Source organism: Schistocerca gregaria, chromosome 2, assembly GCF_023897955.1.
Source record: "Schistocerca gregaria isolate iqSchGreg1 chromosome 2, iqSchGreg1.2, whole genome shotgun sequence".
NCBI lineage: Eukaryota > Metazoa > Arthropoda > Insecta > Orthoptera > Acrididae > Schistocerca > Schistocerca gregaria.
This window is the reverse complement of record NC_064921.1, coordinates 561275069-561851784: the sequence shown is the minus strand read 5'-3', so window position 1 is coordinate 561851784 and position 576716 is coordinate 561275069. Positions and strand designations below refer to the sequence as shown.

General features: G+C 40.7%; 1 protein-coding gene and 1 pseudogene across 5 annotated transcripts; one reads left to right on the top strand and one right to left on the bottom strand.

Annotated features, from left to right (window-relative positions):
- Positions 1-120058: 120058 nt before the first annotated feature.
- On the top strand, positions 120059-120176 carry LOC126337354 (5S ribosomal RNA; annotated as a pseudogene).
- A 128601-nt stretch (positions 120177-248777) lies between these two features.
- LOC126332472 (sterol regulatory element-binding protein cleavage-activating protein) lies at positions 248778-547019 on the bottom strand. Of its 5 annotated transcripts, none has more exons than XM_049996613.1 (23): positions 546807-547019; positions 507554-507763; positions 489726-489888; positions 486137-486261; positions 467810-467990; positions 462746-462891; positions 458682-458934; positions 438472-438606; positions 402983-403177; positions 378568-378840; positions 373484-373717; positions 364332-364514; positions 358603-358837; positions 348332-348552; positions 346943-347106; positions 345419-345670; positions 343025-343346; positions 342167-342341; positions 340829-341055; positions 322967-323114; positions 301087-301232; positions 268799-268861; positions 248778-253849 (listed from the first exon to the last, which is right to left on the bottom strand). In XM_049996613.1, the coding sequence occupies exons 2-23, from the start codon at positions 507736-507738 to the stop codon at positions 253670-253672; spliced, it is 4206 nt and encodes a 1401-aa protein (XP_049852570.1). In that variant the 5' UTR covers positions 507739-507763; positions 546807-547019; the 3' UTR covers positions 248778-253669. The 5 variants fall into 5 exon arrangements, with proteins under 5 accessions (XP_049852570.1, XP_049852566.1, XP_049852569.1 ...); XM_049996609.1 differs by lacking the exon at positions 546807-547019 and adding an exon at positions 509535-510200; XM_049996612.1 differs by lacking the exon at positions 546807-547019 and adding an exon at positions 508906-510170.
- Positions 547020-576716: the final 29697 nt, after the last annotated feature.

Below are 576716 nucleotides of genomic sequence, written 5' to 3'. Positions count from 1 at the left end.
TTTGATCACAATAGCCATACATCAACACGATATCGACCTTTTCTGCAATTGATAAACGGTCCATTTTAACACGGGTTATGTATCACGAAGCAAATACCGTCCGCACTGGCGGAATGTTACGTGATACCACGTACTTATACGTTTGTGACTATTACAGCACCATCTATCACAAAGTGTAAAAAGTGGTCCAACTTAAACATTCATATTTCTTTACGTACGACACGAATATGTAATAAAAATGGGGTTCCTATTTAAAAAAAAAAAACCCAGTTCATATCCGTTTGACCTATGGCAGCGCCATCTAGCGGGCCAACCATAGTGCCATCTGGTTTCCCCTCCCAAGGTAGACGAGTTTCGTTCTTTGTAGGTTTTTCGTTTGATGCTTATTTCGTGAGATATTTGGCTCGTTCACTATCAATGGACCACCCTGTTTACTGCTCGATGAGGTTCGATCATTCCAGTGTACACACACACACACACACACACACACACACACACTCCCCTGCACTAGTGCGAGAATCCAACGTGTTGCGGAGAGCAATGAGTATGGTATGGTGGAGAGGGGCGCATAAATGTAGAATGCTATTAGTTAGGTATTTGATTCAGGCGGAAAGTGTGCCTGGATAGCCGCAGAGAGTAAGGCAATCGCTTTCCTAAAGAACGAACTCGGGGTTCCAGTCGCGATCCGGCATAAATTTCACTCGTCATCATTGAATTCATTTCAGTGCCCAATTGCGGTCCGGCCGCGGTGGTCTCGCGGTGAAGGCGCTCAGTCCGGAACCGCGTGACTGCTACTGTCGCAGGTTCGAATCCTGCCTCGGGCATGGCTGTGTGTGTTGTCCTTAGGTTAGTTAGGTTTAAGTAGTTCTAAGTTCTAGGGGACTGATGACCGTAGATGTTAAGTCCCATAGTGCTCAGAGCCATTTGAACCATTTTTGAACCCAATTGCGGCCGATGTTAGAATTTGTTTCATTTCATCGTGTATATATACGGCTCTGGAGTCAAGAATTGTGTCGCCACACATCTATAAAGTAATACACTTTCTCAGTGAAAAATATAGTAATGAGATGGCCATTTACGCGATTGTCGTAAGCTACCAGTTATTCTGTTATCAGCGATTAACGTACATGCAATCTGGTGGGCCAGCGGCGCCATACAGCACATGAGGAATTTAGCTCAGTCATTCGTTTGGGGCAGCTGTACAAAACGCAATACTTGCATTCAGTGTCGATACTAATGACTAGGAAACCACTGGACTGACAGTTCTTGACGTATGTTACAGAAAATAAAGTACAACGTCGTATTTTCTTCTGGTATATTATATTCGAAAGCTGAAATGCAGTGGGCATAATTCACACTTTGAAGCACCAAAGAAAGTTTCATGTCAGACATCAACTAATAGCTCTTTCTCTTCTTCGTAGGTTACCAGTGCAAGCATAACTAATATAACTACACTATGTTCCGATTTTCCAGGCATGAAAGATTTTTAAATATAAGTTGGGGATAAAAACACGGTATGTATTCAATATGATTTTTCTTGTAGCAACTTTTTGTAGTTATTGCCTTACTGACCTACCACTGCATGATCTTCATGTAAAAGGATATTTTGTCTTTGGTGGTTGTTTATGAGACGAATGACGGTGTTAGCAAGAAAGTGCACCTTTCATTGTAAATACTGGAGTATTTACTTTGCAAATGACGTACGCAAAACAATAAACATTGAAACATTGTATAAAATAAAATAAAACTTTAAAATCTCGTCTATTATTTCGACACTTTTAGTTTATTTGCTTCTTTAAATGTTTCCTCTGACAAAATTTGATTACTGAAATAAATTGACCGTGTCCGCGAACTAAAAAAAAAAGAAAAAAAAAGTGCTCTGGACTGTCGTTGAATGTTGAGAAAGGATGAAATTTTGCCGCTGAATATTCAGAGAGTAACTTATTAACAAATACGAAAACCTAACAATAAGAATGATCCAGACACTGAGCACACATTTTGTCATATAAAATGCTATCATAAACTGATATCGCCGGCCAGAGTGGCCGTGCGGTTCTAGGCGCTACAGTCCGGAACCGCGTGACCGCTACGGTCGCAGGTTCGAATCTTGCCTCGGACATGGATGTGTGTGATGTTCTTAGGTTTAAGTAGTTCTAAGTTCTAGGGGACTGATGAGCACAGAAGTTAAGTCACATAGTGCTCATAGCCATTTGAACCATAAACTGATATCTTCTTTCTTTCTCGGCAGTGCTCTCTGGAAGCATTTTTCGACTGACTATCCGTTTCGATGACTTCACTATTGATATTTTGCTACCACGCTTCTGGAAGTGACGTCGTAACAACTCTTCTACTTTCAAATCACATTTAGTTTAGTGCAGGGTTCTAAGACGTTCTACAAACGTTTAAAACGTATTAATGAAGGACCTTCTGTGTCCTCAGCTTTTTTGAAGTGTTGTACAGGAAGAACATTATGGTATCTGTCATAATATACTCAGTACCTTCGTCTTGATGAAAGATAAAATTGTTTTCATCTATAACTGCATTAATAAACTACCTTATGGTACATGGTGAAGAGTACTTCACGGCGGAGAAAATTCTAGGTCCACAGACGTCTAAAGTATCAGCAATACAGTCACAAGGACAACAAGGTGTCAAAAGATCTGAGGAAAGGTTTTATATCTCTTCTCAAGAAATGCAGTCATTGATAGTGTTCTAACTATCGAGCAATAACACGTCTTTCACATGACGGGAACATTCTCGAGAAGATCATGGAGCAATATGTTTGTTTTTGGATAGGGTCCGTCTTGAGCAAAACACAAACAAATCTATTTGTAAGAAAACACGGACAGAGAAGCTTCAGCCTCAAGGTGATTATTACGAACAATGCTAGAGTCACAGTTAGAAGAGAAGCAACGCAAATTCGGGCTATTGAGGTCAACAGTAGGCTCAATTTACATACGAATAGCTATGTTGATTTAGAAATATTGGGAGAAAGGTAAAGATCTGATCCTAGTGTTACTTGATAACCAGGAGACATAATGCAGTGTGAAAATGGGACTGCCTGAGAAAGAGAAGCGTGCCTAAGGGTTTAGTGATGGATACTGAAACACTTTATGAGCAATTCCGGATATACAGTCTCAAAATAAGTGAAACCAAAGCGGTAATAACGGCAGTGAATAGGGAAAGGCGACCAGCAAACATCAAGCTAGGTAAATTACTCCTAGAAAATATGGAAAATTTGGGCTACGTTAAAGTGAATTTCTCGGGAAAATCTAGTCACGAAAGAGGCTGAAAATAGTCTGTAAAAGAGTTCATGCTTCTAGTAATATGTTAGACCGTTTCTATGGGATCACAAGGTCCCAAGAAAGGCAAAATCTGTGACGTGCAACAGATACTTCAAACCTATCGTAACACATGCCACAGAAAAAACACATCCTCGAAAAGTAACTCTTCACAATCTCATTGCGAATTCTTGGACAAATTAAGAAATGAAGAGATGAGAGAGATGATTAGGAATAAAGTAGCACTTTTAGAGCAAGTCAGAATATCTGGACTCTATTATTTTCGATACGTAATAATAATAGAACCAACGAGGATAGCTTAAGTAAATCTCGAAAGGAATGTTTAAATACTCTGGGGATAGGAGGACAAAGGACACGCTGTATAGGTTTTGTAAAGAGGAGGAAGTACGAAAGATGTGATAAACAGCAGGAAGTAAGTTAAGAAAATAAGGAGTATATTCAAGCTAATAAATAATGATTGTGATGACAGTTATAGTAATCTAGATAGAATCAAAAAGTGTCTTAGCTGATTAGAGTCTACTAAAGAAGAACTACAGATCAAAAATGATAAAGTTACTAGAAATTTGTGCCATCGTTATTTTCATAGGTCAAGCGAAGCGCAATTTTCACAGATCAAGTGAAGCATTATTGCGGTTATGGCACTGAACTCATATCCGAGAAAAGCTGGATCAAAATTGCAGTCCAGCCATACTGATTACCTTTTTATATTGTTTGGGAGTGCAGTAAACTAAAATATGTCCTCCATATTAAAGTGAGACCTAAATTTTAACAACACTGCGAAGGGCCGTGTCGGAGAAATACAATTCGCGGAAAACGAAGATCATCCGCACCAGCCTTATATGGTGACATCATCACTGGGATTGAAATATTTAATATACATGAAACTGCCTCGATTGCAAAATATTTTTATTAATATTGCTTGTTTCAATCCCTCATATAGTATCATATAATAGGAGTATGCACCTGAAGCATTACCTCAGTTGTGCCTAGTATCAGGATTGAAGTGTGCGGTCGCGTGCCTCACGTGAGGATCCCTGTTGCAATTTGAAGTGGTTCGAGTTGAAGTGGTTTGCGTAATACAAAACACAGCTGGAACGGCACGGCCGCAGAGTGTGTCATTTCCTCTCATCCGACGGCTGCTTGTTTTCCATTCGCGGCGTCCTGCTTCACTGTGTAACTTGATCTGTCCTCATGCCCCAACTCCAAGTTCACTGGCATGTGTTGGTCAGCGGTTTACATGTCGGCTATCCACGATGCAAATTCACGATTAACTTTCGCCAGAGCAGCACACGATCAGTTCACAACTGCACCTTTTTATGAATATAGCAAACCTCGGCCACAAACTTGGTAATCAGTCATTAATGCCATAAAGGACGACAGAGGGCGGATGTGTGAAGGTGGACTGTTGTACTTCTCATATGTGTGGCACTTATTTAGGACAGTAGAAGTGTAGCACACATGGATTATACAGGCTGGTCCATTTATAGTGACTGGGCCAAATATCTCACGAAATAAGCATCAAACGAAAAAACTACAAAGAACGAAACTCGTCTAGCTTGAAGGAGCAAACCAGATGGCGCTATGGTTGGCCCGCTTGATGGCGGTACAATAGGTCAAACGGGTATCAACTGCGTTTTTTTAAATAGGAACCCCATATTTTATTACATATTCTTATAGTATGTAAAGAAATATGAATATTCTAGTTGGACCACTTTTTTCGTTTTGTGATAGATGGTGCTGAAATAGTCACAAACGTGTAAGTACGTGGTATCACGTAACATACCGCCAGTGCGGACGGTAGCCTATTTGCTTGGTGATACATTACCCGTGTTAAAATGGGCCGTTTACCAATTGCGGGAAAGGTCGATATCGTGTTGATGTATGGTTATTGTGATGAAAATTCCCAACGGGTGTGTGGTATGTATGCTACTCACTATCCTGGACGATATCATTCAAGTGGCCGGACCGTTCGCCGGATAGTTACGTTAGTTAAGGAAACAGCAAGTGTTCAGCCATATGTCAAACGTCAGCCACGACCTGCAACAAATGATGATGCCTAAGTAGGTGTTTTAGCTGCTGTCGCGGCTAATCCGCACATCAGTAGCAGACAAATTGCGCGAGAATCGGGAATCTCAAAAACGTCAAAAACATCGATTGCACCCGTACCATATTTCTATGCTACGGTCGCAGGTTCAAATCCTGCCTCGTGCATGGATGTGTGTGATGTCTTTAGGTTAGTTAGGTTTAAGTAGTTCTAAGTTGTAGGGGACTGATGACCTCAGAAGTTAAGTCCCATAGTGCTCAGAGCCATTTTTTTTAAAGTGCTGAACGATTACTATTTTGAGGTATAGACTGACTATGAAAGTGAGGTATTTAATCAGTTAATGAATGCAAAAATATCTGTAATAACTTTCTGCAGTAGCTGAATTAACATTTATACTAATTAGGCCTCAGAGAAAATCTACATACTATATGGAAACGCTCATCGAGGCAAATTGAATGAGCTACTCGTATTTGATGCCGTTCATTAGTAGACGAGAAGTGGCTGAATTAAGTAATTAATTTAAGTCGGAATAACTAATTGTACAAAACATACACACAAATAGCATACCAGCGTGTGCTGGAAAACTGAGCTACACATTAGGAACAATATTTATATTGTAAGCTTTCAGTGTTTAACTTTTTAATTAATTACTTAGATTTTTCATAGTTTTGCCCATATGAAGAGTCCATCAGAGATACATAAATTCACGTGACAGCAGTGGAAAGATCAGCTCATTTCCTATAAGACTGATGTGCCACTTATATGCATGCTGTAAATATTCATGGTACAGCTCACCAGGTCAACCGTAATTCTAATGATGTGAAAATTGCTGTCAGTTTGATTTCGACTGCAGGGGAATTGGAATTGGAATTTTTGGTATGGTCTTATGGGACCAAACTGATCAGATGATCGGTCCCTAAGCCTACACACTGCTTAACCTAACTTAAACTAACTTACGCTATGGACAACACACACACCCATGCCCGAGGTAGGACTCGAACCTCCGACGGGGGAAGCCGCAGGAGAATTATTCAACCAAAAATGTATTACAACAAATCATTTAAATCAGTGTCTCAGTGTGATGGATTTAGTTTTAAGGTAGCGCATGAAGATAAAAGATTGTAATTCCAACTTTTCAGGATCCTACTATTCTCCTGTCGCAGTTGACAACAGGTCCATATATCATCCATGAAAGATACGATATTGCAGTGCTTGTGTTATTCAGAATTACGATAAAACGTTCCTTCGGACAGGACTGACGACGTATGGAAGTTTGGGAGCGGCCGTGGAGCCTACTCGGATAGCCTCCTGGTAAGGCAACTGCTCACGGTAAGCCAGAAATGCATGTTCGAGTTCCAGGCCGCAATAAATTTTCAATGTCCTCATTCCATTATACAGCTGATGGTTATCCTTATTCGCAGCTGCAAATACATTTCATGTATTCGTATAAAAGATGGCAGTCATATTGTCTCAGTGTAAGTGCCCTGGAAGCGCTTGAAGAGGTAAGATCTGTGTCACTCTGGGCGGTAATTTAGCCACTTGAGTTTCGGACTTTTTGACCGTGTGGATAGTCTCGATTTTGTGTGAGCACTGTGTGTCGAGACTTACCTCTAGCGGGGCTGTGCTTACCAGGCAGAAGGGTTGGACTCTGTTTTTCGCTTGTAGAACTGTCTGCACTTAGAATTATTTCGTAGTTCATGTCCATGGAACTTGGCCTGAGCTAAAAGCAATTTCTTACATTTTTTGACCTTCTAGTTCAGTGAACTTAAGCGAGGGTCAACGGTGCTTTGAATTTCAATAGCACATACAAAAAGCATTTACTCAAATTTAGAGTGGAACTCGAGCCGTAGTTAGGTCGAAATTACGAAAATCCACTCCTGAATTTATGACATTGATTAACAAATATTGGAAATTTTAATTATTAATCAAGCTGTTGGGTGACGTTATTTCTGCGTCATATCTGTATATTTATATCCGAGCTAACAAACTTAATTTCCTGATGTTATATATCAGTGGAGCATAATTTAAATAAGTATTGAGAGGGACAGACAGCAACCAGTGCGAACACGACCCTTACGGCGCTGGTGAGCTATTAGTACTTCAGTGGTCCCATAAATAATTATGCCGTAAATTATATTCAAACTGAGCAACATCGTCTAGAGGTCAATATTATTTATTTTGGATAATCTGCTTCAGCTAGTATAGGCCATCTCTAGATCTACTTACCATGGACAAATGGAAGATATGCTATAAAGAGAAGGAGAATTCTTCGTAGGAACTATATTTATTGCAGGAGTAAAGTATCAGAAAATTATTCTAACACAGGTTACAGCAGTATGTATTAAGCACTTCAAAAGCTGATGATATACAGGCTGTGTGAAACACTGTTAAAGATTGCATACAAAAAGCAACACTAGAAGTAAACGCAAGAAGAAGAAAATAAGAAGAAAAATGCGTTTGAGGATATGAATCTCAGAAATATAGGAATCCGTGAAACGAAAACCAAGTACATTTGAAGTTCTGCCACAAAACGGGACTCAAGAAACAGAGCAGCAGTACACAAGTAATAAAAAACAAGTTAAACAAGTAATAATAAAAGTACGTGAAGATCCATGGGATAAATTGATTAGAAGCATTGAATATATCATACACTCAAGGCAGAATTCTGCGTGTAAAATACTGAACAACCTAATCAGAAGGAGACAACGCTAGAATTAATATAATCTATAAGGAACATTCAATAAAACATTACAATAAACTATGTTATAATGAAACTGTTGCAACAAAGAAGCAACACATGTCACCCTAAAACAACGAGACGATTGACCCAGTGACACCAGATTAGCTTCAACAGGTATTGAAATTCTGAAAAAATGGTAAATCCTGATGTCCAGACGGAATAAGTATCGAACTTACTAAGTATGAAAGGATTCTATGTTAGTTAAGCCTTTGTATTTATTCGATGAACGTATTCCAGAGAGAAGAACAAAGTGGAATCGGGAAGCAACGCTCCCGTACGATATTATTTTCAACATTAGAATTCTAGAATAACGGCGCGAACTCAATCTCGAAACACATGTTACTTTTGTTGACTTCGAGAAACATTTTGAAGGTCATTAGAAACAGATTATGGACAATAATGGAAGAAAGAAGGTATGCCATTCGTCTTACACAGACCATCGAAAACTTATACGAAGATTCCAAAATAATTATACACATAGCCAGCTCAAAAACGGAAGCGAAAATGATAAACAAAAGCGTCAGGCAGGTATATAGTTTTCAGCGACACTATTTCCCATCTGTCTCATTAAAAAACGAAAGAATGACGTGTGTCGACGTATAGAACTGGAAAGAAACTACTGTCTAAACGCTATGTTATATGCGGAATAAGTAGTCTCAATACAGAGTAATGAGGCAATTTTACGACATGATTATATGAACCAGAAAGACAATGCTACATAAAAAATGCATCACTAAAACTAAATTTATGGTTCACTACAGAAAACGCATAGTTCAATAAAAAATTGTTATTGAAGACAAGGTACTGGCACAGGTCTTCAGTTTGAGATATTTATGATGCGATTTCAACTTCGATAACAATAATAATGTAAATAATAGTATCAACAAATTTAATCACGTATTTGGAACTATAAATAAAACAAAAGAGGCTTATTTTGTGTCTGTCGATCGTCAATTTTATTTCAAAATGACCGGTTTCCAGCACTGTCGCCCATCTTCAGACCTGATCTCGCGGATACAGAATAACCTGTCCTAAAAGGACAATTCTTCAATTAGAACAGATCGGTCTATAAGTACGAGATAAGATATAAAAATGTGCGACGATGCCGAAAACAGGTCGTTTCGGAATACATTGAAGCGCCAAAGAAACTGGTATAGGCATGGGTATTCATATACAGGGATATGTACACAGGCAGAGTACGGCGCTGCGGTCGGCAACGCCTGTATAAGACAAGTGTCTGGCGCAGTTGTCAGATCGGTTACTGCTGCTACAGTGGCAGGTTCTCAAGATTTATGTGAGTTCGAACGTGATGTTGTAGTCGGATGATGATGATGTTTGGTTTGTGTGGTTCTCACAAGGGAACCTCCCCATCGAACCGCCCTCAGATTTAGTTATAAGTTGGCACAGTGGATAGGCCTTGAAAAGCTGAACAGAGATCAATCGAGAAAACAGGAAGACGTAGTGTGGAACTATGAAAAAATAAGCAAAATATACAAACAGTGTAGTCCATCCGCAAGATAGGCAACACCAGGGATAACGTGAGCATAGGAGCGCCGTGGTCCCGTGGTTACCATGAGCAGCTGCGGACCGAGACGTCCTTGGTTCACGTCTTCCCTCGAGTGAAAAGTTTAATTTTTTTATTTTCGGACAATTATCAAATTTCAGGCACTCACACATAATCAACTTCGCTCTCCAAAATTCCAGGACACGTTCAGATTTGCTTGGACATATGCAGGATTTGACGGTCTGCACACGGAAAAAATTGAAAACGTTAAAAACATATGTTTTGACAGAGCACAGGGAAAACTGTGCTACTATGAAACTGTTGCATTCATTTGTTGCTGTCTATGTGACAAACTCTTATGTTTTCATCGCTTTTTGGGAGTGATTATCACATCCACAAGAAAACCTAAATCGGGCAAGGTAGAAGAATCTTTTTACCCATTCGCCAAGTGTACAAGTTAGGTGGGTCGACAACATATTCCTATCATGTGACGCACATGCCGTCACCAGTGACGTGTAGAATATATCAGACGTGTTTTCCTGTGGAGGAATCGGTTGACCTATGACCTTGCGATCAAATGTTTTCGGTTCCCATTGGAGCGGCACGTCCTTTCGTCTACTAATCTACTAATAGCATGGTTTTGCAGTGCGGTCGCAAAACACGGACACTAAACTTATTACAGTGAACAGAGACGTCAATGAACGAACGGACGGATCATAACTTTGCGAAAATGAAGAAAGTAAACTTTTTATCCGAAGGAAGACTTGAACCAAGCACCTCTCGTTCCGCAGCTGCTCACGCTAACCACGGAACCAGGGCGTTGCTGAGCTCATACTTTTCTTGATGTTGCCTATGTTGCACACGGACTACTCAGTTTGAATATTTTGCTTATTTTTTTCATAGTTCCACACAACTTCCTCCTGTTTTCTCGATTGATCTGTATTCAGTTTTCCATGGCCTGTCCACTGTGTCAACTTATATCTAAATCTAAGGGGTGTGCGATGGGGAGGTTCCCTTGTCAGCTGGGAGGTTATCAGCGCCGGTACAAATGCCCAACCTTTGCTCAGTCCAATCTCGCCACTTTCACGAATGATGATGAAATGATGAGGACAACACAAACACCCAGTCATCTCGAGGCAGGTAAAAATCCCTGATCCCGCCTGGAATCGAACCTGGGACCCCGTGCTCGGGAAGCGAGAACGCGACTGCGAGACCAGTGAGCTCTTGACTGTTATAGTCGGCGCCCGAGGGATAGGACAAAGCATCTCTTAGGTGGCGATAACGTGGGGATTCTCCCATATGACCATTTCGCGAGTGTACCGTGAATATCAGGAATCCGGCAAAACATCAAATCTCCGCAACGCTGCGGGCGGAAAAAGATCCTGCAAGAGCAGGAGCAACGACGACTGAAGAGAATCGTTCAACGTGACAGAAATAGAACCCATCCGCAAACTGCTGCACATTTTAATGCTGCGCAGTCAGCAAGTGTCAGCGTGGGAACCATCCAAATAAACATCATCGATAACGGGCTTAAGAGCCGAAGGACCGCTCGTCTACCCTTGATGACTGCACGACACAAAGCTTTACGCCTCCCTGGGCCCGTCAACACCGATATTGGACCGTAGATGACTGGAAACATCTTGCCTGGTCGGACGAGTCTCATTTGAAATTGTATCCAGCGGATGGACGTGTATGGGTATGGAGACAACCTCACGAGTCCAAGTACCCTGCATGTCAGCGGCGTGTTGTTCAAGCTGTCGGAGGCTCTGTAATGGTGTGGGGCGTTTGCAACTAGAGTGATATGGGACCCCTGATACGTTTAAATACGAATCTGACAGGTGACACGTACATAATCATCCTGCCTGATTATGCAGGGCATAATTCATGTCCATTGTGCATCCCGACGGACTTTGCCAATTACAGCAGGACAATGCGACACCCCATACGTCCAGAATTGCCATAGAATGTCTCCAGGAACATTCGTCTGAGTTTCAACACTTCCGCTGGCCAACAAACTCCCAAGAAATGAACGTTATTAAGCATTTTTGGGATGTCTTGCAACGTGTTGTTCAGAAGAGACCTCGACTCCTCGTACTGTTACGGATTTATGGACATCCATGCAGAATTCATGGAATCAGTTCAAACATTAGTCGAGTCCATGTTACGTCGTGTTGCTGCACTTCTGCGTGCTCGTGGGGACCGTAAAGGGTATTAGTCACGTGTACCATTTTCTTTGGCTCTTCAGTGTAAAAATAGCTATCCACACAGAGAAAATAAGCATATTTTGTATAAATAAGTATTGGGAATACGTTCCTGTGACAAACGTATTCAACACTGATATAAACAAAACCTTAAAGAACAAGGTGAGGAAAGACAAAGAAAACTTAAAGAACAAGTGAGGAAGGACACCAAATTAAAATTATATAAAACAAAGACTGTGCCTCGTTTGCTCTGTGGCAGTGAATCTCGGATTGTAAAAACGGAAACGAAAGCAAAATCCAACTGTGGACATGTGATTTTTGTCAAAGGTTCCTCAAGAAAGGAGATCGTATAAGAAAGGAGAATATACGAGAAGAATTGGAAATATTTAACTTAAAAAGAGAAATTGGAAGAATATATGAGAAAAGGAGGCCATATTGTAACGTATGGACGATGGCAGAATTCCATTTACTGTCAACAGGTATAGACTCTGAGGAAAAATGGACTTTGCAAGACTGAGAAGAAGATGGTCTTAAAAATGTGAATTCGGAAGAGGCATACTGCCTACACTTTGAGGAGAAGAATAAGAATATGTTCATGTCACGAGATATACCTAGAAACGTACGTTCTCCGAACTACAACAGTAAATCACACAGTGATTCAGAACTCCTCTCTCGCAGTATCTGTCACAGAATTCGGATGAGGATATCCTTGATGCTTTCATGCTTACTAAACGAAGATGGCGAAACGCGCTGCTCTTCTTTGGATCTCTTTCTTCTGTTAATCGTTTCTGTTAAAGAACCTTCACTGACGAACATACTCAAGTATCCGTCTAACTATTGGTTGGACTAAATTTTCTGAGGATTTTTTCAATGAATCTGTCTGAAATCCAACTTTGCTAAGATCAGTTTCCTTTGGTCATTCCACTTTAAATCTCTTCGTACACCTACTCCCAGATATTTAACGAATGTAACTGCTTCCAGAGCTTGTTCGCCAATCGCGTAGTCATGCATCAACACTTTACTCTCAAACGTGCATTTTGGGAAGCCCTATTCCATTCGAAACTCAGATACTGCAAATTATTTTTTAGATACTGGTGGTTTGCCATACTACGCATGTTGTAAGTACATTTAAGAGTCACCACCAAACAAAGCAGAGCTTCACTCTTCGTGTTGTAATATTCACTGTATCCTCAGTAAGCATACACTCCAAGCTTCTCTGTAAAATTGAATATAGACACTCACAAACGCAACACTTTTTTTTAATACAAGGTTACCGGTTTCGATTTGTTTTAGACCATCTTCAGACCCACTGAGTGATGGTAGATGCTGGCTGTGAACGGAGCAGGCACTACACCTCCAAGAACGCTAGATGCTCGTGGAGGTGTAGCGCCTTCTCCGTTCACAGTCACCATCTACCATCACAGTGTGGGTCTGAAGATGGTCTAACAAACCGAAACCGGTAGCGTTATATAAAAGTAAATTTTATTGCCGTTGTGACTGTTTCTTTTCAATTTTAAATAATAAATAAACCGTTATACTCCAGAGAGGCATCTTCTCAATAATTACATTTTGTTTAGAAGTTCTCTGAACGTTTTCTTCATGCACGTGATCTGGGCGGTGCATTGATCCTCTTTCGGTACATTGTCAGTCATCAGCACAGAGTAAAATGTTTAGTAGCTTTCCTTCCTGATACAGCCGTACAGATATTTGCCAGTAGCGCGTCGTTGATGCAAAGATTTTAGCCTCCTGCTGGTTAGTAAGCGCGTGCTCTCCTGTGGAAACTTCTTAAGGCGTCGCCGATCAAGCAAGAGGTCGGTCGCAGGACACAGCGGGCGTTGATCCTAAGCTGGGAAACAAGCGTTTTGCTGTCCCTGAGACCAAGCGGTGGATCGCTGGGCCTGTGTTGTCAAGCAGGCAGCAGTTCTTTATCGGGCCGACGGTGTGTCGAGTCGCATGTGGATGGGCAAGTCGTTGCGTCGCTGTCTGCTCGGAAGTAAAGCGACAAAATGTTTCCGGGGACTTGTACAGTGGACTTCGTTCTGATTTCGATGAACCTATTCGTTCCGTTTGTTTGGGCTGAGTCTCCTTGGGTTTCTCACTGTCAGACTACATTTGTTTGGGTATTCCTTATGATACTGCAATATTGCATGCGCTCGCTCTTTTTTTTTTTTTTTTTTTTTTTTTTTTTTAACGGGAGCGCGAGTGCCGTGTTCGCATGGTGGAATTATTAAAGGCAGTTATTTGTTTGCCTAAAGTAGATGGGGTGCTCTCAATAAACGTAAGTTGCATAGTTTTTAACTGTGAAAATTGATTGGCATTGGTGAGGTTTAAGTCTTGCGGTTGTGCTTGCCTGTGGTTCCCTGCAGACCGTTGGTGCTGTGGATATTTACCTTAAGGGTGTTTTAAGCCGTTGCCCAGCTTCAGGACAGCTCCTATCGACTTACGTGTGTATGTACTCAGTGACCAATTGGAAAATACCATTCTGTAACTTGAACTGATTTCCCTCAGTTTCCTCCCATTGTGCTGGATGACACTTATGGCAACTCATTACCTACTTGCCTGTTAATTATCGAGAGAGGTGGTGCAGTGGTTAGCACACTGGACTCGCATACAGGACGACGACGGTTCAATTTCGCGTCCGGCCATCCTGATTTAGTTTTCCTTGGACTCCCTAAATCGCTTCAGGCAAATGCCGGGATGGTTTCTTTGAAAGGACACGGCCGACTTCCTTCCCCATCCTTCCATAATCCGATGAGACCAATGACCTCGCTATCTTGTCTTTTCTACCAAATCAACCGAACCCAACCTGTTAATTACTTGTTCAACGTGAACCATAGCAACTCGACCTATTGCTGTGGATATTTTTCTTAAAATAGGGTAGTGCCCGATACCTAGCTAGGCATGGCCTCTTGTTTGCTTATTATATAGCAGATTCAGAAGTTTTAATAATTAGAGGGTTATATGTTTTGCTAAGGTTCATTCATTCTGTGCGTTTCTCTGTATTGGAATATTTAGCTCTATAAACCGTTTCACAAAGGGGCAGTGCCCGAGATCTGGATAAAGTTCAACTGGTAGCTGCACTCTCTCCGCCGACTAACTTCAATGCTAATACTATTTTTTGCTAAAAGGGCTTCTGCCCGTGACTGAACGTTAATTTCGCTTTTCGTTGTCTGTTTTGATATTCTTAATCGTGTAAATAATTTCGCAAAAGGTGCAGTGCCTTAGGTCTTAGCTAAATTTAGTCGGGAGGTACACTCGTTCCTTGGACCAATTTCATATCTAATAGTATTTGCTAAAATTTTTAAGTTTTAGTAATGTTCATTCTTTAGTTGTAACGGTGTTGATAAATGTTTGTAAATGCTTTGAATTAATTAAATGCTTCAATTATTAGACATTGTGAAGATTGTATTGATGCGGTTGATCCGTATGACCTCGTAACAGGGAACTGGAGCACCTTCTTTGCGCATCTGCGGAGCGAACGCTCTCTGGCGGAGGGACGGTGGAGGAGGGAGTCGAGCGGAGGATGGTGTGGGGTCGTGGAGAGGACCACGCACAAGGCAGAGCGTGCTCGTCTTAGAGTTAGGGTGGCCACCACTCCCGGTGCGAAGGTCGAGGAGGTAGTCGGGCGGAGGCTGGTGTGAGTCTTCGAGAGGACCGCGAACGAGGCAGAGAATGCTCGTTTTAGGGTTAGGGTGACCACCTTTCCCAATGCGACAGTGAGCATGCTCGTCTTAGAGTTAGGGTGGCGACCTTTCCTGGAGCGACAGTGGAGGCACCAGTTCGGCGGAGGCTGGTTTCGAGAGAACTGCGCACGAGGCAGAGCATGCTGATCTTAGGGTTAGCGTGGCCACCTTTCCTGGTGCAACGCTGGAGGCGGCAGTCGGGCGAGGGCTCGTGTGGTGTCTTGGAGACGTCTGCGCACGAGGCAGAGCATGCTCAACTTAGGGGTAGGGTGTGCCACCTTTCCCGTTTCAACGGTGATGGCGGCAGTCAGACATAGGCTGGTGTGGAGGCTTAGAGAAGACCACTCATGAGGCAGAGAGTGCTTGTCTTAGAATTAGGGTGGCCATCTTTCCCGGTGCGTCGTTGGAGGCGGAAGTCGGGCGGAGGCTGGGATGGAGTCTGGAGGAAGGACCGCGTACGAGGCAGAGAATGCTCGACTTATGGTTAGGGTGGCCGCCTTTCCCAATGCGACAGTGGAGGCGGCAGTCGGGCAAAGATTGGTGTGGAGCCTCGGGGAGGACCGAGCACAAGACAGAGTGTACTCGTCTTAGGGTTAGGGTTGCCACCAATCCTGGTGCATGGTGGAGGTGGCAGTCGTCTGGAGGCTTATGTGGAGTCTTTGAGAGGATCACGCATGAGGCAAGGATTGTCCATCATAGGGTTAGGGTGGCCACCTTTCCCGTTGCAGTAGTGGAGGCGGCACTCTTTCGGAGGCTGGTGTGGAGTCTTGGAGAGGACCGCACACGAGGCAGAGCGTGCTCATCTTAGGGTTAGGATGACCAACTTTCCTGGTGCGACGGCAGTCGGACAGAGGCTGGTGTGGAGTGTGGAGTGGACAGCGAACGATGCAGAGTATGCTCATCCTAGGGTTAGGGTGGCCACCTTTCCCAGTGCGATGGTGGAGGCGGCAGTAAAATGGAGGCTGGTGTTGAGTCTTGCAGAGGACCGAACACGAGGCAACGCATGGTCGTCTTAGGGTTAGGGTCGTCACCTTTCCTGGTGCGACTGTGGAAGTGGCAGTTGGAGGGAGTTTGATGTGGAGTCTTGGAGATTACAGCACACGATGCAGAGCAAGCTCACCTTTGAGTTAGGGTGGCCACCATTCCCAGTGTAACGATGGAGGCAGCAGTCTGGCGGAGGCTCGTGTGGATTCTTGGAGTGGACCGCACACGAGGCAGAGTGTGCTCATCTTAGGGTTAGGATGGCCACCTTTCCCAGTGCGAATGTGGAGGTGACATTCGGGCAGAGGCTCTTGTGGATTCTTGGGGAGGACTGCACACGAGACAGAGCATGCTAGTCATAGGGATAGTTTGGCCACCTTCCCGGTGCGACGGAAGGGGCGGCAGACGAGCGAAGGCTGGTGTCTAGTCTTGGAGAGAACTGCATCGAGACGAAGCATGCTCGTCTTATAATTAGGGTGGCCACCTTTCCAGGTGCGACGGTGGAGGCTGCTATCAGCGGAGGCTGGTGTGGAATCATGGAGAGGACCACGCTCAAGTCAGAGCATGCTTGTCTTAGGGTTAGGGCCGCCACCATTTCCAGTGCAAAGTTGGAGGCTGCAGTCAGGCAGAGGCTGGTGTGGAGTCTTGGAGAGGACCGCTCAAAAGGGGGAACATAAACGAGACAGAGCGACCTTTCCCAGTGCGACAGTGGGGGTGGCAGTCGAGCGGAGGCTGGTGTGTAGTCTTCGAGAGGACTGCGCACGTGGCAGAGAGTGCTCGTCTTAGAATTAGGGTTGCCATCTTTCCCGGTGCGACGGTGGTGCGGCAATGGGGTGGAGGCTGGTGTGGGGCCTCGGAGCGAACCATGCACAATGCAGAGCGTGCTCGTCTTAGGTTTATTGTAGCCACCTTTCCCGGTGCGACAGTGTTGGTTGCAGTCGGGTGGAGGCTGGTGTGGAGTCTTGGAGAGGACCGCGCACGAGGCACAGCGTGCTCATCTTAGGGTTAAGGAGGCTCCCTTTCCCGGTGCGATGGTGGAGGCGGCAGTCGGGCGGAGGGTGGTGTGGCAGAGGCAGAGGCATGAGGCAGAGAATGTGTGTATTAGGGTTAGGGTGGCCACCTTTATCGGTGTGATGGTGGACGCTGCAGTCAGGCGGAGATTGGAGTGGAGTCTTGGAGAGGACCACGCACGATGCAGAGAGTGCTCGTCTTAGGGTTACTGTGGCCACCTGCTACAGTGCGACGGTGGTGGTGGCAGTCAGGCGGAGGCTGGTGTGAAGTCTTGGAGATGACCGCGCACAATTCAGAGCGTGCTCGTCTTAGGGTTAGGGTGGCGACCTTTCACAGTGCGACTGTGGAAGCGGCATTCAGGCGGAGGCTGGTGTTTAGTCTTGGAGAATACCGCTCATGAGGTAGAGCGTGCTTGTCTTAGGATTAGGGTGGCCTCCTTTCCCGGTGCGACGGTGGAGGCGGCAGTCGGGCGGAGGCTGGTGTGGAGTCTTGGAGAGGACCCCGCAAGAGGCAGAGAGTGGTCGTCTTAGGCTTAGGGTGGCCAATTTTCCCGGATCGCACATGTCCCAGCAGGGGGCCCCATGTGCTGGCTATGTTGGTAGAGAGCTCTGTAACACTTATTGCGGCATGCGAGCCGTTTAATGAGTAGTTTGCGAGGCCATTTGCCCCGTTTGCTTACCAATCTTGGCCAAAAGCAGAGCCTCAGGTCTGTCGATACTCGTTTTAATGGTGATCTTTCTTCGACATTTCTGTGATATACGTTTAGAGCAGTTTAGTAAATACTGTCTGCTTGTTGCTCAAGTCTCCTCAGACTGTTCTGCAGCCCTTCTTTGGTGATCTTTGTTTTTGCACTTTCGTCACGTGTGCAAACTACTGGACCTATTATGGCTATGTTGTCTCACACTGAAAAGGCAAATACCGCAAGAAGAGCAGTTTGGGTAAAGTCTTTTGAGTGTTATTGGTAGTTGCGAGCCGTATGTGTTGTTTTATTTCAACTGTTCACCTTTTGCTTATCAAGAAGGGGTTCAACAAATGGTTCACATGGCTCTGAGCACTATGAGATTCAACGTCTGAGGTCATCAGTCCCCTAGACTTAGAACCACTTAAACCTAATTAACCGAGGGACATCATACACATCCACGCCCGAGGCAGGATTCGAACCTGTGACCGTAGCAGCATCGCACGGTTCAGGACTGAAACGCCTAGAACCTCTCTGCCGCAGCGGCCGGCTATCAAGAAGGATGCTCCCCTTCGTATTAGTAACAACCGTTGTGTGGAAACATGAGTGACCTCTAATTCTTGTCAAGCTCTAGTTAATATTTACATGAGTAATCCTTCGGAAGTACTATTATTGATGTTACTTGTTGGCGTGCTGAACTTAAATTTTCTGCCATGCTGGATTAGCTGAGCGGTCATGGACTGTGCGGCTAGTCCTGGCGGAGGTTCGAGTTCACCCGCGGGCATGGGTGTGTGTGTTTGTCCTTAGGATAATTTAGGTTAAGTAGTGTGTAAGCTTAGGGACTGACGACCTTAGTAGTTTAGTCCCATAAGATTCACATACATTTGAACACTTTGTTAAATTCTCTAGCCGAGCATTTGTTCACGGTTGAGGTAACCAGTAGGAGGTGCAATGCTCTCTGATAAGGGATCTTGCATCGTTTGGTTGTTTGTCACTCTTAATTAACTTTAATATGATTTTTTTTAGATTAATGTTTGTATTATGATGCTGTTAAATTTCATGTGCCGGCTTCTGCTGTGGCCTTGAGTACTATGTTTTTTGGACTTGGGCCAATGAACTGTTGTTTTCTCCTTATATGTGTTGTAGTTGTGCCAGCGTTAACTTCACGCCCTGGCACCGCGGATCCAGTGCCCGATATATACGTTGTAGTGAAATGTGCCATCCGCGATCTTGCACCCTGTTCTCGAATCGGTCCGGTTCCTCATAATTTAGTTTGGTCTAAGGAATGTCTTGAGTAATTTTCTTTGCTTGGAATTTGGGAATCATAAAGACACCGTGTATAATGGACTTATCTGCGGAAATGCAGTGTTTCCATGCCAGAGACCGTTTATGTAATCATACTTTGTTACAGAGACTGCGGTCTAAAACGCTCTATATTATGCAGTCACGGTTACAATATGTGTGGTTTCCTCTTAGAGGGTGGCACTGTTCCTCATACTTCTTACCCTAGCGCCCTCTCCTGCCATAGTAATTGGTAACATTGTGTCCGATTCACTTGTCTTGCTGACTCACCTTGTAGTAATTGTTATACAGCGTTGTACACACTGGTTCCGTATTCGATTTGATAGCTTGTCGACATGGTGTTTACTTACGGTAAGACAAATGGCAACGGGCGGTGGGCAGCAAGGTTGCATCAGGAGACCTATCCCTGGCGACAACAAACACAGCGCTCAATGTCTGCAACAGTGTTTCGCCGTTTGTCGGAGATAGGGTCGTTTCAGGAAGAAGAAGGGCGTACCCGATATGTTCGGACAGAAGACTTGGAGGGAAATGTGATTAACACTGTGGAAAACGAGCGCCCTGTCACTAGCAGACAGCACAGGGTACGCCAGACGACCGTGTGGAACATTCTTCATAACAATGGTTACTGCCCTTATCACTCATAACATGTGCAGGGCTTACTAGCCACAGATTTTCCGCGTAAGGAGCAGTATTCTCACTGGTTTCTTCATCAGGCAACCACTATTCCAGGATTTCTGTCATACATCCTGTTCACAAATGAGGCCACCTTTATGCGGAGAGGTATCTTCAACTCCCGTAACAGTCATATGTGGGATAGTATGCAGAACTCACATGATATGGCGACAGCCAATCATCAGGATCTGTGCAGCCGGAATGTGTGGGCCGGGAGAAGAGGTGACCGTAATTCTTCCACGTCGCTTATGAAGCCGGAACTATCGGTATTTGTTGAGGATGACTCCTGCTAGAAGAAGCGCCATTGGCGATTTGAAGTGTTATGTGGCTGCTGCACGATGCTGCTCCAACCTCCTTCGCCGTTAACGTCCAGACGCGTCTCAGTCTTGTCTTCCCCAGCCAATGGATCGGACGAGGGGGTCCAGTTGCGCGGCCTGCTCGTTCACCGGATCTCAACCCGTGGGACTCCAGGTTATGGGGTCATTTCAGAATTATCGTGTATTTAGAGCCCATTCCAGATGTGTAGACACTGGAGCAGTATATTCATGCTCCCTTTGACACTGTTCGGATACAGCGTGGCCGATGTGAGTGAGTGAGACAGAAAATGCTTCGGTACGTACACGCATGCGTTGAGGCAGACACACAGAAACCATTTTCAACACATACTGTGGCTGTGGCGGCATGGTACAGCGTGTATTAGAACACAGTGTATATATAATATTGCACTCTTAACAAGAAAAGACTCAATGCCTGAAACGAGTACACTGCTTTTGTAGTGCTTTGGAACATAACGCAAATTTGGTTTCGTGATGTAAGTGAACTTTGTTGTAAAGTTGCACTGTTTTAGTAAGAAACGACTTAATGCCTGAAATTAGTGAACTGTTTCTTGTAAAAATTTTGGAATACAACGCAAATTTGTTTCTTAGTGTAAAAAAGCCTTGTTATAATGTTGCAGTGTTTTAGTAAGAAAGGATTTGATGTCTGAAATTAGTAAACTGCTGTTTATAATACTTTCGGAACACTGTGCAAAATTTTGATTCTCACTGTCGGTTAACCTTTCCTAATGTTGCATTGCTTTAATAGGAAAATTTAATTTTTGCAATTAGTAAGTGTTTATTGCCAAAAAACAGCAACTTATGCAAATCTGTAATACATTGGTTAGCGGTATTCTAGTAGTAAATTTATGAAAATAATGTTTTAAAGAAACAAACTATGTTGAATTTGTTATCTCGTGCTTCCATTAGCACCTTTTGATTATGTTTCCCCATTAATTAATGAGAAGCAGTTCAGCAGGAAATACAAATTTGCCAAATATTTTGCTGCATAATTGTGAGCTGCCAACAGTGTACCAAAGGGGCTTAAGCCCGGTGTCTAAGAGTATCTCACTGGATTTTGTTGGGTTCCTATGTAAGAAAAAAGAGTTGTTAAACAAATATTGTATCAAGGTGGTCAGAGGCTGTCCACTTCCTTATATTTGTGTTCAAGTCTGACATGCTTCAAAGGTTGCCTTCGGCTCTCTAACTGGTCGTAAAAGTTTCGCTTCAATTATCTACAGATAGTTACTTTAATCAGCTATACCGCAACCACCGATGAAGCAACCTACTTTCAACGAGACCCGGCACAGCGCGGCTACAAAAATGGTTCAAATGGCTCCGAGCACTATGGGACCTTACATCTGAGGTCATCAGTCCCCTAGAACTTAGAGCTACATAAACCTAACCAACCTAAGGACATCACACACATCCATGCCCGAGGCAGGATTCGAACATGCGACCGTAGCGGTCGCGCGGTTCCAGACTGAAGCGCCTAGAACCCCTCGGCCACGCCGGCCGGGAGCACGGCTACAGTACGAGCCCTCCACAATTGTAGAATTTGACATTGTGGCAGCTTTGCTGGTTTGCCGTCCCCACGAGGCCCACTGGACGAGACCCAGTGGAGGAGAGCAGTGCGGACTCCCAGCCGCAGCCACGGCCGCTGGCGCTGCCGCCAGGTCGATGTGGGCGGCCGCTGAGCGCCGCATGGCGTGACGCGTCGGCCGCCAGTGTGCTCTGCGCTAATACTCCAGCCAGCGCCGGCCGGGCCGCTGCCCCGCTGAAAGCTTTCCAGCTTTGCATGTCGCGCCTAAAAGGCTCGATAAATCAATCTCTTCCGCCGCATCGACGTTGCCCTTAATGGAACGATGAATATAACCCGGAATAGGACGGGACGTCTCGGTCCCTGAAGACCTCTCCAAATTACTGGCGGGAGAGCCGCCACGACTCATCAGGCGTAGCCAGCACTGTATGGCGATCCTCTGGTCTGTATTGACACACTGCCAGTAGTCGCGACAATGCTAATGCTACCCCGGGCACCGGCCGTCATGATGTGGACCTCATAATCCCTCTACACAGATTTTTCCACTAACTCGACAGTAGCTATACCGACAAACGTGCCTCCACAGATGGCCAGGGTGAAAATTTTCAGTCTTTGGAAATATTAGGTGTTAAAAAAATTATATAATATCCTTTAATAGACCAGACCGAAATATTTTAACAATAATTGATTACTCGTTTCGGATGAGCAATCAGCCAACTTCTGATCAGGAATAGCAAAAAAAAATTCTTATAAAGGGGAAAATAGTGTAAAGCACACTGCATGTTGAAGAAGAAGCAAATGAATGCAGATACGTACCAGTCAACAAAGTGAGTGCAGTGTCTAATTACAAGTTGGGGTGATACACATTATCATCAATATAGTATATGAATAAAACGTTCTCGCTTTTCAAGCCGCGTCAGTACGAATAAAATCCTGGAGCTCTCGATGACCATCCCCGCCATCGTCTTCAGGAGTTCCGGATTTTATTCTAACTGACGCAACTTGAAAACCGAGAACGTTTTATTCTGCATGCCGCCACGAAAGACTCCGAGGACACAAAACAATATATGCTTGCGCGTGAAAATGATGTCTGATGAAGTTTAGCTTGTTACAAGCATATGAAACATCACGTAAGCACTAGCTAGGGTCCGCAGCTCGTGGTCGTGCGGTAGCGTTCTCGCTTCCCGGGTTCCCGGGTTTGATTCCCGGCGGGGTCAGGGATTTTCTCTCCCTCGTGATGACTCGTTGTTGTGTGATGTCCTTAGGTTAGTTAGGCTTAAGTAGTTCTAAGTTCTAGGGGACTGATGACCATAGATGTTAAGTCCCACAGTGCTCAGAGCCATTTGAACCACTAGCTACAAAATGTAAATAAACCAGTTAGTAACAAACAGGAAATATTGCATCATTATACTGTGTAAGTATAAGAAGACAAATCTTTCTTATTCAGACACGTAATATCGTCATAGACACTGTATAGTAACACGGCACTATTTAATAACAACATGTGTTACGTGCCCATTACACAGGGTGCGTCAAACCTTTTGGGTCAAACTGAAACAGTTGACTGTGGGTCCACAACTGATTACATTGAAATAGGGAGGAAATTGTGTTACGAACATACACAGCGTAAGCTACACCGCATAACAACAGTGTAGCTTATAGTAATTGTTCAGATCCTCCTTCGGCTATGGGTGTGTGTGCTGTTTTTAGCGTAAGATAGTTTAAGTTATTTTAAGTAGTGTGTAAGTCTATGGACCGTTGACCTTAGCAGTTTAGTCCCTTAGAATTTCACACACATTTGAAGATTTTAATTGTTCAGGGCGACGACTGCCAGTCTCAGTACATGTATTGCAATGGCGTTCGCACTTCTATGGCACTCTCGCAAAGATCCGCGTGTCAATTCTACATAGGAACAAGCTGCGGGTGATAAACAGTGGGAACCCCTGACCACGAAACAGACATACGATATACAACTTAATTCATAGCACATGTGTGACATGACGTCACAAAGAGCGCGTGCAAGCACTGGGACCAACGGATTTTGATCCCCACGTTCACTCCTGTGAACGGATTTTATTCCTCTGTGCCGTAATGCCAAACTGCTTGCAATTTGTATTGTTCGCGGATGAGGTCTTATTCACCCACGATGCTGTTTTCAAGAGCCACAAAACCCATGTCCGGAGTGACAACAATCCCCAGGCCACCCAAGTCGGTGGCCACAAGCAACGATTCTCAGTCAACGTATGGCCGGGCACTGTCCAAGATCACCTAACAGCATCTAGCTTGACTGTCCTTCTCACCTGTTGTTCCTGCGAGATGTGCTGCCACAGTTCTTGAAGCCTGTGTCCCTATTGTATGCAAAAGGATGTGATCTCGACACGACAGTGCACCAGCCCACTTCGATGTTAATATCTGACAGCACCTGAAGAACATGTACCCTCATGACTGCATTGGATGGGGAGGTCCTGTCCCATGGTCAACGCGATCGCCAGATCTCACACCTCTGGAATTTTTTCTCCGGGGGTTATGTCAAGACGTTTGTTTATAAAACCCCCGAAGGGCGAAGACCTGTTTACTAGGGTCCAAGCTTCCTGTCTCCTGGTACAACGGACACCAGGGACGTTAGTGTAGCAGAACTTCAAGTGCCTTTGCCATGCATGTATCGAGGCTAATAATCGTCACTTCGAATAATTACTGCGAGCTACGCTGTTGTTACGCTGTATACGCTGTGAGTGTCTGTAACGCAATAGATATGCATTCCCTACCATTGGTTCCCTGTCTCAGTTAATCACTTGTGGGCACGTTATCGCCTGTTTCTGTTTGACCCAAAAGGCTTGAAATGCCATGTAGAGCAGAAAACAGATCTGCATATGTGGCTTAGTGTTAATCAACAACAGTGATGTGTGTCCAGTTCAGAGCAACGAGCAAGCTCGGGCTCACAGGAAAACTCCATGCCAATAGCACTGCAGTAAACCTATTTAAATGAATCATATATGTCTGTAATACAAATAATAAGTGAAATAATGTAGAATAAGACAATAGCAGATAAACTAAGAAGCAGATCAATTTTAAATGTAACAATGAACAAATTTAAGGGCAATGAACATTCATATTGTATACGGACCAAGATGGCAGTATATGGCACACAGAATACATAACTGAGAGTGTGTATGATTTTTATGGCAATAAGATTACTCGGAGAAAACTTCTCAGAACCATAAAAGCTATGCAGTAAAATTCTCGCTTAGTACCTTGAAACACAAAACAAGAGTGATCTTACTCAACGCTTTTAATTGTATAAACCATGGTATCTTTGTACAAAAGGTAAATGCAATGTAATAATCGACATGGTGATTCAGTATCTTTCGTTTTACTTGTGGGACGGAAAGTAATTTGTATATCTCCTAGCCAATACCCAGTGACATCCGTCCTGATACGTAGCAGATGACAGGGTTCTGCATATCGTCCTTTGTTTTCATCACCAGTATTAGTCTAAGAATGTCATAATGTGTATTTTTCGTCCATATTCCGAAGATGGAATGTAGAAGTTTAAACAGACTGTTATAAAACCACTAACTATTAAAATAATTCCAACAAGTAGAGAGTGCCCACTTTGTGAGACTATAAGCATATCAGAAACTTTGAAAGGAACCTTTTTCACCCCTGTTTCACATAAATGTCATTTATTACACTTTGTTCGCTAGAATCAGCGTAGTACCTTAGTTTTTTGCTCTTTTATCCTACTCCTGTCCTATTCTTGAGGAAAGGTTTCGAAGTGACCAGTTTGTTTTATTTGTGTCTCGCACCAGCAGTCTCTTTCCTTTTCTTAATCCGCATCACAAATACGTTCTGTAATGTGCGAATGTGTGGATACATAAGTATGAACATGTACCGCTAGAAATCGGAGCAGTTGCCTTCTCTTCTGTGTAAAGTCGTGGAAATTTTCTATTGAGCCCTGTTCTCACATGTCATCTAACACGGCTGGTGCAGAGCAACGGCCATCCAGCCTTTTTTAGTGTCTTTCGACTGTCAGGCGTTTGACAGGCTATTTTTGCAGTCTTTAGATTGATCCAGCACTCCCACACCCGGTAAAAGACAGCAGACCTCTGCAGCTAATGGCCGGCGTTCATAAAGTCGTTTTGGATGCCCTCAAGTGGACACCGTCGTGGGCACGTCGAGCTCCTCGTAGAGCGTTAACACTAAGTCTCAGTTCGTTCGGAATTACTTAGATTTTTGTTTTGAAATGTACCTAATTACAGATTACGCTTCAATTAACAGTCAAAAGATTTGTCACGGAAAGGCAGCATTTTTATTAGACAAACTTTCTCAGTTGGATGTGAACTTCAGTATTCACGCTTTGTACTGGGCCCGATGCTTAACCCTTGCCTTGAGCAAGATCGTTAGTTGAATTCAGAACTTGCTTCCGTGCTTACTGGATGATTCATGCATACTTGCATTGTGCCAAATGAATATTTTAATTTATTTTCTCTTGTTTTCGCAAGCTATGAGTGCTACCTTTGTACCGAGTTACCATTGTATAAAGTTCTCAAGTCATCCACTTTGTTGATCGCCTTCAGCCTATTATCTGTAACTTATGTTTTCTATTTTGGTCATTCTAATCATGATTCTGTTTAGTGTGCAACTATTCACGTTGAACTTGAACAGCTGGGTGTTTTTAGTACGGTTGCTCCCATTAGGAGACTGACAAATCAAATAATATTCATCTCACTTAGCTCAACAAATAACTATTAGTGTATCCAGATTTGTGAAAGTCGAACTTAACGGATTCTATGATACTTGTAGTGGCTTTGGTCAGAAACTTCTGTCCATCCACAATACGACGATATAGCTGCATCATGCTTCACTATTTGTAACGTTTCGACAAGTTGGAATTTACTGAAGTTATCGAGCTTTCATTATAAATAGTTGACTTAAATTTCCGCCCTTTAGAACCTTTCTGAGACAGTGACGCCACCCCATCTGAATACAACTTAACGGCTGTGTGACGGTGGATCACCAGTTCACATCAAATCACTGATGCTGAAAGCACCGTAAGGTGTGGCTAGCACTTCGATGGGTGACCGTCCGGATCTGCCGTTCGATGTTGGCAAGCGGGATTCACTCAGGCCACGTGGCGCCAGTAGAGGAGCTACTTAATTGAGAAGCAGTGACGTGCTGACCCCACGCCCCCAAATTCACATTCGATGGCTCCAGTCCGCTGAGGACGACACAGAAGTCCGTTGGTATCACCGGGCCTTCCGACACCTATTCGGATGGAGTTTAGATATTTAATATGAATACATTTTGTAAATTCTCCCATAGTTCTCTACATCGCCAGACTGAAGAGGCATTCGCTTCCTGTACACCAACGCTAATGATATCTTCATATACTGATGTTAAACGTTTGTTTGTATTAATATCGCACACATGTTAAAGAATCATTACGATTACGTGTGTTTTTTTTTTTTTATTCGTGATGTATGATGTGAGCGTGAAAGGATGTCCTTTGTAGTAAATGTCCATTTTATAAATTAAGAAACATTGTAGCTCTCAACACCACTCATGATTCCACCATTTTTCTATACTCCGTTTCTATACTCTGTCCAAAACCGCAAATAAGAATGAAAACGCCGTTGGGAAATGCTCAGCAAAAATGACATCTGATGCGCTTTATAATTGATCTACAGAGTCACAAAATCAATTGTAGTGGGTCTTCACATGACATTGGACGTACAATAGGACTTAACAATAAAATTCTATTTCCCTCCAAATTCTAAGAGCTGTAAATCACTTAAAAAGTTCATGGTATCTGGCGCAAGAGCTTTCCAGAAGAATAATTATTGAATGAACAGAATATATACATAAACTTAAATTCAAAAAATTGCGAAGTGATTTGTGAAAGGTATAGGTTAATGTTAGTCAGCTCCATTCTTTTTTAGGGATTTTTGAAAGTCAGATTGCGTTGCGCTAAAAATATTGTGTGTTAGTTTAAGCACAGTCGTGTATAATTTTTCTAAGGGGACGTTTCATATGGCGACCCTGCCAGGATACCACACTGGAATCTTCAGATTTTTTTCTTGTAGTTTGTGTAATTAGTGTAGATTTTGTTTATTGCTAGCGTGTAATTATTGAGAGAATCTCCTTTGTAGTTGTAGTCTTTCATTGTTGTACAGTAAAACAGTTGTTGCATGCATGTAGAGTTGCACCAAGTATTTCGCAGTTGCACTTGCAATTAACTAGATATTATTTTCAGTGTTATGTTAATGTGTTCTCTTATTTTTGCTCTTCAAATTATGTTTTTCTGTGTTGTCGTGTGAAATATTGTGACAATAATGGCGTGTGAAAAACGTAATACTAGGCTCCAAAGTAAACTGAAAAATGACAGTGAAGACGAAAGCAGTGTGTTAGCGCCACCATGCAATGAATTAACTAATGTTCAAAGTAGTAATTTGGTAATAGTGCATAGGGAAATGGAGCGGGCTGCAAATAATGGTGTAGGCAGTGAAGCAATTAGTGAACAGGGAAGCATTGTCGATCGATCGGTCGGCAACAGCTCGTGTCAGGAATCCGAAATGACAGGACACAATCTTGCAAATACTGTACATTCAGGTTTTGCATCCTCACCGTTTTCTCAAATAAGTCAAGACACATTTTCTGCTTGTCAAAATGTGAATGTTGCCGGTGCAAATGCACTACCGAAAAGCATAGAGGAACAGATTCCAGACACTAATACATTATTATTATTGCAATTAATGCAACAAATGAAACAAAATCAGAGACAAACACAGCAACAGTTAGACACAATGGAACAAAATCTTCAAACTTTAGACGCAATGGAACAAAATCAGAGACAAAGCTCCAAAAGTTAGACAAAATGGAACAAAATCTTCGGAAGCTAGACACCACACTTGAACAAACACGTGAAGACGTAACTACCGACTTACATAACATTGAATCGAAATGTAAAAAAAATCTATAATGATGTAAAAACACAAATTTGTGAGCATTTTCAACCTATTTTTTCGTGGCATGAAAATGCATTACAGAATCACGACGCAGCCATAAAAGAACTGCAAACTGCTGTTCGTGAAAATCACGACACCTTGCAAGCTAAAATGGACTCAGTTGCATCCACCGACTCGGTTACGCAACTTGCAAGAACTCAGGAAAACTTAAAAGACACAGTAGATTCAAATTCAACACAAATGGACACGCTGAAACTTGGTTCAGAAAAACACACTGAGGAAATGTGTTCATTAGCGGAGAAAGTAGCTGAACTTTTGGATCAGTTCACTAACTTATCTACAAAGGTAGATGATGATCTGAATGACACAAGACCTGTAGCCTTCACTGACACTTAAGAGTATGAACAAATTAGGAAATTCAAACAGAATCAAAATCAAATCAACACACAGTACAAAAGAGAAATGCGGGAAGTACAAGATCAGTTGGCTCAAGTAATACAAGAATTACATATTTCAGAGGACACTCGCGCCCCAGTATGGGAAGAGGGACATAGCAATACAGAACAACCACAAAATAATAACACAGGGCATTTCGGAAATCATGAAAGTAATTGGCAAAGTACACCGAATTTTGAGATGGAACCGCCGACACGACGTAACAATGACCGATACGCGACTCGCCGACACCATTTTGACTATAAGCTGTTCATTACTGCACGTAAATTCAAAACATTTAAGAATTCTGGCAACGACATGCATCCACAAGCGTGGCTCCATCAATTCTCTCATTGTTTTCCTCCCAACTGGTCATTGGAGCACAGGTTAGAATTTATGTGTGGCTACTTGGAGAATGAACCAGGAATGCGATCGGTCATTCACGATTGTCACAGTGAAGGAGAATTTTATCATGCCTTCCTCTCAGCATATTGGTCTCAAGTTCCACAAGACCGAGTAAAACATAGCATCATAATGATGAAACATTTCGAACAATCTGAATTTTCCAGTCTTGTGAAATATTTTGAAGACATGTTGCACAAGAATCAGTACCTGTCAAACCCATATAGCCCCTCTGAACTCATCCGCATTTGCTTAACTAAATTACCTGAACATTTACGACATATTATTTTGGCAGGACGTTGCAAAGACGACATTGAAGCTTTTCAGGGACTGTTAAAAGAACTGGAAATTGACATTGACAATCGCGGAACGCGAAAACAGAAGCACAACAATGACAGGTCACATCCGTCACAATTCCGCAATGACAGAAATAACACCTGGACACGACAAGGCTATTCTTACAACGTAAATCCTGAGCAAAACAGACACCACCCATATGACAACCATTGGCAGAGTAATAATTACAGAGAAAGATCGCATCTCCGTAATAATGAATATGACATAGATAACCACAGAAACCTACAATATGGTAACCAAAACAATTATTATCGTGGGAGGCAGAATAACTTCAGACGCAACAGTTCAGCGCGCAGTTACGATTCAGAGAGAAATTCTACACCACGTGACCGACAAGAAAGAAATTATGGAATCTACCGACATGACGACAGACGATATAATCATAACAACAGACCTGAATTTTATCAGAACTGGTGGGATTCAAACAGAGCAGGGCACACTCGACAAGGTGAATTTGTTGCAGTTAGATCTCCAAATCCCAATAACGACGAGCGCTAACAAAGAGACAGACAATGACCCGCACCGCTGGCAGCCGCGTGCGCCGACTGGCTCAGAGAAAAATAACATAGACGCTAACCTTGAGAAAAATTCCAGTATTCTTTACCGACGTATACAGCATGATAATTGCGTTCAAGTTGAAACTCTGCTTACTAGGAAGAGTAAAGGATTGCACCACATTTCACATGTAAAACCGTTTATTGAAAGATAATCTGCCTTATAACTTAGTCTTTGCCATAAAATTTTTCACTTCACATTTCTAGTATGCTTTGTCAGACTTAAGAAATTGTTAACATGCAACAATGTTTGAAGTTAAATATCCAGTCTAGAACCTAGGGAACATTTTTAGACAGAAATTACGGATGCGTTGTTGTAGTGAACAGACGACACAGTGTTGTATTTGTACATTCTTGATTGTTAGTTGCACGATTACGTAAGGACTATCAGGCTTACATACTTAGAACATATACTGCTAATGAGATTTTAATGCAAAATTTTGGTTTACTTGAAAAGACATTCTTTATTTGAATTACTTTCTGTGAGATTAAAGATGACTTAGTATTTGGTTTCTTTGACAGCTACACAATTATATCACGACGCTACTAATGTGTGACAATTTACATTGTTGCTTTTGCGGTGTATCTGTTTTATATCTGAACAGTTTTTCTGAATTCTTCTGGAAAGTAAAACATGTTTTAGTAGTAATTTTTGTGGTATAGCTACAAGGAGACAGCCTTTTCCGTAGCACAACAATACGTTACAGCACAGTACTTTCTTCATCACGGCAATAAGCGCAATAACTAAGATATCTATGCGCAAAACATTTCACTTTTGTTTATCATGAGGTTAGCTTTCGGAGGACGCTAACTACGACACTTCCACAGAGATTATCTTACAAGGCGCACAGTTTAGCGCTACAGTACACGTATTTGAGTGATTAACTTTGTACTTAAAACATTTATTTTTAAAGATATTTGAAGTACAATGATACAAAGGTTTTCCGTGATAGATTTCATTCCATTGCTGTAATCTGTAACACCTGAGGATATAATTACATTAATCCTCAGGGGGGTACACGTTTACTTTGTGTACCATGTGTGTGGCAAGCACAAGAAGCTCTAGCTAATATGGTATTTGTTTACACAACTACACACATCGGTACCATATTTCTCTAACACCGAATTACACAGCTATCTGATCATTTAACTGAGAGAGACAAATATTTATTTTACTACATCAGTGACAGATGTTTACGTAATTACACAGTTGGATAACTTCACACTTATGAAATTGTATTTTGTCTGTACTTTGTGAAAAGTTCATATTTTTTCGGAACCATTGTGATACTATGAGAGCTTTGAATGATGTATTTGGTATGGGATCATGATTTTTGAAGTACGTTTGAGGCAGATGACACTTTTGACATGAGCAGAGAATTTTTTTTAGGTTTTTAAATTATCGGAGGAAAATACGACGATTTTGTGAGTTGACTGAGGTGTTATGATGTTATTATTACGATGACTATGTGTATTATGCTGTTGCGGTATGTTTATGATCAATAAGCTGATGCTATATGAGTTATTTGATTATGCTGCGTATCTGTTATGATGAAATATTGAAGAAGTGTCGAGGAATAAGGTAAGGAATAATGAGCAGTGGTTAGGGAGTCTGGTTTGTGAAAAACGTTGTTGGAAACCAATAATCGTACTTTAAGAGTTATGAAATGTATGTACATGCGTGAATGTATTATAATGACGACGAAAATTTTTTGGACACTGTTATATCAATAGGATTTTGTTTCTACAGATGTGTAACGCAAATTCTTGACCTGTGAAATTTTTTATATGAGACTGCCACTGTAGCGGAAACTGATGTCGTAAATATTTCGGTAAGACAGTTAAGTGACCACCTGCACGTAATGCGTCGTGGGCACCCAGCTGCGAAACAGCCACCTGACAAAAGAAAGCCATTAGGTGAAAAAAAAGAGGCCATTATCCTCGCTATTGACATTCCTTTGTAGAAAGTATCGCAAAAACGACACGCTCATTACTTGGAAAGATACTTACTTACATCTGCACACCTGATAATGACAAGCGTCTTTTTATGAGAGTTGAGAGAATTTGTACTAACTTGTGAAATGTCACATGACTATTGAATGATATTTTTATTGCTTTGCCTTTCACAGTTGCTTATTTCATTTGATATCTGGTTTAAGTTAGCTTAAGAGGGGGTGGACTATATAAGAAACTAACTACGATGAATTGGAAGAAAAGCATTGAGAAGCTATAAGAAAATGGTTTGGCCAAAAAAGTAGTGTACAGTGGAGAAAAACTATTTTTGAAAGAGGATGTGAACAGAATACAGAAAGCATGCTTGGATAGGAGTTTTTTTTTTTTTTTTTTTTTTTTTTTTTTTTTTTTTTTACCCTGAAAACAAACCCTGTCCTTTCCTTTTGTGTTATCCCACTTTGTGTTTGTGTACCCTTGTGTATTTATTTTCTTCCTGTCTCTGTGTACTGTTTCATAGAATTTCTTCTCTTCTAATACTAAGCTACATTCACTATGATGAGGAATACTGTTATCCTCAAATATAATTTGCATTAATAACATGTTATTTACTTCGTAAAAATGTTTAGGCATTATTTATTCTGTTTTGTTCTAATGCTCATGTGTAAAGTTGATGTTTCAAAAGTTATTCTGATCTTTTATGTATGTACCTATGTCATAACTTTTGTAACACTGATGTACATGTTTATTTCTATTCTTTTGTAAAGTCTGTTTTACTACAAATGTTATCTGTATTTTTATTTTCTTTAATGATGTATTTTGTACCTTTGTTATTGTAGTCTTATGTTATAAAATTGTAATTGACACCAGTTGATCAAATTAAGTAATTTGTAAGCTAGATTTCACTGCACAAGTTTCTGTTGGTCATGGACAATATGTGAGAAGTAGGGACTGTTAGTGTTTGCACGTGTGTTGACAACTCAGCAAGGGACTGGATAACAGCATTGCTGGTTCTAAGGACGTTTCAAACAAATTTTTTGTGAGTGGACAAGTGGTGGTTGATGGACTTGCTATATTGTCTGCAAGACTCTTTGATGGTGATGGTGCACCTGCACAGTCGTAACAGATGGCTGCTGGCCATCTCTAGAAGGATTACAGTGGGTCAGCGCCTTTGATGACCCACCAATACCATTGCTTCTGCAGTGGGTCTGCACCTTTGATGACCAACCAATACAATTATTTCTACAAGGACTGCAGTGGGTCTGCACCTGTGATGACCCATCGCTAACCATACTCTCTACCAGGACTACAGTGGGTCTACTCTGTGGCGACTTACCGCCCAATATTCTTCAAAACTTCGACTGACTCTGCTGTGGGTTTGCTCTGTTGTGGCCCATTACCTGTCAGCATGTCAAGAGTCAGCACTGTCTTTCCGTTGGAAGGACAACACTACTTCTTCAAAACTGCATGGAAATCCACTACTTCCATGTGCTTTTCCTTTTACTGCTCAGACATTGAGCAAAAACACTGCTATTTTACTGCGATGAACGATCAGGACTGTCTTTATAGACTGTGGGAAATTTTAGCTTTTGACCAACATTGTATCGATAAGTGTGTGCATTTCATTTCTTTGTTATTGTAATTATGAAAAAAATTTCAAATCTGTATTGGCCACTGCCCAAAACAACTTGTAAATTTTTTTGTGCGGAGCATGGGGGCTATGTAAGTAGGCTCTTTAGGTTTTTTTATTGGTAACGCCACATAGCGCTCTGTATGAAAAATCACTGGCTGTGCTGTGTGCAGTCAGTGGCTGGTTGGCATTGTTGTAATACTCGCCATTGTAGTGTTGGGCAGCTGGATGTTAACAGCGCATAGCGTTGCGCAGTTGGAGGTGAGACGCCAGCAGTGGTGTATGTGGGGAGAGAGATGGCGGAGTTTTGAAATTTGTAAGAATGGATGTCATGAACTGATATATATATTATGACTATTAAGGTAAATACATTGTTTGTTCTCTATTAAAATCTTTCATTCGCTAACTATGCCTATCAGTGTTAGTGCCTTCCATAGTTTGAATCTTTTATTTAGCTGGCACTAGTGGCGCTCGCTGTATTGTAGTAGTTCGAGTAACGAAGATTTTTGGTGAGGTAAGTGATTTGTGAAAGGTATAGGTTAATGTTAGTCAGGGCCATTCTTTTGTAGGGATTTTTGAAAGTCAGATTGCGTTGCGCTAAAAATATTATGTGTCAGTTTAAGCACAGTCTTGTATATTTTTTCTAAGGAGACGTTTCAAAGCTAGCAAGTGCTGGAGTAAACGCGTAGGTCACACGTAATCAAGCACCTACCAAGCTCTGTTAAATATCTTGTAGGTAATAAGCGGGATAAGAGTGAATTAAAAACCTCTGTTACCTATCTTATTCAGTTATTGTATTCAAATATGCGAATGACATATTTGGCTGTCAGCCCCCTTTCGGGTAGTTCGGCCACATTGTGCAAATCTTTTTATTTGACGCTACTTCGGCATGTCAGTACTGATGAAATGATGCTGATGACAGCACAGCATGATAACAGAACAACACCCAGTCCCCGAGCAGAGAAAATCTTCTACCAGGCCGGCAATCGAAACCGAACTCATCGAGTACAAAAGTATTTTTAAAATTTTAGTTTTCATCCACTGTTTAAGTTAGCACACAGTTCAAAGGAGTATTTCAAATAGAATTTCAATATTTAAAATATTACATTTGAATAAAACAAACATATTTGACATTTATGCATGCCTCAGAGACTCACTTGTACGGGATATAATCCTTGTAATGTAATCAATCTATCACATTATATTACGCATACATATACCAATCTGAATTTTAATCTGTCTCCTAACTAAAACAACAAACGAATTACGCTGGGGAAATAATCTGATAGGAAGACCATATTTCTTCGACCAAAGTTCGCAAGCAATTGCATTTCACTCAAATGAACCAATGAAACTAAAAATTGTGGTTCATAGTTAACTCATTTCTGGAAGACACACGATGACGACAGTTGCGCTAGTATCCTTTATCTCGTGTGTTCCAAATAATTATTTAGGAGGGCGTGCCGAAAAAAATGCATCAGAGTTTTTCATGTGAAGACTCTTGAACCTTTTTAAATAAAGCAAATGTTATCAACATTATACATCTTTATTTTTGACGTCTACATATCTGTTGCTCTCTGCCGCTAGAGGTCCTCGAATTCTAGCGTGTTAGACGGCAGCGTGTACCGTAACTACGTCCGTGTGTGAAAAACAGAGTGCTGTAATCGAGGTTAGAGTTCGAATAGTTCGTCTACACATGGAGCATCCTTTCTTTCAGCATGACAGTAGCAGACCACACACAGGCATTGCAAACTCTGCACCAATCCGACGTCTTGGGTTCACTGTCATCGATCATCCTCCGTACAGACCCATATTGGCCCCATCCGACTTCCAGCTGTTTCCAAAACGTAAAAAAGAGGTGCAAGCGGAGATGAGGTTGTGGCTTCTTCAACGAAGTCACATATCCTACTGTAACCGTATCAACAAACTCTTTCAAAATGAGTCATTTAGTTCTGAGCACTATGGTACTTAACATCTGAGGTCATCAGTCCCCTAGAGCTTAGAATTACTTAAACCTAACTAACCTAAGAACTTCACACACACTCATACCCGAGGCAGGATTGGAACGTGCGACCGTAGCGGTCGCGTGGTTCCACACTGACAAACTGGTCTCTCGTTGGGTGAAACGTCCAGCGTAACTATGTTGAGAAGCATATAAATAGACATGAAGAATAGAGACCAGTGGAAAAATGTGCCTATTGAAACTCCTGTTTAAAGTGGAGTGACTGCTACCTCATTCCACCTTCTTCGGCACCTTTATTTAGTTATGCGAACATGTTCGCTTCTATTTATCACACAACTCACATGCCACTCCCACAAGCTGCCTTAACTGCAACTGGCTTGCGCCCACTAGTCCACGCTGGAAATCTGTCATACCCATATACTCCCACTTGCCCATTACTTGTTCAGCCTAACCAACTCATTGTCATTATCTCTTTGTGTCTCTCTCTCTCGCAGCAGGAGTCCTTCGTTATCACCTACTAACTATCCCCTCTGAGTATCATATTTTCCTCTGTTGCCCTCTCTTGTTCGTTGTAATTGTCACAGACCCGTTACCCAGGCTCATCCATTTCCATTTACACCATCTCTCTATTAAGCACCCACTGACGCCGTCTCCTTGACCTTAACCCTTTTTCTAGCACTGTTCTGTTACTGTCAGCTGTGTTGCACAACAGTTGTCTCTTCTAGCATTTGTTATATTCCCGTCTCTGTGCCACTGCCACTTTCTCAGGATAAAAAAACGCGAATATGTTCGTATGTCAGAATTTTTACAGGTGCTCAGGAACGTAGAATGAAACTGCTGGTACCTCACTTTTCAGTCAGAGTCTGCATTTTTCCGCTGGTTCCCTTCTTTTCTTTGCTGCAACAGGGTATCTCACTAATATGAAAAGAACTTTATGGGCCAGTAAAATTTTGATAGTTTACCTATGAAAGAGCGGAAAATAATTTTTAAACTTCAGGCCGAATTTTATATGCACAAAAATTTGCATATGCTTCAGTTCTACAACATGGGGTTTCCAGAATGGAGACACTTTGCAGCACATTTCTACATGCTACATCACTTTACAAACTACGTTTCAGCCTCACACGGGATTTTTCGTGTACAATAGCCTTCAACCTCTGTATCTCGGAAACAGTTAAAGGTACCAAAAAAATTTTCAAAGTTATTCGAGATCAGAGTTAGGAATATATCGTAAAAATTACATTCATTTGCTGTACATAGCCATCTTGCAACCTGGGGCTCAAAAATATGAGTTTTGGGTGCAAAAACCCTTGTTTTGAGTTTTTTCTCGGCAACACATAAATATTTTTGAAAACGGGTAGATGCCACTTCTCTAGAGAACACAAGTTAAAATTTGAGCAATTTGCTTTTTACTATTTACTACTTGCATTTCTCCTCACAGCGAAGTTTTCGTCCGTAGTTTACGTGTACATGTAACTTTGAATCTCGGGACGACGGATAAAGACATCAATAAAATTTTCAAGGTTGTTGGATATCGATATCTGAGGACTACATCGTAAACATTTTAGCCATTTTCTGTGCATAGCACTTTTGGAATCAGCGGCTCTGTCTTGGTACGAAAAGGTGAGAAAAGTAACTTTTTGAGGGGTTTTCTAAGCAACCACCCATGAACAAATCGTGCCTCGACAAGCCCCTTAAGGCCCACTGTAGACCATATCAAATGCAAAAAGAACCACCTATTTCCTCCATTTGTCCAAGCAGGGGGAAGAGTGTAATATTCATACTTTGATCCTGAAGTGTAGGATCAGCACTAAGATTATCCTTCTGTTGGGTATAAAAATGGTCCCCAAAACAATCCGAGGTATAAGACCAGCAAGAATCGCGTTTTTATGCGAGGCGTTTTGGAACATATTAATTAGCGCATGCTGTAGAATGGATACCGATGTAGCATTTTAATAAAGTTTGTTTTATTTAGAAAGCTTTAAGCGTTTTCACATAAAAAATTCGGAAGGATTGATTTTCAGCACGCCCTCCTGCACACACATGTGTTCCAACAGCAGTACGGTACATTTTTAAAACAGGTGCCAGTGTCCGAAACTCACATGCATTATGTAAAAATGAGAAACCTGAGCACTGACGAGTTATTAAGTGTCTTTGCGTCTAAACAGTAGATTCCCATTCTTCACTGAATATTATGCAAATTAATTCATTTACCTGTTGATTTCTTCACTTAGGTATTGCCCATGTGACCTTTTTCTGACTGTCTTTCTCCGGATGAACGTGGTCATTCACAGACTCTCTCATTTGTCATCAGCCGATATATCTTTCAAGCGGTCTACACTATTTCCATTTTCCTCTGCACTGTGAAATCTCGTTACGAATACAAACAGTTTTCTATGTATCGATACATTTTGTATTCTGTTGTCTAGTGAGCGCTGTTATTGGCAATAAAATTTCCTCTGACTGGAGTTTGTGCTTCCGTTTTACTCTAATTACCTACGTTTTGCTTCCACTCGGCTTATTGCATAATTACTTTCCAGCAGACCGGGGAGGATTGCCGGGGCTCCGTAAAATTTCGGATGTATCTCTTTATTCACGTTGTTTGATTCGACTTTATGCTAGCAGTATATATAGGGTGCTCAAAAACAGCATGAAAAGCTTGTAACGGCGTTGCAACGTAGGTTGTGCTGCGAAATAACGGTTAACACTAGGAGGACCGTACAGGCCAATCTCACCGGTGAACGTTGTTTGATAGCTAATAAATACCGTAAGCTTTAATTAAGAGGGCTTGAATTTCATGACTTTTAATATACTGTCATGGTTTATGATTTCTGTAAAAGACAAACCTTTGTTACAAAAGCTGAACGAATTACAATAATTTTTACATTAAAGGACGGTGTCGGTCAATAGACCGGTGTGATATTTTTTTAGGTTTCTTGTCTTTTAAATGTATAAAAACGCATTTTTTCGTCTGCTTAGCTTACTTCATTTCACTGTTGTGATCTCATTCCCTCTTTTTCTTTAAATTTTACTTTATTTTGTGTGATAGTCGACATACTTTAGTTGCTGTGCTCTGTCAGTGTGTTGTTATGGTGTTTGGTGACTCATTATTATGGTGCATCTGTGTTTTCAATCAGTGTAGCATCTACAGTTCCTTCATATTTGGAATTAATATTCTGGACCAGATTCCTCTTCTGAACTTTATCAGCGTGGCTGCCACAGATCACCCCTGGACATATCTTTCAACGAGCTAGAGATTAGTGCACGATCCTTTACAGAGAGACAAGAGGACAAAAAGTTACCTTGCGAATGTTTCTTTCCAGATTAGCAGAGGAATTTTTCTCTCTGTATGTGTAATGAAGCATAGGGCCTGTTCATACACTGACTGCGACTACTAATATGGGTAAGGTAACACGGAGAACCTATATTTATCCTTTCCGAGACGAATGGAAGCTACTTTGAATGTCAACCGATTTCCTACACCGTTTTGGGCACGGTAATGCGTTATGTTTGTGGTGTTGCCATATGTTTGTCCACCCTTGTAATAAGTTTCGAGGGGAAAAACTTCCACGAAGTATTCCAACCAAGACTGACCTCATTCTCGAAAACCTTATGCATTTGTGTTAAATATGCATTTCTTTGTTCATTAGGATTTATTCGTTTCTTTAAACTTGAATTCTGTTTCAGACAAATGACTTTTAACTGGTAGGGTTTGATGCCTGCATTTTTGATACTCTCGACTGATTTACAGTGACCGTGGTGGTGTAGTGGATAGAGGACCAGCCTTCAGCCCTCGAGGCTCCTAGTTCAGTCTTGTATCGAGACGGCGATTTTTCCTGAATCGAGACCTTTCACAACGGCCCCACATCCATTTATCCTGTTATCAAATGAGTACCAAGCATAAAATGTAACCGAGTCACCCCTCCTAACTGCAGTGAGGCCAATAGCACGTGCACTTGCTTGCGCCACAGACATTATCTTTTTACCCTGACGTAGACCCATTTATAAGCTAACTTATTCAAATTTTCTTACATTAAAATTTACGTCACAAATTCCGTTGAGTTGGTGCATAAGTACGTAGCGTTTTTCCATGTGTTTAATAAACGCAACAGACACATATAACAAAAGGCTTTAGTCATCAGTAATACAGCATATTCTCCTTCACTGTCTGCGGTAACCTACCGACTACACGATTGTAGAAATCACGTAGTTTTAAGACGAAGAACTCGTCGTTCCATATTCGGAGGGAATTTTCATCCGGAAATGGAGTTCCTTCAAGGTTGTCGACAGAGCGAGAGGAAAAGGTGAAAATCTGAGGGCGCAAGTTTAGGTGAACAAGGTGGATGTATAATGACTTCCAAACCCAAGTCATGTATAATGCTTTTCCTCAGTCTAGCAAAATGTGGGCGGGCGTTATCGTGGAGTAGCATCCCTTTGCGCAGTCTTTCTCGCTGTTGTTCTTGGATCACGACCGCAAGACGTCTCAGTTGTTGACAATAAACGTCAGCGGTGTTGGTTACACCTCGGGGAAGCAATTCGTAGTACACCACACCGTCACTGTTCCACCTAATACATAACATTATCTTTTGTGGATGCGCGCAGATCTTTGTACGGGGAGTTGCTGCCTTTTTTGGGATCATTCCTTTCTTTTCCTTATATTGGCATAAAAACACCATTTCTCTTCACTTGTAATGATACACGATACAGGATAGGTATGGTCGGTGCTGTTTACGAGCCAATTGATGACAAGCAAGTAGAGTTGCACATATGATTATCCACGGACTTCTGTAATTTTGGCTTAGAGCATGCAATACTTATATATTCGCTTTCCGAACCTTCCCCATTGCATGAAAATGTCGTACGATGGTGGAATGATGGCAGGTCGTCATATCTGCCGGTTCTCGTCTACATTAACGTGGATCATGGTGGATTAATTCGATTAAATGATCTTCATCAATCCCTAAAGGTCTTCCTGAACGTGGAGAGTCAGTAATGTCAAAACGATCCTACTTACAACGAAAAAAATATTTTCTTGCCATGCTCTGTCCAGTGACCTTATCCCTATAAACGGCGCAAATGTTTCTGGCTGCTTACACTGCTGTTACCGCTCTACTGAATTCAAACGGAAGAAAATGTCGACAATGTTCTGATTTCTCCACTCGACACTCCAGTTTCTAGCGTATGCAGCTCCACTTACTATCCCTAAATGATGAAATGACAATAAGTAAACTCAAATAACAACAGTGAACTACAAATAAAAAATTACAGTCGGAAATAAATCCATACCAACCGGAATACCTATAAGCAGATCATAAACGTTACGGACATATGCAGCAACGCAATAATAATAGCTTCGCGCTTCATCTGAACTCGTTTATGGCGACCTGCTCTGTCTTAACAGGTCCCGGAAGGCCCAACGGTACTGACCGAGACCCATGTCGCCGTCAGCCTAAGCGCGTCACTGGATGCGGATGTGGAGTGGCATGTTATCAGGACACTGGTCTCTGGGCCGTTGTCAGTTTTAGTGACCGGATCCTCTATTCCTCTGTCATGTAGCTCTATAATTGGCCTCACGAGAGTTGAGTCCAACCCGCTTGTCAACAGCGCTCGGTAGACCCCGACGGTCACTCATCCAAGTGTCAGCCACCTCCGACAGTATTTTAACTTTGATGACCTGATGGGAACTGGTGTTACCACTGCTGCAAGGCAGTTGGTTCTTTATTGTTAAAATGGTTAAAATATCCTTTCCGTTGCGCTAGACATCATTTATGTTGGTAGTAACAAAACAATATGGAACTTTTTTACTCTTTTCAGGTATTTTAAATTCATCCTACTTTTGTCTTTTTGAATCAGGTGTATAAGCCCTAGTCCATTAATTATTAAATTTTTTTTTTTAGTTTTCTGGCGAAAACCAGGAGTAGAGCTTTTCCTTGATATAAAGCAACATTACTTCCTCATTTTCAGCTTCAGAATGTGACTATTTTGACGTGATTTGCTTTCTGATGTTCACTATCGATGTATACTTTTCTAATTTTATTGTTATTCAAAATTATTACATGTAGAAACTGTGATTATCAGAAAACATGTTTGAACAATCGGCTCAGGCTCTTTAATTATTTAGTAGATCCGAAAGTAGGAGTTATTGAAAATGTTCTACCGCACCCTTTGTGACAGAACATGTTTACGAAAAAACTAGCGTTTCCGCGCGGGGTCTTTATTTAACTACCCTACTGTCGTCAAGTAGTGACCCGATGATACGAAGCGCTTGTAGCTCTTCCATTTGCTCCGTGGAATTCTTGAGGTTAGATACGTAGACGTCATAGTGTTGGAAAGTGTGAACATCGAATTCTAAAATTTCTTAACTAGCGCATGTAAAATGTAGGACTCTTGATTAGTGCTAAGCTGCTGATTATGCCGACATTCGTTATGTCTAATCCTGACCCTAATCAAACTGTCCAATCAGAGTGAAGCACTAACGGCAAATTAACCCACCATGTTTCAATCTGCATGCCAACTACGTTGCCACCTCCGCGACAGGAGCTACAATAGAATTTAGCACAGCAAGGGAACTTGTCAGTAGCATAATCCTTCTAGTTATCCGGAACGCTTATTTAGTTATATACTATTGTTCCCTTGTTCCAGGTGATATAAGAAACTATAACTAAATAAAACATATTTCTACGAAAAGACCCTATTATTCAAAACATAAGGACGAACTTAACTTTCTCATAATGTGTCATTGCCGAGTGACATTGTTCGATGAAACTTGGATCATACACAGAAAGAACTGCTACAACATGGTGCAAAAAGTACTGAAATAAATACGTAGTGAGACGAACAGAAATGACACTTTTATTAAAGACAAAAATTACGCTGACGTTTCGGCGATTTTAGACGGTCCCCAGATATTCACAAAAGGCGAATCATGGTTCTTCTAGAGCACTTGCCTGCGAAAGGCAAAGGTTCCGAGTTCGAGTCTCGGTCCGGCACACAGTTTTAATCTGGCAGGAAGTTTCATATCAGCGCACATTCCTCTGCAGAGTGAAAATGTCATCCTGGAAACATCCCCGAGGCTGTGGCTAAGCCATGTCTCTGCAATATCCTTTCTTTCAGGAGTGCTAGTTCTGAAAGGTTCGCAGGAGAGCTTCTGTAAAGTTTGGAAGGTAGGAGGTGAGGTACTGGCGGAAGTAAAGCTGTGAAAAGGGGGGGGGGGGGGGGTGAGTCTTGCTCGGGTAGCTCAGTTGGTAGCCGGCACGGTAGCTCAGCGTGTTCGGTCAGAGGGTTAGCTCTCCCCTGTAATAAATAAAAGCTGAGTTAATAGATCAACAACGAACTTAAACGGATGTCTTACGACGTCCGGCCCGAGCAGATGTAACGAACAAAATGAGATTAAAAAAAAAAAGTTGGTAGAGCACTTGCCCGCGAAAGGCAAAGGTCCCGAGTTCAAGTCTCGGTCCGGCACACAGTTTTAATCTGGCAGGAAGTTTCATATTAGCGCACACTCCACTCCAGACAGAAAATCTCATTCTCTAATGTACAATATTTTTAAAAAATGTTAATAAAGTAGATAACATATATTAGTTTGAACTTTCTCATTTTAATTAATTGCTAAACCAGGAATATTTTATTGCTGAATGCAATGTTTCTATAAATTGACTTTTTGACTTATTACAAATACATTGCTATTTATAAAGCACAACGTCTCAGTTTTTAAGAGAAAAACTTTCAAGGTTGCACCACTTCATCAACTAGTTCATTCGTTTTCCAAATCCTAAAACTAAAGCTTTTTCCTTATTTATTTCCACTGGAATAAGTCATTAGCAGTCTTCTTATTGCATTGCACAATATAAAGAGAGCTTTCGAGTTTATTATAAACAATGTTTTCATGACGACAGTGTCGCCTCTTTACATTATCATTATATAATTAATCTCATTAATAATCTATTTTTCGCAAAATTCCATATTTAAACAGGTGATTAAACAATATCTCGTCAGCACGGTGTTTTCCTCTTAACGTTACCTGATTTTTTTGTCGTTTGACGTTCGAATTTTATCTCAAACACCACAAACAGATTATTAAAAGTTTTGCACCCTTTCCTTTATCCTCACTCTGCAGTGAACTTTTTTGCACACAATGACGTTTTACTGACGTGAAGATGAAGGATTTTTAACTCACGCAGCTACTGAGGACTGACTTGTACAGACCGGAGACAGCGGCGACTGGATATAATCCCGTCATCTACAGCGTAACGTAGTACTGATTGACGTCCGTTTCCTCCAGGCTGCATTCAGATTGATCATTCTGACTCATTCCTCTCACCTCGAAGGTCAGCACAGAGTACTCGTAAATAGTTACATGGAAAATATAGTTGAGTAGTATTTAGTTAATTAGTTTATATAAAACATTATAAACCTGAAGTAAATTACGATAACAAGTTTTAATACACTTTTCCACTGATATCTCCATTATTCAGTGAAATAAACCATTATAATAATGTCTTTCAATTATAGTTTTAAGCTTGCAATCTAAATTAGGAGCGTAAATGTCTGCTTCATTCTCGCGTTTACAGCACATAGCTTCGTCCGAATCGGTGTTTCAGCTGACAGCTGATTCCAGTGGCACCGGCATCTCATAACTCATGCGAGTTCATTGCCATGCTTTCCCGTTATGACTACGATATTGCCTATTATCTTCATCAGTTTCTGTTACCGCCGGTAATTTACAGTCGTTATCTTAATATGTTAATTTACCTTGTTTTGCTTAATTCATTTCTTCTGCAGGCAGCGGCTGCCTCGAACATACCTTTTTGTAGGAAAGCCGCTTAGTGTGGCTGTAGAAAATACTGCCTACCATGACATGTTGGCACTGAGTTTTTAAAGCAGGACCCACCAGGGTCACTCAGCCCCACTGTTGTCGGTGTCCGTAGGCACTCAACGTGTGTCCAGTGTCGATCACAGATGCCATGTTGGCAAAAGTCTGCCTCTGAAACCTTATGCAATTACAGCAGTAGTGAGAGCCTTTGAAAATTAAATAGGCCGCGTGGTTTAGGGCGCCATGTCACGGATCGATCAGCCCCTCCCGCTGGAGGTTCGAGTCCTCCTTCGGGCACGGGTGTATGTGTTGTTCTTAGCTTAAGTTAGTTTAAGCAGTGTGTAAGTCTAGGGACCGATGACCTCAGCAGTTTGGTCCCTTAGGAATTCACACACATTTAAACATTTTAAAAATTAAGTATGACGTTTAACATTCGCGAGATGTAATGATCTAAGCGATACACTCTATCGAAAGATAATCTCCGGCCGTCATTTGCATAATATATCGAAATTCTACAGCCCGCAGTCTATGTAACAAGCCTCTCTCGTTCGTCTGAATCCTACAGCGGCTCCCTTGATATCATTTTGCAACTTTTATTATAAGTGATGCTTGATCGTACGTGAAACCTGATTGAAGTGCCAATTGACGTCCCAGGATAAAGTAAAAACTAAACGGGCATGGTAAAGATGTAGGCAATTTATCACAAGTCATTTGTTACTTCACAAGACCCCTATAATCTGTTATTGCACAGATACAAAAAACTCTAATAAAATACAATTTTCAACAGCTGCTTGCACGGAACGTAATAAAGAAGGCGCAACTAATGAGTGACAATAATTAGCACCAACAACAGATTTAAAATGTTAACAGCAGTTCAAATTTCAGGAGAAAATTAGATAAAATAATTAAGGACAGACATTCAAGAAGGTACTCCAAAATTTCTTCTGTTAACACAATTGATGGTTAATTAGTTAATTCAAACGAATGAGATTTAGGAAGTATTACAATCAATTGGAACTCAAACACGCGCTTGGAGCTGGGAAAAATAACAGTAACTAAAGACTACAATTCCAATATCTGGTTGGTCAAAGCGGGTGCTTGACACTAGTAAATATAACTTACAAGAAGTATAGTAACGTGTAATTTCACAAGTGTGGTGTCTAACGAGCTGGGTCGTTAAGTGCTCAACGTAAATATCCAATATTTGATCAGTCAGAGAAGCCCCTTGGTCATAATCGAGATACCGACCTGGAAAAACAATAAAATACAATTTAACAAATTGACCATTACACCAGTATTAAAATTATTACATTAAAACCAAACAGGGAAAACGTGGAAGGGACAGATGTGGCTGGCCAAGTCTGAGTAAGAGAAGTTCAGAATACCGGGCAGTTCACTACGGTGAAGCGGGGAGCGGCGTGCCACCCGCGCGAACCTACACAGCCGACGCCGACAGGCTCCTTCCGATGAACCGGTGGATAACACACCACACCTCGGGGCAGCGCCACCAAACGCTACGAACAACTCGGAAAGCCGAGAGCAAACAATCAGATATATAATTTATGCATAATAATCATCGAGTATATGAAAATGCTCGAAGCAAGACAGGAAACTTAATGTGAGGTTGACCCCAAGCCCCAACCAAACGCCCACATCTCGTGGTCGTGCGGTAGCGTTCTCGCTTCCCATGCCCGGGTTCCCGGGTTCGATTCCCGGCGGGGTCAGGGATTTTCTCTGCCTCGTGATGGCTGGGTGTTGTGCGACGTCCATAGGTTAGTTAGAATTAAGTAGTTCTAAGTTCTAGGGGACTGATGACCAGAGATGTTAAGTCCCATAGTGTTCAGAGCCATTTTCCATTCCCAACCAAACCTTAGGTATTACAACAAGAATATTACGATAAAAATTACTAAGAGGATTAACAGCTTCATCCTATAATAAACATGACAATAACTTAATGTAATAACCAAGAAATCATAGGAATACTCAAACACATTAACTGAACTGACTTAGAAGGTAACAGGTAAACTTTGAGGGCCAACACTCAAACAACTACAGTAATTGCATTTAGAATAAATATTATTATTAATATTATTATTTTGATAGGGACACAATCTCGCCAGAGTTATGGAACTTAATTACCCATTTGAGCCAAGATTCACTGGGCCGTTAGCCATTGCTTAAACCGGCCGCAGACAATTTTATCGTCGAAGAAACAACAACTTCCAATACAAATGAGATTCAATTTCGACCTCAGTGGTCGCTAATATCCGTGGCGTCCTAGAACATACGACAGAATTAATTTCAGGTCCGAATGACAAGATAAGCAGACGCTGAACAAGTTGCAATTAAAAGAAATTTTAAAATACATGAAATATGGCACTCACATAATTTCAAACAGAGGCACAAGAAGGTAAATTTAATGCTTGAGAGATAGTAACAGAGAACCACAGGCAATTAAGTGTAACGGGGAGCAACTCCAACACGGCAGCACGAATGTCAATCCAATAATATTACCTTATCCTCAAAGGGCAGAACAGGTGCCAGAAAATGAGCAACACATCAATACCCACATTCGCAACTATGCTTAGACAATTGCGCGACCTTAAGCTCTGTGAACAGTTCACCGTACGCCACAAGTGCCTCTTGTCTGCCTCTCACTGACAGCGGCTGACGGCCTCCCCATGTGATAAACAACCCGCTCGCAAGAAACTAACCCGGTGACTAGACAGAAACGGATCGCGCCAATAGGCAAAGATATAAGAACATAGATCGAGCCGACACGGCTCACTGGTATCTAATACAAATGCACTCTTTTGTCCCGATTTGTGCACTTAATACTTAATACGCTGAGCAAGCAGTATCCAGAACAACCAACTCTGGCCATAATAGCGGCCTTGATACGCCTGGGCATTGAGTCAAACAGAGCTTGGATGGCGTGTACAGGTACAGCTGCCCATGCAGCTTCAACACGATACCACAGTTCATCAAGAGTAGTGACTGGCGTATTGTGATGAGCCATTTGCTAAGCCACCATTGACCAGACGTTTTCAATTGGTGAGAGATCTGGAGAATGTGCTGGTCAGGGCAGCAGTCGAACATTTTCTGTATCCAGAAAGGTCGGTACATGACCTGCAACATGCGGTCGTGCATTATCCTGCTGAAATGTAGGGTTTCGCAGGGATCAAATTAAGGGTAGAGCCACGGATCGTAACACATCTGAAATGTAACGTCCACTGTTCGAAGGGCGGTCAATGTGAACAAGAGGTGACCGAGACGTGTAACCAATGGCAACCCCTACCATCACGCCGGGTGATGCGCCAGTATGGCGATGACGAATACACGCTTCCAATGTGCGTTCACCGCGATGTCGCCAAACACGGATGCAACCATCATGATGCTGTAAACAGAACCTGGATTCATCCGAAAAAATGATGTTTTGCCATTCGTGAACCGAGGTTCGTCGTTGAGTACACCATCGCAGGCGCTCCTGTCTGTCATGCAGCGTCAAGGGTAACCACAGACATGGTCTCCGAGCTGATAGTCCATGCTGCTGCAAACGTCGTCCAACTGTTCGTGCAGATGGTTGTCGTCTTGCAAACGTCCCCATCTGTTAACTCAGGGATCGAGACGTGGCTGCATGATCCGTTACAGCCATGCGGATAATATGCCTGTCATCTCGACTGCTAGTGATACGAGGCCGTTGGGATCCAGCACGGCGTTCCTTGTTACCCTCCTGAACCCACCGATTCCATATTCTGCGAACAGTCATTAGATCTCGACCAACGCGGGCAGCAATGTCGCGATACCATAAACCGCCATCGCGATAGGCTACAATGCGACCTTTATCAAAGTCGGCAACGTGATGGTACGCATTTCTCCTCCTCACACGAGGCATCACAACAATGTTTCACCAGGCAACGCCGGTCAACTGCTGGTTGTGTACGAGAAATCGGTTGGAAACTTTCCTCATGTCAGCACGTTGTAGGCGTCGCCACCGGCGCCAACCTTGTGTGAATGCTCTTAAAAGCTAATCATTTGCATATCACAACATCTTCTTCCTGTTGATTAAATTTCGCGTCTGTAGTACGTCATCTTCGTGGTCTAGAAATCGTAATGGCCAGTAGTGTAAAATCGAGTGATGTGCTTGGAAGGCCACAGGGTACTGTATCGCCTACTTTGGGTTCCACATATTAGAAGAAGAGAAGGTCAGGCGAGATGTAGCAACACACGTTCGGTAATGACAAATAATGGTTCAAATTGCTCTAAGCACTATGGGACTTAACATTGTAGGTCATCATCCCCTAGATTTAGAACTAAGTAAACCTAAGTAATCTAAGTACATCACACATATCCATGCCCGAGGCAGGATTCGAACCTGCGACCGTAGCAGCCGCGTGGTTCCGGACTGAAGCGCTTAGAACCGCTCGGCCACAACAGCCGGCAGCTAATGACACAGAGGCCTTTTCAGAAAATGACACGCTATTGAGTCGGGTGAAATGGAGCGAGTCCAGCTGATGGCTGTAATATGCACACAAATACAGGGTGTCCATAATTAAAGTTTCAAAACGCGGAAGGAAGAGAGCCACTGCTCACAGTGACGTCAAATCTGATCAGCATGTTATTGACGCAGCGGGAGACGTCATGAGATAAAAAAATAAGACGCCCAACACGACTGTCTCCAGAAAGGATTGCGCGCTGCTGGTAAAGCTCTTTTACAATAACGATGACAGTGGGCCAATAGCCCTGCAGAAGTTCCGTATACTCAAGGATATGAAAACAAGGCATTGTTCTGATGTCTGCTAAGGGTCTGAAGATGGTGGTTACAAATATCGAAAAGACAGGTTCTTTTGAAGGGCAGTGTGGCAGAGGAAGGAAAGCAGTTGATCCGACGTCTGTCGACGACGTGGCTACAGCATTGCTGGACGGGTCAAGCCGTGGTGTGGCAAACATGCATTGCATGGGGAGTTGCCCGAACGTTGGTCATTCGTTCGAGCATGGTGCGTAAAATCCTACGATGCATCCTGCATTGCTATCCATATAAAATCGCCCATATTCAGGAGTTGCTAACCTGCCAGAAAGACAAACGTTCGCGCTGGCATTTCTTGTTCACTTGGAAGTGGACAATGAATGGCCATGGAACATTATGTGGATAGACGAAGGGCATTTCTATCTCAAATGACACATTAATACGCAGAATTGCAGAACATGGGCAACAGAAAATCCCCATGCACATGAACCGGTATCACTTCATTCTGAAAAGATGGCTATGATGTGGGTTGACGGCATCGTTTAGTGTAGGGCCGTATTTTTTCGAGGGGATGAGTTGTGCGAGTTCTGTTATCCATAACGTCACTGGTAAACGCTGGGAGAGTCGTTCACGCCCCAACGTCATTCCAACCCTTCAACAGTGTGGATATGTGGGTACTATCATTTTTATGCAAGCTAGCGTTCCTATGCACATTACACAGCCAGTGAAGCGGCACCTGCAGAGGCATTACCGAAATTCTAGAATTATCGGTCGTCGTTCTCCTACAGTCTGGCCGTCCAGATCACGTGATTTCGATCCGTGTGCCTTCTGGATACGTGCGTATCTGAAAGAGGTTGCGTTCAGTGTGCCAATTACGAATGTAGCTCAATCGGAGGCACGCATTGCGCGGCGCGTTCTGAACGTGACCCCCCAAACACTCCGATCTGCTGTGGAACATCCTCTTTCTCGACCTAAGCTTGTAGCTGCAAACGGTGGACAGCATATTCAACATGTCTTGAACCAGTCTCCCGACAATTATAAATTGATCTCATTTTGCATTTTCAAGCGTTTTTTTGCGGTTTTTGGCATAATAACCAAAATCATTTTGCTTTTCATAGGGTGTTTGCATCAGGACAATTAACGACCGATTTTTGCCATCCGACGTGGTGCAATATTTGCCTTGGTGGATGGGCTCACCTAACTAAGAGTACCGAAACTATTGACTGCTGAGTTTGTCCGGTCATGCATATTAAACAGTACGAATGGTGTATGTGCAACTCAAAACATAGTCGGCGTATTGCGATTCATGTGTCATCTGCAGCCAACTCCATCTACGTTAAAATGCTTATAGCGACGTCTATTAATAAAATTTTCTAATTTTTTTTCTTTTCTTCATGAGGTTTCCCCTTGCGTCAATAATATGCTGTTCTAATTCGACGTCGTTCTTAGCAATGGTTCTCTTTCCACAGCTTTTTTAAACTGGATCTTTAATCACGGACAACCCTGTATAAAGAAACCAGACAAAACTTGTGAATACAATCCCGCAAGAGAGTTTGAAATGACGAGTAAAGGAGTAAAAGAGAAAAACTAAGAGACCTAATCGTTCAAAAGACTTTACTTTTACAATCAGTTACTTCAGTTTAAAAATGGTGCTATAGAGCACTTCAAAGGCAATATGGTCCGAGAGAAGTAGTCAGTAAAGGAAAGTATTCAGTACCAACATAACATCTAATTATGTTTAAATTAGAATAAGAATAAATAAAAATTATAAAAATAAAACTAGTCTTCTATCAGCATTACATAATAGTTCGTAACCCGATTTTGGTGTCAAATCGTGTACACAAAAAGCACGGGAATATGGTGACTTGGCGCTATTTTTCCTATCTTAGGAGGAAAAGGAGAGAAAGAGCGCTAGCTAGATAGAAATTCATCACACACTGGATATTTTCCACTTCTGCATGTGTACTTCGCAAGCCATGTCAAGAAGCGTAGCAAAGGCTTCCAGTATTTTTCGCCCCTGTCCCTGTCGTATCCGTGACTGGTGCTTGTGAAGTACGGCTGTCAGTAAACAACCGTACGTGGCCTAATTTTTTGGATTTTTGCCTTCGTGGCCGTTTCAGGAGACGTATGCGGGGTAAAGTAACACACTGCAGGACACTTCTCCGTGTTCCCACGGAGTTTGCAACAGTAAACCTCTCCACAATGCACAATGCCTCAACATTTGGAGTAGTAAAGTTTACGATTGTTTAGTAGCAATATAACATTAACCACCCGCCCCACTCTTTCACATTCTTGGGTTAATAACACCGCGATGAATCGTGCCGCTCTTCGTCGGATATTCTCTGTCTCTTCTATAAATGAAATTATAAGGATCCAGACTAACGACTACTGCTCAATAATCGATCGTACAAGTGTTTTATAAGCCACCTCTTTTGTGGATTAATTACATTTCCTTTAGTGTGATTTAAGGCTTTTCTGTCGTACGATAATTCCGTAATGTCATTGTCTGTTCAGCCGGGTGGCGTCCTACAAAAGTTGCGATATTCTGCCAGCATTTCCTTTTCTGACAATAAATCTCAGCCTTGCATCTGTTATTCCTATCATTTGTTTTGTGTGGTGTTTCCTTTTTGGGTTCCCGCTGTGTCTCTTCCAGTGGTTTGCTTCAAGTAGTGTGATAAAGCAGTTCTCTCTTTCACAGAGGAAGACTGCACTGTAGTTTCTTCTCTAGATTGTCGCACAGATGACAAAATAGTTGATATCGAAATAGACGAAAGAGGGATAGAGAAACAATTAACATCGCTCAAAAAAGGAAAGGCCGCTGGACCTGATGGGATACCAGCTCGATTTCACACAGAGTACGCGAAGGACCTTGCCCCCCTTCTTGCAGCGGTGTACTGTAGGTCTCTAGAAGAGCGTAGCGTTTCAAAGGATTGGAAAAGGGCACAGGTCATTCCCGTTTTCAAGAAGGGACGTCGAACAGATGTGCAGAACTATAGACCTATATCTCTAACGTCGATCAGTTGTAGAATTTTGGAACACGTATTATGTTCGAGTATAATGACTTTTCTGGAGACTAGAAATCTACTCTGTTGGAATCAGCATGGGTTTCGAAAAAGACGGTCGTGTGAAACCCAGTTAGCGCTATTCGTCCACGAGACTCAGAGGGCCGTAGACACGGGTTCACAGGTAGATGCCGCGTTTCTTGACTTCCGCAAGGCGTTTGATACAGTTCCCCATAGTCGTTTAATGAACAAAGTATGAGCATATTGACTATCAGACCCATTGTGTGATTGGATTGAAGAGTTCCTAGATAACAGAACGCAGCATGTCATTCTCAATGGAGAGAAGTCTTCCGAAGTAAGAGTGATTTCAGGTGTGCCGCAGGGGAGTGTCATAGGACCATTGCTATTCACAATATACATAAATGACCTGGTGGATGACATCGGAAGTTCACTGAGGCTTTTTGCAGGTGATGCTGTGGTGTATCGAGAGGTTGTAACAATGGTAAATTGTACTGAAATGCAGGAGGATCTGCAGCGAGTTGACGCATGGTGCAGGGAATGGCAATTGAATCTCAATGTAGACAAGTGTAACGTGCTGCAAATTCATAGAAAGATAGATACCTTATCATTTAGCTACAAAACAGCAGGTCAGCAACTGGAAGCAGTTAATTCCATAAATTATCTGGAAGTACGCATTAGGAGTGATTTAAAATGGAATTATCATATAAAGTTGATCGTCGGTAAAGCAGAAGCCATACTGAGATTCAATGGGAGAATCCTAAGGAAATGCAATCTGAAAACAAAGGAAGTAGGTTACAGTACGCTTGTTTGCCCACTGCTTGAATACAGCTCAGCAGTGTGGGATCCGTACCAGATAGGTTTGATGGAGGAGATAGAGAAGATCCAACGGAGAGCAGCTCGCTTCGTTACAGGATAATTTAGTAATCGCGAAAGCGTTACGGAGATGATAGATGAACTCCAGTGGATGACTCTGCAGGAGAGACGCTCAGTAGCTCGGTACGAGCTTTTGTCAAAGTTTCGAGAACATACCTTCACCGAAGAGTCAAGCAGTATATGGCCCCTCCTACGTATTTCTCGCGAAGAGACCATGAGGATAAAATCAGAGAGATTAAAGCTCACACAAAAGCATACCGACAATCCTTCCGACGAACAATACGAGACTGGAATAGAAGGGAGAACCGATAGAGGTACATAGGGTACCCTCCGCCACACACCGTCAGGTGGCTTGCGGAGTATGGATGTAGATGTAGATGTAGATGTACTGGATCTCTTCGCCTACGTATTAGCAGTATGTGCCATTTATTTCCATTTGAGAGTTAACAGTATGTCCCAGCACCCATCGTCGATACTCTGTGGTCTTTCTGCATTCCGCTGCATCCTTCTGCTGCTGTAACATTCGTGTTGACAACAGGATCGTATGCTTCAGGTTTTATCCACTAGATCGTTTATATTCACCTTATATTGGCAGTATAACAGTCCCTATGCGTGCTGCCGAAATTACCTACACGATTCCTGACAGCGGACACTTTAAAACTCACGCACAATCCATTTAAAGAAGTCGTTCTCGACCGGATTAAATGTCCTGTGACTATGTCACATTTTGCTGGTCTCGAAAGGTCTAGGGCGCGATTCGCTCAGCTCCCATTGACACATACCTGAATAAAGTACCGGGTGATCAAAAAGTCAGTAAAAATTTGAAAACTTAATAAACCACGGAGTAATGTAGATAGAGAGGTAAAAATTGACACACATGCTTGGAATGACATGGGGTTTTATTAGAACCAAACGAAAAAAAATTGCTAGACGCGTGAAAGATGTCTTGCGCGCGTCGTTTGGTGATGATCGTGTGCTCAGCCGCCACTTTCGTCATGCTTGGCCTTCCAGGTCCCCAGTCCATGCGATTATTGCCTTTGGGGTTACCTGAAGTCGCAAGTGTATCGTGATTGATCGACATCTCTAGGGATGCTGAAAGACAACATCCGACGCCAATGCCTCACCATAACTCCGGACACGCTTTGCAGTGATGTTCACAACATTATTCCTCGACTACAGCTATTGTTGAGGAATGATGGTGGGCATATTGAGCATTTCCTGTAAAGAACACCGTCTTTGCTTTGTCTTACTTTGTTATGCTAATTATTGCTATTCTGATCAGATGAAGCGCCATCTGTCGGACATTTTGTGAACTTTTGTATTTTTTGGTTCTAATAAAACCCCTCTCTATCTATATTATTCCGTGATTTATTCAGTTTTCAAATTTCTACTGCCTTTTTGATCACCTAGTATTTGGTTCAAATTGCTCTGAGCACTATGGGACTTAACATCTGAGGTCATTAGTCCCCTAGAACTTAGAACCACTTAAAACTAACTAACGTAAGGACATCACACACATCCATGCCCGAGGCAGGATTCGAACCTGCGACCGTAGCGGTCGTGCGGTTTCAGACGGAAGCGCCTAGAACCGCTCGGCCACAACGACCGGCAATAAAGTATTTAACACGACGCAGAAGTCAACGAAGCTATCTCAGATTGCAAGCCAGACACCAAGTCGTGAGTCACAAGATATGATGCAGATGACGAACGCGGTACTGAGGATATACAGACATCATTCGGTTGTGAGTGATGTGATTTAGGTGGAAGTTTATAGAGACTGGGGTTTGCTGTATTTAAAGCGTCGATCGCGTCCGCAACGTGATCAGGAAATTTCCTATCTCGACTCGGCGCCCCGGGGCGACCAAGCATCAGCGGAAACACACCTCCGGTCGGCTGGATTCGGCTGCAGTGCCCGCTCGTACTGCAGCACCGACGGCGCCGTAACTCGATTGCCGACCTCAGGCGGAGCGAAATTGCGAGATGTGGAGTTATTTTAGCGGCCCCTCTAGATCATCCGCAGATCAGCCGGAGGGCGAGAGGAAGAGCCCGGTCGCCGCCGCCCGCTCTCCCTCGCCTTTTCTTCCGCGGTGGCGGAGGAGGCGGCCGCGTGTAAATCTCGGGCCGCCGGCGAAATTACACATTCGTTAGACGGCACCGCACGCAATTCCGAGGCGCGAGTAACGCACTGCAATATCCCGGTACGTCGTTACCCGCCCGGCTGCCGTTTCGGGACGTGACTCACTGCCGGTTCACGGTCGAATGTTCGACGTATCGAGAACAGCTCGCGTGCTGCTCGCTCAGATGGAAGACCCGTACTTTACGCTCTGGGTGTGACGTTACGACGCACGTGAAAAGTTCCCACCGACCGACTGCTGGCATAATGGTCATAATTTCCTCATTTTACGGCCCTACTAGCAGGCACATCACTTGACGACTGGGTGGCAATAAAGCACCATAGTTCATTTCCTCGCTCATCATTCATTTTTATTTTGAGGAGGCGATGATTAGGAGCTTTCACGAAATCCTGCAAAATCTTTATTGCTCGCGGCTGCATTACCCTAGAAATTTGGTAGACAACCGGTTATTTCTGGTGTCTGCATGCATCAGAAGATCAAAATTAGGAACAATGCGTCATCAGAAAAGAAGCTGAAAAAACTGTAATCAACATATACAACCTAATAAGAACTTAAACTTTGAAATCATAATCAGATTTGATATAATTCAAAATCATTACAAATTATCATGGCACAAGTGAGCATCTCCATTTAGCTCTAAAGCAATTGTACTACGACAAATGGTTTCAAGGAAAATATTGTTAACATTTTGGCAATATGATACGTTCAAGGCCTTCTTGACACAAATACGTTCATGTTTCCACTTATTCTGATGATGTTAAATAACATTCTACGTTATTTTATGCAATGTTTCAATTTGCTATGGCCAGAGATTATATCTAAAAAATTTATTTCTTGTGTTTTTCACTCATTGTTCTTCGTTCTGTTATTGAGTCGATAATATTGAGGTCAAGAGTTCCTTGTGTTTGAAAATTTGTGACTGCTCTTTGGTACGGTGTGGGCTCTCTTCCTGTGGAACATCGTTGACGATGTGTTCAGTACTAAGGAGAGCGTGTAATGCTGTTTAGTCAATTATTTCGTTACTCACTTAAGAGAGGCGTAATAAGTTTTAGAGTAATACAGTCATGTGAAATAAAGAGTTTGCAACCCTTTAAACCACCTACCATTTCGCGATACACGCTCTGCCACTGCCGGCCATTAAAAGCGCAATACAAACAATGATACTAGCTAATGAAAATGTACTCGTATTTATTGTGCGTATACTGTACAGGAAAAGAAAACTTGGTTACATCTGTAGATGATTAGGGGATATAGAAAAGGCCAACTTTAGTAAACAGAAATACCATCTCCTGAGGCAACAATGACTGCAGACTAGCCCAGCATCGAGTGGAACTGATATAGTTACGTCATTTCACGCCAGAGTTCATCAATCGTACTGGCTGCCTATTGGTGGCATGCTAGTCTCTCGGAAAGCCATAAGCTATCTTTTCCTTCGGTGAAAGATCTAGAGAAGTTGCTGGCTACGGCTCGGTCGATGTGGGGCAGGACACTGCGGACAACATCTGGTCTTGTGTTATCTTGTTGAAAAACAACGTCACAGAGGCGATCTTGAAGCCGTAAGTGGCAACGCAACCAAGGACGTTCAACAGAACCAGAGTCGATATCAGGGATCGAGCACGACACCCTCCTAAGAAATCTCCCTGCTGAGCTTTCTAGTTGATTTGTTACACTCAAATAGAAATCAGCGCTCACACTGATACTATTCTTCCTTCCGCGGTCATATTTTCTGTATTTGGCATTTTTGGTGATAGAGGGTGGTGGGACATCCTTCCTGTCGGCACAGCTCTAATCTTGCTGCGGACACTTTCAATGAGGAATCTAAATGTCTGTGAAGGAAGGACAGTTGATTCTTTCCCAACGGCCGAAACCAGTTGTTGGACACAGGGTCTGGACAGAAGTTTACGTTCTCACTCATCCCAAAGGTCGGGACTCTAGGCAAAATGTTCCTTTTGTTGTCAAATGAATCTTATGGTCGCCGGCCGTTGTGACCGAGCGGTTCTAGGCGCTTCAGTCTGGAAGCGTGCGACCGCTACGGTCGCAGGTTCGAATCCTGCCTCGGGCATGAAAGTATGTGATGTCCTTAGCATAGTTAGGTTCAAGTAGTACTAAGTTCTAGGGGACTGATGACCTCAGATGTTAAGTCCGATAGTGCTCAGAGCCATTTGAATCATTTGAATGTTATTGTCAACAAACCATTGCCTCACAGACGCTGCTTTATGACAGGGTGCATTCCCATGGCGATACGTCGTCTCCGAATTCTTCCTCCACCGTACGCAGAATACAGTACTGTAAAATGTATTCACATCCTTCGGCCTTTAGCGTTTTCTTAAGCGTGGGATCAGTACCTTAACAACATGTCCCCCATACTTCACGGTTGGCACTACACGTGAAGGCACGTAACTTTCTCCTGTCATTCAGTAAATCCATAGGATACACTGTGATTCGTCACTCCAAATCACTCGCGTCCAATCATCCACTGACCGTCTCAAGCGTCGCTTACAGTTAATATTGACTTGAGAAATATATAACTTATTAGGGGCTGCATGAACATTGTATTTCAAGTTTTTTTTAGTCCATTCTTTCGATCGATGGCCCCTGTGACTTTGGCAGTTCGCCTACTTAATATAATAAAATACCTGCAGTCGTCGTTTTGATGTTATTTTATGATGTTTCAATCTGTTTCGGTGTACTGAGTCACTAACACTGGTTTGCAATGTGAAAAAAATAACATCAAAACGACGGATGCAGGTGTTTCATTTAGTTACATTGTCTTTCATTCGTATCTAACTTCCTACGATCAGTCATCGTGCAAGCTAGACTGCTGACAGAGCTGTGGAACTCACGAGTGATTCCTCCAGCTGACTTCATGCATTTTTTACGGCAACCCTCCTCAATTATCGACCGTCCCTGTCCGCCAGTACATGAGGTCTGCCTGGTCTTAATTTAGCCGTGCCTATTTCTTCACGGCCGGCCGCTCTCACCGAACGGTTCTAGGCGCTTCACATGGCTATGAGCACTGTTGGTGTTGTTGTGGTCTTCAGTCCTGAAACTGGTTTGATGCAGCTTTCCATGCTACTCTATCCTGTGCAAGCTTCTTCATCTCCCAGTACCTACTGCAACCTACATCCTTCTGAATCTGCTTAGTGTAGTCATCTCTTGGTCTCCCTCTACGATTTTTACCCTCCACGCTGCCCTCCAATGCTAAATTTGTGATCCCTTGATGCCTCAGAACATGTCCTACCAACCGATCCCTTCTTCTGGTCAAGTTGTGCCACAAACTTCTCTTCTCCCCAATCCGATTCAAAACTTCCTCATTAGTTATGTGATCTACCCATCTAATCTTCAGCATTCTTCTGTAGCACCACATTTCGAAAGCTTCTATTCTCTTCTTGTCCAAACTATTTATCGTCCATGATTCACTTCCATACATGGCTACACTCCAAACAAATACTTTCAGAAATGACTTCCTGACACTTAAATCTATACTCGATGTTAACAAACTTCTCTTCTTCAGAAACACTTTTCTTGCCATTGCCAGTCTACATTTTATATCCTCTCTACTTCGACCATCATCAGTTATTTTGCTCCCCAAATAGCAAAACTCCTTTACTACTTTAAGTGTCTCACTTCCTAATCTAATTCCCTCAGCATCACCCGACTTAATTCGACTACATTCCATTATCCTCGTTTTGCTTTTGTTGATGGTCATCTTATATCCTCATTTCAAGACACTGTCCATTCCATTCAACTGCTCTTCCAAGTCCTTTGCTGTCTCTGACAGAACTACGATGTCATCGGCGAACCTCAAAGTTTTTATTTCTTCTCCATGGACTTTAATATCTACTCCAAATTTTTCTTTTGTTTCCTTCACTGCTTGCTCAATATACAGATTGAATAACATCGGGGATAGACTACAGCCCTGTCTCACTCCCTTCCCCACCATTGCTACCCTTTCATGTCCCTCGACTCTTATAACTGCCATCTGGTTTCTGTACAAATTGTAAATAGCCTTTCCCTCCCTGTATTTTACCCCTGCCACCTGCAGAATTTTAAAGAGAGTATTCCAGTCAACATTGTCAAAAGCTTTCTCTAAGTCTACAAATGCTAGAAACGTAGGTTTGCCCTTCCTTAATCTAGCTTCTAAGATAAGTCGTAGGGTCAGTATTGCCTCACGTGTTCCAACATTTCTACGGAATCCAAACTGATCTTCACCGAGGTCGGCTTCTACTAGTTTTTCCATTCGTCTGTAAAGAACTCGCGTTAGTATTTTGCAGCTGTGACTTATTAAACTGATAGTTCGGTAATTTTCACATCTGTCAACACCTGCTTTCTTTGGGATTGGAATTATTATATTCTTCTTCACGTCTGAGGGTATTTCGCCTGCCTCATACATTTTGCTCACCAGATGGTAGAGTTTTGTCAGGACTGGCTCTCCCAAGGCCGTCAGTAGTTCCAATGGAATGTTGTCTACTCCAGGGGCCTTGTTTCGACTCAGGTCTTTCAGTGCTCTGTCAAACTCTTCAGGCAGTATCGTATCTCCCATTTCATCTTCATCTACCTCCTCTTCCATTTCCGTAGTATTGTCCTCAAGTACATCGCCCTTGTATAAACCCTCTATATACTCCTTCCACCTTTCTGCTTTCCCTTCTTTGGTCAGAACTGGGTTTCCATCTGAGCTCTTAATATTCATACAAGTGGTCCTCTTTTCTCCAAAGGTCTCTTTAATTTTCCTGTAGGCAGTATCTATCTACTGCCTCTACATCCTTACATTTGTCCTCTAGCCGTCCCTGCTTAGCCATTTTGCACTTCCTGTCGATGTCATTTTTGAGACGTTTGTATTCCTTTTTGCCTGCTTCATTTGCTGCATTTTTATATTTTCTCCTTTCATCAATTAAATTAAATATTTCTTCTGTTACCCAAGGATTTCTACTAGCCCTCGTCTTTTTACCTACTTGATCCTCTGCTGCCTTCACTACTTCATCCCTCAAAGCTACCCATTCTTCTTCTGTTGTATTTCTTTCCCCCATTCCTGTCAATTGCTCCCTTATGCTCTCCTTGAAACTCCGTACAACCTCTGGTTCTTTTAGTTTATCCAGGTCCCATCTCCTTAAATTCCTACCTTTTTGCAGTTTCTTCAGTTTTAATCTACAGGTCATAACCAACAGATTGTGGTCAGAGTCCACATGTGCCCCTGGAAATGTCTTACAATTTAAAACCTGGTTCCTAAATCTCTGTCCTACCATTATATAATATATCTGATACCTTTTAGTATCTCCAGGGTTCTTCCATGTACACAGCCTTCTTTTATGATTCTTGAACCAAGTGTTACCTATGATTAAGTTGTGCTCTGTGCAAAATTCTACCAGTCAGCTTCCTCTTTCATTCCTTTGCCCCAGTCCATATTCACCTACTACGTTTCCTTCTCTCCCTTTTCCTACTACCGAATTCCAGTCACCCATTACTATTAAATTTTCGTCACCCTTCACTATCTGAATAATTTCTTTTATTTGATCATATATTTCTTCAATTTCTTCGTCATCTGTAGAGCTAGTTGGCATATAAACTTGTACTACTGTAGTAGGTGTGGGCTTCGTATCTATCTTGGCCACAATAATGCGTTCACTATGTTGTTTGTAGTAGCTTACCCGCATTCCTATTTTCCTATTCATTATTAAACCTACTCCTGCATTACCCCTATTTGATTTTGTGTTTATAACCCTGTAGTCACCTGACCAGAAGTCTTGTTCCTCCTGCCACCGAACTTCACTATTGCCCACTATATCTAACTTTAACCTATCCATTTCGCTTTTTAAATTTTCGAACCTACCTGCCCGATTAAGGGATCTGACATTCCACGCTCCGACCCGTAGAACGCCAGTTTTCCTTCTCCTGATAACGACATCCTCTTGAGTAGTCCCCGCCCGGAGATCCGAATGGGGGACTATTTTACCTCCGGAATATTTTACCCAAGAGGATGCCATCATCATTTAATCATACAGTAAAGCTGCATGCCCTCGGGAAAAATTACGGCTGTAGTTTCCCCTTGCTTTCAGCCGTTCGCAGTTCCAGCACAGCAAGGCTGTTTTGGTTATTGTTACAAGGCCAGATCAGTCAATCATCCAGACTGTTGCCCCTGCAACTACTGAAAAGGCCGCTGCCCCTCTTCAGGAACCACACGTTTGTCTGGCCTCTCAACAGATACCCCTCCGTTGTGGTTGAACCTACGGTACGGCCATCTGTATCGCTGAGGTACGCAAGCCTCCCCACCAGCGGCAAGGTCCATGGTTCATATGAGCACTATGGGCCTTAATTTCTAAGGTCATCAGTCCCCTAGAAATTAGAACTACTTAAACCTAACTAACCTAAGGACATCACACAAATCCATGCCCGAGGCAGGATTCGACCCTGCGACCGTAGCGGCCGCGCGGATCCAGATTGTAGCGCCTAGAACCACTCTGCCACCCCGGACGGCTAGGCGCTTCAGTCTGGAACCGCGTGACCGCTACGGTCGCAGGTTCGAATCCTGCCTCGGGCATGGGTGTGTTTGTGATGTCCTCAGGTTAGTTAGGTTTAAGTAGTTCTAAGTTATAGGGGACTGATGACCTGAGATGTTAAGTCCCATAGTGCTCAGCGCCATCTGAACCATATTTCTTCGTGTTTCGAAACCATAATCACATTACCAACAATTGATTTGGGCTACTTTAAAAGGGGATCAAATATCCCTGATGGAAATGTTACTTTGGTGGCATCCAATGACTAGTTCACGTTCGAAGTCACTGAGCCCTCTTGACCAAGCCATTCTGCTGTCGTAAGGAAATGAAACGCCAACAGCCGTCCTTATGATGTCATTTACTGTATGGCTACTAGTTTCGGCGCTTCAGTGAACCATCTTCAGGCCATAGTTGATGCTGAAGGGGGTTACCATGATCCATATACCGGGTGATCAAAAAGTCAGTAGAAATTTGAAAACTTAATAAACCAGGAATAATGTAGATAGAGAGGTAAAAATTGACACACATGCTTGAAATGACATGGGGTTTTATTAGAACCAAATAAAAAAATGTATTGCTAGATGCGTGAAAGGTCTCTTGCGTGCGTCGTTTGTTGATGATCGTGTGCTCAGCCGCCACTTTCGTCATGCTCGGCCTCCCAGGTCCCCAGACCTCAGTCCGTGCGAGTATTGGCTTTGGGGTTACCTGAAGTCGCAAGTGTATCGTGATCGACCGACATCTCTAGGGATGCTGAAGACAACATCCGACGCCAATGCCTCACTATAACTCCGGACATGCTTTACAGTGCTGTTCACTACATTATTCATGACTACACCTATTGCTGAGGACTGATGGTGGACATATTGAGCATTTCCTGTAAAGAATATCATCTTTGTTTTGTCTTACTTTGTTATTGCTAATTATTGCTATTCTGTTCAGATGAAGCGCCAACTGTCGGACATGTTTTGAATGTTTGTATTTTTTGGTTCTAATAAAACCCCATATCATTCCAAGCATTTGTGTCAATTTTGACCTCTCTATCTACATTATTCCGTGATTTATTCAGTTTTCAAATTTCTACTGACTTTTTGATCACCCAGTATATGTGACGCATCACGGGCCAACATAACTGGTTTACGCAGACTGTAACTGTGATGTCGTCTTTCCAACCATCAACTGCCAACTCAAGGACAGCTGTTGGTGTTTCGTTTTCTTGCAATGGATAGCGGCCGCGCTCCCCCCACCCCCCCCCCCCCCCCACCCCCCCAGACCTCCAGTCAAGAGGACGGACATAGAAAAACCATTCTGATATTGGCGTTTCTTTACTTCCGGATTTTATATTGGCGGATCCGCATCTCTTGAAATCTGGTGATCAACTACAAACTGCATAGTGGTGTCCGGATATTTTTGATCAGAGAGTGTAAGAAAGTCCTTCTATATCGCGAAAAACCTTAATCTTTTTAAGAGTCCACATTACAAACAGAATGAAGAAGCATACCACTCCTGCATCATACATGTGACGTAATGACCACGACGGTAAAATTAGCGAAAATCCGATACACTAACATAGTGTAATCCACGATGATTTTCTCACGCGACATGCGCGAACGGAAGACGGGAAAGGGGGTAGGCAAGAGAGAGGATGAATCTGGCGCACTATGCAACATCTGCCACACACCGTACAGTGGCTTACGAATTAAAAATGGAGTTTTAGTAATAACGAGTACAAAGACCGCTATTTGAAACCGATAGATCACGTATCTAAGGATGGATGGCGTGCGTTGCACCAGAGGCCCAGTCGTTTTTTTTTTTTTTTTGTCATGATTGTACTGACTGGTCTGACGCGGCCCGCCACGAATTCCTTTCCTGTGCTAACCTCTTCATCTCAGAGTAGCACTTGCAACCTACGTCCTCAATTATTTGCTTGACGTATTCCAATCTCTGTCTTCCTCTACAGTTTTTGCACTCTACAGCTCCCTCTAGTACCATGGAAGTCATTCCCTCATGCCTTAGCAGATGTCCTATCATCCTGTCCCTTCTCCTTATCAGTGTTTTCCACATATTTCTTTCCTCTCCGATTCTGCGTAGAACCTCCTCATTCCTTACCTTATCAGTCCACCTAATTTTCAACATTCGTCTATAGCACCACATCTCAAATGCTTCGATTCTCTTCTGTTCCGGTTTTCCCACAGTCCATGTTTCACTACCATACAATGCTGTACTCCAGACGTACATCCTCAGAAATTTCTTCCTCAAATTAAGGCCGGTATTTGATATTAGTAGACTTCTCTTGGCCAGAAATGCCTTTTTTGCCATAGCGAGTCTGCTTTTGATGTTTTCCTTGCTCCGTCCGTCATTGGTTATTTTTCTGCCTAGATAGCAGAATTCCTTAACTTCATTGACTTCGTGACCATCAATCCTGATGTTAAGTTTCTCGCTGTTCTCATTTCTAATACTTTTTTTGTGACTTTTTTAGACTCTTCATTCCGTTCAGCAGATCATTTAATTCTTCTTCACTTTCACTCAGGATAGCAATGTCATCAGCGAATCGTATCATTGATATCCTTTCACCTTGTATTTTAATTCCACTCCTGAACCTTTCTTTTATTTCCATCATTGCTTCCTCGATGTACAGATTGAAGAGTAGGGGCGAAAGGCTACAGCCTTGTCTTACACCCTTCTTAATACGAGCACTTCGTTCTTGATCGTCCACTCTCATTATTCCCTCTTGGTTGTTGTACATATTGTATATGACCCGTTCTCCCTATAGCTTACCCCTACTTTTTTCAGTATCTCGAACAGCTTGCACCAATTTATATAGTCGAACGCTTTTTCCAGGTCGACAAATCCTATGAACGTGTCTTGATTTTTCTTTAGCCTTGCTTCCATTATTAGCCGTAATGTCAGAATTGCCTCTCTCGTGCCTTTACTTTTCCTAAAGCCAAACTGATCGTCACCTAGCGCATTCTCAGTTTTCTTTTCCATTCTTCTGTATATTATTCTTGTAAGCAGCTTCGATGCATGAGCTGTTAGGCTAATTGTGCGATAATTCTCGCACTTGTCAGCTCTTGCCACCTTCGGAATTGTGTGGATGATGCTTTTCCGAAAGTCAGATCGTATGTCGCCAGACTCATATACTCTACACACCAACGTGAAAAGTCGTTTTGTTGCCACTTCCCTTAATGATTTTAGAAATTCTGATGGAATGTTATCTATCCCTTCTGCCTTATTTGACCGTAAGTCCTCCAAAGCTCTTTTAAATTCCAATACCGGGTCCCCTATCTCTTCCAAATCTACTCCTGTTTCTTCTTCTATCACATCAGACAAATCTTCACCCTCATAGAGGCTTTCAATGTATTCTTTCCACCTATCTGCTCTCTCCTCTGCATTTAACAGTGGAATTCCCGTTGCACTCTTAATGTTACCACCGTTGCTTTTAATGTCACCAAAGGTTTTTTGACTTTCCTGTATGCTGATTCTGTCCTTCAGACAATCATATCTTTTTCGATGTCTTCACATTTTTCCTGCAGCCATTTCGTCTTAGCTTCCCTGCACTTCCTATTTATTTCATTCCTCAGCGACTTGTATTTCTGTATTCCTGATTTTCCCGGAACATGTTTGTACTTCCTCCTTTCATCAATCAACTGAAGTATTTCTTCTGTTACCCATGGTTTCTTCGCAGCTACCTTCTTTGTACCAATGTTTTCCTTCCCAACTTCTGTGATGGCCCTTTTTAGAGATGTCCATACCTCTTCAAATGTACTGCCTACTGCGCTATTTCTTATTGCTGTATCTATAGCGTTAGAGAACTTCAAACGTATCTCGTCATTCCTTAGAACTTCCATATCTCACTTCTTTGCGTATTGATTTTTCCTGACTAATGTCTTGAACTTCAGCCTACTCTTCATCACTACTATACTGTGATCTGAGTCTATATCTGCTCCTGGGTACGCCTTACAATCCAGTAACTGATTTCGGAATCTCTGTCTGACCATGACGTAATCTAATTGAAATCTTCCCGTATCTCACGGCCTTTTCCAAGTATACCTCTTCTTCTTGTGATTCTTGAACAGAGTATTCGCTATTACTAGCTGAAACTTGTTACAGAACTCAATTAGTCTTTCTCCTCTTTCATTCCTTGACCCAAGCCCATATTCTCCTGTAACCTTTTCTTCTACTCCTTCCCCTACAACTGCATTCCAGTCGCCCATGACTATTAGATTTTCGTCCCCCTTTACATACTGCATTACCCTTTCAATATCCTCATACACTTTCTCTATCTGTTCATCTTCAGCTTGCGACGTCGGCATGTATACCTGAACTATCGTTGTCGGTGTTGGTCTGCTGTTGATTCTGATTAGAACAACCCGGTCACTGAACTGTTCACAGTAACACACCCTCTGCCCTACCTTCCTATTCATAACGAATCCTACACCTGTTGATATTACCCAACACTCATCTGACCAGAAATCCTTGTCTTCCTTCCACTTCACTTCACTGACCCCTACTATATCTAGATTGAGCCCTTGCATTTCCCTTTTCAGATTTTCTAGTTTCCCTACCACGTTCAAGCTTCTGACATTCCACGCCCCGACTCGTAGAACATTATCCTTTCGTTGATTATTCAATCTGTTTCTCATGGTAACTTCCCCCTTGGCTGTCCCCTCCCGCAGATCCTAATGGGGGACTATTCCGGAATCTTTTGCCAAAGGAGAGATCATCATGACACTTCTTCAACTACAGGCCACATGTCCTGTGGATACGCGTTACGTGTCTTTAATGCAGTGGTTTCCATTGCCTTCTGCATCCTCATGTCGTTGATCATTGCTGATTCTTCCGTCTTTAGGGGCAATTTCCCACCCCTAGGACAAGAGAGTGCCCTGAACCTCTGTGCGCTCCTCCGCCCTCTTTGACAAGGCCGTTGGCAGAATGAGGCTGACTTCTTATGCCGGAAGTCTTCGGCCGCCAGTGCTGATTATTTATCAAAATTTAGGCAGTGGCGGGGATCGTACCTGAGGGTAAAAATTAGATTTCGTTTGGTTGTCGTGAACGAGGCGGAAGACGCAATGATTGAAACTTTGGACTCTTATTGAGGGGGTCCACTCAGTACTAAGTCAGACCACTGTGAATTAAAATTCACATTGTTTTCTCTCATCCCTTCTACCCTCCGATACAAGAAGAAGTGAGCAGCGCTCATTTAAACTACTTCAAAATTTCGAAGAATTTGAATTCTGCACCCAGACAAGCTGTGGTACAAACGTCCAACGTTACACGCCTTTACTTGTGTTTCTCAACTGCCAGTGTGTCACGCGTCTTGGTAGTGAGTACATGGCTGAGAACGTTGTTGCTGATTTCTTTGCACCGTACTGTAATATGTCTACGAATCTCAAAAAGGCTAAGGTGAAAGAACAAAGCATCTTCATTAAGTTTTGTTTTAAGATTCCTAAAACTGCACCTAGAACGCACCGAATGCTAAGGAATACTAGTGGTGAGCAAGCTTTGAGCCAATCAGGACCAGTCGAGTGCTTTAAGCGATTTAAAAACCGGAAGGTTGTGAAGTCTGACAAACACTCAGACCGGCTGTCATTATGCGAAAACGATCGCGAAAATGCGCCCCCAAGAACAGAAGACATACAATCTACGATGTTTTTGAATTCGTTTATATTTTATAGGGTGTATCCTAACCCATTCTAGCTGATGAACGTGATACGAATTGCAGCGAAGTTCGTTCCTCGTCTTTTGAATGCCGACCACCTAGACCCAGAGGGTTTAGATGTGTACTTACAAACAAGCAACAGTTCGAGATGATCAAAGCTACCTATTCAGGGTCATAATTGCCGATGAATCACCGGTTACATTTACAATTATGAAACGAAACAGCAACGTTCGTAGACAAAGACCCCAATCTTGAAGACGCCATTCTCTGCGAGGCCCAAAAAGAAGCGCCAAGTTCGCAGCAACATCAAGTCATTGCTCTTTTCTTTCGTTCGTGTAACCGTCCAGAAGGAATTTTTTTCCATGTGGTCAGACACTCTCAAGGAAGTTCTACTGCGATGTTTTGAGGAGACTGAGGGAAACGGCGTGAGATGGGAGATCAAAGACTGGTGACTATATTACAACAATTCACCTGCACAAATCAGTCTCCTTATGAGGGAATTCCTGGCAAAAAACATGGCGACTGTCCCCCACCCACACTACTCGCCCGATCTATCCCCTTAGAATGATTGCAAATTAAGTTGAAAGGGCGGCGTTTTGAGTCCATAGAAGAGATTCAAGCGGAATCGTAACTAATTTTAAAAAACGATTAATTTAACAGGAAAGAGGAGGGAATATAACTTAGCGATAAATGTACAGTAGCTCTGCAGAATCGCTGGACAGTGTTATCCCTGACAAAGACTCTTTGTGCTCATCAGGTGTTACTTTGACCACGGCCCCTTTCCTACAGTATTTATGTCGCTCTCGAACGTCCGACCGGTCAGTCAGACACAACGGAGGAGCGCCTCTGAGGATATCCAGCGCAGTCCTGGACGAAACGTCAGGAACAGAATTCTTGGACCACGACCTCACATCCCGAAAGGTTTACCAGCAGCTAAACACAGCAAACTTCCAGCACTTCTTCCAACAATCAAAACATTACTGGAAGCGTTTCATACAAGGTCGGGCAAACTATTTTGAAGGTGACAAAGGTAAGTTTGCTGATTTTTACTTCAGCTGGTCATGGTCTTGAGGATAGCGTTGCTAACTCTCGATCACGGGGTCACAGGTTCAATTCCCGGACGAGTCGGAGGTTTTCTCTTTTCGGGACTTGGTGTGTGTCTGCTGTCATCATCATCATCATCACCATTCATGCCAAGCTGCCAAAGTGGCGTAAAATAAAGACTTGCTCTAGAGGGACAAACTGCATCGAAGGGGAGACCTGGTTAAATATGCCACATGCACGTTTCATCCTGATTTTTACGGGAATATTCTCGGAAATGTTGAGTAACACCTCGTGTCAATGCCCCTGCTCAACCATAATGACAAGAAGTACTAGAATAAAACAATCAACCTTTTACATGACATGTAAAGCAGAGGGCCAGAATTTTGCAGCGTCAGCGCCAAATACCACCTCTACACACCAAGAGTCAACGGTGTTACAAAACATACACAGGCTAAATGTTCCTAAAGTTGGGGTTCTCAGTTTCTCCGTGTGTATTCCGTGACAAAATGATCGATCGCTCATCTGCCGTATGCTACTGTCCGAAGTAATCGATACCGTCACGATCATCATTTGCTGATACTGGGGTTAATCTCCTCCCCGTAGAGGTGTATGGTGTGGTTCTGCAGTTTCTCACGATGTAACTGATGACGAAAAAAAATGCCCCCGACTGCTGAAGACAGATTCAGTCACGTGATGATGGTGACAGGATCGTTCGACAAAGTATTTTGCCCTTTCAACAGCAAAGGCCGACTATAGCTCGTTGATTAGTTTCTCGCATTATTTTCAAAAAATCAGGTCAGCCAAAACCCCTTGTAAATCTTTTTATGGATTAGCAGTTTCGACAGATCTGTTCTGTTATCATCGGATCTCAAAGTTTAATGAACATTTATTCTAAGTCAAGGCAGTTAATACATACAAGATTTCGTATAATTACTATAATCTATTAAAGCATTAAAACGTACTTGTAACATATTAACGGGAATTCATGATTTTTTACAAACTTACAAGCCGCATAGTGATATTGCGCCATTTCACAAAAAAAAGTAGCAAGGAGCTTCAGCATGTCAAACATAAAATACCACAAATATAAAACACAAATCATACTCTGCTGATGTTCCAGCGCACTCGTTCACCTTACACAACAATGACGGCTGTACCAGTACGATACTTGCACAGATGAGTCAGTATACAGTTGTTTACCTTGGTGTACTCGACAATCGCAGTGCACGCGCATAAATTTCAAGCTATATGCGTCAAAATACAAATTTTCTTCACTCCAATTTCATTAAAATTAATTTTGGCAGAATTAGGTAAATTATTAAATTACAAATTCACCTTGGTAATTGTACATAAATTAAAAGTCATTAAATTTAGACAATTGGCTTGAGATTTAAGTACACCCGCACAGTGGGTTGAATACAATATACCGTGGACCTCGAGGTATAAATTCGATATGGTGCCTGATGTCTGTTCTACATTTCATCCGGAACCAAAGTCATTCAAATATGTATACAGTATGGCGATCTTTCTTAGATAATCATCCTAAAACAAACTGTTAAGTTTACATAAAAGTAATTATCACATCCCACAAAATAAACTACAAAGAAAATTATATACGCAAATGATGAGGTGCTCGAAGTCTACGTACGAGCTTGTCCATTTAATAAATATTGGTAAAGTGACAATAATGCGGTGCTAGAACAACGTAGTCAGAATAATGCAATTATAGTACATTCGTGTATAGTACATGGTCCCATTCAACATAGGATTAACAAAGCAGACCTCAAAGTTTGTTACAGTATTCGAGGTTTAGTTAATAACAGGCCCAACAGTAGATATATTATGAAGTCAGGTTTAAAACAGTATTGAAATACAAATATTCCTTAACAATATACAAACAAATTAAGATTATCCTATATGGGAATAATGTGGCGACACAGTGTCAAACATACTTTACCACTTCTGAAGTTTTTTGGGTGTATCCACTTCCTGAAGGTGAGCTAACTGAGTTTGAAATAATCAGCTGTTATATATATATAAAATAAATCTCACTGATCTTAGATTTTACTGGCTAAGAAAGATGCGTAAGTGATATTTTTATTAAACATTTAGCTTGTCATTCATGTGTGTGTTCCAATTAAAACTTTTTTCAAACAAAAAAATAAGAGAGTACTCGCTCGGTGCAATTACCTCTGACGTTACCTAAAATTATATGCGAGATCCCCGGTGTGCTATAGGAACAGACATTAATCAAACGCGGTCATTCCACAGATAGTAATGACAGCACTCCCTCACGCAATATAGCTCATAGGCAGTATACTCCACAAGCCATTATGCAGTGCATGGCAGAGGGTGCTTCACACCGTTATTGGTCATTCCGGTCCAATTCGTGAATGAAGAGAAATGAAAATGGCTTTAGGCCTATGAATAACCCTACTCATTCTTGTTTGAATGGTCATTATGCGAAATCTAGCATGAAGGTATTACTTAACATATTGTTTCATGTATTGGTTGTCCAAACTAACCATCTATTCTTTCACGGTTAAATCAGCATATTTCTTTCGGCAATACAAAATTAAGTTCTCTGATCAATAGATGATTTATCCCATTCACTTAGCACACTTCCAAAGGAATTTTTTGTGATCATTCGCCTGCAGGTCTAAAGTAATGAGTTTGTTAACAGCGATAGAGCGGTAGCGTTTCGATCCTGGTTTGGAAATCTATCTTCTTTCATTCATAATCCTCAACTCGTGTATAAAATAGCGCGAGTATCTGTTGACGTATATAATATTTCCCATACTCGTCAAGTTTTTTAGAGTCTTCATCTCTGCAAGAGCGTCACTATATTCCAGTGTTAAATATGTCCAGCTATAGCACAAAAGACATATTGCAGTTTCGTTGGATTATCTGCTTTTTACCCTTCTTATAATCAGCAGCAGGCTCCGTGTTGTCCCCAGTCTATCGAAAATGTTAACTGCGAGTCAAACTGAGATAAGAAAGCGGCCAATTCAGCACTGTAATCAGTGTGACACAAAACAGGAACCACTACAAAAATTCCATTCCATTTCCCAGACAGCGTATGCTTATTTGAAAGTCGGCAGACGGTGGTAGTGGGATTTCCTGCATAAAATAATTAACACGGCAACGGATTTCCATCTTTCATTTCGAAATCACACTGTTCGCCTGGATTAATATAGGGCTTTAGCTCACAAAGATATCATCCAATAAATCCGCCGCTAAAGTGTTTTTGTGGCAGTTTTATGCATTTGTACGTTAAATGTATTCGCAGTTGCGAATGCGGACAACCATCCGCTTTATAATGGAACGACCAGAACGAAAATTTGTGCGTGTCCGGGATTCGAACCCGGATTTCCGGCTTTAAGCCGACGGTCGCCTTAACCTCTTCGGATTTCCGTCACAACGTCGGGCCAGACCCATACCTCCATCTGTCGTCCTTCACGCCTCACAACCTGCCCTCGTACACGTTATTGTAATTCCCGGACGGGGTTGGAGGGGAAGGGGGGGGCGTTTTAATTGAAAGTCGCTGCCTGGTATCGGCAGATAAATACGACATTGCAGTGCCTGTTTGTTAAGTTGTACGATGCAATGTTCCTTCGGACATGCATACGTTTCTGGAGGAACATTGCATCGTACAACTTAACAAACAGGCACTGCAATGTCGTATTATGTATTTGTCTTCTTGCATTTGACCACATTGCTCTTAACATTTATTCATTGGTGTACCTACTTTTTGCAATAATAACGTTTTAGCGTAATGAGTAGATGACTCATTTATTTTTAATGTTGTCTAAGTCCCACAACAGAAAAATTTGTCAGCGTGAACCATAATTCCACAGATAATCTTTCAGAGGTTCTTCAGTGTTACCTTCTGAATATCTAAGTATAAGGGATACACGGTCCGCTGCGGCAACAAAGTAATAACGTAATAATGATTTATTCTGTTTATTTACAACACTCACGATTGGTTCTGTGAAAATACCCTCATATCAATGAAAATTACTGTAATACGCAATCATTCTAACACGACAGGATCGGGTTTCTAGTAAGCGCCTATGTACAGACACAGAGGTACTTCTGTGAGGTTGTCGACTCTGTCGATCAACTCACCACAGTGTCCTTGTGCGTACTCTGTGAACTCACACACGATGCCTATACTTCATCACTAAATATATTCTTACCGTTTGAATCACTGTCAACGTACAACTAACAATACCTGAAAAACAAATCCGACACACAACCGGACAGTACTGAGTGCAAGCTTGAGAGTGTACACTAACGTTGGCGTTACCGTTGTCAACATCAGCTCAAGTGAGTTAATGGAACAACTTCGTTTCCAAATAAGACAGCATATATTAGTCGACCACAATATTATTGCACCTGCGGGTGAGTGCTGCTCGGTCGGCTTACCTCGAGTTTTTAAATCCATATTTCTCGAGGAAACGCTGAGTCACTTGATTGTATACTCGCAAATGTCTTGAAATTATTCACAGACCGGTGTGCTTTCCTTAGTCGGCACTGTACCTGTTGACTGTAAATCACTGCGTGACTTCGATAACGGCCATGTTAGCCCAAATGCAATAAAAGCGTGATTGAGTTGTACGTTCGACATCTGCAGTGTTATGCACTATTTTCAGCGTAATACACAAACAAAGCTAGAATAAGCAACAAAACAAACACAATGTAAAATCTCTGCAACGAGCTGCCGGCGACAATTGGTGCACTGTAACTAAATACTCAAAACATGTCTGTTAACATCTGCCGGCCGCGGTGGTGTCGCGGTTCTAGACGCGCAGTCCGCAACCGTGCGACTACTACGGTCGCAGGTTCCAATCCTGCCTCGGGCATGGATGTGTGTGATGTCCTTAGGTTAGTTAGGTTTAAGTAGTTCTAGGTTCTAGAGGACTAATGACCACAGCAGTTGAGTCCCATAGTGCTCAGAGCCATTTGAACCATTCTTTGGTTAACAACTTTTAATCATTGGTTGGTTGAGTTATGGATCACCCTGCATGTCAAACCGAACGTCACAGGCCAAAAAAAAATCAGACTTTTTTTTAAAAAGTGAACGAAGAACTAAGAATAACATTATGTTTCACTTTAGGGTATGTGTGTTATGTATTGTGTGGTGAACTGGGAATTCACAACGCCGCCGCACACTGAATCCAGAGTTATTGTACGGTTCGACCCCCAGTGGACCCCCCCCCCTCCCCTCTCCCTCGGGGAACGTCTCATACCACGCGAGTGTAGCCCCAAATATTTGTGTGGTGTGGAAATTATGGTGTACGCGTACGTGGAGACAGTGTTTGTGCAGCAATCGCCGACGTAGTATAACTGAGGCGCAATAAGGGGAACCAGCAATCATTCGCCGAGGCAGATGTAAAACCGCCTTAAAAACCGTCCACAGGCTGGCCGGAACACCGCACCTCGACACTAATCCGCCGGGAGGATGGGAGGATTCGTATCTTGGACCAGCACGCCTTCCTGCTCTGGAAGCAGCACGTTGGAAAAAAATGGTTCAAATGGCTCTGAGTACTATGGGACCTAACATCTGTGGTCATCAGTGCCCTAGAACTTAGAGCTACTTAAACCTGACTAACCTAAGGACATCACACATATCCATGCCCGAGGCAGGATTCGAACCTGCGACCGTAGCGGTCACGCGGTTCCAAACTGAAGCGCCTAGAACCGCACGGCCACACCGGCCGGCGCAACGCGTTGGACCGCGCGGCTAGCCAGGCGGGTCACTTAAGGGTAGCAACAGCGAATCTGCTTCATTCGCAGTCCTCTACGTTCCCTGTTTTTAGCTTGTGGGAATTAAAAACTTCAGAAGTTTCAATTTCCTTTCTGTATTTGCTATTCTACCGTTTAGTTTTCTCCCAGTTAAATGACAATTGAGCTTCTTGCGCTAACCAAGGCAGCCCACCGCACAGAGGAAACTCATTAAGATATATTCATATTTATTTCTTCATGTTATTTGTTGAGAGAATTAGTGACCACATTACTTTTCACTGTAAAGTTTAACTGGCTCAATGATCACGAAAGTATTTCACGGATATGTCGGTTTCTACTTCGCCTTTATCAATAGCGCTACAAAAATAAAAAGCAGTACACAAATATAGTGTGAAAATAGGCCTTATTACATTAACAAGTTAAAAAATACCTCACCGCAATACATAAAATTTCACAGTGATACCATAAACATTGCTTAGGCTGAAAGGTGGATCAAAACATGTTAGTAATCATCATTTCATTCAGGCTCCTGCAAGAGAGCTGACTGTCTCTAGTTACTGTAAATCTACATCAAAACGACTACTCTGCAGTTCACGCTTCGGAAGGGGATTCAAATCACAATTTTTAGACTATTTCTCGATTGAAATTAATACCTAAATCTTTCTACCCGTTCCTTGATTCCTTTTGTTTTATCACGGTAGTCATCTCGATCTATGTAAGTGAGTCTCAGCAAAATGTCCTGGCAATCGGAGTTGGTGACGGAAATTTCGAGAACAGATGTAGTCGCAACGACAAACGCCTTTCTTTTAATGACTGCACCCCCTCCCCCCCCCCCCCCCCCCCCCGTTCGCTTATCATATCCGAGACTCGTTGCCCTCTGTTTCGTGATAACGCAAAACAAGCTCACCACCTCTCATCTTTTTCGATGTCTTCCGTCAACCCTATTTGGTACGCATCCCACACTTAGCAGCAAGAATACAAGCGTAGTGTAGGCAGTCTCTTTAGCAAATTTGTAGCATCTACTATTATTCTACCATCAAGACGCTATCTTGACCACAACATTTTCTGTTTTATAGTTCTCATTTAAGTCGTTCGTAATTGTAATCCTTAGGTACCTAGCTGAATCTACAAACTTCAAATTCTTGTGATTTAGCGCGTAACCGAAATTTAACGGATTCCTTCTAGTACTCACGTGGCGAACGTCAACCTTCTTATTGTTAAGACTCCGCTCAATGCAGACTCTTGTCTTGCTGTTCGTTTCATTTTCATCTTCTGATGACTGTACTGGACGGTACACGAAAGTATCATCGGGGAAATCGGTTTAAGAGGGCTGCTCACAATGTCTCCTAAATCTTTTATATGGATATGGAGGGCGCATGAAACGTTCCTGGGGAACACCAATAGCACTTCGGTTTCACTAGATGATTACCGCCAATTTCTACTCGCTGTGGCCTTTCTGACAGAAATTCGAATCCAGTTGCACAACTGAGACGATACTCTATAGGCACCCAAATTGACGGTAATTGTTTACAAGAAACGATGTAAAAAACATCTAGAAATTTGCAAGTATTTGTGTATTAATGTGACCTGCGTGACTTCCCAGTCTTGAGGTTTGTACCTTTCGTTGAGCGAGAAGTTGTGTGTTGTTGTTGGGGTCTTCAGTCCTGAGACTGGTTTGATGCAGCTCTCCATGCTACTCTATCCTGTGCAAGCTTCTTCATCTCCCAGTACCTACTGCAGCCCACATCCTTCTGAATCTGCTAAGTGTATTCATCTCTTGGTCTCCCTCTACGATTTTTACCCTCCACGCTGCCCTCCAATACTAAATTGGTGATCCCTCGATGTCTCAGAACATGTTCTACCCCTTCTTCTAGTCAAGTTGTGCCACAAACTTCTGTTCTCCCCAATTCTATTCAATACCTTCTCATTAGTTATGTGATCTACCAATCTAATCTTCAGCATTCTTCTGTAGCACCACATTTCGAAAGCTTCTATTCTCTTCTTGTCTCAACTACTTATTGTCCTTGTTTTACTTCCATACATGGCTACATCCCATACAAATACTTCCAGAAACGACTTCCTGACATTTAAATCTATACTCGGTGTTAACAAATTTTTCTTCTTCAGAAACGTTTTCCTTGCTATTGCCATTCTACTTCGGCCCTCATCAATTATTTTGCTCCCCAAATAGCAAAACTTCTTTACTACTTTAAGTGTCTCATTTCCTAATCTAATTCTCTCAGCATCGCCCAACTTAATTCGACTACATTCCATTATCCGCGTTTTGCTTTTGTTGATGTTCATCTTATACCCTCGTTTCAAGACACTGTCCATTCCGTTTAGCGTCTATTCCAAGTCCTTTGCTGTCTCTGACAGAATTACAATGTCATCTGCGAACCTCGAAATTTTTAATTCTTCTTCATGGATATTAATACCTACTCCGAACTTTTCTTTTGTTTCCTTTATTGCTTGCTCAATATACAGATTGAATAACATCGGGGACAGACTAAAACCCATTTCGTCAACGTACTCCAAAAAAGGCAATCCTGGTGAAGAGAAGTCTACTTGTATCAAATATCGCCCTTAATTTGAGGACGAAATTTATGAGAATGTACGTCTGGGGTACAGCCGTGTATGGTAGTGTTGAGATGTGGTGTTACAGACGAAAACTGAAAATTAGGTGGACTGATAAGGTGAGGAATGAGGAGTTTCTGCACAGAATCGGAGAGGAAAGGAATATGTGGAAGACACTGATAAGGAGAAGGGACAGGATGATAGGACATCTGTTAAGACATGAGGGAATGGCTTCCATGGTGCTAGGGGGAGCTGTAGAGGACAAAAACCCTAGAGGAAGACAGATACTGGAATACATTAAGCAAATAATTGAGGATGTAGGTTGCATGTGCTACTCTGACCGAAGAGGTTAGCACAGGGAAGGAATTAGTGACGGGCCATATCAAACCAGTAAGACGACTAGTTTTCAGACTATGCTCCAGTGCACTGCAGTCTCCGCAGACTGTTGACCCGGGTCAGGAAAGAGCGGCGTATTTATCAGCAGCGTGCTTTTCTTTTGTGGTGTGGATACCTTTTCTCGGCGTCATCAGAGTGATTGCGTACCACCTGACGGGAATGCATTTCGGTACAGTTCAGCCAAACATGCTCGTAGACAAAGAGCCAGCTGTACACCTTTGTGTTCCGCAATACGATAATGGTAGTCGTGGTTTTCCCACAATCAGCCCTCCACTTTTGTCGCTGCTGTTTCAGCAGCGTAAGCGAATCTTACATTCCTTTATAATTCAAGTTACAGAGTGAAGGAAACAATCTGCTAACACGTTGTGTTTCTCACTCTACAGCCCTTTAAAGAAGCATTAGGCGAGCAGCTCTTTCATTTTATTGAAACGGACAGACGAGTCCAGTTCTGCCTGCGGAAGTGATGAGTTTCCACTGAAACTGCAGGTATAGCGACTCATGTGACCGACATATTTATTGGTACAGCACTCTTCAGTGGCTCATAAAACTCATTTCTCGAACTCCAGAGGACGTTTACTGACAATATCTGCACTATTCACTATGAATACAACCGTTACACGAATATCGTTTCGCAGTACGTGTCAAACGATTCTTAGCTGACGCAAGCATTTGCCTGCATGGGAATATCAACAGTTAGAAATTAAAATTTTAGAGCCAGCACAAGTTGCACGTAACTTTTTACTTATTTTACATGTTTCACTCGACTAACGCGACGATTTTCATAACGTTAATTGTACACAATCAGCTTACTTCATTTTATGTACAACAGCGACGCTATACACATCCCCGATACTTATATATCGCGTGACTCACGAGTGTTGCAAGTTGGATTTGTTAACACAATAGGCTACCGCAGATCTTTGTGAATAAACGTTGATAAAATCAGTGAGGACGAAGCACCCTCAACGACTTCTACGAAGAGCGCCCAAAAACTGAGAGGTTAGAAAAAAAGACTGTCTGCATTGAAGTAGTATTCTCAGGTAAAGAAAATCGGAGAGTTTGACGTGTGGTGCTGCAGAGGGATGATGAAAACTATGTGGACTGATAACATAGGAAATGAGCATCCCCTGAAACGTCGAGGACGCAACATGTGGAAAACAATGCGATTATGAGGCAGGATGATAGGACGTGTTAAGACATCAAAGAATAACGTTTTAGGGTAGTTGAGGAGCTCTAGAAGGTAAAAACAACAGGCGAAGAGGAAGATTTGAGTACTTCCAACAAATTATTGGAGATTCCGGATGTAAATGCTACTCAGAGACGAAATAGTTGGCTCAGGAGAGGAATTCTTGGCGTGCATTATCGAAACAATAAAAAGACTGAAGACCCCAAAAATAGTACTCTCAGACCATCCGTGAGCAAATAACTAATATTTCTGTGTAAGACAGAGATAAAACGTCTCACAACGTAATCTAGACTATACGTTCATTTAGGCCACTGATTCAAAATTTCAAAGCAAAGTGGCACGACGTGACTGCTGAGTAACTCTCTCGTAATTACATGTACGCATGGCTGGAATGTTTTGGAAATAAAAGAAATGCTGTTAACGAAACGTCTTAACAAAACCTTAGCCGGAACTTTGATTCAAAGGATAGAAATATGGAACTGTACACATCTCGCTCCTATTGCCTTTCTTCCTGATTTCAACCAATGAAATTTTTCCCCCTGAAATCAGGCGAACTCACACCTAGCCTACACTAGAAACCCAATTTCAATTCATATTTGATGACAGTGAAGCTACTGACTGATTTAACTATCAGATCGGATTTGTACTCAAGTTATTTGCAGAAGATTCCTTGCTAAATTGTAATGGTATGGACACAAACAAATATTATAATTAAATTGTTAAGCTCATGTTTTCAATTAAAGCGAAAGGCACTGAAATGTTTCTTTCTGTAACATTGTATATGACGTCAACGTCTTACATATAGTACATTAGTTACAACGTCATCCAAAGTTACACAGAATAATTATTATTTCGACCAATCGTGTTTCATTTCATTTCAAAACATCATCAGTGCTCAGCTTGTAGACCCTCTATATTATTTTCGTCGTCCCTCTTTATCGATCAGGTTTGATACTATCCCCGTCTTGGCACACAAGGCCACACTACACGGCATTTAAATGTACGACATCTCTGTTTAGATGTATAAAATTTGAGTCCATTTCGATGGAATATCAGAAGTAATCAGTTGCTATGAAAAAATTTTATACATTTCCTTCGTTCAATCCAACCACAGTTTAACCAAAAATTAAAAAAGCAGATAACATTCATTGTCCTGCCATCATATACAATGGTAGTTCTAAAATTTGTATACTTCTGTATTGTTGCAAGTTTGTACTTGTTTGTGTTTGCAAGTATTATCAGCTGCGTTGATGCATTATCATCCTTTTCTGTGTCGTTGTGATTTGTTTATAGGTGTTATGTCCCTCCTTATAGAATATTTGTATCGTTTGAGAGTCTTATTTTGAGACAATGTACGATTCAATAAAATAATTAAAAACATAGGTACAGGAAAACAAATCAGTGGTATAGAACTGAACGTCTACAGAGTAATTCGAGCAACGTTTCAAAACTAACGTTCAGTTATAATCACAGCTGGGTTGCCGGTGCCTGAAACCTCGGAGCTTAACTGCGGGCAAAATACGACTCCATCTAGATGCTAATTTTAAAGCCTGTTTCTTGTCGCACAGTACGTAATTCACCTTCTACATTCATTCATTAAAGTCGACGCAAGCACGCTCACGAAGACACGAAGCAACGTGGAGGCAGTCCATATTGTTCACGCCGGCCCTCATTATAATACGAGTCCTCGTGAATTATTTTCTATTTCCTGAAGTTGTAAATAATTCATTGCGCATATGAAACTTCCCAGCAGACCAGTTCTTCCTGGATAATTCGCATCTCTCTCTTTTAAAACAAATACATACTGAGAGCTGCGAATTCATGTTGCCCATCAGAACACACTACACATCTAAAGCTATCACTTTAACACCTAAACGTTTAAGTTCGTTGCACTTTCCCAGACTACCGTGTATTCGTGACTTTTACCCATTTATCTGCTACCGGGGAAAATAATCCGTGCTCTCGAGACCATTAATCACACGTGTCAAGTAACGAGCTGCTAGTGCTAAATCGCACCACAATTCTCACCTTCTCGGCAAATTATTTTCATAAGTGTTTGGTAGGCACTTCGAAACTTACGGAAATGTTGCCCAGAAAAATTAATAAAAACCGCTTTCCTTTTTCGCACATACAGAAATGCTTTTAAAAACATGCTACACTGCTCAGTCACCCTTTAATAAAGATCCTACGCTTTCAGATGTTCATATCAGTGAAAGAAAGACAAAAGTTTTTATTGTCGCCAGTTTTAAAAAAAACTCTTGCATTTTTGTAGCCGGAGACTTCGAACATATTGTTCAACGATAAACTGGAAACAGTTTCCGGTTACGGAACGACTATGTTCATACGGAAACTAACTGATGTGGTGTATACCAGCTACCGTTTGGCATTGGTGTCTGGCTTGGTGACAGAAGCCTCCAGTGATTAAAATCCACAATATTTGAATGGAAGAACTGTAGATGCGATGATTTAAAGGAGGAATGCCATGATGGTTTCGAAAAATTGATAGAATGCGTTACACCACACACCTGTGTTATTATGTCATACGGACAACATTTGACATAATTACAGGAAGCTTTGTGTAAATTTTCTTTATCAAGATGTGACGTTTTTATTTGTTTTTCAACATCTTTTTGTTACAATGTTTTCTTTTTTTACTTATCTTCAAGATGGCACTTCCTTCCGAAACCATTCGTCAGTAAAGCATAATTCATTAATAGCAGCGTGTGGTGGTAGCATGAATTCCTTCACCTTATACAGTACAATACGTTCGCTAACTTTCTAACAGCATCAGTTCCGTGTAAACACGAAAAGGCTATTAAGATATATGCCTCTTGTATTAAACAGTTGTGCAGACCTGTCGGACCACATGGTCTTTTGTCCTGATGATTGAAGCATTGTTCAAGTTGAAAAATTTTTAACTGGACGGTAGCAGTATCAATGTCTTTGTTCATGAGGATTTAAATATGCGTAATCTGCTCCTCATCCTTCTTCCTCCTCCTTTGAAAGAATCCTTGAAAATGTTTTAACAACCGCATAATTGTGAAGTCAGACAGCGAAATTTGAAAACATGAATAATGGAGAAATGTTGACTGAAGTTTATTTGAGAAGGGAAATTGTGCGGCTCACGTAACACGATGTGAAATCGCGAGTAACCGGTCTATCAAACAATACAGCTGCGAGAAAGAAATTTGTTCTCAATAAAATTTACGTACGCTATCTGACTCTGTGACAAAATGACTTTGTGTTAAAAGTTGGCCATGAGTGTTGTGGATCTTAGTTTAGAAAAGAATTGCCGTACCAGAAGTATTACAGTAATTACACAAAAATGATCACTGAATAAAATGCATCTGAATTTATCTGTTAAATCTGTTTGAAATCACATACTAGCCCTTCCATAAAATATTACACTCTCATTAAACCTCTGAACTTGTACTGACATTATTCTCGTAAATGCACTCTGCCTGACTGAATATCAACTACAGTGATAATGAAATTTGTTGCTTACCTGTGCGCAGTGGACGGCTCGTCTGCTGTGCTACCCTCTTTTTTATAAATAATGATCTGACTGTCAAAGTTTCACTCACCGTAATCGCGATGTGCAATGCGAGACGGGATTTCATCAATATTCAAAACTGTTACTCAGCACACAACTAGCGATGTGCAGTCAAATTAACCCATGAATGCTAATGAATAATCATGTTCTAATCTCACCAACAAAGAAATAACTGAATCGACACTGGAAGCTTTAACTGAGTTCCATTAACTCCTAGCAACAACACAAGGTGGCACACTTTTCACACATAAAGTAATTCGCAAAATGTCTCTTCAGCATCTACCACTGCAGTGAAACACAGAACCATATAACTTCATTAGAAAAACCTTACAGAAAATCTAAACCATAAGCACTGTTATAACAATCACCATACTAAGTAATTACAAATATTACAAACCACATTACCTATAAATGTTACCTTTTCTCATTCATATATATATATACACTCCTGGAAATTGAAATAAGAACACCGTGAATTCATTGTCCCAGGACGGAGAAACTTTATTGACACATTCCTGGGATCAGATACATCACATGATCACACTGACAGAACCACAGGCACATAGACACAGGCAACAGAGCATGCACAATGTCGGCACTAGTACAGTGTATATCCACCTTTCGCAGCAATGCAGGCTGCTATTCTCCCATGGAGACGATCGTAGAGATGCTGGATGTAGTCCTGTGGAACGGCTTGCCATGCCATTTCCACCTGGCGCCTCAGTTGGACCAGCGTTCGTGCTGGACGTGCAGACCGCGTGAGACGACGCTTCATCCAGTCCCAAACATGCTCAATGGGGGACAGATCCGGGGATCTTGCTGGCCAGGGTAGTTGACTTACACCTTCTAGAGCACGTTGGGTGGCACGGGATACATGCGGACGTGCATTGTCCTGTTGGAACAGCAAGTTCCCTTGCCGGTCTAGGAATGGTAGAACGATGGGTTCGATGACGGTTTGGTTGTACCATGCACTATTCAGTGTCCCCTCGACGATCACCAGAGGTGTACGGCCAGTGTAGGAGATCGCTCCCCACACCATGATGCCGGGTTTTGGCCCTGTGTGCCTCGGTCGTATGCAGTCCTGATTGTGGCGCTCACCTGCACGGCGCCAAACACACATCCGACCATCATTGGCACCAAGGCAGAAGCAACTCTCATCGCTGAAGACGACACGTCTCCATTCGTCCCTCCATTCACGCCTGTCGCGGCACCACTGGAGGCGGGCTGCACGATGTTGGGGCGTGAGCGGAAGACGGCCTAACGGTGTGCGGGACCGTAGCCCAGCTTCATGGAGACGGTTGCGAATGGTCCTCGCCGATACCCCAGGAGCAACAGTGTCCCTAATTTGCTGGGAAGTGGCGGTGCGGTCCCCTACGGCACTGCGTAGGATCCTACGGTCTTGGCGTGCATCCGTGCGTCGCTGCGGTCCGGTCCCAGGTCGACGAGCACGTGCACCTTTCGCCGACCACTGGCGACAACATCGATGTACTGTGGAGACCTCACGCCCCAGGTGTTGAGCAATTCGGCGGTTCGTCCACCCAGCCTCCCGCATGCCCACTATACGCCCTCGCTCAAAGTCCGTCAACTGCACATACGGTTCACGTCCACGCTGTCGCGGCATGCTACCAGTGTTGAAGACTGCGATGGAGCTCCGTATGCCACGGCAAACTGGCTGACACTGACGGCGGCGGTGCACAAATGCTGCGCAGCTAGCGCCATTCGACGGCCAACACCGCGGTTCCTCGTGTGTCCGCTGTGCCGTGCGTGTGATCATTGCTTGTACAGCCCTCTCGCAGTGTCCGGAGCAAGTATGGTGGGTCTGACACACCGGTGTCAATGTGTTCTTTTTTCCATTTCCAGGAGTGTATATTAATTCTTCAAACTACTTGTTTTGTAAATAAAAGTGCCTTTTCCTGCTGCTTAATATCTCCCATTAAATACCATATTACAAGAACTGCTCAAATATTGCTGCCTCCGCCGGCCGGTGTGTCAGAGCGGTTCTAGGCGCTTCAGTCTGGAACCACGCGACCGCTACGGTCGCAGTTTCGAATCCTGCCTCGGGCATGGATGTGTGTGATGTTCGATTTAAGTAGTTCTAAGTTCTAGTAAACTGATGACCTCAGATTTTAAGTCCCAAAGTGCTCAGAGCCATTTAAACCATTTTGAAGTGCTGTCTCCGCTCCAGGACTGGCCAATTTCTGTCCATTTTACACGAAGTACACATCACACAGCTGCTACTAACACACACTGATGCTACTCGGACAAAGTAAAGCTGACCTCTCTGACCAACATCTCTGGTCTCGAACGTAGTTCCAAAGAGTACAATTATAAAACAATATTACAAGGCTTGAGAACATCCATCATATTTCCAAATTAACTCGTATTTGTAGCCCATGACATTATCATAGCAAAGAGAACAGCGACTTCCCACGTTTCTTCCTAGGTTAAGGCCCGTTTTCCCAGTATGCATCAGTAAATCTTGACGATGACACCTCATCTTTTCTGCGAATGGCCTACCTTTTGTTTACCAGTTGGTGATTTACAGTCCCTTGTTCCTCCATCATGCCTGTTGGTTCATTCCATTTATGCTTTCTCTTATCCACTCAGTCATTATTAGAAGCCGATTTACATAATTTTCTAACGTTATCAATACTCTCTCCGTCTCTCAATGTGTCCCTCGCAGTCCTTCGCTGCATTTTCATTTCTGTTGTTTCCAGAAGTCTTCTATTTCGTGGCTTTGCAGGTCTTGTTTCAGCTGTGTATATCGTAACTGGTCTCACTACAATATCGTAAATTCTTGCCTTTGCATGTTTCCCTAGATTTTTATTTTTGTCCCAATTGTATCGTTTAAAAACGTTATCACTTTGTTATTTTGCTTCTTGATCTCTAACCTTCTATTCGAGATTTCCATTGCTGGACAATTCAATGCCAAGGTATTTAAACGACATCACGTGTTCAATAATTTTTCAATTTACTTAGCTTGTATGTAATTGGTTCCACACGTTTAGTCATAAGTGTGGTTTTTTTGAATGGATACGACCATATTTACGTTTTCGACTGCCACGTTAAATACGTATATATAAAAAATTTTGCACGTTATCTAGACTTTTTTCTTGGCCAACTGCATCAGCATGACAAATAAATGATTTTTATTTCTTCGCCACCCATTTTATATCCCGCCCGTCTCCACAGCTGTGTGATCAGTGCGGCTGATTTCTGTATGGGGGACCAAGGTTCGACTCCTGATAGTGCCAGAGTTTTTCCTTGGTGGGAAGACTGTTGCGGGTTGCACTCAGCCTTGTCAAGTCAACAGAAGAGATACTCGAGTGATCAGTAGCGGTTCCAAGGCCAAGAAACGAGATGGCGACCTGCAGAGCGGTGCGATCACATATCCCAACAACGACGCCATTTGCAAATGATGACACAGCAGTTAGCTGGGACGGAATGACCCGTCTACGGCCACAGTACGGAACTATACAGGGTGGTCCATTGATAGTGACCGGGCCAAATATCTCACGAAATAAGCATCAAACGAAAAAACTACTAAGAACGAAACTCGTCTAGCTTGAAGGGGGAAACCAGATGGCGCTATGGTAGGCCCGCTAGATGGCGCTGCCATAGTTCAATCGGATATCAACTGCGTTTTTTTTAAATAGGAACCCCCATTTGTTTTTACATATTCGGGTAGTACGTAAAGAAATATGAATTTTTTGGTTGGATCACTTTTTTCGCTTCCAATTTTCACCTGGATGTATTTGTTGGAATAACTGACTTCAGTTATTTTTATTAAATTGGGTGAAATGCCCCTATTGAAGAGCAGATTTATCACATGTGTCAGCTGAATCCTATAGTAAACCTTCTCTTTTTATAAAACAAAGGCAAGCTGGTCTGTTGTATTCAGTGGACTTCTATACAATCTGTACCGCACGTGCGTGTGACCTACCGTATCTAAAGCCACTCTGCTCCATGAGAGGATAGTAATATTATTTATTACATTTCCTAGGCACAAACTCAGTAGTTAATTAGTTACATGCTCCATAGATCATTTGAACGACTCTTTTACCGAAATGATGTAGAACTAGTCAGTTTACAAGATATGTATTCATGATTGATGTTAACATAAATGATCACATATTATCTTTGGACCTACTCATGCAACTACACTTCTTTTTTTTTTTTTTTTTTTACTGGCTAACAGTTTTTACGTAGAAATTAGTCAATCGAACAGAAGGATTTGTCCAGTAGAAATGATTTTAAATTAGATTTAAAACTTGCCTCGCTACCAGTCAGACATTTTAAGCTACTGGGCAAAGGATCAAAAAATTTTATTGCTGCATACTGAATTCCTCTCTATGCCCCTGACAGCTTTAACGTTACGTAATAAAGTCATTTTTATCTCTAGTGCTGTAGGTATGAGCGCCACAGTTCCCAAATTCTGATGGATTATTTATGTTGAATTTCATTAGTGAATACACGTATCGTGTCGGCGCAGTTAAAATTCTTGGGTCCCGCGCCCGGGTTCCCGGGTTCGATTCCCGGCGGGGTCAGGGATTTTCTCTGCCTCGTGATGACTGGGTGTTGTGTGATGTCCTTAGGTTGGTTAGGTTTAAGTAGTTCTAAGTTCTAGGAGACTGATGACCATAGATGTTAAGTCCCATAGTGCTCAGAGCCATTTGAACCACAATTCTTGGTTCCGAGCCATGACTTCCGGGAGTGAACGCCACATATTACTCTTACCGCTAGCTTCTGTGCAATCAATACTTTCTTTCTAAGTCATGAGTTACCTCAAAAAAAAATTCCGTAATTACAGAGAATCACTTAGTAATTCATTGAAAAATATCAATTACCAACTCTTTCTCTCTCACGGGTTTTATTTAACACTAGTATAGTCTCTAAATGTACCAACTTTACTTGTTGAACGTTAAATGGAAGGTCAATCACATATATAAGAATGGGAATGGACCCCAATTGAACCCTGTGGGACTCCCTTTGTAATTTTTTTCCCAGTCCCAAAAAAATTTCTTCCTTTCCGACACTGAATTATTCAGCACATCCTTTTGCATTGTGTGCGATGCACTTGACTGAGAAAGAGACGTAAGTTTTCTGTCATACAGCTGGAATAAAATTAGCGAGTATCAACCCTGTTGTGCATAAAGCCATCAGGTCCATAAAACTTGAGTTTTTCTGAGAAAGTAACATGATCTACACAATCAAATGATCTACACAATCAAATGCCTTAGGAAGATCACAAAAAATATCTACTGATAATATATTTATTATTTTGTGATATGCTACGTGAAGTGTTTCCACATAAGTTTGCGAGTACTCTTGAGCACATTACCTTTTCTAATATTTTCTGGAAAGATATCATTAAGGAAACTGGGCAACAGTTGTTTAAGTCTATGTTGTCACCTTCCTGTCTGTGTAGAGATCCATATAGACAGAATGGATAATTTGCAGGCAGGAGTATTTTCAGGGTAATCTGCACTAGACCCGAATCATTTTCTAGAATCTTTTACGATGCACTTAGCTGAGGAAGACACGCAAGTTTTCTGTCATACAGCGGAAATAAAATTATCACGTGTCTTCACTCTATAACGAAGTACTATGTATACACAATCAGTAACACGCTTTGTTGTAGGTTTAAATACTTGGGATAAGCAACTTTGGCAACAGAAAGGAATGATCGCGTTGCTGACATTGGGAGAGAGCCCTGAACAGCTGTCGGTGTGAATAGAAGTTGCTAATGAGATTCAAGTACGCAGTATACAGCGTCTGTTCCTGCGCTACATTAATCGACACAGCAGTTTAGATGGTCTCCGGCATATGTGCGCGTTCAAACCGCAGTAGAAAGCGTCTGAGCAGTAACTGTGCCGTAAATAAGCGATTCCTCTGCATCGTATTCAAGTTATACATTTTGTTGAAGAAGCATCATTTTGAACCGGTTTAGTGGGGATATAACTATTCTGTATCAGATAAACCATCGCTGTCTCTCAAAACTGAGTACTCATCATTAGTTATTTGTTTTAGTCATCATACACACATGGCATGAAGAAACATACCATTGTCATAAATATGTTAAGCAGTGGTAACAGTTTCTTGCAATTCGTCACCGTCATCGTGATATCGATAAAAAGGCGCTTTTGACGGTCGCACATTTCGCTATTCAGTGTGATAACCCCCTTGTACATTCAGAGCTATCTTTGACTGATTCAGTCACTTCCTCATCTCCCTAAATACTAATTTAATGGTGACTGGGTACCAGTGTCATACATAGTGCCTTCATGAAAAATACCGCTATCACTCGAATCCACACTCTGTTAGAGATTTGAATCCAGATGGAAATCCCGCTTCCCGTCCCACAGTGGGTAAAGGTTGAGTTTCGCTTGAGAATCCTGCAGTGACCGTGGGATCGACTCCAAGCGATACACTAGTTATAAGTCACGCTGTGGTTGCAGATTTCTATCCCACTGGTGTCGTAGGTTCGATTTACCCTCAGGTTTGTGTACTATACTCCAATTTCTTACTGTTGTGATCCTTCGAAGACTGATTTGATGCAGCTCTCCATGCTACTCTATCCTAGGCAAACTTCTTCATCTCCGAATAACTGCATCGTTCTCAATCCGCATATTGTATTCATCTGCTGGTCAACGTCCACGATTTTTATCATCCACACTAAACTCCAATACTAAATTGGTCATCCATGTCTCAGAATGTGACATATCAACCTTCTAGTCCCGGGGGTTGTGAAACAAATTTCTTATCTCCCCCATTCCATTTAGTAATTCCTCATTAATTATGTGATCTACCCGCCTTATCTGCAGCTTTATTCCGTAACACCACATTTCAAATGCCTCTATTTTCTTCTTATTTAAGCTCTTTATAGTCCGTGTTTCACTTCCGTACGTGGTCACGTTTCAGACGAATGTCTTCTGAAAAACTTTCCAACTCTTAAATCTGTATTAGATGTTAACAAATTTGTCTTCTTCAGAAACGCTTTTCTTGCCTATGCCGATCTACGTTTTATATTCTCTCTACTTCAGCCACAATTAGTTATTTTGCTGCTCGAACAGCAAAACTTATCGACTCCTTTTATTCCTGATCTGATTCTCTTGGCATCAACTGATTTTATCCAGCAGCAGCCCGTTACCCTTGTTTTTCTTTTGTTGGTGTTAATTTTATATCCTCCTTTCAAGACAATGTCCATTCTGCCTTACATATTACTTTAAAGACGCTTTCCATTTTGTTCAATTGTTTTGTCGTAGCTGGTTCTCGCAAGGCTATCAATAGTTCTGACGGAACGTCGTCTACTCCGAGAACCTTGTTTAAACTTAAATCTTTCAGTGCTGAGCCAGATTCTTCTCGCGGTGTCATATCGCCCATCTTCACGTTCGTCCTCTTCCCTTTATGTATTATTATCTTTAATTTCATTTCCCTTTATATTCATTACACATTTCAGCTCTCACTTCTTTTCCAGCTCTTGATATTCATACAACTGCTTCCGTTTCCTCCAAAGGCCTCTTCAATTTTGTTGTAAGTTGTGTCTATGTTTCCCCTAATGAAACGTGCTTCTAAATACGTTTGTCCCCTAACCATTACTTCTTAACCATTTTGCACCTCCCGTCAATTTCATTTCTTAGACATTTGTATTCCCTTTCGACTGCTTCATTTGCTGTTTTTTATATATTTTTATATTTTCTCCTTTCATCAGTTAAAATCAGTATCTCCTGTGATATCGATGCACTTTTACTAGACATTGCCTTTTTACCTATCTGATCCTCTGCTGATTTCAGTATTTCATTTCTCGAACCTACACGCTCGTCATCTACTATATTCCTTCTGCCTGCTCTCGTCAATCGTTACCTAATGCTTCTTTTGAAACTCTCAACAACCTTTCGGTCTTTCAACTTATCCAGGTCCCATCCTCTTAATTTCCTAACTTCTTTCAGTTTCTTCAGTATTAATCTACAGTTCATAACCAACAAATTTTGGTCTGAGACAACATCTACCTAAGAAGATGTCTTATAACATAAACTCGGGTTCCTAAATTTTTGTTCTACGATTATATGTGAATCTGAAACATTGCAGTGTCTCCAGTTCTCTTCTACATACTCTACCGTCTTTACTGATTCTTTGCATAATTGTACCAGTCTGCTTTCCCTTTCATTTACTTAACCCACTAAGTACTCACCTACTGCTTTTGTTTCTCTTCCTTTTCCTACTGTCGAAATCCAGACCCCCATCACAATTAAATTTTCGATTCCTTAACTATTTGCATAATTTCTTTCAACTCACCGTACATATCTTCACCGTACGTATCATTTGCGGAGAAACCTTACGTATAAACTTTTAATTTGGGATAGGTGTGAGCTTCGTGTCTATCTTGGCTACCATAATGCTGTGCATACCAGCGTACCCGGATTCCTGTTTTCATATTCCTTATTAAACCTACTCCTGCATTACCCCTGTGTGATTTTGTATTTATAACCCTGTTTTCACCTGATCAGTAAACCTGTTCCTTCTCCCAAAGAACTTTACTAATTCCCACCATATTTACAGTGCCACAGTAGTTCTGAATTCGAAACTGCTCAAACTCCTGCAGAGTTCCTGGACTCAGCTCGCACAGGCATAGTTCTTACTATTACCTTGATTTCTAGTCTCTTTTTATCCCAGGTTTTACTTCCACTACGGTGGCACGTTAAATTTTCATTAATGACGCAGTACATGTCTTATAGGTGTCAGAGGATTGTGTCACACTACAGTTAGAGATTTCAGATATGCAGTCCAAGAGTCTCTTTCCAGTCAGGTCTCGCATTCAACTGGCTCTTTGATTCTGGATTCGAACCCACTGCAATTCCAGTGTCGAGTCTCACTGTCATAATTCTCGAAAACTGTGTAGTTGCCTGGTGTCGAGCCACTGTTGTGTAGACATCTAAACCTGTTGGTGTCCTAGTTCTGAGTAGAGTTGTGGGTCCTTCACAGATTTGTGTCCTATAGGCATCCCACCAAAGTCTAAGATTCGAGTTTGGTTCTTGTTGGTATCAATCAGATGTGTCCATCTTGGTTCCAAGTGCTCATCTCCTCCGTGCGATTCTTATTATGGTCCTCGACTCGTCTTCCACTCATGTCCTTTGAGTTCTACTGCGGTTCCAGGCACCAATTCAACTCTGCCGTTCTTTGAGTTCTACTGGTACTCCATATCCTGACACAATTCTGCTGCTGTCCTATATCGCTGCTGTATAAAAAGAGAATAGGTATCCCAATCTCACACGTGTTGATCATTTCAAAACCATTCGTTAACTACCTTTCAGCAATTACACACAACTAAAAATGAAATGTAAACGAAGTACAATGATGCGTTAATACACTATGACCGTTGCTCTCCGTGAGACTGGAGCGTATATGTTAGTTATACAATAGTAACCTTCAGTTTTGAAAAAGCTAAATAACTTACAGAAATGTTTGATACAGCACTGAATATAGTATATCTTCAAGTTTTATTTACAAATGTTCAATATGGCTACGATTTGTAACGTGATAAATATCCCAGCTGCAATCAGTTCCTTCCAAATCCTAAGAAATAAGTCTTGACGTATGATGACAACAGCTTGTTTATCCGTAGTCGCAGCTTGTCGACGTTTCCCAGAAGCGAAGGAAGAAACACACTGTCTTTTGCGTAGTTCCTTTCTCTGGAATCTGATGTAGTTAAATCAGCTGATCGTGGTGGCGGTAATAAAACTTGAAGAGTTCAGTTCTGTATGAAACTTTTCAGTAGGTTACTTACCTTTTTCACAGTTAAAGATTTCGTTTTATAAACAACGTGTATATAAGCGGAGCATAGGTGGAAGGGGATTCATTCTACCGATGATTCGAGCCGCAGATGGGAAAATTCACATACGCGACTTCGAAAAAGGGCAGATTGTTATTGGCGATGATCGACGGTTTTGCTACTGCTGCTGCAGTGACCATCTCTGAAAGTGGTTAAAGGAACAAAATGTCGGCTGCTCTTTGGACGTGGATGTTGGCCGCTCTTTAAAGCAGGATAGCCGGCAATCTGGGGCAGATTTGACGACAGAGTAAAGTTCTGAGGCGGGTCTAAATGTTCTAGAGAACACCATTCAACACACGTCATTGAACATAGGGCTCCATGGCAGACGACAAATACGTGTTATACTGACGACCACGTCCGTTACGATAGCAGTAGGCATTGGATCATTGAGATTCATCTGTGAGTCGATGTAAACGTGTCGCCTAGTAGGAAGAATCACGTTTCTTGTTACACCAAATCGAAGGTCGTATCCGGATATGCGGCGAATGGCTGCTCGAAACATGATCCGTACCACAGACGCAGGAAGGTGGTGGCAGTATTATCTTCTGGAAGACACACACTCCCTTCCACAGGACCTACAGCAGTAACAGATGGACTGCGGGGTACATGAAGTCACTGCGGATCACCTACTTCATATTTGATGTCCTTCCCGACGGCAATGGCATTTCCAGCAGGGTAAGTGTCCGAATCACAAAGTCAGAACCGAGCTACTGTGGTTTGGAGAAAAATAATATGAACTCATGTTGATGCCTTGCTTTCCGGATTCGCCTGGCTTCTAAGCGATGAAGAACACCTGGGAACCTAACGAGCGGCAGCTCCGCGTTAACAAATCACCGGCCCGTAATGCATGGGAAATGTGTGATCTATTCGTAGACATCTGGCGCAACATATCTCCGAGAACGTATCAAGTATTCTTCGAATCGATGCCACGAAGAATCGCCGCTACGTTTTGTTCCATTGATGGACCATCACGCTATACTCCCAGGCTACAGAAGAAACAAATCATAGTGCACATGAAGAACGTTAGTTTGATGCAGTACTTCTCGGATTCATGAACTGACTTACTTTCTCGATGACATACTGCAGTTTACAATCAGTCCAATGGTTATTCCCAGTGCCGCGCGGGATTAGCCGAGCGGTCTAGACGCTGCAGTCATGGACTGTGCGGCTGGTCCCAGCGGAGGTTCGAGTCCTCCCTCCGCCAATAACAGTCTGCCCTTAGTCGAAGTCGCGTATGTGAATTTTCCCATCTGCAGCCAGTATCATCGCTAGAATGATACATACACGTTGTTTATAAACGCCGGCCGCGGTGGTCTAGCGGTTAAGGCGCTCAGTCCGGAACGGCGCGACTGCTACGGTCGCAGGTTCGAATTCTGCCTCGGGCATGGATGTGTGTGATGTCATTATGTTAGTTAGGTTTAAGTAGTTCTAATTCTAGGGGACTGATGACCACAGATGTTAAGTCCCATAGTGCTCAGAGTCATTTGAACCATTTTTTGTTTATAAACAGAAACCTTTAATTGTGATGAAGGTAAGCAACCTACAAAAAAGTTTGATACAGAATTGAACTCTTCAAGTTTTATACCAGCCATCACGATCAGCTGATTTAACTACATCAGATTCCAGAGTCTGGAACTACACCAAAGACAGAGTGTTTGTTCCTCCGCTTCTGGGAAACGTCGATAAGCTACCACTACGGATAAACAAGCTGTTGCCATCATACGTCAAAACATATTTCTTAGGGTTTGGCAGGAACTGACCGCAGATGGGATATCTGTCACGTTACAAAATGTAGCTATATTGAACATTTGTAAATAAAACTTGAAGATACTACATTCAGTGCTGTATCAAACATTTCTGTAAGTTATTTATCTTTTTCACAACTGAAGGTTACTATTGTATAACTAGCACACACGCCCCAGTCTCACGGAGAGCAACGATCATAGTGTTTTGACTCATCATTATACTTCGTTTAACAGCGCGGGATTAGCCGAGCGGTCAGAGGCGCTGCAGTCAGGGACTGTGCGGCTGGTCCCGGCGGAGGTTCGAGTACTCCCTCGGGCATGGGTGTGTGTGTTTGTCCATAGGATAGTTTAGGTTAGGTAGTGTGTAAGCTTAGGGACTGATGACCTTAGCAGTTAAGTCCCATAAGATTTCACACACATTAGAACATTTTCCAGTTATTCCCAGTACTCAGAATACCTAGTCCACTTCTGCCAGACAGAAGCTGATACACCACACAAGCCCATTAACTACGGAAATCGACTTGATATTCGTCTGATTTGTCGATCCCCACTCGTCCTCCACTTGGCACCGCACTACCGTCTCCTTGGTGATTGATAGCGCTGTCGGTACGAGGAGGACCAACGAGTGAGACGCGGAATGTGATTTCCATTAGAATAAATTTCCGCGCGGCTATCATAAATTACTCGCCTCGCATAAGTAGCGGCGGGACATAAAGATAGAGGGAGGATGCAAGGCGCCGGAGGTGTTATTATTATCGCACGCATGAATTATGCATAGCCACGGCGCCGCCGTGATTGAGCATATCAGATCGCTAAGAACTGCCCGCCACCGTTCGCGTCTTTCTTCCTTTTGTACGAGAGGGACAACGACGGAATGGTATGCTGTCGCATGAGAAATAGAGCTAAGTACGTCTAGGTTTCAGAAATTATCTGGGCAATGTGGAGGCACGGGCGCCGACCAGTTATTAACCCACACTCAATTTCGACCGTAATAAAAATGATAGATCCATGTTCTGATCTTATTCGCGTTCTGTGTCAGGTGTCCAGTTACTTGAAAATGATTCATTTCCCTATGACGAATGTTAAGTTTTCCCCGAACCAGAAAGTAGGTGGTAGAGTGACTGGTTATGGATACCATATCGCGGTCATCTGAGCCTACCGATTATGTGCTGGTTTTCTTTTTCTTCACTAGTTATGAGGCAACGGAGATGCTCCTTTACATTCTTTCCCGCTTAGCACACTCGAGGATATTCACTCCTCAGCGCCAACTTAGCAGACGATTTTTCCTGTGACAGTGAATAACAAAATAGAAAGGGAAAGGCAAAACCCAGTAGGCAAAAATTAGAAGTCTCTTAGAGGTATCACAAGAAGGGACTGAACGAGGAACACGGACAATACAGCAGCAGTTGAATATATTTGGCTTGTTGGCGTTGTGTCATTCAGTTAGATGCAGCACTCCACGCGAGACTATTTTCGATAAAACGTTTCATATATGTATAACTACTGCAACATACATCCATATGAATCTGCTTCTTCTTTCTTTCTAGGCGCTACAGTCTGGAACCACGCGACCGCTACGGTCGCAGGTTCGAATCCTGCCTCGGGCATGGATATGTGTGATGTCCTTAAGTTAGTTATGTTTAAGTAGTTCTAAGTTCTAGGGGACTGATGACCTCAGTAGTTAAGTCCCATAGTGCTCAGAGCCATTTGAACCATCTTCTTTCTTCCGTTTCTTTTTACTACTCCCTTGCACGTTGTATAAGATGGTCCGTTGTGACTTCTTTATCAGTACCAATGCTATTTTAGGCATATACTGTAGCCGTTGTTTTGGAATACGTTTTTCGCCTCTTCTTCCTGCTTGTTCTTTCTATACTTTTTAGTATTCTTTAATCTTTTTAGGCTGTAAATACATACATTCTTCTAGATGCCCTCATATTTTAATCTGTCTCTTCTCGTTTCTCCCTGGACTGTTCTAAAATGTCTCATCTTGGCTACTTGGAGTCTATAATGTGTTTTAGAGTTCATAGTTCAGTTTTCACTTCCATATAGTCCACAGAAAATTGCCATAACTTTATAAAGTTTTGGCATTATGTCCTTTCGTACTACTCCCCTGGGGTTTCTTTTGATGGCGCTACACTTAATTCTGAATCTCTCTTCTTTTTCAGTATCACCTTCGAGATGTATTATGTCACAGCTCAGGAACCGGAAGATGTTAACTTTTTCAATAGTTTTGTTATCTGATACTGATTTACGTATTAAAACTTCTGAACTTTGGAAATCCAGTGACTTTTATTTGTCGATGAGCTTTAAGTTGCTTTGCTATTTTACAGAGTTCCGTATCAGCTATCTTCGTTATCTGCAGCCATAATCTGATCGTCAGCTAACTAAGAGTATTTATAAAAATTTCTTATTTTCTTTTTTTTTAAAAAATCTTCTCAATATTATATTTTATAATCAATTGTTTCCTTTTCTTCAAAAGGACCCCTAAATATAAATTAAAAAGTATCAGCATCCTCGTCTGACTCCTTTAGTAATATTTTCTTGGGTGGCATTTCCATATATTAGCAAGGGAGCAGGTATCTCACACCAAAACAAGAAAAAAATGTCTGTTAAACATGGGTGCTATGAGCACTTCTTCACTTTCGCTACTATGGCACACATCTCTTCTATTGAACAAGCGCTCATAGCTCTGAAGGTGCGTATTTTAGTGCCCATATTTACCAGATTTTTTTCTTGTTTTGGTATAAATAACTTGTCCCCAAAATTCGTAGAAGTATTTTTGAAAGACACAGTATACAAAGTGTACCAGGAGGAACGGTCAGTGTTTAATAAAAGTTTAGTAAACTGGGGCTCTAAAACAAATTTCCTGTACTTCAAGACCTTTGCCTTTCATATTTTTGGAGAAGGTAGCATCGATAAGGACAAGAAAAATTTGTCTCTTAAACATCTTCTGCACCTTGTACCTTAAGAGTTATGGATACTTCTTTAGTAGCAGAGACGAGTTTCACAGTAACGACGATGAACAAGTGCTCATAGCTCTTAAGCTATGCGTTTTGGAGCGCATATTTACTAGAATTCGAACGGTCTTTCCTGAAATATCCCTGAATATTGACCCTTACTCCTGGAAAAATCCTGTGTACTTCGGATAGGCGTAGTGGTATTCCTATTTTTCCCATAACACAACATTATCTCCATCTGTGGACATTATCAAAAGCTTTACTACATTCTGTTAATAACATGTAGGTATTTAAATTGTGTTTTCTTCTTTGTTACTTTGTTGTTTTAACGAGAAGGTGTTATCTGAGCAAACCTTTCTACACTGACATCGGCTGGCACCTACGGCCCAACTGCCATCCACACAGCAGTGTACCGCGAGTTGCCGCCCTTCCAGTACTCCAGCAACGTAACCGCAGAGATGTGACATCCAGCAGCCACTGTGGTACCAGGTCGGCCTACGACAACGGCATGCTGTGCTGCTGTTGTTGGCATTGTCTTACCTCCGTGAGCCACGTGCCTCCACCACGCTTTGTTGTATTCCACCGCCGGACGGGTTTATTAATTTAGTTTAGTCGCTATTAAGGACTCCATCCGGCCGCTCTTCGGCAGTCGACGTCTGCCAGTCGACTACGAGAGTTCACAGGTCGCGGTTTTCTGAGCCTACTGCCAACCACTATACCACAACATCAGAGTTTCATTCAGAGAGCACAGCACATTGTGGGGTTCAGAGCAGCGACGTTCACCGAGCGATTTTTTCTTTGGGGGCACATAAAAGCCAGAGTCTTTGCCCACCTACAGCAACTACTCTTCAAGAGCTCAGAAGGCGAATTGTTGAAGCTGTCGAATCAATAAATAGGGACTTGTTGATTCGCGCGTGGAATGAAATGGACTACCGTTTCGATATCTCTCGAATAAAACATAGTTTACTGTATGGCGTTGTGTATGAACGAACATAAAACTTTGAACCTTCATCTATCCAATGACATGCACATCGTGCTTCTATCTTTCATTGTTTGTCTGAAATAAACAATTTCTTTCCGAATCACCCTGTATTGTGTCACTATCCTCACAGGTCTGGACGATCTTTTAGTTGTGTTATTTCAGAATCTGCCTCATGTTGAACTTTACTTGATGTGTTGTTCGTGGCTACCTGGAAACGTCTAATCATCAGTTGCGTCCACGACCCACAACGGGGCCTGACACTTCCCGAAAGTCTGTCTGTTCATCAAGTAATATCCTGTCTACGATGTTTCTCAAACTATTTACTTTTATCTCCGCGTATTTCGTTTGTTCCTGGAAACAAACCGACGCTTTCTACCCACAGACGTCGATCAAAAGACGTGATAAGCAGTATTTGTGTGGACTGACTCGAGCTATACATTGAAAAAATGAAATTTGAAATATCTGCCGAAACACCGGAGAAAATACGCCTGACGACTACCCGGAGAGATACCCTGTATGTGCGATGTCCAGTGTGGATAGAAAGCGTCAGTTTGTTTACTGCAACAAACGAAATGATTTTTAACGTGGAATTTTAGATGCCCATTCGATAGAGCGGTCCCAAACTAGTCTAGCGCGATATTCGTTTCATCAAATGGTTCGAATGGCTCTAAGCACTATGGAACGTGGCATCTGAGGTCATCAGCCCCCTAGAACTTACAACTACTTAAAGTGAACTAACCTAAGGACATCACACACATCCATGTCCGAGGCAGGATTCAAACCTGCCACCGTAGCAGCAGCGCGGTTCCGGACTGAAGCGCCTAGAACTGCTCGGCCACAGCGGCTTCGTTTTATCTGCATGTATTAACAGGAACAATAAAATATGGAGAATAATCAGTACCCCAGCAGCGACGGCGCTGCCTCGGACCGCGCCGAGTGCTTCCGCCATGGAAAAGCGCTGCTTAGTCACTGCCGGAGTTCTGTTGATATGTCGTGTTTGCGGCCGCTCTATCGAATGGTCACATAAAACTACCCTATTCAGGCTGTTTTAGTTTTATTTCTAGACCATGATCTCTTAGACATATTATGTTGTTGTTGTGGTCTTCAGCCCTGAGTCTGGTTTGATGCAGCTCTCCATGCTACTCTATCCTGTGCAAGCTTCTTCATCTCCCAGTACCTACTGCAGCCTACATACTTCTGAATCCGCTTAGTGTATTCATCTCTTGGTCTCTCTCTACGATTTTTACCCTCCACACTGCCCTCCAATGCGAAATTTGTGATCCCTTGATGCCTCAGAACGTGTCCTACATGTCCTACCAACCGGTCTCTTCTTCTAGACATATTATATAATCAGGTTTATCTTCTGAAGAAGGCTCAATTACTTGGGCTTAGACCTAGTTAAAGGTTTGTTTCATTACCGCAATCGAGGCTGGTAGTTTCTTATATATTACATAAAACTCCGCTTTAAAAATCGTATTGTTTGTTACGGGAAACAAACCGACGCTTTCTATCCACACTGGATGTCGCATGAAAGACGCGCTAAGCAGTATTTGTTAGGACTGACTACAGCTACACAATTAAAAAATGAAATTCGAAATACCTGCGTAAACACCAGGGATAAAGTGCCTGTCGGCTTTCAGGAGAGACACCCTTTATATCTTTCCCAGTTTTCTTTATAAGAGCTTTTACTAATGTCTTTATTAGTTTTCTTTGTGTTTTATAGTCGTCCAAAGCCTTCAGCGTTTTCGTCATGAAACAGCTTAAATTGAGCTTCTTTTCCGTTGATCAGGACGTTTTAATTCTTCATTTTAAAAAGTAAGTCCCTTTTTTCCTTTGCATTTTTTTTTCTTGCCCCAGGATGCCGAAAGGCAGCCTTTCAATCAGTTTAGTTAGTTTTTCCATTTTAATTCCATGTTTACACCCATAGATTCCACTACCATTTATACGTGACTTATATAAATTTCCAAATGTAATTTTCCACAAAGTTTACATTGTGATTTTTGTTTTGTGCTGTCCTTGTTCATTTACTTTCATGTGTTACTTATCCTCTTACTAGGAAATGAGTAGAGTTTATATCCATTCCTCTCAGCACTCACATATACAATAATTTTCCCGACGTTTCATTTGATATTAAACAACCTATTATTGATCTACATCCGTGGGATGCCTGGGTAAAATGGTGAATCTCTCCACGTTTAAAAAAAGGACATTTTATTCACAACGAATTAAAGTTCACAAAGTGTCCTAACACTTTTTCATATTGATTCAATTTTGCTAATTTTTTCTTCATGTGGTCCAGTTAGGTACTCAATGAGACGTTGCCCTATTCTAGCATTATATTCTCATCCCACTACAATACATTCTTATTTATGTACCTAAGGGCACCTTGTAGGCTCTTATAAATCTATCACATTCATTCTCTCTTTTTTTAAGAGCATACAATGATAAAATGCTCATATATCCTCTAGCCGTTTCCAATCTACATATTATATCTTTCGTTTACCAAACTGTAAGACGTTATCTTGTACCGCTATTTTTCCTTTGCTAGAATATCTGCTCGTGTGTTACACCACTATAAATTAACGTACAGCTCCGCAATCACATGTTCCCTTCTGCTTCTTCATAGTCTCCGACAGCGTAACCAAGTCCAGCTGAGCAATCTTAGCTTCTCTGAGTAACTCATGTCCCTTATGGGTGAAGCCATGTACATTCCATGTACTTGCGTTTTATGTTCTGATATACTAAGCCCTTTGTCCTTCAGTGTTCCAGGTATCGTTACCATTATATCTGTCCGGCTTCCGCATTAATCTGAAGTTTGCTGGTAATATTAATTTTACCCGGACCTGCTGCACAGGGGTATCTGAGTAGGGGGGTTGCCACTTTACTGCTTCCGCACAAGAAGGATGTATTTTCAGAGTTTAGTCCGTGGGAGAATCTGGCTTCGTGAGTCCTCCGCAGCCCTCCCTGCCCATTTCTGTGCGACTCACTGCGTTTGGCTCCTCTGCTAGAGCCTGCCTGCCTGCCTGCCTGCGGTGGCCCAGCAGCGCTACTGCCGGAATGGCTCTAGACTTCATCGCAGCGCGCAAACCTTTCTGCCCAGCACACTGAAGGTGCTTTCGACAATGCAGTGTCCAATGGGAGAGTTGACTCTACCGAATGTAACTTCCTGCTCTCCTTCTACAATCTATATCCATTCCTCTCAGCACTCACATATACAATAATTTTCCCGACGTTTCATTTGATATTAAGTCCTTACGTTTCCTCCGTTACCAAACTGACGATACCGTAATGCTTCAGGATACGTCCTACCAGTCTAACCCTTCTTTCAGTCGATTTGTATCGATTCATTACGTCTTCATTAATCATTCTATCTATCCATCTAATCTTCAGTATTTTCCTGTAGCATCAGTTTTCTACTGTCTTGCTGTCTGAACCGTATATCGTCCATGTTTCACTTCCGCACGGCGTTACACTTCAGACAAATGCATTCGTAAGAAACTTTCTGACACTTAAATACACTAATGGCCATTAAAATTGCTACAGCACGAAGATGACGTGCTACAGACGCGAAATTTAACCGACAGGAAGACGATACTGTCATTGTTGTTTTTGTTGTTGTTGTTGTCTTCAGTCCTGAGACTGGTTTGATGCAGCTCTCCATGCTACTCTCCCAGTACCTACTGCAACCTACACCCTTCAGAATCTGCTTAGTGTATTCATCTCTTGGTCTCCCTCTACGATTTTTACCCTCCACGCTGCCCTCCAATGCTAAATTTGTGATCCCTTGATGCCTCAAAACATGTCCTACCAACCGATACCTTCTTCTAGTCAAGTTGTGAAACAAACTTCTCTTCTCCCCGATCCTATTCAATACCTCCTCATTAGTTACGTGATCTATCCACCTTATCTTCAGCATTCTTCTGTAGCACCACATTTCGAAAGCTTCTATTCTCTTCTTGTCCAAACTAGTTATCGTCCATGTTTCACTTCCATACATGGCTACACTCCAAACAAATACTTTCAGAAACGACTTCCTGATACATAAATCTATATTCGATGTTAACAAATTTCTCTTCTTCAGAAACGCTTTCCTTCCCATTGCCAGTCTACATTTTATATCCTCTCTACTTCGACCATCATCAGTTATTTTACTTCCTAAATAGCAAAACTCCTTTACTACTTTAAGAGTCTCATTACTTAATCTAATTCCCTCAGCATCACCCGATTTAATTTGACTATACTCCGTTATCATCGTTTTGCTTTTGTTGATGTTCATCTTATTTCCTCCTTTCAAGACACTGTCCATTCCGTTCAACTGCTCTTCCAAGTCCTATGCCGTCTCTGACAGAATTACAATGTCATCGGCGAACCTCAAAGTTTTTACTTCTTCTCCATGAATTTTAATACCTACTCCAATTTTTTCTTTTGTTTCCTTTACTGCTTGCTCAATATACAGATTGAATAACATCGGGGGGAGGCTACAACCCAGTCTCACTCCTTTCCCAACCACTGCTTCCCTTTCATGCCCCTCGACTCTTATGACTGCTATCTGGTTTCTGTACAAATTGTAAATAGCCTTTCGCTCCCTGTATTTTACCCCTGCCACCTTCAGAATTTGAAAGAGTGTATTCCAGTCAACATTGTCAAAAGCTTTCTCTACGTCTACAAATGCTAGAAACGTAGGTTTGCCTTTTCTTAATCTTTCTTCTAAGATAAGTCGTAAGGTCAGTATTGCCTCACGTGTTCCAACATTTCTATGAAATCCAAACTGATCCTCCCCGAGGTCCGCATCTACCAGTTTTTCCATTCGTCTGTAAAGAATTCGAGTTAGTATTTTGCAGCTGTGACTTATTAAACTGATAGTTCGGTAATTTTCACATCTGTCAGCACCTGCTTTCTTTGGGATTGGAATTATTATATTCTTCTTGAAGTCTGAGGGTATATCGCCTGTCTCATACATCTTGCTCACCAGCTGGTAGAGTTTTGTCATGACTGGTTCTCCCAAGGCCGTCAGTAGTTCTAATGGAATGTTGTCTACTCCGGGGGCCTTGTTTCGACTCAGGTCTTTCAGTGCTCTGTCAAACTCTTCACGCAGTATCGTATCTCCCATTTCGTCTTCATCTACATCCTCTTCCATTTCCATAATATTGTCCTCAAGTACATCGCCATTGTATAAACCTTCTATATACTCCTTCCACCTTTCTGCCTTCCCTTCTTTGCTTAGAACTGGGTTACCATCTGAGCTCTTGATATTCATACACATGGTTCTCTTCTCTCCAAAGGTCTCTTTAATTTTCCTGTAGGCAGTATCTATCTTACCCCTAGTGAGATAAGCCTCTACATCCTTACATTTGTCCTCTAGCCATCCCTGCTTAGCTATTTTGCACTTCCTGTCGATCTCATTTTTGAGACGTCTGTACTCCTTTTTGCCTGCTTCATTTACTACATTTTTATATTTTCTCCTTTCATCAATTAAATTCAATATTTCTTCTGTTACCCAAGGATTTCGAGCAGCCCTCGTCTTTTTACCTACTTGATCCTCTGCTGCCTTCACTACTTCATCCCTCAGAGCTACCCATTCTTCTTCTACTGTGTTTCGTTCCCCCATTCCTGTCAATTGTTCCCTTATACTCTCCTTGAAACTCTGTACAACCTCTGGTTCTTTCAGCTTATCCAGATCCCATGTCCTTAAATTCCCACCTTTTTGCAGTTTCTTCAGTTTTAACCTACAGGTCACAACCGATAGATTGTGGTCAGAGTCCACATCTGCCCCTGGAAATGTCCTACAATTTAAAACCTGATTCCTAAATCTCTGTCTTACCATTATATAATCTATCTGATACCTTTTAGTATCCCCAGGATTCTTCCATGTATACAACCTTCTTTTATGATTCTTGAACCAAGTGTTAGCTATGATTAAGCTATGCTCTGTGCAAAATTCTACCAGACGGCTTCCTCTTTCATTTCTTAGCCCCAATCCATAATCACCTACTATGTTTCCTTCTGTCCCTTTTCCTAATGACGAATTCCAGTCACCCACGACTATTAAATTTTCGTCTCCCTGCACTACTTGAATAATTTCTTTTATCTCATCATACATTTCATCAATTTCTTCATCATCTGCAGAGCTAGTTGGCATATAAACTTGTACTACTGTAGTAGGCATGGGCTTTGTGTCTATCTTGGCCACAATAATGCGTTCACTATGCTGTTTGTAGTAGCTTACCCGCACTCCTATTTTTTTATTCATTATTAAACCTACTCCTGCATTACCCCTATTTGATTTTGTATTTATAACCCTATATTCACCTGACCAAAAGTCTTGTTCGCACTGCCAGCACAGCAAGGCCGTTTTGGTTAATGTTGCAAGGCCAGATCAGTCAATCATCCAGACTGTTGCCCCTGCAACTACTGAAAAGGCTGCTGCCCCTCTTCAGGAACCACATGTTTGTCTGGACTCTCAACAGATACCCCTCCGTTGTGGTTGCACCCACGGTACGGCCATCTGTATCGCTGAGGCACGCAAGCCTCCCCACCAGCGGCAAGGTCCATGGTTCATGGGGGGAAGGATACTGTCATATGCAATTTTATTAGCTTTTCAGAGCATTCACACAAGATTGGCGCCAGTGGCGACACCTACAACGTGCTGACATGAAGAAAGTTTAAAAACCGATTTCTCATACACAAAAAGCACTTGACCGGCGTTGCCTGGTGAAACGCTGTTGTGATGCCTCGCGTAAGGAGGAGAAATGCGTACCATCACGTTTACGACTTTGAGAAAGGTCGTTTTATCGTATAGCGACGTTGTTGATCGCGTTGGTCGAGATCCAATGACTGTTAGCAGAATACGGAATCGGTGGGTTCTGGAGGGTAATACGGAATGCCGTGCTGGATCCCAACGGCCAAGTATCACTAGCAGTCAAGATGACAAGCATCTAATCCGCATGGCTGTAACGGATCGTGCAGCCACGTCTCGATCCCTGAGTCAACAGATGGGGACGTTTGCAAGACAACAACCATTTGCACGAACAGTTCGACGACGTTTGCACCAGCATGGAGTATTAGCTCGGATACCATGGCTGCGGTTATCCTTGACGCTCCTTCACCGACAGCTGCGCCTGCGATGGTGTACTCAACGACGAAGCTGGCTGCACGAATGACAAAACGTCATTTTTTAGGATGAATCTGTGCACAGCATCACGATAGTCTCATCCGTGTTTGGCGACATCGTGGAGAACGCACATTGGAAGCGTGTATTCGTCATCGCCATACTGGCGAATCACCCGGCGTGATGGTATGGGGTGCCATTGGTTACACGTCTCGGTCACCTCTTGTTCGCATTGACGGCACTTTCAACAGTGGACGTTACATTTCTGATCTGTTGCGACCCGTGGCTCTACCCTTCATTCGATCCCTGCCAAACCCTACATTTCAGCAGGTCCTGTACGGGCCTTTTTGAATACAGAAAATGTTCGACTGCTGCCCTGGCCAGCACATTCTCCAATTCTCTCACTAATTCAAAACGCCTGGTCAATGGTGGCCAAGCAACTGGCTCGTCACAATACGCCAGGTACTGCTCTTGATGAACTGCGGTGTCGTGTTGAAGCTGAATGGGCAGCTATACCTGTACACGCCATCCAAGCTCTGTTTGACTCAATGCCCAGGCGTATCAAGGCCGTTATTACGGCCAGAGGTGGTTGTTCTGGGTACTGATTTCTCATGATCTATGCACGTAAGTTGCGTGAAAATGTAATCAGATGTCAGTTCTAGTATAATATATTTGTCCAATGAATACCCGTTTATCATCTGCATTTTTTCTTGGTGGAGCAATAATAATGTTTAAAAAAGCGTACGACTGGCTATTCCACCAGTTGTAATGTTGGCAGGTAAAGAAAGTACTTCCACTCTCGCTTATGGAGCTGGAAGGCCAGATTACTTCACTTATACGGATCCTGGCAACAAAGCCGACTCTCACTTATTGTAGGTGTTACCTTCTCATTCTAGTCTTTTCAGCAGCAGTGATCACGTCTCGATGATGAAACTATGCGTCTTCCAGGATTCATTTTCTTACTGAAAACTATAGTACCAGGCAGCGGTGAGCTGTAAAAAAGAAGTGTGAAAACTAATGTGCGTAATATTACATCCCACAAAATCCAGAAATCATACAAACATAAAGAAAACTATGACATGGTGTCACGTAAAGTACATAACAACAGGCCAACCTGTCATCCTGTACAATCCTAGCTTCAAGTGATGCGCCTCCAGAAATAAAAAAAACAAGACTCACTGAAGATAATAAGTAGACAAGTAAATAAACACACCTGCAGCGGTCCTTATGATTTTAGCTACCAGTTTCACCCTTCAGTGCGTCATCTTTAGGCTGTTTTTGATGCGATACAGGTTGATATGATCCCCATGCGTTGAAAATGGTAGCGACAAAATAAAATAAAATCATAAGGACGGATGTAGATTTTTTATTTACTTGTCACGATAGTAAACGGCCGTCGTCCCAGAGACCTCCTGCTAAAAGAATGGACATACAACAGCATAGTAAGTAGATGTCGAAACATCTACAGGTAAATGGATAAACAATAAGAAAAAGGAAAATATTTTGTTTTGTAGAAGACATACATTTTTAATAACGGTATTTACAGCTCTCACTGTGGGCAATGTATTCTAACAACGCATCCTGACTGAAAGTGCCTTCTGTTTTGTACTTGAAATCAACGATTCATTTCAATATTCTCTTAAGGTAATACATTTCATTGCAATTAAAGTTAATACAACATCCTATTATAGTGGAGCGATATTTTCTACCTCCTGCAAACTATTTTATCAAATACTTATTACTGTCGATGATTAAGCATTTGATAAAGAGCAGAGAATTGGACTAAGGAGCAAGGTGTAAATCTTGTTAACGAAGTTTCTTATGCCTGAACGAAAGAATATCTGCTAATAACACGCCCGCAAAAAGAAAACATCTGAGACTTCTGAGTATCTCATTTTCCTACGGTCTGTCTCTTACAGGGCGAAAGAAATTTACATCTGCATAATTGAAGTGTCACTCAAAGAGGACTGTAATAAAAGAACTGCAGCTCATCTCCTTAATCTCACTTTTCAAGGCTCCAAAACTTACTTGACGTACAGAACACGAAGAAGGTACTCGTAAATCTTCAGTAAGTAATAATTCCTCCCAAATGTTCTATTGCCAAATTACACGATCGAGCGAGCACATTTCATGTAAGCGCTTATTGGCTAAAATCCTGTGAAGAAATGACTTCTCTCTAGCGGGATCCTGATGAAAGAAGGATCATAAAACTGTCTTGCCTCAAAAATATTGCAGAGTGACTTTCCGCTGAAATGAATACCGTTCATCTCACGCCGCTGCTCGAGTCTACACGCTGGAGAATGTTTTTTCTGGGATAGAACACGTCCGTAGACGTCGTAAGTCACACTTATCGCCCATTCTCTTGCACGAAGCTCCTAGCTGCGTTCTTGCTTCGAGGCCACTGCTAGTGCAACGAGAAGACAACTTTAATAATAGTAGAAGCCGTACCATAATAAAACTCGTAGGCACTGTAATGTATTTTTATCACAGTTACAGTCTTAAAACTACAATTAGGATTTTCAACGCTTACTTAGTAACATAGTAAGTTGCAATGGTTTTTTCATCCTTGTGTAACAACTAGAGTGAAATTAAGTAAAATAAATCATGACACTAATTTGGTACAAATTCACAGTTTAAAAAATTTTGCTCCGAAGTACTTAAAGGTTATTACAAACAATAGCCGCCTCTTGTCGAATTATGGAAAAAAATAGGGAAAGTATGGCTATAAGACAAAATTAAAATTATGGTACGCTACAAAGTTCTAAAATTAGGTCTCATTGGTATTACACATTACGTTATATTGGTGAATGATTTCCGTATTTCAGTACTTGTTTACAAAGTACTGTAAATAATCCAACTGCCTTTACTAAGTAATTTTTTAAATTTCAGACTGACTGAACAGTGACTTTCTTCATTCCTTCTACAACAGAGCAGAAGGATGTAACGCCCCATTTACCTGTTTGTCAGAATAGCCATTTCTTCGGAGGGCTGTTCTTAAATGATCGAGTCTTCCTCCAAGTAGTTTTGTTCACAGGTCTGCTAATGTTTTGATCATTGCTCCTTTCTGACTGGGCAAGATGGAGAAATGGGCAGTAGAAGATCAGGTACTAGGACCGGGAACCCACCAAATCCATTTCACTGACACTGTGGTTTTAGAAAAATTTAGTAATTATTGCTCAAGCATGTACAGAGGGACCATAGCAATTCAAAAACACAAAAACAATTTCAACAAATACCGGCTGTGAAAGCCTACACTGTATGAGTTTCGTAAAGGTTTGAAATTATGCTTAAAGTTTGTTGGAACTCGCTAAGTACTCTCGTTCTCGAATACTAGATGAACATATTCTGTGTAATTTGTGTGGTATACATTACATTGATTCAAGGCACATACAGTTCTTATCTGCGATACCTGTTTTACTGCGTTAAACCTTTAACATTAGATTATACCTCTTAATGAGTAGATTACGATAGCATTTTTAACTAAATGAAATGCTGAAAACCAAATTTTTTGCTGCCCCTGGAAGCCGCCAGTTAGTCAGTACGCAACTAGGACCCTACACCACGCAAAGTGTTAGCTGTTAAATACAGGTGCCCAGCCGCGTCAGTGCCGTTGTCGCTGACGGGGGTGGAGGAACTCTGTGTACCAAATTTCGCACCGTGCACACTTTATATCAGCTACAAATTTCATCCTCTATTCTTCCTACACTAATGTATACGCTCTACAAGTAAAATTCCTTTATTTGATACCCTTTCTGGCGATGAAATTTAGTTGCCAGGAGTATAGTTCCTAGGAACTTACGTTGTTGTAACCTTGGGAACATTTCAGGGTTTTGCACTGAAAATGACATATGGCGAAGAGGCCCACCAAAACGATGAGTGTAAAACACAGTACGAAGATGCTTTTGTGCGCCCAGTATTAAAGACTGATCAGCACTTGTAACAACACAAGTGACGAAGTCATAAACTACTGTTTAAGTGGATTACTGCTGGCACGGAAGTTGGCGCTATCGAGGAGGACGACACGTTGACGACAGTGTACAACGCTGTCAGAGGCTGCTGGTGTTTCAGTATCCTTCGTACATATACATAGTGACTTACCGATAGCATACTACTCACACGAAAAACATATGTGATTTAGATTACCTTGTTCTGGGTCGCACGAACACGTTGTGGAGTCTATATCGTACATCTTTGGTGGTGATGGAAGCGGGTCGCTACGCTAAAAATTAGGTGTCGTCTCTCATATGTCCATCTTTTTTTTATCATGGCTCGCTATAGGTCATCAACAGGACGAGTCACACACAAAACAATAAATTGACGGGCTACACAGTGACCATAGGGTTTAACACTCGGACAGAACAGCCACAGGTCGCCGCATCATTTGACTCCCTATTTAAGGCTTCGCTCGTCAGGCCCGTGCATCATTCCTGGTGGCTAATGATTAACATCCATGGACAAGAAATAAAAACTTTGAGGTTCGCCGATGACATTGTAATTCTGTCAGAGACAGCAAAAGAGCAGTGGAATGGAATGGATAGTGTCTTTAAACGAGGAGATAAGATGAACATCAACAAAAGCAAAACGAGGATAATGGAATGTAGTCGAATTAAGTCGGGCGGTACTGAGGGAATTAGATTAGGAAATGTAGGAAATGAGACACTTAAAGTAGTAAAGGAGTTCTGCTATTTGGGGAGTAAAATAACTGATGATGGTCGAAGTAGAGAGGATATAAAATGTAGACTGGCAATGGCAAGGAAAGCGATTCTGAAGAAGAGAAATTTGTTAACATGGAGTATAGATTTAAGTGTCAGGAAGTCGTTTCTGAAAGTATTTGTATGGAATGTAGCCTTGTATGGAAGTGAAACATGGACAATAACTAGTTTGGACAAGAAGAGAATAGAAGCTTTCGAAATGTGGTGCTACAGAAGAATGCTGAAGATTAGATGGGTAGATCATATAACTAATGAGGAGGTACTGAATAGGACTGGGGAGAAGAGAAGTTTGTGGCACAACTTGAATAGAAGAAGGTATCGGTTGGTAGGACATGTTCTGAGGCATCAAGGGATCACCAATTTAGCATTGGAGGGCGGCGTGGAGGGTAAAGATCGTAGAGGGAGACCAAGAGATGAATACACTAAACAGATACAGAAGGATGTAGGTTGCAGTAGGTACTGGGATATGAAGTAGCTTGCACAGGATAGAGTAGCATGGAGTGCTGCATCAAACCAGTCTCAGGACTGAAGACCACAACAACAGCAACAATGTGATGTTATCTGAATATTTTACTGAAATCTGGTGCCGTTATGTACCGTACCATTCTGCAGTGCCACCGCGAGGAACGCCTTTCTTAATGTTGCCGTCCGACAGACGGATCACAATTAACATTGAAACATGGGAACACTTGATGACCAACGACGGAGGTGTTTTGAGGGTTAACTCAGAATTCTGACACACAGGATTGAGATCAGGAACCGTGTGACACGAACTCTCTTTACCTTGCAGCACAGACACTATTTGAAACAAATTTACTTTGCCATTAGGTTCACAGTCGACTATTTGTGGGTCGCGGGCAATAACACCGGCTCGCGTAATATACCTTGTGAACTAAAGAAGCTCCGTCTACCACCGTACGACAGGACAAAAACGTGAATCCATAACTTTCCCGCTCAATGGATTCTTAAATTTTCCGTCCGCATGTAATTTTACGTCCTCAGTGTCTTAATTTTTGTGCTTTTAAACTTAAATAAGAACGTAAAATTTTGGCAATGGAAGCAAACCTCATATTGATAGCACAAGAGAAAACATAGTTGTGAAAATTAGAGGACACCATTGAACATTACATTGTTCTTGCGACATATAATCATTCTACAAGAGAGTATTTCTTTACTCATACGACTTTCCCTACAGGTCTAGAAGTCGTCGCTGGAAAGAAGTAAACTTGATGATCGAAAACCGTGTTATTGTTAATTGTTAAGTGCAAAGAAATAGCTTCTATAGTAATAAAAATTACAATCGCACTTCGCAGTAGAATACTAGATGTCACGACTTACGGCTAAAGCCTCGATTTATTTCTACGATCAGAGCCATATTTAAGTGAATGAAGAAAGAAAGTTCAAATCAGAGCAGAATATTTACTTAGAATCTGCAGAGTGCCAAATCAATGTAACCGTTCAAAGCTGACGTCAAACGACTTTGAACTGTATTAATACAAACTCAAAACTTTATCTGCGTATCATGGTAACATTTGTGTTACATATATACAAACGGTTAATACTGAAGGAACTTCCTTCATAGACCACCTTCTAACCACATTTAGTTCGGAGGAGTAAGAAAAGACAGACAAATAATTCTTACAGTTAAATACTTAATGCTATGGAAAGAAACAGAATAATTTATTTATACAGTAACGGTTCTAGCTTTATAAATCTTTTCATTCTTTTGAAATGTAAATACAGTAACTTTAAATAAGATAACATCACAGTAACTCTACTAAACTAACAAAAATAGGAGGAATTCCTTGTTCATATAACGATTCTGTACATAGGCCCTCTGAAATGCTATAGCATAATTTATAGTCCATAAAAGGTACACACTAAGACTGTCTCTTTGCTTTGTGTTTCACCTATTTGGTATTAACATATACGGATTTCAGTTAGGCACTATGAGACACCGCCAGGCCGTTGACTAGTACTTAATCCATGTGATGAGAGAAAATACTGTGCCAAAGATGGCTTAATCCGCACGCTAGTCATCTAAGTCATCCACAAGCAATAAGCGTCCAAATATTAACAACACTGCTCACATAGCCTCCTCCCAGTCTACGTGGACGCTGTGTGTAAGCACAATTTTAAAATTTTCTACAAGGATCACAAATTAATTTAGTTACTAACACACAACCAGTTATTCATGTACTTATGAACGTTAGTAAAAGAAAAACGAGGTTAATTATCAACGTAGATACTCTTTAAGAGTTATGTTGTTAGTTCTAGGATAGGCTAACAAGCAGCTCCCTTCGTGATAAATCCTGATTATTTTATAAGGCGTGAGAAGGAATAGCCCTGTACAGTTCTTATTGTGGATGGTTCAAAAGTATACAGTCTCTTCCTTTGCACATGACCTAATCTCAAATAATATTAAGTTTTCTCAAGTGTGCTTGATTTGTAAGCTCGGCTAAAATTCGTTATACTTTATCTTCTCAAGAATGTTCATGTCTTGGAAGTTGTGGGAGAGGCTCTATACACTCTTTCGTTTCCTTTGTCATACATACCATTTCAGCTGGTGTATATTATACAGGATAAAGTGGCAGACTGTTTACTATTTTCTAGAATAGTTAAAAATAATCTATCCAGTGAATGTGTTGGTTAGCTGCATAAGTGTTCGTCAAACTCACAAAGAATTCTCTCCACTGGGTTCATTTATGGATCAAATATAGATACTAAAATTTTCTTCATTCTGTGTTCATGTTAAAACCTTCTCCAGTTTCTACTGGTTAAATCTGATGGGTTATCAGAGGGGAAGGCAGTAGGATTCTGAACGGCTGGTATGTAGTCACCTAGGATTCTTGTTATAATCGGATCCGCTGTGGTGATTTTGTAGCACATTAACTGACATATTTTGAAAAATATCATAAAGCGCTGTTAGATATTTTATTCCATCCCTAATTTAAGACAGAGGTCTGGCGATATCAACAGATACGATTTGTATTGGTTTGGTTGATAGTATTTAGTGCAGCTCTGTGCAACAACATTTGTTTGATAGCTTCGCTTTCTGAAATATCACACAGAATAGCTTCTGCATTCACCTCCACATGCTGGGGAAGTAAAAGTAAAGATTTATCTCTCTGGGCCACATCGCTGCACCGAAATACCCCCACGCATGATGTGTGTATCAAACAAATCTTTTTCTTGATGTGCAGTGCCAATACAATTACACCAAACACGGTCTGTACACTTCACCTATAAAATAGTGCACAGTTAAGTATTTTATAGGGGTGGATTAGTTTTGTAGTGGTCATGTGAAATAAGTAATTTAACTATCTTCCACCAATGGTCAGCATCCTTTAAAGCTGCCACATTCCTACACAAGTCCAAGAAATGTTGTCTGTAATTTTTGTCTTTCATCAATAACACTCTATAATCTGAAGTTTGTTGTACAGGTTCTGAGAATTCTGATAAATCTTGTGGCAACTAAGACAAATAATCTCTACTAGATTATACTTCTCACGAACATGTACTCTTTAAAAATCGTATTCCTGTAAGGACAATGACCAACAGGCTAGATTTGCATTAAGCAATTTACAAAAATGGTTCAAATAGCTCTGAGCGACTTAACTTCTGGGGTCATCAGTCGCCTAGAACTTAGAACTTATTACACCTAACTAACCTAAGGACATCACACACATCCATGCCCGAGGCAGGATTCGAAACTGCGACCGTAGCGGTCGCTCTGATCCAGACTGTAGCGCCTAGAACCGCACGGCCACTCCGGCCGGCAGCAATTCACATATCACGAGAAACGTAAAGCATGATGGTCACAGAAAAGTTTAAAATGTTTACCACAAATAAGGTAATTAACTTCTTATAAGCCCAGACTATGGATAGACTTTCCAGTTTTGTTACGGAATGGCCTCTTCACATTCACAAAGTATATGGCTTGCAAAACATATTACATGAACATCACATTCACCATATTGCTCATGAAATTGACCCATATATGTCCCCCAATTTTCAGAAAGAGGTAACAATGACAGTACAGAAATCTTTTGACATGAGAGGGTGATATAAAATTTCAAAGTTTAGTACGGTATGTTGCATCAAAATTCTCCTGACAGCTCTTTGACCAACTCCCGGGTGCATTTTTCTTTAACAAGCTTAATAAAGAATAACTGTTTAAAGAATGATCAACTACAAAAGGTCTAAAAATCAATATAATCGTAAAAATGCCTTAAAATGTTTTCTAGTTCTTAAATTTGGAAGATTCTTTATTGAACTCATCTTAAGGTGTTACACCTACACATGTCCATGAAATATTGTCTGTAATTTCTGTCTTTCATCAGCTACTCCTACTATTAGGTATGCTGTACCTTTTCTAGCGTCTTCGGAGAGGCTCACCTGCAAGTATGAATGCCTCATATCAGTACTTGTAAGGAACGTAACATCACGTAATTTTTGTGGTTGTTCGTCTAGATTTATTGGTCTAGTATGTACAGTGCATTAAAGTACAAGGTGGAAATTATCACCGAGTTTAGCTCCTGCAAATAAAAGAGTGCAATAGTTGACAGTGATGGTTCTTTAATTTTGCACTTTAACATCTGTCACATTTCTTTGGTCATATTTCCTTGGTAACCAGCAAATGTCAAGCGTGCTAGTAGTGGAAGACAACGGGCTACCACAAGAACTCCTTATATTGTGCCCAGCATGCGGTCACTCTGCAGAGCATGCATTGCCATATAGTGATGGTTCGCACACTCTATCTTTTGTAATGTCCATGTAACTATCACAGGTGACGACGGCGTCAGTGTAATTGTTGCCTTTAACTAAAAGTTTAATTTCTATTCGTCTCATTGTGTATTTATTTCAGTTACTTCTGTACTATAATACGACAGTTCTTTCTATGTATGGTTCATGATTCATCGAGCTATGTTACTTGGCAGCGACACGTTATGCAGAAGTTACTTTCTTCTCTAAGTTTTGCATACCAGCATATCTGAAGTGCAGCTACTTTCGGCGTTACTATAGCGTTTAATTTTCCGAGATTGTTTTATTCAAATTTATGATGGATTGAAGGACGAAACTGGTTCTATCAGAGGCCCGGTGCAATGTATTATATAGGACGCGCTAGGAGATGCCTGGCTATCGCATACCTTGTCCTTAGCTCAGCTTTCATCCAATGTCCCTGCCGCACCGCATTAGCACTAATTTGCTCTAAGGTCGACGTGCTGCGTGTCTGATGTCGTAACCGAGGTGTGAGCCTGTTAGTCACAGCCGTTAGATTACGGTTTTCTTTAAAAAAAAATATAAGACCGGTAAAATACGGGTTACATTAAGGGCCGAAGTGTAGGAATTTCTTTAGGTGGACCGATCAGCCTCCCATAGACCTGCGATACAACATCTCTGAATTTAAATTAGTTCAGCCGATTTGTTCGTCGACGCCTTCGTGGCATATTTACAATGACTGACAGCCCAATACGAAGTTCCTCATCGGTGCGCGATGCAGATATGGCACTTTATGTACAGGCCTTAGGTGTTTCCGTTTGCCGGCCGCGGTGGTCTCGCGGTTCTAGGCGCGCAGTCCGGAACCGTGCGACTGCTACGGTCGCAGGTTCGAATCCTGCCTCGGGCATGGATGTGTGTGATGTCCTTAGGTTAGTTAGGTTTAAGTAGTTCTAAGTTCTAGGGGACTAATGACCATAGCAGTTGAGTCCCATAGTGCTCAGAGCCATTTTTGTTTCCGTTTTTCGTTTTGTACTAGTACAATTCAGCCTCTGTTCCTTGCAGAATGTTTTGCATTAAATTATGAAAATCTGAAATAAGAAACTGTTTCCATTTTTTTTAATTATGGTGGATAGTGGTGAAACGATTGACCTCAGTGTCGAGAGATGGTGCCACCCACCACCTGCCAGAATCCATGGATTTGTATAATGGATGTCTCAGGGAAGCTTTCCCACTTAAGTGCGTGGCTATATTGTTATGATGAGGACTGGGTATTCCAGTTTTAGCCTCTACCTGGTTGTCATCCATTATAGTCCCAAGAAACCTACCAAAGGGATATGCTTGGATTCTGATCAGGTTTGAATATGTTGTAGTGTAGACTAAATAAGAGTCTCTAAACTTCTTGACAGATTAAAACTGTGTGCCGGACCGAGACTCGAACTCGGCATCTTTGCCTTTCGCGGGCAAGTGCTCCACCGACTGAGCTACCCAAGCGCGACTCGCGACCCGTCCTCACAGCTTTACTTCTGCCAGTACCTCGTCTCCTACCTTCCAGACTTTACAGAAGCTCTCCTGCGTACCTTGGAGTTCCGAAGGTAATGGATCAGTGCTACTTGGGCAGACATGCAGGATGCCTCGCAGACATATCCGAGAATCGTATCGTCGAATCAGTGAGTTTGAAAAGAGGGCGCATTATTGGAATGAGATAATGTGATGCAACCATCTGAGAAATCACGGAAGTTCGTTGAACACAACTTGATGGGTCAAGTCGCCCCGCCCAGACTACCTCCCACCCCTCCCCCCTCCCCCTACCCCCCCCCCCTCCCCCGAGAAGATCGACACCTAATCCGAATGACATTGCAGGTCAGATCTGCGTCGTTCAAGAGCAACAGTGTGCAACACTTCGTACTGTATCAGAAGTGACAGTCCGCCGCCGTTTACTACGCATGGGTTACATGCACATCGTCCACTTCTCCGCCTACCTTTGACGAAAGTGTACAAACATGCTAGGCAGGAATGGTGTACGGAACGACGTCACTGGGGACAGGAATGACATAAGATAGTGTTTTCGGACGAATGCAGGTTCTGTTTGTTTGAAAATGATGACCACATTTTGGTCCGCCGCAGACAAGGGTTAGCAGCATCACAGTGACTGCATTCGCACATGGTATACAGTGCCAACTCAACGCTTATTGTGTGAGGTGTTATTGCGTAGACCCACAAATCACAGTTGATGCATGTCCAGGGCAATGTGACCAATGCGACCTACGTGAATGACATACTGCAACCCGTAGCCATATCGTTTCTGCTCAACATCCCAGACGCCACTTTTCAGCAAGACAATGCACGACCACATGTTGCTGCACGAACACGTACCTTCTTGGTGTCGCAGGATGTCAGCCTTTTGCCCTGGCCTGTTAGATCTCCACACTTGCCGTCAGTTGAAATGTGTGGGAAATGGTGAAACGACGGTGCAGCGCTATGACATAATGCCAAAATCCACAGATGTTACTTGGCAGCGACACGTCATGCGGAAGTTACTTTCTTCTCAAAGTTTTGCATACCAGCATATCTGAAGTGCAGCAGAAGAAGACCTACTTTCGGCATTATTATTGGATAACTATACCACAGGGCGCTGTTCGTGCCTTGTACTCGTCGAGCGCTGTCATGCATGGAACAAGTTATCAGGGCCCATGACGGACCATGCTGAACCGAGGTGACTGAAATGCTATTCATTTCTTTAGAACATATTAACGTACATTTGGTGTGGATATGAGCGTCCTGTCTCTAGTCGTTCAAGGTGTTCTGTTTCTTTGTGAATTTGAGTGTATTTTTTGTTGATCTGACCAAGATCTAGGTGATAATCCCTTAAAGGATGTTATGAACACGACAAGACGAACATTTTTCTTACGGAGTGTGCACATCTGGAACTGCCGGTGTTTCGACAGACTCATTTATCAAAAACGAATGATAAGGAAGAGGCTGCCAAGCCTACACGATAAGTACTATGGTGACAGACAACATGATCCATTTCATCTCTTACACTTTCTACCAAGCGGTGTGTGACTATTACAGTCACCACTTGCCCTAGTAACAAAGGATTGCTTGTTATATACTATTTGTTTGACAGAGGTCAATTCCTCCTGCATACTACTAATCTGAAGAATGACAAAAATCATGCTATTCAGACTAATCTTCCCTTAAAGTAGTTTTGATTTGACTTAATTCTATTTCAAAGCAAACTTCTGAGGTGCCTCTCTGAGACAACACTTCACTAACAATTGTATAACAAGTGATAATTCTGAATCTAATTTTTCATTAACCTAAGTGTCTTTATGCAAAATTCACTTTGAAATATCCTGTGATAAGCTTCCACTCTGTGCACCAAATTGTTCCCTTATCTTAAACTATTGTTTGGCAATAAAATTATCTACCTTTGTACTTGGCTTAAAACAGACTGTTTCATATGAGTTTGTTCGTTAGTTAATTTACGAATGGTATCAGGAATGCTCCGGTATACGATTTTCAGTTGTAAGCGGGAATCGTCAATGAAGACAATTCTACTCCAGTCAATGAGAGTCCAGGTGCTAGACCTGTCTAGAAACGCCCCAGACACCAGTGGCATACCAATCCGACTGTCGCCTGCCATATCATCCGACAAGCTAGAGGTGCCATTTCGTGTCCTAAAATGGCTCAAATGGCTCTGAGCGCTATGGGACTTAACATCTGAGGTCATCAGTCGCCTAAAACTCAGAACTACTTAAACCTAACTAACCTAAGGACACCACACACATCCATGCCCGGGGCAGGATTCGAACCTGCCACCGCAGTGGTTGCGCGGTTCCAGACTGAAGCACCTAGAACCGCTCGGCCACAAAACCCGGCTTCGTATCATAGGAAGACCCATTTGGGTCATCCGCGGAAGTATTACAGCGCAGTGGTACGTCGACCAAATTCTACGTCCTGTTTTGGAGCCCTTCATGGCAAACCATTCTGGCTTACATTTCAGTAAGATAATTCTCGCCCGCACACGACGAGAGTTTCAACTACTGGTATTCGTGCTTACCAAATCCTTTCTTGGCCAGTAAGACCCATGGATCTCTCCCCAATAAAGAACATTTGGAGCATTATGTGCAGGGCCCTCCAACAACCTCGGGAATTTGAAGATGTAGTATGCCAGTTGGATATTATTTGGGACGATATCCCTCAAGAGGACATGCAATAACCCTGTCAATCAATACCAACCCGAAAATTTGCTTGCAGGAGGGCCAGAGGTGGACTAAAGCTTTATTGCCTTGCTCACTTTGCGAAGCTCTTTCCCTTAATTAAATCATCCATTTTTTCTGGAATTATAACTGTTTGTTTGTCTGTACATGTACATCACATATAACGATTTCCATCCCTTTTGGGTGATTCCTTCTTAGTGCGCTGGTTTTTTTTCTCAGAGTGTAAGTAATAGTAAAAACACGATACATGCTGTATCTCGATGTTGTCGAAAAAGAACATCACAGTAGGATGTCTATAAATTTAAATGAAGGTGTACAGAGAACCTTTCTTCAACGCACCACTGTCGGTAACATGACCCATTTACTGCCTGATCCGTCACGTACACAATTCGTCGGCCCGCCCAGTTCCTAGTCGATAACTGATTAGACATTCAGTATATGCGCACCTGCAGGAGACGCTTCATTATACATTACAATCCAGATCTAATATAATCTACTAGAGGGAAGAACCAAGCGATCACTCCTGTTTATCTTGAATCAGTATGTCACGTGGAAGGTCAAATATAGACCATACGCTAGAAGATCAGGGGATTTGATCTTCAGAGTAGCACTGGTAACAATCAATCAAAAAGTAAGTTTCACAATTAAAGGTAGACACAAAGTATTACAATACACAAACAAATTAGTTTTTGGTGACTTCTTAAGCTAATAATATCAAGAAATGTGTTTTGCATCTTCTGGGTTGACAGTTAAACTGCAAAGATAACGGGAAGCAGCGATTTATTTCGAAACAAAATGGATATTAACGCAAATTTTTACCAAATTATTATAAATCACGGAATAATATTTGAAATTAAATAATTTAGATCGCACACGTGTACACAGAAGTGATGAATCCGAAACAGAATATTTCCTTTCCATTACGGCACAGTTAAGCCAATAAGAGATTCTAAGACTTGAATTGGGGACCAGTTGGCTTCAATAATAGCATCACAAGCAATAGTAGCAACAAATGCTAGGCCTACATACTATGAACAAGACTCAAGAGAATTGTAATTTTCATCAAACATCCTGTTTTATTTCCCATCAGACTAATGACCCTGCTCAAAACTAATTACACAAAAGATCGTGATATAGTTTCTTCTGTTTACGAGTGATATGAAGAAGTCTTATGGCGATCTGTCACAGGAATGTGCAATGCGATGAGTCATATCCTAAGGAGATTTCCAGATTTTAAGAGATGAGATGATACCATGTCATGTGTGTATCAATAGCAAATTTCATTTAATTAAAGGGTTTTACAGAAAGATGTGGACAACAGCCTTGCCACAGTGGATACACCGGTTCCCGTCAGATCACCGAAGTTAAGCACTATCGGGCGTGGCCGGCACTTGGATGGGTGACCATCCAGGTCGCCATGCGCTGTCGCCATTTTTCGGGGTGCACTCAGCCTCGTGATGCCAATTAACAAGCTACTCGACCGAACAGAAAACCGTCATAACGACCGGGAGAGTGGTGTGCTGACCACACGCCCCTCCTATCCGCATCCTCAACTGAAGATGACGTGGCAGTCGGATGGTCCCGATGGGCCACTTGTCGCCTGAAGACGTAGTGCTTACAAAAAGATTTAGACGAACTCGGAAGTGTTTTAGAGGGTGTCGTGAGGAATAAATTCAGTATAGGAACTTGTTTATGGAAATGTCAGCCACGGGCACTACAGAGTGTCAAATTTGTAGGTGCCAGCTCCCGTCGCTACGCCTTCAGCAGCAAACGTGACATGATACACTAAGAGACCATAGGCAGAACGTCTCACAATGTTCTTTGTTGTTCAGTGATCGCCACTGATTGCCACGGTCGGTAGTGGAGAAGATGGAGCTGGCTGCTGTGTAGACAGCCGTTGTCTCCTTTGAATGCTCTGTTATCTCAGTGGATGGAATCCCCTTGTCCAAGGCCGTCATCCGTCAAGGTAACAGAGCATCGCAGCAGCTAGCTCCACCTTCTACACTGATGATCGTAGCAATTGGTCGCGATCGCTGAATAATGAACAGCACTACGAGACACTGTCTATGGTCCGTCAGCGTAACAGGGCACGTTTGCTGCCGAAGGGGCGGCCTACCAGCAGGCGCCACCAACTATCAACTTCGTCCCTGTGTAGCGTCGTTAGCTGACATTTCCAGACACAGGTTCCTTTCCTCAATTTGTTCCCTGTGACACCCACCAAGTCCTCGAAGTTTTTTGTAACGTCCTGTGTGTACGCTACGATAGAAACCTGGGTCATTGAATATGTAATAAAGAGATCTCGATAAAAGTAGATGTAGTAAGCGTAAGTCTCATGGTTCTTAATGCAGCTGTAAAACATGAAAGTTTGACAAGCGCAAGCTACAAATTACAAATAGGAGGAGAAACAGTATCGAAATACTGAGAGAGAATGTTATGAAGAAGCGAAAAGTAAATCTTAAATGTCGAAGAAACGAGGTCAAAACTGGTACTTCATATTGACTAAAAGAACAAAAACTCTCTTCATTAATAGTTCGTCGATAAAAATATTTACATGATAATCTAATTTACTTCTACACAGGAGTTTCCCTTCACTGCTTTTGAAAGAGGAAAGAAATCCATAAATTAAATTAGATGTTTCCTGTCCCTATCAATTCTTAAACTGACGACAACGTCATTTCCAGAGATTTTCAAAAAATATTAACAGTGTACTTAATATGATAGATTAAAGTACTAACACAAATGATCCCCTCTATTATAAAATATGTAATGGTTTTATTGTGACATTAAGTAAAGAGCAATTCTAAAATACATTAAGAATAATCATGAAGAAAAACGTCAATAGATAAATTAAACAGGAAAAGAAATGTACTCTGCTCTGTGAATAACATCACTTTTTCAGACTTTGCATGCTAGGGAGCAGGGACAAGATAGGCCACGTTAAAAATGTTCACAACAATAGTATAATGCCACTATAAATTCTTAAGTTTCACAAAATTGCGACAACATTATCTTTTACTCCTTCCGTATCTGCCATTACGAACAACTTCAGAAAGTTAGCAGTATGCACAAAGTACTCTGAATGGATATGAAGCAATAATTACCAAATCATGAAATGGAGCGGAATGCTTGGAGAAGAGGTGGGGAATCACTTTTTTTATTTGTCCTTATACGGCCTTTCAAAATGCTCTGCAGCTCGAACGACAGCTGAAGCTGATCCCGTACGTGGAAGTAAGAAAATTATACATACGTCCAGGTCGCTTATCTCGTAAATACATTGTATTACAGTACAGCGTCAGTAATGCCTGTTTTATGTTTCCCTCTCTGAATATTTCGGGCATTTTCATTTACTGTGCTTTTGTGGAATCTATAATCGTGGCCAAGTTATTGTAGGCTCATATAATGAAAAGTTAAGAACTTTTTCCCCTTACTTTAGCAGGGCAGAAGTTGTCGGCATTCAGATCAGCCAAGAGAGTTGTTTGAGCCTTACTTATTGCGTCAAACAATGCCGAGTCAGCACCGTCCCTGCAGCAGATGTGAAGTAGTAAACGTGTGGTGTAAAGAGAGTATTCAAGACTTGGTTGTCGAAAGAAAAGTCTAATATTCTGTACTGTATATTTGAGCAACTTGAGAATATCGTGTAATTTCCTTGTTAGGGTGTTAAATGGAGTGCTTTATGGCATTTGACTGGTACATGTTGTGTCACGTATGTGTAAGGATGACTGTGATGTGCTTGCGCAATGTAATATTTGTTCTTACAGATGAGTGTGTAATGAAAATCAAAGAAATTGTTAGGCCTCCCCCTCCACCAGGAATTACTGAGGTATCACTGATGGAGATGCTCTGTACCAGTGAACCGAAAGATTAGCCCGGGAAGTCTGTGTCAGCTTGTATAGTATCTCTGTTTTTTTCTGCCCTCAAAGAAACAATAAATTATATCGATATCTAAGTATGAAACAATTTTACCACCTAAGATAAAGAAGGGCAGAGGTTCAAATTATTCTCTTTTTGGTCTGCCTGTTTTTGCAGATGGAGATGATGCCAGAGTATTTCATACTAGTTCATCATTGAAAGCGAGAAGACTTTTTTTCTTAACTGGTTCTCTATCATCAGATATCCACGGTTACAAGAATGCATATAAACCGGCTGTGTACACAAATGTAAGAGAAGAAATATGTTTAAATGCAAGTGCATATTGGGAATAACGTTATGAACCAAGGAAAATTAAAACACTAGTGTAATTTGAAAAGTTATTCTGTTTCTTCTGTGGTATTAACACCAAAGAAATATTTCATTATTATTATCTTTAAGCCTCAAGTGAGAGGAGCCCTTGTACACAATTATGTAATTTATATGGAATAATAATAAAAAATATTGCTAATTGTTCATATGAAAGTTATAAGGATGCAAAAGACAGACACAGAAAAAAACAAATAACATACATGCCAACCATTAAGAAGTGAAGGAAGCGAAATACAATCCATAATGGTGCAGAGTCGGTCCCATACCATGCGCCTGTCGAGGAAAGGAGCGTCTTTTTAGGCGGAATGAAGCCAACCGTCCTAGTGAGGTAAACCTCCATTACAAATCCTGAGCCTACAAACTAGGTTTTGATGACATGGACCTAAAGTTCAACCATCAAAAAAATGTTGGAATGCAGAAGCTCCGAAATGTGCCTCGGGTCTGGATTGATGTAACAGAAGACGGAATTTTTTTACAAAATGGACGATAATTACATATACATCATATTTACGTGGGATCGAAACTAAATAAGAGTTTTGAAGGAAGAGGAAAAGCAGGGATCAATATAATAGGTCTGATGCATGCATCTGTTCGTATGTACGAGTTAAGAGCGCGGCCAGAGACATAGTTACTTCGCCATTGGGTGAGGGATTTCGGGGCGACGCAACAGGGGGCAGATGAAGAGGCGGCGGAGTAAATTTAGGACTAGAGGCGCCTTCGCGAGTCTGTCTTGCTCGGTATGCTGCGTGGTGGATGACACCTGGGTTCTGAAGCGGTGACCCAATCGACGGACGGATCGTACCCATTATTGATAACCGCACATGGGATGGAATGTGATGGACCTTAAGGAAGCGCGGCATTTTATCAGCATCAGTCCCTGTGTGTGGTGCGTCACAATGGAAGGAAGATTATTCCCGGATGGCCCTATAACTCTTGGCAGCAGGTTACTTAAGCATATTGCACCGAATTCAGTCTACACAACGGTACTATGTTAAATCTGTTCAGCCTTCATTTGCTAAACCTGAATTAATGGTGATTCATTGGAGAGCTATTCTATTGCAGTATCTCTGGCCGCGCTTTGGCGAAATAACAGTAAAAGTTTTAAAGGTTACCAACGGTTTTTACAAGAGGTTTTTCATTTGGTGAGCCCACTTTGTATCTGGTTACTTCTCCGGAAACTCATTACTTTTATGGCCACGCCCCAGCTCTTCTCTGTGATGTTACCTCAACGTCTCCTTTGTACAGCTTATGATAATGCATGTATATTATGATTTTCATGCTTCAGGGTGTGTCGAGTATACTTACTCTGAAAATATTTTCGGCGCGGATCTCGTGTTTCATGCCTCTTTGGCTGGGGTATTTTCTTGTAAGTAATTACTTTTATGGACGTGTATGACATTGATTTCTTTATGTTCTAGTAAAGTGACTGAGAAGCACGAGTGGCATTCCTGACTCGTAAGCTACATCCTTACTTTTAAGAAGCCGACTTTGGTCCATGTATTTAATCAGCGACCTTATTGTTATTACTTTTAATCTTTGAAATTTTATTACAAGTGTTAACCGTGTAAATGGTAAAGCAGCTTCATCTTTCAACGGAAAAGCGTTTCCCTTTTTTAACTTTGTTAAAATTTCTTGAACACTGCTTTTGTAACATTAATAGGTGGATTTAACATTGTTTATTTTAATTGTGATACGTTTAACTGACTCTTGCTTGTTTTTAACCAGTGGTTAAGTTTATGTGAAGATTCTCTTTTTAAACTCTGCCAAATTTCCATTTTGGACATCTCTGCTAAATAAAATATGTTTTATTCTCTAATAACTTTACCTTCTAGAGCCCATTACCTTACCGTTCTCTGCTCCATGCACCTCTACTACCTTTAAAGGTCTAACAGAGGAGCTGCGCGGAGTGGCCGCGCGGTTTGAGGCGCCATGTCACGAATTGCGCGGCCCCTCCCACCGGAGGATTGATTCCTCCCTCGGACATGGGTGTGTGTGTGTGTGTTGTTCTCATCGTAAGTTAGAGTAAGTTAGTTTAAAAGTAGTGAGTATGTCTAGGGACCGATGATCTCAGCAGTTTGGTCCCTAAGGGAATTCACACGCATTTGAACATTCTAACAGGCAGAAGAAAAGAAGAAAAGGAACAGAGGAAAAAATCTGGTTCTTTCAAGATCAAATAGTACTGCAATTATAAAAGTATATGAGCTTACTGACGACTCCTCGAATGATAAGAAATTAAAGTTTTACGAAGAACAGACAAGTTATTATATGTAAAATGTACTCGTAAGTAACGGAAAGAAGATAATAGTAACAGTGTGTTACACTAGTTTCTTAGGTGATGGAGACTCAAAAGCATATAACAATGCAGTAGCCGCTCAGACACGGTGAGAAGACTATCACGAAACTGGGATGTACTGGTCATATCCAGAAGAGGTTGGGCACCAGGTTGAAGAAGTTGAAATAAATAAAACGTTCTCGGTTTTCCATCCGCGTCAATTCGAATAAAGTCCTCGAGCTTTCGACGGCCATCTGCGCCATTGTCATCAGGAGTTCACTGACTGCGTGCGTGCGTGCGTGACTCGCGTGCATTCTATGCACGTTTGGAGCAGGTTAAGCAGGGCCTCCTGTTCCTGCGTCGTAGTTCACAGTTGGTGTGTGGTCGTCTCTATTAGATTCCTCTTCTCGTTGTCACTTTAGCGTCTTTCTCTTCCCTTGCGCCTACGGGTTATCGCTTGTATAGGCATGATGACATCAGCAGCAGCCAATCAGATCGATCCAATGTATCGCGCGCGCTTAAGTCGACCCGGGCAGCAAGCGGAGCAATTGTCCGTGGCAGCAGCGGTGACGTCAGGTGGAACCAGGGTCAGGCGCCACGTTCGAACTGCCTGGCCCTCGTCGCGCATCTGTCCTTGCTTTCTTTCGATGAAATAAAGTTTGGGAGACAAGAAAATTTCTGATGGTAAAACCATAAGAGGCAGGCTGACAGACAAAATGACTGATTATCTACAGCAGCATTATGGGATGGCCATTAGAAATAATACCGAGGATTTGTTGAAAAAGACTTTCTACTGATAAGAAACCAGTACACCACCTTTGCCCTCCTGGACCTGATTCATGTTGCAATTACTGCAATGCCCGGTACTCAAACACTTCATACATTCATAAACATTCCATCCCAGGTGCAGTTATGGATATCATAAAACCTATTCACAGGGACCTGGCAAATCCTGAATTGCAGAAGAAGTGTCTGCATGGTCGGACTCAAAATGTCAACAATGAGTCATTCAATAATCTTATATGGACTCTTAATGGACCCACCGACAGATGATGTTTGAAGTGGCCACTGCAACAAAGAGATATCTACTAATACCAGTATTGCTGGCCTCTGCTTCGATCACAGATGAGGTAGATTCCTACGCGTCGGTCAGAGGCCTGAGAATGGCGTAATAAAGCGTCGAAACTGGTTGCCTGATAAAATAAGGTTAAAAATTGGTGGCTGAAAGGTGTTTAATTAGACATCCTCAATCGAACAGCCGAGTCCCGCAACCATCGCTAAAAAGATGGACATACAGAGTGCACAAATGGTTTAGTTCATATTTAACTGGAAGAATGTAGAAGTTTTAAATTAACAGCATGCTCTAACTGGGGAGGCGTCAAGAACGGTATTCCACGGGATTCACTTCTGGATTCCTTATAGTTCTTAATGTATGTTAATGACTTGCCACGTTATGTTCATTAACATGCAAAGCTGGTTCTTTTTTCGTTTGACACATGTAAAGGAATTGAAATGCCTGGGCTAGCACGCGAGAGCGGGTTATGTTGTGGAAAGGGGCTAAAATGAAGTAGCTGTCAGTTGCACTCAACATACAAACTTTATTTGTCCACAAACAATACTACACAAGAATCCAAAACACTCAAAGTTGTAATGGATCTCTTCTGATTAACTTTAGATCGGCTGAAGGCCACACTCAAAATCCAAGACGCAAGGCCTAAGTAAGAAACTGACATAGAGGGTTCTTCTGGAGGTGTCAGCCAAAAATATTTTCTAACTATTCAGTGTAAACAGGCTGAAGGCCTTAGCACTTTAATTTTAATGGAACTCGGCTGTAGACCGCATATTAAGCAATAATAAGTGTTTCAATCCAACGGCAGAAGGCCTAATCTTAAAACAATTGAAGCAAATTCGACTGAAGGCCCCATACAAAAACATCACAACCGTATGCCTTAAGGTCAAGACAAGAACCATTAATTCAGGAGATATTAAAATTCGGCTGAAGGCCACAAATCATCACAATAATTTAACAGCTTAGGCATTAAAAGACGTGATGTAAAATTCGGCTGAAGGCCCCTATAAGTACAACAATCTCATGCCTTAAGTGCAAGACAAGAACATTAATTCAGGATATATAAAACTCGGCTGAAGGCCACACATCAACCAAATAACTACAACTCAAACAGGGAAGTTACTATGTAACGGACACGGAACGGCGCTTAGAAGTTCCAAGGATCGGCCTGGAATTGTAACCCGTTTAGGAGAGACAGATAGCCTAACCAACAATCTCTTAATCGGAAGGCAACCCAACCAACAGACAGCCAACCGACCAATCAGCAAATCAGTTCCGCTCGACGCAACCAGCAAAACGCCCACAAGATGTCAATACAATGACGCACGGAATACTGGCGCCTACAACGACTAGCAGCACCTCAGCCATCTAATTATACGCCGCACTGGACAGCAACAACATGACGAGGAAAATACACCGCCGAAAATTGCGTCAACGATCAAGGCAGTTAACCAGAACGTCAATGGCCACAAGGCAGAAGATACCGCTGGTGAACTTCAATAACAGGGAATAATTAAATTAAGTTAAATTCCATAGGAAGACGACTGGAATCTCAGCCGACTTAAATACACACACGTTGTTGCCCGCGAGAATGTCCCAAAAGCGACAACCAGGATCAAACGAAGATATATAAACAGTTGAGGCTCGATAGTAAGTTAAGTGAGAACTCAACTTTCATGTCCTAGATCTGTGGGCGACAAACTTCGCAGCACTCGCAAGCAGCACCTCACACTTCAATCGTGCGTGCACGCTACCAACGGCTCCAGCCCAACTCCGCGCGACGGGGGCTTGCTTGCTGCTCCACGACAACCGACCGACTGGACTGCTGGTCCGTCCGCAACTGCTGCTCCGTCGCGACTACAACTGATTTTCTTCCTTCGGACGGACGACGCCTCGGAGACACTGGCTCTGACCCAACCGACGTCTCTGCACAGGAAGAAACTGACCCCCAAATACACGTCGAGGATGAGACGACCAACCAACCAACGGTCGTCCTCGCTGGTACTGGTTGTGCCGACCTCACTGGGTCTCTGTGCCCGACTGCACTGCTGGTCCGTCTGCAACTCCTGCTCCGTCGCGACTACAACTGATTTTCTTCCTTCGGACGGACGACGCCTCGGAGACACTGGCTCTGACCCAACCATGCAGAGGTAACACAACCGACGTCTCTGCACAGGAAGAAACTGACCCCCAAATACACGTCGAGGATGAGACGATCAACCAACCAACGGTCGTCCCCGCTGGTACTGGTTGTGCCGACCTAACTGGGTCTCTGTGCCCGACTGCACTGCTGGTCCGTCTCGAACTGATTTCCTTCCTGCAGGCGGTCGACGTCTCGGAGACACTGGCTCTGACCCAACCATGCAAAGGTAACACAACTGATGTCTCTGCACAGGAAGAAAACAGCCCAAATACATGTCGTCGATGAGTCGACCGACCGAACGACCAACCAACTGTCCTCCCCGCTGGTACTGGCTGTGCCGACCTCACTGGGGCTCCGTCCCCGACTGCACTGCTGGTCCATCTCGAACTGACTGCCAGACACACGACGACCCGGAAATACTATCGGTGGCTCCAGAGATGATACGACGGTGCACTTATCGATAAGCGCTGCTGCTGCCGCTCACGGGCAAGTAAGGCAGGAAGTTAGTGACGCCAGTAAATGGAATAAGAAAACGAGGCGGCAGTACCGTAATAGAAGGTGACAAACAATAAATGGCGTGAACACGAGCCGTGCACGGCTCAGTAATCACATCCAGCAAACAAGAATCAGCTGAGGAAATTGTAATTAATGTCCTTCAGAAAAATATTAAGTGGTTCTCTGCAAACGGACACTCACTAACTTTGGGGAAACACAATATATATAGTTCTGTACAGTAAACGGTATAACACCACTGACAAATGTAGACTTTGAACAGAAGTGTGTTGCTAAGGAAGAATATTCGAAATTTCTTGGTACATGCACTGATGAGATACTGAATTGGAAGAAACACATTGATGATCTGCTAAAATGTTTGAGTTCAGACACTTATGCTATTAGGGTTATCGCAAATTTTTGTGATAAATATATCAGTCAATTAGGCTACTATGCCAATTTTCATCCACTGCTGTCGTATGGCATCATATTTTGTGGTAATTCGTCATTAAGAGAGAAAGTATTCATTGCAGAAAAGCGAGCAACCTGAAAAATAGCTGGAGGCCACCCAAGATCACATTTATTTAAGAAACTAGTTATATTCACAGTACCTTCACGACACATATATTTGCTTATCAAATTTGTTGTTAATAACCCATTCCAATTCAAAAATAATAGCAAAGCGCATAACTACAACACTAGAAGAAAGTATGATCGTCACTCTTCTGGATTAAAGCTGACTTTGAAACAGAAAGAGGTAAATTATGCTGCCGCGAAAGTTTTTGGTCATATAACGATAGCATTAAAAGTGTGACAGGTAGCCAACCAGCATTTGAAAACAAAGGAATTTCTTAATGACAACTGCTTCAACTCAATAAATGAATTTTTAACTAGAAAGTGGTGCTTGTAAAAAAATTGCGTTTTGTTGGACCTTATAGAAACTACAAGAGATACAGTTATTAAGAAAACTGTAAAATAAAATTTGGTGACATCTGGAACGTCATTATTGTTCGTGTCACCTATGAAATATTTCATTTGCGAGATCCTATGCGCACGCTGCCATCGGGATTTTATTTCCCACGGTCGCCTTAATACGATCGAGAATGTTCCCTCCCTCAGCAAAATTTTTTATTTGCAGCTGTTACTGGCCCTTCGCTACTGCATCCATCACCGAAATCGCCGATGAAGGCTACACGCAAGTAATGTAGGTACTTCCAGGACAATATTTCCGTTTGAAGTCGAGAGAAATATATTTGTGGGTACGGTTCTACGAAACGCAAGTTTTATCGAAGCATACTACAAGACTTTTGTTTTCAGCTCGCAATAAGTGCACTGTACACAAAACTTCGTTCGTACTGCTGCAATGCCTCTGTATTCTCTTAAAAATTTCCGTCCATCATTACATTTCTGAATCAAGAACCAAGTGAACGGAGAATACATAGAACAGACGTCTCTCTGAAACAGAATACCTTTTTTCACGGAGATCAACCTGTATTTTTCTAGCTGTTGGATACTATCCTCTTCAGCAGTATAAAATGCAGTTCTACATAATATCTTTATGTCACAATCGTCCAGTTCCATAGATTTCCGTTTTCATTTACATCTCTTTCTTGGAGAATCGTAACACATACTTACATCTAGATACCATACCGATGTTAATGCACTGCTAATATGGAACACAGAAGACTCCGAAATACGACAATGTTTTGTTGTCATTTAACGAACTTGCACAAAATTTATCTTATTCCTGGTTTCTTCATTGATTGGCAGGTCAGTAAAAAACTTCAGTGCATTCGATACGCCAAGTTGAGATTGTTTTATCTTTTAGCCCTTCACACACAACCACTGGAGTAGCTGTACACGCAGGCCCTTGCTCCTACATTTCGCTCTCTACCAAACACACATCAATGCACTCTTCCTCGTAAGACTAAAACCACACGTGAACACAAGGTATCGCACATAAACACTGAACATTCAACTGGCATTGACCTACTTTACTGTTAACACTGTGTATGTGGCAACAAAACTATGAGGCAGGCGAATCACAGCGGTTAAGTCCCGTAGACTGCTGGCAATGGGAGTGACCATGTGGCGTCTAATTATGTGACGGCTACTGCTATCGGACTCGCGTGCATCTTGAATCTCTAAGGGGAAGTCTAACTTTCAGCTGAAGCAGCGACCATGCGGCTCGCTGTCACATCATCTTCACTATTGTGTAAATATTAAGGACGAGCATAACTTTCGCGCGATGTATTACTGTCACGTAACATAGCTCGATGAAACTTGGATAATACATAGAAAGAACTACTACAATAGACTACAGAAATAATTGACAGAAATACGCATTGTGTCGAATAAAAATGACACTTTTATTCCATGAAAATAGTTACACTGAAGTCACCGGAAATTATAATGGCCCAAAGTTCAACTGTATGTGAAATCCTATGGGACTTAACTGCTAAGGTCATCAGTCCCTAAGCGTACACACTACTTAACCTAAATTATCCTAAGGACAAATACACTTCTATGCCCGAGGGAGGACTCGAACCTCCGCCAGGAGCAGCCGCACAGTTCATGACTGCAGCCCCCTAGACCGCTCGGCTAATCCCGCGCGCGATGGTCCAAAGGTGTGATATGATTCTCAGTTGGGTGTGTGATCACTGCAGACTGCAATGGTTTGTCTGCAGCGTGCTTCCATCCTCATCACAAGATTGAAAAGAATTTCTTGAGGTAGGACGTTCCATTCCTCCACCATCACGGTTGACAACCGTTGGATGGTCGTTGAAGGACGTAGACGTGCTTCATTATTGCCCCCCCCCCCCCCCCCCCAATGCATCTCACACATACTCGATGGGATTTCAGTCGGGGGAAGGGGCAGGCTGATTCATTCGCCACGTACATCCTCTCGTCTGACTGCGGTGTTCAATGCGGTCACGAACTGTTAACCATGAAAATGACGTCAGGGTGGAATACATCCCTGAAAAGACGCATTCTGGGAAGGAGCGCAAAGTCACAATAACACAGACCGCTGAGTGCACCTTTTTCAGAGATTTGGGGGTCAATTCGCTAATGCAATATTATGTCTCTCCAAACCATAACAGATAGACCAGCAAAACAATCATGTTCGGCAGTGCTGGACATGCTCTCATATGCCGTGAGATGGAAACGCCGAATGCACCCAGTAACACTGTTTCACATAATGCTTTCGGTAGCCCAGGTTTTAGGTGGAGGGAGCCATAATGTTCCATGGACGTACTGACCTCCAAATCTCCGAACACAGTGGACTCTCAGGTGAATGTAGTTGTTACGCCGCATTCCATCCCCATTTGCGTCTATTATGCACTGATTTCATTTTTATGGATGACAATGCCCGTCACATCGAACAGCGCAAGTGGAGCAGCTCTTAGAACGAGGGGAGAAGTTTTGAAAATACCCCCTTATTTACAACTTCTGTGCAAAACACAACGCCATGTCGCATAAGAATCAAGGCGATAGAAAATGTAGAAAACTGCTTATGGCTGTCTCTAGGGCGCATCCCGGTGTGTGAGTCTAAAATCGGTCACTAGATTCAAACACCGATCAGCAAACATTATACATTCCTAGGTAAAACCCTTTCCTTTGCCCTACAACGGCCTCTTTGTTAAGCGGCGATAAATCAGAAGAGAGAGAGAAAATACAATTTATTTTGGGGCGTAGGGGACATCCGAAAGCCTGGATAAAAGAGGTAAAAAGTGAAAAGCCACATCTCTGTGATGAAATGAAGTATTTCTCATCGGACGAAGTTCACTTACCATAAACACTATTTAGTACGAATTTCCTTCAATAAAACTGTAGCATTTAACTTAAACACAGTATGAAAACATCTGCTTGTCCTTTCAGACCTGAATATGATCGCGTGAACAGTTAAAACTAGTTATCAAATTTAATGCTGCATATTGTTTGCGGTCTAGATAGTTAAAAGATTTTGTACGAAAGTTTTTACAAGTTTTCTGAACATCAGAAGAATTTACAAATTTCAATATCTAGCAGGAGTACCCAGCCTAATTAAAGGAAGAAATGCGACTCTGCGGGTTGTATGGGAATGTGCATATACAGTGGATGACGAAATAAAATATAATGCCTACCATCAACTAGCCGAAAATCAAAGTTCTAAACTGCCCACAAGTTATATATTGTACGGAGCCCCAATGTGCTACTGCATGAAACGATTTACCCACATGTTAAACAGCAGAAAAACTTCAATAGGCCCCGGTAAATGTGGCTGGACTTAAAATTTCGGCTACTTTTCGTCTATGGGGCGCCGATTCACATTCGTCGCAATGTACCCAATGTTCCACCAAACTATTTAATACAAATGCAGGCGGGATTTGCTATGAAAAATTTATGTACGTACTCACGTATTTTTTAAAGTTTCACAAATTCGAGTTTATTTCCAATAACAATAAAGGAAATCGGAAGTCACAGTTTTTAATAAATTAATTTCAGAACCTGACCGAGTTTCATAAGATCTTGGAGGCCACGATTTATTGAGTGAGTTATCTTCAAAAAAACCGTTAAAGTTACACTGTATATCAAACTATAAATTCCACAATGGCTACACAATGAAAACTTATAAGTGCGGATTGTAGCACATGCAACCCTAAAAGTAAAAAGTGAACAGATGATGAAAAATATCTATGTCCGAAAGTAGGAACTCTGAATAATTCACACACGCGAATTAGTGGCTGTTTCACCGCTCATCAGATAAAACTTTCTCCTAACACAAACTAACACAGCCTGATCGCCTGCAACGGCGTCCGAACTTAGTCTCAATTCCAAAGTGCCACCGTTCACCCATGAAATCTTGTTCAAGCACTATTGAAGGCAGTTAAACTACTGAAAGAGAAAATTGTTGAAGTTCTTAATTTTAACCTTTTATGCACACAAGATAAGTGACACCATACGAAAATACTGCGAGGAATATTATGCTGTTATCATTTTTCTTTTGTATAGCATAGTTGGTTTCTAAACGATGATTTCTAAAGTTTTCCCCCGTTTTCGGTTTTATAAGTGTAAATATTAACAACATTAAATAATTTTCTGTATATCTGAAGTTTACAGCAGTACCTCTACTTTTAATGTTTTAAGAAAAGCTGTTTTTAATTGTGCGAAATCCACTTTTCGGCCTTTTATTTAAATATGTGAATAATTTCAATGAATCGACTGTCACAGTGCTACGCAGTTTTACGAGATGTATCCGTAGACCTTTCGTTTGATGCAATCGCATAATGTACTGCCGAGGTACTCACGTTTGGAATCCAGGAATTATTTATAACATTTAATTTACAGTAACGTATAGAGTAACGCGCATATCCACATGCGTAATCGACCATCTTTTCCGCTTCATATGAGCATACTGGCTATTCAGTAACACATATGGTTCAATATTTAATAATTTTGGGGTAATTTTTAATTTTGTACTGGACATGAAAAGTGGTCATGAGAATCGTGCTCCCCAACGGAAGGGTTTTCCCGTTCACGCAGTTACTTAGCGATCGGATGAATACCAGACACAACACCTTCTATGGAGCATAGCGTGAAACCGGCCCTCCAGGTGCTCCTGTCAAGCTGATTTCAGCTGTCCGAATGAATACGACTCAATCTTAACCACCACCCGTGCGCCCTGAGTCTTATGTTTATGATTGGATGAACTGTATTTCCCCTTTACAACAGGTTGTCGTGTTACAGAAACAAACCATCAGAGAAAGATTATAAATTACTGCATTATTGGATTACAAATATGTACTCGGCATTTCACTTGGCAAAAGGACTTTATAGTGAAAAGCCATTCTCTAGAAAGGCAAATGTGCATATTAAAAGAAAGTATTTCGACCAGACAGCACATATGCATCAGAATCCCTAAGTTCAGGATCAGTAAAAATGAAGGAATCAGGGAAAGGGAAAGATTGTGCGGCAGTTATTAGGAAATGTTACAATGGTAGAAATATTTAAATTGAAGAAGGAACAGAGAAGTGTTCAATCACGCAGAAAAAAATACAGGCGTAATTAGGGATAGACGACTAATCTTCTTTGGGACTTTCAAAGAATGAGTCCTAGCAGTTGACGAAAATAACTGCACAGCACATTCAAAATACAAAAGGCAAACCATACTGGCTTAAGACATTACACTAAGACCTAGAAGAAACTGACATAAATAAACAATAAATTGAAGACAGCGTAAGATAGAGAACCAAAGTGCTGGAAAATTTCCCAAGGCAAAAAAAGCTCAAAAAACACATGGAAGAAAATGGACAGCAAAAAAAAAAGGGGGGGGAGAAAAAAGTGGAAGATGAAGTATTGGAGAATGCATGAATTCTGTAGAACATACACAATATCGCGGTTTCCATTTACTAACGCAGTAGGTTAAATGTGGTCCTGAGGCCTGGAACAGATAAACAAGAACAAATGGGATGATCTGCTTCGCTCAGAAATGGAGAAAAACAATGAACTGGTACGAGCCGTTCTACTGCCTGTAGCGGTACTGGTGCACAGCTTAATATTTCTAAGGCAGCTATGGTACACGTCTCGCGCAGAGTAATTGCTGTCCTCGGCCACGAGAGACGTGCGACTTTTTTCCACATCTGCGAAGTGGAATAAAATGGCGTTGCCCTGTCTCTGCAACGGAAAGCACATTAATCCTCAGTACTAGTAACTGTATAGAAGGAGAAAGGTCAGTACTCTGGCTAATGAAACGGGGTGCACTGCGGCCGACAGTAAGGCGACCCGCGACAGAAGAACCCCGCACTGCGCTAAATCCGCTTTGCGCCAGCGCTTACCTCCCTTCGGATGCAGCTGTCGCCTGCAGAGTACTTTAAACTACGTAACACGTCCGTCAGCTGACACCAGCTTTATTTAAGGACTGTCTTCCCTGAACAGTCGTAGGTGAAAGCGAAACGTTGCTACTGGTCTGCCATTTGGCGTACTTTGGTAAAGTATGTTACTGTTAACTATATTCGCTTGGAAGGATGCTCCGCTGTCTACGTGTAGTCCAATCCTCTTCACCGAGCTTGCCTATTTACACAACCCTGAACCATCTGTTTCTGGACAAGGAATTCGAATTTAAGTAGAAACAATTCATTTAGTACATCACAGTTTGGGTTCCAGAATGATAGCTCGATTGAAAATGCTATTTATGCAGCCAGTCACAGAATATAACAAGTCATAAATAATAAGATATCCACAAACGACATTTTTTTCTGCTTTTTCCAAGATGTTTGACTGAGTCGATCACGTCAATCATTTTCAAAAACTTAAGTTCATGGAACTGATAGTTTTACAAACAATTAGTTTGCATCATACTTGCGCGACTGCTACGGTCGCAGGTTCGAATCCTGCCTCGGGCATGGATCTGTGTGATGTTCCTAGGTTAGGTAGGTTTAATTAGTTCTACGTCTAGGGGACTGATGACCCCAGATGTTAAGTCCCATAGTGCTCAGAGCCATTTGAACCATTTTCTGAGCATCGTACTTAGCAAACAGAATTGTCCTGAGTAGTTCAAAAGATGTTCCACGGAGAGAAAATATTAGTGACAGGGGAGAAATCACGAAGGAAGTCCTTTAGGGTTCATTATTGGTCCACATCTATTTCTTATATACGTGAGTTACCTTCCACTTAACAGTCATCAAGCAGAATTTGTACTCCAGGTATACGATACGCCGTTACAATAAATCCCATTACAGAACAATCAGTAGAAGGTATTGTTATTCAAAGAACTATGAAGTGATTCTCTGAAAAATGATTGTCCCTTAATTTTGAGAAAACACAAAACATCCTGTTCCCCACAAAAACTAGATGCATACCAAAAATGGATGCACCACATAAGCAAGAGACAGTAAACAGAAGCCGGTAATAGAATGTTCCAAATTGTTGGGTATATGTACTGAAGCGTTAGAACCGCTCGGCCACTCCGGCCGGCTTACAACTGCAAGCACGTTTGTTGCTGACACCAACGTACAATCAGAACAGAACTGACCTTCCAACGGAGAGCGCAGTCATTTATAAAGAAATGAGCTACCGAGAAGCCGGGAGTGCTTCGATGCCAGATTCCAAAATAATTTGGACCGGAAAGACCATTTATTTACATCTTTAGTACCTCTGAGAAACTTCAATAAATTCAAGCAAATAAACAGCACAATTTTAGAATTAGAAGTAGAAAAGATTAACTGGAGATAGTAAACTACGAGGATTCAAGGAATGCAAAGCAATGAACAATAGAATTTTAGAATCAGAAATTTAACAGTTTAATGGAAGGCAGCGAAATATTTAGCTTGATCTCACCCACATGGTCTTGTTTCACCTCAGATTAACAAGCACAGAATTAATTAAAACATAGAGAAAATTATTTCTATTAGCAGATGTCGCGTACCTGTAAACTAACACGAATCAACATTTAAACATTTGCTTATTAGTTCGGAACGGGTAATAAAACACTATTAAAGAACACTATAAAATAAATTGACGATAAAACATTCACAAATAAATTTTAGAGACAACACCTAACTCATTATAAATAATAGTAACATATTTAACCTTGCGTACACAAACCAGCCGAAACAAGACTCCTAAACTTCAAATAGAGTTAGAATCCATTAACCGGAAATATTTTTAACAAAATCAGACAAACCCTCAGCACTGTGCATAGCTTGCCTTTTTTTTTAATATTCATCTAAAAGTGAAATGTAATTTGAACCAGAACGTTCACACGGTTTCAACCATGACAGGAAAACTGAACTTGTATTTATGCTGAATAGACATTACAAGCAGAAGTTATAATATTCGTGAGTTATTCACAGAGCATAAAGATAACAACCATAAACGTGAAGCAAAACAAACGAATATAACTACCGCTGTTCTAGGCAACACTAAGGATAACTGAAGCATAAAACGCACAATATGGTGACACCACGGCATAGCAGGTAACTCCAACTAGCTTCTAGTACAGTCTACACATTAAAATGCTCAGTAAACAAGTCTATATGGATCAGTCATTCAACACTGCCTGCAGTTTCCGTAGATATGAAACAACAGACGTAGTACCAAGCCCGTGTTGCACCAGATTCGAGCGACCTGTTTCTCAGGCATGTCAGCTGATACACTGGCAATGCGGGCCTGCACTCGAAGTGTTGTTCAGTTCCAGCAGTCGCTTGTAGCCTCCATGTCCCTCATAACCGCCAATCGCTGCTGGTGGTGGGCCAGTCTCCTGTTATCTGTCGACAACAACTTAAGCCGTACTGATCTGGGGTAGTGATATGTCGACGCAAACAGACCGCTTATGTACCCTCTCGTGGAACAATAAGCAGGCTGCTGCTTAGCCACAGGCAAAGAGGCTGAATTGGGTTTTCTGTTACATGCTGAAAGCTCTCACGGCCCAATTCCCAATCACCCTCCCCCGCCCCCCCCCCCCCAAAAAAAACCTTACCCTTTCTTGTTTCCTTTATTTTTTATCGAGCTCCAGTGACGTCACAGTCACCATTAGATGCACAAACCTTGACCTAAGATGAACTCTATGCAGTTTACCAGTAGATAAATTTTAAGCTGGGAGAGCAGCCAGCATGGGCATCTTTAGAATCTGACACAGTCTAACAAAACGCATCATGAGTTTAGTAGAAACTTTGACTACTCCCTTCATGTGGACCCATTTTTAGATAGGCAAGATCACTGATTCTTAACGAAATGAACTCATACGGTCGGTATACCTTCGGGCCTTCCGCACTTTGTGCAAAGCGAATATTATTAATTGCTTTGTTCCAATTTCTCTTAATAGTACCTAGATCAATTTTCTTGGGCAAGATGTCATCGATGGACCAAAGGCTGGACGTTGACAGATCGCCATGTAAGAAGTCCTTCATAATGGTCTGATACATCCCTAAATACACCACACACAAGGAATGACGAGAGTATTTCAATACTGTCTCCTTAGGCAGACAAATCTTTAACTCACAATCGCAGTAGGTACAATAAAATAGACCTTTATTAAGATGATACACAGCTACTTTCTTCCAAATTAGGCGCTGGTCCCTAATACCCTTCTACACTTGATCCTGTTCCTCATTCTTCTCTAAATTCCTAAAAAGAGATGGAGTCTTTTTTAGCATAGTTCCACTGCACTGACAACCATCATCTGATCTAAGGGGGCTTCAGATTCTCACTAAACATACGACTCACTGCATCAAAAAGCTGATTTTCAGAACCCTTTATGTGCTTTGCTACAAACCGGAAACTCGAAATTCGAACTGACCAATGTGTCATTTTCTCAGTTTCTTGGGGCCTAGCCAGTACCCGGCTTAACGCCTGATTGTCAGTTTCTAATACGAAATGTCAATGGTTCAAATAAAACTTAAATTTCTCAAACACAAATAAAACTGCCAGTTCCCCCAACTCCCGACACAGCGCTCGACACATATACGACTGGCCGACAGTTTTGGTCAAAATCATGTAATTCTACGGCAGCAGTCCTTGGCCTTAAATCGGAGGCATCGGTCTGGAGAACAAATGGACGCTGAAAATCTGGAACTGCTAGCAGGGGGCGTTACTGAGAGCCTGCTTCAACCAATGAAAAGCTGACCGCTTAAAGTTCTCTCCCTTACGGTGAAGTTGGTTTAAAACGGCGGGTAATTGAGCGAAGTGTATAATGAACTTTCTGAAAAGGTCTACCAATTCAACAAAGCATGCAACGTCCTTCTTACCCAAAGGGGACGGAAAATTACAAATAGAATTGGTGCGCTCATTATCAGTCTTAATGCTTTTCGCAAAAAGTAGGTGACCCAAGGAAGAAATCTCAAAACGAACTGAATTATCCTTTGTGGTTTGACTGTTAATTCCCCTTCCCTTAAATAGGATAACACCTGCATAAGATGCTAAAGGTGCTAACCAAAGGCCTCGCTATGTCGTAGAGGTAATTATATACACAATAAAAATTCACTTTGCTCAGTATGGAATCTAGCAAATGAGATACGACTGTTATACTGGTCGACAATCCAAACAGAACTCTGTTGAATTCAGACAAGTTGAACTTCGTACAAAACAGTTAGAAGTTCTGATTCTTTACCTAGACGTATTAGACGTATCAGAGGGCAGGCCTGATTCAGATATAACACGTGAAATAGTGTGTTCTCACAAACCAAGTAAAGCACATGTGAAGATCAGGCAAGGAGACCGACTCCAAACCGACCTCCAGATTACAGGCTTGACAGTCCATAACGGACCTATCACATTCGTCATTGCTTCTGGGAACCAAAATCAAGAAGGCTCTTACGTGAGCATCTTCTCAATAATCTTCCTTAACTCCTGCATTTTGGGTGATGATAACCAGTAAGGAGAGTGACAAACCGTAACTTGATAACTTGATCAGCAAGTTGGAACTGATATTCAGCATCACTGCTTACACCCAACAGTTCAGTTGGAACATCCAGAAAGTCACCTAAATAGACATAGCAATTGTTGAGCTACATCTACCGCCAAAAGCCAGACATCAAATTGTAATTCACCAAATCAGTAGTACTAATGGAAGGAAGCTGGCCATGACTCCATAACTTTTTTCTCACTTGATGAAACTTAAAAACAAACTTATTTCTGGAACAGTTTGATTTTATCCATGAAATTACAATCCAATAGTAAGTCAAAAGACAGATGTTCGTCAATAAAGACTTTTATAGCCCTGAAAATTGCTGCATTCATAAGTTAACTCTTATCTCGCTCAACAACGGTGAAGAGTGGCCATTAACTGTGTGAACCTGTTTATCGAGTAACCTTAAACTGGAACATTTAGAAATACTCCTATTCTGAAATAAAAGTAACAATATGGCATTTCAGTCTTTTGAAAATAAAAAATAGCGATCAAAAGACGGAAATGCCATATTTTTATTTAATGAACGATCGTGGAAATCCCATTAAGGCAATCATGTCTAGTTTTGATAAACTCCTATTCGTGATACTCCAAGCATAATTAAGAAAGCAATTACTATTACCAGAACCCAGAAACCCACAGACTGATTTGTGGTTTAGGGAGGCACTAACGTACTAACTCCATTTAACTGGTCACATGCCACAGGCCACCTAACTGTGTGCCTTCCCCAACCCACTCCCAAAAACGTTACATGTTATTACTCTTTGTAAGGCAGCAGCTTGAATGAATGTTAACTTCACATCTTACATGAGATTTTATACATCATAACAAGTAAATGGGTATGTCAACTGACATTCTTCAGAGAGCATATCTGCCTATCAAAAGGTACAAAATGGATGACATTCAATTCAACTGTATTAACAAAAATGGCTCTGAATACTATGGGACTTAACTTCTGAGGTCATTAGTCCCCTAAAACTTAGAACTATTTAAACCAAACTAACCTAAGGACGTCACACACAACAAAGCCGGAATCGAACCTGCGACCATAGCGGTCGCGCGGTTCCTGACTGTAGCGCCTAGAACCGCTCGGCCACTTTATTAACACACTGAACCCAAATCCTGCATGTCAATCAGCAATAGCTGCAAAAAGCTGCTGGACGAAAAGCTTGAGTTTGGTTACACGCGAATTGCGCCATGATGGCCTGCATACAACGAAAGCCTTCTAACAGGGGTCGGTGAACTGCAGCGAGAGAGACAACGAACGCGTCGGGCGATACATTGAGGGGAGCAGGTAGGGGCCCAGCCGCGCATTGCGATTGGTGGGAGTAGTTTCCATGAGATGAAAGGAACGCTCCCATTGGTCTGAAAAGGCCGCCATGTGAAGCACGAAAGGACACAGGTGGGGAAAGTTTTACTACGAAAGACAGAATACCAAAAACTTCGAGGACTCTTCTCTTAACCAGCGTCAAGTGTAGAACAGGGCGCATCACGCTCTGTACGACGCCAAAAGAGGAATTTTGTGTGAACACTGCATTCATTTTCGCTAACATTCAGCTAGAAATTAGCTGAAGAGTCATTAAGCTCCAACAGTGGAGAAACAAAACAGGCACAAAGTTAATTGTTCTTGCGAGAACTGAGAGGGCATTAAAGTATACATGCTGCTCCATCTATGCATGTGTATATCGCCATATTTTCGAGACTAGGGATGAGTGCATGTTTTCTCGCCTAATGAGAAACATAGGGCAGTTTCAGGTGATAAAATCAGTAAAGATTTTGATTAGCTTTTTTATAGGATTTTCAGAGGGCGAGAGCGGATATGCACCAAGCAACATTTCGCAGCTAAAGGTAAATGCCGCTGGCAGAGGCGTAAAATTATTAGATCATCAGCTTGCGTCCTCTGTGAACATGAGCAACCTTGAGTAATCTTTTGAACATCTTGTCACAAAAACTAATCATCCTCCGTAGACCAGATCGTCATACTAAGTAGTACTGAACTTAGAACCAGAATCGGATGATTTGACGTCTAGATGTAAGAAAAATCTTAGAGAGAACCTTGTATTTAAATTTCATATTGTTGTGTTCAGCGTTATACCTGCTAATCGGGACGTAATACGTTATTTTGACAATCGTCCTGAAATTGTCATGTCACCATCTATGTAAATCAGTGTGCTTCATTGATAACAATACATAAATTAAATTTTGTACAGCTAAACACCGATGTGCTCTGTCATAGAATAAGGGTTCACTCCTAACCCCAGTAACTTATTCTAATGGCGCTAACGCAGTAACAGGGTATTTTTGCTGATGTCTGACGAATGCGAAGAGGAGTGGAGTGTCAGATCTCCTTTTGCACTAATGGACACTGCCCATCAAAATGCCCCAGTTTTCTTCACCTAGACCAATCTCCATTGTCTCATCTCCATTAAGTATTCGCAGGATATTAAGAGATTCTGGTGAGTTATCCATTTGCTCAGCGATCCTCCTTTCCTGATCAGAAAAACTGAACAGTCTTCCAACCATTCTTTCAATTATATTATCAACTTCCTGACTTTCGCTGAAGTTAACACGCAAAGCTAATTGAGCACGTCTAACATTTTCAACGTAATTCATAAAGGTTGCTTGTTGACCTTGTACCCTGAAATATTGCTCATTAATTAAGTCATTTCTCAGTCTGTCTGACAAACATTTGTTAGCAATTCTGAACGCAAACCACTCAAAGTAACCCCATCTTTGAATAATATGATCGATAATGCTAGTGTACCTGCTGCTAGTTAATGGGTACATAATCTGAAAGACTAAAAGATAAGAAAATTGAAAGGCAATCTCCTGCTTTTGCAATTTAACTGAAAAATACAAAAATTCTACAACTTTTTCACTAGTCTCCATTGACAAATAAGTAATTCCTTGTATAGTAGCCATATGAGGATTACATAAACAATGAAAATGCTTCTGTATCTCCACACCATCATCATTCCGTGAAACACACATAGACTCATGGTCGACACAATTTTCTTTCCACTCCAACAGCTTAGCACGATGCTGAAGTTCCGTAACATTGCTTGTAACTCTTCGATTTCTTCTATAGGCATTATAATCATCTTGAGATATTCAGCAACTGATTAAATATTTACGATAATCCTCACTTATTTTTCCTCCTCAGTTGCAAATTTTTAATTAGATTACATGTTTCTATCACTCTGGACCACTTTCACATCCAAGTAGCTGCGTCAGCTACGCGTCTAGTCTACTAAGATGACGATGATGATGTTCGGTCTGTGGGGCGCTCTATTGCGCGGTTATCAGTGTGCGAACAAATTCCCAACCTATGCTCTGTCCAATCTCGCCACTTTCACGAATGAAGATGAAATGATGAGGACAACACAAACACCCAGTCATCTAGAGGCAGGTGAAAATGCCTGACCCCGCCGGTAATCGAACCCGGGACCACATTTGTCTACTAAGAACAACATATCAGATTACTCTGGTATGTGGTTCTCAGTAGACATGATGGGTTGCTAACGCAGCTACTTAGATGTGAAAATGGTCCAGAGTGATCGAAACATGTAATCTAATTGAAAATTTGCAACTAGGGAGGAAAAATAAGTGAGAATTATCTTCGGTAGCTGCTACCTGCTTAACGTAGGTATTACTTTTTTGTACATCATCTGCCGAATACCTAAGTGACCCAGATGAAATTGCACTCTAAATACCAGACGACGATGGACAGCTATCTTGAAGCAGGTCGAGATTGTCTCGCACTCTGGCAAGAGGGCTTGACCTACATCACCGGTGGGGTCGCGGGGCTCAGCTGCAGCGTGCAGTTCCCGCGCCGAAGAGACAGTGCCTGAAGTCGTTAATACTGCCTCCGACTGGCTGGTTCAAATGGCTCTAAGCACTATGGGACTTAACATCTGAGGTCATCAGTCCCCTAAACTTAGAACTACTTAAACCTAACTAACCTAAGGACAACACACACATCCATACCCGATGTGGATTTTAAACTGCGACGATACCAGCAGCGGAGTTCGGGACTGAAGCACCTAGAACCGCTCGGCCACAGCTTACGGCGACTGGCTATCTGCGGCATTTTAACTAACCAATTATTGTACCTTCTTAAGATGTCTGATACCCAGTATGTTTCCGGTATTCATGACTGAAACCTGGGTCTCCTTTAAACAGCAACCGTATAGTATACAGCAGCAAAGAAACTATAAAGAAAAACATGCTTTCATGTCTGACGGAACAGGCGCTGCAGCCATCAACAGCCATATGAAATCTGAGAATCAATTTCGCATTTACAAATGACTAAACTCTGGCTGCGTTATGCATCGGTGACATGCATACATGCCTGAAGAGCATTAGGAAAACGCAGGCATTGCAGTTATGTCTTAAGGACATTGCACAGTACATTACGAAAATACAGGCGCTGCAAACTAGTATTTCCTGCAAAATAACTGAGATTTGAGTTTAATAATTATGAGTCTCTTCCTATACGGGACTCACAGTATCTGTGCGAGTGCAGGATGTAGACGAAGTCGGTTACAAATTAACGTTTGGACCAGTTCGCGTACATGCCCCCTAGTGGGAAGCTAAGCAGGCAAAGAGACTTAATCGCGCTCTTATAACAACATCGAACATTCAGGATCCTGGTATATACACAAACATCGAATATTCCAGAAACAAACATTACAAACATATTACAAGGACATTCCAGAAATGATAACTACTGAATAATAAGTATCTGCCAGTGGGAGGGTCTGGTCACTCCCCGCATACTAGCAAGCTCCGGTTGTAACGTCCCCTTAGAAAAATTATACAAGACAGTGCTTAAACTGACACACAATATTTTTAGCGCAACGCAATCTGACTTTCAAAAATCCCTACAAAAGAATGGCCCTGACTAACATTAACCTATACGTTCCACAAATCACTTACCTCACAAAAATCTTGGTTACTCGAACTACTGCAATACAGCGAGCGCCACTACTGCCAGCTAACTAACAGATTCAAACTACGGGAGGCACTAATTACTGATAGGCATAGCAAATGAAAGATTTTGATAGAGAACAAACAACGTATTTACCTTAATAATCATTATATATATATATATATATATATATATATATATATATATCAGTTCATGACATCAATTCTTACAAATTTAAAAACTCCGCCATCTCTCTCCCCACGTCCACCACTGCTGGCGGCTCACCTCCAACTGCGCAACGCTACGCGCTGTTAGCATACAGCTGCCTCTGCCCAACACTACAATGGCAGACAACAATGCAAGCCAGCCACAGACTGCACACGGCACAGCCAGTGGTTTTCATACAGAGCGCTACGTGGCGCTACCAATATAAAAACCTAAACAGCCTACTTACACGGTAACCATTACGCTACACTGCATGCGCCACGACTCGAGGGATTGCTGACTCCCCTAGGTAACTGGTGACATGCTGTTTCAACGTCCTCATTGGAGCTGACAGCTGCACCCCGGATCTAGAACTTGTCTATGGCCCTCTGTTTGGTGTTGCTGGTATATCCTCTCGTTCTGGTCGTGTTGTCACATCCTTTCGATCGTTACGAGCATCGAAGGTAGCCTCTCAAGTAGAAGCTTTGCAGTCGTCGAGCAGCTGTAGTAGAACTTCATACAGACGATGTCTTGGCCATCTCCAGTGATCTTTGTGAAAAAGGAGGAGGGCACATGGTATTTCTGCGTCAAATACCGATAACTGAACAAAGTTACAAAGAAGTCTATCCATCGCCACACACTGAGGACACAAGACTGTTTAGAAGGAGCAAATTATTTCTCAACTATGGTCATGCACAAATCGAGGTTGACGAGGCTTACTGGGAAAAGACGTCCTTCACAACTCCTGATGGCCCCTATGAATTCAAAGTTAAACCGTTTGGACTTTGTGATGTTCTAGCCACTTTCTAGTGGATGATGGACAGACACATTCGTAAAGTGAGGAGTTATTTTGTAATGTACCCCTACTACCGGCCGTTCATGGAGGGCATCTGTGTCAAGGAAAACTCCCTTGCAAGAATTGCAACAGGGAAATGATAATTTTTCTTGAAACGAGGAGTAACAAAGATGTCCCCTTGCCCTTAAGGAGGCTCTATCGCTGTGTGACGTGGGCTTCACACTGACCCTAGCGGACGCAAATATGAGTGTACCAACTGCCTTTCAAGGAATCCTTTGGCAGAACGGCCAACGGCCTTGCCGCAGCGGTAATTCCAGTTCCCGTCAGGTCACCGAAGTTAGGCGCTGTCGGGCTGGGCGAGCACTTGAGTGGGTGACCATCCAACCTGCCGAGGGCTGTTGGCAAGCGGGATGCCTCACTCAGCCCTTGTGAGACAAACTGAGGGGCCACTTGATTACGAAGTATCGGCTCCGGTCTCGTAAACTGATATACGGCCGGGAGAACGGTGTTCTCACCACATGCACCTCCGCATCCGCATCCAGCGACGCCTGTGGTCTGAGGATGACACGGCGTCCGGTCGGTACCGTTGGGCCTTCATGGACTTTTCGTGTGGAGTTTAGGTTAGTTCTTTGGCATAACGCAGCAGTGTGGACTAAATGTCAGTCATCATTGCATTAAATTACATTATGCTAAAAGGAGGGTAGATCTATCATTGATAAAGACATAGAAGCCTTGAAGAAGTGAGCAAAGAAAGATTGCAATTAAAAAACGGAACATTGCTTAAGAGGAACTATGATCCAATGGGGCGGAAAAGCTGAAAGCAGAAAGTTCCAACGACCATCTCGCCAGTCGACCTGACGGATCCTTCAGATTAGTCTGCCGGCTTAGAGAATGATGATCCGCAACAGTGGGGGATGGTTTGCTGAAAAATACAGCCAGAACTTGTTGACAGCCCAAACAACTCCAAGGCACTCTTTTTCGCTTATAGAGAACTTTCTGGACATGGAGAGTACTATAGCATAATAAACTGTCACCTTTTTTTGCACCTTTGTGAATTTGTACTAGTATTGAATCCACCCCAAAACTGCTAGCGTCAGTGTGAAGTTTTGTCTCGGCATTCTCGTCATACCATGACAGACGTTAGCGCGTCCTTAAAGACAAGAAAGGATCTTTCTTACGCCTCGTTCGAGGAAAATTTGGTGTCCTTCTGCAGTAGTGTTTCTAAGGGTACAGAAGTCCTTCATCAATTCCCGATAGTACGAGCACTTTACCCTACGAGAAAACCTCCTAGCATCATGAATATGCCTAGTAGTCGGAAAACCTGTGACAGCTCTTTTCTGTGGATCGGATCGGACTCTGTCACCATTCGCTAGATGTCCCAAGATTTTTATTTCTTGGGTGACGAAGAGTCACTTTTTCTGATTCAGGCAGAGACGTGAAGTCTGAACACACTTCATTATATTTGTCAGGTGGCTTCTATTCTCTTCAAATGTCTTCGAAAACACGACAGTGTCATCCATATAACAAAGACACTCAGTACATTTAAAGTGTCAAAGCAGGTTGTCCACCATACGTAGATTGGCTACAGCGTTACACAGTCCAAACGGCTTAACTTTTAACTCATAGAGGCCGTCAGGAGTGAATGGCGCTGCTGCTACGGCGCAGGTTCGAATCCTGCCTCGGGCATGGATGTGTGTGATGTCCTTAGGTTAGTTAGGTTTAAGTAGTTCGAAGACTAGGAGATTGATGGCCACAGATGTTAAGTCCCATAGTGCTTAGAGCCATCTGTCCCATTTGAAGTTGTGAATGATGTCTTTTCCCGGTTAACCTCGCCAACCGCGCTTTGCCAGTACCGTATGTGCATGACCATAGTTGAGAAGTACTTTTCTCGTTCTAAACAGTCGTGTGTCCTCTGTGTGTGGGGACGGATAATTTTTTTCTTTGTGATTTTGTTCATTTATCGGTATCTGACACAGAAACACCATCTGTGCCCTCTTTGTTCTTGACAAAAACCACTGGAGATTGCCAAGGGCACTTTAAAGGTTCAGTGATGTCGTCTTGAAATATCTTATCCACTTCCTCCCGGCTGTTGTTCAGCGTCCGACAATCTGTGTCAGCGTTGACTAATGGATGGACCATCCCCAGTGGTCTGTCTTCTTTCGACTCCAGATCTGAAAGCATCCGAAAATGGACGCAGATTGACAATAACTCGTCGACATTGTTCCGCGGTCAGGTCAGTTTCTATGTCACTTCGATAGTAGCTTCCTCACCTGCGTTTGTATTCGTGGCGGACCACCATTCCTCGTCGATGATACTAAACCGCCCTTTCTCAACTGGTTCGGTCGTCCCTACCTGTCTACTGTGACTGGGAGCGGCTACAGGGTGTTAAGGGTGTGACCTCGTTCAGGGTAAGGCGATGAGCTTCAGCACAGGTCGACGATAATAGTCTGCATTTGACTGGCGTGAATACGATTGTTGTGATGTTTGGCGTCTTGCTGCGTAGTACTTGTCGAACAACAGTCTTATTTCTCTGCAGTAGCACGTAACGTGTCCACGGCGTGCTCCGCGTGCCTCTTCTTCTGCATGGCGTTTTATTTGGTCGAGGAAGAGTTCAGTACATTTCCTCAACGATTCCTCATCAAAAATTAGATTTTAATCAGCTCATGTCACTTTCGGATTCGCAAAGGTGCAAACTGTCAAAGCATTCTGTATGAGTGACTGGGCCGTCTAGACGTGACTCTGGGCCCTGTTCCTCCACTGTTCTTCTGCTAAGAGGACGTGCTGTTGTCACCAAATATTTTCTTCATTTCTGTCTGAATTTGTCCCACCTATTTACCCTCTCTTCGTTGTTCTCGAATTATTGCTGTTCTGTGCCGTCCATGTAAAAGTATAAGTTCACCAAATACGTTATGTCGTCCCATCAGTGATTTGGTGATTCGGTCGAACACTTCCTGTCATTTCGTCTGGCCCTGACCAGTATCTCCGGTCAGCACTAATGGAAGTGTGCGCCTAACTTACTGCTGTTATGGAATCCGTCTGTCTCCTGAGCATACGGACCATAGGAATAATGTACTGCTTGAGTTCCGGTTCCTTTCCTTGTAGACGACAGTTTTCATGTTGCCTGATTGAAGCCACCGTGATTTTTAAGTGTCCGTCGGCTCCACCAAACAATGTCGCGTCGAAACCACAATCAAGGCCAAACTCGAAAATAGGGTAGTCAATGACGTGTAACGCTTACCTTGTAGGACTGAAAGCACATTCATTAGGAAACAAACGTACAGTCAGAACAGCATTGTTATCTGGAAGGAGAGTTCAAATGGCTCTGAGCACTATGGGACATAACATCTGAGATCATCAGTCCCCTAGAACTTAGAACTACTTAAACCTAACTTAACCTAAGGACATCACACACATCCATGCCCGAGGCAGTATTCGAACCTGCGACCGTAGCGGTCGCGCGGTTAGAGACGGAAGCACCTAGAACCGCTCGGCCACATCGGCCGGCGGAAGGAGAATGTAGCTATTTATAGAGACATGAACTATTCCAGAATCTTTGTATTTATTCAAGAACCTTCCAGAAATGAGAAATACTAAATTACAACTAATTGCTGTTGGTCAAGTTCGACCTGGCAACAAGAAAAACATGAGCTATCGACGCTAATCACTGCGCTACACTGTACAACTCGCAACTGAGATGTTCAAATAGTTACTCTAGTTTTGCTCTTCGTATAACTCCTTGTCGTGGGAACAGACGAATGAATCCCCAACATGTTTTGCATATTTACGGTCAAACAGTATCTCATGGTATAATTTTCTGGGGTAATTCGTCATTTTGGAGGAAAATGTTAACAGAACGAAAGCTAGCACTAAAATTAATATATGGTGCTGTAACTGCACCTTCGCAATATGTGCATTTACTAATGAATTTCATTATCTATAATTGATCATAATTAATGGAGAATATTGATGTTCATATCTGCGACACTAAAATAAAAGAATTAACTTTATTTCCAGTATGTCAATGGCTCGGAAATGAGTTCAATACGCATCAACAAAAAATTTTATCATTTACCCAATAACATAAAATGTCTGACGGGAAGATTGAAATCAAACAGAAAATAATATCTTCTGGCAGGCTTCCATACACAAATTCTTGTTTAAAAACTGTTAGCCGTAAGAAAAATGGAGAGAGAGAGAGAAAGAGACTTATTTTTAAGTCTGTAGTTTCATGAGTAGGACGGAAAAAAATGTTCATTATTGTAAAGCTTCTCATGTAAAGCTAATCCCGTAAACTGACTCTTCCCCACATCATTTTGACTGAAAAAGAAAAAAAGTACAGGCAGTTTCTAGGACATGGAACTCATTACCTAACTAATAACTACCACTCTTTTATCATCACTGGACATTCTCAAGTGTCAACTTTATGTTAGTACTGTCCATCCTATATTTCTATATCGTTAGGTGACATACTTGAATTAATCTTCAAAGACAGTATAGTTACAAATACAAGGTAATGGGTTACTACTACTTTATTGTAGATACAACGATAATAGCCGCAGTTTTGGCTTTGTAGAAGTACATTTTGCCGCCAAACTCGAATTCGTAATTCACAAGTGCCATGTTAATGTTCAGCCTATTCATATCTTCAGCTAAGTTCGACGTAAACCCACGTGTAAGTCACTGAAATGATCTGAAATACCTTAATTCCATTCAGATTGTAATTCCAGAACACCGTGGCTGAATGTTAGCCTTAGTGTGAGCATCCAAAAGCTCAAAGTCCATACACGGTATCCCACAACTCAAGTCCGCAAACTATTGCCTGTCTCAGTTCTCTAGGTATTGAGCCTTTGCACGGAAATTAATTAAGTCTACTTTTATCGAAAAACGTCGAAATTTCAATACCCTTGCATTAAATGTAGCATTCTTCCCATTTACGAAGGGAGGTTCAGTAAGTAATGCAACACATTTTTTCTCTGCCAATTTCGGTTGACAAAGTGCAGAATTTGTTGTGGGATAGCGTAGAATATTCTCGCTTCAGTCCCTGTAGGACCTTTAGTTTCATGAAGTTCCGATTTGTGGCACCGCTATACGTAGCCTTCAAAATGGCGTCTGTAAAAGAAGTGTATTCCAAGCGGAGGGATGCCACTGGATTTCTTTTGACGCACACAGGTGTCACCCCTGCAGTGTTGGAACGTGAGGACACTCATTCTAGATGATTGACGGATCACAACCAGACACCTTGCTGCGCAACTGGACATCTCTGTTGGTAGTACTGACACACTCTTTCACCGTTTGGGGTACTCGTAGATGTGTGCACATTGGCTTCCTCGCCGCCTAACAGACGACCACAAAGAACGAAGGGCCATCTATGCGGAATTGCTTGCACGTTACGAGGCTGATCGTGGCAATTTTTTATCGAATATCATCACAGGCGACGAAAAATGGGTTCATCACTCCGAACCGCAAACAAAAGTTCGAAGCCGCACCCTCAGCCGGTAATGTCATGGCGACGGTCTTCAGAGACTCTGAAGGCGTCATTCTGTTTGATGTCCTTTCTCACTGTGCAACGATCACCTCTGCAGTGTATTATGCTACCCTCAGGAAATCGAAGAAACAACTTCAGCGTGTTCGTCGCCACAAAAATGCAAAACGAACTTCTTCTTCTCCATGACAACGACAGGCCTCACACAGATCTGCGCATCGAGAGGAGCTCACAAAAACTTCGTTGGACTGTTCTTCCTCCACACTCTACACTCCGGATCTCGCACCTTTCGAGCTCCATCTGTTTCGCCAAATGAAGGATACACTCCATGTGCAGCAGTACGTAGATGATGGAGAGGTTATTGATGCAGCAAGACGTTGGCTAGGGCGTCGACCAGTAGAGTGGTACCATGAATGCATACAGACCCTCCAAGTAAGATGCCGTAACGTCGTCGCTTTGAAAACGGATTATGTTGAAAAATAGGGTTTTGCAGCCAAGACAGTGTGGAATAATTTAGTGTAATGGAATCCTAGATAAAACCAACTTGCTTTTAGAAAAAAGGGGTTGTGGTACTTGTTGAAAGCTCCTAGTATAAAAGAAATATTTATGACAAAAGCACGTTACTACTGATTGCTTGCTGATTCCATTGATGCCAAACGATCCTTCCAAAATTGCGTTTTAGAATTCCTGTAATTAATCCACGTATTGTGTGCCACAACCATTTTAATACGTTTTTCCAGATTTTCTTACATGACTTGATTTATAGCAACTAAAGGCCATAATAGGGTATGAATTCCATAGAGAACCAACACGCTTATTTAATTCCAAAAATTGTACGTTATGTTAACAAATGAAGCTGTTTCACAGAGTTAAAATTAAATTGAGTGACTGTTTTGAAAAGTAAAGTTTGTTGATACTGGTGGATAAAACCTCACGTTTTACAATACAATTGCAATCCAAACGCATCAGCTGAATTAATATTACTAAAATATGTATAATAATATTAAATTTCCCATAACTTTGGAACTATTACAAACTCGCAAACTCTAAGACCAGTTTTGGAAACAACATGAAAATTCCTTTGAAATGAAACGCTTTCCACATACATCTTCAGTGGTTTTAAATTTAGTAAAGATTTCACTTATTTTATTTTGCTAAGATGGCAGACAGGTTTGCAGAAATGGTAGTGAACTCAGTTATAGATGCTACCACACTAATATACGTTCAAATAAATTTAATATGCAATAGAGTAACTCTTTTATGATAATAATAATATAAATTAACACTGTGGTATCCTTCGGGTAGCTTAGTTTTGCAACATCACATCCTTCGAACTGGTGGGCAGAGGGATGTCTTTAAATACATTTTTGAGAGACGTAGAGTGCCACCACGGAGTGAGTATATGACGTAGAACACGTTGACCCACAATACTTATAATTTTTGTAAGTGCCATCAAAATGTATGTTGGTAACAATACATAATCACTTTCTTTAACAGTCGTGAGCTTCTTTTGTCGATTGCTAACCAAATAATGGCTGGGTTATGAAGGTACGTTTTGATTTACCAGTATTTACATTGCCCATAGTTAAGAAATCCCGACAGCATAAGTGAACTTCGTCATCAGAGACCTGGCGTCGACTGCAGCCATTAAATTGATAGCATTGCGTTGATGAAACTCATAAGCTGAATTTGTGGCACGGTATTTCGAATATGGGTTCAGACTTTATTTTAATCGAACAGCATCATAGGTATCATAATTTTTGTTATGTTGTAGCACCATCTGGAAGGATTAGCCAGGAATTCGCTGTTACCGAGGGAAAGCACGAATGTGAGAAGACCATGTAAACTATACGAATACTAATAATAACAGGTAACCCCACAGTCATCACACAGTTTTAATTTGCAGTAAGTTTTTAAGCCATTCTGAATGTTCTTAAAATCATCCAGAACCGATCTTTATACATAGACAAACCTTCGTCAGCGCAATCATTATTGCCTACGTACATTTAGATAGCACTTACAAAAATAACTAGTATCACAGGTCTATGTGACCTACCTCATGTAGTCATCCGAAATGGCACTTAACGTCTTTCTAAAAGGTATTTAGAGAGAGAGAGAGCGCTTTTGCGGTCGTATTATACTTTCTTGGTACACACAACGTTAATTTCATTTCAGTCGAACATTAGCCACCCAGTATAGCGAAACAGTCACAAATTCTGAGAGTCAGTCACGTATTTGCAAATATACTCTTTATGGTATTTTCTTGGTTATCAGCTGACCTGCTTCTAGTGACTACAAAATATCATGAGCAAAATGTACAGTATCCTGTTTCAAGCGAATAGTTTTTTTTGTGCATCCGTGTAGATATTCCGAGAGCAGCTGCTTTTGTTCTATGTGCGTCATAGTGATCGAGCACAAAATCTGTTCTGAGATGCTGTAACAATCCACTGTTCATCCGTGTATACCCTTTTTATAAACTGCGGTTTTTTCCTGTGCTGAAAAAAACCATTCTGCAGCACTTTCAGTCTTAATTATAACATGACTTCTAAGAGGGCCTGCGTATTTCAGTTGTTTTCCTATGCTTGAAGTGCTTGTTTCAGTATCCCCCCTTAGTGAGTTTGCTTCTGTGAAAAGTCCGTATTATAACAGGATCCGCATGCATGATTATCTATTGAAATGTAAAATTTAATAATTTGTACTTCTGTCATACGTCTTCAGTCTCATGGAAGACTTGAAAGCATTTCCATGAAATTTATCGTTGTTATGTTACCGACGGATGCGCAGATCTCGTAGTCTTGCAACAGTGAAGTACCCTGGCTAAACAGATCCGGATACGTTTAGCCATGGTACTTCACAGCTGTAAGACTACGAGATTGGTGTCCATATAAGTTTTCCCGTATTACTTCACAGTTTCAAGACTACGAGATGCTGTATAGTATTGTGTCTTAGTTATTTACAAGATTTGATTAGCTTCAACAGTTCACATTTCATCTTTTTATCAGATATTATCGGGTTCCTTCTCTCTGGTATGACTCGATGTTAGTTTTGCACAGCTGTGGCGTTCCTTTGCCTTTATGGCAATCTGCAATGTCGCAGCCACAGTTCCTGTCAGATGAGGGAAACTTTAATGAAGAAAAACAGTTTGTTGTACAACGAGAAACAGAAAGGAAGTATCGTTGCGACTCTCTCGCTTTCGGTCGAGTGTCGGTATTCCGGAACAGTCTTCGAGTGTTCGGAATGCAAGCCACAATGTAATAAACAGAGTGTTAACAAATGGTTCAAATGGCTCTAAGCACAATGGGACTTAACAGCTGAGGTCATCAGTCCCCGAGACTTAGAAACTACTTAAACCTAACTAACCTAAGGACATCACACACATCCATGACCGAGGCAGGATTCGAACCTGCGACCGTAACAGCAGCACGGTTCCGGACTGAATCGCCTAGAACCACTCGGCCACAACGGCCGGCCTAAACAGAGTGTCTTTTGGTGTGCATGGCACCTGAAAATATCGTAAATGCCCTTCGAATGTAGGACGTAAGTAAGCGATCATAGTATCCTCGTAATATTCTTCTGCAATATTACGGAAACAGAATAATGTCTCCACTCCCTCTTAAGGATTAACTAAATCGCCAAGTAAATAACACAAATGAAAATTTCATTTCAGGCGCTGGGAGCGGTAGAGGCCTTTCTTAAGACGTTCTTTAAACAGACATAATTTCATCGCTCACCACATAGTACAGCTTGATAATAAAATGTCGTGCCTCCATACGTAGTTTGACAAGTTGTTTTCTCGGTCTTATGTCAATATTTGATAGTAGCAGACTTCTTTCGGCGCAAGCTTTTCACTCTGGCGACAAATTGGTTCCTCTGAGTTCATCGCATCGACCATTTTATGTGAGCCTACTTCCCGAAAAGAAATCTTTCGCTTCTGAAACTCTGGCGTCCCCAACGTTGATATTATTCTCTCTTCTGCGCTTGTTCATCAGTTTTACACATTTCTTTATTTGCTTGTTGTTTTTTATAGCTCTTAATGTAATAATAACTTATTTTTAACGAATTTTGAATAGCCCTTTATTGTCTCGGTTTTTATTTATTCATTTATTTTTTCAACACAAATTCTATGTTACGTAAACTGCCAATTCTGTTTGAAACTCTTTTTCGCTTTCTGGGAGATGGATACTGCTTCTGTGAACCATAGCACTTCTTCTCTTGGTCAGATATTTACTGTTATTGCCAATTTTTGCAGTTAAGTTACAATGGCATAAGTTGCAAACGCACTTTTAACGATTCTAAATATCAGTTTTTCTTCATCGAATTTTCAGTTTGAGTAGTTTGATTTTGGTCCACGCTCTACCGACATCTATCGACAAGCCGAAATAAATCTCGGGTGAACAGCATGGCGTGAGTGTACAAAGGACTCAATATTTCGGCAATCGTCCATGTTGCCGTCATCAGGTGTGCTGATTTATTTCGTCATGAAATACGCCTAGAGAAATTGAAGAATCACATCTATCGACAAGGTTTCATGGCAATATGATTGTACTTTGTGTGCCTGTGGACACACGGTTTGATCTGAGAGGAACAGCCGGCCGACAGGTAGATGCGTGGCTACATTACAGAGCAGCATGTGAAGCCGTTCTATACGGACGTCACAGATGACAGCGCCTCTGAAGCCCGCTGTCTGTTATTGCAGTGGGCTGAACAATGCTGGCTGCTGCCTCCCACCACCCCAGCGGACAATGCTGCTGCACCACTACACACAGACCGGATGCTCATCAACTTCCCTCATTGAGAAACCAGTTTGTCCTGTTACAGTTCGCAAGACAGGCTGTCGCTCTATGGCCAGACTGCCGAAGAAGAGAATTACGCTACTGTCCATTAAAATTGCTACACCACGAAGATAGCGTGCTACAGACGCGAAATTTAACTGACAGGAAGAAGATGCTGTGAAATGCAAATGATTGTCCTACACATGAAACTGCAGACTTAAAACTACACTACTGGCCATTAAAATTGCTACACCAAAAGAAATGCAGATGATAACAAGGTATTCATTGGACAAATATATTATACTAGAACTGACATGTGATTACATTTTTACGCAACTGAGGCGCATAGATCCTGAGAAATCAGTACGCAGAACAACCACCTCTGGCCGTAATAATGACCTTGATACGCCTGGGCATTGAGTGAAACAGAGCTTGGATGGCGTGTACAGGCACAGCTGCCTACGCAGCTTCAATACGATACCACAGTTAATCAAGAGTAGTGACTGGCGTATTGTGACGAGCCAGTTGCTCGGCCACCATTGAACAGACGTTTTCAGTTGCTGAGAGATGTGGAGAATGTGCTGACCAGGGCAGCAGTCGAACATTTTCTGTATCCAGAAAGGACCGTACAGGACCTGCAACATGCGCTAGTGCATTATCCTGCTGAAATGTAGCGTTTCGCAGGGATCGAATGAAGGGTAGAGCTACGTGTCGTAACATATCTGAAATGTAACGTCCACTGTTCAAAGTACCCTCAATGCGAACAAGAGGCGACCGAGACGTGTAACAAGTGGCACCCCATACCATCGCGCCGGCTGATACGCCAGTATGGCGATGACGAATACACGATTCCAAAGTGCGTTCACCGCGATGTCGCCAAACACGGATGCGACCATCATGATGCTGTAAAAAGAACCTGGATTCATCCGAAAAAATGACGTTTTGCCGTTCGTGCACTGAGTTTCGTCGTTGAGTACACCATCGCAGGCGCTCCTGTCTGTGATGCAGCGTCAAGGGTAACCGCAGCCATGGACTCCGAGCTGATAGTCCATGCTGCTGCAAACGTCGTCGAACTGTTTGTGCAGATGGTAGTTGTCTTGCAAATGTTACCATCTGTTGACTCAGAGACGTGGCTGCACGATCCGTTACAGCCATGCGGATAAGATGCCTGTGATACGAGGCCGTATGAGATCCAGCAAGGCGTTCCATATTACCCTCCTGAACCCACCGATTCCGTATTCGGCTAACAGTCCTTGGATCTCGACCAACGCGAGCAGCAATGTCACGATACGGTAAACCACAATCGCCATAAGCTACAATCCGGCCTTTTTCAAAGTCGGAAACGTGATGGTACGCATTTCTGCTCCTTACACGAGGCATCACAACAACGTTTCACCGGGCAACACCGGTCAACTGCTGTTTGTGTATGAGAAATCGGTTGAAAACTTTCCTCGTGTCAGCACGTTGTAGGTGTCGCCACCGGCGCCAACCTTGTGTGAATGCTCTGAAAAGCTAATCATTTGCATCTTCTCCCTGTCGGTTAAATTTCGAGTCTGTAGCACGTCATCTTCGTGGTGTAGCAATTTTAATGGCCGGTAGTGTAGAAATTTCAGAGAGATACACCGTGTAAACGAACACCACTACGTAATGCGGAATTGGCCACTAGACGTCGGGAGAGATAGACTTTATAGTATAAAAGGAGACGGGGAGCATTGCGCTGTTAGTATAGAAGCAGTAACGCCATAATGTTTCGGTTGGAAGTCATTGGATTAGTCGTTGGATGATACCTAAGTAAGTATTCCGTCAGAGACAGTTCAACCATTCTAAAGCCGCTCAAGTCTATCGTTGCGACTGTAAAGTGCAAACGCGAAGGAACGACATCAGGTATACAGAGACCACGCAGACTTCATGTACGAACGGACAGGGACCGTCTAGCATTGCGGAAAGATTCTCTCGTGAGTTCCAAGTTGCTACCAGTAGTTCAGCTAGCACAATCACCGTGCATAGGGACAATGGTCGAGCAGCTCCTCACAAGCCACACATTTATGAAGTCAGCGCTAAGCGACGCTTTAGTTGGCGTAAAGAGCTACGCCACTACACAATTTATGACTGGAACCAAGTGATTTGGATTGATGAATCATACTATATCCAGCGGATATCCGATCGGAGCATTTGCGTTTGGCAAATGCATAGACACCTGCCATCGTGTGTAATTCCAACAGTATAGTGTGTAGAAGGTGGTGTTACTGTATTGAGGTGTTTTTCGTAGTTAGCGTGTGGTCCCCTTATTGCTCTTATGAAAACAATAAACGCGGAATGATATCTATACATTTTACATAATTACGGTGGGGAAACTTTTCGGAGACGATGCACCTTGTCATAATGTAGCATTTGTGAAACAATGGTTTCCAAATATCAAAATTCCTGAACTGGACTGGCCTGTCCAGTGTACCTACATGAACACAATGTAACACCTGCGTTTTTCAAACGTGAGGTTAGGACAGGACCAGCAACTTTGGAAACAAATTCTTTGTTGTAACACCTAGGGCATGAGTTAGAGCTCCGACTTCGCTCCAGGTTTCAGCGTTCAACATCGCATCGCTGCCTTCTCTGTTTTCGGCATTTGACGATGAATAGCCTGTTATTCCTCCACAGAGTCACCGGAGACACCCACTGGAGATGGAGTGGAGTATCACAATAATACTGACCGCGTAGTGTGCCGTGTTCAAAGATTTGGAGGTTAGTACAAAAACATGGTTCAAATGGCTCTGAGCACTATGGGACTTAACATCTGAGTTCATCAGTCCCCTAGAACATAAAACTATTTAAACCTAACTAATCTAAGAACATCACACACATCCATGCCCGAGGCAGGATTCGAACTGCGACTGTAGCGGTTGCGCAGTTCCAGACTGAAGCACCTAGAACCGCTCGGCCACACTGGCCGGCGATGTTAGTACAACCATGCAACATTGTACCTCTGTAAACAATGTCACCTGTACCACCATGTTAGACAATGCTGGACGTACTCTCATATGCCGAGAGGAAGTAACACCTAATGTGCCAAATAACATTGTCGAAAATGATGGTTTTGGTGGTGCATGTGATAGGGTGTGGTTGACATAACGTGGCATGGCCATATTGACCTCCAGATTTTTGACCACGATACGCTCAGCGGTTAATGCTATTCTGACACTGCACACCTTCCCCATGTGCGTCTTTATAGGGGTGTATTCGGACCTGATTTCATTTTTATGGACGGTAGAGCGTGGCTGCATCTAACTACAAGGGACTCTCGAAATCGAATATTCATCGAACGGATTGAGCTGCTCGTCCCCCTGTCTTAAATCCTAACCATTACGCGTAGGATACGTTGAGGAGACATGGTGCGAGGCAACCGCGTGCACGTGACAACAGTACTGATGGATCAACGAGACGCCCTGCCACAAGAACTCCTCATCATCTTTGTCGCAAGCATAGGAGCATGTTGCTGGGCATGCATACCTCTTAGTGTTGATAACACGCCCCACTAAGAACCACGTCCCGCATTTTGTATTGCCCAGGGACCATCATTAACTGCGGTGACAGTGTAATCGTTTGAATAAAAGTGGCGTTTCTGTTCGTCTCGTTGCCTGTTCACTGTACCATACTGTAGCGGTTCTTTCGATGTACGGCCCAAGTTTCATCACGTTATGTTACTTGGCAGTCGCACATAGCGCGAAAGATACTTTGTCCTTAAATTCAGCACACCAGCGTATTTGATAGCAATACTTTCAGGTTAACATCGTATTCACATTATTTATAAGTAAATGTTGAAAAATGATTACTTATTTCGTTTTATGTATATCCATTAATCTTCTCTTAGCACTTCCAGGCTCAAGTTTGTATGTTGTTTAAATATAAAACATAAAATAATGACTATAATAAAATAATAATGTATACTTCTAATGTATATAGTAAGTTATGTGTAAGTGTGAATATTTTCCTTCCATTCTTTAAATCATCTTGGAACATTTTTTATTCCTTTTATCTCTATTCACATAGGTATAGTTGTTGATTTTTTTAATAATAATGTATACTTCTAATGTATATAGTAAGTTATGTGTAAGTGTGAATATTTTCCTTCCATTCTTTAAATCATCTTGGAACATTTTTTATTCCTTTTATCTCTATTCACATAGGTATAGTTGTTGATTTTTTTAAGATAAAGAAGCTGGGTTGGCGTTGGATTTTGTGACTTTGTAGTTGAGGTAATGTGTGGTTTCTGCTGCTTACATTTCCATAGTAAATTTTGTGTTTTGTACGCTATTAAAAGGCACAAATAAATTAATTATTTGTTCATCTCAGTCATCATTGAGTCGTAAAACATCTGTATTTATATCAGTAAAAGACTCCAAATTATTTTTGCTTCAGTTATTCCTGCAAAAATTTCATTTTCAATTTGATTAATGTAAATAGCGGTTGTCAGCACTTATATGAAATTGTGGTTCACATTCTTGCCACACTCTTTCAATGAATCGAACACAACCAAGCTTAATGTGCGCCACATATGTCACATTCTACCCTCCCCCCACCCTCTTTCTGTACTGATTTGCAGAGTATGGAAGTAGAAGTACAGCTGCAAGAGATGCCTAAAATATTGCACATTAGCGAGTTTTCCACCTCGTCGCTTCATTATTTACGTTGAAGCAGTGGCGGATACAGAAAAACCTAAAGGACTAGTCGCTAAACGTATCTTGAGCTACCTTTACTTTTACCGTAATAAAAAATAATCAAGTCACATGCAAAGTTTAAAAAAGTTTAATGTAAACTGATTATACACATATACAAGACAATTCCATCTAGCCGGCCGCTGTGGCCGAGCGGTTCTAGGCGCTTCCGTCTCTAACCGCGCGACCGCTACGGTCGCAGGTTCGAATCTTGCCTCGGGCATGGATGTGTGTAGTTAGGTTTAAGTAGTTCTAAGTTCTAGGCGACTGGTGACCTCAGATGTTAAGGTCCATAGTGCATAGAGCCATTTGAACCATTTGAACCAATGCCATCTTATGATATAAGAAACTTACAATTGTGGTTCTCTTCCTTAAATGATGAATTCTATGCGCCTGTTCTTCCTGGAAAATTGGTTAATTACATCGTCAATAGGACAATCAATGTTAGGGTGAGTGTTCAACAGAGCTCAGCCATTAAGTCGATCCCATTGTGGCAGACAGAAACATATAAAACATGATGATGCAGACGCGCGTGCTACATAGGTAAGTACAACTACTCGATAACTCGATTCAGTCGAGTCGACTGACGAAAGAAACGAACGAACAGCGTGCGGGTTGACTGGCGGGGGCGGCGCGGGTGGCAATGTGGGCGGCCCCAACCCCCCCCCCCCCCCCTTTATGCATCCACCACTGCGTAGGTAAAACGGTTTCACGTTTCATGCGGTCGTGTGGTTTTCTCACTGCTGTCATATACCCGATAAGATGCCAGTCTTTCTTAAATGCAACATTCCACCATTACTCTCACTGGAGATCTCCATGTTTCAAAGGACAGACTGTGCAAAGCAGTTCCGTGCTAGACAGCCCAACTGCAAGAGTCAGATACCGATTTCCTCTGTGTTTCTCGCGATTCAATAAGAACAGTTAACGCACGTTGAAACACAACTGAGCGGACAAAGTTGTAGGTACAAATGTTCGGCGTACCTGAAAGAGATCGAAGCAGTAAGAAATTATTTTAACCGGCACACAATTTTGTCGGTCTTCATGCACTATTTCTTGCTGGGCGCGCAACAGAGTTGGTGCCTAACGCTGAAATTTGGCGAAAAGTTCTGACTGCGCGAGCCTTTAGGTAATTACGAGGGGCGTTTGAAAAGTCCGAGATATGGCATCACTGGCGCGTATCGAAATGATGTTTAGTTAGTAGCTCCTTTGGAAAGAACGCATACCAAGTTTCAGACATATTGGTCTATTTCTTTGTGTTTGGCTTTCGGGTGAATCAAGGAAGTCGAGTGGTTGTCAAAAAATGGACGAAAAAGAATTTCGTGTGGTCATTAAACATTACTTTATGAAAGGCAGTACGCTCCAGGAGACTAAAGAGAAACTTGATAAACATTACGGTGACTCTGCTCCTTCGATTAGAACAGTTTATAAGCGGTTTCAAAATTTTTGGAGTGGCCATATGGGCACTACTGATGCTGAAAGTTCTGGACCCCTGTGGAGGTTACGACTCCAGAAATCAGTGATAAAATCCATGATATGGTGATGGATGACAGAAGAGTTGAGGTGCGTGAGGTTGCTAATGCTGTGGGCGTCTCGAATGAACGGGTACATAATATTTTGCATAAACATTTGGACATGAGAAAGCTATCCGCAAGATGGGTTCCGCGATTGCTTACGCTTGACCAAAAACGGAATCGTGTAAAATGTTGCAAGGATGGTTTGCATCTGTTCAGGAAGAATCCGCAAGACTTTAAGCGTCGTTTCCTCACTGTGGATGAAACATGGATACATTACTATACTCCTGAAACAAAACAACATTCTAAACAATGGGTTACCAAGGGAGGATCGGCACCAAGAAAGGCGAAGACCATTCCTTCGGCCGTAAAGGCTATGGCGACTGCCTTTTGGGATTCACAAGCGATAATCCTCATCGACTATCTGAAAAAGGGTGAAACTATTACAGGTTCATATCATTCATCGTTATTGGACCGTTTGAAACCCGAGCTGCAAGAAAAACGCCGACGATTGGACTGCAAAAAAATCCTTTTCCATCACGACAATGCACCATCACGTACCTGAGCAGCTGTGGTCGCAAAATTATTGGAAATAGGATTCTAATTCGTTTCACATTCCCCCCCCCCCCCCCCCCCCCCCCCCCCCCGATTCTCAAGACTTGGCTCTCTCGGACTACTATTTGTTCCCCAATTTGAAGAAATGGCTGTCGGGACAAAGATTTTATTCAAACGAGGAGGTATTGCAGCAACTAACTTGTGAACTTGGACAATTCCTATTATTCAGAAGGGATCAACAAATTAGAACAGCGTTGGACGAAGTGTATAAGTCTAAAAGGAGATTATGTCGAAAAATATAAAAGGTTTACCCCAAACACATAAGTAGTTTTTATTTTTGCATGGACTTTTCAAACGCCCCTCGTAGAATAAGAGTGAAATTCAGCGAAGGTTAAATTGTGCTTATGACAAAAGCTTTTGTACATCAAAGTTTGTGTATTTTTCACGCATCAAGAGGAAAATTCGTGGCTATGCAGTGAAAGAAGGAATGGTTAATGACGATGGCCAAGGACCTCACCCACTGAGGAAGACTGTACCGTTGTATATTCGACAATGGAAAATCACAGATGGAAGTCGGTAATGTCAAAGTTGTTCACTACCCACCCTACCTCCTTACTGGATTCCTAATTACTGACGGGAAAATCAGAAAAGGATGAATGACTAGGTCACTCTCCTTTGTTTGTAAAGCGTCGTTACAGTAAACATTATCCCATTCCATTGTGGGCAGGTACTACAAAAACCAGAATAAAAACAGTCTTGGTTTTGAAATTATTTAATATCAACGACGCTTTTCACCCTTGGGAGCATCATCAGATAGTTTTAAAGTAGCTGGATACGTAAGCCACAGGGTAGCTTTTATATCCAGCTACTTTGACATTATCTGATGATGCCCCAAAAGGCTGAAACGCGTCTCTGATATTAAATAACTTCGCAACCAAGACTGATTTTATTCTGAAAGCGTCGTCAAGTTCGAAGGTGTCAACAGAATTTGAATTTCAACCGCTCCATATAAAACAATGGTGACCTCATTCGGGCATTGTCAAAGACTTCTGCTGTGGGACTTTCTCTTTCGAGAAAGAATCATTAAAAGCGGCGCGGTATGCACGTATCTGGCAAATTGTGGGCAGCCATTAATCAGAGAGGACCACGGTGATGAAGCACTCGCGGAACTCCGTATAATGACCTCCCACAGCAAACGAGTAAAATCTCGCTGGGACCCACTGTTGGTATGTCGTGAAAAACCTGCTGGACTACCTGCAATCAGATTATATCGACGTCACTTCATTAAAGGATTTGTTTATCTTTAGAAACACTGGAAGACGAATTCGCAATTCAACTCACTTATGGCGGCTGGTAGAACCTGAAGCTGGGTATTGCACCAAAGTTTTCAGTGCCGCATTTTAGTATGAGAAACTCAGAAAGGAACTCTTTTGCAATTCGCTACCTCATTTTCCGATTACCATACACACAAAATATACTTCTGCATACACCTTTTCGAAAGCGTATGCAGATTATCACACACCGAACTCTTAAAATCAGACCAAAATATATTAAAACAAAATGTTTGAAATACGATGACGTCAGTTTAATCCAGTATACACCGATAGAAATAGCAGACATTTAGGTGCAGTTAGGAACTGAGCAAACTCACCGGCGACAAATGAAAATTTTTGCCGGATTAGGAGTCGAACCCGGATTTCCCATCTTACGTGAGTTGTCTCCTTAATCACCTCTTTTTCCTCGTTTTTATGGCATTATAGAATACATTTTTAGCAGAAAGTTGAAACCATACTTGAGAGAAGAAAAATTTGTTTTGTTCCTTGATTCAAGAGAAGGGCAAACGATAAAGATAAAAAAAATACTGTCAGCAAGACTCGATCAAGCTACCCTGCCCCCATGAAACGAGGCACTTACTCGTCTTTTTAACAAGATCAGCAGAGCTACAAAAATGAAATAAACTGCGAAACAGTTTACCCCAAAAGAGGCCATGACTAAAAAGACACAAGGACTGGCTAACTCAACTGATACCACGACGACGAAATAGACTGAAGCGCCAAAGAAACTCGTATAGGCATGCATATTCAAATATAGAGATATGTAAACAGTCAGAATAAAGCGCTGCACATCCTACATACGACAAGTGTCTGACGCAATTGTTAGATCGGTTATTGCTGCTGCAATGGCAGGTTATCAAGATTTAAGTGAGTTTGAACGTGGTGTTACAGTCGGTGCACCAGCGATCGGACACAGCATCCCCTAGGCAGCGATGGAGTGGGGATTTTCCCGTACGATCATTTCACGAGTGTACCGGTAAAACATCAAATCTCCATAATACGCTAAAACATCAAATCTCCGACATCGCTGCTGCCGGAAAAACATCCTGCAAGAACGTGACCAACGGCGACTGAAGAGAATCGCTCAACGTGACAGAAGTGCAACCCTTCCGCAAATTGCTACAGATTCCAGTGCTGGGCCATCAGTGAGTGCCAGCGTGCCAGCCATTCAACGAAACATAATCAATACGGGCATTCGGAGCCGAAGGCCCACTCTTTTACCCTTGATGACTGCACGACACAAAGCTTTACGTCTCGCCTGGGCCCGTCAGCACCGTCATTGGACTGTTGACGACTGGAAACATGTTGCCTAGTCGGACGAGTCTCGCTCCAAATTGTATCGAGCAGATGGAATGTACGGGTATGGCGACAACCTCATGAATCCATGGACCCTAAATGTCATTAGGGGGCTGTTCATGCTGGTGGAGGCTCTGTAACGGTGTCGTACGTGGACAGTTGGAGTGATATGGGATCCCTGGTACGTCTAGATACAACTGCAGCCATTAATGTCCATTGTGCATTCCGAGTGACTCGGGCAATTCCATCAGGACAATGTGAAACACCACACGTCCAAAATTGCTACAGGTTGGCTCCAGGAACACTCTTCTGATTTAAACACTTCCGCTGGCCACCAGACACCCCAGACATGAACATTATTGAGCATATCTGGGATGCCTTGCAACATACTGTTCAGAAGGGATCTCCACACCCTGGTATTCTTGTGGATTTGTGGACAACCCTGCAAGATTCATGGAGTCAATTTCCCCAACACTGCATCGTTGCTCGAGTCCATACCACGTCGTGTTGTAGCACTTCTGCTTGCTCGGAAGGGCCTACACGATTTTAGGCAGATGTACCGGCTTCTTTGGCTATTTAGTGTATAAGGTTCAACACATTGTTGCCGTAGCAGGCGCAGACACTTCCAGCATGCAATGGACAGATATTAGAGAAAGGTGAGTGGGCTCTCCATCTACAATGTAATGAGCGTGGTGACCCAGCAGCCATGCAGTTGTATTTGACTTTGCCCTGGTTATGTACTTCTACAGAAATGGACAGGATATGAGCCAAAAAGGCAGTCTCAACCGATCAAATTAGAAACTCTAATTGGAATGTCATAAACTTGAACGTGGTGGGGCAGATAGAAAATTTGGAAAGGGGAATGCAAAGGCGCAACTAGACATAGTAGGTGCCAGTGAATGAAATGGAAAGGAGACAAGAAATTCTGGTCAGGTGAGTATAGGGTAATATCAACAGCAGCAGAACATGGTGTAACGGGCGTCTGATTCGTTATGAATAGGAAGGTAAGAAAGAAAGAGTCTTGCCGTGAACAGTTCAGTTATAACGTTGTTCTTATAACTTATAAGAATCGACAGAAAAAACAACACGGAAAACGACAGTTCAGGTATAGATAGCGACGTTGCAAGCAGAAGATGAAGAGATGAGGGTATTGAAAGGGTAATACAGCACGTAAAGGGAGATGAAAACCTAACAGTCATGGGGGACTAGAATGCAGTTGTAGGGGAAGGAGAAGAAAAAAGGTCACAGGAGAATATGGGCTTGGAACAAGGAATGAGACAGGAGAAATATTGAGTACTGTAATATATTTCAGGTAGTAATAGCTAGTACTCTGTTCAAGAATCACAAGGTATACTTGGAACAAGCCGGGTGATACGGGAAGATTTCAGTTAGATTACATCATGGTCAGACAGAGATTCCGAAATTAGATACTGAATTGTAAGGCACACCCAGGAACAGATACACACTCAGATCACAATGTAGTTGTGATGAACAGTAGGCTGAAATTTAAGAGATTAGTTAGGAAGAATCAATATGCAAAGAGGTGGGACACGGAAGTACTAGGGAATGACGAGATACGCTTAAAGTTCTCTAAGGCTATAAATACAGCAATGAGAAATAGCTCAGTAGGTAGTACACTTGAAGATGAGCGGACATTTCTAAAAACGGCCATCACAGAAGTTAAAAAGAAAAACGTAGATACAAAAAAGGTAAATGCGACGAAACCATGGGTAACAGAAGAAATGATTCAGCTGATCGATGAAAGAAGGAAGTACAAAAATGTTCAGGGAAATTCAGGAATACAGAAATACAAGTCGCTGAGGAAGGAAAATATAGGAAGTGCAGAGAAGCTAAAACGAAGTGACTGAATGTAAAATGTGAAGAAAAAGAAAAAGAAATGATTGTCGGAAGGGCTGATTCAGCATACAGGAATGTCAAAACAACCTTCTGTGAATTAAAAGCAAAGGTGGTAACGTAGGAGTGAAACGGTAATTCCGCTGTAAAGTGCAAAGGAGGGATCGGATAGGTGAAAAATTTCGTTGAAGGTCTCTATGAGGTGGAAGATTTGTCTTATGTGAAACAGGAGTCGACTTAGAACACATACGGGATCCAGTAATAGAATCAAAATTTAAGAGAGATTTGGAGACCTTAAGATCAAATAAGCAGAAATGATGCAGAACATCCCATCAGAATTTCTATAATCACCGGTGGAAGCGGAACAAAACGGTTTTTCAATTTTGTGAGTAGAATGTATGAGTCTGGCGACATACCATCTGAAATTCGGAAAAATATCATCCACACAATTCCGAAGACTGCAAGAGCTGACAGTTGACAGAATTATCGTACAATCAGCTTTACATCTCATACAACCAAGTTGCTGACAAGAATCATATACAGAAAAATGGAAAAGAAAATTGAGGATGTATTAGATGATGATCAGTCTCCTTTAGGAAAGGTAAAGGCACCAGGGAACCAAATCTGCCGTTGCAGTTGATGATGGAAGCAAGACTAAAGAAAAATCAAGACACGTTCATAGGATTTGTCGATCTAGAAAAATCATTTGACAATGTAAACTGACGCAAGATGAGAAAAACAGGAATAAGCTATAGGGAGAGACGGTTAATATACAATATGTAAAGAGCCAAGAGGGAATAATAAGAGTGAGCGACAAGTAGGAAGTGCTCGGATTAAAAAGGCTGTAAGACAAGGATATTGTCTTTTGCTCCTGCTGTTCAATCTGCACATAGAAGAAGCAATGATGAAAACAAAAGAAAGGTTCACAAGTGGCATAAAAAATCAAGGTGAAAGGATATCAATGATACTAATCACTGATGATATTGGTATCCTGAGTGAAAGTGGAAAAGGATTACATAATCTGCTGAATGGAATGAACAATCTAATAAATACAGGATATGGAATGAGAGCAGATCGAAGAAAGTCAAAAGTAATGAGAAGTAGCAGAAATGAGAACGGTGAAAAAAACGTCAGGCTTGGTGGTCACAGAGTAGATGAAGCTAAGGAATTCTACTACCTAGGCAGAAAAATAACCATTGACGGGCGGAGCAAAGAGGACATCAAAATCAGAGTAGCACTGGCAAAAAGGGCATTCCTGGCCAAAAGAAGTCTGCTAGGATCAAAAGTAGGTCTTAATTTGGGGAATAAATTTGTGAGAATGTACGTTTGGAGTACAGCATTGTATGGTAGTGACTGTGGGAAAATCCGAACATACGAAAATGAAGCATTTAAGATCTTCATCTACATCTACATCCATACTCCGGAAGCCACCTGACAGTGTATGGCGGAGGGTACCTTGAATAATTCTATCGATTCTCCGTTCTATTTCTGTATCATATTGTTCGTGGAAAGAAAGATTGTCGGTATGCCTCTTTGGGGCTCTAATCTGATTTTATCCTCTTGGTCTCTTCGCTAGATATACGTAGGAGGGAGCAATATACTGCCTGACTCCTCGGTGAAGGTATGTTCTCGAAACTTCAACAAAAGCCCGTACCGAGCTACTGAGCGTCTCTCTTGCAGAGTCTTCCACTGGAGTTTATCTGTCATCTCCGCAACGCTTTCGCGGTTACAAAATGATCCTGTTAAGTAACGCTCTGCTCTCCGTTGCATCTTCTCTATCTCTTCTATCAATCCTATCTGGTACGGATCCCACACTGGTGAGCAATATTCAAGCAGTGGGTGAACAAGTGTACCGTACCTACTTCCTTTGTTTTCGGATTGCATTTCCTTTGGATTCTTCCAATGAATCTCAGTCTGGTATCTGCTTTACCGACGATTAATTTTATATGGTCATTCCATTTTAAATCACTCCTAATGCCTACTCCCAGACAATTCATGGAATTAACTGCTTCCAGCTGCTGACCTGCTATATTGTAGCTAAATGATAAACGAGTTTTCGTTCTACGTATTCGCGGCACCTTACACTTGTCTAAATTGAGATTCAATTGCCATTCCCTGAACCATGCGTCAATTCATTGCAGATCCTCCTGCATTTCGGCACAGTCTGTCATTGTTACAACCTCTCGTATACCACAGCATCATCCGCAAAAAGCCTCAGTGAACTAGATATGATGCTACAGATGAATGTTGAAAATTAGGTGCTCTGATAAGATACGGAATGAGGAGGTTCTGCGTAGAATAGGAGAGGAAAGGGATATGTGGAAAACACTGACAAGGGGAAGAGACAGGATGATAATACGTCTGTTAAGACGTCAGGGAATGACTTCCATGGTACTAGAGCGAGATGTAGAGGGCAAAAACTGTAGAGGAAGAGAGAGATAGGTATACATCCATGAAATAACTGAGGACGTAGGTTGTAAGTGTTAGTCTGAGATGAAGTGGTTGGCATAGGAGAGAAATTCGTGGCAAGCCGCATCAAACCAGTCAGAAGACTGATGACTCAAAAAAAATTGCCTTTTAAACCAGCGCCAGTTTGTTTCGTGACCATGACAGGTATATATATGTTGTAACGTGTCTCTGGCAGGACAGCGGGTGCATGGAAATGGAAATGAGCGTTTGGCGTCATTAGCCGAGAGACCCCTTGGTGGAGGTCTTACTACATTCGACGCCACAGTGGGCGACCTGCGCGCCGGATGGGGATGCAATGATGATGAAAATGACTCAACACCCAGTCACTGAGCGGAGAAAATCTCTGACCCAGGCGGGAATCGAACCCGGGCGCGTATGACGGCAATCCGTCACGCTGACCACTCAGCTATCTGGAAGGACAGCGGCTGCAGTGATACATGACACTAAGTCGAATACGAAATAGGCGCTCACTGTCATACAGCACATCGTGTACCACGTGATACCACGTGGACGCTATCACCAATTGTAGAACAGGAAGGCTAAGATGAAACGCTCCATTTTGCAAGACGTTTGCGTCAGCGTTTGCTCAACAGGCGCCGTACACTCAGTCCCTCCCCCCTGCAGTAATAAAATTTTTTTTGGATGATTACCAATTCATCTCCAAAACACAGTCAAAAGATTATCCCGGACAGCATATGTCAGTCTTCGTATGATAGGATAAAACCATCGTCAAAACTCGCTGGAAAAACAAGTAATTAAAGGACACACGGTCCATGGGAGTCGTCAACATACTAAAAGATATTGGTGTGCGTGCTAGGGTGTATATGATCTGTATACAATGACGTTCTGAACCATTTTCGTATGTATAGTATACATGTGAATGATTTCGACAGCGCTTCAGTTCATGTGTCCATGTAGAGCCAAAGTCAGCTACCCCCAATGCTTTAATAGATATGAAATCCATTCACGCTAAATTTACGAATGGAATACCTGAGTTTTGTGATTTTCCTATCAGCCTGAGGGAAATGAGAGCAGGATTTAGTACATACAAGAAACAGTTATTCGGGAAATACTGTATAGTTATGAAAAATGAATCAGTCGATTTTGACGTGAAATTTTTTTAAGAGCCAAATTGTATCACAAAGAACTGAAAACTATCCTTTGTACACACCTAGGTCTAAGAGAATTGAATAAATGAATTCGTTACCACCTTACGTCTTTGTTGCTGTTAGTTAAAAAAAAAACTACTCCCATTGCTTGTGTCTCACACACACACACACACACACGGCATTACTTTTGAACTTGAATGCGTAGGAGAAAAGGAGTAACAAAACGGTGCAGTTTCAGACGGAATATAACAGTGTAGAATTGTAGTATAACGGTTCAGCCTTAAGATATTGGGGTAGGTTCTATGAAGCGAGAATCCAAGTTCTGAAATACTAGCACTGTACAGGACAATGTGCTATAATAGTTCATATGCTGAGGGAATTAGATTAGGAAATGAGACACTTAAAGTAGTAAAGGAGTTTTGCTCTTTGGGGAGCGAAGTAACTGATGATGGTCGAAGTAGAGAGGCTATAAAATGTAGACTGGCAATGGCAAGGAAAGCGTTTCTGCAGAAGAGACATTTGTTAACATCGAGTATAGATTTAAATGTCAGGCAGTCGTTTCTGAAAGTATTTGTATGGCGTGTAGCCATGTATGTAAGTGAAACGTGGACGATAAATAGCTTAGACAAGAAGATAATAGAAGCTTTTGAAATGTGGTGCTACAGAAGAATGCTGAAGATTAGATGGGTAGATCACATAACTAATGAAGAGGTATTGAAGAGGATTGGGGAGAAGAAAAGTTTGTGGCACAACTTGACTAGAAGAAGGGATCGGTTGGTAGGACATTGGACTGCAAAAAAATCCTTTTCCATCACGACATTGCACCATCACGTACCTGAGCAGCTGTGGTCGCAAAATTATTGGAAATAGGATTCCAATTCGTTTCACATTCCCCCCCCTCCCCCCCCCCCCTCCCCCCATTCTCAAGACTTTGCTCTCTCGGACTACTATTTGTTCCCCAATTTGAAGAAATGGCTGTCGGGACAAAGATTTTATTCAAACGAGGAGGTATTGCAGCAACTAACTTGTGAACTTGGACAATTCCTATTACTCAGAAGGGATCAACAAATTAGAACAGCGTTGGACGAAGTGTATAAGTCTAAAAGGAGATTATGTCGAAAAATATAAAAGGTTTACCCCAAACACATAAGTAGTTTTTATTTTTGCATGGACTTTTCAAACGCCCCTCGTAGAATAAGAGTGAAATTCAGCGAAGGTTAAATTGTGCTTATAACAAAAGCTTTTGTACATCAAAGTTTGTGTATTTTTCACGCATCAAGAGGAAAATTCGTGGCTATGCAGTGAAAAAAGGAATGGTTAATGACGATGGCCAAGGACCTCACCCACTGAGGAAGACTGTACCGTTGTATATTCGACAATGGAAAATCACAGATGGAAGTCGGTAATGTCAACGTTGTTCACTACCCACCCTACCTCCTTACTGGATTCCTAATTACTGACGGGAAAATCAGAAAAGGATGAATGACTAGGTCACTCTCCTTTGTTTGTAAAGCGTCGTTACAGTAAACATTATCCCATTCCGTTGTGGCCAGGTACTACAAAAACCAGTTTAGAATTGTTCCAGGATAAAAACAGTCTTGGTTTTGAAATTATTTAATATCAACGACGCGTTTCACCCTTGGGAGCATCATCAGATAGTTTTAAAGTAGCTGGATACGTAAGCCACAGGGTAGCTTTTATATCCAGCTACTTTGACATTATCTGATGATGCCCCGAAAGGGTGAAACGCGTCTCTGATATTAAATAACTTCGCAACCAAGACTGATTTTATTCTGAAAGCGTCGTCAGGTTCGAAGGTGTCAACAGAATTTGAATTTCAACCGCTCCATATAAAACAATGGTGACCTCATTCGGGCATTGTCAAAGACTTCTGCTGTGGGACTTTCTCTTTCGAGAAAGAATCATTAAAAGCGGCGCGGTATGCACGTATCTGGCAAATTGTGGGCAGCCATTAATCAGAGAGGACCACGGTGATGAGGCACTTGCGGAACTCCGTATAATGACCTCCCACAGCAAACGAGTAAAATCTCGCTGGGAACCACTGTTGGTATGTCGTGAAAAACCTGCTGGACTACCTGCAATCAGAGTATATCGTCGTCACTTCATTAAAGGATTTGTTTATCTTTAGAAACACTGGAAGACGAATTCGCAATTCAACTCACTTATGGTGGCTGGTAGAACCTGAAGCTGGGTATTGCACCAAAGTTTTCAGTGCCGCATTTTAGTATGAGAAACTCAGAAAGGAACTCTTTTGCAATTCGCTACCTCATTTTCCGATTACCATACACACAAAATATACTTCTGCATACACCTTTTCGAAAGCGTATGCAGATTATCACACACCGAACTCTTAAAATCAGACCAAAATATATTAAAACAAAATGTTTGAAATACGATGACGTCAGTTTAATCCAGTATACACCGATAGAAATAGCAGACATTTAGGTGCAGTTAGGAACTGAGCAAACTCACCGGCGACAAATGAAAATTTTTGCCGGATTAGGAGTCGAACCCGGATTTCCCATCTTACGTGAGTTGTCTCCTTAATCACCTCTTTTTCCTCGTTTTTATGGCATTATAGAATACATTTTTAGCAGAAAGTTGAAACCATACTTGAGAGAAGAAAAATTTGTTTTGTTCCTTGATTCAAGAGAAGGGCAAACGATAAAGATAAAAAAAATACTGTCAGCAAGACTCGATCAAGCTACCCTGCCCCCATGAAACGAGGCACTTACTCGTCTTTTTAACAAGATCAGCAGAGCTACAAAAATGAAATAAACTGCGAAACAGTTTCCCCAAAAGAGGCCATGACTAAAAAGACACAAGGACTGGCTAACTCAACTGATACCACGACGACGAAATAGACTGAAGCGCCAAAGAAACTCGTATAGGCATGCATATTCAAATATAGAGATATGTAAACAGTCAGAATAAAGCGCTGCACATCCTACATACGACAAGTGTCTGACACAATTGTTAGATCGGTTATTGCTGCTGCAGTGGAAGGTTATAAAGATTTAAGTGAGTTTGAACGTGGTGTTACAGTCGGTGCACCAGCGATCGGACACAGCATCCCCTAGGTAGCGATGGAGTGGGGATTTTCCCGTACGATCATTTCACGAGTGTACCGGTAAAACATCAAATCTCCATAATACGCTAAAACATCAAATCTCCGACATCGCTGCTGCCGGAAAAACATCCTGCAAGAACGTGACCAACGGCGACTGAAGAGAATCGCTCAACGTGACAGAAGTGCAACCCTTCCGCAAATTGCTACAGATTCCAGTGCTGGGCCATCAGTGAGTGCCAGCGTGCCAGCCATTCAACGAAACATAATCAATACGGGCATTCGGAGCCGAAGGCCCACTCTTTTACCCTTGATGACTGCACGACACAAAGCTTTACGTCTCGCCTGGGCCCGTCAGCACCGTCATTGGACTGTTGACGACTGGAAACATGTTGCCTAGTCGGACGAGTCTCGCTCCAAATTGTATCGAGCAGATGGAATGTACGGGTATGGCGACAACCTCATGAATCCATGGACCCTAAATGTCATTAGGGGGCTGTTCATGCTGGTGGAGGCTCTGTAACGGTGTCGTACGTGGACAGTTGGAGTGATATGGGATCCCTGGTACGTCTAGATACAACTGCAGCCATTAATGTCCATTGTGCATTCCGAGTGACTCGGGCAATTCCAGCAGGACAATGTGAAACACCACACGTCCAAAATTGCTACAGGTTGGCTCCAGGAACACTCTTCTGATTTAAACACTTCCGCTGGCCACCAGACACCCCAGACATGAACATTATTGAGCATATCTGGGATGCCTTGCAACATACTGTTCAGAAGGGATCTCCACACCCTGGTATTCTTGTGGATTTGTGGACAACCCTGCAAGATTCATGGAGTCAATTTCCCCAACACTGGATCGTTGCTCGAGTCCATACCACGTCGTGTTGTAGCACTTCTGCTTGCTCGGAAGGGCCTACACGATTTTAGGCAGATGTACCGGCTTCTTTGGCTATTTAGTGTATAAGGTTCAACACATTGTTGCCGTAGCAGGCGCAGACACTTCCAGCATGCAATGGACAGATATTAGAGAAAGGTGAGTGGGCTCTCCATCTACAATGTAATGAGCGTGGTGACCCAGCAGCCATGCAGTTGTATTTGACTTTGCCCTGGTTATGTACTTCTACAGAAATGGACAGGATATGAGCCAAAAAGGCAGTCTCAACCGATCAAATTAGAAACTCTAATTGGAATGTCATAAACTTGAACGTGGTGGGGCAGATAGAAAATTTGGAAAGGGGAATGCAAAGGCGCAACTAGACATAGTAGGTGCCAGTGAATGAAATGGAAAGGAGACAAGAAATTCTGGTCAGGTGAGTATAGGGTAATATCAACAGCAGCAGAACATGGTGTAACGGGCGTCTGATTCGTTATGAATAGGAAGGTAAGAAAGAAAGAGTCTTGCCGTGAACAGTTCAGTGATAACGTTGTTCTTATAACTTATAAGAATCGACAGAAAAAACAACACGGAAAACGACAGTTCAGGTATAGATAGCGACGTTGCAAGCAGAAGATGAAGAGATGAGGGTATTGAAAGGGTAATACAGCACGTAAAGGGAGATGAAAACCTAACAGTCATGGGGGACTAGAATGCAGTTGTAGGGGAAGGAGAAGAAAAAAGGTCACAGGAGAATATGGGCTTGGAACAAGGAATGAGACAGGAGAAATATTGAGTACTGTAATATATTTCAGGTAGTAATAGCTAGTACTCTGTTCAAGAATCACAAGGTATACTTGGAACAAGCCGGGTGATACGGGAAGATTTCAGTTAGATTACATCATGGTCAGACAGAGATTCCGAAATTAGATACTGAATTGTAAGGCACACCCAGGAACAGATACACACTCAGATCACAATGTAGTTGTGATGAACAGTAGGCTGAAATTTAAGAGATTAGTTAGGAAGAATCAATATGCAAAGAGGTGGGACACGGAAGTACTAGGGAATGACGAGATACGCTTGAAGTTCTCTAAGGCTATAAATACAGCAATGAGAAATAGCTCAGTAGGTAGTACACTTGAAGATGAGCGGACATTTCTAAAAACGGCCATCACAGAAGTTAAAAAGAAAAACGTAGATACAAAAAAGGTAAATGCGACGAAACCATGGGTAACAGAAGAAATGATTCAGCTGATCGATGAAAGAAGGAAGTACAAAAATGTTCAGGGAAATTCAGGAATACAGAAATACAAGTCGCTGAGGAAGGAAAATATAGGAAGTGCAGAGAAGCTAAAACGAAGTGACTGAATGTAAAATGTGAAGAAAAAGAAAAAGAAATGATTGTCGGAAGGGCTGATTCAGCATACAGGAATGTCAAAACAACCTTCTGTGAATTAAAAGCAAAGGTGGTAACGTAGGAGTGAAACGGTAATTCCGCTGTAAAGTGCAAAGGAGGGATCGGATAGGTGAAAAATTTCGTTGAAGGTCTCTATGAGGTGGAAGATTTGTCTTATGTGAAACAGGAGTCGACTTAGAACACATACGGGATCCAGTAATAGAATCAAAATTTAAGAGAGATTTGGAGACCTTAAGATCAAATAAGCAGAAATGATGCAGAACATCCCATCAGAATTTCTATAATCACCGGTGGAAGCGGAACAAAACGGTTTTTCAATTTTGTGAGTAGAATGTATGAGTCTGGCGACATACCATCTGAAATTCGGAAAAATATCATCCACACAATTCCGAAGACTGCAAGAGCTGACAGTTGACAGAATTATCGTACAATCAGCTTTACATCTCATACAACCAAGTTGCTGACAAGAATCATATACAGAAAAATGGAAAAGAAAATTGAGGATGTATTAGATGATGATCAGTCTCCTTTAGGAAAGGTAAAGGCACCAGGGAACCAAATCTGCCGTTGCGGTTGATGATGGAAGCAAGACTAAAGAAAAATCAAGACACGTTCATAGGATTTGTCGATCTAGAAAAATCATTTGACAATGTAAACTGACGCAAGATGAGAAAAACAGGAATAAGCTATAGGGAGAGACGGTTAATATACAATATGTAAAGAGCCAAGAGGGAATAATAAGAGTGAGCGACAAGTAGGAAGTGCTCGGATTAAAAAGGCTGTAAGACAAGGATATTGTCTTTTGCTCCTGCTGTTCAATCTGCACATAGAAGAAGCAATGATGAAAACAAAAGAAAGGTTCACAAGTGGCATAAAAAATCAAGGTGAAAGGATATCAATGATACTAATCACTGATGATATTGGTATCCTGAGTGAAAGTGGAAAAGGATTACATAATCTGCTGAATGGAATGAACAATCTAATAAATACAGGATATGGAATGAGAGCAGATCGAAGAAAGTCAAAAGTAATGAGAAGTAGCAGAAATGAGAACGGTGAAAAAAACGTCAGGCTTGGTGGTCACAGAGTAGATGAAGCTAAGGAATTCTACTACCTAGGCAGAAAAATAACCATTGACGGGCGGAGCAAAGAGGACATCAAAATCAGAGTAGCACTGGCAAAAAGGGCATTCCTGGCCAAAAGAAGTCTGCTAGGATCAAAAGTAGGTCTTAATTTGGGGAATAAATTTGTGAGAATGTACGTTTGGAGTACAGCATTGTATGGTAGTGACTGTGGGAAAATCCGAACATACGAAAATGAAGCATTTAAGATCTTCATCTACATCTACATCCATACTCCGGAAGCCACCTGACAGTGTATGGCGGAGGGTACCTTGAATAATTCTATCGATTCTCCGTTCTATTTCTGTATCATATTGTTCGTGGAAAGAAAGATTGTCGGTATGCCTCTTTGGGGCTCTAATCTGATTTTATCCTCTTGGTCTCTTCGCTAGATATACGTAGGAGGGAGCAATATACTGCCTGACTCCTCGGTGAAGGTATGTTCTCGAAACTTCAACAAAAGCCCGTACCGAGCTACTGAGCGTCTCTCTTGCAGAGTCTTCCACTGGAGTTTATCTGTCATCTCCGCAACGCTTTCGCGGTTACAAAATGATCCTGTTAAGTAGCGCTCTGCTCTCCGTTGCATCTTCTCTATCTCTTCTATCAATCCTATCTGGTACGGATCCCACACTGGTGAGCAATATTCAAGCAGTGGGTGAACAAGTGTACCGTACCTACTTCCTTTGTTTTCGGATTGCATTTCCTTTGGATTCTTCCAATGAATCTCAGTCTGGTATCTGCTTTACCGACGATTAATTTTATATGGTCATTCCATTTTAAATCACTCCTAATGCCTACTCCCAGACAATTCATGGAATTAACTGCTTCCAGCTGCTGACCTGCTATATTGTAGCTAAATGATAAACGAGTTTTCGTTCTACGTATTCGCGGCACCTTACACTTGTCTAAATTGAGATTCAATTGCCATTCCCTGAACCATGCGTCAATTCATTGCAGATCCTCCTGCATTTCGGCACAGTCTGTCATTGTTACAACCTCTCGTATACCACAGCATCATCCGCAAAAAGCCTCAGTGAACTAGATATGATGCTACAGATGAATGTTGAAAATTAGGTGCTCTGATAAGATACGGAATGAGGAGGTTCTGCGTAGAATAGGAGAGGAAAGGGATATGTGGAAAACACTGACAAGGGGAAGAGACAGGATGATAATACGTCTGTTAAGACGTCAGGGAATGACTTCCATGGTACTAGAGCGAGATGTAGAGGGCAAAAACTGTAGAGGAAGAGAGAGATAGGTATACATCCATGAAATAACTGAGGACGTAGGTTGTAAGTGTTAGTCTGAGATGAAGTGGTTGGCATAGGAGAGAAATTCGTGGCAAGCCGCATCAAACCAGTCAGAAGACTGATGACTCAAAAAAAATTGCCTTTTAAACCAGCGCCAGTTTGTTTCGTGACCATGACAGGTATATATATGTTGTAACGTGTCTCTGGCAGGACAGCGGGTGCATGGAAATGGAAATGAGCGTTTGGCGTCATTAGCCGAGAGACCCCTTGGTGGAGGTCTTACTACATTCGACGCCACAGTGGGCGACCTGCGCGCCGGATGGGGATGCAATGATGATGAAAATGACTCAACACCCAGTCACTGAGCGGAGAAAATCTCTGACCCAGGCGGGAATCGAACCCGGGCGCGTATGACGGCAATCCGTCACGCTGACCACTCAGCTATCTGGAAGGACAGCGGCTGCAGTGATACATGACACTAAGTCGAATACGAAATAGGCGCTCACTGTCATACAGCACATCGTGTACCACGTGATACCACGTGGACGCTATCACCAATTGTAGAACAGGAAGGCTAAGATGAAACGCTCCATTTTGCAAGACGTTTGCGTCAGCGTTTGCTCAACAGGCGCCGTACACTCAGTCCCTCCCCCCTGCAGTAATAAAATTTTTTTTGGATGATTACCAATTCATCTCCAAAACACAGTCAAAAGATTATCCCGGACAGCATATGTCAGTCTTCGTATGATAGGATAAAACCATCGTCAAAACTCGCTGGAAAAACAAGTAATTAAAGGACACACGGTCCATGGGAGTCGTCAACATACTAAAAGATATTGGTGTGCGTGCTAGGGTGTATATGATCTGTATACAATGACGTTCTGAACCATTTTCGTATGTATAGTATACATGTGAATGATTTCGACAGCGCTTCAGTTCATGTGTCCATGTAGAGCCAAAGTCAGCTACCCCCAATGCTTTAATAGATATGAAATCCATTCACGCTAAATTTACGAATGGAATACCTGAGTTTTGTGATTTTCCTATCAGCCTGAGGGAAATGAGAGCAGGATTTAGTACATACAAGAAACAGTTATTCGGGAAATACTGTATAGTTATGAAAAATGAATCAGTCGATTTTGACGTGAAATTTTTTTAAGAGCCAAATTGTATCACAAAGAACTGAAAACTATCCTTTGTACACACCTAGGTCTAAGAGAATTGAATAAATGAATTCGTTACCACCTTACGTCTTTGTTGCTGTTAGTTAAAAAAAAAACTACTCCCATTGCTTGTGTCTCACACACACACACACACACACGGCATTACTTTTGAACTTGAATGCGTAGGAGAAAAGGAGTAACAAAACGGTGCAGTTTCAGACGGAATATAACAGTGTAGAATTCTAGTATAACGGTTCAGCCTTAAGATATTGGGGTAGGTTCTATGAAGCGAGAATCCAAGTTCTGAAATACTAGCACTGTACAGGACAATGTGCTATAATAGTTCATATGCTGAGGGAATTAGATTAGGAAATGAGACACTTAAAGTAGTAAAGGAGTTTTGCTCTTTGGGGAGCGAAGTAACTGATGATGGTCGAAGTAGAGAGGCTATAAAATGTAGACTGGCAATGGCAAGGAAAGCGTTTCTGCAGAAGAGACATTTGTTAACATCGAGTATAGATTTAAATGTCAGGCAGTCGTTTCTGAAAGTATTTGTATGGCGTGTAGCCATGTATGTAAGTGAAACGTGGACGATAAATAGCTTAGACAAGAAGATAATAGAAGCTTTTGAAATGTGGTGCTACAGAAGAATGCTGAAGATTAGATGGGTAGATCACATAACTAATGAAGAGGTATTGAAGAGGATTGGGGAGAAGAAAAGTTTGTGGCACAACTTGACTAGAAGAAGGGATCGGTTGGTAGGACATGTTTTGAGGCATCAAGGGATCACAAATTTAGCATTGGAGGGCAGCGTGGAGGGTAAAAATCGTAGAGGGAGGCCGAGAGATGAGTACACTAAGCAGATTCAGAAGGATGTAGGTTGCAGTAGGTACTGGGAGATGAAGCAGCTTGCACAGGATAGAGTAGCATGGAGAGCTGCATCAAACCAGTCTCAGGACTGAAGACAACAACAACAACATGGCAACATAATCGAAGAGCAGTTGGGATTTATCCACCATAGACAGTCTCTTCATGTTGATCCATATTGTAGAGCACAAGTCCCACATATTCACTGCAAATGAACGCCTAAAGTTATCTGTCAGAGGCACATATTCTTTCTCCCAGTGCTCCATACATTTGTTGAATAGAAGAAGGGACCGACTAGCAGCGATATAAGACATTTTTCACAGTATTACTACAACGAGAATATATTGGAGCAATACAGCATCAAAGTATTAAACATCACACACAACATAAACACCAGAAACCGCACGTTAAATCTCTAATTTCTAATTAATTGATCTGTGTTTGTACCGGAAAATGTACTATTATAGTTGTACATGACAGTCGCTTTGGCTCAGTTGGTATAGTACCATACTAGCATTTTTAATAGCAGATTCAATAGTTTCAAACAGAAATTTAACAAATTCATCCACAAAAATTTTCGTTGGTAACATTTGTCAGAAGAGAGACGCAAAAATTACAGCAAGGGTTACAGCTAATATCAAACGTCCATCAAATCTTCTGAAAGCAGCTTCAGAACACCATGTTACCGTGCTTCCGATAATGCTCACCTATGTTAAAATCTGCCTCTCAGAAGGAGTGAGGGCATTATTCTTTCCCTGCAAACATTTTGCTGCTTGCATTAAAAATGTGGACACACCCTTTCCTAGTGCCCTGTGCTTCAGAGGCCTGTTTTAACTGTAAGAGCATTTTTGACGAAGGTCATGATACAGTAAGACAAATTGTTATTTTATTCTGTATTTTTTACACTTTGTTAATACACATTGTGCAGCATGAAGCATTATCATTAAAATGCGTTCCTTTCTTGATTTTTCCTAAATAGATCACATATCTGCTCTTAAAATTATAGCTATGATAACTCTTTCATATTAATACACCCTAATCTACGTTGAAAAATCGTGAATTTTTAGTGTCGAGGCATGGAAATGACAACCAGTTCCAACGTTCTGTCAATGTATTCAATCTTCCATTGGGTGTGATGCCTCCCACACAGTGTAGCACCTACAAATAATATCACTTACCTGCTTGATTGGTCGCAGTCGCTTCTTTCACGGTGGAAGAGGTAGACTGAATAGTCATTTCTCACAAGGTCGGCAGTTCCAGCACCAGCAACCATCTATATCACTTGTGAAATGCATCTTCAAGCCATCCCACTGCATCATCATTATTTGCTGGAAAGTATTCTTTATACGCTAATCCATTCTCATTTCTTTCCGGTCCATACCTAGGAAGCTAAAGACACACCTCAGCTGCATGCTTACAGAGTAATGAAGTTAATTAAGTCCTCTCTTTCCGACACCAACATCTCATCTTCTGAACATATTGCGCAAACAACAACTGCTTCCACACCAATAGCACGGCACTATGAGAGCTTTCCCCGCCACCTTACAGGTGGGCGATGGAAGGGAGAGGGCATGGTGGTGGGGTGTGGATGGGAGGGGGGAGCGAGAGTTGTGGAGAGGTTTGTATTTCTCTGTTCTTGAGGTCAGTGACAAATTTAGCAGGAACCAATAGGAACGCTTCTCCAGAGATGTAGCCTTAAGAATCCATGTCTGCGAGCACAGACACATTTCGAATGTAGTAGTTCACAAGGCCATCATATCGAGCCATGTTTCGGTTAGCAGTAAGCATGTCTTACCCGACATGAAGGGAGGCAACGTGAAAGACGAATGTTTTGGCTGTTTTTGCTCAGCTGAAGGCGTGATATTATCGCTGTACACGAGGAAGAGAGGTGCCGTAATGTTTGAATATACCTGCTATTGCAACAACTCTGCAAGAAGGCTGTATTTCTTATTGCATTCCTTTCGTCTGTTGACATTCGCGCTAAATACTAAGCTGTTTGACGACATCAGCGAAACAGAGTTCGAGCGCTTTTCCTCATCCGGGTCTATGATACCCCTAAGAATTTCAAGTTCAGTTGTTCTATGTTCATTCTGAACATTTTTTTAGCGACCAAGTATCTAAGGACTGGATGTTTTTGAAGAATACACCCCAGGTCTGAGGGCTCTGACATGTTCTCGATGGGGTGCGTTTGTTCACAGGAAGCATTTCTGGTGCGGGTGTTCGGGGACTCACTTCATGCAGTTGTTGGTGTAAAAACCATACACCAGGAACTACTCACATAACAGACTAGAATCACATACACAGCACACACTAAAATACACAACACTTGACAAACACCTAAGCACACTTTTCATACAACACGCAATAAAAGATATCAAAAGTGGAGATGCGTTTGACTACCTTTGTGATGTTAAAAGTACAAGACTGCATCTTGAGAGTGAGTTAGATATAAAATGAACTGTCTTCAATGGTTTCAAGACGTACCCACAGCTCTCAGAGCATCTCTGTTATGGTCATAGGATCCTGTGTGAGGTGTCGCTTACACATGCGCTACCTTGGAGTCATAAGAAATGGTACAAAATCCTACAGTCGCTCATCACTGATCTCAGAAATTTTGTCTGCGACTTGGAATCTGACGTGATGAATTCAACCACACACTTACATTGGGTCCTATGGGTACGTCTGACCAGTGTGCGGTCACTACAGACGAGAAACTTCAAGAACGAAGATAGAGAATCACGAAACACACTACTGTCAACGGTTTCGCCAATAGCCGCTATAGCACACTGGCTTGCGCGATACAGCAGTTCACGCCAAGACCTCTAGGTGATCAAGCTGTCGTTCCGAATTAGCACATATAATTTTTCGTCGAGAAATCCGGATTTCTAGTCGCATACCACCTACTACTTTCATAAAAAATATCTTACGATGTATTTCCCGCGTTCCTGTTGGCTAGAATGCGACTTGCTTTTCATAAAATGCACAACTGTCTTTGATTCCCCAACGCTGATACTACATGACTTCTCTACATGGGACACAGAGATTTACAGCAGCTCTTCCCCCCTCCCCCCCCCCCCCTCCACCAGTATACCTCCTGACGTATGCCAATGATACCGCCTTCCTTGCCCACGCTCCTTCCCTTCAACGGTCCCAAAGCCTTTTCCAGAATCACCTTGATCTTTTTGCCGCATCTTGTAACCAGTGGCTCCTGAAAATCAATCCTCTATCCAATCCAAAGCCCACAACCGCCTCCGACTTCTCAAAGTTCTCTCTGGCCGAACATGACAGTTGAACCTCTCCACCATCCTCCACACCTACAAACTCTTAACCCGTGCCCACAAATTGCTGTCGTAACCCAACATGCTCTACAGAGCGTCGATAAGTTGCTTTGACCTGTGGAATCACCACATCTGTCTCAAATCGAGCGTATCTGTGACATCATCGGACGACAACTCCAGCAACATCCACAACCAGCATTAACCGTCCCTGTACTGACCGACATAGCGCAACAGGCAAAGAACTCCATCCCGCAAATTTACATTCAGAACCTGAACAACATAATGAATGCACCTTTGCATTCAACGTTCAGGCGGCTACACATGTTATTAACGCACCAGCATTTTACATTTGCAATGGCTTATCTCGCGCTTACATTAACCTGTGATCTTGCAATGTTAACCACTTGAATATGTTACTCGGTAAATTTATTCCCGAAATTGCATTACTATGAATTAATTATTTTTCAGTGATGCGATTTTTAATGTTTTTTTTATTTTTTAACGATGGTACTTACCCAACGTGTATATCAGTGTGATGGCTTAAGTTTAGCAACTAAAGTCTCAATGAAATCATTTCTTTATTTGCTTAAAGCAGCATCATATGAAGCGGAACCGTATGGCAAGCCAACATGGTGGCACAGAGAATGCAAGGTAAAATTCAGGTTTGAGGAAAAAGGTAAGTGAAACAGTAGGTAGGTGTACTTCTCACAGGATCTAGGAACATAAGAACTGGATGCAGAGAAAGACACTAAACAGACCACCTTCAGATATCTAGAGCATAGTCTGGGCTGTACTTCATCGTTACGTGAAGGACTCTTACAGTCGCATACTGTTCGTCATTATTTCATTTGTACGGCTTCGCAACAACACTAGTATCTTTTGCAGCGCAGCACAAAGGAGACATGCAACTTCACGCCAGGAGGAGCTCATTAGTAGAACCTATTCATTTTCCGACCTCGTTATAACTAAACAAGAGATTCTTATTACGAAATAAGATAATGCAACGTAGCCGCTGAGGAACATGAGACTTATGTTTCTTTCTCGACGTTGCCCTGATCTTGGACAGACTGTTTTAAGCAGGCTGCTTTCATCTGATATTTACAAAACAAAAAAAGATTGTAATTAGGTTTCCGGGCATTCGCATATTATACGGCAAGAGATCTATGACAAACAAGGAAAGTCCTCCAGGCTGAACATGAACTCGCCTACCTTACTTTTACTTATTAGTGTTAAACTCCATTAACAAGTCCTTATCTGCCGACGTGTCATGCTACTAAGGACACTGTATTCTTATTAGAACTAACGCCCAGTCACTCACATTTAAGGTTTTAATTTTTTTCAAACGAAATCCTTCTCTCTACGGAAGAATGGCGGGGCATGCTACCCTAGCTTCCCAAGCAGATTGTTGGCAAAACGGCGTGACATTATTAGCAACATGGGAAGCGACAGGAGAGAACACACTACACGTGAAATATGATGCATCTTCTTTATGCAAGCAAATTCCCAGATTCCTCTTCTAAAATAAATAGAATCCAGTCGCTTGTTAGCAATGCTTCTTGCTGGCCGTTTCATAGTACTGTGAAGAAAAGTAGAAATATTTGTGCTGTTGATGAATGCAAAAACACTTCGTATAAAACTATGGATTTCGTTTGTCATCGATTTCCGAAAGATAGAGAACGACAGTGCAAATTAATGTCACGCTGTAATAGAGCTGACCCTGTTAATGTGAATAATACAAGGATTTATTCGGATCGTTTCCGTGCCAAAGATTATGTACGCGACTTAAAAACGAGCTTCTGAGATGTTGAGGATGGAGAAGTTCTGGCGAATATCAGTGTTGAACAAGAAGCTTTCTGAAAATGTATTAGGAATGCGGAGTACAGATCTGAGCATAATACACAACATTACGGACACTCACTCAGAAGTAAGAGGACGAGATCGACAGAATGAACGAATAGCAGCACAGCTGCTTGTGCATTTTACAACAGCCCGACACCTTTCGGAGTGAGAAATAGAATGTGGCTTCTAATGTTGACTGGAAATTCAGGAGATATCCCCTTGCCGGCAAAAACATCCTTTATGGAGAGTATTAGTTACGTGCCGTCACATGTTTCTCCAACAGAAGAAACTGAACAGGACTTCACCAAGTTCACGACAAGCGAGTTCTGTATTAACGTTACTAGAAATACGAGAGTTGAATTGGAATGCACAAATTTCAGCGAACAAGAACTAGATCTGTTGCAGTAACCAGCAATCACAAATGACTATGACTTCCAGAATGCTCTCAAATATCTTCAGCGGTACACAGCATTTAAATGCAAGCACATTGACAGTTCCTTGGGTTCAGTCTCAGAAACATCAAAAATGGGTCTGAGCACTATGGGACGTAACTTCTGAGGTCATCAGTCCCCTAGAACTTAGACCTACTTAAACCTAACTAACCTAAGGACATCACACATATCCATGCCCGAGGCAGGATTCGAACCTGCTACCGTAGCGGTCGCTCGGTTCCAGACTGTAACTGTAGCGCCGAGAACCGCACAGCCACTTCGGCCGGCTCAGAAACTTCCTCTGGATTCTTGTTACATCACCGGTAATACTAGATCTCCTCAATCTCCAGATGTGGGTTCACTTCTCGTTCAACTGACTGTTCAAAAAATAATAATAAATAAAAAAATAAAGGAGTTTCAAGTGAAATTTTGTTTCCATAGGTGAGATGTAAGTGAGTGTCACGGAGCAGTACAAAACTTAATGTCTACAACATCCTCAGAGTTTCCTGAAATGCATTACAAAGCGGTTTCTCTCTACTTAAAGACAAGAAACTTCATTAGAATAAGGCACTTGAACACAAAAGCGGGGATTCAAATTCCGCGGCGCGCGGTACCAGAATAGGTACTTGCTGACACCTATATACTGCAGATGGTATTAGGGTGGGGACAAATTCTCTCTCAAAAGGAGACGGACCCTCCAGTAGGAGGAGCACACTTCGCCACTGCACCAAAGCTTGCGCTTGCAGCCAGTGCCCACTGGGAACCATCACGGAGGTGGTGTCATCTCGGTCCAGTCACACTTCTCAATTGCGTCCAACGTCGGTATCCGCAAAGCTAGCACCACGTCGAATTGTAGCTCGTAGAAGAACGCAGAACGTAATTGGTTAGGTCTACACAATGTCGAGTCCAGGTTCCCTTGGGCTCGCTAGGTCGTAGCTCAAAAACACACATTAACGAAAGTCTACATCATCCCTTTATTTCGAAATTTACTGCACAGAAAACAAAAACTGGCTCATATATTCATCTGTAGTGTGCTTCACTCACCAAACAAACAAAAAGTGTGTGACGAAATAATCATCTGCTTCCAATTTGGTGGATTTGGGGGAGGTGGGGGGGGGGGGGGGGGGGGGGTTTCACAGCACCCCTTAGCAATGTCAACACATTATAAAATGTTCCCTTGATCGGGTGAAGGCCTTTAGTGGCCGCTAAGATGATAGGCGTGGCATACCATCGCTATGATTGGCAAGACAGCCTTGGTCCAGATTGTCCCAGTAGTCAATAGTAATGATAAAAAGTTCAGTCTAGAGCGTGGCACGTTGAGGGAACGTGTTTGCGAAAACAGCGCGATAAGCATGCGAATTATCATCATTCATCGGGATAAAATTGTCATCAAAGTGTTGGTGATACGTTCCCACTATTGGTAGCACAGTCTCATCCCTATACCACAGAGCAGTGATAATGCGCTCAACAAGCACGAGGGGTGTACAGTGACCTCACGTAATGCCACCCCAGAACATCACTCCACCATTAACTTATTGCACATGTAAGACACAGTGTTGGAGGCATTCGATGTTTCTGCAAACAAGTTGTCTGCGCTTATCAGGTTTCAAACAGATCCAAGTTTCGTGCATAAGCAACATCTGGAGCATTCACCAAGCAAGATTTCTTTCCCATCTTAACGGAGTCCACGCTGTTGTAGTGTATGATGTGCTCATCATGGTCGTCCGGAACGGAGATTCGCATCGTGCAATCGTCTCCTTACTGTTTTATGCGATACATGACGTTCTATAACCTCTTCGAAGACCAAATTCAGGTCTTGGGCACACTGCCCACGGGTCCTTTCACTCAAAAGTCGTAGATATCGATCACTCTGTGCACCTGTGGGACGTGGACGATCGATGCGGTGTAAGTCCTCAATGTTACCTGTCAACTTGAAGCGATTCCATTCCCTCACCAAATCGCTTTGACACAGGTGCAGACAATGAGCAACTTCAATGGTTGACAAGCCTTTTGCACATAACATATTAATGCGGGCCTGATTATTGGTCCAGACTATCGTTCGTGGATGATCGAGGTCCACTTTAGCGTTCAACTGACGTTTCTAAAGCGTCCATGTTGTTGTTTTACTTTCAACTAAAATGCTGCAAACCATTCGGAAATAGTGTTATACAAGTAGCTAACGCTCGTGGTGACTGTACGTACTAGTAAGGAGTGACATTGCTATCAGTAGCCGCGCGGGATTAGCCGAGCGGTCCAAGGCGCTGCAGTCGTGAACTGTGCGGCTGATACCGGCGGAGGTTCGAGTCCTCCCTCGGGCATGGGTGTGTGTGTTTGTCCTTAGGATAATTTAGGTTAAATAGAGCGTAAGCTTAGAGACTGATGACCTCATCAGTTAAGTCCCATATGGTTTCACACACATTTGAACATTTCTTTGCTATCAGTACAGGAAAGTCACAATAGCAACCCATCTGCGGGACAAATCAGGGTGATGCAACACTTTTGTCAATGTATGTACGTCGAAATCCACCCGAGTTCCATACCTCGTTCCCAAGTGTCCGTATTCAGGAAGAACACTAGACTGTTCAGTTCACCTATTTATTTTTGCTGATAGTACCACATTGAATCGAAAACGGTAATTCCACCGCGAGCACGAACGCCTTATCCAATGCTCAGTATAAACGCCTGCTAGCTTGTATTTAGCACGACTTCGTGGCACGGGCAAAAGAACCATGATCCTGATCAGACTACAGTTTTGAAGAGTCCTTGGGAAGAGTATTCATCCACTGCGGAGATACCTTACTAAACACTTGCCCGACAGATACCTGAGTCTTGTTCCACAGTTCGGACATTTATCAGACAGGTTCACTTTGTAAGCACGGAAGCGTTACAGAGATTTCATTCAACTCGTGGCAGGTGCTACAAGAGTCGGGTTGGGCGTCACTGTGTGATTCACTATTCAGATTCAAAGAGTGTAACTTCTGAGAAGAGACAAGATAGATATTCCTTCCTTTCACATATTTCTAACCGTGAAAGTATTGTCAGGGAATAAAAGACTTTATAGCCTGGGCAACCACATCCACGATAAATCATTTTGAGAAATAAAATCGTTCCAGGAGTAAAATCCTTTTATTCTTAGGCACTACCGGTTTTATAACACTTACAGCTGCATCTCCAAGTGATAATATGTGTATAAGAGGAAAAATAATCATGTATAAAAAATAAATAATCCAAAACCTAAGATGAGCCAACGGCCCTGCCATCGGTTCCCACAAGATCACAGAAGTTAAACACTGTCAGGCGTGGCTACTACTTTAATAGGTGACCATTCGGGTATGCAGAGCGCTGTTGGCTAGTAGGGTGAGCTCAGCCCTTGTGAGGCCAATCGAGAAGATACTTGATAGAGAAGTAGCGCCTGCGGTCACGAAAGCCGACAATGGGTGGAAGAGCGGTGTGCTGACCACGTGCTCCTCCGTATCCGCAACCAGTGACCTCTCTGTCTGAGGATGACACGGTGGTCAGTCGGTACGAGAACTGTTCGGACGTAGAAACCTAAAATGAAACCGTGATGTAAAAATGGACTCACTGGAATCAAGTCACGAAATACATATTATGACAAACCTCAGAGTTCATAATCACTCCCTCGAAATACACCACCCGCAGAAAGGTGTATGTCATAAAAGTAAAGCGATATAGTGGAGAACGCTCCAGTGAAACCTATGGAGAAGGGTAAAAAATAATGAAGAGCACCCACTTTTTAGATCAGTGGTAGTCAAACTGTGGCCGCGGGGCGCATAAAGCACATATCAAGTATTCTTGTGGCCCGCGGTTCTCAGCCAAATTTTATAATAATATGTATCTCGAAACTAACAGCCGAATCCATAAACATCAACTAATGTTAAGAGCTTCTTTAGAGGCTAGTTCCAGTAACAAACGAAAATACTTACTGAGACAATAATATTTTAAGATGGGCTAAATTGTAATTGACGGTGGTTTATTCGGCTGTGAACTGAGTGAAGTTGGCCACTTAGTTCCGGGTACAGAGGTAATATGCTCAGCTCCCGCGGAGTTAGAGGGTGGAGAGTGAATGTTATGTCGTTTCTCTTCCAGTGCGGACAAGTCATAGACACGCACAATTGTACCAAGTAGCTACTATGATTAAAAATTTTGACATGGAGGTAACATGGATTCGTGAATGCGCATTACATAGACGATCATCTTCTAATGCGGTTTATAATTGTAGTAATGAATATGAAATTAAATTAAGACTGTTAGAGCACAGTGCAATAAGTAGAAGGAAAATGACATTCGAAACATTTGCGATAGTATCTCATGTTGCATAAGGCATTTAAATACAGTACAGTTATCGTCTGCTCACACGGACAGCACAGACACTTGGTCAGTGTCACAACATTAGGGCCGCTGAGGCATGAATCAGAGAACAGTCGACACGAAGTCTTCCGAATGGTGCCGAATTTTAACGATCGGTACTAAGGGGCTGACATCCACCTTATCTCGCCCTTTGAAGCAGCAAGTCCGTTGGAGGCTCATGAGATACTAATTTACGTATGTTACCAATTAATGACAAGATCGATACATATGTGCCCCAAGAGGTCGATATCAGTGGTTCCAGAGCAAGAAGGTTTGACGACCACTTTCTAGACGTTCCTGTCAGATGCAATAGTATACTTCTGTGCTCGTTGAAGAACCTTGCGCTCGCCCATTAGCTCCCAACAGTGACGTAGGTTGCTTTCTGATATGTTCTTATTAAACTTAGAAGCAGCTGAAAGCTCTTTCATTCAGGATCCTCATGCCTCTCTGACAAATTATTTCTACGTGTGCAAAAAGTTCTGATTTTCCTTGACATTTGTAGCGAAGTACCTATATACTCGTATTCTCTGCACGAGTGGAATTTGGTGTCATTCAAGCGACAGACCTGTAGATGACGTGGTTGGAACGTCGTCACTGGTTGCCTAATAAAACAATATCAATTGGTACTGCATTATTACATTTCATCGCCCAGCCGCTATTCCACCCTTCTGAACCCAAAATGGAGTTACATTTAATGAAACGGAATGATCACATAATCTCAGTCGTATGGGAGGTTGATAGCAGACTTCCGTTCATTGATATTGTACTGGGAAAATGCAGTCTACGATGGAATGGATACTATTTACTGAACACACGTGCGACCAATCCCAAAATAATATTCAAATGTATTGGTAATACACGAAATAGGACTAATAGAGAATATTGAACCTGTCAAAATAAAGACAGGTCCAAAGGTGATAGGTTTATTTGATCCACGCGAGAGCATCATGGAAACGCTGAAAAACCTCAACAGGTAGATACTTGGAAATAGAAGACAACTATTCTGCGAAAGCCTACTTGCAATATTTCAGGAATGAGGAACTTTGCAATTTATTACGACCCCTTCAGGATTGCTCCCATAGGGATCGTGAAGACAAAGGTAGACTAATTGCAATTCCCAGAGAGGCGTTTAAGAAATCATACTTCCCCGCTCCTTATGCGAATAGATCGGAAAGTGGTACGATGAAAAGTGCTCTTCGCCATGCGCTTCATAATAATACTTCGCTTCGTAATAATTACTGTGGCTGTGCACAGGTGTGCAAAATTTAAGGATGAAAGTAAGTTTCACGTGATGTGTCATTGCCAAGTATAATAGCTTTATGAAACTTGGACCACGCACAGAAAGAGCTGCTACATATTTTACAGATGGTAATTGAAAGACATACGCAGCGAGACAAACAGAAATGACTTTATTATCCATAGACAACAATTACACTGAAGTCAGAGTGATTCATGATGGCCCCATGGATATTACAAAAGGTGAGACTTGGTTCTTAATAGAGAGCATGATCAACACCGACGGCAATGCATGCTCCGCGTCACAGGTTTGGCAAGGCGTTCTTGTGGTAAGGTGTTCCAATCCTCCACAGCACGTTTGACAACTTCCTTTGAGTTTGGACCTGGTGAGTTGATGTTAGTCAAGAATGCCTTTAAACATTATAGACGTTTGAGCGAGGCCGTGTAAAAGGGCTACGAGAAAATGAATGCTGGTTCTGCGATATTGCAGAGAATGTAGCCACTGTACATGACTGCTGGCAGCGGTGGTCACGGGAATGTAAGGTCGATAGAAGACCGGTCTCCGGACGACGACCATGTGGCACTATCGTGAGGAAAGACCCTCGTGGTCGGCGTATGGCTCCGGCGTATCGTACTGCATATACAGAATGCCGGACATTTGCCACGCCGGACATTTGCCACACTTGCCCCTTCGCCAGGTAGCTTGAGTAGCGATCCCTCAGTTAAGGGACTCCCTTCCTCGTACTTCTTCTGTCCACTTTCAAAACGCCTTCTTCACATCTTACTCGATACAACCAGTACGTAAGGGACCTTCTTCTTCAACATCTTGGCCAAATACAGAGCTTCATCTCCGAAATCGAAATATTTATAACGTTTGGGAAACGAAAGCAATACCGACGATTATGTCAGTATGTAATTAGTCCTGCCAAGTATAAATATAGATCCTTCTGTCTGTACGGTAGCTTCCTTTCACGCTTACTTATTGCGATAGAAACAGTCCATCGCCATGGGAACAACTAGAAGGGAACGATGTAAAGAGAATGCGAATGTACGCTAATCATTTCTGTTTGGTCACTGCATCTGTGCCGACTTTAATTACTACAACTGCATGACCAAAAGACAATAAGGAAAGAAGAAATTGGTATGTGAACGTTTGAAAAGAAGAACGACATAATCCATATTAAATTATTCTCTAAAATCCGATATCCCTTGAGGCGAAACATTACTTAACAAAATGTAGTGGGACAATGTTCAAAACATGACTGAAAATAGCTCACTAAATACAGATAAGAACATCTATGGTTGACATGTCATCTAGAGTCGACATACATTTTTAAAATGTCAGAAATAAGGAAATGAAGTAATACAGAATGCTATGCTTGTAACGTACGTTGTTATTCTACATTGTTTAGCTCTGGTATTTACAGAGTCACAGAGAAAACATGCTAGCTTTTGGAGGGAAAAGCCGCAATTGTAATGATCTGAACTACAACAGAAACAAGAAGCACAACGTAAGGAAAAATAAAGTAATGTATGTTCCAGCTCACAAGCGACATTGAAGCAGATAGTTCCTGTAACTTAGTATGGGCAGAGGTTATATTCGACAACCGGAATAAATTAATAACTGGCTCCTTTTACTGAGCCCGGTCTCAGATGAAACAGTTGTTGAACAGTTCAAAGAAAACTTGAGTCTCATCACAAATAGGTACCCTACCCATACAATTATAGTTGGCAGTGACTTCAATCTACCTTCCGTATGTTGACAAAAATACATTTTCAGATCCTATTGTAGGTAGAAGACAACTTCCGTAATTGTTCTAAATGCTTTTTTTTAATTTTTTTGAACAATTAGTTCACGAGGCCGTTCAAATTTTAAATGGTTACGAAAACACACTTGACCCCTTAACCACAAACAATACCGAGCATCATCACGGATACAGGAATTAGTGAACACACAGTCGTAGCGAGGCTCAATTCCGTAAAAAAATGAAATTCATCTAAACTAAACGCGAAATATATCTACTTATAAAAGTTGCTAAACATTCGGTTGACGTCTTTCTAAGAGACAGTCTCCAATCCTTCCAAACTATGTAAGTGAAGACTATATGTGGCTTAAGTTCAAAGAAATAGTATCAACAGCATTCGAGAGATTCATACCAAATAAATCAATAAGAGACGGATCTGATCCCCCTATGGTACACAAAACACGACAGAAAGCTGCTGCAGGAGTATTATAATATAATAAAATAATGGAATAGATGATAATAAAAATGTTGAAATGCGTGGCTTTTTAAAATGTATTGAATTACTGAGATTAATTTTTCGACATGAATGACAAGCACAATAAGCTGAGCTATGCCTGGAAATAAGTTTGTATTAGTTCATATTATTTTGCAAGGCGAAGTAGTTTCCTTCTCCGCTGTAGATTTGTGCTTACCATTCTTTACAATGCTACGTTTGGTCGCCGTGTTCACCTTTGAAGTCTTGACCGTGTTCCCATTAAGCTTATCGGATCTTCGTAATTTTCCAAAGTACATAGGTGGGCTCCAGTTCTTGTAATTATTGTACTATTTGAAATAACAACTCACACGACCTTCTTGTTGATGAAACAATACTGTATTTTTCTGAACGGTGCACATATGAAACACACACTCCTCACTTATTCATAGCGACCCCAAAATGGCGGTCTACAATTACTCGCTAAAAATGGCGTGCTTCTCACTCGTTCACTAGCTGAGAGCGAAATCCTTCCTTCCTCCTACTGGTACCAGAAAAAATACTATGTTTTTAACAACTGAAAGTCAAAAAATACATGACGGTAGGCATAGGCTCTATGCTGGCCAACCGCTTCATATTCTCTCTTTGCCTTTAAAGAAGACGAAAACATAAAGCAAATGCAAAAGGTTCATCACAGTACCGAAAAAAGGCACGTATAATTTAGACCAACGCAAAATCTCCAAGATTGGCGAAGTTTTACTGAGGCTCGAAATCTGGTGCCGATTTCAACGCGAGAGGCATTTAATAGTTTCCACAACGAAACTCTCTCTAGAAATGTGGTGGTTAATCCAAAGTTATTATGGTCCTATGTTAAGTAAATCAGCGGAAAGGCTCAGTAAGTACCTTTACTACGCGGCGGGTGAGGCAGAGGAGGAGGAGAAGGAGGAGGAGGAGAGAGACATAAGGGACCCAACCCTTCGGAGCAGGTAAAATCGTGGCAAATGTCCGGCGTGGCAAATGTCCGGCGTCACAAAAGTCCGCACACCGCATACACATCAACAATCTGAGCAGGAGTTGGCACCACAACGTCGCAACGAACTGTTACAAATCGGTTACTTCAAAGACAGCTCCGAGCCAGACGCCCTGTAGCGTGCGTTCCACTGACCCCGAACCACCGCCATGTGCGACTTCAGTGACGTCAAGAGGGAGCTCGTTGGAGGGGAGGGTGGAGGTCGTGTTATCTTATGAAAGTCGCCTCTGCTTCGGTGTCAGTGATGGCCGTGTGTTTCTTACAAGGAGACCAGTTGAGGGCCTTCAGCCAACCTGACTGCATGCTAGACTGCCAGGACCTACACGTCGAGTTATAGTCCAGGGTGCGATTTCGTACGATAGCAGGAGCTCTCTCGTGGTTATTCCACGCACCCTGACTACAAATCGTCAATCTGGTGACTCGACCTATTGTCTTGCTATTCATGAACAGTATTCCAGGGGTGTTTTCCAACAGGATAACGCTCGCCCACATACCGCTGTTGTAACACAACATGTTCTACAGAGTTTCGACATATTGCCTTGGCCTGCTCGATCAGCAGATCTGTCTCCAATCGAGCACAAATGGGACATCATCACATTACAACGTCATCCACAGCCAGCACTGATCTTCCTTGTATTGACCGGCCAAGTGCAACAGGCACGGAGCTCCATGCCACAAATTGACTTCTGGTCTTTGCCATGCTTGCATTCAACATTCTGATGGTTACACTGGTTTTTAATGTACCAGCATTTCACGTTTGCCTTATTTCGTGCTTACATTAATCTATAATGGTAATTGTGGTACCGATAGCAACGATGCCACAGAATACACTCCTGGAAATTGAAATAAGAACACCGTGAATTCATTGTCCCAGGAAGGGGAAACTTTATTGACACATTCCTGGGGTCAGATACATCACATGATCACACTGACAGAACCACAGGCACATAGACACAGGCAACAGAGCATGCACAATGTCGACACTAGTACAGTGTATATCCACCTTTCGCAGCAATGCAGGCTGCTATTCTCCCATGGAGACGATCGTAGAGATGCTGGATGTAGTCCTGTGGAACGGCTTGCCATGCCATTTCCACCTGGCGCCTCAGTTGGACCAGCGTTCGTGCTGGACGTGCAGACCGCGTGAGACGACGCTTCATCCAGTCCCAAACATGCTCAATGGGGGACAGATCCGGAGATCTTGCTGGCCAGGGTAGTTGACTGACACCTTCTAGAGCACGTTGGGTGGCACGGGATACATGCGGACGTGCATTGTCCTGTTGGAACAGCAAGTTCCCTTGCCGGTATAGGAATGCTAGAACGATGGGTTCGATGACGGTTTGGATGTACCGTGCACTATTCAGTGTCCCCTCGACGATCACCAGAGGTGTACGGCCAGTGTAGGAGATCGCTCCCAACACCATGATGCCGGGTGTTGGCCCTGTGTGCCTCGGTCGTATGCAGTCCTAATTATGGCGCTCACCTGCACGGCGCCAAACACGCATACGACCATCATTGGCACCAAGGCAGAAGCGACTCTCATCGCTGAAGACGACACGTCTCCATTCGTCCCTCCATTCACGCTTGTCGCGACACCACTGGAGGCGGGCTGCACGATGTTGGGGCGTGAGCGGAAGACGGCCTAACGGTGTGCGGGACCGTAGCCCAGCTTCATGGAGACGGTTGCGAATGGTCCTCGCCGATACCCCAGGAGCAACAGTGTCCCTAATTTGCTGGGAAGTGGCGGTGCGGTCCCCTACGGCACTGCGTAGGATCCTACGGTCTTGGCGTGCATCCGTGCGTCGCTGCGGTCCGGTCCCAGGTCGACGGGCACGTGCACCTTCCGCCGACCACTGGCGACAACATCGCTGTACTGTGGAGACCTCACGCCCCACGTGTTGAGCAATTCGGGGGTACGTCCACCCGGCCTCCCGCATGCCCACTATTCGCCCTCGCTCAAAGTCCGTCAACTGCACATACGGTTCACGTCCACGCTGTCGCGGCGTGCTACCAGTGTTAAAGACTGCGATGGAGCTCCGTATGCCACGGCAAACTGGCTGACACTGACGGCGGCGGTGCACAAATGCTGCGCAGCTAGCGCCATTCGACGGCCAACACCGCGGTTCCTGGTGTGTCCGCTGTGCCGTGCGTGTGATCATTGCTTGTACAGCCCTCTCGCAGTGTCCGGAGCAAGTATGGTGGGTCTGACACACCGGTGTCAATGTGTTCTTTTTTCCATTTCCAGGAGTGTAGTTTCTCAAGTTGGCACTACGAGAGACACAGGCGACAGCGCCCTCTAGCCGGTGCTGTCGAAGTCTGCGAGCTCCGCGACTGCTTCAGCCCATTTGATCAGGTGCAGACAGCCAGGACACTTCGCTTCAACTTCGCACCAACTTGCAAGTTATGCAATATGTTTGCATATGGTATCCGCTAGTAGAGGTGCCTTAACTTTATCCACAGTACCTAGAGATTACTACCTTTTCCTGTACTTGTTCCTTACCCACGCGCCGCCTCCCAGCCGGGATACAACACTAATCACTTAAATATTTTATCTACACAAATGTATTCACGAAATTTCGTTACTCCACATTAACCACTTTTTGGTGTTGCGATTTTTTTGTCCGTCAGTGTATTTGACAGTTTACCGTGTAATTCGGGCCAGGATGGTATTTGACATTTCTTGGTACACGAATTATTGACAGACTTCAAAATTACGTTAAATGACTGCAGGAGGAAAATCCTGCAATGGAATGTCACCTGATATTGTGAAACTTGGATTGGTAACAGGGCACTTGCCTAGATACAATCAAGGTACAAGTTGCACAGAGTGAATAATAGGAACTCTACTCCGTTTGTAGCCGAAGCTGCTGAAGTGCGCTTCTGCGGTGGCGCTCGACTAACAGGTAGTCCTTTCAAATCCTGGAGGTGACAGAACTATTCACCAGCAGTGTTTGACAGACAAGGCGACGAGGAGTGGTTTCGTATTGTTCCCCATCACCAGAGTTTGCACCAGTGAACTGGGTTAAATTGCAAACCTTTCAGATGTCTCATTCGAACGTGGATGTCAAGCTCGACTTCCCCGTTATTGTTATTGACAACACAATCGTAAGCTAGAACTCCATACACATTCAGCACTGACATTTCCGTTGAACAGATATTTTAAGCACCTTTATCGCATGGAGAAAGAAAATGTTTATTATTATTGTCTTTCAAACAACAGTGTTCAAAAAATGGCTCTGAGCACTATGCGACTCAACTGCTGTGGTCATCAGTCCCCTAGAACTTAGAACTACTGAAGCCTAACTCACCTAAAGACATCACACATATGCATGCCCGAGGCAGGATTCGAACCTGCGACCGTAGCAGTCGCACAAACAACAGTGTCATAAGACGTTACTTTTAATAATTAAGACCGCTGAATCTCTGGGTTCGTTTCATAGTCCTTATCTTAAATAGATATAATAGGTACTCTCTGTATGTCTTAGACGGAACTCCTTTGCTCACTGGCAATTCCTGTTAATGAACAGCTCAGTACAAAATCAATCCTGAGCAGACAAGAAAATCACTCAGATTCATTGCCCGTAAAAGAATTGAAGCGCCTGGAAGACATAGCCGGATGTGAATGTAGCATCGCACTCGCACACACCACTAGCGGGTATGTAAATAATTCTCTGTGAATGGTAATAGACCACCAGAGTGAATTAGTGTTTTTCGTGTTTACTGTTGTTATCAGAACTGATAGTCTATGGGCGTGAACGGTATCATATGTTCAGTGATCACTCTGAAGGACAAGGAGACGCCACATACCCGTATGAGACAGCGTTATAAGAATATGAAAGAGTTTGAAACGGATCTCATTGTGGGTCTACACTTGATCGACAGGTTGACTCGTGCAGTATGCAGATTTGTGGGCATTCCGATGTGACCGTCACCCGATGTTGGCCTTCACAGGAATGCGAGGGCGTGAATACTCTTCGTCAACGCTTGTCTCGACCACGTCTGACCACCACAAGGAAGAACCTCCGTATTGTGCCCCAAGCACATCATAACCTCTACACATCTGCGTCTGCCATCCCTTAACAAGTAATAGACTCCCTGCAACATTCTGAGTGACCCTGCACCATTAGTGGAAGACTAGCTGCAGCTATACTGGAGAATTACTTTTCCATGACAGTGGTGCCGTTAACATCACAACGCAAGCTGCTGTTTGTCGAATGGTGTCGTGACCAGGACGCATGGAATACTGATAATGACGTCGCATTGTCTTCAGCGTTGAATCCGTTTTTGCAGTACTCCAAATGACCGTCCTCGGCGAGTATGACGGTGAGTATGGGTAGAGGCCCCGCTCTTCCATTGTGTTGGGTAGTGGTGGTACTCCTGGCGTTAAGATGTGGCGAACCATCGTGTATGGCGTCAGGGTCATGGCTGGTAGCGACGGACAGAACTCTGGCAGATGAATGGTACGTCACAGCATCCTGAATCCTTAGATGTTGTTTGTCATGCGACAATACCGTGGTGCCATTTTTCTTCTCAGGAAACTCTCTGCATGATACTGAAATACTCCCATGGCCATGGTCAAAAAGAGTCCCTCGTCTCTACCCAATAAAAAATGGGTGGTACCAACTCGGACGTCAACTCCATATTAGTACTAGTATTCAGGATACCAGGGGCCAATTACAACATTTGTGGTAAAAGTTAATTGGGAGGACACTAAGTTGGAACATTGCTTTAACACTAAATACCCTGGAGTCATCTTAGATAGATCTCTAACATACCGCAAACGATGTCGCAACACAAGTTAAACGAGTAAGCCCGAAATAACGTCATTTGGAAAACCACTGGCAGTGACAGTCACTCGGGAGCCTAGCCTCCGCCTTCACTCTCTGTTTCTCTTTAGGTGAGTACGCGTGCTGCATATGCTGCCCATACAAAGCAAGCGATCGTCGCACTGAATGAAACTGCAGCCGACACCTATAGACAAGGTTAATTTCTTGGCAGGTATTGCATACATTGACACACACCTTAAGTAGTTGCAGACGTTGAACGGCAAAATGTCGAACTAAGTCTTTTACACTCTTTCCAAGGCCATCAACCACCAAGAAGTAGACTGAAATCCAAAAATAGTGGTATGGCCCAGAACTACACTACCATCAAGCATCTATACTGTATTATTCCATAAAGAAAAATATGGTTCTAAAGAACAGGGTGCTGAGAAGCGTATTTTGGAGCCATACGCCATAGCATACTTTACCTTCCTGCTGGTCAGGGCGGCACACCATGATGCGCTCAGCAACTGTAGCCATGGACGGCAGCAATCTGCTATTAATGGCGCGCGCCCGAAAAATGCAAGTATGCGGTCTCGCGCTCAGCTGATTCGGAACGCTGGTACTTCCCTATGAGCCTCTGAAGCCCCGGTGGTGTCCAGTTTGCTGGTGGACCCGTTTGCTGGTCTGCAAAACCAGTTTGACTCCACGAAATGACTATGCACGAAGAAACATGTCAAATGTTTAGACGGCGACTTAAAACAAGTAAGTACACCCACACATCACTCGTTGTGTGTGTGTGATGCTAGAAGCAGTACCTCTGACGGCACAGGCTCTAAGTGGCACACTAGCAAAGGACACAAGTCTCACCGGTTAGACAAAGACCTGCGGTAATTTACTAGCGAAGGGCCAGTACAAGAGAGACTTCTTCTCTTTCTCTCAGCTTTCCTCGCCAGTTCGGTAGCAAAGCACATTTACATCTTACACTACTCCCATTTTAGCACAAGCCAATCACGAGCTGGAGCACGGCATTCGAAGCTGGGCGACTTCCCCTTGCTCTGCATACACGTATTTCACCAAACAGCGACTTTAAAAATTGCTAAAAACGTGACCTGGATGGAACCACAGCCCTCCATAAAATGATCGTTATCTTCTCTGTTGCGTCCATTTCGAACTTTCCAAAGAACGGCCATAAACTCACTAAGAGCTTCGTGCCTTCACAAATATACACTCCTGGAAACTGAAATAAGAACACCGTGAATTCATTGTCCCAGGAAGGGGAAACTTTATTGACACATTCCTGGGGTCAGATACATCACATGATCACACTGACAGAACCACAGGCACATAGACACAGGCAACAGAGCATGCACAATGTCGGCACTAGTACAGTGTATATCCACCTTTCGCAGCAATGCAGGCTGCTATTCTCCCATGGAGACGATCGTAGGGATGCTGGATGTAGTCCTGTGGAACGGCTTGCCATGCCATTTCCACCTGGCGCCTCAGTTGGATCAGCATTCGTGCTGGACGTTCAGACCGCGTGAGACGACGCTTCATCCAGTCCCAAACATGCTCAATGGGGGACAGATCCGGAGATCTTGCTGGCCAGGGTAGTTGACTTACACCTTCTAGAGCACTTTGGGTGGCACGGGATACAAGTGTACGTGCATTGTCCTGTTGGAACAGTAAGTTCCCTTGCCGGTCTAGGAATGGTAGAACGATGGGTTCGATGAAGGTTTGGATGTACCGTGCACTATTCAGTGTCCCCTCGACGATCACCAGAGGTGTACGGCCAATGTAGGAGATCGCTTCCCACACCATGATGCCGGGTGTTGGCCCTGTGTGCCTCGGTCGTATGCAGTCCTGATTGTGGCGCTCACCTGCACGGCGCCAAACACGCATACGACCATCATTGGCACCAAGGCAGAAGCGACTCTCATCGCTGAAGAGGACACGTCGCCATTCGTCCCTCCATTCACGCCTGTCGCGACACCACTGGAGGCGGGCTGCACGATGTTGGGGCGTGAGCGGAAGACGGCCTAACGGTGTGCGGGACCGTAGCCCAGCTTCATGGAGACGGTTGCGAATGGTCCTCGCCGATACCCCAGGAGCAACAGTGTCCCTAATTTGCTGGGAAGTGGGGGTGCGGTCCCCTATGGCACTGTGTAGGATCCTACGGTCTTGGCGTGCATCCGTGCGTCGCTGCGGTCCGGTCCCAGGTCGACGGGCACGTGCACCTTCCGCCGACCACTGGCGACAACATCGATGTACTGTGGAGACCTCACGCCCCACGTGTTGAGCAATTCGGGGGTACGTCCACCCGGCCTCCCGCATGCCCACTATACGCCCTCTCTCAAAGTCCGTCAACTGCACATACGGTTCACGTCCACGCTGTCGCGGCATGCTACCAGTGTTAAAGACTGCGATGGAGCTCCGTATGCCACGGCAAACTGGCTGACACTGACGGCGGCGGTGCACAAATGCTGCGCAGCTAGCGCCATTCGACGGCCAACACCGCGGTTCCTGGTGTGTCCGCTGTGCCGTGCGTGTGATCATTGCTTGTACAGCGCTCTCGCAGTGTCCGGAGCAAGTATGGTGGGTCTGACACACCGGTGTCAATGTGTTCTTTTTTCCATTTTCAGGAGTGTATTTTGTAGCAGAGTCTGAACGTCTGGGCATCACTGACCTCTCCCACGGAAATTCGCAGAAACACACAGTCGTCTCATCGGCTTCCTGCCTAATAAGGGACCATCCTCTGCTTTACTGCCAGTCACACGTTGCATACAGTTGCAGCAACTCCTCGGCGCTAGTCAGGCTACCTCGACGCGGCCGCTGACCGACCGGCGCCATCCAATGTGCCTGCATAATGAGACTGAGGAACCCGGCAGCCCAAAAATGTTTCCACCCAGGTTCCGCAGAAAAAGCGCTCCTCTCGGCTCTTGGCCGCCTTACCCTTTTACTGCAGTCGTTTAAATCAGCACTCTCTTCCTTTGAATGCAAGTAAAGCTTACTGCTATTCTTTCACTAGAGCACACAAGCAAGAGCGTTTACTACAGCCAACCATTTCATCATATGAATGAAATCAGATCGTATCCAGGTATCGCAACCAAGTAATGATGATCATCTTCCCTAAGAACATTAAGTGGCATGACACCGTATCAGAAGTGCGAGTGCCCTGCAATCGCTCAACGTCTCAATCTCGAGTATCGGAAAGCAAATGATCGACTTCGGTGTACTGGGAGAGTTTTAGGAAAGTTTAGCCCATCTACAAAAGGTACTTGAGGGACGAATTCTTGAGTATTGCCGAGTTTTGGGCTCCCCGCTATGTCGGATTAAAGGAAGACATCGAAGCAATGCAGAGGCGTTTTGCCAGAGTTGTTAGCGGTGGCTTCGATCAAGTCGCAAGTGTTACGGAGATGCTTAGTGAACTCAAATGCAAATTCCTGGAAGAAAAGTAATGCCCTTTTCGCGAAACACTATTTAGAGAACAGGCATTTACAGCTGACTATAGAACGCTTCTACCGTCGCCAAAGTATACGGAACGCAAAGAGGAAACAAGAGAAATCAGGGTTCGCGCGAAGGCACATAGACAGTCGTATTTCCCTCGCTCTGTTTGCGTTGGAAGAAGATAGGGAATGACGAGTACCATACGGTGGCTTGCAAGTTTGTATGTAGATGTAAATGTAGAGTAACACCGATGTGCCTCTCCAAAACCTTGGGAATAATGGGACCTCTCCCCTGGTCGCCGCCATACTTCTCGGCGATGGTCACCGAGGGCAGTACCGAATATTGATTCTGAACACAACGTGATGCCATTCATCAACAGTTCATTCTGCTCCGTCACAGCACACTCCATACGCATGTGTTTGTCTTGTCTTGCTAAGGGTAAGCTGTGCTTGGGGCGGTAATTCTCGAGTCTGACTGCTTCCTAGTCTCTGACAAATGGTGTGGGAAGACACAGAGAGTTGCTGGGAGCCCTTTACTTACTTTCGATGATTGGCACAGATATGAAGATATTACGATGTGGTTACTGAAAATACAGCGATCCTCCCTTGTGATCGTCACACATAACCGACCGGAACCTTGATGAAGAGTATTCCTGCTTTCATTTTCTCTGCAGTCAATCGTCGAGCCACTGTAACATACGATTCACCCACAAATCAGGATATTGCACAAGTCTACTAACCAGCCAACTGGAGAATCACAATGAGGTCACTTTCAAACTGTTACTGATAACACTGTTTCACACGAGTACACGGCATCTCCGTGTCCTTCACAGTAATCACGCAACTTCTTTAGCTGTGCACACCACGTGTATTTTACCCTAAACACACGAAGAGGACTAACGTACTTTGGTGCATGTTCTACCTGTCACAGAGAATTGCTACTCTAAATCATTTACATCCCCGCCGATGGTGTGCACGCGTACGCAGTTACACTGACATCCGGGCAGGTCTTCCAGGTGCTTTACTTTTTCTCTCAGACAGTGCGTCTCGTTAAAGGTGTTAGTAAGGCTATACACCGATTTCTTATCCCTCACAGTGGCATGCGGGCATGAAAATGCAGGCCTACAAAGCGATGCAGAAACTGACATCTTGATAAAGTGCAGTCTATAGCTGTAACGTCCAATAGGACACGTAAAGTGCCCTCCGCCACACACCGTTGGGTGGCTTGCGGAGTATAAATGTAGCTGTAGATGTAGGTATAGCGACTGTCTGCATTCTCATTTCTGCTTAAGCAGTCTGAATATGAGTACTGCAGGGACGTCACATAGCTCCGCAGCTGTCTTCCAACGTGCGTTAAAAGTTTCCCAGTAGCTAGGATCGAGCCAAAGTTGTCCGTTTAGTAGTCTCATACGTTGCCTACTGTTTTAAATGATGCAAATTACTTCATTTGGGGGGGAAGAGTCAACAGTTTCATGACTCGTTTTATGTGACCCGCCCTTTATAATAGGACACTTTTCTTGTAGATACACAGTACGCATCTTCAGTGCCATGGTCTCCATTACCTTCTGCTTCGCCATATCGGTGACTATTGCTAATTATTCTTCCTTTTAGGGACAATTTCCCAGGAGCAAGAGGGTTCCCCTGAGACTCTCATATTCTCCACTCCCTTTGACAAGGCTGTTGGCCGAATGTTGATGACTTCTTGTGCCGGAAGTCTAGCTTTGTAACATACAGAGAAACTTAAGAGAGAGGAAGCTTAGGATATAATGTATCTTTGTCAACAAAGTCACAGGAGGAGAGTGACAAGGCAGCAAAGAAAAGTATTCGTTTGTGTTAAGCTGCGAAAAAAAAAAAACGTGAAATAAGAAAATACAGACCACAATCCACAGAACTGAACCGAATATCGTCCGAATATCACTCTAATGCTTTAAAACTGTTCCACCTCTCTCACTAATATTTAAAATACATAATATTGTGTATGAAATTGGAGTAATCCTTTCCAAAAGCGAGGAACACATCGGTACAGCCTACACAGCATAAGGATATTAAAAACGGAGTACACTGGTTAGTGTCTGCCAGTTACGTAGAAACTATCTGGGGATCGCAATCACCAAGTTTTCAGTCATGATACCGAACATAGTAGCAGTGCGTTGGCCAGTGTATATTTCCTCGCTTTATCTTTCACGCATGTGCTGTGGTATCGATATATGCGTGTGCTATTATAATGGACAATGGGCGAAGAAATAGCGCCAGAGCACATTTCCACGGAAACCACGCTTAGCATTGTCATACTTCTATATAAGGAAAGACGCTGGAAAGTTTCGGCAGTGTTTCAGCGACAGGTCTCTACGAGTAGACAGCATGCTGCAGAAGAGAACGTATTTAGACGGGGCGACGACGCTGTCATCACAAGTCGCTGGAAGAGTAAATGCTGAAGAGGTGGGACGCTGAAGCTGTTTGCGAACGATACGAAGGTATGCCGTAGTGTCTGAGCACATGAAAGTTCCCATGACTCACAGTAAGCTCTTGCTCATCTGCTCTTGTCTTTTTCAGACCCTTTGATTTACTGAAGACGACGACGACGACGCCGTCATAACAGGTCGCTGCAAGTGCAAAAGCTGGGAAGGTGGTGGCGTGGAAGATGTTTGCGAACGATGCGAAGGTGTGTCTGTATGTCATGGAGTCTGAGCACATACAAGCTCCCACGAGTCACAGTAAGCTCTTGCTTCCCCCCCCCCCCCCCCCCCCCCCCAGAGCCTTTCATTTAATTGTGTACGATGAAGACGGAGCTGCTACCGTGTAAAAGTTTCTGAAATCGTAAAAGCTGAGGAGGTGACTGCGTCGAAGCCGTTTGCAAACGACGCGAAAGTACACTGTGGTGTCTGTCGGCTTAGTCTCTTACAGGACGGTGGAAGAGCGATCTAAACGAGGTGTCCCTGACGAGTGTAGAACATGCCACGCGCGCGCGCTGAATTTCTGGACTCAGTATTCATGCAGTTGTAAGTATTCATGCAGTTGTAAATGAAATAAAACTGAAATAAGTAAACTCATTTTGTTCTAATTTCTATTGCATTAGACATGTGGAAGATATACTGGTCTAAGACTCATAGTTGTCACTAGAGAAGGAAAAAGAATTTCTTCTCAGGGTTATAAATACAGTGCCGGCACAAAAAACATTTACGCTGAAAAATTTGTTGAATATTTCATTTGTTCCAACCGCAACAGCGGTAAACAAATACGAAATGAGCTCTCTGTTTCTACTAGATAATTAAAAATAATTACCGCAAGCTCCTACAGCCCGTACAGAGAAAAGGATTTTTAGAACATGTTAAGCAAGCTCCTGCAGCCCCTACAGAGAAAAGGATACGAGGTAATGCACAATTCTGCTTCATCGCAACTAACGATCGCTGACACACACTACTTACACTACTTTGAACTGACCTGCTAAACCTTTTACGTGAATGGGAACGCCAGTGCCGCTTCTATACTTAAAGAGAACGTAATTCAGATGGCACTGACAACGCATGCGACGACGAAAACGCACAGCACGACGGGCAATACCAACTTCCTCATGAAGTTTTTTTAGATGGAGTGGAGCTCACAGTTTCACTCGCAGCCAGCGTTGCTGCTGACACAGAATCATGCAGCCAGTAACACCAGCTAGCAGAATGTGATTTCAGAATTACAACGCCACGACAAGAGAGTTATCAAGTTATGGGTGATGGGACACTATGGTATCAGAAAAAAATGAAAATGTCAACTTTCTCACTAAGAGGTCTATTCACCATGCGAGAAAAACGTATGTCCACGATCGTTAAACAGACCTTCAGAAAGAAGTGTGACGGTAAATTAAACTTATGGAATAACTGGTGGCACCTGCATCCCTGCAGATCACTGGTACACCTTTGGGATGCATCACAGAAAACTGCTCATCATAGCCTCCGTTTCAATCACGGGATATCCATACAGCATCTCCGTCGTCTACAATGGACTGAAACACACCTGTGCGACTGTGCTGAGGAGGAGGAGGAGAGCACCGAACACTGCTACACCGCGCCACGTGCAATTTATTATCTGTATATAGCTTGACAGTAACCCAGAACCCTTCCCTTAAGTTTTAACCCAACTCAAAAGGAAGCCAGTATACAGACACTCGCGACTTTTAATGACGTCTCGTTGACGTATTAGCCTAACAGTTTGTAGATCATAAGAGCTTAAGTCATATGATAAGATCTGCACCTCGTATTAAGCCGAGAGTAACGAAATGACTAAACTTCATGATTATAAGTATCTAACAGTTTGTAGATCATAAGAGCTGATGTCATATGATAAGATCTGCACCTCGTATTAAGCCGAGAGTAACGAAATGACTAAACTTCATGATTATAAGTATCTAGTATCTGCACATACCAATATATTGTCCAAATGCTTCACCATCTACCTCTATTTACCGATAACTCTCCCCTCAAGATCTGTAAGTTAGACAGTGTTGCCTAAACACTAGTTTTTAGCCATCGTCATTTGTTAAATGGTGCTCCTCCACCACTTTGTACTCATGGCCCTTTTCCCTTGACGGTTCGCCATTTCCTGACGGAATGCCCTTTTTTTAATCACTTATTTTCTCATTTATGTTTGCCGTCGGAGTTATCGGCCGCTTTAGCGCACGACGCGTAGGGCTGCCGATTGCGTTTTAGTTTTTATCCGTAGTAGCAATATTGCGAGGGACAATTAATCTTTAGTTCAGGACCTCCGTTTCTCTGTGGGGTATTTTATGGACATTTCTCCAAGTCTCTAATTTTAATTTTCTTCCCTTCTTTCGATTGGCTCAACGTGTAGTCATTTGAAACTCCTTTTTTGTCTTAGTGTTCTACGGTTCTGACATATAACACTGTTTCTGTACCCTAAAACAAAACAATACACCTAAATCGTGCAGAGAACGTCGGCAACAGACGCATACTTCCCTCCCTCCCTCCATCCCTTGCCCCACTCCCCTCCCCCCCCCCCCCCCCATTTCACTCTAGGACGAAAGCTTCTGTCAGGGAGCCCAAATTTAAATCAGCGATTTTTGGAAACATCTTTAAATGCACCAATAATATTATTAAATTTCTTTATCGCATCAGCATTAGAATGAATCACGAGAGGCAGTAGTTTTACAGCATATGGACTGAAAGTTTATTTTAATATCTACACTCCTGGAAATTGAAATAAGAACACCGTGAATTCATTGTCCCAGGAAGGGGAAACTTAATTGACACATTCCTGGGGTCAGATACATCACATGATCACACTGACAGAACCACAGGCACATAGACACAGGCAACAGAGCATGCACAATGTCGGCACTAGTACAGTGTATATCCACCTTTCGCAGCAATGCAGGCTGCTATTCTCCCATGGAGACGATCGTAGAGATGCTGGATGTACTCCTGTGGAACGGCTTGCCATGCCATTTCCACCTGGCGCCTCAGTTGGACCAGCGTTCGTGCTGGACGTGCAGACCGCGTGAGACGACGCTTCATCCAGTCCCAAACATGCTCAATGGGGGACAGATCCGGAGATCTTGCTGGCCAGGGTAGTTGACTTACACCTTCTAGAGCACGTTGGGTGGCACGGGATACATGCGGACGTGCATTGTCCTGTTGGAACAGCAAGTTCCCTTGCCGGTCTAGGAATGGTAGAACGATGGGTTCGATGAAGGTTTGGATGTACCGTGCACTATTCAGTGTGCCCTCGACGATCACCAGAGGTGTACGGCCAGTGTAGGAGATCGCTCCCCACACCATGATGCCGGGTGTTGGCCCTGTGTGCCTCGGTCGTATGCAGTCCTGATTGTGGCGCTCACCTGCACGGCGCCAAACACGCATACGACCATCATTGGCACCAAGGCAGAAGCGACTCTCATCGCTGAAGACGACACGTCTCCATTCGTCCCTCCATTCACGCCTGTCGCGACACCACTGGAGGCGGGCTGCACGATGTTGGGGCGTGAGCGGAAGACGGCCTAACGGTGTGCGGGACCGTAGCCCAGCTTCATGGAGACGGTTGCGAATGGTCCTCGCCGATACCCCAGGAGCAACAGTGTCCCTAATTTGCAGGGAAGTGGCGGTGCGGTCCCCTATGGCACTGCGTAGGATCCTACGGTCTTGGCGTGCATCCGTGCGTCGCTGCGGTCCGGTCCCTGGTCGACGGGCACGTGCACCTTCCGCCGACCACTGGCGACAACATCGATGTACTGTGGAGACCTCACGCCCCACGTGTTGAGCAATTCGGCGGTACGTCCACCCGGCCTCCCGCATGCCCACTATACGCCCTCGCTCAAAGTCCGTCAACTGCACATACGGTTCACGTCCACGCTGTCGCGGCATGCTACCAGTGTTAAAGACTGCGATGGAGCTCCGTATGCCACGGGAAACTGGCTGACACTGACGGCGTTGGTGCCCAAATGCTGCTCAGGTAGCGCCATTCGACGGCCAACACCGCGGTTCCTGGTGTGTCCGCTGTGCCGTGCGTGTGATCATTGCTTGTACAGCGCTCTCGCAGTGTCCGGAGCAAGTATGGTGGGCCTGACACACCGGTGTCAATGTGTTCTTTTTTCAATTTCCAGGAGTGTATGTTTCGTTTACTTAAATCCTTAAAATAAGACTTCTTATTTTGTGAAGCATCCTGGCGTGATAAAACGAATTGAAAGTAATTTTCAGAATCTTTATTGATTGCTGAACATCTGTTTTTGGGAAAACATTTGTCAGCAAACTTCGAAATACAGACTTGCTTAATCTGTACTGCGCTACATTAAGTGCCACCTTTTCAAAATCCCATAATTTACTCCCTTTGCGACTTATAAGTGTAAAAATATACCTACAGCCTTCCTTTGCCGCGCGGGGTAGCCGCGTGGTCTGGGGCGTTTTGTCACGGTCCGCGAGGCTCTCCCCGTCGGAGGTTCGAGTCCTCCATCGGGCGTGGGTGTGTGTGTTGTCCATAGCGTAAGTTAGTTTAAGTAGTGTGTAAGCTTATGGACCGATGACCTAAGCAGTTTGGTCCCATAAGATCTTACCACAAATTAAAAAAAAAAAAAAATCACCTTCCTTTGTAACGGTGCAAGGGCGTGGTGCCCTGCGACGTCAGTCTCGGGCTTGACGACGCTTCAAACATCAAGGTGTCAATATATTCGAGAAAAAAAAGACCCGGACTCGGAAGTCCATGTGACACGTAAGGCGGGTTAATGATGTCTCATTGGCACGTTATCTCCTTCGTGACCATCAATCCTGATGTTAAGTTTCTTGATGATCTCATTTCTGCTACTTCTCGCTACTTTCAGCTTTCTTCGATTTACTCTCAATCCATAATCTATAGTCATTAGACAATGCATTCCATTCAGCAGATCATGTAGTCCTTTTTCACTTTCTCTCAGGATAGCCAAACCATCGGCGAATCTCATCACTTACATCCTTTCACCCTGATTTTTAATTCCTTTCATGAAACTTTCTTTTATTTTCATCATTACTCCTTCGATGTACAGATTGATCAGTAAGAGAGAAGGACTACAACCCTGTTTTACACCCATTTTAATGGAGAACATACTTATCATAAGTTCAGTCTGCAAGTCCACATTCCTTTTGTGCTCACACTCTATTTACTCAGCGGAATCAGGAAATGTGACGTAAATGAAAGTTTTAAGTTCTAGCTTATTCAGTTACATTCGATAAAAGTTAACACGCACAGGCATAATATTGTTCCTGTAAATAAAAATGATGTCCTTATCATAAACAGCACTATGAGCAGTTCAGAGGTGACCTCTTCAGTTAGTTCCAAATTGTCTTTCGCTTTGACTTCTGATCATGAAAGTTAATTGCTTGCCACAAAAGTGGAAAATAATCTCAACACTTGCCGTACGGTTTTGTCAACATTGCGGGCAGCACACAGACAGTTACTTCCATGAAATCTAAGTGATCCAGAATGGAGTATAGTCCTCGCGAGTTCACTTCCTACTCTTACGGAACACGCGTTTAGTAGCAGCCTAGCTGTCACGTCATCCGAAGCAGAGTGTAGGTCGGAGTTGAATGACGTGGACCGATTGATAGCAGGGTGCGAAATGTGTCTCTTGAAGAAATCTAAGAGATCAAGGACGGTGCACAGTCCTCGCGGGTTCACTTCCTGTTTGTACCGAAAACATGCGTTTGGTAGCTGCCTGGCCGTGACGTCATCCAAGACAGCATATGCCGATGTTCGACTAACGCCATCTGATGGATAGTTCGGTGTGAAGTGTCTCTCCACTGCCTGTCTGACTGTATATATGGGCGCAGCGGATAGCCGAACGGAACATCTGCTGCCAACCGCTCACTGCCCCGATAGTAGCATCTAAGAGGCCGAATTTCTCACATTATTCATTATTATCGATTTACAGTCCTCATAATTTGTATATAAATGAAGTTAAGTTGGTTTAGTTAGTGAAAAAGATTCAGCTCGTCTACATTTAAATTTGCCTGCTAGAATTTTTATAACGGAACCGACAGTAGAACATGATCTCTGAACTACCTCCTTAAGAGTCCTTGTATTGATTTTTATTTACACTGAAGTCCATAAACTTGTTACAGATGTATCATTTCCTTAATGTAATCAAGAGCTGTGATCAGAACTTTCTGTCATCAACACAAATGATACTCTATTACAAATAAGGATGTTTTTTGATCCAAATGTAGTATTTAGTAAATTACTTGAAACCTTTTAGAGACAGCTTAATGAAGTCACGTAGTTAATGTTTTTATTTTAACTGAAGCTTCATACGAACTGTCATCTTTCTGAGTCTAATATTTAGCTCCTTCAGCGTTTCATAAAAATGCCAATTTTGACCAAAATATTGCTCGGATCAAGTTGTGACTTGTAACAGTTGACTGTGACACACATTTTCACATTCTGAACAATTTTTAGGTCTCTATCTGCGTTATTTAGAGCCAATTATTTTTCTTAAAACAATGTACTTAGCGAAACAGATTCATCTGATCATTCTGATATTTAACAGTTTTGATATTAATATACTGAAGCACACAATAATAAAGTTTTAAAAAAATTATTTAAATTTTTAATTTCATTTTTTGATTTTGGCGCAATACGTTGTATTTTTCGCATAGACGGGTTATGAAAACGTGGCCCTAGTAGCCGTGATCTGGGTTAAGTCCCAGCTCGCTCGCTCGCCGCTGTATCTCTCAAATGATACAGCGCTTGTTTCGCAACATACAGTCTGTTCTCGATTATCCCGGGCCACTATAATCGTAATAGACGATGACACTGGGTCAGCATAGAAACACGTAGAAGAAGAGTCTCAACATTGTGATCTGAACGGAGGACTTTAAAATACTTGTGCCTACTTCAGTCTTTCCCCCCCCCCCCCCCCTTTCTTTACAGAGCGACTGAGCCTCCGACCTCCACGTGCTGTGACGTCTTGCGCCTCCGCCGCCTACTCGCAGTTTCACCATCCTTCAATCACCTCCACAGATCCTCGCAACTGTAGCAAGCGTACACCTGACCAGCTTCGCTATTTCCGAAATTCTCTTTCGCAAGCACTGCATTACAGCAGTCTGCAGTTTGTCAAAATCGCTTGTGTTAGTGGGTTTGTCCGTTTGCGGCCATCGACAGAAAGATTTTCGATTCGTTTCTGCTTCGCTTCTATGCAGGGTGACATCAGAGTCCGTCAACATTTGAAAACTCACCGCATACTGTAGGTAGAGGCCTAAATATTGACACTCATGCTTGAAATAACATGGGGTTTTACTAAAAACAGAAAAGTGCACAGAATGACCAACAAAAATAATAATTAGAATAACTTTTGATTTTTAGCAAAGACGACGCTCTTTATAACAAATGCTCGACATGTCGACCATCATTCATCAGCAATACCTGTAGTCGAGAGACGATGGTGTGAACAGCACTGTACAGCATATCAGTAAATAAGGTAAGAAATTGCCGTTGCATGTTGCCTTTTAGCATCCCTAATGACATCGGACGTTCGCAGTAGAATTGAGACTTCAGTTAACCCGACAAACACTAATCACACAGATTCAGGTCTGGGGACCTGGGAGGCCAGGCATGACGTAAGTGGCAGCTCAGCACACGATCCTCACCAAACGATGTCCGCAGGAGATCATTCACTCATATGGAGTGGAGGACCAACCTACATAAAAGTCGTACCTTCCAGCAGGTGTTTATCTGCCAGGCTAGAGATAACGCGATTCTGTAACATGCGGTGTACCTCGTACCCGTGACGCTGGCTGCTTTAAAAGCAGCAACCAAATATTTCCACGACGAAAAAGGGTCCGATCACGATTGATGTGGTAAATCCACACCACACCGTGACTTTCTCGTCATGCAGCGGGATTTTCACCACAGTCCTACGATTTTTGGTAGTCCAAATTCTGCATTTGTGGCTGTTGACAGACTCTCTGCGTGTGCAATAGGCTTCGTCGGTCCAGAACACGTTAGACAATCGGTCGTCGACGTCCCCCATTCTCAGGAGTGCTCAAGGCGCAACTGATCTCTGCGTCACAAAATCTGTGGCTAACAGTTCGTGATGACGCTGGATTTTGTACGGATGTCATTTGAGGGTACGCCTTCATGCTCTTCAAACGGTAGTGCGTGGAATGTCGGTTCGAATACCTCTCTTATGATGGTAGGCTCGTAAAGCTGCAGTAGCGGATTGTCCATTCTGATAGTAAATCTTCACTGACAGTGTCTTTTCTGATAATGCCAACAAACGCTGGCGCATCTCACTCCCTGTCTACAGCTAGTTTTATACGTGATTCTCATGTGGTGTCACTGACGTGTTGCTGTGCAGAGCCACCTGTCTTTTGATTTCGAAACACCCTATGTCATTTCTGGGGTGTTTATCAACTTTTACCTTTCTACTTAAGTTTTCTGTGAATTGGTGCCTTTTCAAATGTTAACGGACTTTCGGGGCATCCTATTCTTTCCTTACCGCTTCAAGAGTTCATAGTGTCACCAGGCTACATTCAATCTCACGGTGAGAAATGGTCATAATGTTTAGGCCCATCAGTGAGTAGAGAACAATTTGCAGTGTGTCAACATACCTGTAATTCATAATGTTTTGGCTCATCAGCGCATAGAGAACACTATACAATTTGTCAACGTACCCCATAATTAGCTTCGTTCTTAGATGTATGCCACTCAGTTTAGTAGTCATAGTGTGGCATTAGAAATCTGATCTGTGCCGAACATTTTTTAGTATCTCTCTGCATTTATAGCATATATTACATTTACACTGCGCAAAAGAATTAAAGGGTCACTTATTTTGAACCCTCGTCTTTTCACCCATCGCGACAGGAAAGCGTAAAATTTCGCTCAAAGTCGCCCCCCACCTTCCCCCGTCCGTCGTCTTCTATAGTGGTGCAAAGGTGTGAGGTGTGACGCCCTGCGACTTCTCCCTAGGGCTCGGCGATGCTTCAGACAGCATAATGTCGATTATGTCGACACATGGGAGAAAAAGGCCAGAGCTCGAAAGTTCATGTGATATGGGTCAGTGAGGTCACATTGGTATCAAATGGCCGAAATGAAGAGGTCTGTGGAGGAACCCTTGTCGTTTTATTCATGCACTTGAAAATGTCGCTCTCTTCCCCCTCCTCATCCCCCCCTCCCTCCATACAGGCCACGACCAGCATCTCGTGATCATGCCACAGGAGATCGCGAAATACGAGGGCTGGAAAAGCATAAAGACCCTTTTCTGCTTTGGGTCGCGTTCACATTTCATCGAAAGGTATTGAGTGGTTCTTGATGTTTCCTCGCTGTGTACCAGAGTAAAAATTATGGTCGCGCTGCCCTCCAAAGGGGTCATAACACATTCAGTGGGGTTGCAGCCTCACAGAGTCCTTACTGAAGCGTTGCCAGAAGTGCGACAGGTTACCAAGAACTTCGTTCCGTTGCACAATGCGTTGCAAACTGTCGCTTTCGACGGTGAAATGAGTGGAAACTAACGCCCCAAGGGAAGGGATGGTTTCATCGATGCCCTATACACCACCTCCAGAGGCCTTTTCGTGTCTTTTCTGAATGGCAATGTGTCTGAAATGTTTCCCTCAGCCACCCACAAACCACGTAAGACATCGTGGTTCTAACCTCCATCGCAGATGCGTCATTAGAAGGGGTGCGACGTTGTTAAAAAGGGCGGGGGAGTGGTGAGGTGGTGTGACGACCTATCCATCATATGAATCGTCGACAGTGGTGTCGGGCAGAATTGTGATGATATCTGGTGCCAATGTGGCCTCATTAATCCACCGTTAACACATGAACTCCTGAGCTCTGGTCTTTTTTTCTTCTTTTTTTCCATGTGTCGACAGCTTGCTGTTTGAAGTGTCGCTGAGCCCGAGAGTGACTTCACAGGGCGCCTGTTTTAACACCATTACAGGGAAATGTTGGACGCCTGCAACATTCCTCTTCAGTGGTGTAAAAGCGTAAAACCACATTGAGCCAAAGTTGAAACCTGCTTTGTCATGAGAAGAAATGACGGAATTTTCAAAAAATTACGCTTTAATTCTTTTGAGTAGTGTAGATTATATTTTTATACAGACTTATCTTCGCTAAAAATTAATAGAAGGAAAAATGCCTCCGAAGAATAGTGAGGAAGACCTAAACTTTAGTACACCAGATAGATAAAACATAAACTAAAACTGACAAGATACTCTGAACTGAAGATACTTCCGGAAGATATGGAAAGAAGAACTGATGACGACCAATGTATGGATCGAGAAGAAAAGAAGAAGATATATTTAAATTTTTGCTGATTTCGGTTAGTGATATTCCACGTAGAAACGATATCTGTTTAGTGCACTAATCACCATATACCAAATAAAATAAACAATGCAGTGATTCATGATACAGTTGGTATTGCATCGTAGCAACATTGTAAAGTGTATACGAGGCTTCCACTGTGCTGATCTAGAAATTCATCGGTTCCTTGTAATATGTTGTGAATGAGAAGAGACATAGTAAAACTCGAAAAGCATATTTCGCACGAAAAATTCGGACAGATTAACGATGCTTTCTAACCATAGCGAAAAGTCGTACCTTAACTATTACCAGGAACTGTTCTTTCCATTTGAGTCACATAATACAAGCTTCATAGCATAATCTAGGTAATCCTCTGACCTACTTTCCGAGTTCCACAGAGGTAACATTCGGCTTCGAGTCTTGCCACTAATTTCGTTTCAATGTACGTTCCGTTGATCAGAGGAAGAATAATTCTGCCGTATTTCATTCTGCGTCTACTTGATTACTCTGCAGTTCACAATTAATTGCCTGGCAGAGGGTTAATCGAACCACCTTCAAGCTATTTATCTACTGTTCCACTATCGAACAGCGCTCGGAAAACGAACACTTGTATCTTTCCATGCGAGCTCTGATCTTCCTTATTTTACAAACATGATCATTCCTCGCTCTGTGAGTTTGCGTTAGCAAAATATTTTTACACCCTGAGAAGAAAGTTGGTGATTGGAATTTCATGAGAAAGTCCTGCCGCAAAAAAAAAAAAACGCCTTTGTTTTAATGACTACCACTCCAATTCGCTCATCATATTCGTGGCACTCTCCTCCCTATTTGGCGACAGTACAAAACAAGCTGCCCTTCTTTGAACTTTTTCAGCATCCTGCATCGATCCTATCTGATGTAAACCCCACACCGCACAGCAATACGACAGAAGAGGGCGGAAAAGCATAGTGTAAGCAGTCTCTTTAGTAGACCTATTGCATTTTCTAAGCGTTCTGCCAATAAGTCGCAATCTGTTCTTAACTGTACCCACAGCGGTATCTATTGCTTTGTAGTTACCTTACCGAGCCGCTAATTAAACCCCAACTCGGAAATTTCAAACGTCATTGTAGTGTTGCAACGTCAGCAGTTTTGTCGTGTTCATGGTAACCATTTGGCGATCTTGATACTATTCACTCTCTGTAAATTTCACGCTCTAAATTCCTCTTATTCCATGTGGCGTAATTTTGCTCATAATATAGCACCATTATGAGCTTCTCTCATTTTCATAAGTAAATTTTAAATGTTATTTCACGAAGTTAATTATTTACTGAAGCATTTCCAGCGCGCTGGATGCACTCTACTGTGTCAGAGTGGTATACCGTTACAATGGCCACAATATTCAGCAGTGTTATTTACAGTTGTCTGTTTTCACTGGTCCTCTTGAGAGACTGCCTCCACTCATCGGTGCGTCTGTGTGTAAATGTGCGGTTCGCGACCTAACAAAGCAGAAGCACTTCAAAAGCCCGCACGCTCCACGCATGCCGGCACAGCCGCATGCACCGTATGTACGCGAAAAATTTAAAGGTCGCCAAAAATTCCCTTTCAATCTGAAAACGCAAATTTTATTTATCAGTGTTATTTTACATTTTACCCATCCTAGATGTTGGTGATCTCCTTGGTTGTTATCCAACTAACATTTCAAAGGTGTGCGATGTCCAAATTCGTTGCAAGTCATCATGTAACTATGTAATCCTCTGGCTTTTGCTTGAACGGAGATTGAGACGACGAATAACGCCGAAACGCGTAAAAATTGATTAATAAATGAAAGATACTGGTTTTCAGTTTTCTCGGCGTTACAGTTCCATCATCTGCAACCAGTTCTACTAACGTTTACTGTGGAAGAACATAGCCAGCGACAAAGACATTTAGGATGCTTGTTTATACTGTTATTGCCAGTTTCGCTAAAATTTATTTGATAGCATAAAAATTAATTTTAATGTTTATTTTTATAATATTTTCTGCTCATGCAGTGAACACAATTGATGGTTTCACATGTTGTATTTAAGTATCAGAATCGCTTAGTGGATGACACCCAAAAGATAGCAGCACCGTTGGCTGTAACACGTAAATAGTAATTAAAAGCCGGCCGCGGTGGTCTCGCGGTTCTAGGCGCGCAGTCCGGAACCGTGCGACTGCTACGGTCGCAGGTTCGAATCCTGCCTCGGGCATGGATGTGTGTGATGTCCTTAGGTTAGTTAGGTTTAAGTAGTTCTAAGTTCTAGAGGACTGATAACCACAGCAGTTGAGTCCCATAGTGCTCAGAGCCATTTGAACCAAGTAATTAAAATAGGAAACACGTTTGGACACTTTGCTATACTTAAATGGTACGTGAACTTTTTCAGTATCAAACGCTGCTGTGTGACTGCCTGTCTGGATTATCCTTTACGCCAAAAAAGGGACCATAAAGCCTAGCTAAATGACTATGCGTTGAATCTCAGGATAAAACGCAGATTTCTGAAGAAAACATATCTCCTTGGAGAGCTCACTGAATTTCCACTTCATAACATTTTAGAACTGCTTTATTATCATGAACAAATACCATCGTACAGCCTTTAGAAATTTTCTGCACTGCTGTCTTCTGTGAAACACAAATTATTAGATACCTGTTTCGCAGTGAAAATTTATTTCACATATATTTGAAAAATAAAAGGCAAAAAAACTGTCTCTCGTTATGATCAATATTACATGTACACTACCCGAAAATATTTTTAGTTGATCCACTTTGAACATCGGTGAAGTGGGACACATGCGCCCCATGAACTAATTGGGTCCATGTTTTCAGGTGAACCCAGGATTTTTAGTGTTATGTTTTTTTCTAGAATGATTTTATGAGGATGACAATCATTGAAAAAGTTAGAACGAATCAGTAGCAAACGACATTTAACCTCGTGACTGTTAAAAACACGAAGTATCGCACACAAATTTCTGGATGACTTTGACGTATCACATAACATTGTTTTCTGCGTGCTATGAAGTTTGCTGTGGCATATACGTACTACTAAATTACACATTATGTACAAATCGTTAGAATTACTGAAGACTAGTAATTTATCAAAACTGTGTCTCTGATGTCCAAGAAATCGCAGTTAGTTACTTCAGACATACTTTGAACGGAGAAGACGGTTATTTAATCCAGGGATGCCCATACGTTCTCACGTTTTCTCGTACATGTGATGTGGAAATTTTGAGGACATCGTTGTCTGCTCATCATTTTCTCCTATTAGTTCCCTCAGTGCACTTGAAGTATATGGTCAGTGTTATAAACATAAACAGGCTAACATGACAACTATAGTGAAACACGTTTTTACATTCACAGATTTTATGCTTTCCCACTCTCGATCCCGTCGTAAGCGCTACTTCTCCGTCATTTCTTTTCTTGCCATTAAAAATTTCGTATTGACAACATTTCCCACATTTTGCGCCTTTGAACATCTACAACAAGCTTCAACGTCTATTTTCAAATCGATTTATGTGGAAACTGACACACGACCTGTAGGATAGTGCATAACATACACTCCTGGAAATTGAAATAAGAACACCGTGAATTCATTGTCCCAGGAAGGGGAAACTTTATTGACACATTCCTGGGGTCAGATACATCACATGATCACACTGACAGAACCACAGGCACATAGACACAGCCAACAGAGCATGCACAATGTCGGCACTAGTACAGTGTATATCCACCTTTCGCAGCAATGCAGGCTGCTATTCTCCCATGGAGACGATCGTAGAGATGCTGGATGTAGTCCTGTGGAACGGCTTGCCATGCCATTTCCACCTGGCGCCTCAGTTGGACCAGCGTTCGTGCTGGACGTTCAGACCGCGTGAGACGACGCTTCATCCAGTCCCAAACATGCTCAATGGGGGACAGATCCGGAGATCTTGCTGGCCAGGGTAGTTGACTTACACCTTCTAGAGCACGTTGGGTGGCACGGGATACATGCGGACGTGCATTGTCCTGTTGGAACAGCAAGTTCCCTTGCCGGTCTAGGAATGGTAGAACGATGGGTTCGATGACGGTTTGGATGTACCGTGCACTATTCAGTGTCCCCTCGACGATCACCAGAGCTGTACGGGCAGTGTAGGAGATCGCTCCCCACACCATGATGCCGGGTGTTGGCCCTGTGTGCCTCGGTCGTATGCAGTCCTGATTGTGGCGCTCACCTGCACGGCACCAAACACGCATACGACCATCATTGGCACCAAGGCAGAAGCGACTCTCATCGCTGAAGACGACACGTCTCCATTCGTCCCTCCATTCACGCCTGTCGCGACACCACTGGAGGCGGGCTGCACGATGTTGGGGCGTGAGCGGAAGACGGCCTAACGGTGTGCGGGACCGTAGCTCAGCTTCATGGAGACGGTTGCGAATGGTCCTCGCCGATACCCCAGGAGCAACAGTGTCCCTAATTTGCTGGGAAGTGGCGGTGCGGTCCCCTACGGCACTGCGTAGGATCCTACGGTCTTGGCGTGCATCCGTGCGTCGCTGCGGTCCGGTCCCAGGTCGACGGGCACGTGCACCTTCCGCCGACCACTGGCGACAACATCGATGTACTGTGGAGACCTCACGCCTCACGTGTTGAGCAATTCGGCGGTACGTCCACCCGGCCTCCCGCATGCCCACTATACGCCCTCGCTCAAAGTCCGTCAACTGCACATACTGTTCACGTTCACGCTGTCGCGGCATGCTACCAGTGTTAAAGACTGCGATGGAGCTCCGTATGCCACGGGAAACTGGCTGACACTGACGGCGTTGGTGCCCAAATGCTGCTCAGGTAGCGCCATTCGACGGCCAACACCGCGGTTCCTGGTGTGTCCGCTGTGCCGTGCGTGTGATAATTGCTTGTACAGCCCTCTTGCAGTGTCCGGAGCAAGTATGGTGGGTCTGACACACCGGTGTCAACGTGTTCTTTTTTCCATTTCCAGGAGTATATACTGATGAGCCAAAACATTATGACCACCTGCTTAATACCTTGCCTCTCCGTCTTTGGAACGACATACACCATTGATTCTGCGTATCAGGTATCCGACAATTTGTTGGTAGGTTTGGGGTATGTGACATTAGATGTCTACACACAGGTCATGTACTTCGAGTAAATAACGGGCCGCTGATTTGCTTATTCGTTGATGGCGCTCAATAGTGATCCAGGTGCGTTCCGTAGGATTTACATCAGGCGAATTTGGTGGCCGAAACGTCAATTCCAGTTCATCATAATGCTGCTCAAACCACTGTAGCACGGTTCTGATTCCGAGACATGGACAATCATACTGCTGAAGATGACATCGCCGTCGGAGAAGACATCAGGTACGAAGGGATGAAGGTGTTTCGCAGCCGTCAGCATGTCTTACTACCACAGGTCCCGTGCAAGGGCAAGACAACGTCTCCCACAGCACAATACTGTTCCCACAAGCCTGTGTCCGTGGTGCGCTACACGTATAGAGCCACCGTTCACTTCGATGACGGTATTTGTGGAGACGACCATAGACCTAGTGTAGCAAAAATGTGTTCCACACAAAGAGACGGCACGTTTCCATTGATCGACGGTCGAATCCCGATGGTCCAGTACCCACTGCAGTCGTAACTGATAATGTCGTTGGGTCAACATGTGATCACTTTGGGGTTGTCTGCTCCGGAGCTCCATGTTCAATAGTGTACAATGAACGGTGTGCTCCGAATCACTTATGCGTGCACGTGCACCAGTATTGTGCTCTTTCAGCAGAGATGCCAAAGATCACCATCTATCCTTCTTTGCAGAGCAGCCAGGTCTCCAAACCCCACGTTCTGTGAAGAGTCGTGGACCTCCAACCACTTAGTGTCTGATGGTAGTTTCCTTGTCCTTCTACCTCCTTCCGTAGATTCAGTGGTTCCCAACAGGTGGTCCGCGGACCCTCAGGGGTCCGCCAGCTATGCCAGAGGGGTCCGCAAGATGCTATTAGCATAAAAAACATTTTAAATATATTTAGTATGATAGATTTTTTGTTTTGGCCGCTCAATATTTTTTCAATAATGAATATGTCAATGTTTTTTCTAAGTACCAAAAATAGAAAACGTATAAATAGACTCTTAATTTGGCTTTTCTTAGGTACTTAATACTGTGATATGGCAAGGTACCAATCATGCTCCATGAGGGGGTCCTCGAGAAAATTTTGTTCGGAACCCCTGCCGTAGATGCTTACGACAGTTGCACGTGAATATTCAACCAGCATCGTGGTTTTCGAAACACTCGCTCGCAGTTTCTCCGTGATAATAATCAGCCTTTTGTCAAAGTTGCTTATCTCAATGGATTTCCTAATTTGAAGCCGATATCGTATCTAGGATGATCCCCTGTCCGTGGCCATAGTGTTTCGGCTTATTAGTATAAAACGGTGTCTGTATAGATTAGTTAGCCGATGGAGTGCGGGGAGCGAAGGAAGACGCTGCAAGGTGGGAGACGAGAGAGGAGGAATGTTTTCTTGTCTGTCTTGCACCACTGACAACTCAGGCGTGTGCACGTTTCGTATCGACCAGCAGTTTTGGTATAGGTCATAGGAATTCGTGAAAGCGCATTGTAGCGACATCCGTATTCACATCGCATTCATGACGTTATTGTATTTCTCAAGAGACAAACATAACACAATAAGACCTCGCCACTCTGCTATGGTACCACAACTGTTATATCGGTGTTGTTGGCAGCATTCGTGCAGAGAACACCGTCGACATGAAATGTATTGACATGTGCCGAGAGGTAACGAAATTGGCCAACACATCAGAGACGAACTGTAAATATCGTTAGCGAAAACGTCTGTTGCCGTATCCCGTGTCTGTAGTGTAGCCCAGGAAACCGGTACTGTAATCGAGTGAAGGTTCGTGACAGCTACCAGCGCTGTTGGCGCCTACAGCTGCAGGCGAAAACAGTAATCATCTGTATATCTGTGACAGCGCTGAGGTGTTGCCACAGAGACGTTTGTAAAATCCTGTTAAGTGATTTGTTGTGGTAGGCGGTCGAAGCATCGTGCGCGGCATTCTGCAACTGTCATGGATCTTCTTACGCCGATTCGACTACAGATTGGGATATGTTTCGGTTTTAAAGAAAAAAGTAAGTGTTTTCATTTCTGTTTGACGTATGAACTAGGCAGTCATTATCATTTTATGAATAAAGCGCAAGTCAACAGCAGTTGTAACGTTTTATTTGAGTATATAAAAATAAATTTTAATGTTTATTTTACATAACACAATTGAATTGAAATTAATAATTTGGGAAAAAACACATCCTTAACGTCAATTCCGTATAGTTGGTCAAATTTACTTTGATTACAATGAAAGCTTCATTGAATCCACCTCAGAACAGTGTTCTACAATAACGTTATACAGGGACTAGGGGATGATTATTTCAAGTGATATGTTCCCATTTTAGAGTACACATGTCCCGAGTGTGTGTATGCTACTTCACGAAAGATACAGAAACTGCAGGTGCTACAGAACATAATCTTATAGCGAGATGTGCCATACCCCATATTTCACTAGAGTTGTACTGCGAAGCTGGAATCCCAACCTTCAACCTGGTAAGGAATTTTTCTCTTTCCTGTCGAATGTCTCGTAACCGCCACTCCTGGAATTTTGAGACATATGATAGGAATACAGCCTGGAAATACAGGTGAGTCTTCTGGCTGCTAAGCGATTGAGACTACTCATTTCCAAATCATTATCATTTCAAACTATTACACCAAAGGGATCATCATCTCACTAATTATCAGTCACTGATCAGTTACCACCTCTTTACCATCATGCCGTATCGATCAATGCATGCTTGGTTAATACATACTCTGACGTGCAATACTGAAATAAAATCCAACTGACAGAAACTTCTCACTTGGACCCAGTGCGGCAACAGCGCACAGTCACAGGCAGAAGGCAAATAAAACAAACCAGAAACGCATTTTCGTGAAATAAAATATGACAACTCTTCAAAGGGTGGATTCGTTTGAAATGCCGTATGTAAGACGTGTATATTTCTACTGTCTATTGTCAAACCACAATTTAAGAAAGATGCTTATATCTTATTAATAGGATTATGTAGGAATAATTAATATTTGTCATTTTGGAAATAATTGTGGTAGCAGGGAATGTCTGCACCAAAGTCGTGTTGGCGGGAGAGACCGCACATTGATGTAATTTTAAAAAGGGCGGGAGAGACCGCGTATGAATACATTTTAAGAAAAGAGCGGGAAAGACTGCGCATTGATACATTTTGTAACGGTAGCAGGGATTGTCTGCACCAGAAAGCATTGTTGGCAGCAGAGACCGAACTTTAGCGTTCGTAGAAGTCAGTTACAAGCGAGATGTGAAGCGAGTCGTTAGCAGGTCTGAAGGGAGAGGTTGAGAGAAGCGGTGTGCCTGCCAGCCACCAACTGTGATTTACAAGACATTATAAACGGATGTACAGAGACATCCGCTAACTATTGTTATAAGAGGAACTAATATTCTTAAATTAATGCTAGTTGTAAGATTATTGTAAAAAGTAAATCCCATTTGAACGTTTGTAAAATCATTTCATTACCAACAGTAAATATTTGAAGAATCGTTTGCAGAATATAATTATTTTTTGCCAACATATTGCATTACTGATTATAATCCATCCCAAAAACCATCAACGTGAAACTGCAAAATTTTATTGATGTCAAGAAAAAGTTTAACTATGAATTACGTAACTTCAGTCAAATTAATTAAAGAATAACATCAGCTTTGCTATTGAAGAATAACGTCAGCTTTGCTAATAATTACAGCCACTTATTATGATAGCTCGCCAGCAGCTGAAAATGAAATGTGTGACGAGGGCCTCCCATCGGGTAGACCGTTCGCCTGGTGCAAGTCTTTGGATTTGACGCCACTTCGGCGACTTGCGCGTCGATGGGGATGAAATGATGATGATTAGGACAACACAACACCCAGTCCCTGAGCGGAGAAAATCTCCAACCCAGCCGGGAATCGAACCCGGGCACTTTGGATTGACAGTCTGTCGCGCTGACCACTCAGCTGCCGGTGGCGAACCACCAGTAGCTAAAAGAGTATAGTAAAACAGAATAAGTACATTCATGTCGCAATTCGATGTAGCAGTCAGATGGCGATCCAGAAACAGTAAAAAAGGTAAGGAAAGGTTTGTGTTATTGCAGGTAACGACTGAGGGCCGTGACAACGACACATTCCATGTTTCGTCGAAATAATCAGCAAATCACTTTTAATAAGCATCATTTAAATTTGTATGCAAAGATTTCGCTTACAATTATTGAGAAAGAGAAGTAATTTCAAAGAGAAGATTTCATTTGTTGTCATTAAGCAAGAGATAGAAATCCTAAGGGAAGGTTTCACAGCTTATTGTAGAAGGGAAGGTTGCGTAGCAAAAGAGATATATAGGAGACGGTAAGGTTTCACGTATTCTTATTGGCAAACGCTCTAGTGTCTGCCACACCGGTTTTGAATGAATTTGCTCTATTCCACACATTTTGCTTTCCAATAATAGGGTGTTAATATTTGGAGTTTATATGGGGGAGTTTACGTGGGGCGAAATTCCACATGTGCTCTTGGAAAGGCACATTTTAAAGCACAGCGCGGTGTCAGCAAATACACCACTGTTGAGAGATAAGCAGAAATAATATCTGTTCAAAACAAGTAATAACAACTTCTGGCTTGTAATAAGTTTAAGTAAATTAATTTGTCTTTTTCAAAGATACAAAGAAAATGGCAGTGAGAATAATTCGTTCATTTCCGCTTGATTGTGTATTTTCCGTTTAACACTTTTCTCTAGAGGTCCCCTGAAAAGCGTAAAAACCGGTATTTGCTTTCTGTTCTCTACAGTAATAAACTAAATGCCTGCAAATAATTTCCATAAACCACGTCAAATTCATTAGAGAAGATGTCAGTCACAAATTTTGTGAATTTCGATTGTAAGGATAGTGCAACTCTTTTATTTTTATGAAAGTATAAATGTAGTTTCACACACAGATACTACTTTCCGGATTAGCCTCGTAATTCGTCTTGGCTGATACTTAAGAAACTGTGTGACGTGTTTCTCATTAAGTAATAACAATCAAAACAAAATATAAATATGATACACGTTGTTGTTGCTGCTGTTTTTGTTGTGGTCTTCAGTCCTGAGACTGGTTTGATGCAGCTCTCCATGCTACGCTATCCTGTGCAAACTTTTTCATCTCCCTAGTACTTACTGCAACCTACATCCTTCTGAATATGCTTAGTGTATTCATCTCTTGGTCTCCCTCTACGATATTTACCCTCCACGCTGCCCTCCAATTCTAAATTTGTGGTCCCTTGATGCCTCAGAACGTGTACTACCAACCGCTCCCTTCTGCTTGTCAAGTTGTGCCACAAGCTCCTCTTCTCCCCAATTCTATTCAAAACTTCATCATTAGTTATGTGATCTACCCATCTAATCTTCAGCATTCTTCGGTAGCACCACATTTCGAAAGCTTCTATTCTCTTCTTGTCCAAACTATTTGTCGTCCATGTTTCACTTCCATACATGGCTACACTCCATACAAATACTTCCAGAAACAACTTCATGATACTTAAATCTATACTCGATGTTAACAAATGTCTCTTCTTCAGGAACGCTTTCCTTGCCATTGCCAGTCTACATTTTATATCCTCCCTACTTCGACCATCATCAGTTATTTTTTCACCAAATAGCAAAACTCCTTTACTACTTTAACTGTCTCATTTCCTAGTCTAATTCCTTCAGCATCACCTGACTTAATTCGACTACATTCCAATATCCTCGTTTTGCTTTTGTTGATGTTCATCTTATATCCTCCTTTCAAGACGCCGTCCATTCCGTTCAACTGTTCTTCCAAGTCCTTTGTTGTCACTGACAGAACTACAATGACATCAGCGAACCTCAAAGTTTTTATTTCTTCTCCATGGATTTTAATACCTACTCTGAATTGTTTTCTCTTTCCTTTACTGCTTGCTCAATATACAGATTGAATAGCATAGGGGATATGCTACAACCCTGTCTCACTCCCTTCCCAACCACTGCTTCCCTTTCTTGTCCCTCGACTCTTATAACTGCCATCTCGTTTCTGTACAAATTGTAAACAGCCTTTCGCTCCATGTATTTTACCCCTGCCACCTTCAGAATTTGAAAGAGAGTATTCCAGTCTACATTGTCAAAAGCTTTCTCTAAGTCTACAAATACTAGAAACGTAGGTTTGCCTTTCCTTAATCTATTTTCTAAGGTAAGTCGTAGGGTCAGTATTGTCTCACGTGTGCCAACATTTCTACGGAATCCAAACTGATCTTCCCCGTGGTCGGCTTCTACCAGTTTTTCCGATATTAATTTTCCGATATTGAGAACTAATTCATTTTTACATGACAGCTTTCTCTTCTCCAAAGGAGAATTTCTGAAAAAGTAAAGCGTGCCAGTCGCTGCCAGCTGAAGAGATTCTTGAACTGCATAATGTATACCTGGCCGGAGATACGTCTCTTCTTACCTGTAGGACAAGCCAAAAAGCGTTTTCATAGTATCTTATTGTAAACGGAAACAGACAAATGTGTTCTTTTTGTTGGTTGGTTGATTTGGGGGTGTTCTTTTTGTAATAACTTTTAAACGTGACGACTACATACCCAGTAAAATGTTTCTGGGTAAGTGACCCTCTCTCCACTGTTCTGCGCATCTATGTTTTCAGCCGTCGCTGCAAGCGGCCCCCATCAGACAGCACAGCGCAGTAGTCGAAAGAGTTGGTAGGCTAAATAAAAAACATGAGGACGAGGTCATGTACTGGGAAATTTAAGATGACGAAGCCTTCGCTCATATGATGACTATTTGTGATTTAAAAACTGTCAACGTTTTCACTGTTATAGACACAAACGATTGAAATTCAATAGTTCAACTGTAACATTATGAGGAGTAAAAAACTAAGTAATAAGAAAAACTTCAAGAGGCGATATCCGGCAGAAAAAGGAACAAAAGAGGAATTACCGTGTTAGAATGTGGTGATGACCAAACCGTGAAAGAAATTGCTCAATTAGTTAGTGTGTCAACGCAGACTGTCCAACTTGTCTACAAGGAATGGTGCACCACTCGCAACCACATAACACGGCGCAAGAACAACGGTTGCAAACTGATCCTACCCGACAGGACCCAGAAAGAGTTTCACGATTTCCCAGCAACGACGGTTTCAATCACAACAGGGATGGCAGCTGTCAGAAAACGCAGGCGGTCCATCTCTACCAATTGCGGAGCAAACACTCTGAACGCCATACAATGTATGCATGCACGCAGTAGATGAAATGGATATATGGAACCGGTTCCTCGCAAAAGGCACCTGCTCACAATGGCACATAAAGTTGTACGTCTTCACTAAACTGGGCAATAGCAGCAGACTGCAGGTGTAAAGCGTCGTCCTACAAATCACAGTTATTCCTCAAATGATGCAAAGTATCGAGTTAGCCGACAGCCCAATCAGGTATTTAATCCGCAATGGTGGTTGGTTAGCTCGGGCTGGGGATGGTTCTGCGATGTTTTGACTTCACCACACTCATTTGGGTTATCGAGAAAGCCAAAATGTTTATTTTATTGTTATCGGTGACCAAGTGTTGTCCTATTTTCTGTGTCTCGCTTATGAGTATGCTGTGGATACTCCCGTCTCCCAAGATAACAATAATCACCTCAACAGGGCTCCTCACATGTGTTCCTGAATTGAAGAGCTCTGTGGCATCCTATCGCACCTCGACTGAATGGCTGAACTTCAAATGTCTGGGGCTACTTCAAACAGCAGTTGAAAGGTATGAATCAACATCCCCTATATTTGGTAGCTCTAAGAGATCTAATCATCAGTGAGTGCTCCAGCTGGGTATGACATACCTGAAGAAGCTTCTGGACTTTCTTCCTCGTCGAACTGAGGCAATTATGAAGCCTACAGGTGGTGTTACACGGTATTCCCTGGCGACGACTGGTTTTGTTTTTCCTCCGGTGTATTTATATACAGCATGAATATTATCATGTTATCTATGTCACAGAAAGCACTTATAAGGTTTTATTTGATTATTTATTACCAGTGGGACAACCAACTAATGTAAGATTCAATGGAAATTACAAATACATCCATCAGCTGTATAATTGTTGGTTTCATACTATGCCTCCACTGACTTCAGTATACATTTATTAATGTTCCAATGCACTTCGTTGCTACAACTCTACTTTTAAGGACTCCATTGAGGTTTGCAAGCGTTACGTATGTTTCAGTTCATCCCCTGGCAGAAATTGAACAACACAGTTGTTTCTTTTATGAGAAAATTGTCTCACATTCAAAGTCCATAAAGAAGGTACCCCATTACTCTTGTTATAAGTTCTAGCAAAAACTCAGTATGCCCGCTAAACAAGAGACTATTCAACTTTCTGATGAAAGTCTACACATTCGAAACCAAAAACATTGTACTCAATCCTGCAGTGGTACGAGAATTAAACTGAGGCAATACTTCTGGATTTTCCTTTGTAAAGTAACATTTGGAGACCAAGTTCAGCGTTTCTTCTATTGCTTTTCTACATTCATTTTCAGTTCCTGTGTCTTCGGCGAGTGTCTTCACACTAAGTTTGGCTCCACTGACAGCCTTTACATTGTTGATGTGGTCCTCAGTCCAGAGACTGGTTTGATGCAGCTCTCCATGATTCGGAATGATTGGCAACACTGCGCTGACGCGAACTCTTCGAGTATTTGCTGTACTAAATAATTATAAAAAGCGTTGTTATTAAGCTATTTTTAAACGTCTACAGGTGTTATAAATATAATATAAGTGTTGTTAAATTAGTGGAAGTCTTAGTGAAGTATAAAATAAGATTAAACGGTGTAAGAAGCGTATTTTTCTTCTCGCGCCTGTAGCACGAATCCTAGGCCTAATTTCACGCGCGCGAATCGTAAGCAAGCAGTGAATTAAACTAATAGGTAAACGTTTCCAGTTGGTATAAATATATTATAAGTGTTGTTACATTAGTGGAAGTGTTAGTGAAGTATAAAATAAGATTAAACGGGGTAAGAAGTATATTTTCCTTCTTGCGCCTATAGCACAGATTTTAGGCTTCATTTCACGCTCGCGTATCGTAAGTAAACAGTGACTTAAACTTATATGTAATGACCAGTTTTTTTATTCATTACTCTTTCATTTTATTTATATCTGCCTGAATAGTTTCTAGGGTCCTTTGTTTACGTATTAGTCAGTACTTAAATCAGTTTATACGATTTCTGTTTTTGCCATGAGTGAGAAGTGTGTGACATGCCGTAGGATCGTTAGTTCCGGGGTATGATGTGATGGGTGTTGTAGTTTCTTTCATTGAGGAGAATGTAGTGGCGTGGAAAATGGGGACATAAATGAGGGTTACCAGTGGTATTTTAGGATCTGCAGTAGAGATAGAAAAATACTGGAACAGTAAGGTAAAATTGCAGCTCTTCAAGCTGATCTAGACAAGGCAAGGGAGGATCTGAACAGGTTAAAGACGGAGAAGGGTGAACAGAGGTGGGAAGTGGCAACAGGTAATAGGGGGAACAGGCAAAGGAGAGCATCAGACAGTTTTGTGATAAATCTTGAAAATACATTTGACCTGTTGCCTCAGTCAGAATCGGATGAGCCTCATGTGGCTGAAGCTGTAGAAAGGGCACAACAAGCTTTCAAGGACTTGAAAAAGGTCGGGAAATTTGTAAACAGAAAGAAAGTTCTGTTGTTAGTTTGTTCCCATGGTAGAGGTGTTGGCCAACTACTGCAGGAAAATCTACTCCAGAGTACCAGGTCACAAACCTTTTCAAGCCTAGTGCAGATCTGGGTCAGGTAACAGAGGATATAGGTTCTTTATGCAAGGATTTCACGAAGGAGGGTGCCGTGGTTATAGTGGGTGGTCCGGGAAATAGCATTGACAGAGACTCTGAATATTCCATAGAGAGTGACCTGGTGAAGATAGCATCACCAACGAGGCATACGAGTGTGGGGTTTGTGTCTGTGTTGAGACGCCATGATAGGCCTCATTTGAACTCTTCTGTAGGGAGGGTGAACTTGGAGTTGGAGTGGCTACTTAGGACGGATGTAGGATCGCATATTGGATTGATTCCTGTGGATGCTATCGATAGGTGGGACTACACTAGGCATGGTCTTCACCTCAATAGAAAAGGGAAGGGAAAACTGTATGGGTTGATTCCAGAAAACTTAAGAGGGGACACTGTCACAAGTGGTAATATACCAGTGGTCACAGGTGTCAGAGGGATGCCTTTTTTAGGATAGGGAAGGGGGATAGAAAACGAGTTTTAAGAGAGATTGGCAGACACACTCTGAGAAAACAGATGAACAGGAGTCAGAGTTTAGCATACAGCCTCCATTTAAACAATGTTTAACAGAAAGTAATCAGAAACTGTCAGTTCATCTTCACCAAAGCAGTTATAATCCCATTAGTATGCAGTATCAGTTATCTTTATTACACCAGAACATTCCGGAACTCAGAAATAAAGTTGATGAGCTACTCATTTGTATCGATGAAATGAATTCATCTAACCAAATTGACATAATCTGCCTCTCTGAACATCAAGTGACCACTGGTATAGATATGTTAGACATTTCAGGTTTTAAGCTAGCTTCCTACTTCTGCAGAGTAGATATGGATGGAGGAGGAGTTGCCACATTCATTAAAACTGCCATAAATTCAAGAACATTGACATTAACAAATTCTGTTTAGAGTAGCGTCTAGAAACATGTGCAACAGAAGTAGAGTTCCATAACAGATCCTATATAATAGTAACTATTTAACGAGCACCTGCAGGAAATTATAATCTATTTATAAATCATCTAGAAGCTCTTTTGGGTAATTTAACAGGAAGAAACAAAGAAATTTTGATTGCTGGTGACTTTAATACAGATTTTCTAATGCAATCTTCCAGTAAACATTTACTGTAGTTAGTAATGTTGTCTTTAAATCTAACTCACAATGTATACTTTCCAACTAGGATCACTAAATCCTCAAGGACAGCCATTGATAACATTTTTATAGACAAATCAAAGGCACAAAATCATATCATAAAACCTGTAATAAATGGACTATCAGATCATGGCATGCAGCTCCTTGTTTTAGATGTAAATTCTAAGCAGATTATCAAGACTGCTAAATCTGAGTACAGGAGAGTATTCAGTCACCCAAACATTGAGTGGTTTAGAAAACTGCTCAAAGATATGAACTGGAAAAATGTTTATAGTGCTCATGACATGAATGAAAAATATAACACATTCATGAACAATGTCAGTACCATGTTTGAAAACTGTTTTCCTCTAAAAGTTACTCAAATTAAACAGAAGTCTATAATAAAACCATGGATCACACAAGGAATAAAGATTTCCTGTAAGACAAAAAGGAAAACGTATCTGTCGACCAAGAATAGCTCCAATGCTGATGATTCAGCTAAATACAAGGAATACTGTAAAATATTAAAAAAAGTAATTCAGACAGCTAAAAAAATGCACTACGAGAAAAAGATAGCAATGTCAGAGAACAAAATAAAAACAATATGGGATATAGTGAAAGAGGAGACTGGTAGAAACAGAAAGGAACAGGAGCAAATAGCACTAAGGGTAGATGACACATTAGTAACCGATGAGCATAGTGTGGAAAATCTATTTAACAAGTACTTTATATCCGTTACTGATCGAATGGGATTGTAAGGGTCAGTAAATAATGCCCTTGAATATCTGAAATTTGCCTTTACAAACAGCTTCTGGTACATGAATATATCACTCACTTCAGCAACAGAAATAACTTGCATAATAAAATCTTTAAAAACAAAGCATTTCAGTGGTTATGATGAAACATCAACAAAGTTAATTAAGGCATGTTCTTGTGAGTTTAGTACAATTCTAAGTTACTTGTGTAACGAGTCAATTATAACTGGGACGTTTCCTGACTGGCTGAAACATGCAGATGTTAAGCTTCTATTCAAGAAAGGGGATAAAGAGATACCATCAAACTACAGACCGATTTCACTTTTGCCAGCATTCTCAAAAAATTTAGAAAAGATAATGTACAGGCAGCTTCTCAACCATCTGACCACAAATAAAATATTATCAAGAACACAGTTTGGATTTCTGAAGGATTCTGATATCGAAAAGGCTATTTACACCTACAGTGAGAATGTACTTAATTCATTAAATAACAAGTTACAAGCAGCAGGTATTTTCTGTGATTTTTCAAAGGCATTCGATTGTGTAAATCACAACATCCTTTTAAATAAATTAGAATTCTATGGTGTCACGGGCACTGTTGCAAAATGGTTCAAGTCATACCTCGCTAATAGGAAACAAAGGGTGTCAGTGCAAGGGGCTAGTGAATTAAATCATCAGTCATCATCAGAATGGGAAGAAATTACATGTGGTGTCCCACAAGGATCCATTTTAGGGCCATTGCTTTTTCTTGTGTACATTAATGATCTCTCATCAGTTACACTGCCAGAAGCAAAGTTCGTTTTGTTTGCAGATGACACAAGTATTGCAATAAATAGTACGTCGAGTGTAGTTCTAGAAAGATCAGCTAATGATATTTTCATGGATATTAATAAATTGTTTAAAGCAAACTCACTGACATTAAACTTCGAAAAGACTCACTATATGTAATTCAGAACCTGGAAGAAGTTTCCACCCAGCATATGCATAAAGTACGAATATATCTCTTTTTCCAACAAACAGCTCCGTTCATACATACAATACCAGGAACAAAAATGATCTGCACAAGGACTTAAAAGCACATACTTTAGCTCAAAAAGGGGTCCACTACTCAGAAACACTCATCTTCAATAATTTGCCAGCAAACATAAAAAATTTAGTTACAAATAAAGATCAGTTTAAAAGGAACCTGAAAGACTTACTACTGGCCAACTCCTTCTACTCCATTGACGAATTTTTAAATAGAAACAAATGATGTATTGTAAATATTCATACTATTAGTATTGTTATTTCAGCTTTAAAAAAAGTGACATGTTCCATATCCACAAGGATCTCCTCAACACGGAACTATGGATCTATGGAACGAAAAACTTATATAATCTAATCTAATCCATCCTACTCCATGCTGTGAAATCTTCTTCATCTCCCAGTACCTACTGCAACCGACATCCTTTTGAATCTGTTTAGTGTATTCATTTCTTGGTCTCCCTCTACGATTTTTGCTGCACGCTGCCCTCCAATATTAAATTGGTGATCCCTTGATGCCTCAGAATATGTCCTACTAAGCGATTCCTTCTTCTAGTCAAGTTGTGCCACAAATTTCTCTTCTCCCCATTTCTATTCAACACCTCCTCACTACATATGTGATCTACCCATCTAATCTTCAGCATTCTGCTGTAGGACCACATTTCGAAAGCTTCTATTTTCTTCTTGTCCAGACTATCTATCGTCCTTGTTTCACTTCCGTACATGGTTACACTCCATACAACTACTTTCAGAAACGAATTACTGACACCTAAATCTATACTGGATGTTAACAAATGTCTCTTCTTCAGAAACGCTTTCCTTGCCATTGCCAGTCTACATTTTATTAGTTATTTTGTTCCCCAAATAGCAAAACTCCTTTACTACTTTAAGTGTCTCATTTCCTAATCTAATTCCCTCAGCATCACCCGATTAAATTCGACTACATTCCATTATCCTCGTCTTGCTTTTGTTGATGTTCATCTTACATCCCCCTTTCAGGACACTGTCCATTCCGTTCAACTGCTCTTGCAGCTCCTTTGCTGTCTCTGACAAAATTACAATGTCATCGGCGCACCTCAAAGTTTTTATTTCTTCTCCATGGATTTTAATTCTTACTTCGAATTTTTTTTGTTTCCTTTACTGCTTGCCTTTACATACGATCATAAATTCTTTTGATTTTGTGACAGATCTTTCGGTAGTATTCTGCTACGGTTGTCCTTGATGACATGACAGATAATCCTTTGAGAGCCAAACGCGTTTCATTTAGGTTTTTTCTGTCAATAGTCCCATATTTTATTCCAAATGTATAGTGCAGTACTCACTCTTTAGGTATTTCTTTACAGAGACCATGGAAGGTCATTCCCAACATAAGATGTTGTACTCTATCCTACCAAGTGCACGGTCAGCTATCCTTCTGAACTTGAGTCATAATTCCTGTAAATGCTCCAGCACATGGCTAAATATATCAAGTTTCTCAATTAAATGATGGAGAATTTCTGGAGAATAGCTACTACGTCTGTTCCATCAATTCTGGAGCCAAATGAAGTAATTCTGCAGACTTTTTTATTTTTTTATTTTTATTTACCTCTCTTTGCCTTTAGAAAATGGAGTGCCACTAAAAGTAGTTCCACACAGCTAAAAACATAGCAAGAACCTTTAGTGTCCTGTTTATCTCCAGAAGTTAGACCTTCTGCAGACTGAGTAAAAGATGCGCTATCGGGAACTCTTGAGTCCGCATCGCATTTATCAACTACAGCAATATTCCATTGAATATAAAGGTATATGCATTTCTGCGTTATTGTAAGAATCCAGAGAGCTTTGAAGCGTAAGTTTATCTCCGTAATTCCTTTATCTGCAGCGCTGGATTTCGCTTCTGACACAACGGAGTGAAAGCATTATAGCGTCGAGCAAAGTTATAAAGGGACTTTCAGAGACAGAAGAGTTTCCCGTCAAACTTCGGAGTTGTTGCAACATTTTACAAGGGCAAAACTTCCAAGAAAGCAGAATTAAGGACTTTAAAGGAGAAACAAATCTGTCAACGATCAAATCTCGACTTTTGCGCTCTGTCGAATATATTTTGTGCATTTAAAGTTTGGGCAAATATCAAAGAATCTTGAATTCCTAGTTGGGATTTAATCATCAAAGAATAAATCAATCTGTTACAGAACTGAACAACAGTGCCATAGCTTTATTTACATATACTGACTGTACTCTCAAATCCGCTCTTTTAACTAATTTTACAAGTAGCAATAAGGCGCTGGTTGAATACTTGACACTATCGCACCCCAAGGTTATAAAAATAATTGTGAAGTCATTATAAATGTACCACTGTATGTCAGACGTAATTCAAATTGTTTCACGTTAAAAATATGAAATTTTCCTTGTGAGATGGTAACCGCAATTTGCCTTAGAAGAAACCCTTACGTATAGTACCTAATATGAACTTCTGTGTTGATTACAGACACGCGAAATACTGTAAAAAACCCACCTTTCGTCTTCATTTCAAAGCAAACCGCCGGAAGTTGTGGGTAAGCGGTTCTAGGCGCATAAGTCCGGAACCGCGCTGCTGCTACGGTCGGAGGTTCGAATCCTGCCTCGGGCATGGATGTGTGTGATATCCTTAGGTTAGTTAGGTTTAAGTAGTTCTGAGTCTAGGAGACTGATGACCTCAGATGTTAAGTCCCATAGTGCTTAGAGCTAAAACAAACCATTTCCTAAAACACTACACCAACTTAACCTCCTCTTATATTTCTAATACATATCATCACTGCAACAGCGCAACCTCATCAAAATGCAAATCCAAACACTGATCCACGAAATCTTAACTTCCTTTCCCTCCTGTCAGCAGAACCATTATATTGGGGAAACACCATATGTGGTACTCCTACAGCAGAGGATGCAAGGTCGTTCAGTAAGCAATGCAACGCTTTTTCTCTCCCAATTTCGGTTGAAAAAATGCGAAACTTGCTTGTGGAATATTTCCGCATTAGTCCCTATAGTTTCATGAAGTTCCCATAGGTGGTGGCGCTGTACGTAGACTTCAAAACGGCGTTTGTAACGAAAGTGCCTCCCAAGCAGAGAGCTGTTATTGACTTTGACTTTCTTTTGACAGAAAACCAGAGTATCACAGATATTCACAGGCGCTTGCGGAATGTCTATGGAGACGTGGCAATTAACAAAAGCACGGTGAAGCGTTGGGCGAGACGTCTGTCATTATCGCAACAAGGTCGCGCAAACCTGTCCAGCCTCTCACGTGCCAGCCGGCCTATCACAACGATGACTCCTGCAATTTTGGAATATGCGGACACTCGAGGACATCGACTTACCACAATAAACCACTTCACTGCTCAGCTGGACATCTCTGTTGGTAGTGTTGACACAGTCGTCCACCAGTTAGGTACTCAAATGTGTGCGCCCACTCGGTTCCTCGCCACCTTGCAGAAGACCATGAAGAGAAATGAAGGGCCATGTGTACGGAATTGCTTGCGCATTACGAGGCTGATCATGAAAATTTTTTGTCTAACATGGTCACAGGCGACGAAACATGGGTACATCACTTCGAACTGTAAGCAACACGGTAAAATCGTGGTGACGGACTTCCGGTAACCTTACAGTGTTATTCTGCTTGGCGTCCTTCCTGATGGTGCAACGTTCAACTTTGAAGTGTATTGTGCTACCCTCAGGAAACTGAAAACTCGACCGTTTTAGACGCCACAAAAATGCAAATGAATTTCTCCTTCTCCATGACAACACAAGGCCTCGCAAGAGCGGAGCTCACAATACTTCATTGGACAGTTCTTCTTCACCCACCCCACAGCCCGGATCTCGTGTCTTCTGACTTCCATCTACTTGCCCAATGAAGGATGCACTCCATGGGTAACAGTAGATAGATGATATGGAGGTACTGATCAGCAAGATGTCTTTCACGTCGACCTGTAGAGTGGTACAATGTGGGCATACAGGCCTATTAAGATGGCGTAAGGCCGACGTATTGAACGGAGATTACATTTAAAAATAGCGTTTTGTAACCAAAAGATTGGGGAATAATATGGTGTACTGGAATCATGAATAGGATCAACCTGCTTTCAGAAAAAATGAGTTGGATTACTTACTGAAAGCCACTCGTATAATTCACGTCATGAACACGTCCTCAAAAATATACACCTATTCCGGCTCCGCCACATCCTTCAGCAAATGAGCCTAGCCACTGACCCCATGATTCGTCTTAATTTCCAAACCACAATTGGTTCTGTTTTCTATTCACCTAGACCCTCTCTTTGTATTCACATAGACTCTCTCTTTTAACAAAACCCTTTTCTCACATTTCCTTTCTTTCATGTCAAATTGGCTCTTTTGCTCCGTTTAACGGCACGACGTCAGTACAACGGTCCGAAACATTCGTTCCTTTCATTCCGACAGACATCTGCTCCTGCACGCTATTTCCCAGCACCAAGTCCATACCTGCAAGTTTGACGAAACCCTTCTGTCCCCCACCCCTCCTTGCATCACACATATACTAGTCCATAGATTTGTTTACGTTCCACATTCTACAGACTGCAAATTCACTATGACCATAAGCGTACTTCGTATTTGCTACTTAGGGAACATTCCCCTACAGTGCCGAGCTCTCTTAGAAACCTCACTGAGCAACCCAAACTCAGTCTCGTCTTTGAATGCCAGTGCCACCATACATAGCTGACCTTATCGTCACATTCATTATATCTTCCCCACCACGTAGCTCACGCAGTCTCCCTTCGTATTACTGCTCTCAACCACAACATCCCCTGCTCGCGTTCTAAATTGTAACATTGGCTTGTACAGCGTTAGCCGAATAAAACTGTCGAGGTAAATATTTACAACAAGACTGCCACGGGATTGATTCTCGTTAATTAGCATCTAGCATCACAAAGGATATTCTAAATGGGCGGCAATAACGTCAATGCTGCGCTCTGCTCGATTTATCAAACTGTGAGACAAGTGTGGTAGCTCTGCCTAAGATGTAGCAGCATTAGCATTTGTTCTGCTGCACCTCTTCCAGTGTATGAGGATTATTGGAGTGCAGCTGACCCTTCACTTTCTGACACAGATAAAAGTCACAGGTACAGAGGTTATGCAACCGATGGGGCTGCCTCAAAACAAGCCCTCGTGACAAGCTTGTTTCTGTGTCACTGAACCCATACAGTCGTTCGTCTTCTAGGAGCTGCTCTGCATATGGATTAAACAGTTTCTGGGCCTACTGGTTAGCATTAATAGTTTGGTTAGCATTAATAGTTTGCTGAAAGAATCATGTTACAACAGTCTTGAGATTTTATGCACCGGTTCTTCAGAGTACTGATGCGGATTTCCTGATGCATAATGGCGTTTGTTCTGTGAGTTCACGTATCCAGAGAGCCTGAACCGGACTTCTGAAGAAATTAAAAACCTAGGGTCCAAAAGTCCTCATTCCTCTTCACTCACAAACCGCTGGTAGCACTCAGCATATGAAAATTCATCTGGACGCTTTAACTCACGCACAACAGTAAAACGGCAAGGATACAACGCAGGAAATTTTTGATAATGTCTCGACACGACTTTCACTTCATTCCCACTTCCACAGATAAAAAGCACTGAGATTTCGTCAGACATTATTTCATGTTTTCATTCACTCGAAGAATTTTTTCTGGCGTTCGGTCTCTTTTCGGATAGTTACGGTTTTTATTCATTACAGAGCCCGTTTCGTGGCATTTTCACACCATGTTTTGGATTGTAGACTCTGCTAGAGATGTTGCCAAAATTTTAAACTTCGAGCAAAGAGTTCCGCACGTGTTCTCCATGATTTCTGCTTCGCAAAGAACTCAGTACAACTTTGTTTAGACTTCCGCTGATCACTAAACATATCTGCTCTTTTCACTCACTCAAACGGAATGACACAGCAAAGTACTTGGGACAGAGTATGAAGGAGATGCACATACACAGCCATGTAACAGAAAGCGACTGGAGCATCGAAATGACGGTTTCCAGCATTTTCTGTGACAGGCATTTCTCCCGTTCCGCGTCAGTCTCATTTCTCGAGCTTTTTTTCCGGTGCCGCTACTTTTCAGGCAAGTAGCTCCTCAACTGACCTCACAAGGGTCGAGTGCACCCTTCCTGCCAATAGCTCTCGGCAGATGCGGATAGCCATCCGTCCTAGTGTTACCCAAGTCCAACATGGGTTAATTTCGGTGGTCTGGCGGGAACCAGTGTTACCACGCGGCAAGGACGTTGGTTGCATCGTAAATAACACATCGCTTTACGTTGCTAGGAGACATTGTCACTATTCCACACCAATTGTATGTCCGAGACCAATGCCCTCTTAGATGGCACCATTATTGATAATCCCCTACACACCACTTTACATCCAAACTTCCAACAGTAATTATAAATGGGTGATACTCCCACATCAACTTGGATATCCACTGGCAATCCACAGCCACCCAAACTGGAAGCCGTCCTATGAAGCCCATCTTTCCTAACTACATCACACCCTCTCCACGAGTCCTAATTGCAGCCCTGATTTCTCGGCATAAATCCCATCGCCTTTACCGCTACTTTCTGCAGAATGATGCCTCAGACATACACTCCTGGAAATTGAAATAAGAACACCGTGAATTCATTGTCCCAGGAAGGGGAAACTTTATTGACACATTCCTGGGGTCAGATACACCACATGATCACACTGACAGAACCACAGGCACATGGACACAGGCAACAGAGCATGCACAATGTCGGCACTAGTACAGTGTATATCCACCTTTCGCAGCAATGCAGGCTGCTATTCTCCCATGGAGACGATCGTAGAGATGCTGGATGTAGTCCTGTGGAACGGCTTGCCATGCCATTTCCACCTGGCGCCTCAGTTGGACCAGCGTTCGTGCTGGACGTGCAGACTGCGTGAGACGACGCTCCATCCAGTCCCAAACATGCTCAATGGGGGACGGATCCGGAGATCCCTTGCCGGTCTGGGAATGGTAGAACGATGGGTTCGATGACGGTCTGGATGTACCGTGCACTATTCAGTGTCCCCTCGACGATCACCAGAGGTGTACGGCCAGTGTAGGAGATCGCTCCCCACACCATGATGCCGGGTGTTGGCCCTGTGTGCCTCGGTCGTATGCAGTCCTGATTGTGGCGCTCACCTGCACGGCGCCAAACACGCATACGGCCATCATTGGCACCAAGGCAGAAGCGACTCTCATCGCTGAAGACGACACGTCTCCATTCGTCCCTCCATTCACGCCTGTCGCGACACCACTGGAGGCGGGCTGCACGATGTTGGGGCGTGAGCAAAAGACGGCCTAATGGTGTGTGGGACCGTAGCCCAGCTTCATGGAGACGGTTGCGAATGGTCCTCGCCGATACCCCAGGAGCAACAGTGTCCCTAATTTGCTGGGAAGTGGCGGTGCGGTCCCCTACGGCACTGCATAGGATCCTACGGTCTTGGCGTGCATCCGTGCGTCGCTGCGGTCCGGTCCCAAGTCGACGGGCACGTGCACCTTCCGCCGACCACTGGCGACAACATCGACGTACTGTGGAGACCTCACGCCCCACGTGTTGAGCAATTCGGCGGTACGTCCACCCGGCCTCCCGCATGCCCACTATGCCCACCTCGCTCAAAGTCCGTCAACTGCACATACGGTTCACGTCCACGCTGTCGCGGCATGCTACCAGTGTTAAAGACTGCGATGGAGCTCCGTATGCCACGGCAAACTGACTGACACTGACGGCGGCGGTGCACAAATGCTGCGCAGCTAGCGCCATTCGACGGCCTACACCGCGGTTCCTGGTGTGTCCGCTGTGCCGTGCGTGTGATCATTGCTTGTACAGCCCTCTCGCAGTGTCCGGAGCAAGTATGGTGGGTCTGACACACCGGTGTCAATGTGTTCTTTTTTCCATTTCCAGGAGTGTATCTACTCATAGCCCACCATCGTGAACACACACACATTAGGAACCTACTGCAGTAGCGTCATTAATGATAACCCTCAATGGCAGGGCCACATACGTAACTTCTCATGCAGTTTATATGCCAATGTGTTCATTGTACATTCTCTACACAAGAATGGTAATATAACAGACTTCAGCGGCCATGTTACTAAGCGGATTCTGGAAGCTTTGTTATTTTGCTGTTCTTAGGTATCTAGGATCCATGTGGTTGTACAAGGCTTGTCTCATCAGCCACTCACCTGAGAGTGCGTACGATCAATGTTGCAAGCCTTACGAATACCTGAAAAATGCCTCGTACCTGTTGCTAAGGCATAGGGAGCCAAGTTCTTCTGTTTCCTGGACTGCTTGTTCAATGTACACATTAAATAACATCGGGGATAAGCTACAACCCTGTCTCACTCCCTTCTCAACCACTGTTTTCCTTTCGTGCTCCTCGACTCTTATTACTGCTGTCTGGTTTCTCTACAAGTTGGAAATAGCCTTTTGGTTCCTGTATTTTACTCCTGCTATCTTCAGAATTTCAAAGATTGTATTCCAGTCAACATTGTCAAAAGCTTGCTCTAAGTCTACAAATGCTATAAATGTAGGTTTGCCTCTCCTTAATCTATCTTCTAAGATTAAGTCATAGAGTCACTTTGCCTCGCGTGTTCCTACATTTCCCCGAATTTCAAAGATTGTATTCCAGTCAACATTGTCAAAAGCTTTCTCTAAGTCTACAAATTCTATACATGTAGGTTTGCCTCTCCTTAATCTATCTTCTAAGATTAAGTCATAGAGTCACTTTGCCTCGCGTGTTCTTACATTTCTCCGGAATCCAAACTCTCCCCCGAGGTCTGCTTATATGTTTTTCCATTCTTCTGTAAAGAATTCATGTTGGTATCTTGCAACCTTACAGTTTGATAATTTTCACATCTGTCTGCAACTGCTTTCTTCAGAATTACCACATTATTCTTTAAGTCTAAGGGTATTTTGCCTTCTCATACATCTTGCACACCACATGGAAGAGTTTTGTCATGGCTGACTCTCCCAAGCCTGTCAGTAGCTCTGACAATGTCATCTACTCCCGGGGCCTTGTTTAGACATTGATCTTTCAGAGCTTTGTCAACTTCTCCTCGCAGTATCATATCTCCCATCTCATATCATCACCTATGTTCATTTCCCTTGTATAGACCCCCTATATACTCCTTCCACCTTTCAGCCTTTCCTTCTTTACTTAGGACTTGTTTACCATTTGAGCTCTTGATATTCATACAGCTACTTCTCTTTTCACCCAAAGGCCTCTTTAATTTTCCTGTACATGGTATCTATCATTCCGCTAGTGAAATGTGCTTCTAAATCTTTACATTTGTAATTACAAGACATATCTAAGGCCACTTCGGTTGCACAAAATTTTGTCAATAGACTACAGTTTCGATTGCACTGGGGCAATCTTAATCAGAATAAGAAGTCATTTGGAATACATGTAATCCCAGCATCATTTAAAACGTCTGAAGATAACTGCTATTATCAAACAGAAATGTCACACTATTAAAACCTAAAATGTAAAAGTATAAAATAATTGTCAACCACATAAAATACTCCATGGAATATGACAGCTGCAAGGTCACTTGGGGCCAAGAGACCTTGCGGTTATCATATTCCGTGGAGTATTTTATCTGGTTGACAATTATGTTATACTTTTACATTTTAGTTTTTAGTCCTGTGACATTTGCTAGACAAGAGCACTTTTCCTCACACATTTTAAACCGTGCTGGGATTACGTGTATTCCATATGACTTTTTATTCCGATTAAGATTGCCCTAGAGCAATCGAAACTATGGTCTATTGACAAAATTTTGTGCAACCCAAGTGGCTGTATATACATCTTGTAATTAAATAGCCTGTAGTTGCTGGATCACAGCCAATAAAATGTTTAAGAATTCCTTGCAGTTGTCCTGTAGCCATTCCTTCTTAGAAAATTGAGACTTCCTTTCCATCTCATTTTTAGACATTTGTATTCCATTTTGCTGCTTAATTTGCTGCATTTTAAGTTTTCTCCTGTCATCAGTTAAATTCAATATCTCTCATCTTATCCCAGGATTCCTAATAGGTCTTTTCTTTTTTCCTATTTGATTCTCTGCTACCTTCAGTATTTCACCTCTTAAAGCTCCCCATTCATCTTCTACTGTATTCCTTTTCCCTGTTTTCGTCAACTGTTGCCTGATGCTCCCTCTGAAGCTCTCAACCACCTCTATTTCTTTCAACTTATCTAGATCCCATCTCCTAAATTTCATACCTTTTTCCAATTTCTTCAGTTTTAATCTACAGTTCATAACCAATAAATTGTGGTCATAGTCCACATCTGCCCCTGAAAATGTCCTACAATTACACCGGGTTCTTAAATCTCTGCCTAAACAGTATATAATCAATCTGAAACCTTCTGGTGTGTCCAGGCCTCTTCAAAATATGCAGCCTTCTTTTATGATTCTTAAACATAATGTTAGTGATGATTAAATTATGCACTTTGCGTGATTCTACCGGGTGGCTTCCTGTTTCATTCCTTTCTCCAGTCCATATTCACTTACTATTTTTCCTTCACTTCCTTTTTCTACTTTCAAATTCCAGATCGCCGTACCTGTGTCCCTTAACTATCTGAATAATTTCTTTTACCTCTTCATCAGCTGTGTAGCTAGTTGGCATATAAACTTGTACTGCTGTGGTAGGGGTGGGCTTTGTGTGTATCACAAGGCATTCACTATGCTATTCACAGTAGCTTACCTACATCCCTGTTTTCTTATTCGTTATTAAGCCAACTCCTGCATTGTTTAATGTTCTCCTTTCATCAGTTAAATTCAATGACTTGTGTTATCCAAGGATTCCTATTAGGCCTTATCTTTTACCTACTTGATCCTCAGCTGCTTTCACTATTTCATCTCTTAAAGCTTACCCACATATACCACTGAATGTACCTACACTATTACATCATTGGGCGACACACAGCTCAGGGTTAATGTCATCATAAACATTAGGCGCAAGACCAGACACTGAATGCTCACAGGTACAAATCAATACCTGAGCAACACTGGGTTTCTCCACTTGGGGATAAATACAGGTCCTGTATGCTTTCAAGGGAATGTTATACCATTCTTCTACATTTATATTCTGCAAAGCACCATGGGGTGCATGGCAGAGGGTACATTCCATTGTACCAGAGCATGGGAAGAGTGATTGATTGAATGCCTCTGTGCATGCACTAATAATTCTAATCTTATTCTCATGATCCTTATGTGAGCGATGCTTAGGGGTTTGTAGTATATACCTAGAGTCAACTTTTAAACCTGGTTCTTGAAACTGAGTTAACAGACTTTCTTGGCATAGTTTATACGTCTATCTTCAAGAGACTTCCAGTTCAGTTCCTTCGGGATCTCTGTAACACTTCACATCGCTTAAACAAATCTGTGACTGTTTGTGCTGCCCTTCTCTGTATACATTCAGTATCCCTGTTAGTCCTATTTGGTATGGGTCCCATCCAACTGAGCAATATTCTAGGATAGGTCACATGACTAACTTGTACGCAATGTCCTTTGTAGACTGATTGCATTCCCCACTTCCTGCAAAAGAGTGACAAGTTCAGGAACAATGATGGCAGTGGATGACGATCATGCTCTTCTCTCCAAAGAAAACTACAAAGGCTCAATAATATTGAGATCTACTGATTGTGGTGGCCAGGGCAGACATGACACTTCCTCCTAATGCTCACAAAAGCAGTCCATCACAATGCACGCTGTATAATCAGGGGCCTTATTGCCTTGGAATACAGACTCAGCATTGAGAAAACGAACACTGTACCATGGGATGGAACCCATCGTCCAAATGGGTCACACAAATCCTTGGCAATAATGCGACTTTGCTGAGTAATCATGGGGCCCTACAAATAGAATTATAAGTCTGTACAAATCATCACTGAAGCCCCACCACGTTTAATTCTTGGGGCGTAAACTATGCTAGAAGTTGGAAACAGTGTGACACATCTCATATGAACAAATGACATTCTTCCATAGTTCCATTGTTCAGGGTTGGATTGATTTGGTGTGGGGGGGGAGACCAAACTGCAAGGTCATTGGTCTCATTGGGTAGGGAAGGAAGTTGGCCTTGCCCTTCCAAAGGAACCATCCCAGCGTTTGCCTGAGGTGATTTAAGGAAATCACAGAAAACCTAAATCAGGATGGCCGGACGCGGGATTGAACCGTCATCCTCCAGAATGTGAGTCCAGTGTGCTAACCATTATGCCACCTCACTCGGTCCCATTGTTCAAGTTTTATGGCTTTGGCACCATATTTTCCTATTATGGGCATTTGCATCACAGCTGAGTGGTTCTGGAATTCAATCTCGCCCTGCAGTTCCCTGCTTATGGAGCTCCCCTCATGTTGTTTTGGTGCTGATGCGGTTTATGAGTGCAACAGTCAAGTCTGGAGCGACTTTTGCATGTCGTCCTTTGTTATTGTTTTGGCAGGATCATCTTCAATGACTGTCTTTCATGATCACTCAACACACATTTTCATCTGCGTTGTGACTTAGCAGATGATGTTTTTCAGCTTTCCCTTTATATGGTATAAAGCACCAAAGACTTCAGCTACCTTGGTTACAGAAGCACTCACCATATGACCACCAACAATTTGCTCATGTTCGAATCACTTAGCTCTATCATAATGCACTCACTACTACACAGAACACTGTTCTGGCCACTACTGCACTTGCAACATATTGAGGACATTGGATAGGTGCCATTCACTGTCAAATACAACAGTGCAACCTGCACACTTGGCAAGTATCTGTATTTATGTTCAAGCACGGATATGCATTTCCATGAAGTTTCATATTTTTGCCCAACACCTACATATACCTTTGGTTAATGGTGCACCAATGAAGATCAGAGCATGAGTACTGAAATGCACACAAGAGACAAAACAGCAGAGTGATAAGTATTGGAGATGTGAGCATCACTTCTCCAACAATCTTGTTATTTGTGCACCCCTCTAGGAACTTTTGTGTGTGAAAGTGTACGAGTTACAAATAAGATAGGATTAAATGTTTCAAAAGTATTTTTGCTGTGTTAATCTTTGTATTCTATCAGATGCTCTTCTGAATAAAATAGGCTCCAGATTTTTTTTTAACTTCTGTTAATTTTCCTAAATAACAACAACAATCTGAACTGTTCACCTGCCAACTTCTTGTGACACGGTAAGGGGATTCTTCCCACATTTTACATTTTTCTACTCCAATAAATAACAATTTTTTTTATGATTTTTATCTTTCAATACATTTATCTGTTGGTATGTAAAACGTGTATAAAAATATCAGTTTCTTATTTACAACCAACTTCACAGGAATTTATTATCCAGATTATTAGTTTTTTCTGTTCTGATTCTAATTGTGTGAATAGTTCTAATTAGCACTCTGTTAATTAAAAGTTAAGATGATTAAAGTTAGCACTACAGTTCACCATGTGCAAAAACCTATGAGCTAATACTTATATCTGAGACAGGTGTCCTACACCATTTGAAATTTAAGCAGACTCACTTTCCACTACAAATTTTGTAATAACCACTGTTAGCTTCCAAACTTCAACTACATACTTTTGTCCCCTTCATTTTTTGTCAGTATCACATGTAGCACTACTCAATTATTTCATATAGGTATCATAGTATGTAATATGGCATTCATTCATGAAAACAAGGGGATTCACACTGCGTAAGGAGAATAGTTTGATGCATTTTTCTAAATTTCTGAGTAATAACATTTTTTATAATTAGTTCTTGTAGTTCATCAAAAATTGTAAAATCCAACCTAACTGATAACAGTTTGTTCTTATGCCTGCCTATAAGTAGTCAGACATCACACCAAATTGTCAGTTCACAGTTTGGATGCTGAAAGTAAGACCCACATTGGAGGGCACTCTCAGTGTTGACTTACGCCATAAATACAATCTATGCATGAAAATATGTGCAATGATCGCCACATGATTCAAAAGCTCTAATGTTTAATAACTCTCATGCAATCTTTGTAACCTAAATAAATGAATGTTTGAAATGAATTTGTTATAATTAGCAAGAAAGTGAAACATAATTGTCATTGGAGTGATCTATTGTGGCACTGACTTAAATGGACTGATTTAAATGAATTACCGGAATGTAATTCTCTTTAACAGGAACTGTGATAACTGAGAACTGTGGTGATTTTGTATAAATGTGAACAATTTATTTTGTGCCACAAGAGCAATTAATTTTCCACTGTAATCATGGGTGCTGATTCTGGTGCACAATAATTTTTCATACTGCAAAAACTGATCACTATAATCAATAGCAAACTTTGAAAGGAATAAAATGTGTGTGTGAATGTCATCTAAAATTAGTGTTGTGTACACCTTTGCTCGAACACCATACCAACCTCATTTAAACTTCCAGCTCTTCAACATTTTCAAGATTAGTGCTACAGAGGACGAGATAACATTATCCAGATCAGTTCCATCACATACTAATTAGGATTTCTGAATAAGAACAAACATTTGTCTTTAAATAGAAACTTTACTATAAAATACAACCTTTCTTCTGCTTAAGTCATCAATTCAATTCATTTAAATGTTATAAATAAATTTAGTACTAAAACAGTAGCCTCCTATGCATCAGCAGTCCAACTTTAAAAATATATAATTTAATTTACAATATTTATCTTCCATCCGCTATCTGGGATGATTATCCAGTCTTAACAAGAATAACAATTCTTTAACACATTTAACAACATGCATATGCAGCACACATGGGTGAACACACACACACACACACACACACACACACACACACACACACACACACACAGAGGATATACAAAGGGCAGGGGGTGTAGCAAAGGTGTGCTGTGCTTAAATATTTGTATATGAAATAAATGCATTATATTCCATTTGAAATCAAATGTAGCAACCACTACAGAAAATTATTATAAACTGATACATGCATTCTGTGTATCAGCATCAGCCCACACCTTTCTGTAGCACAGCCAATAAAATTGCACACAATGACGTGCAGAACAGTCTTTCACTTGGATAGTTGATAAATGGAGAGTTTCATGCTCAGTAATGTTAATCTGACATCAGTTACCCAAGTTCTTTAATTATTTTAATGGGGTGCAAGATTCCTCCCAGAGAGTAAGAATTATTTTCTAAAAACGAAAGAAAGGAAGGAAGGAAGGAAGAAAGAAAGGAAACTAACTTAATGGTCTTGACAGATAGGAAGTCTTGAAGAAAGATACCTTATGTTACACATTTTGCAGGAATTCGAGGCAATGATGTTAGTTAGAAAGGAACTTCAGAATAGAGAAAACCAGCTGATGGATAAGACTATAACATATTGAAAGTTCCTGCCCACATCAAATAAATCATCTCGGATGTGTTTTACCTTGCAAAGAAGAAGCACACACACATTGTTTCCATACAGACTGCTACAAAAATGTTTAATATGAAAGTAATGATGATTTGACAGAAATAAATATTAAAGTAAAACCTGGATTTTACATTATCTCATTTTGATATTGCAGTATGTTAGCAGTTTGATTGTCAAGTATCATTCAGCCCACATTTGGTGTCTGTATCACAAAAATTTGTACTTTTTTTTTTTTACTACAAACAAACAGCACAGATTTTGTCTTGCCATGTCTGCAGTAAACAGTAACAGGTAATACAGAATCACATTCTTTCCTCCCTTAACAGTCTTTTATATTCTAAATGGGTGGTGTGCCAACCACATTGCAAGAATATGACTAGTCTACTGCAAAGATGCTAGATTTACCCTTTTTGCAAGAGATTCACACTTTAAATTTTTCAATATTGCACAGTTAACACCTTTTCTGTAACTGCCTCTGCTTTTACAGGATCTTAATTTTCTCAAACCAATGTATCTGAAGCTAGCTTACTAGCGTTGTGTAAGTCCCTTCAGTCTTTCAAAGTAAACATCGCAAGAAAATAAAATTACACATTCCTGTCTTCATAAGACTTAACACATGCTAAAAGTACTTATCTTACAAACTGGCTGCAATCTCCATCCATTATATACTGGAGATTGTTGTATAAAGCAAGAAACCAAACAACTCCTGATTTTTTCCTTCCATAAGTTGGCATCTCACAAAGTAAAATGTAAAATACAGGTTTTACCATGCACAGAAAGAATCTAAAAAGTAACAGATTCTGTGTTGACAACACTTAGTATATATAACAAGATCTACAGATACTTAATAACAAATTCGATTTATGATGCGAAGCACTGATTAAAATTTTGAATTTATCCAATTTACAGTTAACACTTTGTACTCCAAAGCTTTTCCATATTTGGTCCACTACCAGAGACAGTATCTGGCAAGTATTGCCTAGTACTTCTTTTTTTGTTTTTGAGGGGAAAAAACCTACATCAAGTCACATAAAACATATAACTGGCCACAAGTCAATATAAATTTCACAGGTTTGTGCATATATAAACACATACATTCTTGACATTAACAGAATATCATTACGGATTCATGAAAAAAAGTGAAATATTTGTGAATGTAGACTTTCCCAGTATATACAGCACATGAAAACTTCTCAAGCTTCCATCCGTGTGACTGTGTCTAAATTCCAGAATTTTGATGCAACCACCCGAATGGAAACTCACGATGATTTCATCAAGTGATATATTACCTTCCTTAATGCATTTTTAAAAATACTCTGAAAATAAGAAGCACAGCTTCCGACAAAAAGTCATACATTTAAAAACAAAAGGTGGAAAATAGCTAGACATTACACAAAGTAATCAGAATCTACAATATAAATGCTCAAAAACCACCATTATATACAGCACAGATGTGAATGTTTCTCCTACAGTTATCACCATTATAAAATTTTTAAATCACTAGATTTCATTATCATACAACATAAAAGGGAAGAAAACAAGAATAATAGAGAGAACAATGGATTATTACCATCTTTGGCTTTTTGGTATGATTCATATATGAATAAACACTTCATATGTCACCTTTAAATTTAACTTTATGCAACACATACATTCAGAAGTATGGACTTATGTGAAAAACTTTAAATATGTAGGTGACATCAATGTTTCAGCTTTCACATAAACAACTGCTCTTCTCTCTCTCTCTTACTTCAAATACAAAGTAAATAAAAGAAAATCTAAAACACCAATATACAGACAAGTAAAGGCACTTAAAACAGTTCTACAAAAAACAAAGGAAATATCAACAAACCAGTAACACCCAAGTTATTACTTCTTTCCTCTTTTGCTTCACTCACCACTGGATTCTGAGATGATAACCCTCCCCTTCATGCTCTTTCCACAGCTTTCCTGTTACAAATATGTGTAAAAGTATTTGAGTTCAGAGTGTCTGAGACATTGCAATTGTTTTCGGTAAATCTATAGATGTTATCAATGTCTTCATCTTTCCTGCACAAAACCCTCTAATATATTATATTTCTAATAATATTTAAATGATAATCACAAAAACATTTTCTAAGTATTCTAATTTCCACTGAACTGTAGAAGAAGCAGCGTAAGACTTCGAAATCACTGGGCCATAATCGTCACTGTAATTACTACTGGCCAAAATTTGATTTACTTTTGCTGTGAATCACAGAAAATCATACATTATAAAATGTAGTCTACGGATTTCACTTGGTTCCGACTCATTAAGATTTATAATTTTGCCAACACAAAAAAATTACTAACACCAACTGTTATGTGCTAAGAGAGGGAAGAAAAAAATAAATAAACTAACTACATACATATACCTAAAATCAAAATTACAATTTGTTTAGCAAAAGGAAAGTGGAAAACTCTGTAGACAACACACAAATTAAAGAACACTGAAAAACTGATGTGAGATAGTGACTCACACCCCAGTAGCAAAAAAGTGAAACTCATCACATTTAAAGTACTAAATAATGACCCCATTTGATATTTGGCACTACTTGCAGAATGTTAAAAATGAAGTCATTAGATAAGAAATTCTCTCTCTCTCTCTCTCTCTCTCTCTCTCTCTCTCAATAATGCATAAATGGAGACAGACAAAATGATATGCTATGGTAAGGTGTGGAATGAGTGTACTTCAGAACTTCAGCATTAATTAACACTGCACTAAAGAAAGATACACTACAACATATTATACAGGATATAATGCAAAATAAGGATAGTGATAACTGGTCAAAATCTAGCAACAGGTTGTACGTATATTCACTTTCTGGTAACTGCAAACAGTGAATTCTCAAATAGTGACACACTTTGGCCTTGATGACTTACTCAAACACTAAGACTATTAAAATAGGGAAGCAGCAATACCTAAAATGTGATCAGAAGAGAATCAAACCATGGGCAAGTGCCTCATGTTTAGTCTAGTGTATTTTTTTAATATGATAAAGAAAAAGGCAGAGGGATGCAATTATATGAACAAAATATATGGCATGGCCAATTTAATCTGGAAGTAACAATAAAATAAAATTAGTAAACTGAGGTTTCTGTAGAAATGAACAGATGAATGATGGGAGGAAAGTGGGATACAAGATTCTTCACATTTCAATGAAACATTCTTTCAGAAAAGCTACTCTAAAGAGAATCACAGGTTTCAACTTTTGTACTGCAATAATAAAGTTCCCTACATTATCTTAGGAATATAGTTAAGTAGAAGTCATGAAACCAAAGGTTTAACGAACAACACAATGATAACGTGTGTCCGACGTGAGATGAAATTCTCTAGTGTTCATATATTTTAATCCAAACCCTCCAAGTTATGGTGACCTAAAAATTTGCATGCCATCAAAACCACACAGTGAAATGGCACGAGTAAATAAACAAAGCTTTGTCAAAAGAGAATGCCGTATTTGACAATGGGCAATATGTTAATGCCTATCTTGACTTGAATCAACAACTTTTAAATCATCGTTGCTGATGCTTTAACCAACAGAAACATCATGTCGCTTTACCTTATCCTATAATATTCTAAACATATGATCATGTGCCCTGATTTTAGCTAACTGCAAATGAATATGAAAAATGTGCTGATACAAACATACTCACTCAAACAACTTCTTCACACAATTATAAATAGATTTAAGAAACACACATCCAAATTACAATAAAAACAAAAGACTAACTTGATCACAACACAAAACATTCCCATCCTAAACATGTATACGTGATATCACCCGCACGACAAGCATAATTCTGTCATGAATGTGTCAGAGGTTAACACACACTGGGAAAAATCTGTGTCACCCTTTGTGTCTTCTGAAATCTTGCTTTTCCACTCAGAACGTTCTGGAGCAACTTAGTGGGTGCAGATGAAAATTTTCCTGTAATACACTTCCAGCTGCCTAATTTACAATTTTTTTAAAGTTAAAGTTATGTGGCAGACCTCACGATTTAATCAGTCTTATCACAAGCGAGAGGGAACCGCACCACTCTGACTTGGCTTCCACAGTCACACGCTACTGAATCACCTGGGGCCAACAACACTAACTGTTTCACAAGAGCACCACCACCACTCAAGCGTACCACACGAACTGGTTCACCTGTCCGAACATCCCACACAATCAAGGAATCCTACAACACACACATAATTACTAATTAACTTTATATATAAACATTGTATTAGGAGAAATATTTATTTTTCATTATAATAAAACTAAAAGTATAACCAAAATATAGAAAAAAATTATAAATTAAAAATGAAGTCTTAAAACAAGTTGATGAGTTTCTAGGGCAATAGACAACCAAAACAAAGAAAAGGAAACTGTACGAATCAACAATCTATATTTACGAAAGGGAATGTCCTGACTGATTCACTGAATGATCATACCCCAGCCAGTAGAAACTTGATTTCTGTAGCGGGTGTTGATCCTACACTATAGGGGTCGTTTATGAAGCAATTTTTCAAAATTACACCCCTGAGGAGTTGAAAAAGAGGATGGAAGGTTTTTTTTTGAAACTATGTTGCTATTAAGGGGAAGTTTGAAGCCAGAACTATGAATATTGGTATTTCAGTTTTCAGTTGTGTGTGTGGGAGGGGGGGGGGGGGGGGGTTGAAGTTCCAGTGTTTTTGAAAATTCAACCACTAAAGGGGTGGAATGGCGGACGAAAATTTATGTGAAAATATTTTGTAATATTAAAATATTTTTAAACCAAAATCTATGAAAACAGGTATATGACTCCTTGGTTTGAATTAAAGAAATATGTTTTAGGGGATGAAAGTTTCTATGGAAATATCATCACAAGGGTGCAAAAGGCAGGATGAACAAAAACCACTCCCTCCAGCTACCAGAATCACTTTTTGGTCAGGGCTATGCCTCTAAATTTGTGAACTTGTAAAATCAATAGTTGCTGTCAGCTGATGTACACACACCAAGTGTCAAGGAGTCTGTGCATCATCCACCAGAAGCGTTGTGTTTTCACTGGCTTAGTGCTCCTTAATTAATATGACTTTCTGTGACTGTTGTTCTTACAGACCAGTTCTTTCTAGTTTTTTGGGACAGTTTGCATACTGCTGTTAACTTTTCAGTTGCTAGGAAATACTCATTTCCATACAAGACTAATTTTGTCCTTCCTTGTGCATTCAATACAGTGCTTTCCCTCCTGTGACGTCGGAATTTATGTTATGTACTTCAGCTAAATTTCAAGAACATGCCCAAATATTTATCGAGAGGGTAATCTTCCAGATGTTCCAAAACTGGTGGCCCTGACATGGTTTCGCTGCTTTATACATTGGAAGAAAAAGATTAAACACGGCCAAATCACTGATGGATTGTACCTTCGCTCTCTCAGTTCGCCACGCGCTTTCTATCCTACTGGCCGTACAATCCAGTGCAGTGGTTCACACAAGTGGAGACCAGCCCTTTCTACGCAGGAATTAATGAAGATTTGTACTACATTTGTAATCGTGATACGCCACCTAGACTACAAATTTGCCTCACAAGTAAAAGTTGTTATCATAGACCCATCTGTGACAGATGCTTATGAAAACTGATCCATAGGGTGTCACCCAACGAGAGAAACATATCTGGCAAGTTTCACATGAGGACATCAGTGACGGGAGGCCATCACAATACTTGAGGAAACTGAAGAGTACAGTTTATACTAGTACAGTGCCTGATAGTCTACTATATACCTTGAGGAGCAGCTGTCCATCACCTCAAGTGAAAGCCATTATTGCATTGCAACTGACAGGGCCTTGGATGAAGTGGCTCAATCAGTGGACATGATATTTGACGTGATAACACCTATCCTGATGAGTGCAGTGACAGTGTCATGTAACAGCTTGTAGTGACAAATGGTTTCATGTATGGATTACGATGTTCTGGCTGAAAAGTACGATTTGTTGACACATCAGGACCACAGCAAGGACAGAAACCGCTACCGTAGGCACTAAAGGAACCACTTGTCTACTACTTCCTCAAATTCTGATACTGGCCAACCTCCTATCTGCTGGTATCACAGAAAATTTGGGGACCTGGCACATAAATGTACATTGCCATGTGCAGACCCAAACACCAGTGGTAGTCAGGCTCTGGCGCATCAAGCGATTGCCTAAATAAGTCAGAACACCTACTTATCAGTGACAATAATTCAACAATAATGACTTAAGACACGTTGTATCAAGCTTGATCTGGACTGACATGAACAAGCAGGGGATTTCATTATCACCAATATGTTGGGACCCATAATAGGGAGATTTTCTGGCACATTACCTGCTGTTAGCAGGCATGGCAAACATGACTCTTGGGCAGTGTCACTGGCTTTCAAACAGGTTTGTGAAGGACTGTAGCCACACACACAGCTAAACTCGTGCAGACTTACTGCCAAGTTCCTGCCATGGCACAACCATCTGGAGCACTGAAAGAGGTAAGTCACTGCACATACATTAAAACTACAAACAGTCCACCCATATCTTGACTACCCAGACCATCTGGTTATAGCAAAAGCAGAATTCCATAGTATGCTGCATAGTTTTATGCAACAGTCGCGTACTCCTTGGTCACTCAATTTCATTTGGTACCTAAGACATGTGCTACATGGAGGCCATGAGGATATTATCAAGCTGTCAACACTAGAACCATGCCAGATCATTACCTTGTAACAAGTTTGTAACTATGTGCTGAGTGGTGTGACCTTGTTTAGTGCCCTAGACTGGGGAAAGGTTTACACCTAGATTCCTATAGCCAAGGAACACGTAATGCAGACAGCCATAATTACTCCATTTGGCCTATTTGATAATCATTTTATGGTGTTTGGCCTTCGTAACGCAGCACAAACATGGCAAAAGTTTATAGACTGTATTACAAAGACTCCCATATTGTTTTTCATACCTGGATGGCATTAACAGCATGTGACTGAGATGTTTCAATGATTACAGCAGTCTTGAACACCACTAAGTGCATTTTTGGTCATAAAGGGGCCAATTTTCTGAGCTGTGAAATCTAAATGTCAGGTTCACTACTGTTACCCAAGAAAGTTGAGGTTGTCTTATGGCTCCCATGACTAAACACTTTTGGAACAGTATCCTTAATTTTCTACCACTGACATACACAACACACAGCCAAATTGCAGGAACCATTAACGGCTGCACTCAATGGCTTGAAGAGCAAAGACAACTCAACCGTTTTGTGTTCTGACAGTATGATCTCTGCTTTCAAGGCAGTTAAACGAACAAGGACAACCAAGAGATCCCGGAAAAACCTGGAACTTTTTCATCCAGGAGAAAACTCTGAATTTTTTAGAATACTGGGAATTTTTCATTGTTTCACTTTTCAGTTAATTTTTGTAATTTAGACTGATAAGAAATGATTCTCTAATAAAGGATATTACTGTATTCCACTACTGCAGAATAATACTGCAGCAATAGAACATGAACAAGAGAAAAGAAAAGAAAATAAAACTTAAGTTGGAAAGCAAATGCAACACATACAATGACAAAATACAGTGCTCATACAAGTGTCTGCCAACAGCAAAATGTGTCAAACACTTTAGGAAGACTATACAATGCTTCATAACAACAAATTGCCTCCGATGAGTGTGACGTCACAACTGTCGACATTATATTCGTCCGCGTAGTTGTGAGCGGGCGCATGCGCAGTTGAGTCACATTTGAGTAGTACCTTCTCCTGCTTCTGACTACAGAAGTGTGGCTGTAAGCTGTGTAAACAGCCAGATGCTTCCTGGAAAAATTTTACTGGTGCATCCAAGCTGCCACATTCAATCATGCGCAGTAGGCCCAGATCTATTGGTTGGGAGGGGAGTTCAAATTCATATTCTTGAGAGGGGACTAAATTCATATTCTTGAGGGAAAATTCAGCATACGCTGGCCTATTGATTATTCACATGATTTTGAAATGCATCCCTTTTGGTTTTTGAACATTTTTGAACACATTCTTTAAGTTGATGGTTGGTTTGTGGGGGTTGATGGGACCAGACTACAAAGGCCATCAGTCCCTCATTCTAAGTTGACATCTGAATGAATCATAAACAGATTTTTTAATGCAGGCATAGTGTACATGATGTCACTGCCAGGGAAATCCAGGTCGCATCTAGAAATAAATATTCCTGCAGACAAAAGGGAGGGAGCTACATGAGCTGAGTGGAATAAAGCCAAACAGGTGAATGCCAATTGCAGTTTGTCTATGTGGTTGACTGGGTTTGCAAATGATCAACTTTGTTATAATTACTAGCGAAATCCATAGATCTAGACTACCCGAATGGAAATAAATGATAAAAGGAATAACAGGTAAGAAATATTACGTACTTATTTCTCGGTATATCCAAGAAAATTATATTCTGGCAGAAAATTTTTGGCCAGATCGCTACACCAGTAAGGGCCAGTTGTAGAGTTCCCAGTGCTTAAGTTCTATTGTGGGAGCAGAGCGGAAAACATGTTACACGAACACATAATAACGCCTAACTGGATAATAAATGCGGGTAGCTAGACCGGAGATTGTGGAAGGATTAATGAAGTTAACCAAAGAATAAGTTTTGACACTGGCAGGAACAGTTACAGAAGTAGTGATGACAAGACTGATTGTTAGAATGAGGAAGGAGAAGAAATGGGGACATCGCACAAAGTATGGAAGAATACGATGATTCCAAATTTATATCAAAATTTTGTATTACTACTTTTCGATCTCAAGCTTGAAAACCTGGAGCGTATGAATAAAATGTGAAACTATTTCCGGCCCTAAAGCTTATTGTTTGTGTGCCAAAACAGTCTTGTTTATTTGGTATGTGTTACAATTGCTACAATATTAGACAGGCCTATATCGTTTCATCTAGCAGACAGTGACAAAATATACTTAATCAGATCGAGAAATCATACCAATCTTGGGTACTATTTGTATTAACGGCTTTTTCAGTTTTATACAATGACATTTAGATTTTTCATGTAGCAAAAAGTTGGACAAACTTTGATACGGTAATGGGTTTTTTTGCAGAAAGGAAAGGACACCATGTAAAGCTGTAGCAACACTAGAGAGAAAATGTGCTATGACCTGAGGATTGAAGAAACGTGTACTGTCTTGCTGGTATTTTATCTTTACTGGGTTTTTAGTATCCTATATTTAATTTTATGCCACGCAAAGCAGCTAGTTCCTGTTCTCCTTGTTACAAATAATTCCATCCAGTATTAATTGCGAGTTTTCTTTAATTTCCGAGGTCCTGAATATAGTTTGATGGCATCCATTACAAAATATACACATTTGAATTCCATAGAGCAAAACATAGTGATGCGCGATGGGAGAATGCTGCATGAAGAGGCAGAGCGCTGCACTTTGGCACACTTACGACCAAATAATATGTCTTACATGTCCTCGAATATGTATGTTTTATATATCAGACTCTTCAGAAAAATGTGTGTTGCAAAATGAACAAATTTTTGAAAAGTTGATTTTCTATTTCTTTTTTAAAAAATTTTTGGAGTCCTATCTCAAATGCTCAAGGGAAGGGGGGTGCCACTATCTAGTATTGTCCAGTTCGGAAATACACCACTGGCCATTAAGATTGCTACACCAAGAAGAAATGCAGATATATTATACTAGAACTGACAAGTGGTTAAATTTTCACGCAGTTTGGGAGTATAAATACCGAGAAATCAGTATCAGAACACCAACTCTGGCCGTAATAACAGCCTTGATACGCCTGGGAATCGAGTCAAACACAGCTTGGATGGCGTGTACAGGTGCCCATGCAGCTTCAACACAATGCCACAGTTCATCAAGAGTAGTGACTGGCGTATTGTGACGAGCCAGTTGCTTGGCCACCGTTGACCAGATGTTTTCAATTGGTGAGAGATCTGGATAATGTGCTGGCCAGGGCAGCAGTCAAACATTTTCTGTATCCATAAAGGCCCACATAGGACCTGCAACATGCGGTCATGCAATATCCTGCTGAAATGTATGGTTTTGCAGGGATCGAATGAAGGGTAGAGCCACGGGTTGTAACACATCTGAAATGTAACGTCCACTGTTCAAAGTGCCATCAATGCGAACAAGAGGTGACTGAGACGTGTAACCATACCATCGCGTCGGGTGATACGCCAGTATAGCGATGACGAATACACGCTTCCAATGTGCGTTCACTGCGATGCGACCATCATGATTCTGTAAACAGAACCTGGATTCATCCGAAAAAAATACGTTTTACCATTTGTGCACCCAGGTTCGTCATTGAGTACACCATTGCAGGCACTCCTGACTGTGATGCAGCGTCAAGGGGAACCACAGCCATGGTCTCCGATCTGATAGTCCATGCTGCTGCAAACATCGTCAAACTGTTTGTGCACATGGTGGTTGTCTTGCAAACATCCCCATCTGTTGACTCAGGGATTGACACGTGGCTGTTCGATCCGTTACAGCCATGCGGATAAGTTGCCTGTCATCTCGACTGCTAGTGATACGAGGCCAGTGGTATCCAGCACGGCATTCCGTATTACCCTCCTGAACCCAACGATTACATATTCTGCTAACAGTTATTGGATGTCGACCAACGCGAGCAGCAGTTTCGTGATATGATAAATTGCAATCACGGTAGGCTACAATCCAATCTTTATCAAAGTCGGAAACGTGATGGTACGTATTTCTCCTCCTTACATGAGGCATCACAACAATGTTTCACCAGGCAACGCCAGTCAACCGCTGTTTGTGTATGAGAAATCAGTTGGAAACTTTCCTCATGTCAGCATGTTGTAGGTGTCACCACCGGTGCCAACCTTGTGTGAATGCTCTGAAAAGCTAATCATTTGCATATCACAGCATCTTCTTCCTGTCGGTTAAATTTCATGTCTGTAGCACATCATCTTCGTGGTGTAGCAATTTTAATGGCCAGTAGAGTATTATAGATCCGGGGCTGAAGCGCAGAGCAGTCTATTGTGAGTTGTAGTGGAGAGGTGGGTAGTCTCCTCATGATCCATGTTTCCATTTAGTGATTTTGCTGTTTCCTCTTCGTTTACTATTCCCACGTCCAATGAAAACAAAACTATTTCTGTGGCTGGGAGCTACAAAGTGAGTTAAAATACATTCACATAATTACTAAAGGCTAAAATACATTATTAGTTTCAGATCTTATTTTATTTCCACCTTTCTGACAGTCAAGGATTAATTGCCTTGCAGAACTATGAAGTTATTTTTGTCGGTTTGCTGAAGAAATTTGGCTTTTATTAATCTTCTCCACTGAGGAAGTGGCTAGTTTCAACTGTTCACTATGTATATTAATTTATGCCATTAAGTTTTCCTATTTGTGTGTTCACACTACTTAACAGTGATGTTGCTACTGGCTGACTACATCACGTGTCCTATACTCTGAATATCTGCTGTCATCACCTGGCAAGATCACGTGACTTGAGCTAAGACTGGCTTACAAAACCTCATTGCAATTTCGATTTCAATGCTTCAGAATGTAACATGCTGCGTTTGGTGAAATTCGCATTTATACTTTAGTGATATGAAAATATGCAGTGTAAATGTTGCTGCAGGTCAAAGATCTTTCCAAAATGTGTTTTCTTCCCCGAGTTTTGTTTTCTAAAGTGCTGGGAAATTCTACGCCGGTGTACAAAACCATAACCATTCAAAGAATTGATAAGTTCTACAGTTCTGAGGAAAAGTATACTGTCACATAACACTGTCTTCATATCCATATGGATAGCACATTTGGCTGACCTCTGTTTGTCACGATGGACCACGGATGTCAACCTGAATCCAACCCAATCGTACAGCTTAAATATTCTGTGGTACTGTACACCATAAAACCACAAGCTACCACCCAACCACTAACAGGATGATAGAATGCTGGCACTCTGCAGGCTGCACTAACATGTCATAATCCAAATTGGACAACAGTGTTACCACTGGTCTTACTTGGTCTGCGAAGCATGTACAAACCTGACCTGAAACTCTTCACCAGATTAGCTAGTTTATGGAGAAATATAGTGACTACCAGCAAATTTATTAATTCACAGGTAGTCCACACAGATGACGTCAACCACACAGACTTCATTTCTCACCTCAAGGAACGAATAATTCAAATCTGACCTCACTAAGCACCCATCAAGCTATGTACAGATGGAGTGAAACCAGGACTGACACCTCTGCATACAGGTCTTCATCATGTAATCGGATGAAGCGACAGAACCATTGATATTCTTGTCTACAAGCCCTAAAGCATCTCACTGGACTGAGGGATGCCTGCGTACATATTCCAACAAGGATCTACTGCTGTACCACAGCACCCATCTACTGCAACACCCCTATCAGCACCAGAAACAACACCAGCATCAGCACCAAAGATGGATATATCACCAGCCAGTGCAAGAAGCCATGCAACAAGATTCAAATGTTGGGTCCAGCATGCCACTCAAATAATGCTCCACTTATCAGGAGGGGTCTACTATAGCAAGAAAAACACTGTTTGCTGTCAACTGATGTACACACACTGTGTGTGATAGAGTTTATATGCAGTCTGTCAGAGGCCCACTTACCGTGACTGTTGTTCTTAGTGACCAATTTTTTCTAGGTTTTTGAGACAGTTCACACACTGCTGTGAAGTTCTCAGTTGCTAAGAAATACCAATTTTCATACAAGATTGACTGTGTTCTTTCTTGTGCATTAAATAAAGTTCTTTCCTTCATGTGCCGTTGGAATTTACGTTTGGTATTGTAACTAAATTTCAAGAAAGTGAAGGAGCATATGTTAGAAAGCTAATCTTGTTTAAATCCCAAAAAACTAAATCAGAGAAAGCTATTTAAGTCACCGCAATCTATTAGCTTTGTCACAATTGCATAGAAAAAGAAATGGATCTTTAATACTTCAATTTTTTCAGTAGGCCTAATATATCTTCAGACAATTACTTTTGTTGTAATTATTATGTAAACTAATGATTACTGATGACAAATAAATATCACTTTTAAATGTGATTCCATGTATAACAATATGTGTTTGAGATGGCCATGAAAACTATTTCTAGTTTATTGATTTGTACATACACAATTGCATAAGAATATATAAACTCATTGTCTTTTAAAAAGTGCAAAACTGATATGAAAAACTGCCTTTTTTTAATACCCTTTCTGCAGCTTAGTTTGCTTAGACTAAATACACTACTTGCACATGAGCAGTGGGTGTAACAATATACAAATTTGATTAAAGAAAAAAAAATCTTGCAGACCACACACATGTGGACAAGTGAAGCAGTTGGTGTAAAGCTAGTGAAGTCATAAAACAGAGCTCATGAATTTGTAGGGCGGTGGAAGAATATGACTGGATGAAGAAGAGAAGAAATAAATAAAGAAGTGAAAGTGGACTGGAGTGCTTTCTGCTTTTGTTGGTTAACTAAACAGTATTTAAAAAATTAATTAAAAAAAACCCTGTTGATTTGTGTCAAAGGAAAGTATCCTATCAGTGGTTGTTTGCTGTTTTGACTTAAAGGCAGTGAAGCAAGGACATTCAATGTGAAAACCATTCAAAATCTGAGAAGTTGGGCAAATGAGTGGACCGGGGAGCAATTTGGAATGGTAGATATAATTATGAGATAATGAAAAACTGGGGATTTAATTTAGTTCCAGTTTGTGTCTGATGCAGTTTGTGAATGGTGACAAGCTGTTCAATATTGTTTCGCACATCAGAAATGCCTTATTTAACATTGATGTACTTGGGTTTCCAAACATATCTGAGGATGGGACATGTTCCGAAATTGATAATGTAAAATAAAATATTAGAATAAAATAAATACGCCACAACTAAATCATACAAATTGTGTCTGTGCGTTACTCAAAACCATTGGGGACTATGGGATGGCTCTCAAATAATTGTTCAGATGCTTATTTTTACTTTGTTAAGCTTTTTTCCCCTCAGCAAGAATTTTGTTTCACTTGAACCGATTATGTCGTTCTCTCTGCTGTATTAATACTGGTTTAATTATGTCAGTGAACCGTACTCAAAGAATGAAAAACATCATGATTTTCCACAGCACAAGCTTGTCTAATACGTTACCAAAAATATTTTAATTTGATTCCAAGGTAGGTCACTCCCCTTCTCCCCTCTCCAAAGCTGAGTGTTTGTTCAGGTAGTTTTTAAGCCCCCCCCCCCCCCCCCCCCACCACCACCGATGCTAGTGCTGGAAGATTGCTAATTCGTTGGTACTTTGTTTACTTTCACTTAGCTTATAAAATTCACCTCTTGATGTAGTATTGTGCTCACTACTGATGCTCAATGTTTTGATTTGCGTGTACATCAACAGTTATCAATGAATGAGCACTGTTGCAGTCAAATATTGACAATCAATAACTCTGCTATTGTTTTGTTCATTTGTTGACATTGTGCTTCATAATATTTGTTTACATTTTGCTATTTCATCTGATGTTATTGTTTTTGTGCAATGTTGTTATTTAATTACTGAATTTTGTTTGTTCTATTTTTGTTTAAGATCATATTTTCTTTCAGTCGCTTCTGTAATTTATTTATTCAAAATGTGTCCAACAATGAAATTTGTGAGTTACTGGAAAATACTAGCGATATAGAATATTTTAGTGAAAGTAGCAGCAATCAGAAAGTGACAGAGATGTTCTTGTTGGTATGTTAACTGAAAGTGAAGACAGAATGGAAAATGCAGAGTACACTGAAGTGATTGCATCAGAAACACAACATCCATTTCAAGATGCCTGGACTACGACATATGCTACCAGGGGGATCTTCTGCAGTAGAATATTTCAATTTATTTTTCACTGCAGTATTACTTCAACCAATTGTCACCAATACAAATATCGCTCAGATAAGCAATTGGTATCTCAACATGTTGCTACTTTGTCCAGCCCCCCCCCCCCCCCACACACACACACTACTTTGTCCAGGCCACACACACACACACACACACACACACACACACACACACACACACACACACACACACACACACACGCGAAAGAATACCAAAAGAGGTAAGAGGTTTTATATTACACTTACTGAATATGGGACTCAACAAAAGACCTACAGTATTTTCATAATCCAAATGTTAGATGCCTACATCAGGCAGACTAAAATGTACCATCCAATTATTATAATTAGCATCTTTGTAAATAATATTAAATATTTCATTATTCTTGTGTCATTATAGTCAGAAATTGATACGGGTTTTGTGGACATGAGTGAGCTTTCTTTAAATCAAGTGTAATGCTAATTACATTGAAACAATTCAAATGTGCACTTAAAAAATACTTTGTATTTCATCATTTATGGGCAATTTACAGCAAAGAAGTACAATAATCTAGATGCACCATAATAAACTACATACATTTGTGAGTAAGTGATATTTTTTATGTTTCCACACTGAATGCAGCATGATATGTGGCAAATTAAATAGAATACTATATGCCAGTATAAAAATTTATTACTTTTTAGCATTCACCACTGAAAATGGCTGACTGCAAAAGGGTTAATCACTTTTCTAGTAACCTCCATTAATGAGAAACTTCTTCCTATATTTATTAATTTTTTATGGAATATGAGTCAAACAATATACTATAATCGCAAGGTTGCCACTGGCTCCTAGGTTGCCACTGACTCCTATCTCTACATTTACTAAACTACGAAGGTTGGTCATGTCAGTTGGTAATGTGTGGAAACAACTTTGGAAAAGTTGAAGAAGAAAATATGTGTAGCGGACAAGAGTTATTCTGTTACAAAAGTAGCATGTCAATGAAACAAAAGATAAGAAGTGAGACAGGTTGATTGTTCTTAAGTGCCTTTCCAAATTTCTACACAGAAAATGGACGTATAAAACATATAAATTCACTGCCACAACCATTCAATTTGTATTTTGATGCCAAAATCATTGCAACAATTATGTGTGAAACTATTTGTTACAATGATGTTCATATTCACTTGTGGAATGATGAAGGCATGCTGAAGGATTCATCATCAAATGGGTGTTGATGCTGAAGAATTTTTTTATTTTTGGAATTGTAAGTTCTAATGCAAACCATCCAAAAAAGTGATGCATAAGTTATCCGAGATAAGACCGATTTCCAAATATATCTTTTTTTTCTCAACCACATGATCCCAATCAATGTTCCTGTGCACAAAACACTTTCCTTTTTCCTACGGAACTAACAAGGAAGAAACTCTACTGAATTTCAGGTTGAAAATGTGGAACGACATAGTTTAACTATAGCAATGCATTTAACAGTGTTATGGTACATCTAAATAGGATGTGATTGTGCTGAAATTTCTGTGGCATTGCTGTATCCTTCAATTATGTAGATAATATACAAATTGGTTGAGTTATCTTACAATACTGGAAAATACAGAGTTAATTACGAAACAAGGAGCAAAAAAAGATTCACCAAGTATGGAACATGTCATCATGTCTACTCGTATTTTTCCACCTCTGTGAAAGTACTTGTCTCAAGTAAAATAAAATACTTATCGTGAAAAGAAAATTGCACTATACATTCAACGAATAGATAAACTGTTAATACATGAAGTTAATTTGTACCACAGACAAATTATCTTGTGTAAATGGAGGAGGCGCCTTCAGTAACAAGTGAAAATAATAAACAATGAGATAAGCTGGGAAAATAAATAAATAAATAAATACCTGATTTTTCCCGAATTTCCCACTTAAAAACACACTTTTTTCCAGTTAAAAATGCACTTTTCCCCTTGTGAAAATACACTGCTTCAAAGGTGGAAAATATACTTTTTTCCATGATAAGTGACAGTGACGCAGGTTGATTGTTCTTAAGTGCCTTTCCAAATTTCTACATAGAAAATGGACCTATAAAACATATAGATTCACCGCCACAAGCGGTAAAAATATCAATCTTTTGAATGGTGTAAAGGTTTTATACACCATCGTGGAATTTCAGGGAACGAAAAAACTTAGCAAAAAAAGTTTTGGAAAGACCTGTGTTGTGCAGCAACATGTACACTGCATATTTTTGTGTTCATATTATGAAAGTATAGATTCGAAGCAGCACATGTCACGTGATCTCACCAGCCAATGACAGCAATATTCAGTGCATAGGACATGTGATGTAGTCACCCTCTAGCAACATCATGTTAAGTAGTGTGAACACACAAATAGGAAAAGTTAATGGTTTGACTTAATGTACGTAAGACAGCTAAAAGAAAAGTTAAGCATTCACATATAATATTTGTCTCTTTTGCGCTTGCTATACTTTAAGATACATCACACAAACATGGAGTTAAATTTTAAATGATGATGATGATGATGAGTCCCATACTCCGTTTACCGAGCGTAGGGGAGCGACGCGGGAGACCCGCGCCGCCATACTAGGCAAGGTCCTAGTGGAGGTGGTTTGCCATTGCCTTCCTCCGACCGTAATGGGGATGATTGATGATGATGATGAAGACGACACAAACACCCAGTCATCACGAGGCAGGTGAAAAATCCCTGACCCCGCCGGGAATCGAACCCGGGACCCCGTGCTCGGGAAGCGAGAACGCTACCGCGAGACCACGAGCTGCGGAACATTAATGTCTGGTCGTCTAGCCTCAAAATTCTTCTAGGTGGCTAGTCCTCAATATGTTACACACACACACACACACACACACACACACACACACACACACACACACACACACTTATTTTGAGAATAAAAATTTACTTTGAAAATAACGCTTTTCCAAACAACATTCACAATATTTTACCGCGACCTGTTAGAAATTGCTTCGTTTCAGCAGTTGCCAGAGAGCATCAGAAAACAGGTGTTACTGTGTGAGAGTAGCTACGATGGCGTAGGAAACCCATATGTTTATACACATATAGTATAAAGAGATGTTACATGATGTCATAAAAGAAATAGGATACTACAACAGCATCGGAATTTTGTAAGCCACACTAAAATGTATTGGCTCAAAGTGCACATTCATGTGTTCAGATTCACAATGAAGTGGGTCCCAACCTGATATTAAGCTTTACACTATGGTTATGCCAGAAGATGAAAATTTGCACTTGAAATTCAGTGAACAGTTGAAACTAGCCAATAATGTGGAATGAACACTTTGTTTCAAATAAATTGACTGCCTCAGGGGAAAAGATTGATTAAAGTCACATTTATGTAGCAAACCAACAAAAATAACTTCATTTTCTGCTAGGCAACTGACTGCCAAAAATGTGGAAATAAAATAAAATTAGAAAACTGAAACTAACAACATATGTGAGTCTTCCATAGTTATGTGAATGTATTGTAATTCACTTGATAGCTCCCAACCACAGAAATCCGTTTTGTTTTCATCTGCCATGAGAAGTGTAAACAAAGAGGAAACAGAAATATCAGTAAACATAAACACTGCTTATGTGGAGACAGCCTCACCCCACTACAACTTGGACACTATGCGCATGCGTGAATCTGGCAGCTTGGGCGTGCCAGAAAAATTTTTCTGGGTAGTGTCTGGCTGCTTGTTGCTACTGCTGATACAGCTAACAGTCCCACTTCAAGTAGCTGGAACCGAGAGAAGGTGCTGCCCATAAGCAATTTAACTGTACATGTGCGTGAGCCAGCGGGCAACTGCTCAAACAAACATAATGTAAACGGTTGTGACGTCACGCTCGTTGGCAGCAGTTTATTGTTATGAAGTATCCCATAGTCTTTGTCCTAAAGCCTTTGACACAGTTTGCTGTTTATCAGTTCTTATCAGCAAAATTACAAAAATTTAACTGAAGACTAAAACAATGAAAAATTCCTAGAGTTCTAAAAAATTCCCAGTTTTCTCCCAGATGAAAAAATTCCTGGGTTTTCTCAGATGTCCCGGAGTGTGAACACCATGTATAAAAAGTCTTCTATTCGGATCTCCATGCATGGGCTACTCAGGAGGATGTCATCATAAGGAAAACCAAAACTGGAATTCTTTGGGTTGCAGTGTTGAATGTGAGCCTCCTTAACTGCATAGGTAGATTAGATAACTTTAAAAGATAAACAACTGACAAGCAAATTTTGTCTACTTATGTGATACAATAATAATGCTGTTATTTTACTGTTATCACCAGCATCACACTCACCTGTTTGCTTGTGACTAGCAAGTTATGAGTAAGCATAACAATACTTGGACAATAGGAGTTGCTCTGAAACAAGGGATAAAGAAAAGAATTAACAGGGTTTACACACATACAAAAAATAGCAATAAAGAAACTGATGTACCTTTGTTTAAGATCTGACCCACTGGTCTGGTGGGGATAAAAAGCAAGGTGGGAGCAATTGGCAGATTCTATCATTCTCAATACATCTAAATTTGCAATTCAATAATGTGTAGATGCAATGAATATCACACAAGAAAGTAAAAAATTAGTTCTTAGAATTTTTGAATAGCATAAACTGATTAAAAGTAAGAACAACCAACATACAACAGAATGAATGTTATGAAAAAAATTATACAATGCAATGGGCCTGTGCTAACTAAACAGAAAAGAATGTGGACAGACAACTGCCATTAGAGAACAGACATAAATGTTGCAACAATATTTGAAAATTTTTCAAACCAAAAAGGGGTAACTTTTTTTATGACATCTGTTGTTGTGGTCTTCAGTCCTGAGACTGGTTTGATGCAGCTCTCCATGCTACTCTATCCTGCGCAAGCTTCTTTATCTCCCAGTACCTACTGCAACCCACATCCTTCTGAATCTGCTGTAGTCATCTCTTGGTCTCCCCCTACGATTTTTACCCTCCACACTGCCCTCCAATACTAAATTGGTGATCCCTTGATGCCTCAGAACACGTCCTACCAACCGATCCCTTCTTCTGGTCAAGTTGTGCCACAAACTTCTCTTCTCCCCAATTCTATTCAATATTTCCTCATTAGTTATGTGATCAACCCATCTAATCTTCAGCATTCTTCTGTAGCACCACATTTTGAAAGCTTCTATTTTCTTCTTGTCCACACTATTTATCGTCCATGTTTCACTTCCATACATGGCTACACTCCGTACAAATACTTTCAGAAATGTCTTCCTGACACTTAAATCTATACTCGATGTTAACAAATTTCTCTTCTTCAGAAACGCTTTCCTTGCCATTGCCAGTCTACATTTTATATCCTCTCTACTTCGACCATCGTCAGTTATTTTGCTCCCCAAATAGCAAAACTCCTTTACTACTTTAAGTGTCTCATTTCCTAATCTAATTCCCTCAGCATCACCCGATTTAATTTGACTACATTCCATTATCCTCGTTTTGCTTTTGTTGATGTTCATCTTATATCCACCTTTCAAGACACTATCCATTCCGTTCAACTGCTCTTCCAAGTCCTTTGCCGTCTCTGACAGAATTACGATGTCATCGGCGAACCTTAAAGTTTTTATTTCTTCTCCATGGATTTTAATACCTACTCCAAATTTTTCTTTTGTTTCCTTTACTGCTTGCTCAATATACAGATTGAATAACATCGTGGAGAGGCTACAACCCTGTCTCACTCCCTTCCCAACCACTGCTTCCCTTTCGTGTCCCTCGACTCTTATAACTGCCATCTGGTTTCGGTACAAATTGTAAATAGCCTTTCGCTCCCTGTATTTTACCCCTGCCAACTTCAGAATTTGAAAGAGAGTATTCCAGTCAACATTGTCAGAAGCTTTCTCTAAGTCTAGAAATGCTAGAAACGTAGGTTTTCCCTTCCTTAATCTAGCTTCTAATATAAGTCTTAGGGTCAGTACTGCCTCACGTGTTCCAACATTTCTACGGAATCCAAACTGATCTTCCCCGAGGTCAGCTTCTACCAGTTTTTCCATTCGTCTGTAGAGAATTCTCGTTAGTATTTTGCAGCTGTGACTTATTAAACTGATAGTTCGGTAATTTTCACATCTGTCAACACCTGCTTTATTTGGGATTGGAATTATTATATGAAGTCTGAGGGTATTTCGCCTGTCTCATACATCTTTCTCACCAGATGGTAGAGTTTTGTCATGACTGGCTCTCCCAAGACTGTCAGTAGTTCCAATGGAATGTTGTCTACTCCGGGGGCCTTGTTTTGACTCAGGTCTTTCAGTGCTCTGTCAAACTCTTCACGCAGTATCGTATCTCCCATTTCATCTTCATCTACATCCTCTTCCATTTCTATAATATTGTCCTCAAGCACATCACCCTTGTATAGACCCTCTATATACTTTCCCTTCTTTGCTTAGAACTGGGTTTCCATCTGAGCTCTTGATGTTCATACAAGTGGTTCTCTTATCTCCAAAGGTCTCTTTAATTTTCCTGTAGGCAGTACCTATCTTACCCCTAGTGAGATAAGCCTCTACATCCTTACATTTGTTCTCTAGCCATCCCTGCTTAGCCATTTTGCACTTCCTGTCGATCTCATTTTTGAGACGTCTGTATTCCTTTTTGCCTGCTTCATTTACTCCATTTTTATATTTTCTCCTTTCATCAATTAAATTCAATATTTCTTCTGTTACCCAAGGATTTCTACTAGCCCACGTCTTTTTACCTACTTGATCCTCTGCTGCCTTCACTACTTCATCCCTCAAAGCTACCCGTTCTTCTTCTACTTTATTTCTTCCCCCATTCCTGTCAATTGCTCCCTTATGCTCTCCCTGAAACTCTGTACAACCTCTGGTTCTTTTAGTTTATCCATGTCTCATCTCCTTAAATTCCCACCTTTTTGCAGTTTCTTCAGTTTTAATCTACTTATCACATCTACATACAATAATAAATAGGAGATATAAGCAGACACGCACACTATAAATATTGAAAGTTTACAGGGAGAAACAATTTGGTGACATATGTATCCTTATTATTCAAGAAAGGAAATCTTAGGCCTCGACAACCCAAAGATCTCTCTTAAAGAAGTACAGCATTTCAAAGGCAGCAAAACAATGGTGAAAATATTAGTGCATGTATTATCAAGCATCAAAAATGGAAGTATAATCACAATGGAGAAGTAACACTGCAGTATGGTAATGAGAGACACAACACCAGATAAAATTTTTAGGAATACTGCTTGGTTACCAAAATAATGGTAAATTTGTGCCATGTTATGAATAATGAGTGTACAGATAAAACAGCAACTGGCATCTTGTTTGACACGTTTCGAAAAGGTGATGACTATTCTTCTTCATGCAGGTAAGTGATGTGCATCATAGAAAAGTGTGTGCTGTCTAACTGAGTAATGTGAGTACACTCTCATACTGTTCGTAGACAATGCCTTATATCACTTGACTATCACTGAGATGGCATTTAAGAAAGCAACCAGAAAAATAGGGTGAATTTCTGCATCTGAAGACGGAGAATTAATTGCACTTGCCTTTGTACAATGTAGGTAAGCACACTAAGAAATGCAGCACAGAGATACATTCTTGTAGTCAAGTTGTGCCAAACATTTCTTTGCTCCCCAATTCAATTCAGTATCTCTTCATTAGTTATTCAATCTACACATCTAGTCTTCAGCATTCTCCTGCAGCACCATATTTCAAAGGTAATTCACCACTTTTCTGAACCATGTATTACTTATGTTTCACATCTCTACAAGACTAATTTCCTGACAGCTGATCATGCAAACAACAATGGAAGCCATTCACAAGTGATAAAAGTGACAAGGATTCATTTGTGATATAAGAGTTTGTTTTTGTTATTATTTTAAAAAATGGGTTGTGGTTCATGTCTTACAAAAGCTGATAGCATTAATTTTATACAGTATAATTGTTCAGTCACATACAGTATCTGTCTTGAAGCAGCGTTCATCCTGTTACTGTTATTCATCTTTGAACTTGTAAATAAGATACTGAAATGAAACTTCCTGGCAGATTAAAAACGTGTGCCAGAACGGAAATTGAACCTGGGACCTTTGCAATACGAATGAACACGCACAACACTAGTGTAAAATTATAAATATTTATTGTTTATTTTACAAACTGGTGTTTGGTTTGTTAAACCATCATCAGGCACAAAGATAAATATATGTGGCAGTGAAATTCCTGTAGGATCAACAATTTTTAACGAGTGCGTCGACATCTTGGCAAAGACGACAGCATTGTGTGTTCAAATGTATAGTGATTCTTCAAAAAACAAAAATAATGGGGGTAAAAGTTAAGTGTATGCAAATTGTAGGAACTAAATTATGAAGTTAAATGAGTAATTTGTAGCCTTCATTAATCAGTAGTACAATGAATAGTGAGATGCCAAAATCTCAAAAATAAATGAGCTATTTGGCAAACAAAAGTCCACTTCTTTTCTGCCTAAACTCAAATATGTAGGGTAAAATATTGTAGTGTGAAAACATCACACCACTGGCAGTTAAAAAGAAATTTCACTTTCTTTATGCGAGATAAGGGACTGAACTAATACTGATAAGTAAAATTTGACATTCAAACCAAATGCATTGACCGAATTGTGAATCATGCTCTAAATTCAGATTTAGGAAAAACAATGGCAATGAGAAACTGCACATACCATCCACTGCATATAATATTGGAACTGATGTGAAAGACACTGTCAACAGAAATATACACCACCACAAATATGGAAGTATTTTTATGGACAGTCACGGAAAAAACATGACAAGACTTTTCAAAGAACAAGGAAATTCTACACAATGGCTATTGTTAAGCCACGAGCCAACAACAAAAAATATTGGTCTCAATCTATAAGAAAATGTTGACAAAAAAAAAAAAACGATTATGTGGTGTGCATAGTGGTGCAAATGATTTTGCAAACAAATGAAGCAAAGTGCAGCAGAACTAAAGAAGCTCTTAGAATGTAATAAATAACTTAATACTACTGTTACAACATTACCACATAGCTATAACTAAATGTAGCAGGCTCATGTGAACAGAAGACTACAAAAAACTAGCATTAAAACAAAACACCACCACTGCTTCCACAGGGCATCTGTAAAATTTTGTTAAAATTACACCAATCACCTTTGCAGTGTTGCCACTGGTGGCTGTTAACACACCACTGAGTGACTGATGCCCTCTCTTTTGCTAGGAAATGTCTAAGCCTATTGTATAGTCCCTTTTGTTGACACTGTCATTTACATTAGGGGCTTCAACTGCTTGCTGCGTAGCTTCCACCACAGACCCCAATGTTTTATTGTAACCACTAAATTTTGTGGAAGGCTTTTATAAGTTCATAAGACTTTACATCATTTGTACTGCACTTGCACTTTTTCCTATAGAGCTTAGGGCATAAACCAGTCTCAAATTAAATTTAACTAACTTTCCTGAGTCACTCTGAACAGAGTGATAATTAAAAAATATTACTTTGCAATCACACATATCACATGATAGCCGCCCCCCCCCCCCCCTCCCCCAAAATACAAGGCCAACATGTTGCTTGACTTGAAACTCAAGACATTCCTGATTACAATTCCTACGTCTGACATAATTTTTAAAAATATCTGACAGTACACTTACGTCAAATATTTCAGTTACATTGCCTGAGACATTTTATTGTAGTTGTCTTCACTAGTATTTATTTCCTATTGAATGTATTGCACTGGGAGGAAAATGCCTCACTATCTGCTTCAGACCTAACCTCTACATTTGCAGAAATGTTCTTCCCTTTGTCTTCCCACTTTTTAAATGTTCTATTATTCACTAGCGCCATTTTAGGTAAAAGAAGTGATATTCAAAGAAGAATGCATCCACTCTGTCTACCTATTCAACACACTTCAGAAGAATGCACTCAAGACTGCGTTCGAAAACCAAACAACAACAACAAACTTTGATGTACAACTGTCTCATTTTCTTCCAGAGCTGCTATCCTCTGCATACTATCCCTATCACTGAGGAAAATGGAGGGAAGTTCAAAATATGTACAAATCTTTCTCCAACAAACAAAAACAACATGTCAAATGGGTCAGCAAATGCCCAAGAGGAACACTGCAGAACCTTTTTATTTATTTATTTATATTAGAGTAATTAGAGTTAAGGTAAATGCATTATTCTTCAAGCAAATTAATCAGAAACTCAGAAAAATTTTAACATTAAAAAAACAAAAATTCCATATTTCTCAAATTTTTCACCTTTTGGGTTCCCTTCAGAAATAAACTGCACTTGTTGCAGGTTTTCATGGATGAATATAATCCAGATGTTTTGACAATAAAAGAACATGGCTGAAAGCAGGATGAAATAAGATGGCTATTCCCTGGTAAGATGTTACTGTAGCCAGCATCAGAAAGGGGATGGGGTAGTTTTTTATGTCAGTCAAAATACTGAAGTTGAAAACTTGTTTCTCAAACAGTGTTGCAGACTATGGCACTTGAATTAACTGGCACTGTGACGCATTATGAAGACTTCATGAACAGCGCAATGAAACACAAAATGGAGAAACACCAAATGGAGAGTTGGATCATTTTTTCAACAGCCTCAATAAAATAATTGGTCAGCTTGCACCCAATAACCTCACAATACCGGTCAATTTAAATATTGATACAAAGTCATGTAAAATTATCAGATTTACTGAATTCCTATAATCTTGTAAACATGATAACATATTTAACCTCTGGTAGGAGAGACTATGGAGTAATTAGATATTATTAAGGTATTATTGAGTTCAGAAACACAGAACTCCACTTCTCTGATCATCATTGCCAGAAAATGGATTACTTTAATGTGGATCCACCAGAAATTGCACAAATAATTCAGCGGAAACAAAGCCTAACCAGTACGAACATAAACCAGTTCAAAATATGCTAGCTAGAGAGAATTGGGACAGTGTCTACCAGTTAAATGGATCAACATAAGAAATGGGCTGAATTATATTCAATTCTGTTAAGACATTTTAAATCTTGTTGTCCAACTAAAATACAAACAATACTCAGTCAACGAGGGAAAAAAAAGAGCTAAATTAAAACTACCAGCTAGATCAATCAAGATTAGAATATCCATGACCTCTACACACTATACAAATCACCTAGGTGGCACATTTTCAAAGACAAATAAACCAGTACAAACAAAATTTTCAAATTAGAACTCCTAAAAAGTTTAGAAGACAAGTCCACAACAGACCAATAGCACAGTCAGCAAATGTAAGGTATGCCTGCTGGAACCTTATTATTAAATGTCGTGAAGCTTGTATGAACACAGAAGGAGAGCAATAAATATCAGAAATGAAAGTAAAGACTAAAAGCGTGTTTGTACCATTTTTAATAAACATTTTATCTCCCCAACTGGACCATAATTCGAGATACAGATCCACTCAAAACCCCAATACACTGTTACATGACAGATAAGGGCCTTGATTTTGAAAGAAAAAAATTCTGCAGCTTGGAAACAAACACTGAAGTGGTTTGGATGGTCTTTCCAGCATAAAAATTAAAAAAAAAGGGCAAATGTTGTGGTTAAACCAATTAATATCTCAACAGTTGTAGCAACAAAGAAGGTATGTTTCCTACTCCACTGAAAAGGAGCATTCTCAAGACCAATATAAAACAGGATCAAAGTGTGACATTACAGACCAATATCTTCGATTCTTACTTTTAGAAAGATTTTTGAATCCATGTTGTTGGCACAGCTAGTGCGTTTTTCGCAGAAACCCAACATGGATTTTTAAGAGATCACGACATTGTAACAGTTGTCACAGAATTTTTACACCAAGTCTATAGCTATCTACATGGAGTAACACTCACCTCACAAGACTTAATAACGATGATGTCACAGAAAGAGGTGTCTATTGGCTTTAATGATCATATATTCTTCACAACACATGAATGAACATTATGTTAAAAACAACATTTGTCTCAATTAAAGAGAATGGAAAGTTACACTTTTTCTTTATTGCAGGGTACATTAAAATTGAAATTATGTTGTTTATAAATGTGTAAAGCTCTACATTCATATAGACTGGGCTGTGGATAAGAGAGACATTAATGAATTTGCCAGAACTAAACACGATACTGAAAAACCCTGCACATGAGATGACTTGCTGATTTATAAGCAAAAAACAAGCAGAAGCCAACCAGCACTAAATCCATTTAATGCATATACTCAACATTTCTCATGAAGTGTTCTGACAATGTAAGTTTATTTTTAGGAACTCTGAAAACTAGTTTTAGGAGGAGATGTTCTGGAATTAACCCTTTTGCTGCTACAGGTGTACTCTCTACATTCCATGCTGAGCACTGCTTTGTTACAGCTACCCCCTGCTCAACAAGCACTGCGTCCTCTGAAGACAGATGGCATTGCGGCCACTATTAAGTACTTATCATCCAATTTGAAGAAAAGTTTTAGGTGAAGAAAAAAAATTATTTTTAGACATCTTCACTCAATAAAGGACTGAATTTCTTTTCATTATTCATCATAGTTAATGTGCTACAACAAATTAACCAAATGTTGCACAAAATTTTAAAGAGTTTGTAGAGTTAAAAACACCTTTGTAAACTCGGGTTACGGTTGAGTTTAGCTCATACATTGCACTGTAAGAAAAGTAGATAATACATTGAAATTTTATTTACAACTGAAACCAGACCATTATCTCATTTAGTTCTTGAGTTATTGATTTTCATATCAAATGGGTGTCAGATGCAACATGCACATTTCTGTCCTTCTATCACAACAGTCACAACAATCATCACATTTTATAAACTGTTCAAGATATCAAAACAAGGTTTCTTTGCAAATGACAACACGCAAAGATACAAATATGTTGTGCGAGTTATGACAAGGGCTCAAAATGTTTTTATTCACTGAGATACAGAAGTAACTTGTCTGCAGCAGTGAGAGGTCAGTGGAACAGGACACACAAATACTCAAACAGCACTTCAGGAAAACCCAGGTGTAGAAGTTTAAATACATCTTCAGCACCTGGGGAGCAGTGGGGCTGGTAAGTTAACTTGTCCACAGCTGTTAAATGGCTCTTGGCTCTGAGCACTATGGGACTTAACCCACAGCAGTTAAAGGATTAAAAAGGGTGTATAGCCATTCTAGCACATGAATTAAAGTGGCCAACACATTTAGCATACTTTCTACAAATATATGCTGTCTCAAAACACCAGCACCTCGCAGATTTCTTCAAAATGTTTGGGTATTGGTACAATCTGTTGTAATAATATGATGAAAATGTCATAATTATGGCTAAAGATGTACTTTAACTGAAGATAGTCTTGTTTGGCACAGAACTGTCCTAAAAGAATTAGCTTGTAAATTTTCTTTTATACTTTATATAAGACGGAGACTAAGTTATCTTTTAATTCTTTTTCAAATGTGTCAGTCTTTTCTATAGTTTTTATTCTGTGTGGTAGTTCGTTTTACCTGATCATCAACATGTTTTGAATAGAATAGGAGATGAGGTACTGGCAGAAGTAAAGCTGTGAGTACCAGGCGTGAGTCGTGCTTCGGTAGCTCAGATGGTAGGGCACTTGCCCGCGAAAGGCAAAGGTCCCGAGTTCGAGTCTCGGTCGGGCACACAGTTTTAATCTGCCAGGAAGTTTCATGTTTTGAATATTTTATAACATTTGTGTGTTTCATGCTTATTTTGTGAATTACTGACAATGGCAAGTCACTGTTGAGAGAGCACTCTTATATATGCCTAACTTCAAATATTACAGAACATATTTCTATTAAATTAACATAGAAATCACATAATCTTTTAGAAAGGGGGGAAAACTATTGGAGGTGGCAAGAGGGAACCAGCAATCAGCAATTTTCCACTTCACATTTCTACTCATAACCATTACACCATGATGGCGTTACACAACTTTACGCTCTATGCTGTAACTTAGGCCATATAAAGGCTTTAATCATGAATATATCATTGTGTGACATTTATTTATAATAAATCATATGAAAATTACATGTTTTTATAAATCTTTGATACTGTAAGTGCTGTCAAAATGACGTCACACGTTCACAGAGTTTTGTGAGCTATTACCCTTTCTTAGAGAGACCCGCACTGCATGCTAATGAAATCTGATAGCAGTTCCTGCAGTTGTTGATACTGAGTGTGATGTCATGTCCACAGAAGTCTTGTGACACGTTACACATCTAGATGAAGAAAAGCATACTGTGTGCTTTTTTTACATCTCCCAAAGGTTTCTTTCTCCTACAGAAACTGAAGACCTGCAATGGCATGCACACACCTCTTTAACTCCTATCTATTTATGCTGATAACCCATCCCTAGTGCTATATGGTGACACTGAGGAGGGTATAACATATTTTTCAATACACATGATGCCTGAGATGACTATTTTAGTAACCAAGGCCTAAAAGTAAAAATATCATAAAATCACAGTTACTAGAGTTCAAAGCAGATATTAGCCGAGTTATGTATACAGACAATTAAGACTGTAAATTCCTTGGTCTGCACTTGGATGGCAATCTTTGGTGGGAAAACCAGGAACCTGGGAAAATAAGCAGTGCATTGTATTTGCTTAACCAACAATTCAATATCACAGACAATAAAATACCACAGACAGTGTACTAAGGGAACATTTTCTCCGCTTATAAGTGATGAGAGAGCGCTATGGGAGTGTGGCGCTGATGTGCACTTGAACAGAATACTGGTGCTACAACACTGTATATGCATAGATTTGTCACATTTCTATAAGTCATCAGAGTGACACCCAGATGCTAGACTGCACATAATCACAACACAAGAAATAAGATAACTTATTACAGATAAAGAACAAAATTAAAAGTAACAGGCCATGTCTGTATACCAGTAGCTCAATGCAGTACAAAAAATTGACAGGAATTATAGGAGCATATGCTGGAGATCTATTTAAAACAAAATTAAAAACTGTTCTTGTAAGTAAATGTCCGTATTCACTGAAAGAATTCTAAGCTGTATCTATTATAAACTAAACCTTTGTACATAAATATGATATGTAATATGCCTTTGTAACAATACATTTGCAAAAGCCATCATTAGATGACCACACAGAAAAACATACATACAGGGTGTCTCTCCTAAGAGTTGTCAGGTGCATTTTCTCTGGTGTTTGTGTAGGTATTTGGGTTTTTGTATTGAGTACTTGGAGTCAGCCCAAACAAATGGTGCTCACCACTTCTTTCATGCAATGCTCCTTGTTGATGGGTATCGTCTGTTTGTTTTCTATTGCAAACAAAATTATTTTCAAAGATGAATTTTACATGTCAATTTGATAAAGCAGTCCCAGATTAGTCTAGTGTGATATTCGTTTTATCGGCATGTGTTAACAGGGACAGTACAACCCGAAGAATAACCAATGCTCCAGTAGCGACAGCACTGCCTTGGCTCGCATTGACTCTTATCACCAAGCATGCAGTGCTACTGAGTTACTACTGGACTGCTATGTATTCTTCATCTTTTACTCTCCCTTTTAAGACATATTGATAAAACAAGTATCACACTATACCAATCCAGAATTTCTCTATTGAATGCGCATGAAAAATTCCGTTTGAAAAAGAATTTTGTTTGTAATGGAAAACTAACTGGTGCTATCTGTTAACACTGGGAGTTGAATGAAAAATGGGACACTCAGTAACTGTAGGGGTGACTCCAGCTACACATTGCAAAAACAAAACTGCAGATATCTGCTGAAACACCAGTGAAAATGCGCCTAACAACTCTTTGTAAGATTATTTACCTTACATAAAATGTGTGAAAAATTATCTAATGAATTATATAAAAATTACAGTAATTGTTCTGAGAAGATAATAAACTGAACAATAAACTTTGGTGTCATGTTTCAAAGGAGTGGGTGAACAAAATTATCTTGTCTTTAACAGATTCTGTAATACAAACAAATATGATATACCAGTGAGATTAAGAAGGTAACTAAAGCAGCTGTGATCATACAAAGTAAAAATTTTAAAAGAGCAAGTGAAATTATACTAACTGAAATAAAGGGAGAAATGGGGCATGAGCTGAAAGGGCAATTAGCAAAATGGCCTACACGGGCAAATGGATACACATTTCTTACTGTCATTATTTCAAGGCAGTTCATCTCTCTCCCTTTAATGTACATGTTAATTTCAGTCCTTTTACATCCACTGGAGTTCAACATATTGGACAGTGAAGTAAGTCAGGAAGTTAATAGCATCGAGCAGAAAGCTAAAATTAGTAAACTATTCAGTGATAAATAATTTTCAAAACCAGTTAGAAAGCTAAGTTAGCAGACTGTGTAAGGGAGATTTCACCTCAAATCTTACAATTCATGTCAACTCATGGTCATGAATATCTCTGGAAAAAAATATACTAGACCTCTATATCAGAAGTGTTAAGAAACAATGTACTTTCGTTTTATCTTAATTTTTGTACATGGTACGATCATATGAAAAATGTATATTTAGTAAATAATTCTTAAAACGGTAGAGAACATTATGTACTGAAATTTAGGTGACACCTGCACCCTTATGGGCTTCCTTTAACTTACAAATGTAAGATGAAAATAGGAGATTTAATTAAATTTTTCCAATGAAATTTTCTTTTTGTTCCTAACCTGGAAAGTCACAGAATCACTGATGTCATTATAACCAATATCTTCTCTGCTCCTGCTATCGGTACTATGTAAATATTTATTACTAAAAAAGTAAAAAAAATGCATTTTTACGAGTTTTTACAAATTATTTATTCAAAAATGCCCATCCAAAAACTTTCGAGAATTACACAAAATATTATTTGGTTAATATGCAAATAGTCAGTGCAAACATAGTGGGCAATATTTTTCTGTGTAAAGTAATAAAAATTTTTCAACATTCTGCATATTTCGCATCAGTGAATTTCTGGTGTAAGATATGCATGTTGACAACACTGTTTCAGTGGTCTTCTGTTTATAACAAACGAGTGAGAACTTTCACATAAACCATTTTGCATCAAGTTTTGTGTTTGATTTGAACTTTTTGTTAGATACAATGTAAGTGAGGCAATATAGTAGCGCAAGAGTGAGATGTGTGAAAAAGAAAAACCAAACACACACAAGATGGTGGTGTTTAAGAATAGTGAAAGACACTTCACAGTTGTAGGAAATCGGTCAGAGGTACTGCAGAAATATTTTGGTCCTCGAGTAATGGTATTAGCATCACATCAACTGTGCAGGAATTTCTATATTCACTATTTTGTAAATCCTCGTCACCAGATTTATAAAGGCCTCATCACTACTGCTGTGCAGGCGGAGTTGCCACTGTTCTTATGGCAGACTGAATTTGCGAGTTCATGAAACAGCTTCTGGTGCAGTACACCTCTAAGACAATTTCTCCCTGTCATTATTACACAGCTATGCCCCATGGTCAGGTAACTGGATAGAATAGCGAATGTTCCACAACACTCCAACAAATTCGTCAAAGTCACACGTATGAGTTAAAAGGTTTGCTCATCTTTGTGACTAATTCAATATTGAAGTCTGCAACACTGCTTGTAATAGAGGGTGGAGCAGAGGAAATGCATGTTTTTCATTATTGAATGGCTGAGACACGGTTTGATGAAAATAATAAAAACAAGCATTAAGTGATAGATTTTGTAATGCAGTTTTGAAATATACATGCTTTAATTAGGTTTGATAATAATGTCTTGGAGATGACGTCCTTCCTGCTGGATACAAATTAGGATCCTGCCGAAAATTACGCATGGCTCTCTCCAACATTTCATTCAGCACAGCTTCAATTTCCTGACGAATGGAATTCTTCAGATCATTGAATGTGCGGAGCTTGTTCATATAGACTTTGAAGTACTGGATGAAGAAAGTTGTTTAACATTTTAATGTAGCGCACTGATGTCACAGTAACTGCAGTTCCTCCCCATCTTTGATATGCAGCACCACACTGTTACTTTTAAACTGTGGAGAGGTCTTCATGTGGGTTCCCCAGCGCCCAATACCAACATTTTGAACATTGACATAACTGTCTACATGAAAATGTAGATTCATCACTCATGAAGACTTTAGCATCTGCATCTTCCGTAAAAATTTCGTCCATTATGTGACAAAACTCTCTTGAGCTGCACAAAATCCCCTTCACTAAGCTCCTAGATGATCTTTATATTGTAAGATGTGGTGAAGTGAACAACATGACATACCAAGCGCTACAGCCTGTCATCTAGCCGATCGTTTTGGACTAGCAAGAATTGCCTTTCTCACTTGGTTTACATTTTCTGGAGTACAAACTGAATGGGAAAGACCAGGTAGTTTCTTTTCCATCACAGATCCAGTACTTCTAAACGCTTCAACCCATTCGAGTGCAGTACTTTGATAAGGCACTGCACTTTGACGTCCAACTCTAAAAAAATTTTGACGGAAAAGATGTTGCACTGTGACTATGGAATCATTGTTTCTAAAGTACTACTTGACAACAAACACATGATGCTCTATGTTCCAAAGCTCCATAGCGACTGAAACTGCATTTTATGGGCTGTCTGCCAACATTCATTCAAGGTCAATACCCCTCTCGTCGCCGTGTACTAGCGGTTCAAAAAACATGCGTTTCCTCTACTCCACCCTGTAAAACAAAAATAAGAGACCCTCAATGGCTAAGTGCAAATAATTGTAGGTAAACTTCACAGTATGCAGCAAATGCAATTACAAAAACTGTCTGTTCAATTTTAAGAGCTCACTAAACAAAGTTCCCTGTCTAACAAAGAAATGGTCCAATAAGACATGTTGAAACCTCTCCTGAAATTTTTTTCACTGTAAGAAGGCAACGGAAGAAATGTATTGCCAAAATTTTAGCTGCTAAGAGGCACTGCAAGTTTTTTGTAAGAAAAAGGATTACACATTTTTGCCATGTGTAGAACAGCTCATAACATTGGTTTGTACAGCCCTGCTCATCTAGCGCATGACCCAGCGTATCACACATGCAGCGGCATGTAGCAGAATTATCCATAGTTCCCAGATGCCAATTTTAAGAACCTAAAGCCTGGTTTACAATGGAGCAAATGGAAGTAAACATGTGCGAATGAGCATTTGCAGAAAATTCACTACCATTCACTTGTGTATTGGTAGAACCGTTTATACTACAAGAAATGGAAGAGACCACGAGGTAGTGAACATTGCCTATGAACAGTGTGTTATATTTTTGTTTGGAGCTAATATTTGGCATACAGGATACAACTCTATCTTGTTAGAGCCACAATGTGAAATTTTGCTATTCAGTGAGGATTATTCTGCATGTTGATATAATTTTGATTAATATTGTGTTTATACTGGTTGCTGGTGAGTAGGAAAGTAAGCTATTAGTATTTTATTCATGATCTCATTCATAAGCAGCCATATCACAGTCATCACAGTCGCTCAAGCAAGTTATAATTCAGCTTTATTTGTTTAATCAGAATTGGATGATGACACTCTGTGTCCGCAGCCTCGATGATTCGAAGCGATCTGCAATCCTGTGAAAATAAAATGTCTTGGTTTTGTTGCATAGTCAATCGGGAAACCTCAGATCAAGCGGAAAGTTTGCTTTGATAGAGTTTAATCGTCCGGTGAAATAATGGAGCTCTTAGATTGCAGGTTCATTTCCAATTCATCGGAAGTTCCCTTCTGATGACCAACAAAACGACACATCTGTGCAAATTGCCAATTAGAGTATAACAGTCTGTGATGTAAATGCTCAGTATATATTCTCTTGATTAGCATACAATATATTTTCAATCTCTTTCCTCCAGTAATTTCGATAGCAAAATTACAATTTGGCACGGAGAAGATCCTAGGAGTCCTCTCAACACACACCAGAGGGAATATTGCAAAGAGTAATTATGTGCTCATGGAATAGTAATAGTACTGCACTACTTTGGTCATCGATTCTGTGAGTATATAGATGCCCAAGTAGGAAACGTAATTCACTCATAGAATTGTACACGGATAATTAGTAGAATATAAAGAGATATTACATTGAACATGCTGTTCTTGACGGAGTATGCAAAATGGCACAGAAAAGGAAGAATTTAAATGTCTCAATTTGTATGGAAGTGCGACATGAATGGAGATCATGCACTCTGCACCGAACTGCATCTACCTCTCTCCTTAGCATTGGTCCAAAATTTTCCTGTGTATGTTGGCTGCCATTTTTCCATGGCTTCTCATTACCATAGAGGGAAAATTTATAAACAGAACACTAATTACCAACATCATGCACCATCTTATGAGGTGACACAGGTAGTGTTTCCACTATGCATGTAAGGTCTAACAGTCATATTCTTTTTCGATCCCCCCTCCCTAAAACAAAAATGGTCTAGTGGCAAAGAGTGCACTTCAGGATACAGGGAGCGTGGGATCAAATCCCTTTCAGACCACAACTTTTTCACTCCAATTTTTAACCGAGCATTGACTTCTATTGGAGTGGCCACAAAAGACATGTGGTTCAGATTCCACGTTAAACTGCAGGTCTCCATTTTCCAATTAGCTAACTGGGGAAGGTTAGGGACATGTAAGTAGCTGCAGTGGCATCCAGTTGAAAGACTTGCAAGAGACCTACCGAGTACACCAGACAGAATTCTCTTTTGCTCGTGCTTGTTAGCTTCTTTGCTCCGGTGAAAACCTGGCTTAAAGTACACAAACAATTTTTGAATAACTTTATATTGACAGTTAAAAGTGGCTAGCAGAGGAAATAAAATCATGGCAGTGTTTGATGTCACCAATTCCTTCCATTCAAATAAGCACTTGTAATTTGTTGAAATGAAATGTGTCTTGCAGTACTACATTTTATAACAATTCCTGTAGGCTATTCCTTATTATAATGTTTGAATGCTGTACAATTGACTATCAGTGAAACAGTTCTTTGTTTATTCCTTGTAGTCATCACAAAATGCCAAGTGTCTATTGAATGACAAAAACAAACATTTTTCTAGTACCAGGTTCAGTGGACAAAGGAAAAATTGATGCAGTCAGGCACTTTTCAGTAACCACTAGTTTTATTTAGACAGAATGGGGATGGAGCCAGAAATGGTCGTGGCCAGTGTTCTGCATACCAGGCATACTTAATCAAATTCGTAAAGTGTGGTGAAGAAAACTGGTAATGCACAAATGATTGGAACTTAAGAATACTGTTCTTCTGATAAACCTGAAATGAGAAAGAGTTATCAGAAATTACGTTGTCTGATAATTTCCCAAAATGCTTTCCACCACGAAAAAATTCTTTATCGAGAGGTTGAATCGCACTAGTAGTTCCAGGCAAATCCACACTACATCTACAGATTTTCCGTCATCCTCCACAAAAACAGTGGTGTTGTTATGTCCAGATCATGAATCCAACAAAAGCAATGAATTAGTTTCTGCAGCTAGTAGGATGATGTTTCGAACAAAATGCTGAAAATTATTCTTTCCCATTTTTACAGATTCTGATACTTCGATTACAAGTGTTTTTTTTTTTTTTTTTTTTTTTTTTTTTTTTTTTTTTTTTTTTTTTTTTTTTTTGGGAGGGGGAGAAGAGAGAGAGAGAGAGAGAGAGAGAGAGAGAGAGAGAGAGAGAGAGAGAGAGAGAGTGAGAGTCCATTTTATTTTTATTTTTTGTCCTAATTTGCTTGTGGTTCTTGAAGACAGATATACAGCTGCGATAACAGTAAACCACTCATACTTACCACTGGCATCATCACATATGAATGTGTCATTGCGTTCATTGATTGAGCAACTGACTCTGTCTCTTTTTTCACCACCAAATGCTTAAGTTCAGTGTGCATGCAGTTCTTTCACGAAACCTGACTGATCAACGTTATAAACAGCAGCTGAGGCGATAACGGCAAGTTTCGTCTTTAAGTCAGCTGTGAATTTCTCTATTGCACTGACTATCCCTGGCAGCTGCCATGCATGTTTACATGATGTAAACTTGGTAATTTTGCGACTTCCTATTCTGTATGATTTCCTGAACCTGTGCAGCCAGATCGATGAAGCCTGGAAATTTTCAATGTTCATGTCAGATGCAATTTGCAGGGCCCAGTCTTGTAGATCTCCATTGGTAATGGTGCATAGCCTCTCAAGAGAAGTTATAAATCTTTTGAACAGTTTTTCATTCAGACGGTTTCGGGTTTCCATTTGGCGCATATCATGTAATTCATTCTTCCATTTGTATAGTTCGCGCTCTGATTTTTATGAAACGATAATGCCTTTGCATATTGTGTAAATTCATGTGTTTTTCCCTCCTTCGTTTAAGCAATTTTTCACTGCCTTTTCTTTGTCACTGTGTAAGGTGGCGTGGTGTCCTAACCTTCATTTCTTACATATTCCAACCTCACCATCATATTCAGTGTATCAAGATGTTTCATTCGAGCCCAAACTCGATAGGGTAGAATCAATTTTACATATTTCCATTTAATCGATATGCAAATCAATTCAATAAACCGCAAGTGTGCACCGAGATTAAAAAGTTGAGGATGGTGTACACAAACATTCAAGACACAACGGCCTGCTCTTGTAGCAGGAACACGTAGCGGGAGCGAGTGCACTTGTGGGTGTACACAGAGAGCTAGGAACAAAGTCTCTACTCAGTACTGCACTGAGAGAGCACCTCTGTCACTAGCAAATCGGAGTGATACTCTATATTGAATCGCTCGCGATTAAGCATTTATTCACTGTGTTGGCCGCAACACTTAATGTACGGTGTGAACACAGCACCTGCGAGCGAACATTGAGTGGCATCGCGGTGGACTGGTTATCTGATCAGTGTACCACGCCAATAGTTAGACTAGGAGCAGATAGGAGTCCTTGACTTCATCAAGGCGTAGTGAGAGTTTGATTGGCGAAGGTCAATCCAGTTTTGTTATTTTTCAGTGGCGTGCGACGCAGGCAGCAGTTGTCGCAGCTCACGGTATTGTGTGCTAAAGTGTAGGCGAGCCCCATCTTTGCTCCATTAGAAATAACATACTTCATTCATGTCACTCCACTACATTTCTCACGCGACAGCTTCGACCGTCCTTAGAAAAATTCAATCGGATAATTATTCAAGTTGAGTAGGCGCGACTCTCAGCCATTCTGCCGAGTAAATAACATTCTTAAAGAAAAGGGATAAAAGAGCTTTCCCACACTTTGTATATAAATGTCATTAACAGGATTCCTATCCATAAGAGGTAACCTCCTAATCCGAAAAGAACCCGGAAATTTGTGTATCAGTTTACATATACAAGTTTCACTTGATTTTCTTAAATTTTGCAATAAATAATATTTTCCATTCGTTTAATGTTTTTCTTACAGTAACTAGCAATACCCCAGTACCCAGGTATCCCACTAGTTATGTAAGAAAGTAGAATATTTTTGTGTCTTCTTCTTACAGTGGATGACTCCAGAAAATATTTATTGCTGAAAATTTTTCAGGCATTTCTTTTTGGTACATTAGGAGCATCTGTCTGACTTTTGTAGTAGTATGGGGTGAAAATTGCTGCTTGAAGGAGCCAAAGGGTACTTGTCAGATCAATCCGTTGTGCAACTCATCAACATAAGACCCACAAACTGACAACTGAAAACTGTTGCAGTAAGTGTGTTTTTAGAAAGTATTCTTCTTCACGATTGTTAGTGGCACAACTGATGTCGGAAGCACAATTCACACAGTCGGCACAGTTATTTCCTATTTCTTCTAATGTATCCACAATTTTCAACAATATGTCAGGATCATTCGAATGAATGTAAACTAAATCTACTAACAAATTCCTCAGAAGATGTAGGTGATTTCCGCTGCAAACCACATTTTTCATATTTCATCATTGCTAAACTGAGAACATTAATTGGATTCCCCATTACCGTGAAACTGGAAGGGGGGGGGGGGGGGGGAGCAGGCATGCATTACGAAAAAACAATAAATATTAATTCAGCTTTATCTGAATCGTCAGTACTTACCAATACTGCAGAAAGCAGTATTTGTAATAGATGTTACTTGAGTGACTAATTTGAGAGAATAGTAACTGTGTACTGTAGTGTCATAGAAACTATCAACGAACGGTAACTTCCAATGTCCTTTACAAATTATGATCTGGTTGTTTCGTGGTTCCCGTTTACGAAGTACCGCCAACCTCGGCTGTGTGTGTGTCTAGTTGCGCACATACAGCTGCTACAGTGCCAGCAGGGTTGTACATTTTTACCGCCACCTGGCAATTTTCAATTCCTTTTTAAAAAACTCATAGTGCTTCTTAGCAGCTAATATTATGACAGTGCATTCCTGTGTAAAAAATTAACAGTGTAGTTTTCGATATCTCTTATCGGACCATTTCCTTACATGTCAGCCCAGACAATGATCTATAACCAAGTGGATAAGAGCTGCTCTTCTATCTTCCGAGTAGGCTTCCGTACGCTGTCGTCCGGTCACTGGAGGATTGTACTCGGCCAGCAATTTGCTGAAGGAAAGTTGATATCTTTGTCCTCAGTGCCCATGGTGCAGGTGGAACTCGCACAAGTGGCAGGTGTCTGTGGTACCGCCACCAGCTCGCATCTTTGTGCCTGTGGTGCTTTCGCCCTGGATGTGTCTTGTTTTGGACAACACAGTACACTACACAAAGAAATTTAACGACATCCCGCCTGAACGATCACCATCAACCGAATGTGAAACTAAAGAAGACAGAGCAGATGTTTATATTCCAGGGTGTGAAGTTGTTGATCCATTGAATGTTAGCATTTCTGCTGTAGCCCCTACTATATCCCCTCTTAAATGTCCAGGAAAGGTAAGAAGCACAAGAAGAAAACAGTATGTAAATAAGAAAGTGGATGAAATTGGAACAAGTTTTACACAAGCAACATCTTCAAAACTTTGTGAAGCATATAATGTAGATGCACTTGGTGCATAACCTGAAGATAGTGATATGTGCACGAAATGTGATGTGTGGTTTCAAAACTTAAATAGTGCTAACCCAGCAGTCACCTGTACTGAAAAGCTACAGTTACTGACGCTGTACCAGGTAGCTACTCTAAACAGCAGATACATAAATAAATATCAACATTCTAACAATTTTTCAGTATTAAAAATGATCAAACAAGAACTCAATGTATTGGGGAAAGCTTCATCACAAGAAGTTTCCAAAAAGCAACTGGGAATAACAATTTCAGGGAAAAAAAAAGTATTAGTAATCATATTCAGCAAATGAAATTATTTTTATCTAAATGAACAAATGTGATTATTTCAACAAAGTGGAAGATTACCTAAGTTCTGCCAACTTCCAACAGATGCTGAAAGATCCCACACAAATTTATCATTAAACGTGTTCTTAAACTGTCTAAAAGTATAAAGTGGACTGTGATACCTACTCGATCACTAACACGAATCCCACTACTTTCACAGAGAATGCCCTCCCTAATCTCCATAAATAGGAACATCCCAATCTGTCCTGTTGTGTCTTCTACGTTATGAATTAACCAGAGAAATAATTGACCTGATCAAAATCAAAACCAAGTTCAAATCTAGTCATGGTATTCTTAAATCAGCTTACTTAGTGAAAAAGTTAAAAGACATTCAAATTCCATCTAGTGCCAATCTAGTTTCTTCTGATGCCAGCAACTTATTCACTAATATATACGGTGGGGTAGATAAAAGTGGCCAGGATAAGTGTACATGACTGGATGCATTAAGAGAGGAGGAAGAGATCTAGTTATTTCGAACAGGATGGAGCAACTGCCCATACAGCCGGTCAAACATTGGAGCACATTTATTCAATCTTCACACCTGACAGAGTTGTTAGCAGAGGTCAGTCTGGTCACGGACGTAGCTGGCCACCCAGATCACCTCATCAGTCGGTGTGCTATTACTTTTTGTGGGATCCCTCAAGCCTAACGTGTAGTGCAACAACTTACAGTCTTCAAGAACTGCAACAGAACATTTCGTATGAGATTGCAGCATTTTTAAAAACAGTTCTTGGAAAAGAACCCACTCTCTTCTGATCTTGGATACTGGTCTAGGTATGTTGAGGATGTGTGGCACTTACGGACGGGTACCGCAAAACTACTTTAAACATTCCTCAAGAAGCTAAATTCTAAACACAACTGCATAAAATTCAAATTGGAGTTTTGGGGGTAACAACATAAATTATTTAGATCTAATCATAAACACTGGTGATCATTTCATACTTCCAAGATTTACAGGAATTTTAATAGCTGCTAATTCTCAACACTCAGTGACCCATTAACATGCTTCCTTTCATTCACCTAGTATCAGTCCCATGAGAGATAACAACTTCCAACTGGAATTAAAGGCAATGAAACAATGGCTACACTTCTGCCTTGCTAGATTCCAAAATGCACAAAAAGCAGAAACAGCATGTGTACTTTCTTACCCAGTTCCCAACACACCACCTCAAACCAGAAAGCTTAAATCTAGGAACTTGGAAACATTAATGTACGTACACAATACTGCTGGACACTTTTGCCCAGAGGTGAAGACAGCACTTCTGTTTTGGAAAAAGAGTAGAAGACACAAAATCACCTGTTATTGTAGCAAATTCTGTAAAGGTCAGTCAGGCAGAGCAATGTGCACCTACTTTAAAGAAAACCATAGACATTGGAAACTTAGAAAAGGAGGCTCTTCTTTTGTCGACCACCTGCTTAAAGAAGGACATAGTTAAAAAGTACAACATGATGTCTTACATCACATCCATAAAGGAAGGAAGACGAACGGCATTGAAATAAGAGACATTAACAAAAGTATGTCCGTTTGCCCAAGCTTAGCACTAAATGATTGACACAGTTCCCTTACTCACCAGTTATAGTTGTAGCGGCTTTTAAAAAAACCTCAGTTCACTTGTATGTAAGTTTCCCCAATCATACTGTAATCATCGGTGGAGACTTTAATTATCCAATAATTAATTGGGAAAATTACAATTTTGTTAGTGATGGACATGATAAGACATCATGTAAAGCATTAATAAATGCCTTCTCTGAAAACTACCGACAACAGATAGTTATGAACCCCATTCATAATGGAAATACCCTAATGGCAACAAATAGACCTGACATCTTTCATGTTGTCCACACTGAAACTGGTATTGGTGACCATGACGCTGTTGTGCAACAATGAGGACCAAAGTACAAACGACAACTAAAAACAGCATACAAATATACAGTGAAACACTTCTTTTACATTTTTGTCGGGTCTAGACTCAAAACACCACAAAACGGAGGAAAATTTAGAATTGCAGAAAATGTTAAAACTTCCAAAATATGAGCAAAAACATATGCAATTGTCATATATGATTAAAAATTATAATCCTCACCAATATATTGTATAAAATATGTACAAGTGATGGAAATTAAATGTAAAGTACAAATTTTATACAATAGTTTTGGTAATGAATTACATCAGTTCTTAAGAAATCACAGATACATAAAAGCAAGTAAAAACTCACCAAAAAGTTGAAATTGGTATCTGGGTACAAGGAGGATGAGGAGGATATTAGTGTTTAATGCCCCGTTGACAGTGAGGTCATTGGAGACGGAGTACAAGCTCAGATTGGGGAAGGAAATCGGCCGTGCCCTTCAAAAGGGACCATCCTGGTAATTGCCTGAAGCGATTCAGGGAAATTATGGAAAACCTAAATCAGGGTGGCTGGATGCAGATTTGAATTATTGTTCTTCCAAATGCAGATCCAGTGTGCTAACCTCTGTGCCACCACACTCGGTTGGGTAAAAGGTAATCAAGCTATTTTCCAACATGCTATGAGCACAAATTATACATCGAAACTTGTTTTTGAGTCATCTTTCCTTTTTGTTTACCCAGAAAAAAGCAAAAATTGAAGAACATAGTGGATTAAATCTAAAACTGTGAAATATGGTGAAAGGTGTTGGAATCTATCACGTGGGGGTGTGTGCTTTCCTTCTATAGCCAAAGGCAGTTTAATTGGGTCAAGTAGACTTCAAGACTCCTACACACTAAACTTTGAACATGTTTTCAAAAAGTGTTTCTAGCTACCTGATGTGGACACCCGTTGGAAACATCTTTCAAAACACGGAAGCATCTCTTTGTAGCAATGACTGTATTGTATTGTCTGTTGTATAGAATGGTTAGGTATTTTATTTCCTTGCACTGTATTAAGTTTTTCAGAGAGGGGGCAAAAAAAAAAGAGAGCAGTGAACAAGGCAGCACACTGTTGAGTTGTTATTGCTGTACCAGGCTGATGGCTGCTTACAGAATATATGAAGAAAGCAGTACAAGAACAACAATAAAACAAGACGCGTTGCAGAAAACTGCTGTACATGTGGTAGAATACTGAGAAAGACTGTGTAGAAAAGAAAATTAGACCGTTTATCATACGTTGCTTTGAAATGTGAAATAAATACTTATCGTTCTGAAATGACTCTCCTGTTGACAAAAAGCTAAGACTAATAGCACATCTGGTTGTAATTGCTTTTCTGGAATTTCTTTTTTTTTTAAAGACACGGTGATACCATGTTTGCCAGAAATTCAAAATTGTTAGATGATATCCAAGCAAAGTTATGGAAACTAAAGCTGGCTTCCATATTCAGTTCCTGTATGTAGCAAGTTTTCTCCACCAGTTCTATAGTATGTTTTTGCTCACTTAAGACGAAATTACGCAAACCAACAAAGCGATTTCATACAACAACTAATCCGATTTTATCGACCATTACCAACTAGTATACAAACTCTCAATCAAAATAATATCGTAGTTTTTAAATTAATTATGAAATTCTTTGACAAGCACAACCTTGTTCTTTAAAACTACGAAACACTGGGAGATGCTTACGGCTTCAGGTCACAAGTCACGATAAATAAATAAATAAAAGAAATAAAAAACAAATGACATCATCTTTCATTTTGTTTGCGTAAACCTTTTTGTATTAACAATGCAACAGCACATATTACAGTTTCCTCATCTCTAGATATGATGTGGCAGACAATACAAAAACATTACAACAAACAGCATTGCAAAAAATGTGAATACACGGAGAAATGTTTGCCGCCAGTGTGGACAGAAACAGAGACAAAAAACAAAGTCGTAAACAGATGTGAAACACTGTAGGAAATAATGTTTCCAGCAGAAACATGTTTTCAGTGGTATTATTATTATTATTATTATTATTATTATTTCTTTCTTTTCTCAGACGTTATGTCTGGTCAAAAATGGAAAATGACGCGGACCTTGATCAAGTGTGACTTCCTTTTAACTGTACGGTATATGTTATATTGCATTTAGGAACTTGCGTATAATTGAACATGTATCAATAATTACGGGTTTCTGTAGTTGTATATATAAGTTTGGATGTAGCTGTATTGCATTGATGTACTGGTGGATATTGTGTGGTATGACTCCTGTAGTTCATAGTATGATTGGTATGTCAACTTTATCCTGATGCCACATGTCCTTGACTTCCTCAGCCAGTTGGATGTATTTTTCTCCTGTTTTCTTTTGTATATTTGTTGTATTGGGTATGGCTATTTCGATTAGTTGTGTTAATTTCTTCTTTTTATTGGTGAGTATGATGTCAGGTTTGTTATGTGGTGTTGTTTTATCTGTTATAATGGTTCTGTTCCAGTATAATTTGTATTCATCATTCTCCAGTACATTTTGTGGTGCATACTTGTGTGTAGGAACGTGTTGTTTTATAAGTTTATGTTGTAAGGCAAGGTCTTGATGTATTATTTTTGCTACATTGTCATGTCTTCTGGGGTATTCTGTATTTGCTAGTATTGTACACCCGCTTGTGATGTGATCTACTGTTTCTATTTGTTGTTTGCAAAGTCTGCATTTATCTGTTGTGGTATTGGGATCTTTAATAATATGCTTGCTGTAATATCTGGTGTTTATTGTTTGATCCTGTATTGCAATCATGAATCCTTCCGTCTCACTGTATATATTGCCTTTTCTTGTGTTGGATGTGTCTTGATCGATGTGTGGCTGTGTTAGATGATACGGGTGCTTGCCATGTAGTGTTTTCTTTTCCAATTTACTTTCTTCGTATCTGTTGATGTTATGTGATCTACAGGGTTGTAGAAGTGGTTATGAAATTGTAGTGGTGTAGCCGATGTATTTATATGAGTGACTGCTTTGTGTATTTTGCTAGTTTCTGCTTGTTCTAGAAAGAATTTTCTTAAATTGTCTATCTGTCCATAATATAGGTTTTTTATGTCGATAAATTCCCTTCCTCCTTCCTTTCTGCTTAATGTGAATCTTTCTGTTGCTGAATGTATGTGATGTATTCTATATTTGTGGCATTGTGATCGTGTAAGTGCATTGAGTGCTTCTAGGTCTGTGTTACTCCATTTCACTACTCCAAATGAGTAGGTCAATATTGGTATAGCATAAGTATTTATAGCTTTTGTCTTGTTTCTTGCTGTTTTCCAATTTTTCATTACTATGTTTAGGAACTGTATCAATTTAGGATCTACTTTGTATATTTCCAATATTTGTAGTAACCATAAGTGGGGTACAATATTAAAATAGTTTTGCTAATCAATGTATTCATAGTGTATCGACCTTTGTTTAGTTTTAGCTACATATGTCACCTCTGCATCTATTATCAGTTGCTCTTTACATCCTCATGCTCCTTCGCAACAGCCTTTTTGTTCTTCATTTGTAATTCTGTTCTGTGTTGTATGTGTCATTAATTTCTGTGTAATGACTGATGTTAATATTTTGTATATTGTTGGTAGGCATGTTATGGGGCGATATTTAGCTGGGTTTGCTGTGTCTGCTTGATCTTTAGGTTTCAGATAAGCTAGTCCATGTGTAAGTGTATCAGGGAATGTGTATGGGTCTGCAATGTAACTGTTAAATAATTTAGTTAGATATGAATGTGTTGAGGTGAATTTCTTTAGCCAGAAATTTGCTATTTTATCTTTTCCAGGGGCTTTCTAATTGTGAGTAGAATTAATTGTTGGGTGACTACATGTTACAAAATTATCACTTCAGGCATTTGTGGAATCATCTTGTATGTATCTGTTTCTGCTTGTATCCACCGTGCATGCCTGTTACGTTGTACCGGGTTTGACCATATGTTGCTCCAGAAATGTTCCATGTCTGTTATGTTTGGTGGATTGTCTATTTTAATGTGTGTGTTATCTATTGTATGGTAAAATTTCTTTTGGTTTGTGTTGAAAGTTTGGTTTTGTTTCCTTCTATTTTCACTTTTTTTGTATCTTCTAAGTCGTTTGGCCAATGCTTGTAATTTCTGCTTCTTTTCATCTAATTGCTCTATCGCTTCTTGTTGTGAGATTTTACCTAACCTTTTCTGTTTTTTTTTCTTCTTTTTTCCTGACATTCCATTTCTTATAAATTGTGTTAGCTGTCTGATGTCTTTTCTCAGTTTTTCTATTCTGATCTGTAGCCTGTGTTGCCATGCTGGTTTTGTGGGTTTCTTCTGTGTGTTGGTTTGTTCTGATCTCTGCCTAGTGTGTATATTTAGTGTAGTGAGTGCTCTTATATAAACCAGTAGTTGTAACTCTTCCATAGTTGTGTTTTCATTTATTTTGTTGTGTATGATTGTGTTGCTAGTTTTTATTGTTGTTTCGACTTGTGGGTTATTTGGCGGTCTATGCAAGAATGGTCTAATGTCTGTATTTGTGTCTTTGTATTCTACACATGTCAGCTGAAATTTTTCTTCTATATCTAACATGTGTGTTACTTCGAGTTCTATTTGGCTTGTTCTGGTGGCTGTCTTAAGATTTCGTTTTCCTCTGATTGTTTAATTGAAGTGTGTTGTTCTTTGTTTGTTTGCTCTGTATTTTCTTCTTCTTCTTCTTCTTCTTCTTCTAATTGCACATTATTTTGTTCCAGTATTTGTTGTACTTGTTGTTTGATGTTTTCTAATTCTGACTGGGGTATCCTGTTATTTTTTATTATTACACGGATCTGATCAGCTAGTCATCGTTCTGTTAAAAATTTTAATTCTGGGTATCTGATAATAAATGTTGTGTATACTTGTGATCTGTATCCAGTTGTGTTGGTTCCTAGGTTTGTTGCTTGGTAATAACAGAACATGAGGTATTGATTAACTTCATCTGACCATCTCATCCTCTGTCTTTGTTTTCCTTCTATGGTGGTTGCAAGAAACATATCCTGCAAAACACCTGTATTTGGATTTAAATCATTTTCCAGTTGGCTAGCAGCGTTGTTACCATTGTGGGCGGGCATAGGGTCCAAACGTTGTCCCCGACCATGACAGCGCTTCTTTAGTTCTGTCCTGAACCAACTAATCACACAAAAAGGGGGGTTAGCCCTATTAGTGGTTTGTTCTTTTTGTCGCCTTTTACGATTGGCAGAACATACCGGAGGCCTATTCTTTTCCCGGGCCTCCACGGGGTTTATTATTATTATTATTATTAACTTAGCACTGTTATCACGTTTGTTACGATTGCAATACAATATGTTCTGCAATATTCAAATTTGTTAAGCATTTCTGTATTGTTAAAGAACAGAGGTTGAAATAAATAATTGCCCATTTATTTCTGAATGTGTGATCATTTTCCAGTATGTGGTTAGGCAGAAATGTAAGAGGACAGCATACATTTATGCGAGTGGAACAAGCAGCAATAAAATTTATATTCTTCCTTGTTACAAATACTTTGCTGTTTATTTCTGAATATGTGGTGATTTTCTAGTGTGTGGTTAGGCAAGAACCTAAGATGATAACTTAAACTGATGCAAGTAAAATGATGAGCAATAATGTTCAAATTCTTCCTCATCACAAATACTTTGCACATTGTGCAATCACAAACATATTCCCCTAAAGAGTTCTTGGTACAGCTGAGATTCTCCGTCACTAACATGTCCATAATAAACATCAACTTGACACTACAGTGATCAACAAATCAATAACCTCATTCCTGGTCACCCACACAGTGCCACCACATCATGATTATGTCAGTTACTGCAAAAAGTTGTGTGAAACTTCCTTGATCCATCATCATTGAGCGGTGAAGCTAAATGTTGCAAGCTGTGTTGGCAATACCGATTGTAGATTACATTAGCATTTCCTGTCTCACGTCACACCCCTCCTGCAACAGCCTAAAATATTCCCTTTAATCTGCCGTTATGCATGGTGTGAACCGTCTGTCTTTTGTGCCACCTATAACTTGTTCAGTAACCTCAAATGTCAAGTGAGATATTGAGTAAGAGCTCAGAATTGCATAAACTTTAATAGGAAGAAACATAAAAAAGGGGGAATTTTTAGCATTGATCTTATTAGTTTTTCATAGTGGCTACAAATTTATGGTGTACAATCATGGGAAATGTAAAATCATAGAGTGTAAAATCTAGAGGAACTCTAGCTCAAGTTTAAAAGAATAGCTGATCTCGCAGTGGATAGATATGTACCCAGTAAAACAGTTCACAATAGGAGGAAACCTCCACAGTAAAACAAACTTCTAAACAAGCAGATTGCTGCGTCGTAGATGTAAAACAAAGCATATACATAGAGATTGGCTCTAAGCACTATGGGACATAACATCTAAGGCCATCAGTCCCCCATAGATAGAGAGAAGCTGAATGAAATGTGTTTGGCTGTCAAGAAAGCAATAACGATCTTTCATAGAACCCAAAGAAATTCTGGTTGTGTGTGAAGACTGTGTGATGTCCGGAATTTTAAAAAAAAAAAGGGGGGGGTGGTAATTTTTTGTTTTCTTTTTTTTTTTTTTTTTTTGTTGTTGAAAGGAAAGAAAACAAAAAAGGGTAAATAAAGGTGAAGGGAAGTGGTTCTATTTTTACTGGAATGAACTTATTGATGGACATCACAAAAATTTATTTTACCTATATTTTTTTTTTTTTTACTCATCGAAGAAGACAACACAACACATATAAAAGAAATCATCACACTAATATTATCCACAGAATGATCGTTTCACAAGACACTTTCTAGCTCGACTGACTCTTAAGACTGAACAAGACTCGACTGACTCTACTCTCTCTCTGGACCACAGCCTCTTCACGTCCCTCTGGACCAGAGATTTCAACTGTGATTAGCACGCCGATTATTTAATTAATCGTACAGCCGCTGGGCGCGCGCTTGGCGCGTCATTTAAATGGGGTTAAACGCACACCGCGAGAGGCGTGGGCTAGCGGTGTCTTACAGGTATCGCCACTACTGTTAGTGGCACTACAGTTAGTGTCCAGTCCCTAACAAATGAGACAAGAACTGAAACTGTAGAAATGCTCAACTCCACTTTCAAATCTGGAAAATTGCCCCAATTTAATTCTCATACCAATGAAAAGATGAATGAAATAAGTACTAGTGTCAGTGGTGTTGAGAACAGCTGGAATCATTAAAACCGAACAAAGTTCGAGGCCTTGATGGAATCTCTGTCAGATTGTCCCTCGAACAAAAAACCCATGCCAGTCCTTGGAAAAAGACGCAGGTCACACCCATCTACAAAATGGGTAGTAGATGTGATCCACAAAACTACTGTACAATATCCTCGACACTGATTTGCTGTAGAATCTTAGAACATATTCTAACGTCAAACATAATGACGTATCTTGAACGGAATAACCTTCTCAATGCCAGCCAGCATAAATTTTGAAAACATTGATCCTGTGAAACCCAACTTGAATACATACTGAAAGCTTGGATCAAGACAACCAGGTAGATGCCATATTTCTTGATTTCCGAAAAACATTTGACTCTGTACCGCACCTATGCTTACAGTCAAAAGTATCATCGTATGGGGTATCATATAACATATGTGACTGGACTACGGACTTTTTAGTAGGGAGGACACAGCATGTTATCTTGGATGGACAGTCATCGTCAGGTGTGGAAGTAACTTCGGGTGTGCCCCAGGGAAGTTTGTTGGGATTCTTGCTGTTCATACTGTGTATTAGTGACCTTGCGGACAATATTATTAGTAAAATCAGGATTTTTGCAGATGAGGCAGTTATCTTTAATGAAGCACTATCTGAAAGAAGCTGCAGAAATACTCTGTCAGACTTGATAAGATTTCAATATGGTGCAGAGATTGGCAACTTGCTCCAAATGTTCAGAAATGCACAATTTCACACTTCACAAAATGAAAAAAATGTAGTATCTTATAACTATAATTTCGATGAGTCACTGGCCGAATTGGCCAACTCATACAAACACCTGGGCTTAACAATTTTCAGGGATATGAAATGGAATGATCACATAAGTTCAGCTGTGGGTAAAATTACTGCACACATAGAGTCACTTAAGCAATCATTCTTCCCATGTTCTTTATGTGACCGGAACAGGAAAAAACCGAAATAACTGGTACAATGTGAAATACCCTCTGCAATGCAACAAACGATGGTTTGCAGAGTATAGCTGTAGATGTAGATTATCTCAGCCAGGCCAAGTTGTAAATTGTCCCTCCAACTCACATGCCCCATTTTTTTTTCTTTATTTCAGTTACTATAATTTCACTTGGTCTGTGGAAAATTTTACTTTATGCAAACACAGCTGCTTCAGTTACCTGCTTAATCTCACTAGTACATTATATCTGTCTGTAACATAGGACCTGTTAAAGACAAAATTATTTGGTTCAGCCACTCTTTTGTGAAGTGTCACCAATGTCTATTGTTCAATTTATTTTCTTCTCAGAACAGCTTTGTGATTTGTTTTATAGTTCATTAGTTGATTTGTCACATATTTTATCTAAGTTAAATAACCTTACATCACATTTTCACTGAAATAATCTCTCTTGTTTTATGCCTAAATAAAAAATAATCTGTGGAAACTGGGTTACTAGGTAGATGCACTATTTACAATCTTTGATCCTACAAAAATTTGTATGTGATGATGGAGTGAGAGCCAAAGACCAGTTTGTAACAAAAAATAATAAATATTGTAGAATATTACACCAGCATCATGTGTGTTTTCATTCACAATGTATAAAATATTCTACCAAGAACCAATGGAACAGTACGTCAATGAGAACTCTGCCTTGAATGGGCTACTGCTCTACCAACTGAGCTATCTGTGCATGACTCATGACCTGCTCTAGTATCTTTACTTCCACCAGTACCTCAATCCCCTACCTTCTGAACTTCAGAGTAGTTCTGCTGCATAGCGTGGAGGACTAGCACTCGTGGAAGAAAGCATTCTGGGGACACATGGCTTAAGCACAGCCTGAGGGATTATTTTAAGAGTGGCAGTTAACATGCGCCCCAGTGTTCGCCACTGTAGCAGATACATCGAAGTTCGAATATTTGCATACATAAAATGTACCCAAAACGTATCAAAACTACATACCAACTTTAAACTAATAGGCGGTCTGTCACTCAAGATTTTTGTCACTGTTCTTCTTTTACATTTTAATTTTTAGCCACTACTCTACTAATTTTAAACGAAATAATGTTAAGCAAGAATAGCATGCAAATTTCACATTATATCTTCTATTCTCATTGGGTTATCTGATGGATAATAATGAAACAAACTTTCTTGTCTGATTCTTACACTGTAACAGGTCTGGCCTAAAATGTAACTTTACAGATACTGTCTATCAAGAAGCAATAAATGAAAGCCTGAAGTGGAAATCATTAATGTTAGTAATAAAACAACCAATTGAAGTTACTCACTAGATTGATGGTATTGAGAAGGTGACCTTGAAACCTTTCCCACACACAAAGCCTCTCATCAGATCCCAGACTAATTACGTAACTTGCTGAGTATGTCAAAGACAAAACCGCTCCATCATGTGCTTGTATACTATACATGCATGTCCCTGTAACAATGAATCATGTACCACACAAATGTTATTTAAATAATTTACCCATCACATGTCATTCCTATTATATCTTAAATTCTTATGCACCTACCAGTTTCAATTACAGAGGTTATATAGTACATACAACTTCATAAACTTCAATGAAAAAATAAGAAAGGTGTTAAAAACAAAATGAAAAATAAATACAAAATTAAGAAAGAAAACACACTGCATTAAGAACCTAACATAAGATTACCTTTGGTTCTAGTTTAATATAGTTTAATGTGGTGTAATGCTGAAGTGTTTCACCACTTTGACAGTGTTTAACAACATGATGTTTTGCACCAATGTGCCAAACAACAATTCCTTTATTTTTTGCTAATATTCTTTAGAATTTGTTTAAAAGAATTCTCATTTGCTCGGCGTTATTATACAGTAGTATATTATGATTGTTTTTAAGATAGTTCCTATAATTTACGGTAAGACAGATACAATTTTGGAAAGCGAAGACTTTTACAATCCAATCCAATTCAGTTCCGTCAATCCAATTCACTCCTCACTCCAATGACATCCTGCACACACCCCTCAACAGGTTCCTCAATATTCACAAACAAAACAAACCTGCATGCCCCATTGTAGCTCATTCTTGTGCCACCACTGAAAGAATTTCAGTTCTCACTGACCAATGCCTCCTATCTATTGACCAAAATCTGGCCTCCCACATCAAAGATGCCAACCACTTCCTTCACCAACTCCCCACCACATTACTGCCTGGATCCCTGTTGACACCATTTGCTTACCCACCATCAACCCCCACGCCCATAGTGGTGCTACTATTGAACACTATATCTCTCAACGTCCTTCAGACTTCAAACCACTACCTCATTCCTCATACAACTTACTAATTTTATCCTAACACTCAATTACTTCTCCATTGAAGGAAAGGTATATAAACAAACCTGCAGCACAGCTATGATCCGCATGGCACCCTCCTATGCCTGTCTTTATATGGGCCATCTAAAGGAAACCTGCCTAGTCTCCCAAAGTCCCAAAACCCTGGTCTGGTTCAGTTTCAATGATGATATGTTGATGATCTGTACTTGGAGCCAAAGACATTGTATCCTCAGTCCTTCCTGGTCCTCCCAACCAACAACAATACCTAGTACCTGCATTTTGACAGCTGCTAACCCTTCCACACCAAAAAATCCGTCCCATACAGCCTGGACACGTGAGGATGATATATCTGCAATGACATATGGTACATCCTTGAGCAACTGGTATGAAAACTAACTCGAGATGGGAACATATTAGATAACTTGGCGACAAACAGAGGAAGATAATCTAGAAGAAGGTGTTACCGACTATAATGTCTTCGCGGCTTCTGTGTCCGTGGAATTTAAAGGTATTGTGCACCACGTACTAGAGAAATACGTGCCTAGCAAAAATACAGGGGAGGGAAAGGATCCATCTTGGCTCAACAAACATATTATGAACTTGCCGAGAAAGCAGAGAATTTTGCACAGTCATTTTAAACATAGTCACTGCCCCGCAGACAAACAGAAATTATGCGAAATGAAAGCAGCTGTCAAAAGACCAATGAGAGATTCTTTTAATGAATTTGAAAGCAGTATTTTATCTGCAGGTTCCAAAAATAGCCCCCAAAAATTTTAGTCCTACGTAAAATCTATGAATGACACAAATAATTCAATGCCTTTTCTTGCTGACAGTATGGGTAATGTAACAGATGATGATAATCAGAAGGCCGAAATTCTAAACCTAGCTTTAAAAAATTTGTTTACAGCAGAGGACTGCATCACGATTCCCATCCCCGTAATATTTTGTGCTGACTATGCACAAATATAGCACCATTCTTATCCATTACCTATCAGAGATCATTGGAACAGCATAAAGTTCCACAGGACTGGAAGTAGGACCAGGTCACAGTAATCTATAAAACGGGTAGAAAGTCGTATGAACATAATTACCAGCCAATTTCACTGACATCGATTTGTTGTCGAATCATGGAACATATTTTGTATTCAGACATAATGACCTTTCTAGACTCTGAGAAGCTTATCTGCAGAAACCAACACAGTTTTAGGAAACAGCAGTCATACGAGACACAGCTGGCCCTCTCTGTACATGATATGTATTAGGCTCTAGATTCCGGCTCCCAGGTTGATGCCATATTCCTCGACTTTCGAAAGGCGTTCAGCTCAGTTCCACAATGTCAACAGAAACATGCATAACATCAGGTGTGACTCAAGGCAGCATTATAGGATCGCTGTTTTTACGATTTACATAAATGATCTGGTTGATGGTACTGGCAGCGGCATTAGACTGTTTGCCGATGATGGTGTGGTCTACAGGAAAGTAGAATCACACGACAATGAGGATTTATAGAAAATAAATCGGTAGTGTAATGACTGACAGTCATCACTCAATTTTAATAAATGTAACCTACTGTGTATAACAAAGTGAAAATCCCCATTAATGTAAGAGTACAAAATAAATTCTCAGTCTTTGGAAATGGTAACATCTGTCAAGTATCTGGGTGTGACTATTCGAAATGATCTCAAATGGAACGCTCAGACTACACACGTAACGGGTAAGGTGAACTCTAGATTGTGGTTTATAAGTAGAATCCTGAAGCAATGCGGTCCTTCAGCAAAGGAAACTGCTTACAATATTTTAGTTCGTCCAGTCTTAAGAGTATTGTTCATCTGTATGGAACCCATACCAGTTGGGTTTGATTCGAAAAGCTGAGAAGGTCCAAAGAAGAGCAGCAAGATTCAAGACTGGTACATTTAGCCATCACGAGAGCATTACAAATATCATAGAAAGTGTGAAGTGGGACACACTTGCAAACAGACGACACGCTAAATGAAAAGGGTTGCTCACTAAATCCCAAAAGCCAATCTTCGTCAAGGATGTATTGCATATATTATTACCACCAACTTTCAAATCACACAATGATCACCATTCAAAGATAAGGGAAATTAGAGCTCGTACTGAGGCGTCCTGACAGTCATTTTTCCCTCGCGTAATCCGTGAGTGGAACAGAGGGGGGGAAATATAACTTTGGTGCAAATAGTGTCCTCCACCACACACCTCTTGGTGGCTAGTGGAAAGAACTCCCCTGCCCAGTATGCTGAAGGTCTCACAAAGGCCTTCACAAACAGGCTCTATGTCCCAGATCTCATCCACAAACAGATTTCCTGCACCATATCCCACACATCCCCAAGAACCAATTACAAAGGAGTGACACCTTCATCTCCTGGAACAACTGAACCACATTCTTTGTTACGGCTTTGATTACTTATCATCACACGCTGAAATGAGGGCATCCTACTCGAGATCCTTCCAACTCCTCCTCAAGCAGTGTTCCATTGCCCACCCAACCTCGACTACATCCTAGTCCAGCCCTACGCCACTCTCAATCTCAGCTCCTTACCACAGGGATCATACCCCTGTTGAAGCTCCAGTTGCAAGTCCTGCCCAATCCACTCATCCACCACTTCTTATTCCAGTCCTGTCACAGGCTTATCCTACCCCATCAGAGGCCAAGTCACCTGTGAAAGCAGCCCTGTCAATACCAGCTTTGCTACAATCATCTCATGGCTTTTTATATTTGCAAGACAACCAACAAGATGTCCACCAGTATGAATGGCTATCGCCACACTGTGGCAACGAACGAAGTGGACCAACCTGTGGCACAACATGCAGCTGAACATAACATGCTTGATTTTAATGGCTGCTTCACAACCCAGGCCATCTGCATCCTCCCCTTCATCAAAAGTTTTTCTGAACTGTTTTCATGGGAATTATCCTTACAATACATTCTTCACTTCTGAAATTACACCAGCCTCAACTTATGGTAACCTGCTGTCCCCACAACTTCCACTCAACACTTTCTGCCCACTCTGAAGTATTACCTACCAATTCATGTCCATCACCCTCATTGTGTTCACTCTCGGCTAATGCACCCACCAGTCTTTTCTGCTCTCTGTGCTGTTCTTGTCCTGCCACTTTCTATAGCAGTCCTTGGACTGCTCTGCCAGACTGTGTAAAGTGCAGTGTAAAGTTACATTCTAGGAATGTTTTGTGAAGTAAAAAAACTTGTAATTAGATATAAATTAAGAAAATGCAGTTTTAAAGGACAAATTTAGTTTCTAATATGTACACTGTTTACCAGTCCCCTCATTAAAATGTCTGTACTGTCTAAGACATAGTTGTGAGTGGACTACATACAATTTCTTCCATGGCCACTGTTATGCTATATATTACTGTCTCACATATGACATATCATTTGTAATGGTAAATAGCCTAAACAATATGTGAATTTCAAAATAACAATAACACCATGTTTATGCACGAAAACAAATAATAGAAAAAAAATATTAATCAAAATCAGGGAAAAAAATTGTGTGGGCGTTAATGGGTTAATATGATGGATGGTTCAACAAACTCTATGGACAATAACACAGATTTCCCATTTACAAAGTACTGGGCAGGTGTATTTTCTCATTCTGCAGTTCACTCTGTTTTATAGGTACCTTCGAATCCAGCTGTTCCAGTAGTATTTGTAAGTTGTTTCTTAGTTTGCCAAGTAATCAATAAGAAGAATATATTTTTCTTCCAGAAAACAACTGGCTATAGCCTTAGGACGGATGGAATCTATTTCAACTCTTTTGGTGCAGAATTCTGTGTTCCTTACTTCTGCCCTCTGCTTTTATTGGTAGACCTACACCTCATCCACAGTGACTATCCAGGAAAAAAATCTGCTGGATTCTTTCTGGAACAGTCCCAAACATTGGTGAGTAATTTACTTTCAATGGCAATCAACAAATGTGGCACTTGTCTTGTATAAAGCTTTCTCACAGGTAATTCTGTATGTAAAATGTGACACTTTCACGTGCTGTGCCTAGCTCTAATCAATTATACAGTACTATTTTGGGTGTTAACTGTAACTGAGGGAGAGGAATGGCAGGTAGAACATACAAAAGAAGTTAAGACGGGAGTTTTCCGAAAGAGGGCCTTGAGTCACATTCCAACCGGAAATTCCCACCCTAAACAGTGGATGTCAATGGGTCGATGTCCCTTGCATGCAACATTAATTTGAAAAGATGGATGACTAGGAAATTGTTAGATGGTGATTGCTTAAGTGAGTAAAAGTTGGTGCTATCAGAACTAATGAGGGAAGATCCTTGATTTAACAAGGGGACTGTCTACAGGACTAGCCCAGAACACACTAGTGACCATTCTTACTGCATGATGATGGCCTGTATCCAACAATTTCAAAGCTGAAAACCTGCAACAACATTCCAATAAGGACAAGATCAGGGCCTGGTAAATATGGTGTACAGTTGTGCAATCCGCACCCCAAGTGGTGTGCACAAGAAGGCCGAGGGCATTAAGCTTCCACATGCAGCTAGTCATTAGCTGACGAACATACATAAGATTTTTATCAGAGAAAGGTTTCAAAAATTGAGACTGAGCAACAACATACAAGTGCTGGGTACCGGGGTAGAGTTCGGGGTCAGAGTGGACCACAGTATGATCACAGAAACATGTAACTAAGGTTTTTGTGGCAGAGAACTGGAAGCCAAGGGAAAGGATCCTCGTGGAGGCCCTTCAGATGGCACCTCGAAGCTGATGTTCCGTAAAGGCTGCAGACTGGAAGCTATATCAAATACCAAAGTCTTTAACACACAGCACAGAGGTGACCAGTGGTCTGGTGGAGGTTGCTAGCCGATTGACGGTGGTGAGGAAGAGTGTAACACTCAGCATAAAGCTCTATGGGACACTGTTCTCTTAGACCCATAAGGAGCTGAATGATGTAGTAACTCAATCCCAAAACAACCAGTGGGATAGAAACTGATGAATAAAAATTGATGAAGAGTTCCATCATGGAGTATAGTTAAAGTGTGATGGCTCCAACCAGTGTTGCATGCCTTATGTGAGTCAAGAGACTGCAATGTGGTGTTGGGATTTAGAAAAGGCCTGTTGGATTGCTGTTTTTAATCAAATCAGACGGTTGGTTGAGGATCACCCCTCCCAGAAATCACATGGTATGGAGACAAAAGGCCCCATAATTTGAGAAAGTGGCATACCACTTGGCTACCATCCTTTCAAGAAGACTGCAGAGCATGTTGGTGTAGCTAATTGGTCAGCAGCCACTGATGGGCATTGGGTTTTGACTTGTTTAAGTACTGGGAAGATGATTCTGTCTTGCCACTGGGAATGGAAAACACATTCCAGCCAAGTCCATGAGTAGATGGTGTCTTTGAGTATGAATTGATGAGGGCCTGGGCATGGTGTGCAATGAGGCAGAGCTTGAAGCATTTCCCAGACAGTGAAAGGTTAATTATATAATTTAGCAAGGCAGGAAAAGGGTGGGCGTGGTGTTGGTGTTGGTGGTCCTTGGGAGAGGTCTTCAACTTGTCATTAGTGCATTCAAAAGGCAGCCACTTCGGAAGAGGACATCAAAGCTCCCTCAAGATGGATCACTGAAGCAAGAACGAATGCATTGGCACAAATACCACAATGAAGGAAGAGACAGGGAGCAGCTGTTAATATGAAAATTACAGAGCTCGGATGACACCTGGAATGAAGGTACTGAAATACAGTTGTAGGAAAAGGAAGAGACCACAAAAATAGTAGCAGAACATAGACTGGGTAAAAGGAATGAAAGAGGAAGACACTTGTAGAATTTTGTACAGAGTATAATTAAATAATTGCAAACATTTGGTTTAAAAACTGTGAAAGGAGACTGCCTACAAGGAAAAGACCTGGGGACAATCAAAGGTTTCAGACTGATTATATAATGGTAAGACAGAGCTTTCGGAACCAGACTTTAAACTGCAAAACATTTCCAGGAGGAGATGAGGACTATGACCATAATTTATTTATTGTGAACGGTAGTTTAAAATTGAAGACACTGCAAAAATGGAGGAAATTAAGGTGACTGGAAGCAAATTTAAGAAACCAGAGAAGTTTCAGAGGGAGCATTAGGCAACCTAGGACTGAAATGAAGTGAAAAATTACAATAGAAGACAAATGTGTAGCTTTAAGAGATGAGATAGGAAAGGCAGCTGAGTATCAACAAGGTGCATAAGCGGACAAGTGTGTGTGGGGGGGGATCCCGGATCTTCTGGTTCAAAATACACCTTCTTCCAGGTGAAAATACACTTTTTCTGTGTTATGTGACAGTATAACTTTCCTCAGAACTGGAAAACTTGTCAATTCTTAGAATGATTATGGTTTTGTACATTGCCGTAGAATTTCCCAGCACTTTAGAAAACGAAACTCAGGGAAAAAAACACATTTTGGAAAGATCTTTGATGTGCAGCACCTTGAACACTGCATATTTTCACATTATGAAAGTATAAATTCGAACTCCACCAAACACTGCATGTTATTTTCCGAAGAACTGAAATCAAAATTGCGATGCACTTTTGTAAGCCAGTCATAGCTAATGTCATGTGATGTCCCCAGGCTATGATGGAAGATATTCAGAGCATAGGACACGTGATGATGTCAGCCAATAGCAACATCACCATTAAGTAGAATAAACACACAAATAAGAAAAGTGAATGGTTCAAATTAATTACATAGTGTTGCTACAAGAGAAGAAAAATGATTCACATATAATGTTGGTCTCTAAGATTAATAAGCTACAAGAGAAGCTAACATTTCAGATATAATGTTAATCTTTTTTGCTCATGTTACACTTTAAGATACATCACACAAATGTTCCAGAAAATTTTTTAATGATGGCATAAATGTCTAATCATCTGGGCTCGAAATTCTTCTAAATGGCCGTCCTCAAAGAGCTGATTTCTAAATGAGAGTCAAACGCTCTGTGGGTTAAGAAATTCATCATACATTCGCGCACATAGTTCATCTTGCCTAAAAGGAACTTTACTTTGAAAGTACGGTTTTTCAAACAGCCATTCACAATATTTTCCCACAATCTGTTAGAAACTGGTTTGTTTCAGAAGCTGGCAGAGACCGTCAAGTAACAGGTATCACTGCGCTTGTGCAGCTACGATGACACAGGAAGCCCCTATGTTCATACATGTATAACATTAAAAGATCTTTCATTATGTCATAAAAGAAATGAGACATTAGAGGATACTCCAAGAACATAGGAATTTTGTGAACTGTACTAAAATGTATAATTCAGCTTAAAGTGCACATTCGTAGGTCCAGATTCGGATGTCAGTTTTCTTGGAGTATCAGTTCTGTATCATCTCGTGTTTACTTCTTTATTATGACATATGTGCTAGAGGATGAAAACGTGCACTTGAAATGCAGCGAACAGTTGAAACTAGCCAATAGTGTGTAATTAAACACTTCCATTTCACAAAAATTTGCTCCCTCAGCGGAAAAGGTCAATAAAAGCCAAATAACCTTAGCAAATCGACAAAAATAACTTCATTGTTCTGCACGGCAATCAAAGCTTGACTGTCAGGAAGGTAGAAATAAAATAAAACCTGGAACTAGTAACGTATTTTAGCCTCCCGTAGCTATGCGAATGTATTTTAATTCACTTGATAGCTCCTGGTTACAGAAATCCATTTTGTTTTCATTTGATGTGAGAGCAATGAACGGAGAGGAAACAGCAAAATCACTAAACGTAAACACGGGTCACATGGAGACTACCCACCTCCCCACTACAACTCTTATGCTCTGCGCATCAACTGCGGATCTACGATATTTCTGAACTGGGGCAATACTAGATGGTGGCGCCCCCTTTCCCCCAAGCATTTGAGGTGGGACGCCAAAAATTTTAAGAACTGGACTTTTCAGAAATATGTGCACTTTGTAGCGCACATCTTTCTGAAGAGTCTCATATATAAAACATATGTATTCGATTGAGGAAATTTAAGACATGTTATTTGGTCATAAGTGTGTCAAAGTGCAGTGCCACACCTCTTCACACAGCATTCTTCTGTTGCACATCACTGTATTTTGCCTGTGGAATTCAAATGTATAATATTTTGTAATGGATGTTATCAAACTATATTCAGGAGAGTGGAAATAAGGTAGTCCTACAGTGTCTCTCTGGCTCCCAGTTGGCCGGTTTGACATCCTGCCTCTCTTAAAGAAAACTCACAATTAATACGTCCTATTCTTCCATAATTTAATGTCCCCATTTCTCCTCCTTCCTCATTCTAATAAACAACCTTGACATCACTAATTCTGTAACTATTCCTGGATGGGATTATTTGTAACTGGGAGAATAAGAACTCTTCAGAAAATTTGCACTCTTTATTGCCTATTAGCTAATAACTTGCTGTTTTGTGAGACATAAAATTAAATATAGGATACATAAAACAAGTAAGGACAAGAGACAAGCAAGACAGTACACGTTTCTTCAATCCTCAAGCCCTGGCATTTTTCTCTCTCTAATATCGCTACAGCTTTACATGGTGTGCTTTCCTCTCTGGGAAAGAATCTATTACCTCATCAAAGTTCGTCACACATTCAGCTACACGAAAAAATGAAATGTTGTTGTCTAATACCGAAAAAGCTGTTAATACAAATAGTACCCAAGACTGGTGTGGCTTCTCGATATGATTACGTGTATTTCGTCACTCTCCGGTAATATTGCAGCAATTGTAACACGCAGCAAAGAAACGAGGCTGTTTCAGCACAAATGGTCATTTTTATAACACAACAGTATATTATTCATGAAGTACCAATATCAAATGCCTATTTGGCCTATTACATGCAAAAAGCTTTTTGTTAACAAATAGTTTTACATTTCATTCATAAGCTCCTGCTTCTCAAGCATGAGATCAAAGAGTAGTAGTATGAAATTTTTATATAAATTTGGAATCGTCCTATTCTTCCATAATTTGTGTGATGTCCCCATTTCTTCTCCTTCCTCATTCTAATAAACAATCTTGACACCACTAATTTTGTAACTATTCCTGCCAGTGTCAAAACTTATTCTCCGGTTAATTTCACTAACCCTGCAGTTTAGTTATTCTCCAGTTAAGTGTTATTACGTGTTCGTACAATGTGTTTTCCATGCTATTCCCAGAATAGAACTTAAAAAAGTGGCTGCTAGATGGGGACTGTACATCTAGCTCTTACTAGTGTAGCGATCTAGCCAAAAAATTTCTGTCGAACTTTCATATTCTTGGATTTACCGAGAAGATAATACATAATCTTTCTGACCTGTTATTCCTTTTAGTCATTTATCTCTACTCTGGTAGCCTGAATCTATGGATTTCACTAGTAATTATAACAATGCTGATCATTCGCAAACGTGGTCAACCACATAAACAGCGATTGGCGTTCACATATTCAGCTTTATTCCACTCAGCTTGTATAAATCCGTCCCCTTTTGACTGAAGGAAACTTTATTTCTAGATGTGACAGGGATTCCCCTGGCAGACACATCACATACACTATGCACCGATTCAAAATTCAACTTAGACTGTGTTCAAGAATATTCAATACCAAAAGGGAGTGAGTGAGTAATAGATAGGCCAATGTGTGCTGGGTGCTAAGGCACTTTGTGAAAGAAGTCCCCCCCACCCCTCCAGAATATGAATTATTACAAGTTATTAGCTTGCTTTGAAAGTGTAGCTTGACGTGAAGTCGGGAGAGAGAGCAGCTGACACAGGTTACTGGGCCAGGTGAGTGGTGTACTTGACTAATGCCACACGCAATGCATTAGACCAGGGTCGCACAAACACGGAAAACCGCACGCGTGCAAAGCAAGGTGCAGCGAGTGCCTGCACAGTGCATCGGTTCAACTCGGCTTGCTAGGTGAGCCTGACGCTGTGCGCTGCTGAATGCGCTGCCAGACGGCTTAGTCAACATTGGAATACGTAAGCGCAAGACGATTACCGGAATAATGGAACCATCTGCTCCAAAAAAAGGGAAAATTGCCGAAAGTCAATTTAAACCAGAATGGGAACTCTCCTACTTTTTTGTGCATTGTGACGATAAAGCCAAATGTCTAATTTGCGGTACACTAATTGCATGTGTCAGAAAATCGTCTATTGAAAGGCACTACAGCAAATTGCATTCAGAAAAGTATAGTGATATAACAGGGGATGCCAGAGAGGAAGAATTACGGAAGTTGCAAACTCTTGCAGAAGAGAATTCTGTATCTACAAACGAGGTTTGTTGCAAGTACTTTAGCATGTATATTTTGGCTAAAGGTCATGCAAAATGAAATAACATTTGCTTGGATTCCTTAGTTTTCGTTTTCGCATAAATTATTTCTAACATATCTTTTTTCTCTACTTTAGGGTGAAGAGGTTGAGGGGTGTTGCGAAAGGACTCTCTGAGCTAGTTACAAAGTTGCTCTATGGTTAGCAAGAGCTGGAAGCCATTTATGGATGGGTCATTAATAAAAAACATTATTTTGGACGTAGTAGAGAAATGAATCCCACATTACCTCCTGCGTACAGCAGAATACCACTTTCCAGAATGACAATACATCGGAGAATCAACAACATTGCTGAGAATTTGCATGAACAACTGGCAGCCAAAATTGAAAACTTCCTATCATACTCCATCACACATGATGAGTCCTCGGATATTAACGACACGGCTCTGTTAGCAAAATTTTTGCGAGGCGTGGATGACGACCTACATGTAACGGAAGAGCTCCTGGATATGATTTGTGTGAAGGACACTGTTACAGGGGCGGATATTTTAGCAGCTGTTGAAATGGCAGCTGAAGGAATAGGACACCCTTGGGAAAAGCTGTTTTCCATAACCAGAGACAGGGCACCAGCTATGTGCGGTAAAGCAAAAGGGTTTATTGGTCTACTGCGGAAAAAACTTAACATGCCGAATTTACCTTCCGTTCATTGTTTTGCACACCAAGAGGCTCTTTGTGCGAAAGTTATCGGTCTTCAAGATGTGATGAAGGTAGTGGTGCGTATCGTGAACTACATTCGTTCTCATGGACTCACTCATCATCAGTTCAAAGAATTTTTGATTTCCTTTGAAGAGGAGTATCCAGATATTCCCTACCACACTGAGGTGCGCTGGCTGAGCAAAGGGAAAGTGATTTGCCAAATTTTTCGACTACGCCACACTGTGGCTCAGTTTTTGGAGAGCAAAGGACGTCCGGAGCCACTTTTTCATGACCCTGAATGCGTAGCTGATTTAGGATTTTTAGCAGACATTATGGCTCTCCTAAATGATTTGAGTCTGAAACTCTAAAAAGAAAACAATCTCATCAACGATATGATCAGCAAAATAAATGCTTTCCAGTATAAACTGAAGCTCCTGAAAAACAACCTTTCAGAGAAAAATATGCAACACTTTCCTGAACTAGGTAAGCGAGATATAAATTGTACCTTTATTAAAACAGCCTGATTTTTATAACCACTCTAATCAAAATGGTACTACGTTTTTGTTTGACAGCATCTGTGCAGGAAGGAGCGCACTTTGAAAAATACGTCGAGGTGCTACAATCCCTTGAAAATGCGTTTAACGACCAATTCCAGGTAATGTGCCGGTATACGACATACAGCTAAATAAAGGAGATTGCGTTACATGTGCAAGTGTAACATTACATTAAAACCAAAAGTACACATTACATGTTTATTAAAAACTATCGCATTTTAGTACTTCGAAACAATGGCTTACATTACTTTCATTTATTAACATTGGCTTTGTTATTGTTTCAGGAAATTACCTACCTGCAGCCAATTCTCGATGTTTTTGTGAAACCTTTTTCGATGGATATTGAAAGTGCGCCTTCAGAATTACATTTCGAACTAATTGATTTACAATGTGATGTTCACCGAAAGGATGTGTTTTACAATACAAAAGGTTTGCTCCAATTCTACCAGAATTTGCCAAAGGAAGAATTTCCCAAGTTACACAGAGAAGCAGCGAAGATTATTTCTATGTTTGGTTCCACTTGTGTATGTGAAAGGTTTTTTTCTGTTTTGTCTTGTACAAAAACTAGATTGTGTGCGAGTATTTCTAATTGTAATTTAAAAAATTCTCTCTGAATTGCTGTCAGCCAATCTCTTGTCCCAGATAAATAATTGCAAATAAAATAAAGAGCACATAGGATTTAAAATTGTTACCATTAGTTATTATATAAATCTCTTTTGTACCGGTACACCAAACTAAGCTCTCCACCTAGTGTACATTAGTATTTGGCAATGACGAAGACAACAGGGTAAAAGCTTTGAAACAGGTCGAGGCAGGCGGAGCGAGCGACACAAGCTAAGGAAGTGAGAGGCAGCGCTGTTGCGCAAAGCCAAGGAGTAGGGGGTCTGCACCATCATCAACATAGCGCAGCCGTCTTCTGCACTCTGCACTGTGCGATGCACCTTGTGAGGCCCTGCATTAGACTCTCCATGACTCTGAAAAAGTACTATTAATCGATTTTTTTCATACTCAGTGTACCAAATTCTATGGATAAAACAACAATACTGCTTAAATTTCAAACCAGTAACTTCAATACTTTTGGAGATATAAATTTTTACCTACAATATATAGTAACTGTGCTGGCATTATGAAACTGAGTTAGGGAATTTAATGTATTCATCTATAGTATCAACTGAAACTACATCCAAGAGGATAGGTTTATATAGTCTAACTGCCTTTAGTTTCAATACCACACATCTCTGACATAATTAAAAGTACTTTTGAAAATTATTATTTTTTCATGTTTTAGATGTGTGTGTGTGTTTAGGAGAGACTGAGAGTGTGAATGGAAGACACGCATGAAGTGAGAAAGTGATATTTATTAAAACTATGTAAATGTATGTGTGAGAAAGTTGTTGTGCAATAGGGAATTTGTGACATATGTCTGAGTGAGCTTGATTTTGTAAAAGGCAGCCAGAAGGGGCATTGAATATTAAATTTTATTAGTAATTTATTTTGTGAAAAGTAATCATATTCTGTCTTCATTAAATTTTATTTAGTATCAGAATTAAGAGATTTCTAGTCTAAATTACTTGCGGTAAACTGATTGGCTGACATTAGGAATACCCCTAGTACAAAAGCCCTCGAAATGATCAGATTGGCTGCTTAACATACTAGCCAATAGGAATTCAGCATTTCCCGCACACTTGAGTAGGACTCGGTGCCTCAGATTCTGAAAGTCGAAAGAGTCGCTCGTGAGCTGTCTTCTGGTAAACACCTATGTTACCTATGTTAAACTGCACTGATCAAATATGTACTAAAATGAAGAAAATTGGGTGTTTGGTCAGCTCTCATCTTATTGACAAAGAGAGACTACAGTATTGAATATTTTGTGAACGTTTGAGCCCTATGAGTGGTTTATTTATGGAGATATTCACATGGGAATATTTCATGTTATACACAAACTCCGCTTGGTGTGTTTCATGCAGATTACAAGCCTTATGGTGAGCACTTCTTTACAGCTGGCTGCTTTTGAGTCTGAACTTCTTACAGAGACAGTCAGTAAAATTGTGTAATTGATGTCAGGATATTAAATATGAACTTGATACTCAACACTGCTTTTGTCGGCTAAACCAGTATCCACCATCGCAGAGTGAAGGAGAAGACAACATTAAGCCTATTCAGGTAAGCTGACAGATTGTTTAAAGGATAGAGCGGGACCAATGCGTCCCACCGCAGCCTCATCATGTGCTGTAGCAGGGGAGGGGGAGGGGGGGCAGGTGGGGAGGGGGGGGGGGACGGACTAATGCTGAGCACTGCTCTCAAGTATAATTTTGAAATGAAATAGGATGAGAATAAAATCAGTGTACAAATGCAAAGTTTCTTGGACAGCACAATAAAGGGCTTTATCAAAATAAAAATGCTGAAAAAGGTAATAAATGGGGATGGAGGTATCAATTTAAAGAAGGCTTGGGGTCTTGTACTCAGTTTCACTGGATATCGCATTCACCAAGTTGAGACACACTGAGAGAATGTGCATTTCATGGAATATCAGTGTGGGCTCAGAAAACCGGAGCATCAAAGAACAGTGGGCATCAGAGTCAAACTCAGTATCAGGTATAAATAGCTGCAAGAAACCAACAATAGTTCGCAGTCTGGCTGGAGGAGTCCAGGCAGCGAGTACATGTGACAGCACAAATTGCAGTACATGAAGAAGATGGCAGGATCAGTGATCAAAATACTGTGCATTAAATGTGTTGCAAGTTCTAAAGACTTTCTTTGTTCCCAATTCCTGAGTGACCTTCCTCTCTAGAATGGTTGTAGAATTGACACAGGATACAGTGGCCAATGCAAAGAAATCAATTTCTGCCTGGAGCACTGGGCGAGTTCATTCGTTTGTTCAGAAAGGAAGGCCAACAACTGTCTGCCCGCTTACGGCTGGTTGGCTGTGATGACAGAATCGAAACCCACACTCTGCAATCTTTCTCACATGAGACTATTTGGGGGAGAAAAAAAACCATTTTTGTGTTACTTATAGCTTTAAGTGTCAACTTCAAGATGACATGCCCATCATTTCATTAATGAGATAGTTATTGTCATACCTGTAATTAAGTAGGACACTGTGAAATATTTGGCAGAGTTTGCAATAAAAAAAATAGTGGTTACTATGTTTTTCATTTTGTGCATATTAAATAATAAGTTGGTGTGTATGGAATTTGGCTAACATATTCAACTTTTCTTTAAACTTGGGCAGAGGTCTCTATTTGTCACCAGTCTTGGGAAATTGGTATTATGTAGCACATGCATTTGTGATTGTGGATGCCAGTGATAAAGATAGAATGAAATATGCAAAACATTAACTCATATTTGATAAACAGTTTGAGATATCAAAACAAAGCCTTCGCAAATGATAGCACAGAAAGAGGAGATTATTATGCCATATGGTTATTATGATAATTGTCATTATCTTCCATGTAATTCCACAAACTACAAAATCTTTCAATGAAAAAATGTAATTTTTTTTAATGGCCATCGATAGCTGGTGAATTGAGTAATTCTGTGGGTTTTGGAACAACATATGTGAAGTATTTTTAATTGAGGATGTACTGTTTCAAAGATAATGAGCTTACTTGTCTGCAGTTCCTCACTTAATGTACCATTGCTTCAGAATTATCTCGCAATTGTATGTGCACGACATGTTAGTGAGGTGGTATAGCGCAAACTTCACAAGTTTTGGTAAAAGAAGCAAATTTTAACATGGCAACAAAAGAAATGTATGTTTTAGCCAAAATTCGCCTCTCTTAACACTACCCTGGAAGTTACAAATGTTAACAGGTAAGGGGAAAATAAATTGCTGCTTCTGTTGCCTATTCAGTGGAATCCTTTGTAGATACTAACCAAAGCAGAGGTGATAGTAAATCTTTGTGGGTGGGCCCCATGGAAGTGTGAGTGTGGAGGAGCTCCACTTAGTATTTCCAAAAACATGTCAATGTAGCCTACAGTTTAGAAGGGCACTTCCCCTGCAGTACTCAGCATTTCCCCTACAGTATGCAGACTGCCTGCCGCAACCCTCATCACTAATGCTCTGCAACCGTCCTCGCTACGGCTCTCACCACGATTGCCCTGGCAACTGCGCATCTACCGGCTAGATTACTCTGCGTGCGCTCTTCCCAGCAGAAAAAGCAGTTCAGAAAATACATTATGCCCTACTCCACCTACAAATACTGGGGAAAGGGGTGCCTTTCTGTTGAGTGCTAGGGCACATGGCACATGGGCATTAAGGAGAACAAAAGGGCAGATGTTGCAGCCGAGGAGGCTTGTCAATATCCTGATACTTCAGTATGCTATCCCCCTAAATGCTATTGCCTCACTGTTGAGGTTCAGAGTCGTGCATCAATGGGAAGAAGAATGGCTGGAAGTAGTAGGCAATAAGCTGCATCTAGTTAAGTTCACAACATGGCCATGGCATATGTTTCCAGCCACACAGGTGGGATGAGGTCCTTCTTACTTGTTTTCACATAGGCCGCATCCCTACGACTCGTCAGTTCTAAGTTCTGGCAAAGGGATGCTCCAATGTGTGGCACTTCTGGCATACAGATCACAGTGCACCATATTTTACTAGAATTTTATTTTCAGATCAAAGGGCAGCAGCTCATTTGTCAACATATTTTACCTTCTGTTTTAAATAACAATCAGACAAGTATGGCACAACTTTTAAGGTCTTGCTTGCATCCCTGCAATTTTAGTGATGTTTTTAATGGGTTATGAGGGCGGCTGGCTCATCTGTGTTTTTTTTATAAGTGGTCAGCCAACCATATACACTCCTGGAAATTGAAATAAGAACACCGTGAATTCATTGTCCCAGGAAGGGGAAACTTTATTGACACATTCCTGAGGTCAGATACATCACATGATCACACTGACAGAACCACAGGCACATAGACACAGGCAACAAAGCATGCACAATGTCGGCACTAGTACAGTGTATATCCACCTTCCGCAGCAATGCAGGCTGCTATTCTCCCATGGACACAATCGTAGAGATGCTGGATGTAGTCCTGTGGAACGGCTTGCCATGCCATTTCCACCTGTCGCCTCAGTTGGACCAGCGTTCGTGCCGGACGTGCAGACCGCGTGAGACGACGCTTCATCCAGTCCCAAACATGCTCAATGGGGGACAGATCCGGAGATCTTGCTGGCCAGGGTAGTTGACTTACACCTTCTAGAGCACGTTGGGTGGCACAGGATACATGCGGATGTGCATTGTCCTGTTGGAACAGCAAGTTCCCTTGCCGGTCTAGGAATGGTAGAACGATGGGTTCGATGACGGTTTGGATGTATCGTGCACTATTCAGTGTCCCCTCGATGATCACCAGAGGTGTACGGCCAGTGTAGGAGAACGCTCCCCACACCATGATGCTGGGTGTTGGCCCTGTGTGCCTCGGTCGTATGCAGTCCTGATTGTGGCGCTCACCTGCACGGCGCCAAACACGCATACGACCATCATTGGCACCCGGCAGAAACAACTCTCATCGCTGAAGACGACACGTCTCCATTCGTCCCTCCACTCACGCCTGTCGCGACACCACTGGAGGCGGGCTGCACGATGTTGGGGCGTGAGCGGAAGACGGCCTAACGGTGTGCGGGACCGTAGCCCAGCTTCATGGAGACGGTTGCGAATGGTCCTCGCCGATACCCCAGGAGCAACAGTGTCCCTAATTTGCTGGGAAGTGGCGGTGCGGTCCCCTACGGCACTGCATAGGATACTATGGTCTTGGCGTGCATCCGTGCGTCGCTGCGGTCCGGTCCCAGGTCGACGGGCACGTGCACCTTCCGCCGAACAGTGGCGACAACATCGATGTACTGTGGAGACCTCACGCCCCACGTGTTGAGCAATTCGGCGGTACGTCCACCCGGCCACCCGCATGCCCACTGTACGCCCTCGCTCAAAGTCCGTCAACTGTACATACGGTTCACGTCCACGCTGTCGCGGCATGCTACCAGTGTTAAAGACTGCGATGGAGCTCTGTATGCCACGGCAAACTGGCTGACACTGACGGCGGCGGTGCACAAATGCTGCGCAGCTAGCGCCATTCGACGGCCAACACCGCGGTTCCTGGTGTGTCCGCTGTGCGGTGCGTGTGATCATTGCTTGTACAGCCCTCTCGCAGTGTTCGGAGCAAGTATGGTGGGTCTGACACACCGGTGTCAATGTGTTCTTTTTTCCATTTCCAGGAGTGTATTTTTGTGAATCTTCTTTAAGTTTTCCTCTTGTTTTAGTTAACAAATTTAGAACATCTGAACCATTTTAATGATATCTTCCCTGATGTGAGCTAACGTGACTTTGCAGGTGGTCATGCATGAGACTTAATGTCTTTTCTCACATTTTCTCTGTTTAATCACATTGATTTCTATGAATTTTGTGTGGACGCTGATAACTTTGTCACTGAGTGCTGCAAGCGGACACCCCACCCCTTGCAAACACAAAACTGAAACAACAACTTGGCTGCACAACCACAAGTATACCATTAACCCTAGCATTACCAACGGGGGGGCCTCGTAGGCCCACTGACTCAGTTTTTCTATGTTGTATCCACACCCTTTGATATATGAACTTGAAAGCAAAGGTAATTGTTCGTTATTGAATGTACTATTGAGTCATTACAGAATTTCGGAATAAAAATGTAATTTAAATTTATTTACTTGAATTAATTCTCTGTGGGCCTTAGAAACCCACCTGTTGGTAATAGCAAGGAAAGATTTACGAGGTTGAGTCTTTCGTTTCAAATTCTTACCATGAAACGAATTTTGGCATTGTTGCCTTCAGACATATTATTATGAAGCGGACCATTGTTATTTTCAGTGTTTCTGCTGCTGTTGAACCAGCAACATGAGTAGACAACGTTTACGTGATAGTTCCATTGAAAGAGTGCTAGAAGAAGTTTTGAACGAATCAGATTTAGAGGAAAGTGAAGTGGATGATGATGTGGAAGAAATTAGAACTGATTCATCGTCTGAGAATGAAGATGAGGTTGAAGCCAATCCACCAGATGATAATGATACGGAATGTGATAAATTCATTGCAAAAAGTGGACGAGAGTATATTAAGAAGCCATCTCGACAATATCGGTGTTCTGTACAAAATATAGTGCGAGAAAGAATGGGGCTAGGACAACAAGGAAGAATTGCGTCTCCGAAAGAGGCTATAGAGCTCTTTTTTACACCTCAAATTATGAATCTAATAAAACTACACTCAAATGAAGAGGCTTCTCGACTAGATATTCAGCACACAGATGAAGATGAGTTATTTGTTATATAGGACTCTTGCTAATCATGGGTTCAAATCATGACAATAAGATACCTGTCCAAGATTTATGGTCTTTGCTTCAGGGCCGACAAGTGTACTACGCATCAATGAGTTGGACCCGATTTTTCGAATTGGCTAAAATATTGAGGTTTGATGATCAGAACACAAGAGAAATTCGTCGCCAGACTGACAAGTTCGCTCCAATGAGGGAAATTTTTGAAAGCTTCAATTCTTCACTTCCATTGTATTTCATTCCTGGTCTACATACAACAGTGGATGAGATGTTGTCTTTGTTCCGTGGTCGCTGTCCATTCAAGGTGTTTCTAAAAGAAAAACCTGGAAAATACGGCATTCTAATTCGAATGCTGTCTGATTCTGAGACTAGATATGTGATCAGCATGGACATCTATACAGGCAAGTCAGGAAATACACACCATTCAAATGGACCGATGGAAATTGTAAAGAGACTAATAAAACCTATTGAAAAATCAGGCCGTAATGTTACCACAGATCGGTACTATACTTCAGTGGAGCTTGCTGAGACTCTATGGAATGATTTTCACCTCACACTTGGCACCCTACAGTCTAACAGACGACACATACCTGAAGAGCTGAAGACTACAACTGGCCGCAGTTTACGCTCTTCCATCTTTGCTTGTACTGACCCTCAGACACAGAGGCCACCAGTTACTCTTGCATCAACACTAGTCCGCGAGAAGCCAAAGCGACTGCTGTTGATGCTTTCAACTTATCACTCAGAAGGGTTGTTGAATGAAGACTCAAAAAAGACTAACATAAATCTTTTTTATAATTCTACAAAGGGAGGCGTGGACACCATAGACCAGATGGCAAGACACTACAGCACAAAGAGAGGAACAAGAAGATGGCCTTTGTCCATCTTCTACACACTCATTGACATAGCAGCAATAAATGCATATTCACTCTTCCTCCTCAACTTTCCAAATTGGAAAAAGAATTTGCTAAACCGCAGAAGGGTTTTTATCACTAACTTAGGTCTCGAACTAATAAGATCTCAAGTAGCTAAACGGGCACAAAATTTGTATGGACTTCAGAAGCCAGTAATAATGGCAATGGAAAGCATCACACAACGGAAGCTCAGCAGCTCTGTAGAACCATCATCCTCAACAGCAGAACCAGGAACATGTGGACGGTGCCACCTATGCTACCAAGAAGCTGCATCTAAAAAGATCAAGTACAACAAGCTGGGAAAGTCAACTGTTACCTGCTCTCAGTGCCACAAACACATCTGTGGGAAACACTGCAGGAAGACAGTGTTGTGTGAAAAATGCATTGCAGAATGAGACAGTAAATTTTGTTTGCTTCATGTAGTGTATTGAATTAAAAAAGTCGTTTTTATAAGAAAACACTATTTTGAAACATTACTCCAAAAAATATATAAACTGAATCTCGTGATTTGTTCATTTTATTCCTATTATAATAACATCTTTTATTATCCAGTATACAAAAACAATGTCTAAGCATTTTGAATTGTTATTAGAGGTATCAGACATAAATAAACTTGATTTATGATAAAATAAATTGTGGTATTCTTTATGGGTGTTTGAGCCCCCCCCCCCCCCCCCCCCCTTCAGTTGGTATTACATGTAACAAAAAATACGTTGGTAATGCTAGGATTAAGCAATCATGCAGACAACCAGAATGGGCACAAATTCAGTGGCTACCAGTCCCTTCCATTCAATAGTTCTTTTATGACTTCCTCACTTATTTATCTTAGACTGTTTCAGTCCTTAATACAAGAGTGCTTTTTAAACAAATGCTCTGTAGATATATTTGAAAGTACTTCTTTTCTCCACACATCTAAGGATGAAATCATATGCAACAGCACAAATATAAACATAACAAACAATACGCAAAACATCAGTTAACACACTGTATTTTATGCTTACGTTAATATTAACTTTACAGAATTTGCATCACAAATTATTTACAGCGGACATTTAAAAAACTAGGAAACAATAGGAAACCGAAGCAGCCATTTGTAGAAATTAACAACTGTATAAAGTACAAACAAATATTTGTTTTTGGCAACTTTATTTACCTGTCAGTAGGTCCCACACGCAAAGAAGTCCATCTTGGCTGCCAGAACCAGAAAGTAATGGAGAAATGCGGTCAATAAAAACACAGGTAATAGGTCCACAATGTCCATGCAATGTGTACAGTGGCCGCTGATCTTCCAACCGAAAAACCTACACAATAACAATAACTGTTGAAACATATATTATTGTGAAGTACCAATTTAATGTTTTAAATACATTCAAAAGAGAATGGTCCAACCTGCCATACAAAAATCAGCCATAATATTTTGTCTACGAAAATCAGCCATAATATTTTGTCTACGAAAATCAGCCCTAATATTTTGTCACTTATAGTTTACCTCGCTTTATCTACATGTCCACTACAAACAATTGATTTGATTGCTAATAATATATTCACAGCAGTTTCTCTGATATGGATGAACACCAATTCTACATTTCTAACTCTGTAAGCGTCAGATATCAGCAAATAATGATATGAATCTTTACCAGTGGCCTTTCAGGCACTTGTCTTCAGAGGTGGTTTTGTTGTCAGCTAGCATATGTCACCTGTGGATTCAGGCTTCTGATATCATGGTAAATTCAATTCACAGTAACATTTCACTACATTATAAAATATAAAATTATGGGAGCCATTTTGTATGCATATTTACGGCTATTTCTTCCACACTATACATGCAAACAGAAAAGATTGTCATGAATTCAGTTCCCAGTAAAAACCAATTTCATTGATTGTATTCTGTGAAATGCTGCTTGTAATGAAGAATGAACATTGGAGATAATATTGTTTCACGAATTACCTAGAAAATGTTAGCTGCTGAGATAATACAAATTATTTCCTCTGACAGTGCACATGTAGGACGATTACAGAAAATATGTAACATGATGAAAACAGTTTATGCACACACTTGAGTGTAATAGACATATTATTTACTCATATTTGGTTGGTTTTATAGTTAGAGGGATCATACTAACATTTGTGTGTATTTCTTTTACATCTATACAAAGACTTCAGGTAGGCAGCATGATTCTGTGGCAGATGAAGTTCTGGCATATAGTGTAGTGAACTGTTAGGAAGAAATTACCAAAGAACACACAGAAGATTCAAAATTTGGACAAGACTCTGGAGCAGATGATGTAGCTACTATTTCTACAGTTTCAAACAGAACTACAATAACTTCCAGTCCTTTGGGAAATGTCTTCCTCCTGAGGGCATAAGTTTACTGTTGAAGTTGACATTCCTCATTTCCCAAAGATTTTTTCAGCCTTTTTCAATACTGATCTTGTGCTGATTCATTGACACGAATTACTACCATCCCATAATTGAAGGTGGACTTGGGAACACACATACACTGAGCAGTTTTATTGATTACTATTTCAAAGAATACACACAGACATGTACTTCATTGTAATGCTGGATAACTTTTTTTGTTTCTTGAAGGGTTAAAAACCACATGCTAAATTTCAGCACTGATACAGACTGGAAAAAAACTAATGAAATTTGCTGGCTTGGTGCTCGCAACTAAGACATGCATACCCCTTCATATTGGTAGCTGGACTTAAGGCGAGTTAGTGCGCATGATCTGGGATGTGCATCTGTCTTTTTATCACTGCAGCACTCATTGTAGAAGTACTCCAATTCATGGCAGTTAAAAACAGGAATCTAATATTTTTTAAAATTTCTAATAAGGGTTTGGAACACCAATATTGTGATTATAGATGGAGTTTTAGCAACTATTATGTAGAGTTCAATAACACTATGTGGGGAAACATGAATATTTTTCTGCTTTCTATGGACAATGGATGCCAACTGATGCCATCGAAAGAAAACATGGATGAAAGATTGTGTGAAGTCCAAAACAGGGATTAAAGTTTAAAAATGAACACTTAAATAGTGCAAGACATCTGGTTATAAGCAATTGAATACTGGTTATTGCAAACTGCAGACCCACCGATGGAACTTAGCATGCCACATTTGACTATCAACTATGTTCAAAAGAAAACTCATGAACAATTTCATCAAAGAAAAAGCAGTTAAGTTTTGTTTGACTGAAACTAGTAAGAAATAACTCTCTTTCTCCAAGTTAGATTATTCACTTCAAGAAATCACACAAAATTCTGTCTATAAAAGTAAATAAACATTTAAAGCATTGTGTGTGTATATATATCATATTCTTTTTTCATTAGTGACAAGGAGTGTTAACATGTTGGGAATCGTGTATTTATTTGTGTTTGCTCCTTAGCAACATTGAAAGATAAGGAAGAAGTATAAGTTGTATTTCTCTATGAATATTTTTGATTGCTTTCAGTGCTAGTGCCACAAAATAATGGGAAGTAGTGAGAACAGAACATCAGATCACAGAATGTGAGAATTCAGGGCTGTATAACAGGAAGTTTTAAATGCAGAAATCTTGAAAAAAAATGACACATTTTGCTTTTTTAGTAGTTTCCAGTTTTTGCCAGCAGTTCAATTCTGCACACAGAATTTTTACAAAGTTAATTAACAGTGGAAAGGAAATCATAAAACATTTCAACATGACAAGTTTGAATACTCCATTGTCAGTATTAAATATAATCATATCAAGTAACCAAAAAGTAAGAACTGGAGTTCAAATTGTGGCAGAGGTAGGATACATATAGCCTTACACAGGACACAAAAACAAAAAAGGAAAGAAGATGGACAAAGGCACATATACAAAGAAAGGACAATATAACATAATATACACACAGAGTCATAATTATAACCAATTCCAACTGGACCAATCAGTCTTGCACTTGTATTATTATGTAAAGTTTTTGTAATTCTCTGAAATTTCTGTTAGCTTTCTGTCTAACAGTTATGTAAATAATTAAATTAGAATACACTACATTTTAGTTATCATTGTTGTTTAATTGCCAAAATCATACACTGGGGTGTCCAAACACTTCACGTCAGTCCTAATGAACTAAAGTCAAAATAATACCAAGTGTATTTTTTTAAAATTTTACATCCATTTCATTATTGTCTGATTTCATGTTACCCCCCAGGAGACGCCACCAGTACGAAACACTGTCCTTGTGGGCGAGGGGTTTGTGTGATCCAATCAAGTGGAGGGCTATACCGGTGGTAGTGTAACTACCAGCACGGCCTCCCAAGCCAGACAGGTCTCCATAGAGGATCCAGACAAAGTGTGTCTCACAACGTCCCATCTAGTGTCCTGTCCTGTCCTGTCCTGTTCTGTCCTATTCTATTCTGTCCCATCTTATACACTCCCTTCCTTTCTGTTCCTCCCTGTGATTGTGTGGCAGCAGACACAGTCCCCTAATGTGGACAGTGGAAGATCATTGGAAACCAGGACAGCATTGATGCACACAGGACTTACTGTGAATGGATGGATAGCATTCTGTAGTCATGGTGAAGACAAGCTATCTAAAGGGTAAGGCCCTGAAATAAAACCTTGGCAGGTGTCTAGGCCATGAGGTGGCAGCCCCACCAGGACACTCGGGGGCTGTGGGCTGATAACCTGCACCAACAAAAAAACACATATCACAGAAACTAAAAAGAGAAACAGCTGGATGGATCTGAAGACCTTTGGCCTGAAAAGGAAAACCCGTATTGGTTTTTGGAATGTAAGGACATTGAGAGAGGCAGAGAGGCTAAGACAGATTGAAAAAGAGACAGAGAACTATCGACTAGATATATTGGGACTAAGTGAAATAAGGTGGACAGAATCTGGGGAATTCCAAACACAAAATGGTGAAGTGCTGCTGAATGCGGGTCAGACAGCTGAGGGAGCAAGGCATATGAATGGTGTAGGGCTCTTACTATCTAAAAGCAGCAAGAAGAGCTTAGTGGAGTGGGAATCAGTCTCAGAATAGATAATAACCGCACCCTTTAAAATTCAATGCTATGCATCTACTGAAACAGCTAAAGGAGAATTAAAAGATGCATTTTATACAGAGCTTAACAGAGTCCTTAGGCAAACAAATTCTAGGGACATAAAAATTTTAACAGGTGACTTGAGCGCAAAAGTTGGTTCAGAAAAAGAAGGGCTTGAACATATCATGGGTGTGCAATGCATGGGGATCAGGAATGTAAATGGTCAACTGTTGATAGAAATGTGCCCTGAACATGACCTAGTCATTGGAGGCACATTGTTTCCACATTGTAGCTGCCATAATATAAAGTGGGTCTCTCCAGACCATGTTACTGAAAATCAAATTGCCCACATAGTCATAAGCCACAAGTTCTGACACTCTGTGTTAGATGCCAGAAATAGAAGAGGAACAGATGTTGGAAGTGACCACCACCTAGTTTTGGCGGAATTCAGACTGACATTAGTGGCAAATAGAACCAAGCTCAATCACAGATGCGAGAAAATAGATGTGGCAAGGTTAAAAGACCAACAGATCAAAGAAACATTTGCCCTTGAACTACAAAATAGATTCCAGGTCCTCTCTGGAGAAAACTTTATGGAAGAGGGAATTGAAACATGTTGGCAAAAAATCAAAGACAGTTATTTAGATGTGGGAGGAAAAAATCTCATGATTTAAGCCACATCAAAGGAAGGAATGGATCTCCGATGCTACATGGAATGAAATCAGCCCCAGAAAAGAAATAAAACTTAAGTTAAATCTTCGTAAGACAAGAGCGCAGAAGAGCGATGCGCATAAAGAATACACGGACGCGAACAAAAAAGTGGAAATATGGCTACTTAGAGAAAAAAGGAAATGGGTAGATAAGCAAGCAAAATTAGCAGAAGAGGCAGCAAGACAAGGAAATATGAAAGAGTTCTACAATATAACCAAACAGTTGTCAATGAAGAACTTCAGATATGAAGGACCAGTTAAGAACAAGGATGGGGTGATGCTTACAACTCAAAAGGCACAGCTACGGAGATGGGAGGAACACTTACTTCAAGGAACTGCTAAATTGTGAAGACAACCAAGAGGAACAGGTAAGTGATGTTCCAGAGGAAGTCGAAGAAGATAAAGATATAAATTTGCAGTGCCCCACAATGGACGAAATTAGGATGGCTTTGAAAACACTAAAGAATACAATGGCTCCAGGCCTAGACAACATAGCACCGGAGTTCTTAAAAACTGATACTGAAAGTACTGTTAAAATGCTCCAGCCCTTGATGAAGCATATTTGTCTTGAAGAGAAATCTGGAAAAATGGATTGGTGGTAAAGCTCCCAAAAAAGGGAAATTTGTCAGACTGTAACAACTGGCGTAGTATTTCATTGTTGTCAGTGCCCAGTAAGGTCCTCACCAGAATTATTTTAAACAGAATTAAAGAGTCTATTGAAATGAGACTGTGTAAGGAACATGCCAGTTTTAGGGCACAACACAGTTGTGTTGATATTATTAACACTCTTAGGATTATTTTCGAGCAAAGAAAAGAATTCCAAGCAACCACGCACCTGGCATTCACTGATTTTCAAAAGGCCTTTAATTCCATGAAACAAAGTGCTCTGGCAGGTGTTGCGGAAGTATGGCTCACCACAGAAGATCTTAAACATCATAAAATATCTATATGATGGCTACAAATGTTGCGTACTCCACAAGAGAAATATCACAGAAACCATAAAAGTAACAACTGAAATCCGGCAGGGTTGCATTTTATCACCAACACTTTTCCTACTTGTTCTAGACTCAGTTATGAGAAGAGCCACAGCAGGCAGGACACGAGGAATTCAGTGGGAGATCCATGATCGTCTGGAGGATTCGGATTTTGCAGACGACATAGTTTTATTAGCTCAAAGGCAGACTTTTTTTTTATTTTTATTTTTTTATTTTTTATTTTTATTTAATCGTGTGGCTAGGGCCCCCCGTCAGGCAGACCGTTCGATGGGTGCTGATCTTTCAATTTGATGCCACTTCTGCAACCTGCAGTCGATGAGGATGATAGGGCGATCATGAGGACAACACAACACCCAGTCCCTGGGCGGAGAAAATTCCCCGACCCAGCCGGGAATTGAACCAGTGCCCAGAGGATTGACAGTCCGTCACGCTGACCATTCAGCTACCGGGCAACGCTGACTGATATGCAAGCGAAATTAAATTGGCTGAAAGAAGAAGTAGAAAATGGCGGCCTGAAGATAAATACAGGCAAAACAAAGGAAATGAGAGTAAATACAGGGAACATGGAAGTGCCACTGTTAATAGGGGAGCAGCAGGTGGAGACTGTCAACTCATTCCTGTATCTGGGTAGAATAGTGACAGAAGATGTGGAGCTGGAGATGACGTGAAAAACTGCATTAAAAAGGCAAAAGCTGCCTTCATACAATTGTATCCAATATGGAAAAACAGAAATATCATGTACAAAACAAAAATCCGTATTTTTAATACAAATGTGAAGGCTGTCCAGTACGCCAGTGATAGCTGCAAAATGGATAAAAAGATAACATCCAAGTTACAAAGCTTCAAAAACAGATGTCTTCGACGCATCATGAATACCTGGTGGCCAGAAACAATATGTAATGAGGAGCTCTGGCAAATAACAAACCAGATACCTATATAAGACCAGATATGAGAGAGAAAGTGGGGCACACCTTGAGAAAACCAAATGGAGCAATCGCGAAAAAAGCTTTGGAATGGTATCCCCAGGGAACAAGGAAGAGAGGAAGACCTAGGGGCACATGGAAGAGGACAGTGGAAAGGGAAGCAAAAAGAGTGGGCAAGACCTGGGCAGAATTGAGGCAAACGGCCAAAGACAGAGACTGATGGCGAGTTCTCCTGGATGTCCTATGCCCCCATAGGGGGCAAAGGAATTAAGTCAAGAAGTCATTTCACGTTTATTAAGTGAACCAACTGCTGTCTAATACCACTATTCTAGCTGTTTTCTAAGTGAAATACAACTCTTGGAGTAACCTTCCTTTCCGCTACTGTACAATAACAAATAAATCTGCAGTATGTGTATGTATGAAGAAAATGACAAATGAATACACAGATTATTTGAAGAAGATGAAGTAGAAGAAATGTAGAATAAGGCAAAGGCAGATTCAGAATCATCTGATGAGAGAGTAAACTGGAACATAAAACTGATAAAGACTGGGATGGTGAGCATAAGGAAATAAGCTTTGAAAATAATAATTTCTACTTGGGAAAATGAAACAGATGAAGAAACCTCCATGAAAAAAATATAGGAATGCAAACTTAAAATACTATTATTCATCTACCAGAATTGTGCAATCAATCTTAGAGTGCTTACTTTTGTTTTTTGAAGAATGCTTACTTTTGTTGTTTGATGAAGGTAAGTTTGTAAAAAATTATGTGTGTATAACAATGTGAACATAAGAAGTATTCTGGGGAATTTTTCCAGGAAATGAACTTCCAATGAGACAGATGTTGCTGAAATTAAGGATTCTAGTGGGTTACCTATTTTTGCCAGTTTCCACCATTCTGGACATCTGAATTCAAGGAACTGTGGGACACAGATGGTTTTGCAATTGAGATATTTCACACTACACTGTTTTCCTAGGCATATAGTTTGACGACTTTCAAAGCAGCCACAAGAGAAACAAAACAGATAATATTAGGAAAATATTTTAGCTGTGCCAGGCAAACTTTACCTAAAACTACACAATGTGTTAATATAATGCAGTGGATGAACAGTTAGTCATTTTCAAAGGAAAGTATAGTTTTCTCAGTAAATACTAAGTAGGATAGCAAAGTATGATCTGAAAATTCTAGTGCCCTATGATGCCAGGACTTTGTACGCCCTTACCATGGAGATATATGTCAGAAAACAGCCAGACGGGCCACACAAAGTTTCAAACTTGCTGCAAGATGTAGTAACTTACCTGAGCAAGGCAACTGAAGGTGCTTGCCATAAAATAATGGCAGACAAATGGTTTTACTTGTTGCAGCTTGTCTAATTTACCAAAGAAGAACAAGAATGTGATACTTTTTAGAATGTGTTATTTTCATCCATGCACTTGGATAATAAAGGAGATGATAGCAAAGAAGAGGAAAAAAGGCCTTGAGATTATCACAATGTACAATTCCACAAAAACAGGAGTTGATACATTGGATGAAATATGCAGCACCTAGTCCATGTCAAGAAAACCAAGACACTGGCCCTGTGCAATATTTTCCATTTCCTGGATATTTCTGGAATAAATGCTCAAATAATATTTTCCAGATATTATGAGATCAATAATATGACTAGAAAATTGTTCCTACGAGAACAAGGAGTTCAGATAACACAGCCAGTTACACACGAGAGAGCAGCAGCAGCAACAACAACAACAACAACAACAACATGCTACCATATCCATCAAACAATAAGTGATAAAGATGACAACAAAATAAGACGAAAACCATGGGTCACAACAGAAAAACCAGGCCTTCCAAACAGAAATGTGGCCAATATAAAGAACAAGAAGGGAAGGTGTGAAAACAAAAAGTCTCGGTGCAAAGTGCATAAAGAAATGTGTCCAAGTCATACAGTTACAATATGTAGTAATTGTTTCAATAAAGAAAATGTTTTGCATTTATAATTAAACATAAAATAATTAGAAAATATTGAAATTTGACAGAACTAATAGATGTAAAGGGTGGTCAGAGACAGTTTGAAAAGCTTGTAAGAGGATGTAGGTTAGGCAGAGAAATAATTGTTAAGAAAAAAAATTTATATGTTGCACTGTTTTTGTATTAATTAGCACTGAAGTTAGCTAATCAGGCCATTACAAGTGCAAATTCAAGCCGCCCCACAGAGACAGTTTCATCAAATGCATTCTTTGTTTTCTAAAACCAAAACTAGACATCGAATGGCAGTAAGGACTGAACCCGAGCTGACAGCTGAGCAGTCTCAGGCACAATCATCTACACTAGGAAATAACTGACACCATACTGTATCTGGTGGGCCACTTGAATTTGCGCACACAATGGCTCGATTGGCTAACTTCAATTGTAATTAACTCAGAAATGGAATCACAGTGGTAATTTCATCTTAACAATTATTTCTCAGCATACCCTGTAACACCCTTACAAGCTTTTGACAGGTTCTGAACAACCTCTATATCACTCGAACGTGGAAAGAAAGAAATATAGCTACTTTTGATTACTGTTTGTTGTGTTAACAATTAGATTAATATTACCAATGCACAGAAAGTGTCTAAACACGTGGAAGAATTTATGAATTCAATATCATAAAATTACAACATTGATGTTTTGTTCTATAACATTATTTAGATTCTTAACCCTTGGGGTGTTTCCAATGTCCCTCATCAGTACTAACAATATAATGCAACATGCCAGTCTATAAAGGTTAAATAGAGTTTTTGCTTGGCCAGCTTTTGCCCACTTTAAATATTTGTTGACTATAGGTTGGGCCATATCTTTGAGAGCACGACTGTCTTCAACTTCAGAAATAATAGTAGACTTCTTGTGGTTAGCAGTATGTTTACTGACACCAAAATATCTTGCATGTCCAATTTGACATTTCGTGAATAACAGAATGTGATTTTTATTTTGTTTGTACCATAAAAATGTTTGTCTCTTTCAATCATAATTTTTGTTTAAATTATCATATGCATGATGCATTTTGGAAAACACTTGCCTTTTTCACTAGTTTTTTTTTTAATTATATTGCTAGCTGTACCAACCACGCTCTGCTGTGACTCGGTCTGCTTAAATGGAAAAGAGAGAAAAGAGAAAGATGATGTTTCTAATATGTATGGGAATTCGATATATGTCCTAATTCCCTTCCCTCCCATCTCTGTCCATCTGCCCATCTTCCCTTCTTTGTCCATCACTTTCTCTTTCCCCTCTTTTTAACCATCTTATCCTCCCTCTTTCTCTCCATCTTCTCCTGCACCCACCCTTTCTCAGTTCATCATCTCCTCTCCCCCTTTCTCTGTCCACCCTCTCCTCTCCCCCTTTCTCTGTCCACCCTCTCCTTGCCCCCCCCCCCCCCCCCCCCCCACTCACCATCGCCTCCTGTCCCCTCTCTGTCCATGTTCTTCTTCTCGTTTTCTATGTCCATTTCTTCCCATCCATCTGCCTATCTCTTCTTCCCCTCTTTCTGACCTTAAGCCTTGTTTATTGTCACTGTAAATTCAGATTCTGCTGTAGTATTCTTATCATAAACTAATAAGCCATAACACAGCTTTTGAGTTTGCTAACCATGTTTCACTACATATATTACAAACATAAATATATTTTTTAAAAATAGGTATCTAAAAACATGCCCATATTAGAATTGAATGATGCATCACAATTTCAAACTAATCAGTCACTAACTCTTGAAGATTAACAATTATGAACACTCCAACATTTACATGCCATTTCAGTAGGTGTAGAAAACCATGTGAGTATTCAAATGCAATGTTGTGTCAAAATTTCAAAGAAATCCAAGAACAACTTTTGGAGGTTTGAGATTCTGAAGAGAAGAATGTCTATGTTTGCACTTATATAGAAACAATGTTGCACATATAACGCATAATTTTCTATAAATTTTATAATAGGGAAACACTGTTACAAAAAAGTCTCAAAAAGTTATATTTACAGCTATCTAAAAACATTTCTGTATTAGAATACAACTCGGTGTCAAAATTTCCTGCAATCAGTCAAAAACCTACAGAGACACACGATTTTGAACAAACGGACATTTACATTTTTATTTATATAAATGACGAGTTGGATAACATACTGTGTCATGCTGCATTCTTATTCCAAAAATTTACAGTTACTAATGTTTCAGGTCCCACAGATAATGGGAAACATGAAAGAATTTTTACTTCACACTATCTGCAGAGACAAGGAATAACAACAAATGTTTGCTTGTTTGTGTCAAAATTAAATTTCCAGAATGATGCAGAAGATCACATGCAGCAAGAATTATGTTTAACTCGTCACAGTTTAATGAAAAACACAATTTATGTTATAATTATCTATTCAAACAATTCAAGGGCATCATACATAATATAACAAATTGTGATTGGTTGAGGAAAATCTTTTGTTGTTAAAATGAAACTATTATTTTCAGTCACAGGTTTTGAGAACAAGTTTATAATAGAAAAAACAGAGAGACTGGGTTGTGCTTCGTTGATTATTTCAAGGCAACACCTGTGATGCTAGATCACAGGACTACAAGACGCAGTGCATCCAAATTTGGGCAACAATTTTTATTTCTTCTTGCCCTGATCGTGTAAAAAAGGTCATTTATTGCCAGTGTCACTTGGATCAGCCTTCATACATTTAGAACTTTGTGTTGACAAAAAACTGTTGACAATTTTGTTAGGTTTTGTCGACAAGTCTGTGCATGAAATACACGTATGAGTAGAATGTAGATGTACATTCTACAAATATGTGTATTTTATACACAAACTTGACAGCATGAGTGATCTACAAATGTAAATACTTCACATCCTAATGATTATGCAAGTGATTAACATGATTCTATTACTTCACAAATATAACTGATGAAAAATCAACCAAAAATCTTGGAAACCAACTATTGACCAAATGGATAAATCCATAGTAAGGCCATTTATTCTATTGTTAGTGTGGCCTGTCCATTTATGTAAAATAAAACTTCCAGACATGTTGGCAATTTCATGAAAAAATAAACTTTAATTTGTAAATTGTTTCACATTCATTCCTTAGAAGCAAATATATCCATAAAGAGGGACATATCAAAAGGAATTTAAAGACCATCCTCTTATGGCTGTTAAACCGCGATCAAAGAAAATATTTACTAAACATGAGAATTTCTTAAAATTATGTTCATTAATATATAGGCTTTTACTGTAACTACTGTTGTTTAACTGGCATGCAAAACTGACACATTATCATATGATATTGCAGTGCCTGTGCTATTCCAAACTATGATACAATGTTCCTTTGGACATGCATACACATACGAAGGAACAGGCACTCCACCAACTACTGTCATGAAATACATGAAATGTATTCACAGTTACCTGAATGGACAACCATCAGTTGTATAATGGAATGATGATAATGAAAATTTTTGCCGGGCCGAAGGAACATTGCATCGTAATTCAGAATAACACAGACACTACAGTATCGTACTTCTCCGCTGACACTGGGCAAGCAACTTTCTAGTAAAACATCTCCCCTGTACAGGAATATACATAATGGATGTACGAGTACACATTACATCACAGTAGATTTTTCTTTCACACGAGTTCTTACATGGAGAACTTTTTCAGATGGTTTATAAACAGAGGCAACTGATGTGTCTCAGCTTTACAGAGATTAACTCAACACTAAATTCTCAACTGTGTAAAAGGTACTGACTCCAGAAAGATGACACTTCCATATTGATGATATTGCCAGACTCAGAGAAGTTTTCTGTTTGTGCTAAAACTGTGTGACAGTGCTTCTGTGATAGATAACATGACTTTGATGTTTGTTAGAATGGCCATTAGAATCGGCTAACCACATCATGAGTGCTTTTGGATTGCCAGGATTTGCTGGTGCAACAACAGTTTTCAGGAGGAGTCTGAGGTCTATTTACATAAAAAATAATACGAGGGTCGGTCAAAAAGTAATGCCTCCCATTTTTTTTCTACTTAAAAAAATTAAGTTAAGTGAAAAATTTGAATTTGGCGCCATTCCTCAAACCTTCTTCTGCAATCCACTGCAGTAGTAACTTTCTGTGTCAACAGGTGGCAGCACAGCAGAAGTTTGTAAGATGGCCGACATCGATGTTCGTTTGAGACAGCGTTGTGTGATTGAATTCTTGAATGGAGAAGGTGAAACGCCCATACACATTCATGAAAGACTGAAGAAGGTGTATGGTGTTGTGACAGTGGATGTCAGCACTGTTAGACGATGGGTTCGTCGTTGTAAGGAAGCTGAAGGGCAAACACCGTTGACTGACGAAAAGCGGAGCGGCAGGCCGGTGAGTGCAGTGACTCCACACAACATTCAGCAAGTTGATGACATCATTCGTGGTGACCGTCGGGTGACTGCAGATGAAGTGTGTCGCATTATTTCTCTTAGTAAAGGCAGTGTGATCACGATTATTAAACAATTGGGGTACTCAAAAGTTTGTGCACGGTGGGTTCCAAGAATGTTAACCGATCAGAATAAAGAGGCAAGGAAAACAATAGCCTCCCAACACTTGCAGCTCATCCCCCATACAGCCCTGACCTGGCACCATCAGACTTCCATCTGTTCGGGCCACTAAAAGAAGCTCATTGTGGGATTCATTTTGAAGATGAGGAGGCCCTCAAAACATCCGTGCGTCAATGGCTTAGGAAGCAGAGCTGTGATTTTTACCGTGCTGGGATACATGCCCTTGTTCAAAGATGGACCAAAACTGTAGAGATGGGCGGAGATTACATTGAAAAATGACAAAATGATCATCAATGTTGTGGTTTTCAACCTATGTAATTGCATTTAAATTTCCTGACAATTAAACGTAGAAAAAAAAATAGGAGGCATTACTTTTTGACTGACCCTCGTAAAGCAGATATTTCTTGTTTCCATTACAAAAATGTATCTTCCTTCATAGGTAAGCAAAGGATGAGTAATAGAAAGAATCAAGTCAAGAAATTTACGACGGGAATATGATGATACACATGAATTGGAAATCAAATGATAACATACAAAAGAGACACTTCAACATTTTCATTCTCTTCTGTGCAATATTTTCCTCTTCACCCTGAATTGTTTTGGGCATATCATCTTTCCAGTCCTACATAAATTTTCAGTTGTGTTCTCTTGTCTTTCATTCCAAGCTTGGGTTCAATTAAGTTAATATTGATCTCATGACAGGTTAAAAGGTAATTTCATTTTTCTAATAAAAATAATTTCAAACAAAAGGTGTAACTGTGAATTATGCCAGACAACCGATGCTCCAAGTGTGATAAGCATTATCTTAGAAAAAGGGGGAGGGGGGGGGGGGAGAAAAAACAGAACAAAAAAGGAATTACATGCTTCATAACAACAAGAAGCAAATGCTGATTATCTTCATAGGTTCAAGTTAGCATTCACAATATTTCCCAACACACTGAAACCCTACAGTGTTATTCTCAATGCAGAAACTTACATTATGTAAGTCTGAATTTTGACAAATGACATTTTTAAGGGCTATTAATTGCTTACAATGGCCAAACAACAACAACTATGATGTAGGCTGCCGCCGCTGTCCAGACTGACTGACTCACTCACTCACTCACTCACTCACTGTCAGTACAATCGCAGAGTGGGCTCAGTTCACATCACAGGATATGACAGTTCATAGCAACCAGATTGGTAGCTATAGCAAGACTAGCAGTGAGATTACCGATATTGTCTGCAAGAGTACTACTACTGATGAGCTTGTACCACAACAAATTGAGTTAAGGTAAATATTCAAATAAAAAGTTAAGGTAAATATTCACGTAAATAAAAAACCATATTAATTCATGTGCGCATTTGTGTTGTAGAAAGAGGATACCAACCACCCATAACAACATCATCTCCATTGCTTCCTTGCTGTACAAGACTACACAAATACATATCCTTCAAATAAATTTCCATTAATTATGGACAAAAAAGGTCAATGATATGGAGAAAAAATCTAATATTTATGTGGTAACTTGCTTGTGAGTGCGTTTGCTGCCACCTGGCGAGTAAAACTGTTCTATCTATATCTGACAATGTTTTCATTATGAAGAACTAATTTTCTTGACGCCCTTAAATGGTGCAGTAAGTTTCTGCTGTTGCTCCATCTTTTCCAAGCAGTTTCACTTCAACCTACATCAGGCAGCTTCAGATATTTGGTGTTTTAACAAAAACATCAAATCTCTGAGAAGCTGTCCAGAACAACTCTAGATAAAACATCTGATAAGAGGTGTAGATCTTTGATTAATAGTACAGTAAAATTATTTAACATCACATGTACAGTTTCATTCCTCTCTATATCCATAAAAAAATAGTAACACTAAATAAAAAAAGTGGCAGAGGGGGCAGGATCAACGCCAATGGACATTAGGAATACAGTATATTTAACATTGTAACTGTAACATTGTGTCACTTATTTTCTTATTCACTTCTAATGGGTATTACAATTTTTGGACTAAGGTCCTCAAATCTGTCATTTACATTAGCTTAATAATAGTAAAGCAGTAATAATGAAGTACAACACCAAATGATTACATGACAAACTGTCCAAAAGAGGCAGACAATCACTAGCAAACAAGGATATGGTAAACGGTGTTGTTGCTGTCTTCAGTCCTGAGACTGGTTTGATGCAGCTCTCCATGCTACTCTATCCTGTGCAAGCTTCTTCATCTCCCAGTACCTACTGCAACCTACATCCTTCTGAATCAGCTTAGTGTATTCATCTCTTGGTCTCCCTCTATGATTTTTACCCTCCACGCTGCCCTCCAATGCTAAATTTGTGATCCCTTGATGCCTCAAAACATGTCCTACTAACCGATCCCTTCTTCCAGTCAAGTTGTGCCACAAGCTTCTCTTCTCCCCAATCCTATTCAATACCTCCTCATTAGTTACGTGATCTATCCACCTTATCTTCAGCATTCTTCTGTAGCACCGCATTTCGAAAGCTTCTATTCTCTTCTTGTCCAAACTAGTTATCGTCCATGTTTCACTTCCATACATAGCTACACTCCATACAAATACTTTTAGAAAAGACTTCCTGACCCTTAAATCTATACTCGATGTTAACAAATTTCTCTTCTTCAGAAACGCTTTCCTTGCCATTGCCAGTCTACATTTTATATCCTCTCTACTTCGACCATCGTCAGTTATTTTGCTCCCCAAATAGCAAAACTCCTTTACTACTTTAAGTGTCTCATTTCCTAATCTAATTCCCTCAGCATCACCCGATTTAATTTGACTACATTCCATTATCCTCGTTTTGCTTTTGTTGATGTTCATCTTATATCCTCCTTTCAAGACACTGTCCATTCCGTTCAACTGCTCTTCCAAGTCCTTTGCCGTCTCTGACAGAATTACAATGTCATCGGCGAAACTCAAAGTTTTTACTTCTTCTCCATGAATTTTAATACCTACTCCAAATTTTTCTTTTGTTTCCTTTACTGCTTGCTCAATATACAGATTGAATAACATCGGGGAGAGGCTACAACACTGTTTCACTCCTTTCCCAACCACTGCTTCCCTTTCATGCCCTTTGACTCTTATTACTGCCATCTGGTTTCTGTACAAATTGTAAACAGTCTTTCGCTCCCTGTATTTTACCCCTGCCACTTTCAGAATTTGAAAGAGAGTATTCCAGCCAACATTGTCAAAAGCTTTCTCTAAGTCTACAAATGCTAGAAACGTAGGTTTGCCTTTTCTTAATCTTTCTTCTAAGATAAGTCGTAAGGTCAGTATTGCTTCACGTGTTCCAACATTTCTACGGAATCCAAACTGATCCTCCCCAAGGTCCGCATCTACCAGTTTTCCATTCGTCTGTAAAGAATTCGCGTTAGTATTTTGCAGCTGTGACTTATTAAACTGATAGTTCGGTAATTTTCACATCTGTCAGCACCTGCTTCCTTTGGGATTGGAATTATTATATTCTTCTTGAAGTGTGAGGGTATTTCGCCTGTCTCATATATCTTGCTTACCAGCTGGTAGAGTTTTGTCATGACTGGCTCTCCCAAGGCCGTCAGTAGTTCTAATGGAATGTTGTCTACTCCAGGTGCCTTGTTTCGACTCAGGTCTTTCAGTGCTCTGTCAAACTCTTCACGCAGTATCGTATCTCCCATTTCGTCTTCATCTACATCCTCTTCCATTTCCATATTATTGTCCTCAAGTACATCGCCCTTGTATAAACCTTCTATATACTACTTCCACCTATCTGCCTTCCCTTCTTTGCTTAGAACTGGGTTGCCATCTGAGCTCTTGATATTCATACACGTGGTTCTCTTCTCTCCAAAGGTCTCTTTAATTTTCCTGTAGGCAGTATCTATCTTACCCCTAGTGAGATAAGCTTCTACATCCCTACATTTGTCCTCTAGCCATCCATGCTTAGCCATTTTACACTTCCTGTTGATCTCATTTTTGAGACGTTTGTATTCCTTTTTGCCTGCTTCATTTACTGCATTTTTATATTTTCTCCTTTCATCAGTTAAATTCAGTATTTCTTCTGTTACCCAAGGATTTCTAGCAGCCCTCGTCTTTTTACCTACTTGATCCTCTGCTGCCTTCACTACTTCATCCCTCAGAGCTACCCATTCTTCTACTACTGTGTTTCTTTCCCCCATTCCTGTCAATTGTTCCCTTATTCTTTCCTTGAAACTCTGTACAATCTCTGGTTCTTTTTCAGCTTATCCAGATCCAATGTCCTTAAATTCCCACCTTTTTGCAGTTTCTTCAGTTTTAACCTACAGGTCATAACCAATAGATTGTGGTCAGAGTCCACATCTGCCCCTGGAAATGTCATACAATTTAAAACCTGATTCCTAAATCTCTGTCTTACCATTATATAATGTATCTGATACGTGTTATGATACAAAAATAAGTATGCCTATAAACAATATTATGGAAAGGATTTACTGCTATTCACCCTAAAGATGATATGCTGAGTTGTAGAAAGGCATAACGAAAATACTTACATATTGAGCTTTCGGCCAAAGCTGGGGCAGCTGGCAGTAGCAGTCATATGTGGGTGAGTTGTGCTTGCTTATGTGAATGACTGTGTGTTTCCTGTGTGTTTTCTTTCTGAAGAAGGCTTTGGTTGAAAGCTTTTTGTTGTGCCCGTCTACAACTCAATGCATCATCTTTATGGTAAGTAGCATTCTGTTCTTTTCATAATATTGTTGATATTCCAACCTGGACTTTTCATGGTTTGATTAAGCCTATAAACAGTACTTCCACTCTCAAAAAGCAGACAGGGTCTCAACATGGGCTTACCTCACCAATGAAAAATGTGACTACTGTCTATCTGTCTCTCACCTTCATGCAATGGTCCTGGCCTCCAGTTACAACACGACCTCCTTCACAGTCCAAAGCAGTGATTGGTTGCCTGTGAGCACGAGCTTGAACTAAACGTGAACAGCGAACTTCCTCCTCAGTTACAGCTTCGCTTTCATTTTTCTGTCCCGTATTTCCATGCGCACTGCCACTGGATCCAATAAACTTCATATCAGCTGCAGAGCCAGCACTTCCTGTTCGTATATGTGCTGCAAAAGTAATTGGGGAAAAGCTCATATTTCTCTGTATTAAAATCACAAAGAATCATCATTAGGAAAGGAAAGGCTGAGATCTACCATTACCTTGCAACCCCCCACCCCCAAGTAAAACTGTGGGTTACTGTCCATACATTTTTTTCCCCTCTGATCTAGCATGTGTCCATTGCTAATGTTAACAATCATGTGAAATATAACAAGGTATTCAAGACAGGTAATATTCAACAGAACCAATGGATGCCATAGTTAAATGAAATATTTTACAATAACTATTTCCATTTAAACTGTACCCCTGGTCAGGACCAAAACATCGATCTTTGTTGCACTCATTTCTGACACTACTTCAACTAAATCAATAATGCACTTTTCAATATCACATTGTAAATGCAATTTCCGGAGCTGCTAAATGTATCCTCTCTCTCTCTCTCTTGTGTCAGTTTCAAGTTCTTTAGTTCCCTGGCGCATCTTGTTTCAATCTCTCTCCATCCAACTTTTTCCTTTACTGTCGCAAGTAGCTCAAGTGTAACCAGTCTGAAGTCCCCCCCCCCCCCCCCCCCCCCCCCCAAGGATATACCATTCTCTTATTTCTACTTAGTCTCAAGATTCGTGAAAGTATCAGATCATCTTACAGATGCAGCACCAAAGCCCAAGAAAAATTAAAACAGAATGAAAAGGAATTTGAACCATGTTTTTCACAAATGCAAGTCCAGCACATATGACACTGCCCCACCTTTATCGGTATAGGGAAATGAGAATTAAGAAACAAAATAAATAAAGAGCCTGACTCCAAGAATGCCTCAATCATTCCGGTCTGAAATGGCTGTTCTTAGAAAATAGACTGTTCAGCACCAAAATACAATGGGTGGTGAGTAACAGAATATTTCGCATACAGAAAGGAAAGCACAGGAAATAATCTCAGAAATTGCATTTCATTCCTAAACTGAGAAAGTTGTTATACACTTGTGTCAACAATTCTCCAGTAACTAACAATCTTTGCATTACTTCTTCAAATCTTTACTCTTTGATTATTCCTTCTGATATTGCTCTTACATAGTATGGATGCATGTAAAAATTTTAATAGACACAAAAATTCAGTCCTACTTACTGCGCCGAAAATTGGTGAATCCCCAACCATCAAGTGCAAGGGGACGTTTGCCACTTTTCCCAAAAGTTTCAAGTTCCAGAAAATCTAGAGTTCCATTCAAACGAGCAGCTACCACCCGATTCCCAATTACTTTTACAGCTGTGACTGCCACTCCACTGCCATCATCAAACAGACACTGAAAAATTGAATACAATTTTACAAAAAATACTGCACAAAGTTATGATGTACTATAATTTTCTTTTTTTATTTTCTTAACAACACTGCGTGTTTTTAAACTACAGTACTTGGAAAAATGAGAAACCGCAAAGTTTCAGAAAGGACGAAAACAAAACTGTTCCTCTGTGTTCTCAGGTCCTCAGTAACGACATCCTTAGAAATAGCAACATATTCGGAAGAAACTACCAGATATTTATGACAACAAAGATATAAATTTCACAGCTGTGCTACTAGGACGATGATTAAAAATGTCGTACCACAAGACAGGGTTAGTAAACAAAAAAGGTAGAAAAGAAAATAGTCTGAAAATGAATAAAACCATTTCTTTTTGCTTATTTGATTTCTCCTAAAGTTATCAAAATGCAGACAATCAATAAAGGAAATAAATTTAGAATATGATAATGTTAACTTTCTGGCAGATACTTTTTTTTGTCAATAAAACACTTTTTTAATTTTGATTCGTCAGCATATGTTAAAAGGTAATTTTTCTGAAGGAGCCTATTAGTAAAAAGAGGGTCGTCTTACACTCAGGGTCTTCTTATACTCAAGTAAATATGGTGTATGTTCCATGGGGACAAAAGACACCCATGAGTATTGCTGCATATACAGGAAAACAACTCCATCTTTATTTAGTATTCGTACCTTAAATGCACCAGTATTGGCCTCCCAAAACTCCAGTCTCCCATCAGCACAACCAGCAGCCACCAAGTTGTCCCGGCAATCTAGGCACCAGACAGGAGGTGGAGGCCGAGACGACACTGTTGATGGACTGGCTGAATGGGGTGATACTGGAGATGGAGGCTCTGCCGACGGCAGTGTTCGATGGAGGGTGGAACCCGGAATTGGTGTTGGAGTAGACAAGGGAGGACGGAATGAACAGTTTTCTTGTGAAACTGGGAAATCTGTTGTACGTTCAGTTTTTTGGCGTTGCTGAGAAATAAACTCTTCAAACAGCAAACGGTACCTGAAAGAAAGAAAAAAAGAAAAAAAAAAGTTATTCACATTTTGTCTGTAAATAATACAGTTACAGAGTTGTTAATATTAATTGATGTGCTGCTATCAACATTGAAATCTTTCTACCAAGTGAACAAATCGTTATACAATGACAAAATTCTGGATATTATTCCACTTTCATCACTGACAGTCTTTAAATATTTGTTACAGTACAACTAAGAATGCACTATACACAATGGCTACTTTCACCTATAAGCAGTACTTCTTTTCCTTGTGCCCTTGTTCCGCATCACTGCATGGTTAACATCATTATTAATGGATATAGTATGGATAGTTTAAGAGGTGGTCAGACACTCTTCCTGTTGTCACCCCATTATCCCCGGGACAGAATATGTTTGCATGCAGTGTTAAGTCATGTGAAAGTGGGCAAAAAATTTCTAAATGTTTGAAAATCATGTAACTAAAGTGGGATCTTGATACCAGCTATTATTCACCAAGTGGGATGTGGGAAAAACCACATACAGGCTGGTTGGCACACTGACCATCACCATCGATCCGCCAGGTGGATTTGATCTAGGACCAGCGCACATCTCTGTTCCGCAAGCAGGGCTTTGACATGCATGGCTATCCAGGTGGGTTTCATCTATAGGCATTACAATAAATGTGAAGTACACTATGCACCAATAATACAGCACATTTAACAATTATTACTTCTTGCAAACACTGTCAATCATTTTCTACTATCCAGGATTCTATTAAATATCACATTTCTGTAAAGTAAAACAATAGAATCATAAACTAGCTAAAATAATTGTAAATGCAAACGAATTGCAGGTGAAGTAGGCTGGGCTTTTTTTGTCGTTTTAAAATTCTACTTTATCTGCAAATGTTGCAGACTATATTTTCATCTTGGCGGCATAAACCAGGTAATTAAATGTATTTGGGTACATACAACTTTGCTCATAGATACTTTTTACATACTGATGGCTAATAGGTATGCCAGACACCCGTTACTACTACAATAACTTCCTCTTTTTTAGCATATTACCACAGCAATAGAAACCTGTATATTAAAAGTAAAATGATTAGGACAGCCATTGATTTGAATCTTTGTTGTCTATCAAGAAGCTGGTATTCTGAATAGTCCCATAAATACTGTTTCATTCAAATGCAGTAGAAAAGAAACTTCCACATGGGAAAAATATATTAAAAACAAAGATTCCAAGACTTACCAAGCGGGAAAGCGCCGGTAGGTAGGCACAATGAATAAAACACACAAACACACATACAGAATTTTGAGCTTTCACAACCGGCGGCTGCTTCGTCAGGAAAGAGGGAAGGAAAAGGAAAGATGTGGGTTTTAAGGGAGAGGGTAAGGAGTCATTCCAATCCCGGGAGTGGAAAGATTTACCTTAGGGGGAAAAAAGGATAGGTACACACACACACACACACACACACACACACACACACACACACACACACACACACACACACACATATATCCATACATACACTGACACAAGCAGATATCATGCAATATGAATATATTTCCTTCATTTTGATAATCAAAATGTCTATAACTGAAGTTTTGTTTGATTGCACATTTGATTCATTGTTCAACTCTGCTCATTAATAGCTGAAACTCAACAACATTTTCCATCTTGCAACATTTTAAATCTTATTTTTGTGACTGTCAACTGATGAATGGCGCAACTATACAGTGAGTGATTACTTCTATTCCTTGCATTATTTGTATTTCACGTAGGACATTCTAACACATACAATACGTTCTCCTTGGGACAGCAATTAACCGTTTAACATAAAAAGCTGTACATAATTTTAATGCTATAATTCTTACTAAATAGTGAATATTCTTGACATTCTATCAACATGTACAGTTCTAGAGAACTATTACTACAAACAACAAGCAATGTGAAGGATGAATCTCTCATGAATTTGCTTCTAGCTGATACACAGAAAGTAACGGGTAGATTTGACAATTATATCAAGATATCAAGCAAAACTTAATGAAGCTGTATTTACATGAGACTGAAACCTCCCTTCCATAATTCTTGTTCTTACCTCTCTCCATAGTCAAAACCAGTTCTGGGATCTGGAGGTGCCACTACGGAAAGCTGCTGATGAGAAGCAGATGTGAAGTTTGCAGATATAGCATGTCTCAAATCAGGAAAGGATGGTAACACCTGATTTCCTGGCAATGGTGTGATAACAGAAGAAGGCTCATCACCACGTGAGGGTGGAGAACCACTTTCATAGTCAGAATGGGTACCCTCCTCTGAACATGAACGGAGTATTGGTGGGTGTGAGAAGAACCTGCACACAATTAAGGAAATGTATTAAACAGAAAGTTTGACATGGTCACCACTCCCAAAGTATAACCCATAATGTTTCACATCTTACTTTTTTTGTTCCCTCTACAGACAAAAATAGCAAGAAACTTTCTTTTCATAGTGTGGTTGCTCACAGTAGATGCAGCAGGAAAACAGACCAATGTCAAAAGATTTCAATAAGTAAAAAATCCAACTGAGAGCTGGTTTGGGACTCCCAAAAATCTCAACATTTCACTCATTTTCCAACACTTATCATAAAAAAAGCTACTAATGTGCTAATTTTTGCCAAAGTGCTCATCTACTTAATAATCAAGCCACCACTCAACAGAAATACTTAGATCATACAACAAACATTCTTTTCGCACATAAAGCTTCCCATTTCATACTGCAGTGGGAGAAGAAAAAAAATACATTAACTTTTCACAACTTTTTGGCAGCTTATTCATTAGGAGAAAGAAAGATTATAGTGATTAGGAAAAGCATGATAAAATTAAAACAGTGGGAAATAAATGGACAGATTTTAAACACTTCTTTGTACAGAAATACTTTTACAAGCCCATACATAACCATATCAGCCCATCCCCATTCACTGTTATACAGTATCTGGTAAAAGGCAAGTCTATTTACCATCAACAGAAAGGATTTTAGTGCAGTTATAAAATAAATAAAAAAATTATGTTTCGGATACTGGTACAGCTATATTCCAGGGCAGCAAACATCATTCTGTGTCCCAAATAACTGTCATCTAGCTGGAACGGTTCATAACCATGTTTATACTTATTAGTTTTCAATTTTCCATACAGATTTAGCATCCTCTATCTTCAATCATTCAAGCAAAATCTACTGTTTATGAAAATATCTCTTTTACCCTTAACATCGACTACAAAAATACACATGAAATAACTTAAACTGATATTAATCCACACAGCTGCATTTTTACTTTCTCGTGATGACAAATATTTTACCCATTACATCAGACAGCAACAAAATGAGTTATTTGGACCATGTTCTACAGTATACCTCACAAGAGCAAATTTTGCGTCTACAATTTCTACACAATACTAGAATCAATGTCATTTTCTGCAGCACAAAAATCACCAGGGAAGAAAAAACAATCAGTGAATGGGGGAGGGGGGTGTTATGTAAATTAAATCAGAAGATTGAAAAACAACACAACAAATACACAATCATTATAGATTTTATTATAACAGGAAAAGAAAATGAGCACAGTAAGGAGTACAAATAGCCAACTCACCTTGCTCTGTCTGTGAAGGCAAGCAACTCTCCCGAAAGCCCATCCCAAGAACGCAGTTCCCCACCAAAGCAGCAGCTGACTATAATGCCACCATCAGCAACAATCCATTCTACCTGCTGAGTATGACCCTCCAGTGCAAGAGGCACAGATTCCCTCAAGACTACCTACAACATAACACAGATATTTCGTCACAACAAATTAAATTTTCATTCAAAGAAAGAAAGGGAAATGGAGATGATGAGCAACCATGGAGCATGTCTCTAAGGCAGGAAACATACAGAGCACTGTTTGCCCTTTTCATAGCAAAAAATGATTGAATGAACTCAGATACTGTGCTAGTATTTCGCTATGGATTGTTCTTACTGTTGAATTCAGAAAATTTCTAATGACAACTAGCTACTATGATTTCCTTATGAAAGATTAAAATACTTTAAAATATTTTGTTGGCCCTGCTGTCTGCCATGTTGGATGACATTGAAACATTTGCTCAAAATAGCTACAAACATTAACACTTCCGAAAAGGATGAGAAAAATATTGCAGTGTTTATGTAAATAGCGCTAAGTTACCAAATGTTGTCTCTGAAGCTTCCACACTATTCTGGTGGAGTTCCTGCTCACCACTTTCAGGGGATAATGTTGACTGCCAATAATGAACATGTGCTTTTTGAAAATATTGTAATGTTCATGGAATTCAACTAGGTGCAATGTCCAATGCCCACTAGTATTATGAATAATATACTCAATACGTTCATCTAGTGAATGCATTTAATGCAGTTACATCAGCTTACCAAATTTTTTACCTAATGCAAATGGTTTATTAGAATGATCGCTGCTGTCTAAATGAGAGTTTCGGAGGAATTTTACATGTAGCTGACAGTTCATAAATTTACATAAGCTTTCTTTCAACAGAAAGAGGTAAGTTGTACACTAAACCATACAAAGTAAGGATTAACTGCTGCACATAAGGACTTTCATCAAAGAAGTATGATGTGGGCACTGAATCTACCCAACAGTGGGGTAGCATAAAGCAGAAATGTAAATGCAAATAATATGAACCCACCACAAGATTTGAAACACTGTCCACAACAACATGTTGAGATTTCATATAGCAGGATGTTCTTATCTGTATTTCTTAAGCTATGTATAAAAAAGAAACTGACATACAAGATAGTTATAATTAAAAGCTACAATAAAAATAGCAGATCTCCACCATAAATTCAAGCCTTGCATTAACTTTCTTTTTTGTCATCAACAACACGTCAACCAATGCAGTACCTTGCAGTAGCAAATATTATTATTATTCTTCCCTTTATCTCTCATCCACCTGCTCCTTTCAACAAATGTGAACACGCATTTCCAAAGTAATTTACACCAGATTTTCACTATTACCTGTGTGTCACCTTCATTAGCTGCCCCACTTCCTTCTCCACTCCAACCAGCACGCCACTCTGCATAATTACGGGAACAGACACAGCGATAGAGCACAGCAGTGGTGTAAGCAATCACAGCTACACTCACAGCACAAAGAACTGCAGTTAAAAACAGCTCTGTAGGTGACTGGGGCACCAAAGGTGCTGACGACTGGTGAGATGCTGAGCTTGCAGGTCCATCTAAAACATCAAACATAATTCATTATTTTGGTTAAAAAGATTTATTAGTTATCCTTTAATTCAGCACATTCTTGAAATATAAAATACTGCATTTTGCACAACATGACAGCTGCTATCAAAATAAATAACAAAATTTGTGGAAGGCATGTTTAACATTTATACATGTCTGGTCTACAAAGTAGTGAAGTACCTCCTCATCATAGTCAGGCCATAATGTTAACTGCCAATAATGTAGATAAGCTCCATGAAAATTTTGCAATGTTTAGGGCATTCAACTATGTGCACTGTCCAATGCCCACCAGTAATATGAACAAAATTCCCAATAAATGCATTTAATGCAGTTAAATCAGCTTACCAAATTAACATACAGTATGCAGTTTAATGCCTAAAGCATGTATTGCAAAACAAGTAATATATGTAATTTATAAACTGTAGTACGAATGTACAGTGAAATATATGCAAATACGTCAGTTATTACAAAACAACCAGAGTTTTTTAAAAAAGTAAGAAGAAAGTGGGATAAAATACTATCCTCTTACTGAGAATGCAGAAAAAGCAGACACACAATTGCTTAGTTCACACTCATTTTGGATTCTGCATCACAAAACAATTCCCGTGCTTTCAAATGCAGTAAGAAGTTTTCCAGGATTTTCTAGTTTTTAAGAAATAACAGAAAATAAGAGTTCCAAATTTTCTTATTCCTATACAATGGTTTCAGCTCAATGGTTAAAAATTAATACTATGTGTTATGTCACTTACATAAAATTTGGTAACAAACAACAAATGCTTTAATGTATTTTTACTTCCACAGCCTGCTTTTTTACTTACTACGCAAGCTAACAGTGTGTGACATCTGTATTTATAATATTATCATCATCATCTTTTGCTGGTTCTTTGTGAAGCATCACAAGCAATCAGGCCAGTCTTACCGATCTTGGGTGACAGATTTGCAAGATCTGAGACATCGTTGTGATTTCACCTGTGTCAACTCATCTTGCAAAACCTCATATGCTGATTTCCTGGTCCAATTGGCTCCCGATCCAGATGTTCGTACTGCAGCCCTCAAGCTAGACGATCCTTCCTTGGACGACATACTGAAAATAGCGCACTCTTTCAAGATCTCGCAAACAGCAAATGAATGTCACATGGCCCGCACACAGGTTGCACAGGGACAGAATTCTCGGAAGTCCTCTTCTCGGTGGTGGTGTCGCGATTCATCTCTTTCATCAGACATGTCGAATGACCTCTGAGCAGCCAGTCCAGCCATGTAGGCACAAACAGCTGGGACTGCCTTCTTGTCCTGACTGTTTTGTGACACACCAATGTGCAGACTCCCCTGATCACTGCACCCATTGTAGAAATGATGGACATCTCTGAACTGACTGTCATCAGGCATCAGGCACCAGGTCAGTCAAACACCACTCCTAGCTTGCATCACAAGAGGGTGCATGAATTTCAGGTCATGGTTCTATAGGTCAGTCCTTGCACCCCCAAGTTGTTTACTGCTCTCACAATTGCATATCAGGACATTGGTTTCCGGTATGGTGATAGTTCTTTTTCCCTCACAAGTCAATTAACTACTAAAACTACATACAAAATGGTTATATCGCCACTAATGTTGTGTGCTGTCAACAGTCATTCTGCTGGCAACATTGTCAACATGGATGCTTTCTCACTGTTTGGGCTGTCTTGGACACAGTCCCCTTCCTGGAATGTGATGACCTTTGTGCCTCTTTCACATCTCTGTTTGAGTCTGGGCTGGGGTGTGCCACCAATTTTGAGGCACACATTTCTTGGTGTCTAGATACGGTGTCCCATTTCTGTCGAACTTGTCCTCTTCCAGTCTCCTTATGAGCGGACGTTAATCTTGAACTCTATCGCCTTCACGACACTGGGGGTCATAGAACCGCTCAGAACTAGTGATTGGGCCACACCCTAGATCGTGATCCAGAAGCCAAATGGCTCCCTCCATCTTTGTGGAGATTTTAAGTTGACGATCAGTGCCCAAGCTCTGGTGAGATACCTGGAAGAGTTAACCACATCCATCCCAGCTTGTACCAAATTACCTTGATGACTTAATGGTTATGGATATTACACTACATGCCAAGACCACCTGCATAACCTACAACCTATGTACCCACTTTGCTATGTTGTGAGATGCAGGGCTCAAGTGCCGCCTACATCAATGCCAGTTTTTTTTTCCCGGAACAAGTGGATTAGCTTGGCCATTTGCTCACTAGATAGCGGACTCAGCCCACTGCCCTCTGGGTTTCCAGAGTGGACGGTCCAAAGGCTCCAGCATTGGACTCTTTTCCTTAACTCCTAAAATTACACCATCAAGTACCAGGCTACTGCACAACATGCAAACGTGGACGCATCTCACGTTTACCTGCAGGGCCAGACCTGGGGTTGACCAAATGGAGATTTCTGGTTTTCACACTGACATGGAAGGACCACACACTTTGAATGGCTTTCCCATTACCGCTACTCACTTTGTGGTGTACATGTGCCGTGATCCTATTTTGTGGCGTCATTCACTATATACTCCATGGGTGAACCAATTATTTGTCGAAGTCAGCTGATCCCGAGCTCAGGCTTGTACCTGCCTCTCTCATAGCTTGTCCATAGTCTCCAATGTGTTCCTGCTTGATGCATAGGCAGGTACCTACCACGTTGTCATCTTGGCTACCTTATGCACTCATATCTTGGAATTTCTCCATCACAGGCGTTGCGGTATGTCACAGATGAAAGTCCTTGCCAGACGACATGTCTACTGGCCAGGACTGAAACAAGGACATGGAGGCTATGGCATGGCACTGCACTGCACTGCACGGGCTCACCATCAGGCTGCTCCCCCTCAGTCTTTTGTCCCCTGGCCTACTCCCTATGACCCTTAGAATCGCATTCATCCTGACATTGCTGTCCCCTGGCTTACTCCCTATGACCCTTAGAATCGCATTCATCCTGACATTGCTGGCCCCTTCCTTTGTTGTGGATGGTTATTCAAACTATCCCTACATGGTCAGCGTTGCATCCATCGTCACAGCTGCAACACTCAATACCTTTCTGCAGACTCTTGCCATTGAAGGACTTCGCCGCACCATGGTAACTGACAATGGGCCCCACTTCACAGCTATGGCCATCGAACAGTTCTGCACTACCAATGGCATCAAACACCTGTGTAGCCCTCTGTTTCACATCTCCTCTGATGGCGAAGCAGAGCAGATGGTGCACACATTTAAGTGACACATGTTGAAGCCCGTGAGTGTATCTACCATGACAGCAGCACTCACAAGGTTCCTGATCACCAACAGGTCCACCCCTGTCCATGACCACAGCCCAGCAGAACACCTCCATGGTCGGCGGCCACATTATTTCCTCCAACTCCTGGCACCCCAACCTAAGAACCTCTAGACCCTACATGCTAGATGATACCTTCCAGGTTCAGCTGTTTGGGCACGTTTCTATGGGGCAAAATCTCTATGTATGCCTGCTACAATAGTGGCAACACGTGGGTGGTTTTGACAGTTGATTCCTCGAGGTTTGGAGCATCGGCACATGAACCAACTACACCCCTGCCTCCAGCCTACACCTCCAGCACTGGATCACTTTGAGTTGGGAGTCCCTGCCCTAACACATCCCTCTGCCTCATGAGTACCATTTGGACTCCAGGACACTGTCAATAGCTCCTGTGGGCATGGGTATGGAAGTCGAGACATCACCACAGCCTCTGCCTGTTCCGCAGTCATACCCCACACTGGACTTCCGCAGTGCAGTGCCTGAAGCCCTGCATTCCTTCTACCAGCTGATGGCATCCACTGATGGGATACCTCCTGTTCACCTCCCAAAACATCATCTAGGGCACTTCAGGCCCTACGCCCCAATTTCGGGGGAATGGGGGAAGCGATCTGGTATCCCGGTCTGACAACTTTGGCAGCCTGCCAGAAGGCACAGACGTAGACAACAGCCCCCAGTGGCACCTCTATAATCTGCGAGTGCTGCTGTAACAAGGGTTCAGACTGTAGTCGTGTTCAGACAGCACTCATGATCGTTTATGTATTCATCATTGCTCTGGTTGCTAATATTTGCTACTTCTTGGTAGCCGATTTGGTTTTGCTCTCTGGTCTTGGTATTTCACCATGTGGTCTGTGTTGTCAGTATCCCTTGTTGTGTGGGTCTGTGTTGTACAGGCGATTCCCCATTGATGCCGTCGGTCAGTGCGCTCTGGTCTTGTTCAATTCCGGTTACTAGAGTTCTTCATCATAATGTGGGTTCTATCCAATTTTTCATTCTCACACACTAGTTTTACTCATTTCGAGCTCTGCATTGCATACTCTTCAAAAATTCTTCTTTAAATCTCCAGTATCATCATTCTGATCACCTCCTGAGTAATATGGAAAACCTTCATCATGTTTATCGCACAAAAAATGCATGAGCTGCTCATCAGCTTATGAATTCTTCACAGATTAGAACTCACAAAAGTTTAGCATGTAGAACTGCCATTCTTTACAGACACACCACAGATCCACTTACCTAAAAAAAGTTACAGATATTATAGGCACCCGTTATCAATCACTACAATTTACCATGCTTACATATTCAATTACGAAAGCAAACTAAATGAGGCTGCTATTTATAAGTATGTTACTGTGACTAAATTCAAATGTTGAAGTTGTTGCAGTACAAATTACAGCCTCCTCTTAAGTATGATAAATAGTTATGTATGTGGTCAAAGATGTATTTTAAGCTTTAACAATGTAGTGAACGCATCATCAAGGACCTGGTAGATGTGCTGTCAGGCAAGGGGTGCAGGAAGGGGCTCTGAGACAAGGACCAGACACTTTGTGTTTGGTTGCCACGAGGAAAACATCTGTTTACGATCATAAAGTATGGGTTCAATAAGAGTATTTAGTGCCAGTGAAATTTTTATTACACGAAATCATAACTATTATCCAAATATTTAACAGTTCTTATTTATAAAACTGTATGAGAACATCATCATAGTGTGAGAGCCTGCCCAGGACCTGTCGGATGAAACTGCAGACAAACTCAAAGTCATAGTTTTTTAATGAGTAAAATCAGTAAACTAGGCAGATGAAATCCAAGAGGATTGTTTTGACGTCAAAACATATTAAGAAGGGATGTCTGAAGCCACAGCAGATTTGGTGAAGGTAAACTACCAGCAAAACCAATTGGTGCCATCAAGCAGTGGTTGCAGTCCTCACCAAACAAACAAACACCATCCAAAAGGCCTTGAAGGTTCAATGGCACCAATCAGCTTCCAAGTCATCCTCAGACCTCAGGCACCACCAGATGGGGATGTGGAGGGGCATGTGGTCAGCACACCACTCTCCCAGCCATTTACACTTTTTGTAACTCTTACCACTATTCCTCAATCAAATAGCTCCCCAATTGGCCATGCACCCCACTTGCCAATAGCACTCGGCAGACCTAGTTGGTGACCCACCCAAGTGCTAGCTAAGTCCAATAGTGGGTAACTTTGGTGGTCTGATGGGAACCAGTGTTACCACTGTGGCAAGGCCTTTGGAATCAGTCCTCACCAGGATGTAATAAATCCCACAGTGAGCCGTAGCAATGACCATGCAGCAACAGTGGCTGGGCAGCGCACTGGTTCTGCTTATCTCATGGGAAACAACAAGACTCAAAAAGAAAAGTACAAAACGGTGAAAAGTGAACTCTCTTGTGAAGTGCAGAAGGTTTTTTTGCAAGATGCCCTGAATTCATAAAAAACTATAAAAATGAATAATTGAGGCAGTATTTGAGATAATGCAGCTGCCAGTGATGGAGAATTTTCAGACAATGAGATTAGCGTAGGTCAACCTAGTAGTTGTTGAATGAAGGTGTGTACAGCCAATTTAATATTGGAAGCTATAGCAGAAGTGAATGGTCAAATGTTTGAAATTTAAGTGGAGTAATGTCGAACAGGGAACTGAATTTAAGAATAGCATTCATATAATGGGAAGTATGAGGGATAGTCAATTAAGTGATGTTGAAAATAAGCTGATTCAGAGATAAAATGGGGAAGTTGAGGACAAGATCAATAGAATACATCACAATTTGGGAGCTGAATATTCCGAACTGGAAGCAAATCTTGAACATGGTCTCAGAGATAGTATCAAGCAAGTTTTAATTAATGTAGATGTGTGTCAATTATAAATAGTAAAATCCATGAACCAGGTAGAGTTGAATTCATCTGCAGTAAAGAAGTGATAGCTTTAAACAAAGCAGTAGCAACAGTGGAGGCTAACATGATTCACAGAAATGAATTTCTGTTGTTCAATGCTACCTGGGTATCTGTTTGTTTTTTGTGTGCACCATCCCACAATGGTATATTTAAAAAAAATACTTTTTATTATAATACTGCTGACAGTATTTATGTTGATGTTTTTCATAATTTTATTTGTGTTAATGATGAAGTGAATTGAAATGCAGCAGCTAATGATGAACTTGCTAGTGACTGAGACAATAATTTAGTCATTTTTTTATTTTTGGTAATTTAGAAAGTGTTAATGAGTTGCTGTCTTTCTAGTGGTGAAATCGGATGCAACAGTAGGGAAACTGTAGATGATACCATGAACCCCAGGGGCTTAAGATCAAACACGAGTTTAAGATATGAGAGACTTACATGTAGGAATTAATAAACTGCAGGAAGAAGGGAAAATGGGTGGTTTTATAAATACAGAAATACCTATGGTCAGAGGGACTGAGAAGAGTTTGTCTGTGCCCTCATTTGTAAAACAAATAAGTTCAACTTTGCAAGGGTGTTGTTATGCAACGTAGGCAGAATATTTCTTGGAAAATGACTTACAACAAAATTTTTGAGAGTGTGTTGGAAATAGAGCCACTTGATGAGGAATATAATATAGTTACCATACAGACATTTAAAATATAATTTTCATGGATTTTTTAGAGGAAGAGAAGCTTGAGGAGAGAATCAGTACTAGAACATAATCAGTGTTGAATGTAAAAACAATTCTGAAGCAAAGGGTTTTACTGGATACAGGGAGTCAAGTTTGTGGTGTGCCCGGGATGGTTTTAGATAATATAAAAGCACACACTTTAGTTGAGACACCAGTCACTGGGGTGAATATATGAGGAGCAACAAATAAGCTAAGCAAGACAGCAGATTTTCGTGATGTTCAGAATTTAGTCAGCCATATTCAGGGAGCCCAGATATAAGTCTGAATTTTATATTAGGTATGGAATGGATGACAAAAATAGAGGGCACAATTAGCTACAGTATGCAACTGTTTTGATGTAAAGAAGGTAATAACAGTTTTATTGTTGCATTTAACAAGATTTCACCAGGCAAAGAAGTTGTAGCTTCAATCTCAAACTGTGGCGTGAATCTGCTGACAACTATAAGCAGTGGGATCAGCTTGAGTTAAGAAAGTATAAGACAGTTTGTGCAGTTAATGGATGTGGCCAAAACATTAAAACACTTGTGGACTATCAGAGAAAGAGTTACTTGCTGTAGGATGGAGATTTATCAAGTTCTGAAATTAACTTCTACGCATTTAAAGACCATAAATCACTCAGCTATCTGCAAGAATTTGAATTTACTAAATAGTAGATGAACAAGATGGGCCATGTTCATGCAACAATTTGATTTCAGTATCAGGTCTATCAAAGTATAACAATGTAGCTCATTACTTTTCTAGAGTACCATTTGGTGAGAACAAGGTACATGATGAGAATGAGGAAGAGGGGGAATTTAGAATGAAGTACATCAAAGGAGTGCCCATTGAAAGAACCGTAAAAGGTGTGTGCAAGCATATATGGCAATCACAGAATTGTGAAAACTATCTGGTTGGTAAGCCAATGGCCTTGCCCCAGTGGTAACACCAGTTACCGTCAGATCACCCAAGTTAAGCACCATCGGGCTGAGCTAGCACTTGGATGGGTTACCATCTGGTCTGCTGAGTGCTGTTGGCAAGTGGGGTGCACTCAGCTCTTGTAAGGTAAACTGAGGAGCTATGACCACATGCCCCTCCATATCCGCATCCAGTGACACCTGTGGGCTGAGGATGACACGACGGCCGGTCGGTACCGATGGAGTTTACTTTAGTTTTTTTCTGATTAATAAAGAAACATTTAGGTAATAGGGCATGAGAAACATAATAAAATGACATGACTTTTGTTCTTTGGGCCCACAGTGCAAAATATGTCTTTTAATGACATGATTATTTATGAATAATATCCAGCTACACTGCTATGTAAGTTGCTTATATTTTATCTCATTTACAATGAGCCCATTTCGGCAAATTACCACTTTCAGGTGCTCTGTAAATACATAGACAAGCGATGGTCTTAATATAATGGATTTGTAACTATGATCTGAAAATTTATAAAATATCATTAGGTGTTTCACCTTACACGTAACATCATTGCGGTGATGGCCTGACTGTTTTGGAATTATTACTTTCTCCCAGGTGCAGAGCAGAGATGTATATCAGATGTTACTTGTTTTCCAAATATGCTGCTTTTCTGACAGTTGGGTGACAGTGTGTCAGCAATGTTACATGTTTACGTAGTTACCATTATAAATAAGAGATGTGTGAAACTCAGTTGTTTATTTTTTTTCCGTATAGGTTTGTTTCTAATTGTTTTTGCCTAAAGTTAGTTTTAGTTTTATTTTACATTTTTAATTTTTCATAATAATTGGTGTTGTCGATGATTTATGTTGGCATTCTGACTCTGTTTTACACTACTCATGTTATCACTGTTACTATGGATATGTGTTGTTTAGAGTCACTGATATTTTATCAGTTTTTCCGATTTATTATGTGAATAAAGTTTCCTATATACTTTTTGTACTTTAGGTCGGTTTGTTCATTCAGTAATTTTTTTGCTGTATGCATGTGAATATATCTGTATTTCCTCAAGGATGCTCAACAATGTTCCTTCTTGCGTAATATGGAGGATTTCTAGTGCTTCGTTTATGGGTTTTACATAGTGTTTCTCTGCTTGTAAATGTTGAAAAAATGTAAATGGGTTGTTTTCACTTTCTCTGGTGTGTTCTTTATATCTAGTTTTGAAGTTTCTAGAAGTTTGCCCTATGTAGAATTTTTGACATGTGTTACATGAAATTTTGTAAATGCTGAGATTGTTAGTATGGGAATTTGCAAGTTGCCTTTGTGAATTTTGTGTTTGAGGCTGTGTGTGTTTTGAAATGCAAATGCAATGTTGGTTTTGCTGAATACTTTGTTAATATTGTTCGAGATGTTTCCTAGATAGGTCGTGGTTACTTCTTTTGTTTTCTTCTTTTTCGTTGTGTGGATGTTTTGTGAAGCAGTACACACTGAAAATCTCTTGAGTAGAAAACACCACAAAGATGACTGCGGGAAGTACTGATGTAACAGAGATAATCACTGAAAAGGATAGAATGTTACCCACCATGTACAGGAGACACTGAGTTGCAGACTGGTAAAACAATAACATCACTGTACATTTGAGCTTTCGGCCAAAAGGTCTTCTTCCAAGGAAGAAAACATACATCTTCCAACAATATTCCAACCTAGAGTTTCCACTGTTTGTATATTAATTATTGTGTGACAAGTCTATTAAAATCATTACCTTTTTTTAAAAAAGTGAATATTATTGTAAATGAAAAACACAGGAATTACATTAACTAGAAACATTCAGTGCTTAAATGTCTAGTATTATTTCTTTCATTAGTGGCACATGAAATTTTAGATGTTCACTGAAGAAAATTTTGGTTGTAGTTAATCAATAAGCTACATGGTTATTTCAACAAAACTGCACCAAATATTATTGCTTGAAGTAATAAAGGACTTGGGAAATGCCTGTTGGGATCATTAGTGCAAAAAGAGGGATTAAAAACAGACATCTGCAGAGAAAATTTGATAAGCGGGCTGAGTTAAATATTTCGCCAACAGACACAAACAGATACATACAGATAAAAAAAATCTGTGACCAACCAGTACTTAAATTTTGACTTTCTGCGTGTACGAGAGAAATTATAGCTTGAACTTATATCCATTTTCATCATTTTGCATTCCTACGTACCATGCCTAAGGTCAGCAGAATTCAGATCGAAATCCCCTGAATCAAGTGCAGCAGCCAAAGTTTCCCAACCAGGAGGTCCATTTCCTGAAGATCCAGGACTGAGAGATCCCGGAATATCATCAGGATGACGAGCTATTCTAGCTGCTTGAGGAGACACTGGAGCCAATAGGTGGAGTGGTGGAAGAACGGTGATGTAATGACCACTCACTGAAATGTTGTAGAGTTGGAGTGCAGCCTGCATGAAAAATACAATTTATGTTATTCAATAGAGAATTTGTGCTCTAAAAAATAGTCTGTTTAGTTTTTTGATACCATTATGAAAAGTACATATTGCTATCACCACATAAAGGTAGCACTAAGCTGGAGCCAGGCACAACAAAATGACTGCCATACATTTGACTTTTTTCCAAAAGACGTTCTTCTAAAGTGGAAAACACATTCTAAAGTGGAAACACACACACACACACACACACACACACACACACACACACACACACACACACACACACACACACACACCTATATGACCACTACCTCTGGAGGCCAGACTTTCAGTGGCACAGGCAGTGGTCATATGAGTACGAGTTGTGCTTTTGTGTGTGTGTGTGTGTGTGTGTGTGTGTGTGTGTGTGTGTGTGTGTGTGTGTTTTCTACTTTAGAAGAAGGCCTTTTGGTTGAAAGCTCAAATCTATAGCAGCCTTTTTGATGTGCCTTTCTGCAAGTCAACGTCTCTTCTATATAATGAGTAGCAATTTTCATAATGCTGTCATTATTCCAGCTTGGGTTTTCCACTGTTTACTGTTTTTATGCTGATATGCGTTCTGTTCTTTTCACATCATTAGACTGGGCAGTTTCATTGACTGGAATTTCTTTCATGGACTGAACAGCTTGTTGACCACCGGAAAGAAGTTGTAAATAACAATGGAGAAAGTATTATTTATTGATTTGCAGTTCATTTCGTGTATATTTTTGTGGAAAACAAATTTCAGAACTTATGGGCTAACCTAACGTTAAAAGTGTTTACTATTTTGGAAGGCAAAATAAAAACAGTAAGGTGAAGGGAGATGGAGAAATTGGGAGAAGATGGAATTTGAAATCTTTTTGGAGAGAACCAAAGCTGCAATTAAAAAATACGTGTATGAGAAATATAACTTAACACTGTGACAAGCATTGTCCAACTACTAAGGGCTTGGTATTGTGACAGTACAGCTGTCACTGATAACGGTGCAATCAGGAAATACTCCTTATAAGAAAAAAGGTGATGGAAACTGTAAAGAAAAGTGAAATAATATTTTTACTTACCTGTTATGAATAAGGGTGAAAAAATGTACAATTAATAAGTAGTAAGCATCCATGCTTAAATTTTAATCAGGAAAAGTGTATAGGATGAAACACAATGAAAACCATTTAAGGGAAAGCACAAATTGTAAGAAAGCTACAGCAAAGAGACAAGGAACTGGAATCATGTATGAAACGGGAAGAGAGGATAACATAGCTGAAATAAAGTCTGAGAAACTGCTCTTGCTTGTTATAAATGGACAATGAGGTTAAATACTTTGATGTGGTATCATACTGTCATACCAACCTGCACAGCTGGTCCTCATTCTCTCAGAGTAGATAATTCCATTTGTTTATGAGAACTAACAATGCACTATTCCCATGGACACCATCAAACTGCTTGCTTTCCTCACGTTCGAAAGTGTACTTAACAAATGAACCTTGATGTTAAAGGAAGGAAAAGGGCTGAAGGGGAAGGAAGAGGGGTGTTGGAAAAGGATTGGTGAGGTTTATGAAAAGCAGTACAGTTTGTAAAAGTTGCCCAGAATCCCCAAGTCTGGACAGGCTTACCAACGGGAAGAAAAAATAAACAGATAAATACTGTATTTACCTTAGTATATGATGACGATCCCCATCCCCACTCTCCTTTTCAAGAGGCCGAATGGGAAAAGTTTATTTTTAACACACTCTGACTAACCTAAATTTTCAGTTTTATCAATATCAAGTACCACCTGAAAAATTTAATATTATGCTTATTCTAAACTTACAGCATTTATTGATTGTCTACATTCTGATATTAAGAGGAGGAATAAAATAAACAAAAAGAAATGGTTTACCTTAATTTTTATTTTAACTTTGTTTTTTCTTACTATCTCTGTGGTATTAATATCTTTAATCATAGTCACCACTACCACTACCACTACCACCACCACCACCACCATCACAGGTATAACTATCTTCATTTGTTAAGTCTAATGTTATTTCTTTCTTCGTAACACTCTTCCCATAGTATGTCATCTTCTGAACCATCCATAGCATTGGATATGCAGCACTTTTTGAATCCTTTCACATTCACTTCTATGACACCAAATTTTCTGTATGCTGCACACCTGTTTGTGGCTGCTTTTTCATGAATCATCATTGACTTAATATTAGTGTCATACTGTCTGTGTGAACCAGTTGGAAACTGAACTCGTAGATCCATGTTTCTTGACAGAGTCACAGATCTAGTTTTCACCCGTTATTGATTGGTGCAGTTTACAGTCATTACAGCACACAAAACACAAGCATTCTGAATACCGACAATGTGGTGTCCTCTCAGCTCCCTACAGCCGAGAAGGAAGAAATTGCACAACTTTGGATTAACACTGTAGCCAAACTTGAAAATTGGGTGTTGCAGAGCAGTTGCAGCTTTAAGGGCCCTGCACATGAGCAATGGAAATTGTGATACTGGCGTATTCAGAAATAAACAGCCTAATATTTTTGACAAGCAAGAATATAAATGTCATTGTTGTTCATGAGCTGTGCTATTGGTTTCTGCCTAATCACCATTTGTAAAAGCATAAACTTGATTTCTGCAATACTGTTTACATTTAATTTGAGATATTAACTTCATTTGTGTGGACATACTGTCTATAGTTGCTATATAAATATTGAAGATATTTTAAATCCGTCTTTGCAACCACAAGAAATTGCACATTTTGTCTCCAGGCCTGTTTTGTATTAATGAAACAAAACATATCAGTTGTCTCTATTGAACTGTATTTACAATTTGACTTGCTTCCTTGATCAAAAAACAGTTTTGTACAAGAGATGTTGATTTTACTATGGTATTTTATATCCAATTTTCGCTCACATCAGGAAATGCTGTCTGTTTGCACATTTTCCAGGTACATGAATGCTGTTGATTCTGGCTTCACACCACACTGATTTGTGGTGCTGCACTTTGCTACCTTTTATATCAAGAAATGCATAGTTCTGCAAAGCACTGTGGGATTAAGCCAGAATCAACAGTGCCAAACATCAGAATACCTCGAAAACTTGCAAACAGATAGAATTTCCTGATGTGAGTGAAACTCCATACAGCAGAGATGTTGGGTTGCAGACAGGCACAACAAGAAGACTACTCACCACACAAACTTTTGACCAGAACTTCTGAAATAAACAACCGAAACACACACACACACACACACACACACACACACACACACACACACAGACGCAGACGCAGCTAACTCATACTTGACCACTGTCTCTGGCTGCAATTCAACATTTCCTCTGTCATGTGGTAAGTACCAATCTATCAGTTTTATAATATAATCATCAGTAACGTCAACATTTTTTAACGAACATTATTTCAGTAAAATGAAACATGCTTGGTTTCAAAATACGCATATTCCTGTAGCTGCAGAAACGGTTTCAAAACACCTCCAACACGAGATATTAATCATCCTTATTTTATTCGTGCTGCATGTGTATTTCTCTATGGTATGACAGACCAACAGCATGAATCAGACAGCTACCATCTTGATTTCATTGCTTACAGAGTTAACATATATTGTGTTTGAACGTTTTCGGCTCTATACACGACTATTACGGAAGTATGCAGTTTTATAGATACACCACATTAAGGACCTCTTCAAAACACATCATTTCCAATATGGTTTGTAGTGTTAAACTGGCAGGAAATGATGCTTTGGTATAGAAAACTTTTACCTAATCGATTATACAAAGTACAAAGGGAGAACTCAGCATGGGTAGTTTATTCTGGAAATCTAAGATAACCCTCTATTTTTTGAATGAGGAATTTGGGAAAAAACCTTATCTTCTTATTGGGTAAATATGGTTCTATATTAAAACATGTTTACACTACAAAAGTGAGTGAAACCGGTTTGAATAGTTTAATTCAAGCAGAATAAGTGTCAACAATATTTATAAGTTAGGGAAAGAGAAAAGATAACCAATCACCATAGATCTAAAGACTTTAACTGCATGTACGGACGTAAGGCTGAAACCATAGTACAAATTTTGAACAATGTCCTTCATCGGAACTAACAAGACTGCCAAATATGAATTTTCCCTCCCTCCTCCTTTCACAAGACCAAATATGTACCTCAAATGTCACGAGGAGAGTATGGGTGCTCAACACTTAGGATCTCAAAATTCTGCCAGTAAAGTGATGTTAACAGTTTCCCTGGCAAGTTTAAAAGGAAATATGGAAAATGTGACAAGGAATAATGTCTGGACCTTTTCTTAAAAGGTTTGATACTGCTGCACAATAACAATTGCCCCATACTGCCAAGGAATCTGCATTGTATGACCTGCACTAACAAACATTCATCCATGCAAAATTTGCAGCAACAAACTTTTGTCAATGCTTTCCATTCAAAATGTGTAAGTGTTAATGCTTTTGCAAATGTGTGTGGTTCAGCAAACACATTAGTTTTCAAGCTGAGTATGGACACAAACTCACATCCAATCATGAATAAAATCTATAAATTCCTTAGAAGTTAATAATAATAATAATAATAATAATAATTAATAAAAATTGTGTTTATCATGGTGACAGTAAATTGGCACTCTCCAGAGGGTCTTAGAAGGGGCTGCCACCTATAGATCTTTCTACCTGTGATGGTGTAGGTGAGACAAAGCACAAACTAACTCCACTTTTTCAATGATGACTAGAAGGAGTCAATAAATCTTCATCAGTAACGGAGGCATTTTACTGTTAGCAATTGGTCAATGCCAAATTCTATGATATTGTTGCTGGACTGTCTCATGGTAATCTTGAACTGGTGTTGTAGTGGTGTAAACTCTGTTGGCATTTGTGGAGGAGTTGCAGTTGAAAGTGGAGTAACGTAGCAGCATCGATTTACTAGTCCTGAATGGTGGTGAGATATAGATGCAGGTTGAATTACAGGTAATGCTGTTCTCAACCTTTAAGGTTGGTTGAACATTGAGCCGACTGGTAGTGGTGTGTACTTTCCCTGTTTCAATCACTGAACTAACTGACCTGTGATGTCATGTGTGCAAAGATCATTTATTTACATGATGTATGCTGCGTGTGTGTCCATTATTGAATAAATTTTCATACAGCATGTTTCAACTTAGCATAGTTAAAATATAGCACTTACAAAGGTGCCGATGCATCAGGCATGAGTCAATGAGTGTAAAAGTTACACAAATAGTGAGCACACAAGATAATAACACTTTGCTAAGGTGTCCAACTGAGGGTACAAAGTAATATTACAATAATAAATAAATTAAATATTTAATAGTTGCAGCTGGTAGCTCAGAAACACTTAAATAATTTGGAATGATAAAGAGACTCTAAAGCCAATGAAAGACAAGAGACTTCACAATCAATATCTTTCCAGTTTACCCATAAAAATTTTTTGCAAGGAAATTATTAAGTACAACAGAAGATATATCTATAGGAAATACTAATGTACCTGCCAACGACGAGCTTCTTTGACACTAACAGCAGGTTCCCAGCGGCTTGGCTGAGGCAAAAGTTTTTGGCACGGCAGGCCAGAAAGTATACTACCCCCATTACTATTCCCATTACTGTAATGATTTCCTCCATTACTTCCTTTGTCTTTGGAATCAGTGAGAAGTGGTGGTATGGCTCTTTTCTGCAAAATTCAACACATCAAAGATAAATATACATTATCAGTACAAAGTGCTTACGATAGTAGATAATCACTCACAACATAATGAGGCACTGAATAGTTCGTGTATGCACCTGCTCTTGTGCTTACACACACACACACACACACACACACACACACACACACACACACACACACACACACAGAGAGAGAGAGAGAGAGAGAGAGAGAGAGAGAGAGAGAGAGAGAGAGAAGTGATTTATCCTCTTAAATCATTACAGCACAGAAGCACCGTTTGGGGGGGCATGGGGGAGGGGGTGGGTCTTTGTGCTCAGTTCCTATTTGAGCTAAGAATATGGAGAAAAAAGTCTAGCATGGGCTAGTGACCATTCATATAGCCATTCATTCTAATGTCTGTCATACTGCAGTTGTGTGTTACAATACACTAAGCAAGTTTTGAACAATGAACCACAGTTTGTGCCCAGGCAAGTTTTGCAAACTAATTAATTCACCTTGTAAAAGATTTTAATTGAGCTGAAATTAATGCTCAATTATTGGCACCATTTGCATGTGAATAATTTGGATTTTATGTGCAAAAACAGTCGCCCCTGCTTGGATTTTACATGTCAAATCAGCCATCTTTAAATACTACTATGTATCGAACCTTGGTCTAAGGTAAATTTTAACCATTGGGAAAAGTTATGCTTTTTTTGGATTTTATGTGGAAAAACCATGTTTTCTGGGAGATTTTTAAGGCGCGACACATCTATACTTTAAATTTGTACAAATCCATTCAAACTTTACACAAAAGTAGATAAGTGGTTAAAATCAAAACAGAATTTTATTTATCCAATAATCTTTAGCCATTGTTAAGATACAAAGGTTTAAAGTGAGGCTAAATGTAGCATATAAATTACTTCTTATGTGAATTGAATACACAGAAATGGTTTACAGTGAATCAAATAAATAAAAAATGCATTCTTACAATAAAATCAAAACTCACTTTCAAAAAACTAGCTTTATTCAGATTTTAGGTGAAAAAAAACTTTTTTGTGTCTTTTTTTAACACAAGTTACTTCTATAATAAAGTTGTGAAAACTGGTTCAAATTTTGTAAGGAGGTAGACAAATACATGTGATTAATGGTTGTCATGTTGCTCTGTGAAACCTTTATCCATTGCCATACTGTAGCAGTCTAGAGCTTCATATGAAATGCATGTAAGATCCAATCTTATGTTAATCACACCTGCTCAGATGGATTAAAGTGATACAGATGATAAAATAAACATTATTTCACAGTTTGGGTTTTACATGTGCAAAATCACACATCTCCACATGAAACTGTGTTTTGTAAAAATGTTTTGCACTGTAAATGATTCATTTGGAAGCAATTATAAAAAAAAACATTGGTTATTACAGTTGATTATCATTAAAAAAGCTTGCTTGGAGGGATAAATTTCTGGAGATTGATTTATTCTTGGGGTGGCACTAAAACAATGATTTGATTTTTGGGTAAGGGGGGAGGTCAATTTCTTGCCTGAGAAGGCCATTTCTTGCCTAAAGCCATCCCATTACATGTATAGTGAGGGGTGTAAGAACGAACAGACACAAAATTATGTGCTTCTAGAGATTGGGATGAGTAGGCATGCAACTATAATAGAGAGTATTATAGAGTGGGCATGCATGCATCCTAAACTTTAATGATTGGTTGTTTCATATTGCATGGCAGAGATGGCACGTGTCATGTTATACGACTGAGATTATGTATCATGATATTTTACTAATCATGACATAGGTACTACTAGCGACACACACATTAGTGTGAATATGTCAAGATAATTTGATTTAAATGTCTTTGAAGCTGCTCGCTAAGTCGGAAAGCTAGTTCCCTTCTTTTACATTCTAAACTCTACCCAGGATATATTCATCTTTTATGTGCTATGATAGGAGCGGTTTTCATTGTGGTGTAATTATATTCCATCTTGGGTATTGTACCAATTTATGAATGCAAAGGCTGATTTCAATTACAAACACAGGCAATGGAACTTTGCTATGGGTTAAAAGAAAGTAAAAAGAATAATAATTAGAATAATACTAATGTTCCCTCTCAACCAAAAGAATATCAGTGTGTACACACGGACAAGGAAAGAAAAATTCCTAGATTTCCCAGTTAAAAATACACTTTATCCCAGGTGAAAACATACTTTTTCCCTGTTAACTGACAGTATGTTTTCTCTGGGAACCATACAACTTATCAGTCCTTTGAATGGTTATGGTGTTATACACGGGCGTAGAATTTCCTGGCGCATTAGAAAACAAATCACAGGGAAAAAAAACACTTTTGTAAAGATCTTTGATGTTCAACAACACGTGCGCTGCATATTTTCGTATTACAAAAGTATAAATTGGAAGTCCACCAAACACTGCACATTACTTTCCGAAGAATTGAAATCGAGATTGCAATGTGCTTTTGTAAGACAGTCATAGCTCACATCACGTCATCTTGCCAGCCAATGATAGTGGGTATTCAGAGCTTATGCCATGTGACGCAGTCAGCTAATAGCAACATCACTGTTAAGTAGTGCGAACACACAAACAGAAAAAGTTAATGGTTTAAATTAATATACATAGTGTTGCTACATGAAAACCAAAGCTTTCACATATAATATTGGTCTATAAGATTAATATGCTACAAGAGAAGCTAAGCTTTCACGTATAATGTTGGTCTTTTCTGCGCATATTACAATTTAAGATATATCACACAAATGTGCCAGTAAAATTTTTAATAACACATAAATCTCTGATCTTCTGGGCTCGAAATTCATCTAAATGGCTCGTCATCAAAGACTTGACTTTTAAATGAGAATCAAATGGTCTGTGATTTAAGAAATTCATCATACATTCTTGCACATAGTTCAACTTGCGTAAAAGGAAATTTACTTTGATAGTACCACTTTCCAAACCACCATTCGGAATATTTTTTCTGCGACCTGTTAGAAATAGGTTCGTTTCTGCATTTGCCAGAGAGCACCACATGACAGGCATCAACGCACTTGCGCAGCTACGATGTCGTAGGGAGTCCGTATGTTCGTACGTGTAAAACATTTAAGATCTTACATTATGTCATAAAAGGAACAAGTAATGAAAGGACACTCCAAGAGCATCAGAATTCCGTGATTCATACTAAAATGTGCACATTTAAACTGTATATTTAAAGTGCACATTCGTACATCCAGATTCCCAGTGAAGTAGGCCACAACATGATATTCAGCTTTTCAATGTGGTTTTTGCGATGTAAATTTTCTTGGAGTACCAATAATGTGTCATCTCATGTTTGGTTATTTATTATGGCATAATGCCATATGGGCTAGAAGTTGAAAATGTGCACTTGAAATGCAGCGAACAGCGTGTGTGGAATTAAGCACTTTGTTTCAAGTATATTGTCTGCTTCAGCGGTAAAGATTAATAAAAGAAAATTTCTTTAGCAAACCGACAAAAATACCTTCATTGTTCTGCAAGGCAATTAATGCTTGACTGACAGAAAAGTGGAAATAAAATAAAATCTGAAACTAATAACACATTTTAGCCTTCCGTAATTATGTGAATGTATTTTAATTCACTTGATAGTTCCCGGCTACAGAAATCTGTTTTGTTTTCATATGATGTCAGATCTGTAAACGAAGAGGAAACAGCAAAATCACTAAATGTAAATGCAGGGCAGGTGGAGACTACCCATTTCCCCACTATAACTCAAGACTGCTCTGCGCAGATCTATGATATTTCCGAACCGCGCCACACCATCAAGCTTTTGGAGATAGGACAGCAAAAATTTTAAAAAATTGAATTTTCAAAAATATGTTCATTTTGTAGCACACATCTTAAAAAAAGCTGCTTAGAAGATTTACGCTCTTTATTCCCTATCAGCTAACAACTTGCTGCTTTGTGTGCCATAAAACTAAATATAGGATACATTAAACCACTAAAGATACGAGACAAGCACGACAATACACATTTCTTCAATCCTTAGCTCCTAGAACTTTTTTTCTCCCTAATATTGCTACAGCTTTATATGGCATGCTTTCCTTTCTGCAAAATAATCTATTACCTCATCAAAATTTGTCAAATGTTTTGCAACATGAAAAATCGAAATGTTGTCGTCTACTACTGAAAAAGCTGTTAATACATACAGGACCCAAGACTGGTGTGGTTTCTCGATCTGATTACGTTTTATTTTGTTACTGTCTGCTAGATAAAACAAAACAGGCCTTTCTAAAACTGCAACAATTGTAACACACATCAAATAAGAGAAACTGTTTTGGCACAAACGGTCATTTTTATAATGGCAGAATATAATTCACAAAGTACCAATATCAAATGCCTATTATACATACTACAAGTAAAAAGCTTTACATTAGGAAATAGTTTCATACTTCATTCATACGCTCCAGTTTCTCAAGCATGAGATCGAAAAGTAGTAGTAACAAAATTTTAAAATAAACTTGAAATCGTCATATTGTTCCCTAATTTGTGTGATGTCCCTGTTTCTTCCCCTTTCTCGCTCTAACAAACAGTCTTGTTATCACTAATTCTGTAACTATTCCTGCAAGCGTCAAAGCTTATTCGCTGGTTAGCTTCACTAAATCTGCCAGAATCACCAGTTTAGTTATCCCGCGATTATTCTCTGGTTAGGCGTTGTTACATGTTCGTACAACGCGTTTTCCGCACTACTTCCAGAGTAGAACTTAAAGCAGCTGCTAGACGGGGACTGTACAACTGACCCTAACTAGTATAGCGATCTGGCCAAAAATTTTCTGTCAAACTTTTCATTTTCTTGGATACACCAAGAACGTAATAAGTAATCTTTCTTGCCTGTTATTCGTTTATTTCCACTCTGGTAGTCTGAATCTATGGATTTTGCTAGTAACTATAGCAATGCTCATCATTCGTAAATCCAAGCAACCACACAGACAGTGGTTGGCATTCATCTGTTCGGCTGTACTCCGCTCAGCTCGTATAGCTCCTTTTAGCTGTAGGAAAGTTTGTTTCTACATGCGACGAGGATTCTCCTGACAGACACATCATGTACACTATGCACGCATTCACAAATCAACTTCATTCAGAGATAAACTTAAAATGTGTTCAAAAATGTTCAAAAACCAATGGGGATGTGTTTCAAAGTCATTTGAATAATTGATAGACTAAAGTGCATTGGATGCTAGTCACTTTGTGAAGCAAGGTTTTTTCCCTCTAGAACAAGGATTTGCTGCAGTGCAATGATAGCACAATGAGTGGCAACAAGATGGACTTAAGCTAACAATGTGGCAAGAAGTGTAGACATGGGACCTTCCTAACAGATTACACCATAAGATAGTAGGACTGTTTGACTGTCTCTGACAAGTAAGACAGGTGACAACAGCTGAAACCTGGACAGAGGTTATACGCAATGTTTCACCACAAACCTTAACAGATTACTAAATTACAGGTTGAGATATCGAGTTGCGAAGTGTCTTTTACAGCTGACAACAAATCACAGACAACAGATACTTCCAAGTATACAGCCAGAGTCAAGGCTAGACTTAACTAGATACGGATTGTCCTCCTGTGATGTTTAATGTTGAGTGTCACATCTGTCTGTGTTGTTCAGATCAACATCAGTGTGTACACAGATGACTTGGTGAAGGGTAATGGATAGCAGTCATTCTGAAGACCCATACATTTCCGACTCCTGGAATTACAGTATGGAGAGCTATCAGAGGTAACAACAGGACTGATTTGGTAATTGTTGAAGGGAATATAACATATTTATCCGAGTATAAGATGACCCTGAAAATAAGACTGGCCCTTTTTTAAAGAGGCTCTTTGATCAAATTTAATTTTTAACGAATTCTGCCTAATCAAAATTTCAAAGACAGTTCCACTGATATACACTATCTGCCAAAAAAAGTTAACACTGTACCTATTCTCCTCAACTTGTGGTATTTACTGACTGTATACAGTCTCGCAATATGAGGAGAGAGGGGGGGGGGGAGAAGAAGGTTGGGGGGGGGGGGGGGGAGAGAGAGAGAGAGAGAGAGAGAGAGAGAGAGAGAGAGAGAGACAGAACCTGTTAGCATTAATTTTTATCTTCATGTCCTTTGTTTACTATCTAAGGCAGTCATCTGTGGTCACTATTTTTAATACTTGTACTAATAATTACATAATAACTGGTATCATTATCAGGGATGGTAGTTACGACTAACCAGTGCAAGGTGAGAAAAAAAAAAAAGAGGCCCTTTAACATACAAGCAGCAATGAAATTTATAATCATGGTTGTCACAAATATTTCGCTGCTTCTTCCAAATATTTTGCTATTTCTGAAGTTGTGGCTGTGGTGGGACCTGAGAACGCAGCTATTTTTCCAAATACATAACGGAATTTTGCATCTATACTGATGTGAGAATGTGACAATATTTTCCTTCATCTCTTGCTTCCAAACACCATCTGCTCCGTGCTCTCACAGCTCTATATGCATGGAACCAGCAAACTGATACAATGTACCCTTTCATTCATGTTACACCCTTACCGTGAGTATTAGCCACGAAACACCTAAGCACACCACTGGCCCCTATCTAGATGTTAACTGTCTTCTGCAGAAATGTATGCTATTGTATTTGTCGAATTTTATAGTCAATCCAACTCTGACTGAAAGTGAAAAGGCAGCTACCTCAGAAGAAGATTTAGATGGGATCTCTTTTCCATCGCTACTATGAAAATGATCAAGTCTTTTTCTTTTTCTAATGGCTAATATATTTTGGTAAAAATCAATGTTACATTTTGCTCAGCACAGTTAATTAACAAGTCTTATCTCTTTCATAATAACTTTCTCCAACTAATCCAGTAAAACAGTTAACAATACTTTATTGTTAAAAAAGAATGTCATCTATGCTATGCAGGGGGGTTACAAAAGATTCTCAATGGTGTGTGTGTGTGTGTGTGTGTGTGTGTGTGTGTGTGTGTGTGTGTGTGTGTGCGCGCGTAAGAGAGAGAGAATGGAAGAATTAAATAATAATCCATTAAAACAGATTGTAACAAAATTAGACAATGCTTACGAATGCACCAGCACCATAAGTCCAAATACTTGTTTCAGCAATTTTGTGATACTCCACAACCTTTCCAAATAAATCTTCATCTAACCTGAATTGTCAATGCTACACCTGTAAATGTAAAGCAGCTCCTGTATTAATCTCAAGGTAAAAATGATGACCTCAGCAGTATTAGTTTAACTTGTGAACGTAAGACAACCCTGCATTTTTTTAATGACTAATCTGGGTACAAACCTCGTCTTATAATCGGATAAATATGTGTCTGTGCAACATATATCTTAGGGGTGGGGGGGGGGGGGGGGTGGGGGGGAATAGACGACAACTTGAAGAATTTTCATTCAAGACAAAATGTTCATTGGCACTTCTGAGTGATGCTAGGTATAGTATTCAATAGACCTGGAACGACAAATTTCACCAAATCAGTAGCTCCTACTAACCAAGGGTGCAGCATGTACCCCAGTAATCTGATAAGAGTGATTTTCAACAACAAAATAATAAGAATGAGCAGAGAAAGATATTTTAGAAGTGAAACAGATGCTTAATTTTTACGGAGCCTGCCACCTTTCCTGCAGAGCAGATGACTGGCTTGTAGGCAATACATAACGCTGTATACGAATGCCTATGCCCTGCCGCCTCTCGGGAGCGTAACCAGTCTTAAAACAACTTTTAGTGTCACCAGAAAGTGTAAGCAGACATTTTGCCTCACAAAAGTCAGTCCTCATGATGTGTTCTATCATGCAGAGACAGTGGGCACAAGGGCTTTGAAACACCCGTATATTCTTTGTGCCATCATCAGTCCTGTCTAGTTTGCTATTGTACTGTCTGCTACAGATATCAAACAACACTAAGAACACACAGGGAGTTTCAAAGTCCTTGCGACAAATGTCTGGAAGTGATACATCATGCTGTGGGAAACAACGTTTGTTAGAGACTGACATGAAAAACATAAGCATTCTGTTGCACTGTCTCATATACCTGGAGAGTGTAACACCTAAGCAACAGTTCAACATCTATCAAACAACCTGAGGATGTCACCGTCCCGCCTTACAGCCCCCGACAAACATCATATATTCACATTTTGACTCTTGTGCCAATATCTTCATCTCAAAGTAGGTGAGGCTGAAGCAATCAATAGGAATAACAATTTCAAGACGCATTAATAATCAATACCAAAAAATGAAGACCCTAATAAAAGCATGCTTCAAAATATTAGGTACTCTTTATTATAGATTAGTACACAAACTTTTTAAGATTGACTCATAAATTTGAGAATTATTTCATGTACACTGTACAAATCGCCTGTCTTTGTCTCCAACAACACATAGTAGTGAAATTTTCCTGTATCTCCAACACAGGAACAAGAACACCGAATGATATACAAACATGCAAATTCTGATAAATCTTCAAAAAATAATTTATTTATGTATAGCTGTTTCCTTTTTTGCATTCTGCTATGAGCTCTAAGATCATTAAATGGTGTGTGAATACTCTACATGACATCAAAGGCTGATATCTCCAGTCCAATTACCACACTTATCTTTTCATGGGTGATCTGAAAGGTGAGGTCGTAATGAGTAGAGGAAAATAGCACACTGCCACGTTTAACAGCAGCACCTTTCAGCAACAATGCTCCAAATTTGTGTCCTGTTGGTACTTTCAATTGACTACAATAAAAAAACCTCCTTAATAAGTAATGGATGTGGGGACATTCTAAGCCAGTATGTGAATGAAAAACCTGGAAAAAAGATACACCTAGAACGGAAAAAGAAAGCAATAAATAATGTACTGTTGTGGGTCAAATATTTAAACAAGACAAGTAAACTTTTAACCAGTAACAGCTGACATATAAATAACATATTGGGATATCACAGTAGTCACTTTTCCGAAACAAGGTTGTATATAAAAATCTTACCTCCGGCCCATCGTAAACGGAGTTTTCCACAGTTTTTTGCTTATTTTCAACACTGAAATCAGAAACAGAGTCAGTTGGGTGCCATGTTGTTCCTCCACCATCCGGCAACAGCTGTTCAATAATGCCAGAGTCATACACAATTGCGGCTATCCATACAACCATGAACACCATAAAGCCACGCTGAACGATTCGAGTACGTGCCCAGAAATGCACCACACGCAGTCGCTTTGGTATCTGCAAATGGCAAAAAATCAAGTCTGTATTGACTGAAATATATACCACAAGATAACTTTTTACATTAATAAGAACTACGAGATATCATACTATCTTCAGAACAGCTCATAAATGTGGAGGAAAAAAGGGTCACCAAGAAATGCACTGCGGCAAGTATGGCATCACACTGCAGCTTATTGAATATTATTTCTTCTTTTCTCAAGTACTTAAAAGCCATGGAGCATCCTGTGCACAAAATTTCATAGCTGGTGTACATCACTCAAAATTAAATATCCAAACATAAGATCCTGGAAAACCTCAAGAGAGGAAGAACTACTTACTCTCTTCATGAAATATGTCTTTTGCACATATGACATTTATTTTTGAAATAAATTGTCAATTTAATTTGAACAACTAGCTTAATGATAGAACTGCTGTGTTCCACATGTGTAGACACACATAATTTTTAAAGAAATTGAGTTGTCAGCTATAGTATTTTCAAAGCAGTAAATAATTTCAAAAGGCAAGTCACTACTCTGGTAATGTTTTGGAAGGAAATTTAACTACACAAGAGCATTCCAACAGACAAAAACAAATACCAACTCCACACACCTGGAAGTAATTGAGGATGTACATAAAATGCTCTACTATAACATAAATGGTTTTTAAGCATGAACTGTTTTTATGTCCAATGTTACAACGAAAAGTAATTATGGAACAGTCATCAATACAGATTAGGAGGTGGGGGGGGGGGGGGAGGGGGGAGGGGGGATGTGGGAGGGGGGAGGGAGAGAGAGGGAGAGAGAGGGAGAGAGAGGGAGAGAGAGAAAGGAATTGGCAGTAATCTTGCTCGAAAAAATTATCACAGAATTCACTTGAAGTAGTGGTGGGAATAGGCTGTTTTCCTATTTTCAGATCTTTGTTATTTGGAGACATTATAACATCCAAATCGCATTTAAGGTCAATATTCTCACAAATATCTCTTATTTTTATGTAATTAAAGCTCAAAAATCATTAAATATCAAGATTTGGTCATATGATCGAAAATGCTCTGTTACTGCCTGAAGCTTTGGTGACATCACAGACTATGAGTAAGACTGAGCTGTGTGTGTGTGTTACAGGTTGGTTGGTTGCTTGATTTGCAGGAGGGGACCAAACAGTGAGGTCATCAGTCTCATTGGATTAGGGAAGGCGGGGGAAGGAAGTTGGCCGTGTTCTTTCTAATTAACCAACCCAACATTTGCCTGACGTCATTTGGGTAAGTCACAGAAAACCTAAATCAGGATGGCTGGGCGTAGGTTTGAACTGTTGTCCTCCCGAGTGCAAATCCAGTGTGCTAGCCACTGTGCCACCTTGCTCGGTCGTGTTACAGGAGTGTTAGCTGAAGTAACTATGTTTTTTATGTACTTTTCTGCATATAGTTTACCTATTTAGTGACAAAATGCATTCACAACCTTTGAGTAACAATAGGAAGGAATTTTCTGACTGCTAATAGTGGAAATCTTACAAAAATTGATGCATTTATTTAGAGTAGAGAGATGTGCAAGGATGGACATTCTTTTCCCTGCTCCCTGCAGCATCATTAAACCTGTTCAAAACTAAGAAATTACATAACTTTTGCAAAAGGGTCCTATCTTATATCTAAATTGTTGACTATTAGTCATGAAATATGACCCAACGCACAGTAAAATTATTCATGACAAATCTCAGTGTTGATTTCCAATGTACAAGATACTCAGCAAAGGTAGTGCCCACAGCATTCACTCTGCGGCCAACCAATAGTGCAAGTGACTATGGATAAGGAGAATTTAAGTTCAATTCCTGGAAGGGTCATGAATTTTTAAAAGTTTTACATGAAATATGAAAATACCATTACAAAGAACTCAATGTAGCAATTGTTTTGATGGTGGGATGTATTGTATATACCTTCACATTAATCTTAGTCTGAAAATAGACAACTGAGAGTAAATGCATTTACTTTTCTTACAAAAATTACCATTTTTGGAAAGCATTGCTAGTATTGAAGATATCACCAAACTCCCATAGTACAACATGGTGTAGGGAGATGAGGTTAACTAACATCAATGTCTGAAACAGACTTAACTTCATCTTATGTAAAATTATGAAACTTCAAAAGATTAAACAATAAAGATCCTAGATGGACAGTACAGCGTGGAAGAAAACATTGTTTCTAATAACATAAAAAATGTATGGTTGCATTAACTACAAAATGTCTTTTTGAATGTGACATGTGTGAATAGCTACGGCAAATGTAAGGTCATATTAGTGCCAAGGGATACACAATAATACTCTGTTTCTAATTGGAGTGGTGACATTTAGTAAGTGTGATTTTTGTTTGCATATGAAAGGACTGTTGATTTGTTTTATAAATAAGTTAAAATATTATTGCAGGCTACATTTGAATCTATGGACATCACCTTACAATATTGACAGTCCACCACTCTACCATCTGAGCTACCCAAGTTGTGCAAGGAAGTCGCTCAGAATTTAATTTCACTGACTGACACTTTCCTTCTTTGTGACAGAGCAAAAGCTTATTTGGAGGTAAATTAATGTTAAATTCAGAGTGCAAGACATTATTAGTTAGGTACAGAACATTTTGCTGATACAGAGTAACCAATTTTTATGCGCCTCCTCATTCTTTGAAACACTCAAAAACAATTTTTCAAGAGTTTTTATGGATGCATTTGTACAGTGTGGTACTATACACCATTTGTAATCTATTTTCTGAAATGCAAATTCCGAAACAAAACACTAGTATGAATTAGCTTAGTGAGTAGGAGCAGTGCGCCAGTCAGTTACATTACAGGCTTCACATGTATCGAATGGAGCATTTTAGTAGGCTTTCAAATGATTTGAATTTCATTTTGGTTTTTACAAAAGAATGGTGAAACTGAAGAAGAAAAACACACGTTATGAGCATAAAATAAAATAATGAACTATTTAAAACGATTTCCATAATACAGTCACATACTGTATCTTAAGTCAGATTTGGATTTGGAGCTTTATATTTATTAATACGAATTCAGGTCTTTACCATTGTGCTCTCTCATTCAGTCAGTAACGTGCACTGAAACATGACTGGAGCACGAAGATAAAGACAGAATCTTAACTTACAAGTATATGTGACAGGTATAGAAGATAGAAGACATTTGAAGAGCTGTGGAGGAAGTAGATACAAATTAGAAGAAAGTGTGTAAACAGTGCAGAGCATTGGGGTTTAAAAAAAACTATATAGGCAGGTATTTTTTAAAAAAATAGTATCTGAAATGAAGCATACAAATTCCAATTAATGTTCTCTAATGAGGACCTAGATACCCAAATGGCTTGGCAATGTCCCATAAAAAGCAAACAAGACAATTTTACTGATTCTGCTGGTTGCTCTATGCATAGTCAGGTTTAACATCACAAGATTTGATAATACAACTGCACAGTTTGACTGAAAGTCTGTTTCATTGTGATGCACATAGTTAGGACAGATTTTCTTGGAAAAAATTAGAATAGGGGCCTATCAACAGTTTGATTCATTTGTGGTTCTGCTACTTGAAATTTGGTGCAGAATTCTGAGATCTTGTTCAGGGTGATATTACGCTTAGGGAGTAAATAGACTGTGGTCTTGTGCAATTTTGACTCTGAAGCTCTGCATGTTAATAGGTCAACAGACTGATTCTGGAATTTGGCTGGAGATTTGTATGGTATCAGCTTCAGTTCCATTTCTGTTCTGTATTGGAGTAGTAGTAGTACTGCACACAATCCTCTCTGAGTAGAAGAGCAGTTTCTGTTTGCATGTGAAAGGGAGAGTTCTCTGATGAATAAGGCATGCTTGAACATTAAGCAACAAAGACTCGCTTTTGACAACATTAAAACTGGATTTCCTGAATTGTGATTATACGTCTTTAAAGTCAACTGAAGTTGAGATCAGAAGATCACATTGAGAAAAGTAAAGAAAAATTCAAGAAAAGGTTAATTTTATTTCAAAGTACTGGGAAAAATATTACACAAACTGACAATTAAGGATAGATAGTAGCACAGTTGTTAAGAAAGTATTTAGCCAAGAATATTTTGGAGTTAGTAATTTTATAGGATGGGCCAGTAAAGTTGATTAAACCATATTACTATTTAAAAGTAATATCAAAGAAAGAAGAGTCATGAAACTGTGTGACTGCTCTAATAAAAATACATGCAAGCTTACTAGAAACTTGCCATAACCCACTCCCCAACAGCACAGCTTCCCAATACTGCATCTAGTAGCCAACTAGGCAGCACTAGCACCTTACCCCCCCCCCCCCCCCTCCAATCCCTCCCTGTCCCACATCTCTTCTGCACCTCTACCATCCACCGCAAACAAATCACTGCTCACCTCAGACGCAATCAGAGTTGGGCATTAGCACGTGCATCCAACAGTTGCTGTCTGTATGTGAACTGTGAGTGCCGAATGTGTGCAACTTTTGTTGTCTAAAACAGATGAAAGTGTTTGGTAGCAGAGTAATAAATAGCAGTCATCATGTCTGTCTCCCGATCACTGCCTCCTCTATTTAGTGAGTAGGAATTATCCTTTTCATATTGTTGAGACAGACAGACAGACGGAAAGGTACCAAGATCATTACAGAGAAGAATGTTAACTGTAACAACACATGAGGATAAAAAAATTTTGGCTTAAGGTGCAGACAAGATATTTCATAGGTCTAACAAGGGTGGAATATTACTTCATATACCAAAAAAAAATTAATGCTTAGTGTATTCAAGACTTCGATACATAAGGAGAGAGATCTTGTCAGATGACGACGTACCTGCCCCACTATAATGAATTTATAAATAACATAGAGGAAATTAGTAAAAAAGATACCCACAAGGACAGCAGCAGAATTGTATGTTCTTCCCAATGGTGGAGCCACAATGCTTGCAGGATAGCTTGCTGAAGTTGATTCCAAACGAGGGTGTGAACGAGAGCGATGCAGGCCGCTTCGACGACCTGCTACACTGTCACCAACATCAGCGGACAGGAAAGAAGATCGTGAAACTGCAGCTGTGTATGGGGTACTGCTAACACCTGATGAACCATCCAATCCACTCAAGTCTGCTCGTCTAATGTCTGCAGCCAGCACAGTCGAAAAAAATACAACCTGTAAAAAGAGAGAACTGTGCAAGTGCTCAAATTTAAAACAAATACAAGATGTACAAGTTTCTCTAGTCTTGTATGCCAAATTTGTTATAACTATAACAGAGAAATTTGTCAAGTTTGTTGACATTGTCAATCAGGAGATATGCTATATGTTTTAATATATTCTTTTATGTTAGGGACTGAAAACCCATTAAGTCAAATTACACATGCATGTAGCAAATACTCAAACCTGCATTTCCTCTCATACTGAGCAGGATTACTATCACAATGACTCAGTCATCAGTACAGTATGGTAAAACTAGATTGTTTCACGATTATCCTCAGCATGTGAGTTTTTAGTCCCTAACATAAATTTAAAACAAAAAAAGGAAAAAAATTCTGCACGTTTAATTTTGAGAGATTGTCACAACAGTTTTACCTCTAAAGTCACACAAATAAATGGGAAAAAATTCAATACAACATAAGGATGTTATCTCATTCCTGTGTCTGAAGAAGAAATAGAAGAAATATGCTGTACAGCTGAAAATGATTTTAATGGGAGTAGCAATGTGTCACAAATACCTTTAAGTCACTGAACAAAAAAGTCCTTCATCCATGAAATAGAGAGAAGAATTAAATGAAATGGGAGAATTATGAGGTCCATCCAGAAAGTAACAAATGTTTTGAAATAAAAAATTAACAATAAGGGAAAACCAAATTTTATTATATGCATTTTATAAAAGGAATACTCTTACATTACTTTTCTACATAATCGCCATTCAAATTGTGCCACTGTGGCAGAAGTTTTTCAATGCTTTTCAATAATGTCTCTGTAAAAATTGGCTGCCTGCAACTGCAACCAGTGGTTTGTACTGGCATGCAGTTCATCATCAGTATCAAAGCACTGTATAGTGAGCCATGTCTTCATTGCTGGGAAGAGATGGTAGTTGCTTGGCACCAAATCCTGAATATATGGTGGATGATCAAACACATCTCATCCAAAACTCCATCAAACCTCTTTGGTTCAATTGGCAGGGTGTGGATGAGCATTTTGTGAAAAAAATGAAAATTTTGTGCTAAGTTTTCCCTGATTCTTGTTTTGTATTGCCCGCATTAACTTTGTAAGTGTTTTATAATAACTATCTTGAGTTAATTGTTGTGCCCCGTTCAAGTAAGTCAACGAGACTCACTCCCTTTGAATCCCAAAACACTGTAGCCATGATATGTCTTGCTGAAATCATTTGCAAACACTTCTTTGGTTTCCTGGGATAATTTGTGTGTGTTCATTCCATCAACTGCCAGATTGTTTTACAACTGACATGCTTCAGCCAAGTCTCGCCCACAGTTATGACACAATCAGTAACTTTGTTACCATTTTTCTTATAATCTTTGAGGAATGACAGTGCTGCAGCCAGTCTGTTTTTTATGGCTTCCCTTGCGATTTTGGGAACCCTCCTAGCACAAAATCTGCGGTAACCAAGCTTCTCTGCCACAGCTTCATGCACCAAATTCCACGAAATTTAGGGAAAATGTCACGGAAGTTCATAATAAAAAAACAACAATTTTCATGATTTTTGTTGTTGTTTTTAAACACCAGTTCATCAGTCACAAGGCTAGGCCTACCACTGTGGTCCTCATCATGAACAATGGTAGAGCCATTTTTTTAAACTGATACATCAGTGCCCTACTTGACTCCCACTCACTGTTTCTTTTTACATACATATAAAGGTCGCAATAAATTTCAACTGGTCTGCAGTTTTACGCCAGCAAAAGCCTTATCACAGATCACACCTCACAAATAGTGGGATTTTCTGCTGCAGCATACATTCCCAACATGTCACACAGAGCAATTTAGCATAGACACAGATCACAGACTACCACAGCCGGATACATTCTGGGTGTACGAATGTTATAGCACCAAGATGGCGGCTGAAGCTCAGCCCACTACCACAATAGATCAAAATGTCTGTTACTTTCTAGATAGCCTTCATATTATAGGATTATGGGGAAGTTATACTAAGGTCACCATCGAATAACTACATTTTTTTCCTTGCTTTATTTGGTATTGGAATTACATCTCATCACAGGAAATCCAGTGAACCTTTTCCCCTTCTAGTTTCATACACATTTCCTTTCTTATACTCCTCTCAGAAAATTTTAGCAGGAACTCAGTGTAGAGGATGAGAATTTATCATTATTCTTTTGCATTTCAGTTCTCTATTGTGGATTACCAATTTTTTTAATTCTGTGTATGGTTCAGTCAAGCAGTACTTCATGTACATATTATTAACACTTTTTCATGACATTTCATTTGTCCGATATACATAAATAGTAGATGAAGTCAAAGGATCTAGTTACCCTATTAGCTATCAAAACTGATTTACTATATAATCTTTTCTAAATACAAACTGAAGACGCTGTAGAAAAAGAATTTTGGGAGACTTCTGTTACATCATCTCTATTAACTACTAACAACACATTAAAAACTTTTCCCTAAAATTTCTGGGAAGAAGTTCGATACTTTAGTAAATACTGAAAGACATACCACATTGGTGTCGTCATCAGTTAAAATGGAGAACAAATCTGTAGGTAAATTAGCTGCTGCTTTCTTGTCTGAATATACACGGTGGATGGAAAGTTTCTTCCTTTGTTATTAATAGAACCACTTAGATGTAAAAAGTGTCACAAACGAATTGTAAAAGGAATTCTGCCTGTAAGTGGAACATATGGCTGCATGAAAGGAGTGTGAAAATATGCCTAAAATTTATTAGCAACGATTTTCACTGGTCATGCCTTGACTGTTTGCACGATGAAAACAAAAAACTAGCTTCCACAGTTAGTTCACATGAAAAAATTATTGAAATGCTTCGTAGCGACACTGACACTTTAAAAGCACAATCAACAGTGCAGTGCAAGAAAATTGTGACCTGAAATGTGGGAAAAAATGTTTTTGTAAAACAGCAGAGCTGACAGACGAAAAGAACCTCAAACTTGGGCAGAATGATACAAACAACAAGGCTGCTGCACCTGAGGAAGAAACTCATGTGGAAGTCGCAAGAACCAAAAAGAAATACAATTGGGCAATTGTAGCTTACAGTAAAAGAAATTCGAAACATCACAGTAATGAAAAACAGTGCAAAAACAATGAATTCCTCATTATAGGTAATTAAGTACTAAATTTTATTGTATACATGTACAACAAAATTTTATCAATGGTATGATGCCGTCTGTTAACATTAGCTGTTCTTTGTGTAAGGTGAAATTTTACCACAATTTGACGTGTCTCCTGTACCTGAATCAAATGATTCAATTATGTACGTTATGAAACAAATACACCACAAATCACAAAAACAGATGCTGTGTGAACTTTATGCTAGTCTGTTTTACTTGATTAATTATAGTGAATATATTCCCATAGTTCTTTGTCTGCTGCTGGCAAGTGTTTTTATGGAGGTGCACTACTAAGCAGAACATTTTCATAAATTTAATGGCCCTGTACTTGGTAAGTTAATGAGAATTTGCTGACCATTTTTTTTTCTTTTTCTTTTTCTTTCTCTTTTGTACATATTCTTATGTCTTCAATTAATGAAAGGACAGAAAATAACTTGCCCTCTATTGCTTTTGGCCACAATCTGTAAATTTTCAGATAATGTTAAGGAAAAACATTCTTACATGTATGATGATGTTACCTGGTGCCACAAACAGTCTGGATGTATCAGGCTTCAATGTCTTTAGCATCCTTATGTTGGCAGAAACAGCTGAAAATCAGTGATCCTAAGTGAAGGTCAAATGTATGTAAACTTGTGCAAAAGCAGCTGAAAGAATGAATTATTTCTGCCACTTAGGTCACATCCAATATGATTTTTAAGGTATGTAAAACTCGTGATAGCACAGATTATGAAAGTTCCTGGCAGATTAAAAATGTGTGCCGGACTTAAGACTCGAGCACGGGACCTTCACCTTTCATGGGCAAGTGCCCTACCAACTGAGCCACCCAAGCACGACTCATGACCCATCCTTACAGTTTTACTTCCACCAGTACCTTGTCTCCTACTTTCCAAACTTCACAGAAACTCTCCTACAAAACTTGCAAAACTAGCACTCCTGCAAGAAAGCATGCTGGCGGAAGTAAAGCTGTGAGGTTGGGCCGTGAGTCGTGCTTGGGTAACTCACCTGGTAGAGCACTTGTTCGTGAAAGACAAAGGTCCCATGTTCGAGTCTCTGTTCAGCATATAGTTTAAATCTGCCAGAAATTTGATACTGCGCACACCCCGCTGTGGAGTGAAACTTTCATTCTGGAAAGATCTGCCAGACTTTCTCCGGGAGTGCTAGTTCTGCAAGTACCGCAGGAAAATTTCTGTAAAGTTTGGAAGGTAGGAGTTGAGGTACTGGCGGAAGTAAGGCTCAGAGAGTGGTTAGTAAGTCATTCTTGGGTAGCTCAGTTGGTAGAGCACTTGCCTGCGAAAGGCAAAGGTCGCGAGTTTGAGGCTGGAGCCAGCATACAGTTTTAATCTGCCAGGAAGTTTCATATAAGTGCACACTGCTGCAGAGTGAAAATTTCATTCTGGAGCACAGATTATGTTTTCATGTCTCTGGAACTAAATGATTAATAAATTTTAATCAGATGGATGAAAGGAGACTATCGCAAAGTTCAATTTTCTTCAACTTAATTGATTTACACATTGCTCATTTAAATTAATTTTTAACTTTGTCTCTGTATTGCTCAGTGATTATTTGTGTTTTTCATCTCTTCTTAGTATGTCATTAAAAATGGGATGAAAACATGAATATGTTGATTATTAGAGATGAAACATTCACTGACACTTCCGCCACAATGCCAGGCATCTTTCAGTATTCACTGCCCTAAGGATGATGAGATTTCACCGAACTAGCAAGGTCAACTAATGTTGTCTCTGTTCACACCATCTGGCCACAGTAGCTTCACAAAGTTGTCAAGCAAAGTGGTAGTCATGAAGTTGTTCACTATTTCTCCAGACCTGTGAATTTTAAGAACAACAACAATAACAACAACAACATTTGCAGCATATTGACCCCACATCAGTGGTTTCATATATGGATAACCCAGAGCTTTTGGCCAATAAAACTAATTTGTATTTTGTTGAGAACCTCCTTGTAGAACACAGATAAACAGTTCTTTCTCAATGTAGATTCACCTGGAACTGGAAGTGTTGTGTACTTCTCCAATAACTGTCTGAAGTGTGGATCTTCAGGATTCTCCAATATGATGCTGGAAGAGAGACTCATCTCATCCAAGTCCTTGAAAAATGATTGTATGGTTGAAGATTGACCTGTCTGCTCAAATAATAGCATTTGTCTGGTGTCCTTTTCAACATGTCCCCATTAAAGGTGAAGAACTTCTCTCTAAAATCGCGAATAAAATCTCGCTGCTTCATGCTGTAGGAGCAGTTTACTTTCAGCATGTTGAACTGGACTGAATTTGTACTCAGAATGAACAGTGTGACCACGTGTGCATTGTTTATTACATTGGAAGTTGTCATGTCAGCAAACAGACTAATGCATTACATCGACTGTCTACTGTAGTCTTGATAAATATACCTAGTAACTGTTGTGTTTATATTTGTGACAATATCACCTGAAACATTGTCACATGAGCAATAATATCCTGTTGTTATTGCTGTGTCCTTTAAGATCTACATCTACATCTACATCCGTACTCCGCAAGCCACCTGACGGTGTGTGGCGGAGGGTACCCCGAGTACCTCTATCGGTTCTCCCTTCTATTCCAGTCTCGTATTGTACGTGGAAAGAAGGATTGTCGGTATGCTTCTGTGTGGGCTCTAATCTCTCTGATTTTATCCTCATGGTCTCTTCGCGAGATATACGTAGGAGGGAGCAATATACTGCTTGACTCTTCGGTGAAGGTATGTTCTCGAAACTTCAACAAAAGCCCGTACCGAGCTACTGAGCGTCTCTCCTGCAGAGTCTTCCACTGGAGTTTATCTATCATCTCCGTAACGCTTTCGCAATTACTAAATGATCCTGTAACGAAGCGCGCTGCTCTCCGTTGGATCTTCTCTATCTCTTCTATCAACCCTACCTGGTGCGGATCCCACACTGCTGAGCAGTATTCAAGCATTGGGCGAACAAGCGTACTGTAACCTACTTCCTTTGTTGTCGGATTTCATTTCCTTAGGATTCTTCCAATGAATCTCAGTCTGGCATCTGCTTTACCGACGATCAACTTTATATGATCATTCCATTTTAAATCACTCCTAATGCGTACTCCCAGATAATTTATGGAATTAACTGCTTCCAGTTGCTGACCTGCTATTTTGTAGCTAAATGATAAGGGACCTATCTTTCTATGTATTCGCATCACATTACACTTCGCTACATTGAGATTCAATTGCCATTCCGTGCACCATGCGTCAATTCGCTGCAGATCCTCCTGCATTTCAGTACAATTTTCCATTGTTGCAACCTCTCGATACACCACAGCATCATCTGCAAAAAGCCTCAGTGAACTTCCGATGTCATCCACCAGGTCATTTATGTATATTGTGAATAGCAACGGTCCTATGACACTCCCCTGCGGCACACCTGAAATCACTCTTACTTCGGAAGACTTCTCTCCATTGAGAATGACGTGCTGCGTTCTGTTATCTAGGAACTCCTCAATCCAATCACACAATTGATCTGATAGTCCGTATGCTCTTACTTTGTTCATTAAACGACTATGGGGAACTGTGTCAAACGCCTTGCGGAAGTCAAGAAACACGGCATCTACCTGTGAACCCGTGTCTAAGGCCCTCTGAGTCTCGTGGACGAATAGCGCGAGCTGGGTTTCACACGATCGTCTTTTTCGAAACCCATGCTGATTCCTACAGAGTAGATTTCTAGTCTCCAGAAAAGACATTATACTCGAACATAATACGTGTTCCAAAATTCTACAACTGATCGACGTTAGAGATATAGGTCTATAGTTCTGCACATCTGTTCGACGTCCCTTCTTGAGAACGGGGATGACCTGTGCCCTTTTCCAATCCTTTGGAACGCTTCGCTCTTCTAGAGACCTACGGTACACCGCTGCAAGAAGGGGGGCAAGTTCCTTCGCGTACTCTGTGTAAAATCGAACTGGTATCCCATCAGGACCAGCGGCCTTTCCTCTTTTGAGCGATTTTAATTGTTTCTCTATCCCTCTGTCGTCTACTTCGATATCTACCATTTTGTCAACTGTGCGACAATCTAGAGAAGGAAGCACAGTGCAGTCTTCCTCTGTGAAACAGCTTTGGAAGAAGACATTTAGTAATTCAGCCTTTAGTCTGTCATCCTCTGTTTCAGTACCATTTTGGTCACAGAGTGTCTGGACATTTTGTTTTGATCCACCTACCGCTTTGACATAGGACCAAAATTTCTTAGGATTTTCTGCCAAGTCAGTACATAGAACGTTACTTTCGAATTCATTGAAAGCCTCTCGCATAGCCCTCCTCACACTACATTTCGCTTCGCGTAATTTTTGTTTGTCTGCAAGGCTTTGGCTATGTTTATGTTTGCTGTGAAGTTCCCTTTGCTTCCGCAGCAGTTTTCTAACTCGGTTGTTGTACCACGGTGGCTCTTTTCCATCTCTTACGATCTTGCTTGGCACATACTCATCTAACGCATATTGTACCATGGTTTTGAACTTTGTCCACTGATCCTCAACACTATCTGCACTTGAGACAAAACTTTTGTGTTGAGCCGTCAGGTACTCTGTAATCTGCTTTTTGTCACTTTTGCTAAACAGAAATATCTTCCTACCTTTTTTAATATTTCTATTTACGGCTGAAATCATCGACGCAGTAACCGCTTTATGATCGCTGATTCCCTGTTCTGCATTAACTGATTCAAATAGTTCGGGTCTGTTTGTCACCAGAAGGTCTAATATATTATCGCCACGAGTCGGTTTTCTGTTTAACTGCTCAAGGTAGTTTTCAGATAAAGCACTTAAAAATATTTCACTGGATTCTTTGTCCCTGCCACCCGTTATGAACGTTTGAGTCTCCCAGTCTATATCCGGCAAATTAAAATCTCCACCCAGAACTATAACATGGTGGGGAAATCTACTCGAAATATTTTCCAAATTATTCTTCAGGCGCTGAGCCACCACAGCTGCTGAGCCCGGGGGCCTATAGAGACATCCAATTACCATGTCTGAGCCTGCTTTAACCGTGACCTTCACCCAAATCATTTCACAATTCGAATCTCCGTCAATTTCCTTCGATACTATTGCACTTCTTATCGCTATAAACACGCCTCCCCCTTCACTGTCCAGCCTATCTCTGCGGTATACATTCCAATCAGAGTTTAGGATTTCATTACTGTTTACGTCTGGTTTCAGCCAACTTTCTGTTCCTAGTACTATATGGGCGTTGTGACCGTTTATTAATGAGAGCAGTTCTGGGACCTTTCTATAGACGCTTCTGCAGTTTACTATTAGCACATTAATATTGTTATTCCTTGTTGCATTTTGCCTACTCCTGCCTTGCCGCGTCTCAGGAGGCGTCTTGTCGGGCCTAGGGAGGGAATTCTCTAACCTAAAAAAACCCCATGTGCACTCCACACGTACTCCGCTACCCTCGTAGCCGCTTCCGGCGTGTAGTGCACGCCTGACCTATTCAGGGGGACCCTACATTTCTCCACCCGATAGCGGAGGTCGAGAAATTTGCACCCCAGCTCTCCGCAGAATCGTCTGAGCCTCTGGTTTAAGCCTTCAACTCGGCTCCAAACCAGAGGACCGCGATCGGTTCTCGGAACGATACTACAAATAGTTAGCTCTGATTCCACCCCGCGAGCGAGGCTTTCCACCTTCACCAACTCCGCCAACCGCCTGTACGAACTGAGGATGACCTCTGAACCCAGACGGCAAGAGTCATTGGTGCCGACATGAGCAACAATTTGCAGTCGGGTGCACCCAGTGCTCTCTATCGCCGCCGGTAGGGCCTCCTCCACATCTCGGATGAGACCCCCCCGCAAGCAGACAGAGTGAACACTGGCCTTCTTCCCCGACCTTTCCGCTATTTCCCTAAGGGGCTCCATCACCCGCCTAACGTTGGAGCTCCCAATAACTAATAAACCCCTCCCCCCGTGTGCCTGCTCGGACCTTGCTGAAGGAGCAGCCACATGTCCACTCACAGGCAGAGCGGGCGATGCCACACGGCCAGCCTCCACATTGACCCTCCGCCTCGTGCGCCGCGAACGCCGCTGAACCCGCCACTCCCCTTGGGGAGAGGGTGGCCCAACCGCGCCCGGTACCCGCGAAAATGTCTCGACAGCAGGGACAGTGTGTGAAGCATCTAACACCTGGGGTGCACCATGCGACGCACCAGACTCCCCACTGCCGCTACACTCCGAGGCAGCAGCCTGAAGACGGCTGACCGCGGCCATCAACACGCTCAGCTGTTCGCGAAGAGTGGCCAGCTCCTCCTGCGTCCGTACACAGCAGCCACACATCCTAGCCATCCTAAGAAATCAATTTACTATAGAGTGTTAATCAGCTTTTAACTAGACTGCTAATTCACTAAAGGCGGTTGATTATTGACTAAACTGTGATTGCTAACCACTTCTTGTAGAAACAAGGAAAATAGCACTACCAGTCTCTGGACGGTATTGAAAACAAACACTAGCACTACGAGCACTATGGCTGACTAAAGGGACTCTCTGACTGTATTCGAAACACACGAGATCTATGGAACACTTAATAGCACTCTACTATTAAAGCTTCCTAAAAGCAAAAACACGCAGAAGAAGAAGTGACAAGTAAGAAAAATACAGATAATACTTAAATTAAGGTAGCTCGCTGCACAGCAGACGTGAAGCAGACGGCGGTTAGGACGACACTGACACTACTGGCACTATGGCACTATGACAAATATATGCAGTTTTGGCAAAAGTTGGTCAACGTATGAGCTATTACTAAAGAAGAGGGAAATATTACTGCACTAAATGCCTGGATTTGTGTATAAACTGTTGTGAAATTCATGCTAAAGTTCAGGGGAAAATTATGCCTTTCATTAAAATCTGGCCACATGTATAACACAGTCGACTAAAATGTGGTGCATTGTGGTTTGTATACCACAAGCACCACACATTGGACGGTCCTCTTGCTGGGGGACCGATGACTGTAGCAGTCTGGTCCCTTCAATCCTACAAACCAACCAACCTCTTGCTGGATGAAGAAGCAATGCATCATAGGGCTACATCCTATGTGAAGACGAGTGAGAAGGACTTCATCTCATTTGTGTGGCTACCGGAGGCGTGTCATAGCCGATCTACTTAATTTATTAAGCATAATTTATTGCCCGTCACTTCCAGCCACTCATATTCCTATCTATGCACGACTCTGTACCTTAACAGCAAGGTGATAGCATGTAGGGAAATGGCACACTGAACTATCAGGCTACCATGACACACCTCCTTGGTTACTGTATCTGCCATTTGATTTCCCGTTAGTACCCACATTCCCTGGAATCCAGCGTAAGACACTTCCTTCCCCAGCCTGTAAAGGTGGATAAGGGCATCCTGGATGTTTTGTGTTACTTTATCTGCTGGGTACATGTATTGCAGAGAGCGAAGGGCACTCAAGGAGTTGAAACAAGTGAAACAGTTAGCAGTTGCAACACATCTTATCTGCTCCAGTGCCCTTGAGATCATGTATAATTCCCCAATGAACTTGTTGAGTAGACAATAAGGGAAAACAACAAAGCAGAAAAGGGACTCCATCTGCTTACACTCATCTGTGAATGCAGCTATATTGTTGCAGTGTTCATTTAAAATATGGTAATATCTTGTATTAATAACTGATGGAGGAGTGTAGTCTCTTCTGTACCTCACCAAATCTGAAACTGCTTAGGCCTCTGCAACAACCAGGTGGCAGTCAGTTCGAGCCCTAGATTAGGGTTTGTACTTGCCCTACACCAAGTGACTCCATCTTGTGCTTCACACAGATCCCAAATAGCCTTGTTGCTCTTAGATGAGTTTAGAAAAAAATCTTATAGAAGAGGATGATTAGGTGAATTCACAAAAGTGAGGCACAGCATGAGGGATTGCCGCCATGTCGCGATTGGCTGTTCCCCAGCCTCAGCACACAGACTGCGTATGGGGCTGGTCCTGTAAGTGCCTACAACCAGCCTGATACACTCATGGTAAATAGCATTAATGACCATCAAGTAAGGAGGTCCCGTTGATCTGTACATTGTGCGCATATAGTCTAGATCTGACCTCACAAAAGGCTTTAAAAAGAACTGGAGCAGCCATGCCCAGTACATTCCCGAACACCTGTAGCTAGGGTGACTGCTTTCTGAGTCCTTGCCTTCAGGTCCTTTTTGGGAGGTAACTGCTGTATCTCTTGCTGTCTTCCATAGCACAGTCGCCAGCTACACAGCGAGATGGCTCCACCATCTCCTCCAAAGAGATGAGGAATGTGGTATCTGCATTGCAACCCAGCTACACACCACACAACAGATTACTGGGAGTTGCTGACCTGTTAAGACACCTGCAATTCAACCAAAGCTCATCTTACTTGTGATACTCTGTGCAGTATGTGAGTATGCAACATCTGCCGAATACAGCTGGCACTAGCACACTTCTGTGAGCTACATGATACTGGACAGCTCAGCAGCCTTCACAGGACACCATTCAGCATCTTGCCAGTCAGTGCAAGTTCCAGTCTCATTGCTCGACATCAGACATGCAGGAGTATCATTTTGTTCATAACTGTAGGAGTATATTACAGACTATAGTGTTGCCAGTTAGAGCCTAAGACACTCTGGTGCAGCCTATACAGAATCTGCCTACAGCAGTGTTTCTTTACACTAACTGAAAGACTGTGTACTCTGCATGTACCTTCCAGAACTGTGATTATATTAGTGACAAACTCTCATCAGCTCAGGATGATCTTTTTGTTGCCTCCCTTCAAAACTGTTTCAATTGCTATACAGAACCATATGCCCCTGTACACACTCTGTGTGAGTAGTACAGTTCTTGGCTACCTGGGCACATTTCTCTTCTTGTAGTGTGCATTATCTGCAACACAATACTGAAATAACCATAACAGTTTTTAATCAAAACTGAGGTCCAGGAAGCTCACTAAACGTTTAAAAGGTACTACAATACACCTCTGGGGAATACAATTCTAGTGCTCAAAACTATTTGACAGCACATCACCAACTTGATACCCAAAAAAAAAATGATTTGATAATAAAGAGCAAACGAATATGGATAGGTGGCCATAAAAGCCCCACGAGTGGAGTTGTCCAAGGATATCATGACTAAATACCCCTTTACAATGCTATCCATTTATGAAATCCTGCTGCAGAGTTGTCTCTCACAGGGTCAGGTTGATGACGAACAGACATCTCTGAACCTACATGAGAGCAGCTAAGGATTGTCCAGCCTATTTGCTCCCAGGTCTTTCTAACACCACTAGTTAAGGCAAAACTCCTACAGCTACTGGAACACTTTTGGTACTTCCCTGGTTTGAGTAGAGGGAGTCACATTTGCCTCCCTCTTTGAGCTGGAAAATTATACTATCTGCCAAATTGAATTTAAACATTCTATAACGATTCTCAATGATGCCATTTGCCAGTTTTGCAGAATGTAGCACTGGATTTGGCCATGACTGGATGTAGTATCATGACCCTCAAAAGAGTGCTGAATCCAGCTCCCATTTGGAGAAAAGGTAGTTTTATGACTCAGAATTGTTGGATCCAAAGTCCAACTTACTATCCATCCATGGTCACACATTAATAGTGGAATCCTAGATCCTGACTGGTAGTGGCAGTAGTCACTGCAAAATGCTCTGCCTCTGCCTGGGCGATGTCTCTGGGCATTGTTTGGAGGCACATCTGCTTTAGCACTGCTCCTATTGTTGACTGACTGCATTTACTGGAAATTCTCTTGATAGCTTCCCATACTTTCATAGAACAAGTGGAGAGGTTTAAAAAGTCCAGGAATGCTTGCCATGGCCTTTTCTTGCTCTCCTTGATTATAGGTCTGCATTTGGACGCTGCTTAAACCATCTCAGAACCTTATGCCTTACCAGGATTGCTAGGTTATTAGCAGCCTTGCATGTACAAATAAAAGTGACAGAAAATAAAGTACCGTTATCACTGTAGAAAAAAGAAAATGACTGATAAAAGTGTAGTCCCAAAAAATAAATAAGCTATATTACGAAACACATGAGAATCTCATTCTAAAAAGATCATCAGAACTGCAATGACAAACTCCTTTTTGGCACTCTCAATAGGAAGCTAGATGATACAGCAAATTTTGAAGTGTCTTCACAGGTGTATTTTTCTCTACCTAAAACAGAAGGCAAATCAGTAGCTAAATCCAAACACATCTCTCTTATCAGAATATAAAATACCCAAAGTCAAGGATGGCAAGACAAAAGTGCCAAAGATGTTCTCATTTTATGGTTGTTATGGTGGTTGTTGTTGTTGTTGTTGTTATGGCCTTCAGTCCAGACACTGGTTTGATACAGCTCTCCACACTACTCTATCCTGTGCAAGCTTCTTCATCTCCGAGTAACTACTGCAACCTACGTCCTTCTGAATCTGTTTAGTGTATTCATCCCTTGATCTCCCTATATGATTTTTATCCTCTGCACTTCCCTCCAAAACTAAACTGATGATCCCTTGATGCCTCAGAACGAGTCCTACCAACCGATCCCTTCTTCTAGTCAAGTTGTGCCACAAATTCCTCTTGTCCCCAATGCCATTCAGTACCACATCATTAGTTATATGATCTACCCATCTAACCTTCAGCATTCTTCTTTGGCACCACATTTCGAAAGCTTCGACACTCTTCCTGTCTAAACTATTTATCATCAATGCTTGACTTTCATGCATGGCTACACTCCATACAAATACATTCACAAAAGACTTCCTGACACTTAAATCTATACTCGATGTTAACAAATGTCTCTTCTGCAGAAACGCTTTCCTTGACATTGTCAGTCTACATTTTATATCCTCTCTACTTCATCCATGATCAGTTATTTTGCTCCCCAAATGGCAAAACTCATCTACTACTTCAAGTGTCTGATTTCCTAATCTAATTCCCTCAGCATCACCTGATTTAATTCGACTACATTCCATTATCCTCATTTTGCACCGTGCGAGGTGGCGCAGTGAGTAGCACACTGAACTCGCTTTCGGGAGGACAACGGTTCAATCCCGCATCCGGCCATCCTGATTTAGGTTTTCCATGATTTCCCTAAATCCCTCCAGGTAAATGCCAGGATGGTTCCTTTGAAAGGGCATGGCCGACTTCCTTCCCCATCCTTCCGTAATCCTATGAGACCGATGACCTCGCTGTCTGGTCTCCTCCTCCAAACAACCCAACCCAACCCCTCATTTTGCTTTAGTTGATGTTCATCTTATATCCTCCAAAAGACACTGTCCTTTCCGTTCAACTGTTATTACAGGCCCTTTGCTATCACTGACAGAATTACAATGTCGTTGGCAAACCTCCAAGTTTTTATTTCTGCTCCATTGATTTTAATTCCTACTCCAAATTTTTCTTTCGTCTCCTTTACTGCTTGCTCAATATACTGATTGAATAACATCAAAGATAGGCTACAGCCCTGTCTCACTCCCTTCCCAACCACTGCTTCCCTTTCATGTCCCTCGACTCTTATAATTGCCATCTGGTTTCTGTACAAATTGTAAACAGCCTTTCGCTCTCTGTATTTGACCCCTGCCACCTTCAGAATTTGAAAGAGAGTATTCCAGACAACATTGCCAAAAGCTTTCTACAAGTCTACTAATGCTAGAAACGTAGGTTTGCCTCTCTTTAATCTGTCTTCTAAGATATGTCATAGGGTCATTATTGCCTGATATATTCCAACATTTCTATAGAATCCAAATTGATCTCCCCCGAGGTTGGCTTCTACCAGTTTTTCCATTCGCTTGTAAAGAATTCGTGTCAGTATTTTGCAGCCGTGATTTATTAAACTAATAGTTCGGTAATTTTCACACCTGCCAACACGTGCTATCTTTGGGATTTGATTTAATATATTCTTCTTGAAGTCTGATGGTATTTACCCTGTCTCATACGTCTTGCTCACCAGATGGTAGACTTTTGTCAGGACTGGCTCTCCCAAGATTATCAGTAATTCTAATGGAATGCTGTCTACTCCCAGGGCCTTTTTTCGATTTAGGTCTTTTAGTGCTCGGTCAAATTCTTCATGTAGTATCTTATTTCCCATCTCATCTTCATCTACGTCCCCTTCCTTTTCAACAATATTGCCCTCACATACACCACCCTTGTATAGACCCTCTAATACTCCTTCCACCTTTCTGGTTTCCCTTCTATGCTTAGAACTGGTTTTCCATTTGCGCTCTTGATATTCACACAAGTGGTTCTCTTTTCTCCAAAGGTCCCTTTAATTTTCCTGTAGGCAGTACCTATCTTACCCCTAGTGAGATAAGCCTCTACATCCTTACATTTGTCCTCTAGCCATCCCTGCTCAGCCATTTTGCACTTCCTGTTGATCTCATTTTTGAGACATTTGCATTCCTTTTTGTCTGCTCCATTTATTGCAGTTTTATATTTCCTCCTTTCATCAATTAAATTCAATATCTCTTCTGTTATCCAAGGATTTCTACTAGCCCTCGTCTTTTTACCTACTTGATCCTCTGCTGGCTTCACTACTTCATCCCTCAAAGCTACCCATTCTTCTTCTACTGTACTTCTTGGAAACCAAATTCTAAGTATCAATATCATCAACACCAATCTGGTATCATATTAGCTTCAATCCAATGTTAAAATATTCCCATCTGTCACATCAAGATTGGTATGTTGAGCCATAGCTTGGAACCCAAACGAGTCACCTGAGCTTTTATAATTGAATTTTGCAGCCAATGAATCAAATGCTCTCCTCGTGGGAGTAATTCAAGATTTTAAAATAGGGTGGTCATGCGAACCATGCACAATATAATCTTGACCCATACATTCTCAAACTAAAGCTCTGTAAAATCCCAATAGGGTGGACATTCTTGCCCCTATAGGCCTGCCACTATGCAATTTTTAAATGTTTACCCTTTTTAGAGCTCTAGTCTTGAGATATTTCATGTACAGTAACCAAAGGTGTTTCATTAAAGATGAGGCTTAAAAATTATAAGGAAACTGCAAATAGAGCACCAGAGACATAATTTGAGTTGACCATTCATGAAATGCATATGCAGAAAAACAGAACAAATGTATTTTTCTGAGATAAATTTAACGCCTCTGGGTTCTGTTGAGAATTGCTGTCTTCTTAATATTAACTGCAGCGGTTGTCCCAAGACATGAGGATGAGAACAAACTCTAATCATTAATGAGAGAAACACAGAAAAGTAAGATAGGGCTCCTGCCTGCAGACACTACGTGGTTAATGCCTACTGCCAAAAGAAACACTTAATAGGCACCCTTGCGCCTTCCAAGCATGTCTGTATGGTCGCCAACTGTAAACCTATAAAACTACTGATAAATGAAGGTTCAAACTACAGAAATTCTCTTGATGTGTGAGTAGACAATAAGCCACTGCAGTAATTACATGGGAGGAAAAAATTTACACCAGACAGTAACTACTGCACCCTACATACATTGGAATCTGCTTACAATATTCAAGCCTTCGCCTTTCTCTACAATTTTCATCCCAGGTAATTTCGTGTCAAATCAACAGACAGATTATGTTTGACATTCTCAAATTTTGATGAATCTTAGTGTACCTAGCATCCCAACACAGTTATGAATGAAAACCATAACTTTTTTTCATGATTTAACTAAAAATTCCTCCCCCGATGAACCATGGACCTTGCCGTTGGTGGGGAGGCTTGCATGCCTCAGCGATACAGATAGCCATACCGTAGGTGCAACCACAACGGTGGGGTATCTGTTGGGAGGCCAGACAAACGTGTGGTTCCTGAAGAGGGGCAGCAGCCTTTTCAGTAGTTGCAGGGGCAACAGTCTGGATGATTGACTGATGTGGCCTTGTAATAATAACCAAAACGGCCTTGCTGTGCTGGTACTGCGAACGGCTGAAAGCAAGGGGGAAACTACGGCCGTAATTTTTCCCGAGAGCATGGAGCTTTACTGTATGATTAAATGATGATGGCATCCTCTTGGGTAAAATATTCCGGAGGTAAAATAGTCCCCCATTCGGATCTCCGGCGGGGACTACTCAAGAGGATGTCGTTATCAGGAGAAAGAAAACTGGAGTTCTACGGATCGGAGCGTGGAATGTCAGATCCCTTAATCGGGCAGGTAGATTAGAAAATTTAAAAAGGGAAATGGATAAATTAAAGTTAGACATAGTGGGAATTGTGAAGTTCGGTGGCAGGAGGAACAAGACTTTTGGTCAGGTGACTACAGGATTATAAACACAAAATCAAATAGGGGTAATGCAGGAGTAGGTTTAATAATGAATAGGAAAATAGGAATGCGGGTAAGCTACTACAAACAGCATAGTGAACGCATTATTGTGGCCAAGATAGATACGAAGCCAACACCTACTACAGTAGTACAAGTTTATATGCCAACTAGCTCTGCAGACGACGAAGAAATAGAAGACATGTATGATCAAATAAAAGAAATTATTCAGATAGTGAAGGGAGATGAAAATTTAATAGTCATAAGTGACTGGAATTCGGTAGTAGGAAAAGGGAGAGAAGGAAACGTAGAAGGTGAATACGGACTGGGGCAAAGAAATGAAAGAGGAAGCCGCCTGGTAGAATTTTGCACGGAGCACAACTTAATAATAGCTAACACTTGGTTCAAGAATCATAAAAGAAGGTTGTATACATGGAAGAAGCCTGGAGATACTAAAAGGTATCAGATAGATTATATAATGGTAAGACAGAGATTTAGGAACCAGGTTTTAAATTATAAGACGTTTCCAGGGGCAGATGTGGACTCTGACCACAATCTATTGGTTATGACCACCTGTAGGTTAAAACTGAAGAAACTGCAAAAAGGTGGGAATTTAAGGACATGGGATCTGAATAAGCTGAAAGAACCAGAGGTTGTACAGAGTTTCAAGGAAAGAATAAGGGAACAATTGACAGGAATGGGAGAAAGAAATACAGTAGAAGAAGAATGGGTAGCTTTGAGGGATGAAGTAGTGAAGGCAACAGAGGATCAAGTAGGTAAAAAGACAAGGGCTAGTAGAAATCATTGGGTAACAGAAGAAATATTGAATTTAATTGATGAAAGGAGAAAATATAAAAATGCAGTAAATGAAGCAGGCAAAAAGGAATACAGACGTCTCAAAAATGAGATCGACAGGAAGTGCAAAATGGCTAAGCAGGGATGGCTAGAGGACAAATGTAAGGATGTAGAGGCTTATCTCAGTAGGGGTAAGATAGATACTGCCTACAGGAAAATTAAAGAGACCTTTGGAGATAAGAGAACCACTTGTATGAACATCAAGAGCTCAGATGGAAACCCCGTTCTAAGCAAAGAAGAGAAAGCAGAAAGGTGGAAGGAGTATATAGAGTGTCTATACAAGGGTGATGTACTTGAGGACAATATTATGGAATTGGAAGAGGATGTAGATGAAGATGAAATGGGAGATACGATACTGCGTGAAGAGATTGACAGAGCACTGAAAGACCTGAGTCGAAACAAGGCCCCTGGAGTAGACAACATTCCATTGGAACTACTGACGGCCTTGGGAGAGCCAGTCCTGACAAAACTCTAATAATTCCAATCCCAAAGAAAGCAGGTGTTGACAGATGTGAAAATTACCGAACAATCAGTTTAATAAGCCACAGCTGCAAAATACTAACACGAATTCTTTACAGACGAATGGGAAAACTAGTAGAAGCCGACCTCGGGGAAGATCAGTTTGGATTCAGTAGAAATGTTGGAACACGTGAGGCAATACTGACCCTACGACTTATATTAGAAGCTAGATTAAGGAAGGGAAAACCTACGTTTCTAGCATTTGTAGACTTAGAGGAAGCTTTTAACAATGTTTACTGGAATACTCTCTTTCAAATTCTAAAGGTGGCAGGGGTAAAATACAGGAAGCGAAAGGCTATTTACAATTTGTACAGAAACCAGTTGGCAGTAATAAGAGTCAAAGGGCATGAAAGGGAAGCAGTCGTTGGGAAGGGAGTGAGACAAGGTTGTAGCCTATCCCCGATGTTATTCAATCTGTATATTGAGCAGTCAGTAAAGGAAACAAAATAAAAATTTGGAGTAGGTATTAAAATTCATGGAGAAGAAGTAAAAACTTTGAGGTTCGCCGATGACATTGTAATTCTGTCAGAGACGGCAAAGGACTTGGAAGAGCAGTTGAACGGAATGGACAGTGTCTTGAAAGGAGGATATAAGATGAACATCAACAAAAGAAAAACGAGGATAATGGAATGTAGTCAAATTAAATCGGGTAATGCTGAGGGAATTAGATTAGGAAATGAGACACTTAAAGTAGTAAAGGAGTTTTGCTATTTGGGGAGCAAAATAACTGACGATGGTCGAAGTAGAGAGGATATAAAATGTAGACTGGCAATGGCAAGGAAAGCGTTTCTGAAGAAGAGAAATTTGTTAACATCGAGTATAGATTTAAGGGTCAGGAAGTCTTTTCTAAAAGTATTTGTATGGAATGTAGCCATGTATGGAAGTGAAACATGGACGATAACTAGTTTGGACAAGAAGAGAATAAAAGCTTTCGAAATGTGGTGCTACAGAAGAATGCTGAAGATAAGGTGGATAGATCACGTAACTAATGAGGAGGTATTGAATAGGATTGGGGAGAAGAGAAGCTTGTGGCACAACTTGACCAGAAGAAGGGATTGGTTGGTAGGACATGTTCTGAGGCATCAAGGGATCACCAACTTAGTATTGGAGGGCAGTATGGAGGGTAAATATTTGGTATTTAAAATGATAGCATTTAAAAATTAATTTTAAAAATTAAATAAATTTAATTTTTAATATTCTAAAAAAGCCATATTTAAAAAAATTTGAAAACCACAAAATTTCCTTGCACTATACTCTTACATCTCAAAGTTTCATTTTGGGATCATCATGGGATCACATTATACAAAATTTTCAAGTTTCACGTGTTGTGTGAAAAATGACTTTCATCCAGATTAATTTTACAAAATTTACTTACTACATGACATTTAGAAACAGCTGTATTCATCACAATTTCTTATACAGTGGAATTAACTGTAAAGGCTCTGCTGGTTTTGATCATGTCATTTTCAGGCATATTTGGCCTGTGGGGTCACTAGGTTCACCTTACATAGAACATCCACCACACCCATCCACATAACAACCAGTTTCTCCGGGTATGCAAGGAGAACATGGACAAAGAAATGTCACATTTTGTTCTTGTTCTTCTTCATCATCATCATCATCATCATCATCATCATCATCATCATCATCATCTTCTTCTTCTTCCTTCAAAATGTATTTAAGCCACCTGTTGTAGTTGTACACTGTAGTTTATGCCTGTCAATGACAGTGTTTCTTGGGGTTTGGTGGTCAACTACTGCTGTAATGAACGTTGAACATATGAGAATACCTTAGACACAGATTTGTGTCTTATCTGAAACTACAGGAGTGAGTGAATGAAACATTTGGGTCCCTGGAATTGTTAATCCTTTGCCAAAGCGATTGTTTAGCAATGTGGCTGTCTCTATATGTATTCATCCTGAGTTACAAATGTAAAATATACTCCAAAAATGTTTTCCACTGCCCAGATGAAAAGCTGCCAAGGTGTAAGAATTTGAAGTTGCAAACTTTCTTGTGATGCCAATTTCTTGACGGTGCCATCAATTCCATCGCAAGGCCCTTTTCCATGAGCTGTTGCTAAAAGATGCCATTCAGCCTCCATACTGAAACCAGCTTGATGAAACACTAATTTAAAACTCTCTTTTTTTCTGAACAGCAGTGACTTCAGGAAAGTAGTATATTTTGTTTAGGTTCAAAGTGCTTTCTCAAGAATTCAATGAGCTTTTCCTGGAAGCAGTAGATAGCCACAAGGTATGTGCAGACAGTCTAAAACAACGACGTAACCAAGATGCTCTGTTCCTGTTTCTCCTTTATAGTACGCAGCGAATGGGTGAAAGTGGCTTGCTGACTTGTTCAATGATAGCTCTGAACCTCATTCTACATCAGAAATGATTAGTTCTCTGAAAAGTCACTGTACACCGCAAACTGTGAATCTTGTAGGCTTTCTCTAATGTGGTTCAAACATGAACTTCGTTGTTTGGCAATAAAATTGTGATGGGCCAACATGGACAGAATAATGCAAAATAAATTGATGAACTCTGTAGTTGATTTTTGTAATGTTTCCATTTTACACCTGTTCACAGAAATCCACTGTCAGAAGGTGACACTGTCTATCAGTATTTCTTCAAATGCATTCTGCAGTATGGTCTCCGTTTGCTTATTCCCAGAGCATGAAGTATAGTCTCCCAATGGACCATCTACTGATTATGGATTGCACAAAATCTTTGCAAAACAACATTTATACGTCTCTATTTTTCCACTTGGTACTGAGTTCAATTTCAATCGTAAGTTTCAAATTTTGGTGAATTGCACCTACATCCACCATGTGTTTATAGCAGCAGACGGGTAGAATACCGTTTTTAGGCCTTCCATAATATGTGTTGAAAGTTATTAAAATCAAATAGGAAGCCTTTAGGATTTTTAAAAAATGTCAATTTATGTCTGAATATACTTTGAAATTTTGGACAGAGATTTAAAAAATGTATGTCCAAAAGGCAAATATAGGTACACATAAACAACTCGTGACATTCTGCAGTGACACTGTGAGCTACTGTTCACACACGACCCCACAAATTTTATGATGTAGTTGTGCAATTTACGATACGGCATCATCTGTCTCACTTGACGTGAGTCGGGCATGCGATAATGGATTAGATTTACTCCTTATATGACCTGATCCCATGTTGATCCTAAAATGAAACTTCCAGAGGTGTAAGAGTATAGTGCAGGGAAATTTTGTGATTTTTTCAAAACTAAAATAAATTGATTTTAAACACCATCATGCTGCATACCAAATGAAAGCCCACCTAAAGAGCTTTTTGCAGATCTGTATCTCATCTGATTCAGGAGAAAATGGCAATTTATTACGCCACGATGTAGCAATTATTAATGAAAATTTGAAATTTCAAGGCTTATTAAAGTTTTAATGAAATCGGGATCAAATATTTTTATAGTTTTCATTCATAACCACGTTTGATCAAAATCTAAGAGGTCAAGGTAAATTTTTGTTTGAAATTGTGTGAATTTGACAAGGAACACTCCTCCCTCACACCTCCCTCCATTAGCAGATTCCTTGGTGTCCCACAGGATGTGTCTTATCAACATCTGTTCTTTTCCCACTTGCGCCTAAATGTGACGCACACTACATACCAATAAGAAAATCTGAAACTCCGCAATAAAATCAATATAATAATGAAAATACCTATCATGAACCCAAAATCCTTTTAGCCTCTTTCATGGTATCTACTGCCACAACGTGCAACTGATCCTGCTGGTAATTCATTGATCTTTCACTTTCTTGCTGTCCTTTATTCTTCCTGTGCTCTAATCTCACCAGTCCTTGACAACTCACCCTTCGTGATGCCTCTTCCTAATCCCCCCCCCCCCCTCTCCCTGTGTGTGTGTGTGTGTGTGTGTGTGTGTGTGTGTGCGTGCGAGAGAGAGAGAGAGAGAGAGAGAGAGAGAGAGAGAGACTGACTTCAAATTTTTGTTTATCCAGCCACTCACAATATACCGTATTTACTCGAATCTAAGCCGCACTCAAATCTAAATCGCACCTAAAAAATGAGACTCGAAATAAAGGAAAAAAAAATTCCCGAATCTAAGCCGCACCTGAAATTTGAGACGCGAAATTCAAGGAGATAGAAACATTTTAGGTCGCACCTCCAAATCGAAACTAAGTAGGTCCATTGTAATATGAGGCACAATTTAGGTCGAATGAATGACGATACACCTACAGTAGTTTGGTTCGAGTCGTTAGCTTAACAGTTAAGCTTTACCAGGTAACCCTTGCTATGCGTCAGGCACTTCTTTTTTTGAATCGATTGCTTATTTTGCTTTGATCTGATAAGTGCCATTTTCTTTGTTATAGGTGTTTACGTCACTCTTAAGCTGAAAATGCATTACTGTACTGTGTCACGCATTGTTTGTCGCATTCTTATAGTGGGTGTTTACGGCCTGTCACCGCTCGCAGCATGGCTTGCTTTTGTGTGCGCTACCGCCGCTTACAATTAAGAAAAGAGGAATCGTCTCATTAGAGAAACAACGGCAAGAGACTGCTATTTATTGTTACTTACACTGCTGCTTTCTTTGATAATGATCAATAAGATCCAAATAATAGACTGCGTATGGTAGAACATGTTCTGAACGAGAGTTAGGCGAAAATTTTTCCCCATTTGAAAATCTTTGCGGCCGCTTCTTTAGTACATCAAATTCTGCACAGAAATTTGAGTCATCTTAGATTTAAAAATCTAGTCAGTTGCTGTGCTTCATTTCTGGCTGTATCACTATTAGGCATAAGAATAATACGAATATAAACATGACACGATACGTATATTCTTCCGCGTTTGCTGTTGTCTCACTCTAGTTTCGTAGTTTATTAGGCAGACAGGATTTAAATGAGATAGCAGCAAACATGAAAGAATACATGGCAAAATGTTTATGTTCGTATTATTCTTATGGCGAAGAGAATACTGTATGTGATTCACATTTCATCACGTTCCTATTAGCAACCATCTCTTCTCACAGGTAGGAAAAAATTCAGAACGTAGATTTGGCCATATTGACGAACATCCCAAACAGTCTTGCCAGTCGGATTTTCGTAGTACACTGAAATTCTGTTACATTCGAAGATGAACAATACGGAATTTGTATTTACTTCGTTGGATAATTTATGAAAATGTAGTGGTTGAAACTCGGGGCGGAGAAAAAAAAAAAAGCTCGTCTTCCACCTTTTTTTCCTTTATTTTTTTGATCACGCTTCATGTGCTGTATTTGCTTCCAAAATTTTCTTATCTCCAGTAACAAGCGAAAGTATTCAGTTGTAATAGGTTTGACCAACATCAAATAGTAATTTTAGAAAATTCCTTAATAAGTAAAGCTAATGATTTGAAATTTGAGCACAATTAAGTCTAAATTACCTGTAAGAAGAAATCTGAAAGAAGTGCAACAACAGCAAAAATGCAGAATTCCTGAATAGCTGGCACCAAAGTGAACAACCCGAAAGTCAAGATTGTGACCTCAGTTAAAAGATTCTTTGTAATAGACCAACCCTCTCGGCTCAGTCCCTGTGCAACACGGATTTTGGCATCCAGATGGGGTGGAGTAGACACTATCTGAAAAAAAGTAAAATTATTACATAGCTAACTTTATTTTTATTTTATTTTCTATTTTTATTTTATTTTATTGTTGTTGTGAAGAAGAATTTCTTACTGGCAAGATGTACAATCTCTAGTTTCTGTAAATTACTATTAAATTTTAATAGCAAACAGTATGATATTAACAAACTCACTCTCATTCTCTTTCTAAGGTCATAATTGTCTGTGTCAAAAAGTACAGATATTCCTGAACAGGTCACAAGAGACGAAGCTGGGTAAAGTGGTTGGGTGAAATGTAGAATATCTTTTAGGCATACAAATAAAAACAGACATATGATAACCATTTGAAATGTACTTTCAGTATTATTATTCTGTTGTCACTGTGTTAAAACATCACTACAAAAGTTAAATGCACATTATTGTTTCTCTTTATAAATTTTGTGAGTACAATCAGATTTTCCAATTCTTCTTTTCCTTGAGCCTTTGTTGCACATCGGTGTACCATTAGCATGCTTATTTATGGATCCAACATGTTTAATTTAAGGGGTAGCTAGGTGTCCTTGCTGTCGCCACCCCTTTACTCCCCCAAGATGGAACACGTGTAGCCAAACTTTCCGCGTGTAGTGTTATTCATAAGGAAGTGAGGAAAGCTTTCAAGAAAACAGCTAGAAACTGCAGGGAGGCTGTCCGGAACACCAACCCTCATTATTAATTTGCTGGGTCAGGGTGTATACGTGGACAAGGAAAAAAAAAATCCCAGATTTCCCGGTTAAAAATACACTTTCTCCTGGGTGAAAACACACTTTTACTGTGTTAAGTAACAGTATATTTTCCACTGGAACTGCAAAACTTATCAATCCTTTGAATGGTTATGTTTTTATACACAGGCATAGAATTTCCCAGCACTCAGGGAAAAAGACACGTTTTGGAAATATCTTTGATGTGCAGCAACATGTACGCTGCACATTTTCGTATTACGAAAGTAGACATTGGTATTCCAACAATCACCGCATGTTACTTTCCGAATAATTGAAATCGAGATTTTGATGCAATTTTGTAAGCAACCATAGCTCATGTCACGTGATCTTGCCAGCCAATGACAGTGCATATTCAGAGCATAGGACACGTGATGTAGTCAGCCAAAAGCAACATCACAGTTAATTAGCACGAACACACACACAAACAGGAAAAGTTAACAATTTAAATTAACATATAAAGTGTTGCTACAAGAAAAGCAAAGCTTTCACATATAATATTGTTCTCCAAGGTTAATAAGCTGCAAGAGAAGCTGAGCTTTCGAAAATAATGTTGATCTTTTTTGCGCGTGTTACACTGTAAGATATATGACACAAACGTGAAAGTAAAATTTTTAATATTGGTATAAATGTCTGATCTTCAGGGTCTGAAATTCTTCTAAACGGCTCATCATCAAAGAGTAAAGAGAGTCAAACGCTCTGTGATTTAAGAAATTCATGGTACACTCTCGCACATAGTTCACCTTATGTAAAAGGATATTACTTTGAAAGCAATGCTTTTCAAACCACAATTCGAAATATTTTCCTATGACCTGTTAGAAATAGGTTCGTTTCAGCAGTTGCCAAAGGGCACAGATAACAGACGACACTGCGCTTGTGCAGCTACCATGACGTAGGAAGCCCGTATGAATGTACGTGTAGAATATTAAAAGATCAGACATCAGAGGACACTCCAACAGCATCAGAATTTTGTAAACCATACTAAAATGTGCACATTTAAAGTGCACTTTGTATGTCCAGATTCCCAATGAAGTAGACCCCAACCTGATATTAAGCTTTTCAGTGTGGTTTTCGGGATGTAAATTTTCTTAGAGCACCAGTACTGTATTAAATTATGTTTCGTTCTTTATTATGGCATAATGCCTTAACGTGCTAGAAGATGAAAACAAGCACTTGAAATACAGCGAACTGTTGAAAATAGCCAGTACTGTGGAATTAAACATTTCATTTGAAATACATTGACTGTCCTGCGAAAATGGTTAATAAAAGTCAAATTTGTTTAGCAAACAGACAAAAATAACTCCATTGTTCTGCAAGGCAATTCATGCTTGACTGTCAGAAAGGAGGAAATAAAATTAAATCTGAAACTAATAACATATTTTAGTCTTCCGTAATTATGTGAATGTATTATAATTTACTTGATAACTCCCGGCCACATATATCCGTTTTGTTTTCATTTGACGTGACAGTAAACAAAGGGGAAACAGCAAATTCACTAAATGTCAACACGGGTCAAATGGAGACTACCCACTATAACTTGGAGTGCTCTGCACTTCAGCCCTGGATCTACGATATTTGCGAACTGGGTTAATACTAAAAAACGGATTTTCAAAAATATGTTCATCTTTTAGCACACATCTTTTCAAGTCTGAAACATAAAACATATGTGTTCAAGGAAATGTAAGACATGTTATTTGGTCTTAAGTGTGCCAAAGTGCAGTACCATGCCCCTTCATACAGCATTCTTCTATCACACGTCACTGTATTTTGCTCTGTGGAATAGAAACGTGTATATTTTGTAATGGATGCCAGCATACTATATTCAGGGACAGTGGAAACTGGCATGTCCTGTGTTGCCTCTTCTGCCAGTTTCACAGCCCGTCCCTCTAGCGGATGGGATTATTTGTAATCGGGAGCACAAGAACTCTTCAGAAAATCTGCACTCTTTACTGTCTATGCTTTGTGTGACATAAAATTAAATATACGATACCTAAAACCAATAAAGACATAAGACAAGCAAGAAAGTACAGATTTCTTCAATTCTTAGCTCCTAGCATTTTTTTCACTCTAATGTTGCTTCAGCTTTACATGGAGTGCTTTCCTTTCTGTGAAAGAATCTATTACCTCATTAAAGTACATCAAACGTTTTGCTACATGAAAAATTGAAGTGTTATCTAGTACTGAAGAAGCTGGTAATACAAATAATACCCAAGACTGGTGTGGTTTCTTGATCTGATGACGTCTATTTTGTCATTGTCTTCTAGATAAAACAAAACAGGCGTTTCTAATATTGCAGCAATTTTCTAACACACAAAAAATTAACGAAACTGTTTTGGCACAAATGGTCACTTTTATAACATGACAGAATATAATTCATGAAGTACCAATATCAAATGCCTATTAGGCCTACTACAAGTAAAAAGATAAATGTTAGAAAATAGTTTCACATTTCATTTGTACGCACCAGTTTCTCAAGCATGAGATCAAGAAGTAGTATTAAGAAGTAGTATTAAGAAATTTTTATGTAAATTTGGGATCGTCTAATTCTTCCATAATATGTGTGATGTCCCCATTTCTTCCCCTTCCTTGTTTTAACAAACGATCTTGTCATCACCAATTCTGTAGTTACTCATGCCACTGTCAAAATTTGTTCGCCGACTAACTTCACTAACCCTGCCGGAATCACGGCTTTAGTTATATCCGGTTAGGTGTTGTTACATGTTCGTACAACACATTTTTCCATTCCTTCCAGAATATAACCGGCTGCTAGCCGGGGACTGTACAACTGGTCTTTACTATGTAGTGATCTCGCCAAAAATTTTCTATCAAAATTTCATTTTCTTGGGTGCACCGAGAAGATAATACATAATCTTTCTCACCAGTTATTCCTGTTATTCGCTTATTTACATTCTGGTACTGTTAATCAATGGATTTTTCTAGTAATTATAACAACGCTGATCATTCGCAAACCCAATCAACGACATAATCAGACAGCAATTAGCATTGATTCGTTCGGCTTTACTCCGCTCAGCTCATATAGCCCCATCCCCTTTTGTCTGCGGAAAGTTTATTTCTAGATGCAACCTGGATTCTTATGACAGAGACATATGAACACTATGCACGCATTCAAAAATCAACTTATGATTCACTCAGAAATCAACTTAAAATGTGTTCAAAAATGTTCAGAAACCAACACGGATGGATTTCAAAATCATATGAATAACCGCAAGACCAACGTGTGCTGGATGCTGGGCACTTTGTGAAACTAGTATTTTTTTCCTCAAGAATACGAATGGTGTGGGTTCCTGTAGTCATGTCCTAGTCCATGAATCATGGGCAACGTATGAGTGGCCAAGTAAGTGGTCCCGACAGTCGGGATACCAGTTACTTTGGAATAAGGCTGGGCATCTCGGACATATTCTGAGGCGTGGTCACCTTTGTGCTCATACGGCAAAGACTACCAAATCCACCGGTTAGTCCCTCAACCGTTAGGGATAAAATCCAATGGGACCTGGGGCAAGTAAGGCTAGCAACCTGCTTCCCTGGTACGATAAATATGATGCTGGCAACCATCAGAGCAAAATGCCTCGGACCTTTGGAGGTGACGGAGTCCCACCTCTAACTGACAAATCAGGGACTCCTAAGATACGACTTGGCAAACAAATGGTACTGAGATGGGGAGCTATTAATATCAATGGGGGCTACTCTGGGAAGAAGGTAGAGATGGCAGAGGCTGCAAGTAAAATGGGGCTGGATGTTTTAGCTGTTAGTGACATTCGGGTAAGGGGTGAGAAAGAAGAGGAAGTGGGAGAATACAAGGTCTACCTGTCAGGAGTCAAAGCAGGAATAGCACAATGGGGCATAGGGCTTTACATCAGGAAAGAAGTGGAACCCAGCAAAGTCGCAATAAGGTATGTAAATGAACGACTGATGTGGATAGATTTGACAGTATCTAGCAAGAAAATTAGGATTGTGTCAGTATATTTGCATTGTGAAGGGACAGATCATGATAAGATGGATAGTTTTTATGAGGCACTCAGTGATGTAGTTGTTAGAGTAAAGGACAAGGACAGTGTTCTGCTCATGGGTGATTTTAATGCCAGGATTGGAAATCTAACAAAGGTATTTAAAGGTTATGGGTAAATTTGGAGAGGATATGGAGGCCTACAGGAACAGGAAACAACTCTTGGATTTCTGTGTCAGTATGGGCTTAGTAATCACAAATTCCTTTTTTAAACATAAGAACATTCACCGGTATACTTGGGAAGGCAGGGAAACCAGATCTGTCATTGACTATATAATAACAGATCAGGAATTGAGGAAGGCTGTGAGGGACACACGTGTATTCAGAGGATTCTTTGATGACACTGATCATTATTTAATCTGCAGTGAAATTGGGATTGTGAGGCCGAAAGTGCAGGAGGTCAGGTCCATATGTAGGAGGTTAAGAGTGGAGAAACTTCAGGATAAGGAAATCAGGCACAAGTACATAACAGCAATCTCAGAAAGGTACCAGTTAGTTGAATGTAGTCAATTACAGTCATTGGAAAAGGAATGGACAAGGTACAGGGACACAGTACTCGAAGTGGCTAAAAAATGTCTTGGAACAGTAGTGTGTGAAGGTAGGATGAAGCAAACAGCTTGGTGGAATGACACAGTCAAGGCAGCCTGTAAAAGGAAAAAGAAGGTGTATCAAAAATGGCTACATACTAGAACTCAGGTAGACAGAGAAAGTTATGTTGAAGAAAGAAACAAAGCCAAACAGATAATTGCAGCATCCAAGAAGAAATCTTGGGAAGACTTTGTAAACAGGTTGGAGACTATGGGTCAAGCTGCTGGAAAACCATTCTGGAGTGTAATTAGCAGACTTCGAAAGGGAGGTATGAAGGAAATGACAAGTATTTTGGACAGGTCAGGAAAACTGCTGGTGAATTCTGTGGATGCCTTGGGCAGATGGAGGGAATATTTTGAAGAGTTGCTCAATGTAGGTGAAAATACGATCAGTAATGTTTCAGATTTCGAGGTAGAATGGGATAGGAAGGATGATGGAAATAGCATCATATTTGAGGAAGTGGAGAAAATGGTCAATAGATTGCAGTGCAATAAAGCAGCTGGGGTGGATGAAATTAAGTCAGAACTCATCAAATACAGTGGAATGTCAGGTCTTAAATGGCTACACAGGATAACTGAAATGGCCTGGGAGTCGGGACAGGTTCCATCAGACTGGACGAAAGCAGTAATCACACCAATCTTCAACATGGAAACAGAAAAGATTGTAACAACTACAGAGGTATCTCTTTAATCAGTGTTGCGGGTAAAATCTTCTCAGGTATTGTTGAAAGGGAAGTGTGAGTATTAGTTGAGGACCAATTGGATGAAAATCAGTGTGGGTTTAGGCCTCTTAGAGGTTGTCAGGACCAGATCTTTAGCTTACGGCAAATAATGGAGAAGTGTTATGAGTTGAACAGGGAATTGTATCTATGTTTTATAGATCTAGAAAAGGCGTATGACCAGGTTCCTAGGAGGAAGTTATTGTCTGTTCTACGAGATTATGGAATAGGAGGCAAACTTTTGCAAGCAATTAAAGGTCTTTACATGGATAGTCAGGCAGCAGTTAGAGTTGATGGTAAATTGAGTTCATGGTTCAGAGTAGTTTCAGGGGTAAGACAAGGCTGCAACCTGTCTCCACTGTTGTTCATATTATTTATGGATCTTATGTTGATAACAATAGACTGGCGGGGTGAGATTAAGATATGTGAACACAAAATAAGCAGTCTCGCATATGCGGATAACTTAGTTGTGATGGCAGATTCGATTGAAAGTTTGCAAAATAATATTTTGGAGCTAGATCAGAAATGTAAGGACTATGGTATGAAGATCAGCATCTCCAAAACAAAAGTAATGTCAGTGGGAAAGAAACATAAACGGATTGAATGCCAAATAGGAGGAACAAAGTTAGAACAGGTGGACGGTTTCAAGTAATTAGGATGCATATTCTCACAGGATGGCAACATAGTGAAAGAACTGGAAGCAAGGTGTAGCAAAGCTAATGCAGTGAGTGCTCAGCTACGATCTACTCTCTTCTGCAAGAAGGAAGTCAGTACCAAGACTAAGTTATCTGTGCACCGTTCAATCTTTCGACCAACTTTGTTGTATAGGAGCGAAAGCTGGGTGGATTCAGGTTACCTTATCAACAAGGTTGAGGTTATGGATATGAAAGTAGCTAGGATGATAGCAGGTACTAATAGATGGGAACAATGGCAGGAGGGTGTCCACAATGAGGAAATCAAAGGAAAACTGGGAATGAACTCTATAGACGTAGCAGTCAGGGTGAACAGGCTTAGATGGTGGGGTCATGTTACACACATGGGAGAAGCAAGGTTACCCAAGAGACTCATGGGTTCAGCAGTAGAGGGTAGAAGGAGTTGGGGCAGACCAAGGAGAAGGTACCTGGATTCGGTTAAGAATGATTTTGAAGTAATAGGTTTAACATCAGAAGAGGCACCAATGTTAGCACTGAATAGGGGATCATGGAGGAATTTTATAAGGGAGCTATGCTCCAGACTGAATGCTGAAAGGCATAATCAGTCTTAAATGATGATGATGATACGAATATGGCGCCTCCTTTTTTCAGTAGCTTCTAGCTGCTTGCTGCGACTGCTTGCACAGCCAACAGCCATCTTCCTGTAGCCATAAGCGGGAGAATCTATTGCTCAAACGCATCTCAGCTGTGCATGCGCATGAGCCCACTCGTAACTGTTAAAAAATCTAATGTAAACAGTTGTGACTTCACACTAATCAGAGGCAATTTGTTGTTATGAAGCATGCACATTCTTCCTAAAGCCTTTGACTCATTTTGCTGTTGGTAGATGCTTGAATGAGCTCTGTGTGTCATTGTTGTATATAGCGCATTTCCTTTGCAGTTATTTTTGTTTTTTTCTCTTGTTTATGTTTAAATGTTGAAGTATTACTCTGCAGTAGCGGGATACAGTAATATCCTTTGTTAGAGTATTGGTTCTTACCAGTAAAAATTACAAAAAATTAACTGAAAACTAAAACAATGAAAAATTGCCAGAAATCTTAAAAATTCCCAGGTTTTACCTGGTTTTCTCCCAGATGAAAAAATTACCAAGTTTTTACTGGGTCTTCTGGTTGTCCCAGGTTGTGGATTAGATCCGGAGCTGGCAAACCTCCCCTCTCCAGAAACGGCACATTAACATGCATGGCTATCTGGTTGGGTAGGATACTTAGATTTTCCAACTCAAAAATAATAATTGAGTAAAACCAGAATTTAATATAGCTAATGGAAATGCTGTGTGGCGAGGGCCTCCCATCAGGCAGACCGGTATGTATGAATAGATCATCTCCTAACATTTATCTATTGCATGTGACCCACATTTTTCGTTACAGATCTTACCAACATTCAATAAACAAAAATTGGAAGATTCAGTTTTAAAAATAAGGAGGTATGAATGATCAAAAAATGTGGCTCATGTTCACTATAATCCTAAGACAACTGATGTGAGAATTTCCCTCTGAAGTCATAATGCTATATAATGGCTACAAGAACATTATCCCAGAACATTTTCTTGAACAGGTGATTCGCATGGTCAGCGCAGCTGATTGGCAAATTGTATTCTAAAACAATGGAAATAAGCATTTTTCACCCAGCCACTTTCACTTTTAACACTGAATTGCAGTTTTTGTTATTCATACCCTAACATTTACACAGTGCTTTTTTGTTTCCATGTCTTTTGAAAAATCACTTTTTCCATTGTGTGACATAGAAATGTCAAGACAGCAAAGGGCACAAAATGCAAACAATGGACCTTTCCTAGACTCAATAATGCGCAGAAACTGTTCCAAATAGTGCTTCATGAAAACAGTTATATTAGTTTCACAATAATTAAAAACGAATCACCGAATCAAAATACTACGACTATGTGATTAAGATGAAATAGCTGCCTACATACGAATAAAGCCTTTCATGGTTTCAGGTAACAAAATAACCCTTACAATCAACCACTCTAAAAACTTGTACAGATTATAAAAATCTTGAATAATAAGTAACTTTATTTAAACACAATGAGAACACACAAACAAGTCCAAATAGAGCACAACCCAGAGTAATATGAGTATACATTATACATAATGCATGGGAAAGAGGAATAATAACAATCCATATACAGATTGTGAGCGACTTCATTATTAAAAACAACGAGTGAAGGATCTCCAACCACTGTCCAAAAAACTGAAATGAGGGATTTTCAAAACAAGTTTCTTAGGTTTGGTGATACTTAGCTAAAAATCTTGAGAAATAATGGCAAAATCAAATGGCGAGAGAAGTAGAAAATCTGGAGTCTCCCACATAAATCGGGAGAGTTGGCAGGTATGCATATGTCGCATATATTGCTCACATCTCACCCCCCCCCCCCCCCCCCCTCCTACTACCAGGTGTCGGATTACAGAAATGCTGTTATAGATTTCTCGTCTCAGGAGCAATAGTGGTGAAACATTTGAGGGAAAACTTGATTTCACATGAATTTCTTTGTCATGTTATAGTATTAACAAATGTGACAAAAAAGAGATTTCAGATTATCTCATTGATCAACACAAACCTTTCATTGTCAGAACCAAAAGTGTTGAGCATAAACAGTCAGTTCAAGAACACAGTATTGTGCAGTACACCTTTAATAGGAAGGTGCTGCGCAAAATTTTGAGAGATGAGTATTTTGAGAGATGAGGAAGAACCGCTATGGTTCGAGAGCTGCCCCAAAAGAAAAGAGCAAATTTAAGCATAGCTAAAGCATCCAAACAAAAGCTGAACAGGAGAACAATTAATGTAAGAGGAGTTGTGCATGAAACATTCATTGAATTCAAAAATAAAATTGTATCTGCCAATCTGAGAGAAACCCCCAAAAATTTTGAACTTTCATTACATCAGTAAATTACATCAGTAAATGGATCAAAGCCACCAGTCCAAACATCCCTTGGTGATACTGACATCAAAACAAAGGATGAAGTGGGAAGGCCAAAATATTAAATGCCTTTTTCCAAAACCGTTTCACTGAGGACAATTGGGCAGCAGTTCTTCTTTTAAATAGTCGCACAAATGTCAATATGACAGATATCGAAAAATGGGACCATGAAATAGCAATTCAGCTAATTGTGCAACAAACAAAAGAAACACCATTGGGTCCAATGGGGTACCTAAAGGATTACACACACACACACACACACACACACACACACACACAGCCACTGTCTTCAGGCGCTGGGGCCATGATTGTGGCTGCATTTCCAATCTGCTGGGGTGAGTGGTGGGGTAAGAAGACAGCATGGAGTGGTGTGGGGGAGGGATGGCACGATACAGGTTGGGGGAAGATACTGTGCTGATTGTGTGAGCATGCAGGATGTGGTAGAGACATGATAGGGCTGCTAGTTGCAGTGTTGGGAGATCATGCAAGTGGGGATGGGGGCATTCATAATGGTGGAGTAGAGGGTGGGAGGGGGGGGGGGGGGCTAGAGAAAGGGAAAGCACTAGTAGGTGTGTGCTGATGAGACAGATGTCTGTAGTGCTGGACTGGGAGCAGGGAAGTGGATAGGTAGACAGACAAGGACTAGCGGCATTCGTTTTCATTGTTCCTGTTCACAACTGAATCTCTTCTACATGCTGAGTAGTGATCTATCTTTTCAGTACTCTCATTCCACCTCAGACTTTCCCACTGTTTGAAAGAACAGCTTCAACCCTTCTGCATCTAAATCTCGTCATTCCTTTCCCTTCATCCTTCTTCCTTTCCCTTCAACCCTTTTGCAAGAAAAAGCCATTAGCTTCAAAAACTCACATATTTACACATCTTTTCTGTGTTTTCTCCTGTTCTGCTCGGTGAGTAGATTTTTTATCTACCCACACTGTATTTTCAAGTAAAGAGGACACACTCTAATTTGACAAATCTTATAACAGGATAAACTGAATGATCAAGAGTATCAGAACCACGAAGACCACACTATGGTTGAAACCAAACTGAAAGAGGACATTAGAAAGTGTGGAAAATTTTGCACTTAATAAGAAGATAAAATTTGAACTTGCAAAGAAGAAGAAAGCTTTCCTGATAGTACATGTTATGCTGAGCAAAAAGATAGGGGAAGTAGTCAGAACCTTCTATATTTAAAATTTACTGGCTGTTTCATTATAGTGATTATAAACTTTCAGGAGATACAGAGTACATCTAGACAAAGGAAAATCACATTGCAATGAATGTTTAGAAATACTTTCCTGGAATGGTAGTGACGACACAAGACACAAGACAGGAAGGATATGAACAGGGCAGTAGAACATGTTTATTATGCTTAGTCCAGCAGAAACCAAGACATAAGAACAAAAACAGACAACGATAGTCACCAACAAAGGTGTTCGAAATTATGACCCCTGACCATGACACAAGACTCACATCTATGGCAGATGGAAGATGTGAAGTTCTGGAGAATACTAGCCATGTCCTGGACTTCTCCAGCAGCTGCCGTAATGTGTGTGAGTTCCTCAGCACTATTCATGGGGTTTCATACACCAGTGTCTTGACGTAGCTCCAGAAAAAGTAGTTACGGCCAGTGAGGCCTGGCAATCTCACTGACCAAGGCACTGGACCTACCTGCCATTCCAATATTGATGATACTTTGCATTCAGGTGACAATGCTCATCGAGGCTGTAATGCGACGGGCCCCCAGCAAGCGGAAACCATATGGCAGAAAGCATCACAGCGGGTATGTGTGTGTCCTCCAAAAGCTGCAGCTATACTTGAAGACAGAAGAGATAGGTTGCTCCTCTCCAATGTTGGGGCAACAAATATGGCCTGACAAGACAATCCCCAATGACGCTGGTCCATACATTAACTGACAAACACCTCTGGGTGGGTTCTTGTTGCATGTGGGTTCTCCTTCAATCAAACAGGTGTGTTATGTGGGTTAAACATTTCCTCCAATGTTACGGTTGCCTCATCAGTGAACAAAATGGTGGGTGAAAATAGGCATCTGTTGAGTGTATCTGTAAATATCACCATGCAAAGGCCACTTGTGGAGCAAAGCTGTCTTAATCCAGCAACTGCACGCACTGGGTGTTAAACAGGTATATAGCATTGTCATGCAGGATCTGCCAGATACTGCAGTCGAAAATCCAGACACGACTGGCGATAGCACTAGTAATGGCACAGGAATCGTTTGGTACCAGCCCCAGCACAAGCTCCTGATTGGCTACTATTGTTACTGTTCACTCGTGCTGTTGTCTCCCCTCAATGATGGTTCCCTTTCGGGCAACCTCCTGTACAAGTGTGCGAAGAAGGCATGACAGGGAGTTTTCCTTGTGGGGTAACTTTGTGTGTACAGCTGCCTTGCACCTCACCTACTGCAATCGGCAGTCCCATATACCAGATGCACATCAGTGAGCTCCACATTTGTATGATGTACCATTCTGCTTCCACTATGTCAGCAGGTGAAATGAAGCTCCCCAGTGAGTGCGACTGAACAACTGTGCAGACGCAGAGGCTGCATTATCTAATGATGTGGTGTACGTAGCGCCATTACCACATGCCCCAGCCCTTCTGTCCCAACATTTTAGCTGTACTAAGCACACATACAATCCATAATTGAACAATGTAATAGACATGGAAATCACCAATTCATGTTTTAAAGCCTTTATCTTTAAATTCATAATGGGTTTAGGGCTAACAAATGCCCATCATCAGATGCACATCATTAAGTGCCGTGCCCCCAAGTGCCACAACGCTGGGTAGAATGGAGGCGACCACTGCAAGTGAGTGCAAAGCACAGAAAGCTGCTCCAAGTTCCACGAGATAGCACACGGATAATTGCACCTGATGATGGGCTTTTGTTAGCTCGAAACTGGCCGCAAATTTAAAAATGAAGGTCTTATAACTGAAGCAGTGACTTCCACATCTATCTACTAAGCACAATAAACATTTCTCGCCCTGTTTGTGTGCTTACTTCCTTGTGTTTAGTGCTGTCACTATAGTGCCAGGGTAGTGTTTCCGACTATGTGATGCTACATGATTTTCCATCATCCAGGAGTACTCTACCTCTCCTGAAAGTTTGTAACCACTGTGCTGAAACACTCTGAAACTTTCTTGCGCATATTAGTGAATTCTATATACAGGATTGTTGTAATTTAACTTTCACTACTCGAGAGGGCTCCTTGAAAAACTAAGTGCTTGTAGGACAATGAAACTTCGTTGAAATATTTGCAGGGACATGGCGGAAGAGAAATAACACATAAACCATTGAAAGAAACACGTCTTAATTTCTTTATGAGAAGGCAACATTTGTTAAATGTGTACTACATTTACATTCTAGTTTACAAACATTGCTGAGTGTGATGACCATCTGCATCCACAACAACTTGGAATTGCACTATACATTTCTCTACTGCTGTCTGAAACACCTCACTTGGGATGTTGGCCATTTCCAGAAACGCTCCAAGTGAACCCTCCCTAGGCCTTTCTTGGAGTACTTCTGCGTGAAGACCAAGTGAACCTTCCCTAGGCCTTTCTTGGAGTACAAATTCGTGTCACCTCACTTGGAAGCTTGTCACACTCTCTGAGGAATGTGAGTTGTTACAAACGGGAAACCAGGCTCAGATAATAGAACTACAGTTAGGAAAGTGTGCGATTCAACCTTTTGACTAATCTTCAACCTCCACCATGTGTTAATGTGCACTGATAAACCTTGTACTTCAGGAAACCCAACAGCCAGGAATCACATGGGTTCAAATCTCACGCTGTTAGTGGCTACACAGTTTGGAACGATTGGCCAATGATTTGGTTTTTCGGAACGTGTTACAGAAGAACCAAGTGATATCACGAGCAAAATGGGGTGGAGCTCTCTTGTGCATCAAATCAGTTGATTCTAAAATACCTCTCTGCCACAGAGCAGGGATTACATGTTGGCGAAACAGATCACAGTAATGTGTGCTGTTCACACTGCAAGTCCTTGGGGACAGAGTTCCTCCTATGTCACCATACACTACTAACAACACAATCCTGCAGTGCACAATCTGTACATCATTCCTATGAAGTTGGGTAAGCATACGGTAAATAGTTTTCCGTCTACATTGGCTCAAGTGGAGAAAGTTTAATTAAAACTACCCTTCATACACATGGATATTTTTTTCTTCATCACATTAGAACTGCAACACTGTAGTGAGTGATTTATGTACCCCTTGCCCTGACGCTCTGTTGGGAGCAAGCTTAAGTTCATTTTGTGACAGGTCATTACCTATGCTAATGGAGTGTTCTGTAGTCTGAAAGCTCTGCAAGTTTAAGTATTATATCTGGCTTTGTGTTTTAACATGAATAACTCTGAAGTACTGGACTTCCCTTGTAAGTACATTGTAATATAATATTCTATTATGCTTTTCATATTTCTGATGATTTTTTTTTCATTAAAACACTGTTGCATTTTTAGAATACATTATTTGCTATTTTTTCAATTATAGTCCAGTTAGAAATGGTTTTCTACACATTCAACACTGAGGATGTGGATGGGGAGCACATCCGGAAACTATTAAAAAGCATCGTTCAATAGGCCTTGGACAATATGTTCCAAGCAAGGTTTTAAGGGGTGAAACAATCCACCATGGTTTAATAACCATGTTGGAAAGCTGCAACATAAACAAAAGGCGTTTCACATTGGATTCAAGAGAAGAAAAAACATAGCTAACAAACAAATGCCGAACAAAGTGAAAATGAGCATACGGAAAGCAATGAGAGAAGCATTTAATGTCTTTGAAAGCAAAATTTTATCAACTAATCTGACTAAAACCCCTAAGAGATTTTGGTCTGACGTAAAATGACTATGCAGTTCTAAAGCAACTATCTATTAATTCACTCGGTGACTGGCACCGAAACAAAGAAGATTGAAACACTGAATTCAGTCTTCCAAAATCATTTCACTTTGGATGATCGTAATAAGGTCCCACCTTTCAGTTATTGTACGAATGTCACACTGACAGATATTGACAAAACTGAGTGCAGAACAGAAAAACAACTACAATCGTTTAGTACAAGAATGGCACCCAGAACAGCTGAAATACTTGTAAGATTCTACAAAGATTACACTTCTAGCATGTGCTTATTATAGCTCAGTGGAGCAATGAAGGGAACCTAGTGACTGGAAAAATGTGCACGTCATTCTCGCTTTCAAGAGGAGTCATGGGACAGATGCACATGATTGTAGCCTACATCATTGACGTCAATCTGTTGTAGAATTGTGGAACATGTTTTGTGCTCAAAAACCAAAATGATTTTGGAGAATGAAAATCTCCTCTATAAAAACATGGATCCTGTGCAACTCAGCTCACTCTGTTCCTAGACGGACATATGATCACAAATGAAGTGGGTGATGGCTTACCAGTAGAAGTGGTAGATACATTTGAAATGCATGCTACTTTTCACAACAAAATAGATACATCAGATCTGAAACTATAGAAAATACTTCTGAAGAACCAAAACAGTACAAGAAGAAACTTATAATCAAATGGCTGAAGTGTGCCACAAATTATACTGACACTCCTAAAAACTGCGAAGCTAGACGTATCGAAGAAATAAAAAGTATGTTTGTGAGTTTGACACTCGTACAAATGTTTTAACTATTCGGAACAAATTTTGCATGAAATACTAGGGTTTTCAATCAAATATGCTCAAAGTGAAAACAATCACATATCTGCTATATCATGTACTAACTTGAAACATATATTGGTATCCTTATACATGCAGTATATGCATGTAAGAAAAAAAAAATTCCTGGATTTTCCCCAGATTTTCCAGTTAAAAATACACTTTTTCCCCACGTGAAAATACTCTACTCCCCATGAGAAAGTACATTTTTCCCATGTTGAATCACAATATACCTCCCCTTGGAGCTGTAGAAAACAATGCATTTTGCAAATATCTTTATTGCACGTTGTGTTACAGAGGTATACATATAAATTCCACCAAATACAGTACGGCAGCTTCCCAAACACTGAAATTAAGATTGTGCCTGCTTTTCTTAGCCAACCATAGCTCATGTGATGTGATGTGATCTCCCCAGGCAATGACAGCAAATATTCAGAGCACAGGACAGGTGGAGAAGTCAGCCAATAATAACATCACTCTCAAGTAGTGCAAACACACAAACAGGAAAAGTTAATGGTTTAAGTTCATATAAGTGAAGTATAGTGACAAATAAAGCTAAGCTTTCACATATAATTTTTTCAAAAATTTTTTGCTGTGTGGTATCTATGACACTTTCTCAGATAAGAAAGCTAACTATCCAAGATAATGGTACACACTTCTCCTGCACCATTGTTCTTCCTAACATCATTTTCTTTGCCTGTGCCTGCTCACCCTCTGCCCTCTCCCCATTTAAAATCAATCATGTTAAAATGCGTGCCATAATTCACTTCACTGCTCGGCACCTTACTTATGAACTGGCAGAAACTGAAGGACTTTAGGCTGTTAATGCTTTTTATCTGACCACTTTGATGATAACAACAATTATTCTATTTCAAAGTGAGTTATGAAGCAGTTTCTAGTTCACTGCAAGAACTAACTCGGGGAATATATTTTCATATGATGTTTACCATTTTATGTATATGTCTCACTTTCACCATCATCTATGTATGATAATAAGCACAAAGTGAGTGTGTGTGTGTGTGTGGGGGGGGGGGGGGGGGGGGGGACTACGTGAGACACTTTTAACCTACATTGCAGTGTCATGCATCAATCCCAGTTAATGAGAAAAAAGTAGTTACTGATAACTAACATAATCAATATTAGAGTCGTATATGAAGGTTGACTGAAAAGTAATGCCTCCACCATCATAACTCTTCAACAGTTGGCAGCATTGGTATGTGGCAGGTACAGGCTTATTCTGTAGCCTCTTCTCTACAGCTCCAGTTAATGGGAAGCCTTAGCATTGAACAGTTGTGTTGTTACAGTGTAAAGTATGGAACCCTGCACAAATGGTTGGTTAATGCGATTTAAGCAAGGTGCAGGTCATTGAATTCTTGACAGCAGAAGGTGTCACCCCAAAGGAGATTCATCGGAGAATGAAAGCAGTTTATGGTGCGTGTGTTGATGCGAGTACTATGTGCCATTGGGCAAGTAAGTTTAAAGATGTTGAGGCAAGAACATCTGACCTGCGTGACAAACAAAGAGTTGGATGTCCTGTGACAACAACCACTGAGTTTCACATGCAAAATGTAGACAGACTGAGTCAGGACGATCGTCGTATCACTCAGAGAGAAACCGCAAGCACAATCGGCATTTCACAAGAACGTAAGGGTCACATTATTGCTTTGCTTGGTTATTGGAAGATCTGTGCACAATGGGTACCCCAGATGCTGACTCCTGAAATGAAAGCACAGACATGAAATTTTCCAGGAACTCCTCCCGCATTAGAAGGATGAAGACGCACAGTACTCACATCAACACAATCACCATTAACTGTTTTCATTCTGTGATTAATCTCCTTCGGGGTGACACCTTCTACTGTCAAGAATTCAATGACTGCACGTTGCTTAAATCGCATTGACTGACTGACTGCGCAGGGTTTCATACTTTACACTGTAACAACACAACTGTTCAATGCTAAGGCTTGCTGCCAACTGGAGCTGTAGAGAAGATTCTACTGAACAACCAGTACCTGCCACATACCAATGCTCCCAACTGTTGAAGAGTTACGAAGGTAGAGGCATTACTTTTCAGTCAACCCTCATAAAACTATGATAGTAGTAATGATTTTCTAATAGTAATTTAGTATCATTACTGAAACACAATAAAATGCTTTTGGTTTTTACCTCTCAGAAAATTTCGCCTGTCTTTAGTTTCTTACAGCAAAATAATGGAGACATGTCTCTTCTGACAGACCACAGTTTCTTACATATCAGTTCTTTGTGCAGTAACAAATAAGTCAATAAGTTGAGGAGAAGCACAGTAAATATCTCTGTTAGGGCAATAACCTTTATTCAGAAAGGTTTCACCAGTGTCTCTATTATCAGAATTAAGTGTGGCATTTCTTGATACATTTTGTCAAATTCTGTTCCTTTTCCTTCATATATGTCGCCTTCCTAAAGCATCCAATTTTTGTCAATATTTACATCATTTCTCATGTGCAAAAGCTTTTTTAATTCGGTGTTGGGGTATTCAGTAAAGATTAAATGCAGTTTAGCTTCAGCTAAGGATGGTTCACACGGAATTATCAGAAAAAGTTGAGGTGCTTTTTCATATCTGTGTGTATATACAGGGTGTTACAAAAAGGTACGGCCAAACTTCCAGGAAACATTCCTAACACACAAAGAAAGAAAATATGTTATGTGGACATGTGTCCGGAAACGCTTACTTTCCATGTTAGAACTCATTTTATTACTTCTCTTCAAATCACATTAATCATGGAATGGAAACACACAGCAACAGAACGTACCAGCGTGACTTCAAACACTTTGTTCCAGGAAATGTTCAAAATGTCCTCCATTAGCGAGGATACATGCATCCACCCTCCGTCGCATGGAATCCCTGATGCACTGTTGCAGCCCTGGAGAATGGAGTATTGTATCACAACCGTCCACAATATGAGCACGAAGAGTCTCTAGATTTGGTACCCGGTTGTGTAGAAAAGAGCTTTCAAATGCCCCCATAAATGAAAGTCAAGAGGGTTGAGGTCAGGAGAGCATGGAGGCCATGGAATTGGTCCGCCTCTACCAATCCATCGGTCACCAAATCTGTTGTTGAGAAGCGTACAACCACTTTGAGTGAAATGTGCAGGAGCTCCATCGTGCATGAACCACATGTTGTGTCGTACTTGTAAAGGCACATGTTCTAACAGCACAAGTAGAATATCCCATATGAAATCATGATAACGTGCTCAATGAGCGTAGGTGGAAGAACATGCAGCCCAATCAAGACATCACCAACAATGCCTGCCCAAACGTTCACAGAAAATCTGTGTTGATGACGTGATTGCACAATTGCGTGCAGATTCTCGTCAGCCCACACATGTTGATTGTGAAAATTTACAATTTGATCACGTTGGAATGAAGTCTCATCCGTAAAGAGAACCTTTGCGCTGAAATTAGGATTGACACTTTTTTTGGATGAACCATTCGCAGAAGTGTACCCGTGGAGGCCAATCAGCTGCTGATAGTGCCTGCACACGCTGTACATGGTACAGTAACAACTAGTTCTCCCGTAGCACTCTCCATACAGTGACGTGGTCAACGGTACCTTGTACAGCAGCAACTTCTCTGATGCTGACATTAGGGTTATCATCAACTGTATGAAGAATTGCCTCATCCATTGCAGGTGTCCTCGTCGTTCTAGGTCTTCTCCAGTCGCGAGTCCCAGGCTGGAATGTTCCGTGCTCCCTAAGACGCTGATCAATTGCTTCAAACGTCTTCATGTCGGGACACCTTCATTCTGGAAATCTGTCTCGATACACACGTACCGCACCACGGCTATTGTCCCGTGCTAATCCATACATCAAATGGGCATCTGCCAACTCTGCATTTGTAAACATTGCACTGACTGCAAAACCACGTTCGTGATGAACACTAACCTGTTGATGCTACGTACTGATGTACTTGATGCTAGTACTGTAGAGCAATGAGTCGCATGTCAACACAAGCACCGAAGTCAACATTACCTTCCTTCAATTGGGCCAACTGGCAGTGAATCAAGGAAGTACAGTACATGCTGACGAAACTAAAATGAGCTCTAACATGGAAATTAAGCGTTTCCAGACACATGCCCACATAACATCTTTTCTTTATTTGTGTGTGAGGAATGTTTCCTGAAAGTTTGACTGTACCTTTTTGTAAATGTCCACATAACATCTTTTCTTTATTTGTGTGTGAGGAATGTTTCCTGAAAGTTTGACCGTACCTTTTTGTGACACCCTGTATATCAAGTCATTGCCAAAGCACTGATCCACATGAGGCACGAGATCATCCACACAATTGTTCACTAGATGAACAAAAAGAATTTCCTATCAACAAAAATCTTGGAGAAATTGGGTAGAGCACAGCAGATATACCAATGATGAGCACTTGCCAAAATGTCAGCTGACAAACTGTGGTCACTTAAAGAGTCTCCAATGACGTAACGTAACTTTCATCATCATTTTCTGAGCCGCTAAATTCAGTGTCAAACCCACGTTCATTATTGCTATCGATTTTCAAATGCACTGTCAAAACAAAAACATAGGACAGAGGCTGAGAGTGTGTATATACACTATGTGATCGAAAGTATCCCCAGACACCTGGCTGAAAATGACTTACAAGTTCATGGTGCCCTCCATCAGTAATGTTGGAATTCAATATGGTGTTGGCCCGCCCTTAGCCTTGATGACAGCTTCCATTCTTGCAGGCATACATTCAATCAGATGCTGGAAGGTTTCTTGGGGAATGGCAACCCATTCTTCATGGAGTGCTGCGCTAAGGACAGGTATCGATGTCGGACGGTGAGGCCTGGCACGAAGTCGGCATTCCAAAACATCCCAAAGGTGTTCTATAGGATTCAGGTCAGGACTCTGAGCAGGCCAGTCCATTACAGGGATACTATCATCGTGGAAAAAAATCTGCACAGGCTGTGCATTATGAACACATGCTTTATCACGTTGGAAGAAGCAATCGCCGTCCCCGAATTCCTCTCCAACAGTGGAAAGCAAGAAGGTGCTTAAAACATCAATGTAGGCCTGTGCTTTGATAGTGCCATTCATAACAACAAGGGGTGCACACCCCCTCCATGAAAAACATGACCACACCGTAACACCACTGCCTCTGAATTTTACTGTTAGCACTACACACGCTGGCAGATGACGTTCACTGGGCATTCGCCATACCCGCACCCTGCCATTGGATCGCCACATTGTGTACCGTGATTTGTCGCTCCACACAATGTTTTTCCGCTGTTCAATCATCCAACGCTCGTGCACCTTCCACCAAGTGAGGCGTCATTTGGCATTTACCGGCGTGATGTGTGGCTTATGAGGAGCCACTCGACCATGAAATCCAAGTCTTCTCAACTCACACCTAACTGTCATAGAACTTACAGTGGACCCTGAAGCAGTTTGGAATTACTGTGTGATGCTCTGGACAGATGTCTGCCTATTACACATTACGACCATCTTCAAATGTCTGCGGTCTCTGTTAGTCAACAGACAAGGTCGGCCTGTATGATTTTGTGCTGTACATGTCCCCCCATGTTTCCACTTCACTATCACGTTGGAAACAGTTGACCTAGTGATGTTTAGGAGTGTGTTAGTCTCACGTACAGACATATGACAAAAGTGACACCCAATCACCTGATCACGTTCGAAGTCTGTATGTTCCATGGAGTGCCCCATTCTGCTCTTTTACAATGTTTAAAGACTACTGAAGTCGCAGATATGGAGTACCTGGCAGTAGGTGGCAGCACAACGCACTTCATATGAAAAACGTTTGTTTTTGGGGGTGTCCGGATGCTTTTGATCACATAGAGTAATGTTTTATTTTACAGCTTGTTCTTAAGCTGTCCATGTAAACTCAGGATTCTTACAGTTTATGTCAAAAACTTTGTTATGTTGTTAAGAAAGCTGACTGGCAGATGATATGAGCAGAGTTGAGGTTACAAATAGCACAAGTCTTCATTTTTGTTTCCCCATTATCCACAATCAGAGTGGGTTGGGAAATTTAAGGTACTTATCCACTTCCACCTGTCTTCCACAATTCTTCTTCTTAGTCTTCTTTAGCTGTTTTGGTCCCATCCACATTCCTCGTTCTTAAACTGGTCTTTAGTGAGTCAGTCCATCTTGCTACAAGTCTTGCCCTCAAATTTGGCATCCATCATTTGTTTTGATATTCCTCCATCTTCCATTCTCTTTACATGTTCAAACCATCTTACCTGTTCTTCTCAAATCTACCATTCAGCTTTTCTACTCCAATTTTGTTCATAATATCCTCATTTCTAACTCTCTCTCTCCTAATTTTCCCTAACATGCTTCTTAGGTATGTCATTCCACTGGGTTGGATGCTGCTCTTTTTTAGTCATTGTCCAGGTCTCTGATGCATGTGTCAATATGCGTATAAAGTATATCTTGTCCGCTACTTCATCCCTTACCCAGACTAAGCTCAGTTACTGATAAAATGGGTTGCTCTGTTGTACCCTTGATTCCAAACCATGCCCACTGTGATGGTAGATAACTTCTGCCTCGATTTTTGCATTCATCATCATCAGCATCATCACATTTCCTAGATATTAAAAGTTATCCATAATTTCTGCCAGCAGCAGCTCCAAGCACAGGGCCTCACCTTCCAAATGGTGAAGAAAGAGGAGGAGGAGGAGGAGGAGGAGGAGGAGTAACAACCTCATTAAAAATGCTCAAGTCCATCTAGCACTCCATCTGGTAGTACAATGTAAGGGGGACCTTGTCACAGTAATAGAAGAAGAAAGTCGATGTTTTTGAAAGCAGAAGAGAATACGAAAGTCTCAACAATGAAAAAAGGGGAAGAACTGTCTTTGTATCCTATTACCTGTAGCCTCTGTGATTCATAGGAGTGGCTATAATGGTTGTAGCGTCTTTACTTCACAGAGTGGCTATAAAGGTGTATATTCTCCATGTTAGAAGCAGTCTAAACCTATGCTGGCAGTAGCTCTAAAATACCATTTGGAGTGGCCTAAATATGGAACAATACTTCAAATAATACTACTGGACACTGGATATAAGAGTCTTTTAATGATGAAGAAATACAACATGTTCAAAGAAAAGCAATATTATAGTTCAATTCTTTTATCTTGGCGGCTCGCGCATGCCCGCCCGGACGCGGGAGATTGCTGTGTAGCTGGTTGCACACGACGCACGCGCCAATAGAAGCAGCGCCATAGCTTAGCATAGTTCGCAAGCTTACATTTAGGGGGGAGCGCGCAGTTCATGAAGTAAAGCCACCACGGCCGCATTAACCCTTTTGCTGCTACAAAGGATGTGCTCCCTGCATTCTACGTTGTGCGCGATTTTGTCACTGCACTGCTTGCCTGTGCAGACACATCGTGTTCCGACTGCTTTGACACACTTATCAGTCGATTCAACAAAAACAATTTGGCCCAAAATTTAGATTTTTACACATCTTCTTGACTGATACCTTCCTCCCATGAATGACTTAATTTTGTTTCGATGTTGAACATAGTTATTATGCAGCATTAAATATAGTAAACCATTGCACGAAATTTTGAAGAGTTTGCAGAGGTAATAGTCCATAGAGTATACTTTCCGTATGATCGATTTCAGTTGCCACAATGTTGAGAATGAAATGTGGACAAGATACCTAAATTTCATATAAAATTTACTGTATAACAATATCTCATTTAAGTACCACATAGGTGTCGTATGTAATATTGAGAAATATTGCGTCTTTCGTGACTGTAACAAAAGTTTTATTTACACTGAGCACATTTGCCTTTATTTTAAAGCACTTCAGTCAATCAAAAGGAAGTAGACAAAATACATTAAACAAAACTGTGGACTTACAAAAACATTAGGACTTGAATATTCCGTCAATCAGTGAAGTGCTCTGAGCTGTTTCAAATATAATTTTTGTGTGTGGCACACACAAATATAATTTATTTGCTAAAACACTGATCAGCCAATACAAACGTTGAATATTGTGTTACCGCAGCACAAAACTACGAAAGGTGACTTAGCAATGGAGGAGATTAGAGATTAGATTAGATTAATACTTGTTCCATAGATCATGAATACGACACTTCGTAATGATGTGGAACGTGTCAGGTTAATAAAAGATGTCTGTACAAGAAATTACATTACACAAAATATTGCATGACACTAATGATTAAGTTTTTTTTTTTTTACTTAGTTTATATCTAAAAATTCTTTTAATTTATTTTTAAATGTTAGTTGGCTATCTGTCAGGCTTTTGATGCTGTTTGGTAGGTGCCCAAAGACTTTTGTGGCAGCATAATTTACCCCTTTCTGTGCCAAAGTCAGACAAAATACTGTCCACTGATGAGGCTTCAAAAGAGAGAAACGCGTCTGGTATAAATAAGTCGGTTATTACAGTTGCAGAAGAGGAATATATTTCAGTACCACTGGTAAATCTGCGACTGTGGAACAAAAACAAGAAAGAGAACACAAGCACCATTGTGTAAGTGCCATACATTTCATTGATTGAAGTGCTTTAAAATAAAGCCAAACGCATCCGGTGTAAATAAAACTTTTGTTACAGTGGCAAAAGACGGAATATTTCTCAATATTACATACGACACCTATGTGGTACTTAAATAAAATGAGATATTGTTATACAGTAAATTTTATATGAAATTTAGGTACCTTGTCCACATTTCATTCTCAACATTGTGGCAGCTAAAATCGACCATACGGAAAGTATACACTATGGACTTATACCTCTGCAAACTCTTCAAAATTTCGTGCAATGGTTTACTACATTTAATGCTGCATAATAACTGCATTGAACATCGAAACAAAATTAAGTCATTTATGGGGGGAAAGTATCAGTCAAGAAGACGTGTAAAAATCAAATGTTTGGGCCAAATAGTTTTTGTGAAATCGAATAATAAGTGTGTCAAAGCAGTGGGAACATCATGTGTCTGAACAGGCGAGCAGTGCAGTGATGACAAAGCCGCGCACAGCGCGGAATGCGGAGAGCACGCGTTTGCAGCAGCAAAAGGGTTAATGAAGAGACAAAGCACTAGAAATTTCAAAAAATTGCATTCAAACGAATATAATTCGTGAAGAAAGGCACTTCGATATTGTTTTTAAATAATGAAAATATTAAGCTCCACACAAGGTTGGAACTCATAACCTCTCGCGTAGTAGCCCTACACCTTAACCGTTACGCTATCGCAACTTGTCTGACTACAGAATGCCATGAGGCCTCTAAACACGTCACGCAAAATACTGACAAACACTGTTGGTATGACTATGAATTACTCACACTTTGTCGAAGTACAATAGGAAATAAACAATTACAGCTGTTCTTTAATGCGAAAAAGCGGTTCGTGAGACTGATACAAACACCTTTCCTTGCTATCGCCTGAATTAGGAGTCTTATTGCTTGTTTGGTTTAATTAATTAATAGAATATGAAGCAATTACTATAAAGAATGCTTTTTCCAAACTTTCTATAAAAGAAAGTCTGCTATCAAGACATTGCTTTTGCTCTATTACTTTATTTATGACTGAAGGTTTCTAAAACTGAAGACACTCATCCATGCTCTGCACTGCAGTCGAGATCTGGCAACGTCGTTCTCTGTTCATTGGCTGACTGTGTTTTGTGACGTCAGATGCGTAGAACGAACCTAAACTCGGCCGCCAACATAAATGACGCGCACTTTAGTAACAATGCAATGGGAATGAAAATTCCTTGGAATAGTTCATTAAAATACGGTATTTACTCAATTGTAAGGCGAGTTTCCATCCATGTCCAACATTCCTCCACCGCATGCCAACATCTACATTTGGTAGCGACAGCTACATTTGGTGTCAAAATAGCGGGCGTCATCTGTACAATACGACGTTCAAGCCCACCGCCTGCATTACTGTCACGAAATTTGGTGAGTGTTGACCAATATTTCTTTTTGGGTGTTGGATGTTCACTTCCTTTGCGTTGTCAGGGTAAGTTAGTGTGTTTGGGACAGTAAGATTTTTTTCTTTCTCTCTTCTCTTTTTTTTGTGACATTTAATTACTTGTGTACTGAGTTGAGTATGATGTTTTATTTATCCCCTCCTAAAACGTAGGATGAGATACTGAGATGTAGGAAGTCAGTTTACTTTTGTAGTTAAATGTTTTGTTTCTGTGGGATTTTATAGGTTGAAATGGGACTACATGGGAATGAAAGCAACACAATGGTAGAGTCAGGGATGCAAGGTGTGTCGGAATCAAGAACTGAAACAGATATTATTGGAAAAAGGTAGCACAATTAAGAGCAGACAATACGCAGTTGAGAAGTGAATTAACATCTAGTAGGGAGCGGGAAACCCCATCTGATCAGTCGTCGTTGCCTAGGGTACTGCAGCAGGAGACTGACGCAGCTTCCGCGAGTTTGATTATTCCGTTTCCTGGCAAAGCATCTGAGGATGTGCGTTCGTTTGCGGAGGACTTGGAAACTGTAGCTGTGATGTATGGTTGGTCTGATGAACAGTTGTTAATTGTAGCTAAGTTATGTAAGGTGTTCTCAGGCCTTAAGGAAGGCAGGGTAGTTTAAGCAGTTGAGGGAGGGGCTTTTACAGAGGTAGAAGAAACTGAACAGCGCTCGGTACTTTAGGGAGAGGTTGAGTACAATGACAAAGAGACAGCGGGAGACGGTAGAAAAATTTGCGGACAGAATAAGAGAAATTAACGAGTATACTTACGAGTTGGGTCAGAGTGATGAAGCAAATGGTATTCTACTGCAGGGGGCCGAGCAAAGGGCACTTGATGTGTTTTTGAGGGGGTTACCAGCGCAATGGTGCGGAAAGTGCATGAAGGGACTCTGAAAGATTTGTATTCGGCCATTCAGCTGGTAATACAATGTGAAGAAATAGATGTGGCAACGGGGGTACGTGATAGACAGTGTTTAAAGCTATTTTATTTATTTATTTATTTTTATTTATTTATTGTTCTGTGGGACCAAATTAAGGAGAAATCTCCATGCTCATGAAACAAGTCAATACATGAAATTATAACACTATAGTAGAAACAGATAAAATGAAATATAAAAAACATATTCAGGTGAGAAGTCATAAGTTTAAATAAAGAAAAACAACAATGTAACACTGGAATTTGCTTAATTTTTAGCTCTTCCAGGAGCTCCTCGACAGAATAGTAGGAGTGAGCCATGAGGAAACTTTTCAGTTTAAACTTAAAGGACATTGGGCTACTGCTAATATTTTTGAGTTCTTGTGGTAGCTTATTGAAAATGGATGCAGGAGAATATTGCACTCCTTTCTGCACAAGAGTCAAGGAAGTGCATTCCACATACAGATTTTATTTCTGCCTGGTATTAACTGAGTGAAAGCTGCTAACTCTTGGGAATAGGCTAATATTGCTAACAACAAACAACATTAAAGGGCAATGTCAGAATTCCCAGACTATTGAATAGGGGTCAACAAGAGGTTCTCGAACTTACACCACATACAGCTTGAACAGCCCATTTTTGAGCCAAAAATACCCTTTTTGGATCAGAAGAATTACCCCAAAAAATAATACCATATGACATAAGCGTATGAAAGTATGCGAAGTAGACTACTTTTCGTGTTGAACTGTCACTTATTTCAGATACTGTTCTAATGGTAAATAAAGCAGCAATTAGTTTCTGAACGAGATCCTGGACATGGACTTTCCACAACAGTTTACTATCTAACCGAACGCCTAGGAACTTGAACTGTTCCGTCTCGCTTATAATATGCCCATTCTGTCTGATCAACATATTGATTCTTGTTGAATTGTGAGTCAGAAACTGTAAAAACTGGATCTTACTGTGATTTAGCAACAATTTTTTTTCCACAAGCCACGAACTTATTTCATGAACTACATTATTTGATACCGTTTCAATATTACACACAAGATCCTTCACTACCAATCTGGTGTCATCAGCAAAATAAGAAACAGCAGTGGCCCCATCACCGACCCTTGGGGAACGCCCCACTTAACAGTGCCCCATTGCGACTGAACATCACTACCACTCTCAATATTGCGGAGAATTACCTTCTGCTTTCTGTTCTTAAAGTAAGAGGCGAACCAATTGTAAGCTACTCCCCTTACTCCAAAATGGTCCAACTTCTGCAGTAATATTTTGTGGTCAACACAGTCAAAAGCCTTTGTTAAATCAAAGAAAACACATAGTGTTCTCAACCTTCTATTTAATCTGTCCAAAACCTCACAGAGAAAAGAGAATATAGCATTTTCAGTTGTTAAATCATTTCTAAAACCAAACTGTACATTTGACAGCAAATTATGTGAATTTAAATGCCCCAGTAACCTTGTATATACAACCTTCTCGATAACTTTAGCAAACACCGATGGCATGGAAATAAGTCTAAAGTTGTCAACATTATCCCTGTCTCCCTTTTTATAAAGTGGCTTCACTACAGAATACTTTAATCGGCCAGGAAACTGACCACTCCTAAAGGGAAAAGTTACAAATATGGTTAAGTACTGGGCTAACATATACAGAACGATACTTCAGTATTCTGCTAGATACCCCGTCATATCCATGAGACTTCTTAGTCTTTAGTGATTTAATTATTAACTCAATCTCCCTCTTGTCAGTATCATGGAGGAGCATTTCAGGTAACAGTCTCGGAACACTTTTTTCTAAGAGTGCTATATGATTCCCTGTTGGGACTAGGTTTCTATTTAGTTCACCTGCTATATTCAGAAAGTGCATATATGCGACTTATCAGTAACATGAACATTCCCACTACGCACTGATTCTATATCCTCGACCTGTCTCTGCAGACCAGCCACTTCCTTTACGACTGGCTATATGGTTTTAATTTTATCCTGAGACTTAGCTATTCTACATGCATACCACTTACTTTTTGCCTTCCTAATAACATTTTTAAACACCTTACAATACTGTTTGTAATGGGCTGCTAAATTTAGATTCTGATTGTTTCTAAAGTTTTGATATAATTGCCACTTTGTTCTACAAGATATTCTTATCCCTGTAGTCAGCCACCCAGGCTGCCTGTTTGTGCTAGTACCCTGTTTTGAACGTTCTAATGGAAAGCAACTTTCAAAGAGCACAAGAAAAGTCTTGAGGAAAGCGTTATATTTCTCGTCTACTGTATCAGCGCTATAGACATCTTACCACTCTTGTTCCTTGATAAGGTTTACAAAAGTCTCTACAGCAACTGGATCAGATTTCCTAAAAAGTTGATAACTATATTTAACATGTATTGCAGCACAAAAATCTTTTAGAGTTAAAATTTGTGCTTCATGATCTGAAAGGCCATTCACCTTTTTGCTAACAGAATGCCCTTCTAGTAATAAGGAATGAACAAAAATGTTGTCTATGGTTGTTCTACTGTTCCCTTGCACTCTTGTTGGAAAGAATACAGTTTGCATAAGACTATATGAATTAAGGAGGTCTACCAGCATCCTTTTCCTTGCACAATTAATATTGAAGTCACCACATATAACTAACTTTTTGTATTTCCTATAAAGTGAACCAAGAACCTCCTCTAGCTTTAGCAAAAATGTTGTGAAATCGGCGTCTGGGGATCTATAAATAACAACAGTTAGGAGTTTAGCTCCATTAAATTTAACCACACCTGCACAACATATAAACACCTTTTCAGTGCAGTACTTTGAAACATCAATTGACTCAAATGAGATTCCATTTTTCACATACATGGATACTCCCCCACACTGCAAAGAGCTCCTAGAAAAGCTGCCAGCCTGTATCCTGGTAAGGGAAGCCTCTGAATTGTCTCCTTATTTAAGAAGTGTTCAGATATACCAATAATTTCAGAGTAAACATCTATAAGCAATTCACTAACTTTATCTCTAACACCTCCTATATTTTGATGAAATATACTAATTCCCTCATTACTCGGATACCTAAGCTTTGTCAAAAGTGGTTCCTTTGTTAGAGAGACTTCCCTTAAGCAGGAATACCTATCAGCTGACTTCAATCTAAAAAAGGTGCTGCTCTAACAGCCACTACTGCAGGAATTTTCCCATGAGTGATCCCACCACCCCCACCTATGCTGTCACCTATAAGCTTTGCCAACCTATGAGTGTGGTCATAAAGGACATGTGCAGAGGCAATGGACTCAGTCACCGAGGAATAGAGGAAGGGGTGGAAGTCAGCAGCGTGAAGGGTGGAGAACTGTAGTTAGTAGGAGTGGACAATCGTTAAACGGCAGAGGAGCTCCTGTTTAATTTCAATGCTACAAATACGTATGCAGAGGTGGAATGTTCAGTGGTAGGATCCACAGGGACTAAAAAGTTTTACGATTTTGTTGGATACAGGAGTGCAAGTGTCAGTGGCTACTGAGAGTTTAATGAGACAAAGGAAGTTAGGACTACCACACAGGTTGCGTGCAGTGGGGGATAAGGAGGTAACACCTTTGGGGTCAGTGACAGTTGACTTTCGCATAGGGAAAGTCCGATTTGATGCATGCATGGAGTTAGCACCATGGGTAAGCAAGGACTAAAACATGATCCTAGGAGTAGATTTCTTCCATCAACATCATGACAAAATTGACCTCAGACAACAAACTGTGGAACTTGGTGGAATGTTATTTCAGTTAAGGGAAACTGTTGTCAATGCAGAGCTGTCGCGAGGGGTGCTCAATGTAATGAACAAACTAATTGAGTCGCGTACTTTAGCATTAAGGCTTAATTCGCATGAGTGTGTGTGTAGTGGCACCGGGAAGTTGATTTGGGTACGTGTAGGGTCTAATCTACCTGTGGGTACGGTATTTGTTATTGAACCATTGGAGGATAATTAAGTTTTGGATCCATTAGGTTGTTTTGTGAAATGTAGTATTGTATGCTTACAAGAGGGAAACGATGGGCGAGTAGACCCCTTGAACGTCGATAATTCTAGCGCTGTAGATGCGAATTTGGGAAAAGGAGTTTTAGAAGTGAATTTGGATGTACCAGATGACAAAGACTTATGTTCCAGAGGTAGGCATAGCAATCAACCACTAAGTGCCGATAAAACTGCATTGCGTAGCAAAGTTAAGCATTTGAAAGGAGGGGAAAAAAGAGCATATGGAAGAATTGTTGTGGGAATTTAAGGATTTGTTTTTTCTGCGAGGGCTGTTACCAGCAACTCCTTTAGTGCAACACAGGATACCAACAGGAAATAAAGCACCCGTTTACCATAAACCACACAGAATATAAGGTATTTGCAGCCGATTGTGGAGGATTTCGTCGATCAGCAGCTTGCGGATGGTATTATAGAACATAGTAATATTTGCTGGGAAGCAGGCATTGTCGTTGTGCCTAAGAAATCTATGGATGGAACTAAGAAATACAGGTTCTGTTGTGACTACAGATACCTCAATAATAAGACAGTAATGGATGCACACCCCTTTCCAAACATACCGGAGATTTTGGATCACTTAGGTCAGTGCCAGTACTTTTCTACGATGGATTTGACAAATGGTTATCATCAGTTAGAGGTGGCTCCTGTATTTGTATTTTTTTTCTTGTTATGTATCATTGGGTTTGCATAGATCAATTAGGCATTGTATTTTCATATGTTGTATGTCTTTTCCAGTATTGTGAGCCTGTTGTGGGCAGCAGTATTTTGAAGGGGGAGAAGGGTGATGGTGATCACTGTCCTCAGGCCACTGAAATGGGGAGCATTTAGCAAGTTGGGAGAAGTAAAAACTGAGGAGGTATTGGTGATCTTGGCAGGTAACAGCCGGTATGCTGAGATGACAAGGGAGCAATTACGGAGATGCCGTAGAGGGAAGTTAACGGTGTGTCCAGCCAGGGTGATAAGCACCAATCCAGACAAGTGCACAGTGCAGTTATTTTTAGCCAGGAGGAAGGAAATAGACTGTCCAAGGGACATCGTGGAGCCAAATTTGAACTTGCAACAGGTCGGGATGCATTGGATCTTCTCCACCTACGAAAATTTGATAGTAGTAGCAAGTTTTTTTAAACAGGGAGTATTTCCAGAAGCGAAACATATAGATCTCGAGGGGAGTGGGATTTTAATCAATGGAACTGCATGTAACATAATAAGACCAACCTTCCATCTACTAACATCAATTTCAGGAGTCGCGCAACTGAATGTTACACAGCTGCAGCTGTACTGGCAAGAAGCAACTTTAGAGTATGACAAGGTAGAATCAGACCTTGTTACATCAAATTCTGGGGTCAAGTTTGTTGACATCCATAAAACAGTTCATTCCAGAGCAAGAGGGCTGCATATCAGCTGAACAGCTTGTGCAGCACGTTGCTCAATATAGGGAAAAGCAATGACAAGTAACGATTCTTTGAGCACCTCTGTGCCAGGTGCCATCGCAGCCTTAACTCTGTTGTGTGCTGTTTTCATTCTGATCAGGTGAAGAGCCAATTCCAAGAGGGAATCGGCGATAGTCCAAATCCCAGTAGATTGGATACCGAGGGCGAAAGATGGATAGGTAAGAGGTTGATTGAGCATTAAGTGGAGTGGTCATCCAGTAAGGAATTTTTATGTTTTGTCTCGCGTCATGTGTTTAAGAGGACTACACCACATCTAAGTTTTCTAACAGTAGGAGTACATATGTTGTAAGTACGAGCCAACCCAAACAAGTTTAAGAGTAGTTAGAGGTCAACTTGGGGAGCTGGTCTTTCCGAAGGGGCGAATAATGTAGCAGCACCACCGTTAAGATAGGAAAAGTTAGATTCGGTGCAATATTTCTGAGTGCACAAGTTACAGCCAGGCACAGGTCTGTTGGCAAAGTTACGCTTACCAGCGGCTGCAAAGTGGAATGGAGACCACAGGGTCATAGAACCACTGAAAAGAGTAAATGCTGCGGTTTGCATGTTGCAAGTTACAGGCAAAAGGAGCCCACTGGCCTACCTAGGTGTTATGAGTACGTGACTTGGAGAGGTGCGTTAGCAAAACAGAGGCACAGAGCCACGTGTAAATAGGTGCTGGTTTTCTAATGAGGGGATTCAAGTGTGGCAGCTCTCCTGGATGGCAGGGTGTGTCACACCACCAGCTACATACAGCAGCAGATGGGACGCCAGCGTTTGAGACCACAGCGGGTTGCTGGTTTGACTCTCTGAGACCAGCGCGGGGTCCGTAGCCAGCCAGCAGCGGGCTACTCGACGGCTTGCTACCACAGGCAGTCTTGTTGGCTCCCAACACATGCAAACGCATCCTGAGGCAAAGGCCGCTGAGTCGGCTGCTGGTGCAGCCTGTTGTTGTCGAAGCTCTGCAGCTGTACATGGCCAGCACACCACAATACACTGTATGGGTCTCTAAGGTAGCCTCCCGTGCCAAGCTGTTTCGCAAACAGCGAAGTTGCGACCTCGGCATCGCAGGACCCCGTGACATAGACAGAGAGGAGCATGGCACTGTAGCTGGGAATAATAAAACACTTGAAGATCACGGCCAAGTTTTAATATGATGCATTGTGACAGTTTCCATCCATGTCCAACATTCCTCCACCACACGCCAACATCTACATTTGGCAGTGGCAGCTACAACAGCAATTTAACACTTTGCTTAAAAAAATTAACAATTTGGTGTAACTCTGAAGGAAACAGCACTAAATTCTATCAATTCACAAACTTTTATTGTATTGGAATAGGTTTTCAATAGAAGTTCTCATAGCATTATTCTTCAGAACCCAATACATGATTATGAACCGAAGTTATTATATTATTTGGTTATGAGAAACTAATGATTCACGAAGTGCACTGCAAATGAAAATTCGATAGCTGATCACGTATTAGAATACTTGGGAAAACATTACCATCTTTCAATCAGCTTTAGAACAAGATGGTAACATTCAAATGAAACGAGAAAGAAATTTTAACACAGTATTAAATGTCTAACAAATGAAACAAATCACATTAAAATGACTGCAGTTGTTATCACAAAAATAATTATAGTGGAAAGACCCATTTTGGAGATAGTACCAACAGATGGCATTGGATCACAGCATGTGAGAAATTTCGAGAATTGGACTCAACTGTGATAGCGAGTTTTATTTATATACTATTGCTTCTGTTGAGTAGTGAGCAGGCAGCAAATTTCGTCTTGCCAACCAGGTGTATCTATACAGCGTACTTTGGCTTTTTATGGGTATCTACCATGTTTAAACTGCAGTTGCCTGAATTCATTTGTAGTCAGAATCAAACTGACTTCAAAATTGGCCAAATAATCTCCAATAGCATACTTTTCTGCAGGAGACACTAAAAGTCTAGACTGGGACCAGTGGCACACTTATGTACTTCATGCAGCAACGTTGTCAGGTGTCACCCTGAGATACGATGCAAACGATACAAGGCGTGTTAGCTGCTGGGTCTACACAATTAATGAGAGAGCAGCGAGCAGACAATATGTTTTTAAGTAAAAGACACTGTTAACATTCTCACATCAGTATAGAACTGAAATCCACAATGTGCCCCCCCCCCTCCCAAAAAAAAGGGGGAGGGGGAAGTGGCAGAGGGGGCACATTGCGGATTTCAGTTCTATAATTTCACAGCTCCCCTTGTTGGGGAGGAGATGACGATGATGATTAAAGAATGTGGTACCACAGATGACAGGCTAAACAAACAAGGCATGGAAGATAAAAATTAATGTACACAGCTTATTTTTGTTTATTTTATTTCTCCTTGTATTTCCAAAACATAGACAACCAATTAACGGTGTAAGTTTACAATAGTTGTTATGGTAAACTTTTAGGCAGATCCTCAAATCAGTAAAAGTTTGTAATTTTTTATTAGTCAGTACACGTTAAAAATAAATTTTCCTGTAGGAAGCTCTTTAAAAAAAGGGGGACAACAAAGAGTCTACATAACTGAAGTCTTGCTGGTCTACATGTTTATGGCATTTACTGGACAAACTCTGAGAGAAGCTATTATGTGCATATACTTTATAGAATGCAGGGAACTAACTGGACTATACTAAAATTAGAACAATGAGTTCCAACTTTCAAGATTTACAATCTAGTTAATGTTGTCATTTCCCTTCACATTATTTTGACACTTTTGCAAGCAGTCAACACAGGTGTCGAGTACACACAGCAAAATCCGCACGACACCTAAGAAGACAACTAGAGATGATGTTTAAAAAAAAATGAAAGAAAATAATAACATTAACCCTTTCAAGACACTGCCCAAGTTTCAATCTGGCACTACCTCACATAAACAACAGGAACACAAAAACAAATAATTTCCAAACACACTGCTGAGACATGAGGGCATAAAGAAAGGAAAGTTAGGGTCTAATTTTCCACATAAACTAGATCATTTGAGACAAACCACAAACTCAGATTGGGGAAGGAGAGAGAAGAAAAACGACTCACGCTGTTTCCAAGGAAGTGATTTAGGCAAGTCATGGAAGTCCTAAATCGGGATGACCCAACAGAGATTTTAACTCATCCTTCTGAATACGAGTCAAGTGTCTCACAATTGCCCAACCATCCTTGGTAAGAGTACAGGGACAAACTATTTACCCTGTCCCCAAGAAACTTGCAGTATGTGCTATTTGCTAAGTAGGGAAATATGCATCCAAATAAAAGCAATAACATCTAGCACGATATAGCAAAACTCCAGTACTTGTATTTATGTACAATTCAGTTTTTTGCCCTTCTAAAAGAGCTTCCAGTTTTGTGTTGTTCAATACTCTCTGCACTTTTGTTGTTTCCTTTTTATAGTTGATAGTTGTTATCAAGTAAAATATTGATGGCTGTGCACACAATGGAACTCCACAATCATAAGGGCGACTAAAAAAAAAAAAAAAAAAAAAAAAAAAAAAAAAAAAAAAAAAAAAAAAAAAAAAAAGGAAGAAGAAGAAGAAGAAGAAGATAAATTTATAGGCCTGTTTCTACTTACCGATTTTGTGAGAATAATTACGTTTTCCAGTCCAACAATTACAACAAGATATGGATAGTAATCACGACCACTCATGGACAGGGTCAGGCCAAAAGAGAAGCAAAGACCCACAGACATTAAGAGAGATGCCAAAACCTGGAAACATAAATAATCAGATGATGTACGAAAAATCCATAACTAGGCAAAAAATATGAACATAGTTGTCCATCTCCACATAAAAATAAAAGTATAACAAGCAACGTACTGGGTGGGAAACTTGCCACTGTCCGAGTTCAGTTCTCATCATTCATCTGTTGTAACCGAAAGTTCATTACTCTAAAACTTATTTTTTTCTGTTAGTCATTGTTTTCCCTAAATCATTTCATAGTCCTCTGTGGATACAGGATTTAAAGTGACTTTTCTTTGCATTCAGTTCTTGTACATCTTACCCTTTCTTTGTGGTTCACGAACTTTCTCGCTAAGAGAGAATCCTAAAAAGAATCCGATAGTTAGAAATTAAGTCATGTTTTCAAATTTGTGTGTTTCTTAGATCTGCTCCAATTTGGTTCTGTTTCACTTGATGGCAAACTGGTGTTCCTCTCCTGTCATACTTAGAGGAACAGGCTGACAATTTCTAATGTTATCTCAACACTAAATAAACCATTGGGTGCCCATGCATTTAAAGTCACTGCAAATTAGGTGAAACAATCATTCTGGATAGTGTATCACACAGGGTGCGTATGTGAACTAGGGAGGGGGGGGGGGGGGGGGGGGGGGGGAATCCCCAGAGTTCTCAGTTAAAAATACACTTTTTCTAAGGTGAAAATGCACATTCTCTTGGGTGAATATCCATTTTCTCCATGTTAAGTAACAGTACACTTTTCCTCAGAACTATAAAACTCAACAATCCTTTGAACGGTAAAGGTTTTACACATCGGCACAGAACTTCCCAGCACTTTAGGAAACGAAACCCAGCAAAAGATCTTTGATGTGCAGCAACATGTATTCGTATTACGAATGCATAAATATGAATTCTACCAAACACAACACATTAGATTCTGAAGCACTGAGATCAAGATTGCGACACGCTTTTGTCAGCTAATCATAGCTCAAGTCACATTATCTCACCGAAAACAACAGCAAGCCGATATACAGAGCATAGGACACTTGATGTAGACAGTCAACAGCAACATCACTGTTAATTAGCATGAATACACAAATAAGAATAGCTCATAGTTTAAATAAATATACATGTAGTATAGCTACAAGAAAAGCTAAGCTTTCACATACAATATTGGTCTTTTTTTTTTTTTTTTTTTTTTTTTTTTTTTTTTTTTTTAGTGTGTTACCCTTTAAATTATATCAAATACAACTGTGCCAGTAAAATTTGAAATGATGACATAAATGTCTGATCTTCTGATCCCAAAATTTTTCTAAGTGGCTGGTCCTCAAAGTGTTAAGTTTTTAAAGTGTGTTAAACGCTTTACAATTTAGGAAATTCACAACACATTCTCAAACACAATTCTTTTTGTGTAAAGAAAATTTACTTTGAAAGTAACTCTTCTCAAACTACCATTCACAATATTTTCCTGTGATCTGTTACAAATTGTTGCATTTGAGCACTTGCCAAAGATTGCCAGAAGACAGGCTTTACTGCATATGTGCAGCTGCAATATGTAGAAGCCCATGCTTGGTGTTTGTTCTGCTCATACAGCTTTTGTCACGTTTCTGTATGGAATTTCGTGTGTAGTGGGACATCATGTTACCATGTGCAGCAATGCGGCATGTTGTTTGGACAGGACGTACAGGGTTATTGTACTTAGGACAATGGTTTTATCATATCCTATCCAGATAAGGAATGCAAAATTAGAAAACTGTTCTTGGCAGAATAACTGTTTCAAAACTAGATTCTACAACTCCAAAGTACTCTAATATTTTGCTATGTGGAACTAACATTTAGTTGTAACTTGCAATTTATATTCTACTACTGGCGTAAATACAGAAACTTAAGACAAACAACACAAATGAAGAAATAATGTCAAGCCTAGAGGAGGTAATTACGGAAGTGGAGAATGTGTTGTAAGGATAACAGCTTTCTGTAGAGTTCAGAAAAGCTGGTAGTGGTAGGAAGGAGCCAGATGGCTTGGGTAGTGAAGAAACCACTGAAATTAAGTGTGTTATGTAGCTGCTTGTTATGCCACAGGATGGTCTACTCTGCTCTTGGCCACAGTATGGCAGTGGGCATTCATCCTGGTGGACAGCTGGTTGGTAGTCATACCAATATAAAAAGTTGTGCAATGACTGCAGCAGAGCTGGTAAATGACATGGCTGTTTTCACAGGTGGCCTGGCCCATGATGGGATAGGATAAAACTATGGCAGGATGTTAGATAACCAAAGGCCCGATGGAGGATGTGGTTCAGTTGTTTCAGTCCGGGTTGGTACCGGGTGTTGAAGGAGACACTCTTTTATGGATGGTTCTTGGAGATGGTGGGAGGATTGGGATTGTGAGAGGAAATGGCAAGAGATCTTTTTGCAGACTAGGTCTGGGGGATAGTTCATATCTGTGATGGCCTTGGCGAGACCCTCAGCATAGTGAGCAACGAGAGTTCTTGTCACTGCAGATATGCCGTCCCTGGCTGGCCAAGCTGTGTGGGAGGGTTTTTTTTGTGTGAAAGGGATGACAACTGTCGAAATGCAGGTACTGTTGGTGGTTCTAATGTGGACAGAGTTGCATATGGAGCCATCACAGAGGAGGAGGTCAGCATCTAGGAAGGTGTGGCATGCTGGGTGAGGAGGACCATGTGAGGCAGATAGGGGAGAAGGTGTTGAGGTTGTGAAAGAATGAAGATAGGGTGGCATGGCCCTAAGTCCAGATTACGAAGATATCGCCAATGAACATGAACCAGACTAGGGGTTTGGCATTTTGGGAGGCTAGAAAGGTCTCTTCTAGATGGCCCATAAAATGGTTGGCATAAAAGGGTGCCATGTGGGTGCCCCTGGCTGTGCTGCAGATTTGTTTATATACCTTCCTTTCAAAGGTGAAGTAGTTGTGGTCCAGGATAAAGTTATTAAGGTGTATGAGGAATGAGGCAGTCGATTTGGAATCTGAAGGACGTTGCGGAAGGTAGTGTTCAATAGTGGTAAGACCATGGGCATGAAGGATGTTGGTGTATAAGGAGGTGGCGTCAACAGTGATGAGTGGGGATCCAGAAGGTAAAGTGGTGGGGATGGTGGAGAGTCGGTGAAGGAAGTGGTTGGTGACTTTGAAGTGGGATGCTGGATTACGGACAACTGGTTGGGAGAGTTGGTCAATGAGGGCTGAAATTCTCTCAGTGACGGTACAATAACCAACCACAATGGGGCGTCTAGGACTGTTGGGTTTGTGGATTTTGGAAAGCATGTAGAAGGTGGGCGTGCGGGGTGTCACAGGGGTGAGGAGGGAAATGGATTCAGGGGAGAGGTTCTGGGAAGGGTCTAAGGCAGGGATGGCCAAGAACGCGGCATGTGTGCATGCACGCGTGCCTAGATTTCACACGCGTGCGGATCACTCCCTTCTGACATCACACATCTCCCACTACCACACCAGCTGACTGCGCACGCATGCACGGAACTACGAACACGCTGCACGGGACAGTGCATTCGCGCAAGGAACACCGCCCTGCTAGCATGTGGCATTTCATATTATGACATTTGATAATATTAAGCTCTGTACAACACATCATGTAGAGTAATACTGAATCTTTGTTGGCTGTTCGTACACCTACAGAAAAATAACAATAATGCTGGGTTTGAAACTGCATTACACCAACAATATCGTGCTTCTCGCATCGTCACTCGTAAAATTCTTACAACATTTAAGCTGAGATATAGTAAAAGACTTGAAAGTAGTCTACAGCATGCAGAATGATGTGGAATAAGTGATTCCAACTACCATGTGAAACAAGCAAATTTTATATTCTGGAACTACTGTGCAAAATTTGCAATAACTACAATTCTCAACAAAACATATGACAAATAAAACAAAATTATCACCATTAATTTAATTATTTTCGGTTCACTGTAGACATAATAAAGTATATATCCGAAACTGATGGTACACGGACAAACGTAGGCAGTTTCTCATATTTTTGTCACTCAGATTGCCACATAATGCTGACTTATTTAGTTTCTTAATCGAAATAAACCTTTCGTACACGTATGTCGATCCAAACACTGATATAACTTTTGCAGCCTCAGTGTGGAGACAGGGAAACTCTTCCCAAGGAAAACCTTCGTAAAATCCCTGGACAGTTTTTATGTAAAAAAAAAAATTGTCCTTTAAACAGGAATTACACAGCAGATCGATCAATTCCAATTTGCAAATCACTAGAGTACTTTCAACTGAAATGGCAAAGGGTCTAGAAAATAGTTCAAAAACAGATGTCAGACTGGCAGTGACCTGAAAACGTTAAGAAAATTGTGCCTATACTTTCTCCAACACAGAAATGAATTCATCAGAAGTTGCATTCTCTCTGACTTTAGAGAGCATAGGGCAATGGGCGGTATTCATTTTCATGAGTTGTTCCTTCCACAACGTGAGTTTCTTATTAAATACATTCACCTTTTTTTTCACAAAGCGAGGTGGCGAAATGGTTAGACACTGGACTCGCATTTCAGAAGACGACGGTTCAATCCCACGTCCAGCCATCCTGATTTAGATTTTCCGTGATTTCCCTAAATCACTCCAGGCAAATGGCGGGATGGTTCCTCTGAAAGGGCACGGCCGGCTTCTTTCATCCTTTCCTAATCCGATGAGACCGATGACCTCGCTGTCTGGTCTCCTTCCCCAAAAACAACCCATCCCACTTTTTTCATCAGATCAGAAATAAGCTGCTCCTCACCTTGCAAAGTCTTATTGAGAGCGTTCAAGCGTGCAGTCAGATCAACTAAAAAGGCGAGGTCTACAATCCATTTTGGATCTTCTAATTCTGGTTCTGCCTTTCCTTTTTCCTTCAGGGACTCAACAATAGCGATTCTTAAACTGAAAAATCTTTCGAGGCATGATCCTCGCCTTAACCAACATGTTTCCCAGTGGTAAATAACATCTTCGTACTTTTTGTTCAGTTCCATGACAAAATGTTGAAACTGACGGTGTACTACGCCATGCAACTTCAAAACATATACTATGGTGACTACCAACTTCATCACATGCTCCAAATTTGCATACTTAGCACAAAGAGCTTCTTAGTGTACAAAACAATGAATTCCGTACAAATCTTCTGTCGATCGTCCTAGATTTTTACGCAACAATGCTACCAGCCCATTTTGAGCACCTCAAATTGCTGGCACTCCACCCATGGTGACTGAAACTAACATTTTCCAATTCAGGCCAACAGCTTCAACTGCCTCTTCAATTGGTTTTAGCAAGTCGGTACCGCTCGTTGTGTGTTTCATCTAACAGTTCTTCCATCACGTGCAAATTTGTGTCGACTCCACCAATATAAATCCCTAGTTGTGCTGTGTCCGAAATGTTGGTCAACTCGTCCAAAGCAATCGAGAATGCAATAAACTTGCAGGCACTATCAATTAACTGCCTGTAGACATTCGCTACCATACCAGCTATGCGGCGAGCTATTGTCTGTCTGGAAAGACTAATTTCACTAAACTTCTTTACTTCCAGTGGCATCACGAGTTCTGCCGCCTCAACAATACACTCCTTGATGAAATCACCATCACTAAAGAGCTTATTCACTCTTGCAATTTTGAGCGTTATTTTGTAGCTTGCTCTTAAAGACAGGTCGCTACTTTTGGTTGCAGACTAAAAACAGGAAACAAAGATTGAGTGAACTCTAAATTCAAATTCTAATGACAAATATGTACAAATACAAACACCAGAAACACAAAGATTTGTAAGCGGTATTCACGTTCGGTCTGTCTCGCTGCATAACACTACGTCTTCTTAATTCCTCCAACTTGTTTGATCTATCACCCAACTAAATCATTAAGTCCTTTGTGTATGGTATTATAATGCCATTCTATTGCAAATTTGCGGTGCCCGGCAAGTATGCGACTGCATAATAGACATTGAGAATTTTTCATCCTTCTCTTCGAAAAAATATTGCAATTGCCATTCAGCTACATCTACATCTACATTTATACTCCGCAAGCCACCCAACGGTGTGTGGCAGAGGGCACTTTATGTGCCACTGTCATTACCTCCCCTTTTCTGTTCCAGTCGCGTATGGTTCGCGAGAAGAATGACTGTCTGAAAGCCTCTGTACGCGCTCGAATCTCTCCAATTTTACATTCATGATCTCCTCGGGAGGTATAAGTAGGGGGAAGCAATATATTCGATACCTCATCCAGAAACGCACCCTCTCGAAACCTGGTGAGCAAGCTACACCGCGATGCAGAGCGCCTCTCTTGCAGAGTTTGCCACTTGAGTTTGTTAAACATCTCCGTAATGCTATCACGGTTACCAAATAATCCTGTGAGGAAACGCGCCGCTCTTCTTTGGATCTTCTCTATCTCCTCCGTCAACCCGATCTGGTACGGATCCCACACTGATGAGCAATACTCAAGTATAGGTCGAACGAGTGTTTTGTAAGCCACCTCCTTTGTTGATGGGCTACATTTTCTAAGGACTCTCCCAATGAATCTCAACCTGGTACCCGCCTTACCAACAATTAATTTTATATGATCATTCCACTTCAAATCGTTCCGCATGCATACTCCCAGATATTTTACAGAAGTAACTGCTACCAGCTCTGAAGGCTCGTGACGTCGTGTCACTACCCCGCATGTGAGCATGTGTTCCATTGCAACAACCACTGTACAGTACTTATAAACTTCCTACGAATCGCTAACAAATAGCGAGGAATAAACATGGCTGCCACTACAAATCAACTAATTCTCCCTGTGCCGGATGAAAAGATGTCGCATCGCACAGCTAATCTAATGTTGTGCCATGCCGAGCAGTGCCACGAAAGACCAAGGAAAGCCGAGTAGTGGCAAGGAGGACAGAGCCCTGGACAGCATGCGTGCAGCACATCTGTACACACATGCAGTTTGGCATACCGTGGCTGTCCCTGGTCTAAGGCTTTAGGCAGAGACTGGAGGTTGAGTTGGGCATCTGGGATAATTTATAGACAGAGGAGTCAGATAATTGGTGGAGGCCTTCTGTGGTTCATAACAACAGTGGTGGAACCTTTATCTGCAGATAGGATGATTAGCTCAAGATTTGTTTTGAAGTCGTGTACGGCTATTCTTTCATCTATTGAGAGGTTGGTGTTCTGAGAATGGGACCTAGGGAAGGATTGCGAGACCCAGCGGGGGGAGGGTTCTGGTAGGAAGGATTGGGAGCAAAAAAGTGCTTCCATTGTAGGGGTCTGGCGACACAGAGTAGAACTTTGACAACTACATGGGGCTAAAGGTGAGGCCTTTGGATACGACTGTAATTTCTGTGGAGCTGAGGATTTTAGTGTAAAATTTAACACTGGAAGGGAATGTTTTGGTTCTGGGTTTGGTGGAGATTTGGTAGGGAGTTTTGGGGGATGTGGCAAGTTGAAAAGGTTAGCTATGTTGGGTTTAATTGCTATGAGGGATGGATGAGGAGGAACACTGTGGGTATGACTGGGGTTGGATAGTCAGTAGGTTGGATAACTTATGGAGGTGGTAGATCAGAGATGTGGTCTATGGAGAGGGGATTGCACAGCAGTAGTATCTTGCAGGGTGGCAGAGGTGCCATGGAGATGTGATTTTGCAGTACCAAGTTTGCAAGGGCCAAGGATTCACAGAATCTGACAAAGTGTGTTATTATGAAGGGAGAGGTTAGATCCAGAGAAAGTAATCTTTACGGTTAAGCTGCTTTGGAGGAGGGAAAGGAAGCAGGCACGGTTTAGATAACATTTGAGAAACAGGATGTGGGACTGGGTTTTGGACAGGGAAAGGAATATTTTTCTCCTTTTCTGAACTGGTGCAGAAAGATGGAGCAGGGGTTCACTGTGGCAGGAGTGGTGCAAAGGAAATGGGAATGACACAGAAATGGGCAAAATAGCTGTTGATGGTTGTGAGAGGAACTGGATAAGCGAAAAGGTGCGTACAAAAATGTGTAAAAAATAGTGTAGAAAAATGCATAAAAAATACATAGCAACATGCAGAAACATGCACAAATACACAAAAATACACACAGATACATAAAAATACAGACAAAAAATGTGCAGCAATACATGAAACTGTGTGTCCACATAAAAATAAGCACAAATACGCTGCATTCAGGACCAAATTGCAAGAGTGGGTAGTCATGTGAACAGGCTCTGCTTGCTAGTGTATATGAATGGTGTGTGTTTTTCTTCTGTTGGTATGGGCTGTGGCCAAAAGCTTTATGTAAGTGTCTTTTACTTGTGCCTGTCTGCAACGTAATGTGTATTTTTTGTGCTAAGTAGCAATCTATTGTTTGTAATGTTTGGGTGACCAGCTGAAATAATACCATGGACGTAATTCTGTGTGCGGTAAAACAATGTGACTACACATTAATGCGAGAAACTAATTTGAAATTGTCAATTTGGTAGTAATTTGGTTATGTTTTTGATGGCAAGGAGAAAATCAATGTTGCAATGGTCTGACTTGCAGGTAAAATACAGAAGTAAATTCTCCCACACTGAGCACACTTCAGATTTGTTAAAACATATTTCATGAATAAAATGGTCTACATTGCTTAAGATATTTCTTTACTTTTAATGGCATTTCAGTTCCTGTCATCACCAGATCTATAATTAAGATTAACGGAACATAAAAATTTAATTACAGCTCTAATGATGGCATTAGCAAAAACAATTTTATAAATATACATATTAAGTGATCTAAAGGCTTCATTCACACAAAAAAAGTATTGCAGACTCATTCAGGAAATGTATTTCCTTTACTAATTATTAAAACATAAGTGCAAGGCTGGACAAAACAGCATAATTAATTTTTTTAATAGTTTGTGGAACATCAAATTTCTGTAGCTTGCTCACCAGGTTTCGAGAGGGTGCGATTCTGGATGAGGTATTGAACATATTGCTTCCCCCTACTTATACCTGCCGAAGAGATCACGAATGTAAAATTAGAGAGATTAGAGTGCGCACGGAGGCTTTCAGACAGTCTTTCTTCCCGTGAACCATACGAGACTGGAACAGGAAAGAGAGGTAATGACAGTGGCACGTAAAGTGCCCTCCGCCACACACCATTGGGTGGCTTACGGAGTATAAATGTAGATGTAGAACTCAGGAACCCACAAAACGACGAAACTAATGTGTATACTGGTATCGCCATGTCTACAGTCATATGTGAAACCATTTTCATGCAACTCATTCCACGCAATGAGTGGTGCAAACCAATGTCATTGTATAAACTATGCTTATCGCTTTTCAAACCATTCACAGTATTTTCCCGCAACTTGTTAGAAATAGGTTTGTTTAAGCAGTTGCCAGACAACGACAGGTAACAGGCGTCACCACGCTTGTGCAGCTCGATGACGCAGGAAGCGCATATGTTCGTATGTGTAAAACATTGAAAGATCTTACATTATGTCATAAAAGAAACAAGACATCAGAGGATACTCCAAGAGCATCAGAATTTTGTGAACCATACTAAAATGCACAATTCGGCTTATAGTGTACATTCGCATGTCCAAAGTTCCAATGCAGCTGGCCTTGACCTTATATTATGCTTTTCAGTGTGGTTTTTGGGATGTAAATTTTCTTGGAGTATCAGTACTGTATTATCTCGTGTTTGGTTCTTTATTATGGCATAGTGTCATACATGCTAGAAGATGAAAACATGCACCTGAAATGCAGTGAACAGTTGAAACTAGCCAATAGCGTGGAATCAAACACTTTCAAATAAATTGACTGTCTGAGCGGAAAAGATTAATAAAAGCCAAATTTCTTCAGCAAATCGACAAAACTAGCTCCATCTTTCTTCAAGGCGATTAATGGTTGACTGTCAGAAAGGTGGGAGTAAAGTAAGATCTGAAACTAATAACATTTAGGCCTCCATAATTATGTGAATGTATTTTAATTCTCTTGATAGCTCCCAGACACATAAATCCATTTTGTTTTCATTTGACGTGAGAGCAGAAAGCAAAAAGGAAACAGCAAAATCACTAATGTAAACACGCATCGCTTGGAGACTACCATCTCCTCACTACAACTCAGACTGAACTGCGCATCTGCCTCAGATATATGATATTTCCCCCCAAGCGTTTTGAGATAGGGCGCCAAAATTTAAAAAAAAAATTAACTTTTAAAAAAATACTCATTTTGTACCGCACACCTTTCTGAAGAGTGTGATACATAAAACATATATATTCGAGGAAATGTAATACATGTTATTTGGCCTTTAGTGTGCCAAAGTGCAATGCCACACCTTTTCACACAGCAGTCTCCAATCACACATCACTGTATTTTTCTCTGTGGAATTCCAACATGCATATTTTGTAATGGACGTCATCAAACTAGATTCATGACAGTGGAAGTTCAAATGTCCTGTGGTGCCTCTCCTGCTCACATTCGGCCGGATTGACACCCTGCTGCTCTCTCTCTCTCTCTCTCTCTCTCTCTCTCTCTCTCTCTCTCTCTCTCTCTCTATTATATATATATATATATATATACTGGCGATTAATACTGGATGGGATTATTTGTAGCTGGGAGAAAAAGAACTCTCCTGAAAATTTGCACTCTTCATTCCCCATTAGCTAATAACGTACAGTTTTGTGCGACATAAAATGAAATATAGGATATATAAAACCATAAAGACAAGCGGCAAGCAAGACAGTACACTTTTTTTTTTTTAATCTGTAGGACCTAGCATTTTGTTTCTCTCTAATCTTGCTACAGCGTTACATGGCTTACTTTCCTTTCTGCGAAAGACTCTGTAACCTCATCGAAGTTTGTCCAATGTTATGCCACATGAAAAATCAAAATGTCATTGTCTAATACTGAAAAAGCTCTTAGTACAATTAGTACCCAAGACTGATGTGATTTCTCAATCTGATTACATCTATTTTGTCACTGTCTGCTAGATGAAACTAAATAGTCCTGTCTAATACTGCAGCAATTTCAACACCCACCAAATAAATGAGACTATTTTGGCACAAATGGTCATTTTTTATAGCACGACAGAAGAAGAAAAAGTAGTAGTAGTGGTAGTAGTAGTAGTACTAGTAATAGTATAAAATTTTTGTATAAATTTGGAATCATCATATTCTTCCATAATTTGTGTGATGTCCCCATTTCTTCTCCTTCCTCATTCTCACAAACAATCTTGTCATCACTAATTCTGTAACTATTCCTACTAGTGTCAAGACTCATTCTCTGGTTGACTTCACTAACCCTGCCACAATCACCGGTTTATTTATCCCGTGTTTATTCTCCAGTTAGGCGTTATTATGCATTCGTACAGCGCGTTCCCCGCGCTACTCCCAGAACTGAATTTAAGTGGCTGCCAGCCACGGACTGTACAACTGGCCATTATTAGTGTAGCGATCTCGCGAAAACTTTTCTGTCAAAATTTCACCTGCTTGGATACACCGAGAAGATAATACAGAATTTTTCTTATCTGTTATTCCTGTTTGTCATTTATTTCCACTCTGGTAGTCTGAATCTATGGATTTTGCTAGTAATTATAACAAAGTTGATCATTCACAAACGCAGTCAACCACATTAACAAACAGCGATTGGCATTCACCTGTTCAGCTCTATTCCGCTCAAATCGTATAGCCCCGTCCTCTTTTGTCTGCAGGAAAATTTATTTCTAGATGTGATCGGGATTCCTCTTGCAGAGATATCACATTCACTATGCACGCACTGAAAAATCAACTTATGATTCATTCAGAAATCAGCTTAGAATGTTTTCAAAAATGTTAAACAATCAACAGGGGCGCATTTCAAAATTATATGAATAATCGATAGACCAAGTAAATGTCCACACAGTTGGAAGACAATGAGGAGTTCATATTTGAAGTTCTCAAAAAGAATCAGAATTTGAGGATATGTCAGAAGATGAACCTGAAAGAGACATCAGTGCTACCACAGAAAAACTCCAGTTTGCAAAAGGAAGTGACCTGAGAGCCAGACTATATGGACTTGGAAACATAGAACCACATCACTCCTTGGTGGCATACTTTATACAGTGCCTTCCACCATGCAGCATATTTGACAGAAGGGTCTTTGCTGCAGGAGTAATAACACAAGACCAGTCCAGGTCTTTGAAGCCACAGACAGAAATCTTCCAAATTAAATATGTACCTGTAAGACTGAGTTACCAGAATTTTTAAATTTTATATTTGGGTCCATCCATACCAAGTGGTCCAAGAAAAAAATAATTGGTTGTTTGACCATCTCAGAAAAAAATTATATTTGCTGGATGAATTCCCCAATGTTTAGTAGTCACATAAATATTTTTTTAAATTTATTGTTTATTAATTTGAAAACGCAGCCTTATTTGTTCCAGGCCGCATGCGTTTTTCCGTATTTGCAAGCATTTACATTTTTTAGTAGTGGATTGTCCTAAGCCTTTCAGATATAATGTGTTTAGTTCAACACACTCTGACCTACAAATTAACATCATTATCACTTAGCTGAATGTATTCTTTAATATATTTTCAATAGTTCAAAGTTATCAGCCACAAACTAAAAAACTCAATTATCGAACAGTAGTTTTCCAAAGAAAGATTAATTTCTCAGCTTTAATATTTTTTTCTGATATTACACTGTATAGTATAGTTAGTTTTTATAGAGTATCAATGGTGAGCAGCTTACACTTAACAAAAATACGCTATTTTAAAATATGTATTTTTTAATTTTTCCATTTTGTGGCCTGCAACATCTCTGTTGGGGGCCCAGATAAAAATCTGAAAATTTCACAGTTAATAGACCTTTATATGACATCAAACTTCAGTATAAATTTCAATTTTGAGATTCAATTTGAAGTTATGGAAAAAAGATTACAAATATGAGTCAAACATACTTTTTTTAACATCTGCGATATCTGGTAGGCGAATCAAATAATGTATACCAATTGCATAATGTAACACACCACATTACACTATCTGATGATTATTTGTCGAAGCAATGCTGTGGTCATTGTTTCAGCAGGCTAACAATTGCATGTGCAATCCTATACAAGTCTGATTGTTGTCGTCCCCCTTACATCAACAATTGTCTACTCACACTTATTTAGCTATAAATTCTTGAAGTGTGCAGTTGAAAAATGGTGTCTCAGTGTTCTGTTGGTTTTATTATTAATGAAGCATGTCAAAAAAGTGTGTATGGAATGTATCCTAAAGACATTACTTTCATAAAAGATTACAGTGGAGAAGAAAAAGTAATGTTTTACTTAATAGTTGTCCCAGAGGTCAAATCAACATGCAAGTACCATGACATGAAATACTTAAAAAAAATTCATCACTCTTTTGTCAGTCTTGCATGGACCCTTTTGAGAAACATAAGAAACCTATAACAAAAAGCCTGCGAGAAATAACATTTGATCATTATTCTAAAAATAAAAGCCCTTTTGTCAATCTCATACCAGGAAAACCATTGTGTCCAACATGTTACTCTAAGATATTTGTAATTCACAAGAGAAAGAATAGTGAAACCCCAGATACAGAATTTTGTGACTTATCAGCAACCATTAAAAAATTAGACACAGCTTGTAAAATCCTGGGTATATCGCCTGCTGGTAAAATAAGAAAACTAAGTAATCATAAAAGACCAAGAACCTTGAATACAAAAACTGAGGAAGTGGCAGCTACAGTCAAAAAGAATTTGGAAGTTTCATTTCAAAATGCAGTTTGTACTAAAACAGATGGAAGTTCTAAAACTTCACCAACCGAATATGCTGATTTGATAGAAAAACTAAAAACTAAATGCAGTACTTCAAGCAAAGAGGATAAGGGAAGATTATCAGTTTACTGCCAAATTACTGGAGTCAAGCAATAGTGTTGAACATCTTGTTAAGTTAAAAAGGCAATTAGAAAAAGAACAGGAAATCTTACCAGCATTACAAAAGAAAAGTGCATGCAATTTGGTAGATGAAAACACAATCAATAAAGTTATTAAGTATTATGATGAAGACAATAACAGCTGTTGGATGTCTGGCAAAAAAACATTGTTTTTCTGTGAAAGAAAATGGTTCTGAGATTCAAAGACAAAAAAGGTTAATATTGTGTAATTTAAATGAACTATTCACTGAAATTAAAAAAGAAAATCAGACATTAAAATTGGAACATCAAACTTTTGCGAGTTCAGACCAAGATGGTGTATTGTTGCAGGGGCATCCGGCACCCATAATGTATGTGTTTGTTTGTATCATCAGAACATAAAGTTGATGATAGATGGGGCCAATCTTATGAGGTGACTATAAAGACCTTATGAAAGTTATGGTATGCAATATTGACAGTTATAGTTGTAGGATCAAGGGAAAATGTGAAGATTGTCCAGGTAAACAAGCCTTACTTAACATGTTTGAAGAACCAGAAGAAGACAATTTGATACCTGACAATATAAAATAGAAACAATGGGTGACACAAGACAGCACTGAAATGGTGTCAGCCGTAAGATCATGACAAGAGTTGTTGGAAGTGTTGGTGGCTAACCTTGTAAATCTCAAGAAGCATCATTTTATTACAAAAGCTCAAAGTAAATTTTTGAAAGACAAAAAGCAAACCTTGAAGGCTGATGAATACTTAGTTCATGCTGACTTTTCGGAAAATTATTCCTTTGTTGTACAAGATGAATTACAAGGGCACCACAGGGTAAACAAACAGGCCCCAGTTCATCCGTTTGTATTCTATTACAAAGATGAAGATAAACTAATGAGCCACAGCTTTTGTGTCATAAGTGACTACTTTGAACACAACACTACAGCAGTGCACATTTTTCAACTAAAATCAACAAACTACATTAGACAGCACTACCCTTCCATAAAAAACTGATTTACTTTTCGGGTGGGGGCAGCAAGTTAATATAAAAACAAAAAAAGTCCTATTAATGTCTCCTTTCATAAAGGAGATTTTGGGTTTGATGTAAAATGGCACTTTTTCCCTTCATGCCATGGGAAGAATGCTTGTGATGGTGTCGGGGGTACAACAAAGCAAGCTGTCACAAAAGCAAGTCTGCAGTAGACCGATGACAATCGTATCATAACACCTCAAGAAATGTTTGAATTCTGTAAAACACACATCAAATGAATTAACTATGTTTTTGTACAATGTGGGGAAATACAAGAAGTCTATGACAATGTGTTGAAGAAAGGTACAACATGTGTCAGAAGATTTAAGGCACTCTTATCTTCTCATTGTTTTGTAACCCATTCACACAACTTACTCAAGTGTAAGATCACATCAATTTCGTCTGATAGTGAACTTCATCAGTGTGGAAAACTTGTACAACTGGTTCTTCAAAATAAAAGCATAGTGGCTAGTGTTTACAACAAACAGTGGTGGACTGGCGAAGTTGGTAATATTGACTGTCAAAACCAAGATGTACATGTTGTATTTTATCACCCTTCTGGACCAAGGCAATCTTTTTTAAAAAAAGAGAGAACAATCAAGTTTGGATGCCACTTAAAAATGTACTAAGGAAGCTGTCTCCCATGGAATTTACAACGGTGACAGGGCGAACTTATAACCTAACACCCAAACTGAGTGAACAAATTTCTCAAATGTTCAGTGAGCGATGCACTAAAAACAAATAACAATAGAACAATATTATGTAATTAGTAGGCTTACTCTCAATATAAAAGTAAGTAATCATAGATACGATTAAATTATATACTGTAACTGATATATTTTATTCCACAAGTCTAGATGTCGCAGATGTTGAAAAATGTAGTTTTGACTCGTGTTTGTAATTATTTTTTCCATAACTTCCAATTGAACCTCAAAGTTGAAATTTACACTGAAGTTTGATATCATAAAGGTCTATTAACGGTGAAATTTTCAGATTTTTATCCAGTCCCCCAACAAAGATATTGCAGGCCACAAAATAGAAAAATTTTAAAAAATCCATATTTAAAAATAGTGTTTTTTTTAGTGTAAGCTGCTCACCATTAATACTCTATAAAAAGTAGCTATAATATACAGTGTAACAGCAGAAAAAATATTAAAGCTGAGAAATTAATCTTTCTTTGAAAAACTACTGTTCAAAAATTGAGTTTTTTTTAATTTGTGGCTGATAACTTTGAACTATTGAAAATATATTAAAGAATACATTCAGCTAAGTGATAATGATGTTAATTTGTAGGCCAGAGTGTGTTGAACTAAACACATTTTATCTGAAAGGCTTAAGACAATCCACTATTGAATAATTGTAAAAAATGTAGATGCTTGCAAATACAAAAAAATGCATGCGGCCTGGAACAAATAAGGCCGCCATTTCAAAATAATAAACAATAATTTTTTTAAAAAAATATTATTGCGACTACTAAACATTGGGGAATTCATCCAGCAAATATAAAATTTTCCTGGGATGGTCAAGCAACCAGTTATTTTTTTTCTTGGACCACTTGACCAATTATTTTTTTTCTTGGACCACTTGGTATGGATTGACCCATTTGTTAAGAGTTTGAACCAGTCTTGCCCAGCATAGTGCAGCAACGCGACATGGTTTGTGCATGACCTTACCTCTCGATTATGTCCCATGAATGTTGGACTGGTTCATGTAGGGCAATTTGAATGGCCCAATAATTCACTCAAATTGTCCAGAATGTTCTTCAAACCAATAGCAACGAACTGTGCATGGTGACATGGCAAATTGTCGTTTGGCGATATGAAGTCCATAAACGGCTCCAAATGATCTCCAAGTAGCTGAACATAGCCACTTTCAGTCAATGATGAGTTCAGATGGGCCAGAGCACCTGGTCCATTCAATGTAAACACAGCCCACATCATTCTGGAGCTTGCAAAGTGCCTTGTTGAACACTTGGTCCATGACTTTGTGGGATCTCCGCCACACTCAAACCTTATCATCAATCGGGATTCACCTGACCTGGTCACAGTTTTCCATCATCTAGGGTCCAACCTTTGACCATAAATATAATAGACTGGCCCTGACGTCATTTTCGTGGCTCCAACATCCCTGGGCTGAAGTCATGTGAATGTTGGCAAAAAATGGTTGTTTTGTGTTGTGCTTATGGCTGTACTCAACGTTTTGTCGGGGGAAACAGAATTATATTTCACGTGTAAGTGTTTCTATGGTAGTGCAGATGCTTTTATTGAAATCTGCTGAAGTGACTTTTATATGTTTTTTACACTTGACATAGAGTATCACGTAAATTAAAGTGTTGAAAGTGATGCCTGTAAAGTCAGACTCATATTACATTTTGGAAAGTATCTGTGATAATTCGGTTACAGAAGTAAGTATAATTGTTTCTTATTCCTACTCATAGGTTCCCTAAGGATGAAAACAAAAGGCAGCTTTGGACACAGGCCCTAAGTGTTTCGATAAGTTAGTTATTATTTACAATGTATATTTATAATTTATATTTACAGTGTCTGTCATTTTTAAACCTAGGCTCCAAAATTATTTTCTGAAACTTCAAAGTCTCACTTTTCACCTAAAATATCATTTTTTTTAAACCGACAGTTTAAACTTTTGTAAAAATAGTGGGAACTGACATAATTCCCATATCCCATTTTCTTTTATAGGTGACTAGAGCTCAAGACACGGCAAATCCAATGTTTCGACACAAGGCCACTCTTACTGTTTACTGAATTTTAACGACATTTTACTTTAATTGATAGTTTATAGTAATTTCGTCCCGCTGCCCACCAGAGTGGCGTTCGATGTATTGTTAGATTTTATAAATGGTACTGTGAACAAATCCAGGTCAAATGTAGTTCTGGTATAATTTTTTGCAAATAAAAAAGTAATTTTTGTTGGAGGCGTTTGACAGTCAATTGAGAAATGTGGGGAAAATACGATACAAACATAGGATGGCGCACCACTGATTTGAAATCCCACCACGTTTTGCCAACAGTCATGTGGTTTATGTTGGAGCCACACCAGCCCTATAGCTTCTGCACATCAAGGCCAGTCTACTAGTATCTACGGTTGAAGAGTCCAACTGATATGGTCATGACCCCCCAGTAGAAGCACTGTAGGCGAAGCCATGCAGTTAGCAAAAGTACCCGCTTCAGTTATCTGTTACCATAGCACATTAATGCTAAATTTCACCACACTGTCCTAAGGGATACATTGATTTCTGGAGGTATTTCATGCAGTGTAGCTTATCTGTTAGCACTGACATCGCTCAGCAAACACAGCCACTCTCAGTTGTTAAGTAAAGGCCATCAGCAACAGTGTTGTCCCTAGCGAGAGGCAGTGCCTGAAACTTGGTATTCTTAACACACTATTGACATTATGGATCTCACAGCACTGAATTCCCAAATAATTTCCAAAATGGAATGTCGCATGAGTCCAGCTGTAACTAATATTCTGCACTCAAGGTCTGTTAATTCCTGTTGTGCAGCCATAATAAATGTCAGAAACCTTTTCACATGAATCACCTGAGTATAAATTAGAGCTCCACTGCCCTTTAACACCTTGTGTATGTGATATTGCAGCCATTTGTAAATGTACATATCACTATGCCATGACTTTTGTCACCTGAGTGCGTATAGTTTCAAATTTGCTATTCTTTCCAATAATGTAATTTTTTTTTACTTCCTACAAGATATATTTAGAATTTTTACCATTGCCAATAAAAACGGTTAACTTCAAACTCAGACTCGTCAAATACTACAAAACTGAAAGATGATAGCTCGCTTTGCCTCTACATAAAGTTTTAACATCTGGGGAAGAAATATTACTCTAGAATATATAGCAGCATATATAATTTAATGACCTAAATGCCATAAGTTGCTGCCAGAATAACATATTATTAATTATTATAATTACTTAGATCACTCATCTGCAATGGAATACCACTGCATTGGTTTGAATGTGTCATGCTCTGCCCAATGATGCATGCATTTTTAACGTTTACAAGATCTAAAGACAGCAACTTGTCCTCCTTCCTGGGTTTTCACACTATGAAATGAGCATCTTATTTCTACCTTACCAGTGGCTACCTCGCATCTGACTCCTCCTCCTGCTTCTTCTCCTCTTCCTCTCCCCACTCTCTGTCTTCCCCCCCCCTTTCTCTCTCTCTCTTTCTCTTTTTAAAAGAATTCAATTATACAAATGCCAGAAGCTGCCATAAAGTGAAACATACACTGTTTATGGACAAGCCATTATCAGGAATCTTCAATTCACAGTCTGAGCCATGTGTGTCTGTCACGAAAGGCACATAAATAATGTTTGGAAGAAAATATGTGGATCTATTGAATACACTAAAAGTAAACACTCCAATGGTTGTAACAGTGGGGAACATGATGACATTATTTAATAATATGGTAAATTAACATATATACAATAAACAAGCTCTGTAACATTTAACAAAATGAGACATGACAACTTGCACAACTTCACTTTACTTCCCAATGTCCTGAAAATGTTCCATAGAAAATTTCACTAAATCCGTTATTAATTACGAAAGAACTTATGTGGTAATGACCATTTTGACGTTCTTACTCTACGAAATTTAAATTATAAAACGTTAAATAATGGGTACCAAATTTCTTCTCAGTGTAAGGCTTTAAACATATATTTGGAACAAAAATGTTGTGTGCCAGTCTTTGAAGCAGGAAGAAATGAGTCTGAATTTGTTACGACTGACACTCAAATATGTCAGTTGTTAATTTAAAAATAAGCTTCCAAGTCAAGATCTGACTTCAGTAAACAAAAATTTAGGCTAAATGTTATCCTACTGTCAGAGTTGTGGTGTACTGTGTGGGATTAAGTGCTTTACAATATTTTATGACCTGCAAATGCCAAAGACTTCAGGATAACGAACTTGGAGATGCAGACGGAATTTTTTGTATATGAGTAGGCCTCTAACCAAACCAACTGCAATGAGTATTAGTTGATTAGCTTCTATCTTCACAGAAATGGTCAGCTTCTAGTACACACTACTGATGATTTTTCTGGGGCATATAAAAACTATATGTATTTAACTGCATGAGCAATCAAACTTCTGGTGCACTTGGTAGGAATACACCAATTCTTGGAATGAACAGGTGGATATGACTGTTTCACTTTGCACATAAATATTGTAATGAAATAACAAAATTAATTATGCAATTTTACACAATAAAAAAACTTACTGTAATCACCACTGCAAATGCAATCCCCAACTTTGATTTGATGAGCTCAACTTTTCGCAAAGAAAAGTAGACATAAACAAAAATGGCTACCAAAGTGGCAATCAAAGGAGCAACAGCTCGAGCACTGAATTTTCCTGGGTAGTACACATGCAGCAAATCATTTTCATTTTTGTATGTCGTATCCAGATTTTGAACACCTCCTTGATGTAGTGGGTACAATCGCCGCAAACGCTGGTGGAGTCCATCAAGAAATCTGAAAGAGAGCAGAGATGCAGAATCACAGGTAGGTACAACAAAAAGACTGTCACAAAATAAGCTTCCACTCAACAAGGCCTTGGTCAAAAGTAGATCTATCTCTCTCTCTCTCTCTCTCTCTCTCTCTCTCTCTCTCTCTCTCTCTCACACACACACACACACACACACACACACACACACACACACACACACACACAAATCGCACATACAACTGCAGTCTCTGGCAGCTGAAGCCACCACACTCACTCTATCCTGGATTTTCCACTGCTCAGCAATATGAGCAATATGATAGCTATTAGCATCAATCTCAAAACAGTGTAACTGAATGGACTTTTCAAATTTTTCCCATAAAAGTGGAGACTGATAAGTAATTGAAACTGTCTTCCATAACAATCCAATCTCTAAAATATTTTTCTGAAGCACATAAAAAGAGGTATCAAGGCTTCGTCATAAAAAGGCACAACTGTGACACTCATTGACAGCACACGCCAGTTCCGTTCCACAGCTTTCAGAATCAAACACTTCAGTCGAACTAAATAAGAGGAACCAAATTGTGATGAGTTAGGAGACACACATGAACCTTTTATAACAACTGATAGTGAAAAAATACAATGTGACAAACAGGAGAAGAAAGTGCAATTAGAGAAAATGTGTGTGATAATTTGAAAGCAACACATTGGCAGTTATACTAGGAACACAGACTCTGGTAAAAAAAAAAGTAGAAGAATATATGTGGCTTAAAATAAACAAAAAATCAATAAAAAGAAATAAAGGATACATATGTCAGATGCATGGAAGAGAGACTGAAGAGAAAGATGAATGTAGCAAAGAGTGAAGGTGAGCTTCAAGTATTTGTGATTTGTAAACTTACTAAGCCACAATACTTGAAGGAGATGATAAGATAAATAAACTTGAAATTATTTTAACATTATAATGAGAAGTATGACAGGACACCCAGCTATTACAAGAGAGACAGGACAGTCTATGCTCACTCTACATCTATGGACGCGTGTTTCCTTCTCCTTATTAATGAGAGGATTTCTATGTACTGCAAATCTGTGTGTGTCATGTACAAGGCAGACACTCAAAAATAATGTGGTTGTGATTTACTGTCTCTATTTTCTTTTCTTTTAGTTACATTTATATCAGTTCCAGTATATCAAATTAAAGAACAAAACTTGGAAAGCCTTCACAATTCTACAATCTATTAAATCTTGCACTGCTTTGTAATCCAGCATGAGAACCAATCGGTAATGCAAGGAAATAGAAGATACACTTTATAACAATGGACATTCCAGGGCCGAATCAACAAACAAAACTGATGAAAGATAACCAATCACCAACAAACAATGTATGGATGATGCATACACATAAGCAACAGATTAGAAAAATCAACAACTACATCTGCAGCTACTGTTGTTAAGCAATGCTACCCCACATACATCTACACCTACATGGCAACTCTGCTAATCACACTTGAGTGCCTGGCAGAGAATTCACTGAACCACTTTCACAATAATTCTCTGTTATTAAACCCTCGAAAAGTACACAGAAAAAACATCACCTTTATATTTCTGTGGCAGCTCTGCTTTCTTATTTTATTAAGATGATCATTTCTCCTTACGTTAGGATGGGGTCAACAAAATATTTTCGCATTCAGAGCAGAAAGTTGGTGACTAAAATTTTGTTAGAAGACCCAGCCACGAAGAGAAACACCTTTGTTTTGATTATGTCCACACCAAATCCTATATCATGTCTGTGGCACTCTCTCCCTTATTTCTCAATAACACAAAACACGCTGCCATTCTTTGAACTTTCTCAATGTATTCTGTTATCCTATCGGGTAAGGATCACACATTGAACAGCAGTACTCCAAAAGAGGATGGACAAGCATAGTGTAGCCTGTCTCCTTAGCAGATCTGTTGCTTCTGCTAAGTGTTCTGCTAATCAAACACAGTCTTTCGTTCACCTACTCTGCAACTTTTCCTATGTGTTCTTTCAAATTTAAATTGTTCATAATTGCAATTGCTAGGTATCTAGTGTAATTTGTGGCCTTTAGATTTGTTGATTTATCATGTAATCAAAGTTTAACAGATTCGACAGCATCATCTGCAAGTAGCAAATGCCAGCTGCTCAGATTGTCTCCTAAATCATTTATATACATAAGGAACAATAGAAGACCTATAACATTGTCTTCGAGAATGCCAGAAATCACATCTGTTTTATTTGACAACTTTCCATCAATTGCAACGAACTGTGACATCTGTGACAGAAAATCACAAATCCAGTCGCATAACTCAGATGATGTTCCATATGCAAGCAACTTGATTACAAGCTGCTCCTGACCTACAGTGTCAAAAGCCTTCTAGAAATATGAAATCAATTTGAAAATCTTTGTCGATAGCACTCAACACTTCATGCGAGTAAAGAGCTAATAGTGTTTCACAAGAACAGTGGTTTTTAAATTATTGTTGACTACATGTCAATAAAACGTTCTCTTTGAGCTAATTCATAATGTTCAAACACAATATATATTCCAGAATCCTGCTGCATATTGATGTTAATGTTATGGGCTTTTAATTTAGTGGATTACTCCTATTACCTTTTTGAATATTGGTGTAACCTTTGCAACTTTCCAGTCTTTGGGAACAGATCTTTCATCAAGCGAGTGGTTGTATATGATTGTTAAGTATGAAGCCTGTGAATCAACATACTCCAAAAGGAACCGAACTGGTATAGAATTGGACTGGAGGGCTCGCTTTTATTAAGTGATTTAAGTTACTTCACAACAACAACTACTACTACTACTACTACTACCACTACTATTAAAACAAACACACACACAACACACACACACACACACATTTTCTGGGTAGCTGAGTACAGTGGGGGAGGAACAAAGTGGTGGGAAAAACATTTACAGGGTAAAGAAGTGTGCCTAGAAGGAAACAGAAAGAAAGAGATTCTTAGCGGCAATGGCAAAATGTGGTAACACAAGTTATGCAAAATCTTTGTTTATCTTCCACTACTACACCTTACAGGTGTGATTACACAGGTGCATAGTCACCCACCACCTCCAACATACATTTCCTTTCAAATTAAAGGTCCCTCCAAAACATCATCTATTCTCAAAACACTTCTACACCTTTGTTACTCATTGACCTCAGTTGCCCTTTTCCCCCCTCTCATCCTCAACCATTGTCTTCTTTAATGACACTGTATGCTACACACCACTCTCCTCCCACTTTTTGTTCCAGTCACTCAGCTTTGTGATTGTCAAAACTGATCCACAATTTGCCACTGCAGGCCTCCCTGTGTGTGTGTGTGTGTGTGTGTGTGTGTGTGTGTGTGTGTGTGTGTGTGTGTGTCACGTGATTGTCTTTCCTTTTTATTGTTTGAAACTAATGAGTAAGTACCTGTTATGCCTCGCAAAGCATTGGAAACAGCACAACAATACTCTGCTCCACTCTATATTCAACACACAAATGTTAAAGAACAGACATGTAACAACAAATAAAGGACAACGCTTAACAAATAAATTACATGTTACTCTAACTCTTAAATTTCATAATGGCATGCAGTAGCGCACTTAAAATATTGATCACAATTGGATAATAATCTGTATGGGAACAACAAATAAGAAAATAAAGGAAAACCAGGGGATGAGAATAATATTCAGGTATGCAAAAATTGTTTACAAAAATACCAACTATAATTCAGCCTGGTATACATTAATTTGATGCTATTTCAAAAAGAAGCCTGCACTACTCATATTCTTATACTGAGCCACAACTGACTTAAAAACTTACTCTTGACTGTGAACACGAAGAAATAGGGTGAGTGCATACTGCAGCACTCTCTGCCGACTTCGAAGTGGATACCTCTTAACTCCAGTGTCTTTCACGCAATGCCCCAGAAGAACTTCTGACAGACTCACCTTCCCATGCTGAACACCCTGTAACAATTTATTTCTGTTATTAACATAAAATAAACTTATTATTGTAATTTCTGAATTTCGTACATGTCCAATTAGTTATTTGTGTAGCTTCACAAAAACTCTGAACAAATTTTATAAAAATGTATAGACAGTTCTACAAATAATCTACAATATTGTCATGCTCAGGTGAGTGACATGTAGTTCGTCACATATTTCACCTTAATTTAATGTCAAACAAGGAAATGGGTTCTTGCAATAATATATCATCAACTCATAACAGTGGAATTTAAATCCTACAACATACTCCAAAAACCACAAAATAAATGTATGGTACTGTTCAGCCACTTTCATTTTCTTCCAACGTTAAAATGATTAAGAAGTTAACACATGTACCAGTGGATACAGATATTAAAGTGTTTGTATCCTGCAATGGCTTCATATTCAATAAGTTAAAGGTCATACAATAAGCAGAAAACCTAACAAACATTTTATGTAGAGTTTGCAAGAGAAAATGAAAAGAAATGATAAAGTAGAGATATAGTAAGAAACATAGCAAAGAGACAGATATCGTTAGAGATTTAGAAAGTTAAAAAAAAAAAGAAGCTATGATGCAATTACATAGTGGTTAAATATTGAAATATCTTATGGCATATACTGAGGTAAGTACAGTTATTTTTCATCAAGAAATTCACTTCAAATCAAATCTATGTTTGTTTATCTTGTGTGAACATCAGACTCAACTCTAAAAATTAAAGTATATCTCCGCCAAAAGTTCATTTGGACGTCATAATGCTTTACTGGGTGTGATGGTAGTAGCATTGGTTAGACTGTGAACTGATCCAGCCAGCCAGTTATAAGGAGATTACTGGTATAAAATGGAATCCAAATTACAGTGTATCTTGATATTCAGTGCATGTGCTGCACACGGCGAGAGGTGAAATGCATATTACATGCAGAACAAAAATCATATATCAATAAATCTTGAAACATTTAAACTAGGTGCAAATTCATACAAACCCTATCCATCAAAGTGGTGTACTGGTGAATGAAATGGACATATAAACTAACAAAGTTTTCTATTGTCACACATTTGGAGATAATACATGCATTAATAAGCTGTTGTTTTTCTATGCTGACAGTTATCACTTCTAGCTGAAACTGCAGCCCCAGTAATATGCAAGTATTACAATCTGATTTCTACAAATAAACAGACTACACAACGCAGTCCTATAAGCCATTCTCCAAGATTCTCTAGTGACACTGGTTTACAGAAAAGTGTTATTGATGCTGATCAAAAGGTCAGATTTATAACAACCTACAAACAAATGATCACAGCACTGCCTCCCACATGAAGAAAGAATGTACTTTCTAAATGATGTCTCTCACTTGTTTACATATTATTTACCACTTACCACCATCAGAAGCAATGAGTGCTCACACCAAATGCAAAACATAAGTCAGTCAACAATTTACAATTATATTTAAACACTCACACTGACAATGATCTTCAAAGCATAGTGCCCTGAAACCAACTGAATACTCACTGGCAGTCAGAGTTGAGCAGAATGACCTTAAACTCACCTGCTTTTGCTTGTGGATCCAACTTTATAAAAGTAGCAAAGATGACAGTTAAAAAGTCAGGAACTAGGGAAGGACAGGCTAGAAAAGCAAGCTGTATGGGACTGGTGACAGATAGCTTGGGCATAAAATACCAGAAGTGACAAAGGAGATGAGAAAGAAGAAGAAGAAGAAGAAGAAGAAGTGTTTGGAAGGAGGAAACCTTAAATGAAAATGGGTACATGATAGTCAGTTTCCAGAAGTAGAAAGTGTGCTGTTAAAGTGAATTAAGCAAGCTTGTACTTCAAATATTCCAGTCAGTGATACTGTCATTTGTGGTAAAGAAATGTATTTGACAAAAAGTTGGGACTCACAAAACATTCATCCAAAGGCTGTATCAAAAGGTGTAAGAATCAACATAATTTAGTGTATAAATGTGCTTGAAGTAAGGTCGGAAGTGTAAACATTAACACTTTTCAGTCATGGTAAAATAGTCTTCTATAAGTCACAGAAAGATATAATCCCAATGATGTTGCTAAGGCAGGTGAAAGAAGCTTATTTTTCACCCTGTGCCTGAAAAAACTCTGGAGTTCAGAGGAGAGAAATGCCACAGCAGAAAATTTAGTAAATAGAGGCTAAGTGTTTCGTTATGTTGTAATGAAAGTGGAATAGAAAAGATGGTGCCACTAATAATTGGAAAGGTGAAGACTCCACAATTTTTTAAAAATGTGTGGACAGTTCCACCTGCATGTAAATCTAAAGTGAAAGCATGGGTAAAACAAACTATATTCAAATAGTACTTACATGCCTGGGATGTAAGGTTGGGTTTTAGAAATAGGAAAATCATTCTGTTTACTGACCAGCATGCAGCACACCACCAAGATACATCGAATCTACATAATACAATGTGTTTTTTTTTCCCCTCCTAACTGTATCAGCTACCTTCAGCAGCTCGGCAAAAACATTATAAAATTCCTGAAACAAAATACAGGAAGATTCTTGTACAAAATTGGATGGCATGTCTTCATACTATGGTGAGAATGGTTACAATCTTGGATGCTGTGTATTACATAAGAAGTGCCTGAGATTCAGCATAAGAAATCATCAGATACTTAAAAGACATTACACAAGAATTCCAACTGAGCAATGGAATTCCAGCTGAACAATGGCAGCAAATAATGGGGCCAGATGGAAACACTGAATGCTTATCTTTGGTGAATATATTGAATGTGACAGAGGTTTTACTTTCTGTCAGTCCGTGACAATTCATGAAGTGTTACAGGAACAGATTGCAGAAAATCTAGAAGAAAGTGAGAATGAGGATGAACCAGAACCTTTGCCGGTTCCTACAATATCAAAAGCTAATGAAGCAATAAAGCCAGTTTTGGTGGCTAGGCAGGAAGCTAATAGCACAGCTTATTAGCTGCAATGACATTTATATTCTTGCTTGTCAAAAATATTTGGCTGTTTATTTTCGAATATGTGGTGATTTTCATCATTTATGTGTGGGGCCCTTAAGATTTCACTGCTCTGCAGTACCATTGATTTTCTCAGTTGGCTTACAGTGTTATCTGCAGTTGTACGACTTCTGTCAATTCAGCTGTAAGAAGCTGAGAGGACACCATATTGTTGTGATTCAGTATGTTTATATTGTTAGTGCCACACAAACTGTAGCAATCAACAATGGATGCAAATTACAATCAAGACACTGTTGAAAAACATGGATGTATAAGTTCGCAGTTCCCAAGTGGTTCATGCAGACAATACAACACTAATTTTAAGTTAATGATGATTCTGGCACCAGGAGGCATGAACAAGTGTGTAGCTGGAAGAAAATATGGTGTCACAGAAGTGACTGTTTCAGGTGGAATCAGATGAAGAATAAATTAAATAATATCAGTTTTACCAGCCACATTTCAGGGGAGCGAAGCAGGGCAGTTTTCATTATTTGGAGCAGCAGGTTGTTCAGCATGTGCAAGAGAAGTGCGATTTCTTGAGAAATTATCTGAATGAAGCCATTGGAGATGAAGAAAACTTTTGAAGCTGCATGCGTTGTTGAATTCAAAAAAAGTACTAGCCAGTGTACAAGGATGATGAAGACGACAGGGCTTACATTACAACTGGGAACTACGTTAGCAAGCAACTGCCCATGGCGTATCACAAAGAACTACTTGCGTATCAGCATCATATAATCAATCTTACGAAATGGCATAACTATTTGCTAGCTCATATGGACAACACTGATCAAACACATTCTTTTTTGATATGACATCAAATGTTACTTTCTATGTGAAGGGTATTAAAAGTGTTCCTACATGGATTTCTGACACAGAAAACACCAGAATAAAAGTAGTGCTGGATGCACTAGGAGATGGAAGGAAACTGACCCATTAAGTGAGTCTTCACAGGAATACGATACCAAAAGAAAAACAACCTGCAGGGTTTAACTTTAGATGCCAATAAAAGGGTTGATAACTAATGGCTTTGTGATAAGATTGACTGCAGGCTGTTTAGAACAGAATACTAGGTTCTTTGCTTAACAGAGGGAAATACTGGTGCTGGATTCTTTCAGATGAAACCTCACCCAGGAAGTTAAAGATCTAATAGTAAAGAACAACAAAGATATGATAAAAATTTCTGCTAGCATGATCTCATGTCTTCAAGTAATGGATGTTGTTGTGATTAGACCTTTTAAGGTTCACCTATATCAGCTTTACAGTGAGTTACTTCTTCAAAGAGACAATGCCCTCATTCCAGAGGGGAAATTAAAGAAACACTATGTTCAGTCAGTGGACCCCTAGTGCCTGCAGATGAACCTCAAGTGAATCTATTATGAAAGGATTCAAAAAATGCTGCATATCCAGTGCTATGGATGGCTCAGAAGATGACAGACTACTATGAGAAAAGTGTCAGGAAAGAAGAAATGCGAGGAGGTTACAAAATAATCTAGTGGTACTAGTGATTAAGGAGGAGGTGGTGGTGATGATAATGATTAAAAATACCAATACCACAGAAGTAGCAAGAAAAATAGAAATCAAAAACAAAAATTAAGGTAAACCACTTACTTTTGATTATTTTAATTCTACGTATCTTATCAAAATGTAGCGAGTCAATAATTGGCATAGTTTAGAATAGATATAATGTTAACTTTTTACAGAGCTAATTTATAGCAATGAAATGTTTGTAATTTTGATTAGTCAGAGTATTTTAAAAATAAAATTTTTTCCAAGGAGCCTCTTCAAAAAGGGGGGGGGGGAGTCATCTTCTATTCAGGATCATCTTATACTCACGTAAATATGGTAAATTGAGAATGATGTAACATAATGATTCATGTCAGCATATACCATATAGTAGTACATAATATATACAGAATAATTACTTGGTATGTGAATACAGTCCTCAGTGGTGCAGGATCTTTAGCGTAACGTCCTGGGTCATGATGCCAAAGGCCAGCAGGACTCAAAACTAGGCATCCAAACTCTGGCACCATTGATCGATGCTCTGGCGCCAATGCCACAGCAGATTCCACGTGGAGGCAGACATCAGAAAGTGTCAATGAACTGTGGGTAGCAAAAAGTAATAAAATCATATTTAATTACTGTAGCCACGTCTCCAACAAGAAAATTAAGTCATTCCTCTAATCCATAAAATTGCTTTTATTTCAGTGAAGTATATAATGTTCAATATTTTTGAGTCATTCGATACTTACAGCGGAATTCAACACACAAACCCCATTTTTCACTAGTAAATATAATTTACACTGCAAAGTACCAGACACTGTCATTCCATGTGAAGTGGTCTAGGGGTTGCCGCACGACCATCATGGATTTTGATGAAATTTTGTATGAAGAACAGCACATGTCTCCATTTCACTTCAGTAAAGTTTCACCATCATCAATACAATACTTCCAGAGGATCAGTCATTTGTTCAGTCCCGTAGCGCAACTATCAACACTGCATCTGTGAGTTTTTGACAATGTTCAGACATAATATCTCTAGTAATATTTTTTAAAGAAACAAAAATCGGTCATCTTGTACAACTTTTTGTGCTCTATTAGTAAAAATAATAATAAAAATATTTCCTGAGCAATTTGCATATGGATAAGTTGAAGCAAAGTCAGCTGAAAAAATAGATGCTCGAAGAAATGTGAAGTTTAGCTTTTTATATCTCCAGAAGTAATTGCAGGATACATCTGAAACTTTGCACATATTAACTTACCAATACAAGGGCTTAGAATACACAATTTCATTCTCCTACTGCTTCCCAATAGTTTACAAATTGAGGACAAAGTTGATCAAGGTGTATACGTGGACAAGGGAAAAAAATTCTCGCATTTCTGCCGGATTTCCCTGTTAAAAATACACTTTCTCCCGAGTGGAAATATAGTTTTCCCTGTTAATTAACAGTATATTTTCTCTCGGAACTGTATAACTTATCAATCCTTTGAATGGTTATGGTTTTATGCATGGCCGTAAAATTTCCCGGCGCTTCAGAAAACGAAACACCTTTTGGAAAGATGTTTGATCTGCAGTAACATGTATGCTGCATATTTTCGAATTACGAAAGTATAAATTCGAATTCCAACAAACACCGCATGTTACTTTCCGAAGCATTGACATCGAGATGCAATGCGCTTTTGTAAGCCACTCATAGATCATGTCACGTGATCTCGCCAGCCGATGGCCGCGGATATTCAAAGCTTTGGACACGTGGTGTAGTCAGCCAATAGCAACATCACTGTTATGTAGTGCGAAAAGTTAAAGGTTTAAATTAATATATATAATTTTGCTACAAGAAAAACAAAGCTTTCACAAATAATATTGGTCTCTAAGGCCAATACGCTGCAAGAGAAGCTAAGCTTTCACATATGATGTTGGTCTTTTATGCACGTATTACATTTTAAGATATATCACACAAATATGACCGTAAATTTTTTAACAACAACATAAAAGTGTGATCTTCTGGGCTATAAATTCTTCTAAGTGGCTTGTCATCAAAGAGCTGATTTTTAAACGAGTCCCAGATTCCCAGTGAAGTAGGTATCGACCTGATATTAAGCTTTTCAATGTGGTTTTTGGATGTAAATTTCCTTGGTTACCAGTACTTTGTTATCTCATGTCTGGTTCTTTGTTATGTCATAATGCCATACGTGCCAGAAGATGAAAACGTACACTTGAAATGCACCGAACAGGTGAAACTAGCCAATAGTTTGAAATTTAACCCTTTGTTTCATATATATTGACTGCCTCAGAGGAAAAGATTAATAAAAGAAAGTTTCTTCAGCAAACCGATAAAAATAACTTCATTGTTCTGCATGGCAATTAATGCTTGCCTGTCAGAAAAGTGGAAATAAAATAAAACCTGCCACTAATAATGTATTTTAGCCTTCTGTAATTACGTGAATGTATTTTAATTCACATGATAGCTCCCGGCCAAAGAAATCAATTTTGTTTTCATTTGACATGAGTGTAGTAGACAAAGAGGAACCAGCAAAATCACAAAATGTAAACACGGATCACATGGACACTACCCGCTTCCCTATTATAACTCAGACTGCTCTGTCCATCAGACCCGTATCTACGATATTTCCGAACTGGGGCAAGAGTAGATAGTGCCGTCCCTCGAGCGTTTGTAATGGGACATCAAATTTTTTTTAAAAAAACGTCGAATTTTCAAAAATACGTTCATTTTGTAGCACACATCTTTCTGAAGACTGATACATAAAACATATATGTGAGGAATTGTAAGACATGTTATCTGATCTTAAGTGTCGCAAAGTGCAGTGCCACACCTCTTCACACAGCATTCTTCTATCGCATGTCACTGCATTTTGGTCTGTGGAATTGAAATATGTATATTTTGTACAGGATGCCATCAAACTATATTCAGGACAGTGGAAATTAAAATGTTCTATGGTGCCTCTCCTGCTTCCAGTCGGCTGGTTTGACATCCTGCCCCTCCTTTAAAAAAAAAGGGAACTCCAGAAAATTTGCATTCTTTATTCCTTATTAGCTAACAACTTGCTGCTTTGCGTGACATAAAATTGAGTATAAGATACATCAAACCAGTCAAGAGAAGAGATAAGCAAGACAATACACATTTCTTCAATCCTTAGCTCCTAGAATTTTTTCTCTCTAGTCTTGCTACAGCTTTACATGACGTGCTTTCCTTTCTGCAAAAAGATCTGTTACCTCATCAAAGTCCGTCAAACGTTTTGCTAAATGAAAAATCGAAATGTCATTGTCTAACACTGAAAGAGCTGTAATTACAAATAGGCCCGTGACTGGTGTAGTTTCTTGACCTGATTACCTATATTTTGTCACTGTCTACGAGATAAAACAAAATAGGTCTTTATAATACTGCAGCAATTGTAACACATGCCAAATAAACGAGACTGTTTTGGCAGAAATGGTCATTTTTATATAACACGGCAGATTATAATTCACAAAGTACCAATATCAAATGCCTATTAGGCCTACTACAAGCAAAAAGCTTTACGTTAGGAAATAGTTTTACACTTCATCCATGCTCTCCAGTTTCTCAAGCATGAGATCGAAAAGTTGTAGTGCAAAATTTTTATAGAAATTTGGATCGTCTTATTGTTCCATAATTCATGTGATGTCCTCGTTTCTTCTCCTTCCTCGTTCTAACAAACAATGTTGTCATCACTAATTCTGTATCTATTCCTGCCAAAGTCAAAGCTTATTCGCCGGTTAACTTCACCAGTTTAGTTATCCCGCAATTATTCTCCGGTTAGGCATTGTTATGTGTTCGTACACCACGGTTTCCGCATTACTTCCAAAATAAAACTTAAGTGACTGCTAGCTGAGGGCTGTACAACTGGCCTTGCTAGTATAGCGATCTGGCCAAAAATTTTCTGTCAACATTTCATTTTCTTGGATACATGAAGAAGATAAAACATGTCCTTTCTTACCTGTTATTCCTGTTAGTCATTTATTCGCACTCTGGTAGTCTGAATCCATGGATTTCGCCGGTAATCGTAACAACTCTCATTATTTGCAAACCCTATCAACCACATAATCAGACAGTGGTTGGCTTTCTTTCGTTCAGCTATACTCTGCTCAGCTCGTATAGCCCCTTTTGTCTGCAGGGAAGTTTATTTCTAGATGTGATGAGGATTCCACTGGCAGAGACATCACATGCACTATGCATGCATTTACAAATCAACTTATGATTCATTCAGAACTAAAATTAGAATGTGTTCAACAATGTTCAAAAACCGACAGGGACACATTTCAAAGTCATATGAATAATCGATAGACCAATGTGCACTGGATGCTAGTCGCTTTGTGAAACATGTTTTATATTAATTCCCCCCCCCCCCCCCCTTCCCCTCCTACACTCCTAGGGCTGCTGTAGCCAGATGCGGAAGATACTACTTAACTGCGCATACGCATGATCCCACTCGTAACTGCTAAAACAAATCTAATTTTAACAGTTGTGGCGTCTTGCTCATCAGAGGCAATTTGTTGTTACGAAGCATTGCATAATCTTCCTAAAGCCTTTGACACATTTTGCTGTTGGCAGACGCTTACATGAGCACTGTGTTTTGTTGCTCTATATGGCGCATTTCCTTTGCAATTTAAGTTTTATTTTAGCTTTTTCTCTAGTTCATGTTTTATGGCTGCAGTATTGTTCTGCAGTAGCAGGATACAGTAATATCCTTTGTTAGAGTATTGGTTCTTACCAGTCAAAATAGCAAAAATTTCACTCAGAACAAAAACAATGAAAAATTCCCAGGTTTTTCCCAGTTTTCTCGGGGATGAAAAGATTCCCGTATTTTTCCCGGATCTCCTGGTAGTCCCGGGTCGTAGACACCCTGTTGATTTCAAAAACGGCATTTTTGGCCCACTTTTATCGTTACATATTTCAGTCCATTTTCTGCTATAATTACAGAATTAAATTGGTTATCAGCTTCACAATTTAACTGTGCTTTACCAAGGCTGTGGAGATCAGGGTAGTGAAATTGTTGCATAACAGCTACAGCACAAAGTGTATACACTCAAGTTCAGAAAAACAGAACACCTTGAACGACTATAGCTAGGGTGTTCATATTCACAGGACATGTACATTAGTATGTGTGGCAGAAATTATTAGCCTTTTAGTCACCTCAGTTCAGCATGTGTCCTGCACCTAGAAGGCACATTGTCTGTATGGGTCCTGATAACTTGTTTCATGTGTGATGGCATGAACGCGTATAAGGCATGAATGGTGTCCTGTGGTCCAAGGGCTGCACTTGTCGTTTCACCATATCCCATACATTTCCGAATGGCAACATTATGGTGATCTGGCAGGCCAGGACAAAAGACTGACATCCTGTGACAAAAAGGAAGCAAGTGTTCGTGCAGAAACATGTGGTCATGCACTGCCTTGCCTTGCCCTGGACACGGACAAACTGTGATTTGTGGTTGTACCAAACTCACACCACATGTCATTGAGTTCACATTCTGTATGTCTTGTGCAAATGCAGTCACTGTGATTCCACTCACTACAATATGAACCCTTATTTTGGACACAATTTTTCAAAGTAAAATATGCATCTCATAGTCCACAAAATATGGTATGTGCAAAGTTTCAGGTTCATCCTATAGCTAATTTCAGAGGTATAAAAAGCTAAATTTCACATTTTTTTTTGAAGCGTATATCAATTCAGTGGGCTTTCAGTTTTTCATTATGTTTTAGCGTCTTATACAAATCCACTGCAAAACCAAACAGTTTTTTTTAGTGGTTCAGACTGTGGTCTACCTAATGGCAAAAAATACCCGTTTCAGCATTTTTAGAAAAATTGTCAGCTTTGCCTTTAATTTGTAAGTTATTGGAAAGCAACAGGAGAACAAAATTTTATATTCTATGAGCTTGTATTGGTAAGTTATTACATGCAAAGTATCACTTTTTTAAAATGGAGTTAGGGTGCAAAACTGCTACAGTCATAAGCACTTATTCTGTGGCTTAGTGAAGGGTAAAAAACGGAATTTTTAAAGCAGCAGCAATGGGAGAGAAACTCTCGAAGGAGGGAAACTAAAAACGAAAGGAAGACCAAGAAAACTGCTGTTGAAGGGGGCTTGTTTTCCACAAAAAAGAGCGTCAAATGATCGATGTCATCTCACAGACACTGATAAACTCAAAGATGGGATCGGCAGAACGCGTGTCATCTGTTAAAAGGGAAGATATATCAGGTGACAGCTGTAAACGGGCACCTAGCAGATTAAAAGAGGGGCATTGAAGTAAAATGTGTCTCACCGTCCACAGTTGCGAGCAGTGGGGAACAAAGTGGGGGAGGATCACCACTTAAAAGATGTCGATGGCTAAAAGATAGTGCCCTATCCGGGTCTGGTTAAAATTACCTCCTCCCGATGATGAGGCCGGGAGGAAGAGGTGCAAGCACAGAGAACAGGTTTTACATCCCGTAATTTATTATCGGGAAGTGCAGACCAATGTGTATGCCATAAAAGAGCAACACGATGGCATAAAACGCTCTGTAGGAGAACCATGCGAACAGTGGGCCAAGGAAGAGAGGCTGCAGCCTTTGCCATTCTATCAGCTGCCTCATTTCCGCAGATACCAACATGCCCTGGGATCCAGAAGAATGTCACAGAGACAGCCCCCCAAGTGGAGCATGTGGAGGCAGTCCTGAACCCGGTGGACCAAAAGGTGGACACGATAAAGAGTTTGGAGGTTCACAAGAAAGCTGAGTGAATCTGAGCATATAATATACTGTATCCCCTTACGGCAACAGATGTATTGGACAGCCTGGTGAAAAGCGTAAAGCTCTGCGGTAAAACTCAAACACTGGTCAGGGAGAACAGGGGTGTCACCAAGAATATATGCACTCTCAACACAAAATGTGGTCTTTTGAGTCGTCTGTGTAAATAAATGTGGCATTCTCTATTTGTGCGCATACAGAAGCAAATGCCCGACAAACTATAAGGGGGGTACTATCCTTGGGAAACTGGCATAGGTTACGGCAAAGGCAAGACCGGGAGTGAGGCCAAGATGGTGCTGTATCCCCATTGATCAAGACACTTTTAGAAAATTGGAACGAAAGGGAACATAGCAGTTGACAGAAGCAGACTCCCGATGGTATCAGAGAGGATGGGTGGCATGCATACCCTAAATCCAAGGAGCCGTTGGAAAAAAGGGCATGGGTCGGATGAGCAGGCATGGAAGACAGACGACTAACGTAACAACTCAGAAGGACAGCTCGCCAATTGGACAGCGGAGGTTCAGCGGTCTCAGCATAAAGGCTATCCATGGGGCTGGTGTAAAAATCTCCAGACACTAAACGCAATCCACGGTTGTGGAAAGATTCTACATTCTGAAGAATAGAGGGCTGTGCAGAGGAGTAAACTATGCTTCCATAGACCAATTTCGAGTGCACAAAGGTATAATACAGGTGGAGAAGGACCACTCAGTCTGCTCCCCAGGAGGTACCGCTCAGAACTCAGAGGGTGTTGAGGGATTGTAGACAACAAGCCAAAAGATATGACATGTGGGAAGAACAGCAAAGTTTTCTGTGAAACGTAAGTCCCAAGAATTTGGCGACACCTGCAAATGTATGGTCGACTGGGCCTACATGTAGGGAAGGCGAATAAAAGTCTGTACAACATCAAAAATTTACACAAAGACTGTCTTACTGGGAGAAAATCTGAAGCCGGTTTTGATGCTCCACGAGTGGATACGATTGAGATATTCTTGGAGTCGTCACTCAAGAAGGCTAGTCCATTGAGAGCTGTAGTAGAATGTAAAATCATCGACAAAGAGGGAGCCTGGGACATCGGGAAGGAGACAATCCATATTCGGATTTATGGTGATGGCAAACAGTACAACACTTAGCATGAAGCCCTGGAGCATCCTGTTTTCTTGGGAGAAAGTACAAGAAAAAGTTGAGTTCACCCGCACATTTAATGTGCACTCTGTCATAAATTCAAGAATGAAAAGGGGTAGCCAACATCGAAAGCCACAAGAAAACAGAGAACAGTGTTCGGAGTATGCCTGTCCTCCAACGGGTATCGTATGCCCTCTCCAGATCAAAAAATATAGCTACTGTTTGGCATTTCCTCAGAAAATTGTTAATGATGTAAGTGGAGAGAGCAACAAGATGGTGAACTACGGAACGATGCTTTCGGAAACCGTATTGGGGAGGTGTTGAAAGGTTTTGGGATTCCAGTCACCAGCCTAAACGGCAATTTACCATACGCTCCAAAATCTTACATACACTACTAGTGAGAGAGATGGGGTAATAGCTAGAGGGGAGATGTTTGTCCTTTCCAGGTTTCAAAACACAGGAATGATGATAGCTTCCCACCACCTTCTGGGAAAGGTACTGTTGGTCCAAATTCGATTATAAAGGCGAAGGAGGTAATGGTATGATAAATGCAGCAACATTTGGACATGGATGTCATCAGGTCCTGGGGCGGAAGAGAGAGAGGAATAGAGTGCATGTTGGAGTTCTCACATAGCAAAAATGGTTATTACAGCTTTCACAATTTGAGAGGAGAAAGCAAGAGGTCACACTTCCACTACTCGTTTCTTTGGGAGAAAGGCTGGTGGGTAATTTGAAGAGCTCGAAATCTCAGCAAAGTATTGACCTAATGAGTTAGAAATTGCAACTGGATCCACTAAGGTATCTTGCGCGACAGTTAGCCCAGAGATCGGGGTGAAACTAGATGTGCTGGATAATTGTCGAATTAAGACTCCAAACTACAGATGAGGGAGTGAAGTTGTTAAAGGAGATGGTAAATAAGTCCCAGTTTGCCTTCTTGCTATCGCGGCTGATGCGAAGGCATCATGCATGTAACTGCTTATAGCAGATACAGTTGGCCAACGTAGGATGATGGCGGAAAAAGCAAAGAGAATGTCTCCGCTTGGATATTGCATCACAGCATGCCTCGTTCCACCAAGGAACTGAGTGGCACTGGGGCAAACGGGAGGTACGAGGTATTGAATCCTCTGCAGCTGTAAGAATAACTTCCGTAACATGTGTGACTCGATCGTCGATGCTAGGAAATTGATTATCAAATGTTGCTAGAGAGATTGCCGATTGGAGAAAAGTGTCCAATCGGCTTGGGAAGACTTCCAGCATCTTGGGTGCATAAATGGCAATTGTGCTGTAATCAAACGACGCATGGAAAATGGTCACTTGAGTGTGTACGAGCAAGAGTGAACCTGAGCTAGCTGAACAGTGCCGACTGAAAGGTCCAAATGAGAGAAGGTTGACGTGGAGGCAGAGAAAAATGCAGGTTCTCCAGAGTTGAGGGAAACAAGATCCGTTTGGTGGAAGAGGTCAATCAACAGGGAGCCTCTTGGACATGGACGCGGAGATCTCCAAAGCGTGTGGTGGGCATTGAAGTCCCCAACCAGCAAATAGGGGAGTGGGAACTGACCAAGGAGATAAATGTAGGTAGGTAGGTTGGTTGGTTGGTTTAAAAGGGGAGAGGGGAGGAGCAAACTGTGAGGTAATCAGTCGCTTGTTCCCAGTAGAACAATTACCCAAGGGAAAGAAAAAAACAAAGAATATGTACAGCACAATAACAGGAGAAAGGAAGAACCAGAATAACGACAGAAGGACAACAAATGCTACAATGGACAAAACAGGACAAGAAAACCACAGAGAGATGCAAGAAACAGGGAGAAGACATTAAAAACAAGAAAGCAGATTACAATGGCTGGCTGACCATAAGAATAAAAACGGAGAAACCAGCCACTCTGCAACACATTAAAACCTCCACCCTAAAAGTCCCAGGGTGGAAGACACAGAGGGACAAAGTACATGCGCTAAAATGATAAAACCCACCCTCACGAATAAAACGTAAAACTAAAGCTGATGTTGAGGCATTGTCGCCCAACACTGAAGGTAGGATGCTGGGAAAATTAAGTCCGCAGCAGAGCGGCTAAATGTGGGCAGTCCAGCAAGAGGTGAACGACTGTCATTTGCGATCAATAGCAACACTGAGGTGGGTCCTAGCGACGGAGGAGGTAACCATGTGTGAGCCATGTATGGCCAATGCGGAACCAACAATGGACAATTGATTCCCTGCGAAAAGCCTACAGGGAAGACTCCCACACATTCACAGTCTCCTTAATGACACGCAGTTTGTTGTGCATACTGTTATGCCACTCTGTCTCTCAAAGCCGAAAAAACTTGCGGCGTAACACAGAACACAGGTCAGTTTCAGAGATGCTCATCTCCAGAATGGTTTCCATGTAGCCTGTTGGGCCAGCCTGTCAGCAAGTTTCTGGGATTCCAATGTGTCCCCACGATCCACACAAACACCACAGAACGACTGGACAGTTCTAGGGCAGAGATGGACTTCTGGATGTTCACTACCAAAGGATGGCGAGGGTAGCACTAGTTGATAGCTTGTAAGCTGCTCAGGGAGTCTGAACAGAGAAGAAATGACTCACCAGAACAGGAACGGATGTACTGAAGTGCACTAGATATGGCCACAAGCTCTGCAGTGAATACACTGCAGACAGCTGGCAAGAAATGCTGTTTAATATGGCCTCTGTGGACATGGGCAAAGCCAACATTACTATCAGCCATCGAGCCATCGGTGTAAACAACTTCAGAGCCCTGGAACATGTCAAGAATCGAGAGGAAGTGACAGAGGAGGGGCCGCAGGTTTAAAAGAGTCCTTAGGTCCATGCAAAAGTTCCAGGTGAAGCAGCTGATAAAGGACATCGGCTCTTGCCATTGGTATGAACGATGGAATGTATATGGTACAAAGAGAGAAGGTGTATCCAGAAAGTGAAGAATGTACAGCAACACCTTGGAAGGAACTGTTTAAGGGGATTGGGTGATAATGGATATTATCATGGAGAAAAATCAGAAGTCCCCTGAGTGGCAGTGCGCCATCAACAGAGGGGAGATCAAACCAGACTGACTGGAAATGGGGGAAGACAAAGCGATCATGGGGGCTTAGCTTTGTTTTCTGAAGACAGGAGATGACCGGGGAGTAGGATAGTGAGAGGATCGATAATTCATCCCAATTTGAGTGAATTCCATGAATATTCCAACGAATAATAAACATAGGGTGGACAGGAAAGGGAAAAAAATCCCACCACCGTTGCCGTCAACACAGCGACCACTGAGAGCTCGTGGCTGACGGCATGGAACGGCAATCAGCCAAAGGTCGAAGACCCTGATCCATAGGTTGTTCGAGGGCAACTCCTGCCGCCAGTGACTGGCTGCCAGCGGTAACATCTCGGCGACACACGTAGTGATACGAGAATTTCTGTGTAAATTCTAGAACCCGTCAGCCTTCTACTGTCTCGAACATACGATATTCTAGATACGAGTGTGGGATGGTAGAATACTACCTACTACTTGTCACATATCTGCATGTGCAGGTTTAAAATCAGTTGTGGGAAGAAGGTAGACGTGGTGGTCGAACGGCACTAACAAGTACCTGTCGGGCAATCCACAGACATGTTAGTGCGTATATATGGAAGAACCATGGAATCTATATGCAGCTTTGTGCTTATTGCGTCGCTGAGTATTGTTATGTGAAACAAGAAAAATTGAAAAAGTACTCATGTAGACTCTTGACTCAGGCTTGATAGAGGCAAGACGTATTTTTTGATCCATTTTAAGGAAGTCATGGTAGTCAAGCCAACTTTCTTTTAACTGTAACTCATTTTGTTTCTAATGTTCGACAGTACAGGAGCCAATGAAATTTGAGCCTTAGTGTGAGTGGGTGATAGAGGGGAGGTTGCACGGGCGATCTTTGGGCTCGCCTATCTGACGAGTGTGGCGCTAAAGGTATGATCTCAAGTCTGCATGGCTACCTCCTAAGTAGGTCACGGAGAGGCGAGGACAGTGCTGTATTTACCCACTTGGAGCACAGTGGGCTTTCTACTGGCGAATAACTCATGAGCAACAAAGGTAGACACCTATTCCTTCTCACAGATTTCATGAATAATTCGTTCATCTTTAAAAATAGGGTAATGTCTAGAGGAAGCAGCATGGTCACATAGAGTTGATGCAGTGAGGGGGTGGAGGTGGACAATTACCCTCATGGGCATCCCTGCAACATGTAAACGCGTTTGGCCCTACTGAAACACGACTGGCTGGTTTGATTAAACCGCTGACACCGATAGCAATGCGTAGGATTCGGGATGTACAGGCGAACTCAAACGATCTCATGTCCCACTTCAATATTTGATGGAAGTTCAGCTCTGTCAAATGCAAAGAAGAAAGTGCGGGTCAGTACCAGTTCCTTGTCAACTTTTTTCATATGTACGGCCATTACACCCTGGTCAGACAGGTAATTTTGGATAAGATCATTGGATAATCTGTCGAGTGATCTTGTATAAAGCAACCCACGCGATGAATTTAAAGTACGGTGCACTTCCACCCGGACAGGGAAGGTGTGTAGCAGTGTAGTTCGAAGCAATTTATGTGCCTGGAGGGCATTGCCTGTTTCTAACAACAATGTGCCATTTTTTTTAAAGTGGGAACAAGACTTTACAGGACCAGCTATTGTGTTGACACCTTTCTGAATAACGAAAGGGCTGATTGTGGAGAAGTCTTGACCTTCGTCAGACCGAGAAACAGCTAGGGACTTTGGCACTGAAGGAAGAATTTTCCGTAGCTGAGACTGATATAACTATCTCTTCTGGGCAGAAGTTTTAAAAGTAGAGCAAATCATTGCGAAAGTATCCCCCATGATTACCGGCATCTCCGAAGGCGCGCTCCTTCCTAGTGGGAGCCCTCTCTGAGGGCACTCCTACCCTAGATGATTGTCCACACCTTAGGTCCCACCTCCCAGAAATGGACAAAGGGACCAATCGGCACATTAGGAACGTATCAGCTCAGGTAACCACCCCTTGCCTTTACCAGGGGGTACGTATGTGTCCTACTTGTTTACCTGGGGTGGGGAATTAGGCACTACTCCATCACCAGTTACTCGTGGGTCGGCCTTCAGACATGCACAGGAAGGAAAGAAAGAGAAAGGGAGGAACAAAGAAGAGAAGATATCTCAAACGTTGCAGCAGAGGAGAAGGTAAACAGAAGAATCAAGGAAAAGAGAACAGAACTTTACAGCACAGAGAGAAAAGAAGATAAACCCTGTCTTAGAGTAACAAGTGTCTGTCTCTGGATGTAGGCACAAAACATACCCCCAAAGAGAGAGGGAGGCGAGGAAGGAAAGGGTCGGGGGGGGGGGGGGGGGGGGGGGGGGGGATTGGAGGCAGGCTTGAAGGGACGGTATGCAACCCGGAAAGGAAAGAGAGCTACACTAGCTTGGGGTCCCGTGCTTGCCATGCACATATCCACAAAAGAGCTTTGCACCCCCGGTGGGGGGAGAAGGTTTCAAGTGTACCCCAGTAACTTCCAGAGTACTAAAAAGCTAAACTTCAAGTTTTTTTACGTGTCTATTTTTCCAGCTGACTTTTCTTCAAATTATCCGTATGCATATCACACAGGAAATCAGTTATTATTATTATTATTTTTATTATTATTACTATTATTAAGAGAGCGCAAAAGTTATATGAGATAACCAATTTTTGTTTCTTTCTAGAAAATGTCACTGGAGATATTATGTCTCAACATTGCCAAAACCTCACTGTTGCACTTGACAGCTGTGCTATGGAATCAAACAAATGACTGTATCTCTGCATGTATTATATTGGCAAAAAAACTTTACCAACGTTCATTAGGATCATGTGCAAAAGTCCACATAAAAATTTCATCAAATTTGTGATGCTCACACAGGAACTTCTTCTAAAATTAGACTATTTGGCGTGGAGTGGCTAAACTGCTAATGTGATGAATAGGACAGGAAAATGCATCTATTTCCAGCAAAATTAACGTTTAAAAACACGGATTGGGAGCTTTTTGATTGGAAAGTTTGGTTTTGCAAGAAATTCAACAGCTTTTTTTCTTGAAATGGCTGCTGTTTTCTCTGTTTGACTGCAGTTAAGCTTTCAACAAACAACTGTTCTATTGAGAAGAGTAGCATTTGCCTACCAATGTACTGAACATGTCTCTGATTTAAGATGTTCTGGACGTCATCTGCCTTCTCCCGCCCAATCTGATGATTATAAAACCTGCAGAATATTAAGTGCAACCTTTCGTGGGCACTTATAGCTGTGCCATCCATGCTTGACAGTGCTACATATAGAACTGACAAGGCACTCAGCACAGAAGTAACTCTAATTTAATGCCAGGAAAATAATTATGGTGCAATAGAAAAACGTGACAGATCTTGTTTTTCAATCACTATAGTGCAGAGTGCAAACATTATATAGTGGCAGATGGCCCCAACTGTAAACAAACTAGGATTTGGACCACCAGGGGGGAGAGGAGCAGAGTGTGGAGGAAACGGACCACAACTCCCTCTCGCAAGGCAGCAGCCTACACCCTTGTTCTGCAAAATCAGAACTGACAGAAAGATCTCCAATAACTTTAACAGTTGTACATGAAATCTATGACAGACCAGAATTAATTGTTTCATTCATTTCAAAATAAAAAAACAATAAGCAATGCATAACACAAAGCATTTGAGTACAGCTACCATGCAATTGTTTGTTGAGGTTGGCACAGTACTGTTAACAACATAATTCAGGACCGAACTCTAGTGGTATTTGATGCAACCGCAAGTTGAAACATCCATCACCTACTAATTTGTCATGTTAAAGTATCAACATCATACTAACTTTCGAAATTAAGCTAACAAACAAATGTTCATGTTTCTCTCATATAAAATGCTACGTTCACAGCTCAGTACTATGCAGCATGTATCTTAACTAAGCTATTTAACTGCCCATGATTGCCATGGCACCAGACCATCATGCAAACGATTTCTTAGAAACATTAACCTTCCAAGTCAGTATTGTCAGATGATGTACAAATACCAGTAACTGAAAACTGCTTACATTTTCAATATTTATAAGCAGAAAATAAAGTTAGTATATACTATCTCTAATAAGATTTTTCATCTGGAAATAATTCACTATGAAAAAGTGTCTATTAGATAATTTTGTGTTTCTGCATTTTGAGGCAGAATTTGCACCTACTTTGCATTCATTGTAAAACACAAATTTTTCTGAGCCGTAGTTATGACTGACATTGTAAGACAAATGAATTCTTGAAACATTAGTCACTAAATTGATAGTTTGCTTTTGGCCTAGTACTTTGCAGTTGGGATAGATGTTGCTCACAGGTGCAAGTGCTCCCTAAAAGAATAACAATCGGCAGCACTGTAATAAATATTTATCTTGCTAAAAATGGTGTTCATTTAAATCTATTGGTAGTCTACTTTAACACAACATCCCTACTTGTTAGTGTGAAAATGTCATTGTCATTATAATAATAAGATTGTTAAATATTTAAGTGAACCAATTAATTTGCACTTTTAGGTCATGAAATGTCTTAGACAGACAACAAAACTTGGAAACTGTTCTGGAGCTAAGTATAAGAATTTTATTCATTTGTTTTACAGCTTTTACACAAAATATTTGACTCTGATTATTTCCTCTGCTAAGCCAGCAGACTTAGAGGACTGCAAATCTCCATATTGCATTACTAAACCAGATAAATTTAAAAAAGTGCAACTGGATCTATTTACTAAAATATAAAATATATTTTATACACTATTCACTTTTGCAAGAATCCAATATCTCTGATGCGCCATTAGTCACATCACTGCCAGACTATTTACCTTGTATCTTTCGCCAGTTGCAAAAAAAGATGTGAAAAGGTAAATTACCTTTTTCTGGTTTTACATGGAATTTCAGCAACTTCTATTCTTGCGTGATTATAATTTCTTCTAAATGATTTGATGATGATGTGACTTGCAATGAAGTACACAAGCAGTTAGTTGTTAAATGTTATACAGGGTGAGCATGAAGTCTTTCCCTGATTAGAAATTTTCCGAGGAACTATGCTAGATACAACTATATGGTTCCAGAGTGGAGATTTCACTCTGGAAACATCTCCCAGGCTAAGCCGTGTCTCCACAATATCCTTTCTTCCAGGAGTGCTAGTTCTGCAAGGTCTGCATAAGAGCTTCTGTGAAGTTTGGAAGGAAGGGGACTAGATACTGGCAGAATTAAAGTTGTGGGGGTGAGTCCGAGTCATGCTTGGGTAGCTTAGATGGCAGATCACTTGCCCGTAAAAGGAAAAGGTCCCAAGTTCGAGTCTCAGTCCAGCACGAAGTTTTAATCTGCCAGGAAGTTTCAACTAAATGGTTTGTAGCAGATAGTAGCTTAATTAATATTTCTTTAATTTTCATTTATTTCTTTAATGAATATACTTCCAAATGTCTATACAGCTTTTGCAAAGAGCAGTTTAACTCAAATTTTTATGGATATACTTCTACATGTGTTCTGACACAGCAGTTTATTTGCTTTCTCTCCCTCTCTTGTTAAATGTACTATAATAACAAAAATAATCAATTATTGATAATATAATGTAAATGGACAGATAAAAAAATCTACTCACCAAGCGAAGGCAAGGGAATACACACACAAAAAAGATTTAAATTTCACAAGCTTTTGGAGCCAGTGGCTCCTTCTGGCAAAAGAGTTGAAGGGGAAGGAAGAGGGGTGAAGGAAAATGACAGTTACCACCCTTTGCATGTCAAATTTTCCCTCCCATACAGCCTTGGCATTCGAAGCAAACGTATTTGTTCGGATGCAGACTCTCTACAGCAATACACCACCACTCTCACTTCAGCCTTCACCGAACATAATTATCCCAACAGCCTCATCCGAAAGCAGATTTTTCTGGGCTGTCACATCCAATCCTGGTACTGCTGATCCCTCTGCAAAACAACTTTGTAGCACACCACCTGCCACCCAGTATTCTACTGGTTTTGAATGTGTCAATCAGCTACTTCAACAAGGCCATGACTTCCTAAAATCACACGCTGAAATGAGATCCATTCTGTCTGAAGTTTTGTCACCACACCTTGAATAGCTATTTGTCACCCTCCCAATATCTGCAATATCCTTCTGCATCCATCTCCCTACCCTATGGCTCCTACCCTTGTGACCATCCCCAGTGCAAGACTTGCCCTATACGCCCTCCTACCACCATCTATTCCAGCCCTGTAACTGACAAAACACATACTATCAAAGGAAGAGCCACCTGTGAAACAACACGCCATATACCAGCTGTTATGTAGACACTGTTCAGCCTTTTACATTGGCATGACTACCGCCCAGTTACATCAGGATGAAGGGGAATAAGCAGAGGGTGTATACAGGTAACGTACAACATCCTGTTGCAGAGCATGCTGTACTACATGACAGTCATGACCTCGGTGCCTGTTTCACCACACGCCTTGTTTGGTTTCTTCCCCTAGACACCAATTTCTCAGAACTCCACAGATGGAGACTAGCACTGCAACATGTCCTTGGTTCTCACCACCCACCTGGCCTTAATTTACATCAATTTCTTCCATCTCAGCACTTATTCACAGTAACTACTCCTTTCTTCACTCTATTTCAGTTTTCTACATATTTCATTTTCTGACTTGTCTATTTTTCGCCGTTCCCCCTCCCACCTCTGTTACATACAATAAACTTTTCACTCTTATAAACCCGTGCACAATGTTTTAGTAGTAATCTCTGTCTTGCATATTACTAAGTCTTTCACCTTTAAGCTCTCAGATTTTCAAATCTCATCTGGTGCAGTCCCCAACAATAAGTCTTTCCTTCTGATCTGGTCCGGTAAGTGTCCCCTGATCCAGGGTTCTGGGTGACTTTTCCAAACTGTACCCCTTTACCTAAGCCTCTCCAGCCCTTTTTTCCTTCACCCCTCTTCCTCCTTCTTCAATTCTCCTGCCAGAAGAAGGTGCTTGTGAAAGTTAAATCCTTTCGTGTGTGTGTGTGTGTGTGTGTGTGTGTGTGTGTGAGTGTGTGTGTGTGTGTGTGGTGTTTCCCCTGCCGCTGCTTAGGGAGTAGATTTTTTATTTTTTTATGTTTAAGTCTGTTCTTTTACATTATATTGTTACAGATAGTCTAATTTAGGAGTGCTGTTGTCACACTGGCATCTATGCAGGAGTAAGTGTGACATGCTTTGTGGCTTCACGAAACAACAGTGTCAAATGGAGGTCTGAACACATCAGACAGGCTGCCAGTATTAGTGACAAAGCAAGAAGGAGTTGACCTGGAGCCCATGATGACACTGTTGGCAAACATGTGGAGAAAAACTGAGTATCACCTGAACTTTCTACGGGTAATGAACAAAGAGCATGTGGAAATGGATCCATAAAAAACTGTATGGGCTACGGTACCATTTGCAACAAACTGCATAACTGTATCTAGAATAGTTCATTAGAAATAAATTTTTGTAATAAGGGACAGACTTTTGCTCATCCTGTATGTTTTGTCTAATATTGTATGTTACTTTTTGTTTTAGATATCCAGAAAACTGGGCAATGGATCACATCTAGTCACAAATGCTATGGCGCCAGAAGTAGCAGACTACATCTATGATGCCAAAGAATAAATATGGAAGAGTATCAAAATCTGTGTGTTCATTTTATTCATGTGATTGTATTCAGCTAATATATGAGCTTACTTATTTGGGCAAAACTGAATTTAAAGTATTTAAAAAGGAGCAGAAAAAGAGAGCAGATAGCCATGATACCGTAAAAAAGAAGGAAAATTAAGATATTATTTATCACAATGGAAGCTATTCCAGCAGCATATTCTGAAATAGTATAGCATATTTACTTATTCTCGTGGTGATAGTCTCTAACAGCATCAAGCAATCTGAAAGCTTCTCCAAGAGGTGCACGAAAACCATCAGCAAGCACCAAGTCATCAGCCCATGGACACACAGCAGATCTTACTATTACCTGTCAATTAAAATTATAAACAAATTAACAGAAAACAAACAAAAATGATAAGGACAAGAACATTTTACATTCTCTCTCTCTCTCTCTCTCTCTGTCATAATATACACGTAACAATTATTCCTTTTATCTTAGTTGTTGAACATGCACAGATTTATACTTGTCCGAGGAGAAAAATATATGCGAGAAGAATTAAAAATAATGATCTGAGATGAAATCATAAAACAGTCTTAAAAGCAAGGAGTTGCACACAAAGTGCTTGTCCTAATAGCCACAAAAATGAGATAGCTAATGTTCTAAACCAAACAAAAAATTTTCTGACATAAAGGTAGTACTTGTCAAAGATGAGTGCTTAGAGTTGTGAGATTTTTCCAGGGTTGTGATTCCACATTTCTCTGAATCAATTTTTGGTGTATGTGAAAGCATGTTTCGCTCATAGCATAAATTAAACTGTCTTGCCACTTATTTGTCAGTTACTTATGACTGTTCCATGTTTAGCTAGGACTGAAACCAAGGTAGAAACACACTTGGGAAATTTTGCTGTTGTTTAAGAAATAATACTTTTACCAAATTTAAATCACAAAATTCATAGCTCTACAGTCAGGGATATGTTCTTATAATCAGAGATAGTAATACCACTCTCATATGTCACTAAATTACATTACAATGTCATTATAATTCTCTTTTTGATGTGACTATTGTAATAAAAATAAGAAACGTTACTACAACGCAAATAAACCTAACTCCAATAAATAAAATTCTTAGCGTGAAATTTTGAGCAGACAAATACACACCGGATTAAATCCTACTTAGTAAATGACTTTAACTATAAATTATCAACATGATTTTTTTAAATACAACAAAATTCTTCATGGAATAAAACAAAATTGTCATTTTAAATAATTCTTTGGTTGATAAAATCATTCTTTTTTTCTTCATTTATTTAACAGGGCAATAATGAGTGGATTTACTTAAACCATTACTTTTCTACTTTCATTTAAATGGCTGACAATCAAACATCTTTGTTTACATGCCTACAATGACAATGCATGTGACTCCATGTTATAATACTGCAAAGTGCTGCAACAATGGATCTGAAAATTGAAGATGGCTGTTGATTTCCACTGAAACTGATAACTGGACAAGCAAAATTGGTGACCGACAACCAGTCAAATAAATGTGATACTTTTTCATATTGCTAGCATAAATGCAACACTGTATTCTTTTGAGATGGCTGCATCAGAATGTAAATAACCATATGTTCCATCTAACATAAAAGTGCCCTAAACTGCTTTAAGTCATCATTCTTGAAACACCAACATTTTCTTATGAGAACGAAGTCTTTCACGGTGGCACTGTTGTATAAATATTCGCGGACTTCTTGCCACATCAATTAGGGGTAAAATCTCAAGCTTTGGATCATTACCTCCATTGTCTTAGTCAGGAGCAACTGACTGTAAAAACTGTTGCTGTGGTGGCCTTATATAGCCCAAATACGGCTTCTGATTGATGAATAATTATGTCATGCTGTTGCAGATGGTGTCAATATTTGCACTGATGGCACCACTGCTCCTGCCGTAGTGTGAACATTGCAAAAAATATCTCTGATTCTTCTCTGCATCAAGAGCTCACTTCCATGCACCACTAAGATTATATCTGCTGTCACGGTTGAAGATTTTCTCACGTATTCTTATTTTTACAGTCCATTTTATCACAGAGTTCTGGTTTGCAGGAGTCTGGGAAAAAACTTTTATTTCATCAAACAGTACTTTATGTAATCATGCGTGTTTTCAGCAACTGAGATTTCTCCACTTCTTCATTTTTAATGTGTCACTGATGTTCTGCACAGCGGTCAGAAATGATGCGGATGGACTGACCGATGTAACTGCTTCCACACTTACAAGGCATGTTGTAAATCCAAGGAGAGACTGGCCACACGGCACAGAAGCACTTCCAGGAACGTATGAACAGTATGCACCCAAACATCCAGTTCATTGTTGAGACAGATAAAGAGAGAAGGCTGCCATTTTTAGATGTTTTGGTACCATGAAAGTTGTGTGGACGTCCCAGCTACTCAGTGTACTGTGAGGCAATGCACACTAACTTACATCTCAGCACCCACAGTTTTCACCATCCAGTCCAGAAGACAGCAGCTTTAAATACGCTACAACACAGAGCAAAAACTCTTTCTCATGAGGACCACTTGAATTTCAAAATTTATCACCTGAAGTATGTTTCCCAAAGAATGGCTACGGGTCACATGGCAGGAAGTCAGTGTTCTCCAAGAAAAAGAAACATGAAAATTTTGAACATTCATGTGATGAGCCATCAACTGCATTCCTTCTCTTATGCAGTGCTACATCCAGCAAAATAGGTGTATCCCTGGAAAGACGAGCTATCAGATCTATTTTACGACCCCTAAGAAGATAAAGGATATGCTAACCCTGTCAAAGACAGTCTTTTTTTCCTCCTCTTTTCACTGTTTTAGTCTTTTTTCAGACATATGCTAAAATGTGTTTTATTTCGTGTAGAGTAGGGCTCTTCCCCCAAGTCTCTTCCATCACAGTTGCTGGCTGATTGAAAATCATGTTCAGTACCTTGAATTTTGTAGACAGTTAAGTAAACAACTAGAATTTCATTTTTTTCCCCACATAAATGACTAACTCTAATTAATATTAGGATCACAACATTGAGCCAAAGCATGCATGGCATTAATCATCAAAAAACTAATGAACTCAAATATACTACAGGTGATGCACACTCCACGTAAACTAGCCAAGGCACATCTATCCTGGTTATTTGAGATTATAAAGTAAATTTAGAAAGCAAATTACAGGCTGTTTATATTATCTTTGGGATTACATAAAAAATAGCAGGTGTGGAATTTTTAAAGGCTTGGACAAAACCAGGAAGGAGTGGTCATGTTGTGACCACAAACAAGTTCAAATCTGAAAGTAGGGTTATGAATGAATGACATCCCTTAGCACCAAAAGAACATTAGTTGTAAACAGTCTGCTCTGGCGAACATTGAAAACAAGACAGACCAAACCCATCTCCAGGGCGGAGAGTAAGTCTGTTTGTAAAAACTTAAATTAGTCCACAACATGCAAATATTACAAACATAAGAAATTTCAAGAATGTTCGAGATATGCTAAATACTAAATAACAAATGTTTTCTGGTGATCACATCTGAAATGGTGGCTTGCAGTACGCAAGCCAGTGACATTACCCACTACTCTGTATTGCATGCAGCACAAATCGTGGTAACATTTTCCAAAGTAGCATTTTATCACACAATTTTATGTATGATAATTGATTGTTTGCAATGACAGGATTTCCAGCTTTATACAAAAACTGGAAACCATGAAAAATTTGAAGGTTTAAGTGAAAAGATAAACCCGTCAATCTACAAAAGACGAATTACATGTTAGTGGCACAGAAAGATGTCCCAATTTTAGTTTTCTTACCTGATGAACATAAAGTAATGGCGTTCCAGAGAACCATCGAGGCAGTTCAGAGTTCTGCTGAGATGACGACAATGGAGCTTGAACATTAGAGGAAATGAATGTTTTGTTTCCTACTAGTGCCTGAGGAACATTACCTGGTAAAGGTAGACTCAGCAGTGGGTAACTTCACATGAAACAGAAAAAATACATTAAAATATTGTTAAAAATTAGTTAACAAATATTGAACAACAGTAAGCAATAATTCATTTTTAGAGACAATACAACAATGCGCCACCACAATGAAAAAATTATATGGGAATCTTCTAGATGAGAACAATTGAAAGGATAAAATTCTCTCTTGCTTCCATCCACATCGTGTGATTTAAAATCCACAAACTTGCAGTCGTCATCCACTGTCAAGTGGTGACTTGTCTTTTGATTGCTGCTTCTGCTTCCAGTGCCTCCTGTGACGTCACTGGCGCTCGCTCCAAACCCATATAAGGCAATGTTTTCATTGCGTGCCCGCTTCATCCTTCCAACGGCTGTGTCTCAAGCCACAGGCCGCCATGTTTACTGAGGGTGTTGTCACAAATTTTCATCTCTATCACTTCTTTTGTTACACTGTCCATGTAACTGTTTGCCTGTGTAGTAACAAGTGTCTTTTCAGATGCAATATGATGACCATTTACTAGAGCATGCTCTGCTACTGCTGATTTCTCAGGGTTCCAAAGGCAAAAGCATCTCTTATGTTCTGCACAGCGCTGTTGAATAGTATGTACAGTCTATGCAACATAAAACTATCCACACTCACACGGTATTTTATATGCTTCTGGTGTTATGAGGCCATTGTCTTTCACAGGCCTCATGAGTTGTTGAATGTTTATTGCAGCTCTGAAGACCGAATCTATTTTATACCTACTTAGGTGCTAGCTAATCATTCCTCGAAAGGGCAAAATGCAAGCTTCTTTGAGACCTCCTTGTGGTCTTTCTGCTTGTGTGTTTTCGGAAAGGTGGCTTGCAAAATTTGGCACTTGTTGTCCGTTGTTCCTGAATACTTTCCATAAATGGTTCAGTTCCTTCAGCAGGTTTTCAGTGCTTGAGATGGCTTCTGCTCAATGCACCAAGGTCCTCAGAACAGAATTTTTCTGCAACAGATGGCGATAGCTGTTAGCATGCAGGTATCGGTCCGTGTGACTGGGTTTCCGACAAACATTATGGCTGAGACAACCATTTGCTTAACAGCGAACAAAGACATCAAGGAGTGGCAAGGCACTGTCTATCTCCACCTCCATCATGAACTTGACATTGTCATTGATACTGTTGATGTGGTCCAAGAATTCACCCAACTTTTCACATCCATGACACCAGACAACAAACGTGTCTTCGACGTATCAATAAAAGCAACTAGGCTTTGCAGGAGCCATTTCCAGGGTAATGTCCTCAATGTACTCCATAACACAGGTTGGTTATAAATGGTTAAAATACTGACCACCACACAAAACATACGACAATGTCAGAGTAAGTTTAAATAAAGCCACAACAGTATCATCAAATAACTGGGAGAATAGATCTATATAATCTTTGACAGGAACATACGTGAACAATGAAACCACATCAAAACTGACGATAGTATCTCCTTCTCCAAAATGCAGGTATTATATTCGACTGATGAAGTCTGTCATACCCTTGATGTGGTGCACTCAATGACCGACGTGTGGAGTAAGGGGGTTGCCAGATGTTTCGCAAGTCCGTAAGTTGCAGATCCAACAGTAATCACAATAGAATGTAGATGTGTATTCTTTTTGTGAGTGTTTGTAATACCATACAATGTAGGTGGTCAAGGAGCCTGAGGGAGGGTATTTTTAATGACATTCTCTCCTAGTGAAGACCTCTTGAGAAGTTCCAATGTCTTCCTCATTATTCTGGATGTTGGGGTCCTTTCATAAATTCTGATTATGTCTCCTCCTCCAGCATCAACCAAATCTACACAACATAGTCAGCTCATTCCATACCAATGGCTGCATTTAACATGTTCAAGGTTGGTGACTTGTATTTTGAAAGAATGTGATGGCTTCTTGCAAACTTTCTCCAAACCACTTATTATGTCAGATGCTCCAAGGCGATGGTGCAAAATTATGTCCCCTTTTAAGAGCGGACATGGCACCTGACATCACTGTTTCTCATCATTTTGTTGACAACGGCATGTCCTGTTTTCTATTCTGCTCCACGCTGTTGCTGTGAAAGCCAGCTAAATTTCCCTTTCTGCCTTTGCATGGTTGTCCTCTGTGATGACATTTGTTGTGTTAGCGTGGCTGCTTCAGTCCATTCCAAATCTGAATCTGGGAGCGACTCTCTTAGCTGCAGCTGGATGGGCATTAGCTTGCCACTGTTTGTGTCCAACTGCCCTCTGGTGTGACGTATCCTTTCTTGCAATAGGGCAAAACTGACATGACAAAATATTCTCTTGGCCATGGCAGTGCTGATACGGTGACTCATGAAAGCAAAACGTGGAATCTTCTTCTCTCCACAGCACCATCGTAGGAAGGCTTGAGAGAATTTTATTGGCACATATCCCCGTGAAACTCCACATCTGCATAAAACAACTGAAGGATGTGTGAAAAGAAAGAAGTGTATTGCCCCCCCCCCCCCCCCCTCCAATGCATATTTGACTCATCTGAGGCATTTTCTGGGTGTAGTTATCAAGTCATCTTAAATAAACATCATGTGCTCTATTTTTCACCTAGTTTATTAAAAGATTCTGTGGGAGACACTTTCTTATGCTCAGCAGGTTTACCAAAACATAGGTACTTACACTTACAGCCAGTTTCTGCTTAGGTCTACTGTTTTTCATGTCTTGCCAACTATCATTCATCACAAACTTACATTGTATTTTGAGTCACTAATCTCAATACTTTCTGCTTTAATCGAATGGGACTACTATACTCAATCGGCAGACTAGACCCAGAGTTTAAAATGTTTCCTCTGCCGAATTATTCCATCTGTAAATACTATTCCCCTAAATATCAATCCTCTGCAATATCTTACATGTACTCAGCCGCCACTGTAATCCAAACTGCAAATGCAAACTGGGAAGTCACTTCCATATGAAAACCCCACTGTAATTGCAGGACTACATCAACATGTGTATCGTGCACAAATGAACATGCGCACAAAAATGTCAGTAAACAGTGCCAGAGGTCCAATGTTGTTTTAACACTCAAATGTGTACAAGGTATTGTTATCACATGTATACAGAGCCTGTAAGAAAACACTGCCATCACATTATGTAAGTGTTAGTAGTGCCATCTTTAGCTTTTTCCATAATTACAATTGGTATACATGTATGATATGCATCAAAACACCCGTAGGAGAAAATCCTGTTACATATCGATATTGCCACACATGAGTGACCCATTTGGCTTTATTTCATTTGGACTGAGTTTGTCTAGACTATGTCAGCATTAGGGGATTTTCACAAATGGACCCTATAATCAATCTCGTTACCAGTTTGCAGTGATCTGTGACCGTGAAGTTCTTTCAATAAACTACAATGTCTAGAATAACGAGGAATTTGTTAAAATCATTCAAAGTGGATCATTATTTGTACAATTAATTACAAATGGATGAGACTAAATACAATATGTCGCTCCAAATAATCTCTCCAATGATCATAAGAAAAAGGGCACAAATATGAAACAAGCCATGACCCTGAACAAGAGATTACCTGCTACATATTTTCAAAGTGGGAATACCCATAAGAAAGTGAAATTAGCTACAGCTATTTCACCTCATTCTATGGGGCAGATAAATTCTGACACCTATCAAATTAGTCTGTATTGTCTACAATAGCATATCAAAATAATTTTTTCTGTAACATATTTTTGGTAGTTCAATACTACAAAACTATAAAACAATTTATAATTAATTATTCCGAAGCCACAACCAATGTGTATGAACTGGGCTTGCTTGTCATGATTTTCCTTATGCGTCATTATTGTTAACTGAACCAAAGGAGATGTAACATACTCTAATGACCGTTTCCTTTTTTGTTGTTTATGGAGTATCAGCTGTATGATGAACAACTACTCTAGAGGAAGAGTTAAAATTTTGCATCTCTAAGGGGCCATGCACATTCTCTTTGAAGTGGGCCTCAATAAAATTATGAGGTAGTTATGGTTTTTCTGCATGTAGTGTGGGATGGAGAAAGGCTGTTTCATTCATTAGGCTACTTTTTCTACTTGGTATGCTTTTGCTTCTGATCATCTGAAAGTTGTTGATCTGTACAAGGAAAAATGGTTATTGACTGTACTCACCTAATGATCAGAAAATGGATCACTATGGTATGCCAAAAACAATAATAAATATAAAAGCCCATCCATAAAATATTAAATCTGTGGCTGTTACTTTAAGTGAATGTATCACAATAATTAAATACCAATTTTAGTTACTGTTATGCAAATCAAAGGTGGAGGGGAGACAGGAAAGGAAAGGAATTATTGATGTCAGTTGCAAAAGGACGTACAGTATTGGGGAATCAGGAGCAGCAAACAAAAATGTTTGCTGGACCGAGATTCAAACCCAGGATCTCTTGCTTAGTGGGGAGTTGCATTAACCACTGCATCACCTGGATACAGTGTTTATCGCAATTGTGCAGGCTATCTAGATACACCTCCTTGCTGACACACACTGTTGCCCAATACCACTTATCTGCAGTCCCTGTCAATATCCTAAATGCTCGCTACTTTGAGAGTTGTACAGGAGCTCAAACATAATTGTGCACCTGCAATGAAGGTGAATGATTCACTACCCATCGAGGTGAATCATTCACATGAATGTGTGGTATCAGTTCTTATAAACATGTCCAAAAGAGCAGATACCATGCATTCACATCACATAGTCACTGTTTTCTATTAATTTTCTGATGTCCAATGAGCTTTGGAGTTGGAGCTCAAGTTTCAATAACTACAATTTGCACTAACATTCTCACTCGTTTCAGGTTTTCATCAGGTAGAGACTGCGAAGAAACAAGCTGTTAACTTTATGCCTGATGGAATATTTGATCAGTTATTGACAAAGAGTTAAAGCTTTCTCGGGCTGATCTTTTTCAGCAATTTTTATGTTAACATAGGGCATGCAACACGTGCTTGTGTGTGGTGGTGGTGGTGGTGGTGGTGGTGGTGGTGGTGAGAGGGGCGGGGCAGAGGGGGCGGAGGGAGTGCGTGTTCTGTGTTCATACATTATTTGTCATTTATTACTGTGAGGTGGTTTTATGAAGTGGCGGTCACTAGTCAATACAGAAAGTAGGCTTGTATTTACTCTCCATTTGTTGATTATTCGTGTCTGAGTTACAGTAACTGTAGTCTTTGTATCTCTGTGTCCTCTAATACTAAAAGCTTTGTCCCAAAGGCTTCAAGAATAAAATTCTCCAGCAAACCAAAAGGACCTAAGTGAGAATGGTGGAAAGGGCTCTTTGCTAACGAATGAAACATGGCTCAGCTGCCTCCAGACAGTGACAAGGTGAGTATCACACTTCATGCCTAGTGTATTTTGGTAACACATTGTGAGTCAAGACACTGCTGTTAATCAAGCAATAATATGCAATCAAATATTGTGTTAAACTCAAAAAAACTCGACTCTAAGATGGTGAGCCTGATTCAGCAAGCCTTCAAGCCAGAATCCATGTCCCAGCCAAGAATTTACAAGCAGAATAAAGACATTACCAGCAGGGCTGCAAAAACATGATGAGAATTAGTGCTCTGGGTATTGGCCAATATTTCACATGCATCGAAATGTGGGGAAAGTGTAGATAGCTTTGAACAGGGATCTACACTTAATTGTAAGAATGATACCAGAGGATTTTAATATACTAAAACTGAATGTTTATCGCATTTAATAGTAATGAGAAAGTCCCAAAAGTGGAGACCAATTAACAGAAAGAAATCCGTGTGCTGAAGTGTCGTGGGTTGCTGGAACACTACAGAAGTAATGTCAACTTCCTTGAAAAAGCAACAAAAGGTGATGAGACATTGATTTTCAAGTATGACCCTGAATCATAGGTTCTTGGACAGGGTAAAAGAGGCTCCAATGATCATGTGGTTCCTGGTGACACCTTTTTTCAGGAAGCTTATGTGGATTGGGGAAAACGGGAATAGTGATGCATAATGAGTAAAGAACTCACTTCAAAGATTTTTAAGGTTTTGAATGTTGAAAATCAATCAGTCTCTTTAAAAAATTATTGGGCACAAACCCAGTATGCTGTGCACTGTGGCAGAAGCTGTTACATATTGTGAGCTGTTTGGTAGTATCTGTGTGTGTTGTCATTACATGTGTTGCTGTTGAGATTTATGTTGCAAATTTAATCGTAGAACTGCAAAGGGCTCATGGCAGTCAATGTCAAATCAGCTACCATACCTATTCTGGCACTGTAAAATCTGAAGGAGGGGATAGCATCCCCACTATCACACTGAAGCCCATTCTATCCTCCACTATTAGGGTTACTTGTCTTGTCTTTAGGCTACATCTTGTAATATATCTGGCTTTACAGCCAACATATTCAAGTACAAGAAGCTCTGCTTAGGCAAGTTGAGAAGCCAGCAGTGGCAAGATGACATAATGTGGTGTGAGGTTCCAATGACACATGGTTTATTCAGTATGAGTATCATGAGGAAGGCTGTCTAAAATTGTGGTCCTTCTCTGCAATTGGCTGCTGTGTTCCGAAGTTGCGTACCAATATGATAATCTTCTGTTATTAATGTCAGATACACTAAACAGCATATTTGCTTGCATTTCAAATTAAATAATCTCTCAATAGCTTGTGATCACTCCATTATTTCACAAGTATAAATATCCAGCAGAATAATAAACAACAGCTAAACGAAAAGGCACATGAAACACTTTGGTGACGTTCAGATCGTGCAGGCAAAGTGGTTCGGCTTTAAGATCAGAGATGGTTCAGCAGTCTAGAAAGACATACATCATGTCTGCTGAGGACGGTGTCCGATAAGACTTTATTACCAGTTTCTAGTTATTTGGACATGTAGTTAAGAACACTGTGATGGTAATTAGGGAACACAGAGTTCACTAATTTGCTGAAGAATGGAAATCATTTGTGACTTTAAAGTGGAATGTAATTGTGCAGTTCCTCACGTTCTGCAAATAAAAAGCAACTGGCATCCCTTACAAAGAAACTAATTGGAAATTTATATAATATTTGTTCCTCGCTAAGAGTTTATTACAGCCTCAAGATAACAGATTCACAACCTACGTGCTGTTTTCTGCATAGGGGACAACTATAGAAGACTGCAGTTTGGTTAACATTTATTAGAACTTATGCATTCCACTCAGGGCAGCGGAAGCAAATCAGTACCTCGTGTGTACCGCAGTCTTAGTACAAATGAGATCAGTGACACGTCATCTACGGTAACACAGAGAAGAAGGAGAGAAATTTTAGAGGAAAGTGGTATATCACAAGCACATATATATATATATATTCCTCTATCTCTCATCGTCTCCTCCTCAACTTGTCATACATGGCATCCCTGTTGGAAATAATCTTTGAAGTCAAAGTGCTTTGGAATTATGAGGTTAGGTTTTTTTCGCGAGAACTGTGAACTGTACCCGATCAGTGAACTGTGTAAGGACTGTGATTCATGTGAACTGTAAATGACCAGAGAACTGCATAACAACTCAGATAGGCAGGTTTGGACTGTTTTTGAACTGTAGTTGAACTATAACAGCTGATGCCACAAAATCAAATTTTCTATTACAATGAATGTAGTACTGGTAATTGAGGAATAGGAAGTGCTGAAGTGATATGAGAACAAAAGTTAACATTGTGAGCGTGGCCCATGGGATTATGTTATTAATCATCACTTCAAGACTCTTAATGTTACAAGACGGCACAGCGGCTGGAGAAGCGTGATGCAGCCACAAACGACACGTGCGGCAGTGGCAAGAAGCGGCCAGCGCAGTTTGTAATAAAAGTTGCAGACAGTGGTGCAGCCCACAGCTATGAGAATCAGCAGCAGTATGTTGAGGAAGAAAAATAGTACAAGTGTTGTGATTGCAACAGCAGCCTAAGATTTGTAATTGGAACATTAGTATTAGTAGAATGTCCAGGGAAAAGGAAGTAAGGCATGGTACAGCATCAGTTTACACTTTCCCAACTCGGATGATCAGTATATAAGGTCTATGCTAAAATTTATTTTGCAGGTACAAAGAGAGGCACAAACAGAATATATGGAGGAATTAAGAAAAGTTCAAAATCGAACAGATAAGGGCTTAAAAGAAATTAATGTAGGAATAGCTCAAATTAATGGTAAATTTGATGCTTAGGAACAAAGGGCAACAAATATTGAAGTTAAAACTGAGGGATGTACCAAGAAATCAGAATATGAAATAAAAGATAGGGGTAAAAAGTTAGATGTTTGTAATATACAGCATATCATAAAAGACCATGATATACTTGGTTTAACATTTCACATGTAGAATCCTCTTGTAAAGGTAACACAATTGTGATTCAGAGCAAACTGAGAGAAACAGTCCAAAAAGAACTTCCTGAAACACAAGACATAATTGAGAATGAAGTTAAACCAAAGGTAGAAATTTGTTGGGAACAAGAAAGAAAGGTACTGTTCAAGGAAGTGGGGTAGTAAAACACACTAATGCGTATAAATTCCATCATTTCTTGATTAAGGGAACTATACACCCAGTAGCCTTCAGTAGACAGTTTGAGGCCATCATTCCAAAAAACATTACAGAACAACAAAAAATGAAATTCGTGGTCAACAGTTTAGAAGGAGAAGCAAATTACGGGGAACAGGGATCGGTAACACATGTGAAATATATAAAGAATTTATTGAAGCATTCCTGAATCAAGACTGGTCTTGCAACACACAAAACAGAGTGAAAGGTGAAGTTTTTATGGACAGAAGGTTTCATAGTGAAAAAGTCATTATATCACAAATGCACAGAAGTGAGGTATTAGAAGGTCCTGTACCGAAGTTAAATGGTGTCAAGATATCAATAAACAGACTTCAAAGCCAGCTTCTGGCAGAAGCCACTAGCAAAAAATGGTCAAATGTATATTCAATTCGTCTATGGTAAACAAAATTATTAGCTCACTTCTAAGAAGCATCATATGGGGGTAGATTATGTCGTTGAATTTGAGAAAGTTGTGAATGAAGTACCTCATTCTACTACAGAAATACCACCACCACAAGAGTTTTTGGATGAAATCTCTATCAGTGACATGAAAACACATTATGAATACTAACCTCTGAGGACAATAATGTTCTTTGTAGTGCCAGGTAATTGACAATTACCAGGTGCCTGAGTTAAATGACAGCATACTTTGTTTTCTTGTCCTACTGTTAGATCTTCCCCTTCTTTCATTCAGAACTGTTATCCGTCTTCTTTAACATTACTCACTATCTAGGTTAAAACGAGCAAATTTCCTGTACTGAATGTGACAACAAAGAAACAAGCCATGACACAAACAAAGTAACCTAGCAGGACAGGCATCTGCATAGCATGGGTGAAAATGAAAAAGACATGTATACAGCATGTAGCGGAACAACTGTTAAATATTTACAACAACAATAAACAAACTTTTATGTCTTAAAATATTTTAAGAATATGAAAGCAAGATGAAAGCTATTAAATAGAATACAGATGAAATAATTCATAAAAATATGCTGACGCCTGCAGAAGAACTGGGCGATGCTAAACCAGGTAAGTGAATACGACAGTGTACAATAGAAGCAATTCTTGTGGCAAAAATAATGGAAATCACTATATGTTGCCTTGAGCTGACATACAGATTGTGTCAAAATAGACATATTGTTACTTTTTAGTGTGAATTGAAATGGGGAAGTGGTTGCCTCTGTAATGAATTATGGTACACTGGTAGGCTAGGAATAGTCCTGCCAAAGAGGTTTATGGCAAATGGAGAAGTGGGTGCCTCTGTAATGAATTAAGATACACTGATAGGCTAAGAACAGTCCTGCTTAAGAGTTTCATCAGACATTGTTAATAGTAGAAAATATCAGTGGAGATGTATTATTTGGGTTAGTTTGGTCATTAGAATCTAAAGTCATTTTAAATTTTGAGGTTTGGTAAACAAACAACTGATAGTCAATGTCTGTGATTAGCAGCTACAGCACAACTGTCACCAGAGATCAATAATGTAGACCAATTAGTATATAGGATTGACTTACAAAACAAAGTAAAAGAATCCCAATATTAACCAATGCACAACAACTAGATTTATATAGAATTCTAAGTGAATATGAAGAAGTATTTTCCGATCGTCCCGGTAATATCAGCGATTACGTATGCAAGTTTAAAATCGAAGATGACATTCAATTTTTCTGTAAGCCATATTCAATACTGGTAAGTTTGAAAGAAGCAGTTAAGTAGGAAAATGACAAAATGATTGACAACAATATAATATAACTTAGTTCTAGTGTCATGAATAACCCTTTTAGTAGTGATAAAAAAGGTTACAAGAGGTGTGCAACTAGTGCTAGACGTGTGTACATTGAATAAGCATATACAAACAGAACGAGACAGACCAATTAACAAATTTGAGAACGCAAAGTTTTTTAGCACAATGGACCTGACTGCTGGATATTGGCAAATTAGGTTAAACCCGGAGTCAATAAACTATACAGCATTCCTGTTTTGAACTTAATAACTCCGGTATTTATATGTGCTCTGGACAAAGCATTAGAAAGACATTTATTAAATGATTTAGTAATATATGTAGATGGTATTCTCATAATCTCTGCTACCTGAGAAGAACATTGCCTGACACTGAGTAAGACCCTGAAAAAACTTAAAGAAAAGGTATTACAGTGAAATTGTCTAAATCGCACTTTGCGAGGCACGAGCTTAAGTTTTTAGGGCATCTTGTAGGGATTCAGAGGATTAGACCAGATCCTGAGCACATAAAAGCTATTAAAGAATTCCACCCCCTAAAAATGTGAGACAATTGAAGGGATTTATCGGTATGACCGCGTACTATAGACGGTATGTTAGGCGACAAGAACTAAATGACACAACTATTTTACATTTGTTAAGAAAGGGAATACCATGGGTTTGGGGTCAAACATAAATAATGTGTTTAAAAACGTAAAAAGAGCACTAGTAGAAGCACCCATATGGCATCATCCGAGTACGGGCAAACCATTTAAAATTGCAACCGATACATCTGATTATGCGATAGCGGCACAACTATTCCAAGGAGAGTGGGGTATAGATAATGTAAATCACAGATCTATAGCTTTTGCCAGCTGTAGTCTTAATATAAACATGAATTAAACTACACAGCAACTGAAAAAGAACTGTTAGCAATAGTATGGAGTGTCCAAAAATTCTGAACACTAGTATGGGGGTCAGAAATACATATCTACACAGATCATCATGCTCTATCTTTCTTGATGAACAGTTGTTTGACACATAGTAGACTAATGTGATGGATGTTGTTCCTACAAGAATGTGACATTAGAATACAGCATGTAAAAGGTTCTGAGAATATTGTACCAGACACTTTGTCTAGTTTACCTATAGGTATGGAAGAGTTAAAATGGATGGAAGGACCCGGCATAATTTTTGCAATTAATTTTATGACAGGAGAGTATCCACACACCAGGGTACAAGAGATGGCACAAAGAGCAACAGAGAACATACATCATGATCCCTATTTTACCGAGATGTTTGCTATGTGTATTAGGAACTCCTTGCCCCCTAATCAAGCAGGAAAGTGGAAAATTATGGGTCATCATTTATTTTGGAGAGATAGTATGACATCACAACGGTGGCATTTATGCATCCCCAAGTTGGCGGAGGACGAAATTGTGTGGTATGTTCATACAGGATATGGACACTTTGAAATAAAAAAGTGTATATCCCACATGAGCAAGTTCTATTATTTTAAAAAATTGGGACAGAAAGTAGCATCTTTAATTGGGACTTATGAAAACTGTCAGAAGGTTAAAGAGAGTAACACTGTTAAATACAAAATGTACGCAATCATTTCTAAGTCTATATATGATATTACAGCAGGGGATTTCTTTGGACCAATTTCGAAAGGTAAGGGAGGAGTGCCCTACATTTTAGTCCTCACAAGTGTTGGTCAAAGTAAGTTAAATTGTATCCTGTTAAAAAAGGAAATACACCAATCATGATAAGCTGTTTGCAACAATATTTTCTGGAGGTAGGCAACCAAAACAGTTTCTCTCCAATAGTGGACCACAATTTTGTAGTAATGATTTTAAAGAATTTTTAGCATGGGAAAGTATTCATAAAGTGTTAATAACCAACTATAACCCATCGTCGAATCCATGTGAACGGGTAATGAAAGAGATTGGGAAATTATGCTGCAACTACTGCTATGAAAAACATACTTTACGGGCAATGAAGATCAAAGACTTTGAGCCTATTTTAAATGAATTACTACATTTATCAACTGGATTAACACCTTTAGAAGTAATAGGCAAATCTTTTGTAGGGGAACCTCTATTTAAATGTTTTAATTGGCCTGAACAATCTACTTTCAATTATGATCTTAATCAGGAAATAGTTTCCAGAAATTTAGTTGGAAAGGCACAACACAGAGTGAGTAAACATAATGAGAAATCAGTTGAACCTCAGTACAAGGTCAATGACCTAGTTCTGGTAAAACAACATCATCAGAGCTCTGCCTCAAAAAAAGAGACACACAAGTTTTTTTCAGAAATATGAAGGACCTTACCAAATACAAGCAGTAATACATCCCAAAGCCTTATTCTTAGTAGATCCTACAACTGGATCAGAGAAGGGAAAATACAATGTAAAGAAAATAAAGTTGTATGTCCCGCAGGAACATTAACAGCCTGAGTTAAGGGGCAGAGTGACGACTGTCGGATCCCGAGATGTTTTCGGTGTTTCCTCCAAGATAGTTTTCCTCCACCGAATTCCCTTCAAATCTTAAACTATTCTATAAGCTATTCCTAAAATCTTAAACTATCCTATACTTTTAGTACCTAGGAAACCAGATATGACAGTCAAGTAGAAAACTTAAGAGGATCGTGATCTCTAGACATGACACGAAAGGAATAGACTGTTATATAAGTGAAAAGTATAATACGATTGTACTAATTAAACAGAGTGATGTCAAGACAACATAAACTGAATGGAGGATTTTACGTATGTGTAAGAAGATAATATAAAGTGACTAACTACACAACTATTTAACAGTAGTGTATAATTTTCTATTTGGTATATAATATTTTATACCTTTTATGAAATGTAATGTAAATGAGGTTTCTATAATTTTTGGAAGGGGTGGGTATTGTAGATTAAAACATGATTTACACCAACATTTATTGAATATAAAAGGCTGATAGGCAGACCTAAGAAGGGCTGACCTATACTGTGTGGACAGGAGCACCAAGAAAAGGATTGACTTGTACCATAGGAGAATAAGAATTAAGAGGAGCATACCTACCAAAACAGAAGCGAGTATGTGCACTCATAGGGTCAACCCACCTGTAAGATATAGATACTGATCCTAGGGGAAAAGGACAGTATAATGACAGAAGTCACATATTTCATACGAATTATTCTGATAAGTTTGAGTTCTATATTGCAGTAGAACTATTATGTTTTACGCGAGTTTACAAGTGTCAAGAAGAACACTTTCATTTGGCCAGAGTTCCTCCAGACTACAAACAGTCAATAATTAATGAGGGTACTACATACTAAAGAAGCGGTACAAAGAGTTGGAATAAAAGAGTAAAATATTCAAGTGTCAGTAACACCTGGAGCTTACAATTGGAAACCCAAAAGTTTAGGCTCTACTACTCCTAGATATAAAAGTATTGACTCCAACATTGAGTGAAATACTGTCATTATATAATCAAAGTAAAATTAAAAAAGAAAAGCTAAATAGTAAATAAAAGAGTTATGCACTGTTAATAAAAAAACATGGGAATTATGAATTGTTATTCTATGTAATCTAATGTACATGCTAAATAGTACATAAAAGAGTTATGCACTGTTAATAAAAAACCATGGTAATTATGAATTTTTATTCCATGTAATACTAATGTACACAATGAGTATGTATAAAATAACACGTTTGAGCTGAGGGGAGCGATATGTATTGCTTCAAGAACGTCCATGTAAATTCCAGAACTTCTTCTACTGTCTCGAACACACGATATTTTAAAAATAAGTGTGGGAGAATGTACATACTGCACGACACGTTTGTGTATGCAGGCTGGAAAGGAGTAATAAGCACACGGTAGATGCGACGGTCAAACGGTATTGACAAGTTTTTGCCACTCGCGCCACGGAAGTCTTATTGGAAGAGCAAGAAGTAATCATGAAGTATTCCTTGCTGTTTTAGTGTCTGTGATTATTGTTAAAGAAAAATGAACAATTGATTATAGACATTTAATTGTACTTCATGTGTTGGACTTGCTAGAAGCAAGACATGTTTATAAATTATGAGGTTGTAAAAACTACACTACTGCAAATGTTTTTATCGAGTCTAATGTGAGACAAATCGGTTGACTCATAAACATGTGAAAATTGATGTGAGAAATGTTGAATTTGTTCTCTGTGGAAGTTGAAATATACTATGCCTAAGTTAAAAGTATTTTTCGAGTGCTAAATTATTTCAAAAATAGAGTGCCTGATAAATTCCCATAACCAGCATTATTCTTCAGATCAACGGAGCCAGCAACCAAAGAAGAAGATTGGCTCCGCAGATCAAGTAAGTCAACCGATGTGAGAGAGTTGTGGATTTTGCTTGCAATTAAAAGTCACACATCTTCTTGCCATCGAACATCGTTACAAATGGTTACGTGAAAGTAACTGCTCCTCTTCTAACAATAGTTTGTCACAGGTCACTGGCATAATGATGACCACAATTATATGCCTATACTGTTAGTGACAATCTGTTACAGACTTATGGGGCATGTTCTACACTCACACACTATGACATTTCTGGGGAATAAAGACCTAAAAAAACACAGGGATTCTGCAAACAGAGATCTTGCAAAACATAATTCACTCGGTTCATCAATGAAATCCGGAGCACAATAGCTAAAGGTGGTCAGGTCAATGCCATGTTGCTTGACACCGTGAAGGGCATTCTATACAGTTAGCCATTGTCATCCAGTAAGCAAAATTTAAGCTCACAGGATATCGAATCAGATTTGTGACCAGATTCAGGACTTGATATGAGCTAGAACTCAACACATTTTTCTTAATGGAATGAAATCGACAGTTGCTGAGGTAATTTCTGGAGAACCCCAGGGGGGTGTTATAGGGTCATTACAGTTTACAACATAGATAAATGATCTTGTTGCTAACAACAAAAGCTCCATCAGGCTATTTGCGGATGATGCTATCTACGGGAATGTGATATGACTGGAGCGAAATGCAAGAAGACCCAAGGAAGACTTATATCTGAAACAGGGACGGGTAGTCAACCGTGACTGTAAATAAATATAATGTATCTCATGCAAGTAGATGAAGAGATCCACCACTGCTCAATTAAACTTTTGGTGGAAACTTACTGGAAATAGTATCTACCAAAAAATACCTAGGAGTTAGCTAGAGAGGAATGATCACATGAAGTTAATTGTAAAAAAAGTAGATCTGAGGAAGAATCTTAAGGATGTGTAGCTCGCTCATGAAACAATAGGGTTACAAAACAACTGTCTGACCAATGCTTGAATTTTGTTCATCAGCCTGGGACCCTTACCACGTCGGGTTTGTGAAATAGATAGATAACATCCAATGAAAATTCCCACCATCCTGTGCAATAAGATGTTGAAAGGACCGGCAAAAATATAAATAAATTAAGAATAGCAAAAATGTGAGCACATGTTAACATGCTGAAAAAGTATTTTTGTTTCTTAAGCATTTAAGGAGGCAAAAATTTGAAAAGGTTTCAAAACAAGTTAAAGTTGAAAGTAATGATGAAACATGACCACAAGTAATGAATCTGAAGGAATTCTATACATAAAACAAGGAAGTTCATTGATACCAAGGCTGTAACCAAAACTTAAAGGATTACAATTACAACAGAATATACAACTCTGTACTGTACTCATTAAGAAGCATCATTGATAAGTGTGACACGCTCATTGTAATTTACGTTTATATCTGCCCAGTACTGATAATGTCATGAAACAACAAAAATTACACTTTAGAATTGAGGACTCCTTCAATACTGCACAAAGTAAGGAAAAAAAAGCAGAAGCTCAATCGTTTATTTGGAAGGGGAAGCCGACTGATGGTCAGCTTTCAGCTGGTTGGCAATGACAGAATTGCAGTGCAAGCTCTGCAATCTTTTCTTAAACAATTTTACACAAACTCTTCCAAAAAAGAATTTCATCTTTGTGCTACTTATAGCTTCTAATGTCAGGTTATTACGACGTACAATTCATTTCGTTAATTGTCATAGTCATTGTGCATATTACACAATATGTTGGTATGTATGAAATTTAGCTAACATATTGAGTTCTACTTTATGCTGAAGAAAATTGATAGCTGTAGCACACTCATTTGTGATTGTGCCACACCAGCAATAATGGCGGAGTAAAACATCCATAACATTCCTCATATTTCATAAGCGGTTTGAAGTACTGAAATGAGATTTTGGCAAATGATAGCACGCAATGAGGAGAGTATTTTGCTATATGGTTATTATACAAACCTCGTTATCTGCTATATTATTCCTCTAACTTTTTCGACAAAAGACTGTAGGCCTAATGTTTAAGGGCCTTCAATAACTAATGAAATGATAAATTTTATGGGCTTTTAAAGAACATAAATGAAGACATAACTTGTTTATTTTTGTATTGAGGATGTGCTTTTTCGTAAGCTAGTGACCTTACTTTTTTCAGGTCCTCACTTAATAAACCACTGTTCAGAATTCTCTCACAACTGCATCTGCAAAATGTGTTATTTATCTGACACTGTAAACTCTGCTGTATTTTGGCAAAAGAAGCAAATTTTAACAGGCAACCCCAAAAATGTGTAGGTATTACTTGAAATTCGCCACTCGAGATGCTTCTCTGAAAAGTTAAAAATGGTTAACAACCTAGGCGAAAATAAATCACTGCATTTTTAGCAGGATTTTTTCTATATACTAACCAATGCAGGTATGACAGTAAAGATTTTCGTATGTCGCTATGTAACCGTGGCCACAGAGGGGCTCCACTTAATATTTCAAGAAAATGTGAGTGCAGGCTTCAGTTTAGAACGGCACTTCCCCTACAGCACCTGCCCATAACCAACTACCCCCCCCCCCCCCCCACCACCACCACCACCACCACCGCTCTCAACCATATGGAGCACAATGGAGACTGAGTGGTATGAAATAATTCTGTGACAATTCTCTTATTAAAAAAAAAAAAAAAACACACACACACAGTAATTTGGCACTTCATGAGGAGACTGGAGGGACTGAAGTAATATGAGGAATCCCTTACTTTAGTCGGCAGAAATTCCTGTCTGAAGAATCAAATTACAGTGTGTATGTAATGATAAATTTACAAGGCACAATTGGAAAAAAAAAAGTCCCAATTTATGGCGTAAATATGAGTGCAGAATTTCACTACATTACTACCTTAATGACATATGTTTTGTGAATCGCTTCAGCTAAAAACAGTTATTAGTAGGCAACTAATTGAAACACAAACATACCTAAAAGCTATCTCTCCAATTTCTCCAAATGGAGCAACTAAACAAAACTATAATGAATTCCTAAGCAAAACTATAATGAATTCAAGTACTACTTTCCTCTCGATTCTGCTGCTCAGAAAGTGAATAGATGCAGTCTCACTCACCAGCACAACAAAACAACAATGGCAGCAAATCCCAAAACAAGCCACTGATGACTAGCACAGAACAGTCCGTGGGCGTAATACAGCTGTGAAACTTTCTCTGGCAGAGACACTCGTGTGCTTGATCGCTGATGTGAATGTGAGTTCACATGGGCAGGCCCATCTGGTGGTGACACGGAAGTTGCCATCCCACATTACCACCACAGCAAGAAGCTAGACATGGTAAACATACCTCTGAAAATAACAGCACTGAAAGCACTTAACCTAGAAAGGATACAATGAACAAAGCTTTCTATTTGACAACTATCTTAGACGTTATTACTATCATAATATAATTTGAAACCTCTTGTAAATTCTTATAACAGGAGTCACATTTTTACACACAACATGAGAATTGATAGCTACATCTCAAGGTTACCAGTAATGAAAGACATTTTGTGAAATAAGCTGACAAACAGGGCAAATAATCCAACAAATAAGAAGTTGTTTATCTTGACAGTTCATCCTAAATCATAGGTTAAATTTTTTTTAATCCACTATTTTATCAATTTTTAAAAACCTGGCAATGTTTAACTGCTGCACACATTATCCATTCATAAGTAATAATGGAAATACCTACATGCCCAGTTATGATACTTATAAGTCATCAGCGCATTTTATGGAATATTTTACTTTCAGCACACGGCGAAGTTGTACAGTTAATTGGTGACACAATGTGATGCTGATATATCAACTTGTGAAAAATAATTTGTGGTTGCACTTTCTTTACAAATTTTAGTGCCACAGTAAGTACTCCGCAGGAGATTCAAGTTGCTGTATTGCTAATAAACTTTCATCCAACAAACTGTTACAAACTTTTCACTCTAACAAATTTTGAGGAAAATACAATAGGCTAAGTCACTCGTACATGGGCTGCTATTTACTAACGCAAAGTGATTCAGAGCGCCAAGAAATAAAACTTAATGTTTCAGTAAGGCCATCGAAGAAGAACTCAAATATTTTAACTACTATTGCACTATAAAATGTTTTTTCACTATCAAGATTAATAAGAGCTACTGAAGACAAAGCCCCATAACAGTTTAACTTCTAGTTCGAAATCCATCGAAGAAGGAAAACTAAATCCTTTTCCAAACTTCCCAACACGCCCATCAATGTAAAGATTGAATATTTGGCAATAGCGTTGACGCCGAGACATTGACATTTGTCATCTTTCAAATTGTTGGTAACACTGTACCTATTCACAATTTATACGGTAGTGATTGGAAGAAACAGCCGTAAACACATTACGATAATATGGGATGGCGTTGCTACTGCAATAGTATTTTGTCCGCTGGACCAAGCAAATATAAACTTACCCAGTTTTTGACACACTCCTGGTTGCATTTAGATACACAGAAGGCGTAATCCACTAATGCCTCCAAACAATTTTTAGTGGACCATTTTCAAACACGCACATAAAAATAATACCACTTAAGTAAGACACGCGCAACGTCTTACGGGCAGCGTGCTAAGAAAGCACTTCCTTAACAAGCTCCTGATGAATTTGACATTGCCGGTCACACTGGCTCCCTTCCTACAAACGCAGTGATTGTCCAACAATAGCCTAGTACAACGACCGCAATATGAAACACTGGTGTTCATCTCATGCTGTCGATGACTAGCGAATCCCAAAGATTACAAATTCGCCCACTTTATGTCAAATGGTGTAAAATGCCACTATATGCTTCACTGATAATACATTGTTGATGTGCCTATCGTTTTACAACCTGGCTATGTAAACAAACAATGGCGTTACCATGGTGACGACAACACCGTAAAACGTTGTAGTCTGTTAGACTACGGATTCTTTACCTACAGTGCAATGTCACTTTACTTAATGCTATGCTTTGTTAGAAAGCTAAAAACAAGTGGTGCGGACAAAAGTAAAGATATACAGTTAGTATTCAATATCAATTATCTATTAACAATAATATCGCAATCATACCTCACTATTTTCCAGACTTTGTGCTCTTCTTTGCCTGATAGTGGTAATTGGCCCGTAAATATTGTTTTAAGTAACCACAACCTTATTAACAATTTTTCGAACAGTGCACTTCCCTTCACAATACACCTACCGCTTCATTAACCCATGACCGCAACATGCTTCACGAAAATCTTTAATAATATATTTGTGTTTTAAAACGCTCAAATGTAAATGACAACTGTACAGCGTTTTCCCGTGTTACACAATTACACAACACTTCACGTCTCTTGTCAAAGTTTACAACACTGACGGCAGTTTACGGCCCATGTTGTTCTAAGCACACGTAACCAACAGGCAAAACGTTACACTTTCATTTAGATATGCCACAAGAAATGATTCTAAAATAGATCGAAAAACCACTTTATGCTCATGAAAGTGGGCGTAGGTGTTCTAACGTATTCGTATGCCTATAAGTACACTGTTTCTGCATTTCCTAACGTATGCTTTCGATACTGGTGTGTCGCAATTCATCTCCACTAAAACTATCACTGGAAGACCTGTATTAAAAACATTCGAGCAACAAACTTTATTATGAACACTGTCGCACACATTCTCATTCACGCACACGTCTTCTGCATCGCAGATGTATACATGTATGATCATAACCAACACATTTCGCAGGGATACCAACACAATGATGATAAATGCAAAAGCACTCTCGAGAACAATCGAGATTAAATTCATTTTAACTCTGGCGCGTAACAGGTTTAGAATGAAAAGATGCCTACACCAATTTTGAATCATAATCAATATACATGGGCCATTCCAAGAGAATATCATGTGGACAAATTCATTTCCAATCTCCAACCACACTGTATCACACTAAATTTTATGCTTACGACAAATTTTTCTATGTACATAATTTAACCCTTTGTTTCCTGACATAAGAAAAAATTTACTTTTTAACATTTTCTTTGCAAAATTTATGTTATTGTGGCCTCAAATGAAGGTAGGATTTTTTGTAAAATTTTATTTTATTTTTCACAACTTTTTTCTCTCCTGGTACTCATAAGTACCGTCAAGAGTCCTTGGACAGAATCACAACATGCGCAGAAAAAAGCTCCAAATTTTATAACTTGTACTTCATTCCACATAAATATTAAATATTTTTACATTAGAAAATTAATTAACAGAAATATGATATTTCTGATTTTTTTTTAAATTTCGCATCAATTTATTCTAGAGCAACTTCACAATACATAGTAACTTAGCTTTAGATTTTTGACAGTATATACATATCACATATTTAGTGATACCTCATGAAATTGTAGGAAACAGTTCTTTTTCTCATTGCAGCACAAATACCCTTTATATGTGCTACAGTGTGAATGTGGTCTTGACTGAATTTTATTTTTCGCACTCATTTCGCATCGTCCTCTTTTACAACTGAACACTACAAAATGGTTTCCTCGGTGCCAAGACATTCATCCTTCGGAACAGAAAAGTTATCCTTCCTCCTCTTTGGGAGAGTTATTTCATTTTTACCAGAGTTTCTCTTTTTGAGATTTGGCACTTGCTGCTCATTCATTAGCCCTAGTGCCACAGCACGCCTGAATTCCAGCAGTGGCAGTGCCCCATGTAGATCACTGAAAATGACGTAAGCATTGACAAAAGCAATTGCTATTGCTCCCAGAAGAGACGGTGCCACCATTTCTTTCATCGCTTGTCAAGCGATAAGTTGAACGTAATCTGTCTGCATGATCCACACCACCCATGTTTTTATTGTGTAATCACATACAGCAACTGGACATGGTATAGTCATACTAGTTCCATCTTTCTGTTTTCTTGTCACTGCGCTCTGCTCAGTGCCATGGGAGTTTGACGCAAAATACACTACTTTATTTTCCTTCCATTGAAATACTGTTAGGTCTAAAGATGACTCTCTGTGATTTGCTTTAGAAATTTTTCTTTTGGCAAATTCCCTGGCAAACCTTTGCTGTTTGTTCTAATTGTTCCACAGGCAAATGTATTTACGGATTTCTGTGTGAGAAAAAGTGGACAGAACAACTAGTGAGAGGTAACGCATTGTTGCTACAATAAAGTGTTCGCACAACCTGATGGTACTAATAAGTCCGCCTTATATTTTCCACTTTATCTCATTCACTTATAACGTAATGCTTCAAACTATTATTAAAAAAAACAAAGAAGGTAAGTACGCACAATGGAAAACTCAACGGAAGTTTCAATAAATTGCGCACAAATTCAGGCAACGCCATGGAAACAAGGACATACAATCTTCTGTTTTCACAGCAGCGCGCGAAAAACAATTTCAAGCTCTGAGCGCCAGAGAGGTCTATGTATTGCACAATAACATCTATGAAACAGTAGAGCAGAGTTACTGTTACATACCGACAGGCTCTCAGATGACGAAACTGCACCACGAGAAAATAATGAGAGCCAAAACTTACTGGTAATTTTAAGTACCGTCAAGCAACATAGGGTTAAATGAGGACGCAATGCTTTGTAATAAGAAAGATGGCAGTTTTGTAGACTTTAATAAAGAAAAGATAATTTTTGAACATAAACCGTAGCCTTCTAGTGGATCGTTCTGCATTTGGTAACGCAGCTAGCTAGTGTTTCCTTACTTTACTTGATTTTGTCTTACTAACTATATATAGAGGATATTATTACTGAAGCTATATATTTTCGCAAACCCTGAAGTATCAGCGTAAGATCGAAAGAAGTGCCTCCCATCCTAATAGTAAACAGCCGATGCGTACGCAACAAAGTGCCAGAATTTAAAGCGCTCCTGAAAAGCAGTGAAGCTCAATTATACTAGGCACAGAAAACTGATTGAAACATGAAATTGACAGCAGTGAAATTTTTGGTGGAATTTAAGTGTATATCGTAGTAGACAAGAAACTCAAAACCACTGGGACAGAAATTGTAGCTGCATGTGAGATTATTTGGGCAAGTCTCAGTATCAGGGGTGGGCAAAAAAATGATAATGGGGTCTCTCTAACCGCCCACCACACTCATCTCCTGATGTAACTGAATGCTGTAGAGAAAACCTCAGTTCACTTGTACATAAGTTCCCCAATCACTCTGTAACCATCGGTGGAGACTTTAATCATCCAACAATTAGTTGTTAGTGTTGGTCATGATAAGACATCCTGAGAATGCCTTCTCTGAATGTTTTCTCTGTAAACTAGAACAGATAGTAAGGCACGTCACTCATGAGGAAATGTATTGGATCTAATGGCAACAAATAGACCTGGCCTCTTTGAGGATATCCACATCGAAACTGGTATCCGTGATCATGATGTGGTTGCAGCAACAATGGTTACCAAAGTACAAAGGACAACTAAAAAAAGCAGAAACATATATGTATGTTCAGCAAACTAGATAAAAAAATCAGTAGTGTCATGTCACAATGGGGAACTTGAAACTTTCAGCACAGGGCAGGAGCATGTGGAGGAAATCTGGCTCAAGATTGTAAGGATGGTTGACCATGTACTGAATAGATATGTATGCAATAGCATAGTTCAAAATGGGATGGAGTCTCCATGGTACAAAGTCACTGTAAAGAAACTTCTAAAGAAACTGAGATTACTGCGTAATATGTATAAAACGAAACATAAGATGCTGAATGAAATGCATTTCGCTTTCAAGAGAGCTATGCGTCTTGTCTTCTGTGACCACCATTGTAGAATATTGCCAAGTGACTTTCCACAGAACCCAAAGAAATTCTTGTCATATGTAACAACTGTTAGTGGTACCAAAGTAAGTGTCCAGTCCCTAGTGAATGAGACAGGAATGAAATTGAGGATAGCAAGACAAAAGGTGAAACGCTTGACTCCATTTTCAAATGTTCCTTTACGAATGAAAACCCAAGGGAATTACCCCACTTTAATCCTTGTACCACTGAAAATATGAATGAAATATGTATTAGTGTCAGTGATGTTGAGAAACAGCTGGAATTGTTAAGATTGAACAAAGCTTCAGGGTTCAATGGAATCCCTCTCAGATTCTATATTGAATTTGAGGCCAAGTTAGCTCCTCTTCTAACTGTAATTTTTCGTAAATCCTTCTAACGAAAATCCGTGCACAATCTTACAAAAAGACACAGGTCACACCCATCTACAAGAAGGATAGTAGAGGTGATCCACAAAACCACTGTCCAATATCCTTGATATCGATGTGCTGTAGAGTCTTAGAAATTATTCTGAGCTCATACCTAATGAGTTATCTTGAACATGATGACTTTCTAAATGCCAACTAGCGTGAATATCTAAAACATCGATGATGTGAGAACCAAATCGCGCTTTTATCACTTGACATTCTGAAAGCTTTGGATCAGGCAATCAGGTAGATACAGTGTTTCTGTATTTCCGAAAAGCATTGACTCAGTAGCACACCTACGCTAATTGTCAAAAGTACTATCACATAGGATATCAAGTAAAATTTGTGATTGAATTGAGGGCTTTTTGGTATGGAGAACCAATATGTTATCTTGGATGGAGAATCATCATCAGATGTAGAAGTAACTTTGGGTGTGCCCCAGGGAAAGATGTTGGGATCCTAGCTGTTCATACTGTGTATTATATTGCAGACAATATTAATAGTGAAATCAGGCATTTTGTAGATGATGTAGTTATCTGTAATAAAGTATGACCTGAAAGAAGCTGCATAAATATTGGGAGAGATCCTGAAAAGTTTTCAAAGTGGTGCAGAGGTTGGAAATTTGTTTTAAATGTTCATAAATGTAAAACGAAAAATCGTAGTATCCTATGACTATAATATAAATGAGTCACTGTTGGAATCAGCCAACTCATACAAATAGCTGGCTGTAACACTCTGCATGGATATGAAATGGAATGAGCATTTAGGTTCAGTTGTTGGCAAAACAAGTGGTAGACTTTGATTTAGTGGTAGAACACTGGGAAAGTGTCAACAGTCTAAACAGGAGATTGCTTACAGATTACTCTTGCAACCACTTCTGGAATATTGCTGAATTGTGTGGGTCTTGTACCAGATAGGCCTGATAGGGGATATTGAATGTATATGGAGAAGCACAGCATAAATGGCCACAAGTTTGTTTAATCCATGGGAAAGTGTCGCAGAGATACTGAAGGAACTGAACTGGCAGACTCTTGAAGGTAGACATAAATTAGCCTGAGAAAATCTATTGATGAAGCTTCAAGAACTGGCTTTAAATTGTTACTCTAGGAATATACTACAACTCTGTATGCGTCTCTCACATAGAATTCGTGAAGATAAGATTAGAATAATTACTGCACACATGGAGTCATTCAAACAATCATTCTTCCCAAGCTCCATACCTAAATGGAACAGGAAGAAACCCTAATAACTAGTACAATGGGTCGTACCCTCTGCCATGCACCTCATGCTGGTTTGAAGAGAATAGATGTAGATACAGGCATTTATGTAGATGTAGATTTACAACAGAGACAGAAGGACCACAACCAATGTAGGAAGTTTTCCTTATACAGGGTGTCCATCCTAAGAGTACTCAGGAGCATTTTCTCTGGTGTCTTGGCAGATATTTGCAATTTCATTTTTCCTATGTATTTGCAGAGTCAGCCCAAACATATACTGCTCATCACATCTTTCAATCGACCCTGAATGTCGATGGAGAGTCGACTTGTGTCTCGTTACAAACAAAATTATTTTTGAAGAAGAAATTTCTGTTTGTTACGGTCGTCCAAAATTCGTTTTTGTCGATATGTGTTAAGAGGGACAGTAAAATAACCAGTAATCCAGCAAAAACTAAGCAGCATTGCTGCATGGTATAAGTAGTTAGCGTGGATCAGACATGTTTAGATGAATTGCACCCTCAAAATCACGCAAATGTAGATTTAACAAGTGCTTCTGAACATCATCTAAACATTAAAGTATGAATGTGAATATGGATATAATAAGAAAGGGTTTGATAAGTTCCAGAAGAATTTGTGTAATACAGACTCCAAAGAAGTATAGAACACTCCTGTAATAATTGTTACATTCTATAGCATAGTCATAAGATACTTTGCAATCAGTTTTCCTAAGGAATTAACCAGTGGGAGGAGATTAATTGTTCCAAACCAATGAGTTACAAATCACAGAAGCTTTTAATAGCCTTTTTCCATCAGAAGTACATAATCAAGGTTCATACACTTTCTTAGCAGATAGCTCAGATTTCATGAGAAAAGTCTTGAAAAAAGAAATTTGATAAAGTTCGACTCAATGTCATCCTACATCTCTGAAAGAAATTTTAAATGTTACTAACTTCCTTAAAAATAATATGGTTTCTACAAAAGTCACTAGGAAAATAATGAAATGTTGTTCAACTGAACTTAGTTATACAGTGTGTTACTTATGTGATTGATCATTTCACATAGATACTTTCATGGAGAGAATTAAAAACATTGTTGTCAAACCAACCACTCTACAAAGAAGGGAAACAAAACGTTAGCAAAGAATTACTGACCCTTCTCATCACTGCTAATATTTTCTAAAATTTTCAGGAGTCATATACAATAAAATTTGTAAACTTTTAACACAGGAAAACATATTCAGTTTGAGTTTTAAAAAAACTATTGAATGAACAGCCTTACATTTATCTTGACAGATGATATATTAGAATCAATAAATAAGAAATTACTAGCACTGGCAACACATTGTGATCTACGTATATGGTGCTTGCCTGCATGAAATCCTAATGTAGAAGTTAAAATCTTTTGGAATAGTAGTTACAGTTGATTCATAAAACTTCCTAGCAGTTTAAAACTGCATACCAGACGAGGACTTGAACCTGGACCTTCATCTTATGCGGGCAAGTGTTCTACCACTTCAGATACCCAAGCATGACTCGCGAACTATCCTCACAGCTTTACTTCCACAAGTATCTCATTTTGTCCCCCACCTTCTAAATTTCACAGTAGGTTCATAGTTCTTATTTTATGTGGATGACAGAAAGCAGTGTACCAGTTTCAGTTGAAACATATAAGTACAGGCACTTAGAATTCGAAACAATCATACATGTTGTTGTTGTTGTGGTCTTCAGTTCTGAGACTAGTTTGATGCAGCTCTCCATGCTACTCTATCCTGTGCAAGCTTCTTCACCTCCCAGTGCCTACTGCGGCCTACATCCTTCTGAATCTGCTTAGTGTATTCATCTCTTGGTCTCCCTCTATGATTTTTACCCTCCACGCTGCCCTCCAGTACTAAATTGGTGATCCCTTGTTGCCTCAGAACATGTCCTACCAACCGATCCCTTCTTCTAGTCAAGTTGTGCCACAAACTTCTCTTCTCCCCAATCCTATTCAATACCTCTTCATTAGTTATGTGATCTACCCATCTAATCTTCAGCATTCTTCTGTAGCACCACATTTCGAAAGCTTCTATTATCTTCTTGTCTAAGCTATTTATCGTCCACGTTTCACTTACATACATGGCTACATGCTGTACAAATACTTTCAGAAACGACTGCCTGACATTTAAATCTATATTCGATGTTAACAAATGTCTCTTCTGTAGAAACGCTTTCCTTGCCATTGCCAGTCTACATTTTATAGCCTCTCTACTTCGACCATCATCAGTTCCTTCGCTCCCCAAACAGCAAAACTCCTTTACTACTTTAAGTGTCTCATTTTCTAATCTAATTCCCTCAGCATCACCCGACTTTCGACTACATTCCATTATCCTCGTTTCGCTTTTGTTGATGTTTATCTGATACCCTTATTTCAAGACACTTTCCATTCCGTTCAACTGCTCTTGCAAGTCCTTTGCTGTCTCTGACAGAATTACAATGTCATCGGCGAACCTCAAGGTTTTTACTTCTTCTCCGTGGATTTTAATACCTACTCCAAACTTTTCTTTTGTTTCCTTTACTGCTTGCTCAATATACAGATTGAATAACATCGGGGATAGGCTACAACCCTGTCTCACTCCCTTCCCAACCACTGCTTCCCTATCATACCCCTCGACTCTTATAACTGCCATCTGCTTTCTGTAGAAATTGTAAATAGTCTTTCGCTCTTCGTATTTTACCCATGCCACCTTCAGAATTTGAGAGAGAGCATTCCAATCAACAATGTGAAAAGCGTTCTCTAAGTCTACAAATGCTAGAAACGTAGGTTTGCCTTTACTTAATCTTTCTTCTAAGATAAGTCGTAGAGTCAGTATTGTCTCATGTGTTCCAACATTTCTATGGAATCCAAACTGATCTTCCCCGAGGTCAGCTTCTATCAGTTTTTCCATTCGTCTGTAAAGAATTCATGTTAGTATTTTGCAGCTGTGACTTATTAAACTAATACTTCGGCAATTTTCACATCTGTCAACACCTGCTTTCTTTGGGATTAGAATTATTATATTCTTCTTGAAGTCTGAGGGTATTTTGCCTATCTCATACATCTTGCTCACCAGATGGTAGAGTTTTGTCAGGACTGGCTCTCCCAAGGTTGTCAGTAGTTCTAATGGAATGTTGTCTACTCCCGGGGCCTTGTTTCGACTCAGGTCTTTCAGTGCTCTGTCAAACTCTTCATGCAATATCATATCTCCCATTTCATCTTCATCTGCACCCTCTTCCATTTCCATAATATTGTCCTCAAGTACATCGCCCTTGTATAGGCCCTCTATATACTCCTTCCACTTTTCTGCTTTCCCTTCTTTGCTTAGAACTGGGTTTCCATTAAAGCTCTTGATATTCATGCAAGTGGTTCTCCTTTCTCCAAAGGTCTCTTTAATTTTCCTGTAGGCAGTATCTATCTTACCCCTAGTGAGATAAGCCTCTACATCCCTACATTTGTCCTGTAGCCATCCCTGCTTAGCCATTTTGCACTTCCTGTCGATATCATTTTTGAGACGTTTGTATTCCTTTTTGCCTGCTTCATTTATTGCATTTTTATGTTTTCTCCTTTCATCAATTAAATTCAATATTTCTTCTGTTACCCTAGGGTTTCTACTAGCCCTCATCTTTTTACCTATTTGTACCTCTGCTGCCTTCAGTATTTCATCCCTCAAAGCTACCCATTCTCCTTCTACTGTATTTCTTTTCCCCATTCCTGTCAATTGTTCCCTTATGCTCTCCCTGAAACTCTGTACAATCTCTGGTTCTTTCAGTATATCCAGGTCCCATCTCCTGAAATTCCCACCTTTTTGCAGTTTCTTTAGTTTTAATCTACAGTTCATAACCAATAGATTGTGGTCAGTGTCCACATCTGCCCCTACCATTATATAATCTATCTGATACCTTTTAGTATCTCCAGGGTTCTTCCATGTATACAACCTTCTTTCATGATTCTTAAACCAAGTGTTAGCTATGATTAACTTATGCTCTGTGCAAAATTCTGCCAGGCGGCTTCCTCTTTCATTTCTTAGCCCCAACCCATATTCACCTACTATGTTTCCTTCTCTCCCTTTTCCTACACTCGAATTCCAGTCACCCATGACTATTAAATTTTCGTGTCCCTTCACTACCTGAATAATTTCTTTTGTCTCATCATACATTTCATCAATTTCTTCGTCATCTGCAGAGCTAGTTGGCATATAAACTTGTACTACTGTAGTAGGCATGGGCTTCATGTCTATCTTGCCCACAATAATGCGTTCACTATGCTGTTTGTAGTAACTTACCCGTGCACCTATTTTTTATTCATTATTAAACCTACTCCTGCATTACCCCTATTTGATTTTGTGTTTATAACCCTGTATTCATCTGACCAGAAGTCTTGTTGCTCCTGCCACTGAACTTCACTAATTCCCACTATATCTAACTTCAACCTATCCATTTCCCTTTTTAAATTTTCTAACCTACGTGCTCGATTAAGGGATCTGACATTCCACGCTCCGATCCATAGAACGCCAGTTTTCTTTCTCCTGATCTCCTAATAACAACATCCTCTTGAGTAGTCCCCGCCTGGAGATCCGAATGGGGGACCATTCTCTCTCCGGAATATTTTACCCAAGAGGACATCATCATCATTTAATCATACAGTAAAACTGCATGCCCTCAGGAAAAATTACAGCTGTAGTTTCCCGTTGTTTTCAGCCGTTCGCAGTACCAGAACAGCAAGGCCATTTTGATTAGTGTTACAAGGCCAGATCAGTCAATCATCCAGACTGTTGCCCCTGGAACTACTGAAAAGGCTGCTGTCCCTCTTCAGGAACCACACGTTTGTCTGGCCTCTCAACAGATATCCCTTGGTTGTGGTTGGTCCTACGGGACGGCTATCTGTATCGTTGAGGCAAGCAAGCCTCCCCACCAACGGCAAGGTCCATGGTTCATGGAGGGGGAGGGGGGGGGCAATCAGAAACATACATGATCTTCCACTTGTAGCTCTAGTAGTTACAGATTTTGGAACAGTTTGTAGATGGCACAAATATAGGAACAAAAAACGGTACCAATCCCCTCCCTGAAAAGTCAGATAAATAAATATTCATAAACATCAACAAGTGGTTCAAATCACTTGGATTATCGCTAAATTTTGACATGACACAGAATGTAAGCTACAGTTATTCTCATAGGACACCATAGGTATAAAACCAGTATCTCAAGCAATGAAATAAAGTAAGCAGAAAATGTTAAGTTTTTAAAGCTATGGATAGATCACAACCACATTTGAAAAACCCACAGTCTATAATTAATGGAGTGCCTTAGTTCACTTACAATTGCAGTGGGCAGTATGACAGCCATGTGCAATTTATATATACAGAAACTAATTTATTCTGCATATTTTCGTTCACTAATGAGTTATGAAATCATTTTATGCGGCACTCAGCTCACAGAGACAGCAAATTCGGAATACAGAAGTATTCTATAACAATTTTGGCTGATGTTAATTCTAGGAATCCAACATAGAAGGTTTAATAAAACTGGGTGCATTCAAAACTACTTCACAGATGCCGCATCAGTTCTAAAAGTTTCGAAACTGGATTGATAAATAATAGATAAAAGTTAAGATAGTATTTTCAGTGCATTGCCTGTTCTATGTAGTCTGCCCCCTCCTTCCTCCCTCATCTGGGTACAACATACAACCATGTGAAACTGACAGATCAGACTTTCTTTGTTCGACTCATGTGTCACACTAGCCTGCATGTGAATCAAGTCATCTGAATTTCTACACTTTCTTTTTGTTGTGCCTATATGCGACTCAGCATCTCTGCTACATGGTGAGTGGCAACTTTCCTTTTCATATTACTGTTATATTCCATCCTGTATTTTCCGTTGTTTGAATTTCTACACTTCATCATTTTGTGGTAGATTTGTTTCGATAACACTAAATCTCAAGATCTCTGACTTTTTTTTCTAGAAAAGTCCTGTACGCCTTTTCATTTCCATCATGTCGCGAAGGGCATCTGCACATTGTTGTTTTTGTTCAGGAGTCAAGAGGTGTGGGGCAAATTTGCATACACTTTCCTCTTTTTTAAAACTTTGTGGAGAATATCTTGAACACGTGATTGAGGAATGTTGCTGCATTGTGATTCGTCAAATAAGAATGTTTGCAGACTATGGTCATGCCCACTACTTTGCAGTGTCCGGTCACAGCTGATAGATCGAATGCATATCTATTATTTACAGTTGTTAGTTATGGCTACCATTGCAGTTATTGTGCTGTCGTCGTTTATACGCCAGGAATAAAATCAGTTTCGAAACTTTTTGGACAAATGGTGTGTACAGGGTGTTAAAAAATGTTTGTAATATTTTGAGAGATGGTAGTAACTATCAAAGCAAGAGAAAGAGTTCTGCAAACATGAGCTCTATAAAGCATATCTGAAGAACTATGACAGCTTTCACATCTTCAACACTGTGAAACACATCTCTTCTACTGCACACTATTTGCTTTCCAAATTTTGAGAGGAGATAATATGGATCAAAACTGGAAAAAATGTCTAGTAAACATGGGCTCTAAAATGCATACTTCAAGAGCTATGAGCACTTGTTCACCTTTGTTACTGTGAAGCACATCTCTGCCGTTGAGCAAGCAGGCCTACTCATAGGCTTGAGGTATGTGTTTCAGAGCCTATGTTTACAGGAGACTTTTTTTGATTTGATAGTTACTACCATCGCTCAAAATATTCAGCACATTCTTTTACATCCTATATAGTCAATAACGTTCTTTGTCACTTGCAGTATTTCTCTTTTCTCAAGAAATAGTGAAAGACATGAATTGTATAACACTAGGACCCAAAACAACCTGTACATAGAGTTCAAGAGGTTATCATTAGTGCAAACTGAAGTCAGACGCATGAGAAAACAAGTTTTCAGTAACCAGCGAGGGCACTTTAAATCTCGTCTACAGGGCGAAGAGAATTCCAGCGACAAACTTTCAGAGGTTGTTCAGGGATAAAGTCTGAATATTTTGGTAAAGGTTTCCATCGTCTCTTGTGGCTCATTACAGAGTTATTGCATCAGTGCATTATCACAAGTCCCAACAGCTACACTAGTATGAAACAAACATCTAAAAAAGTTGGAAAATAGGTTCCTAACGACGATCGTCACAAAGTGTCTTAAGCGCTCTCAAATGCGAGTCCAGTGTGCTAGCCACTGCGTCACCTCACTCAGTTACAAGGTTACAATAATTGTAATACTACATGTATGTATTGTGTGTGTGTGTGTGTGTGTGTGTGTGTGTGTGTGTGTGTGTGTGTGTGTGTGTGTGTGTATTGAATGATAATAATAATGACGATGACGATGATGAGGGAAGGGAGAGGGTGAAACCCCTTTCTGACATATAGGTTAATCCTTGCATATAGCGCCATGGGGGTTTCCAAGTTTAATATCTCCATCTGCCAGATTGATCACCATCAGTAGTGTCACATGTCCTCAATTCATGATGAGATTCTGCAGAGGGGTCTGGAATTTAAACCAGGACATTGGTTCAGGGTTGTTAGGGGTGGGTGACGTAAACAAAGGATAAAAGTGCTTCAGATTGGAAGGGTGGGCGACTGCCACTCATTCTGATTGTAGAGGAGTTCAATGAAATAAGTTACAATGTGGTACAATAACAGAGAGATATGTGCTATATCGATCAATGGTTGGAGAGAAACTGATCACAGGATATCCAAAACAATGCATGTTAAAGATGATAAGAACCCTTCAGGGCAGCAGCATGGTATACACAAAGAGTGCAATGGATCACACCTGCGTGTTGAAGAATATGAGGCTGCGTTTTAGAGGACGCCATGTTTGATTGATGTAGCGGATTCTGAAAAGTATCGCTGATGACACGAAGAATCAGAAGGCTGACTGACCAAAGAGTAATGGCATCGTGAGGATCTGGGCAACATCTACTTGTTTTAGGGGCCACATACGTGTTGACATAGGACAAACTGGTTCAAGCTATGGTGGACATGGCAGTGAACATGATGCCATATGGACTGTGGTGTGTGGAGCCTGTAAAGTTGATCACTAAGTAATAATGGGTGGTACCAAGAGGATGCCGATCTGGCACCACAACCTGGGGTTCACAAGTGATATGCATCATCATTGACATCATTTAATTGTGACATTAAGGACGCTAATTGAAATGTGTCCATACTGCTAGATTCAGTGGATGGCATCACTGAGTTCCAGTGTGGAGCAGGAGAGAAGTAGGAGATGATCTGCATAGACCCTGCAGCATTGGATATGACTGCGCAAGTTGAAACTCTGTAGGTAAACTGTATGACTGGAGATGAGGAGCTCCAATGTGATGGCATACAGCAGTGTGGACATGGGGCATCTCTGACAAGGCATTTTTAAAATCAAAGGAGACCAGCAGTATGTGGAGCCAACACAGCTGTGGCTGTCGTCATGAGGTCGCTGCATTCCCTCAGAGCCGTTTGAGGGGTAGCCCCACAACCAAATGCAATCTATTCCAGTGAAAGGACTATAAGTAAGACAATGCATATGCACGCCACTAAGAGGCGCTCATTGTCCTTGAAGCGTCACTGTCCAGTGGGGAAGCACTAAGATGGCGAACGCCCAGTAGAGCTCAGCTGAAAGACCATCTGGTCCTAGCGACTTGTTCTTTGTCCCCTTGTCAATCATGTCTACCACCTCATCTGTGGTAATCACAGACATCATTGGCATCGACTCTGCAATGGTGAGGGTTTTTCAGGAGCAGGGTGAAGGTCATCAGGTATTGGCGCTGCCACTAGGTCGTCGTCGAAAATTGGCAGCAGTCGTCAGTGGAGGAAGACACTGCCACTGCTCGCATCATGTGGCGATTACCACGGGAAATGGTGAGAGCAGAGACGAAGAGTCAGTGTCGATAACATGGTCAGATGTAGCATGGTCCGTGGATGGCAATTCCTCTTATAGAAGGTTCTGTTGTTGCAAATGCACCCTGATGCCATAAGTTTTATCACATTGGAGAGTGAGGAGATGGGCTTTTGCATGCTGACACCCCCTATGGACATCAGGTGACAGGGGGAGCACATTGAGCTCTTGATGGACGATGTAGTAAAAGTTGATGGTGTCCCGATGCTACACCGCTGCTTCCTTGCTAGATTGGATGAAGACCTTTGTGACTGCAGGTTTCACTTACTTGAGGTACCAGTGCAACGTGTACTCGTATCTTGGGACACGCTTTCTGCTTCCTTGCTAGATTGGATGAAGACCTTTGTGACTGCAGGTTTCACTTACTTGAGGTACCAGTGCAACGTGGACTCGTATCTTGGGACACACTTTCTGTGAGATGCCCATGTAATGGCAATGTGTTGTCAGCAATGCGGGTCTCCAAGTGCGTAAGTGTTAAGCTTCCAAGACCCCAGAACCCTTTGCTATGTCAGACCAACTGAGACAGTGAGTGTGCAGATGATTGTGCCATGGTCCGAAAATGTAAAGGTCCATTTTTCTGCTTTGGGGACTCCATTTCCATAGTGAACAGACATATAAAACTGATCGAGTCTGCTCACAGAATGTGCTGTACAATGGGTATAATTGGGGGCAGCACCATGAATCTTCTCCCAAAACTCAATGAGATGAAAGTCTTTAACCAAGGTACACAGCGTCAGGCATGGTAAATAACCAAGTGTCTGGTCCTTTGGGTGGAGGACCCAGTTGAAGTTGCCAATCAAAATGAAGCCACCATAGCATATGGAAAACAGGGGGTCATACTGTCTTCAAGGAACGTGGACTGTTGACATCGATTTGTGGAGCAAGATGTGGACTAGATGTTGATGATGCACATATCAGTGATGGTTAAAGCCGTGCCCCGGTCAGAAGGGAAGAGTGTCATGTCTGTGATCAGCATCCCTTTACTTGTGTAAAAGGCCACTCCACACCCTAAGTGATCGCCTACATATGTGTATGAGGCATAGCCATTAACTGATGGTAGCATGGCAACACGAAGTTCCTGAAGAAGGGCGTCGATGTAAGAGGCCTGAGGCTCATCACAGAGGAGCTTTAGCTTTGGTGTGGTGCTGATCATGTTGATGTTCAGTGAGGTGAACTGGTGCATAAGGGCTAGCAGTGGTGGAGACGCATGTAACGTCCTCGGGGGAGGGGGGGGGGGGGGCTCTGCAAGGAATAGCTGAAGACCTGTTCTGCTGTTGTTGAATGTCGATTCCTATGTTAACAGGCAACTTTGTCTGGAGGGGGAGGGGGGCGGTAGACAGTCCTGTGGAGGAGACATTTCATCCTCAAATCGTTACGCCATACCCCTGTGCCGAGAGTCTGTCCAATTATCGAGTCAATGTCATCTAGATGAGACAGGTCATGACGTAAGACACAGACGAATGACAGGCCTTGTCTGTGGGCGGACATTGGTTGAAATCAATCGGGAAAGTTGGAATTACACCCATCGTCAGGGAAAATGTATCAGAACGTTGCCGTGGGGTCGGAGCGCCGCAGTGACGGCGTCTGCTGGTAGTTCGAATATTCATATCACTCGAACGCTGAGACCAGCATGACCGACGGAAAGGGGCATTTCGTTGCCGTCGAAATGACAGAAATGTAGTGGACGTTTGGCCTCCTTTTGCACCCTGTCGCACGCTTCGTCATTGACCATCTTGATGTACATTGTACTACTAACGATGGGCAGGTGGTTCAAATGGTTCAAATGGCTCTGAGCACTATGGGACTTAACATCCGAGGTCATCAGTCAAGCACCCTTTACTGCCACCCATAAGAAAGCCGCGTGATTTCAACGATGGGCTTCGCTGCAAGGACATCACACACATCCATGCCCGAGGCAGGATTCGAACCTGCGGCCTTAGCGGTCGCGCGGTTTCAGACTGAAGCGCCTAGAACCGCTCGGCCACACTGGCCGGCTATGGGCAGGTGGATCCAATTAAATCCTGTGGTGATATTTTAACCGCTCAGTGTCTAGGCCTTGGGACAGGCGAAGTCTGAACAAAAGATGAATCATAAAGTGCGCCATGTACTGTATAAGGAAGACAGCACTAAGCAACAGCCGAAGTAAACGCAACACGTGACACGTGGCTCACATCGGAGCTTTGGTGTGTGACCACTCCATAGCACTCACAGCAGCTGACTGATCTCGGCCAAGGAGGCAAGTAGATTTTTTATATTGTTAATGCAGTTTGCTGTAGACTCATTATCTTTAAGTATTGCTTTGAATTTACTGATGTATCACGTACGGTAGTGTTCAGAAGTTTGTACTGGTCAATAATAAGGGTAGAGTTTATTTTCTTTTTCTTTTCTTTTTTGTACGTTTATGCACTTTGTCGGAAGAAGGATAAAAGGTTCCTTTCTCTCAGATGGCGTCATGGACACCCAGGAAGGTCATCATAATCCTGATAACACTTCGTTTCGTCAAGGGAGGAGTACTGAGTACAGTTCAGAAGCAGCCTCTAATTTCTGGAATATTGTTTTCCAGACAGCTTGACGTGCTACTAGCTAGCTACCAGTGGATGTTAAGATTAACCTTCGACAAACGTGGAGCATGCACTGAGGTGTGTAGATTCCAAGAGGTGTTTACGGGACTACATGAAGAAGCACACAAAGAGAAAGTACAAACCGTGTATCAGGAGCTGAGACTCTGTAACGCCCCCTTAGAAAAATTAATGAATTACTGTGCTGGTAAGCCCCTGCGTTATTTGATTTTAAAACAGCTGAGCAGAACTGAACGTACTCAGACATTTCGCATTTCGCTCTTTACCTATTCTGATCAACACTAAAATGACACACAATATTTTTAGCGCAACGCAATCTGACTTTCAATAATCCCTGACTAACATTAAACTATACCTTTCACAAATCACTTACCTCACAAAAATCTTCGTTACTCAAGCTACTGCAATACAGCGAGCGCCACTACTGCCAGCTAAATAAAAGATTCACACTACTGAAGGCACTAACTACTGATAGGCATAGTTAGCAAATGAAAGATTTTGAAAGAGAAAAAACAATGTATTTATCTTAATATTGTTCAAAAGTCATATTATATATATATCAGTTGATGACATCTAGTCTTACAAATTCACTGTCTCTGTCCAGATCATCCGCTCTCAAAACTCCGCCATCTCACTCCCCACATCCACCACTGCCGGCGGCTCACCCCCAACTGCGCAACGCTACGCGCTGTTCACATCCAGCTGTGTTATGTAGAGCAAACACGAGTAGAAGTAGATACTACCAAAACCACTGTAGAATGGCATACTACACAGTTACCGAACATGCAACAGAATGCATTACACCATACAAGAATGGTAAGATAATTGATTACAGAACTGGCGAAGTTGCAAGTAGTGTGATTGTATGTTGACAGCGCTATAGTCTGTGTTTATATCACTGACAGCACTCTGCGCCCTTATGAAGAGATTCTGTGGTAGGACGGACTAGCAGTTAGCGATTGGATAGGGAAGTGTATGGACGTGATTTTCGTTGTGAAGACTCTGTGCTGGTAGGACATGCATTGTAAAGTGAGATGAAATGATGTGTTTATAAGAAAATACGCAAGGAAAGGTACGAGGATGGATGTGTGGTTGAGAATGTTTGGATAGAGGAATTATTGACAACTATATAATTTTTGGATCTGGATATTACATGAATAAGGTGAAATTTGCTAAATATATTGTTTGCTCTTCAACAAAATCTTTCTTTTGCCAGCCATACGCCTCCTAGTAGTTAGGGTATATAGTAGTTAGAATATTTTTGTTTAGCTGGCTGTTGTTGCTACTTACTTTGCTGCAGTTGCTTACTTTGCTGTAGTTCATGCTATTAAGATTTTCTGTGAGGAAAGTAACTAATGAAAAAGAATGGGGTTTCCACTGTCGGCATTTGTGACAGAAATGAGTTTAGGCAATTAACAGAGTTGGAGGTAGTTTCATATTTATTTAATTTCGTATTTTTTGGATTTGTATTATTGTTAGGATTTCTTGCAATTCATGGTCATTCTTTTGTGTTAATTATTGGAAGTCATGTTGTCAATGTATAGTCAGATTGCGTTGGGCTTATATATTGTGGGTAATAAATGAATAGGTTAAGTTTGAGTTGTCTTTGTCGGGGAAAATTCTGTAGGTCAGTGTATAATAAAAAAAATAATTAATGAGTTAGCTTCACAGTATACCAGCAGTATTATGTGAACAATAAATAACAAATTAAACCAGGCACAAAAAGAATTTCCAGCAAAACTGCAACATGTAGTGAACTTACCTGAGAAGAACTTAGCATTATTCTATCTCTTAGAAACCTTTCAGGTTAGTGCAGATAGAGCAAAACTACACGTATCCATTCAGTTTCCGATAGTGGCCGTAAACACACGATACTAGTGCTTTGTCATCCTCCTGCATCTGATAAAGCGGGGAACTATAGGCAAGTGGATACAGGTACAAACGCAGGAAATGCTACTGATTTCAGAAGAGAGGGAGGCACACATCCTCATATCACTAGCACACTTACAAGAATGTCAAAGAGAAAGCATCACCATTTCTTCCAGGCAAAGTGATACAGATTAATGCACGGGCACGTGAGATACAGTTGTTCTTAGGGAAAGGAGGAGCAGAAGAGTGCGCAGCAGAAGCGCTAGCCTACGACCACATTTCCAGAGACTGAGAGCACACCAGATTTATTCAGTTTCCTCATTGGGAGTTGTTATTGTAAACTATTACAAAAATGTCCGCCCCGATCACTGAATGGTCAGTTTGATGGACTCCCGTCTTAAGAGGCCGGGGTTCGAGTCCCGGCTGGGTCGGGGATTTTCTCCGCTCAGGGACTGGGTGTTGTGTTGTCTTCATCATCATTTCATCCCCATCCGGCGCGCAGGTCGCCCAATGTGGCGTCTAATGTAATAAGACCTGCACCAAGGCGGCCGGACCTGCCCCATAAGGTGCCTCCCGGCCAATGACGCCAAACGCTCATTACAAATATGAAAAACTTACAGGCACAACCAAAGCAGAACTGTATATATATATATATATATATATATATATATATATATATATTGATAAATGGTTTAACTTGCTATATAGCAGGAACACAATTTCGCCCTCCAACTACCATCACCATTACATTACAAAAATGAAAAACCTACAGGCACAACCAAAGCCTGATCTATTACACTCATTGAACTGTCTGACAGCGTCTCGAAAAGGACGAATTTTTTTAGAACAAATGTTCCAGCACATTTAGCAGTACAGAGAGGGACAACGGAATAACATATCGACTGTAAGCATTTCCACTACGATTGGAACGCAAGTTCATGGCACATTTTGATTTTGCTAATGCGTTGTCTTTATGTACAGACTTGTGGTACCATATTTATTCTTAAATGATAATGTTATTCAAATCAAAGAGCAGTATAATGTCTTTTTTTTTCTTTTTTTGTTTCAAGAATCCTGATCGAAGACTGTCTGGGACTGTATTGTGTTTCCACTAGTTGTGTGAGTTGGTTAATGTCTGGGATGCTCAATCAGGCGATGAACGAGGATTATTCTTTTTGAAAGAGAGATGAAGGGTGATGTGACGCTACTGTCACTTATTGTTATGAGATGTTGATTCATTTTTGCCACCATTCTATAATTAATTTTATTTATAGTACACCGGCACATTTGCTAGGAGTAAAGGTTTGCGTTTTTCTAATTGGGAACGTACTCTCGCGGTGTGGCTTATGGATCATATTTGTCGTCAGGAGATAGTCAGTGAATCTCATTAGGAAGCGTTAAGGTTTCCTGGGAGCTGGGCAGCTCTCACTGAAGTAAGGCTGCAGCCTGCTTCGCGTTTTTCTCGACAGAGCCAACGAATCTCCTACTCCCAGAGTGGAAGGGGTCGTGCCGCCATTGCTATCTCCAGAGAATAACTACGCATGAAATTTTTCTCTGTTTTGTTCAGACATCAAAGGACGAGACACTGCCAGAACAGTGTAGGAATGTCCACTGCTTATGCTCCAAAGTTTGGTGTTCCCAGTCACACGCCCGCATCTCGTGGTCGTGCGGTAGCGTTCTCGCTTCCCACGCCCGGGTTCCCGGGTTCGATTCCCGGCGGGGTCAGGGATTTTCTCTGCCTCGTGATGGCCGGGTGTTGTGTGCTGTCCTTAGGTTAGTTAGGTTTAAGTAGTTCTAAGTTCTAGGGGACTGATGACCATAGATGTTAAGTCCCATAGTGCTCAGAGCCATTTTTTTCCCAGTCACATTGATTCACAGTGCCACCACGCTTGGAGCAAAGAAGCTGACCAATCGATGGCACACTGCTGCATCTCAGCACCAACCTCTCATTTGTTAATGTGCATTTTGTATGCAAAGAGTGGAAATTATTTGCATCAATTCTCTGTTGTTTTTTTTTTTTTAATGAAATGAGCAATGTTTCACCCATCACATTGGCAACACTACTGAGTTGCCCGTCAATGCACAATTTTTTGGAAACAGAGTGATGTGGAGCGAGACCTAAGTTTCGTAGTCATTCGATTGCTGCCCACCGTGAGAGTCACTCGTCTTCCAGCCACCATGGGTGCATGGTTTGCTGATTTTGGGGCAATGTAAATGACGCAATTTCGGTAGCATGAACCATATTCTGAGCTTCTGTTGCTTAGTTGGTTCCTAATTTGTGGTGCCTTATTGTATCATTAACACTGATTTCGTGAGCTGCCTGGATGAGCAGATCTTGTTGCAAATTCTCCACATAGTCTTCTGTACTTTTTTATAAGTCTCCCCAGCGTCAGCGTCATTTAGTAATTTGATTTGAGCATCAAAGAACATTGTTCTCTGTTGATTTATACTGTGATTTTTGTCAGTCACTAGAGCAAGTAAATATCTGTTAATCCTAGGCTTGACTTAGATTCTAAGGTCCTTTACATCGTTGTACGACTTTTTTTATGGTTAGGTGACCCACTAAAAAGAAATATACTCTGGTGCGCATCTAAACTTGTTGTTCTCACTGTGATGCACAGGTGGTCAAAGTCAGATATCAGTTATATTAAAAATTCAGGGAAAGAAAACAAGAATTGAAACCGCTCATCTAGTATGATCACAGATTTGTTTTGTGACGAGCATTGACTTGCGCTCTTCGACTCTGATCAAGAATTGGGACCCAGCTTTCAACATCCAGAGACGAATGTTACATCTTTGATTCTTATGTTTTATTTCAGTAGCTCCATCAGTTTACAACGAAGCAGATCGTACTGATAGGAAACGAGACGTAAACTTTAGTATAGCATCAACTAAATCTGCATTGAATACCTATTTTGTTTTGAATAAATCTGTTCCACGAGTACCCGCAACACAATTGCTCTGCAATATTTAGTTTTCACTCTCATATCGCAACAAACTGACGAAAGAAAACAACTGGTCATATCTGCAGTGCTACCATAGACTGTCATATGAATTATAATTGTTGTACAGTTACATTATCGTTTTGAAATCACAATAAACTTCCCTTGTTCATTTCGTTACCCATCAGCCATTTGGTCAAAGTTCCTGAATCAGGGAAGGAAGCACTGCAGAAAAATCTCTCGAGGAGCAACAGAGTTATTCAAATGATACATTAAAAATTTCCCAGCACATTACTACATCGATGTTAGTACTCTAACTTACTCATTTCGACACATTATGTTCTGCCAAGGTGGCCAAGCTCGGTTCGTTGCCGAAAGAATTCGCCCTTGGTGTCAGCAATAAATTAGTCACTTATAAACACTGCTCATTTATAAACACTGGTCATCACTCAGACCTCTGCATGTTATTCGCCTGATTTTCTACTGCACCTCTTACTGGACATGGAAGTGAATGTCCGTGACGACTTTTATGTTGGGAAGTGGACAGTGGCTGGTATCTCAAAAGAATGTATGGGATGTCACGTCGGAACAACAGTTTAGTAGCGTACAGATTGTAATCTTACCCTCCCGCACATCACCATTAAATTTTGCTTAGTGTCTTCATTAGTTTCAAAAGCATCAAGAGGCCGAAGATTTACAAAAGAAAAACTTTTTTACTTATCTTCATATTATCTTCTTGTTGGCTCCAATTCTACGTCTAGAGGTACATTCTTGAGGCTGAAATTTTGGTTTATAACATTGTGGTTTCCTGATGACTAAATAACTGATGACTAAATAACTGATGAAGATTTACCCGTACTACTCTTGAATTTTATTCTTTGTCACATTTTTCAACATCAGACCGTTTTTACAATTTCCACTTAATATTCCACAGTATATTGTTAGTGACGATCATAAAAAATAAATAGATCTGTCTCCATCATAGGAATGCCCACTACTGCTAACATTTTGCATTACTCACAATATTCCAAAGAGTTTAAAAAGCAAAAGAGTTTACAAACTTTCTTGACAAAAGTAGAATCTTTACCACAATATATCATTATCTTATAAATAAATTCAGAAATAAATTTAATAATTCACGTTAGATTGTGCAACTAATAATATAAATTTTACGTATACCAGAAATTTAGTAATTTCAAATATTTTAAAAGAAGAGTAATTTTACGTGCATCGATTGTATCAACTTAATTTCTTTTTATACATTTTAACGTGAAATATAATACATCGTATACAGAAACGTGAAACGTAATACATCGTATACAGAACCAAATGAAATTATTTCAGTGAAACAGCCGAGAATGTTCACCTATACAAGAATCGACAGTATACGTGGTATTGATTATTTCTATAAAATACGGTAGTGTTTGAGGAGAGTGTCCCATTACAAGATGAAGATTTTTAAGGCATGCCAATGTAAAAGTTGTTGATTAAATTAGTTAATATTTGATGAGCATTTCTTCTGAAGATCCTTAATGAGGAGACTCTCAGGGATTTAGAACATGTTATAAAAAACGAATTTATAATGAAAATTTACAAAAAAGGTACATGCCAGTATCTCTTCCTCAGGTCATAATGAAATGGTCCTGATGGATGTGGAATAAGGAACAAATTTTCATTGAAGAGCTTGTAACAAAATTATCACAAGGCATGTGAGTGTAATGAAGTACATACGATAATTCTCAGGCCATTGTAACCACGCGCAGTCGAAGAAAATATCAGTTTACAACACTTATTTAATTTGCTGATATTATTGCACTGAAGATGTACAGAAATCAGATTGTACAGAACATTCACGTTATTTGATATTACTAATAATAGGCACATATACACATTAAAGGATCCTTCTAAGTAAGTCGTCAGTGGCGTAGGAGTTGCCTGCAAGAAATTGTTTAGGCTTTTCTGAAAGTGATCTTGATTCGTAGTTATAGCTACCTACAAGTTATTGAAAATATGTATGTCCTGAATGTTGGAACTCTCTGTGCCAAAGAAAGAAACTTTAAGTCATTTTGGAGAGCATTTTTATTTGTAGTGGTGATACCATGAAATGAGCTGTTGCTTTCAAAACTCAGATTTGTTACTCATGAGATATTTTATGAAGAAATAAATATATTGAGAAGTAGTAGTTAGTATCCCCAGTTCGTTGCGCAGGTCTCTGAGATGTATCGTTGTGTTCACATCGCAAGTAATTCATGCTACACGCTTTTGACTTCGTGAGATTTCAGCTTGGCTTGAATTAATTTACGCCAAAAAACGATCCCATAGGACGTTATGGAATCAAAGTAAGCGAGGTATATTAACTTTTTTATTTCTTTTATGTGTGACTGACAACATCTTAACTGAAAATGAAAATTTGTTTAGGCACTTGTGGTCTGTGGTATCCTCCGCCCAGTTGAATTTATTATCAAGTTGTAATTCCAAGAACTTAAGACTATCAGCCACTTCTATTTTTTTAGTTATATTTTAGACATGTACTGGAGAGTGTCTTTTCGAAGTTTAATGAGAAATAATTTATTAATGCCAATGAAATAATCACTAACTGATCTTTCTACAACTATGCCAGATTTGCAATTTGTTGCAATGCTTGTATTATTTGCATACAAAACAAACTTGGCATCGAGTAACGTGACTGATAAAGTCCATATACATTACAGAAATGGATTTATGGATATGCATCTATGTTCAACATTTTTTTCTGAACCTACTTTACCAATTTCAACCAAACTTGGTACAAATATCACTGTCTGGAAGAAAACGGCGTGGGTTTAACAGCCACTTACCTATCAAAGAGGCGAGGAAGAGGTTGAAAAAGCAGTGTAGCCCACGACACGTGAATAGCCATATTTTAGTCATCCAGTACTTGGGATCGAGAGCACTTAGTGACTTGGAATAAACTTCACATGTAGTTTCAAACCTTTACAAAACTTTTTCTCCCTGACAACCCGTCAAAATGATGAAATGAAAAAGTTTTATCGCCTACTACATTTTCGTTGTTCATCCTGTAAAACTGTCATATGAATAGTGACTTTAAAGTTTCTTACTTCTTTGCTACTAACTCTATATGGGACCAATGACGTAGCTGTTTGGTTCCCTCCCCCAAATCAGCCAACCAACTAACTATATTTATGACACATTTTTCAGACAGTATTCAGGTATACTACCAATTGCACCAGCAAAATTATATCATTGTACTACATATATTTCAGGAGACATGACGTCATAAGCACTGAATGCGCGAAAAACTGCTGCATCATGCAAGATGTTGAAATTTATTTCTTCATTGCTATTAACACAACTCACAAACCTTTCCGCAGACGGGATCCGTGGTATCACTTGCCGATACCAGCGCATGAGCGTCATAGCAGCGAAACTGCAATGTTTCGGTCGCGCGTAATCCGACGGACCCAATCGTGCACGCCCAATGAGCGTACCTCCAACAGACGCGTACCATGAGTGCACTCTGACGCTGCAATGGTTAAAATGGCTTGGAGCACTATTGGACTTAACTGTTGTGGTCATCAGTCCCCTAGTACTTAGAACTACTTAAACGTAATTAACCTAAGGACATTACACACACCCATGCCCGAAGCAGGATTCGAACCTGCGACCGTACCGGTCTCGCGGTTCCAGACTGCAGTGCCTAGAACAGCTCGGCCACTTCGGCCGACGCTGCAGTATAAGAGGGCCGGCGCCAGCGATTAAGCCCACTCACACATAGATCCACTTCTTCACGTGGCGCTGGGCAGAAGCTGTATACTCCTTCTATCCAGCTTTCCTACGGCGACAGCTGCCGAACCATTGTGTAGTCCATATCTCCATAACGTTGTCTACGAAATCGTACCCAACAATATCGACAGGGTGACAATTATTGATCTATATGAAATAAAATCTTCATAACTTCTGAACGGTTTGCGTTAGGACGTTCAAACTGCACTGTTGCCCGTGGGGCATGATGGGAATTAGTATGCATTGTATGATTTGGTTAGGCGAGGAAGCCCACTTTCATTTGGGATGGTTTCGTCAATAAGCAAAATTGGCGCATTTGGAGGACTGAGAATCCGCATTTCACGATCGAGAAGTCTCTTCTCTCTCAACGGGTGACTCTGTGGTGTGCAATGTCCAGTCACGGAATAATCGGTGTGATATTGCTAGATGGCACGATGAGTACCGAACGGTACGTGAAGGTTTTGTAAGATGATGTCATCCCCATTATTCAAACTGACCCTGATTTCGACGAGATGTGGTCCATGCAGGACGGAGCTCGACCCCATCGAAGCAGAAGAGTGTTTGATGTCCTGGAGGAGCACTCTGGGGACAGCATTCCGTCTCTGGGGTACCAGAGGCCACTGCCTTGGGCTTCGATTGGCCGCCATATTCTCCGGATCTGATCACTTGCGACTCCTTTTTGTGGGTTAGATTAGATTAGATTAGATTAGTTTTCGTTCCATAGATCCGTGTTGAGGAGATCCTCGTGGATGTGGAACATGTCACCTTTTTTTTATTTTTATTTTTATTGTTTTAAGCTGAAATAACAATACTAATAGTATAAATATATACAATACATCATTTGTTTCTATTAAAAAATTCGTCAATGGAGTAGAAGGAGTTGGCCACTAGTAAGTCTTTCAGGCTCCTTTTAAACTGATCTCTATTTGTAACTAAATTTTTTATGTTTGCTGGCAAATTATTGAAGATGAGTGTTCCTGAGTAGTGGACCCCTTTTTGAACTAAAGTAAGTGCTTTTAAGTCCTTGTGCAGATCATTTTTGTTCCTGGTATTGTGGGGCTGTATCTAAGACAAGATGTACAGCAATAACCTTAAAACCATTTCAAAGCTGAAAACAGCCATTCAGGATATCACTGACAGCACGATTTTCCGACACTTCTGCGGGTCATGCAGAATTTCGCTATTTGTGTGCGCCACCTCATCGCCAATGACGGCAGGCATATCGAACATGTCATAACCAACATCCGAATATCTGTAATGACGTTTACATGTTGAATAAAGTGTGTGCGCACCGTAGTTTGTAACTAATTTACGTTTTTTTTTCATATAGTTCAATAATTGTCACCCTGTACACATGCTGCTGAATACACTTAGTAAAATATATTATTACATGACACATAGTTCAGCAGGTATGACGTTATAAACAGTGAGATGGGTGAAAAAGGGCCGCACCATGCATGACGTTTTAATTTATTACTTCGTTACTACTAAATTTATCCACAAGGCATTTCGCAGACAGTAGCCACGTATACCACCGCAAGTACCCGCAAAACTATATCATTGCACAGCACATAGAACAGGAGATAAGACGTCATAAACATTAAACTGCCTGAAAATGAAACCGTAGGTCGAAGTGCGCTAGAGACACAAGTGAAATATGTGTACAATTACATGTGAAATATGTTAACTATAAGTTAAATATATCTGACATGTGTATATGCAGGCAAATCCATGAGTAGAAAACTCATCCTAAACAGGTGGAACGACTTCAGTAATATTTGGTACACATATTATTTAGAATTTGGAGAGAAATACCGTGGCAATAAGAACGACCAGGGTCCTATTCGGGTGAGCACGATAATGTCGAGAGAGAAGGGGGGGGGGGGGGACGAGGAGGTGAACATACGGCAAGGGAGGAGGAGGAGATTAATACAGATAGAGGGAGAGTGGACAGAGAGAGGTTCAGGACGAACTGAACATAGACTGGGGAGAGGAGGAAGTGGGCAGAGAAAGTAAAGAGGACGAGATGAATTAGGTAGAGAGAACGGGAGGAGGATATGGATGAAGAAGGGGTGAAGGAGAAGATGGACAGAGACAGAGGAAAGGAGGTGATGGACTAATAGGAGATTGAAACAAATACATACCTGGACTACGTCAGGTAGTCAGGTGGCATCATTAATAAACACAAGAAAAAGTAAAAGCCCAAGATAGATCCCTGTAGGATGCAGCATGTAATAAGTTCCCAGATAGATGCTGACTGACAGCTTAATGCAGGGCTCTTTCCTACTAACACCCTTTCTTTCCACACAGACAGAGTGACGAAGCCTGGAGCGCCATGGACTGACAGCTCGGCGAGCACTGTTGTGGTTTCCCACGACGTGCCAGCAAAGAGACTGGAAGAAGAAGAATCTCAGTTGCGTGTATAGTCCCACAATGGGCTTATCCATGCGTAGAGGCTCCGAGGGGAACAAATATCGCCAGATTGCATTCGTCATCTTCAAACCGGCCTAGCACCCGCGATAATGGTACGTAAAATGAATACCTCTGCTTCACACAGCCGGTGATTTGGACAGCCATCATTGAGTTACTGACGTGTTAAGGCTGGTTACCTTGCCCTGTCTTCATTACCGTCGTTTTACCATCGAAAAGACTCCCTATGGACGACATAGTAATAATCATCCCCGCGCAAAGAAACAATTGAAAGAGTTGAGAACAAATACGTCGCCAGGTGCGGATGGAATCCCAGTTCGGTTTTATAAAGAACCTGTAGACCTAACATTTATCGTGAATCTCTAGATCAGCGCAAAGTTCCAAGTGACTGGAAAAAAGCTCACATGATTCCTGTGTATAAGAAGCGTAAAATAAGGGAACAGCAAAATTACAGACCAATATCCCTAACATCGGTTTGCTGTAGAATCCTTGAACTTAATCACAGTTCGCATATAACAAATTTTCTTGAGACCGAGAATCTTATGTCCATGAATTAGTACTGTTTTAGAAAGCGTCGGTCGTGTGAAACTCAGTTTGCCCTTTCATCACATGATACACCGTGGACTATGGATGAATAATAGACAAATTTCGTATTTCTAGATTTCCGAGAAGTATTCGACATGATGCCCCCTTGCAGGCTGTTAATGAAGGTATGAGTATGTGCAATAAGTTCCCAGATATAATAGAGGCTCGAAGACTTCTTAAGTAATAGAATCTACACTCATTCTCATAAATTAAGGAAAATTGCAGAATGTGGTGCCACACAACGAGGCACTACACAAAACTGGCGCTAATAGAATAGGCACATAGGGAACACACACGACACAGATCTGTAAGTCCACGGTATTGGTGATAAGCTGAGAAAACCTTCCCGAAACACGTGCGCTAAAAACACTACTGTTTCCTGCGCGTGTTCTCCGACATCAATATGGGATATGATCACCAAACACACGTACACAGGGCGCACAACGGATTGGCATACTCTGGATCAGGTGGTCGAGCAGCTGCTGGAGTATAGCCTCCTATTCTTGCACCAGTGCCTGTAGGAGCTCCTGAAGTGTCCTAGGGGTTTGAAGACGTGCAGCGATACGTCGACTGAGAGCATCCCAGACGTTATCGATGGGGTTTAGATCTGGAGAACAGGGAGGCCACTCCATTCGTCTGATATCTTCTGTTTCAAGGTACTCCTCCACGATGATAGCTCGGTGGGGCCGTGCGTAATCATCCATCAGGAGGAAGGTGGGACCCACTGCACCCCTGAAAAGTTGGACATACTGGTGCAAAATGACGTCCCGATACATCTGACCTGTTACAGTTCCTCTGTCAAAGACATGCAGGGGTGGCAGGGGTGCACATGCACCAACCATAATCCCACCCCACACCATCAAACCATGACCTCTATACCTGTCCCTTTCTAGGGCATTAAGGGGTTAGTATCTGTTTCTTGGTTCTCACCAGATAAAAACCTGGCGAGAATCGCTGTTCAGACTATACCTGTACTCGTCCATGAACATAACCTGGAACCACTGTTCCAATGACCACGTACTGTATTCTTGACACCATGCCTTACTGGCTCTTCTGTGACCAGGGGTCAATGGAAAACACTTTGAAGGTCTCCGGGCGAATAAACCACGTCTGTTCAGTCGTCTGTAGACTGTGTGCCTGGAGACAACTGTTCCAGTGGCTGCAGTAAGGTCCCGAGCAATGCTATCTGCAGTACTCCGTGGCCGTCTGCGAACACTGATGGTGAGATATCAGTCTTTTTGTGGTGTTGCACACTGTGGACGTCACGTACTGTAGCGCCTGGACACTTTTCCTGTCTGCTTTAATCGTTACCATAATCTTGAGATCACACTTTGTGGCACATGGCGGGCCCGTGCTACGACTTGCTGTCTTTGACCAGCCTCCAGTCGCCCTAGTATTCTACCCCTACTAAAGTCATCAATATATGTTCTTTGAGCCATTTTCAAAACACAGTCACCATTAGCACGTCTGAAAACGTCTGCACACTTACTCGCTGCATTTTACTTTGACATGCACCAACACACCTCTGCGTATGTGGACTGCTGCCAGCGCCACCGTGCGACGACCGCAGGTCAAATGCACCGCATGGGCATACCCCGAGGTGATTTAAACCCTGAAACCGCCCACCAGAGCGTTGTTTCACCATGTATCAGCATTATCCTTAATTTACGTCCATGAGTGTAGTACTTTGTCCTCGCCGGCGAGTGTTCATCAGAGACAAGAATATCATCAGTAATGCCACAGTATAGTGTGATACGATCGCTGTTATTATCAATATACATAAGTGATTTGGCGGACAGAGTGCATCAGTCTGCGGCTGTTTGCTGATGAGGCTGTGGTGTACGGAAAGTAGTCGTCGATGGGTGACTATAGGAGGATACATGATGACTTAGACTAAATTTCTACTTGGTATGATGAACGGCAGATAGCTCTAAACGTTGAAAAAATTAAGTTAATACGGATGAATAGGAAAAAGAAACCCACAACGTTCGGATACACCGTTAGTAGTGTCCAGTTTGACACAGTCACGTCGTTTAAATATCTGGGCGTGCCGTTGCAAAGCGAAATGAAATGGAGCGAGCTTTTGAGGATTATGGTAGGGAAGGGGAATGGTCGGCTGCTATTTATTGGGAGAATTGTGGGAAAGTGTGGTTCATCTGTAAGGGAGACCGCAAATGGCACGCCACTGCGAACTATTCTTAAGTACTGCTTGAGTGTATCGAAGGAATTCAGAGGCGGGATGCTAGGTTCGTAATCAGTAGGTTCCGTGCTATGAAAATGCTTCGGGAATCGTTGGGGGGGGGGGGCTCTTTTAGGAGAACACTGCTGAGAAAATTCAGAGAACCGGCATTTGAGGCTGACTGCAGAACGATTCTGTTGCCTCCAGCTGTACATCGCGATATGAAGGACCACGAAGATAAATACGAAAAATTAAAGCTCATACGGAGGATTATAGACAGTCCTTTCTCCCTCGCTCTATTTACAAGTGAAACGGGAAATAAAATGACTAGTAATAGTACAGAGTACTCTCCGCCATGCATCGCACAGTGGCTTGCGGACTATGTACGCAGATGTAGACGTGGAATAGGACTGTTAGTACTGCAGGATACGTTCTCGTTACTGCGCTTCTTTTAATCGTTATATCATTTATTTTATTTTAGGATACCTTGCTAGGTTCCCTTTTAGCAGAAGCTACGTCATTTTGTGTGGTGCTAGAGACAATTTGATACTTCGACACTAACCGTCAAGTTCATGGCGCGCTGCGCTACATTTGTCTTCTATAATTCTCCTGGAGCGGCCGCTTGCAACGAACAAGATATCATCTGTGAATGCTATCAGTCTACGTACGTTATCGCTGTCATGTAACTTCAGTAGTATGGCCTCCAATATTACGTTTCAAAACTCTGAACCACATACTGACCCCAGCGAACAATCTTTTGTTATCATCTTCGTTATTTACTTTCTTGGACGTTTTACAGGAGGATATCTCTCGTCGGAGTAGTCGCTCAAGCAATTGTACAGCGCCTCTGGACACTCAAAATCCCTAAGGCGACCAAAGAAGACGGACACCACAGGTTATCGAAAGCGCCAGCAATATCAGTCACCATCGCTAGAGCGTGACTAAATATCATCATTTCAGCATTCTTCCACGGTGCAGGGAATCTTCCTCGCAAGAGACACTCGTTGTACTGTTAACCTGAGTAAATATGTAATTGGTCACATAAGGCTTGTGCTACTTCTGCAGGGTTCCAATACGGTCCTGGAGATTCTTTTCCAGTCTCAAAATCATTTGCCTAATTTCTTCTTGTGAGAAGGAGTACACAACTTCACTGTTTTTACTGTCTTCCCATAAAATTTTACGTAACCTACCCTGATTTGTATCGCCTTCTTCTGCATCGTCAGGGAGCAGTGTTTCCATTAGTAGGACACCTGACTGTTCCCTACGTGCTGTTACCGTCGCATCATAACCTTTGAGCCTGGATAAAAAGACTATCGGTGATCGGATATTCTCGCAGTTATTCTTGTATGGTATACCCTAGGGATTGGTTTCTAAGTTAGACTCTACGAATTGCTTCCCTCGTTCCATTTTGGTTTTCCGTAACTCTTCCGCAAAACATCGTTCACTTACATATATCTGTGCAGCCTTCGGATTCTTTCGTCTTGGATTGTGTAGCTCTGATATAGCTTCCTGGCACTTCTCGCTTCACTTCTTAATTTCTGCAGCGAAGGGACTCTTCTAGAAGGACCTCTCCTGACAGTATTGACGCCTCCACTGATCCATACATAGCCACTATGTTCTTGTGATTTAACATCTGCATCACCACCCAGCCTTCCCGGGCACTGAAACACCCTTCTCTCTTCTTCCCAGTTAGCCTCCTTGATGTTGTTTTTGGGCCTTATGTCCACTTTTTCTACTGTATCTCTGTATTTGAATACGAATGGATTTCTCTTCCAGTAATAGTACGCTGTACAATATTATAATCAATCGATGTGTTCAACTGTTGTTCTGGCCAGCACATTCTCCAGATGTCTCATCTCGAGAAAATATCTCGTCATGGGTTATGAGAGACTGGCGCGACACTACTCACCAGCCACCGTGATTGATGAACTCTGGCACAGAGTTGAAACAGCATGGAACAAGCGCACTCCTATCTGCCACCCAAATGCAGTTCGAGTCGATGCCCAGCTGGGCAAGTGCTTTTCTTCTTGCAAGAGGCTACAGCCCTGTGTACAAAATTTCGCACACTGTATACGCGACATGTCCTACATATTAAATCATGCGATCTTCTTAATCCTACGGATATCGAAAACAAAATTTCATTATTTGTTTTCTTTTCTGGCTTCGCAGTTTTAATGGGCAGCAGTCAACTTCGGATCAGCAATGCATTCCCCCTGTTTCCATTTTAATGCAACTTTGTTACATAATAGTTACTGTGTAGGATTATACACGATCCAGTCAAATTAATGTGACCATCGCCCATGTTCGACGTCAATATGTAATAACCACATACAGACGGCAGGTGGCAGCACTAGCAGTTGTTGTTGTTGTGATCTTCACTCCTGAGACTGGTTTGTTAGGGTATATAAAGCGTGTTGGGGAGACGTGAAAAATTGTGCAGTCGTTGTCGTATTGCGGGAACGGGGCGATTTATCTGAGGTCCAGAAGGGCATAATCATTGGTGCTCTGTATAAAGGTGGAAGCATTTCCTAAACGGCTGAGTTTGTATACTGTTACCGTGCCGCCGTGGTTAAAGTACTTTGTAAGTGGAAAAATCACATTATCCAAACCCGACGCCGAGGCAACTATTGTGCGTCACTAGCCATTGATAACAAGGTGATCGATGACTGTGGAAATGTGTACAAATGAATAGACGTGCAACTGCTGGGAAACTGACCACCCAGCCTACCAGCAATATCTCCTCAACGATGTTCAGCGAAGATTGCTGCATATCCGCAACAGGAGCCTGGTTCATGCACCCATGCTGACTGCTGTTCGTCGGCAACAAAGCCTGGAATTTGCCCGCCAATACGCCAACTAGGCGTCCATTGAGTGGCGACCGGTGGTCTCTTCAGGTGAATCACGTTTTGTGCTCCATTGGATAGATGGCCGTTTTCGTGTAAGGTGTGAAACGTTTGAAAGAAAAAAAAAAGGTTCAAATGGCTCTGAGCACTATGGGACTTAACATCTTAGGTCATCAGTCCCTTAGAACTCAGAACTATTTAAACCTAACTAACCTAAGGACATCACACACATCCATGCCCGAGGCAGGATTCGAACCTGCGACCGCAGCAGTCCCGCGGTTCAGGACTGCAGCGCCTAGAACCGCACGGCCACCGCGGCCGGCTGAAAGCAAACAGCCTGCAACAATCGTTGAATGTGCCCTTGCAGGAGGCATTCCCTGGGTGATCTCGCCATTCTGGAATGCACAACGGAATAGTGCATCTGGCAGTGTAAGTGTGTGGTTTGAAGAGCACCAGGATGAGATTACCCCTATTACTCCTGCCACCAAACCCCCTGGATTAAAACTCAATCGAGAATCTCTGGCACCATCTCGATCGGGCGGTTCGTGCCATGGAACCTCATCCGAGAAACCTAGCATTGCTGGCCATGGTACTGGAATCGACCTGGCTCCACATCCCTGTCGGTACCTTCCAGAACCTCACTGACTCTCTTCCTGCATGGCTTGCAGCGGTCCGCGCCGCAAAATATGGTTATTCAGGTATTTGATAGATGATCACATTAATGTGACTAGGCAGTGTAAAAATCTAGTGTGGCACACAAAGGTTTTTTTCTTTGATTTATTTGTTCCCCTTTTTTTTGTTTTTTGTTTTGTTTTACTGAGCTCTAGCCCTGCACAAAATGGGGGGAAAGAGCCGTATTTGCATTTTCAGCTACCAGTAAGCAGAGCTCCAGCCCATGAATTCTCACTGCGCTACGCAATACGGAGATAAGTGGGTTTTGGGATGTTTGCTACAGCGCACCGTCTGGACACCAACGGAAGTAAGAGAGTATCTTCCTCACTCGACAAATAACATGCTTCCAGGCGCCACGTCATTGTGCTCGTCGTACACAGACAAGAAAAGATGTAATAACGTACGAACCAAATATTATTATTATAGTAACATAGTAATTAGTCTAAGTGGCACTAATACCAATGATAAGAACAGTTTCTAGGTGATGTTGCCCAATTTAATGTCTGAATAGAATCACAAATTCACATTTTCATTTCAGGATCGCCAGTTTTCTCTCACGGAAAAAATAGCCAGCTACAGCGATGACGAGAACTGTATGCTCTGCTGGACAATGTTTATTGCAGTATCCTTGGAATTTTTCTCGACGCATCTGTTTGTGGCGCTGGAGACCCAAATGTACATCTATTTCCCGTAGTTAGCTTTGGGGAGAGAGAAATAACCTATGCTGCCGGTAATGGCATAAGATGACTGAAAAATCTCCTTTCCAATAATAAATATTATATGCAGAGATTTCTTTTTATTATGAAATTATGTTTTGATGAATATGACTCAAACAGCTCCAACAACTGAATGTCGTTATGCTATACAACACGTAAAAAATATTATGATGTTCTGTTTGTAGCAAGCATGTAGAGATAAAAAAGCAACGCAAGGGAGAAAGACTGGAGACGTTCAAATACACACATCAAAAAAAAGTTTTGCATCACCTCGGTTCCGAGAGTTCCGGAACATGTACAGAAAATTGGAATAGAGATCAACATTAACATCATTTCCGCCATTTTTATTGCTCATGAAAACCACACATTGCATGTTGTACCACCATACAGTGAGACCTTCAGAGGTGGTGGTCCAGATTGCTGAACACACTGGCGTCTCGAATACCCAGTAGCACGTCCTCTTGCATTGATGCCTGTATTCGTCATGGCATAGTATCCACAATTTCATCAAGGCACTGTTAGTCCAAATTGTCCCACTCCTCAACGGCGATTCGGCGTAGAGCCCTCAGAGTGGTTGGTGGGTCACGTCGACCATAAACAGCTCTTTTAAATCTATCCCAAGCATGTTCGATAGGGTTCATGTCTGGAGAACATGCTGACCACTCTAGTCGAGCGATGTCGTTATCCTGAAGAAAGTCATTCACAAGATGTGCACGATGAGGCGAACTGTAGTCCACGAAGACGAATGCCTCGCCAGTATGCTGCCGATATGGTTGCACTATCGGTCGAAGGATGGCTTTCACGTATCGTACAGCCGTCATGAAGCCTTCCATGATCACCAGCGGCGTACGTAGGCCCTACATAATGTCACCCCAAAACAGCAGGGAACCTCCATCTTGCTGCACTCGCTGGATAGTATCTAAGGCGCTCAAACTGACCCGCATGCCTCCAAACACGTCTTCGGCGACGGTCTGGTTGAAGGCATATGCGACGCTCATCGGGGAAGAGAATTTGATGCCAATCCTGAGCGGTCCACTCCGCATGTTGCTGGGCCCATCTGTACCGCGCTGCACGGTGGCGTGGTTGCAAAGATGGGCCCTGCCGTGGACATCTGAAGTGAAGTTGCACATCATACAGCCTATTGCACACAGTTTGGATCGTAACACGGCGTCCTATGGCTGCACGAAAAGCATTATTCAACATGGTGGCGTTGCTGTCAGGGTTTCTCCGAGCCATATTCCTTAGGTAGTGGTCATCCACTGCAGTAGTAGCCCTTGGGCGGCCTGAGCGAGGCATGTCATCGACAGTTCCTGTTTCTCTGTATCTCCTCTATGTCCGAACGCCTGTACACTTCCCTTGATGAGAACCCTTTCTGGCACAAAGTAACAGTGTGGACGCGATCGCACCGCGATATTGACCGTCTACGCATGGTTGAACTACAGACAACACGAGCGTGTACTTCCTTCCTGGTGGAATGACTGGAACTGATCAGCTGTTGGACCCTCTCCGTCTAATAGGCGCTGCTAATGCAGGGTTGCTTACATCTTTTGGAGGGATTTAGTGACATCTCTCAACAGTCAAAAGGACTGTGTGCGTGATACAATGTCCACAGTCAACATCTATCTTCAGGAGTTCTGGGAACCGGAGTGATGCAAACCTTTTTTTGATGTGTGTAACTTACGGAATGCACCCGGAAAACGCAATGGATTCCCGCCACTATTTCAAAAGGTGAATTGCATAAACGCTACGAGAGACCGCTATGCACAACAATTTAAATCCCCGGTGGACGTGGCTGCGTTGGCGTCGAAACCAAACGATGCCGTATGCTTAAAGACAACATACATGGTAAACAACTACCGCCACTACACAACCAGAGATGACCAACAACAGGTATTACTCATAGTTAAACACTATCCAGCAACAAATAAGTAAGAGGCCGTCCTTCCGTCGTTTAACGGGTGAGAGAACAGGATTTCAAGTAGATTTTAAGTACAAACTTATGTCTCTATTGATGAGATCTTTTGCTAGTCTTCACTCAACAGAATCCTTATTAAGCTATCCATTCTAACTATTCCATTAATTTTAGGTGCACTCCAGAATCGTTATAACGGTCATTCACGGCCCTACTGGATTAGAGGTTTCGCGCCATCGATATGGAAGTCACTGTGAGAGATGAATCGGAACTCGATGAAAACAGAAATCGGCAGTACCCTTACTTAAGAAATCGTTTCAGCATCGGCCCCACATGATTAAAGAATACCATGGAAAATGTAATTCAAAATGATCAGTTGGAAAGATGAAATTCGCTCTTCTCTAACACGATATGTCTTAAGCACTCCGCCATTTAAAGTGGTGAAGCGAACGGGAACCGTATCAAACTACTCGAGAGACATTACAAAAAGATGACATCGCGATAACTTTGCACCTCTCACCTTAACAGATTGGCGACGTGCTGGCGAAGTCAAGTACGCATGCGCTGTGACGCATTTCGTGTATCTGCGTCAGTGGAACACAGCCGGTGAGCGGGACCCACAGTCCACATTCGAACAAGACTCCGTCCCGGAGACGTTCGTGCGCGTGGAGCGGACATCGAGAACCACGTAGGAAGACGGTGAGATTGCTGACACGGCCGACAGCTCATTCTCCACAGTTTCCGAGGCGTGCTGGCTCGTCAGACAGGCAGCTTGCTGACGTCACAGAGAGCGTCTGCGTCTGCGCCGGACCACACCGGTCACGCAGCTTTGCTCCCTCAACGTCAGCTGCACTGAGGACGTCCTCTTATTTTTTTCGACGGTATCGAGCTTAGCAACCTTGTCACATTTTCCACTCATTATCGTAACATCCGGAACGGAATGGCCGAGATAACTATGTCCCCTGTGTAGAAACATACAGCGACAGCAGATTCTCTGGAAAGACGTTTTGCTCCGAAACACTTTAATTTCTTGGCTACGTCTGCGATAATCATTTAGGCGGCACTTTCTTTAAATATCTGAACTGCCCTACTCCAACAGTTTGTCGTAGGTCGCGGGAACAACGAAGTGTGCGACGTGCCTGGAAAAAGGGACAGGTCGTTCCAGTCTATAAATAGCGACGAAGAACAAATGAGCACAACCGCAGACACGCGTCAGTGTATCGTGTAATGACGAAAGGCATTTTGTGGTCACCCAGGATGACTTTTCTAGAGATGGAGCAACATTTTTGTAGGAATCGATATGATTACTGCACGCACCGACCACGTGAAATCCAACTTGCTCTGTTCTTTCATGAGATCCGGAAGACAGAGGAAAGCAGTGTTCCATTTGTTGCCGTGTCTCTTGACTTGTAGAAATCCTTCATTCAGGTTTATTGAAATGGTACTATTGGAGTGTAGTTCGTACAAACGAAAGATCAATGACAAAACATTTCTTCGTTAGTAATGTTCCAAGGCCTCAGCACTTACGAACTTAGATTAACAAAATCGATATGAGCTTCGTCCAGGGTTCGCAGACGTGACCTGAGGGTCTACAGAAATGCTCAACAAATAGGAGTGGGAGGCGTTACAAGAACTCCAGTGTGCAGTGCAGAGAACTGTAGTCAGAGGGTTCCACAAACTCTCATTCTACGGGAATGAGTCAAGAAACATATTACTTCCTCCAAAAGTCATACATGGTAAGGACCACGATGGTAATATTACATTAAACTAAGCGTGGTGGATTAGAGTCACTCGATTCAGTTATGTTGCAACTGGATTCAAATCCGAGTCCGTGGTTTTCATTAACCGCTTAGGACAATTGCAGTGACACTTCCTTCGTAAAGGAACCAACCACTTTCCTTCGCCATTACTGGCCCGTCCTCGCTTGTGCAGCACTGCTAATGACACTGTCGTGGTTTTAACGTCTACAAAAATTCAAGCTTATTTAGTTGAGTACCGATAACCGTTACTTCCGCTTATCAAAGTGAAAGGAACATGCAAGAGGAAGGGATAATTACAGCAAATCACAGACCCTCCACAACAAACGGTGCAGGCTGTTTGCTTTCAGCCGGCCGCGGTGGCCGTGCGGTTCTAGGCGCTGCAGTCCGGAACCGCGGGACTGCTACGGCCGCAGGTTCGAATCCTGCCTCGGGAATGGATGTGTGTGATGCCCTTAGGTTAGTTAGGTTTAAGTAGTTCTAAGTTCTAGGGGACTGATGACCACAGATTTTAAGTCCCATAGTGCTCAGAGCCATTTTACAGTCGTGAAATGGTCGTACGGGAAAATCCCAACTTCATAGCTACCTCGGAGATACTGTGTCCGATCGCTTGTGCGCCAACTGTAGCACCACATTCAAATTCATTAAAATCTTGACTTGATAATCTGCCATTGCAGCAGCAGTAACCGATCTAACAAATGCGCCAGACATTTGTCGTGTTAATGATGCAACGAGTATGGCATATATATACACTCCTGCAAATGGAAAAAAGAACACATTGACACTGGTGTGTCAGACCCACCATACTTGCTCCGGACACTGCGAGAGGGCTGTACAAGCAATGATCACACGCACGGCACAGCGGACACACCAGGAACCGCGGTGTTAGCCGTCGAATGGCGCTAGCTGCGCAGCATTTGTGCACCGCCGCCGTCAGTGTCAGCCAGTTTGCCGTGGCATACGGAGCTCCATCGCAGTCTTTAACACTGGTAGCATGCCGCGACAGCATGGACGTGAACCGTATGTGCAGTTAACGGACTTTAAGCGAGGGCGTATAGTGGGCATGCGGGAGGCCGGGTGGACGTACCGTCGAATTGCTCAACACGTGGGGCTTGAGGTCTCCAAAAAACATCGATGTTGTCGCCAGTGGTCGGCGGAAGTTGCACGTGCCCGTCGACCTGGGACCGGACCGCAGCGACGCACGGATGCACGCCAAGACCGTAGGATCCTACGCAGTGCCATAGGGGGCCGCACCGCCACTTCCCAGCAAATTAGGGACACTGTTGCTCCTGGGGTATCGGCGAGGACCATTCGCAACCGTCTCCATGAAGCAGGGCTACGGTCCCGCACACCGTTAGGCCGTCTTCCGTTCACGCCACAACATCGTGCAGCCCGCCTCCAGTGGTGTCGCGACAGGCGTGAATGGAGGGACGAATGGAGACGTGTCGTCTTCAGCGATGAGAGTCGCTCCTGCCTTGGTGCCAATGATGGTCGTATGCGTGTTTGGCGCCGTGCAGGTGAGCGCCACAATCAGGACTGCATACGACAGAGGCACACAGGGCCAACACCCGACATCATGGTGTGGGGAGCGATCTCCTACACTGGCCGTACACCTCTGGTGATCGTCGAGGGGACACTGAATAGTGCACGGTACATCCAAACCGTCATCGAACCCATCGTTCTACCATTCCTAGACCGGCAAGGGAACTTGCTGTTCCAACAGGACAATGCACGTCCGCATGTATCCCGTACCACCCAACGTGCTCTAGAAGGTGTAAGTCAACTATCCTGGCCAGCAAGATCGCCGGATCTGTCCCCCATTGAGCATGTTTGGGACTGGATGAAGCGTCGTGTCACGCGGTCTGCACGTCCAGCACGAATGCTGGTCCAACTGAGGTGCCAGGTGGAAATGGCATGGCAAGCCATTCCACAGGACTACATCCAGCATCTCTACGATCGTCTCCATGGGAGAATAGCAGCCTGCATTGCTGCGAAAGGTGGATATACACTGTACTAGTGCCGACATTGTGCATGCTCTGTTGCCTGTGTCTATGTGCCTGTGGTTCTGTCAGTGTGAACATGTGATGTATCTGACCCCAGGAATGTGTCAATAAAGTTTCCCCTTCCTGGGACAATGAATTCACGGTGTTCTTATTTCAATTTCCAGGAGTATATATAAGTTTCTTAGTAATTATTTGTTGTAAACATCGTCGTGATGTCATAGCTTTCTTTTTCACCTTGCGTGCCTTTTCTTCTGTAGTACATTTTTCCAAGCCGTGTAAATTATTTTTCCTAGTTCTTTGACATTTTATTCGTTTATATCAGGCTAAGATTATAACTAAAGTATTTACAGCCTGTATTGATGTTGGAAATATACTTACTTTGTCTGGTACCTTGACTTTTATTACCTTATTCTTTGTCCTTTCAGAAAGGAAAATTTATTTGAATCCAATAAACAGTATTGTGGCTTTGGCAGTCCCTTGGTACTGCAAGAAGCTAAATTACCGTCTACGTCACTTTAAGTCTTATCCGAAAATCACTTCCATTGGCAATCCCATTTTCGACGTTAATCTATACATCACCTATAAAACACGTGCACTACAGTTTTCTCGGAAATTACCACGTCGCCGGTTTTCCTCGAAATGTTTTACAAGTTTGACACATCGTAGGCCACGCGCTGGCATACTCGTTGCATCATTTCATCATTTTAGCGCCCGCAAAAGCCAGCTGGTTGCATTCATTCACTCTGCCGGTCGCTGCACTACTGACCGATTGCATGGTCATTCCGTAATGGATCTCGTAAGTAATATCAGTCTGCATGGTTCACGAAAATGTGCTTGCAAAGAATACAGGCATTTAGCTTTCTACATACACATTATATTAGCAGTTCTACAACACTCGAAAAGACTGTAGTTATTATTCAGTTTCCAAACAATACAAATGATGGTAACATTTCGGGATTTTCGGAAGAATCTGTTGCAAATATACTTCTCGAATTTTCCGCCGGACAGCTGTTCGACATCTTCAGACACCTACCGTAACCATTGGAAGATGCTGAACAATTTCATCGAAGAAGTATTTATGACTTGCACAATGTTACCCGACGGTAAACAAGAGAAGTGTGTTTGCAATAAAATGATCATTTCCTTCCATTTGCTGTGAACATAGTGGTGGCCCATAGTTCACCTTTGTGCAATAGAGACAACTGTTATATATACACACATCAAAGAAAGTTTTGGATCAGCCCAGTCCCCACAACTTCCGAAGATATACGTTGACTGTGGATATTATATTACAGACACAGTCCCTTCGACTGTTCAGAAATGTCACTAAACCACCTGAAGATGTAAACAACCATGCATGAGCAGCGCGTAATAGACGGAGGGGGTCCGACAGTCGATCAATTCCAGTCATTCCACCAGGAAGGAAGTACACGGCTCGTGTTGTCTTTAGTTCAACCATGTCTAGACGGTCAATACCGAGGTTCGAATCGCATCCGCATTGTTACTTTGTGCCAGGAAGGGCTCTCAACAAGGGAAGTGTCCAGGCGTCTCGGAGTGAACCAAAACGACGTTTTTCGGCCATGGAGGACATACAGAGAGACAGGAACTGCTGATGACGTGCCTCGCTTGGCCGCTCAAGGGCTACTATTGCAGTGAATGACCGCTACCTACGCATTATGGCTCGGAGGAACTCTCACAGCAACGCCATCATGTTGAATAATGCTTTTCGTGCAGCATAGGAGGTCGTGTTACGACTCAAACTGTGCGCAATAGGCTGTATGATGCGCAACTTCACTATCGTCGTCCATGGCGAGGTCCGTCTTTGCAACCACGACACCATGCAGTGCGGTACAGATGGGCCCAACAACATGCCGAATGGACCGCTCAGGATTGGCATCACGCTCTGTTCACCGGTGAGTGTCGCATATGCCTTCAACCAGACAATCGTCATAGATGTGTTTGGAGGCAACCCGGACAGGTTGCACGCCTTAGACACACTGTCCACCGAGTGCAGCAAGGTGGAGGTTCCCTGCTGTTTTGGTTGGCATTATATGGGGCATGCGTACACCGCTGGTGATCATGGAAGGCGCCGTAACGGCTGTATGATACACGAATGCCATCCTCCGACCGATAGTGCAAGTATATCGCCAGCATATTGGCGTCGTGGACGACAAATCGCGCACCTATCGTACACATCTTGTGAGTGATTTCCTTCATGATAACGACATCGCTCGACTCTCTGGTCAGCATGTTCTCCAGACGTGAACCCTATTGAACATGCGTGTAATTTTCTTCACTTTCAGTGAGTATAGCAATGTCATCAGCGAATCTTATGATCGATATCTATTCACTTTCAGTATTAATTCGAATTTTGACCCTTCCTTTTATTTCCGTCATTGGTTCTTCGATGTATAGGTTGAACAGTAGAGGCGAAAGACTATATCCCTGTCTTACATCTTTTCTAACCGGCGTACTTCGTTCTTGGTCTTCCACTCTTATTGTTCCCTCTTGGCTTGGGAGTGTTACGTAAAGAAAAAAAAAATAATAATAATAAATCTGAAAGTGGTTCTATGAATTCTCTTCCAGAAATTAAACGTGAATTGCAGTAATATGTAGATGTGGATGCAGGGTAGTGTTCTGGTACGACGTATTGAAGTTGCTTGCTTCAGGTGTCTATTGGGAAGGATGTGAGGTTTGCATGAAGACTGAATGTAATTCGATGCATTTTGTGTTGGAATTTGCTGTGGAAGTCAAGAATGGGTAAGTTAATATAAATATGTTCACTGTTTGACATGATATTTCGGCTTACGTGTGCACTGAACACGGTATACGCAATGTATTTGCTGCATCGTATAGAAGTTGTGATGCTATTCGCACACGGTTAATTAAGGCAATCGCTAAGTTGCGAAATACGTAATTTCATCTATTACATACATTACGCAACTGTGTCTCATTAACAAAGTATTACAATGAGTTATAAGTACTACATAACAGACACAGAATGTCTTTAGGTTCTCATGGGTAACACCAGACACCCTCGGTATTTTCGCGGACACAATACCTTCAGAATTATTGGGCAATAACTTCTTACCAAAAAACTAGGCTCACGATTCTGTGCAAGTTCTGAATAGTCACAAACTTTGAATGATTACTTTACCCTGCAGTAGAGTTTTAGGAAGCTTCTTGACAGATTAAAGCACTCACTGTGTCTAGTACGGAGTCGACCGCTTTCACGAGTTACTATACAGTTATCTGAGATACCTAGCCGCTTGTCAAGACCCGCATGACAGTCACCACCTCTCAGTACCAGTCTCCTGATGTGTATTGATAGACTATAGCTGTCAGACAGGCTTTGAAGTATGCGTCGATAGCTGAATTGGTACATTATTGCACGCAAAATGCAATGGTCTAGATTCTAATTCAAAACAGCGCAGAGTTGAATCTTTAAAGAAGTTTCAGTCACAAATTGTAATTTGTCTACTTTAAGAGTAACGCACCTCTTTACTTTTCTCATAGTAGTGTGGTTGTAAATTCTTATAACCCTGATCAGAAAGATTTACTTCTTAGAAGAGCAGCATCGCACACCAACCGAGCGTTTAAAATTCTCGAGTGCCGCCAAGACGCAATTAGTTGCGTCTGTTACATTACTTTGTACAGTATTTTGATCGTCACGCAAACAGAGACCTCCTCTTGATTCTCAGAGCACTTACTCTTGGGTAATTTCCTTGAATCGCTTTGGTATAATGTTTTAGCTGTTTAGGAATGCGTGAGTTGTGTGGAGCTTATCTTACAGCGAATTGTGAATAACTTAGAGCGAAAGTTACGCAACTCAAATGCGTGCCACAAAGTCGCCTAAGAAAAAAGCTTATAAAAATACAAACTTGTACCGGCGTAACAAGAATGATGCAAGAATAGAACTGGTGCCAATATGCACGAGTTTGCGAGGCTCGTAAGGGGTATGCATGAATGCTTGTAAAAACTGCCATCCGCATTTCACATCTGCGGTGAAACTTTATCACCTTCTCGACAAGAGAGAGAGAGAGAGAGAGAGAGAGAGAGAGAGAGAGAAAAGAAGTTAGCTTTTGAGGACGACCATCAGTGCAAGAGACTTAAGGAATCCATGAGGAAAATAATCCTGATTGATGGTCAGATGAGAATACGATATCTCTTTCGTCCGAATAATTCAGTACCTCAACAACTGTGCCACATCGTTCGCTATCTTTGCTAAAGGAGAGCATCAGGATTAAAGACCTAAGATGCATGTTTCCAAATTGCTGCTCGAGGGAGTAGCAAGGGTAGTTCCGTAGAAGATGGGAAATGTATCTTACAAGCAAAATCTTTTCAAGAAAGCCGGGCTGGCTAGCTGCCACTGTTCGTGCGGCTTCCCCCCTCCCCACGCCCGTCCCCCTCCCCCCTCCCACCTCCCCCCTTCCCACCCGCCCACGTTGGAGGTCCGAGTCCCGAGTCCTCCCTCGGACATGGGTGTGAATGTTGTCCTTAGCGTAAGTTAGTTTCAGTTAGATCAAGTAGTGTGTAAGCGTAGGAACCGATGACCTCAGCGGTTTGGTCCCATAGAAACGTGCCACAAATTTCCATTTTTTCAAGGGAGATAAGAAACCCAGTCTGAAACACTGACGGAAGCGTCGTTCCGGGGAAAAGAAATTGCTACACGAAACAATGAAATGAGTGTATCGGCTAGCAAAAATGCATGAGAGGGGTCTGTAAGACCACTACCTTAAAACAATTAATAAATTTTGGTATTATAGGATATGTTATAAATACTGAAGAGGTAGTGCTACAGTGCCGATGACATGTTATAACTTTCCAGAGCTGAATAGTAACTGTCGATTTTAATAATCCATACCAGAATATTTGCTCATTAAAAGTAACATTCTTCGCAAATAATATCACAATGCTCTTTGCATTTGCAGAATGATTGACTGCTTTTTTGTCTTATAGATGTGGGCACACGAAGCATCTTCCTTTTGGTGATCTTCCAGTTTCTGCAGTCTACATCCGTAGGCTACTAATTCCACTACGTGCCATTGCTTGTAGAATTTTATTTTGGAGGCACGGCTTGTTGATTCTCCTCTGCATACAATAAAACTTATGTTTTTATCATCTCTACCTTTCATGTGTTTTGGATGTTATTGTGAATATAAATACAGTATATTTATTGCTACTACATTCAGTACGTTTGCCCATAAGACGAAGTACCTTATTCTTTACTGTCTCTTCCAAGTACATATACCTGCCTTCTGATAAAGAGAATCAACTCCTGATGTACGTTTGTTACAGAATAATGATATTTTTACTCTTTCGCCTTCAGTTGTGCTGTTTTGCATAGACTTTGCAACATCACATTTGTTCCTTTTGGTCACACAAACTACAACTGTCAAACTGTCTTTCAGACAAAAGTGATGATTTTTAAATGTTCTGTTTATTGAAGCCTTCATTTCGAGTTCATCTTCCTTTTTGTTTTGTTACACTACCTCTTACTGGACAATGTTGAATTTTCAGGATACTACGTACTTATACTCTGCTCCTTGGTGACAGTGATTTACTGTATTGACTTCCATCCTGACCAATAAAGATATCAGCAATTCTGTAGTCTATATCATCTAATTTCTCACTGCCTGTTTAACCTGGGATACTAGGAGGGAAGGGTTCATTATTCTGATGAGCTGAGTGTCTGAGTCTCTGCTGTCTTATTGATCACAGAGAGTTCCATCTTCACGCCACACAAAGTTTTGAGCACTCGAGCTAACTTCAGATATTCTTCTTTCCTTACAGGTAATATGGTACATAATTACGTTCTAAGTAAGGGATAACAGCATCTTAAATACCTGTTCTGCTTATGACACAAAACTTACGTTCATCAGAAAGTGTTTCGGCATTACCTTCAATTGAGTACTGCGACATAGTTTCTACATTGCTTCCGACCACTCAATAAAGAGTATAATTTTGCCAACTGATAACTGTAATCAATGATATAGCAATTTTAACAAATCACTCTGATAAAATATAAATAAATTATCGGAAGGGCAGCTGGTTCTCTATGGTATCTATAAGATTCTTATCATACATTATACGAGTAGGACTAAAACATTCATAAAGTAAAATAATGAATTTCACTTGCAACACACATTGTGAGAGAGGGAAAGAAAGGTTGCGTGATCTAATGGACCCCTCTCACGCATCCAAGGGTTAATATGCTACGTAGCGGGCACAGCAGCAAGAGTGGATGTGATGAAACTATCAAGAAGAATTTCGTATGACCTGATCGCTGGCTGCAAGCCTCTCGACTGGACTCCGCATCGTCTGCTTGCATGTCCCTATTCTACGACAGTATCCAATCCGGGAAAGGGAACCGACAGCTTAAAGCGGTATACGAACTACTTCTCGTTCCTGACGACTCTTCACGTTTATGAGAGGTAAAGGCTAAATTAAAGTCAAACTTAAAATTTCCGTGGTCCTACCGGGATTCGAACCTGCGAACTCTCGGTTTCGAGACACTCACTTTACCAAAAAGCACACCGAGCCCGAATTCCGAAACAGAATATCAACCAGCGTACAGAAGGTTAAAGTAGTACCGGAAGAGGTGAAATGTCGAAACTGCGAAAAACGCATACCAGCAAAATAAAGGATAATAAACAAGCAAAGATAATCCACTTTTGTGGCATAGAGTAATGAAGGGTAAGCACAAATTCTGAAGTAAGCGACTAACGTAGGTTAGGCCTAGAGACATTTGTTTACGTTGATATATAAACAGACTGTGATTTATATTCTGAATTTCGCAGGGAGTATGCCTCAAATTAATAACAAGCTTTCATTGGAAGGATTCTGCAGTACTGCAAGAAACCTGGAAAAATACATTCAGGAAAATTGAAAATAGCGCACCAAAAAAGGCGCATCGGATCGAAATGAAATTTGTTGGATGTAATGAGAGATTCACTTGATCCCAAAATCAAGATGTGTAGACAAACACAGTGAGTACAAGTAGACTAATACCAGTGCAAATCAATAACGCGTTCGACCACCTTTTGCAGCAATACATGCCGCAACACGGTCCGACATCGAGCTGATTAAAGGTCTCACGTTGTCCTAAGGCAGATTGGCCCACAGATCTTGAACAGTCACCTGCGAATCGTGTACAGAAAGATACGGCGGCATCTGGTGTTTCAGCTGGTCCCACATATACTGTGTAAAGGACAAGTCTGGGGAGCAGGCCGGCGATAGAGGAGTCGGAACATGATGTAGGACGTCGTGAGGATTTCCAGCTGTATACGGATGAGCATTTTCTTGCTGGAAAATTGCCCTTAGTAGACTGTGTAGAAAAGGTCTCACGTGAGGTTGAAGAATGTAACGCTGGCCCGTTGAGGTTCGACGAACCATAATTAGGGGAGGCCGGCTATGGTAGGATACTGTCCTCCCCCCCTCCTACCCCCCCCTCCTCCCCCCTCCCCAGACCATCGACGGTTGTGCGAGCGGTGTGGCGTGTTAGCGGGGGTGGAACAGTGCCTTTCAACAGGCTGCCTATACTTCCGTAAGCAGTTATCATCCGCCCCCATAACTAAACACCACATTTTGCCACTCTGTGGCATTCCACGTCGTTCTGGCTTTGCACCACTGTAGATGAAGTCGCCAAAGTTAATCGGTGGTAACGGCAGTACACGACAAGGTTACACGGTATTATATGATGGTTGTAATCATTTACTAAGGGTGACTGATTTTTTTTATGTCCAGCGAACTTACATAACCAACACTACCATACCATCTCCTACGGCTTCATCACACACATAGATCATATCTTTTCCACAGATATCCACTGACCTAATCATTCACAGCTAGTTTCCTGCAGCGTTTAAGTGGTGGAATCAATTTACTGAGTCCCTCTAGCGGACATGGTCACTGTTCCGCTGCACACTTGTCCTCAGTATGTTACAAGCCATGTAATCAGCTTCCAACTCAGTGCTGATGTTCTTCCCACCACTTCCTTCCTTCAGGAGACCTTGTAAACGCCATATTCGCCCGCATGACTACTAAGCCTAACTATCCTAAGCTCTCGATTCCTTCTTCGAGAATGCCATAGCTTAAAACGCACCTTCCTCCACTTTCGTAATGGAAACACACTCTACGCTACCATCTAATATACATAAAAAATTAACTAGATGCTAAAAACACTGTAATTGGTGCCAAACATGCACATACACCACAAAAGAAAAATTCGGACTAGGTATTAAAATCCATGGAGAAGAAATAAAAACTTTGAGGTTCGCCGATGACATTGTAATTCTGTCAGAGACAGCAAAGGACTTGGAAGAGCAGTTTAATGGAATGGATAGTATCTTGAAAGGAAGATATAAGATGAACATCAACAAAAGCAAAACGAGGATAATGGAATGTTGTCGAATCAAGTCAGGTAATGCTGAGGGTATTAGATTAGGAAATGAGACACTTAAAGTAGTAAAGGAGTTTTGTTATTTGGGGAGCAAAATAACTGATGATAGTCGAAGTAGAGAGGATATAAAATGTAGACTGGCAATGGGAAGGAAAGCGTTTCTGAGGAAGAGAAAATTGTTAACATCGAGTATAGATTTAAGTGTCAGGAACTCGTTCTGAAAGTATTTGTATCGAGTATAGCCATGTATGGAAGTGAAAAAAGGACGATAAATAGCTTAGATAAGAAGAGAATAGAAGCTTTCGAAATGTGGTGCTACAGAAGAATGCTGAAGATTAGATGGGTAGATCACATAACTAATGAGGAGGTGTTGAATAGGATTGGGTAGAAGAGAAGTGTGTGGCACAACTTGACTAGAAGAAGGGATCGGTTGGTAGGACGTGTTCTGAGGCATCAAGAAATCACCAATTTAGTATTGGAGGGCAGCGTGGAGAGTAAAAATCGTAGAGGGAGACCAAGAGATGAATACACCAAGCAGATTCAGTTGGTACTGGGAGATGAAGAAGCTTGCACGGTATAGAGTAGCATGGAGAGCTGCATCAAACCAGTCTCAGGACTGAAGACCACAACAACAATCCACCAGACTTAACGCTACGCTTCCAGGAAACTCCTACAACGTGTTGATTATTTTTCTTTTAGTTTAATTTTGTTGAGTTTTCGAATTTGTTCTTAAATAATTACTGCTCTACTCTTCCAAGTGCTGGAAAGCATTTCACCTTCTGACTGACATTAAATCCATACCTCCCTATCTACACCTCCACAGCAATCGCTTGACAACTTGAGCAAAGGTAAGCACTTTGAATTCTATTTCCTCGTTTCGATTGCTCTCTGTTCTCTACAGCTCATTAACGAAGACATACCATAGTCTCATCCCTGACTTCGACTTCTTGGGCAACGTACCACAAACAGTATTGAACGCATCGTCTGGCATAAGACAAGTATTTCATAAAGAAGCAACACAGCTTCCAGTCATGATTACATTACCAATAGGTAGCTAAAATAAAACTCTTATTCCTTTTTAGGAACCCTTGGAACAATTTGTAACAAGGTAGTCTCCACAGATTACTATTCTGAGCCGTAGAAAACCTCCAAACTCCTAATGATATTTTCTTCTACAGCCCCGTCGGTCTCACCTCGACGTTTAGCAAAAGCCATCCTCTCAGCGTATCCGTAAACACCTCAACTAACGCCTATCTCTTCCTTTTAACCAATGTGGCTTCCGTCACAACTTTTCCTCTGATGACTAACGTTTGTTAGCCACCTCCTATCTCGTCAGCCTGATAGCATAATATCCACCAGTATTCACCATATCTTTGATCATAAAAACGCCTGTGAAATTTGTAGAAAAGTGCTTTATCTCGTTGAACTGTACTTCTCGCGAAACGCGGCGAAGCCGCCCTTAGGTCTGAGAGCGGTGCTTTGCCTGACTGGGATTAGTTTGCCTTTTCCTGACGTTACTTCCTTTGTATGCTTGCCGGAGGATGTACATGTGGTTCATGTATTACTGTAGATCGGGTCTGTCTGCTTGTGTTGTCTGTCTGTTATTTACTCGGCCTTGTTTGGGTGAATTTTATGATTAAGTTCTGGAACAAGATCCTTATTTGGGTCCTAGAGTTCTTAGTGATACATGTGTTATGAGATAATTCGTGCCTTCTTTATTGCAAGCTTTCGATCTCAGAGCTGAGAAATGTGGTTATTAGTTACTGTGTATTAGGATAAGCTTTTCTGATTTTATATGTTTGTTTGGTTTGTGCTTTCTCATGTATGAGATCTGATTTATTACATGGTTCACATTGTTTAATGTAATTTATTGGTACTTGGAAATGAGTCTAAGCCTACAAAACACTGAGTCATTTTCCACTCCCAACATCGCCCTGCGCCGCAAGCTTTTTACCGAGTATGACTTTACGGTTTCCATTACACACTTTGTACCCACACAATTCTAATAAACTGCGTAAACGTTAGTGCATCCTTCACACCTGATAATCCATTCTCTGATACCATTAAGAACACCAGCCGGCCGCGGTGGTCTAGCGCTTCTAGGCGCTCAGTCCGGAACCGCGTGACTGCTACGGTCGCAGGTTCGAATCCTGCCTCGGGCATGGATGTGTGTGATGTCCTTAGGTTAGTTAGGTTTAAGTAGTTCTAAGTTCTAGGGGACTTATGACCACAGCAGTTGAGTCCCATAGTGCTCAGAGCCATTTGCACCATTTTTGAACAACACCAACTCAAGTATCTTCCACCTCACTATAAGTATGCCTCTAGCCTCTGTCCTCTCACCGCTCACATACATCCCTTACACTGAAGCTGTCCAAAGGCCATCTCCAGCTGTCCATTTCCTCGTGTGCACCTTCTGCAGTACGCTGATAACACATATTTTTTAAACTTCTACACTACCTCTCAGATCCAAATGGTCCCTCTGTCTCCGTTGCAACCTGTTCACCCCCCTGTGCAGCAAGTGACTCCTTAGAGTCAACCTCCATCATCCCCTCCCCACTCTCAGCTCCAAAGCCAGCCAATAACTATCGGGCGAAGTATCCGCATATTCAGAGCCCGTGAATTACTCACGTATTTATGACCGTCCTCCTCCATTACCCCGTGGACACTGCACCTACTGATCATCCAAGAGGAACAAAAACCGCTAAGTGGCCGACCTTGGAGACTGCACCCCTCCAATATGCTTCACGCTAGCTTGATCCTAGATAACCTTTCCTATGTTACTGGCGCCTAGATATGAATTTCATCAAAATTATATAGCTCCCTCCAATTCTTGGAACGCTGTGCAATCTGCCCTTGTCTCTTACAGCCATTTACCCTTCCACGTAGATTGTTTACGATTTCAACCATTTTCCATTACTTCTCGTTCACATAGAAAACCTCTGTATATCATACACTATCCACGAACTCGACTCGGACAGTAACACTGTTACCGAGCAAGGTGGCGCAGTGGTTAGACACTGGACTCGCATTCGGGAGGACGACGCTTCAGTCCCGCGTCCAGCCATCCTGATTTAGGTTTTCCCACGATTTCCCTAAATCGCTCCAGGCAAATTCCGGGATGGTTACTTTTAAAGGGCACGGGCGACTTCCTTCCCCGTCCTTCCCTAATCCGATGAGACCGATGACCTCGCTGTCTGGTCTCCTTCCCCAAAACAACCAACCAACCAGTAAAACTGTTGCACCTCTAATTTCCAATCTCAGATGCTGGAGCTCTTATACCGACACATCCCACCACCCCTACAATTGCACATTCTCCGCTCCCCCCCCCCCCTTTCCAACGAAACTTCAGCCGACTTCTTCTCTCAGAAAATGAAATCCATTCTGATACTTATATGCCCTATCGTCTTTAACTCTCTAATCTACCCTATTACAATGTTCCGCCTCTCCATCTGTGCTTCTTCCCTACCTGCTCACAATATGCCGCCACCACATTCCACTACTCCAATTTTCTGTCGGGCGGCCACGTTGTTCATTTCGATAAGCCACACGTGCGTCCCATGTCGTTCCAAATGGAGCACCTCAGGGAGCTTGGCCTTCTTTGTATGGCATGGAAATGGTGAACTCAGGTTGTCTGTAGCCTTAAACTCTGACCCCGCAGCAGCGATTACCGTTTAGTAAGGCGATGAAACGTTGTGGTTTACAGGGAACGGGGATCTTTACTTAACCGATAGGATTGCGGAGATGGTACAAATCTCTAAAAAGAAAAAAAAGAAAAAAACACTCAACCCCAAAGCGACGATGGGGTGGATAGCTATTTAGGTGAAGCAGTCGCTAGTGAGCGACCTCTGGGTAACCTGTCACACCTCAGATGTATAAGGCTTACCCAGAAAGGCAGGGCTCTGTCTAGGAGCACCCTCATTTCCCTAGTTGTTTGTCGGAATGAGACTGCTCATAACTGAAAAATAGAAGATAAACTCCTGTGGGTTCCATGGAGCTCTGCTTGTGTCTACCATCCAATCACAAAGAAAGGTCGTCAGACAAGTCCTCGTGATGAATCGCCAATAACTGCGACAAATATGGATAGGAACGGGGTACATCTGTTTGAAAGTGTATTTATGTTATTTAAAGGGAGGAGAAGCATTCAAAAATGTGTCTCCTTTCTACATACATAAAGAGCTGGATTGTATAACTACGCCTTTAGAATACTTCAGGTGGCTTAGAAATGCAATTTTACTCCTAGAAACGCCTACAGCTAAGGAAGCGATCAATTACTTGAACGCAAGTACTTAAGAAAATTCCCAGTTGAAAGAAACATAACTTTCTTAACTCAAATAGGCATGTGGCCTCTTGCTGCCATATTTATCAATACGGACACTCAGGAATTACTGATGAAATAGTGTCATAAGGAGTAATTGAAGTAAGCAACATGATGAAGCAAGTCAACGGGGACTTTCAAAAGACTGATTCATTTGCAGTACCTTTTCACTCGCTGCAGCTGCCGGAGTGTATTAAAGCAGGTTTCCTCCAGATGAAAGAACGGTCTTATTTCACAAACAGCCGCCCGGTGTGAACGTGCGGTTCTAGGCGCTTCAGTCTGGAACCGCGTGACCGCTACGGTCGCAGGTTCGAATCCTGCCTCGGGCATGGATGTGTGTGATGTCCTTAGGTTAGTTAGGTTTCAGTAGTTCTAAGTTCTAGGGGACTAATGACCACAGATGTTACGTCCCATAGTGCTCAGAGCCATTTGAACCATTTTTTACAAACCCTATGGGCTATTATGTCTGCGATAAGTCCACACAGCTTTGGCTTGCAGTGGGGAGGTAACGTGTGATAAATGTGGCAAACCACACTATAATGTTATGTGGGCCTCACTGCCCTTTTTTTAAACTAATTTGTGCCTGGTTTTATTCTGAAAAGCTCAGTAATGTATGTAATTACCGTAAATGTAAATGTGATTCAAAAAGTACTTGAAGTGAAGTGAAGCGCAGCCTGACAGCAAGAAACGCTTTAGCGCGCAATCCGCGCAACGGCAGTAGTTGTGAATCTTTGAGTATGGACTATAAAAAAAAGACAATTGATTTATTAAAAAAAGAGGACTGTTAATCTGTATCTTGTGGAAAGAGGGCGTGTTGCTAGGCCGTCGCTCAGAACGTATTGTTTCATTTAATGAAAATTGATATATTAGTGATAAAACCGAGTAAAGTATGTGTAAGAGTTGCCAAACATTTATGTATACAAATTTTCTGAAAGTGAAGAATAGAAATATCTTGTTTTTGGAAAAGGAGGTGAACTTCATTGTCGTCGCCGTCTATCAATCGACAGAACTGTATGTTTACAAAGTTCACTAAAATACAATAAAAGAAATGCATTCTCTGTAGTTTTCATTCAATAAGTAACAACCTCTCATAATTTCTTACTTACAGTAGTTGAATTATGTTCTTGTACAATAGTATGGTGCTGAACTCCACTGACCAATTTTGATGTAGCAGAGCGTGTAGTTTGAAGGAAGTTTGTGTGCCAAGCAATCTCCTTTTCTCACGAAAAGCACATTGCTGTTTGATCTTATTTACTTAGAACAGTGGTCCCTTAGCTATGAAAAGCTACGAAAACTTGGGCTCAAAGCTATCCGCAATACGGCCAAGTAACTAACGGTGTCGTATTTCAATCCTTAAAGAACAATAACTTCCTCCAAATAATAATACATCACCAACTGGTGCAGAAGCTGATCATTCAAGGAGGCAGCAACCAAAATTCAGGTACAAGTTACGACTTAAAGCAAAAAACTCAATAAAAAATCATCTTTCTCTCTCTCTCTCTCCAAACACATATATAAATATTCATACTATTAAGATAAAAGTCATTTTATAAGCCCCTAAAGCAGGAGTCTCTTGTTATTTTCCTGAATTCTGCTTCAACTGCAGCAGTGACTATGCAGCATGGAACCAAAACTGTAAAACATCGGAGAAGGAAAAGAAGGCACAAGATATTAAAATAACTAAGCAGCTACGTTACACTGATACAAAAAAGTTGTAGAACATGATGCAACAACACACATTCATTATATCCTTTGCCTCAGTGGTTAAGAAACCTGTCGTGAAGGACAACATGTCCGCACATATACAGATGAGCAGCGTAAAAATGAATACATGCCTCTGCAGGTGTGGTTGCAAAGCATCCATTTCCGCACCAGTAACGAGCAAACCAGTTACGCAAAGCGTCGAGGGCGCCACGAAGGTAGCCAATCCTCAAACAACGCGCAACAATGGAAGCAGAATGCCACAATGGCCATCATCGCCAACTTCGCCGTTGAATGAGAAACGACAAACGAACAAACAAAAAATGTATAAAAAGTACTGAACCATCAGACTATCCAACACTCATGTTGACTAATGAGTTCATAAAGAGCCCATCCAAGGAGGTGGTGGCTTATGGTGTCGGAGGGAACTAACAAGTCCCTACTCTCTGCTCTCAAATGCTATACGTCTGCAATCTTGGCAGCAAGGAAAAAAAGCAGACGTAGTAAAATCTCACCCTTAAATGGCTCCAATACTGCAGTGGAACCTGAATGGGTACATGCAAGGGTAATCTTCGTAATGTTTTATGCTCATTTCATTCAGATATTTCTTGTTTCTGTTGTCAGACATCATACGTAATAATCTGTCACCTTTTGATAAACAGTCTGGCTTTCCAAACTATCAGTTTTGTGTAATTCAGTGCAACTAGAATCATATCCATCCAGTTATCAGATAACATCTTGGACTAATACGTTTATGGATGTAAATTTTTATCCTGCACAGGTGGAGGTTTCTTCCACGATGATTCATTGCTCGAACGCTGCCGGTGGCTCCTGAGTTGTGAGCGCAATCTGTTCCTCCTAACGACATGTTTACTGTTAAGTCCGGGTAGAGAGCCAGTAGTAACTTTCTGTCAACTGACAAGCTGTTACTGGCAGACAAGGTGGTGATTGTCTTAATGCATTCCAATAATTTTTTACACTTCGTAGTTACATTAGTTTTTCTGAAGTCATCAGCCTCACCATTAGTCTCCTACTGTCTCCATGTTTTCCTATCGTGTACTAATCTTCTCATCCCTTGTATCTGCTAAATCCGAAGCCATCAGTGACCTGTCCCTCATGTTCTAATCTTTGACGACGGCCACAACTTTGTCACTCGGCTGTAGCTTACAGTACTAGCTTCTCCTCAATGCTGTAACGTATAAGGTAAGATCAAATAGTTTCCGTTTGAGGGCATTGCTGCAGTGTACGTGCAACGCAGCGCTACTCCGAAGCGGGTATACAAACCCGATATGTAGGCAAGGGATTAATGTAGCATTCGTGTATTACCGACCTGCGTATGGTACATACGGAAATGCGAACTGTGGTGACGTTATCTTCCAAAGAGGACCAACGTGCTGTTATTGTTTTCTTGTCTGCCGAAGGACAAACACCGATAGACATCAATCGGAGAACGAAGAATGTGTATGGGGCACCATATCTCTCGAAAACCACCGCTGTGGAATGGTGCTGGCCGTGATTCGACACAAGCCGCTCCCAAATCGCTTATGTGGTAACACGGAAGTTATGCCAACGCAAGTGGAAGATACTTGATCATCTGCCCTGTAGCCTCTTCTCGTGCGATTATCACGCGTTAGATCCCTTAAAAAAGGCCTTGAAGGGCCGACGATTCCTGCTGAACATGACGTGCAACAGGCAGTTACGGGCTTCTTCAGGCAGCAGGAAACAGTTTTTTTTTAACAAATCGGTATCTCCAACTTGGTGCATCGGTGAATCATGGTGATGTTGCCTGACTGGCAAACCGGTTCTGGACTCTAAGGCCTTCAAAAATTTTTGATCGCCCCTTATATGTATTTCATTACGCTGTTGTTTCTTCCCATAAGGAGAGTTTCCGTCTGCATATAAACTACATAAGCTACTTCTCAGGACTTGGCGGAGAGGATTTTGTACCAACATTATCGTCTCCCTGTTCGCTTCTATTCACGAGTGGAGCGAGGAAAAAGTTATCATGTACCTCTGCATGTTCTAGGGGACTGATGACCTCAGATGTTAAGTCCCATAGTGCTCAGGGCCATTTTTGAACCAACATTACTGATTTTATTCCCTTTTACTTTGTGTCAGTATCCTACATCACCTTTTACCCATAACCTAATCACGGTTAGCTCTTTGATGTATGAATGTGTGGTTAATTGGGATTGCAAATGGGATCGTAGAATCTGTACAGCTTTCTTGGTTCTTGTTGTAGCAACATGGGAACGTCCGTTGAAAGCTGGCTCGTGCCGTGATCGGAACAGAGACAGTTTGTCCCACTCTTTTTAAAAGTAAGTCTTGAGACTAGTCAGGTACACCAAGGCTCTGTCTGTGAAATTTTCCCCTGAACTCTCACTAAAATTTTGTTCGCTAAAATGGTGAGAGACTGAGTAATGAGATTTGGCACTTTTAGCTTTCATCGTATTGGGAAAAGCGTTTCTCTCCTCTCTCCCGTCGCCCCATTCCACACTGGGAGGCTTCATCAGAGGAGAGCGACTGTAATGTTTTAGGAAGCAGATGATAACAGTAAGCCGGAAATGACGGTGTGGTGAGTAGCACATGCTGACTGTGAGCCACTTAGGATAAAACATTTTGGTTAGGAATCCGGTTAGGTGTATTTGTTTCGTAATGTAGGTAATCTGTAGAATAAATAAATTCAGTCATCGAGGGAGTTATGAAGCTAAATTCCACTCTTGTAAACTTTTAATTTGGTTTCAACTTAGGTTTGGAAAACCGACATAGTTTCTCGTTAGCCACCCCGACGCGATTTCTTCATTATGCTCTACAGATTTTCTTGAGCAGAATAAATGATTACGAGCCCAGTTTGTCGGCAACCGCAAGCAGTTTAGTACGAATTATTGGTGAACTTATCTCCTAGTGTTTTCGTCCACTTCTATAACGAGAGGCTGAATTTTTAATGTGTTCACAAGACCAACCGCGTCCGACCTCTCTTATGGCACGATCCTTTGCTGATATAATAATGTCCATATAATTTATAAAGAAATGAAACCCACGAGGAACCATTGTGTTAAGGTGAAATGATTGCTAAACATCGAGAATAGTCCGATTTAACAAATGTCTTTTTCATGGAGTACCATTCAATAGGCTTTTTGACTTCATGGATTCCATCATTACTCTCCACCTACTGTGATTAATGACAGAAGCTGTTGTTGCTTGAGAAATGTTTTAAATCTTCTGTGAAATTCATTCCCTGATTGGCCGTACTGGACTCATTTAATCATATTCGCCGGCCGCTGTGATCGAGCAGTTCTAGGCGCTTCAGCCCGGAACCACGCGGCTGCTACGGTCGCAGGTTCGAATCCTGCCTCGGGCATGGATGTGTGTGATGTCTTTAGGTTGGTTACGTTTAAGTAGTTCTAAGTCTAGCGGACTGATGAGCTCAGATGTTAAGTCCCATAGTGCTTAGAGTCATCTGAACCATTTTTAATCACATTCCCTTGTCATTTTTCAGATAAACCATAGGATCGGATACCTCTCTGTTTTCTTGCCGACTTCAGACGACATTGCACTCAGGACATATTGCAAATAGAGAGACATTGCGTATTCTTAATAAGAAACTCAACAGCTCAGCCACTTCCATATGATGTGGCGAAAGGTGTATAGTACATCTAGAACACTGCTCAAGTTCAGAATTAAGATAAAATCGAATTAGTCAATTTTAAAAATACGAGTAGGCAATCTTTTACATCTGCATGCCGTCATTCTTGATGTGTTCCTCGTTGGCGATGGCATCTTCCAACAAATAAATGTCCGTGTCACAAAGAATCATGCTACATCGGTTTGAGGAGCATATTAGTTCAATCACTTTGATGTCTTACACGTCTCGGACGCTACCAGGTGGTAGCTCCGCGCTTACGAATCACCGGCTCATAATTTACCTGAACAGCGTGACCTGTGCGTACAAACTGTTGCCACATGCCTCCGGAAACCTTTCAGGAAATTATCGAATGAATGCCACGCAGAATTACCGCTTGCTGCGTTCCCAAAGGTGGATCGACACACTGTTAAGTAGGTGGTCGTAATGACTGATGCACAGCCTTCCTCGAATCCAGATTCTCTATATTTACCGATTAGATAGTCTCCAAATAAGGTTTGCAGCCTAATAAAAAAGGTAGCAGGAAGCGAACCCCCCCACCATAGAAATGTAGTTTTCGTATTTGGGTGGCACGCTTGCAACAAATCTCCTCACGGGGCGAATACTACTACAACGAATAAGACGGGAAACACATTAAGAAATCCTTAACAATCACTTCTTAGAATAATGTACAGGAAACTGTTCACATTTAGGTGGCTGATGAACAGGCGTGGCACTGTAGTAAAAGATGTGAATATTGATTTAACCTGTGAGTGAAAATTTACTAACTAAATAGATTAGTTCAGCGTGGACTGCCGCAACACAGTTTAGAGCCCAGGCCTGAATAGTAATAAACATTTTGCACTCGGCGTTAAATCTCCCGGTGACTACTTATTGATGGATGCTGGGCTACAGAGGAAGAGACTATAGGTAAATTGAACTGATCGGCAGCTGGTCAGTAACTGGGTGGAAAATGCTGGAGTAAAGGATACGCTCGCTTTTATTGGTGACTGCGGAAGGACTGTCATCTGCGCTCTATTTGGAAGATGTAGGAAATAGTCCCTGGTTTCAGCGCCCTCTGTGCTGGACCATTTTAATGCCAAGTGGCCGAAGATTACAAGGTTCCTGTTGTGTGCACCACGCATGTGACAACTATTCGGAAATACGTATGACGCCACTCTGGAGAATGCCTGGCTGGTGGCGTGCTCTGTGGTTATAGCTGTGTAGCGTATGCTATGGAGTAACAAGTTTGTGAACACATCTAAGGCAACGCTACTGCAAATTACTGCTATACCATCATGTATTATACTCAAATAAGTAACAAAAACACCGTTTTGTATTAATTTTCACTATACAGATGGCTGAGTCTACAAAAATAGTGTGAGATTCTCGCTCAAATTTTTCGCAGCAGAACTGGTTTATTGGCATGAGTGATGTACAAAGCGCCATTTCAATGGTGTACTCCTGGATGCACATTCGAGTTTTGGCTCAATATTTCGACCATCGACACAGTCGTCTTCTTCAGGTGCTGCGAATTGTGCTGATATCTATACTCGTTACATCGACTCCAGCCACACTGTGAGCATTCGTTGGTCTCGCGACGATATTTATAACTGATTCTGAGTTCGACTTCCGACACACACCACGCCCTTTGATGCTCTTTTGTTTCTCAGAGCCAATTACTGATATTCCATGAAACGTACCTTGTCTCAGCGTTTTCCGTCTCGGTGGATGTATGGCCGGCGAGATCTCAATAGGTTGACTGCCCGACCACAAACCGTGAATAAATTGAAAACCTCTCTCCCTCTTCATTATGTATACTGACATCTTTGATCTGTCAAGCTCCTTACTCTCGCTGCCCAGGAAAACTTGGTGTCTGTGCCACGATACTAGACCTACACTCATGGAAATGGAAAAAAGGACACATTGACACCGGTGTGTCAGACCCACCATACTTGCTCCGAACACTGCGAGAGGGCTGTACAAGCAATGATCACACGCACGGCACAGCGGACACACCAGGAACCGCGGTGTTGGCCGTCGAATGGCGCTAGTTGCGCAGCATTTGTGCACCGCCGCCGTCAGTGTCAGCCAGTTTGCCGTGGCATACGGAGCTCCATCGCAGTCTTTAACACTGGTAGCATGCCGCGACAGCGTGGACGTGAACCGTATGTGCAGTTGACGGACTTTGAGCGAGGGCGTATAGTGGGCATGCGGGAGGCCGGGTGGACGTACCGCCGAATTGCTCAACACGTGGGGCGTGAGGTCTCCACAGTACATTGATGTTGTCGCCAGTGGTCGGCGGAAGGTGCACGTGCCCGTCGACCTGGGAACGGACCGCAGCGACGCACGGATGCACTCCAAGACCGTAGGATCCTACGCAGTGCCGTAGGGGACCGCACCGCCACTTCCCAGCAAATTAGGGACACTGTTGCTCCTGGGGTATCGGCGAGGACCATTCGCAACCGTCTCCATGAAGCTGGGCTACGGTCCCGCACACCGTTAGGCCGTCTTCCGCTCACGCCCCAACATCGTGCAGCCCGCCTCCAGTGGTGTCGCGACAGGCGTGAATGGAGGGACGAATGGAGACGTGTCGTCTTCAGCGATGAGAGTCGCTTCTGCCTTGGTGCCAATGATGGTCGTATGCGTGTTTGGCGCCGTGCAGGTGAGCGCCACAATCAGGACTGCATATACCGAGGCACACAGGGCCAACACCCGGCATCATGGTGTGGGGAGCGATCTCCTACACTGGCCGTATACCTCTGGTGATCGTCGAGGGGACACTGAACAGTGCACGGTACATCCAAACCGTCATCGAACCCATCGTTCTACCATTCCTAGACCGGTAAGGGAACTTGCTGTTCCAACAGGACAATGCACGTCCGCATGTATCCCGTGCCACCCAACGTGCTCTAGAAGGTGTAAGTCAACTACCCTGGCCAGCAAAATCTCCGGATCTGTCCCCCATTGAGCATGTTTGGGACTGGATGAAGCGTCGTCTCACGCGGTCTGCACGTCCAGCACGAACGCTGGTCCAACTAAGGCGCCAGGTGGAAATGGCATGGCAAGCCGTTCCACAGGACTACATCCAGCATCTCTACGATCGTCTCCATGGGAGAATAGCAGCCTGCATTGCTGCGAAAGGTGGATATACACTGTACTGGTGCCGACATTGTGCATGCTCTGTTGCCTGTGTCTATGTGCCTGTGGTTCTGTCAGTGTGATCATGTGATGTATCTGACCCCAGGAATGTGTCAATAAAGTTTCCCCTTCCTGGGACAATGAATTCACGGTGTTCTTATTTCAATTTCCAGGAGTGTAGTTACACCCTATTTCATTTAATAACTATATTCGTGGCAGTTGTCGGCGACAACTGATGTGCTTTGCCATTCTAGTCGCTGATGTTAGGTGCATCTCTCCTCGACTGTTCTGCTATTCTACCGCACATAGGCCGGATGTGTACCGCATTGCGCGCGAATCTGGCTTCTCAGTATAATTCACAATAAAGTGTAAGATGTTCAGAGAACTTCAATGGCAAATGGCCTTTAACCGGAGCACGTGAACAAACATACACAACATCAGACACGAATTCCAGTCCAAAGGCATTGCATGTTCACAATGTCTAAACCGCCTGCACAGCCTAGTCACGGGCGGGACCATCAGCGTACGTCACAGGGCAGCCGAAAACAACAGATCGAAAACGGGTTTGAACTCACAGACAATTTCCTCAACACTTATTTGTGGAGAGAACCTGCCCGTAACAAATCTAGCAGCATACCACTGAATTGTTCCGATGTCTTCCTTTAATTCGACTTGATGGGGATCCCAAACACTCCAGCAGTTTTTAAGAGTGGTTGTACAAGTGTTTGTACGCAGTCTCCTCTATTAATGAGCTACACTTTCCTAGAATTCTCCCAGTAAACAGAGGTCACCCATTCACCTTGCCTGCAACTCGTTCTGTTTCTTGTCGCTTTGCAATATTGCACCTATACATTTAATCGACGTAACTGTATCACGCAGTACACCACTAGTATACACCACTAATACTATATTCGAACATTATAGGGTTGGTTTTGCTAATGAGCACAGCGTTCAACTGAATGGAAACCATAATTTTGTTACATGACTTCAAGGATTTTAACTGCTCATCGGCTATCGATCAGAGTAGTTCAACTTGTGTCTGCCAACTGAACATAAACTTTTTAAGGTAATGCATGTACTTTCTTACGGAAGTAGTGGTGGTTGTCAGTCATATTATGTGTATTGTGAATGTACAGTACAAATTAAAGCACGCAACTTCACATGTATGTTGTCTTAATAAAGTATCTCTATTATACACGGCTAATATACATGACCCATTCTTTTTCATCACTCCGTATTTCCCAAAGTAGAAATATGATTGATGCACGAATAGAACCTTAAACTCACCGTGTTTGCATTGTGCCACCAGTTGGCGTTACGAGTGCAGTACCTTGACAAAATGGCACCAAAGCAAGAAAAGAGCTTTTGTGTGTTGGAATAAGGAATAAGCAGCAAGCTTCCATTTATCTGGAAAGAGTAGTCGCGACAATGTGAGAATATGAGGCACTGAAGGGACTCAGTTGTGGCCCATGAACGAGATTCGTCGAAGGTAAATATTTTCTGTGCACTGTGATAACGACGAATTTTCGTATCGCTCGATTGTGTGTAGTGGTGATGAGGATGTGGCTATGTTCCCTTGGCTCTCCAAAGTCGCCAGACCCAAGGCTTTGTTACTTTTTCCTTCGGACGTATACTGAGAACGGCGTTTACGTATTTCCACTGCCAAGAACACATGAACAGCTCAGAGAACGCACCAGTGCTGCTGTGGTGACCATTGACAGAATGTTGCTGCGTGAAGCGTGGTAGAAAGGTAACTACCACTTGGACGTGCGTCGTGTGACCAGAGGGACACACATAGAACGTTTCTAGAGTTCAAAATGCAAACTTGGTGAGTTTACTGTTCTACTCATGCATCAATTAAATCTTTACACGTAATACTTTGGAAAATATAGAGCTTTGAAAAGGAATGAATCATTTGTAGTAACCGTATACTGTCGCCCTCATGTACGGCTTTCTTTCACGCTACTTACACGTAAATTGTGCGTAGCTCTTCATTCACTGTGCTTTACATGCAACAGCCTTGTATGTTACTAAAACATGAGAAGGTATTCTGCGATTTGAGTCACCGATTCAATGTCTCCAGTTGAGACTATTTTAAAATGTGTTTCGTTGTCAGCCAGTTATCATTTTGTAAATCTTACCCTCACCCCCTCTCTCTACTCGTCCAGATTACTTCTGTAATTTCCATTGCTTATTTCAAATACGACAAAACAAAATAGGTTATTTGTTTATTTTGGTGTGGAAACAATTGCAACTTAATTTTTTATCCAGCAAAACGTTAAAATGTGAAACAAAGCTACCATATGTATCTGACACTTGCAAAGTTGAAACATAGATGTTTAGGGACAGACTGCTCACAATAGCTATATCGAAAACAAAATTTAGAAAAGAGACAGGCTCAGGATCACCACATACGTTGAGTCCTGATCGTCAGACTGTGGCAACTGGCGTATCACTTTTAGTTGAACTAAGACAAGTTAAGCGCGCACTGCCAAAGAAGTTAGAGAAAATCGTTGCAGTAGCGGTTAGTTTAGGTATTAAACGATATCGATAAATGAACTGTTCGCATAGACTTCAATTCAAGCTATGCATAGTTTCCACTGTAAAGGGTTGGTTTTATCTAATTGTGGTGGTCTCGCCATTGTGCATATACCAACAAAAAAAGTCATTTGCACAGTTTAAAATACGTGAGCTAACTACATTTAATAGGAATTCGTTCCCAAAAGAGGTAAGTCTACATTCTGTACGCAAATTCCGCAACAATATAGGGGAAATAGCCCTGCAGCATTTATGAGTCCGCACAACTAAACTGAGATGCTTCCGTGACATCAGAGCTCCTGTTCTGTGATTGGCTGACAAAAGTAAACTGTGCGGCCATCATGGTGATCTATGTGTTCACAGAGCTAAAATGTTGTATGCGTTTCATGCTTTTCGTAGTTCACTTGCGTATTACGAAAATATACAATTTAAGTAATACACGATACTAAATATACACTCCTGGAAACTGAAATAAGAACACCGTGAATTCATTGTCCCAGGAAGGGGAAACTTTATTGACACATTCCTGGGGTCAGATACATCACATGATCACACTGACAGAACTACAGGCACATAGACACAGGCAACAGAGCATGCACAATGTCGGCACCAGTACAGTGTATATCCACCTTTCGCAGCAATGCAGGCTGCTATTCTCCCATGGAGACGATCGTAGAGATGCTGGATGTAGTCCTGTGGAACGGCTTGCCATGCCATTTCCACCTGGGTCCTCAGTTGGACCAGCGTTCGTGCTGGACGTGCAGACCGCGTGAGACGACGCTTCATCCAGTTCCAAACATGCTCAATGGGGGACAGATCTGGAGATCTTGCTGGCCAGGGTAGTTGACTTACACCTTCTAGAGCACGTTGGGTGGTACGGGATACATGCGGACGTGCATTGTCCTGTTGGAACAGCAAGTTCCCTTGCCGGTCTAGGAATGGTAGAACGATGGGTTCAATGACGGTTTGGATGTACCGTGCACTATTCAGTGTCCCCTCGACGATCACCAGAGGTGTACGGCCTGTGTAGGAGATCGCTCCCCACACCATGATGCCGGGTGTTGGCCCTGTGTGCCTCTGTCATATGCAGTCCTGATTGTGGCGCTCACCTGCACGGCGCCAAACACGCATACGACCATCATTGGCACCAAGGCAGAAGCGACTCTCATCGCTGAAGACGACACGTCTCCATTCGTCCCTCCATTCACGCCTGTCGCGACACCACTGGAGGCGGGCTGCACGATGTTGGGGCGTGAGCGGAAGACGGCCTAACGGTGTGCGGGACCGTAGCCCAGCTTCATGGAGACGGTTGCGAATGGTCCTCGCCGATACCCCAGGAGCAACAGTGTCCCTAATTTGCTGGGAAGTGGCGGTGCGGTCCCCTACGGCACTGCGTAGGATCCTACGGTCTTGGCGTGCATCCGTGCGTCGCTGCGGTCCGGTCCCAGGTCGACGGGCACGTGCACCTTCCGCCGACCACTGGCGACAACATCAATGTACTGTGGAGACCTCACGCCCCACGTGTTGAGCAATTCGGCGGTACGTCCACCCCGCCTCCCGCATGCCCACTATACGCCCTCGCTCAAAGTCCGTCAACTGCACATACGGTTCACGTCCACGCTGTCGCGGCATGCTACCAGTGTTAAAGACTGCGATGGAGCTCCGTATGCCACGGCAAACTGGCTGACACTGACGGCAGCGGTGCACAAATGCTGCGCAGCTAGCGCCATTCGACGGCCAACACCGCGGTTGCTGGTGTGTCCGCTGCGCCGTGCGTGTGATCATTGCTTGTACAGCCCTCTCGTAGTGTCCGGAGCACGTATGGTGGGTCTGACACACCGGTGTCAATGTGTTCTTTTTTCCATTTCCAGGAGTGTATCTCCAAAATACACTTTCTTTAACGTTGTTGTGCTAAAGCGTCTGGAGCAAATTGTTAAGGCAACGTCAAAACATGTCATAGACCTTATCCTGGAATTAGCTCTTAGCATTATTTAGTAATGATCCTGACAAGGAAAGGTGATGAAGTCTGTAAATGTTTTGGAAATCCGTGGTACCTTTCAACTACTTTCCAGTGCCAGCCAACTATCTACTTTCAACAGGAAGGTGGAGAAGAGTTGCGAAAGAAAGTTATGGCAAAGACAGGAGGTAGTCTGGCAGCATAATTTTTAATAAACCGTTGACAAAACATGTGGTGCTGAGTACTACATCAGATTGGATGCAACAGCAACAGCGCGGATGGCTGATGGTTCAATCAACAGATATCGAATGAGATGATTTAATAACCCACAATGTAAGCTGCCAAGGAATCAGAGGATGATATACCCAGCGGAAAAATGCTCCTGTTGGAGCACAAAAGGGCGGATGAATATGTTCTTCTTTAGAAGACTTTGACAGAAAAGTAGGGAACCAGCTGCCAATCTTCATTCCTCCTTCGTCACCAATAATTCTGGCATGCGAATAGATTTGCGCTCATTTAACACAGAACATTCTCAACTTTTTTAAGCAATGTTTCTTGTAGTTAAGTCTTCATACGTAGCTTCTCCCTCTCACTTTCACTGTGAGAGGGTCCACACTGTCACTATCTCCTCTCTCCTTCCCTCCCACTGGTACTCTCTTTTCTCTGTCCCGGCGTCACCGTCCCTCCGCTACTCTCTTTCAGCACAAAGAAGAACAAATATGTTCGCACGGCAGAATTATTGGTGGAGAAGGGGAAAATGTTTGGTGGGGAAGGGGGAATGAGGATTGAGACAGCTGTGTTCCCCACTTTCTGTCAGTCTTCTAAACAGCAACATATTCACTTTTTGGTGCTCTGGTAGGAGCATTTTTCCGCTTGTTCCCTTCTTTTCCATCCTACAGTAGGCTGTTATACTCACATAAAACAAACCCTATAGATCAGTAAATTTTTTACAGCTTATTTATATACTTCAACACATTTCTACAGCTTGACAGATA

Excerpts from the sequence above, each read along its gene's own strand:
- LOC126332472 (XM_049996613.1), bottom strand. The coding sequence starts at position 507,738 with ATGGCAACTTCCGTGTCACCACCAGATGGGCCTGCCCATGTGAACTCA. Across the intron at positions 347,107-348,331 it reads CTAATGAAGGTGACACACAG|GTAGTCTTGAGGGAATCTGT; the intron begins GTAATAGTGAAA and ends GTTATGTTGTAG. Across the intron at positions 343,347-345,418 it reads GGTTTTGACTATGGAGAGAG|GTACCGTTTGCTGTTTGAAG; the intron begins GTAAGAACAAGA and ends TCTTTCTTTCAG.